The following is a 406,949-nucleotide window of genomic DNA, read 5'->3' as shown; positions in this document are numbered from 1 at the left end:
CTCAGTTAAGTGCAGAGGACCGGGGATGTTAGGTTGTCCCTGTAACCCCACCCTAACCTGCCAGCCACTGTTGGGTAACCCCGTTCCCTGTAAAGGGAGGGGTTGATGTGCAGGAAGAAGAAGATACAGTTAGCTAGCCGGAGGGCTTGTCCACGCCAAGCCTCTAGCAGAGAGGGGACGCCAAGTCCATGCCTCCTCCCACCCCATGAGAGAAGGGAGCTGCAGCTCAGACGGCAGGAGCAGCCTGAGCCAGAGTTTGGTTATTTTAAAAGGTGCTCAAGAAGAGGCCTGGCGAGGCGGGTAAGAGCCCTTGCTGCCGAGCCTGATAACGCGAGTGTCACCCCAGGACCCACGTGGTGTGAGGAGAGAATCAGCTCCCCAAAGTTGTCCTGTGACCTCCACATGTTTACCGTGGCACGTGCATGCACATATGTGCATACTCATGCATGCGCACGCACAGTTCTCACACACACACAGTCAATGTAAAAGGTTAAAATAAATAACGTCAAAAGAATATAGCCGGATGCCTGCCCCCAGTTTATATTATTTCTGACTGTGTGAATGGCTTTCAAAGAATAACACGTTTCAGATTACAGCACTTCTAGGTTTAGAGCTCAGAACCACTCCAATGTGTGAAAACCAATTTGAGGATTTGGTTGCTTCTAGCATAGTGGGAGGGGCCAAGGGAAGGCCCGCCCCAAATATGGCACAGTCCCCTGGCCCCAGCCGGACTGAGCCCTTGCCCTGGTGCCTTAGGTCTGGCTGGGGTTTGTAGTTAGACCATTCTGGGGAATTCTTCTAGAACCCAAGTGAAGGCGTGGGAACCCTGAAGAGAGACAGGTAGCCCAGCAATTGCCCATCTGAGGCCCCGATGGCCAAGCGCTGCTCTCCTTTAGTCCTGCACCATACTTAAACTGGACCCTCGGTGCACAGCACGTATTCAGTGAGTGAGCCACTGAGGCACCGAATATTAACATTGCCATCCCTGCCCTCCAGGGTCATCACCACCGCTCTGACACCAGGGGGACCTACTGGGCGCTCTCGTATCCCAGGATGTGCACTGGCAGTTAAGAGAATTTCTGTCAAGTATAGTAGAAGGGTATATAATTCATATATTGCTGGGCGATAGTGGCACACGCCTTTAATCCCGTTGCTTGGGATTGTGAGTTCGAGGCCAGCCTGGTCTACAGAGAGGGTTCCAGAACAGCCTGGACTAAACAGAGAAACCCTGTCTCAAAAAAAAATCCTATTTCTTTAGTTATTGGTATGGGTTTGAATGTGGTATTTTATTTTGTCTCGTTTGGTAGGGTCTCAAGTAGCCCAGGCTGGCCCCAGATTTCCTATGTAGCCAAGGGTGACCTTGAACTTCTGGTCCTTCTGCCTCCACCTCCTGAGTGATGGGTTACAGATGTGAATCACACCCTGTTCATTCAGTTCCGGGGTTGAACCCAGGCTGTCTACACCAGGGAGTTCTCCACCCTCTGAGCTCCTTCCCCAGTCCCCAAACCCAGGCTCTGTCTACACAGGGAAGCTCTCCACTTTCTGAGCTCCTTCTCCAGACCCCAAGTTGTTGCTCTGTTTCTCTTTAAAGACGCGTCCTTGCTATGTAGCCCAGCTGGCCTTGAAATCCCACCAGTTCCTTTGCTCAGCGATGAGTGATAGTGATCGGAAGTCACTGCCTGCCCACACCACGGCACTTCACTGAGATCGTTAGGGTTTCACTATCAAAGCTGAGGGCTGAATGGAGCCATCGGGGGTCATTTCTTCTGGTTGTGCACTCCTATGTTGACAGCAGTTTGGTTTGGGGAGCTATTTGCCAACACTCAGCTCAGTGCTTAGGGACGGCAGCCTCCTTTTCCCTCTTCTTCAGTGCTAGAATCAAACGCACGGCATCACACATGCTAAGCAAGCTGCATTTCCCACCTTCTTCGTTTGCGACTCATCAGTTTTCATAGGGTCCAGATGATTTCATTTCAAAGCGGTGGGCACATCTGAGTCAGCCGGGCTTGGGCACAGCCATCCTTGGTGAGTGAGAGCTGATGTGCAGAGAACCAGCTGCTTGGGCTAGCTCAGCAGCCAGGGGCCCGTATCAGGCTCCCACGCTGGCACCTGAGGGGACCTGCGAGAACTCCCGTGGGAGCTACAATGGACCAGGGAGTGGAAACAGCTGCTCAGGCTGGAACAGCCGAGAGAGACATCTCCAGTGAGATTTGTTCAAGCAAAGCAGCAGCAGCTCTGAGTGTCACAGATGCTCCAATTCCTGCCACTGCACACGCTAACAGCCCAGGAGTCCCCACCCTGAGAGTGCAAGATGTGTGTCACAGCTGCTCCAATTCCTGCCACTGCACACGCTTACAGCCCAGGAGTCCCCACCCTGAGAGTACAAGATGTGTGTCACAGCTGCTCCAATTCCTGCCACTGCACACGCTTACAGCCCAGGAGTCCCCACCCTGAGAGTACAAGATGTGTGTCACAGCTGCTCCAATTCCTGCCACTGCACACGCTAACAGCCCAGGAGTCCCCACCCTGAGAGTGCAAGATGTGTGTCACAGCTGCTCCAATTCCTGCCACTGCACACGCTTACAGCCCAGGAGTCCCCACCCTGAGAGTACAAGATGTGTGTCACAGCTGCTCCAATTCCTGCCACTGCACACGCTTACAGTCCAGGAGTCCCCACCCTGAGAGTGCAAGATGTGTGTCACAGCTGCTCCAATTCCTGCCACTGCACACGCTAACAGCCCAGGAGTCCCCACCCTGAGAGTACAAGATGTTTGATCATAGCAACTGAACAGGACAGCTTCCTAGAAACATTTCCTCCCTTCTCTGAGTTTAGCGTTTAACGGTGTGTGGCCCCTGGTCCCGCTACCAGCCCCTGGGTAGATGAGTTTCCCTAGAGGGATACCAGTAGCAGTACACAGGTGACTGGGAGCAGGCCACCCACACAGAGTCAAAAAGAAAAGACATCAAAGCCAGGCAGATGGAAGGACCTGTGAATTCAAGGGGAAACTGACACACTTACGGTTCTTGCACGCATGTGGACTCACAGGAAAACTGACCTCTGATACAGTTACGGGTCTTGCACTCACCGTTCACCGGATTCTCCAGCTGGGAGGGGTGTCGGGGGGTCTCCGTTGCACAGTTGAAGGCAAGCACCCAAAGTTGCCAGTGACTTGCTGTGGATACCTCGACCCCATCTGCTGACATTCCAACCACAGAAGGCCCCTTCGGCCGACCTGCCCGGTAGGAGATCAGAGTCTCTTCACGGAGGTCAGTGTCTGCAGGAACTTGACCTCCGTCTCGTGTGCCTCGCCAGGTTGCCTGGTTTAACGGCCTCTGCCAGAGCAGGTATGCATCTGAGTCTGCGGAAAGGGCTGTGGTTACTGCTGGTCTTGCCATCATGTCCCCACACTGTATCTGAATTAAGTGAACACCAGCAATGAGAAAAAGGATACAACAGGAGATAAGATTTTACAGACTTCTGCAGAAGCGTTCAGCAGAACAACACTGATGAGCAAGCAAGAAAAAAAAATCAACTCAAGGCTAGCAGAAACTCAGTCTGGAAATGTAGGGCATAAGCTTGACCTGGAGAGAGGCCAGAGCCAAGTGGTCAGTATCTTAGGACCCAAACGCTTGAGCACTGAAGAGCAGATTCTCTGTGGCCCAGATGCCAGCTAGCCTTGCATTTGGGGTATCTGGAAGACACTCCAAATGGTCAGTCTCCAGTACACATGACACCCTACTGTAAGTGTTAGACATCTGCATACACGTGTAACATACACGCACACACGCATGTGCACGCACACACGTGCACACACACACACACACACACACGGTGGGGATGGAGGGAGGTCAGTGATAGTACGCTGACCTAGCACAGGGCCTGCCTGGGTTTAATCCCAGCCGCAGCAAAGGGAAATGCTTTTTGAAGGCACGGCTAGTCATCTCAGACTATAATGTCAAAGCACGCAGGGTTCCCAGCACAGGAACGTCCTTGTGGTTCTAGAGGCTACATAGCCCAGATCAAGAGGCTCACAGCGCTGGTGTCTCCTACAGATGGCGTTTTCAGTGTTCTCACGTTGGTCTCCCTCCATACCTGTTTGTGTCCAGAATTAGCACCTGCTCTCGTGACTTTACCTTAGCCTGCATCTCTAATCAGGGTCGCACTGCGAGAGGTTCTAGGCATTACAGCTCCGCATATGAATTTGAGGGGGCACTCTCGAGCCTTAACGGACATCTGAAGTAAAATCCTGCTATGACAAAACCATTCTTTTCATAGACTGTATGGCTTGAGAAGCCTTCTCCCCAGTTCTCCCGAGTCCTGAGGGCTGCTCTGAGGAGCCAGGGATGAGGAGCCTAAGTCTGTCCCTCACAGGCTTTTCGTATTCTTTTAAATGTGCATTTATTATTTGTATGTATGTGCATGTGGTATGCCTGCACACATATGTTAAGGATGAGTGCATGCCACAGCATGCGTGTGGAGGTCTTGAGGACAGCTTTGAAGAGATGATTCTCTCCTCCGTCTGTTGAGATTCCTGCAAACACCTTTGCTCACTGAGGCATCTCCCAGGCACCAAGCTTGTTTCTTAAACACAATATTCATGCATCTTCTTAATATTTAAGAATGCTAATAAGCTAGAACCTGATTTTGAGTATAAAAAACATTCCAAAGTATTTTTAATTACCTGACTATATAACCGACCCCGGTTACACGTTCCCACCAAACCCGAGAGTCCAGATGAAGGTATGAAGTGCCTCCCTGGGCACTCCGAACTCCTGTGGTTATCTGGATTAAAAATGGCCCCCATAGTCTCATGTATTTGAATGTTTAGTCACCAGGGAGCGGAACTGTTTGAAAGGATTGCAAAGATTAGGAGGTGTGGCCTTGTTGGAGGAAGTGTGTTACTGGGGGGTGGGCTCTGAGGTTTCAAATGCCCTATCAGGTCCAGTCTCTGCCTGTGGTCGAGGGTGGCGCTGTCAGCCTCTTCTCCAGCACTGTGCCTGCCATGCCCGCTGCCACGCTCCCCGCTGTGATGATAATGAACTAAACCACTGAAACTGTAAGCAAGCCTCCAATTAATTATTCCTTTATAAGAGTTGCCTTGGTCACGGTGCCAGCAGTGACTAAGACACCTCCCTACCCGCAAGCTACTTCCTCTCCCCTTTGCAAATGCTTGTTTTTGAAAGGTGAAAGGTGTGTTTCACAGGCAGCCTCTGTTTAGTGTCCTTGTCCACACCCTGTACATTCGGCTCACTCACTGACTCCATCCCCCCAGGCTGCCGGCCATGGCGGCTTCTCTGTAGATCAGGCCTGTGGAAGCTCCATCGGGGTAGGGTGGGGACTGTCATCACATTCCCACCTGAGATTCCAGAAACTCCACCAAAACTTCCTGTGGCCTCTGGAGGGGGCAAGGTGACTTAAGGGGGTGGGGGCTCGCTCCTTCTATGCAACTTCGAGAAGGTTCTGAGTGGAACCTTTTTTAGTGGTGCTGTAAATAAGCCCAATGAACTCACTGGCTCGCCAGACTAGACTTAGGTGGAATCAGTTCTTTGTTCTGTCACTGGTGCCCTGGATGGGGTGAGTAGACGCTTTTCTACCTCTCTCTTGGGAAGAGTTAGTGCGAAGTCAGGGTTTCCTGCCCTTCTGCCACAGAACATCCGTGAATTGTTATTATGTGTACCGCCTACCAAGGGAAGTCATATTAGCATGCGTGTGGGTATACACAGTGTGTGCTCATGCACACGTGCACACACGTGCACATGCATACACACACGTGCAGACACACTCTTAGAGGACTCCCCACTCCCTGGGACCTGCCACTTAATGCTGTCTGTCCCATTTCAGAACCACCAGAGACAAAAGAGCATGGGCCTGGCTCCAGATGCTGAGGTACCATGGGTCTTGGGCATTTGAAAACTGCAACTCTGGGAGACTGTAGAGATGGCTCAGTGGTCAAGAGCAAGTTTTTCCCCTCTTGCAGAGGACATAGATTTGGCTCCTAGAGCCCACATAGTGGCTCAGAGTCTGTCCTGTAATTTCTTTGAGCTTCCTTGGGTACTAGGTATGCACATGGTACACACTGGTGCATATAGGTAAAACACTCATACACATAAATACTTAAAATTAATTTAAAAAGAAAAGGAAAACACGACTTTCTGGGTTCCCGCAACCTGGAGAGGAGCAGAGACATCCACATCTTGAGGCACTCAAGGCACCTCAGGTTGACCCGGTGCACTGAGTCACTGTGCCCAAGGGTGAGCTGGCCTGTCTCTCACCCAGGCTGCCACAAGCATCACACAGCAGTTCCCGACCTCCGTGGCTGCCCCTTACACAGTCACTCGGCCGAGTGTGAAAGCTATAGTGAAAGCTGGTGCGGTTACCTCACAGTGCGCGGCCATGCCCAGGGAAGCAGGGGCTTTCGGTGGGAATGTGTTCCCTGGAGAAAACCGAGGGCACTCAGAGCATCTGAGTGTCTCCACGCTGATTTGCGGAATTCCCTGCTGTCACCCTCAAAGTGGCAAGTGGTTAAAACTGTTAGAAGCTAACAGTAAAATTCCCCAGTCACCCCTGCTAGCTGGGCAACCACAGTCTATCCCCAATGTGATCCGTGGCTTCGTTTCACCCTCTCGGCTTCCATGATCTGTTCTGCGCTCATATGTGCAGGACGAGGGGACCCCTAAGACCCACAGGACCTCTGTAATGCCTCCACTTTTCCACGGGGCCATTTTGATAGGTGTAACGTGAAGTCTTCCCTCCAGCCGCAGCCATTGGTTGTGGGAGTCCTGCCCGTGTCCCGTCGCCGCTTTAGTCCCCAAATAACACACAGGACGCTATATCAATTATGAAGTTGTTGACCGCTTGCTTGATTTCTTATCGACTAGCTCTGACTAAATTATTAACCCATAACTGCTAATCTGAGTATTTCCACGTGGTCTTCTCTTACCGGAGAAAAGGGTCCAGACCTCTTACTTCTCCCGCGTCCTACATCGTGACTGACTGTGCCTCTGTTTCCCAGAATCCTCCTTGACTCCTAGACCCACCTATCTTGCTTCCCTACTGGCCAACAGTGCTTTATTCAACAACCAATAAGATAAACATTCACACACTATGGCCTGTGGGCTGAAGATGGATGCCCCAACGTTACAGAGGAACTTCAGGTTACTCTCCAGGTAGTGATGTGTCTCTGTCAATTTTAGAGTTTATATATTATTCTTCTGTGGTCTTTGATGGAGTTGAAGACAGATAGTTATAAGTATAGTTTTCCTTAGTTGTGATAAAAGATAAGTTACATATAAGACTTTAGACACGCAAAGATAGGATAGATGATATTTTCTTTAACTCTTGCTAAATGTTAATGGACTAGATATTGTAACTATAGTCCTTACTTGATAACTGTTTTTGTCATATGTAATTTGACTATGCTAAAATTAAAACCTTTCTTTTTATTTAGACAGAAAAGAGGAGATGATGGGGGAAGTCCTTCTGTATATATGTTGAATAAAGCACTGTTGGCCAATAGGGAAGCAAGATATGTGGGACTAGGAGTCTAGGAGGATTCTGGGAAATGTAGTCAAGAGTAGAGAGTAGTTGCCATGTGATGGCGGGAAGAGAGGATGCATGAGGCTGTGTCCTCGGTAAGATAAAACCTTATAAAAATATATATTAATAATTATGGGTTAATAATTAAGTCAGAGCTAGCCATTAGGAAACCATAGCAAACAGTCAACAGCTTCATAGCTAATATAGTGTTTCGTTTGCTATCTGCGGGCTGAGACAGTTCAGGACCCAGGCGGCTGGCGGGAAGACTACAGGTTACAGATAGGGTCTGAGAAACAAAAGCACCAAAGGTTACTTCCTTATAGTCAACCAGTGTTTAAAGCAAATGCCTCTCCCCCTTAATCCTCCCCTTGTTAGTGGGGCTCTAAGGCAGAAAGCTGGAGAGAGGGGTGAGAGCAGCTGGAACCCAAAGAGGGGAGGGTGTCTCAGAAGACTGGTGTTCAGGAATGGAGGGTGCTGAGGGTGGAATTGTGTCCCCCAAAAGGGCATGATGAACCCTTCATCCCTTAAACCTGTGACTATGACCTTAATTGACAGTAGGACATCTGTAGACATCGTCCAGTGAAGATGAGGTCATTAATGTAGGTTCAAGATGGCTGGCATCTTTATAAAACCCGTCAGTGCCACTTTGTGAAAACGCCATGCTTATGTTGAAAGATTTTTTATAGACTGACTGTTAAGAACGGCCTGATTGTGGCCAGCTGGGGCGTGACAGATGGAGAGCCACATCGTCTTGGGCTACCTTTCATTCCTTCGCTGGCCATTTGTCGCCTGTCTCTGGACCTGACCTAGTACTTTTGACTACCAGGTAAAATCTTCTGACTGTACTCTCAGCAGACCTGTCCCTTCCACCCACCCTAACTAAGAACGTTATCCTAGAACAGAGGTTTCCCGGACTTGCTGTAATGTCCCTACCCGATGTTCCCAGCAACATATTTGGAAAATGCCTAGATTTATGACGGCCTTTTGTCCCAAGATGATCAAAGGTCATATAGAAAATGAAACACGTCACTTGGGATGGGTTTCTCAGGCCATGCCACTCAGCCTTGGCTCAGAATAAACTCTCAATTCCTTTGGAGTGAACGGTGTTCTGTGCCAACACATGTGAAATAGTGTCAGGGACAGAGATGGGAGTGGCATGCTGCACTAATATAAATGGCCAAGACAACCAGAGAGCAATAGGTCGCTGGAAGACAGTCCACAGCACCCAGAAATATGGAAGAGTAAGTGTTTGCTGCCTGGGGCCACCCAGTTCATGGCACTTCATATAGCAGCTGCAAGAGACCAACACGGTGGGAGCCATGGTCAGGGGACGCCAGGGTCTTGCAGGGGCCCTGGGCCTGCTGTACTGTTTCCTGATAACTGTGTCAACAGGATGGGCAAGGATGTGATGGAGCCAGGTTTTAAAACAAAGTCTTGGCTCTGGCAGCCTAGCAGGCCACCTATCCCAGTAATCCCCATCACTTAGAGAGACAGCTAGGTGACTTACGCGTTGCGGCCACACTGGGGAAGAGAACAGAAGGAGGGGGTCTGAGTGACCTTGAAATGGGACTTTGACCCATTTCATTTCCATTTCCTGAATCACTGTCCTTTCCCCACAGGCCCAGACTCATTTTCTATATGAGCCTGGATCTCGTGTCTGTACCCCAAAGGCAGGCCCACTGGCTCATTTAGAGAGACCCCTAAACTCATGACATCTGACTGCCCTCAATGTGTGGCCCAGTTTCTCAACTCTGTCCTCCGAGTCTGAGCACCTTCGTCCACCGCCAGCACGAATCCTGTCAGAGGGAAGCAGCAAGAACTCCTGACTCCATGCTTGTGTTCCAGTAAGTTCCTCTACATTCCCGCTCATGGTCAACAGACCTCCGCTTGTCTGTGGTGATTCAAGACAGAGTGTAGCCCTGTGGACAGCAAGGACTGTGGATACACCTTAGTGGTGCCCCATTTGCCTAGCATGTGCAAAGCTATGCTGACTCTTTGACTCTGGAAAAGAGATCCATGGGCAAAACACCGTTTCTCCTGTTACAACAGTTCCTGCCTACAACCTGCCTTTACCACTCTGCTCTTCAGCTCTGGCTTTGTGTAAAAATCCTACACACAGCCACATACCCGTACGCACACATGCATTCACTCACTCACAACCTACCCGGTCGGTCCCCAACAGGATCCCATGGGTATGTGGGCTGACTTGAGTACCAGTGTCTACTTGAGTTTGCCAGCTCTTAACAAGAGGGTGGCTCTTCCTCCTCTACTCTTCCTTCCCTGAACAGTCAATTCTCAAACCACAATGAGTTCAGCTCAGGAGGGCCCAAGTCACAGGTCAGTTCACCTTACAGAATCCAACTTAAGCACACACAGAGCTATCTGATGCCCGTTGGGTAATTTTTTTCCATTTCTTGATTTGTTTTGGACACACCTGGGTTGAGACTCACTGCTGCTACAGTGCTTGGACTCTTCTAGAAGTGCCTCCTTTGGTTTTTCCTGCGGTTCCTCCTTAGGACGTGTCACCTCCTAGCCCCAGCACCATGAGGCCCTGAGTTCACTCACTCCACTGTCTACTTCCTCAGCCTGATGTCCTGTGCCCCTTCCCGCTGACCTCAGGCTTTTCTTCCCGGGAGGTCTTGCCACATGGCCCCTCCTCTGAAACCTCCCATCTCTGCACAACTCAGAACCCCTGTCCCTCTCTGCTTGTCTGGTCCTGGACAGAAATTCACTGGACTCATGTTTTCTGTTTCTCCAACAGACTGAGCCCAGAGACAGACCTAGGCTTTTTCTTTTCTTTCTTTTTTTTCTTTTTCTTTTTAAATTTAAATTTAAATTAGAAACAAGGTTGCTTCACATGTCAATCCCAGGTCCCTCTCCCTTTTCCTCCCCTCCTCCCACGCCCTCCCACCAAACCCCCCCAGTACCCCCTCTTTTCCCCAGAGAGGGTGAGGTCCTCCATGGTGGTGTCCATAGACTGTCATTTCATCCAGGGCAGGACCTAGACCCTCCCCCAAGAGTCCAGGGTGAGAGTGCATCTCTCATTGTTGAATGGGAGCCCAAAGTCCATTTGTATACACAGGATAAATATTGATCTACTACCCAAGGCTCAATAGATTACCTAGGCCTCCTCATTGTGGGATGGACACCCGAAGTCCATTTGTATGCCCGGGATAAATACTGATCTGCTACTCAAGGCCCCCTTTCTTTCCCTTAGTACTTGGCATGAGACGGTTACTCAGGATGTTCTGCCCTGCTGGAAGCCGCAGAAGAGTCACACCCAGGGAAGGATGGGTGGAGCTGTCACAACAGCTGTGGGTCGAGGGAGGTTGGCATGGGTTGAACAGTCACAGCAGGAGCCACGAAACCACCAAGCTCGCGGGGGGCCTTATGCTGCAGGCCCCGGCCACCTAACTCTCAGCTGGGGTCTCCTGCTCCTTTGTTTTTTGATGTTGGCACAAACCTCAGAAAGGAAGAAAACTGAATGACCAGTTCCAGGGCCTGCCATCAGATTGGCGTGCTGTAAGCTCTTGTCCCGCGCCTGCCACAGGCACGCTCCTCAGTCCTTCTTTGCACGCACCTTATCTCGCAGACATTCCTCGGTAGGACAGAGTATCCCGCCCTCCCTGTATGCCCTTCTGCTGTTAGGAAGTCCTGCTCGTTGAGGCCTGGCTACCTAGTTTACTCTCTCATCAATTCCTTCCCACGAGATGCACCTGTCTTTTGGGACTCAGACAGGTGTGAGTAGAAGGGGCAGCAGGCTATCAATAGCACAGCCTCGGGTGGGAAGAGCGATCGAAAGGCCTTCCGGAAGTCTCCTCCGAGTACAACCCAGGGAGCTATGACAGCCGGCTTTCCTCAGTGGCGTGAGGTGACTCTGGTCTGTCCTTCCAGAGGGAATGACAGGGTACAGTTGGTTAGGGCCGCAATTCGAGAGCAGCAGAGAGGGCTGGAACCAAGAGCAGGGGTGATGGAAGAGGGCATCTGCAGTCAGATCAAAGGCCTTTCAGGTGCCCAAGAGGGTAACTCGCGAGGGCGTCAACAGTCAACACAAAGGTGTCAGCAAAGACCTGTAGACAGCCTGCCACTCTCCTATCTGGGAGACACGGGAGAGTTAACGTTTACATTCACCCTTCTGTAGAAAACAAATCCAGTCGTGGTACTAGACTATAGCTACCCCCCTTTACGCTCCTGCTAAAACAAAACAAAACAGAACACCGGGTCATCAGCCAAGGTAATGTCCCTGCCACAGGATGCTGCTTGGCTTTGACAAGGAGGGTGAGAGAGGAAAGTCGCCCCAGGAGCCTTGTTACATTTCAGCTTCATTTCTGTGCCCCCCACAGGCTAAGATTCAGACCACATATGTAACAGCCGATCCATCGGCATCAGGAAATTCAAGAGCAGTCACCATTCTGCTCTGACTGGGAGCGATGATCCAGGGAAAGCATGAAGGGTTCTCGGGGGGCTCACATGGGCTCAGCCTTCAGGAGAAAGGCAGAGGGAGGTGGCCCTGGCTCCACACTCCCAGGGTTGTGTGGTTTGGGTGAGTGCCTCGATGGGGCTGGAGAGGCACATTTGCAACCTGATAGGCATTACTCCGAGAGCTGGGAGCTGCGGTCCCGGTAGCTGACTGGTGTGTTCTTGCAAATTGAATTGCCTCTTCACCAGCAGGGGAAGGCAAGAGGCTGGGCTGCCCTCTGGCCACCACTGTTTTCTCCTTTCCGGTCCACAGAAAATGGTTTTTCCCTAATTTGCCACTGGCTAGTAATGAGGACGCCACACATCCATGGATGAAGACTCTGCCACGGTTATGATAACTGTTGTCACTGAAATGTGGCTGTTTTGTTTCTTTAGAGGCTTGCTCTGAAACCAACCTAAATGAACCCCCCAACTCTCTCGGCAGCCAGCTCTGTTGCCTGGTTGGAACGGCACACCCACGGTTACCTGTGACTCGGCATAGCTTCCCACATGCTCTGGTTTCCCATAGGTCAGAATGTATGTCATCACAGCCCAAACTTGCCTCCTACTGACAGAGACCATTATACCTAATTCTTCCCATATGTAAATTGGGGCCTCCCAAATCCCAGGTATGTCGGAGATAACGTAGATTAAAAAGTAAATCCCTATTTTTTTTTTTTACCACAAATTCCCTTCCCTACTGCCCCACATAAGGAGGAGCTGGAACAATACTCAGAGATAAATGACTGACCACACAGATCACAGGCCTCACTGAGTAATGTCCTTCACGTCCTCAAGACACTTAGAGTCTCCTTGATAAATGGTGCCATCCAAAGAAGCCCAAGGAAGACAAGATATTACGGAATGCGCCCTCGCCACGGTGTACATTCGATATCCTTTCAGGAAGCATTTGCTGAGTAGACACTGTGGGCCAGGTGTGCACTATGAGTTCATGTATGTGAGTGTGGCTGCCTAGACACTGTGTGCCATGCATATTCATAAGCAGCAACCCTGAAAAGGCCCAGCAAGGCGCACCACGTGAGAGAACAAAACGTCTACCCCAGCCAAAACGCGGGGAGCCACCCACGGAGCAAGCATGAACTCCAATCGCCCGGAGTAAGTGTTCCGAAAATGGCACCCAAAGGGTTTCCGCTTTACAGTTTTACAGTCTTAATCTGGGGAAAGAGCTGGGCGCGTGGCTCAGCGACAGGGTGCTGTAGGGAAAAAATAACAAAAGGTAGGGTTTCTTGACGTCCGACACGTGCGACCATGTTCACCTGTAACCCCCAAAACTCTATGGAACAGAAGTGGAGGATAAAGAATTTGGTACCAGCCTAGGCTGCCTATCAAGTTCGGGGCTATTCTGTGATCCATAGGATCTCTAAAATAAAATAAAGTATTACATTTGAAGGGGACAAAAAGGAAAACAGAGAAATTATGCTGGTAGAGAAACAACGTAAGAGTTTCATTGGTCATCACTTACACACCCCAGCCAACATTAGAAGTGGGTTTGGGTGAGTGTATTTCTTACATTTATGGCATCAATGTCTCCAAAAAAACCTGACCAACTGGGGTCTCCTGTCTTGCGTTTCCTCCAGATTGAAGTACTTCATGATCTCATTTGTGTGACATTTTCTTTAAAATTTGTTTTTTAACGTTTTTCCAAAACCAAGTACTTCCAAAACCACCATGTATGTTTGCACACCATCTGCATGCATGGTGCCCACGGAGCTCAGAAGACGGTGCCTAATCCCCTGGAACTGGAGTTGTAGACGGTCGTGAGCTGCCACGTGGGTCTGGGAACTACTTCAGGCCCTCCGCAATAATATCAAGTGCTCTTAAAGTCGAAACCATCTCTCCAGCCTTCTAGCGACACAGAGAGAGACAGAGAGAGAGAGAGAGAGAGAGAGAGAGAGAGAGAGAGAGAGAGAGAGAGAGAGAGAGAGAGAGAGAGAGAGAGAGAGAGAGAGAGAGAGAGAGAGGACAAGGAACAATCTAAAGCCTGGCCTGAGAGTGCCCCTTTTACCCACTCGAGCCTAGGAGACTGAGGGGAGGAGGAGAGGATGGAGGACGCCGGACCCTCTGGCCTTCAGTTGAAAATGGAGGAAAACGTGGCCCATCCATTAGGACATGGTAAATTTACGTCCAACTGGAATTAGTGCCCCCTCTGTAGGGTTTCTGTGGATGAGGAGAGAATGCCTAAGGTGTCTTCAACACTCACGGTCAGCTCTTATCTTCGGGAATTTAGGACAGCGGGTTTAGGATAAACCCATTCGGGCACCGTGTCCTTCACCCTCACCCAGACTGCCTTGGATGGGAATGTCAGGAAACCGTCAGTTTGCACATTACAGATGCGACTAGCAGTGGCCGAGCTAGACAGAGCAGCTGCAAAGCCATCAATGTGCTAGGTGAGCCCGGGGCAGCCGATGACACTTCCGGTTCCTAGCCCTAGCAGGGACATGTGGGGTGGAGGGGGTCGGTGTCTGGGGCACTTCCGGCCCGTGGGGCTGGTGAGCATGGAAGCCTCCTGGTCGTCAGGACACGTGTGGGGAGCGGGTTGGCAGGAGCACTTCCGGTCTGTAGGGCTGGCGGGCGTGGAGGCCTCCTGGTTGATTCCGCCACCAGGACACGCGGGGAGGGCGTTGGCAGGGGCACTTCCTGTCCGTGGGGCTGGCGGGCATGAAAGCCTCGCCGCTGCCAGAACACATGGGGAGGGTGTTAGCAGGGGCACTTCCTGTCCGTGGGTATAGCGGGCATGAAAGCCTCGCCGCCGCCAGGGCACGTGGCGAGGGGGTTGGCAGGGGCACTTCCTGTCCGTGGGTATAGCGCGCATGAAAGCCTCGCCACCGCCAGGGCACGTGGTGAGGGGGTTGGCAGGGGCACTTCCGGTCCGTGGGGCCGGCAGGCACGGAGGCCTCCTGGTCCATTCCGTCGTCAGGACACGCGGGGAGCGGGTGGGCAGGGGCACTTCCGGTCCGTGGGGCTGGCGGGCATGGAGGCCTCCTGGTCGACGCCACCGCCATCGCCATCGTCGTCGTCGCCGCCGCAGAGCAGCCCGGGCGCCGCAGACCCGCAGCTGCGGCGCTTCGTGGAGGTGGAGACGCAGAGGCAGCGGGCACAGCAGCTCGTCCACCACCTGACCGAGCTGTGCTGGGAGAAGTGCGTGGACAAGCCCGGGCCCAGGCTGGACCGCCGCGCCGAGGTCTGCCTGGTGAACTGCGTGGAGCGCTTCATCGACACCAGCCAGTTCATCCTGAACCGCCTGGAGCAGACCCACAGGGCCCGGCCGCTCCTCTCCGGAAGCCTGGCTGACTGACCTGCCTGCCGAAAGGGTAGGTAGGCCGGCCGGGGACCCGAAGAGCTCTGCGGGGCTGGTGGCGGGCGGACACGGCCCTGGGGCGCGGCTCCCACTTGGGCTAAGAATCGGGAGGGATTGAGTCTCTGGTGTCCGGGGAGGGGCTTTTGAGGGTCGTGGGGGGTTTGAGTTATGCTGCTCGTTCTTTCCTCTTAGACAGGTGTCACTGTGTAGCCTGGCTGGCCCGGAACTCCGGCATCCGCCTGTGCTACTGCCTCCTCGAGGGAAACAACCAGAAACTCTGGACTGTGTTTTTACCTTCCTTCCTTCCTACCTTCCTTTCTTTCTTCTTTCCTTCCTTCCTTCCTTTTTTTCTTTCTTTCAACTCCGGGCTGTGTTTTTACCTTTCTTTCTTTCTTTGAACTCTGGGCTGTGTTTTTTCCCTCCCTTCCTTCCTTCCTTTCGTTTTACGTGCCAGTGTGTGTGTGTGTGTGTGTGTGTGTGTGTGTTTCTGTGCAGGTTGAGTGCAGTTGGCTCGTGGAGGCCACGAGCGGGCTTCACATCTCTGGAGCCCTTGTGAATGGTGGTTGTTGGACGCCCAAGCAGGTGTGCTGGGAACCGAACAGGGTGTCCTCCGGGAGAGACCAGGAAGTGCCCTTAAACTGCCGAGCCATCACTCCAGCCCGTGGGCTGTGTTGTAAGCGGTCATCTTGGAAAAGTGGTTGGCAGGCAATCGGAGAGCTGCGTAGGTATATGTGAAGCTCGGCTTTTCTCAAGGCCCCTTTCCTTAACTGCTGGGGTTTGGTAGCGGGACTGCTTTCCGTAATTCGGGACCCCCCACAGGTAAAAATCTCCACTTGTGTGAGTTCGTTTTAGATGTTATATTGTGGCAGATGTGAAACCAGGCTTGAGGACACAGGCGCTTTTAATCCTAGCACAGGGAGGCAGGCGGATTGCAAGTTTGAGGCCAGTCTGGGATATATAGTGAGATACTGCATTTTCTTAAGAAATGAAAATTGTCAGTCAGGTCACCTCGCTGGCTGGAGACGTAGTGTTGTGCCCAAATTCTGAACCCCCAAATCGCCAGGAGACCCGTGCTGATGTAAAGGCAAAGAGTCTTTAATTTTAATGAGTTGGTTCCTAGTCGGTCAGACACAGTGGGTGGAGAGACCGAAGGACAGGGATTTTATTGGGGCAGAGAAAGGGGTGTGTCTGGGGCGGGGGGGGGGGGGTCTGCAACAGTCTCAGGATTGGTGCACTTCTGAGCTTGGACAACCTGTCCTGTGCTGATTGGTCAACTGGTTGCTATGGCCATAGGCCCTCCCAGGGCAGTAGCTATGCTCTGCACCCCACTGTTACCATAAAGTACATTCAGCTAAATTCCGATTGATTCTTTGCCACATGGAGAGGGTATCTGACTTCCTAGTGACTAGGAGGTCTGGCACATCTTACTCAGTCTTTTCTACAGTCCCTCATGGCTGCCAAAGCAGGGAACTGGGTGAAGGTCTGGTCCTTTAGGTAGCTCAGCAGCTAAGAAACTTGTTCCTTTTTTTTTTTTTTTTTTTTTTTTTTTTGCTTCTGCTGAGAACCAGTGCCTGTCTGGTGACTCTGAACAGTTTATAACTCCAGTTCTCTGGGGCTCAACACCTTCTCCTCACCTCTGGGGGCATTCTACACACGGTACACTTACATCCTCATAAGGGCCTGGAGAGATGGCTCAGTGATCAAGAGCGCTGGCTGCTCTTCCAGAGGACCAGTTTAAATTCCGAACACCTTACATGGTGACTCACAGCCAACTGTAACTACAGTCTCAGGGGATCTCCAACACGCCCCCCTTCTGGTATCCATGGGCACTGCACACACATGGTGATCAGACATACATGCAGGTAAACCATACTCTTGAAATAAAAATAAAGTTTAAAAACTGTACGTGTAAAATAAAATAAATATTTAAAAGAAATGAACCTGTGGTTTGTAACCTCTCAGCGTTCATTAATTTTGGAAGAGCTGGCACAAGTGACTCCATTGTTTCCCTCCCTCCTCTCCTCCCTCCTTCCCCCCCCTTTTTCCTGTGTGACATTGTCTTGTTTTTGAACTTCATCTCTTGTCTTGGAATGATTTTCTCTGAAGACATTGCTCATCAGCCAACTGTCCACAGTTTCTGCCCCTCCTGGTGCCAGGAGCCGTTTTGTCCCAAATAAACACATAGAGTCTTATATTAATTATAAACGGTTTGGCCAATGGCTCACACTCCTTATTGGCTAGCTCTCTTAATTATTAACCCACTTCTACTAATCTATGTATCTCCACGTGGTCTTGGCTTACTGGTGACGCCCAGACCTCTTGCTCCCTCAGCAGCTACCTGGCGCCCCCCCCCCCTGTTACTCCTACAGCAGCTATTTGGCGTTCTCTGCATTTCTCTTCCCAGACTTCTCCTACTGATAGCCCTGCCTATACTTCCTGCCTGGCTACATCCTGCTTGCCCATTGGCCGAAACAACGTTATTCATCAACCAGTAAGAGAAGCATATACTCACAGCATGGAAGGCTCTCTCTCATCAGTCAACCGTCCTGTGTTTTAGTCTTGGCATCTTGTTACCAGGATGAGATTTGTTTCTGTTGCTTATCCAATCCATGTAAGTGAATGAGAGGTTTGAATTAGAAGGAGGAACTGTTGGGCTGTATTTACTTGGAGTCTGCCGCACCCGCTGAGCAGGCTTTGTCCAAGAATGTGCGGAGGGTGTTGGGGATTGACAACACAGAGACCGGAAGGCTCCTGAAGAAGGCTCTCTTTTATTCCTACTCTGGCTGGTTATTATATACCCTGACACCAGAGGTGGTTGCGTGTGTCAGAAGAGGCGGTTAGTCTTTGGAAAAGGTCAAGGACAGGGAGGTTCCTGTGGGCCAGTCCTTTTCAGAAACTTACTGCCCCGGGCATTGTATTGTTTTTAGTAAACATGTTTTTAGTAAACATTGTCTTACAGCTGCCTGGTCCCAGGCTGATGGGGAAGTGCGTCTCTGGCCAAGGTCTGTTGTCCCCACAGGAGTCCATTTTTTTTTTTTTTTTTTTGGTTTTTTGAGACAGGGTTTCCCTGTGGCTTTGGAGGCTGTCCTGGAACTCACTCGGTAGACCAGGCTGGTCTCGAACTCACAGTGATCCGCCTGCCTCTGCCTCCCGAGTGCTGGGATTAAAGGCGTGCGCCACCAACACCCGGCAGGAGTCCATTTTTTAAATTGAATTTTGTTTTTCTTATGCTTCATAGCCTAATCTCAGAACACTAACAGGAGGTCTTATTGTAAGATATATTCCTTAATAGGCAACAGTTGCACAATTTTACTCCTGCTGGTGTTTTTGGTCTTGTTGTCTACTTTTAATCTGGGGTGTATGTGTATGTATGATGTGTGTGTATATGTGTATGTGTGTATATATGTGTGAATGCGTATGTATATGTTTGTGTGTGTATGTGTATGTGTGTATATGAGTGTATGTGTATGTATATATGCGTGTATGTGTATGTGTATATTGTATGTATGTGTGTGTCTATATGTGTGTATGTGTGTATATGAGTGTGTGTATCCATATTTGTGTGCATATTTGTATGTATGTATGTATGTACCGTGCATTCTTTCCCACCAGCTGCCTGGGTCCTGCCGCTGTCTCAGCCCTATATTAATTATGAAGCTGTTGGCTGTTTGCTATGGTCTCTTAATGACTAGCTCTGACTTAATTATTAACCCATAATTACTAATATATATTTTTATCTTACTGAGAGTGCCTCCTGGGTTCACATGGCAACTCTCTACTCTTGGCTACATTTCTCAGAATCCTCCTTGACTCCTAGTCCCACCTATCTTGCTTCCCTATTGGCCAACAGTGCTTTAATTATCAACCAGTCAGACAAACATATACACAGAAGGACGTCCCCCATCATTTCCTCTTTTCTGTCTAAATAAAAAGAAAGGTTTTAATTTTAACAGAGTAAAATATAGAACAAGGCAGTTATTAAGCAAGAACTATAAATACAATATTTAGTCCATTAACATTTAGCAAGAGTTAAAGAAAGTGTCATCTATCCTATCTTTGTGAGTCTAAAGTCTTATATGTAACTTTTATCATAACTAAGGAAATCTATATCTGTCTTCAACTCCATCAAAGACCACAGAAAGATCATATATAAACACTAGAATTGACAAACACATCTCACTACTTGGACAGTCACCCAAAGTTCCTCTGTAACATTGGGGCATCCATCTTCAGTCCATAGGCCACAGTGTGTCTGGCAGACTTAAAGCAGGAAATTTTAAACTGTCCGCCTGCATTGTCAGTCATTTTTCTGTGTCCTGCAGAATGTCTGGCAGACTCTTCCATGAAACAGGAACCCTGTAGGACTGTTCATCTTGTTTTGTAAGTTTAGCAGCAGTCACTTTCCTGTGGGTCCTGCATGTCCAGTTTATATAGCAACAGTCAAACAGTCCAGGCAAGAGCAGTTTCTTGCCTACATGGCTCATCTTGCCATGTTGAAAGCAAACTCCATAACGAGTTTCTCTGATACTCATCTTCCTCTCAGATGTAATTAGTTTGCCAGAAGTAGTTGTGTTTCACTATCATGAAAAACACCTAAACCATTTAAATGCTGTATATTCTGTAGGTCTTTGAAAGGTTTGAAGAATATCTGTGGCAAATACATCTCTGTATATCTAGAAAACCTAACTAACCTAACTATAAGTCTTGACTATTATAGGAAACTATCTGTAATCTGTACTTATACATTACATTTTTGAAAGAGCTGTATAAACACAATATCTAACAAGAGGAGAAATATACACATCACAAAACTGACCTTAAATTTGTATCAAAAACCGAAAATCCATACCAATACAAAGTATTCATTTCTGTATCATATTCCCTTTTTTCCCTTTAAAAAGAAATTGACTGTGATCTTTACCATTTATAAGCAACCCCATTTAAATGAAAACAAACATTTATAAACAATATTTGGGAATTTGGGCATTGTTCATTCCAAACTGCTTCCTGCTGGTTGGGGGCACTGTCCATACCATGGAGATCATGACAAAACACAGAAACCTGGCCAGGTCCTTCTTTTTATAGGCTGCACGGCTGCATCACCTCAGCTGTCTTAGATGTTGAATCACCCGGGATACTATTTCAGGGGGTCTTGCTTCATCAAACCATAGAAGTGTGGAAGGAATCCATAGCTTTACATTTTCTGTGGAAACAAGCAGAAATTCTTTTCCCAAGTAACCTGTCTTATACTTAAATTTAGAAGTCAAAGCATTTTCAAAATATATAAGTTGGATTAAATCACCAGCATTGATAATCAAATGTCTTTTAGCAGTTGTTGCTCCTTTCACAGCACTTAAACAATTCAAAGAGAACACAATAGCATAAAGTATCCAGACTCTCTCGTATTTTCCATCTTTACATGATTTTTAATAAATCTTGTTTTATTAATAAATCTCTATTTCTTTTACTTTTATTCATTTTTTTTTCTCCGAGACAGGGTTTCTCTGGAAATCCACCTGCCTGCCTCTGCCTCTGCCTCTGGAGTGCTGGGATTAAAGGCTTGTGCCACCACACCCAGTCATTATCCTGTTTCTTTTTCTCTTTGAAGCCTAAGTGTATTTTTAAACACACTATAAACCTTTTAGAGGTTTTACTTCATCTGATTCTGACTTTACTGTGAATCTTTATGGGTTTTTTTGGCCACGTGTCTATTATCTGCTAAACAACATTGCTAAAATCAAAGCTTCTGTCTTTCCAAGATGGTGGGCATAAGTTTACCACCAGCACTGGCTGTGCAAGTCTCTGCTTGTCTCTAGCAAAACAGAGCCCACCCGAGAAAGTGCTGCTACCAAGAAGTCGTGCTTCTCTCTTCTTCTGTTTCTAAAATCCCTTTTAAGCTTTTGTCATTCTACATGGAAATTCATGCCACACGTTGCAGGTGCCGTTATGTATTGTGCTTTCTTTCTCGCCAGCTGCCCCTCAAATAACACACGAGACACTATATTAATTATGAAGCTGTTGGCCATTTGCTATGGTTTCTTAATGGCTAACTCTGACTTAATTATTAACCCATAATTACTAATATATATTTTTTAAGGTCTTATCTTACCGAGAGCGCCAGACTTGTGTTCTCTCCTCCTGGGATCACATGGTGACTCTCCACTCTTGACTACATTTCCTAGAATCTTCCTTGATTCCTAGTCCCACCTATCTTGCTTCCCTATTGGCCATCACTGCTTTATTTATTAACCAATAGGACAAAATATACACAGAAGGACTTACCCCATCATATGTGTATTGTGTATGTGTGTATATGAGTGTATGTGTGTGTGTGTGCGTGTGCGTGCGTGTGCGTGTGGGGGACTGGGCTTGTAAGTATGTCTGTGCAGCACTCACAAAGGCTAGGGAAGGGTGTTGGATCTCAGTGCTGGAGTTGCAGGTGGTTGTGAGCCTCCGTGTGGGTGCTGGGAATCAAACCCAGGTCGTCTGGAAGAGCAGCCAGTGCTCTTAACTGCCGAGCTGCCTCTCCCGCCCCTTGTCCTTGTCATCTTGATCGTATGAAATTCTCTCAGACAAATAAAAATTACCCTTTCTTGGCCTTGTGTGATAGCACATGTCTGTAATGCCAGCAGGCAGGACGCAGAGCATCAGGTGGGAGGGTCCTGAGTTTGAATCCAGTCAAGGTGATGTACTTTCAGGCTGCACAGTGAAGCCTGTCTCAGAATAGCTGTGGAAGTACTCTCCCTTAAGACACTTTACTAAAAACAGCAGTTTCCCTTCTCAGATGGAGTTTCAGTCATAACCCTTAGCATTGTGTGCCAGCACCTTGTACAGACCAGCTTACAAATCTATAAAGTATGTGCTGTTTTCATAACACCCTCAAATGTGGAAATAGACCCAATATGTTTAAACTCGTTTAAAGTAACAAAGCAAAATGTTGAAGTGTGTGTAAAATTTCAACATATGATTAATGATGTTTTGTTATTTTTTACTTATTTAGGAATGACCCAGACCTTAAGTGAAAATGACTTAACTTTGTATAGATGCTTCTGTAGTTGTTTTGAGACAGCTCTCATTAGCCCTGACCTCCTGATTCTCTTCCTCCACCTTCCAAGTGCCAGGATTATAGGCAGGTACACCATACCTGGAATTTAACTATCATAGCATGAACTTAAAGCTTTATAACCCTATAAGCCTGGGCATTACCATTTTTCAGAACCTGAATTCAGTCCTGTACCTGAAACGGCAGATTTGCAAGCTGTCCTCTGACCGTGTGTGTGTGTGTGTGTGTGTGTGTGTGTGTGTGTGTGTGTGTGTGTATGCAACATATATACACATAATAAATAAGTAAATATAAAGAAGAAAAAAGCATTTAGGTTAACTTTATGAGTTCAGTTTGTCCCATATCAATGAGGTAACAAGTACATAACCTACAGACACATGTATAGATGAAAGTTTACATGTAGATGTATACATTTATGCACATTCATATACTAAAATGTAGATTAAAAACAAAATCGTACAGCTTTCATTTTGGGTTTTTCACTTGCTGACTTATAAGTGGTCTTATGTCCGTCTTTTTATTATATTTTTATTGCCCCAAATTATCTATACAGCCAAGCAATCCTAAATTTGCATTTTAAAGGGAAGACTTTTTATTGAAACATGGTACAAAATGTACATCTTAAATAAACAGAACTTAGCCCGAAATATCACTTTTTGTTTGGAAAAGAAGAGAGCACACAAAGGCCCAGGTCAGATAAAATGGCCCTGGGAGACCTTTTTCCTGTATCATGAGTCTGTAGAGAGGGAGTCAGCATTGGAATAGAGATGGCTTTGGGTTTGTTTCATAAAGACTTTGAGAACAGGAAGTTACAGAGTTAGAAAGTCACACTTTGGAGCTTAGTTGAGCCGAGAGCCATCATCCTTCTAGTGTAGGTTACTGTATTACTTATTGGCTGCAGGGTACAGCCCTGTCACACACAAGGCACAGAGCTTTTACTGTGCCTGCTTGGGCTGGTCTTGGAGGTGTCTGTATTAGCTACTTTTCTGTTGCTGTGACAAAATACCATGACCAAAGGTGACTCCAGAGAGAAGGAGTGTATAATGGCATGGAGACGTGACAGCAGGCGGCTGGGGCAGGAAGTGGAGTGCTCACATTTCGACTGTAAACATGAAGCAGGGAGAGCTGGAAGTGGGGTTCTGAGGGTCCCCAGGGAGCCCTTGGCTCCTTCAGCTCTCCCTTCCCCTTGTGCCGGCCTGTGACACGCTGTTGACTATGTGACCTCTCATGACAGCAATGAGAACATTTCTTCTCCAATGACCTTCCTCTTCGTATAGTGTCTGCTGGTTAAAGTCCACCTCCTAGGGTCTCCATGACCTCTCTGGTCAAGAGGACAGGTGACTCACCGTACATAATGCCCTTTGATTTGAGAATTCCCAGTTCCCATAATGCCCTGGGTCTACACTGCCAGTGGGGGGGGGTGGAGGTTGCCCTTTTAGTGTTGGCCTCCGGCTTTGGACTCCAAGTTTTGGTTAGTGAACACCCAGAAGATCCTTGTCTTAGCTCTGTCTTCTGTTGTTGACTCATGATTACCAGCCTAAAGTCCTTCCTATGGGTGGAGGTGACTGGTATACTTGATATCTTATCTTAAGGACCTGGTCCCCAAATGTGGCCCTATAGATTTGACACCATTCTGTTTTCCAGAGCTAATGATGTCCTTATAATAGAGGGACAGGCGGTATCTGTGGGCTGTGGGGGATCTTAGCCTCAGAGGGCCATTCCCTGGCCTTCTCATTTCTTATTTGTACTCAGAGCATAGTAGTCTACGTTACATCTTTTGTCCCTTTATAATCCCAGGGTCTACCTGGTGGCAGTTAAGATATCTCCTGGGGCAAGTGAGTGGGGCTCCAGGGCCCACGGATAGAAAGGCTTGTAGTTGAGGGCTTGGTGACCATCTCAGATGCAGCAGGAAATTGAGTACAAGAGCTCCTCTCCTGGCTCCGTGGATGGTAGTGTTCATTACAGGACTTGTTACACATGTAAAGTGTAGGAGCTGGGTGTTGTAGACCCTGAGCATGCCAAAGCAGCCATGGCCAGAGAAAGGAGGAAATGAGCAGGTGAGCAGGGAAAAGCCCCAGGGTCTGTGAGTTTGCATCTAGGGGTTAGGGCCTGAGTCCAGCATGGCAAGACTAATGCACTTGACTGATTAGAGCCACCCTTGAATGTGAGTGTGACCATGCTAGTGTGACCGTGCTAGCTATGCTCTGCGGGCTCTAGGTTTCCTGCCTTTGAGGGGAGGGCATGTATTTTCCTTCCGGCATATCCTGGTTAACTCTGCGTATGTTCTCTTCCAGCAAGACAGCCTTCCTTGACTGCTCCCACCTGATGAGCTGTTCCCTTTCCACCCCCCACGATGTGTCTGTGTCAGTGTACACTTCAAGTGACCATCCTCAGTCAGGTAGAAAGCCACTTATGGAGTGACAGCTCCACTCACTGCTGTCCTGCCAGGCTTGGCATAAGGCTGATACCAAAGAGGTGTCTGGGAGATAATTAATAGATGAAGGGTCGCGAGCGGGTGCTGTTCCAAACCTGCCTTCTACACCTGCTCTGGACCTGGTGCTAACCCTGAAGAGAAGCAGGTTGCAGTTCTGAGCCGGAGGTTAAATGGAAACTGAGAGGCCTTCAGGCCACAGAGAACTGTGTGGTGTGTGACATGAGGGTGGCAGCTGGGGGTATAAAGCCACCCTCATCCCCAGAGGAGGAGCAGCACAGAGACTGCTGCCTAAGAGCTGGTGTGTTTCCAGGGACAAAGCTGGAGTCTAGAGGCACAACCACCTGTAGCCAACCAGGTAGCTCCTGACACTGCTGAGACCCAGACCAGCCTGAGGGCTTTAAAGAAACAAGATATACCCCCCCTTTACTACCCACAGTGGAAACTGAGTCCCCTCTACTTTTGTCACGGAGGCTCAGGGTGGAAATGGAGACTAGGCACAGACGGGCTTCCTTGTGCCTGTGAGCCAGGCCTTCAAAGCATAAGGCCTATGCCCTGTCTTGAGAACCGGGGCTGTAACTCTAGGCCCTCAGAGCCAGAAGCCCTCTGCCCTGAATCATGAGATCTTGTGCCTAAGCCAGAGACAGCTCTAAGGGTGGAGAGCAAAGGAATTCATAACCCTAAACTTTCAAAGCCAGGGCTGGATTCTAGGTCCTCTGTGGCAGAAGCTTGTCATACAGGCCTTTACTGCAGTGTCCCCTTCCAAGGGCAGATGTCATGGATGTCCCTTGCCCTCTGGTCATTCTGCAGTAGCCAGAGTTGATAATTTGGCAGCTTTCTGGAATCTCTCCAGTGGTGGCTCATGCACTGATCCCTTTCCTAAAATGTGATTAAATTGTGCATGCGCGCGCGTGTGTGTGCGTGCGTGCGTGCGTGCGTGTGTGTGTGTGCGTGCGTGTGTGTGTGTGTGCGTGCGTGTGTGTGTGTGTGCACGCGCATGTGTGTGTGTGTGTGTGTTGTGTGTGTGTGTGTGTGTGTTGGGTGTGGGGAGTGCATGTATGCAGGGATAACTTGCAGGGCTCTGGGGTTGCAGTTAGAATGTTGGGCTTGGCAGAGGCTCCTTGTCCACTGGACTGTCCAGCAGCCCTCTGCTTGTCTCTTGCAGTCTCTTGCTTCTCCCACCTCAGCTCTTCAGAGCCTGACACCTGTCGTCTCCCCACTGCCTCTCACCTCTACACACGTCAGACTCGGTGTTACGCTCTGCTCCTGACCGCTTTCTGAATCCAGTTACTTCCAGCCGCTGTCCCAGGGGCATGACTGGGACCAGAAGCCATGGCCTTTCATCTGCTTCTCAGGCAAGCAGCTCAACATCCACTGTACCTGGGATAAACGCTGTAAATTAGCAATGCAGACCACCCAGCAAAGGCTGTTATCAGGGCTGCCTGTTGTAGCACTGGGGTGTAGTGCCCAGGAGGGCTGCCTCCAAGGACCAGGTCCAACTGGAAAATGCAGCCAGGAGCGATGCCAGTCACCAACTGTGCCCCAGCTGCCTTTGGGAAGGCCCCCACCAGAGCGGAGCAGGCTACAATCGGCCGTGTCATCTTGAAGCAGCCACAACTGCGATGCTTCCTGTAACTAGAATAGAGTCGTCGGTCACTGAGTATCAGCTGCTCCAGTAAAATCGACACATGCTAACTAACATGATGACTCAAACAGAGTAGACACAGGTGTTTGATTGACGTCTCACAAAAATGGCATAGTGCTTGCCGGTAACTCCCTGACCACCTCGTGGGGTTTCAGGAACAGCAGGGGTGAACCTCATATCTTATTAGGGAGACAACAGAAGTGACCCCCAATTTCAGCCTCCTTTCCTGCCCAATCTGGGCAGTTGTAGGCTTCCCCTCCTTATCTGGGAAGGGTCTGATAGCTGCCAATCAAGGGGCCAGATGGCTTGTTCCTGACAGCATTGCTTATGTAATAATAATAATAATAATAACAATATAGATAGTAATAGTAATATGAGGAGGAGCAGAAAAAGAAAGGCCAGGCTTGGTAGTGTACTCCTATTATACCTGGGAGAAGCTAGGGCAGGAGGATTGCTGAGAGTTTAAAACCAACCTGGATTACAGAGTGAGTCCGAGGCCAGGATAGATTTTTTTTAATATTTTTATTCTATGATCATTGGTGTTTTACCTGCAGGTCTGTCTGTGTGAGGGTGTCAGAAACCCTGGAACTGGAGTTACAGACAGGTATAACCCTCCATATGGGTGCTAGGAATTGAACTCTGGTCCTCTGTATGTTTATCCACTAGGAAAACTGTTTTAGAACGTGCTTACTCAAGACTTAACATGGAATTGTAATTCCCAGGTAAACCTTTCCCAGCAGTTCTTAAAGCCCAGCCACATGCCCCCAGGGAATTGGGTCTGTCTGCTGGGCCAGTTTTTGTTCCTGGCACTCAAGAGAAAGTGGCAGTTTTGTCCTGTTACTTCTCTTTCTCTGTCAGTCAGTAATTTTGAAAAGTCCTATTTGTGTTCAAGTCACCAAACAGGGCAATAGCTAAGAGAAAAACCCACCATTGATTCCAGCTACAGACCAGACCTGTGTGCCCACCACATTAACCAAAAAACAAAGACAGATGCCATAGGAGAAGTTGGGGAAAATTTCACAGGAAAATGCCCCACCAAAAAATTTAGCCAGAAAAGCAACTTCTGGGGAGATCCCTGGGCTCGGCTCAGTCCCTGACCCTGAACCTCTTACTCCCTGTGAGAGTCCTCACCAAACGGTGGAATCAAGAGTAGATGCACTTGTGGGACAGTCTTGTTAACAGGCCCACGCTCAGGGGTTAGGAAGCAGTGCACCCTGTTTAAAGTGAACACGCTTTCTTTCCTACGGCTTTTCCTGTCACAGGTTCAACCTCAAAGGGGCATGGCAGCCTCTGGAACACACTGTCCCAAGATGTGTCACACTAGCATTTGAGAAGGCAGGAAGGTCATTCAGCTCCCTTGCCCTTCGTCCTCAAGCAGGACAGGAAACCTTGTGACAGATGTATGTACATAGCCCTGGGCTCCATTCTCAGCATCACAGAAACTGGGCTTGGTGCTTCACACTTACAGTCCCATCATTGGGTAGACGGAGGCAGGAGGATAAGAAATTTAAGGTTATCCTTGACTACATAGAGAGTTTGAGACCAGCCTGAGCTAGTGACTCTGTCTCAAAGAAAAAAAAAGTGTATATTCATTGTACAAAAAAATGGTTCTGTTATGACCTCTTTAATATATGCATACATGTGTGTATATATATGCATGTATAATGCTCTTTACTCATATGAACCTCGCATTGGTCCCCCTTTCTACTTTTGTGCCTTTTTTAAAGTTTAATGAGAAAATATGTGACATTTGTCTTTCTGAATTTGTTTTATTGCTTTTAACATGATCTGTTTTCTCCATTTTTCTGCATTATCTTCTTCTTTATGGCTGAGTAAAACCCCATTGCTGTCTATACCACACCTTTCTTCATCTCTTCACTCACTGATTCTGTAACTTGGCCATTATGAATGGGGCCATGATAAACGGCTGTGTAGACACCTCCCCTGTACACTGACTTTGTTGATTCCTTGGTTAATACCCAGGAATGGTATTATAAGTTGATGGTTTTGATGAACCATCATCAGTTGTCATGTACAGCTGAGCAAAAGTGGGTAATATGATTCTGTCTAGACCCTAGACCCGTCTTGGCCTCTGGGGGTAGGATGGAATGGAGGTTCATGACCTATTTTCAGGCCAACAAGATAAGAGAATTCTCTTACAGAAAGCAGAAAGGCAGGGCCTTTCTCAGCTGCCAAGTCGCCATGTGTGGGGTGTCACAGTCAGACCCTGACAGATGGGATGTCTGCAGTGGTAACGGTTGCAGTTCATCTACTCACTAGCACACTGTCCCTCTGCTTGGATGTGCTGGCACTTGGTTTTCTACTCCATTTGATATCATCTGAACTGCGTCTCGTCTGGGGCTACCACAGTGAATGGCGCTGCCATGCACATTCCTGTCCCGCCATTGGGTGAGCACACACACTCACTTTCCCTGAGACAGCCACACTGGATTGCTGTGCTCTGGGACATGTTTAGGTTCAGCCTCCAGAGGCTCTTAAAAATACTAAAGAGAGCCAGGTATGGTGGAGCACACCTTAATCCCAGGGAGGCAGAGGCAAGTAGATCTCTGTGAGTTGGGGGCCAGTTTGGCCTATAGTAAGTTTTAGGACAGCCAGCACTATGTAGAGAGATATCTCAACAAATAAAACAGCAATACTAAGAGAGAAAATATTTTAATACTCAAAAATAAGAGAAAGTGGGGCTTGGTGGATACCATTGCAATCCCAGCACTCTGAGGGCAGATTTGGGGCTAGTGAGCTCAGTGCTAGCCTCGCTGTAGAAGAGTAAGGCTGTCAAATGGGGAAACCCTGGAATGGCATTTGTAACTGATCAGTGTTTTCCAACAGGGCCCTTTCCCTCTGTGGTTGTGTAGTTAGACTTTTTCCAGAAATAACTGAGCTTGAGAGGTGGCTCAGCCGTCAAGAGCTCTTGCTGCTCTTTCGGTGGACCTGGGTCTGGTTCCCAGCTTTATGTCATAACTGCCTGTAACTCCAGCTCCAAGAAATCCAGCACCCTCCTCTGGCCTCCACGGGCACCTGGACACATGTGGCAGGTACACATTCACACATACACATGAGTAAGAATAAATAAATCCTCGTGTTGGCAGGATGGCTCAGCAGCTAAGAGCACACACTGCTCTCATATAGAACCCATGTTGGGTAGCTCAGAACCATGTGTGACTCCATTTCCATGGAATCAAACACCTTCTGGTGTCAGGGAACACTCGCACTCCTGTGCACAAACACAAACATTAGAGCGTTTTAAAAATAAAATAACTCTCTAAAGAAATGACAGTAAAGATACAGCTCAGGCTTGGAGCCTTTGTGTAGGTTGGCATCTGACACCATCACAATTATAACAGATAATGGTAACATGTTTTTGCTCTTTTTTTAGTTAGGTACTCACTTGGAACCCCAGGCTGACCTGGGACTTAATATGCAGCCTCGGTTGGCTGGCCTTGAGCTCATGTTGAATGAGCCTCTATCCCTGGCAGTAAAAATAATTAACAGCAAGCCGGGCGTCGGTGGCGCACGCCTTTAATCCCAGTACTCGGGAGACAGAGGCAGGCGGATCTCTGTAAGTTTGAGACCAGCCTGGACTACCAAGGGAGTTCCAGGACAGCCTCCAAAGCCACAGAGAAACCCTGTCTGGAAAAAACAAAAAAAAAATTAACAGCAATAACATTGAGAGGCCGATGTGGTAGCCCACACCTGTAATCCCAGGAGGCACCCTGGAACGCACACTGAGCTGAGAGCCTGTCCCAAAAGAAGGGGAAACTACGAATATGTGCAACCTTATTCAGACTTTGCATTGAAGTCCACAGTAAGTTTAATTTTTAAAACTGTGGCAATATAGGTACTATAGAATCTACCATTTTATCTAGTCATATTGTGTTTGAGAACATTTTTTGTGGACCTTACTCAGAAGAATTTGAAGCCAGGTATTGTGACTCTCACCTGTAATCCCAGCACTTGGGAGGTGAACACAGACGGATTAGTAGGAGTCTAAGGTCAGGCTGAAGTATACCATGACTCCCATACCAGCCTGGGCTAAATCAGTGAGATCCAGTGTCTTTTTTTTTTTCCTGTTTTAACCAGTTATAGGAGCTTTGTTATCATGTTAGTGTCTTTAAAAAAAACAAAACAAAACAACAACAACAACAAAAAGAATAGCATCAGAACAGGAAAGAAAGGTCATTCTCTGCATCAGGGGCTTCTTAGAGAACTTGGGCCCTCAGTTCTTTGAGACCTAGAACGAAACTGTGTAAAAGGGCAAGTACCCTCAGACACATTGCGGATGGTCCCACAAGAGCTGGAGTTAGAGCTTGGCATGGGCTTCCAGTCCCCGTTTCTCAACCTCTCAGCTACTGAGCTGGTCGCACTCTCATCTGCTGGTCTTACCTCCTTTGGCCCACATTTTACTGGTTGTAAGGAGTATACTCTTCTACCTCCCGAGTTCAGCATACCATAGAGGGAGCTAGAAACACTCATCTTAACCTCTCCTGTGTTCACCAAGGGTGCCCCATTTGACCCTTTGTGCTTTGGGGTCAGCCAGGAATAGTATAAACCTAGAAACTTAAAAGACGAGCTGGGGAAAGGACCTGTGGTTTGACATTTTTCAGAATTCTTTTTTGTGTGTATGTGTGTGTGAGAGAGAGGTGGGGGTGAGTGTGTGTGTTTCAATAGTGCTTTTCATGTGTACACTCAGGAGAGGAAGAACCAAAATAGAAGGGCCACGGAGAGGAGGGGCGGCTGGAGGGGGAGGAAATGTACTCAGAATACTTGGTGATCTCTAAATCTAGGGCTCTGGGGAGTTTTCGAGGGGTAGTTCAAAACCAGGTCCCCACCCCCACCCCACAGGAAACATTCCCAGCCTTCCAAAGCCCCGAGCTCTATCTTGCCTGACTGCAAGGTCCCCCAACAGCTCAGGGAGGCAGGGGATTCCTGGAGACTAGGACCTTAGTTTAGGAGCCTTTCGACAGCCGGCAGCACCTGACACAACAGAGCAAGTCTCACCCCAGGACAGCCAGCTGTGCCTTCCTGAGGCTTCAAGAGGCTCAAGCTACACCATGCCCACATGCCCCCTCCCTCCCCACCACAGGTGAGACCAAGGTCTCCTTTTGATCAGAAGAAGGTGTGGCAACAAGGTGGAGGGGACCAGGTCCCCATGTCTTGCTGTGTTTGACAGCATCTGCTGAGTTCATTTACGCTGCAAGTTTCTTGGGGACCAACTTTAGTAGAAAGGGAAACAGCCAGGAGATTATTGGGAGAATGACAAGGCACCCCCCTTTTCCCTTATCTCCCCCTCTCAACTTGTCCCCCAAATAGCAGTGCCTACCTTTCACACCCCACAGTGTCACTCACTGTCCCAGCGTCTCTGTTCCTCACCTGGCCACTCTTCCACCTCTTATCACCACGGCTAAGAAGGCTACTGTAGGCTAGACTCTCACGTCAGACACCTGCTATGTGGCAAGGTTATCTTGTCATCCACTGTAGGCTAGACTCTCACGTCAGACACCTGCTATGTGGCACGGTTATCTTGTCATCTCTCTTCTCTCAGTGGTCTGAGAACTCTAGAGACAGTCCAGATTGATTCTGCCCACTGCCATCACCTGCCCCCTAGAACAAGACTTAACCTGGGAGATAGTACCCAGGACCTGAGTCAGTGGGAGCTGGGGAAGGCAGGAAGGGATTAGAGAGGAGATAGGAGAGGAAGCAGGGAGATGTAAGAACAGAAAGGGGAGTGGGGGAAGGGATGTTCAAAGAAAGGATGAGTGCCCTCTGGCCTTACGCCCTTCCCAGCACTTGTAGACGGCCAGCTTTCTCCCAGTGCTCTGCAGAGCACATGGCACAAGTGTCACCCTGCAGCCCTGGGGGAGAGAAATGCTGGGCGCCCTGGCCAGGGGAGAGTTCTGCTCGGTGTTAGTGCCGAGGGAGCCCAGCTGTTTGACACCGTGGATGGCATCTTTCCCTTGAGAAGTACAAACCGCCTCCTTTATCCAGTACTCTCAGAATACCTGTCTGAAAGCGGCCCGGTTCTACCCCCATTGCGTGTAACTGGGGGATAGTGTACACACGGGTGCACTTCTCACGTGTGATTTGGTACTTTCTCAGCAGATGCGAAGTCGTCACACCATCACCTCGGTCTGGTCCTAGAATACTCCCGTCATCCCCCAAAATCCCTGCGGCTGCCCGGTCCCATCCCCGCCCCAGCAAGCCCCTCGGTCTGCTTCTCACCACAGACCCCTTTTTCGGCACGCAGGCATAGCTTGGAGCCTTTGCAGTCTGGCTGCTTTCACTGAGCATCGTCTTCTTGAGGTTCCTGTTGTCGCTGAATATTAATCTTTAATCTCAGGTGAGTGACACCAGCAGGGAACTTTGTCACCAGAGAGGGAAGATGAAGCAGAAGCAGAGCAAGAGTGGTCAGGGAGAGCAGGTCTTCTTCAAAGTCACGCTCCAGTGTGTTCCTCCAGCTGGGCCCTACCTCCTAAAGTTTTCCAGTGTTACTCAGAATAGTGTCCCCAGCTGGAAGTCAAACCTTCAGCATAGGAGCCTGTGGAGACATCTTGTATTCCAACCTTAGCACTGTCTGTCCTAAGGAGTGTCGAGCTGTTGACTTTACTTATTAACTTTGTGTCCAGCCACCACTGGGTTCTCACCATAGATCTTCAGCTGTTGTCTGGATCTTCAGAGTACATTGTGTCATCTGTAGCAGGGACAGCATTGCGTCGTTGCACTTTGGTATTCCTTATTTTGCTTCATCGATGGGGATGTAACTCAAGGTGTAGATAGAGTTGCAGCAGTGGCAAGTCCTTTACTCTTACATGCTTCACAGTCGAGTGTCAGCCGTGATTATCCAAGTGTCTGCAGGCACCCTCAATCAGATCGGACCTGTGACTTTCTGTGCCTGGAGCGCTATGCCTTTTATCAGTGGTCAGCTTCATCAAACGCTTTCTTGTCTATTGAGATGACTAGACAGCTCAACGCATCAGTTCCATTGATGGATTCTCTGATGTTTGAGCCTGCACTGTATTTGTTGAATGAGCCTGTTTGTCATAATGCACTCATCAGTGTTTAGCTTCCAGACTTGATGAGAGAAGGATTTTACAGGAACTAGAGGCTAAACCAGGTCACTTTCACAAGAGAAGTCTAGGTATGTGTAAAAGAAATGATCTGATGAACAGCTGGAAATGATTGAACTGCTTATCTGTGGAGACTCTTGAGTGCTGGAACAATACAGGACAGGAGCTGGGGTGGAGCTAAACTTCCTAGATTAAGGAGGAGTAGCAAAGGACTCAGAGAAAGATGAAAGCATGGAGACCAAGTGTGATGTCCATCTTCATCATCAGCGTGACTGGGGTGATGTCATCTTCATCATCAGTGTGACTGGGGTGATGTCATCATCATCAGTGTGGCTGGGGTGATGTCATCTTCATCATCAGTGTGACTGGGGTGATGTCATCTTCATCATCAGTGTGACTGGGGTGATGTCATCTTCATCATCAGTGTGACTGGGGTGATGTCATCTTCATCATCAGTGTGACTGGGGTGATGTCATCTTCATCATCAGTGTGACTGGGGTGATGTCATCTTCATCATCAGCATGACTGGGGTGATGTCCATCTTCATCATCAGCATGGCTGGGGTGATGTCATCTTCATCATCAGTGTGGCTGGGGTGATGTCATCTTCATCATCAGTGTGGCTGGGGTGATGTCATCTTCATCATCAGTGTGGCTGGGGTGATGTCATCTTCATCATCAGTGTGACTGGGGTGATGTCATCTTCATCATCAGCATGGCTGGGGTGATGTCATCTTCATCATCAGTGTGACTGGGGTGATGTCATCTTCATCATCAGCATGGCTGGGGTGATGGTCATCTTCATCATCAGTGTGACTGGGGTGATGTCATCTTCATCATCAGTGTGGCTGGGGTGATGTCATCATCATCAGTGTGGCTGGGGTGATGTCACCTTCATCATCAGTGTGACTGGGGTGATGGTCATCTTCATCATCAGTGTGACTGGGGTGATGTCATCATCATCAGTGTGACTGGGGTGATGTCCATCTTCATCATCAGTGTGACTGGGGTGATGGTCATCTTCATCATCAGTGTGGCTGGGGTGATGTCATCATCATCAGTGTGGCTGGGGTGATGTCATCTTCATCATCAGTGTGACTGGGGTGATGCCATCTTCATCATCAGTGTGACTGGGGTGATGTCATCTTCATCATCAGTGTGACTGAGGTGATGTCATCTTCATCATCAGTGTGACTGGGGTGATGTCATCTTCATCATCAGTGTGACTGGGGTGATGTCATCTTCATCATCAGTGTGACTGGGGTGATGTCATCATCATCAGTGTGACTGGGGTGATGGTCATCTTCATCATCAGCATGACTGGGGTGATGTCCATCTTCATCATCAGCATGGCTGGGGTGATGCCCATCTTCATCATCAGCATGGCTGGGGTGATGCCCATCTTCATCATCAGTGTGACTGGGGTGATGTCATCTTCATCATCGGTGTGACTGGGTTCAGAGTCACCTGGAGCACATCGTAGTGTATCTTTGAGGGGGTTTCCAGATAGGCTCAGCTGAGGATGGAAGACATACCTGCCCTGCATGTCAGGGTATCATCCTGTGGGCTGGGGTTCTGGACTGAAAAAGGGGGGGTGCGAGGGTGTCAGCTGAGCACCAGGGTTCATCTCTCTGCTTCCCGACTGCTGATGCAATGCAGCAGCTGCCTCGTGTTCCCCCACCCCGCCTTAGCTGATGTGGTGGACCACATGTCCTCAAACGGTGACCTAGAACAAAGCCTTTCCTTACGTTTTTTGTCAAGAAAGGGGATGAACTCTGGCATGGGACCTTTTGGTATCTGGCATCACTAAACTCTGTGCTCCTGAGGTCCTGGTTGTCGCACGCACATCTTAATAGTTTATTTTTAATTGTTGAATATACTCCTAGGATTTGAAGTTTTATCAGCAGAGGAGGAAAATAAAGTGAAAAGCAGAGCTAGAGGTACAAGGAGGGACCTAGAACTAGATGCTCCCTCCCAATCAGCTGCTCCCTCTAGCAGGCAGTGCCCCATTGCCACCCAAATGTGCCTTCATATTATGAGCCTGTCAGTGCCCAGCCACTTCCCGAAAGCCCGCCTATGAGCCACGCCTGTAATGTATTAGCTTTTGGGGAAGCAGATGCCTTGTTGCTGCTGGTCCCTCAAAAGACTGCATGTGCTCATTGCTACATGGTATAACCATGTGCTCTGAACTTACACTCCTGGGCATCAGAAAATGTCCTGGTGGCAGATCCTAAAGATGCAGCCCCAAGAAAATGACAGCGGCCTGTTAGAGCCTCCCGTCTTAGCCTCTCGTCTCCTGCAAACATCACTGAGCGTGTTGCCTGCGCTGGACCAAGGATGAACGCGGCAGAGACTACCTGCAGTGGAGGAGGCACAGAGCACATGGATTCAAACTACAACTCCGTGAGCCGCAGCTGAGAGTGCAGGGACCGGTGGAAGGTCAGGCAGGGCATCTCGTGGGAAGTGACATTTGATCTGCCTTTTTCAGGATCTACAGAGAAACATGCACAAGGACACAGGACTTTCCTTTAACCAGAAAAAAATCCCGTGTCAAGAACGCGCATATCTCATCTTAAGAGTTCAAAGAAGCCAAAAGCAGAAATTTCCCCTGCCTGTAGGGCTGAAACAGGAAATTACCCAGGAACCCTCCACAGACAAAACCAGGGGATTCCCAGCTCCCAGGACAGTGGACGTTTTTCACAAGAAACATTCTGGGTGGGGTGTCCACCTGTGCCCTGCCTCGTGAAAATGGAAGCCCCAGGAAGCCACTGGGCAGCATCTGTACAGAACTGGGGTGAATCTTCCCCTGAGAATTACTCATAGGCTGCATAAAGAAATTTTTCAGAATTCCTGTGCTTGGCAGTACAGCACCTGCCTCTGGAGACAGAAAATCTACACTGCCTGGAGCGGGTGGAATGACCCCTACTTGGGCCGTTGAGGTGTGAATAATGCTGCCTGTGTCCAGAGCATGTGTTAGCTGGTCCAGGCGACTGTACGGTCTTAGCTGGTGCAAGAGCCGCATAGAATAGGGATTCCTTCCCTCAAGGGGATGACCTAGAAGGACAAGCCTCATAGTGGTGGAGGATGAGTTGGGAAGGTCACCTCCTCTGAGGGCTGGCGTGGGCTGGTCCCTGCTCAGTAAGGGAGAAGTCAGATGTTTCTGCAGTGTTTCTCTATTATATTTTCAGCACCAATGGGCTAGGTGGTCCTCCCTTCATCCAGTCACACACCAAAGTCTAAATTCCAACAACCTGAGGATGCGTCTACAAAGAACAAAGAGTGGGGGTAGTGTACAGAGCCAGATCTAACAGACTGATGCTGACACTCAGAAGCGGTGAGGACACAGGGAATGACGGGCAGAGACCAGAAAAGGCTACCTCAGAGGAGGCCAGCACCGCCTGTGTCCTGACCAGGGCCATGCAGACTCCAGGGCTGTGAGGAAGATGATGTCTGTGGTGGAGGCCACCCAGCGTGTGGTCCTTTGTTACCAGCCCTGAGCAGACGAGCACAGCTCTCGGTGAACAACCACGCTCTGTCCCCACAGGAGTAAACGTAGACCCCCGGCGGGCAGGAGTCATAGGTTACAAAGACCTTGTCGCCCCCCAGGGCTTATTTCAGTAGTGGGAGACCCAGCTGCCTACTGGGGACAAAAAGTGGGGTTCAGAGTTGGTTTCCCAGCAACCTGTGCTCTGCCTGCTGATGTCAGCAGCCACCTTACAGTAAACACTGTTTGCTGGGCAGATCTGCCTGCCCAGAACTACAGTCCTCGTCAGGTCACATGGCTCGTGGCTACAGAGACGTGAGGGGCTTTTGATGTTTGAAGAAAAACCAACCCGAAGCTCAAACTCTTAACTTGGTCTTTTCACTGGTTTATTAGACATTCACCTGACTCTGTTGTAGTTGGACCATTTCGTAGGAACCACTGGCTCCCCAGTAACTGCATGGAGACTTATTATTATTAGTTATAAAAGGCTGGCCATAGTTTAGGCTTTTTACTAACTAGCTCTTACAACTTAACCCATTTCTATTGGTCTCCGTCTTGCCACGTGGCATGTGGCTTTACTTCTACTCCGGCACGTCTTATTCCCTCTGCGTCTCCTGGTGACCCCTGCTTCTTCTTCCCAGAACTCTGTGTGCCTGAAAATCCTGCCTGGCTATTGGTCATTCAGCTTTTTATTAAGCCAATCAGAATGGCACGTCTTCACAGTGTACAACCCCCATGGCACACAACACTGTGTGGTACAAAGGGAATGCTAAAGTGAGCCAGCTTTGAAGTCTCAGCACTTGGCTGCCAGACTTTCTGTTTCGGGTACATTTCACTTACTGACTGCAAGTAGCAGAGGACTCTGGAAAGGCATGTGGGACCCCTGCTCACTTCCCTTCAGCCCCTGCGGCTGGGCCCCGCCTTTACAAGTCAGAGCCTCTCTCTCTCTCTCTCCCACCTGCCACCAGAAGGTTCTAGAAACCTGTTGTTCTTCAAAAGAGTTGCTGGTGGCTACAGCTCCCTTATGAAACTTCAGTTGGATTAAACCTGGATCCCTTCTACAGTGGCATGGCACCTCCTGCTGCCCACACTCCTGGAGCGTGAGTTAGCTCCTCAGGCCTGAGCTTAGCAGGGAAGGGTACAAGGAGCTCTCTGGGCGTCAGTGTCCACAGTCGCCCCCATAGAGGACTCATGGGGTGGCACTCACATGGACTGACTGTACTTGTGATACAATGACCACTAGATGTAACTTTCCTGTCTTCTCCTGTCTTAGTTATGGTTGTTTCATTGCTGTGAAGAGACACCATGGCCATTGCAACTCTTACAGTTCAGAGTTTAGTTCATTGTCATCATGGCGGGAAGCATGGCGGCAGGCAGGCAGACACGGTGCTGGAGAAGGAGCTGAGAGTTCCACATCTGGATCCACACTGGGCCTAGCCTGAGCATCTGAGACCTCAAACACCACCCCCAATGACACACTTCCTCCCACAAAGCCACGCCCACTCCAACAAAGCCACGCCTCCTGATAGTGCCACTCCCTATGGGTCTATGGGGGCCATTTTCATTCAAGTCACCATATTCTACTCGCTGGCCCCCATAGGCTGATAGCCATACCATACTGCAAAATGCATTGAAGTCAAATTCAAGAGTCCCATAGTCTATCAGTCTCAAAGTTGTTAGCCCAAAGTTCAAAGTCTCTTCTGAGACTGATAAAATCTCTTCACTGCAAGCCCCTGTAAAATCAAAATGAAAAGCAGATAACATACTTCCAACATACAATGGCACAGGACATAGGTTACTGTTCCAAAGGAAGGAAAGGGAGCATAGTGAGGAAATGCTGGACCAAAGCAAGACCAAAAACCAGCTGGGCAGACTCTAAACTGCATCTCCATGTCTGATGTCAAAACACTTCAGATCTCCAACTCCTTTCAGCTTTGTTAACTGCAACAGACTTCTCTCTCTTGGGCTGGCTCCACTCCCTGTTAGCAGCTGCCCTCGGCAGGTATTCCATGGCTCTGACATCTCTAACATGTTGGTGTTTCCAAGGCAATCCAGGCTTCACCTTCTCAGTTTCACACCATGGCTTCTCTGGGCCCCCAGGCAGGGACACCCCTGACACATGCCTGGCCTCAGCAGCTTTCCTTAGACACGGAGGGAGATTTCATAGCCCTGTTTCTTCTGTCCTTGACTAAAGCAAGAACCATGTGACTGAAGCTTCCAAGCTGTGCTGTTTGCTGGAACTGAAGCATGAACCCTCATTCAATTACATCTTCACCAGTTTTCTGTTTTCGGTGTTTGCTTCTTTGTGGCTTCTTTCACTTCCTAAGCTTGGCTGTCTTGGAACTCACTTTGTAAACCAGTCTGGCCTTGAACTCTTGAAATCCACCTGCCTCTGCCTTCCCAGTTCCGACATTAAAGGTGTGCACTGCCCACCTGACTTTAAACTTCCCTTTAATTCCTTTTTACTAGGTGGAAGATTAGTTGGGTGGGGACTTGCCCTAAGGCCTCCACTCTGTTTACTCTATTTTCTTTAATCTGTTTATCTCCTTGAACACAGGGCTTAGCTCCATTGTATTTCTTGGTGCCCTTTCTCCTCAAACTGTACATTTTGCATTTTTCCTTGTTCAACTTGCTTCCTCTCATTATAGGTCTTCATTAGTGTAGACACTAAAAACCACACAGCAGAGTCTATACTAGACTGTTTTGAAATTTTCTCTACCAGTGTCATTAATCCAAAACTCTTCCATTTAGCCTCAGGCAGACTTTTCAGACAAAGGCAAAAAGCAGACATGTTCTTCACCAAAATATCACAATAATGGTTTCTAGGCCACATAATAATATTCTTCTCCCCTGAGACCTCTTGAGTCAGGCCCCTGTATTTCAAATCACCCTCAGCACCACTGTCTTCCATGTTCCTACTAGGATGGCTCATTAAACAGCACTTAAAGCATTCAGCTGATTTTCTAATCCAAAATCCGCATTCCTCCACACAAAAGCATGGTCAGGCCTATCACAGTGATACCCCACTCTTGGTACCCACTTCTGTCTTATGGCTTTATTGCTGTGAAGAGACACCATGACCACATGAGCTTTATAAGACCACAACTCTTATAAAGGAACATCTAACTGGGGCTGGCTTACAGTTCATAGGTTTAGTCCATTACCATCATGGTGGGAAGCATAGTGGCATGCTGGCAGACGTGGTGCTACAGCTTTGAGTCCTGTATCTGAATCCACAGGAGCAGGAAAAGACTGCCACTCTGAGCCTGGCTTGAGCATCTGAAACCTCAGCGACTGCCCCCTAATGATACACCTTCCCCAACAAAGCCACACCTCCTAATAGTGCCACTCTCTATGGGCCTATGGGGGCCATTTTTATCCAGACCATCACTGCTCCCTGCTCTCTCTGCAGGATTGTGGCTTCTTCTGTACCCATGTCATGTGCATATTACTCCACACAGTGGAATCAGAATGGCAATGTGCTGATGACTCAATTAGTCATCTCCTCAGATCCCACACATCACACTAGTCTGTATTCAGCTTATCTAGGACTAGCTGTGATATATCCAAACTTGCGGGGTCTCCTGGAATTACAGGCAGTTGTGAGCCACTCAACGTGGGTGCTGTGAACTGAACTTGGGTCCTCTGCAAAAACTGTTCATGACTCTAAGTCATTGTAGTTTGAGTTCCAACTGGTCTTAACTGGAGTCAGATATAGGGGTAAATACTGAAGGATCAGAGAAGCCATTAGTGCTTACCTCTACTGAATCCTCAGACCAAAGGGGCGATCCTGTCCCTACAAATCCTCAGACTTAATGCAATGAACTCTTGTCTCCTCCCACCTTATATTTCTCTCTCCTCCCAGCCATATCACTTCTGTCTCCACCTCCCTGGTGCTGGGGTTAAAGGTTTGAGCTGTTTCTTGTAACAAGCATTCTTCCCGCCAGTCTGGTCCCAGAGCTGCATCAACCCCAAATAACACACAGAGACTCTATTAGTTACAATGCTTTTGGCCAATGTCCAGGGCTTCTTACTGGCTAGTTCTGTCTTAAGTATTAACCCATAACTACTAATATACATGGCGACTCTCTCCTCTTGACTACATTTCCCAGAATCCTCCTCAACTCCTAGTCCCACCTATCTTGCTTCCCTATTGGCCAACAGTACTTTATTTATTAACCAATAAGACAAACATACACAGAAGTACTTCCCCCATCATTTTCTCTTTTAGACTGATTCAGTCTCATGTAGTTCAAGGTGACATTGAACTCACAGAGACCCATCTGCCTCTGTCTTCTGAGTCCTGGAATTAAAGGCGTGTGCCACCGCTGCCCAGCTTCTATGGCTGACTAGTGTGGCTAGCTCTGCACTCTGATCTTCAGTGACTTCATTAGATCATAATCAATATATCACCACAAGACAGACATTGGGGTCAACGCTGAAGGTCAGAGAAGCAAAGTGGCCAGCCACTAGAGAGTTCTCACCTCTACCAATGCTCAGACCAAAAGAGGCGATCCTGTCCTCAGACTGCATCTCCAGACTGCATCTGTCTCCACCAAACCTCAGACTACACTGAACTCTTCCCACCTTATATTCCTCTCTAGTGCTGGGAAGAAAGGTTTGCACCACCACTGCCTGGCCTCTATGGCTAACTAGTGTGGCTAGAGCTCTGATCCTCAGGCAAGCTTTATTTGTTATAGCATAAACAAAGTATCACCACAAGTCATCTTTCCAATTTCAAGATGCAATTTTAAAAACAACCTTTTAAAATGCTGTTTTATAAGTTTATGTGTCTGACTACTTTGTCTTCATGTAGGTGTGTGTGTCATTATGTGTGCCTGGTGCCCATAGAGGTCAGAAGACAGCAGATCCCCTTGGATTAGAGTTGCAGGTGGTTGTGAACTACCATGTGGGTTTTCTAGGACTCAGTCTCTTGCTTTTGCAAGAGCAGCAAGTGCTCTTAACCATTGAGCCAGCTCTCCAGTCCTTTAAGACAGCTTTTTGACGATAAGACATCCATGCTCCTTACAGAAGGTGGCTCAGGCAGTAAAGATATTTTTTTCTACCAAGCCTGATAATCTGAATTGGGTTTCTGTATGGGAGAAGAGAACTGACTTCCACAAGTTGTCTGCCCTCTGACCTTCTGAAGGTGCGCCGCAGCATGACATGCCCCTCCCTCTTCCCGACAAAATCAAAGGTGAACAAATACAGTGTAGATTGTTACACGGTCATAAAGAAGAAAACACACTGGCCATAAGCCAGCATCCAGTACGGATGGCGTCAGGTCTGCCACACTCTACTGGTGGGCATGCAGTGAGATGAACCCCAGAGCATCCAATTAGCCGTTCAGCCTTCTCACAGACACAGCCCTCTTCAAACAGCCCCCCCCAGCCTTACTCTATTAAAGCTGAACCTCTGGCATTCCCCATCTTCTGCCTTCCTCATAGTATGACCTGCTCCCCTTTACAGTCTCCTCCACAGGCTTCTCCACCTCCACATAGCTGGACTACAACACAGAGTGCCTTCATTTGCTCAGCCCAAGGCTTTGCACTCTGTTCCCTGACTGAAGAAACCAATGGCTTTGGCCTTATTCTTGCTGAGGTGGCCCTTCACGTCAGGGCACTCCTCAGGTCACAGGCTCACAGAACTAACTGAGGCAGGCGGCTCCCCATGCGACTGCCTACTCTTTCCCTCCTATGCTCGTATCAGCCAGGGCACCCAACCAAGAGGTCCTGGGTTCCTGAAGGCTCACGTGGCTGGGCAGATTCATTCAACCCATGGTGGTGACATTTCTAGAGTCCAGGGGGCCCCCAGCGTGTCTCGGTTTGGGACACCGTCCCTAGTTTTTACACCAGAAATATGAATGGTGCCCCAGTTATGGCAGACGACTCTTTGAGCATAGTAGACATGGGTCTTTTGACTCAAGTCTTTTTTAAATAATTTATTTATTCTTTTAAATTTCATTTACCTTCCAACCACAGTCTCCCACCCCTACTCCATTACCAGCCTACTCCCAGTCCAGTCCACTCCTCCACACAGGTAAGGGCTCCCATGAGGAGTCAACAAAGTTTGGCACAATAAGTTGGGGTGGGGCCAAGCCCCTCTCCCATTCATTAAGACTGAGCATGGCATCCCACCATAAGGGATGGGCTCCAACAAACCAGCTCAAGTGCCAAGTTTGTGTCCTACTTCCAGGGGCCCCTCAGCTGGTCCAAGCTTCACAACTGTCCCCCACATAAGGACGGCCTAGTTCAGTTCCCCTGGAGTCTCTGCTGCTGTTGATCCAGAGTGTGTGGGTTTCCATGAGCTTGGTTCAGCTGTCTCTTTGTCTGGATTCCCAGAGCTCAGCCTGGTGATTGATTGTGGATCTCTGCATCTGGTTCCACCGGTTACTGTATGGAGGCTCTATGATGATAATTGGAGTATTCACTAATCTGATTACAAGGGCAGGCCTGTTCAGGCATCCTCTCCACTACTGCTAGGAGTCTTAGCTGGGGTCATCCTTGCGGACTCTTGTGAGTTACCCTAACCCCATAGTGGCTCTCTCTATTAAGACACCTCTTTTATTGCTCGTCCACCAAATCCTTACCACCCTCGACCATCCCGTTCCCTCATGTTCTCACTCCCCCCTCTTCCTTACTGCCCCCCGTCCCGGTTTACCAGGAGATCTCATCTAATGTCCCTTCCCAGGGTGGTCCATGGGTTCCTCTTAGGGTCCTCCTTGTCACCTGGCTTCTCTGTGGACTTTAGTTATCCTTTGCTTTTCATCTACTATCCACTTATGAGTGAGCGTATGCCGTGTTTGTCTTTCTGAGTCTGGGTTACCTCACTCAGGACGGCTTTTTCTAGGTCCATCCATTTGCCTGCAGATTTCATGATGTCATTGTTTCTTACCCCTGAGTGATACTCCATTGTGTCAATGCACCACATTTTCCTCATCCATTCTTTGGTTGAGAGGCACCTAGGTTGTTTCCAAGTTCTGGCTATTATGAATAATGCTGCCATAAACATTGCTGAGCAAGATGGTTGAGCATCCTTTGGGTATACGCCTGCCCAAGAGCGGTACTGAGGTAGATTGATCCCCAGCTTTCTTAGAAACTCTCACACTGATTTCTCAAGTCTTCTGGTGATTAGCCTCTTACCCCAGTTCTGTGCTGATGAGCCCGGCTACCCCTTCCAACGCACTGGGGGAGGGGGTCCTCATGTACAGTCCGTGCGTCCCTGTGGTGTGAGGTTGCCTCATGTTGAGACTTGCACAGCTTCCTCTTGGGCTAGGTCTGTTTCTCTGTAGTCTTTCCTCACTGTAGTTCTGTACTGCCCTTCATCCTAAAATACACTTAAGCGTGTGCACACACCAGCGCAGGTGTGCATGCTCGCAGCCTAGCAACCAGGCACTCAGCAGCTGCTGTTGCCACAGATAAAGTCTGGCCATCAGAATCCAGTAAAAACAGAAATGAAGGCTCAAAATAGACCTGAGGTGTCCAGGAAAGCCACATTAAGCATGTCCCTGAGGGAATGCACCAGATTGGCTTTCACAACACTTTGGGGTCATCATATGCCCCCTGGTGGCTGAAGGCAGGCATGGCAGAGTCACTGTGGGAGCATGGCGGAGTCTCCTTCGTGTGCAGGTTAGCTGTATCGTTAGTGTGACTGGCTGGCTGTTTTAGTCACGAGGCTAACGTTAATTCTAGCCTGTAGCCTATCAGTGTGCTATGGAAGCCCACTATACACTTCCTTTCATAAAGTAGTTGTAGCAGGCTGGTCAAGAACTTTCTGCTCTTGTAGACGACTTGGATTTGGTTCCAAGCACCCACCTGGTGGTTCACAATCTGTAACTACAGTACAACCTGACCCCCATTTTTAGCCCTCACATACTTATCTACACAGTACACATACATGTACTGAACACAGGTGCTACACACACAGTACACAGACAGAGATGCAGACAGAACACTCATATACATAAAATAAATTTTAATTGTTTTTTTCAAGACAGGGTTTCTCTCTATAGCCTTGGCTGTCCTGGAACTTTCTCTGTAGACCAGGCTGGCCTCAAACTCAAGATCTACTTGCCACTGCCTCCCACGTGTTGGGATTAAAGGTGTACACCACCAACCACTGCCCAGCAAAAATAAATGTGAAATCTTTCTAAAAAAATACTCTCACAACCCAATTTAATGACTATATGTTACCATTTATAGAGGAGAAAGCCATTTCTTGGGCTGAGTGCACCCTTGTAAACTTGTAAGAAGTAGGCCAAGACTTCACTACAGGCCTAAACCCATACTCTTAGCCACTCACCTACTACCAACAGCAGTGTTTCTCCAAAGTGAGCTCCATGTGGATCCTTCACAAAGAAAATTCTGTTTAGTTAATAAAGTGTGCTGGGACCTAGTTTCATGGTATAGCACTTTCCCGGCATGCCCGAGGCAGGTCCTAGGTTCAATTTCTAGCAGTGGAGTGAAAAGCATTTGAGAAACTGCAGTGGTAAAACAGTAAAGACAGAGGCCCCTGGGTACAGGGACAGTGACACCAATAGACCAGGACAGTCCCTTCCATGGCGAGTGCCAGCCAGGGGGAGAAAACAAACCTTGTCGGTTAGTTGCCCAGACAAGTCTTAAACTCACTCCATAGCCTAGGCAGGCATTGAATTTGTGATCCTCCTGCCTCGGCCTCCTGAGTAGCTGGGAACACATACTTGAGCCACGGGACCTGGCCATCTTCTTGGATCATCACCGAGAAGTAGGCAGAACTAGATTCTCAAGGGACCTGTGACAAGGCAGTCTCTTGCCGAGATAACCTGTGCACACATCATCAGGAGCCTTTGGAATGGGCACCAGCATCTGGTCTGCAATGTGGGTAAAGCACCTGAGCAGCACCTGCTGGGACCTTGCTCTTGAGAACCTGACGACACGTGAAACTGGGACTTCAGACAGGGTCGCCTGAGCCCTGTGATTGCCGTGCAGTCACAGCCAGAGAGTTAGCACGTCAAAAATAAGTTAATAAAGATTACCCAGAGCTGAGCATGGTGGGGGCGGGGAGTAACACACCCCTTTAGTCCCAGCTCTCTGGACTCATTGGCAGGTGGTCCTGATTTGAGGACAGCCTGGTCTACAGAGCAAGTTCTAGGCCAGCCAGGGCTACACAGTGAGACCCAGTGCCAAAGTCTTAAAAATAAATAAATGAACAATGTCAGTGCTGGAGAGATGGCTCAACAGTTAAGATCGCTTGCTGTCCATCCGGAGGTCCTGAGCTGCACTCCCCACACACGTGTGGCAGGTCACAGCCACCCGTCACTCGAGTTCCGGGGGACCCGGTGCCTTCTTCTACTCTCCGTTGGGACCAGGAGTAGATGTGCACCTCGCCCCTCCAAAACGTGAGCCGAAGGACTGTGGGGAGTACAGTGTACAAGGAGGAGTCTACGCTGGCTCTGGAGGAGTGGAGGAAGCCCTCAGGCAGGAGACGCCACCGCCACACGCAGGGAGAGAAAGGGATGGTGAGAGGCATCTCGTTCTCGGTGATCCCTTTTATCCCAGCCCCTGTCTCTCACTCTTGCCGCTGAAAGTACCCAGGCTTAACAATCCAGGTCTCTGTGCCTTCATTTCCTTACTGTGGCTCTCGTGTTAGGGAATAACATCACATAAATCTGTTTGTTCTTACTAGTCTGCCTTGTGTCGCCCGGACATCAGCACTGAACCTGGAAGGTTAGGGGGGACCTGTTTCTCCTCCTCTGCGGTGCGGTAGGTGTTCATCCCTTCCCGGTCTCTTTACAGCTGAGTTTCACTGTGTGGGCGCACTGACGGACAGGTCAGCCGGTCCCGGTTTTCTGCAAGCGACGGAGCAGTTACTCTCCTTTCACAGGGGCCGTTTGCGCATGCCCACGCAGAAGTGGTTTTCAGAAGACTTCGAAAGACCCATGCACTCGAAATTTCCGTAAATACTGCTGGGATCCTGTCCAGAGAGGCCACCTCCACAGAGGCCGGGATGTTTCCTGCTCCATCCAAGAGCAGGTGTCTGCTCTCCACCCACCAAACGCTGCGACCTGTGCCAATCCAAGAGATGAAGATGGCATCATAGGGTACTTTTTAATGGAGACTGTTTTTCTTTTATGTAGTGCTGGGAATTGAACCCAGGGCTTCATGCGTGGTAGGCAAGCACTCTGCTGCACACCCCAGCACCTGAATTTTGTATAAAGGTCACATTAAACATAATTTTGTATGTTGAAGAATCATCAGTCTTTCCTATCTGTGAGTGTTTGGTCATTTTTTTAATTGGTTTGTAGAGCCCTTTATTTGTTAAGAAAATGACTGTTTGCATAAGTTATATGCAGAATGAAATAAATTGAACAGCGTTAAAGCAGGATCTGTTTTCATCTTGTGAATAGTTAATGATAATTTTAATGGTATGTAATTGGACCCACAAGGCAATTTTCTTAGTTACTTTTAGGATTCTGACTAATCCACCAGTTCTAAATGTGGGAAGCTTTTTTGAATTTCAGCTTGATTTTTGTTGCTGTGATAAAAACTCTGACCCAAACCAACTTGGGCAGGAAAAGGTTCATTTTATTTTATGGTTTACAGTCATCGTGCCGGGTGGGTGCCTGGGGCGTGAACTGAAGAAACACTGCTCATGGTGGCTCCTCCCTCATGGCCTGCGCAGCCTGCTTTCTTGTACCTCTCTGAGCCTCCTGGGTAAGGGTGGCATGCCCTCTGTGGGCTAGGCCCTCCCACGTCACCATTAGTCAAGAAAATGCCCCAAGCTGCTGCCTACAGGCTAGTCTTACGGAGGCATTTTCTCACTGAGGTTCTCTTTTCCTCAGAGGGCTGTAGCTTATGTCATACTGACCAGCAGAGAGAGAGAGAGAGAGAGAGAGAGAGAGAGAGAGAGAGAGAGAGAGAGAGAGAGAGAGAGAGAGAGAGAGGAGGGGAGGGGAGGGAGGAGAGGGGAAGGAGGGAGGGAGGGAGGAAGGAAGGAAGGACTGGCCAGGACAGTGCATCTAACTTTTAAGCTAAATATGAAGCATCTCCTGTGGTCTTATCTCACCTTTCTCTGCTCCAGCATCTGAAACCTGTCTTAATGATCTCATTCTTCCAGCATTCTAGACCCAACCCAAGCTCCTCAAGCCTCAGTGACAGATGCCTGACCTTCCCCATCCCATGGCCTCTCCTTTGCCTCGGTCCCCGGGATATGGGAAGCCTGGGGTTGGTCTCCATGTGTCAGACTTCCTGACACTGTTGTGTGGCTGTTGACCCTGCTTAGCAGCAAGGGCTCCTCCCTCCCTGTTCACAGCAGGAAAGAGGGTGCAACTCCCTGTTCACAGCAGGAAAGAGGGTGCAACCACAGCGAGTTGTTAATGCGGACAGTAGAGGGTGCCCAGTGTAGTAACGTAAGCTGTATAGATGGCTGCATGAAGACAGCCTCAGAGGTTGGAGTCTTCTAGCCATGTGCCATGGAGATCCCGGGGTCACCAGAAGCTGGCTGAGCCAGGAAGAGTCCTCAAAGGCTCTGGAGGGAGCATCAGTCTGACTACATCTTGAGTTTAGAACACCGGGGTCCAGGGAGAATGAGGACCTACTTTAAGGCCCCCTGTTTGTGGTACATTGTTACTGGCAGCGTCAGAACGGCAGCACACCACCTACTGTGTTTGCACTGTCAAAACCCACAGGTGTTTACATGCCAGATTACTGTTGCTACAGAGATCTGAAAATATTGTTTAGCATCATCATAATTTTGAATTACAACAGTTGCTTGTTATTTAACAAGGTGTTAAATAACAAATTTGTTTATTCAGTGTTTCAGTACTAGTGTCTCTGAATTTCAATACGATTCTATTTATTTTCTTTATTTTATTTTATGCATTTACAAACACTTTTTCAGGAAAAGGTCCCAGTGGCTTTAACCAGAATTTTTTCCATACCCAATACAGCTTTCACCTCAACGGGAGGGAGAGATAGTTCATTCTGGAATCAATATGAGTGACCAAGGCCTGTGAAGATGAATTCAGGTTGCTTCAGGTACCTGTTCCAACATGACAACAGTTTCATGCTTTTTATAAGTACAGAAAAACCCATTTAAATCACTTTTCAAATTCATCAGTGGAGATACTGGGTAAATGGGTGCAAATGGGGACATGTCTGCTGTGGGTCTCATGTCACTAGAGGGAGTGTGACATGCTCTGTCATGACATTTTTAACCTTTGGGTTGGTGCAGCCTAGTGTTCTGTTCGTACATCCCAAAGGTTCACAGGATAGTCACGGGATGTTAGATCAGACATGTCTGCAATGGATAGCAATTAAGGAGGCTACAGATACAGACAGCCCAAGGTAACTTTGCATCCCTCCAGCTCTCCACAGACTGAAGTCTGCAGTCTTTGACTTGGGCGTAACCTTTTAAGAGGAGTCCTCCCCAAACCCCAAGGGCCGGCTCATCAACTTCAGCCTGGCATGCACTACCACATTAGATCAGAAGAGGGCACTAGAGGACCTGTGCAACGTATGGAAGTTCCTACTGCAGATACAGAAGTGTCCTCTGAGTTCAGATTACTTTTAGAACATTGATGTAGGCACTGTTATCAAAATGCGAACCCACCTTCAAGCCTGCTATCCCGTTCACATGTTGAACTAAATACCTCCTACCATTTTATTAAATGAAGCTGTTTCAACCCACGTCCCACAGCTGGAGCTGCTTGTAATCTCTGAGTTCCGCAGGGCAGTCGGACGTACGCAGGCGCACCACGAGCAGGGCTGGGGTGATGAAGAGCCCGCCGCCCAAGCACGAGTTACCTGGGTCTGCGCCCGCCATCCAAGCACGTGGACCTGGGTCTGCATCTCCAGCACCCACGTCAACGCCAAGTGCGGTGAGTGGCATGGAGCCTGTGACCCCAGCACTGCAGGAGGGGACAGGCTGATCCCAGAGGCTCACTGACCAGCCAGTGTAGCTGAAATAGCGAGCTCCAGGTTCAGTGAGAGACCCTGTCTCCCAAACCCATGGTAGAGGGAGATAGAAGACATTTAGTGTCTCATCTTCACATGTGCGCCACAAGCAAGTGCGCCTGAAGACACACACGTGTGCACATCACTCAATAATAGTAATAATGACGACGTTTTGGGAGAACAGCCTGGACTGGGGTTGTAATAGCTCAGTAGCAGGGCGTGTGCTCAGTATAGGTTTCTGGGGTTTGGTGTTCAGCACCGGCTCCACCCTCACCAAAAAGAGCCGAGTACATACATGGTAGGTACAGTGATGCCCGTGGCAGTTTGGGTTTCCCGCAGGGGCAGGGGCTTCTAGATTATCCTCAGGGCAGCAGGAGTGCTGTGTGCTGTACCCCTGCCCCGAATCCAGTCCTGTTGACGCTGGTGGAGCCGTGCAAAGGAAACGGTACTGCACGCGTGACCCCATTGTTGGCTGCATTCTGTGTCTGCCTGGAGGCGGTCTGAAGGCAGGACGCTGGGCGTCTCCCCCTGTGTCCCTCAGCTCTCCACACACCCTGCTGTCCATGGACGGCAATTGACTCTAGCTCTAGAGTTAAGAATAAAAGGCAACAAGATTTCAAAATAACTCTGCTGCAGTATTTATTGTCTTTCGTCACGAATCCCGTGTCTGGCAGGTAGATGTGCGTAGTCAGAATGACAGGTGGACATTTTTAGAGATGTGTGTTGCTGAAAACAAATTTTACATTAAAAGAAAGAAATGCGGAACCACGCCTAAGAAGGTACTCATTTAAAAGGCTTTAGACTGACTGATCTTACTGTATGTGCGTGCGAGTGTTCTGCCTGCGTGTCTGTGCATGCACACTCTGCACGCCTGGTGCCCAAGGAGGTCAGAAGAGGGTGACAGATGCCTTGGAACTGAAGTCGCAGAGGGTTGTGAGCCACCATGTGCGACGCTGGGATCTAAACCTGAGCTGTGGTGGTTTGAATGAAACTGGCTGCCATAGGCCCTGAGGGGTTGACACTTGACACCACGAGGAGGTGTGACTTTCCTGGAGGAGGTGTGGCCTTGTTGGAGGAGGTGTGACTTTCCTGGAGGTGTGGCCTTGTTGGAGGAGGTGTGACTTTCCTAGAGGAGGTGTGGCCTTGTTGGAGGAGGTGTGAATTTCCTGGAGGAGGTGTGACCTTGTCGGATGGGTGTGGCCTTGTTGGAGGAGGTGTGACTTTCCTGGAGGAGGTGTGGCCTTGTTGGAGGGGTGTGGCCTTGTTGGGGGTGTGGCCTTGGAGGAGGTGTGACTTTCCTGGAGGAGGTGTGTCACTTGGGAGTGGGTTATGAGGCTTCAGGTGCTCAAACCAGGCTCAGTGTGACCTTGTCCTCCTGGTGCCTCCGGTGTAGAGCTCTCAGCTCCTTCTCCAGCACCGTGCCTGCCCGCACGCCGCCACGCTTCCCGCCCTGATAGTGGACTAAACCTCTGAGCTGTATGCCAGCCCCAGTCAAATCACTCAAATGGCTTCTTTTATATCTCCGGGTTTGAGGTCAGCCTGGTCTGTGCAGGGAGTTCAAGGACAGCCCAGGATACACAGAAAGCTCTGTCTTGAGAAACCAAATAAATAAGAAAATAAAAACATAAATAGAAGAATCCCGTTGCTTGTAAATTGATATCTACAAAATTACAGCATGACTGAGAAAAGAGCAAATGGATTTTTTTTTTAATGTGAAGTGTGAGCCGGGCGTTGGTGGCACACACCTTTAATCCCAGCACTCGGGAGGCAGAGGCAGGAGGATCACTGTGAGTTCGGGACCAGCCTGGTCTACCGAGCAAGTTCCAGGACAGCCTCCAAAGCCACAGGGAAACCCTGTCTCAAACCCCCCCCCAAAAAAAGTGAAGTGTGAATGGAAGATTCTAGGCAGTAGGTATAATAGGTGTTCGCTGTAAAATTCCCGCAACTTTGGAAGTTTTCATAAATAAAGTAATCCAGTTCCTTCCACAATTAACGTACAGTCACCACTCCCGGGTGGAAGTCCCAGCCTTGCCCCTTAGCCTCGCCCTTTAATAAGCAGGCATAGTGAGTGGGCTTGGCCAGGTTTACTGCCCTCGGTGACACCACTCACAAGGGACCAGCGATAGACCAGGCACCGTGAGGGATGAAAGGTTGACTCAACAGCCGGTGTGAAGCGTGTCCGTGAGAGAACAGGGTGTTTATGTACTGTCTGTCACAGTTTGGAGCTTGGTGTCCAGGCGGTGGCATGGTTCGGGCAGATTCTAGAAACTCTCAGAGGAGTTATCTAGTCGGAGGGAGCAGGTCTCTGAGGAGGGTTCTTGGATCATTCCTTGTTCCCAGCTACTTCCTACTCTCCTGTTCCCTTTCCAGATGAAACGAGCAGCTCCCTTCTGCCTCAGTCCCTGTTGCGACTCTTCCCAAGCACCCGTGGACAAGTCATTGTGAGCAATTTTTTTTAAAAAAATACTGTATTTATTTTATGTATATGGGTGCTCTATCTGTATGTATAACTCTGTTCCAGAGGAGGCCATCAGATCCCCACTATAAATGTGGTTGGGAAACACCACGTGGGTGCTGAGAACCGAACTCAGGACCTCTGGAAGAACAGCCAGTGCTCTTAACCACCGAGCCATCTCTCCAGCCCCAACTTCTAAGTCGTCTATGGCAGTATCTTCATCACAGTAACGCAAAGGGAGCTCACACACTGGTCCCTGCCAGCCACTGGTTGCCCCCTAAGCTTGGAAAAGCTCCTGGCAGTTTGGATTTGGCTGGTGTGCCCCGGGTGATTGGAACAAAGGACGTTGGTCTTGTCTGCTTCAGGGAGAGGAAAAGGTGCCTGACTAGCCTAGGAGCTCCAGGGCCCCTCAAGTCACCACGTGGCTCACTGGGGGAAGGGGGTCAGGATGGGAGAGCCAACAACGGACACGCGGCGCTAAAGACGGTCCCAGCATGGGGCAGCGGGAAAACCATGCAGGGAAACGGCCGCATGCTCGGACCCCTTAATGGGAGGGGTCTGTAGAGAATGAGGGCCAGTTCCTGGTTGCCTGAAGTTCGGGTGGGGCCAGGATGGGACTGCCGATGGACAGAGGAATCGTTGGCAGAAACGGAAACCTACATAGACCAGATGGTGGTGGTGGTGGTGGTAGCACGCTTCTAACTGGGGCAGAAACAAAAAAAAAATTGCTGGACTTAGGAATGGATTATATTTTGTTTAGTTTGTGTGTGCATGTATGCACGTCACGGCCCACATGCAGAGCTCAGAGGAGTTGGTCCTCTCCCCCTACTGTGTGGATGCCAGGGATAAAACTCTTGGCTGCAGGTGCCTCTACCCTCTGAGCCATCTCGCCAGCCCAGTTGTTTTACACGGCGTGTTCTTTACATTTTACGTAAGCAGAACTGTGTGTGTGTGTGTGTGTGTGCCCGTGTGCGTGTGTGCCCGTGTGCATGTGTGCCCGTGTGCATGTGTATGGAGACCAAATGAGGACACTGGGTGTCCACCTCTGCTGTTCTCCATCTTATTCCCAGGAGACAGGGTCTCTCACTAAACCTTGGACCTCACTCTCGTAGTTTTTGTCAGCTAAGCAGCAAACAGCTATGACAAGAACCTCAAATTGACCTATGGTGACCGTTTTGATACCTCAGATGAACTTTGTCCTGTAAATGGGGAATTAAAAAAAATTCTGGGAAGAAAAACAACTGGAGGATATGATATGGGCTCTTTGCAGTGGTCTGTGTGATCTGTCATGGTGGCCTCAAATTTAATATGTGCCTTAGGATGACCTTGAACTCCTGGTTCTCCCGTTTCCCAAATTCTGGGTTTACAGACAGGTACCAACACACCCTGCTGAGAAAGAACAGAGAGACTGCAGTCACAGGATTCCAGTTAGCAGTCAACAGTGCCCTGTTGCCCCTACATCAGCCTGACAGTGGTGTTGGAGTGAACCTGCTTTTGTTTCTGGAAACATACCAGACACCAATAGTTGTGGGCTGGACAGGTCATCTGCTCAGAGTGGATTTATTCCGCTCACACAAACAGCTCTGGGTGTCTTCTGAAGGTCACGGCAGGACTCAGCCCCTCTAAGTCTGATGTGTTCGTCACCCAGAAAAGACGGTTCTTATAAGTACTCTGGGGTATAACTTTAGTGATGGAGAGTCATCCAAACAAAAATGGATTGGAAAAGCATCCCAATCCCAGGGCACTTTGTAAAGTGAATGTGGTTTTCAAATGAATAATACAGCAGTGCTAACAGAGGGGAATATGGCCAGGAAAGGGGCCTCAGGGAAGAAAACCGCAGTGGTAGCTTTCTGGGTGTGAGCTTCTTAATGCCCTTAATGCTTAGAGGAAAGCCTAGCTTCAGGAAGCCTCTGCCTCTGCTTGAGGAATAGTGGCAGGAGTGGCTGTCACTTACTCCAGCTCTGTTCAGTCTTGATGCAAAAGCAAACGTAAACCCCAGATGTTCTCAATGCACCTAGGGTTATCCATCTGAATCAAGCAGGTAATAGACTGGGCCAGGCAGCTGCCTGCAGCTGGGGACATTAAGCCACACAGAGGTGTCTGTTTCGGTGGAGGTCCTCAAAGTCTGTTTGGTAGCCTGCACGGTGAGGAGTCATGAGGCTGAGCTGGGCTGAGCTGGGTCCTCACAATGCTGTCCATTTGCCTGAGTGCCCTGGCCACAGCCACGGGGGCCAAAAGAAAACAGAAGCTGCAGATTGGAGTGAAGAAATGCGTGGACCACGGCCCCATCAAGTCTAGAAAGGGAGATGTCTTACATACGCACTACACGGGGAAGCTAGAAGACGGGACGGAGTTTGACAGCAGTCTACCGAGGAACCAGCCTTTTTGTGATCCCTCGGCACTGCAAGGTGAGATGCCGCTACACCTGGTGTTCTACCATAATTTTTCCGTAGTAGCTTTGCGAGCAGTTGTGTTTTGACATTGGACTTAAGAGGCCAAGTCAGCCAGCTAACACCATTATATTTGAGAGAGAGTTTTATAAAACTCCATTTTATGGGGCTCAGGTGCCAGAATGAACGCCCACAACATGGTAATCCCTAACATGGCCACACTCTCAAATGTTCTACTCCGAGAAAATGATGGCTTTGCTGGTGATCCGTATCCTTTTTTTTTTTTTAATTTTATATTCTAAAACCAATTGGTATTGCTTTACTTTAATCTCAGACATTTTAGTTTGCTCATTGTTGCTAAATGATCCGTGAATATAGACCGGTCGCAGAAGATCGGAGCATTCCCAGACAGAGTCTGCATGCATGGTGGACTCTCACGCCTCCACCAACCCCAGCTCTCTGCACGGTGGCTACGGGGACTGGAGTCATGGCATTGCTGTAGTTGGGATCTGGAACGTCTCCCAAGGGACCCTGGGTCAGAGGTTTGGTTCCCAGTGCATGGTACTGTTGAGAGATGCCAGAACCTTCAGGAGTAGGGCCTAATAGGTTAGGAGACACCACATACACGCTGGTCTTTTGTCTACTGGCCCCCATGAGGTAAGCAGCTTTCTCTACAGCATGCTCCTGCATGACATACTTCCTTACCACAGGCAGGCCAGAAGTAGCAGACCGACTGATCGCAAGCTGAGACCTCAGGATCTTCGACCTAAAGCAACCCCCCCCACACACACACACTTAAAAATGTACTGGGGGAATGTCCGTGTTGTGGCGTGTGGGCAGGAGTCAGAGAACATTCTGCAGAGTGGGCTGAGGCTCACCAGGCTCCCTGGCAGGTGCCTTTACCTGCTGACTAATCTCACAGCCCCCACGTCGTCCTTGAAGTCGAGGAACTCAGGGTTTTCGTGGCAACAGAAGGATGACTGACAGGTACGCTCTGCTAAGAAATCCAGAACATTATCTGTTTTTAAAGCTTTGCTGGTTCAGTGGGCAAAAACTGCCTAGTTTCTTGAATGAGAATGAAATTCAGGTCAAGGATAGTTTCTTATATTTTTTTATTTTAAACCTTTCTAAGTTGCTTGTTGATATTTTTACCTATATCTTTTGTTGTTTTATTTGTTTGTTCTGTTCTGAGACAGGGTCTCTCTTTGTAGCCCTGGCTGTTCTGGAACTCCCTATGTAGACCAGGCTGATCTTGAACTCAGGGATTCACCTGCCTCTGCCTCCCAGGTATTGGGATTAAAGGGGTGTGCCACCATGACCAACTTCACACTGTATTTTCATCAGGTTTTCTTATTGGCTGTAGGGGATCTTTGTATATTATAACTATCTTTGGTTCATTTTGCGTGATAAAGGTGTTTTCCTAATTTTCTTTGTTGTGGTAGTTTGAATGTAATTGGCTCTGAAACTGTAAGCCAGCCCATTAAATGTTTTCCTTTATGAGAGTTGCCATGGTCATGGTGTCTCTCCAAAGCAACAGAAACCCTGTGTATTTAAAAAAGGTTTTAAAAATAACATTTATTTTCAGATTTATTATTTTAAGGGTGTGAGTGTGTACATGTGTGCATACATGTGAGTGTGTACATGTGTGTATACATGTGAATGTGCATGTGTGTAATGTGTACTCTTACTGCAAGCTGCCTGGGTCCTCCTGCTGTCTCAGCCCCCAAATAACACACAGGATGCTATATTAATTAGGAAGCTGTTGGCCATTTGCTTGGTTTCTTATCGACTAGCTCTGACTTAATTATTAACTGCTAATTTGAGTATTTCCACGTGGTGTTCTCTTACCTGAGAAAAGCGTTTAGACCTCTTACTTCTCCCGCATCCTACATCGTGACTGACTGTGTCTGTTTCACAGAATCCTCCTAGACTCCTAGTACCACCTGTCTTGCTTCCCTATTGGCCAACAGTACTTTATTAATCAACCAATAAGACAACATATACACAGAAGGACTTCCCCATCATCTCCTCTTTTCTGTCTAAATAAAAAGAAAGGTTTTAACTTTAACATAGTAAAATATATAATAAGGCAGTTACTAAGCAAGAACTATAAATATAGTATTTAGTCCATTAACATTTAGCAAGATTTAAAGAAAATATCATCTATCTGTGTGAGTCTAAAGTCTTATATGTAATTTATCTTTAATCCTAACGAAAACTATTATGCTAAGTATCTGTCTTTAGCTCCATCAAAGACCACAGAAGGATAATATATAAACTCTAGAATTGACAGAGACACCTTGCTACCTGAACAGTCACCCGAAGAAGTTCCTCTGCAATGTTGGGGTATCCATCAGTACATAGGCCACAGTGTCTGGCAGACTTCTCAGTAAAGCAGGAAATTTCAAACTGTCCATCTGCATTTGCAGTTTGTTAGTTTTGTGTGTGTGTTTGTGTGTGTCCTGCAGAATGTCTAGCAGACTCTTTCATGAAGCAGGAACCCTTTAGGATTGTCCCATCAAGCTTAGTAGTCACTTTCCTGTGGGTCCTGCATGTCCAGATTATACAGTAACAGTCAAACATCCAGGCAAGAGCAGTTTCTTGCCCAAATGGCTAATCTTGTCATGTCAAAGGCCAACTCCATAATGAGTTTCTTCGATGCTCATCTTCCTCTCAGATGTAATTGGTGTGCCAGGAGCAGTTGTGTCTGTCAAGAAAAACCCTAAACCATTTTAAAAGCCATTTTCTGTAGGTCTTTGAAAGGTCTGAAGAATATCTATCTCAAATACATCTCTGTATATCTAGAAAACCTAACTATAAGTTTTGACTATTATAGTAACTATCTATAATCTGTATTTAATTATACATTACATTTTAAATGAATTATACAAAAGCAATACCTAAACAAGAGGTATATATATACATATATATATCACAAAATTGATCTTAAATTTGTATCAAATGAAAATCCATTCCTATACAAAGTATTCATTTCTATACCATAATCTTCCTTTTACCTTTAAAAAGAGATTGGTTGTGATCATTAGCCATTTATAAGCAACCCCATTTAAGTGAAAACAAAAATTTATGAACAATATTTGGGAATTTGGGCATTGTTCATTCCTAACTGCTTCCTGCTGGTTGGGGGCGCTGTCCATACCTAGGGGATCATGACAAAATAAGAATCCTGGCTAAGTCCTTGTTTTTGTAGTCTGTAAGGCTGCATCATCTCAGCTGTTTTAGATATTGGACTTCCTGGGACACTGCTTCAGGGGATCTTGCGTCATCAAACTATATAAATCTGGAAGGAATCCACAGCTCCTCATTTTCTGTGGAAACACAACTAGAATATCTTTTCCAAAATAACCTGTCCTTATATTTAAATTTTGAAGCCAAGGCATTTTAAAAATATATATGTTGGATTAATTCAGCAGCATTTATAATCAAGTGTATTTCAGCAGTTGTTCCTTCCTTAGTCATTGAACAACTGAAAAACACAATCGCATACAGTATCCAGACTCTTGTGTATTTTCTATCTTTACGTGACTTTTTTATTACTCTTTATCTTTTAATTGTACTTTTTTGAGACAGGGTTTCTCTGTGTACTTTGGCTGCCCTTGACTCCCTCTGTACACCAGGCTGGCCTTGAAATCACAGAGATATGTTTGCCTCTGCCTCCTGAGTGCTGGGATTAAAGGCATGCGCCACCACACCCAGCTACTCTCTTTGTTTATGTTTCTTTTTATTATCCTGTTTCTTTTTCTCTCCCAAGTCTACGAATATTTTAAAACACACTATAAACCTTGGAGGTTTTACATCATCTGAGTCTGACTTTATTGTAAATCTTTATGTTTTTCTGGCCATGTGTCTGTTACCTGCTAAACAACATTGCTAAAGTTAAAGCAGAAACAGCCGCTGGCTTCCCAACACGGCAGGCATTAAGTTTACCGCCAGCACTGGGAGCTGTGGTCACTGCCTTAGTTTATGTCGGCTTGGAGATGTGGTCACTGCCACTGCCAGATGCTTGTGCACACCATTCAATTGTTGGCAGGGCCTCTTAAAAGAGCCTTGCAGTTTTTTGTTTTTGGGGTTTTTTTTTGCCACTTATACCGAGTCAGGAAGATTCCCTTAAGGGAGTCATGTGAGTCTGCTTGTCTCTAGCAAAACAGAGAAAAATGCTGCTACCAAGAAACCGTGCTTCTCTCTGTTCTTTGTTTCTAAAATTCCTTTTACACTTTTGTCATTCTACGTGGAAATTCATGATCGCACTCCTGACACCATATGTAACATGTAGTCTTCCCACCAGTCCGCCTGGGTCCCGAGCTGTCTCAGCCTCCAAATAATACATGAAACACTATATTAATTATGAGGCTGTTGGCCGTTTGCTTGGTTTCTTATCGGCTATCTCTGACTTAATTATTAACCTATATCTGCTAATCTGAGTATTTCCACGTGGTCTTCTCTTAGCAGAGGAAAGGGTCCACACCTCTTACTACTCCCGCATCCTACATCGTGACTGACTGTGCCTGTTTCCCAGAATCCTCCTCCACTCCTAGTCCCACCTGTCTTGCTTTCCTATTGGCCAACAGTGCTTTATTAATCAACCAATAGGACAACATATACACAAAAGGACTTCCCCAATCATGTGTGTACATGTATGTATACATGTGAGTGTGTGCATGTGAGTGTGTATGTGTGATTGTAAGGAACCATGGAGCTGGTTACGGATACGGAAAACTGAACCAGATCCTCTGTAAGGGCAGTGTGTGCTCTTAACCCCTGAGCCAACCTCCTCGACCTGTTTGCTATTCTCAGTTTTGCTTATAATGCTATTTATCACATAGAAAATTTTCAAGTGCCCATGTCTGTAATTTTTATGACCTTTGAGCTCTAATTCATGCTCAGACAATCTTTCCCCTATGAGATATTTTATTCCCTTTTAATACTTGGATACTATTCTAAAATGAGTTACTTAGCTTGAGAATTCTTACTTTGTGTATTGATGGGGGAAGTCCTATGTATGTGCTTATCTTATTGGTTGTTGAATAAAGTACTGTTGGCCAGTAGGGAAGCAAGATAGGTGGGACTAGGAGTTGAGAAGGATTCTGGGAAAGAGAGGCACAGACAGTCATGATATAGGAAGCCAGAGGTCCAGACCCTGTTCTCCAGTAAGCAAAGACCATGTGGAAACATTCAGATTAGCAATTATGGGCTAACAATTAAGTCAGAGCTAGCTGATAAGAAATCATAACAAATGGCCAACAGCTTCATAATTAATATAGCATCCTGTGTGTTATTTGGGGGTTCAAACAGCTTGGCAGGGCCCAGGTGGCTGGTAGGAAGACTATGCGTTACAGTGTATCATGTGAGATAAGGCTCTAACTTCATATTTTTTTCTTTAAAATGCCAGTTGCATCCTAACTATTATGGAATGACAAACTTGACCACTGACTTTAATACAGTAGCTTTATCCAGTTAGGACCCTTTTCCCTCTATGAAGTTAGGACCCTTTCCCCTTTATCCAGTTAGGACCCTTTTCCCTTTATCCAGTTAGGACTTTTTTCCTTTGTGCTTTCGACTTGATTATTCTTGAGATGCAGGAAATACTCTGTCACGTTCCATGGGATGCAGGGACACTATTCCACTCAGCAGTGTCCCCACCGGGGCACCGAGGGAGAGTGAGGAAGAGAGGACTGAAAGCTCCCAGGAGATGACACGGCATGTGACTTCTCAGGGCAGAGCCTATGTGTTGGCAACATTGGGGTCATCAAAGAAGTTGCCCCCCCATCAGAATTTTTTCAATGTAACCAGACTCTGAGAGCTTGCGTGCTGGGTAAAGTCGAGCTTTGAACATGCAGGCATACGGAATCAATCACACCGGTTTCCTCAGAGGTAGTGGTGGCCACGTCCTCCTCAGAGTGCACCTTGACTTGTCTGGTGTGCGCTTCCCACCACACAGACGGTCTCCACAGTGCTGCCAGCTAAAGCATCTCTCCCTGCCCTTGCCAAGGGGGCAAGCACACCACCAGAGTTCAGCAGGGAAACCTTGACGTAAACACCACACGTTACAGCGATTGTTTCAAAGCCTGGAGCAAAAGAACAATGAAAACACTGCCGTTCAGGAGAGGACATTTCATCCGCAAGGGACCAACAAAGTCTGGAATTCCAGACAATCACATGCCTCTTGGAACCAGGGAAGTGCATCACCTCGCTCAAGCCGAATTAGTTTAAACCCGAGATAAGGCGTGAAATCCGGAGAAAGAGCAGGAAGTAGGGTCAGGGCCAAGTTGGAGCCTTCCAGCCTGCTAGGGGAGGCACTTAAAACGGGCTTCCGCGTAACGTGTCCTGGGAGAGTCCATCCCAGAACTGAGCAGAGGACCAGGATATGGCCAATAAGAAAGCCTCGAGTCTCTAGAGACAGAACCAAGCTTGGTGTGGGTCTCCCGCCTTCCCTAGCCCGTCCAGGCTTGAGCCGGCAGGCACCTGCTCCTTGCTCGCCTTAATCGCCGATCGTCAAAACAGAAGTGGCTGCCGGATGCCTAACAGAGACACGACCGCAACACAGGGGCAATCGGTGTGCGTGGAACCCGACACATTCTAGGAAGCCTCCTCCTGGCTTGAACTCGGCGTCCTGCTGCATTCCTGGGCCTACATGAGCTGGCAATACACGTTACTAACAACACCGGGAGTGCTGTGTTTAAGAAGTGAACGGTCAGGCTTCCCCGGCAATCAAGAAGCAGGTGTCTCCATTGCTTTGGACACCTGTGCCCTGGCGACCCTAAAGGTCTTGATTACCTGTCCTTCCGGAGAATTCCCTTAGGTTCTACCCTTGACCTCCACCTCACCCTGACCACACTCTCAGTCTGGCCTGCTGCCGAAGTTCATCCTTACTTCCCTTTTGGACAGCAATCAGATTTCCGCCGCCCTCACTTCCTTCGCCTAGTCGGGCTCACTCTTCCACGCAGCTGACTGTCACACAACTAATATCAACCCAGAGACTGCCACTGGGGCTCAGGCCGAAAGACCAAAAAGCAAAGCCGCCAAGCAAGCAGCTCTCAGCTCTACTTCAGACTGAAACGGGTGATCCCGTCCCCACGAATCCCCAGGATGCACTGCTCTCCACCAAACCTCAGGCTGCACTCCCCGAGCTCCTGTCTCCTCCCGCCTTATCTTCCTCTCTCTCTCTCTCTCTCTCTCTCTCTCTCTCTCTCTCTCTCTCTCTCTCTCTCTCTCTCTCTGCCCAGCCATATCACTCCTGCCTCTCCCTCTCTAGCGCTGGCATTAAAGGCATGCAATCCCAAGTGCTGAGGTCACCTTTGTGTGAGCTGTATCTCTTTTAGACTGGAACAATCTGGTGCAGCCCAGGGTGGCCTTGAACTAACAGAGATCCGTCTGCCTCTCCTCTCCTGAGTGCTGGGATGAAAGGTGTGAGCTACCACCACCTGGCCTCTATGGCTGACTAGTGTGACTAGCTTTGCACTCTGATCTTCAGGTAAGCTCTATTTGTTAGATCATAAATAAAATACTGCCACAACTGTCGCAATGTTGGACTTTGTGGTGTTTTGAAAGAAAATGGCCCCAAAGGGAGTGACACTATTAGAAGGTGTGGCTTTGATGGAGAAGGTGCGGTCTTGTTGGGAGAAGTGTGTCACTGGGGAGGTGGGCTTTAAGGTCTCTAAAGATCAAGCCATGTCCGGTGTCTCAGACGGTTTCCCGTGTCCTGTGAGTCAAGATGTAAGAACTCTCAGCTCCTTCTCCAGCACCACGTCTGCCTGCCATGGTGATAATGGACTAAACCTCTCAACTGTAAGCAAGCCGCCCCAATTAAATGTTTCCCTCTATAAGAGCCGCAGTGGTCATGCCGTCTCCTCACGGCAATAGGAACCCTAGCTAAGGCAGACATCTTGCCTGGCATGCATGTAGCATGCACTGTCAACAGCCGGGCAACGCCATTAATGACGGTTTCTCCCCCAACGCCCTGGACAGCAGCTTCCAGCACTATGAAAGATGGCCGGCAGAGAGAAGCTTCAGCTCAGTTCCAGCTTGATTCGTCTGTGTCCTGTAAACACGCCGCGTGGCGTCTTCAGCAGCAGGCTCTGATCATTGGTTCTGGTGCATGAGCCAAGAGCAATGATGTCTGTGTTGACTGGGGGGGAGGGCTTTGAGACAGCTTATAAGGAGGTTTCTCATACCTAGCACTGGGATGTCCACCTAAAAACCTGTTTCCTGGGGGAAGGATTGTGCATCCCATGCAAGATACTGCCATTATGCCTTTTTGAAGTTAAATATTGTAGTGAAAAAGAGAAAAAGCCTACAACTTTCTAGCTTTCTTTTTTTTTAAGATAAGGTCTTACTATGTATCACTGGTTTCTATGTAGACCAGGCTGGCCTCAAACTCACAGAGATCTGCCTGTCTCTGCCTCCTTATTGCTGGTATTAAAGGTGTGTGCTACCATCCCTTGTCAAGTAGTGGGTTTCTAGGAGCATTTTTTTCTATACATCCTTAGTTTTTGTTACCTCTCCACCCCCATCTTCATCTGAACCTCTCCTGCTTACCCTTCTCCATTTTCATATCACATTACTAACAAGCTACAGCAGGTACCTAGCTTATGCCTTAAGTCAAACTAGACCCCAAAATGTATTTATAAAATACAATGACTTAGCAAGCTGAGGAGAACACTTGTTCTCTTGGAGTTTAAGCCTCCTCACATTTGAAATGAGGACAGCACTGTGTTCAGTTTCCAGGGTGCCTGGCATCCTCATCAGAGAGTTCTTAGGTCTCTGGGTCCTGCCCTTTGTGGATAGAGGTATGTATCTGCAAGTGTCACGTAGCAGGAAATACTGATGCTAAAAGGCATTTAGGAGCTGAATACCTCCCGGGTCCAAGTACCAAACCCTTTCTCTGCCTCCATCACCCACCAAAGGCCAGAGGGCTCCACAGGTGGGCAAGAGTGGGAAGGAGGGGAAGAGGATGAAGAGTGGAAGCCACCATCTGCACAGACGTCCAGGTTAACACCGCTGTCATGTCCCGGTTAACACCGCGGTCAGACTCTGCTTCCCTCCTGTTCTGGGTAACCTTCAGACGGTGTCCTAATGCTGATCACACGGATGAACGTGTGTGCGGAAACATGGCTGCGCCTCGCCAGCCCTTATGGCATGACTCCCATGTGGGATTCATCTCACAAGCAAACCTTTGCAAGCCTGCTCTCATTCCCGTCAGGGTTTCCCTTAATCTGAGTTTCCACCCACTTACCAGACTGTAACAGCTGGCCCAGTTATTTAGGTGCAGAAACACTAGCCCTAGCTGGTGACCAAGGAGGCTGTCCTGGAACTCGCTCTGAAGACCAGCCCGGCCTCGAACTCACAGAGATCCACCCGCCTCTGCCTCCCGAGTGCTGGGATTAAAGGTGTGCGCCACTAACTCCCAGCCGAGCAGCCTGGTGTTCTAAGGTGGTATTCACTCACTTCCCGCAGGTACCTTCTGTTATGCTGCAGAAGTATGGCTTACTTCTCCCCCTTTCTCCAAACATAAGAAAGCTAAAGCAAAACTAGCGTACAATGTTTTAAACATCCTCACCAAAACTCAGGAGCCTCCATATGGGGCCATTGTTCATTTATACCTGTGATTATCACGCAGGTGTAATTACAGCAAAACTCAGTGTGTGTGTGCGCACGCCTGTGCGCGCACGCAATTGTGTGTGCCATGTGCATGCTGAGTCCACAGGGAGGTCAGAGGGTAGCATCAAACCCCCCGTATCAGTCTGTGACTTTTTTGAGGCGGGGTGTCTCATTGAGTCCAGAGGCAGTGATTTTTTTTGTTTGTTTGTTTAAGCTGTGAGCCTCCTGCTTCCTTCCCCCTCAATGCTGGGCCTCATGTGATAGTTAGGTTTTCTTTTTTCTTTTTTCTTTTTTTTTCTTTTGCCAATTTGACAGAGCTACAGCCATCTGGAAAGAGGGAATCTTAGTTGAGGGGTTGCCTCCATCAGATTGGAGGAATCTTAATTGCTCTGCTACTTGTCTTATACAACCCAGGACCGCCTGCCCAGGGGTGGTACCCCCTACAGAGGACTGGGCCCCATCACATTATTCATGGTACCACCCCTGGGCAGGTGGTCCTGGGTTGTTTAAGACAAGTAGCAGAGAAAGCCAGGAGGTTTGGGGCAAATTAGTAAACAGTGTACCTACATGATCTCTGCTGTGTTCCTGCTGGAATTCCTGTCCCAACTTCCCTTAATGATCCACTGTGATCAAGACACGTTAAGCCTTCCTCCCTGAGTTGGTTTTGGTTAAGTGTTTATCAGCAGTAGAAAACAAACTAGGACATACCAGCAAGTATTGTATCTAATTGTGTTCCAGTTGTCAAAATTATCGTTTGAGATAAGACCAACCTATAATGGGGGGGGGGCAGTAGTTCAGGGTCAGCATGGGAGCCTGGGTTAAGTAGTAAGTTGCATACTAGCCTGGGCTACGTGATACCCTGTTTCAATGCACATGTAAATATGGAATCCAATCTCATAAATTTCCCCCAACAGGTGTCAGATAATGAGACAAAGTTCTCCTAATGGGCGCTGACCTGGAGAGGGAATTCCAGTAGCCTGTGGGATCTCATCCACAGCTGCGATTGCTTGGTCCTAGGGTTTTCTAATTCCACATGGCTTGTTTTATTGCCCTTTGCCTGGGGAAGATTAATCCCCAGGGGGATGCTTGAGCTTTCTACTGAGGTCCTGAAGCTGCAATTAAAAAGAAAAAAAAAATGTAGGGCATCCAGAACAAATTGTTAGTTTTGGGAACATATCTGCCCATTATGTCCCGGAATAAAATCACTAATTTCTCAGATGTCGTTTAGTGATCTTAAAACGAAACCTGTTTACTTAGGAGGGCAGTTTTTAAAACTGGGTCGTCATTTCCTATGCTTCAAATTAACTGTCCAACTTCGCCCCCCCCCCTTCTAAGTTGGGAAAGTAATCAAGAAATGTAACAGGCGGGCTTGGAAACATTAGGGATTTGCTACACTTGCCTGTTGCAAAAGCCTTGCCTTTTGTTGCTAATTCTCTGGAACACTGTATCATCGCATACTTGGCTGGCTGGAGGTGGTTTAGCTACAGGATTTACCTACCTGCAGCTTTGACTTGATCTAATTCTAGGTAATTGCCTGCCTTTTCGGAGCTTGTTTCTCTAGTGATTCTGTCGCCTCCGCCTCCGGGTTGTCACACAGCACCAGTCGCCCTCAGGAGCTGCCGCTCTTAAGCGAGACAGAAAGAACAGCTCAATTACCTTCATCCAACGTCAAGTGTGAAATGTAAGTTAATGTGTAAAATAAGGACCTTGACACCAGTCATAAAAGTCACCCACAAACAGGTGGCAAATGAAAAAAAAAAACAGGATGTCTAAGTCAATAAGGGATTTCCTGACGGCATGCAAACACTGGCTGTGACAGCTGATGTTCAAAAGCTTGGCTTCCCTAGACACAACTCTAATAAAGTAGTTCCTGGAAACAAAGAAGATGAATTAAAGGAAAGAAAGAAAGAAGGAACGAAATACAAAAAGAAAGATGTGACCGCTCCTAGGTATGGCAAAGGAGAAAGTTTATTACAGATGTGTGGGAGAGCAGAGCCAGAGGCAGGAATCTCTGGAGGAGAGGAAGGGGAAAGGGAAGAGAGTGGGGAGAGAGGGGAACCAGGTGCAGCAGCCAGGAGGCCAGGTAACCAAAATGGTTGGATTATAGAGGAAAGGGCAGCCCAGCCCCTGGGCTGGAGATGTTTAGGGTAGGGAATGGGGTACCTTAGCCAGAAGGATCCTGTTAAAGGATAGAGACTGAGGGATGCAGAAAGGACCTGGCAACCAGGTCCCTTTTGATATGTTAAATATGCAACTCAGCCATTTGTCATGGGTTTGAAACCTATCAGAAGGGAAGTCAGGCTGGGCAAGGTGGTACAGGCCCCTAATCCCAGCACTCAGGAGGGCGAGGCAGGCAGATCAGGAGTGCAAAGAAATCCTCAGCTACTGACTAAATTTAAGGCGGCCTGAGGTACAGTAGACAGCGTCTGGGGGTGGGGTGGGGGGAGTTGGCCAACTGCACAGCAAAACCTTTTAGCTAAGTGAAAAATCGTAGCATCAAATAGCAAAGTCTGTTCTGAAATATTCATTACGGGAAGAAAGAAAACACCACTTTTAAAAGCACTGGTTTTGTATGGGGTGCAGAGGGCATCTTTAGGGCCTCATGGACACTCAGTATCCCACACCTGTAAAGTGCCCCAGGACTCAGAGCATGTGGCCTCCCTTGCGGTCACCACGTTGTTCCTTTGCTTCTGCACACTTTTGTGAGGACCACATTTGCAAGAAAACGAAGAAGAGACTTAAAACTTTAAGTTTCCTGAGTGAGGCCAGACCACACGTTACTGTACGCGCTTATGACAACTATATCATGTTTGAAGAAACGGCCTTTAAATGTCGTCCACTGAAGGTCTCAAGTGTAACATATCGCAGTTACTGTTCACTGCTCACACTACACCGAATAAATCCACTTAACCCTGACAGAAATACAGAGTGCTTTCTGAAAACACCTTTCTTTGATTGGGTTGGTTATTTCCGGTACACAGCGACACCTACATATCAACATTACTAGTCGCTTTCATCAAGTAACCAAAGGTCATTTTTAGTGGGACAGAAAGAGACTGATTAGAGTCACTGGGCTAGTCAACCCGGATGCCTGTCTATCTCCTGTGCTAAGTAGACACACTGGGAGCTAGAACAGATAAAGGGCTCACCGTTTGTGTGTGATGGACAGCCTCCCTGGATTTGGGGCTGGTAAGTTCACATCACCCTGCGGCCACGGACCAGACAGATGGGATGAATTGCTCCCCCCCCATACCCAGAGTCTCCCAATGAAGCTTCCGTGCCTTAGGTCCCTTCATTTGCTGCCACCTCCTGTCTTCCTCCTCTTCTGTCACCTCCCCTCCTCATCCTCCTCGACAGTGAGGAGCCATCTCTCCAGCCCCGCCCTCTTACTGAAGCCCATCCTTTAAATTAGGGCCGACTTTACATCCTATTTCCCGTGAGTCTTTACAAAAGGAGGGTGACGGGCACCATCATTGTGGCGTCACACAGATGCTTCTCCCCCTGAATCCTGTGTTCTGCCTGCTCGTCCTTCTCCCCTCTTCTCTCTCGGAAACCCCTGGTTGCCACTGTCGTCACAATTCTGCCCTTTCCACGGTGTCAACGATTCAGATTCGTTCCAGATGCCGCCTTTTCAGGTTGGCTTCTCTCACTCAGCACCATGGGTTTAAAGTTATTCCTCCCTGTCTTCTCAGGACTTGATAGATCACTTTCCCTCTGTTGCTAACAAAATACTCCTTTTTACAGCTATAGTTTGCTTACCCATTCATCAATCATAAGGCATTTTACTGCTTCCGAGTTTTGGATGGCTATTAATAAACGTGCTGTAATGTTTTAAAAAAGATTTCTTACTTGTTTTTTATTTTACGTGTACAGATACTTCTCCTGCCTGCATGTTTGTGCACCATATACATTCCTGCTGCCTGCGGAGGCCAGAAGAGAACACTGAATCTCCTGGACTTACAAATGGTTGTGAGACACCACATTGATTGTTGGGAAGTAAACCTAGGGCCTCTGCAAGAACAGCCAGTATGCTTAATAGGGACATCTATAAATGTGTCACTTGTTTTTTTGTTTGTTTGTTTGTTTGTTTTGTTTTTTGAAAACCTTTAAGCGACTTTCTCTTATGGTTTGGCTATAAATGAATGCCCAAGGCTCATGTGTTGAAGGCCTGCTCCCCAACTGTTGATGGTTTTAAGGCTGATTGTATTATAACCCAGTCAATAGGTTAATCCACTGGTGGACTCAGAATTTATTTTATGGCATTATTGGAAGATGGTAGAAATGAGGAAGCAGGGTCTAGTTGGAGAAAGTAGGTCCTGAGGGTTGTCTTTGGAGGATGTATTTTATCCCCAGTCATGTCTTGTCTCTCTCTCTCTCTCTGTCTCTCTCTGTCTCTCTGTCTCTCTCTCTGTCTCTCTCTCTCTCTCTCTCTCTCTGCTTCCTAGCCACCACCATGAAGTAAGCAGCTTTATTCCACCATGAACTCCTTGCTGGGACGTTCTGTCTCAATACAGCCCCGCAGCCATGAGACCAATCGACCATGAACTGTGAGCCAGAATAGAACCTCCCTCTCCTAAGCTGATTACCTTGGGTATTTGTCACATCCATGCCAGGCCAGCTTGTTATTGCAGTAAGTGACAACACCCAATACAACTTGTAGGCATTTTGGGAGTGAGGGTGGGGGGTTGAGACGGGGTTTCTCTGTGTAGCCCTGGCTATCCTGGAACTTGATCTGTAGACCAGACTGGCTTGGAACTCACAGAGATCCACCTGTCTCTGCCTCCCAGTGCTGGGGTCAGGGGCATGTGCCACCGACGCCCAGCTGGCATTTTGTACTCTACTTCTAAATCATTTCTTCAACAGTGTTCTCTGGAGCCACAGAACTGATAGGATATGGGGGTCTGTTAGACTGTCTCTCGGGATGAGGTCCAGGTAAGAAGCTGAGAATCCACAGCTGTTCAGTCCTTGAGACTGGACGTCTCAGCTGTCACAGTCTGGTGCTGGGGCCCTGGAAGACTACCGGAGAGCTGCCGGTCTTAGGCTGTGCTGGAATCCTGAAGAAGTTGGTTCTAATACCAGCGAAAGCAAATACTTCAGCAACAGGGTAGATGAACTAGCCAACAAGAGTCAGGGGAAGCAGGGAAAATCGAAACCTTCCTTCTTCCTTGTCCTTCAAAGTGGGCTGCCAGGAGAAGGCGTGGCTCAGATTGAGGGCGGGTCTTCCCATCAAACAATTTAAGAAAATCCCTGGGTGGGGAGGAGGCTGGAGAGGTCGGCTCAGCCGGTAAGATCACAGGCTGCTCTTGAAGAAGACTGGGGTCCAGTTCCCAGCACCCACACATGGTGGCTTATGACCATACATAACTCCAGTTCCAGGATTTCCAATGACTTCCATAGACTTCTGGATGCATGTGGTTCACAGACATCCACTCAGGACTGTGCATACTCACACATACACACACACACACACACACACACACACACACACACACACACACACACTCTCTTTAAAAAAATCCCTCACAGGTGTGTCAGTAGCAGCTTGGGTTTTCATTAATTCCAAGCGATGTCAAGCTGACAACCAAGATTAGCAATCATACCTAACCACGTGCCCCTCTCTCTCACGCCATGGTGTAGTCATGTCTGTGTTCCATCCATCCTGCATTCTTCACCTTCGATGCATCTTTATTTCTTTATGTGTATGTGTGATTATAGGTGCACGCCGGGCCAGAAGAGGGTGTTGAATCCCCTGGAGCTAGACTTCAAAGGTGATGAGAGCCATTTGACACGAGTGCTAAAAACGGAACCTGGGACCTGTGAAACAGCAGCAAGCGCTCTTAACCACTCAGCAGTCCTCCAGCCCCTCTCCTCACCATTCTGCATGGCCTTGCGACTTCCTAGCGCTTCTGTGTTCCTCAGTTTTTGCCCACCTGACCCAAGCTAGAGTAAGTCACATGGCAGAGGGAACCCCCCCCCCCCCCCCGGCCATCTCCAACCCCTCAGCTTGCTCTTGCAAAACAAGTGCAGTCTTACGGGGCTACCCTCCCCAGACCTCGTAATAACCACAACCAAAGGTTCCTTTCCTCTTCTATTGTGAGTCCCCAGAGGACAATGACAGTGTCATCTATGTGGAGTCTCCCATAGAACCCCGGAAAACCATCATACCCAGTTCACGTTTTTTCCATCGTAAACTGGAAAGAAAACCTCTAGTATCAAATGGAGAGCAATGGGAAAGCAGAGACCCCTGCAAAGAACTCTGGAAACAAACGATTGAAATTAATGGGCATGGCAGCAGGCACCTGCAGTTCCAGCCCCTTGGACGGCTGAGGCAGGGAGATCATTTGATCCTAGGAGTCAGGAATCAGTTGCAGAATATTTGTTTACACTGTAAAAATGTGTCTCTGCCTAAGGCATCTTTTGACTGGTTTGATAAAGAGCTAACTGGCCAATAGCTAAGCAGGAGAGAATAGGCAGGAGTTCCAAGGAGAGAGAGAGAGAGAGAGAGAGAGAGAGAGAGAGAGAGAGAGAGAGAGAGAGAGAGAGAGAGAGAGACAGAGAGAGAGAGAGACAGAGAGAGAGAGAGACAGAGAGAGAGACTGAGAGAGGAGGGAATCTAGGTGCACGATTTCGCCAGCAGACTGTGAGCAAGTCGGATATGCCCTACTAAGAGGTAACCGAACCATGTGTCGGGATGTAGATTTCAAAAATATGCGTTAGTTAAATTATAAGAGCTACGGGGCTGGAGAGATGGCTCAGCGGTTAAGAGCACTGACTGTTCTTCCAGAGGTCCTGAGTTCAATTCCCAGCAACCACATGGTGGCTCACAACCACCTTGAATGAGATCTGGTGCCCTCTACTGGCATGCTGAAGATTGTATACATAATAAATAAAATATTTTAAAAAAAAGTTATAAGAGCTAGTTGGAGCTGGTCAGTGGTGGTCCACGCCTTTAATCCCAGCACTCGGGAGGCAGAGGCAGGTGGATCTCTGTGAGTTCGAGGCCAGGCTGGACCGAAAGCCTCCAAAACAATACAGAGAAACCCTGTCTCGTAAAAACCAAAAAAAAAAAAAAAAAAAAAAAAAAAAAAAAAAGAGCTAGTTGGAAAAAGGCTTACACTAAGGCCAAGCTTTGGTAATTAGTAAGAAGTCTCCATGTCATTATTTGTGGGCTGATGGTTCAGAGACAGCCTGACAAAGACAGCTTGCTATGAGAAAACCCACCCCGATAATTCATTGATAAATTCACTAAAGGAAATTTTTTTCTCTCTTTAAAAGTAAATGACAAACAGAGTGCTCCATTACTTCTCTTAGAACTTAAATGTGTGTTGGAGGCGGGGAACCAAGAGGCGCTTGGTACACTTGTGTGCAGAGTCCAGGGAAGACATCAGATACCCTGCTGTGTCACTCAGTGCTTTATGCCCTTGAGACAGGCCTCTCACTAACCCTGAAGTTGTAAGTTGTGCTGGCAGATAGCAATCCCAAGCAATCCTCCTGTCTCTGCCCCTCCTGCCCAGCACCTGCCGCCATACACTACTTTTAACTGGATCTTGGGGATTTGAACTCATGTCCTTACTATTTTGCAGCAAACACCCTTACCCACTTCAGATTGCCTTCATTGCTCTCCACCATCAGGAGTGTTTCCAGTCTCGGTCTTCAGGTCCCCAAGCCATAACCTGCACATGCCTTGGCCACACAAAGTCCGTAAGGAATAGCCGGATGATGGAGTCTTCTAAAACCTTTGCGAATGCTCTGGATTATTCTGCTACCACCTCTCTGTTCATCTTGCATTTCCTGACATGCTGACTTACCATCATCCTGTCTGGCTTCCTCAAAACAAAACAAACAAACAACAACAACAAAAAACGATGAGCCGGCGCCTTCACCTCACCCCGTCCTTGGCGGGTGCATATGAAGCCTAAGCTTGTCTCTCCGTGGTGCTTTCTTCTCAGGAAATGATGCCACCTGCCTTTGGAGGCTCACAAGTTGAGCAAGGTTCTTCCCAGGCAGCCGGGCAGCCTCTCCTGACCCTGCGCAGGTCTGAAATGTGGCCAAGGCCTGGCTGTGGATCACTCTCATTCAGCGTCCTACCTGCATCGGTCCCAGCTGCCACCCTCCACCCCGTCTCCAGGTTCCCCATGGGCTCCCTCCCAGATTTCTTCTTGTGTCTACTCTGCATTCACTCAGCAGGAAGAAGGGACGTAATCCCACCTACAGCTGCGTGGGCGCCACGAGGGCCGGCTGGTCACACCCAACTGCGTCATTTCATCTGCTCCTCTCCCCAGAATTCAAGCTACCTTCTCCCTTCAATGCTCTTCCCAGAGAACTGGCTGTTTTGTATTGTGCAGTTTTGTTTTGTTTGCTTGTTTGTTTTTTAGACAGTGCCCTTCTGTGTAGCTCTGGCCGGCCTGGAACTCAATATGTAGAGCAGGCTGGCCTCAAAGTCCACAGAGATCTGATGGGTGGATGTCCTTCCGTATTATATATGTTTCTCTTAATGGTTGATAAATAAAAACACTGATTGTCCAGTAGCCAGGCAGGAATTATGGGGGGGGGGCTATCAGATGAGGAAGATTCTGGGGAGAGGACACAGGGAGAAGCCACCAGGGAGACGCCATGCAGTGGTTGGGAAGATAGGACACCGGGCATTCTCCAGCAAGATAAGGCCATGTAGAAATACATAGATTAGTAGTTATGGGTTAATAATTAAGAGAGCGCTAGCCAATAAGAAGCCTGAGCCATTGGCCAAGCAATTTCTAATTAATAAAAGTCTCTGTGTTTATTTGGGGGCAAAGTGGCTGTGGGACCAGGCAGGACGGAAACTGTGTCTACAGAGATCCACCTGCCTCAGCCACCCAAGCGCTGGCATTAAAGGCACAGGTGGTTTGAACAAGAATGGTCCCAGTAGGCTCCTCTATTCTGGAGGTACTTGGTCTCCACGTGATGAGATTGTTTGGGAAGGATTAGGAGGTGTGGCCTTGTTGGAGGAGGTCACTGAAGGTGGGCTTTGTGGTTCCAGAAGACTGATTCCATTCCAGTGTCCTCTCTGCTTCTTCCTGTTTGTGGACCCAGAAAGGATCTCTCAGCGACTGCCCCGGTGCCATGCCAGCCTCCCTGCTGCCAGACGCCCTGTCATGGACTCTAACCCTCTGAAACTGTAAACCGTAAATGTTCTGTAAGATACCCTGGTCATGGTGTCTTATGACAGCAATAGAAAAGTAACTAAGACAAAGGTGGTTGCTGTGATTTGCCTGAAACCACAGACTCACTGGACGCCCTGTCCCATTTCTCCCTCGAAAGTTTTTTTATTTCCCCTTAAGGACAATTGCCCAATAAATCACTTGTACCTGCATTCCTGGGACCTCTGTAAACCCATCTGAATGTGTCCTGGCACTTTAATGTCTCCACCGACACAAGCTGAGAAGGAATTGCCTTTGTGACAGTATTAAGAGGTTAGGCTGCTTAAGGGGCAACTGGACCACGAGCCCTCTTGTCCTTTCAGCCTGGAGTGGATTAGACCCTGAGGGGTGGGTTGGGCCCCCAACCCTTGCTTACCCTGTTTCATTTCCTTGCTCGGCTGTCATGCGACGGCAGAGCGTGGAGACCCTGCGAAGACACCTGCCACCAGCTCCAGGCCATTATGAGAACGGTGAGTTATATAAAACCTCTGCTTGTAAATTACGCGGCCAGGGTGGAGAGCAGCTGAATAAGGGGGCCGAGATGCCTCAGAGAGCTGGGGAAGATAGCCGAGTGGGTACGGGTAACTGCCAGCAAGCCCGACGAGTTCTGTCACCAAGTCCTGGAACTCACAAGATGGAAGAGAGGTAACTCCTGCAAGATGTCCTTTGACATCTACACCCCCACCCTATACACACAGAATTGTGATATTTTTTTATTTTAGGTTTTTCGAGACAGGGTTTCTCTGTATTGTTTTGGAGGCTGTCCTGGAACTCGCTCTGTAGACCAGGCTGGCCTCGAACTCACAGAGATCTGCCTGCTCTCTGCCTCCCGAGTGCTGGGATTAAAGGCGTGCGCCACCAACGCCCGACTGAGGGAGTGTATCTTAACTGAGTTAATGGAGTGGGAAGTGTGGTTTAAAAAAAAAAAAACAAAACCTTAAAATCTCTGGCATATTTAGTGCTCCCCTGCCTCCAATCTTAACTGTTTTCACTAAGTCCTGTGTTCCTTCCAGTCACTTTCTGTACATTTACATGCGTATCTATTTGGGTAGCTTCACCACACAGAACCACTCGGTTTCCTTTTGAGTTCCGGAACTGTTGTTACTGGGGAACCAAAGGCAAACCCCTCTCAGGAATTCTAAGTGCCTCTCTGAGCCTGCGTAGTAATGACCTTGCCCTCGGGGGCACAGACCGATAGTGCCAACCTGCAGTCAGAGGTCTGCTATTAGCTGTGCCCCCGTGGAAAGCCTCATTGGCCTGTCCAATGCCTGTGGCCTTCCTTTCTGCTGGGAGTCCTGAGAGGAGGAGGCTGGGACCCCCAGAAGCGAGTAGAAGCCAGGGTGGCTGTTCTCCAGGAGAGGCTTGCCCTCAGAATCTCAGACTTCAGTCAGGAAAGCTGAAGTAACAGTGAAGTAAGCCCAATAAATCTGGCTTAAGTACTTCTCTCTAGGTCCCTGAGTACAACAATCTGTCTATAGCGTCTAGCATAACGTTGATTCCTTTCACAAAGTGAAATCAAATAGGCCAGTGCCCCTGGGGCCTCTGGCAGCCTCCTGATGCTTAATACTTGATGAGAGTATTAACTACACAATGGGGGCTGAGAGGAAAGAGAAGCAGGTACTTAGTCTTCGATCGTATCGTCATGCCTGCGTGGTAATGGATGCTGACATCAAACCTAATGGTGCAGCCAGGCTGGTGTCCTCTGCCCTCCAGCCCACAACAAAGCAGGGGGATGTCCAGAGATGATAGCACTTGGTCCTTATAACTGTAAAAAAGAAAAGAAAAGAAAAAGAAATGGCTTTGCAGAAGGTGTTTTCCCAGTAACTCAGAGATTCTCTATTGCTCAGAAAAGACCGAACCGATGAATTCCCACTCGTCACTCAAGCTTCCTACAGCAGGCTAGATGTGCATGTTCGCAGAAGCAAAAAGACTTATGAAATCTCTTTACAAGGGAGGGCTATGTTCACTATTTTTTCAGCAGAGAGGAAACCACCTTCGTTTGACTACACAGAAATAACTGTCATGTGTCGTTCAGCGGTAGAACACTTGCCCAGCATGGACAAGTCTCTCTGCACCTGATCCCAGCAGAGCCAAACATACAAAAAACAACAAACAAACAAACAAAAATCCACTGTGAATATTTTCATGTTTGTGGTCTTCCAGTCCTTTTATATATTATATATTTACATATTCTTTTATATGTTCATATATTCTTTTAAGTCTGTCTCTTTTTGAGACAGTATCCTTACATGGCATAGCTGCTCTTGAACTCATGAACTTGCTTCAGCCTCCTAAGTGCTGTGATTATAAGGCCCAGTACCTTCATGGTCAGTTAAAAAATATCCTTGTCCAAGTCTTAACACATTCAAAGATTAGTGTTTCACCTACCCACAAATGCTTACGTCATAACAGTGCTGTCACATCTACCCCACCGAAAACAGTCCTCAGTGATGTCCCTTTACAGTTAGTTCCTGTCAGAGAGAACTCCTGGTAGGACATAAATGAATAAAAATATGGGTTACTTTAAGTCATAAGGAGCTAGTTAGAAACAAGCCTACGCTAAAGACAAAACTTTCATAATTAATAAGTCTGGTCAAAATTTGGGAGCTGGCTGGAGGGACAGAGGAAGACAGTTACATGAACAGCTGATCTGCTCTCTGGTTGTGACAGTTTCAAGTTTATCAAATTAGCATTTGGGGGGGTTCGAGACAGGATTTCTCTGTGGCTTTGGAGGATGTCCTGGAACTAGCTGTTGTAGACCAGGCTGGTCTTGAACTCACATAGATCCTCCTGCCTCTGCCTTCCGAGCACCGGGATTAAAGATGTGTACCACCGCTGCCTGGCTGAATCCAGCCTTCTTATACAGAGTTGCAGGCAGGTGAGGACTACATAGTGAGGTCCTGTCCCGGGGTGGGGGAGGGGTGGAGATCATGCTACTAGGATTACAGTCTGTAGCCTCCCTGGACCACAGTCTCTTCCATAGTGTATATGAGAGTCTTCAGGGTGTGGCGTACAGTAACGCTCGATCCTTTTTATTGCTGACTAGTGTCCTAGTTACATTTTGCTTGTTTGATGTTGTCAGCTTGATAACAAGCTAGAGTCAAATGGGAAGAGGAACCTCTACTGAGAAAATGCCTCCACCAGACTGGCCTGAAGGCAAGTCTGAGAGAGGCATGTTCTTCTTTGCAAACTGATAGAGGAGCACTCAGCCAGCTGGGCGTGAAGGGGACCCTCAGCATGTGTCCTGGGTATTATCAGAAAGCAGGCTGAACAAGATGACAGTCTGTAACTGTAACCCCTAAGCCGAAGGATACAATAAACCCTTTCCTCCCCAAGTTGCTTTTGGCCACATCTTTACACCAGCAATAGAAGGCAGCCTAAGACAACGAATGTAGCATTATATGAATACAAAGTGGTTTGCTGGCAACTTGAAAGAGATGCTGATTGTCTCCAGCTTGGGTGGTTATGAGTAAATCTGCCACAGATGTTTGTGTGTAAGTTTTTTACGCCTGTGTTAAGTTTTAGCTTCTCTGGAGTCTAAGTAGCCACGGGTGGGACTACCAGGTCACATAAGTGCGCGTGTAACTCAGTGAGAAGCTGCCATCCCTTCTATACTCTCTGCAGCAGAATGTGGGAGCGCAGTGGTTCCCAACCTTGTCATCATTGGGTTGTCAGCATTCTAACCAGCGCGCAAAGGTATCTCGTCAGGCTTGAAATAAATGTTATTTGCATATACTAATCATAAAACTGGTGGGTTAGTATGACGAATTCTTCTATATCTCACAGTGATTTCGCTCCAATTTTTGTCATCTAGTGACACTGGTCATCTTCTCTTGAACTTACACACCACCCATACACCCTTTTTGGAAAAAGTTATCTCTTCAAGTCTTACACTTTTTTTTTTTAAAAAGACAGGGTCTCACTAGGTTGTAGCATTATGGCCTGCATGCTGGCCTGAAACTTGCAACCCTCCTGCCTCAGCTTCCTAAGTTGCTGGATTCCTATGGAGTTTTAAAGTCCTTTATTATAGTCACGAGTGCTTATTGTTTAGAAAATTCACAGCTGGGCATGGAGCCCAGGACTTTGAACACATCAGGCCAACGCTCTGCCGCTGAACCACACTTCCAGCCCTGGAAACATCTGAACAAAAGCTGGGGTCAGAATGCGCACACTCTTCTGCGATGTAGGTTTTGCCTTTCCAGTGTTATTTCAAACACATCTCACGTTGCCAGCTCTCCTCAATGTACCTGTGATGTCTGCAGGGTACCATTCTGTTGCCAGCTGTGGTGCCATGTTGATTCAGCAAATTCCTTTGTTGGGCACTGAAGTGAATTGAGGTGATGCTTAGAGCTAGATTTCTTTCACATTCAAACTGTGTCTCAAGAATAGATCCTGGATGGAGGGACCGGGAGAGGGCCTAGGCCCTGCCCCGAATGATGTGACAGACTTTGATGATCCCCCATGGGAGGCCTCCACCCTTTCTATGGAGCAGAAGAGGGATAGGATTGGGGATCTGTGGAGGGGGCATGGGAGGATGAGAGGGAGAGGAAGCTGGGATTGATATACTAAAATAAGATTGTTCCAAGAAAGCAAAAGAAAAAAAATTAGATCCTGAACCTGAAGGCTAGAATAATTATTCTTCCAGATTGTACTTTCAAAAAGAATTAAAAGAATATGGAAATCGCCCTCCAGAAGCTGGGGGATGCTCCTCAGAGTGTGAAATGAGTTGAATATTACGATTGATTTTTTTGTTGTTGTTTTAAGTTAATGTGTATGTCTGTGTCTTGTTAGTTTATGTCACCACATACACATAGGTGCCTGCAAATGCCAAAGAACATCAGATTGCCTGGAACCAGAGTTCCACTAACTGGGGACCAGTTGGTCAAATCTGTGAGACTAACACTAGGACCATTCTTTATCTTTTTTCTTTGAGACAAGGTCTAGCTAGACTTGCAGGAGTACGCCACGTCCTGTCCCACTTAAGATTTCACATCTTGACACTGACCTCTCCGGTATTTATAGTTTCTTTGTTTGACGTCAGCTTTACTTCCAAGTTATACTATAGAGATGGACTTTCCTTAACCAACACCTGAAAATTAACGATTTGACAGAAGACATATTTATTCGCGTTTTCAAGTGCGTGGGGGCTCCACAGAAAATAAATGAAAGCGTAACAAGAATATCCACTGTTTTAACGAGCAGCAGCACATTGTGTAGAAGTGACTGGTTTAAAAGGAGTTTGATCCACAGGCTGTACATTGGGACAGCAATGAGGAAATGTATGGTCGATTTGAGTTGATTGCTCAGGTTTATTTGAAGACTTTTCTTTGTATTGTCTCAAGTCTTTCCGGTTAAGAAAGGTTCTGCTTCTCTTGGGTAAATAATTCATCTCCCTGCTTGCTACTGGTGTGTGTGTGTGTGTGTGTGTGTGTGTGTGTGTGTGTGTGTGTGTGTGTTAGAGGTTGAAACCAGGACCTAACACATGCTAGGCAAACACTATATCATTAATCCCCACCTCTTGTCATTTTTTTTAACGTAAGACACAGTCTCATTAAGTTGCCCTAGCTGTCTTGGAACTCAAGGATCTGCAGCTTGGGCAGGCCTTGAACTTGTGATCCTTGTCTCAGCCTCCTAAGTAGACAGGGTTGCGGGCCTAGCCCACCGTTCCGCTGCTGCTTCCATGAAGAGAAATCTCTATTCTGCTTAGACGAAAGAGGAAGATGATCCTATCCACACTAATTCTCTGTGGCCTTTAGCCCAGAATCGTCTTTATGCCCAAATGGCATATCTTGGGTGTGATATTCTGACCTGTCATCGATGACATACTCTGTCAGGAAATCAAAGACAATCCGGGTTTTTTTTTTCTTTTGTTTCTTTCTCCCCCTTCTAGAAAGATCTTGAAGATGCTTTCACTTACAGACATATAGCTAACAATATATAATGCACACTTTTCGCAAGTGTAAGACACTTTCTTATCAATTTACACTCGACACATGAGTAGGATGATCAGATTATATACATGTGTCCGGTGTAATTATTCACTGACCATCCGAAACTAGAATGTTTAACATGGCTATCTGCGTATTTATTTGCTAAATATGGCAGTTCTATCCCTACAATGTGAGAAACTCAGAAAAACGGGCTTCTAAATTATCTCAGCAGAGGAAAGTGGGGAAATAAAGAAATCTGGATTTTTATTTAACCGTGGTAAACTATACACAATAAGATTTATCACTGTAATCATTTTGAGTGCAAAGCTCAGAGACATAGTATATTGAGTTGTGAGGCCACAACTTCATCCCTTCGGGGCATTTTCTTTCTTTTTTTTTTCTTTTTGTATCATTTTGTTCCCCTTCCCTTCCCTCAGCTTCTCCGAATTGACAAACGCAGTCCTCAGCATAGGAGCAAAATCACATTCCTCAGGGTTTGCTCTAGCCAGAATTATCGGTAGTCTGGGGGAAAAGAGCATTGCCATCTGCGGGGAGAACTCAGAGGAAATTTTCCCCCTTCCCAAGTTTGTTAGGGAACTCGCCCATCGGTCCTGCATTTCTGCCCTACCTGGTTCACCAACCAGGAGGCCCGACCCCGCCCTGCCCCCCGGTAACCTAGGGAACCGCAGGTGACGCGTTACACAGAAGAGACCGGATCCGGAAGTCGAGGCCTGCCAACCAAACGGCGGCCAAGTGCGGTGACGTGTCAAAATAAGCGTTGGCGTGGGGACCCCGCGCACGCCCTGCCCGCGCTCTGGGCGAGTCAGCTGTCTGCAATCCCGAGCCCGTTTGTCCGGGTTTTGTTTGGTGTGTGTGTGTGTGTGTGTGTGTGTGTGTGTGTGTGTGTGTGTGTGTGTGTGTGTGTGTGTTTTCCCACTTACTTTGCTGGAGGGAAGACCCACAGGTCGCCGTGGGTTCAGCACTCCCGAGTGGCCCAGGTCACCGTCCTAGGCTGGTGTTGCTCCGTGAAAGGGCGGGCTAAATGCATCAGGAAAACCTCAGGCTTTAGCGCCGAGAGTCTGCGATCCTAAACCCAGATTTAGAACGTGTGGGGCCGTGCACTTGCTAGATCGCTCGCCCCCCACCTCGGTTTCTCCAGGGCCGGGGTGGGGGTAGGGTTATAGAGGCCGGAGATGCAGAGACCTGGCCCCTGCACCCGTGGGAGGGGAGACGGGGAAGCAAATAAACACAGTCGCAAAAGTGTCAGTTGCCCTGGGACGTCCTCACTGCACACCGCCCCTCCTACACAAGCAGAAGCTGAGGCCACCAGGGGTGGGTAGCGGTCTCTGAGCCCGGAGACCGCCACAAGGACTCGGTCTACCATTCGGTGGCCCGCGAGCAGCATGCAATGCGGGCTTTAAGGAATGAGGTTCCAAAATAGCGATGACAAGGTTCAAGTTGGGGGCGGAGGCTGCGAGGGTCACGTCTGGAGCATCCAACACACACGCGATGGGGGTGTCAGCGCCCCGTCCCATCTGCAGACGACAGCTGCAGCCTCTCTGCACGATGGCAGGTATCCCGGCCCGAAGCTCAGCAAGTCGGTTTCAGTGGGAGAGAGGACGTGTGCGGACGCGCTGCACCGCCCCTTCTGTTCCAGAAACGCTCACCGTCTCCCGGGAGAGCCACTGTGCGAGGAGAGGGGCGGCCTTCGGTTTTCTTCCCGGTTCCCCGGGATGACCCCGCAAGGGTCACACAGCTGGGTCGGAGCGTTCCGAAGCCGCAGAGCTCGGCCGGTTCAGATCACCTCCGCCGCCCGGCTCTGCTTGGCTCGTCTCCTCCCCTCCTCACCCACCGAGAACCCCGCTAGTTGCAAACCTCCCTCGGGGGGGACACAGGTGGACGCCCCCATGGATTCTGAGAGCCCGTGGCACACTCCAAACTGCTTTTTTTCCCCAGTTGACCTGCTTGGTGTACTTTCTGAACTTTCCCTGCCTTAAATCTGGGACGCACGGCCCCTGCAGGGCTGTCGGGGTTTGCATTTGACACTGTCAAACGAGGCGCTCCCGGGAGGGATTTGTTTGATTGACAGACGTCTAATGGTGCACCCGGCGGGGGCGGAGCCGTGGTGGTGGTGGTGCTGGTGGTGGGGTCTGTCGGCTCTGCTTTGGCAAAATTACTCTTTAGTCCTTGGAAAAAAATAAACATTCGAACCCTGCTTCATCCACCACCTCCGCCGCCCGTCGGGTTCGCAGTCCTGAGAGGACCGGGCGCGCAGAGAAGAGGAGCGCGCCAGCCTGGGGGATCCGGAACCAGACCGCCGGAAGCACGCAGGCGGAAGTGGCCCAGCCGGAGCACCGGACAACCCGGAAGGTGGACCTCCTCGCCCTGTCTCCCCCGCCTCCACTCCTCCCTGGCCGGAAACCCGCGCCACTGAGCATGTGCACACAGCGCCGCCGCGCATGCTCCGTCGCGGGGGTGGGTGGGGGGATTGGCCCCCGCGGTGTCTCCCGGCGTAACCGGAACTAGCCGTTGCGAGGCCGGCCTGGTCGGCGCGCTCGGGCCCTCAGGCGAAACCTGCGAGCTTCCGCTCCCCCTTCCCTCGCCCCCTTCCTCGTCGTCGTCTCCCCGCGCCTCGGCTCAGCCGCCCTCCTCCTCTCGCCGCCGCCGCCGCCGCCGCTGCCGGCATGAGCGCCAGGCCGCCCTCGCAGCGAGGCCCACGGCTGCTGCCGCTGCTGTCGCTGCTCCTGCTGGGCACCGTCCCGGGCCCGCACCCGGGCCGCGCCTTCTACCTGCCCGGCCTGGCGCCGGTCAACTTCTGCACGGAAGACAAGAAGAGCGACGAGTGCAAGGTGGGGCAGGCCCGGCTGCGGGCGGGCGAGCGGGCGGAGGGAGCCGGGGCCGGGGTCGCGGGAGACACGGAGGGGGGCGTAGCCGTGGGTGGGGTCGGCCGGGCGAGCGGCAGGGCGGGCGAGCGAGCGGGCAGCCGGGGCCGGGCCCGTACCCGGCCGCATCCGGGAAGCGTCACCGAGCCTGAGCTCGCAGCAACTGCGTTTGAGATCGTCTTTCCCCGGGACCCCTCGCCTCTCCTGGGCTCCGCACCGGCCTGGTCCGCACGCACGCACGCACGCCAGCCAGCCCGCCCCTCGGGCGACCCTGCTGCCCACACGGGGCGTTCCCCGCCGAGCGGACAAAACTTCCCAGTAACTCTGAAGTCTCCTGGCTTCTCTCTCTCTCTCTCTCCCCATTACCCCCACACCACCACCGATTGCATCGCGCTTTCCTGGAACTCGTGGTGACGACGGTTTTGCCCACCCCCCCCTCCCTCTAGGACTTTTGACATCTGACTGCCAAGATGAGCGCGGTCGGACCGCTTAAGCCTGTGGGTTGCGACAAGTTCTAAAAAGAAAAACAAAACAAAAAAAGGCTGCGTTAGTAAAGGCTTAGGTGTCGAGACCTTGCCTGGCCTTTTAGATGTTGTTTTAGAAATCTGTAGAAGCATGTTGAAGAGACCCCACCCCCTCTTCCCCCCAAGTGAGTTCCTCCGGGATAGTCTTCTTAAACGCTTAAAAAAAGGAAAAAAGAAGCATACGGCGGAAGAACGAACCCATGCTGAAAATGTTGGCTTCGTAGAACATTCGCCTGCAAGTTTTTTTTCAGTTTACCAGCCGGTGGTGGATTTTGCGCAGAGGTGCAGAGCGTCGCCGCAGTACTCCGGTGTTTTGTCAAGTTACTAAAAGTCAGCCCTTCAGAGGATCGAGGCTCTCCTTGAAACCGTTATTTTAACCGTTCAAATAATAGTCGAGGTGCCGTTTGCAATCCATGAATGGGCTTGTTTGCTGAGTTTTTTAGGCTGGTGTCTATTATATGACTGTCAGCTTTTTACTGCAGCTGTGGACCCTGAGGTGGTTTTCCAGCGCTAGGGAGGCTGTTAAAGTCTTCACTGCATCTTGCACTTTCTCTTGAGGTTTAGATTTGCCAGCCGACCTGTGTCCTGCTGACAGAGTCACACTAGTTTTTAAAAGAAACAGCGAATGTGTGTTGTATTCATCATTCCTCAGAGAGGGGGAAAAAAAAAACATTCCTGGCTCCTCCAGCAGCCTGTTTTTGTACTGGATGAGTGCACAGGGAAACACGTATAGCTCCGTGTAGCACGCACACCATAGTCTTTTAAGTCCTCATCCTGCATTAACTCAGGATGGATTTGAGAGACTGAGGATTTGGCTACTTTTGTCACCTTAAAATTGTTGTGTAAGTCCTTTATGACTGGGCACACTTTTAATTCCAACATTTGGGAGACAGACAAGCTCATCTCAGACAAGGCTGTGAAGAGACACCTTGTCTCAACAACAAGAACAGCAACAAAGTTTTATGTTTAATTTCCTAAACACAAAATCCTATTTTTCTCTAATTTCTTATTTATTATCTTGGCCTTCATAAATACCTGAGTTTTCCTGGTTTACTCTTTTTTAGCATAATACCATTACATGTGCATACATCTAAACATCTGTGTAGTCATGAGTGTGCATTCTTGTTTCTGTTAGAGCATTTTTATTCTTAACAGTATGCTGTGTATAGTTTGCTTAACCATTTGTCCTTGTCAGGCATTTAGGTTGATTTCAGTTTTTCTCTGTTGTAATTAGCTTTGTTGGAATGTACTTAACAGGAATTATTTGTGCATCCTGTTTTTTTTTTAAGATTTATTTTACTTTTAATTGTGTGTGTCTATGTGTAGATGCATATGACTGTGGGTACTTGTGGAGGCCAGAGGTGTTGGATTTCCTGGAGCTGGGGTTATAGGTGGTTGTAGCCACCAGATGGTGGGTATCGGGGGTTGAACTCAGGTCCTCTAGAAGAACAGTGCTGCCTCTTACTGACTGAACCATCTCTCCAGCTCCTATTTGTATATTCTTAAATGTAAATGTTATTTTCTATGTATGAGTGTTTTGCCTTCATGTATATCTGTACAATGTGTGTGCCTTGTGCCCAGTCAAGTGTCTTAGAAATGAGATTACAGACTTGTTAGTGCCATGTGGATGCTGGGCAGAGCCTGGGTTCTCAAGAGCAGCCAGTGGTCTTGAGTCGTTTCTCCAGCCCCTATTTTTAGTTATGTCTCTGTGTGCCTGAGGAGCACAGGGCTCAGGTCCTCTGCAAGAATGGCTTCCCAGTATTAATATTTATTTCCCAGCTGCTTTGGTTTGGGTTGTTGAAATGGGGTTTTGCTCTCCTGACCTCAAGAACAAAATATTTCAGCTTTATCCTTCCTACTGTTGGGATTACAGGAGTGTGCTGCTACCAGGTCCAGCTTAGTTTTACACTTACAAGCTATATGATAGCACCCGAAATACTCTTTTTAATTGTTAAAGTGTTAAGGCTTGAATGAAGGGACTTGCATAAGCTAGGCATGAGCTTTACCACTGAACTAGGGCCCCATTCCTGAAAACATGTTTCGTGCATAACTTTCAGTGCGGTTGAGGTGTCGGTTTTCTTCCCACTGTGTGCCTCATTTTGTTAGTTTTTAAGACTATAGCAATAAAGGCAGAGTGAGTGGATCTGCACAGAGCAAAATGTACAGTTCCCATTACTATTACTGTAAAAGTTTGACTGCTTCAGTTAGCTGCTGTGTTCTGATAAGCTTTGGACCAGGTCTCAAGTGAAGTGGGTGGCATTGTAGTGGCTAGTAATCAAAGATTAGTGACAGTTCACCTTCACAATTTTAACTGTCAGTGTTTGGCTCCTTAATGTTATTTCAGACCTAAGAACTAAAAAAGCACAAGCTCCCAAAACCTTGGACGCTTTTTTACTGATCAGTATAGAGATCACATTCTTAGGGGAAAGAGTATGGTTTTCTTTCCTGGGACAGACTTTTGATGGTGGTTCACGCCTTTAATCCCAGCGCTCGGGAGGCAGGCAGATGTCTGTGAGTTGGAGGCAAGCCTGGTCTGTATAAAGAGCTCCAGGACTAGAGAGGCCCTATCTCAAACAAACAAACAAACAAAAAAGGGGGGGCACTTGCCAGTGAGTCTGACAGTCTGAGTTCAGTCTGTGGGACCTACAAGGTAGAGAGAACCCACAAACTAGAATGTGCCCTTTGACCTCCACATGCGCACAAATGCACGGGCTCGCGCATACATGTACAAATTTAAAAAAGAAAAATTGAAATCCTTTTCCTGTACTGCAAAGAAAAACGACCAGCTCTGCCCTCTAGTGGCTAACAGCAGCAAAGCTCAGAAGCTTTAGTTCAGCCACCCTTATAAAATGAGAGCTTACCCAGTCACAACTTTTAACCTTCCTTTCTGGGCAGCTATCTTAGAAGCTTTTTATGAATTGTTTCTGTTATTTTAGGAGTAGTTGCCTTCAAACATGGAATGAGTCAGGTTTAAGAAGCAGGCCTGCATGTTGCCCTGAAGAGAGCAGAGTGTCTCTAGCGTTTGAGTGAATTAGTATGAAAACTTTGAAGTTCTGAAGGAAAAATCAGTGTGTGTGTTTCTTGTAAGTGGTCACATCTGCTACCTGGTGTTTAATTTGTGCCTCACAGTTTTCTGTGGAATGCAAGCACGGGTTGGTTCTTAGCCTCTGGAAACCCTGGAGTGTGGGTGACGTTTCAGGATTGGCGTTACCACAGTAAATGAACCCTGCCGCTTCTTCCTTCCAGAGGTGTACGCACACACTGAGCACATCACAGGCGTGCACGCCACGTCACAGCAAGTAAACCCACACGTGTGCCCAGGTCCTGTGGAACCCACTGGACTGGTGTCAGCCTCACACCAGGCTCCCAGTCTTCCTTGAGGCCATCTGCCATCTTGGCTTCTCAGTGGGTTTTCCCGTTCCTGTGGCAAGCGGACCCTTCTCTGATGCTACTAAGCAAACTGCTGGGCATGGTGGAGCCGTGCTTTAACCCCAGCGCTTGGGAGGCAGGGCCAGGCCAGCCTGCTGTACTTGCATACAAACTCCAGTTCCCTCCCTTCCCTTCTCCCACCCCATCCACTCCTCAGAGCCGCAGGGCCTTCCTTGGGGAATCAGCTAAGCCTGGATACCAAGTTGAGGCAGGAACAGGCCCCTCCCCGCTTCCATATCAAGGCTGAGCAAGGTAACCCACCATAGAGAATGGGCTTCAAAAAGCCAGTTCATGCCCCTGGGATAGGTCCTGGTCCCACGTGATGAAGCCAGGTAACTGTCACCCACATTCAGAGTGCCATGCAGGTTCCCCAGCTGTCAGTCCATAGTCCATGGGCTCCCACTAGCTTGGGTCAGCTGGTGAGACCTTATCTTAAAACAAACAAGTTTAAAAAGGAAGAAAATTAAATCTCCATGAAGGGCTTTGAGTGAATTTTTCCCTCTGTGTTCTTTCAGGCCTACTAAATGTCGTATGCTAACAGTGATAGTGACTGCAGTTTGGTTTTGTGTGTTCTGGGTATATAGTGCTCAGTTACTCTCCATAAGCACTCTGAGGTTTCAGTGGGGAAAATGGAAGGTCAGGACAACTTAGTGTAGTCTCAAGTCCACAGAGGCGTTAGGAGCTCAGTCAAGAAGCACATAAGCTCCGGACTGCCTGCCTGGCCCACGGCTCTGTCTTCTCGCCACTGTGGGGTGCCCTGGGCATTTTCCTACATTGCTGCCCTGCCACCTGAGAACCAAGAATTCCAGGATTGATGTGTTAGTTCCCCAGAAAGTTGTGTGTCTGTATAAAGAATTTTGAAATAGTTTTTTTTTTTCTTTTGGGGTTGTTTTTAGACAGGGTCTTGTGAGTGTAGTCCAGGTTGCCTTTATAATCCCAATGTATGAGGCTGGCCTTGAACTCCTGATTCTCCTGTCTCCACCTCCTGAGTGCTAGGATTACAAGTGTATGCCATCACATCAGCTCAGTGGCCAGATTTATATTCCGTTCTTTAATACACTCTAAAATGGAAGCTTTAGTTTTCAGAGCAATCAGGAAATCCTGAGCCCTGGGTAAACAGATCAACCTCTGTGGACACTCAAACACTCCCACCTTTTATTGTAGCCTGAGTTCCCATCCAACAACTTCCTCCTAAGGTTTTTCTTTTATTGCGTCTGCATTACGACTGACTCAGCTCAGTCTCACTGTAGACTTGTCTAACATTGGTCTTCGGTAGCCTTCCCCTTGGTGTCTGTGCTGCTGTGGCGTTGACCTTCTTGTGGCTGCCTGGCTGTGTGTTTTGGTCCTTGTAGGAGCTGTACCTCTTTCCTCAGGGCCCTTCCTCATCGTAGGTGTCAGGTGGGGCTGGTATGATGGCAATGGGAGGGAGCAGAGAAAAAGCAGAAGCTGACATGAAGGACATAGATGAAACCCACGGCACTTGAGCCTGACCCTGTCTAAAGCCATAAAACAGTTCTGGCCACAGCTGGGATCAGATACAAACTAGACTGATTGAAACAGAGTAAAAACATGTACTTGGGAGAAGGGTTTAGAAGGGATACCCCTGATCTCTAAATTAGATTTTTAAAAAATTACCATACAAATTTTTTTCAGCGGTTAATAGAATTTTTTGTTTTTTCCTGACAGGATTTCTCTGTGTAGTGTTGGAGCTTATCCTGGAACTCGGGTCTGCAGACCAGGCTTGCCCCAAATTCAGAGAGAAGTTGGGATTTTTGTTTTCTTTTTTGTTTTTTTTTTTTTTTTTTTTTTTTTTTGGTTTTTCAAGACAGGGTTTCTCTGTGGCTTTGGAGGCTGTCCTGGAACTCGCTTGGTAGTCCAGGCTGGTCTCGAACTCACAGAGATCCGCCTGCCTCTGCCTCCCGAGTGCTGGGATTAAAGGCGTGCGCCACCAACGCCCGGCTTTTTTTTTTTTTATGTAAGAATAGAGTCATTCTTGCCAAACTTAATAAGAAAGGTTAATTATTTGGTCCCATTTTCCTTCCTGGATAAGTCTGTTTTGAAAATACCAGAAAAAAAGGGACCCAGTTCCAAGCCTAACTCCTAAAAGTGAGTTCTCTAGAGCAGGTCTGAGATTAGGATAAACATTTGTTGATGTCACGTAGGTCTAGTGATTCATGGTGGGATCTTCAGTGTGCCCTTGGCACTTGGGGTTAAGCAAGGCCTTGTGCTCAAGTGCTTGGCTTGCACCTTGGGGAAGAGTCAGAACGACATCTTGGCTCCTAGCTCACAGCTGCCATGCACGTCTCTTAGTGTGAGGTTATACTGTCTTGCTTTGTCTGTGTTCTAGGATTCTGTAACTTCCTTAAAATGTTGGATGTTCAGTTTTGTGTATGTGATTTTGATGACATTACTGGAGACAGTTTGAAAGTGGGGAGTGAAGAAAGTAATCTTGGCCATCCCATTTTAGAGTGGGCCATCTCTGTTTAAGGGATGGATTTAACTTTTGTTAGGGAATAAAGATGCTTAGAGCATAAGATGATGATCTTAACAAATACAGGCCAAGTTTGTAATCTTAGCACTTGGGAGGTGGAGACAGGATCATGGTCCTGTTGAGGGTTACCCTCGGCTAAATGAATAATGAGTTCAAGGGTAGCCTGGGGTGCACGAGACCCTGCCTGAATTTTAAAAAATTAACATTTTTATGTTTTTTATTAACACACTAATTATGTAAAGCAATTGGCTTTTCTTTGCTTTTTTGAGACAGGGTCCTACTCTGTAGCCCTGGTTGGCCTGGAGCTAGCTACATAGAACAGGCTGACCTCTAAATCAAAGAGCCTACCTTTGCCACCCAAGCACTGGGATTAAAGGTGTGTACCACCACACGAAAGCACAGTGGGCTTTTCATACCTGTGTGTAATATACATGACATTTTCACTTGTTTACATATTTTGGTCATATTCATCGTTCTCCCATTCCCTGAATGTCACTCTATAGTGCTTGCTGTTTATATAAACGCCACAGAGATTCAGTGGCTCTCCCTAACGTGGGCAAATGTGTCAGCCCTGAGTGCCTGCAGTGTCAGCAGAGGCCAGAAGAGGCCATTGGATCACCCTGGAACAGTAGTTACAGGTGGTTGTGAGCTGATGACAAGTGCTGGGAATTGAACCTGGGACCTCTGGAAGAGCAACCAGTGCTCTTGGCCCCCGAGCCACCTCTCCAGCCCTGAGGATTTATTGTTTTTATGTTAAAAATGACAGCACCTCTACTGTAGAGATATCCATCTCTACTCGTGAGTGCAAATTTGCTTTCATTTTCAGTAATTGGCATAATTGCTTTATACCAAATAATTGGCCTATCAATTAATGTTTGATTTGTATTCTTATTTTCCTTACTCAGGACTCACTCAGTATTGTGTAAAAATTTTCCTGTCTACAGTCACAAGCAGAAAAATGCCAAGTGCAAGCTTAGCGAAAACTAGTAAGGTGCACATAGTTTTTGAGAGTGTCACGAGAACTGGTGTAAAGCTCAGTGAGCAGTAAAGTAAGAGGCAGTAAGGAGGAAACACTGGATTAAATGACACTAAATTATGAGCAATAGAGTAAGAGGCAGTAAGGAGGAAACACTGGATTAAATGACACTAAATTATGGAAACAGAAGGCTAGCGTGGTTTCAAGAAGAGAGGCTTTCCTGGCTGTTAAAGAGCTCGTGAATGTTACTCTGAGCTAGGGGTATGGTCCTTGACTGTATCCCTGTACTTAGGAGGTAGAGGCAGGAGGCTCATGAGTTTCCAGCCAGCTTTGACTCCATCGTGAGACCCTAACTAAGAAAAAAAAAAAAAAACAGTCTTGGAAGAAGGAGCAAATAAACTTGATTTCTAAGGCTATTTTAAATTGGAATTTAAAGATGGGAGTGGGCTAGCTTAAGGGAGTGGGTAGCTGTAAGATGGTGGGTATATTTTTCTGACCTCAGGACTGGCACCTGACACTAATTACAGTGTTAAATGTAGCAAGGAGAACAAATGAAATGTTACAGCTTATTGGTAATATTAGATCTGTAATTAAAATGCCAATAAAATTGGTAGTGTTAGATCTGTAGTAAATGCAATGCTAATAGGACTACAATTTCAAAAAGATTTTTAGAGCTACTGGGATTTAATTCTAGCACTGGGGAGGCAGAGGCAGGCGGATCTCTGTGAGTTCAAGGCCAGCCTGGTTTGTAGAGCGAGTTCCAGGACAGCCTCCATAACAATAAGAGAAACCCTGTCTCGAAAGACCAAAAAAAAAAAATTACTCAAAATATTCTGTGATACTGAAATGTCTTGTCCCGTCATCTCCCCCCCTCCCCAATGACCAGTGGTATATTTTTATGCAAAGAGACTCATGAGAGGGGATCCATTGTGGTATTGAATTGCTATTTCTTTTCTTTTTCTTTTTTTTTTTTTTTGTTTGGTTTTATGAGACAGGGTTTCTCCGTATTGTTTTGGAGGCTGTCGGTCCAGCCTGGCCTCAAACTCACAGAGATCCGCCTGCCTCTGCCTCCTGAGTGTTGGGATTAAAGGCGTGCGCCACCACCGCCCGGCTGAATTGCTATTTCTTTAGAAGGATAAAGTTTGCCTGTGAGACTGTTTATAAAGGCTAATGTGTTTAGGAGTTTAGCAGGTGAACACAGTAATTTTATTAGACTCTACCCATTTGTAATAACAATCTTTTTGTCTGTGTTTAGCATTGTGTTAGGCGCTGTTTAGAGTACTTTATATGGCAACAAGAAATCTAACATAGCCCTAAAAGAAAAATATTACCACCATTGTGCAGATAAGGAACTGAAGCACCCACGAGGAAACTGACATGTTAAATAATTTGACCCAAATCACAGTTTATAGGCGATTGTACAAAGTTTGGAACCCAGGCAGTCTGGCCCACAATCTATGCTTTGGTCTGCTCTGTTTTACTGTTCTCCTAGTGACAGTGTACTTGACTATTAGTTTAATTTTTAAGTTTTTCTTCTTGTTAGTGGGGGAGAGGCAAGCATATAGAATTCAGGGACAAATCTCAGGAGTTGATCCGATACTGAACCAAGGTGCCTGTCTAACACAGCAAGCAGGTTTATCTGCTGAGCTGTCTTGTTGGCCTGTGAAATTGCACATTGCATATCTTGTTTTGCTTTTTGGTGAGTGAGGGTGTTAGCAAGTATTGAGCTCTGGTGAAATATTTCAGTACACAGATGACTTCCTGGGAAGCTTCATTAGAGATTTTGAAAGCTTTAGTAGGAAGATGCCTTTTAGTCCATGTTTCCTAAAAAGTTGAGTTAGCTTTTCTCCCTTTCCTCTATATTGAACTTGATCTGGTCCTTGTACACTGCTTCCCTGTTACTAACTGTAGGGTGCCATTCTCAGATTGATCACAACTGTCTTCCAACGTTAGACCATGTGTCATCTCCTGGCTGGTTAAGAGTACACACATACACATGGGGTTATAATGGAGTTATACTCACAGTGTGCTTGATGATTGGGACAATCCCACCACCGTGGCAGCATTTCTTGGTTATAGTGTATTTTAAAGGAGAAATTGCTGGGGTTTTTTGTTTGTTTATTTTGAGGCGGGTTTCTCTAGCTCTGGCTGTCCTGGAGCTCACAGAGATCCACCTGCCTCAGCCTCCCAAGTGCTAGGATTAAAGGTGTGCATTACTTTCTAAGAGATGTATTTTATTTTTATTTAGGATTATGTGCATGCATATGCATGCTCGAGCACACCACGAGCTCTGAGAGGCTAGAGGAGGGCATCCAGTCCTTTGGAGCTGGAGATGTGTCTGTGAGCTGAACTGCCAGGGGTGCTGGGTACTGACCCATGGTCCTCTGCAAGAGCGGCCATACTGTATCCATCTCCCCGTCTTTAAAATAGAAGCTGCTCTCGTGCAGTATACTCAGGCACTGAATTGGAAACCAAGCTTTTAAAGAGAATGAGATAAATGCTTTTCAAATACCTGTTCAGCCAGGCAGTGGTGGTGCTCGCCTTTAATCCCAGCACTCAGGAGTCAGAGGCAGGCGGATCTCTGTAAGTTCAAGGCCAGCCTGGTTTACAGAGTGAGTTCCAGGACAACCAGAGGTTCACAGAGAAACCTGTCTTAGAAGAAGAAAAATACCTTATTTTAGAAAATTTAGAATTTAAAAAGCATTAGAAATATTGGAGACACTTGCATCTGTAAAAGTTATATAGGTATGTTATAAATGTGTACAATTCATTAATTGAATATTTATGAGAGAATGGCTTAATAGTTGGAGCATGTAGCATTTTCTTGAGATGAAGCAGGGTTCTTGTTCTAATCCCATGCTTCCTCATTTCAGGCTGAGATAGAGCTGTTTGTTAACCGGCTTGACTCTGTGGAATCTGTTCTTCCTTATGAATATACAGCGTAAGTTTCCAGCTTGGTTTTTGCATACATTTTTATGTGATACATCAGAATTTTTGTGTGTAGAACTTTTAATTTCTCTACAGAAATAGATTTGTTTTCATTTCCTAAATGCATAGGGCCTGAATATTTGGGTAGAGGTGGAAGAGACAGGTTGTCTCACTCTGCAGCCCTGGCTGATCTCCTGTCTCAGCCTCTCAAGTGTTGGGATTGTAAGAATACACTATCATACCCAGCTCAAAAACACTTTGAGATAAAACATGCTATTCTGGGGCTGAAGAGATGACTCAGTAGTTCAGAGCACACACTGCTCTTCCAGAGGACCCAAGCTCGGTTTCCAGCACCCACATGGTGCTGTAACCAGCTGCAGAGGATCCCACACCCGTGTGTCCTCTGTGGGTACTACACAAGTGGTGGCGTCTTGCACAACACAGAGACAGAAATTCTGCATGAAAAAAGTGTAACAGATGCATCAATGTTTTTCCTTTTTTATCTGACTGTTAAAAGATGTAATTTTGTTCTTTTTTTTAATTTTTATTTGTGTTTGTGGGTGTTTTACCTACCCAGATGTCTGTGCACCACACACATACCTGGTTTAGGGCAGAAGGCATCAGGGTCTCTGGTACTGGAGATAGAGGTGGTTGTGAGCCTCCTTGTGGGTGCTGGGACTTGAATCCTGGTCTTTCCAAAACAAAAACAAAACAAAACAAAACAAAACAAAACCCAAGCCATCTCTCCAGCCTCTTTCTTGTTTTGTTTTTTGTTTGTTTGTCCTTTCAAGACAGGGTGTCTCTGTGTAACAGCCCTGGCTGTCCTGAAACTTACTCTGTAAACCAGGCCGGCCTCGAACTCAACAGAGATCCTCCTGCCTGTGCCTCCCAAGTTCAAGGATTAAAGGTGTGCACCACCACCACTGTCCGACTTGTTGTAACTTCTTAATCCAAATCTTCCCATAGGATGACATTTCCACAAGATGTGCCAGTTCATACTTAACCTCACCCAGCTATGGTGGCTGCCCATTCCCTCACTGGAGAACTCAGAATGGTGAACAAGAACGCTCAGTCACCTTATGATTTCTGTCCTATAATTTCTGTGTTGTATTACAAGTCAGCTTTAGTGACACTCTGCTTCAGTGTGAAGTCCAATTTCAACTTTGCCACAGAAAATCACAAGGCTTTTTGTGTTCACTGTGAATAGCATGGGGAGTGGGCAAAACTCGTACTGTATGGTGACAGGACAGTAAGAGGCACAACGCTGGGCTCTGCTGCCCACACACGAAGCTGATGTCTACGTGGTCAGAGCACTTAGAGCATGTCAAGTAGACACGCTGACTCCTTAGCACACAGACACTAGAAAAAGCACCAGGTCACAAGGGTCACCGAAGGCTCTGTGAGGTCAGCTCAGGGCTTCTGTGATCCTTATATACACTTCGAGAGATTCTCTCAGGGTAATACCTTTTTTATACACTTTTCTGTATAGCAAAAAATGTCCCTTAGAACTCTTTGGACCATGAAGAAACATTTTATTATTTATTTTTATTTTATATGCACTGGTGTTTGCCTGCTTGTGTACCTATGTGAAGGTGTCAGGTCCCCTGGAACTGGAGTTATAGGCAGGTGTGAGCTGCCATGTGGGTGCTGGAAATTGAACCCAAGTCCTGTGGAAGAGCAGCCAGTGCTCTTAACCACAGAGCCATGTCTCTAGCTTGAGCAACAGAATCTAGGAACTATGTAACAACCGATATGGAATATAGTACTGAAATGATTACAGGGTTTTATGCAGCAGAACATGGCATAGCACAGCAAACACGACATCTTGGAAAACCAGAGAATGGGTAAAGTGTGTGATGCACAACCCTGAGAACCTTGCTATAATCAGCTAAGCCCCTGTAAAGGTGACGAGAACACTGACCCCACAGACGCACCTCATTCATGAGACTTTAAAGATGTGCCACTTAAAGCTTATACACAGTAACTGGCAACAGTTGGGCTGCACATAGTTCCTACAAGTTACTAAAAAGACTAAATGACTGCATGGCGACATGAAAGATGTGAGGATGCTGTTGAGAAAGGTGGGGGTCAAATAAAAGCTTGCCTTTGCTTAGAATAAAACTGCACAAGTACAGGTACGTACATTCAAACATTCCGAGAAAAGGGATGTCTTAGAGACAAAGTAGTGGCTCTTTCTGGGGACAGTGTGAAGCAGAATTCTCTTTTAAAATGTAGGAGGCCAGATGTGGTGGTGCACTTGTTTAGTTCCAGCACTTGGGAGGCAGAGGCAGGTGGACCTCTGTTTAGTTCGAGGAAAACCAGGGCTACACAGAGAAACCCTGTCTCGAAAAATCATACAAAAAAAAATTAAGTTATATCAAAAGTTCAGTCCTGAGGAAAAATGGTTGAAGGATAAGGATATATTACAAATCTTATAATTAAACTTCAAAAATAAACTTTAGATTATATAATAGAGAAAATGTCTGGTTCTGGTGGGAACTGTGATCTTGGGACACTCCTCACTGAAGGAGTTGCTAAAATAAGGGATCTCTTGAGACTGTCCAGTGGTTCTTACCTCACGATGTTCATTTTCTTTCCTCAGGTTTGATTTTTGCCAAGCATCAGAAGGAAAACGCCCATCTGAAAATCTTGGTCAGGTATTATTCGGGGAGAGAATTGAACCCTCACCATATAAGGTTTGTATCTAGTTTAAGCTTATTTCATATGTATGAGTGTTTAGCCCACATGTATGTACCACTTATGTTCCTGATACCCAAAGGGATGCCTTGGAACTGCAGTTACGTGTGGCTGTGAGCTGCCTTGGTGCTAGGAGTTAGAACTGGTCCCCTGGAAGAGCACTGAGCCCTCTCTCAGCCCCCAGTAGTAATTTCCACAGCCGTGGTTTAGACAGACCCCCATAGCGTGTCCTTTGTAGAGACCGTGTCCACCTCACAGCGTACCTTTTCTAGCCATGCAATGCTTGTCCATGTCACTTTTGTCTGTTCCTTCTGTTTTTCAACAGTGCCTGTAGATTTCCTCTGTTCCCGGGTGTGACATTGCCAGGCCTTTCTACTGGTATTTTGAGGAGACTTTTAAAAAATTTAGTTTAATGTAAATTTTGGTCTTGGTTTGTTTAGCTTATCTTTCTGTTTGAATCATTTAAAATGTTTTTGAGGGATGGGCTATAGTTGATTTGGTAAACTGCTTCACCATGTACGATGGCCTGGGGCCTATCCTCAGCACCATGAAACTAAGCATGATGGTACAGCCTGTAATCCAGCACTCAGGATTGGAGGCAGGAAGATTGGGTGTTCTCAGAGGCCAGCCTGGAACTACCTGAGACCTGTCTCAGAAATGAAAAGAGTAGCTAGGAGGTGGTAGCGCACACCTTTAATCCTAGCACTGGGGAAGCAGAGGCAGGTGGATCTCTGAGAGTTCCAAGGTCAGCCTGGTTTACAGAGCTACACAGAGAAACGATGTCTCGAAAAACTAGAAGGGGGAGGGTGTAAGGGAGGAAGAAAGGAAAGAGAGGGAGAAGGAGACAGACAGAGGGCGGGGTAGGGGAAGGGAGAGAGAGGTAGGAAAGAAGTCAGTTAATGCTCTGACATGAGGGGTGCAGGGATCTCACACTACCAGGCACAACAGTAAAACAGGAAAGCCAGGAAAAGACAGGACCTGCCTCTAGTAGGATCTCACTCTCGACATTGTAAACGTATATGAGACTCTTGGGTCCTGGGACTGTTCAGATTTGATCCCTTGTCCTGGGGCTTAAGGAAAAAGTAGAACAGAAGGATAGTAAAATGAAGAGAGGATCAAGGCCTGTATTCGGCAGGGCAGGTTATCCTAGGCTACATAGCAAGGTCCTGTCCCCAAACCTAAACGTGGTAAATTCTTCAGTTCTGGGTTTAAAGAGATTCTTAAAGATTCGGGCATATGAAAACATGGTGTTGAGGGAGGAGACCTTCCCCTCCCTCACCCCCCTCCCTCCCTTCCTCCCTCCTCTCTGTCTCTCTCTGTGGCATCGTCCTGTCCGTGTGTCTGTGTCTCTCTGTGTGTGCATGCGTGGCGCACTCTCTCCCCTCTCTCATTTTTGAGATAGGTTTCTCTGTGTTGTCCTGGAACTCGTTCTGTAGACCAGTCTGGCCTCGAACTCAGAGGTTTGTTTTCCTCTGCCCCCTGAGTGCTGGGATTAAAGACATGTGCTAAAGACCCAGCTAAGCAATATATTTTCATCCTTCTGTACTGTATTTTCAGATATTCTTAGTCTGTTTAAATCTGCATTGAAAGCAAAAGTGATAACCAAAGGAGACTGTACATCTGGCTTTGCCACTGTCTTCTGTGACGTCTGTTTAGATCAGGAAAAAGGTAGCAAATGTAAGATCATAAAACCCCATTCACCTTCATTTGTTTGCTAGGCTAAGCATTTGCTGGTTAGCATCTCTTGTGTGCCCCCGGCCACTGTTACAGATGGAGGATGTAACAGTGGACAGGACACAAGAAATCTCTGGCCTTTGTGGATCTTCTGCGTATAGTGTGTCAGCTCCTTGGAAAGAACTCCTGAAAATAAAGCACAATGTGGACAGAGAATTTGCAGTTTTAAATAGGCTTACCCAGATGTGACATTAAAAAATGTAAATTTAAAAAGTCTCGCTGAGAAGGTGACATTTGAATAAAAGACCTTAAAAATAAGTAAGGGAGTAAGCCACATGAGTGCCTGGGGGAGGTATTTTGAGCAGCAGACAGCAAGGCCGGGCGTTGGTGGCGCACGCCTTTAGTCCCAGCACTCGGGAGGCAGAGGCAGGCAGATCTCTGTGAGTTCGAGGCCAGCCTGGTCTACCAAGCGAGTTCTAGGACAGCCTCCAAAACAATGCAGAGAAGCCCTGTCTCAAAAAAAAAAAAACAAAAACAAAAAACAAACAAAAAAAAAAAAAAAGAAAGGAAAAAAAGAGAGAGGCAGACAGCAAATGCCAGTCCCCGGTGTGAACTTACCTGGAGTGTTGGAGGTGCACAGATAAGCCAGGACAGCTTGATTAAGTGAGAGATGAGGCCCAAAGAGCAACGGGGCTGTGTTACACAGCAAACAGTTCACTGGTGGAACACCTGCTAGCATGTTTGCCACCCAGAAACGACAGCGACGAAAACCTTGGGCCCTTTACATCTGAGCAAAATTGGAGATTTTTGCATCAGCTTGGATCTTACCACTCATTATGGGGGGCAAGTTGAGAACATATTTGGAGTGCGAGGTTTTTTAAAGCTGGGAGATTTTAGTTAAGAGATGTTATAGCCACCCAGCAGGACTTTAGACCTTAGGGACTGCTAGAAGGGAGGAGACTGTGGAATAATAGGACTCTTAGGGTCAGCCTGTTTTTTGAAAGTGGAGCCAAGAGGGCCTGGAGCGATGGGCAGTGGTTAAGACCACTGTGGTTCAGTCCCCACCACCCACCAGGCAGTTCAGAACTAACTCAGTTTCAGGACCCTGACACCTGCTGGGTCACGGCCATCGCATGCGTAGGGTGCACTACATGCAAGCAAAGCATACACACAGAATAAAAACATTCCTAAAAAGTGGAGCCACGAGTGTGGTGATACATTATTTATGATTTATTAAAGCTTGCCTGAGGATCCAGAAAGCACAGTCAGCAACAAGATATAGAGGTCAGGAGCAAGGTCTGAGAGCTGTCATTCATTCTCCAGCCACATTGAAGATAGGAAGACATTGAAGTTCCAGGATTCTCCAGCCACGCTGAGGACAGGTTACAGCCTGAGGCTTGATGAGAGCTCCTGGAGACAGGAGCAGCCCTTTCAGCTGAGGCAGAGTAAGAGCTAGTGGCTGGCTGCTTTGCTTTTCTGAACTTCAGCTTGAAGTTTGGACCCCAATATCTGTCTCCGGGTCATTTATTTTTCGTGTTACACAAGACAATTAGCTAAGGAATAAGATGTAGACTGGTTTTCCTTTCCTAAGGTAGAAAATAGAGAGATGGGGTGAGCAGCAGAGTGAGTTTGGGACATGAACAGTATCAGACTTCTCATGCCCTCTTCTGGCTACTGTGAACACACGCATATATTTACTGTGCAAGAGCACACACACAGAAGAACTAAAGTTGTCTGTCTTATGATGTGGAGACTGAGCAAGACAACTCCTGGCCACCACATACATGCACATGGGTGCTCCCCTCTGGGGCACACACACACTAACATTAAGTAAAAATGGGACACAGTTGGGGTTGCATGTCATAAAGGGGATTGGTTTCCTTGACAGCTGATAACATGCTGCTTTCTTATTAAAACTTAAGTCCTGGGTGCTGGAAAGATAGCTCAGCTGTTAAAAACACTGACTGTGCCTCCAGAGGATCTGGTTGGATTCCCAGCACCCACATGCCATCTCACAACCATCTGTCACTCTAGTTCCAGAGGATTCAACACTGTTGTCTGGCCTCCATGAGCACTGTGTGCACGTGTGGTCCATAGACATACACATAAAAATAAAGACGTTGTTGGATCTACAACAACAATAATTTAAATGCAGAGAGGAGCTCGTTTGTAGTGCTTAGCTCGCTTGGGTCACATCCTGACTGGCATTTCTTAACTTGTGTCTTTTATGCCTTGTTTTTTCTTATCTGTAAGGTATAAATAAAAAGGTCAACCTTATTCATTGTTGGGTGGAACACAGAGCCTTGATAAATAAAGCACAAGGGCCTGAGTTCAGAGCCCAGTGCCCATAGGAAAGCCAGACACATTAATGCGTACACCTGTAACCCCGAGGCGAGCTTGGGGACAGGAGAAACCCTGAGCTGTGAGTCAGTGAGCTCCAGTTCAGTGACAGACCCTGTTTCAAAACTGAAGTAGAGAGTGATAGAAGAGGGTGTCTGACATTGGCCTGTGGCCTGCGTGTGCTGCATGCACACACACATCACACATGCGCACACACGCACACACACACCTCCTTTGGTCTCTTTGTTTTCTTTTACAGTTGAACACGGAAGTTGGGTCTGCTAACTCCAGTTACCACCCATTAGGTTGAGGCTTGAGATTGGCTATTGTATAACTGGTAGCAGAGATAGTGTCTGTCTCTGTTTATTTAAGTTTGACCTCTGTGCCCCTGATTCTGTACTGTGAGTGCTTCTGTTTTACTTCTTTTCACTTATTAAAATCGAATTTAAAGGTTCAAAACAGTGGTACAAACACTGTTTTAAATGGAAGTGGTAATGTGGTGAATATTAAACTGTTGGCTGACAGATGGCAGCAGTGGGCTACACTTGGACATCCACCGTCAGCCAACGGACGGCAGCTAGCGTAGGGTGTTAATAAGTAACATAGCAGAAGTATGGTGTTGTTGTACATACCTATAGAGATCCCAGCATTTCGGAGGCTCGTTTCCAAAAGAAAGTCAAGTGGGTGAAATGAAACACAATTTTTTCATTACAAATTATCTTGGTTATTTGTATAGTTGCTATGTCACAGCCTTCTGGAAATACAAAGCTGTTGATACAGATGGATAATTGATTTTGGTTTGGGTCCTGCAGGTTGAACCAGAGCCTCATGCTCATGCTCGTCTTGTGCTCTGCCATTGTGTTCTACCCCCACCCTCCAGCCCAGAAAAGCATTTTTACATTAACACTTAAATGGTTCACAGTGAATCATTGAGACTGTGAAAGGGGTGTGTGTGTGTATGTGTGTGGTAAATTCTAGGTTCAAAATTGGAGGAAACTTTAGTTTTTAAATTTGATTTTTAAAAAATTACTAATTTTTATTTTTTTTCATTTTTATAAATATAATCCTGAAGATGAGCAGTCTGTAAGCCTGAGTAAATGGTCATATCTGCTTTGTCTTTTTAGATGTTCAGATGTGACATTGTAGTCACTGCTGAGCCTCCTGCTGAACTTAATTAAGGACATGTAGTTAATGCCTGTCCACTTGGATGCTAGCATGGAAACTTTAGGTCCTTTTTGCTAGGAGCTATCAACCCCAGAAGTTTAGACCACGCCTGCAGGGAGCCTGCTCTGCCTTCCTTTTCTTGTAGGTCTCATTTACATGTAGAAGATGAATACACTGAAGTCATCAGAACATGAGAGAAAACCTGTGATCAGAAAAGTTGCAGACTTGGCTCTATAGAGAAGCAGATTGAAGTTTCAGTGTGATTGAGTGAGCTGTGGAGGATTTTAGATGCTTATCACCAATATTGATGACTTAAGAAATGATCTGTTCCGTTAGGAAGAACCTGTATCTTTTTGGATAATTTTTGTTAATGTATTTCTGCTTTCTTTTATACAGTTCACATTTAATAGGATGGAAACCTGTAAGCTCGTTTGCACGAAAACATACAATACAGAGAAGGCTGAAGACAAACAAAAGTTAGACTTCTTGAAAAAGAGTATGCTACTGAACTATCAGCATCACTGGTGAGACAAATGAGCTCTGCTTCTGTGGCTATAGAAAGTAAATTGTAGGTTGTATAAAATACAGCAAACTAGCTTCCTTGTGTCCATGTCAGAGCAGTTGTAAAGCATAGTTTAAGTGCTGTCGCTCAGACTTGGAGCACTGTGGCTGGAGCCCTTCACTCCCCACTTGTCTGCTCAATTCCTATGTGCCAAGCGCAGAGAGTCCTGGAGCTTGTGTCCCTTCCTGAGCTTGTCTGTCAGGCTGGGTTATTCTGGTCAGCACTGGCCTTGAGCCCTGCTGAAGTTAAGTGTGCTTAGATAAGCAGGGCCCTGAGAGAAGGGGAGGGAGGGAGGGAGGGAGGGAGGGAGGGAGGGAGGGAGGGAGGGAGGGAGGGAGCAGGCCCAGTGCACCACCTCAGTAGCTCCAGTAGCCCCCAGTACCAAGAGCCTGAGCCTGACTGCCTGGGCTGCTGTGCAGACATGTTACTTGAGCAGTATGGGTTGACAGCCATTTTTCCTTGGTGATTTTCTTTCCTTCAAATTATACTTTATACCTAAAAGAATATTTGAAGTTCTGTTTTAATATTTGTTTCACTTAGCCCTCCCTTTTCCCCTCCATCTATTCTAATAGTGGCTCACATGTTAACTGAAGCACAGACCTCTCAGGCCTGTGATTATTTTAGCTCTCTCTTGTATCATTCTGTTCTGAATGGACTGGTTGGATTCTGGGTCCTGGAGATAATGGAAACAAAAACTAGGGGGTGTGGTTTGGTGGCAGAATGTTGACTGGCATGTGCAACCCTTACTTGGTTCTATTCCAGTACTGTAGGTAGGAGAGATAAGGGAAGCATTTGTTCCTCAGCAATGTCCATACAGGAAGGTACCAAAAAATCTTTAATCTTTGCAATTACTCTAGGTACTGTTTTAATGTCGGGATATGTTGATTAGAGGAAAAGCTATTAAAAGTAGTTTACTAGCAGTTTGTAAAGACAAATGCCAGAAAATGGCTGATTTAAAAAGCCAACTGGAAAAGTACTAGATGTTGTTGTTGAGTTGGGAACATTTATGATTTCAGGTCTGCATCATGCACGGAACTTGGAGACTAGTCACTTAGGCTTTAGTCCTTGAGTCCCAGGTCACTCTGTTTTGGAAACACTGACTCTCAGTGATGGGTTTACTGAAACTGGGTTTCAGAAGGCCTGTACTACATAACATTTCAACAGAATTAACAGAAATAAAATGTATCCCCCAGAATTTGAAAGACCTTCAGAAGTACTAAAATCTTAGTGTGAATGTAGCTCATTTCATTTTAATCATTATACCAAACCTTGCTTTGGGAGGCCATGATTATTTTCTAAATTATTAAGCAGTATATGCTTGCAAAAAAGCCACAAATGGTATAGATAACTACTACGTGGCCAGCTGTCTGTCCTGTCAGCCCCTCCTGGGTGCACCGCTGTTGCACATGTTTTCAGGTCCCTGCATTTGTGGGCATGCAGGAGGGCGGGCATCTTTAGAAAATGACGAAGCTGACATTTTTGTGCTTTTATTCTGTTACGTGCTTCTTGTGTTTAAAGAAACACTAGACATTTTCCCACGTCAGATTGCTTTGTACATCTATACTTTTATTCATTCATATAGTTGTATGAATTCCATGATGTGAATGGTGATTTTTTCCCCCTAAAGAACATTGTAACCATATACATAATTTCATCGTCTTTGTTACAGGGAAAGGTTAGGGGATATAGTTTTCTTGCTTGTTGAGTACTTTTCCATTTTTACTTGGGTCATTAAAAGTGAATTTGAGATCTTTGGGGCTGACTTTATCCATAACTGGAGCAACTCCATCATTCTGGAGCTGCTTTGGATCCCTACACTGGTACCTGAACTCCCTTCAGCTGTGCTGTCCACTCTGTCCCTCTGCCTGCTAAGATTTCTTAGATAGAGATGGGTGGATGGATGGGAGAGAGGGAGGGAGGGAGGGAGAGAGAGGGGGAGAGAGGGAAAGACACTAAGTATAGGGTCTTACTCATGCTGAGCAAGCACTGTATTACGGAGCTACACCCCAGCCCTTTATGATGTTTTAAAAATACAATCATACTCAACTAGTTGGCTTAATATTTTCTGGGTTTAAGGGCATAGAGCCTCTATACTGCAGCTTATGGTATAGAAATGGATTTTGAAGCTAACTTTAGCACATTCGATCTCATATCCTACCAGTTCAATGAAAGAGAATGGTATGCAGTTTTCAAAACTGCAAAATCCTCATTAATATAAATCTGCCTGTGTTAAACCACACAGTAGGATTTCATTGCCAGGTTCATTCCTTTTTGCCACAATTTTGGTTATTCCAGTCTAATCAGAAGCTTTTAGAACTGAGTTGTTGGGAGAGTAAGTTCTTTATACTAAAGTTCTTTCGGTGACGGTGTTTCTCACAGAGGCCCTGGAATGTAGGAGGAGGAAGCTTCTGCCCTGAAAGGGGTTCTTTGTGGTAGAGAGTTGGGACCAGTCAACCCACCGTCACCCTTGGATTCCTCTTCCATGCTCTTTTGCACTGTGGCAAATTAGAAATAGGGTTAAATTATTTTATGTTAGAAATTAAATACTGCTTCCTGACTTAGGAAAGCAGCCATTTGAAGGGATATTCTTAAATTTTTCTTACATTTATTTCTAGGGGTTTCTCTTTCTGTTTAGTATACATTCTAATACCTGAAATAGCTATTAACGGAAAGCTTTAAATAAATTACAAATAAGTAAAACCTGAGTTTGTTTTTAGAACCCCGATGGCCTCCAACTTCTTTATTGCAGCCTAATTTTCTTCCTAGTTGGCTACCATAAAGACATTCTGTGTTGCCTGCATACACTCACTGGTTTTACTTCATTCTGTCTGAAGCAACTGACTGATTATTTAGTTCCCCACAAAGTCGGAATTATTCATATAGCATTGTTTTATGTTTCTAATATTTTATATTAATAGTCTTTTGGGTATAATAATAAGCAGCTTAATAGTATAGGTGATTCTAAAATTTGGTACATGGAGTGCTATTAAGTAGTACTGAGGTATGACAAGACATGTTTTATTAGGTCATTAACATACACCTTGGGTGAATATAGAATCGTAATTTTACTTCCTAGGGCACACATTAATTAAAAGATAAAACATGCCCTGGAGTGTAGTCTTATGACTGTAATACAACTAGCATATTTTGCTAATTTTTTATTTTGCATCCTGCAGTGTGTTCTAAGCATAGAGGACCACACACCTGGACTGTAATGCAGTTTCATAATGCTACAGAACTTCATTATTCTTTTAATACTTTTTCACTATAAACTTTGAAAGACTTGGTTCTCTTGCTTTGCAGCAACGTTTCTTTTATAAATCACTTGAATTTATAAGCTTTAACAGAAAATACTGTAATTTGCAATTGTTTCTGTATGCTTTAGTTAAATTTCATCTAGCCGTTGTACTCTTTGCCTTTCTACTGAGTCGCTGTAACAAACACCACTAATGTCTGCCTAAGAAGCTCCTCAGGAGCCAGATACATTGCTCTGAACCTGTTTGAAGCTTTAGCTCTCTGCGGAAGGTAAAAGCTATCCTCAGGTGCCTAGACGATGACGACGTCATTATATTCACAGCGGCAGCAGGCTGATCTGTAGAATGAATGCCTTCCCTACATGCATTTGTAGTTTCAAAGCCTGTGCAGAATCTGTGCTTACACGGTGCACGATAGGGTTCACTAAACAGTGTTGAATTTGGGATCTTAAGACATTTAGAAGCTGGGCGATGGTGTTGCACGCCTGTAATCCCACCACTTGGGAGGCAGGGGCAGGTGGATCCCTGAGTTCAAGGACAGCCAGGGCCACACAGAGAAACCCTGTCTCAATAAAAACCAAAACAACAACAATAAAAAAAAAAGGTGTTTAGAAATGTTTACAGTTGTAAAATTACACTGATGTAAGCAGCACTAAGCTGTGTTTACCAGGCTCTCTCCTAACTTGACTTTTACTTACCTGCACAGGATTGTGGATAATATGCCGGTGACGTGGTGTTATGATGTCGAAGATGGTCAGAGGTTCTGTAATCCTGGATTTCCTATTGGCTGTTACATTACAGACAAAGGCCACGCAAAAGATGCCTGTGTTATTAGTGTAAGTCTGGTAACTTTGCACTGCTTTTTAGAAGGAGAATTTGATCTTTAAACAGAACTGTTACAGGCATAGGATGAATGTAGCTAAATGTTCTCAAGTACATTACGTAGATCTTAAATTTAAGGCAGATTAAAACTATAAATTTAACTCAGGATTAAAATAATTCAGATTCAGTTCAACATTTACAGTGTCTTATGATAAGTTCTGTGTTAAGGGCTTAGTCTCTTTCTAACTCAAAGGTTAGAAGATTCTGTGGCTGGAGGGGTGGTTACCTCTTAAGATCACGTAGTGCTTTCACAGAGCACCTAAGTTTGGTCCTAGCACCCATGTCAGGTAGCTCACAAAAGCCCAGCACTCCAGTTCCGGGAGACCGCTTCTGGCCTGAAGAGCACTGGCACACAAGACACATACATAATACCAAAATACTCACAGATATCTGCCTGTCTCTGCCTCCTGAATTCTGGGATTAAAGACATGCACCCACTAAAAATAAAGCTTTTTTTTTTGTTTTTGTTTTTTTTGTTTTTTTGAGACAGGGTTTCTCTGTATTGTTTTGGACACTGTCCTGGAACTCACTCTGTAGACCAGGCTGGTCTTGAACTCACAGAGATCCGCCTGTCTCTGCCTCCCAAGTGCTGGGATTAAAGGCGTGCGCCACCAACGCCCGGCTCTAAAAATAAAGCTTTTAAAATATTTTTTAAATCAAAAAAAGTTAGATTCAGCACAGGTGAGATGGCTCATTAGGTAAAGGTGCATGGTGACCTGAGTTCAATTCCCAGGATCCATATGGAAAAGGGAGATAACTGACTCCTCTGGCCTCCACGTACCCACACATACACAGTAAAAATGTAACTTTAAGAAGGTTATAGTCATAAACCTTTTTTAGAGCAAATGCAGTCATTAAGGGAGAGTAATGAAAAAACTGCTGGTAGTAGGAGGGACTCTGAGGAAGGAACAGCTCATGCATAGGTCTTTTTTTTTTTTTTTTTTTTTTTGGTTTTTTGAGACAGGGTTTCTCTGTATTGTTTTGGAGGCTGTCCTGGAACTCGCTCTTGTACACCAGACTGGCCTCGAACTCAGAGATTCGCCTGCCTCTGCCTCCCGAGTGCTGGGATTAAAGGTGTGCGCCACCAACGCCGGCTCATGCATAGATCTTATGTGGATACTTCAGTGTCAGAAGGCTTCTCCCTAAGTTCGTGAATTTATATTGCAAAAGCTTAATATACTTTTTGTAAGACCTGTTTGTCTTTGAAGCCCTGCTTCTGTGATGAAAATGTAGTACTAAGAGCAGAGACATTGATGTAGAATTGTTATTAAGATCAGCTTGTAATAGTCACTAATTCTGTGTTATGTTGTTATTACTAATATTGGGTGTATGAGGTTTTTACATACTCAGCCTGATTTATTCTCTTAATGGGTATGATCTGATAAGTTATCATAAATCTCATTATATTGATGGATCCTCTTGTGAAAGTTGACCAAGGGTACTTGAGTAGTTGAGGTTATTTATTTAAACAGTTTTAAAGATTTTTTTGAGATGAGGTGCCATTAAATGTGGACAGTTTTGCATATTACATTTCTTTTTTAACATTTTATTGTAAGATAAAATATTGGTTACCTGGTTTAAGCAGGTGTGTATTAGTTGTGTGTAAAATTAAAACCTTAGAAAGCCTCGTTTACCTTCTCTACTTAGAAAGCCTCGTTTACCTTCTCTACTTAGAAAGCCTCATTTACCTTCTCTACTTAAGTCTGGCTTGTAAGGGCTTCAAGCTTAAAACTATAGCTTGTGATAGGGAAGATGGAATTTTCATCTGGACTGTGTCTGTCTGTTCCTGATGTCATTGGTGAAGTCTGTGCTAGATTCTCCCGTAGTCAGTATTCTGTCTTTAACTGTAAGTTCTCTTTTCACAGTCAGAGTTCCATGAAAGAGACACTTTCTACATCTTCAATCATGTTGACATCAAAATATATTATCATGTTGTTGAAACTGGGTCCATGGGAGCAAGATTAGTAGCTGCTAAACTTGAACCAAAAAGGTAAATATACAAGTAGGTTAAAAAAAAAAAAAAACCACAAAAACCATTGCAACCAGGTTTAGTGGCTCACATTTATAATCCCATCACTCCGGGAGACTGAGGCAGGAGGACTGAGGTGAGTACAAGGCCTTGTGAGCTCCAAGCTAGCCTGACCTAAAGAGTGAGAGCATGTACCTCAACACCCCCCTCACCCCATAAACAAATGCTAGTGAGACTGAGGTCTACGGGATAAGTACCGTGAGGTCGTGATTCTGACGTGTGCAGGTTAAGTACAGCAAGAACTCCTTGAGTGTGGAGTTCCTGAGGTTCTTACAGGCTGCTCAGAGAAAGGTAATTATGATCCCTCTGTACTGGGGAAGTGGAACCTGAGATGCCTTTCTTTCTTTCTGCCTCTTGTTCAGGAATTTCCCGTACCTTTTCTGAGTGGTTGGCAGTGTCCCTTTTGTAGTGGAAAGAGCACATTGGCACATGGCCTTCCTGCTCCCATGTGGCTATTGGCGCCAGCCTTTGCAAGGAGTCTTTTGAGGTTGTCCAGTGTTTGTTTAAAAGTACCTGTTTTGAGCCAGGCATGGGTGCACACTTTTAATCCCAGCACTCAGGAGTCAGAGGCAGGTGGATCTCTGAGTTTGAGGCCAGCTTGGTCTATAGAGTGAGTTGCAGAACAGCCAGAGCTACACAGAGAAGCCCTATCTCTTCCCTATTTGATTTGGTTGTGGGTTGTATTTTTTTCCATGATTTTCTTGCCACTGAATTAGCCATGTTTTCACATTATTAGTGGTAAAGCAGTGCATGGCATGCTGATACTAAAGTGGCAGGTAATTTAAGCTCCCTCTGTGGACCTTCTCTCGGTAAGATTGCTTGACTCTGGGTACAGTGACATGTGCCTATAGCTCCAGCACATGGTTGAAGCAGGAGGGCCCCTTGAGTCCAGATGTAAGACCAGCATGAGCAGCATGGCAAGACCCTGTTTTAAAGGAGGAGTCGGGCTTTCGGTGTTCTTCTAAATGAAGTGGTAGTGGCTCAGACTTTTGTTATAATTGGATGTGTAACTAAGCCCATTATTTCTGTGAAGTAAATATTTATGCTATGAAATGTGACATAAGGACCAATGAGATGGCTTGGTTATAAAAGTGTTTTCTAAGGAAACCCAGTGACCTAAGTTCAAGCCTTTGATCCCACAGTTGAAGGAGAGACCTGACTCCCTAAAAGTATCCCACAACTTCAACACACATGTCATGGCATGCTCTCACACACATCATAAACACACACACAAATAGTCAAATTTGAGACAAGTTTTGTAATGTGATATGAATGATGTCAAAATATAAAGAAAATTTATGGCCTGCATTTTATCTCATTTTCTGAACTGAACTTTATCATTATCTTGCCAAAATGTTTCTTCCCACAGCTTCAAACATACCCATATAGATAAACCAGACTGCTCCGGACCCCCCATGGACATAAGCAACAAGGCTTCTGGGGAGATCAAAATTGCCTATACTTACTCTATTAGTTTTGAGGTGAGTTTGGTTTTAATCTTGAGTATAATTGATTTTAAATATGTACCACTTAACCTAATTAAAAATACTAATAGTCAAATGGATAAGCTTTTTTTGGGGGGGGTGGCGTTTTGAGACAGGGTTTCTCTGTGTTGTTTTGGAGGCTGTCCTGAAACTTGCTCTGTAGACCAGGCTGGCCTCGAACTCAGAGATCCGCCTGCCTCTGCCTCCTTAGTGTTGGGATTAAAGGTGTGCACCACCAATGCCTGGCTAAAATGGGTAAATTTTTAACGAGCTGCTTTTTAGAACAAAATGATTCCTAAGATTAAGTTGTAGTTTAAATGAAAAGATAGAGGAGATTGGAGAGTTGTGTTCTAAGGGGTGCATGTAAGACAAGCATGCATGGAAGGAAGTAGGTATGGAAGGCAATATGAAATGTCAGGACCTGTGGGAAACAGTGTCCTTTCATAGTGGGCATGAGGGCATCACAGAAGGTAGCTGGGAAAGTGTGGGGAAATACTCCACCTCTGCTCTTAAACTTTTATCTTGACTAGCTAATAATGTAGTTGTGATGCTTAATGACCCCATGTGTAGTAGTTAATTTTCAAGGCCAGCACAATAAACAGTATGTGTCTTTAGGTAAAACTCCAGTGTGAGTGGCATTTACCAGATGTTCCATGGCCTTGTGAGTCATCCCATAGGGGCAATGTAAAGAAGAACTCATTCTGTTATTTTTCTCAAGAAATTAAATACAGCTCTAAATGTTGGCACTGAAAATCCACTTGTACTAGCTATAATTTAGAGATGGACTTTAAAAAACACAAACATGTAGGTATTTCTTGCCAGGCCTCTTAAGTTTTTGTTTTAATTTACTGCTTAGTTTCATTATATTTGCACTAGATTTGAATAAATTTAAAACTACCTCATTCTTGCTAGCAACTCAGGTTCTGCTGTTAAAATTGCAGGTGTTAACTGAGTAGGAGAGTGCGCTATTGAAAAGAATTTTCAGATTCTTAATGTACCTTGTCAGAAGATGCTCAGAGTTTCCTTCTTCCCCTCCAGGAAGAGAAAAACATCAGATGGGCGTCTAGATGGGACTATATTTTGGAGTCCATGCCTCATACCCACATTCAGTGGTTTAGGTAAGAGTTCGATTAGTCTGTCTTTTGCTTTCTGCTTGTTCGACCCCTTGTCCCTGTGAGTATTTCATTCCCTCTCTAGTCCTGCTCATACGGTTAGTGGTCTAGACTAGAGTTAAGACCCTGACTTTAAACCACTAGTCCAACCTTCCTAGTGTTGTGATGCTTTAATATATTTCCTCATGTTGTAGGTCCCCCAACATACAATTATTTTTGTTGCTACTTCATAGCTGTATTTTGCTTCTGTTATGAATCACAATGTAAATACTTTTAGAGAGAGTTTTGCTGAAGGGGTTGTAACCCACAGGTTGAGAACCCCTGCTTTAAGCCATGAAGTATTTGTCTAGGCAGGTCATCTGTTTCTAAATTTGTTTCTTAATCTAGAAATGCTTAGCTCATGGGAGTGGACTGACAGGGATTAGAGATCATGGGATGAACATCTAGGTTATTACTGGCTGGTAGGTCAGAGTGTTCAGAAGTTGGTGTTCAGCCATTGTTCACTCCAAAGCGTGACTCAGCACTTTGCCTTGGAGCTGGTTCACTGTGCGTCTCTCCTTTTCCTGCTTTGCCGACTAATCTTTCTTGACATTCACTAATTTACTGAGTAAATTTGACCGTCAGTAAGCTTGAGGATCCAAGCCAGCTTTCGATACCTTAGTTAACCCAGTGTTGTTGTCCATACACAAAACCAGCCTGACTGTAGGCTGCCAACTGTAGAGGCTGTGGTTTGTAGTGGAGTGGTAAAGGCTTACATAGGGAGCCCAGGAATCAGAATGCAGTACCACACATGCATCTAAACAGTGATGCCCCTGACTGAGCACTGTGACTGAATGAGGCAGGAGGATTACAGGTTGTAGTCAAACTGGGCAAAGCTGAAGTTGGGGGCAAGCAGGGGGGGGAGGAGAGGGGCGATGATGGATATATGAAAATGTGTACTTGGAAGAACACAGTGCACTGAATTAGTTGGATTTTAAGAAGTTTTGAGCCAGGTGGTGGTGGCAGGCATCTTGGTGCTTGGGAGAGAGGCACAGCCAGGACTGTTACACAGAGAAACTCTGTCTCAAAAAACAAACAAACAGAAAACAAAAGAAAGCTTTGATTTTTAAGCCAGCATGGTAGTGCATGCCTTTAGTCCAGCCTGGTCTACAAAGTGAGTTCCAGGACAACCAGGGCTACACAAAGAAACCCTGTATCAAAAAACAAAAACAAAAAAGTTGTTTTTATTTTGATTGGGCTGTGGGGTTTTGTTGGTGTTTTTAGTTTTTCCAGACAGAATTTCTTTCTGTGTCCCTGAACTCGCTCTGTTGACCAGGATAACTGTGAACTCAGAGACCCACCTGCCTCTGCCTCTGCCTTTGCCTCCCGAGGGCTGGGACTAAAGGATGCGCCACCCCTGCCTGACCTAGCTGTTATAGAGTCACTCAGTAAGGAGTCTCTGACACTTGTGTGGCTGAGCTGCAGTTCTACCCTGATGTGCTTGTTCCCACAGCATAATGAACTCCTTGGTCATTGTTCTCTTCTTATCTGGAATGGTGGCTATGATTATGTTACGCACGCTGCATAAAGATATTGCCAGATATAACCAGATGGACTCTACGGTAAGTAGAAACATTTCATTTAGTCTTTAGACACCACAGAGATTTCAGATGCAGAATGTGAAATCTATGAAAAAATAAGAACTAAAAATTTTTCAAAGCAGAAAACCCATGAAGTATTTTCCAAACATACAAATAGAATGGATTGTTTGCTTGTTTGAACTGAGAGACACTTTTGTCAGTGAACAAAAATACTTGGCCACAAGCAGATCCACACTGAAGCAGCTTTTGTAGAGATAATTTAGCAGACTGCGGAAATGGAAACAGTTCAGAGAGATGAAGGAGGAGTTGACGAGGAGACTCTTCTGTAACAAGTCTCGACTGAGGGCTAGGGGATGTGGACATGGACAAGTAGACTCTGATGCAGTAGGTGTTCATCTGGGAAGAGACATAAGCAGTGTGGCCACACAGCAGGAGACAGCCACTGCTGAAACTGTCATAGAAATATAATATTGTCTCTTCAGTTAGAAAGTCCAAGTGTGGCTGTTCACAGTAAGGGATGTCATATTACAGCCTTGCTTGTTCACCGGGCTCTGCCCATGTTGGCGACTGAGAGAACAGGTGTTGTTCGGCTAGCCCGTGAAAATGCAGAGTGGAAGGCACTGTGACAGTGCCAGTCCTGCTTTCCAGTTATCAGTACTGGGCCCAGCATTTCACTTTCAGAATTAACTTGGGCACAACAGATTTTTAGTGTTTTATTTTCACAGAGTAGATATGTTATGCTTGCTTAGAAATTGTATAATTATAAGCAGTTAATAGGTGGTTGACTTTATAAATTATGGAATATTCACACAGTAGAATACTAAACATTAACAATGAGACAACTCTGAATATAGAGTAAAAACAAGCTTCAAATGGTATTAGAATAAAGAAGCAAAGTTGCAAGGTGTGTGTGTGTACACGTGTGTGTGTCTTGAGTTATGTAGCCCAGACTGGCTTTAAATTTGTGATCCTTATTCAGTTTCACTCTGCTAGGTTTTGAGGTCTGTGCTACCACACACTTTGTTTTTTTTTTTTGTTTGTTTTTTGGTTTTTTTGTTTTTACGAGACAGGGTTTCTCTGTATTGTTTTGGAGGCTGTCGGTCCAGCCCGGCCTCGAACTCACAGAGATCCGCCTGCCTCTGCCTCCTGAGTGCTGGGATTAAAGGCGTGCGCCAATTGCAGTTTTTTTAAAATGTGTTTCTTTTATATGCATTGGTGTTTTGCCGTGGATGTCAGGTCCCCTGGAACTTGAATTACAGACAGTTATGAGCTGCCATGTGGGTGCTTGGGATTGAACCTGGGTCTTTGGGAAGAGCAGTCAGTGCTCTTAACCACTGAGCGGTCTCTCCAGCCCCCACACTTAGTTTTCAAACGAAGCAGTCCTTTACTTAGCACTAGCTCAGCTGAACAGAGGTGCATGTACTTCTCAGACATTCACAAAGCAAAGAGATCTATAAACCCATTGCCTAGCGTCTGTCAGTGCTTGTTCAGGCACAATTGATCTATAGATTCTAACTCCTCCCCCCCCCATCCTGCAGTTTTTACAAAACCAATCCCAGGTAAAATGTAAGAGACCTTGTATGTTTAATAATACTTTATTCCTTATAATGTCCTGGAAGTATTAATACCAAAATGCATGTAAAGTATCTTGTACAAAAAGGACATACTTTGATCATTGCTGTTATCTTGAACTGGAATCATACCTACATATAATTTTTAAGACATTTTAAATTTCAGTTGATTTTTATTACAATAAAAAATAATGTGTTAGCAGGAAAAGATAAGGGTTTAAATGGGAATCTGTGAGAGGGGCTCAGGTGGACCTGGAGGACTGTCAGGAGGGACGGCTGAAGTAGCCAGTGGAGGCACACACATTCTAAAGGACTCGGTAGGAAGAAGAACGGTCTCTGAGAAACTGCTGAAGGTGTGGCTGTTTTTTGTCTTAGCAAAATAACTTTGAGTGTTACCTGGAGAATTATTTGCAGCAGGCTGAGACTGGAAATGCAGAGGCCAGTACAGAGGGTGTTACAGATCTCCCCGAGAGGAAAGGGGGGGCAGATACATCTAGAGGGTATTTAAGAGTTGGGTGGAACTGACTGATCAGTTAGCAATAGAGAACACAGAAGCCAGGGAAGGCCAGTGGGCGACCCCAGGTTTCTGGTCCAGCGGCTGAGTTGTTAAGAAGGGTCCCTGTCACTGCCGTGATGAGGATCAGCTAAATGGGAACAGGCCTGACGACCAGGAGAGGCGAGAAGTGTGGATACTGTGGGCGTTTAGTGACGTTGAAGTGACAGGAGGTTGCTGAGGTTTTTGGAAAGTGGAGGAGACTTGGGAGAGTAAGGATTCTGTACTTCTGTTGATCGTGTCTAGTAAAATAGCCCGGTAGAACTATTGACTCAGTACATGTGTATAAGACGATGCAGTTTGACCTGCAGTACAAGCAGCTGAGTGTACTCCCACAGTTGGGTAGGACTCACACTGTCTGTGAAGTCTCCATTTCAGTCCACTTCCATTGGCAATGCTGAGGATCTCACAGAAGGCCTTGTGTGTGGTGGGCAGTTTTCCGAGGACTTTAGTACATAATTTCCTTCAGAAACAATCCTAGGGAGCTATTTAAAATTCCATGCTCCCATTCTGTCTTCAAAACTGAAGTAATTAACCTAAGTCTGGAAAAATGTATATCAGCATATTCAGTGGTAAACAAAGTATCGCTATGTGACATGCTGAACTGAGTTCTTTGTTTTATAGGAGGATGCCCAGGAAGAGTTTGGCTGGAAACTAGTTCACGGGGATATATTCCGTCCTCCAAGAAAGGGGATGCTGCTGTCAGTCTTTCTAGGATCCGGGACACAGATTTTAATTATGACTTTTGTAACTCTGTGTAAGTTTTAATGAAGGTTAAAAAGAAAATGCTTTGTCTGGATACTATTTGGAAGTAGGTTTCCCTATGTGAACAGCTGTGCCAAGAGCCTTTTGACTTTGAGATTCTATGTGCTTGGGCTCTGAGCATCCCTGGGACAGGTTCAGTTCACCCAGAGGCTGATGGGGTGTCTCCTTCCCTCCATCTGGAGACATGATAGCCTGGAGCCAGCACCACTCCATCCAACTCCAGAGCAGTCAGCTAAGAATCCACGGATCTGTGCCATCTAGGATAGAAGAGAGAGGGAGCTAGGGTTGGGAAAGGAAGTTTTGTAGTGTTTTCTCAAAAATTTAGGAAGTAAGACTTCTTATTTTGGCAGTGTTCCATAACTACAGGGTATGCTTGAGCCAGCTGGGATCTTGAGAAATTTAATTGCAGAAAGTTTTACCGGTGAAATAGATCTCCTTTAGGGGGACTGGTCAGATGCAGGATGGCTCTGAGACAGCTCCCTGGGGTTGCATTAAGTCTGGTTTCTTTGCCTCCACTTTTCTGTAAGAGAGGCGGTTTATGAGTGTACTTTTTTGCATTATGTGTATATTTTTAAACCATGGTTTTGCTTGAGTCTAGCTACTGGTGAAAAGTAGCAAAAGTTGTTACTGAAAGAACCCACAGGCTGGGATGTGGTGGTGCATACATGCCTTTATTCCCAGTGAGAGGCAGAGGTAGGAGGATCTGTGTCAGGCCAGCCTGGTCTACAAAGTGAGTGCCAGTACAGCCAGAGTTACACAGAGAGACCCTGTCTCAGAAAACAAACAGAAACAAAAAAATCCACAGATGACCTTTTAAATGTTTTCTTGGGAGCATATGGTCTTGTTTGGCTACAGGTCAAATATGTAATAGTGTATGTAGTCTTTTGTCTAGCCTTACTCTTTTGAGACAAGATGTTATTTTGTATCCTGAATTGGCATGGAGCCTCCTCACAGTAGTGCCCTGCTCCTGCTCCCTAATGCTGGGGTGCAGTGTGAGGCACCATGAACAGTAGTCATTCTCTGTTAGTACTGTTATCGCGCTTGTTGTTGTTTGAGATCCCTCTGCCTCTGCCTCCTGAGTGCTGGGATTAAAGGTGTGCACATTTTTATAGTGGGAATAACTGTGTCATTTCTAAATGCCTGGCATCTGAGTAAGTTTTAAAGCCACAATTCACACCTTTAGGCTTTACACCCAGGTTGCTGGACTTATTTTGAAGACTAGTATTGTCTATTGTTATTTTAATGTAATAACAACTAGGGAGATAGCAGCTTTGGTAGATGGGCTAGGATTCTAAGAGTATTAGGCTGAAGCAGGAAGGCAGACCTGGAGAAGTCATAGAAAACCCGAGTAAGCCAGAGGCTAGCATGATGCCATCAGAGAACCAAGATGGGCTCAGCCCAGCCATGGCCTTGAGGATGTAGTTCTGCTCTAGCACTTGTCAGAAACTACCCATAGAGACTCCCTAGTGGGGCTGGCTTCATGTGGGGTCGTGTCCATGCAGTGTGTTAGTCCCTATAGCTGCATAGGCTGTGTGTTTTCCGTGAGGTTATATTTGTTTTCGTGTTCTACCATTTCACGATAAGGAAGCAGGGTAGTAACATTTAAACTTTTGATGGTTGCTTCTTAGTTTTTGCTTGTCTGGGATTCTTATCCCCTGCCAATCGAGGAGCCCTGATGACGTGTGCCGTGGTATTGTGGGTATTGCTAGGCACACCTGCCGGCTATGTTGCTGCCAGATTCTACAAATGTAAGTAAAGGCCATAGTAACTGCAACTGACTCTGCCACCATCGTGGGTCTGATGGGAATGAGGGAGTGTTCTGCCACCATCGTGGGTCTGACGGGTGGCGGTGGGGACACATAGGCAGCACCTGACCAGGTGTCACAGAGGTTTCTAGATAAGAGCCTGGAGCGTGTTTCTTTTCGCATGTTGTAGCTGTGTCTCTCACATGCTTTGACAGTAGCGTCAGCTGCTATGATGCTGCTTATCTGCTGTCCCTTCTCCCTCCCTTTAAAGCTCTAGCTTCTGGGGCTAAGTAAAACAACGTACCAGCTTAACGTTCATAAACTAAACAACTAAACAAAGATATCACTTTTGGGGGAGCCCAAAAAAAGTAACATTTGTTGTGTCATTAGTTTCTGTCTCTTTAGAAGTAAAGCAAAATTCAGAGAACAAAGGGTCAGGGCCACAGGTGTGGTTGGTGGCTTAGGATTTAGTTTGTCAAGGTCAAAGAATGTGACAGTTGCCCTGCTTAGGAAAGCTGAAACCCTGTCTTCAGCTCTCTGGGTTCTGCTGATAGTGAGAGTGTCCGAGATGAAACACTGCAGAGTTTTCCAGGTGACCATAACGTGGGGTGGGGGTTGGGAGATGTCAGGCTGAAGTGGAAGTATCAGCTAGACTTGATTCCCTGTGCGCCCTGCTATGTGTGCAGATGGGAGAGGTGGGGTTCAGGGTTACTCCCCAAGTTGTGTTCTTCCTCTTCTTGTACTCTTCACTGAAAGCATGTTATACATGTGAGATACCGTCAGAACCCTGCCGGTCATGCCAGCCTTATTTGTGGTCACAGAGGCTTTCTGTGAGTTCCTTACCTGGACCCTGCTCGTTTGTGCCTCTTTCTCTACTCACGTCACTCCTTCCTAGACCTCCACCCCTCCCCTCCCTGCTCAGGTCAGATGCTTCCTCAGTAGACAGTAACATTGCTCAGAGGTGCTGTCAGGTGGCCCCCGCAGAAGAAATCTTTGTTTGATAAAAAGATTTTTTTTAAAATTAGAGTAGTATCTTTCTGGGTGGTTGCTTGTGCTCTAAAAATGTTTTGAGGAGCTAGAGAGGTGACCTGGTGGTTAAGAGCATTTGTTGTTTTTGTAGAGGCCCTGAGTTCTGTTGCTAGCGCCCACATGGTGGCTCACAATATCTGTTACTCCAGTTCCAGGGATCCAACACCTGATCTCTTCTGTACCAGGCATGAACATAGTACACACACATACATGCTGGCAAGGCCCTCATCTACATAAATTTAAAAACAAGCTGTTTTGAAGTTTGGAGTTGTGTTTATTATTAAATTCAACAGCAAATCCACAGTCTACAGTAACTGAATTCATATCAAAAGTTTATAGTTATATTTATACTCACTTAATTTTATCATTTTCCTTTAAGGTAAGTAGTATGTACAATTGCTTATAAAAGGTATTAAAACTGCTTTCAATTCAGAACTCTTCATATCTGACTTTTAAAGTGGGAACAGAGGAAGAAATGTCACTTTTTACTCTGCACAGTTCATGATTTGATGTTTTTAAGGGGAAGGAAAAATTAGAGAGGTGCAAAGGCAAGTAAAAGTGGTCTGAGCAAATTCATTGTGTCAGAAAGCTGTGGCCCTTTCTCCAGGTTTCCTGGTGTCACACTCATCCTCTCCCGCCCAAAAAACCACAGTATTGGAGAGCCCTCGGTCGCCACACCTACTGTGGGGATTTAAATATGTTGCACGTTAGACTTGAGGGTTGTGGAACTGATTCTGAAACTGACCACAGATGAGCAAGAACCCTCCCTGTGTCATTTCCATACCCAGGCACATTCGTTTTCTTGGCACAGGGTTTCAGGGGGTTGTTTGCTGTGTGACATCAGTAAGTAAGACCAGATCTGGGTGGCCCAGCCTCTAACACTGCACTTGCCTGTGCAGTGTGGGGGGCATTTACTCACAGACATCATAGCATATGTGGGAAGGTCTTCCTGGAGAGCTGCTCATGCTGCCTGACAAACACTTGAGGTGTGAACACTTGCTTTGCTTTCAAGAAAAATCTGTGTTTATGCTTTTGTTTCCTTCCTTAGCCTTTGGGGGCGAGAAGTGGAAAACAAATGTTTTATTGACATCATTCCTTTGTCCTGGGTAAGTGAATTTTTCAGTAATTCTTAATGATCATCTCTTATTCCCCCAACCTTTTCAGTCCCTTATGTCTCTGAGTCAGGGATCTAAGAAAGCGTTTAAGTTTGAGGACGAGTAGCTTGAGTGTTTAGTGAACCTGTGCTAAGTGACACCATGCCCGTCTTACAGGAAGATGACCTTGAGATGCTAGAAACACTTGCTCCCCTGTAAGTGCGTATCGTGCATGAGGGAGAACAGGCTCCTCCCTTGACACAGAGTCTTTCTGCCTCTTAGGCTGCGGCAGTTGTTGACGTGTTGCCATATAAAGGTGCAGGAAAGCTTTGACCTGGTCACAGGGAGGGCTTCTCCCTGAATGGTTTTCCTGAGATGTAGTGCCAATATTTGGTATATCCCGTTATACAGAGTGACATGTCCATAGCTCAAACACCATAAATCAGAACGGCCTTGGCTTCGTGAGAGGTGCTTCTGTTGTCATCTAGTGTCCACCAGGTGGTGGCCGTGAACGCACAGCAGCGATGAGGAACACACAGCGTGGGCTCTAGCAGACAGGGCTGTGACTGGTAGGCCAGAAGCAGAGCAGCGTGGGAAGCAAATGCTCCCTCCCTTTTTGGCTGCCCTCTGGAGACCCATGTGCATCCCAGCTGTCTGTGCTCTCCCGGTCTGTGTGCTTTCCTCAGGTCATACTCACGGTGGCTTCTGCCTCCTCCCTGAGTGACCTGCTCACCAAGACCGTCCTGGCGGCGCCCTTCAGGGCCTGGCCTCCCAGCCAGACATCTCCTGTTACTCCCTTTGTTGTGTCCGTACATAGGACTGTTACTCCTAGAAATAACGCTTTACTCTCCCAGCTCCTGAGAGAGCTCCCCATGGGTGTCTTCCCTGCCACTGCATACTGCTTTACCATCCCCGCAAAAGGGCCATGAGAGAACAGCCTGCGCTCCTGTCCTCATTTGCTCTGCATACATTTGCAGTGTAAACTCATGCCATCAGTACTTTTTCCCATTGTTTTCCCGAAATTTATACTGGCATTCCTGTTTTCAAATCCGGGAATCATTGTCCCCGAGGCTGTTGCTGTCTTCCTTTCTAGGCCTACTCTAGTCATCTCTCACAGCTCTTCTTGGATTTATACTTTTTTTGAAGACTGGGTCTTGCCAGGCGATGGTGCACACCTTTAATCCCAGCACTTGGGAGGCAGAGGGAGGTTTATAACTGAGTTCAAGGCCAGCCTGGTCTACAGAGCTGCTTTCAGGACAGCCAGAGCTACACAAAGAAACCCTATCTCAAAAAAACTAAGGGGGTGGGGGAAACGGGCTCTTACTGACACTACTCAGAGCTGCTTTTCTATGCTGGGCATCGAACCTACACGAACCTACACCCTTATATATGCTTCGTATTGCATATGTAGGTTCCATCCCCAGTGTGAAAAAATAGTATAAAGTATGTATTTGTCATTAGCAGCCTTGTTGTAAATATACTTGGATGCTTTGAGCAGTGGCAGTGTCGTAGGCACAGTTACTGCTACTTGAGAACTATACTCAGAAGCCTTGGTGGCCATGTAACTGCACACACTTAGGCGTTTAAATTCAGTAAAAGCGTGAGGGGAAGCATGATGTTTAGTAAGGAATTAGAGGCTGTAGCAAAGAAATGATGCACAACGACTTTGCAGAAGACATGCGTCCCAAATGGACAGTGAGCAGGGCTCACCAGTGAGTGCAGACGTGACGCTGGAGCCAGTGAGCCCGGCTGCTTACTGCAGTTGTCCTGAAATACAAGCTACAACAGTTCCAACTGTGATGAAAATGTGTGCAAAGACAACTTTCATCAGCTGCTGGTTGGAATTTAAATTGGTCAACGCAGCCAAAAAAGCAATTTTGCAGTTTGTAGTAACCTTTTAAATTCTGTGGACCCAATGATTTAGAAATTCTGTCTTTGTATTTATTCTCTGTCCTAAGTTACTAATGTGACATGAGTCATGGGTTACTGTCCCTTCTGATTTTGTTTTTGACTGTTTGTCTTTCAGGATTGTGTTTGCTGACTTCTTTATAATGAATCTGATCCTCTGGGGAGAAGGCTCTTCGGCGGCCATTCCTTTCGGCACTCTGGTTGCCATCTTGGCCCTTTGGTTCTGCATTTCTGTGCCTCTGACGTTTATTGGTGCATACTTTGGCTTTAAGAAGAATGTAAGTTCAGCTGAGGAGACTGGTCCATTTTGCCTTAAAAGGCTCCATAAAATGTCCCAAGGTGTAAACTTACCCTTGAGATGTAGACTTCCAAGTTCATGAAGTAATGGTGTTAGAAATGCTGGGCTTCTGATTTTCCCACTCCACCCCCTGAGTGCTTAGAACACAGGCATGCCCAGTTCCTTGGGTTTTGTTTTTTGTTTGCATTATTTCCTCCTTATGTTCTTAAACCAGTGAATTTGGGGGCTGGGGTGATGAGGGTATTTTTGCCTACATCCCGGTATAAAATTGAAATTTCAGGACCAACTGATTTCTTTCAGTATATATGTAATTAAAATGAAAATCCAGAGTTTGCCTTATTAATACCATATGATCTTCTCTTATTTCTTACTTTGTGTAAACCCATTGGTCAGTAGATGACCACTAGAAAAAGCTTTGGCCTATTTAGAAGGCAGCCTTATACCTGGTAATGTCTGATTCATTGCTGCTTATTACATAATTCAATTTGATGACTTCTATAGGCTTTTAATGTCAAGTAGTATTAATATGGAAACTAAGAAGAAAGCAAAAAAAACTGTGCAGAGAGTATTTCAATAGCTACTTAATTATGAATCCTTTTTCTCCCCCCTTGAAGGCCATTGAACACCCAGTTCGAACCAATCAGATTCCTCGTCAGATTCCTGAACAGTCATTCTACACAAAGCCCTTGCCTGGCATCATCATGGGGGGGATTTTGCCCTTCGGCTGCATCTTTATACAGCTTTTCTTCATTCTGAATAGCATCTGGTAAGCCGAGGACAGAGTCCTCTTCTCATTGCCTTTGTGGTGGGGACTGCTGGTGCTTGTGGTTACAGATGTAAACGGCTCCAGTAACAAACCAGAAGGCTGTCTTTCCATGGGAAAGAGTAGAGTGGCAGTAACGGCTAACACTGACTGAAGGCTTGCGTTTCTTACCCTTGCTAATTCTTAGTAACTGCCAAGGCTCTGACCCCACTGAGTAACTGTCAGACCACGTTCTTAAGCAGTTGTACTGCTGCAGAGAGAAGCAGCCCAGAGCTTGTGGGAAGAGGCCCGATTCCATGACCTGGAAGTTCTGTGCGATCACACAGATCCTGCACTCAACTGTTCTTGTTCCCGTGGGAAAGTCTTTTTTGAAGTAGGGCTTTCCTATGTATTTCTGACTGGCCTGTAGACGAGGCTGGGCTTGAACTCATAGAGATTGTCTGCCTCTGTCTCCCAAAGGGTGAGATTAAAGGTATGTGCCCCATTTCCACGCCATGGAAAATTATTGTAATTTTGTGTCTCTATTGCAGTGTGTTTGAGTGGGGTAGTAGTGTTGTGATCACCTTTAATCATATGGACATATTCCACAGTTGTACCAAGATCTGAGGTAGTGTGAAATGGAATAGATTGGAGCTTTGTAAATGGTTAGAATATCTTTCCTTCCCAGTTGCTATAGTAGTTTTCCAAATTCTGAAACCTTATGTGCTAATGTGTTTTTTTTTTTTCCTATCTTGGCTGTGTCTTTTCATCATGTTTTTCTCAGACACTCCTGACTCACTAGTTAGATAAATAGGCTTCCCACATGTTTCTGAAGAGTGGTTTCAGAGTCTACCTGAACAGGACTCTAAAATCCGATGCCATCACCACCAGATCCTCCCTTGTCTCAGCCCTCCCCATCATCAAACCTGTGTAAAATTATCTTGCTTGATTTGTTGAGAAAAAAAAAAACCTCCCTAGTTCAAAACAGAATAAGCAATATGTCATTTATTGTGTCAGAATATTTATATCATTGTGTCCTGACATGTTTGATTACAGGTCACATCAGATGTATTACATGTTTGGCTTCCTGTTTCTGGTGTTTATCATTTTGGTTATTACATGTTCTGAAGCAACCATACTTCTTTGCTATTTCCACCTATGTGCAGAGGTACGTGTTAGTAGTATTTAATATTAATTTATAGGCAGTATTATAATTTTGGCATATTTCAGATTGAGTACTGTTGATAATTTTTTTACATACATGTTTATTATCAAAGAAATTAACCTCTATTCACAAATCAAAAGAGGCTTCTTTAGGATTGAATCAAGATCATATTCTTGTTTGTTGTATCTATTTAAAGATTGTTAATAGAGCTTTTTAGAATGTTAATTTCCCAAGATTATTATAGTGTACTAAATTTGACTTTTCTGACTTAAAAATTAAGATACTTCTGTGTTCTAAAAAATTGGTATGAAGGCGGTGGTGGCACACGCCTTTAATCCCAGCACTTGGGAGGCAGAGGCAGGTGGATCTCTGTGAGTTCGAGGCCAGACTGGACTGACAGCCTCCAAAACAACACAGAGAAACCCTGTCTCATAAAAAAAAAAAAAAAAAAAAAAAAAGAGTAAGAAGCTTGGGGGGGGGCTGGGGCAAAGACTCAGTGAAAAGAGACTCCTCCTGCAGAGGACCTGGGTTCAGTTCCTAGCACTCACATCAGGTGACTCCTGTTCTGAGGGACACTGTGCCCTCTTGTGGCCTCCTCAGGCACCTGCACACAGATGGTACACATTCAGACAGATGCATACACATTTCTAAGCTGGACGGTTGTGGCCCACTTCTTTAGAGGCAGAGCCAGGCAGATCTCTGAGTTCAAGGCCAGCCTGATCTACAAAGTGAATTCCACAACACCCAGAACTGTTACATAGAGAAACCATGTCTCAGAAATTTGTTTTTCTAAAAAAGATTAGTTGGAGTGGCAGAGTTAATTGAAAACTTTCAGTGATTACATTGCATTTAGTTGTAATTCATGTCAACACCACAACGATAGTATCATTGTGTCAGAGTTAGAATGATTGGTAAGGTTCTGGAGTGTCCAGCCTTTTGACAGTGCAGCATGATGTCATCTACAAAACTGATGGTCAAGAACCAAGTGTTTCCATCACTGGTCTTCTGCCTCTCTCGGTTTACAGTTTTGTGAAGGGCTGCATTGGCTGTTGTCCTCAGCTGCATGTAGCTCACAGCCACAAATTTGACCTGCCTGGCAGATCAGTAAATCCATTCTTCCAGAGTTTCTTCCTGAAAGATAATATCTGTTAAGCTGAGATTTTGTTATGTTTTTTATTTGTTCTTTTAAGTTTAACTCAAGTTTTGAAAGTTCAGAGATGACTGGCGCTTAGCATGTTTTGTGCAACTCTCTCCTCTTGTCTGATTCATAAGCATTGACTATCCATTTCCTTCTTCCCCTGACCCTGGCAACACTAGTCTGCTTTCTGTCTCTAAAAGAGAACATGACATGGCACACGTTGGTAATACCAGAACTCAGAGGTTGAGGCAGGAGGATCTCTGAGTTCAAGGCCAGACTGTTCTACAAAGCAAGTTCCAGGACAGCCAGGGCAACACAGAGAAACCATGTCTCAAACAAAATAAATCAAACAAATGACAAAACAGAAACTATTCTAGAGCCGGAGCGATGGCTCCACCAGATAAAGTCCCCGATGACTAGAGTCCCCGCAACACAGGTGAAGGTAGGAGGAGGAGAAAATCCACTCCACACAGTTGTCCTCTGGTCTCTGCACCACACATAACAATAGTAAGTAAATTATAAATCATAAACGCATAGCAAATGCTTTGTATTCCTTTTGTGAGTGAATAAATTTCCAGTGTGTCACATCTGTGTGTACATTGTGCAGTGTTTCCCACCTTTTAGTTGTTGTAAATAATGCTGCTGTAAACACCCACCAGTGGGTGTTTTTTGTTTGTTTGTTTGGTTGGTTTTTTTTTGGTGGGGGGGTTTCGAGACAGAGTTTCTCTGTATTGTTTTGGAGCCTGTCCTGGAACTCACTCTGTAGACCAGGCTGGTCTAGAACTCACAGTGATCCGCCTGTCTCTGCCTCCCGAGTGCTGGGATTAAAGGCGTGCGCCACCACCGCCCGGCCCGGTGGGTGTTTAATGTGCTTTAGTTCTGTTGGGAGCTCTTCTGATTGCTTTGTCATGTGCTCGTTCTTTACTTCAAGTCCTGAGGGCTGCGTTTCACGCCTCCACCAGCAGTGTGTGGGTTCCAGGTCTCTAAGTCTTCACCAGCTCTTACGGTCTTACTGTGGCTCCTTGGCATAGTTGTGTGGTGGGTACGCAGCGCTGTCTCTTTGATTTCTGTGTCGAGTGCCTGCTGGTGTTGCACATCTTCTCTTCAGTAGGGAACACTTTGCCTTTGGTAAATGGCTCTTCAGTTCTGCCCATTTTAAAATTGTCTTATATGTTCCTGGATAGTAAGCCCTTTTCAGATATTTCTTCAGTTCTTTGGTGTTTTTCATTTTCCTGATATTCTTCCCAGAGAGGCTTTTAGTTTCCCAGTTAACTTAGCTAATGTTTTTCTTATGTTGCTTTTGCTTTTTAATGTCATGACATTTCTTGACAGATGAAGAAACTTCTGTTTTCATTGAATGGTCTTGGGTGTAGCAACCTTACTGAAAATCAGTTGGCCATAGATGTATAAGTTCACATCTGGATTTTTCCATTCTGTTTTCATCATCTATAGGATGTTCTATGCCATACTGTTTTGACTATCATAGTAAGCTTTGAATATAGAAGGGTGAATCTTCCAGCTCTGTGTAGAATAGATACTATTTTTCCATTCAGAAATTTGTTTTTCCATCTGAAATTTGAAGACCAGCCTTTTTGTCACAGCAAAAGATTACTTTGAGTTTGTGTGTGTTGATGTTTGTGTATGAACTTACATTTGCAGGTGCTTGTCACATACCTAATTCTTGGACAGTGTCTTCTGTTGAGCCAGGAGCTCAGCACGTTGGCAGTATTAGCCAGTGAGCGCGGAGGACTAGAGCTCAAGCACCTGTGTTGTGCAGCCAGCACTGTGCTGTCTGAGCCCCAGATCTTTAAACTGTTGGCAGGGTATGCATTGACCCAGATTATTGTGGAGAATGTTAGCGTCTTGACTATTAAGTTTTCCAACTTACAGACACAAGTGTGTCCATCCACTGATTCAGGTTTTCTGTCATTTACGTCCTCATGTTTTATACTTTGGGGACATAAATGTTTCAAATCCTGTTTGAAAGGTATTTCTAGGTAATTTTGTGTTCTTTGTCCACTGTTGGCATATGAAACCTCACCTGGGCTGGAATGTAGCTCAGTGACATATAGTGCTTGCCTGGTCTGTGCAAGCTTCTGGACTGAGTTGTGGGCACCACACACAGGTGCATACCCATGCCCTTGCCTGGTTTTGTGTGGAGGCGGTAACGCTCCGAAACATTGATGAATTCTTCGATTGGCTATAGTAGGGTTTTGGTATATATGCTTTTGTTCCTTCCTGATCTTGTTTTACGTGTGTGCGCGTGTGCGTGCGTGTGTGTGTGTGTGTGTGTTTGTGTGTGTGTGTGTGTGTGTGTGTGTGGTGGTTTTGTTTTTTGCTTTTTGACATCTCATTATAACCTCGTCTGGCGTGTGTGTGCGTGCGCTTGTGTGCGTGCGTGCGTGTGTGTGTGTGTGTGTGTGTGTGTGTGTGTGTGTGTGTGTGTGTGTATGTGGTGGTGGTGGTTTTGTTTTTTGCTTTTTGACATCATCTCATTGTAACCTCGTCTGCCTGGATGCAGCATGTAGACTGGCTAGTCTTAGCCCCTGAGTGTTGAGATTATAGATAGACTCAGCTCTTAGTTTGCTTTTTAAAATAGTGTTTTTTTTCACTTATTCCCAAATTGTAGCAGAGATTATAAAGTTGTCTCTTTCTATATAAATCACTTTACATAAAGGGAGACTAGCTGACCTAACCACCTACCTTGTTGGAATTCTGTGAGTCATAATTGGAAGTAAATCTCAACCAGACCGTAATAGGAAATTGACTGAACTATAATAAAATGAATAATAATTTTGAACTGTCAAAGAGTTTTTGTACATTGATTTTCCTTCAGAATCATAAACTTTGAAATACAGTCTGATTCTTTGGTAGTCGTAAACTGTTGGATATTCTCTCATAAATTTTGTAGCCAGTTTCTAAGTAGCTGTACATCAAGCAGGAGTGCCTCTTAGCATCTTTAATGAGGTGGGCAGTACGCGAGGTCAGGGGCTGCAACTGCAGCTGTGGCAGAAATGGGGTCGGGGCTTCGCTCTGACTTTTAGTGCGTGTTGTTTAATCTTAGGACGTAAGTCTTCTCCTCGCTTGTGTCTCCGCCTAGGATTATCATTGGCAGTGGCGTTCCTTCCTCACCAGCGGCTTCACTGCAGTCTACTTCTTAATCTATGCCATACACTACTTCTTTTCGAAGCTGCAGATCACCGGGACAGCCAGTACAATCCTCTACTTCGGTTATACTATGATAATGGTTTTGATCTTCTTCCTTTTCACAGGTGAGTCATAAGTGATGGTTTTTGATGTGTTCTTAGTCAGTTTACTTCTCCTGTCTAAATGTTTCTGCTACTCACTGCCCCTACTTGAACCCTCAGCACAGCTCAGCACCATTTGGCACACCTGCTTCTAGCTGTGCCTCAGGAAAGTGGGGTCACACATCACACAGGTGTGACAGATTTAGATCCCAGGTCCTGGTCAACTGCGTGATGTCTAAAGCAGCAGTGTTTGTGCACTCTTGGACTTGGCTGTGTAGGAAGGGGATCTGTTTGAGGTGGTTTTTCCAGATGAGCTGACCTATGTGTGCTTCAGAATTCCAAACTGCCCCTGTTGTATTTAACACAAGAGAAATGACTGCCCTGTAGTCTCAGGAAAGGTTCTTCGAGTGTACATGTGCCCCGCAGGCCTACAGCGTGATGATGGGTCTTTGTGTCTTCACCACCTTTCCCAAGCCTGTCACCGAGCGCCTCCTCGGCTTATGTCCAGTGTGAGGGTGAATATTGGAACATTCATAACCTCCCTAGTCTGTTCCAAGTACTGTGTGTAGATTTGGAAAGCCTTTATTACTTTCTGTATATCACATTTAAAATGATGAAAACCAGGTGGGACATTAAACAGAAGCCTCTCACAGGGCCATATGGGTCCCTGTATGTGTGTCTGTACCCTACCTATTGGGCATTTCCCAGAGTTCCCAAGGAAAGAATATGCTTCCTCTTATGTCTTAAGTGGGTTTACAGTATTTACAAGGCTGTGGGAGTTTTACAGTGTCATAAAGACTGCTGTAGAACAGAGTCCGCGTTAGGTTCACAAGGTACAAGTGTAAGTTTACAAGCTTTTCTGCTGGAGAGCATTTCCATGTAGGAAGTAGCTATGCAAACTGAACATTGGCTGATTAATAGTAAAAATAAGTGATTCTTTGGTGTATAATTTAACCATTTATTAAAGATTAAACAGCTTTGCAAGGGCTAGAGATGGTTTTACGGTCAAGCATATGTTGCTCTTTTCCTGGCACCCACACCACAACTGTCTGCAAAGTAGGCCCTACTCATCTGTGTTCTGGGGTGCTATACGTGCCACACACAAACACGCGAGTAAAATATTAAGAGTGGAATCTCTAGAGGAGATTCACATATTAATGACATCGATGTGCTTGTTTGTCTAATGTGCTATACCCCAAAGATGTACTCATGTGACATGCTAGGAATACTGGTAACAGCATTAAAGATACACTCATGTGGCATGCTAGGAATACTGGTAACAGGGCATTAAAGTCTTTGCTTTTCACAGTGAAATAATTGCATTTCTGTAAGAACAAAACACTGTTACGTATGTTAAAAACATTGCAGTTCATGCATGTGCTGTAGCTGGGGTACTTCAGGCAGTGTTGGTTGGTGGTGTGTGGCGTGCGCATGCGATACTGCAGCGTGCTGTGTGTTTTGGAGCTGGGGTAGTTTGTGGTACAGCGCAGACAAGCACTGCTGTGACAGCTCGGATTCATTATGTATTTGATCTTGAATTAATTTTTACTCTTACACATTTGGAAACCTTTTACTGTTACCTACATTTAATTGCATTATCACATACAGTAGTGATTCTCAACCTTCCTAATGCTATAGCCCCTTAATACAGTTTCTCATGCTGTGGTGAACCCCCACACCAGGAAATTACTTTGTTGCTACATCATAACTATAATTTTGCTACTGTTATGAATCATAGCTTAAATATCTGATATGCAATCTCTAAGTGGCCATACAACCACAGCCTGCAGTTTAAGGAATTTTTGTTGTGGCTGGTGGGATGCCTCAAGGAGTAGAAGCACTTGCCACTCAAGCCTGAGTCTGACCCTCAGGACCCCTGGTAGAAGGAGAGAACTAGACCCAGAAGTTGGCCTCTGCTCCCAACACTAAACACACACACACAATCATCATAAAAGTAACTTGTAAGAAACTTTAATTTAGCCTGGTGGTGGTGGTGCACGCCTTAAATCCCAGCACTCGGGAGGCAGAAGCAGGTGGATCTCTGTGAGTTCAAGGCCAGCCTGGTCTACAAGAGCTAGTTCCAGGACAGCCTCAAAAGCCACAGAGAAACCCTGTCTCGAAAAACAAAACAAAAAAACACTTTGATTTAGAAGAATACCACTTGTCATATCACAGAAAATAGATTTGATTTTGGCCATACTTTGAGCTTTGAGCTTTGTTTTTGTTGTGCTGAAAGAATGGTCCCTGTAGCTCAAATTCTTCAGACTCTAGACAGATGAAGATAGCGGAGAATGAAGGCACGTGTTCACTATGTAACGGTCTGTTGGAGGCCTTCACTGTGATCAAGAAATGGATCTGGAGTGGGATGGTGGTGCACACCTAGAATCCCATCTAAGACCCACCTGGATGACTTAGTGAGGCCCTGTGTCAGAGGAAGAAAAAGGTGCGTGCGTGCGTGCGTAGCTCAGAGCACAGCTGAGTGGTGGAGGAGTGTTTGCCAGTGCCCGAGAGGCTGAGCTCAAGGCCTACTGCAACAACAACAAAAGCAGTGGGCTTAGGATGTCAGTTATTGTGCCATACACAGTGTGCAGTGTTGTGGACAGCCCGGTGCTGCGCAGAACCACACTATATGCAGAAACATCTAGATTCTCTTACTGCAACTCACTGAATACTGCTAATCCCTGGCATCCCATCCTGTTATCTTGTGAACCTGGCAAAAATAGTCACAATTCCAGTTTGTGATAAGAAATATCCTTACATAGTTTTCATTTTTTAATTCAGTGATGTATGTAAAAGGAAAAATAGCTGGGCAGTGGTGGCGTTCGGGAGGCAGAGGCAGGCGGATCTCTGTGAGTTCAAAGCCAGCCTGGTCTACAGAGCGAGTTCTAGGACAGACAGGACTGTTACAGTATAAGGAATTTAAGTGGTTTATATTCTTGAAGAGAAGCTCATGACCTGTGTTATATTCCTGACCACGGAATTGGAAGTTCTGTTCTGTTTAAAGGGCCCCATCATTTCACGTCTGCCTCTGGTGTAAACTAACGAACTTGTTTTGAAAGAGACTATTTTTTGTTTTCTAGGAACAATTGGCTTCTTTGCCTGCTTTTGGTTTGTCACCAAAATATACAGTGTGGTGAAAGTTGACTGAAGAAGCCCAGTGTGTCCAGTTAAAACAGAAATAAACTAAATCTTCATCAACAAAGACCTGTTTTGTGACTACCTTGAGTTTTCTCAGACTTATTGGCCTAGTAATCCTTAAGAAACAGCATACGTCTAAGTACACCTCTTCCCATGCGCCTGTACCCACAAGATGTATTTCAACACTAAAGCATTTGTATTGTGATTGGATTAAGTATGTATTCAGTTGTTCTCAGTGAAGGGCAAATTTAAATATTATGTGCATTTGTAAATACGATGGCTATAAACTTTTCAATACTTCTAATGGCAGATTAGAGGAGGCCATAATACTGAGGAGAGACTGGGCAGTTGATTGTAAATAGGATTTTCTAGGCTCGGTAGGTGGAAAGAATTATTTTTCTTTGAAGGAAATAACTTTTTATCATGGTAATTTTGAAGGATGATTCCTATGACATGTTCACTGGGGAAATGTGGCTTTTAAAATCTTGTATTGGTTGTAATTGTTCATATCTTCTTACTCTTCTGTGTTGACTTCATTATTCCCATGGTATCGGCCTTTTAAACTATGTGCCTCTGAGTCTTTGAATTTATAAATTTGTTACCTTAATAAATATTGTAAAAATGTCTTCATTGCATCATTCCCTGTGGCACATTAAGGAGATTCTAAGAATACAAATCTGTTGACCACAGATGTTTAAAGTGATTTACATACATACATACATACATACATTCATACATACATTTATATTTTAAATCTGGTGTCGTTGAATACTGTTAATACTTCTCAGTTTCCACCTGAGTGAAATTTTGGTCTTTGGGGTTTTGTCAAATCTGAATTTCCACTCTGAAAGAATGATAGATAAGATAGCCATGCCTGTCTGGTCAGACAAATGACACATTTAGAACTTCGTTGCAGGCCTTATGTTGTTACTATGTATACTCCTGGCTTGTTTTCCAAAGTATAGTATGTCTAATCAGCAGGATGCAGCGGCAGGCCTCTGTAACACCTACAGTTTGGAGGTGGAGGCAGGAGGATGATCCTGGCTTTGTAGTGACTCGGGGCCAGTCTGGATTACAGACTTCGTGCACACAGTGTGGGTTAGGCTCCAACCGTGTTCTGCACATTAGCAGTGGTTAGCAAGCCTTCATCCCCATGATTGCAGTGGCTTAATTTAATTTCACAAGTAATTCTTGTTCTAGATTAGGAAGTCACTAATACTTTTCTTACATACATCTGGCAAGTTTGAATCTGTTTATACAGAAAGCCAAGGTGGTTTTAGAGAAGTGAATCTGTGTCTGTAGATGTCTTCTGTATTGAGGCCTTATTGCTGGCTTCTTAAGAGAACACATCAGACATTGGCTTTAAACTTTCAGATAACTGTCACTCACGTAGCCACGCCGTACTGAAGAGATTGTGCACAGCAGCTGGGTGGGCCAGGTGAGCACTTGAATCCCAGCATGGGGAGGTGAGGCAGCAGGAACACTGGACACTAGGATAGCTAACCTGGGTTACATATCGAAACCCTGTCTCCTATCCAAACAGCCTGTTGGTTTCCAAGAGCCGTGAAGCTCTAGCGTATTAAAAGCTCTCAGTTACACGCTCTCCTTTGCTGTAACTGGTACCTTTAAGTAGGCTGGTTGACCAGACAGGAAGGGTCTATTCAGGCACCAGGTTGGTCTTAGTAGGGCAAAGTTTCTTTTAATTTTGCTGCAGTGAACAAGTCAGGATTCAACACAGCTAAACAGGCTGCTTTGGTCTGTCTTGGATGTTCTTAACAAACTAGCCACACTCCACACACACTCTCAAGGGGAGAAATGAAATCCAGGCTGGTATCCCCCGTCTAAGGTGCTTATGAGAGAAGACATCACCTTTATCCAGTTGAAACTCCTTAGTCTCAAAGTCGGAAATCCAAAACTATTGTCAGTGTTGTAAAAGTTGGGAGTGTCACTTAGTGGGAGAGTGCTTGCCTAACACACACGGAGGACCTAGTTTAGGTTCCTGGCACCACAACACACACACACACACAAATTAGGGTTTCAGGTTTTCAGATTGGGAATGTTTAGCCGGTAAAAGTATTACAAGAAAATTTGAAGGACAAGAGACGGCTCAGCAGTTAAAGGATCCAGGTTTGGTGCCGGGCACCCATGTCGGGAGGTCCACAAGCAACTGTAATTCCAGCTCCAGAGGATCCCACACCCTCCTCTGCCCTCCGAAGACACCTGCGCTCATGCTGTGGGGTTGTGGGCCATGGGAGCCCCTCAGAATGCAGGGGTTATCCGTGAGTCATCCTGCCTGCAAGCTTCTGGGAAGGGACCACGCATGTGTAGAGACCCGGCAGCAGCGGACTGAGGTACGCTCCTGCGGGATGCGTGCGCGATAACTCCCTCCCCCCCCCCGGTCATCTCTGAGCCTAGCCCGTTCTGCAAGCCTGCCCTGAGCACGGATGATTGCTGTCCTCTGCAGTCTGCCCTCCTGCCCAGCACCACAGGAAGCTTGCCCGCCTTGCAGGCTGTCTGGATGTCACCAGACTCTGCCTGTCCTTCCCACTCTCTTCTCTCGTGTTCAGTGCTTGTCCATGCAGTTTTTAAGTACGCCTGCTCTTCTACTTGGCTTGGGGGGAAAAAACAAAACAAAACAAAACAAAAAACAAGCAAAAAGTCCCCTGACCCACTTTGTTCTCTTTCCCCCCTTCCCTCTGCCATGTTCCATCCTTAACCCTCCGCCGGGGTGCTGCCAAGGTCTCCAGCGCCCCCTCAGCCTCAGCCGGCGGGGTACCAAGGTCCATGTTTTCCTTGGTCTTACGACTCTGTCCCAAGAGCATTCCTCTTCATTGGGACACTGCACAGAGGTGTGGCAGCCCTGCTGGTGTCCTGGCGGAGTGCACGGGATTAGCAGGCGACCGTGTTTGCCCGGTGGATGTTGGCGTCCTTCCTTTTACGCGTCTGTTCTACTCAACCAGTGCGTTTGGTTCAGCTTCACTCTTCGCCATTTCACCCGTCTCCCGCTGCAGCCACCAGCCTGCCGGACCCCCGGAAAGGTCCTCCTCGCAGTCCTCCAGCTCAGTCTGCAGGTAAGTGAACTTCATCCCCCAGACATCCCAGCTTCTCCACCGGCAGGCGGACTGTCCCCCTCGCCTGCTTCACCTGAGCCGGATCGTCAGGGCACCAGGACGCACACCTCTCTCTTCAGTTAGCCAACCGGGTCCGCGCGTCTAACCCCGGCTCCCAGTCTGGCCCTGTCCACCTCCGCCACTGGGGCCTGCGGGACACGACATCTGCAGCCAGCTGGCTAGTCACCTGTTCCTCAAGTGACGCCTGCCACAGAATGGGCACATGTACCCTGTGCAGCCGCTGACCTCTGTGACACCCCAGCCACACCAAAACTACGTGTGCTCTCGTAGGAAATTAGCAAAAGCCTTCTCTGTAGTGTAACAAGACACGGTTGAGTATTAACATTCTAAAACACGCAGAAGCATTTATGGACTTAAGCCACCTTCCAGCTTCAACCATGAGGATTTGTTCTGCTACACAGTTTACTCTAACGCACTAGGGTCGGTGACCAGAAGAGAGCCTAAAGGCATCTCACACACATCTGCTCGGGGTTCTGTGTGCCACGGGTCTCATGGTGCCCAAGGCACCCGGTGCCGCCGGTGTGGTGTGCGGAAGACCTTCCTGTGGTGAAATGTCCGTCATCTAATAAAGCCACTGAAACGGAGATCCTGTCTTCCCTGAGACTGGAAACTGAATCTCACATGAGACGTTTTTGCTATTTATACACCTCTCTAGTGCTGGGATTAAAAGCATGAGCTCTGTTACCCCTTTAGACTGTTTCATGCGCGTGTAGCCCTGGATGGCCTAAGACCCCAGATGCATCTGTCTCTGCCTCCTGAGCCCTGGAATTAAAGGTGTGTGCACCACTGCCCAGCTTCTATGGCTGGCTTTGCCTTCTGATCCTCAGTGGCTTCATTAGATCATAAATAAAATCGTCCCTTTGATCTGAGCACTGGTAGAGGGGAGAACTCTCAAGTGACCAGCTGCTTTGCTTTTCTGATCAAGCTGAACTCCAATATTTGTCTCAGGGTTATTACTCATGCTACACCTACCTGGACTACTAAAGTTCAAGGCAGCCAGAGTAACTTAGTAAGACTACCTCAAAAATTAAAGGTTAAAATGAAGCCTCGGGGCAAAACTAGAGTAGAGAACTCTGTGTGTATGACGTCCCAGGCTTAATTTTTTTTCTTATTTTTAATTTTCGGTGCATTGGTGTCTTGCCTGCATGTATATCAGTGTGAGGATGTTGAATCCCCTGGAACTAGAGTTACAGACAGTTGTGAGCTGCATTGTGGATGCTGGGAATTAAGCACAGCCACTGCTCTTAACCACTGAGCCATCTCTCCAGCCCCCCACCCCCTAGGGCAGGGGCTTTAAGTTCTAATGCCTTTCTCCAAAAGTCTCATTCTCAGATCTGGAAACAAACAAGCAACAGTTTTAACACAGGTCTGTTTTGTTTGGATGTATTAGTTGGGTAGGACTGCCATAATAGAATACCAGGGACTGGATGTTAAATGACAAAGTGACCTCAAAGAGTAGGGATTTCTTCCTCAGTGCTGGGACAGCGTCAGTGGGCTCGGTTCCCTCAGACAAGGTCAGGTGAATTCAGGGTGTGTGTCTGTAGATGGCTTGGTTCTTCCCTTGAGGCCCCTCTTGGTGTGGTCACCTTTCAGTTGACTTCCCGTGCTGAGGAGTCACACCCAGGGCCTCCAGCACGTTAAGCAAGTTCTCGGACACTAAGCTACACTCTAGCTCCTGGTGAGCACATTGACTTTTCTCTTAATGTGCACGCCTGGTGTGCCTGTCCAAATCCCCTCTTAGAAAGACTCCATTCTGACTAGATTGGTACCTGTGTGAAGTGAGTTGACCTTAATTATCTCCTTACAAGCCCTGTCTGAAAATATCCTCCCACTTGGTCTATGGGATTTAATGGTGCAGTGTAGACAATTAGGAGAGACTATATTTTCAGTCCGTCACAATACACTTCACTTTTAATTTTTATAGTGTTATGTCTAGGGGAACAATGTACAAATTCTCTCCCCTATTTAGATATAGTTATTCTGGGGGGGGGCACCTTTGTGCTGCATATGCTAGCTGTGAGGTCAAAGGACAGCCAGCCTCGGGGAGTTGGTTCTCTTCCTTACCGGGTGGAAACTGTGGATGGTTGTGAACCAGTCATTCAGATCAGCACACTCGGCAGCCAGCATCTTTACCCCTCTCTTTGGGTTTGTTTGGTTTTTTTTTTTTTTTGTTAGTTCGTTTGTTTTGTTTTGTTTTTTTGCCAGTGTCCTTTCAACACTCAAGTTAAAACTGTCACAGCAGACCCAGAGCCAGGTGTCACACAGCAGACCCTCCACTTGATCCAACCTCCCCCCCACCCCCCCATGACATCGCCCGACCGGCCACTCCCTGAAGGAACTCAGTTTTGGGTGAAAGGAATACTCTCCTGTGGCCAGGCTTTCACACCTGATAAAAGCAGCTTGGTGGTAAACAAGGCAACAGGGTAGCCATAATATATCTGCTAGAGTCATGAGGTGGTGGCACACACCTAAAATCCCAGCACTCGGGAGGCAGACAGGCGGATCTCTGTGAGGTCAAGGCCACCCAGGTCTACAGAGCGAGTTCCAGAATAGCTAGGACTACACAGAGAAACCCTGTCTCCAAAACCAATGTCAGTCAAGGGCCTGTGGGCTGGATTTGATTCCGTGACCAGATGGCTGTTTTGTTTTTTTAGAGGTAGGCTGTGGGGTGGGGAGTAACTTGATTTTCTGAGAATTCCTGCTTCTGGCATAACCAACATTGATCAGAAAGGGAAAAAAAAGCCACAACAAGGGACCAGGAAGATAGATGACTCAGTGATAAACTGCCATGTTGCTTTGTGAACATGAGGACTTTGCCTGTAATCCTAACTGGGAGAACAGAATAGAGGACAAGAGAACCCCAGGGGACTTGCTTGATGGGGGACGTCCTTCTGTATGCTGTGACTATATGTTTCTCTTATTGGTTGATGAATAAATGCTGACTGGCCAATAACCAGTCTAGAAGTATAGGCAGGGCTACCAGACTAGGAGAATTCTGGGAAGAGGAACTCAGGGAATGAGTCGCAGGAGAGCCGTCATGTAGCCGCTGAAGGAGTAACACGCTGGAGCATTAGCGGTAAGCCACAGCCTCGTGGCAATACTTAGTTTAATAGATATGGGTTAATAATTAAGAGAGAGACCAGGCACACACCTTTAATCCCAACACTCAGGAGGCAGAGGTAGGCAGATCTCTATGAGTTTGAGAACAGTCTGGTCTATAAGAGCTAGTTCCAGGACAGCCTCCAAAGCCACAGAGAAACCCTGTCTCAAAAAACAAAACAAACAAACAAAAAATTAAGAGAGAGCTAGCCAGTAAGAAGCCTGAGCCATTGGCCAAACAGTTTATGACTAATACAAGCCTCTTGTGTGTTTATTTGGGATTGAAGGGCAGCAGGACCGGACTGGACAGAAACCTCTGTCCACACTCACTGGCCAACCAGGCTATCTGGTTGGTGAGCTCCAAGTTCAGGGAGTGACCTTGTCTCAAAAAATAAAGCCAAGGCTCCAGGAAGGTGGTTAACAGTTAAGCGATCTTGCTGCTCTTGCAGAGGACCTGGGTTAAGTTTCCAGCCCATTTGGTGGCTCACAAACCATTTCTAACTGTAGTTCCAGGGAATCTAATCCCCTCTTCTGAACTCTGCAGGTGCTGGTCGTACCTGTAACGTTCATACGTATATGCTAGCAAAACATCATTGTTATACCCTACATTAACCTGTAAGCCTCACCTGCCTAAAGACCAAGTAACTTCCTGGAATGCTGGGACTTGCAGTTCTTGAAAATAACAACATAGCCTCGTGAGAAAGTATGGCGGCCCATGGGATTTGTCTTTAGAAGCCCAGGCAACACGTGTCTTGGGGCCGCTCAGCTGTGATAGTTCCAGGAGTGGTCCTGACCAAAGCCCATGTTGGGTAGTATAAAATATCTTAATAGAGCTTGCTTTAATGGTGGGACTGGTTTTTCTCTGGAGAATCCCAAGATTAACAATCCTACCCATACAAATATGTTATTTTAAAAGATAAGGTAAAGAATAACAGAAGACACCTGATGCCTGACCTCCGGCACACAGCACACAAAAAATAACCCACAAGGACTGTACCTTCGTATTTATTTATGAGGGAGGGAGGGTTGCCTGTGTGTCCAGGTAAGAGGGCAACTGGTTCCCTAGATTGAACTCGAGTAGTTGGACTTGGTGCTGGGCACCCTCAACCAGCTGTGGCAGCTCCAACAGCCTTTTTGATTGTATTTTGCTATTTTTGTGGTTTGTTTGTTTTTTTATACAGGGTCCTCTATGCAGCCCTGATTGTGCTAGAACTCGCTCTGTAGACCAGACTCACCTCAGACTCAAAGAGATCTGCCTGCCCCTGCTTCCTGAGTGCTGGGATTAAAGGTGTGCCACCACACCCAGCTACATCATTTTTTTAAAAAATAATAAGCCTTTGGCTATAGGTTTAGAAATGTTCTTATTGTAAAGATCTTTTCCAATGAAATTATGTGTTCGATGCCCCCCACCACCACTACCCATGAAGCTATGAATAAGCTCTTTGGGGACAGGGTTCTCTGATTTGCCCATGTTGGTCGCCATGACAACATGCACACAGGGGGCAACCACACAATTGAAAATACATGCTTCCAAATCTTTTCATGCCACTTCAAATTTTTCCTAGCTATGCTATTTTTAAGTTCTAGCCTTAGACTAATAATTTAAACAATACCAGTAAGCAGAACAGACTTAACACCACTGTTAGGACTTATGCAATGCAAGTGCTCTAATTAAAGGGGAGACCCCGGAGTGTGCCATTTAGGTAATGGGGCAATTTCAAGGAAGGTGAGCACAGTCATACTTGGAAGGTGCACAGTGCGGACACAGGTTCCACCCAGGGGCAGTTATGTGACTGGAAGGTTACCCATCCGTGGCTATTCTGTCTGTGCCTTACAGTGTCCAGACATCTGTACAGACAGTGTCTAAAATTACAAAACACCAATAATCACAACATCTTAAAGCACTACAGATCCTAAAGGATTCTTTCTTTTTTTAGGATCAACTTTACCAAGTCTTATAAAGACCTACTTTGTGCTCACGGTCATCTGTAACTCTAGTTCCAGGGGATCCAATGCCCCCATCTGGCCTCTGGGGGCACCTGGCTGGCACATAGTACGCATACATACATACAGGCAAAACTGTCATACACATAAAATAAAAATAAGTCAATATATTTTTAAAAGCAAAGCACGTTTTCCTCGTTGATCTTACTGTAGGCTCAGGTTATGGTCACCACCTGTTTGGATTATAGGAGAAGTATACATTTGAAAAGCCTTTTCTTAATAATGCAAAGTCGCATGTTAATTAGGTACAAGACACTTCTACAGGCACAAAGCAAAGACTTTACTGTGCCAGCAGAGTTCATTTCTTCTGCTTACTGCAAACCAAGAACTTTTGCTGCCAAGGTCCAGCAACTGCCTAGCGTGCAATAAACAAAAAACACCAAAGCAGATCTTCTCTTATTAAATATTTTAAATTACGGGTGTGGGAGGGCTGGCTCGGCGGTTACGAGCACTGGCTGCTGTTTCTGAGGTCCTGAGTTCAATTCCCAGGACCCACATGGTGGCGCACAGCCATCTGCAACTGTAGTCCCATTGGAGCTGACACTCTCTTCTGGTGTGCAAATGTACATGCAGATACAGCACCCATATTCATAAAGTTCACTGATAAATTCACATTTTTTTTTTGTTTTTACGAGACAGGGTTTCTCTGTATTGTTTTGGAGGCTGTTGGTCCATCTCAGCCTCGAACTCACAGAGATCCGCCTGCCTCTGCCTCTCAAGTGCTGGGATTAAAGGCGTGTGCCACCACCACCCAGCAAATTCACATTTTTAAATTACATTTTATTGTTTACGTGCGCGTGTGCATGTGTAGGGTACGTGCATGTCAAGCCACAATTGTGGAGGTCAGAGGGCAGCTTTTGGGTCGTGGTTCTCTCCTTCTACCTTGTGAATCGTAGGGATCAACTCAGGTTGCCAGCCTTGCCAGCAAGTGCTTTTACCCACTGAGTCCTCTTGGGAGCACCCAGGATGTGCCTGGTGCTCACTGAGGTCAGAGCAGGGCGGAGGGGCCTCCAGGACTGAAATTACAGATGGTTGTGAGTTGCCTTCTGGCTGCTGGGAACTGGACCTGAGCCTTCTCTCCAGCCCCTGATTTTGCATTTTTACCGTGACAGGACCTTCTTCCTTCTTTTGTTGCGACCTTAACTGTGTATTTTACGTCTAAACATTAAACGTTGTTCCTGTAGCTCATGGGAGTCTGCAGGCCCCCTTCCACCACCTCTCATAACTGGTTCTCAGCTCTCCCTTTTGTTGTGGACTCGGCGATTATTTCATCTTCTCAATGATAAGTTACTTGATTTTATAGTTGTTTCTTTTGGCCACTTTTATTAAATACTAGCACAGGCCATATGCATCGATCGTGATAAACAGCCTTACAAGGTGACTGCACCCATTGGCTGGGGGCTTAAGGATGCATAGTCAACACAGCAAGAGGGTCAGTTGCAGCGGTGGCAGTAAGCCTGTAACGGTGTCTTCAGGTGGACGGAAGAGAAAAGAAGCTTGAGGCGTGGCTTTCTTTTGCTTGGTCTTTCTGGTGGGCCAGCTGACCCGGTGGGAAGAGCAGAGAAACGCTCCCGAGGTTCTTTATATTATTCTGTGTAATTGTTCCCCCAATAAACACCCATTTATCATTTATCTTGGGTCTAGTGAAATCTTTACACCTATGCCTTCAGCCAATGGGTCCCTGTAACTTGGGTCAGAAAGGGGGCTATCGAGTGGTCAGGACAAAGGGAATCCATACAAGCAGGAATAATCCTGGTTTAGATGGCGCTGGCATCGGCGACTTCAGCACCGTTATGATGCTGGAGGCTCCGGAGTGTGATGATAAATTCTGTCTGTTACTCTGCTGGGCTTGTCTGTCTGTACTGAGAAACAGCAGAGGACACCGTGCCTCCTTGGGCAATCATGGCCATGACTGAAGATGGCTACCAGCAGGTCAACGTGGAGCCCCGACACAATACTTTACATACCTTTTCCATAACAGGCCTACATTTGTCGACCGACACTGGGATTTCACTGGTAAGTATAATGATTTTAAACAGTTCAGTTACCTGAAAGGAACCCTGTCACTATTTTCCTTGGCTCTCAGATTCCAGAACACGCCGTTTTGACTCCATAGCGTGCATCCAGCAGCATTGTCTGGTACACTTGCTCGACGTTCCCTGGCAGTTGTTAAAAACAAGCCAGCAGTGGCGGAACTTGGCCAGCTCCTCCCTACACTTAGTCTGAACCGTCACCCGTGGAACCAGCCCCAACAGAAAGCTTCAAAGAGGCTAATTGAAATCCGAATGCTGGGTCACTTCTCATTCAAATAAAACAGATGGCCCTTCTTGCCACACTTCTGTCAAACATGTGGGGATGGGGTGGTTAGAAGCGGTTTTAACTCCCACACATGCCTACTCGATCCTTAAAGGAACTGTACATAGTTCCTGGAACGCTGGGGATGGGGATGGGGGGAGGGAGGGCTCTTCAAAAGCCGAGCTCGGTTCCTTTTATCATGAAGGTTGGAGAAAAGGAATTGTGATAGTCAGCTTAGATTCTGAATACTTAATTTTCATTTATTTAAATTCATTTTCCCCTTGGAGGAGACAGCTGCTGCCCACGGCACACAATTCAAATTGTACAATAGGATACAGAGAAAAGTAAGACTCCTGTCATCTCCTGGGGACACTGCTCTTAATGATCTCTGAGGTATCTCCTTCCTCTTATCTGAGGTCCTTGACACCTCTTATTTGGATACTTGTTGGACTGACAATATTAATAATACTTATTTTCAAATTTGGTGTGCATTTTAAGAATTAAAAATTTTTAATTTTTTTTGTATTATGTGCATTGGTGTTTTATCTGCGTGTGTGTCTGTGTGAGGGTGTCGGGTCCCCTGGAACTGGAGTTACAGGCAGGTGTGAGCTGCCATGAGAATGTTGGGTTTTGAACCCAGGACCTCTGGAGGAACAGCCAGCGCTCTTAATCACTGAGCCATCTCTCCAGCCCCTGGTGGGCATGTTTTAAAAGCAATGGTGAAAATGTAGTATTTATTGTGCAGACAAGGCATTACTGTCATTGCACGACACCTCTGGGGTTAAATAAACACGAAGCATGATACAGGCCACCACTTGGGACCTGTTGGGAGAAAGAAATGAGTATGTCCAGAAACTTGACTTAGGAACGATGGCTCTATGTCTCATCTCCCCAGGATCGATTCAGATGACAAAGGCCCTAATCAAAGCATTGCTGGAGCCCAGTTAATAGACGGATCATCTCTTACCCCCCAGTGTAGCCCTTATTAATAACCTCTGAGAAACAATGTTGAAACAACCTGCTGCCTTGGCCATGATGTTGCCCTGCCGGCGCCTGCCGGCTGGATCTGCAGGCTGGTTCCCCGACCCCACGCTCTCCTCACAGCTTCATTTCGGGCATCGTGACATGGCTTATTTCTGCCTCCGGTGAGCACCCTAGCCATCCTCATATTTGTCAGAGTGGGTGGTGACATGTGATAGGTGTGCAGCAACAGTCCGTGGATCAGTGAGGAGGGGGGGTAATCCAGTGTCCCTTGGTGGGGGCAGAGTGTTTGCAGCTACTGAGGTCCGCCTCTTCCCTCACCTGGACTCAGGGTTGCGGTTAATTGGATGCTTTTGGAGTGATTCATCGTGGTCTAGCTTGCAGCAATTGCTCCTTTGGAACACTCATGCATAGGTGCCCAAGTGCCTCAGGGTACCCCTGCAGGCTCCAAGCTCCAGCATTCCAAATATATCCTCCATGCCTCCCGGGCGAGTCCCAGGAGGCTTAGCACCTCCTAGCTCCTGACTCGAAGACAGCAGTGGGTAAAGGCTCCCCTAGAGGAAGAGCAGGTTCTCAAGCCCTTACCCTGGAAGACGCAGCCAGTTTTCAAAGCCCCGAGAAATTGGCAAAATCTACCTTTAATCCGTTCTGACTTGCATTCACATCAAACATTTAACTTCTGGTTGCTATAGCTATCTATGAATAAATACATGTGGAATTCTGTTAACATCTAATTAACATCTAATAACAATCACCTCTGCCCCCTCACAAGGTCGTCTTAATAGTTATCCCAACTTCACCAGGCTTCTAGGTTTAGATTTTCTAGGCATCATAAAGAATAACCTGGTGTTCTTTCTTTTTCCCAAAATCATGAAGTGACTATCGTGGGAAAGAGAAGCTACTGGAGGCAAGACTCACTGACCGATGAGAGCCTCTTGTGTACCTCATCTTGCTGGGGGCACCCCAGAAAGAACTTACCTATAGTTCACGTTCAGGGTTCCATCGGAGACGCTGATTGAGGGAGGGGAATGAGTTCGAGTCCCTTTTCATCAGAGGAGATGGTGATGCTGACCACACAAGGTTGACCAAGCAGTACTTGGGCGGGGACCTCCAACCAAGTGGAGAAGGAGTGCGTGAAAGGCAGAACATGCAGAGATGAAGGATTACAAGGATCCCGTCTCCGCAGAGCCATTTCTCTGTGTCACCAGCCGTCTGAACAGCTGAGAAGTTCCTGACTAAGGAGGTGTTCAAGGTGTGTCCCTCAGCTCACACCTGTGTCTCATGCTCACACGGGCCTGGACAAGAGTATAGTAGTCTTGCCTGTAATGGTGGCCACACCCCTTTGGGGGCGGCTTCTATCGGAAGGAAGCCTAAAGCGTGGTCTTGCATAGGTGGGTCTTTCCCTGGGGCCCGTCGATCGGGGTGGGTTCTTTGTACTTTTCTGTGTATAAACACCCATTTATCACTTATCTTGGGTCTAGTGAAATCATTACACCCTCGCCCAAGAGGTGGTTGAGTCGCAGGTTGAGCCCCAGGTTCAGGTGCAGCGGCCACGGTTCAGGGGACCTACGCTCAGCCAAACCTCTGTCACCAAGTGCAGTGCCTGGAGTTTTCTCAGGCAAAGGTGGGTATTGCTGCTTTGTCTGTTTCATTCAAAACTGGTGAATGGCCCCGGGGAAGGATCCCCTATAGTTACTTTTGTGTCTGGATGAAGATGGGTTTGTCACTGATGGTGTGCTCAACAACCTCCTTCAGGTTAAAAGGGATGAAGACTCCGCGCTTCTGCAGGTAACCGCGTTCTTTGAAGAGAAACACAGGCGTGGGCAACCCTGGAAAATACATAATTCAAGTTACTTCTTATAATGGATTTTTGTTGGGGCCACCTGCTCACACAAAATGCCACGGAGACTTACTAATTATGAAAGGTTGGCCTATAGCTTAGGCTTGTCCCACTAGCTCTCATAACTTTATTAACCCATTTTTTAAAATCTGCCTGCTGCCACGTGACTCGTGGCTCTTACCTCTCCTCCCGCATGTCTTGCTCCCTCTGTGCCCGGCTTTCAACCCCGCCTTTCTTCTTCCCAGAGCTCTCTCTGACCAGAAGTCCTGCCTCTACGTCCTGCCTAGCTGTTTGGCCATTTAGCTTCTTATTAAACCAATCACAGTGACGCATCCTCTCACAGAGTAAAGGAAGACTCCATAACAACCTCTGTCTTCAATAAAAGAAAGGAGCAATCTCGGGCAAAGGATTGTAACACAGATTTGTGCAGCTTTGAACAACCCTTATGATGAGCAGAAGCTCCAGGGACCGGGGTCCTCTGTTGCTGGCTCCCAGGTTGTCAGCGCGTGTGTGACAGGGCTTTGCTGTCTCTCTCTCTCTCTCTCTCTCTCTCTCTCTCTCTCTCTCTCTCTCTCTCTCTCTCTCTCTCTCTCTCTCTCTCTCTCTCTCTCTCTCTCTCTCTCTGACCTGACTCCTTCCCTCTGCCTCCACTCAGGGCTACGCTTAGTTGCCACGAGGGATCTGAGTGCTAGATTTTGATGTTTCTCCTAGTTCTGGGCTGCCAGCCACTCAGTTCCCGCCCAGTTCATGATCAAAGAGCCTAGGAGAGGATCCACAGTCTTCCAGTTTTTGAGTAGAGAGGAAGGGTCAAGGGATGCCTCCTGGGGGCTGGAGAGATGACTCAGAGCTTAAGAGCACTGTCTGCTCTTCCAGAGGTCTTGAGTTCAATTCCCAGCAACCACGTGGTGGCTCACAACCATCTGTAATGAGATCTGGTGCCCTCTCCTGGTGTGCAGGAATATATACATAATAAATCTTAAAAAAAAAAAAGACACCTCCAAAAGGTCAAGTGCAATCACAGCCCCTGATCATTAGGGGCCTAGAGGTTCCATCGCGTGATGCTCTCTGACATGGTGGTGTCTCCCTGGAGCAGCGTGGAAACAGTGCTTTCAGCCCAGGCTCCCTCCCTCCCTTCCCCCTGGTCACAGCCACACACGGAAGCAGGACCAAGTCTATCAACTAATGCTAACATTTCATTGCTATTGACGAAATACCTGACAAGAGCAATGTAAAGCCAGATGCTGGACGCCGGGAGTGGGGGGTGGGGGCTGCAATTTGGCTCACAGCTTTATGGTCCATCGTGTTGGTGAAGTCGTGGCGGCAGAGGCACAAGGCGGCTGTCACATGCAGCTCGCAGTCAGGAAGCAGAGAGGGCCCCTGCCGCTCAGCTCCCGTCTTTTCCCCTCTGTCTCTCTCCTTCAGTTTTCTCCTGCGCCGACTTCATTCTTGCACAGACCCTTTCCCTAAAGCAGTCCAGACGGAAATGCTGTCAGGCTTAGTTGTCTTTAGTGCTCTTGATGGGGGACAGGAGACCCCATGTCCACCGAGTGCTCAGTTCCACCACCCCCAACGTGGGCTCCATACAGCTGGACCTCACCCGCATGCCTGGGTCCGTCATGGCGGCAGGACAGGTGGTCACGGGAATAGTCCCAGGAGCCGACAGAGAGGCATTTCCAAAGAGAAGCATGCTGTTCAGACCAGAGGCTACAGACGTAACCTCACCAAGATGTAACCATAACCCTTACAAGCCCTTGCAGGCCGAAGGAGTGCAGCATAGCCACACCAGGGCATCCGACGGCTAGTGTGTTTGCTTTCGTTGATGTAATCTTGTGTCTGCAGAAGGTGGACTGACCTGGGCTGGGCTGGGCACCATGCTGGGGCAGCTGGAGTTGTTGAAACAGTTTCGTTCCACTGCGGGTCTGTGTGGCAGCTCTTTTCCATGGGCTTCTCCTGCTCCTCCTCCTCCTCCTGGACATTGTGAGTTTCGATGAGACTTGGTTTTCTTGCTGGGATGATACCAGAAACGCATGCAAGGCTCCCCCCGAAGCCTACAGCTGGAACCAGCACACAGTCCAAGCTCAAAGCCAATGTCTAAGAGATGCCCTATGCCACCATCCTGACCATATGACTAACGGTGGGGATGCAATCCCCCATTCACTCTCCTGCCCAGAGTCAAAGCTCTGTGCGTGGCTATCAGTTCCAGGAGCCAGTCATCTCCACCCACGCAAAGGGAAACTCACTCTGGGTCATTCGTGGCCCTCGGGCATCATACAGAAACCAGACAAGATCGGACAACGCCAGACAGTAAACTATGCCAGCCGTGAGCTACTTAGCTTGGTCGCACTTCCGCATAGCCCCAAGTGCAGGACTGGGTTCACTTATTGGTTGTTCGTACAAAATTCTCTTCTAGAAAGTAAACTGATGTAGGGGAGATCTCACGTACCTGCGGCACTGACCACGCCCAAAGGGCGTGGTCACAGGTATGTGGGAGAAGCCAGGGATAAAAGGAAGGAAGGAAGGGATAGGATTCTGGTCGGAGATTCGGAGACCAGAGCACTGAGCTCAGTTCTCGGCTTCTCATGTAAGTGACCTCTCTCTAATAAAGTATCTTTGGCCCCTCTTTCTCGATATCCTCAGCGCGGCTTGTTTACCAGTTACAAACTCAGAAAATTATTTTCCCCCCTTGGGGAAAAAAAGAGATCTCACGGAATTGTTTTCCAGTGAGTAAGTGATGGCAGCAGTTTATTTTTGTTGGCTATGCTTGCCTGCTCCCCCAGAAGTTGGCCATGGAGTTGAGAAATGATACCGCTCCGTTCTTTCTTGTGCTTGGTTCCTCTGGCTGGAACATAAAACCCTGTCTTCTTTCTGCAGCCAATGCACTTCAAAGTTGTAAAAATTTGGATAAAGTACATCAGGGTGATGGCTGTTCTAGATTTTAGTCTTTTTATAACTTCCTCATATTTCACATTGGTGTTGACCTCGGGTTAAAGGAACGCTTTTGAAAAGAATAAGGATTTGATCCTAGCAATGGATGGTAGCAAAAATACTGGGGTCAATAAGTTCAAAGCTTTTAAAAAAGAAGATGAAGAAGGGGAGAAAGAAGCGAAAACTCGATTTTGCAAACTTTAAGCTGAGCACTGAGTGAAACGGGCGAACTTCCCAGCTGTAATCTTATTTAAAAACAGAAAAAAAGTTATGGTGTGAAAATATTTTTTCCAGGTTTACCAGGATAAAAAAAAAGTTTGAATTACAGTCAGGTGTGGTGGTACATGTGCGCCTTTGATCCACGTACCCATCCCAGCACCCAGGAGGCAGAAGCAGGTCAGTCTCTGTGAGTGCAAGGCCAGCCTCGTCTACATAGAGAGTTCCAGGCTACCCAGGGCTAGACAATGAGATCTTGCCTCAAAGGGGGGAAAAACGTTTGATTCAAATAAAGAACCCAGCCTCTGTGAAGTCTGAAATCATTTTCTCAGCGCGTGTAGGCACTTTCTCTAGATTGGCCGTGAATATTTTATGTGCACATTTTGCTTCTTTTGTACAGAAATCTGAACGTCTCCACGTATGCTAGGGTTTTCGCATTAGTGCCTGTGTGGTGGTTGGTATTCTTTGTCTTTTTTTTTTTAAGAGGATGTGTTTTTCTTTATGTGTTTGTGCAAGTGCATGCCATACATGCGTACATGTGTAAAAAGGGAGTTGGGTCCCCTGGAGCTGGGGTTGCAAGGCCCTTGGGAGATGGCTGACATGGGTGCTGGGAACTGAACTTGGGTCTTCTTAACCGCTGAGCCAGACTAATGCCTGTGGGGTTCCTACTAGTCATCTGCTTGACACCACCTAGACTCAACTGGGAAGAGTCTTGGTGAGGGTTATGTGGGTCAGCTAGGCTTGGGATCATGCAGCAGTAGGTTGGTATTGGTTATGCTAACCGATGCGGGCGTACCTAGCCCACCGCGGTGGCAGCATTGTCTGGCTTTGGGTCCTGTATGAGAAAGCCAGCTGAGAGTAAGCAGTCCCCTCTGTCTGTCTTGATTTGGGTGTGACCAACTGCTTCAAGTCCCTGCCCTGACTCCCCTTGTAATGATGATGGTCTATAATCTGGAGGTGTGAGTGAAAACAAGCCATTTCTTCCCTAAAGTGATTTTTGTTAAAATATTTTTTTGTTTTGTAAAAACCTTTCCAAGATACATTGTCAAAAACCTCCCCAAGATGCATTATCAGTAAGAAAAACAGTACATTGCATTATATTCCATCTTTTTTTTCTGAGACAGTGTTTTTATGTGTAGTCCTGTCTGTCCTGATACTCTTTTTATACAGGCTGACTTTGAACTCAGAGATTTGCCTGCCTCTGCCTCTGCCTCTGCCCCTGCCCCTGCCCCTGCCTCTGCCTCTGCAAGCTCAGGGGCTAAAGGCATGTGTCATCATGCTAAGAATTATTTCATCTTTTATATTAAAAAGGACAGTGAAATAAAAACTCAGTTTCATAGCTTCTACTGTGATGCTCATGACAAACCATACCACTTGAATTCTATTTTCCTCCCTATATTGAAACAAGGTCTTGTGTAGACTAAGCACTGAATTCCGTATGTAGCTGAGGATGACCTTGGATTTATTCTCCTACCTCAGTCTTCTGAGTGCCGGGAATATAGTCTTACACCACCATGCTCGACTCGTGCCACGCTGAAGATTGAACACAGGGTTTTGTGCATTCTAGGCAAGCACTCCTCCAACTGAGCCCAACCTCCAGCCTCATTTTCAAGAAGACGGTTCTGGGACATTGCTTACATTCACACTGGGCTTGGGGGTGGGGCTCAGGAGTGGAGTGCTTGCTTGGTGTGCACGAGACCCTGGGTTTGATCCCCAGTATCACATACAACACGCGTGACTTTCATATTGTTGGGTAACCATCATCAACATCTACCTGTAGAACTTTCCCATCTTCTCAAACTTAAGGTATTTTCCATGAAGCATGGCCTCCCCACCTCTCCCCTTTCCCCTGTTGTAAGAAATAGACCATCCTTTCCATCTTAGTATTAGGTATATGTTGAACTCATCAATGAATCACTAAGCGCCTGTCTTCCCTAGCTCACAGCCACTGTCTGCTGGTTTGGGCACTTTTTAGTTTATCTATATAGAGTTGGAAAGATACAGAAAATCTGCTATGTTGACTGAGCTAATAGTAAAGGGGAAGTTTCGGGTCCTTGGAGGGTTTGAGTTAGGAACTTACATTAGCTAACTGGAAACACCGCACCTCCCTTGAAGAACTCTGCCGACAAGAGATTTGGGGAGCAAGGAAATGCCATTAAGATTACAAAAATCAGTGTTCTGTATCAAATTGAGCATGCCATCCTTTTCTGTCTTCTCTCTAGGATGACACCCCCTGCTGTGCAGGGTATGAACTAAGCAAGCAGCTTCACTCTGCTCCCCTAAGTCTCCAGCACTCTTAGCAAGTGAGGATGGCTGTTTCCCACTGCCAACCCTCATTCTTCTGTTACTCTGAATCTGACTTCTCTAGGATTCCAAGCAAGTACAATGTTTCTTCCCGGCAACAGCTTTAATTTGCTTAACGTGAAATCACAGGATTCAGTCAAACTGCCTCTGTGGTTTTTTTGTTTGCTTGCTTGATTTTTTTTTTGTTTGGTTTTTTGTTCAGTCTTTTGAAACAGTGTTTCTCTGTGTAGCCTTGACTGTCCTGGAACTCAAACTGTAGACCAGGATGGCCTCCAACCTGGAGATAATGTCTGCCTCTGCTTCCCAAGTGCTGGAATTAAAGTAGTTTGCCACCACTGACCACCTGGCTCCGGTTTTTGTTTTTTCTCTCTGAAAGAATAAAATAATTCTGAGGAAAGCCACCTGCCAGGGGAAGGAGGGGTGGGTAAATGGAGATAAGGAGTGGCAAGTTTCTCTCTATGTTCTTTTTTGCTATTTAAAAAATTTTAGCTCTATGTATACATTAGTTACTCAAAACCATACATTTAAACCATCTAGATGATAAGATGAAATGGAGGAGACCTGCAGGGTGACTCTTCAGGAAGCTGAGCTCACTAACTGGCCCCGAGCTCTGAGCATGCCTTGCTGGTGCAGTGTGCAATACCATCTTCTGTGTTTGTGGCTGCTGAGTTTTGTGTGTCCTCTGTCTCACGAGCTAAGAACTCCTGAAGTCCGGCCTGTGTGTTGATCGGAGCAGGGACCCAGGGACAGCTGGCAGCCCCAGCGTAAGCGACACCCGGCAATGTGTAGTGCTGAGCTGCATTATGGAGGCTGTTTGGGTAAGACCCTCCGGGTTGTGTGGAATTATCTTTAATGCGCCAGACAAGAAGATTGTTAACCTCCTTATTACTAACACTTTTCTATTACCGTGGTAGGGCAGACGGATGATTGGAGGATTAGCCCGACTCTGACAGATCCCGCAGGCTCTGCCAATCTTGTTTGGAAGGGAATCAAATCTGCTCATTGCTGATAATAGACAGCAGGATAATGCCCCCAGGTCGGCTTGTAAGAAATATGTATCTTGCTTTTTATTTCTCCTTTTAGCAATAGGAGTCAAATTTGGATTCATCCTGATAAAAGAGATATTTGGGACCTCATGTGATCTAATTGCTCCAAGCTGCTATTTAATCCCCATTTGCAGACTCTCTGTGGCCCTGTCCAAATGCCACAAATGGCCCTGACCTAGGAGTGAAGCCCACCCAGCCAACTAAAACAGCCTCCGCACTGCTTGTGAGCCCAGGGGTTCTCCAGAGCCCTTGGCCTTATTTCCACTTGTCCTAAAGAACAAATCATTTCTTAGACTTGTTGCTGCACTCAACACCATTTCTGGTTCCTTCCTGTGTTCCCATCAATGGTGGCTAACACACAATGTTCTCTGAAAAATGTTTGTTTTTCTTGCAAAAGGCCAAATCTATTTTTAATATTTATTTTATTTTATTTTTTGAGACAGGGTTTTTCTGTGTAATAGTCCTGGCTGTCCTGGAACTCACTCTGAAGCCTAGGTTGGCCCTGAAATTTACAGAGATCCACCTGCCTCTACCTCCCGAGTGCTGGGATTAAAGGCGTGCACCACCACTGCCAAACATATTTATTTGTTTTTATGCATATGGGTGTTTTGTCTGCATGTATATATGTGCGCCAAATGCGTGTAGTGCCCACAGAGACCAAATATGGGCATCGGATCCTTTAGAACTGGAGTTGTTAGTGGCTACATGGGTGCTAGGACATGAATCTAGGTCCTCTACCAGAGCCAATAGTGCTCTTGACCACTGAACCATCCATCTCTCCAGGTCCTATTTTTCCCTTTAGTAAAATCCTGCTTAGTATTGCATAGGCAATAATACATGTTTATTATAGACAGACGGAAACACCGAGACTGAAACTACAGGTCTGGAGAGAAACAACCCCAAAAGGCAGCCTGTCACTCTTAAGTGAATTATTTATCTAGCTATGTCTTACACATTTTTCTCCCAGTGTGTACATTGATATCAATGGGTGCAGATTTCTAGGGAGATGGACAAATGATAGAACACACACACACACACACACACACACACACACACACACACACACACAGAGAGAGAGAGAGAGAGAGAGAGAGAGAGAGAGAGAGAGAGAGAGAGAGAGAGAGAGAGTTTTATCAATAGCTGCACTCATATATACTGGATTGGTTTATTTTTTGGTAGCACTCAAGGCCTTGGGCATGCTAGACAAGTGCTCTACCACCAAGTTAAATCTCCAGCCCTATTTCATTTTGGCTTTTTAGACAGTGGCTTGGTAAGTTGCCTGGGCAAGCCTTGAACTTGCTATGTATCTGAGGCTGTCGTTGAATTTTCAGTCATCCTCCTTCCACCTCCTGAGTAGCTAGGGTTGTGGGCATGCACCACCATTGCTGTTGTGTGATCAAACACCCTCACAGGGCCAGGGATGGTGGTGTATCCCCTTGAGCCTGGTCCTAAGAGGTAGAGGCAGGCAGAGTCCTATGAGTTTTCACTGGGGAACTGTAATGAGAAGCCTTTTCCTTGAGAGAAGCCTTCCCGCCAACCTGGTTCCAGAGCCCCATCAGTCCCAAATGAACACACAGGAGACTATATTAATTATGAAGCTGTTGGCCTTGCTTGTTTCTTACTGGCTAGCTCTGACTTAAGTAATTACCCCATAATTGTTAATCTAAGTATGTCTCTTACTGGAGAACTTTCCGGGCTTCCTACCCCATGGCGTTACATCTCGACTCTCTGTGTTTCTCCTTCCAGAGTCCTCCTGGACTCCTAGTCCCACCTATCTTGATTCCCTATTGGCCAGCAGTGCTTTATTGACATATACACAGGACTTCCCCCAACAGGGAACGGTGCTCTTTACTCTTACAAGCTCTGCTGTCATTTCATGAACTAGACTTTATGATTTATGTATCATGTGTGAGGGTTGGGGGAACACATGCTACAGCACACAGAGAATAACTTGGAGGTCACTTCTCTCCTTACACCCCGTGGGTCCCAGAAATTGAACTCAAGTATTAAGGGTTGTGAGGCAAGTGCCATCTCATGGGCCCCTCCTCGGAACAGGGTCTCACTGTGTAGCCTTGGTTAGCCTCGAACCCGCTGTGTAGACCAGGTTGGTCTCAATAGCCTGCCTCTATTTGCAGAAAGCTGGGATTAAAGGTGTGCACCACAATGTCCAGCCCCTTTGAAATGTATTTTTCTATTTTATGAGACAGGGTCTCATATATTTTATGAGGCTGGCCTCAAGCTCACTATGTATTTGAAGGTTATCTTTTTTTTTGTGGTTTTTGCGAGACAGGGTTTCTCTGTATTGTTTTGGAGGCTGTCAGTCCAGCCCGGCCTCGAACTCACAGAGATCTGCCTGCCTCTGCCTCCCGAGTGCTGGGATTAAAGGCGTGCGCCACCACCGCCCAGCAAACGTTATCTTGAATTCTTTAAATTTTTAAATTTATTTTATGTGCAAGGGCACATGTTTTACCTGTATGTATCTAAGTGTACCACATGCATACTTAGGGTCTACAGATTGACAAGAGTACATTAGATCCCCTAAAACTTGAACTCAGAGAGATCCGCCTGCCTCTGCCTCCCCAGTGCTGGGATTAACGGCGTGTGCCACCAAAGCCTGGCCTTAAGGCCAGTCATATAGTAACTCTGAGAAAGTTCTATTTTTGCTAAGCACTTCAGGATACTTTTGCTTCTGCAATCCACTACTGCGAGCTTAGGACTCAAAACAATTATTGTCTTACAGTTCTAGAGGCCAGAAGTTCAAATAGCTCCATGGGGGAAGTGTTTCAAGTTGCTAGCGGGCTGCATTTCTTCAGGGCACTGAAGCTTCCCTTGGACTGCCTTGCCAGTTTCTCTCCAGGCTCCCACTGTCCTCCGAATGTCTCACATCCGCACTGCTTTGATCCTCTTGCCTGCTTGTTATAGGGACGCTGATGATGACATTGCCCCCACCCCAATGACCCAGGGTAATCTTCCCATCTCAAGATCCTTCAACACACCTGCCGAGTGACAGACTCAAAGGTTCCAGCTGTTGGGAGGCAAACGTCTTCGGAGGCCAGTATTTACCCGACCACACCTGGAAATCCAGAAACTGGGGCTGGGGGAGTGGCTCAGTCGGCAGAGTGCTTGGCTGGTATGCACAAGCCTGGGTTCAATTGCCAGCACTTCATAAAACCAACATGTAATCCCAACACCGGGGAAGGTGCAGGCAGGCAGGAGCATCGGAGTTGCCGTCCAGCCTCAGCCACACAGTGAGTGAGAGGTCAGCCTGGGGTGTAGAAGAAGACCGTGTCTCGAAAACCCCAGAATAAATAAATATAGATTATATATATAGATACACACTAGAAGAGCTATGGAGACAAAGCAGAGACCACGGTCTGGCCAGCACCGGCCTTCTGGTCCTAGCGGGGAGCTGCAGCCCGGCTGGTCCGCGGAGATTGGAAAACCATGAAGTCATAAAATCAGACTCCAGGCCCTCCGGAGCCAAAGGCTATTTTAAAGGTTATGAAGTCTAGCTTCCTCAGCTGAAAGAGAGGGAGCTGAGGCCCGGCGGCAGGCTCACGACACGGCCGGTTAGTTATTCCGCATTTGGCCTAAATCTGAGAGATGTCTCTTCCTCTCTCCCCAAGGAGCCAGACGCAGCCGTCACCCTTATCAAAGGCAGAGCGGCCCGGGAGCGCAGCTGGGAGGGTTTTGTATCTTAGCAGCGGGAGGTAGCAATGATCTCAGCCAAGTTCTATCTGTGCCACGGCTTAAAAACCGTTCCACAGAACTTCTAATAGGGCCCCTTTCTAAGTGCGCCATTCTGAAGTTTGAAGCCGGTGACACCGCCTGCACTTTGGTGAGGAAAAACCCTACATCCGGCCAGACAGCAAAAGGAAGGAAAAGAAGGGCTTGTGATAAAGAGCCTTTGGGATTCCGAACCCAAGAATCAAGGGCTTCATTTTCCTAATGGGTCTGCCCTTTACCACCGGAAAGCTATTTAAATGTTACAGCTGATTAGGTTATTTCCAGCCGACATGTCCTAGGAGGACCTGTCCGCGTGGAGCCAAGGCCAAAGCGAGGCATCCCGAGACAGCTGCGGAAGTTAATTGAAAATGTAATTCACTCACTTTCTACCTAGGACGTCTTCTGTATTTGTGAACTGCACGCTAAGGTTTCAGCAATCTGGGACCGGGGTGTAGCTCAGTGATGGAGTGGATGAGGCCCTAAATTCTATTCTGGGGAATATTATTAAAAAAATAAAAAAGAGCTGGGGGTGGTGGCTCATGCCTTTAATCCCAGTGCTCTGGAAGCAGAGGCAGGTGGATCTCTGTGAGTTTAAGACCAGCCTGGTCTACAAGAGCTAGTTCCAGGTCAGCCTCCAAAACAATCCAGAGAAACCCTGTCTCGAAAAACCAAAAGAGGAAGGAGGAGAAGGAGAATGAGAAGGAGAAGGAAGAAGAAGAAGAAGAAGAAGAAGAAGAAGAAGAAGAAGAAGAAGAAGAAGAAGAAGAAGAAGAAGAAGAAGAAGGTGTTTAAATCATGTACATCTGGGCCTAAGCAACTCTGAGATCCCTACAGCTTTTCCACTGACTGCTCTACTTGGCCCTGAAGATTTCTACCGTCCCCTAACACCATCCTCTCTCAAAGCTGCCCCTCTCGGGTGCAAAGAACTGTGGTGATTACCTCGTGCACATCACGGAAGCTGTGGGTGGTTTTAGGAGACTTGAGAAATGAAAACCCAGACTCCAGAACTGTGTTGTTTTAAATTCCTGGACGGTCATAGAGACGTGTGTATCCAGGGACCAGGCTGACACTCTTAGAGCAAAACGTGGATGCGTAAATTAGATTGTAGAATGAGTATTCCAGATGCTTCCTTTGCCTTGAGCTCTAATACGGCTGCAAGGGGCACAGGCTGCCCATTTGCTTCTTCAAATGGCGGCAAGGGAGACCCCAGGACAGGTGCGAGTGTCATACCTTAAGTTCTCAAGATGGAATTCCCTGCACACGAGGGGTCCCTGATTGTGACATTCTACTGGTCTTTTACCAACCAGTATTACTATGTAGAACCAGGGTGGCCTCAAACTTGCTATGTAGACAAGCGTAACCTCGAACCTGCTTCCTCCTGCTTCTGCTTCCCGCGTTCTGAAAATCCCTTTCCAGAGCTGGTGACAAGAGCTTTAAATAAAAAAAATATTAAATTAAATTAATTTTAAATTAAAAAACAATTATTTTTTAAAATAATTGCATGCAGGCTGGAGAGGCCGCGGGGTGGGTGTGGGGGTCCTCGTGGAGGGGTTGAACAGTCGTCGGTTATCACACGCAAAGCCTGGCTGGCTCTGCACAAGGCTTCTGGGGCCTGACTACATTTGGATCCAGCTTCCCCACAACATTTTTCAAGTGTTAAGTTCAGAACTAACGGAACGTGGTGACAACCGAGAGGGTGGATGGTGGAAAGGACCGGACAGCAGTAGGTGGGTGGGGCTCCTAGCATCAGGGAATCCGGGGCCGGAGAGGGGTAGGGGGGACACGGCCGCCGGCTGCTGGGACCAAGCTTCCCCCGGCTTCTGGAGACCCGGATCGCAGAGGGAAGAAAGGTCGTGCGGAGTCCGCAGCCCGCACCGCACCGCGCCTTTCCAGGCAGCCCGTTTGCTCGCTCACCCGGGCAGACTGAGTGAGGCGCGCTCACGCGGAGGAAAAACAAAACAAAACAAAACCAAAACCTGAAAATCAAACAAAAACAAACACGGAAATCTGGATCTGCGCTGCCTAAGGAAACCAAGTTTCCCCAACTCGCTTCAGAAGCTCGACGAGAGTCGCGTTGGGTCGCCCAAGTCTCCGCAGACAGCGGTGAGAGAGGAGGAAACCTCGGGGGTCTCGGAGAGGGACCCGCGCGGAGGACCAGCCGAGGAGGGGCGTGGCCAGCGGGGCGGGGGCGGAGCGGTGGGACGAAGGGCCGCGCCGCTGGGCAGGGCAGCAGAGGCGGGGCGGGGCTAAGGCTGGTGGGCGTTCCCGACTCCGACTGGAGAAGGGGCAGGGGCGGGGCGTTAAGAAGAACGCCCTCACGGCGGGGCTTGTCTGCCAGCGGAGGGGCGGGGCTAAGACTGGTGGGCGTGTCGGGCCGGACTGGAGGCGGGATGGGGCGGGGCGGGGGCGGGGCGAAGCGGATCGCGTCGGGAAGATGGCGCTGTGTGTGCTGCGGAACGCCGTGCGCGGAGCGGCGGCGCTGCCCAGGCTGTGAGTTCAGGTCCCCAGTCCCCGCCGCGCGGTGAAAGACGGTGGCCAGGACGATCCATTGGGCCTGCAGGGGCACTCTTAGCCCGCAGCCTCTGTACCTTCGGCGGCTTGACCTCTGCCAAGGTCGCTGCAGCTGCTGCGGCTGCTGCCTGCCAGTGGGGAGGGCTTTGCGTGGACCCGGTCAATGGGTCCAAATGTTGCTGGATTGGCAGGGCTGCCAGCTGCTAGGGACGCTCTGGAGTAGCGGAGACGCTCGCCTACGGGGTGACAGCACACCCGATTCCTTACGTGAAGCACAGCGGTCCCCCCGGATGTTTGGTCCCTGTACCCACTTACCCACCGAAGAGCCTTTGCCAAAATTCGTTCATGAAAAAACTTTTTTTTAGACGAAAAGAGCTCAATGTTTTTTTTAAAAAATATATATTTCGAGATTCTCTTTGGTTTAATGAGAGTCTCTTGTCACCAGCTCTGGAGTGAATATTGCAAAGGAATTTCCAGAACGCGGGAAGCAGAAGCAGGAAGAAGCGGGTTCGAGGTTACACTTGTCTACATAGCAAGTTTGAGGCCAGCCTGGGTCTACATAGTAATACTGGTTGGTAAAAGACCAGTAGAATGTCACAATCAGGGACCCCTCGTGTGTCAGGGAATTCCATCTTGAGAACTGCGGGTGTGACACTCGCACCTCTCCTGGGGTCTCCCTTGCTGCCATTTGCTGTTGACTGTGATCATGCTGGATGCACATAAATTACCCCCTTTGAAGCAAGGGAACATAACTCACTTGACAGCCAAGAAATATAGATGGGACTGTAACTACACACACACACACACACACACACACACAAAATCCATAAAAAATGGCTACATAGAAGCTGGTACACACCTTTAATCCCAGAATTTGGGAGGCAAAGACAAGCAGATCTCTGTGAGTTCAAGGCCAGTCTGGTCTACAGAGCAAGTTCCAGGACAGCTAGGGCTACACAAAGAAACCCCGTCTTCAAAAACAAAAACAAAACAGTTGTTACACGGAATCACGTGTAACCATGTATCCAGGTACACATGAGTTCTTGAGATGTCCCCGGCTCTAATGCATCACTTCAGGGACCAGAGTAACCACTTCCCCAGGCTTTGTGCAGATCGCCACTTCTACATTAAGAAACCTGGCTGCTGGGGCTGGGGCTGGAGAGACGGCTCAGAGGTTAAGAGCACTGGCTGCTCTTCCAAAGGTCCTGAGTTCAATTCCCAGCAACCACATGGTGGCTCACAGCCATCTGTAATGAGATCTGGTGCCCTCTTTGGGCCTGCAGGCACATGCAGGCAGAACACTGTATACATAATACATAGATAAATCTTTAAAAAAGAAAGAAACCTCCATTCACTTAACCGTTCAATCCTAGAGAGCATTTGTTGTGCCATCACACCCATTGGGAGGAAGTCTGTCCACCACAGAACATTTTCCCTCCAGTCTTACCGGGTCCACTTATTTCTAGAATTGCTTAAGTCAGCACCTTTTCTTTTGGGAGAGCTGTTTTGGGCTTTTTTTTTTAAGAGTCTGTATTCTCCCCAACGGATGATTTAGTTTTTACGCTTGCTTTATTTATTGTGTGTGTACATTTATGTATGGAGGTCAGAGGATAACTTTCAGGAGCCAATTATCTTCCTCCATAGGCTCCGGGGATAAAAAGTCAGGTTGTCAAGCGCATGTAAATTATATATATATATACATATATATGATATACATACATATATATATATATAATTTGGAATGTCGTAGAATTGGAACCATATGGTGTACAGTCTTTTTAGATTGGATTCTTTTACGTAATAATGCGCATGTAAAATTCCTTCGTACCTGTCACGACTTAGTAACTCACTTCTTTTTACTGCCAAGTAAAATTCCACCGTGTAGCTACACCACAATTGATCTTTACATTGTGCTGTTGAAGGACATTTTGGTTGCTTCTAATTTCTGTTGGTTGTGCATAAGCCTTCACTATGTGTTTGTGTGTAGGTTTATATATGGACATAATTGCCTAGGAATGTGACTGTTGGATCGTTTGAGAAGATTGGGTTTAGCTATATAAGAAAAAGCCGTGGTAGTTGTGCCATTTTATGACTGTAGGAGAGTCCGGTTGCTTTGCAGACTCCCCGTTTTTCTTCGTTGGTTAAAGAGCATTCACAGTCAGCTCCTCTAGGGGGTGTGTAGCTGTAGTGTCTTGCTTTCAGTTTGTTTGAACTTGAAATCCCCTCAAACGATGCTGTGGTGGTCTGAATGAGACTGTCCCCCATAAACTCATGTGTTTGGATGCTTGGTGCCCAGTTGGTGGAACAGTTCCGGGAATGTTAGGAGGTGTGGCCTATTTGGAGGAGGTGTGTCACTGGGCTCAGGCTTTTGCGCAACCTTCCAAACGCCGATTTGACCATCTGCGTATACGCTTTGTAAACTGTCCAACTACGTTGCTGATCTCTGAACTGGGTCGTGTGTGGTATTCTGTGATATAATAAGAAAGGTGTATTTGGTTTTCCGATATCTGAACTGAGTTGTGTGTGATATTCTGTGATATAATAAGAAAGGTGTATTTGGTTTTGGTCCCTGTTTCCTGAAAAGAGCACTAAACCACTGGATTCTCCAGAGTCACTTGAGTGTCTGGGGACCCTACCGGGCATCAGGATATGGACCTGGTCAGCAAACCCACAGTGTGATTAGAGAACTTGTCCTTTAAAGCATGCCTGGGCTGGCAAGTGTGTTATCAACTTGACATAGCTAGACTTTTCTGAGAAGAGGGAACCACAATCATCTCTACAAGATGCAAGCCTGTGGGAATTTCTTCACTAACAATTGATGTTCTCTTGGGCGGTGCCACCCTGGGCAGGTGATCCTGAGCTGTCTAAGAAAGCTGTCTGGCCCAAGTGGTGGTGGTGGCAGTGGTGCACACACCTTTAATCCCAGCACTCAGGAGGCAGAGGCAGGTGGATCTCTGTGAGTCTGAGGCCAGCCTGGTCTACGGGGTGTGTTGCAAGACAGACTCCAAAGCCACACAAAGAAACCCTGTTTCAAATAAAAAAAAAAAGCAAATACAAACAAACAAAGAGAAAGCTGTCTGAACAACCCAAGGTGACCCAGCCAGCAGGCAGCACTCCTCCATGACCCCCGCCCCAGTTTCTGCCTTGACTTCCCTCAATGATTGGAGTGTGTGATGTGACAGTTCTCTAAGTGGGAATAACCCTTTCCTCCCCAAGTTGCTTTTGGTTATGGTATTCCATTCACTGCGGAATAAAACCTAACTAAAACACTAACTGAAGCCCACTGGGAAATGGGTCAACTCCAACCTCTGGGGGAGAGGAGGTGGGGTGCAGACAGAGTGGATTCCAAGTCACCAATTTGGTAATCAATCATGTCTGTGCAAGGATGCTCCCATCAAGATCCAAAAGGGCCAGGGTTTGGCGGGCATCCAGATTGCAGAACACATGCGGCCTTCTGGAGGGCGGTGTACTGAGGGAGGGCATAGAAGAGGCTCCTGCCCCTCCCCCACACCCTGCCCCTGTGCATCCTTCCATCTGGCTGTTCATCTGTACCCTTTAGAATGTCTCACAGTAACCAGCCTCCAAGAGTTCTGTCACAGCAAACTGCGTCGAATCTAAGGGGCAGAGTCTTAGGAAGCCCTGACTTGTGGCTGGCCAGTCAGAGATGCAGCTTTTGTTGGCATCTGAAGTGAAGGGCAGCCCTGAGGGACTGAGCCCTAAATAGGGACTCGGGCGGTGGCGGGGTCTGGGGCTCGCTCACTCCAGCTGGAAAATGTAAGTCAAGGTAAAGGACATCTATGTGGGTCTGCGGGAGAGTGGATTCGCTGTGTGTCGGGAGCCTCCCTCCCCCACAAAGTTGAGTGAGCCTGGGGGAGAAGGGTGCCATCCAGCCGGTCCTGTCCTGCAGGCTGTTTGCTTGCTGTCGAGTTTTCACGGTGTCGGTATATCAGCTGCAGATCCTTCATCAGATTTGTGTTTTGGAAGTGTTTTCTCCAGATTCTGTTGTTCTCAGCATTCTCTTTAGAGTGTATTTCAAAGAGGAAAAAAAAGTTCTAATTTTAATAAAGTCCAGCATATCATTTGTGGATCTTGAGAGGTCCTTCTTCCCCGTCCTTTCTTTTGGAAGGTCAACAGCTTTTTTTATTTTTTTATTTATTTTTTGTTTTTTTGAGACAGGGTTTCTCTGTGGCTTTGGAGGCTGTCCTGGAACTAGCTCTGTAGACCAGGCTGGTCTCAAACTCACAGAGATCTGCCTGCCTCTGCCTCCTGAGTGCTGGGACTAAAGGCATGTGCCACCACCACCTGGCTGGAATTAACATCTTAAGAATTTTGATTCTTGGGGCTGGAGAGATGACTCAGAGGTTAAGAGTCATCTGCTGGCTCTTCTTTCAGAGGTCCTGAGTTCAATTTCCAGCAACCACATGGTGGCTCACAACCATCTATAATGAGATCTGGTGACCTCTTCTGGTGTGCAGGCAGAACACTGTATATATATCAAGAAAGGAATCTAGATTCTTGAGATTGGAGAGATGGCTCAGCAGTTAAGAACACTGGCTGTTCTTGTAGAGGCTCTGGGTTCAATTCCCAGCACCCACATGGCGGCTCACAACCACTACAGTTCCAGGGAATGTAGTGCCCTCCCTGGCCCTGTTGGGCACTGCACACACATGATGGGCAGATATACATACAGGCAAAACATTTACACACATAAGGTAAAAACAAGTCAGTCTAAAAAATTGGGAGCATATGCACATACGTGTGCATACGCAGTTTTCCATTTTAGCCATTCCAAGTGTAGAGTTTATAGTTAATCTTGTGCAGCTCCCTGTTTTTTCACACCTTCTGTTGCCGCCGTCCCTGCCGAGTGATGAATGACAGCCCTGTGTCTCAGGATTTGTCCAATCAGGATGCATTTGTACAGTGTCCACCCCTTTGTCTGTGACTTTCCCTTACTTTGCGTGACACTTGGAGGCCTTAACGCTTGCTGCAGTGTGTGTCAGAACTTTCTTTTCCATAGGTGGTCATGTGTTACTGTTTACATCTGCATGGATCTAACTGACTTTTGACTCATAGGACTTCATTCAAGGAGATACAGAAATGTTACTATGTTACTTGTTGTTCCCCGTTCGCCGCCCAGGAGTGTTGGGCTGATGAATGAGACGGACAGCCTTGTTCAGAGCATCAGAAAATTTTATATACTTTGAGGCTTAAGCGCCTCACATGTTTTTTTTTTCCCCCGTAGTGGCATATAAACAGCAATAACCTGTTATAACTGTTAACCTGAAGTAAACTCACTGCTATCCACTCACATTCCAGGAAGACACTGAGGTCCAGAGACTCTTGTTTTGGAGTTTCCTCGCATGCATTCAGAAGTCTCACGGGACTGTGTTCCAACGGCTTCTGTGTATCTGTGTTTATTTTTTTCCTCCTGCTGGTATCCTTGTGTTACGTGTGTATGTGTGTTACAGATTCAATAATACATTGCTGTAATCTATTTAAGTTTATTTTATTTTCATTATTTAGTTTCCGAGACAGGGTTTTACTATGTAACTCTGGCTGGCTTGGACGTCACTGCGTAGCCCAGGCTGGCCCTGAATTCACAGAGACTAGACTACCTCTGCCTCCCAAGATTTGTGCACTGTCACACCAGGCCAGGAATGTGGGTTTAGAAGATACAGAGAGAAAACCAAGTATGCTGGGCTCCTTGGTGAGGGTCCCTTGGTATGCTTGATGAATTTTATTGAGGGGGAAAAGAGTTGCTAATTGATTAAAACAAAACCCTTTTGCCGCCACTAAACACAGCTGCGGTGTGTTTGGCATAGCTGGCTTGTTTTTCTTACACTTTCCTCTTGTTCTCAACAGGTTATGTTTAGAATTTTATTAGGTAATAAAGATATTATGGAGGAAGTGGTATTTGTGTTTTCATATAGGCCACTTGGGTATGAATATAAATTCGCTGCCTTTCAAGCAGCTTCGATTTATTTCATGTGGCTTTTATAGCTTGTTGCTGTGGTTTGAATGTGTCCCTCAAAGCCGTGTGTTGGGGACGAGATCCCCCAAAGCCCCTGTGCTAAGAGTAGGACCTTTAGGAGGTAATTAGGTCATGATGAATTTGCCCCATGAATGGGCTGATGCTGATATTATCGGACTGTGCTCATGAGTGAGAGTGACTCTCTTATAAAAGTAGGTGTGGGGGGCTGGGGATGTAGCTCATTTGGTAGAGTGCTTGCCTTACATACATGAAGCCCTGGGTTCAATCCCCAACGCTGCATAAACAGACCATGGTGGTGGTACACCTTGTAATGCCAGAACTCTGGAGGGGAAGGCAGGAGGGACAGAAGTCCAAGGCCAACCTTAGTATACAGCGAGTTCAAGGCCAGCCTGGTGCGTGTAAGATCTGGTTTCTAAATATCTAGATAGTGTTAACAGACAGTTAAGCAACATGCAAGTAAGTAAATGTGAGTTCATCTTCCCCTATCCCCCACTCCTTTGTTTTTGTAGCACTGGGGAATCAAACTTAAGCTATCAGGTATCAGTTGAAGTGAGGGAGGAGCAAAAACTATGAACAAAGGAGTCAAGATCATGATGGGGAAACCCACAGGATCAGAGATCACTGACTCAGGTCTGACAAATGGGGAACCTGCATAAGACCGAACTAGACTCCCTTAATATAGGTGACAGTGGTGTGACTGAGACAGTATATGAGGCCACTGGCGGTGGGTCCAAGATCTAACAATAAAAGACAAACTGACTTAGTGGAGCCCATTCTGTATGGAGAGATACCATGCCCAGCCTAGACACAGGGGTGTGGGGGTGGAGAGGCGCCTTGGTCCTGCCTCAACTAGATGATGGGACAGACTTAGTAGACTTCCTAGGGGAGGCCTTACCCCCTCCGTGGAGCAGATGGGAGGATATGGAGTAGAGGGAGTGGGAGAAAAGGAGGGAGGGGGAACTGGGATTGGAATGTAAAAAAATTAATTAAAAAAAAAAGAAGTCAATCCCAGGCACCAGCCTGGGAATCCAGCATGGGACTGATCAATGGGAATCCAGCATGGGACTGATCAAGACCCCCTGAATGTGAGTGTCAGTGAGGAGGCCTAGGTAATCTATTGAGCCTTGGGCAGCAGATCAGTACCCATCCCGAATATACACACGGACTTTGGACTCCCATCCAACAATGTGAGGTGCACTCTCACCCTGAACTCTTGGGGAAGGGTCTAGGCCCTGCCCTATATGAAATGACAGACTATGGACACCCCCATGGAGGGCCTCACCCTCCCTGGGGAAATGAGGGGATAATGACTTGTGAAGCAACCTTGTTTCTTATCTATATTTAAACTGAAAAATAAAAAAAAAAGAGAGAAGTCACACACACACAAAGGGTGTCAGGTATCACGTACAAAGGCAAGTGCCCTTGTTGTCATTCCTCCTGCCATGGGATGACTTAGCAAGAAGGGACTCAATAGATAGTAGTTGGCCTTCCTAGCTTCCAGAAATGTGAGAAAAAGCTATATTTCCTTTCCTTTCTTTTTCATTTTTTGACACAAGGTCTCACTGTCTAAGAGCAGCCTCCAGTTTGTGGCCCTCTGGCCTTGGATTCCTAAGGCACATGCCGGATTACATGTCTGTGCCACAATACCCAGTGATAACGAACTTTGTGTAAATTACCCACCCTGTGGCATTGGCATAGCAACACAAAATGAACCAAGACCCTTAATAACATAACTTTCTCGAGTGATTCAGTTAATAAATGGGCCACAGAGTGAGCTTCCTTCCTTCCTGTTTTTTCTCATTTCCCCCTCCTACCAGGCTTAAAGAAAATGTTTTTTTTATTTTGTTTTGTTCCTATTTTAGTATATTAACCTAATAATATAGACGATTTCATGATGTTCTCTATTGCCCTACATCACACACACATACACACACACACACACACACACACTCACTCACAGACAGACACATATAGACATAGGCACACACACAGACACACTCACACACAGACACACAGACACACACACACACATATACACATACAGACACACAGACACACATTCACACACACATATACACATACAGACACAGGCACACACAGAGACACACACTCACACACATGTTCACACACACATACACACATACAGACACACAGACACAGGTGCACACACACAGACACACACACTTTATTCCTGAGCCATTGCCCCTGCCCATCCTTTAGAGCGGTCTTCTTAATTACTGTAGAAAACAGACTATCGGGGTGGAGAGATGGCTCAGCGGTTAAGAGCATTGACTGCTTTTCCAGAGAACCCGAGTTCAATCCCCAGCAACCATCTGTAATGAGATCTGGTGCCCTCTTCTGGCCTGCAGGCATATATGCAGACAGAATGCTGTATACATAATAAATAAATACATCTTAAAAAAAAAAAGATGGGCAGCATTTGGCCCATACCTTAAAAAAAAGAAAAGAAAAGAAAAGAGACTATCATGTATTGCATGTGTGTGCACTTATGCGTGTGAGCATAACCATAGTTGCTCATGTAGTCTATATTCACAAGTTTTCTTTCTTGGGATCTCTGGAGGCAGCTTCTGACGTGTGAACTTGTAGGTTCAAAGCTGTGGTCTTTGCGGTCTTTTGGTGCCCGCTGTCAAACCACCCTCTAGAAGGGTCTGCAGGCTGTCTTGTATAGCTTACCTGCCTCCTCTCTCAGATTAGCAGGCCCATACTTGGTAAAAAAAATAAGTACAGGATGTCTTGTGGGTTACAAAGCTGGCAGGGGTGGCATACGAAGAACCCTGCCCTCTGGCTGTCAGCCTCGGCTGGCACTCTGACCTGCCAGGCAACTACCCAGTACTTAGCTAGGCTTTTGGGATCCTCAGAGGTGCCCATTAGCAGTAAAGAGCTGAAAGCCAGTGTCTCTGTGGTTTTAATAAGCACTCTGCATGCTACTGGGAGTTACTGGTGTCTACAGTGGCTGTTGGGAGTGGCTGATGTCTGCAGGTGGCTGTAGGATACTTCAGACATTCATTTTCAGAAACCTTTCGCTACTGGAGATTTTAAATGACAACAGTCTCTTCCCACTTTATTATTCCACTGCCCTCATTTAATTTATTCATTTTCTAAGAATCATGATTCTTTTGTTTTTTGTTTTTGTTTTTGAGGCAAGGTCTCACAATGGAGCTCTGGCTGGCCGGTAGACCAGGCCGGCCTTGAACTCACTCACAGAGATCCCTGCCTCCCGAGTGCTGAGATTAAAGTGGTGTACTCCACATCTGGCAGATTACAGGTCTTATCTATATGTGTCTGTGTGAGTGCATGTGTATGGGTGCTGATGGCAGAGATCAGGTGTAGAGGTCAGAGGTTAACTAACCCTTTGTGGCCGGTTCTCTCTTCCCAGCATGCACCTTCTAGGGACTCAACTCAGGCCATCAGGCTCACGGGCAAGTGTGTTTATGTACTGAACATCATGAAGGCCTTTTCTTTTAAATGACATTTAAAAATTTTAGTGTGTGTGTGTGTGTGTGTGTGTGTTTATAAGTATGTGGTGTGGTGTGTGGGGAGTATGTGTGTGTCTATGTGTCTGTGGTTTGTGTGTGTGTTTCTGTGCATATGTGTGATGTGTGTGTGTGTCTGTGTGTATGTATGTGTGTGTGTTTATGGTGTGTATATATGTGTCTCTGTGTGTATGTGTCTGTGTATATGTGTGTATGGTGTGTGTGTGGTGTATATGTGTTTGTGGTATGTGTGTGTGTGCTTGTGGTGTGTGTTGGTGGTGTATGTGTGTGTCTGTGTATGTCTCTGTGTGTGTGTGTGTGTTTATGGTGTGTATATATGTGTCTGTGGGTGTATGTGTGTGTATGCATGTGTGTGTGTATGTATGTGTATGTGTTTATGGTGTGTGTGTTTGTATGTGTGTGTGTGTGTGTGTGTGTGTGTGTGCGCACCTGAACGCCTACACTGAAGCACTTGTATGGAGATTAGATTATGATTTGCAGGAGTTTGCTCTGTCCTTCCATGTGTGTGTGGGGTGGGGCTTTGGACTCAGGTCATCGGGCCTGGCAGAAAATCCCTCTACCTGCCAAGCCATCTTACAGCCCAAGTCACAGTTCAGTTGAGCATGCATTCCCTACTTAACTCACAGTTCTAATTGAGGCACCAGACATCTGCAGTCCCACCATGGGGGAGGTAGAAGCAGGAGAGTCAGGAGTTCGAGATCAGCCGAACTACAGGGTGAGCTTGAGGCAAGCTTGTGCCTCGTGAGGTCCTGTCTCAGAAAATGAACAACAAAACAAAGCAGTTCTCTATTTCTAAAAATGGCCTTTCCTCCCCTTTAATATGGGCCCCTCTATAGACCTTTAAGTGTTTTTAAATGTGTATGGGTGGTTAAAAACGTTGTCACAGACACATGTTTTGTTGCTTTGGTTAGAAAGAATGGAGGCTTGTGTAAAGGCGTGTAAACTTCTCTTGTCTTCTTATCTAATCTCACCTTTGTGAGAAGGCTGACTTGCCCACATTAGTTTTGGTTCCAAATTAAAAGTTAAAAAACAAAAAACGAAGTGCCCCGCCCCCCATGCCAAGTGTAGCTCATCCCTGCGACACTGGAGGGCGCTCTAGCAACGGGAGATGTAGGGAATTTCTGCAGTCGTGGGGCCGCGCCCTCGCAAACGCCTGCTTTTCTCGAGATAGGGAAGGGCTTTTCTGTAAGACAAATGAAAGACACACGGAGGGGAGGGGAACATGTCTACACTGCCCTGCAAACGGTCCGCTTACGTTTTTAAGCCTTAAATATTGATAATCAGAGACTTACTGTGATAATCAGAGTCGTACTGTGTCCCTCCGGTACGCCTTGACATCGGCTCTCTCTGTCCCTGGCTGCCCCCGGCTGTGCCGTGTGCCAGCCTGGGGCATTTCTCTCCCTAGGTGTCAGCTCAGACGTCACGGATCAGGGAGGTCTTCCCTGACTTCCAGTGTGGCGTAGCCCTGCAGCCCAGCATCCCCAGCAGCCGCCTGTGTCCCTTCTCCCTATCCTGCCTGGCTTTTCCATCAGGTGTGAGTTTCTTGATCCTCTGCTTGACCTCCTTCCAGGCTACATATATTCACAACATCCGGGATGTGGCCTGTTATTCTGTTGCCTTTTAAACCCCCCTCCAAAAAAAAAACTACAAAACCCGACGTTCTTTTGTTAGGGAAGGGATGGCTGGGTTAGGCATGTTGTCGAGTTAGGATGCTTGCCCTGTGTGCACAGAGCCGCGGATTTGATCTCTGGCACTGTGGAAACTCCGGCATGGTGTTGCATCTCAGTGGAGGCAAGAGAAGTTCTCAGGCTTAGCTAAATAATGAACTTGAAGCTAGCCTGGGCTACTACCTGAGACCCCGGAGAGAGAGAGGGAGATACAAAAGAAAATGAAGAAAGGAAGGAATTACAGCCCTCAAGTAAGAGAACCTTGGAGAATTCAGAAATTTAGAAATACACATGGCCTTTTGAGCTTTGAATTATTTTGGTCCAGGTGAGCTCAATTTGGCCAGAGATTGAAAATAATAATGATAATAATAATAATAATTACAGCAACAACAACATCAGGGTGTGGTGGCACAGGCTTTAATTCCAGCATTCTGGAGGCAGAGGAAACACTATGAGTTCAAGGCCAGCCTGGTCTACAGAATGAGTTCCAGAACAACCAAGGATACTCAGAGATACCCTGTCTCAAAACACCAAAACAAACAAAGATAATAAGATAATAAAAAATGCTAGGTACAGCTCAAATCTGTAGTCCCAGGCTCTTACCGGAAGATGCGGGTGAGAACAGGAGAAGGAGGGGTCTACTGAGCGCCGTTGGGGACCAGGGGAGAATGCACTCCAACCTCTGTGGACAGGCCATGGCATACCCACATCCACACAACAAAATTAAAAAAGTCCTTTAAAAATGTAGTGTGTGGAGAGGTGGGAGCTGGATTTAGGAGGAGTTAGGGGAAGGGCTGGGGGAATGGGTATGATCAAAATACATTGATTAAAAATTTCAAAGAATTAATTAAAATATACATGCAAAAAGAAACTGAGCATGATCGAGGAAAGACACCTGACACTGATCTCTGCTCTGCACACACATGAGTGTGTGCACACACAAGCATCTACGCATACCACACACAAAATGTAAAAAAGAAAGGAAGGGAAGAAAGAAAGAAAAGAGGCATTGGGTTCCTAAATTTCATACTGATCTTCAAGGTTTGGACTTAGGAAAAGAGCTATGGTTGCTTTATAAGATATTATTATCAATCAATCATCATCATCATCATTATTATTATTATTTGGAAACAGGGTGTCTTTATGTAACCCTGGCTATCCTGGAACTATGTAGACCATAATGGTCCTGAAATTACAGAGATCCATCTGCCTCTGCTTCCCAAGGTGCTAGGATTAAAGGTACATACTACTACTCCAGGCAAGATTTTATTTTTTATTTTAAACATTTATTTGTTATATGTACAGTATTCTGCCTGCATGTATTCCTGCACACCAGAAGAGGGCACCAGATCTCATTACAGATGGTTGGGAGCCACCACGTGGTTACTGGGAATTGAACTCAGGACCTCTGGAAGAGCAACCAGTGCTTTTAACCTCTGAGCCATCTCTCCAGCCCCAAGATTTTATTTTTTTTTAAGGTTCATTTACTTGCTGGGTATTGTAATGCACAGCCTTCAATTCCAGCATGAATAAGTCAGTGGCAGGTGAATCTCTAAATTCAAGGCCAGCCTGGTCTACAGAGTGAGTTCCAGGGCAGCTGGGGCTACACAGCGAAACCCTGATTAAAAAAAAAAAAACCTTTAATCCCAGCACTCGGGAGGCAGAGGCAGGTGGATCTCTGTGAGTTCGAGGCCAGCCTGGTCTACAAAGTGAGTTCCAGGACAGCCTCCAAAGCTACAGAGAAACCCTGTCTCGAAAAACCAAAAATAAATAAATAAATAAATAAATAAAAAGATTCATTTATGTGCTGGGCAGTGGTGGTGCACGCCTTTACATACTCCTAAGGGCACACTCAGCAACCCTGCCACACACTCATGGCACACTCAACCTTCCAACCACACACTCAGGGCACACTCAGCAACCCTGCCACACACTCTTCAGAACACACGCTCAGCCATCCAACCACAGACTCATCATTGATGGGCGATGTCAACCTGTAAATATGTTTATCTTACTGGTTGATGAATAAACACTGTGGCCAACAGGGCAGCAAGATAGGCGGGTCTAGGAGATGAAGTAGATTCTGGGAGGTGTAGGCAGAGAGCAGTGGCCCTGTAGGACACCAGAGGAGTAACAGGTAGGTCCCCGAGACTCTCTCCAGTAAGACAAGACCACGTGGAAATACTTAGATTAATAGAAATGGGTTAATAGTTAAGGCAGAGCTAGCCAATGAGAAGCCCTAGTCACTGGCCAACAGCATTATAATTAATATAAGTCTCTGTGTGGTATTTGGGGCTGATGCAGCTGTAGGAATGGGCTGGCGGGAAAGAGTAATCATAACACATCATGGCACACTCAGAAACCCTACGACACACTCATCACGGCACACTCAACTATCCAACTACACACTCTTCAGGACACACTCAGACATCCAACCACACACTCCTCGTGTGGCACACCCAGCTCTTATGCCCGCTTCGCTCACACGCTCCCGGTCTTCAGACTGCGTTCATCTTTCAGGGCCCATTGCCTCTGCTGCCTCCTCCTGCCAGCCTTCTCAGGAGGCAGCCATGTTTCCGGCCTTCAGAGGCCAGGCCTCTCCTCCTCTGCCTCTCACTGCCTCCCCTTTGAGGTGCTAAGGTTGTGTGTGACTCCCCAACTCCCCTTTCTGCTCCCATCTCACCTGCTGCCAGGCTGTTGACCCTCCCCATCCCTTACCAACTCTTTCCCCTCACTAAATTAGTTTGTATTTCATGTAGTCAATTGCCCCCCAATTTTGTGACTCAGGACACCACAGAAATTGTACTCTGGAGGCTGGAGGTCTGACAGACACTGAGCCCGAGTGTCTACAGGGCTGTGTGTCGAGAGGGGGCCACCAGCATCCTTTGTCTGAGCGCTCCTTGGCCCGTCTTCAAAAGCCAGAAAAATATAGTGAATGGCCACACCATAGCCTCTCACTTTCAACTCTGCCTCCCTCTTCCGCTTGAGATTGTGTGGGGCCCTCGGGTCATCCAGCTTAATGACTATCCCTGACTGCAGCTCAGTGGTTCTCTCCTTTCATTCTTTCCCAAAACCTGAAGTATCAGTGAGTTCTGGGGAGTAGTAGGGCATGGATGTCTCAGAGGAACACCTCTGTCCATCCACCGACGATCCCGGTTCAGGTTTGACCTCTCGGGTGTGGCTGGCTGATTGGCTGCCTCCTTTGCCTTCCTTGTGGGCCTCCTATGCTACCTGGCACCTGGACAGGTATCAGAATGATACTTCTGGATGCGGAGAGATGATCAGATGTTAGGAGCTCACACTGCTCTTACAGAGAACTTGAGTTCAGTTCCCAGCACTCATGTTTGAGTGACTCACAACCACCTGGGATTCCAGCTCCAGGGGCTCCAACACCTCTACCTTGACGGATACTTGTGTGCACACTAACACACACACACACACACACAGAGTTAAAAATAAGAAAATAAGGCTGGGTGTGGTGGCTTATGCCATTAATTCCAGCACTTGGGAGGCAGAGGCAGGTGAATCTCTGAGTTCGAGGCCTGCCTGGTCTACAGAGCGAGTTCCAGGATAGCCAGGACTACATAAAGAGACCCTGTCTCGGTAGTTAAAAGCACTGGCTGTTCTTCCAGAGGACCTGGATTCGATTCCCAGCACCAACATGGTGGCTCACAACCATCTGTAACTCCAGTTTGCGAGCACCTGACATGCCTGGGGTGCACAGACATATATGCAGACAAAACACCCATGTGGTGAAATAAGCTAATAAACCGTGATTATAAATCAATGAAATGTTGCTACCCAAAAGGAAACCAGACACCTACATAAAAGCTCCCCCTTGGGGGAGGTACCTCCCCTTCTACCCCCTGCCTCCTCCCTCAGCACCCCATTCCGCTTCACTTGGAGGTTTATCTGAGGTATGAATTGGGCACTTTCTTCTTATACTGGCTCTTCTGTATACACTGGAGGCTCAGGGCTGGCCCCTTCCTACTTGTGCCTAGTACGGTGTCTGGTTCGTTCGATGGAAGAAAGAGATCTTGAATGAACACCTCGTCATATGGCCGCAGCAAGCAGAATCCATTACCAATTATTGGTTTGACGTGAGAAGGTGGAGAGGCAAACTCTCTGTGTGTGAGTGTGGGTGTCTGTGTGTTTTCCTAAATTGTAGATTTGTCTAAACATCCCTGGTAATTTAAGATGTCAAATCTGAAGTTCCTTTCTTGGCTCGAGTTCTTGAACACAGGCCAGGGCTGTTTGTCAGATTTCTCAGTATTCCTCCTTTTGTCAGAGAGTTTTCCAAAGAGTAAGTCAGAGGTCTGTGCAAACTACACCGTTAGTCTACACGGCTGAGTGATTGGGGAGTGGGGTTTAGAAGTGTCGAGTGTGGCAAATGCCCCAGGACACGCTTGGCCAGTGCGACTCTGTGGCCTAAGGCACCTTCTAGTCACCGCTTCCAGCCTTCCTGTGTCAGAATTTCTAGGGAGCTCTTCCTCTCTTCAAGGCAGGGTCCGCTCAGTATCTAGAAGGTGCGGCAGCAATGGCTGTGGTGTGAGCTGACCACTTCTCAGCGGCAGAGTGAGCTCCACCCCAGTGTGGAAGACAAAACAAAAAACAAGCAGTGGTCTAGCGGAGCAGCATCTCAGCCAGGTGGGAGCGGGGTTCACTTTCATCGTGAGATTCCCATTTTTATATGTGTGCTCACGCGTGTGCACACAGGCACATGCATGCAGGCATCACGCCCTGTGGTGTCATCCTCAGAAAATGCCTACTCACTTCCTTTGAGTCTCTCCGTGGGCCGGAGCTCACCAGTCAATCATCAGGTTTAAGCCTCCTGGCCTGCAAGCCCCAGGGATCTGCCTGTCTCCAAGAGTGAGCCACTTTTACGTGGGTACCGGGGATCAAACTCAGGTCCTCCTGGATGCAAGGCAAGCTCTTTGCAGACTGGCCCCTGGCCCCTGGAGTTGTTTTGCCTTCTTGATTTCTGGAAGGGGCACAATTGGGGAGTGTAGCCTGGATGACTTTGTCTACCCCAGTTTTGAATTCCAGCTGTGGCTGTGGAGGAGGCTCATGCTGTGTGTGTGTGTGTGTGTGTGTGTGTGATGTTATTTGGACTTTAAGCTCATTGAGGACAGGACATCATATTGACACAGTTGTCCCCTCTCGAGACTGGGGTGGGGCTGCTGCTGACCAGCCTGGCCTGAGCCTGGCCTGGTGGCTGCAGCCTCACTCACACACGGCCAACCCGGGACCGGCAGGGATTAGCAGCTTTTAGGCTGCACAGACATCTAAGGTGTGAAAACGAGGGTCCCAGGCACCAGCCCACGGAAGGCTGGGAGAGATGGAAACTGCTGTTGACCCAGGTGCGTGCTATTAATGGGCATCCTGTCTGGGGAGGAATTAGTGAAATTGTTAATATTTCTAGGATTATTGTTAATGAGGGATAAGGAATGTGTCTTTCCATCCTCGCAACCATATGGCTTCTTGCTTGATGTGGTTTCTCACAAAAAAGCGATTTTTAGGCTTGTTATTTTTCTACGGACAACGCCGTTTTGTTTTTTCCTTGCAGAACCCGTTGTGGATTTTATTGTGCAGGGAAATGAGAACGGTGTTTACTTCCTAGGACAGCTTGTCACCAAACAGCTCTAAGAACACACCGACAGGAAGGACTATTTTCGGCACGCGTGTTTCTCTTTAGCATTCGGTCGCTCGTTCACACGTTCTTCTAAAAGGGAAGAGAACTGTGTGTGCCCCAGGCTCTGGTCACTCTTGAAGTGCCTTTTCTACAGGACACCAGAAGGCCGTGTGTTTGGTACATGGTCTCATGTAAGATGTTTCTGCTCTTTTTGTTTGACTGCTTTGTGACAGATGTGGGGGGGGAGGGGCGTGTGTGTGTGTGTGTGTGTGTGTGTGTTGAGTTTGGGCATGTGTGTTGTATCTATGTGTTCTCTCACTCATGTGGCCATGTGTGGGGACATGTGTGTGTGTTGGAGGGAGTGGGGACACATGTGTGTATTGTGGGGGGGGCATGTGTGTGTATTGTGTCTGGACATGTGTGTGTAAATGGGGGCATGTGTGGGGTGTCTTATGTAGGCATGTGTGTGTGAGGGCATGTGTGTGTTTGTGTAAGGACCTGTGTGTATTGTGTGTGTGAATGGGGGCATGTGTGTGTGAGTGCGTGTGTGTGAGTGCGTGTGTGTGGCCGTGTGTGTGCATATGGTATATGTGTGTGTATTATGCGGGCGTGGGTGTGTGTGCATGTGTGTGTATGAGTGGTATATATGTGTGTATTATGTGGACCTGTGTGCATGTGTGTGTGTGGCATATGTGTATGTATTAATGTGGGCATGTGTGCGTGTGTGTGTGTGAGTGGTATATATGTGTGTATTATGTGGGCGTGTGTATATGTGTGTGTGGCATGTGTGTGTATTATGTGGGCGTGGGCGTGTGTGCATGTGTGTGTGTGTGTGTGGCATATGTGTGTGTATTATGTGGGCATGGGCGTGTGTGCATGTGTGTGTGTGAGTGGTATATGTGTGTGTATTATGTGGGCGTGTGTGCATGTGTGTGTGTGTGTGTGTGAGAATGGGGGCATGTGTGTGTCACAGCACACGTATGGAGGCACAAGGACACCTTTGGGTAGTCAGTTCTTGTTTTGAGACGTTCTCTTCTGGACTCTGCCTCTGTCTGTGCGTTTCTAGCTGGCCCCACAGGCTTCCAGTTGATTCCCGTCTTTGACTCCCGTCTCACAGCGGGAGCTCTAGGCTTACAGACAGGCACTAAGGTTTTTGGCTTTTTATGTGGGCTCTGGGAATCTGGATTCCAGTGATTAGCTAGGCTTGCAAAGGCAAACACGTTACCTACTGACCCGTCTCCCAACGCCTGAGACGTGCTCCTCAACTGTATCCCAGCTTCCAGCCTTGGCCTCAGCCTCCTGAGTGCCGAGAAGACAAGTGTCACCCACCACTCCTGGCCAGCCGCTGTCCTTTCAAGTGTGGTGAGGAGCTGGCTGGCTGTGTGGGAGAGACTCTCAAAAGAATTTTTTTGGTTTTGCTTTTTTGTTTTGTTTTGTTTTTTTCTGAGCTGAGGACCAAACCCAGGACCTTGCACTTCCTGGGCAAACCTGCTAAATCCCCAACCCATTTTTGTTTGGTTTATCAAGACAGGGTTTCTTTATGTAGCCCTGACTGCCCTGGAACTCAATTTTAGACCAGATTGACCTTGAACTCATGTATATCGGCTTGCTTCCGCCTCCCAGGTGATGGGACTGAGAGTGTGCTCCATCACACCAGCTCCAACGAGTGCTCTGTCATGCGTCAGGACTGTTTCTTAGTCTCCCAGGAGCTCACACAGCTCGTTGGCCTGTGGTAGGTCTTAGCAGTGTTGACTAAATTGACTATGTTGGGGCAAGAAAGAACGTCCTCATTTCTTTTCCTGTTGCTATAGCAAAATGCCCTGGCGATAGTAACTTATAGTAGAAATGGTTTGTTCTGACTTATACTTGGAAATTGCAGTCAGCAGCAAATTTTTTTAATTAATTTTTATTTAAATTAAAAACAATCTTATTTCACATACTAAGCCCAGTTCCCTCTTCCTCCTGTCCACCCACCAGCCCCCCATACCACCCCCTATCCACTCCTCAGGGAGGGTGAGGCTTACTATGGGGGAATAATCGAAGTCTGTTGCATCATTTGGAGCAGGACCTAGGTCCCCCCTGCCCCCCCCCCCCCCGTGTCTTCCCTCCCTCCCACCCCGCCCATGTATCTAGACTGAAAGAGTATCCCTCCATAGGGAATGGGCATGCACTAAGGATAAATACTGGTTCCACTGTCAGAGGTCCCATAGACTGCCCATAGACACCTACATTCTGGGGGCCTGGTTCCGTCCAATGCTGATTCCCCCGCTGCCAGACTGGGGTCTGTGAGCTCCCACTTGCTCAGGTCAGCTGTTTCTGTGGGTTTCCCCAGCGTGGTCTTGACCCTTTTGCTCTTCACTCCTCCCTCTCTGCAACTGAGTTCCAGGAGTTCGGCTCAGTGTTTAGCTGTGGGTGTCTGCTTCTGCTTCCATCAGCTACTGGATGAAGGCTCTAGGATGGCACATAAGGTAGTCATCAATCTCATCATAGGGAAAGGGTGTTTAAGGCAGTCTCTCCACTATTGCTTAGATTCTTGGTTGGGGTCATCGTTATGGATTCCTGGAGATTTCCCTAGTGTCAGGTTCCTCCTTAAGCCCACAACGGCTCCCTCTATCAAGGTATCTCTTTCCTGGGCAGGAGAGATGGCTCAGAGGTTAAGAGCACTGGATGCTCTCCCAGAGGTCCTGAGTTCAATTCCCATTCAACCACATGGTGGTTTACAACCATCTGTAATGAATTAATAATAAATAAAATCTTTTTAAAAAAGGTATCTCTTTCCTTGCTCTCCTCTGTTCTTCCCCCAACCCAACCTTCCTGATCCCTCATGTTCTCCTCCCCTACTTTTCCCCTCTTCTTTCTCCTAACTCCCTCTCCCCTTCCCCCATGCTCACAATTGGCTCAGGAGATCTTGTCCCTTTCCTCTTCTTAGGATCCTCCTTGTTTCCTAACTTCTCTAAGGTTGTGGATTGTAGGCTGGTTATCCTTTGCTCTACGTCTAATATCCACTTATGAGTAAGTACTTAGCCATTGCTTTTCTTTCTGTGTCTGGGTTACCTCACTCCGGATGGTTTCTTCTAGTTCCATCCATTTGCCTGGGAATCTCAAGATGTCATTGGTTTTTTTCCCACTGAGTAGTACTCCATTGTGTAAATGTACCACATTTTCTTTATTTAATCCTGGGTTGAGGGACATTTAGGTTACTTCCAGGTTCGCCTATTGCAAATAATGCAGCCAGCAGCAAAAGTTTGAGACAGCACACACATTGCACACTCAAAAAACAGTGATGGCTCAGTGGTTAAGAACACTTGCTACTCTTCCAAATGACCCAGTTTGATTCCCAGGACACACATGGCATTTCACAACTGTATGTCACTACAGTCCCAGTGCATCTGACGCCCTCTCCTGGCCTCCATGGGCACTACACACACGTGTGTGTGCACAGTCATACATGTAGGCAAAACACACACACAGGAAAAGACAGATGCATTTTTTTTTATTTAAAAAGAGGGAGAGAGATAAATGCTTGTGTTAGATCATTTTCTTCTTAGCCCGGAAAATATCGTCACCCACAGTGGGCCACACTTCTCACTCCATTAACCCAATTAAGATATACTCCCTCAGCCGGGCGTTGGTGGCGCATGCCTTTAATCCCAGCACTGGGGAGGCAGAGGCAGGCAGATCTCTGTGAGTTTGAGGCCAGCCTGGTCTACAGAGAGAGTTCCAGGACAGGCTCCAAAGCCACAGAGAAACCCTGTCTATAGAAAACAAAACAAAACCAAACAAACAGATATGCTGCTCCCTCACAGGCTTGCCTAGGGAGGGTGTTTCCAGATGTCATCAGGTTGACAGCTGAGATGAACCCTCACACAAGGGATAAGCTCAGACTGCTGTGGGGACGACTCTCAGAGGGTATCGGGCCATCCTCTTGGGAGCTGACTTCAGGGTGACAAAGAAGAAAGGGTGAGGGACTTCCGTGTCCCGCAAGACACCCCTGGAGTATGGGGGCGACTAGCACTGAGCAGGCAGGCTGACGTTGACACCCCTGAGCTTCCGAGGCCAGGACAGGATTCCTGCCAGGCAACAGGGAGGCAGGCAGCTTTGTCATTGCTGCGACCAACAGGAAGCGACATACAGGAGGGTTTGTTTGGGTTCAGGGTTGGGGAGGACCAAAGCGGCTGGTGGGCGTTGTTAGTGCTTCGCCGGCTTTCTCCTGGTTGTTCGGTAACTGACCACAGCCCACGGAATGGGCGCTGCCCCACCTCAATTAGCTTGTCAAAGAGGCTGTCGTGGACCGTGCCCGGAGGTTGTTTCAGGGTGATCTGGGGACCTGTCAAGTTGGCAATCTGTACTAATGACTGGCCTAAGTGGTCTTTCCACATATCACTTCAGCCTCGTGCCTTCCTCTTCCCTCTTGCGTTCACAAACCCGGGGGTCTGGGGATGCCGTTCAGTGGTAGAACATCCACCAGTATACAGGAGGCCCCGGGTTCCAGTACCTCGCCACTTGCTGCTCTGGGAAAGCTAAGTGGACCAGCCCAACAGTGATTGCACCAGGAGCAGCAGGCTCTTGGCTCTAATGAGCTCACTGCGTCATCGAACCCGTTCTCGCGGCTTGCCCCTCTCAGGTAACTCAGGATCTCTTGTGTATGCCTCGCCACAGCACGCTGAGCGTCCTACATCTGCAGTTGATTTGTCAGAGAGACCTTAATTAGAAACTTCAAACGGTTTAAATGTCAATCACCAAAGCAGTGAAGTTCTCAGGTCCCAGCCTTCTGCCGGTGTTGGTCATCGGGACATAGTCCCAGGTGGACATAATTCAAGACAGATGGCATTCCGGGGCAGCGCTTAAAAAGGGCTTCTATAAGTGGGGACTAATAAGCCAGCCGCTGCCGTCGCTCAGCCAGAAGGATCATCCAGTTAGGACTTGCGACTTTCTGGTCCTGGCTCCGAGGTTGGGCTGATGTTTCTGAATGGCGAAAGGTCCCTGAAGCTGCGCTGTCCGTAAAGACACGCATGGAGTACATAGTAAGTGCAATGATCCCAGCTTTAACACTAATTGTGGGCTGCGGGGTGTGGCTTAGTGATGGACCGTGGGGCCTAGAATGCTCAAAGTCCACACAGCGCCACTAACCACCGAAACCTAACAAAACACAGGGTTTATGATTTTTTTTTAATCTTAGGCTCAAAGGCAATAACAAATTTGGGGGTCACAAAAATGTTGGCTCCTCGCTCTTTTCTCCATTCTTTCTGTCGCCTCCTTTTTCAAAAACGTGTAAAGGGTTAAACATGGCAACAAGTCTTGTTTTAACGGAAGGTAAAAGCCAAGGCAGGCAGAATAAATTAACCCTGCCTTTTCTCTGCAGGTCAGTTAGTGGGTGTTACATCCTTAGTCGTTTGTGCTACAAAGTAAATAATTTTTGGCAGCTGGGTTACTTTTCACCACTTCTAAGATTATGACTAATGATGCTGGAAGATCTGTGGTCGTAAAGGGAAACACTGTGAGAGAGTTTAAGTTGTGTTTTGAAAGCTTGAGAATATGCAGGCTAAGAAATATACATATATAAGTAATCTATGTGGCAGTTTGTTTTTATTTGAATCTGAAATTTTTCTAAAGTTTAAAATATATCATACTTAACTGTTTTGTTTTGTTTCAAGACAGAATTTCTCTGTGTAGCCCTGACTTTCCTGGAACTTAACTATGTAGACCAGGCTGGCCTCGGACCTCAGAGATCTTCCTTCCTCTGCTAGAATCAAAGGAGTGTACCACAACACCTGGTCCCTGAACTACTGTTTTTCATATACTTACACACACACACACACACACACACATATATATATATATATATATATGTGTGTGTGTGTGTGTGTTATTATTGTTATTGTTTTTTCAAGACAGGGTTTCTCTGTATAACAGCACTAGCTGTCCTGGGACTTGCTTTGTAGACCAGGCTGACCTTGAATTCACAGAGATCAGTCTGCCTCTGCCTCCCAACTGCTAGGATTAAAGATGTGTGCCACCACCACCCAGTTTTTAATTTATATTTTTAAAAGATATTGAGAAAATAAGTATTTGTCATTTCTTGTAAATAAAGATGTTACCTTAGAAGTGTGTTTGTTTGTGTGTGTGTGTGTGTGTGTGTGAGTGAGAGAGAGAGAGAGAGAGAGAGAGAGAGAGAGAGAGAGAGAGAGAGAGAGAGAGAGAGAGAGTTCCAGGACAGCCAGGACTACACAGAGGAAACCCTGTCCAAAAAAAAAAGTGTGTGTATGAGAGAGTGGGGGCACAGTGTGTGTGTGTTCACACTCGTGTTTGCAAGTGTGTACTCGCACCATGCTTGTGTGGAGGTTAGAGGACGCTCAGCACTGCTCTCCGACTGTGGATTGTCGGGATCTAACTCAGGTGGTTAGGCCTGCAGGATCTAACTCAGGTGTAGGCCTTTCCTAGCTGAACGTCTCGGTGGACTGTCCGCTGCTTTTGAAATTTGAAGCCTTATTTTTACTTTGTATGATTTTTTTTAAGGTTTCCCTTTCCCAGACAAAGTTGTTAAGCTAAATGGTCTCTGACCAGAAATGTCTCTCCTAGCAAATAACCCACAAAGTTAAATACACCCAAACCCAAAGATCTCACACATTTTCTGGTAGTCAGCTTTGGTTTAGAGGCTTTTGGGAGGTGTTTTCTTTTGAAAGCGGCTCATTGGCACTGTTTGGTGTGCCGTGTGTTGTTAAAACTTCATATAAATGTACACATATTACAACGGGAGGTTTATAGAGCCACCGGGGCCTTTTCCCCTTGTGCGGCTCCCATGATCACCCCCGTGAGTTGCAGCAACTCTTGGGTAGTGAGCACTGGTACAAAGCTGCCTTATGTGGTCAGAATGTGCAATTTAGTGTTTTCTTCTAATTGCTTCTCAGAATGCAAGATCAGCTGGTATCCACCCACATATTTAAGTGGAAATACAAAGGCTCAGGGGCTCCGTCAGCTTTATAGTCATTGCACTGTAGGAAGTGAATTCAAATCCCCCCACTCCTCCCCAACATGCTCCCCCACCCCCTGCCCCCAGGGGGTGCGGCCCCCCCATAGGGGACTTACTGACTTATTCTTGGTCTCCCTAAGTCACATGGTAGAGCCCTGTTCTTATTAACCAGAAGCCCAGCACACATCGGTACATCTGAAACACCAAGTGGGTAAGTTCCTAGCACTTGGAGAAGTCAGAGACCAGGCATAGAAGACGTGTCCCTATCCTTTTCCTGGTGGCTTGTCACCTGGGAAGTTGCAGCAGGGTGGCAATAAAATCATGGAAGCTCATTTTATGTGACGCCATTAGCAGCCTGGGAAGTGAGGGCCAGTTACCTCTCAATGCTTTAAGACATTGAACGAGTCCTTTATGAGCATGGAGGGCCAGGAAGGCACAACAGGCTTGTGAACCTGAACTTCAGTCCCTGGACAGCCATCGTTTTGCAACAGAATTTCAAGTCCTAGGTTATCAGATTCACAAATGGACCTTTAAGTGTGGCAGGCACAGTGCCATTATTTGCTACTTGTTGTGACAATGTGACTTCTCTGTTTCCGACTCTGGACAGGGAGTAGTGTTGCCAGCATAAAAACTATGTAAAAGTGGCGATTGCTTTTGTTAGTTGAAAAAAAGAAAAAAAAAAGGTCAGCTGTCACCGTGGCTTTAAGTGTCATAGCTAATAAGGTTTCTAATGTGAAAACCAGCAACTAGAACACATCACTGCTGTGTGTCAACAGGAGGCTGAGTTCTGAACCTGGGGCAATTGCAGCAAACAGAGCCCTCAGAACTAGGGGAGTGGAGGGCTCCCTGTCATGGGGACAGGACCTGTGGGACTGGCAGTGGCTGACCCAGCTTCAGGTTCTTAAACCCAGGAGGGGGGTCTTAATTTTTTCTAATTTAAAAGAATTTAGTTGACATTTGTTTATCTATATTGTGTGTGTGTGTGTGTACATGCATGACTGTGTGTGTGAGAGTGTGTGTGAGGCGAGTGTGTGAGTGTGTGTGTGTGCGTGTGTATATTCGTGCACTCATGCACAGGCAGGTCAGAGGTCAGCCCACAAATGCTGGTCTTGTTCTTGACCATGTAGGTAGGTCCGGTGAATCAAACCCAGGTTCAGGGTATCAGGCTTGACGGCAAGGGCCTTCACCTGCTGAGCCATCTTGCGGGCTACCTAGTGGCCCTTTAACTGAAACCATGAAGAAAACCAAAAAAGATGAAGTGAGAATTCAGGGCTCCTTCTGTGAGTCAAGAGCTTCACCTGGAACAGCAGCTCTCAAGCTGTGGGGTCCCCCCCCACCCCGCCACTTTGGAGACATTGTATCACATAGTTACATTATGATTCATAACAGTAGCAACATTACAGTTATGAAGTAGCAATGAAGTAATTTCATGGCTGGTAACTGTATCACTGCTCTAGAAGCTAACTAGGTGACAAGACGTGTCTATGCAAAGCTTCCTAACAAGGGTTCAAATCTCAGTGCTCAGCCCCCCCACCCCATCTGTCCAACCCTCTCCTATGGGGGTGGTGGAAGGAGGTTGGCAGGGTTACCCCTGCCCGGCCCTCTCTGTCTCCCCTTGAGGTCCTGCTGTGTTCTGGGGGTCCTCTTGCCTCTGGGTCTGTGTAGCAGTGAATGGCTTCCCTGCAGCCCCCTGGGACCCGGAGAATTCACCACTTGTTCTTTTCTGACTGTGGGTTCTCATGCTCGGCCACAGATGGTATGCACAGAGGCAGCTGTAGGCTTCTGGTGTGTGGCTGTCCTTTGCCCCCAGGTCTCATTCTTCCCACCGCATACAGGTGGGATGGTGTGACTCTGCATCAGGAAGATGTGGTGTGGTTTAGGACAGGGTCTCACGTAGCCCAGGCTAGCCTCAAACTCACTATGTAAAGCCGAGGGTGACATTAAACTCCCGGTCTCCCCTCCCCCCAATGTTGCCATTACAGGAGTGCCCTGGGTTTATTTTTTATTTTTTATTTTTTTGGCTTTTTAATTTAATTTTATTATTTTGATTTTAAATAACTTGATTCACATATCAATCCCAGTTCACTCTCCTTCCCCTCCTCCCGCACCCCCCACCACCCTCCCCCAACCTCCCATTCTATAGCCATTTCCTTCCACATAGGGGATATCTAGAGTCTGTCATTTCACTCAGGGCAGGGTCCAGGCACTCCCCTAAGAGTCCAGGCTGAGAGAGCATCCCTCTTTGTGTTATGGACACACGAAGTCCATTTGTATGCCAGGGATAAACACTGATCCACTGCTCAGGGCCCCCTAGGTTACCCAGGCCTCCTCACTGACTCTCATACTGGGGGGGGGCGGTGTCTGGATCAGTCCCATGCTGACCTCCCAGCTGTTGGTCTGGGGTCCAAGAGCTCTCCCCTGTTCAGATCAGCTGTCTCTGCTGGTTTTGCCAGCCCATTCTTTGCCAATTTGCTCATTGCTCCTCTCTCTCTGTCACTGGGTTCCTTGGGTTCAGTTCAGTGTTTAACTGTGGGTGTTTGCCTCTGCTTCCATCAGTCACTGGATGAAGGCTCCAGGATGGTTATAGACATCAAGTTCATTATCAGGAATGGGCATTTAAGGTGGTCTCTCCACTATTGCTTAGCTTGCCAGTTGGTGTCATCCCTTTAGATCTGGGTTTAAGTGATCTGGGAAATCAAGCTTTATGCCTGCTAGGCAAGCACTCTCCCAAATGAGCTACACCCCTATCCCTGAGGTCAGCATGATGTCATTGAAACCACTGTGCCCCTGGGCTCTGACTCCTCTGCTGCAGGTCCCTGGCTTAAGTTCCTTATAGGGAACTTGCTTTCCATGGAGGTTTCATGATCCACCCTTAGTTCAAGCACCTTCTAACGTAGAAGTGCATTTATGGCTTTGAGGGTGGCTTGCTCTCTGACTCTTGTTCAGAGTAACTAGGTTCACATTCCCCCCTCCCCACCGTACAGTCGGAAACGTCATGTACAAGTCCAGCTCAGAGGTGCTCTGGCATCATGGCACATACCGCCTATGAGTATGCTTCTCTCAAACAGACACACGTTTGAATGTTGGGAGCGATTCTGCTTCAGGAGCAGCTTGGGGTATTACATGGCTGCAAGTGAAGCGGTGCCCTTGTCAGAGGGATATTGTCCCAGTGGAGATCAAAATGCCTTTCTAAAAGCCTGACCCGAGTGGAACGGTGGTGGTGCACGCCTTTAATCCCGGAACTCAGGAGGCAGAGACAGGTGGATCTCTGTGAGTTCGAGGCCAACCTGGTCTACAGAGCAAGTTTTAGAACAGGCTCCAAAAGCTACACGGACAAACCCTGTCTTGAAAAACAAAACAAAACAAAACAAAAGGAATGAGCAAACAGAAAGCCTGGCCTGAAGCTTCTAGTACTTAGGAGGATCACAAAGTCAGTGCCAGCCTGGTCGACACAATGAGTTCTCAACCACCAGCCTAGGATGCATGGTGAACCATTGTCTTCAAACATCAATAATAATAATAATATAAAAAATAGGGGCCGGTGAAATAGCTGGGTGGATAAGGGTGCTTACTGCACAAACATGGTGACCTGAGTTATATAGATTCCCCTTAACCTACATAAAGGCCGAAAGAGACAGTAAAGTCCACAAAGCTGTCCCCCGACCCACTCTGTGGCATGGACTCACACACAGAAAACAGTAAACACATGTGATGCCAAGTAACGAGACTACTACCAATAAGATAAATAAAACTTAAAATCTCCTTGAAATGATTAGTGTTCTCCCTTCCCCCTCCTCTTTTATTTCCTCATAGTGTGGACAGCACCACATCTCTCTGAGAGTTCCTGTCAAGGGAGATCTTGGGGCTGCGGGCTAGTATGCTCTCTGAAAAGCAGGACTGGCTGCAACTTGCCCTGCGCACCAGGCAGGAGCCCCGAGGGTTCAGAGAAGTGCTAAAAGCAGCGGAGCTGGGGCAGGGAGAGTAGTGCCAAGGACGAGCTTCTTCCGCAGTCTCGCCGGTTTTTCACTAAGGTGGCTCTGAAGCGAGCAGCGTTGGATAGAATCTTCACCTAGTTCAAAGACATTATTTTTGGCCTCTCCTTTTTCTTCTCCCCCCCCCTTTTTTTCCTTTCCCCTTTCCCCTGTGACCTCCCATTCCAGCTGAGCCCCCCTGTCCCTAGTTGCCTGGTACTGATCTTCTTGACCCTGCCACAGCCCCTCCTCCTGGATCCTATTCTTAGGCCTGGGAAGACCTCGCTGGGTCCTCCCCTCCCCTCCCCTCCCCTCCCTACCTCTACCCCACAATATGCCCTGCTTTACATTCATCAATGCTCTGGGGAGAACAGCATCTTTACCTATTTTACAGATAAGGGAACGAGAGCCTAGTTTTAAACTTACAGACGGAGGGAGGGGCAGGAGCCAACCCAACTCCTGCATCTGAGTCTTGTCCAAGGAGCCAGTTGGGGCATCTTCGGGGAAGGCGGATTCTTTTATTGCTATCAAAAAAGGATACTCTTGGGGCTGGAGAGATCTCTCAGTGGTTAAGAACACAGGCTGCTCTTCTGGATGGACTGGGGTTCAATTCCTACACGGCAGCTTACTGTCTGTAACTCCAGTTCCAGAGGTATCTGGCACTGTCACATAGACATACATGCAGGCAAAACACCAATGCTCATAAAATAAACAAATTGTTTAAAAATAAAATTTACAAAAAAAAGGATGCTCTGATTAAGAAGATCATTTTTACTTTGTTTTGCCTGCAGGTATGTAAGAGCAACACATAAGTATTCACAGAGACTAGAAGAGGTCATTGGATCCCTTCAAAAACGGATGAGCGTAAGCTGCATTGTGGGTGCTGGGAACGGAACCCCAGGTGCTCTCCAAAAGCAGCCCGTGTACCTGCCTGCTGAGCCATCTCTCCAACCCCTACAGAGGATTTTATAAACTACACATGAAACTGATTTTTTTTTTGAGACAGGGTTTCTCTGTAGTTTTGGAGACTGTCCTAGAACTAGCTCTTGTAGACCAGGCTGGTTTTGAACTCAGATCTGCCTGCCTCTGCCTCCCGAGTGCTGGGATTAAAGGCATGTGTCACTACTGTCCATTCATAAAACAGATTTTTAAGGAACTGACGGGTGTGATGTCCTTCTGTATATGTTTCTCTTTCTCTTATTGGTTGATGAATAAAACACTGTTTGACCAATGATGCAGGAAGATAGGCGGGACTTGGAGACATGGGGAATTCTGGGAAATGTAGGCAGAAGGAGCCTGCCAGAAAGAGATGCCATGTAGACCAGAAAGGAGTAGCAGGTCCAGGCATTCTCCAGTAAGCAACAAAGAACCCATTAAACTGTGATGTTGTCATACCACAATAGTGATCTAGGTGATAAGAAAAACAAAGGTAGTTCCCACCAGTGGTGAGTAAGTTGATTGCATTCCCCATATAGATTACATTAATAAAACCTGCTTTAAAATATTTTATTATCAACGTCTATTTATGTGTGGGAGGTCTGCATGTGCCATGGCGCATGCGTGTAGGTCAGAGGGCAACTTGTGGGAGTTGGCTATCGTTCCATTATGTGGGCCCTGTAGGGATGGGGCTCACGTCACCCACAAGTCCTGGCAGCAAACATCTTTACCTGACTGATCCTACTGGATCTAAAATAGCTTTTGATTCTAGGTGTTTCAAAGTGCTCTCGGGCAAGTGCACCCATTGCTGGGCACTGAGCTATGTGACTTACAGAGAACCTTGTGTAAAACCAAGTGTGACCATGTACTGCCCAACACAGGGGAGGCAGTTTGGTGTCCATGTTCAGCATGCTAACTCTGCGTTTGAGTGGGAATTCCCCTTCGGAGTGAGTAGAAACCCTGGAGAGTGCACAGCATGTCATTTGTAGTGTCCATTGGGGAAAAAAATCAACAAGATAAAGAAGGAGGAGAAATTGCAAACATCTAAACTCAAGATGATCTGGACATTGCAATTAACAGGCAATGATTTGTTTTTTAAAGGTTTATTATGGATACAGTGTTCTGCCTGCATGTACACCAGAAGAGGGCACCAGATCTCATTACAGATGGTTGGGAGCCACCATGTGGTTGCTGGGAATTGAACTCAGAACCTCTGAGTGAGTAGTCAGTGTTCTTAACCTCTGAGCCATCTCTCCAGCCCCATACAGGCAGTGATTTTAAAGTATTTATCATAAATATGTTCAAGGCTACCTGGCCTTGGCGGTATAGGAGTGGGAAGTGACTGATTTATGAGTGGGAAACGGTGTTTTTGAACTTCGGGGTAACCCCTACACAACACGCTGCCTAATTTAATTTTTAAGATGGAGTCTTGCTATGCTGCCCAGGCTGGCCTTGAACCCCTGGGTGTAAGTGAACCCTAGTTTCTAAAGTAGCTGGGGCTACCGGCTAATTAAGGGAAGCCAGGAATGGCACTGAGTGTGAGCTTCCCTCAGCAACCCTGGAAACAGGCTGCATAACCCACGCTATGTGTTCACAAGCATGTGGAGGCTGGATATTGGCGTGTCTACTCTTCTTGAATTTCATGGGCTCCCACGTAGTCCTAGTTGAAGAAACCTGTTTGTATGGATGCTACTCCCATTCCTGTAGGTGGATTTCTGTCCCACCAGCCAGTTCCCAAATAACCACACAGAGAGTTATTGTTGATTATAAGAGATTGGTCAAGCTTAGGCTTGTTACTAACCAGCTCTTACAACTTAAATGAACCCATTTTATCAGTCTACTTCCTGTCTCGTGGCTATATTACCTTTACTCTGTACTCCGCATGCTGCTTCCTCTACGTCTGGCTAGAGACTCTGCCGCCTTCTTGCAAGTGTCCTCTCTGCCCCGAAAATCCTGCCTGGCTATTGGCCATTTAGCTCTTTATTAAACCAATCCCAGTGACACGCCTTCACACGGTGTGAAGGAACATTCTGCAACACATCCCTCCCGGTTGTATTTTCCGAGGCAAAGGCAATTCAGCCTTGTGGTAAGGTTATTGGTGCAATCTCCTGTTACTTGGTTACTCTATTGCCATCCTTAACTATTAAGAATTATCAGGGGTCTTGTAGAAGCTTTGTAGGCTCTCTTTCCTCCCCCTCCCTTCTTTATTCCTTTCTTTCTTGACACGTATCCCAGGCTGACCTTAGACTTGCTGTGTAGCTGAGAATGACCTTGAATTTCTGACCTTCCTGACTCCATTTCCTGAGTGCTGAGGTTACAGGTTGTGCTGGTTTGAAAGAAAGCATCCCCTCGAGGGAGTGGCACTATTAGGAGGTGTGGCTTCGCTGGAGTGGGTGTGGCCTTGTTGGAGGAGGCGGGGCCCATTCTAGAAACTTGAGGAGGTTTGTCTCCTAGGTGATCCTAGAAGGTGTCAAGTTGGTCTTAACCACTGCAATACCCAGAAGAAGCCTATACTGGTGGGCACACTTGTCCCCGCATGTCAGCGAGTGATAGGAAGGGACAGCCTGAACTGTTCAGACATTTTCTTTTTTTCAAGACAGGGTTTCTCTGTGTAGCTTTGGAGCCTGTCCTGGAACTCACTCTGTAGACCAGGCTGGCCTCGAACTTCCAGAGAGCCGCCTGCCTCTGCCTCCCGAGTGCTGTGATTAAAGGCATGCGCCACCACACTCGGCCGTGAAGCACTTTCTTGATGAAATGGTTTGGTCAGGAATGCGTCCTAAATTAAGTCACTTTATGCATGCTCTGTAGGAGGCAGAAGTCCAATGCACTTTTAGCAGCCCGTGTCACTCAACCTGCCATTTTAATTCATGGCACAGAGCAGGAGGCTGTGGGAGCTCAGAGTGGGCACCGTGTGCTTCTGAAGGCAGAGGAAGGCCTCGGGGACAATATAGGCCGAGTGTCACACAGGCCTGAGGAGAAGGGCATCCTCCTTCATTTATGGTGACTTGTAATCGGAAGAGGTTTACCTCTGTTGTTAATAAAACTCGCGAGTCAGATATTGGCATAAAAATCCGATTGGTCGGAGAAGGGGCAGAGGCGTGACAAGTGGCCTATTGTTCCTCCTTCCTTGGTCCATAAAGGCTGTGAATCTTCCTGTGTCTCTCTATGTATTCTGGGTCCTTCAAAATCTCTATGGCTAATTCTGGTCAGCCAGTGGTTAACTCCATTCCTGGTTCAGGGTTAAACTTTATTGGCAGTTTCGGAGCATCAGTATGAACAAATAACCTGGAGACGGTAATCCAGCCTTTGCCAGGGTGAAGTCACACCAGATGTAGCTGCTTGTGTCACCGACACCTGTGTGAAGCATCCTTTCTGTGAGGGGGTGGGGGTGGGGTGGGGGGCTCGTTTTAGGGGGGTGGGGTGGGGGGACGGGTGGGATGGGATGGGTGGGTGGCTCGTTATAGGCCCAAGGACGCCGAGATGGACATGGCAGGCAGTATCCCTTTTGCACTGGTGAAGCTGTAGTGTGATCCCCTGCACATGCTGGCCTTTGGTCCCTTGGCAGGACTGGCAGCACCGTGCCGCACACAGGGAGCCTCAGACCACTCTGCCCTCACTTGTGTTGAGCTTGTCCAGGGCTTGGAAGGCTCCTATGAGACACTGGAGCAAGTTCCTGTTTCTTTGTTTTTTTAAAATGCATATGTGTGCGTTATCTGTGTTTGTGTATGCGAGTGTGGGTGTATGTATGCCACACTGAGCCGTATATGAAGGTCAGAGGACGTCCTTGGGTATGGGTCAACCTTGTTTGAGATGGGTTCTCTCGTCGACGCTGCGTATCCCAGTCTCATTGGCCCACAGGTCTTCAGGGATCCCTGTCTCCACCTGAGATCTCACGGGAGTTCTTTCTGCCATGTGAGTGCTGGGGACTTGAACTCGGGTCCTCCTGCTTGTGTGGCAAGTGCTTTACCCTCTCAGCCATCTCCCCAGCTCCAGAATGGCTTCATGAGAAATGCTGCAGGTCCTTAACAGCCAAAGGCAAACACAAGAGACTCAGTGTGATTTGGAGTTCAGCAGAAGAGTTGATGGGACACAGGCTTACGGGTAGACCGCATGAGCAAGGACAATGGCAGTGAGTATCAAATCAAGACTTTAGTTCTTCATAAGCTGAGCATTGTGGCACAAGCCTATAATTTCAGCACTCTGAATCTGAGGCAGGAGGATTGCCAGGAGTTTGAGGTCATCTTTGACTATGGAGCAAAGCTCTATTAAAAAAAAAAACAGCTAAACAAAATAGATTTAGTCTAGGGGTAACTTAGTGGGAAAGTGTGTGAGGCTCTGAGTTCATTCATATACATACTACACATGCACGCACACACACACACCACACACACATGCATGCTCATGCACACACATACGCACACACACATGCACGCACATGCATTCTCATGTACACACATATACATACACACACATGCACACATGCATATGCACACTTATGCACACACACAGGCATGTGCACACACATGCACACGCACACACATGCATGCACACACACGTGCATACACATGCACACACACACAGAGTGTATTTACTGCTCTGAAAAGCCTGCTTAGGGAAGGCGATCTGTGTCTCAATTCAGGAGTGTGTAAATCTTGTGTGTTCAGTTCATATCATACTCCAACTCCCCAAAAGCAACCCCGAGGAGGAGGAAGGTGCCTGGTGGGGAGGGGTGTCTGCTGATTCTCTTGGGACCAATTAAACAAACATTCTGAGGGAGAAAGCAGAGAGCATTCATCAGAGTTAGGATGAGGGAAAAGTAATTTTGGGCATAACAGCCGTCAATTATTTTCCTGCGTGTGTGTTTTTTTCCAAAGGGCAGAGGGCAAGAAATATCGTACGTCCTCCAAAGCTGAGACACATTGCATCATGGAGACATTAGAAGCAAATTTGGCGCCCAAGACAGGTGCCAGATTTTAATTACAGTTGGCATTTCTGAGCATGCTTTTGGCAGAGGTGGCCATCCTGTTGGAAAAGCCATAGATTTTGACACTAGCAGTATGGGTGCCCAGTTGAGAACGATTGCAAATAATTTCCCCTCCCGATTTCTGTCCTGTTGGTTGTGAACGAAAACTTCAATGGTTCGTATTTAAACAGGGTGTTCTCTGTTCAAAGAAAACAGTTATTGGTTGGAATTGGGTTGGGAATTGTGTTTGGTGTGCTGGATCTCGGAGTAATGGTTTCTATCATAGAGCCAAAAAAAAAAAAAAAAAAACCAAACCCAAAAACAACAACAACAAAAAAACACACACAGCAGCAGCAACAAAAACTCCAAATACCATTTAAAACAATAAAACAGGATGTTTCGTTACAAGAAATGAAGTTGGCATGCATCAGGTTTTCTGTTAAGTTCCAGGTCACAGACAAATGAAGAAAAGTATGTTTGGGGCGGGGGAAATTCTTTTCAGAAATAATTAGGGAGCTGTCTGTTTTGTTCACCAGATGGAAAACCCGTGGTTGTGGGTGGTCTGTGGGAGAGAGGGCACCTCTCAATTGGCAGGGCTCTGCCTTTAACTCCATAGTCCTGAGACAAAAATCCCAACACCACCGACTGTTCCGGAGGCTTGAGCGCGCAGTTTGCCGGGATTCTACCTGTTTCCTAAGAGGCGAGCACCTTTGGACTCCGAAGCCGTTTTCTTGTCAGACCTGGTATCTGAGAACTCCTCTAGCCACCCACGCATTCCGATGGGAATCTGATCCTGGGGGCGGGGGAGGGTTCCTGTTTAATTGCAGATGTGTCTCAGAGCAGATCACATGGCCGGAAGCACCGGCAGCCTGAGGATTTCGTACAAGTTGCGTGTGGCAACTCACGCTTGTGATGCCAGCATTTGGGAGGCTGAGATCGTGATCTTGAGGCCAGCCTGGGCTCTGTGCGAATGAGTGTGCTGAGCCAGTCAGGGCTGCATGGCGTGGCCCTGTCTTAAAGAAGACAGTGGCTAAGAGTGAGCGTGCACTGCTCTGCGCGAGGACCCAAGCTCCGTTCCCAGCACCCACATAAGTCAGCACAACCACCCGTTACTCAAACTACAGGGAGCGGCACCCTCTGGCGCCCTCTTCTGGCTTCCACGGGCAATTTCACTCACATATCTGTACAACACCCCCCCAACCACCAGACACCTTCACATGTGGTCCATGCCTTTAATCTCAGCCCTCGGGAGCCAGAGGCATGCAAATCTCTGTGCGTTTGAGGCCAGTCTGATCTACGGGAGTGAGTTCCAGGACAGGCTTCAAAGCTACAGAGAAACCCTGATTCGGCAAAAAAAAATTTTTTAATTAAAAATAAATAAATCTAACCAACTGTGGTGGTACAGTTCTTTAGTCCTAGCACTTGGGAGGCAGAGGCAGGAGGATCTCTGGGAGTTCAAGGCCAGCCTGGTCTGCAGAGCGAGTTCCAGGACAGCCAGGGCTACACAGAGAAACCCTTGTCTCAAAACCAAACAAATGCAAAAAACAAAAACAGAACGAAACAAAAAAACCAAACAACAAAAAAAGTAAATAAATATAAAAACACAAATAAATATTTAAAAAAAGGTTCCCGTTTACTTGTTATGGTATATGAGCATGAGAACCTGAGTTTGGTGCCCAGAGTCGTGTTGTATCGTGTCCCGTTCTGTGTCCCGTGTCCCGTGTCATGCCCCGCCTCCCTCCGCTCCGTGACTGTGATTCCAAACTTTTGAAGCCAGGCACAGGCAGGTCGCTGGGGCCAGCTGCTTAGCCAGCCTTACTCGACTCAGTGAGCTCTAGGCCAGTGAGAGAAACTGTCTCAAAAACAAGGTGGCCGGCTTCCGGGGAAGGACGGCTGAGGTTTCCTCGGGGCCCCGCAGACACGTGCGTGTGTGAATGCCGGGTGAAGGCGGCTACTCTGTTTCTGATGGTTCTGTTCTTTATAAGCCCGCGCCGACGGACCAGTCACATCTGCTCTCACTCTTTTCTTCTATTAATTGAAAATAAGTCATGTAGCTTCGCTGGCAGCCTTTTAAAAATGAGCAGTTTTTTTTTTTTACACAAATGTATGGAAGCAACATTTTTTTTCTCCTCTATCTCAGTCTTCTATGCTACATGGTTTTTACATTTGCAGGCTGGACTCTGTTTGAACATAAGGACATATATGTGCTTTTATTCCTATTTCATTCATAAATCTAACCGACCTCCCCAATTAGAGCTGTGGTTAAAGGAGAGTTTAAATTAGTAAAAATGTCTGGGATGCCCAAATGCACATAGTTTCAAATTGGATGCAAATTGAAGGTCCCTGGGATGGGATCTCTTTTCTCAGGACAGCAGAGCTGTGTTCTGATGGACATAGGTCCTGCTCAGAGTAGTGGCGGTGCAGGGATGTATAGGCTCTGTGTCCCCACACAGATGCTACGCAGTCTGTCCTGTTTCTGGGCACTAAAGGGTGAGTTTGTTGTTGTTTTTCTTTTTCTTTCTCTTTTTTCCAAACCACAGTCTCACTCACGTTTTCCCCTCGCATTCTGTGTGGCCCCTTTGTTGTTGGTGCCCGCTCGCTTTGAGCTAAGACAGCAACGCATGGAGATCAGTTTTAGCTAAAATAACGTTACACTAAGATGATGGCCCAAGTGCAGCCTAGGAGGAGCAGGGTTGTCCTTAAAAAAACCCATGTCATGAGGGTAGAAAAGCCAGCCTGTGTCACAGTGACACGGACCAAAGTAACACAGCCATTTCTTTGGCAGATTTTGAGAATTTGCCACCGAAAGGGGGGAAGGGCAGAGATAGTTTGCAGCAAGGGTGAAAGACTTATTTCTGACCACCGCACGACTCTTTATGAAAGAGGGAAGCAATAAAGAGCAATAATAGGGGCTGGAGAGATGGCTCAGAGGTTAAGAGCACTGACTGCTCTTCCAGAGGTCCTGAGTTCAATTCCCAGCAACCACATGGTGGCTTACAACCATCTGTAATGAGATCTGGTGCCCTTTTCTGGCCTGCAGGGATACATGCAAACAGATAAATAACATTATATATAAAAAAAGTAAACCCTCTGGCTAGCCATGGTGGCACATGCCAGTAATTCCAGCACTTGGGAGGCAGAAACAAGAGGATTGCCATAAGATGCAGGCTAGCCTGGGGCAACAGCATGAGTCTGTCTCAAACCAACCAGCCAATGCCAATGAACCAGCTAACAACAGCAAAAAACCCACAAATATATATATATATATAATATATGTGTGTGTGTTTATATGTAGTATATATGTACATATAGTGTATACACACACTATTAATTTGATTAAAAAGTGATTAAACCTCTTAGAGGGCTACTTCTATACCTGCTTGAAAGCCGAGCACTTGCCCTGATAATGTTTTTTTATTTCTTCATTTGTTTTTGGTTTTTTCCAAGACAAGGTTTCCCTGTGTAGCTCTGGCTGTCCTAGAACTTGCTATGTGGACCAGAGTGGCCTCAAACTCCAAGAGCCTACCTCTGCCTCCAAAGTATGCCACCACCACCTCGTAGAACAATGTTTTTTTTGAATGAAGTGTGATTCTGAGTGTGGCTCTTGGGCCATTAAAGCTCTGACTCAATTTAGGCAGAGGGGTCTTTATTGGAAGGGTTTGGAGCTGCTCATGGAGTCAGGGAACGCAGCTTAGGCCATGCTGGCAAGCCCTGCGTCTGAGTTCAGCCACTAGAGCTGCGTGATACCAGCGTGTTGGTTCCCTTTACTGTGATCTGTAGGCAGGCTCCACGAGCAGATGGACTGGGTCCATCCACAGAACTGGGCAACACTGCATGCAGATCGGGAGCTGTGGATGGGTGCAGCTGTTCCTCAAGACACAGAGTGGGTTTTAGGGTATCAGTAGCCAGTGAATGTAAGAGGCTGAACGTGTAGCTTCTACCCAACCTGGCCTGTGTGACTTGCTGACCGTTTGGAGCAGGAGAGGAAGGTCTTTATTAAAAATGGAGACCTCTCTGGCAAGACCTTGGATCCCAGCCTTGCCAGCAGCCACCAGCCTCAGATGAGGGTATAGAGTGGACACAGTGTAGACATGAGTAGTGAGGTGGGATGGGGGCACAAGCTTCCTAGCAACGCCACCTATGCCACACATCTGCTTTCACAGCCTACACACGTGTGGGCTAGGCCACTCAGAGGGACAGACAGGCTGTAGGGTCTGGGGGACAAGGCTGCCCTTGAAACACGCCTCTCTCTCTATAGGTCAAAGCCAGATGCAATTAGAAGGACTGTGCTGGCCACCCGCGTGACTGACCGGAGGAATGTGGGAAGAGTTGCAGTCGTGAGCATGGGTGCAGCAAGCAGGCATGGGTTGCAGCATTGATGAGGGTCTGTCAACTGTGGACAGCACACACAATGGTGGTCCCGCAGGTTAAATCCCCGTGGGACACTGTAGTGACTGTAGTGTATTAGCATAAGTTTTTGAACAGTGACAAAGTCTTGGAATGTATCTCTGTGAAGTGACATATGACTATAGTACTCCCAGGATGAGTAGGCTTTGCACATGCTTACAGCAGAGGTGACCCTGAGGGCCAATGTAAGCAAGTGAAAGGAGCCTGGGCTATTGAGAAAAATAAAATCCATGGTGAAGAGAAGGGGTTTGTGTTGGGCAGTGATGAGGGGTGAAAGTGGGAACTTTCATGGGGCCAGATTGTGAAAAGCCTTAGATTGTAGACTTGTTTTTTTTTTTTAAAGATACCTGTAAAGGCAACTGGAAATATCTGTAGGTGTTCCAGAAAAGGACATAGGTGTTCTGGAATGGGATGTAGGTGCTCTGGAATGGGATGCAGGTGTTCTGGAAAGAGACGGGTGCTCTGGAATGGGATGCGGGTGCTCTGGAATGGATGTGGTGTTCTGGAAAGGGATGCGGGTGTTCTGGAATGGATGCGGGTGCTCTGGAATGGGATGGGGTGTTCTGGAATGAAAGCATCATGGTGGATGTTGCACTTCCACACCCTTACTTCCTGGGGAACTGGAAATAGAACCCAGGGCCTTTGCTCTTAGAAGTGATCTACCTTTGAGTTAATAATTAAGCCAGCCTACACAACTATTACTCTTTAAAGAGCAGGGATAAGCAGCTGCAAGCTAAGAAGCCTCTGTTCTGAGGCTGACACCAGGGATGAAGAGCACTGCCTGAGATAACCAAGGCACTAAAGCAGGGAGCATCAGAACCCTGGGGTCACAGACCTGTTACCAGCCCACCGTTAATTTGTAGGTAACCATCTTGCCGTGTTCATGTCCTGCCTTGGTGCCTGAAATAATTAAGTTTCACTTTAAATATTGGTGCTGGAGAGATGGCTCAGCGGTTAAGAACACTTGTTATTCCCCCAGAGGAACACAAGATATACATGCTACATAGATGTTAGCCAGGCAGGACACCCATACACAGAAAAATAAAACAAAACAAAATAAAGCATCTAAAATAGTACTGGGAGATGGTATAGCTGGTAAAGGCTTATGTTCCACCCAGGTTTCATCCCCAGAGCTCATGTTGAGAAAAAAAAGAGCCAGATATTATGATACACCCATGTGATCCCAGTCATGGGGAGGGAGGACTGGCAGATTCCTGGAGTTTGCTTACCAGCCCCCCTGTTCTCCCTGGCAAGCTCTGGACCAACAAGAAACCCAGTCTCCTGTGTCCCCCAAAAGGCGGATGATTCCTGAGGTATGACACCTCAGGTTGTTCTCTTGCCTTCATATGCACATATATATCCCCTACAAAAATAAAAGCAAAAGTAAATAATTAAACCCTAGCCCAGAGGAAGAATCGAGGATCATCAGATGAAGGAGAAAGTGGCCAGACAGATTCTCGTACCATGTAGCTGAACAGCCAAGCAAGTGTCTGTGATCACAGGAACATGCACACATGTAATGTACATTCTTCCCACCAGCCTGGTCCCAGAGCTGCACCATCCCCAAACAACACACAGAGACTCTATTAGTTATGATGCTGTCGGCCAATGTCCAGGGCTTCTCATTGGCTAGCTCTGTCTTAAGTACTAACCCATGACTACCAATATCTATTTTTATAAGGACTTATCTTTTAGAGGACAGCATCCTGATGCATCCTCTCTTCCCTGGGATCACATGGCCGCTCTCCACCCTTGACTACATTTCCCAGAATCCTCCTCGACTCCTAGCCCCACCTATCTTGCTTCCCTATTGGCCAACAGTGCTTTATTCATCAATCAATAGGAGAGACATATCCTGCCTTTGCCTCTTGGGTTGTGAGGTTACAGGCACATACCACCATATACTACCTCTTTTATTTGGGGGGGGGTGGTCTCACTGTGGCAAGGCAGAGCTCTGTTCCAGACTGGCTTATAAGTTTGCTTCTCCAGGGCAGGTTCAAGTACAACGTGGGTAAAGTTACCCATTCCATTTATACTCCAACAAACCAGAATATGTCCCAGGGCTGCGGTAAAAGACCCCCAAATACGCCAGGCGTTGGTGGCTCACGCCTTTAATCCCAGCACTCGGGAGGCAGAGACAGGCGGATCTCTGTGAGTTCGAGACCAGCCTGGACTACCAAGCGAGTTCCAGGACAGCCTCCAAAGCCACAGAGAAACCCTGTCTCGAAAAACCAAAAAAAAAAAAAAAAAAAAAAAAAGACCCCCAAATACAATGAAGATTATTTTCGTCACTAAGACATGGGAGTAGGTATGGTCCAATCCTGGGGCTCTGTCCCCTCTGGTCTGGTCTGGTCCCCTCCTGCAGGAGTGATGACTAGGGGACAACAGTGCCACATTCTGGTCCTGTCCTGACTGTGTGCTGATCCGGGTTCTTTATGAAGGTGGGACTCACAGACTAAAGACAGAACAGTGGCCTCTAGTGGCTGTCAGGGAGTTCTGGGACCCCCTGATACCCAGTGATCCAACAGCCAGCTGACATTGTATAGACAGACCACTGGAGGCCCCACACTCAAGAGCTGTGGCTGGAGTAAGGGCATATTGGTGGGGTTGCCCTATACTGTGGGGCTTAGAGTCCCGGCATTTGGAGTAGGGGAAATGGCTGAGTTGTCTTCCTGGATGCCCGTGAGTCAGTCGAGCTGCACGAGTGCTCGCTGGACTTTTAACCGTAGGGTCGTCATCTAAGGGGGGGAGGTCTGCGTCTGAGTGTCCAGGCAGGGAAAGGTGATCAGCTATGAATGGCAGGGCTCCGTTTTCATAGAGTCTGGCCTTCAGATACGGTCGAGATAATTCCTTAGCGGAGATGGCCCATGCAATGTAACCTCCTCCGTGTGGGCTCTTCCGCAGCTTCAGTGGCGGTGACTTTGGGCCACACTCTTCGGAGTTTTTTTTTAGTTCATTTTGCAATCAGGGCAGCAAAAGCTGCAATAAGAGCCCAAGAGTGAGTGTGGGGAGATTTGTGGAGAGACACTGTCAGCCTGCAGGAGGTGCGGTGCCCGGACTGTAGTTCTGTGGTAGCCACTAGATGGCACTCACACACTGGTGTTCAGACCGGTCCACGCCACTTCCCAATTTCGGAGCCTGTAAAAAAAAAAAAAATCTCAAGAGGGACTGGCCAAAGCTTTGTATCCATCCGTCATGTTGCCCTCCATTCGTCTCCCTAACCACTGTCTGCAGAGATGTAGGTACACAGATACACGTCTCTTTCTGATTCATTTCACCCGATGATCTTAAGAACCTGGCCAAAAAAAAAAAAAAAACCGCCTTCTAAGGTCTTAAACCCTGTCGCCTGTCTTTCTTCGTTCCCTCTGCTCAAGCTGCAGTGAATCCATTTTTTTTCTTTTTTTTTTTTTTGCATACAGAAACTTACTTGTTTCTATTTTGGTCGCTTCAAATCTATGTTCAGTGGAAAGAATAGGACGTGAGCGTTGAGGTTGTTAGAAAGAATAACAGCTCGGGGAGGGGGGGAGTCTAAAAGCGTTCCCATTCAGAACTGTAGCTCAGTAAAATGTAATGTATTATTTGGGGCTAACACATTGTTTTACCACGTCATTTCCTATTGTTAGACGGTTTCGAACGGGCCACGCGTCAGTTGCGCATTCCTGTTGGTGTGCTGCTGGAGGGAGATGGGCCAAGGGAGACCTGGCAGGCCTTTCTTCTACGAGTTGGTGTGCAACCAGAGCAAAACCCTTCCTCACTTCCTGACGTTTGAGGAAAGAGAAGATTAATTTCTAACTTCAAACCCGACCCCCCCCCCAATGGATTCGGCTCCTGCCCGGCTCAATTCTCTCTGAGCTGAGTGGACATCTTGGGGAGGGGCTCTCCTGGCGCTCACGGGCTTGCTTCAAACCTATGCCCTTCTTAGCTGAGATAACAGTGCTCTGAGCCCCACTGCTAAGGTTAACCTGGGTGCTGCAGGATAGCAGATGGGAATTCTGGTTTGCAGCCACTGCGGGGGGGAAAAAATAAAAACATGTTCCAGAGGGGAAGGGAGCTTGTATTTCTGCGTTTGAGCCTTTGATCAGCGTTCGCTTCTGAAGGGAGGGCTAAACCTTTTGGTGGAGACACATGGCTTGACATCTGTGAAAACACAGCTGTATGGAGCAAAACAAAAGTTGTGGAAATACAATGGTTTTGCTGTGTCAGGGCCGTTAATGCCCGAGTTCTAGACAAATATTGTCTTTCGATAGCTCTCTCAGAAGGCCTTCTCGATTTCCCATGTAATTGCTTAGTAATGTTCTTCTCTGAAATCCAGATTCTGATCCACCTTTTAAGAAATAAGACACACAGGCCTCTCTCATCTCTTCTCTAAAAAGATGGTGAAATAAATGGATCATTGTGATGGCATTAGGTGGGCTCAATAACCTAGCTGGCCTCTGGGAGTCGGGAAGAAGTTAAAAACCCTTGGAAACAGGTTCAGGTAAACTTACCGCGATTTGCCTTAGTTTGTCATTATTGTTATTATTATTATTATTTAAATGGAAATACTGGCCGTAGCGCTTTGTTTTTGGAGTTACAGGCAAAGACGGGGGCCTTGGAAGTGCCAGGCCCTTGGAAGCTCGCTTTGTTTTGAGCAATTAAGGTTTTGTCACTGAGAGAATTGAGCAGCAATTCATCTGCAAATAGCGGTTTTAGCACATCTCTCCAACCCCCTCCCCAGCCCCTCAGCCAAGTGAATGTGTTTAGAGGGGGGGTGTCCCCTCACTGCCATATTTCCTGCTACTTTTCCCTTCACCTTTTCCTGCTGTTGAGGGGGGGGGCTGTTAGCTCACGTCCCTTGGCAATAATAGGTCATTTCTGGGTCCGTCCCCCTCCCCACCCCCTCCCCCCCCAGCTCCTCCTGTACCAGTGTTGCCACCAAGACCTAGGGATGAAAGCCTTGGACAGTGACTATCCCCTCCCCCCTCTCTCTTTTCCAACACCCGGTCGTTCTATCCCAGAAATGTCATTTCTTTAAGAGAGCCCTACAAGCATCCACCTTCAGGGGCCATCCTGCTGCCAACAGGAGTGTGAACTAGAGAAGTCCTTCCAGGCACCCCCCCCAAAAAAACTTCTCCATTTGAGGGTCCTGGGCCCACCTCCCCCCTTTGCCAGGGCCTCAGGAATGCTGACTTCCCTGGACTTCCTTCCCCAGGATCACCTTCAGGCCTTTTCTTTAACTGCTCCTTTTGGAACTGCAGAGTTGGGTGGCCAGGCCTTCCCACTGTGCACCCAGTCAGCCTGCAGCAGAGGCTGCAGGCAGGGCAGGGAGAGAAGAGGTGGGGAGGTAGGAGGAAGACACGGGGAAATGGTTGAGTCAGCCCCTGGAGAGTCTCAGTGGAAGGTCTGATGTGCCTTGTTGATAAGAGAGGGGGAGAAGAAAAATAATACTCCCTCCCCCAAATCAAACATTAGGAGCCCTCCAAACGCAAGCCCCCTCTTCCCGGCTGCATTTTGTCCCTGGGACTGTGGGTGTCACCCTGCTTCTTTTCTTTTGCCCTTTGAGGTTTTTTTTTTTTTTTTTTTTTTTTTGCAATTCGAGGACTTGGTAAAGCCTATTAATTTTTCAGGCAAAACAGATCAAGGGAAGTCTTTGATGCGGCTGTTCCCTCATTTAGTATTCAAAGGTAAAGAACCTACCCCCTTCCTCTTCGCTTTTGACATAATTAAAAGAGATTCCCCTCCCTCCCCCCCCCAGTGGCTACAAAAAAGAAAAAGAAAAAAAGTCACTAGTATTTTTTTTTTAAGTAAAAGTTCTCACTTTTCATATCAAGTCTGTTTGGGGACCCTTCCTTAAATGTAGCCAGCATTCATGTAGTTTGCATGCTGTTTACCTTGCATTTTAATCTTGGCAGATAGGGATTATACTGGACTTTTCCCATCCTCTGATTGCACTAATGTACATGTGTGTATATTACATATATGATTATAATATTATGTATTATACATATTATATGTTCACATATATCTGATAGTGCCATTAGAAAATTGAAGTTGCCTCGGACACCCTAACTTCCTGGCCCTTGGTTACCATTTGATTTTACACTGGAGTGTCCTAAAGTCCCATGAAGTGGGGGCTCTCACAGGTCCATCTGCCGCCTTTAACCTCCAATTGTGACCCGAAAGGCCCCAGCAAGGCCTTTTGTCTTCTTATCTGTATTTTCCTGCTCACTGGGGAAGGGCCTTAGGTTTCACTACATATGCAAAGAGCCTGGCTTGAATTGTTTACACCCCCCTGTCTTGCTTCTTGTGGGTGTCCCCTTTCCCATTGTTTTGGTTGCTGAGGTTGGCAAAAGTAATTTTCTTTTCGGATGCCAGGGCTACCGTGCTCTCTTCTTCTTTGGCCCTGTCCCCAAAACACCTCAGAATAGTGTTTAAAAATCCATGCATAGGGCTGAATCGGTTGCACATTCATGATGGTTTTATTTTCCTATCTAGAGGTAAGGTGACATTTTAAAGGTGCTGTGCCTGTGTAGCCAGCAGAAGCCGATTAAAACTGCCAGCATTCTATCCGAAACCTGTTTGGTGGCATAAATAATTGACATTGGGAAATACAGCTGTCTGGGCAGGGCCTGCCTACTGCACAGGCCAGCATAGCAGCATTGCCCCCCCCCCCCGTAAGCCCCCGGAAACTGCTCTGGCCACCCTGTCACCTGGGTTTAAAAACTCGATAATAAGGCCTCCGAGTACAGACACATTTTAAAAAGAGTCTCTTTGGCCTGCGGAGAGGGAGGAGAGAGTAACATTACAGGTGTTTGAGAGAAAGAAGGCCAATCCCAGACTCCTCGTGAGGCAGGTGGGGAATGGAGTAAATCGAGGCATTTCGCCGAAGCATCCGGCTTTAAAAAAAAAAAATGATGTGATTAAAAAGGACATCTGAGAACAATTTGACGCAGTTGTTATAGCAACTGAAATACTCGGATTGAAATGTGTGTATCTAAAACATGAAGGATGGTGGGGGGCCGGAGAGGCGAGGGCAGCGTTGTTTTTGGGAAAGGCAGTGGGCTAGAGGTAGCTAAATATTATTTTTGTCCTGGTCTTCCTCCAGGATAACTGCCTCAGTTTCCACTTCTAAAAAACTTGTGATTATTGCTTTCACAAGGTCACCGGAGTCCCTTGGCCTGGTACCAGCTCCTGCTCATTGGCCCTCAGACCTGTGGGGAATACAATCGCCAAATTGTGTGTGATGCGGGAACTGCTTTTGGAGTGGCCTCCAAATTCACCCTTGGGTTTATACCCCTGTGTTCTCTTATTAATGTCTTTGTGAACAGTCTTCTCGTCTTCACATTTTGTCTCCTCCAGGCCTAACACGCTGCTGGCCACCTACCAACAGCGGTACTCACAAACAGTTCAAATACTTAAATATTCCTTGGCTTTTTCTTTCTTTTTTTTTAAAACTCTCTTTCTGAAAGCTATATAACTCTTTTCTGTGACTGGACTTTGAATTTATTGTTTAAAAAATTGATGTTTTTAATTTTCCTCTGCAGTGCTGGCAAGAGTATTAAGTGATCGTTGCTTTAAATCATGGGCTGCATAAAATTAACACATACGTGTAACTGTATATTCTGCTGTGTTTAAAGCCTTGAGTGCAATCCCAAAAACCCCTGCTCAGTCTTTAAATTTGAGATTCTTACAATGTTACAAATATCTCTCCCAATGCATTGTGGGCTTTTGTGGTAGTTTTCTTCTTTTTTTCTTTTTATAATAAATGAGTTGGTAGTTTACAATCAATTGTAAATTTACTAGATAGAAAACATTTGTTTCCACATCAAAACTCAAATGAAACAATTTCTCCTTAAATGATATTTATTGTTAAATGTTGAGTATCAAGCTGGGCCTCTTACTTTTTAGGCACAAACATTTTGTTTTGTTGGACAGTCTCAGTTCCTAATGTTGAGCAAAGAAAAAAAGTTTTTTTTTTTTGTTTTGTTATTTTGTTTTTAAAGGAGCAAGCCTTGGATTAGGAACTTCTTTAATGGATTGCTTCCTGATTCTTTAATTCTGAGATCAAAAGACTTTTTTGTTGTTTTTGTTTGTTTGTTTCCTAGCAGAATTAACTGCCCTTAATCTGTCAGGCCAAATATTCATTTTTAAACATTCTATCAAACCTGTCATCCTGTGTTGCCCATGCTCCTCAGTCATTTCATTTTGATATATAACTTCTTGATTCTGAACACCTGCAACCCAAGGACAACATGACCAAAATAATCAAATAAAAGAGAGTTCCGGGAGTCAAGGACTTTGTACACATTTTCAGTCACAAGTCTTCCTTTTTTTTTTCTTTCTGTCTTTCTTTCTTTGGCCTTTTCATTTTAAGGACTCTGTTTCTTTCTTTCTTGGTATGATTTCGAGTCTTCCGAAGTGGATACTATTTTATTTCAGGTGGGTCGTTTAATAGTTTGTTGGTGTTTTCAAGGTCTCTAAAACAAAGTCTGATGTGTTAACAGTCTTATTAACGATGTTAAAATAGAATTGACAGCTTGTGGATGCCGCCAGAGCACAATAGTTGGGCAGCCTCCCCTGCCCCCTTATAAACGGTGCCCCCCCCACCCCCGCTGTTTTCCCTTTGTTTCAGACCCAATCAGCAAACTAAACTTTTGTGGAGCAAGGAGGCCGTTCAAGTGTTTCCGAGACAGCTGAAGGGAGGAGCTAGTGTGGAATTTATTGGGAGACCAATCAGTGCTGGGGGGAGAATGACCCCAAATTGGGAAGAAGGGCTTTGCTGGTCTGCGTGGCTCCCTGACCTCTCCTGGCGGGTTTGTTCTCATAAAAGCGTTTTGTTCTGGTTGTGTTGTGTTTCCTAAAAGCCCCCCCCCCACCAAAAAAAAAGTTTGAGAGGTTCTGGATTATGGAATGCCTGACCCAGCACAGATATAACTGTGTTGTATGATTTTCAAGGACCTCGACTAGGTGTGAACATTCAGTTTTTTTTTTTAAGAAGTCTTATGTGGGCTCTCAATAGTTTAAAATGCTTATTTTTTTAAAAAAGGAATACAATTAATTTTATCAATTCTTTTGAACCAAAATAGCTTCCAGCTTTCTTCCGGTGTCTTGGGAATTACTGGGGTCACAGAACTGGCTTGGCTGTATGTCCCTCCTTCTTCTATTTGGATTCATTTGCAACTTTACAGAAATAGAAGTGTCGTCCAGTTCATTAAAACATTGTCCTTTCCAGACAATAGTCACAGTAAGACAAAGATTTTTTTTTTAAAGAAAAAGCCGACTTTTTTCATCAGCATTGCTAGTAACAAGTTTGACAGGCCATCTTATTTTGAAATACGGATCTATTTAATGCCATCATCTGATTTAACAATGTATGAAGTACAGCACAGGAGTTTGGGTAAGGGTTAAGGAGACACTGTTAAGTTTTTGGTTTTTGTTTTTTTCAGGTTGCATGGGATGTTTCTTTGTTCATTCATTTGCCTTGTGTTTTTCTTTCTTTTTTTTTTTTTTTCAGTGTGCATTCTTGCTTATTTTTCCTTTTCAACGGGCTACTGGTCAATGACTTCAAATACAGTACTAAGACCTAAGGTGGTACCGTGTAGGTACAAAGAAAAAAAATGTTGGGCAGCACACAGGAAACCGAGCATTTTCTTTAGATCTAGGACCCATAAAATTACTCGGGTACCCCGAAATAAAAATCATTTGTCAGGGAACACACTAGCTCTCCCCTTCTCTTAGCTCATATTGAGTTACTTAGGCAAAACCCCAAGGGGAATACTCTCTCCTACTTTGTAAGCCCTAAAAAATATGCACCATTGATCGGACAACGTATGAAAGCGGAGCAAAAGAGTCGTCGTTTGATGCCAGCCACACGCACGGGTGTAAATAATACCGTTTTCCAGTTGGCATCCTTGAGCGAGTGCTGCGTGATTAGGGGGCATTTTACCTGAGCAAGGAAGGAACGACTCCTCCGCGGTAGCTTCTCCCCGGATCGCTACCGCTTTGTGACTTTCCTGCAGCCATGGCTGCCCCACACTCCAACCCAAGGCCCAGTGTGTCCTCACATTCCGCTGCTGGGCCACAGACCCAGCTCACGGCCAGCGCCAGCGTAACTGACCTCCTCTTTCCTCGGGTGCCCACTGAGAGAGGCTGTGCTGCTGGGGATACGCCTAGGGACGCTGCCAGCATCAATACTGTGTCCACCTGATGGAAGTGCCTGGCGTGTGTCTGGGTGACTTGGGGACACCAAGAAAGCCGAAAGGATTAGCCACAAACAAAGAAAGCCTGTCACCTTTGTGCAGAAGCCAGCTGGCCACCCCTTTCAGAGACACCCTGACCAGCCCCGTTTTTCTCTAACATTTAGCCAAGCTGCAATGCAAAGCGTTGCAGGCCTGAATAGGTTAGGGAAGGAGCCAGGAGCATGAAGAAGGAGCCATTCCTTTTTTATTGCAGGTGACATAGGGAGGGACAAAAAACAAAACAAAACAAAACAAAAAAACAAAAACCCCACAAATGTAAAGAAACTTTAATAACCAGTACAAGTTCACTCTTCAGGGATGTCTTGAATAGCCTTGGTCCTTCTAAAGCCCCTCTTGATTTACTTCCTAACCTTAAAGAGGAAAGAAAAAGTCTATGGCCCCAACATTTGCTTTAGTTAAGTGACCTAAGTGGATTGTAACTCTTTTGGCCACTGGCATTTAAGATAAATCAATGTCCTATATGTGAGTAAGATGTCTCTGTGGCTCTGGGGTCAGTTGCCCTAGACAAGAGTTTTCCTGTCTTCCTAAGAGCTCTGGGTGGATTGCCCAGAGTAGATCTGTGGGGAAAAAAAAGTTTTCTGAGCAATTTTAATGTTTGCTCTTTTGCATTTGAAAATCTGCAGAGATGATCTCTCTTTGGGATCATATGGTGCCCTGAGGTTGGTACTTCAAATCCATCTGTGAAATGCCACTTTAAAAAAAAATCCATAAAATCATGCTTCTTTGTTTCATCAAATAAGGGAGAACTGGAGAAAGAATTTGGCCATGGGGGGTTGAGGGGTGCCCATTGAGACAGGGTTTCTCTGTGTAGCCCTGGCTGTCCTGGAATTTACTCTGTAGACCAGGCTGGCCTTGAACTCAGAAATCCACCTGTCTCTGCCTCTGCTGGGATTAAAGGCCGCGCCTGGATGTCACCCTGTTTTTCAGTACTCATCCTATGGGAATGTTAAGTGATAGTTGTGATCGCTGAAGATAGCTCAGTACTTCAATCACTTCAGCCTGCCTTTTTAAGACACTGTTATGCATAATCTTAGGAAGGATTCTCCAGTAGGATTTATTGGCTTGGTTTTAAAGGTAAAAGAAATGATAAATGCCTGTGTTCCTCATGTAGCATAGTGTGGCCATTTAAAAAAAAAACTGTCTGTGACTTATATGTTAGCAAATTCACCTGATATGCAAAATGGTTAAAGGGTGTGACTGTGAGCCTAAGGAAGTCTAGACTGTACATGGTGCCTATAAAAGATGGCAGAAATTAATAATGCAGTAAGGTGATAACGGGCACTCTCTCTTTTGGTACCTAATTGCACCCAGTCTTGGTTTTATGATAGCTTAGCATCTACGTGTTTGCAAAACACTGTAATGTGTCATATAACTGTAGCATAACCGTAAAATAGGAAAATTACCCCTTCTGTATTTTATGGGCAAAAATTCTAATCGTCATATCGTAGCGGAATGATGTTTTCCAGTCAAGGGATAGTCTGGTTAAAATAGGTTTCTTTTAGAATGTCTTGAAATACATAAAAAATGTATTTGTTCATTTTTTTGCAGAATCTATTAATGGTATAGATCGATGGGCTTCCTTGTGACATTTTCCTGTGGATACATAATGTGCTCTGGTTACACTTCTCCTGTTCTATTACCCTTTAGCCTTCATATATTTCTTTTAAAAACAATTTGTTAAAGAAAAAAAAAAGACCCCAAACATATACTGTTGGGGTGGCCATGGTATATGTTTAGAATCTCTCTCTTTTTTTTTTTTTTTTGCCACCCTTTCAGACACAGAACCTTGCTATTGGGCACAGGGAAATCCAAATGATGTTTCTAGAAGTTGTTTTACAGCCTATGCAGGCAGGGAAGGGCTCCCAAGTGGCAGAAGACCAGAAAGGGAAAAGACCCCCTCTGTTCAAAGAAAGAACAGAAGTGATAAAAAAAAATGTTTCTTAGCCGGGCGGTGGTGGCGCACGCCTTTAATCCCGGAACTCGGGAGGCAGAGGCAGGCGGATCTCTGTGAGTTCGAGACCAGCCTGGACTACCAAGCGAGTTCCAGGACAGCCTCCAAAGCCACAGAGAAACCCTGTCTCGAAAAACCAAAAAAAAAAAACCAACAACAAAACAAAACAAAAAAATGTTTCTTACAAGTAAACTGCCTGGTGTTTCTTAAGCATTTTCTACAATAATATTTTCCTTAAAATATCTTAATTGAGGGATGCAGAGGAAGGAGGATTAACAAAAGAAAAAAGATCCTGCTTTGTGAGATGTACTATCTTATCAATATAGTTTTCTATGGGGACAAAAACAACAACAACCACAAAAACCACAAAATGAACTTTCACAGGATAACCCTAAGAAACATCTCCCCATATGGTCCCAAATGTTTACAAAAATATACCGGTGGAAATAACCATTTTGTGAAAAGAAATCTGTTTGGAATTGCCACTGTAAGAGTTCGGCCGAGCTTCGTTTCTGTCAGGTATTGGGATAATCAAGTGTACATTTTTTCATTCAGGGAGTTTAGAGGAGGCATTGTTCTATGTCCATAGAATAATGTTTTCTTTAAACAACTCTAACATCAAAATGGCCAAACTGTCGGACGGATGCATGTTAGATAAAACAGATGGGATTCTCAGATCGCACGCCGTTCAGCCGTTTGATGGAATTCGCGCCACCCTGACCAGTGAGCCCAGATGGCGCTTAAATCTGTCACTCTTTAACGACCCTACTGTTTTTTAAAAATATTTTTATATTGAGCTCATTCAGTTTAATCTGAGAGATTAATCATTTCCAAGATCTGTCCGGGGAGGGCCTGACTGAGGGCTTACTCCTGCCAGAACCAAAGTAGGAAGGATGTCACAGGACTGGCCTACCCGGTAGAAGAGTCCCGGATGGAAGCCCCTGGTGGGTTTTGGACTTTGGGACATTCAGGGGACAGCAGGGTTGAGAAGCCCACCCGGGGAGCAGTCGCAGTGGGGCTGAGGGACAAGGGGGGGGGGAAGGACATTTGGGAAAGGCCCTGGGGGGTGGAGATGAACACCGACTTGTCCAGAAAAGTCATCGCTGTTGCCAACCTTCGCGTTCTGCAAGGGGTCTGGTGCTGGCTGTGGCCGTGGCGGGACGGCCCTCATGGCAGAGGGATGACTCAGGGGGAGCGCCACCTGGAGCACACCCCCAGATGGATGAGCCTCTCTGAGGTGGTTCTAGAAACAATCCGGCTTTACGCTGGAACGCTCGGCCAGTCTCATAGAAGGGTTCCTACCCTCTTTTTTCCTTTTGAGACAGTGATTTGGGCCGTGAGGTATTGGCCAGAGTTTGCTTCCAAAGTCCCTTGTCTCACATACGTTTGCAAAGTTGCTCGCAGTTGCTCCATCCCTGCTGGGATTAGAAAGGGGGAAAACGAATGTTTTTTCATTATGCAGTTGTGATTTTTTTTTACCCCCTGCATTTGCATCTGATGTAGCATGTGTTAAAATATGGTACAGAATTTGCAGCGCCAATGTGCAAATTTTCATTACCACTAAAAGGCTACCAGCGATGGTCATACATTCACAGAACTAAGGAGGCCCTGCTGCCTTTAAAGATGATCCTGGCTGTGTTTGTGCGTGCTGAGATAGCATTGCTGCAGGTCATGTGACTGCTGCTTCTAACCAGGAAATCTCCTAGAGGGATGCTGGTATGGCTGGGGTCCAAATGTCCTATGCCCCACTGAGTTTGTGCCCACTGAACTCGGGTTGGAATTCTGTTTTAGGATAGAGTTTCTTTCTGAGCAAGCCCTCATGAAGACCGTGAGAAGCAAGCTGTGTTGGGAGCTGTATCTTGGAGAGTCTTGGGGCTCTTGGGGACTCAAGGTTCAAAATCATTGTATGATGGCACATGGCTATAATCTCAGCACTCAGAAGTCAGGGATAGAAGGATTGACACTAGTTCAAGGTCATCCTAGTAGCCAAGGATACACGGCGAGACCCTGTTTTACAGATAGGCGTGGATCTGTCTGAGCAGAACATTGAGCCCTTAGTACGTTGATCTTAATCATGGAACAGCATGGGTTGCAACAACATTCAGGTTGTGGAAGTCACAGATGGCATGGTGGTCCTGCCTCAGAATGCTGAGCCTATCCACACAGAGCTCTACCTAAGGAAGAATGGAAAAGCTACCCACCATCTTCTGCAGCTTAGGGTTTGATAGTAATTAGAGAGATAGGATTCTAGATGTGTGCTGGCTTCAGTTTACCAAGTAAAATAGGGCAATTTATGGGAAGCAGCTAATGGGGTCCACATTAAATATTATCTTGGTGGGGCCGAGGGGAGGGCTCAGTCAGCAAAATCTATGTAAACTTGAGACTCTTAAGTTTGATCTGCAGCACCCACAGACAGGAGAAGCACAGCCTTGTATACCTGTGACCTAGCACCCAGGGTGTGGAGACAGAAGAGTCCAGGGACTTGCTGGCCAGCTTCAGTGAGAGACCCTGCCTCAAAAAAATAAGGTTGAAGCTGGGCATGGTGGCACACACCTTTAATCCCAGTACTTGAGAGGCTGGGGCAGATGGATCCTTGTAAACTCAAGGGCAGCTTGGTCTAAATAGTGAGATCCAGGACAGCCGGAGCTTCTTAGTGAGACCCTAGATTTTTTTGGTCGGGTGGGGTGGGGAGAGGTTGAAAGTGATTGAGGAAGATACCCAACATCAACCTCTTCTGGGACACACACACACACACACACACACACACACACACACACATGCACACATATATACAGACACACATACACATAAATACACACACATACACACAAATATAAACACACAAATACACACACACATGCACACATATGTACCACACACACATATACACACACACATACACATAAGTACACACACATATACACAATCTTGATGTAGTCATATAACATATTTGGTAATATTTTAAAAGATACTACCTTTTTTTTACTATATTACATATTCCTATAGTTATAATAAATGTTCTCTTTTAGATGATTTTTTTACAGATTATTTATTCTACTTATATAATTTCCCCTAAAAACTAAAATCTTTGTAATATTTCTGTTGGTAAATGGTCTGTTTTGAAACAGAAGGAGCTGGTATAGATATGAAGTTGTGGCTGGGCATTGGTGGCGCACGCCTTTAATCCCAGCACTTGGGAGGCAGAGGCAGGCGGATCTCTGTGAGTTCGAGGCCAGCCTGGTATACAGAGCTAGTTCCAGAACAGTCTCCAAAATAATACAGAGAAACCCTGTCTCGAAAAACCAAAAAAAAAAAAAAAAAAAAGATATGAAGTTGTGGTTGTTGATTTATAAATGTAGGCAGAAGGGTTCTGTAGTCATACAGGAAATAAGCTTGTACCCATTACTGTCCATTATAGAAAATGAACAAAAATAAACCTTCACCGTTGATACCTTCCTCACTGTATAAACTTATGAATGGGACCCATAAAGAAATAGAGGAGCTAGAGCCAAGCTGTCTGTTGCTTGTATCTAAACTTCTCTGTAAGGATGAGTACAGGGCAGGGAACCCACCCTGGATCCACGATGTAGTTGGTGGTGGCCTGGTCAGGTCCACAGGGCTGGAGCCACTCCAGGACACGGGATTGGTTAAGGTTATCAAAGGCAAAGGCCATGGTAAGTTGGATAAGACATCAAAACAGGTGAAGAGGTCAGAAGTTAGGTTCAGAGTAACCAGGGCTTTAGGGTAGGGCAAGATGGTGTCGGCTGCTCTGCCACCGAGCCACGTCCAGACTGGCAATAGGGGCTGAGCTAAGGATTTGGAGTGAACTTGGTTGTAGTTTGAAACTGAAACATAGTTACTCAAGGTTTGGTGGTGAGCAGGTTGGGTTTAGGAAGTGATTGGATCATGAGGGCTCTGACCATGGGTTGGCCCGTTTGTAGTTCATCACTTGTTGACATTGTAGCAAGTTCATGGAAACAAAGACCCAGGCCTGGCTGAAGGCAATAAAGAGGGACCAGGAAGACGCTTACTTGGCCCTAAGCCTATTGTCTTGACCTTGATCCCTGGAGCCCACAGGGTAGAAGGAAAGCACTGGTTCCTGGCAGGTCATCTTCTGGGTTCTACATGCACACCATGACACACAACACACATGCACACTCACACACTCATGCACACACACATGCACACAGACACATACAGGTGCGCGCACACACACACTCATTCATGCACACACAACACACACACACACACACACACACACACACACACAGGGACTCTCTCTAAATATATGGAAGAAGTGAAGGGATACCTTGTTGCTAGCCTTTTCCATACTATCTGTCAGCTGTGAGGTGAGCTACCTTATTTTACCACATACTCCATCCAGTGGTGTTCTGCAATGGGGTCCACTGCCTCTGGGCTGCAATCTCTGAAACCATGAGCTAAAACTAATGCTATTTTAAGTTAGCTATGAAAGGAGCATGGGTGCCGAGATAAATTTTTCTTTTCCCAAGTCAGGGTTCCTCTGTGTAGCCTTGGCTGTCCTAGAACTCAATCTGAGTCCAGGCTGGCCTTGAACTCACAGAGAGATCTGCTTGCCTCTGCCTCCTGAGTTAGTGCTGAGATTATAGGTGTGACCCACCACCGCACTGAGATGCTTCCCTCCCTCCTCCCATCCCTCCATCTCTACTCATTTGTAAAATTTCCACAACCTCTTTTCTTTAAAGATTTATTTATTATGTATGCAGTGATGTATTCCTGCAGACCATAAGAGGGTACTAGATCTCATCACAGATGGTTGTGAGCCACCATGTAGTTGCTGGGAATTGAACTTAGGACCTCTGGGAGAGCAGCCAGTGCTCTTAAACTCTGAGCCATCTCTCCAGCCCCAAAAACCTCTTTCCATAGTCTTGTTTTAAGAAACATTGGGAACTGGGCACACAGGAGGCTGAGGCAAGAGAATCATGAGTTCAAGACCAGTTTGGAAAACTTAGTGAGACCCTACTTTAAAAAAAGTAAATCAGGGCTGGAGAGATGGTGCAGTGGTTAAGAGCACTGGCTGCTCTTCCAGAGGACCCAGGTTCAATTCCCAGCACCCACATGGCAGCTAACAACTGTCTATAATTCCAAAATCTTGACGCCCTCACACAGACATACATTAGACAAAACCCTAATGCAAATAAAAATGAATAAATAATTTTAAAACAAGTAAATCAGTAGAGATAGGGATCCATCTCTTACAAATGCTGGGTGTTACCTGGTGGTGGCTCACATCTTTAATCCCAGCACTTGGGAGGCAGAGGCAGGCGGATCTCTATGAGTCCACAGAGCAAGTTCCAGGACAGCCAGAGATACACAGAGAAACCCTGTCTCAAAAAACAAAAACAAAAAACCAGAAAAAAGAAAAACAACAACAAAACAAAAAACAAAAATGCTGGGTACTCCTAGACGTATCCTTTTTAAAGGATCATATTGAGTTGGGTTGCAATGTCAATTCATTGTTTCATTTTCTTCACTATGAATGGTTTTCTGATTTATTCAGAGATAGTTCTAGTTGTGTGGATAATTGGAAGCTCCTTTTCATTCACTGCAAAGTTCTGGATTTTTAGCTAACAGCTGTCACAACTGAGATGCATACATACTCCATACTGTGTGCACTACACTTTTCACAAGTAGCAACAGGGCCATTTACATCGGCAAGGCTAGTCTGGGCTGAATCGTCTGTCGGGTTTCCATAAGGGTATTTTTTTTTTTTTTTGGTTTTTAGGAGACAGGGTTTCTCTGTATTGTTTCGGAGGCTATCGGTCCAGCCCGGCCTCGAACTCACTGAGATCCGCCTGCCTCTGCCTCCCGAGTGCTGGGATTAAAGGCGTGCTCCACCACCGCCCGGCTCCATAAGGGTATTTTTTTTTCCTTTGCATTTTCTAGTGTTAAGTCTAGAAAGCGTTAGAGACTTCCACGCGTGCAAATGATGCCTAAGAGATGTTCGCTGTCCTGTTTGTTCAGTGGTGGAATGGTTATCTAGCACGCACGAAGCCTCGGCAAAAATGAGGGTCACTCTCCTGGTCTTTGCATCTCTTCCTGAAACACAAACTGCTTACAGTTTTCTAGACACATGCGCTAAAGACAGGCATTGTTAGCCCCATTGTAACAGGGGTTAAAAGTCTGCCATGGCTGCACATTCCCCCACCTGGTCAAACTAAACACAGGGATGTTTCTACTAGCGGCTTTGGAGAATCCTGTGCTTTGGTTTTAGTCAAACAACAGCAGTAACAAATATAAACATGGGTTAATGCAAAATTAACCCTCAGATGTCAGCTAAACCACGTTCTACCATTCTGTCCCTAACCCTACCTGTGAGAACACAGGTATGTCCTCTGAACATAGTAGGTCCCTGTCATGGGCTACTGGATCATGCTTATTCCCCTTGTCCCATTCTTCAAAGAGCAAGCCAAAATTACCAGAAAATATGACTGCCCCACTATGTGTGTGTGTGTGTGTGTGTGTGTGTGTGTGTTTTGTGAATTGCTGAAAGCAAGGTGGTCATAGCCATCATAATGGGCTGTACAGATAAAGTGATTTTTGTGATGGTATGACTTGTGCGGACCTTTGGTACTGGCTAATCAATCGCGGTGCTTCCAGGCATGTAATAGATGAGAGGCCCACTGGGTTTTGTTTGTCTGTGTAAGCACAGGAACCCTCGAACAAATGAAAGAAAAAGGCTACATTGGATTGCGGCAAAAGGGAATCTTGACTCGTGAACCAATTTCCAGACGTGAGCCAGTTTGCAGACCCAGAGCCGCTTGAATGAAGGGACAGCCAGGCTGTCATGAAGAAGGACTTGGTTAAAAATACCTAAGGGAGCCGGGCGTTGGTGGCACACGCCTTTAGTCCCAGCACTTGGGAGGCAGAGGCAGGTGGATCCCTGTGAGTTCGAGGCCAGCCTGGTCTACAGAGCTAGTTCCAGGGCAGTCTCCAAAACAATACAGAGAAACCCTGTCTCAGAAAAAAAACCAAAACAAACAAAAAATACCTAAGGGTTTTACTGTTAGCCTTTCCTTAGCGCTTCCCCAGAGGGACCCACAGCCTTTTACAAGTGTCCTGTGCCCTGGGGGAAAGGCAACAGTTGGACTTTCTGTTGGAAACTAGCTCTGAATCGATGCTGAATCCGGGAGACGCCGCCCCCCGGGAAACACTGTGGCGTCCAGTTTAAGTATGGTCTTGTGGAAGTCAGGGGATTAATGGAGTTTGAAGTCGGACACAGTAGGTCCAAGCTCGTCCTGGGGTTACTCCCCAGTGCCAGCATGTATAATTGGGATAGATGTACTCAGAAGTTGGCAGAATCCTCACATTGGTTCTCTGAACTGTGGTGTGAGGGCTGTTGTGATTGGAAAGGCTAAGTAGAAGCCTTTAAAGCTACCTCTGTAGTGAATGGAAAACAGTATCTCTCCAGTTGATGGTGGCTCACACCTTTAATCCCAGCATTCAGGAGGCAGAGGCAGGCGGATCTCTGTGAGTTCAAAGCCAGCCCGATCCACAAAATGAGTTCCAGGACAGACAGGGCTACAAGAGAAACCCTGTCTCAAAAAACAAAACAAAACAAACAAAAAACGGTAGTGCATCCCTAGAAGAAATACAGAATGGGTAGTAGAGGGAGTTAGTTATAGATGCTAGATAAGGCCACATGACCAGTTGCAGAAACGAAGGTGATGATTGACATGGATGTTTCCGTCAAATATTTTTTAAGAATGTGTTAGTACAGATATGTGATTTTTTCCCCCACGATTTCTTGTTTTGTTTTTTGAGACAGGGTTTCTCCATGTAGCTTTGACCATCGTGGAACTCACTCTGTAGACCAGGCTGGCCTCGCAATCACAGAGATCCGCCTGCCTCTGCCTTCAGAGTGCTGGGTTTAAAGGCGTGTGCCACCAACGCCCGGCTCCCCTCGATTTCTTTATCATCCGATTGCAGGCAGGTTTTCCCTGTCCCACCAGCCAGCTACCAGATAAAAAACACAGAAACTTATTAATTATGAAAGCCAGGTCAATAGCCTAGGCTTGTTACCTACCGGCTCTTACAACTTAAATTAACCCGTGTTTCCTTATCTGTGCTCCACCGTGTGTCAGTATTGTGTTTCAGCGTGGCATGTTCATTTCCTGCTTCCTCTGCTTCTCGATGTTGGCCCCGCCCTCCTTCCCAGCATGCTCCCAGTTTGGCCCTCCTGCTTAACCTCTTCCTGCCCAGCTGTTGGCCAGTCAGCTCTTCATTAACAAGGAGAGCAACACATCCTCACAGCCTACAAAAGGATTACTCCACAGCAATCGGGTCCTTAACATCAATTAAAAGGGTATCAGTGGTTGTCATATTTGAGTCTGAATGAATGTCCCCTAAAGGACATTGCCACCTAGTCTAAAATTTATAGTGTGTTTGCCATTGTGCAAGGGGTAGTTATGTTAGGCCTAATTATGACCTGGTTAAATATAAAATGCATGTTTTATTATACATTGAATGGTTATGTCATGTTAGGTATAATTATGTCCTCGTCATTGTATTCATTTGGAGATTAAGTGCCCCATAATTGACAAGGGGTGGATTGATGGCTGTTCTTGGTTGTCAACTTGAATACATCTGGAATCAACTAAAACCCAAGTGGCTGGGCAACACCTGTGAAGAACTTTTTCTTAATTAAATCATTTGAAGTGGGAAGACCCACTCTTCTTTCTCTTTTTTTTTTTTTGTGTGTTTTATTTGTTTGTTTGTTTTTGTTTTTCATTGTTCTTTTTTATCCTTTTCTAAAAATTATTTATTACATATAGAGTGTTCTGCCTACGTGCCAGAAGAGGGCACCAAATTTAATTGTAGATGGTTGTGAGCCACCATGTGTTTGCCGGGAATTGAACTCAGGATCTCTGGAAGTGTAGCCAGTGCTCTTAACCCCTGAGCCATCTCTCCAGCCCCTATCCTTTTTTTAAAAATGTGAATTAGAAACAAGCTTGCTTCACATGTCAATCCCAGCTCCCCTTCCTTCCCTCCCCTCCTCCCACAAACTCCCCAGCACCCCACCCAATTCCTACTCTGCTACCTGAGTGAGGTAACCCAGTCACAAAAACACAAACATGGTATGTACTCACTTATATATGGATTTTAGATGTGGATCAGGAGAGTGCCAGTCTACAATCCCATTGCCAGAGAGTCTGGGAAACAGGGAGGACCCTAAGAGAGATTTGTGTGGTAACCCAGAGAAGGGGAATGGGGAAAGATCTCCTGAGTAGATGGGGAGCATGGGGGGGAGGGAGCTGGGAAAAAGAGAGGGGGAGAAGAGGAGGGGAGAGGAGGACATGGGGGAGCAGGAAGGTTGAGTCAGGGGAAGAATAGAGATCAGGATGAGAGATACCATAATAGAGGGAGTCATTATAGGTTGGAGGAGAGATCAGGCACTATAGAGATTTCCAGAGATCTACAAGGATGACACAACTGGTAATCTAAGCAATAGTGGAGAGACTACCTTAAATGCCATTCCCTGATAATGAATTTGATGACTACCTTATATACCATCCTAGAATCTTCATCCAGTGATTGTTGGAAGCAGAGGCAGACACCCACAGCTAAACACTGAACTGAACTCCTGGAACCCAGTGACAGAGAGGGAGGAGTAATGAGCAAAGGGGTCAAGACTGAGCTGGTGAAACCCACAGAGACAGCTGAGCTGAACAAGGGGGAGCTCTTGGACCCCAGACTGATGGCTGAGAGGCCAGCAGGGGACTGATTAAGACCCCCTGAACATGGGTGTCAGCAAGGAGGCCTAGGCAGTCTATGGAGCCTTGGGTAGTAGATCAGTGTTTATCCCTGGCATATAAATAGACTTTGGGTGCCCATCCCACGTGGAGGGAGGCTCTCTCAGTCTGGACACATGGGGGAGGGCCTAGGCCCTGCCCTGGATGAAATGACAGACTCTGGTTGTTCTTATTTATTTATTTATTTATTTATTTATTTATTTGAGACAAGGTTTCTCTGTGTATCTCTGGCTGTCCTAGAACTTGCTCTGTAGACCAGGCTGGCCTCAAACTCACAGAGATCCGCCTGCCTCTGCCCCCTGAGTGCTGGGATTAAAGGTACATGCCACAACGCCTGGCTAGTGATAATAAACTTTTTTTAAGTCAGGGAGAGGCTGAGTTGGTAGAGTATTTGTCCGGCATGTAGAAAGCCATGGGCTCAGTCCCTACCTCAGCACAAAAACAAACATTCCTGGTATTTTAACACTCAACAGACGTGAAAGGCTTGAGAGATGAATCAGAGGTTAAAACACACAGGGTGCTCTTATAGAACCCAGGGTGGAATTACCGTGACCCACATGGAAGCTTACAACCATCTGTACCGGGGTATCCAATACCATTTTTGGTCTCTAAAGGTACTGGGTACGCATACAGTGCATGGACATTCCTGTAGGCAAAATGCCCATACATTTTTTTTTTTTTTTTTTTTTTTTTTGGTTTTTCGAGACAGGGTTTCTCTGTGGCTTTGGAGGCTGTCCTGGAACTTACTCTGTAGACCAGGCTGGCCTCGAACTCACAGAGATCCGCCTGCCTCTGCCTCCCAAGTGCTGGGATTAAAGACGTGCGCCACCAACGCCCGGCATGCCCATACATTCTTAAAACAAAACAAAACAAAAATCAAAAGAACAACTGGCTATGTAGCTTGGTGCTAGTATGCACAAGTTCTCAGACTCAATCTGAGTGAGACAGTTTGAGGGAAAATTATTGTCAGTAGCAGTACGGTCTGTGGGTGGATGTTCCGATACTATGTCAAATAATCAAGAGCCACATTCTCTTGACCAGCGGGAGATGTGGTGGGAGCGTAGGCTGCGAAGGTTGTTGGATATAAGGCCGTGGAATTTGGACTGAGCTTGGAGGAACCACTAGACGTTCCCAGCAGGAGAAGGCCATACATGACTGCATTTCAGGAGATTACTCCCTAACCACGGGAAAGGTGATTCTGAGCACTGATGAAAACAGACTTAAGGAGAAGAGCTAAATATAGAAAATGCTTTCCGGAGTCCTGCTAGGAGGCAGCAGAGTCATGAACTCACGTGTGGCGTCTGCTGCGAGGCCTGTGTCCGAGAACATGCGGAGGGTGTCGGGGATTGACAACACAGAGACTTGTTCAACGATGTAAAGAAAACTTTAAACAGGCTCCAAAAAGGTTCAAGAAAACTTCCTAAGAAAGGCTCCCACCAGAGAAGCTTCTGCTCTCTCCTCTCCCCTGGCTGGTTCCGCTCTGACCCCCGAAACTGATCTGGGCGTGGCAGAAGAGGCGGTTAGTCTTTGGACAAGGTCGAGGTCAGGGTGGTTTCTGTGGGCAGGCCTTTTCCAGGAACTTAATGCCCCCAGGCATTGTATTGTTTTTAGTAAACATTGTCTTACTCCCTGGCAGAAGGGGAAGTGGGTCTCTGCTCAAGGTCTGGTGTTCCCACACTCACGTATGGGGAGGGAAGTGTTGAGTGACACTGCTTGGTGCCACAGCCCCACAGACACGTATAAACGGGGCATGGTGATGGCGGCGCACGCCTGGAAGCCCATTCTAGAAGGTGTAGGCAGGAGGACTAGACGTTGAGTGTTGGTGGGTGGCGGGTGGTAATCTTGGATCACGGGATGCTCTCAGCACTTGAAATACATTACCCTGTGCTTGTGTCTAAACATCGGCTGGAGTTGAAGACATCTCTCCGCGTCCCCTCCCATTTCTGGGCTATGAGACAGATTCAGCAGCAACCAGAAGCTTTACCTAGGGCTTTCTCCTTATGTTATTTTAAAACAAAAAATGTGTGGCAGGATTTTCATGCCCCCTTTTGTTTGGTTGGTTGGCTTTTGGTTTTGCAAGACAGGATTTCTCTGTGTAACCTTGGCTGTCCTGGAACTCACTTTGTAGACCATTCTGGCCTTGAGCTCACAGAGATCCGCCTGCCTCTGCCTCCCGAGTGCTGGGACTAAAGGCGTGCGCCACCACCGCCAATCCAAACTTGGATCTTCTGGAATAGCGGAAGAGGAGCCGCACAGGCTCTTCACCGCTGAGCCATCTCTCCAGGCCCTTGTTTTTGTTTTGGGGGCAGAATCTCACTATCTGGTCCTGGCTGTCCTGGAACTTGCGATGTAGAACAGAATAGCCTCGCATTGGTAGCCATCCTCCTGCCTCTGTCACCAGGGTGCTGAGATGATAGCTGTGTGCCACCACACCCAACTCTGCTTTCTTGAAGACACTCCGAAATGGCCCGTAGCATATTGTCGTGGTTGTAGGAGTAGAGCTGAAGTATCCGAGTCCTGCTGGGACTATCGCTTCTAAGTACTGTAGCCATGGCCTCTGTGCAGCCTGGACTCCAGTTTGAGAAGTTTTATTTCCTCTTCAAGGAGAGAGTGCTTTAGTCCATTACACTTCAAAGGGTGGAAAGTTGGAGAGAGATTCCACCTGCACTGGCCAACATGATGGGGAAAAAATTAGGTTGTTTCAGAATCCATTGTTTACTTTTAGCTGCATAATAGTCTCCAAGTAGGTTTCCTTACAGCCTTTCCAAAGATGGCAGGAAAGGCAGCCAAATATCCTGAGTCTGGAGGAGGGTGGGCAGAGCTTGTAATTGCCTATCACTCTCTGGATTTACTTGTGCAGAGCACCAATTAAAAATCTCAAATGTGGCTTTTTTTTTAAAGGGGGATTACATTATGTCTTTTTTATTATCAAATATGAATACACGTGTGTGTGTGTGTGTGCGCGCGCGTGCGTGTGTGTGCATGAGAGCACACACGCGCACATATGTGCCTGTGTTTTAAACATTTCCATAATGAGTTCCCAAGTGCTTTTTTGGCCCTGGTTATTAAAGCTTGTGTGTTTGCGATTTATTTGGCAAAATGCCTTTCGTGAAGAAAGGATATAGTGTTCTCTTGGTTCTTTGCCCAAAGTAATTTTGGAGAAGTCTGTGACTGTATTTAGTTCCTGTCATTCACTAGAGACAAGTCATTGTAATTACATTTGGACACACTCAGTTTACAGTTGTTTTATCGTGTTTTTTTGTGTGCTGAATATCTACTCAGACATCATAGCAGAACTTAATGGCTACTGTTTTATTTGTTCATAAAATGTTTTATGGCCTCCCCCCACCCCACCCCCAGCACACACCGGGTTTCAATCATCACCCTTGCATAGCGAGAGGAAGGCAGCGGATAAAGAGCTATCAAAACCTTTGACTACATAAAAATTTTATTTCAGGTCACATTGCCATAAAAGATATTGAACGTATTTTGTGGCTTTTTCTCCGACATGCTCACTGTGGTGGGGAGGGTTACAGTATTCAAGGAAACCATGTGAAATGTGGAATTTAATTCACCCCTAAGATGCCAAACATGGGTGTGTGTTTTCCATTGGAACAGGTAGACAAGTATTTTACACAGAGGCCTCTGGATAATACAGAGTGAAAAGAAGCCAGAATATTGGTCATTCTTGGGATTTACAGGCAGATTAGCTTCTTAACCAAAAGGCTACTCATTTTGCCACTGCTATTTCAGTCTGTTCCAACATCTGCACTGTGACAGAGTTATGCCATGCAGCCCCCAAATGCCCCAAGCTCTTCCTGTCTGAGTTTGAGAAATGCTGAGGCCAGCAAGCCTACCTGCATTCACCTGCAATCTTCTGAGTGCCAAACCTCACTATGTCTTATTTTTCCCAAAACCTTGGTCCCAAGATCTTCTGAAAACTGCTCCCAGCCTGTATGTGAGAGCCGTGGGTTGCTGTGGCTGAGGAAGCAGGCCTGTTAAAAAGGTGTAATTAATAGGAAACTTTGACATCCAGCTGAGGAAATTAGTTTGCATCAAAAAAGGCAAGATAAAGGATTAAAGAAATTTTAGTCCTAATCTAATTAACACCAATTAAAAGATGCAGATGAATTTGCACCAACAAATTGTTAATTATGCACCAATTTGCCTTTTCTGCAACCAAACTCACATCAGGAAAGTATTATTATCTTTTCTGTTTGAAGAGATTTACATAGTGGGTTTGATACAATCATCTTTTGCATAATTAAAGAAAGAGTAGGTGGTAAGAGCAGGTGTGAAATACTTCTCTCCTGGTATTTCAATTTAGGTTAACTCTTTCAAAGCAAAAAGTAAAGGATATTACTGTCAGTATCCCATTCACTTTACCAGGCATTCATGAATGGCTTCCTGTGTGTAGACAATGGTCCTATTAATTAAAAAAAGAAAAATCGCATTTATGCAATTGTCTTTTTTTTTCTTCTTCAAAATATTTGAACTTGTCTATATTTTTCCTATCTTGCTCCTTAGAAAAGAGCTTTTTTTTTTTTTTTTTTTTTTTGAGGAAGGTGGGACTAGAGAGAGCCCTGGCTGCTATTTCAGAAGACTTCCGCCACCAGCACCCAGACCTTGGGGCACAACTGTCTGCAACTCCAGCCCCAGCTCTGACACCTTTGGCCTCCAAGAACCCCTTGTAGTCACGTGCACATATGCTCCCCACACAATGTAATCGAATCTTTAAAATATTAGGACAAAAGAAAAAAAAAAGAAGAAGAGGGGCTGAGGAGATGGCTTTAGTGGTTAATGTCACTTGGCCGCTTTTACAGAGGACCTGGGTTCCGCCACCCGCAACTGGCTCTAACCAACTCCGCTTCCAGGGCATCTGACGCCCTCTTCTGGCCTCTGCAGGCACTGCACACACATGGTGCGCATAGATAACATGCAGGCGAAACACTCATACACATGAAATAAAATAAATATATATTTTTTTTTTGTAGAGAGCCTTTTGGCTGAAACGGTATAGCTAATTAAACTCTCCAGGACATGAGTTCTAAATAGAGAACTGAACTGTGAGGCCCTCTAGAAGTGCTTCAGCTTAGGTTTCCTCTCCAACAATGCGTGGGGTAGGGGGTGGGGGTGGGGGATACTCGCAGTTTGCCTGTTTGCGGCTGAGGTCCTCCTCGCTTGACAGCTCAGTGTCTGTGTTTACCAGTGTTACTCACGCGCCACTGTGCTGGGGCTTGCTTTCTCTTCCCGGTGACTCGGTGACTCGTTCTTACAGCTCCTCAGATGGCAATCTGAGTTAATTGTGCAGGGGGGCGTCGAAGCTCAGACCTATTATGTCTGCAAATGACACATCTGTCCAAACGCCATGTAACGAGCAACCGTAGCCCACTTTATGTGGACCATATTTCTCCTCTTCCCAAAATGGGCAAGAGGTGGGGAGGTAGGCAGTGGGGGACAAGCGCGTCTGTAGACTCCTCCAGCCATTGCACAGAACATTCCACAGCTGTCTCTGATTTCCAGATACTTATTATTAAACTCCACTCCCAGGAAATGTTTTTTCCCACTCGGTCCTGGTGTGAGAAACAGCATCTCAGAGCTGTGCCGTTTTGTTGTCTGGTATGCATACGTTAAATAGCCCTAAGTGGCTTCCTAATTTTCTGGGGCAGTCATTGTAACAATTTAGGGTACTTAGTCTATTTTTTTTTTTACTGTTTGTGTTGAATGCTTTTGCATTCATGATTTGGCCTGACGAGACAGCTGACATTTCTACAGGTTTTAAAGTTGGCCCACTAACTTTTTTTTCCCCCTCTGCGAGGAGACTATTTGGAAAGGATTTTGCAATGTTTCTGTCCCCTTCTCCTTCATCCTTGCCCCCTGGAGTCATGCTTACTTCCTCCTAATTCTCACGGGGGCACTTGGCAAACTTCCCTGCTCTGTACCACAGGGACAGCTAAGAGGCAGCGTTCTTTGCAAACACTGTCTTCCTTCAGAGTCACAAAATGACACACATGTTCTCACCCTTGGCCTCAGCGGCACTGGTTCTCAGAGTGTGAGCATGGGCAGTTCTGTCCATAGGCAAAACAGGACCTGACCTAGACTCTGCTGGAAATGCAGATTCCCAGTCCCACCTTGGGAGTTACTGCACCCGGAAGGCTGAGGTATGATAGGTAGTTAGCAAGAGGTGATGCTTTCCCTGGCTGTAGTGATACAGCCCTTTCCTGAGACTTTTCCCCACTTCCTAGGTTCCTCTTCCAGTTTAAAGGCTGTGATGTAGTAGGAAAGTCGAGGATAGCAGAGCTGTCCTGTAAGATTGAAAAAAAAATTGAATCCTGGAGAGATGGTTCAGAGGTTAAGAGCACTGGCTACTTTTCCAGAGGACCCGGGGTTCAATTCCCAACACCCTCATGGCAGCTCACAGCTGTCTTTAACTCGAATTCCAGGGGGTCAGGCACTCACACAGACATACATGTAGGCAAAACACCTGTGCACATAAAATAACAAAAATAAATTATTAAAAAGACAAAGAACTTAATCTATGTGATGGACCAACTTTATAAAAGGTAAGTTGAGGTTCAGTGGTAGACAGCTTGTCACCGTGGGCATTGTCTGTAGTTTGAACCTCAGCTCTGTGGTTGTCCATCCATCCACCCACCCACCCACCCACCCACCCACCCACCCACCCACCCATCCATCCATCCATCCATCCATCCATCCATCCATCCATCCATGGTAGCTTTACACAAGGCTTCCATGATCGTTGAGAGACACTGTTCTATAAATAGGCCAAACCTGCCATGCCCAATCTAAAAGCTCGGTTTGTGAGCACTTATAGAAAAGCACATTTAGCCCGGCATTGGTGGCACACACCCTGTAATCCCAGCACTCAGGAGGCAGAGGCAGGCGGATCTCTGTGAGTTTGAGACCAGTCTGGTCTACAAGAGCGAGTTCCAGGACAGCCTCCGAAGCCACAGAGAAACTCTGTCTCGAAAAACTAATTAAAAAAAAAAAAAAGAAAGTAAGAAAGAAAGAAAAGAAAAGTTTGTTCATCTTAGGTCCAAAGCTAGACCTTGACTTAACTAATGATCTTCCATCATGGAATGGTCCATCCATCAGGTAGGTTCAGAGTGTGTTCTTCGGGACCACTGCCTCCTGCTCTTTAGCACAAGCACTGAGTGGCTGCCAAGACTCAGGGTTAAGTTTGTGCTTTTTGTTTTTTTTTCCAGCAGGCTGGTCTCTAACTCACAGAGATCCACCTGCCTCTCCCTCCCGAGTGCTGGGATTAAAGGCATGCGCCACCAACACCCGGCCGATTTGTGCTCTTAGAAAGGACCTTTTGGGGGTTCTCTTACTGGCTGGGGAAGCTTCGCCCCATTGGCATTCAGCCTTGGCGTGGGCGCGCAAGTGGCCCGTTGAGGCGTGAGACTTTGCTCGTGAGGTCGACGGTGCCTTATCCTGTACGCCGCTCTCTCCCAGCCTGTGAAAGGAAGAGAAAAGGTCGTTCCAGTTTTTCCGAGCGTTTTCATGTTTTCTTATGCGATCGTTTTTGACCAGAGCTATAACATTTCAAGATTTTTTTTTTTCAGGAGTTAGGTTATTACACAAAAATCCTCCAGAAAGAAGTGGGGGTGGCTGAGGACCTAAGCTGCTAGCGCGCTTGCCTGGCATCCAATACATACACATACCTGTTAGCCGAGCTCCAGGGGAGTGCAGGAGAGAGGGGAGTAGAAGTTCAAAGTCATCTTGGGAATTGGAGGCTAGCCTGGGCTGCATGTCTCAAAAACGAAGCAAACAACAACCACCACCACCACCACAGAAAAGAGGTAGGCTTATATTTACTGTCTCAGGAGGCGTGAACAACAGGGGTGATAAGTGATCGGGATCTGGGGTATGTAGGAGTTTTACTTATTTATTTTCCTTCTGCCCTAGCAGCTTCTGTCAGTTTGAAAATCTTTTAAAAGGGGGGTTGGGGGAAGGTACACACCTTTAATCCCAGCATTTGGAAGGCAGAGGCAGGAGGATCTCTGTGAATTCGATGCCAGCCTGGTCTACTGAATGAGTGCCAGGACAGGCTCCAAAACAATACAGAGAAACCCTGTCTCAAGAAAACAAAGTAAGAAAAATAAATGAATAAAACAGATAAACTGGATTCCCTTTGAATTAATGGAAACTCCTTGCTTCTGGAGAGGAAGTAAGGTTTTACCAAGTTGGGGACTGTCAGACCAAGGCTACCACTGGCTCACTGGAGAGGACTATGTAGTCTTCCTGGCTGGTGGACTCTCAGGAAGACTGTTCTACCAGGGCAGATTGGTTATATTCCACGGTTTAATGTATTTCTGAGAGTCTACCAGCCTGGGGATGCAGGGAACTAAATGATCCCCTTGCAGATGACAAATAACAAGATAAAATGTCCCCAAGTCCATTTATTTCCTCATGCCTGCCACTCCTTTAAGATGGAGCTATGGGTTTAAATGAACACTGGAATTGAAGCTCACTGTATTGCGTGTCCCTGCTCAGAGCATTTCACAAAGACCTTCTTTTATGAAGAAAACAGCCAGCCAATAAAACGGTATTAGAGTACATTATATATGTGACCAATCATTTTATAAAATCTGATGTAAGCCTTCAGGCATAATTGGAGTTCTTAGCAAAATACTTTGGTTTTTAATATTTCTATGACCCTCTAAGGGGGACTTAGCAATTACTCTTAAATTTTCAAAGTGGGGCATGGAGTTTTAGCAGTGTGACTTCCATTAAAGTCCATGGGAGTCTTGTTGCTAAAAACATCACACGACTCAAGAAAATGTACTCCTTGTGAAATTGCTAGAAGTAATGGGTATGGAAGTATAGCCCGGTGCTGCCGGTACAGTTACAGTCTTTTTTATGTGTGTTTCAAATTTTAGACTTTATAAAAAAAACTCAACAGCTCTGTAAGAATTGAAAAAGGCCAAAAAGCTTATTATGTGTTTTCTGAAAGTAAAAAAGGCAGAAAACTACGAAATAGATTTCAAAAACTAAGGGAAAAATTAAAATAATCCTTTAGAAAAACCCAAATGTTTGAAAATATTTATTATTTCAAAAATTACACAGTGACTTCCAGATTTTCCCAAGTGTATCTTAAAATTGAGCAGCAAAGGAAGACAGGTAAATGACAGACTCTCACTGTACAGAAAGATTCTGGGTTTCCGGTGGCCTCCGTAGAAACACGTAGATGACTCATAGCAACCTAAGGGCAAATCTCCATTCCTTCAGGTGGGGAGAATGGGGTCTTCCCCGTACACAAGAGAAGGTATCAATTCCCTAGAAGGCAAGCCCCTTGCACACAGTGCTTTCCCACATCTCCATGGTTAGGATGGCATCAGTGCTGTCGTAGAGTACATGAGAAGAGTCAGGTCATGTCTGACTTCAGGGTTCTTTATCCTTCTTCCCTTTTTACATATGAGGGTCATCCAGGAAAGGGCTGGGGGAGACCTTCCTTCCATTGCCACAGTGAGGAAGTTCTCAGGTTTGGTTTTGTTTGTGTTTTGATTTTCTGAGATGGTGTTTCTCTAAGAGCCCTGGCTGTCCCGGAGCTTGCTCTGTAGACCAGGGTGGCCCTGAACTCACAGAGATCTGCCTGCTTCTGCTGGGAATTAGAGGTACTTGCCACCACACCTAGCTAAATTCTGAGGGGTTTTTTTTTGTTGTTGTTGTTGTTGTTGTTGTTGTTTTTCGAGACAGGGTTTCTCTGTGGCTTTGAAGGCTGTCCTGGAGCTAACTCTTGTAGACCAGGCTGGTCTCGAACTCACAGAGATTCACCTGCCTCTGTCTCCCTAAGCGCTGGGACTAAAGGTGTGCACCACCAATGCCTGGCAAATTCTGAGTTCTTAAAGCACTTGAACTGCCTTGGAAATCTACACAAGTAGAGATTGCACAAACAAGCCACCCAGGTCCAGTTACCGGACCCAGCTCATGACCTTAGCGACCGGCACAGTCTCTATCTGGGCAGTCATCTTGGAGGTATGCTTCCATAGAGCTTTGGGGGACACCAACCTTGGCCGTAGATAAATTTGCTTTTTTTCACGTTCAGAGAAAGAGGGCCTGAGAGACTGAGAAGGACTTAGGCTTGAGTTAATTATTGTTGGCTCAGTTTCTGTAGTGTGGTGTTTGCTACACATTCATCCACTAAGTGGTTCTGGCTCATTTTTTGTTCATTAACTCTTAGGTCCTAAGTGGTCCTCAACCTTCCTAATGCTGTGACCTTTGGTAAAGTTCCTCATGTTGTGGTGACCCACCTCCAACCATACAATTATTTCGTTGCTACTTCTTAACAGTATTTTTGCTACTGTTATAAATCATGAGTGTATATCTGATATGCAGGGTATCTGATATGTGACTCCCAAAAGGGGTTGAGACCCACAGGTTGCGAACATCTTAGGAACACCTGTAGACAGCTTTCTTCTGAAACCGTTAGTAACATTGGTAGAGCAGATTTTTAGGGTAAGGGTTTATTTTACCTTTAGACAAACAAGCAAACAGAAACTTTTTATTTTATTTTATTTTATTTTTGGCTTTTCGAGACAGGGTTTCTCTGCACTGCTTTGGAGGCTGTCCTGGAACGTGCTCTGTAGACCAGGCTGGCCTCGAACTCACAGAGATCCACCTGCCTTTGCCTCCCGAGTGCTGGGATTAAGGACGTGCACCACCAACACCTGGTGCAAACAAAAACTTTTAAAAAGGGGCCTAGATCAGCTAAGAACACTGGGTGGTCTTTCACAGGACCTCATGTAGGCAAACAACGACACACAGATTAAAATTTAAAGAAAACACACACACTTGTGATTAAACTATAAAAAAAACTTGAATTTTTTATTTGTGAATTATAATCTTAAAAATAAAAACAAAATGCAATTTTTGTTTGTGGATGGGTGTTTTGCATATATGCATCTGTGTACCTAGTGCTGTCGGGAGCCAGAAGATGGGTCCCCTAAAATTGGAGTTCCCGTCACGTTGGGTGCTGGGAACAGAGTCTGGTCCTCTGCCGAGCCCTCTTTCGGGCCCCCAGGACTAAGTTTTTAAAGCATAGACGAACATTCCATAGAACCATTTTTCCCCCACCCACATGGCACCAAATGAGTAGAGCCGGTTGGGAACGAGCTCCTGCCGACCGACTGACTCCCAGCTGGGTCAGGATGACACAAGTCAAGGAATTTCTGAAGGGCCCGGGAGAGAATCAAGGTACAAACAGGAGGGAAGCGGTTGTTCCCCTAAAAGATTAGTGACCTCGGTTAACGAGGGGCTAAGAATAGTTCTTTTTGGAACAGTAACTCCTTAACTTGCCAGCCCTAATAGCTCCAAAGGGTCACTGGTGGAGAGCCCGGGGCTACACCTGACTTGCATAGATTAGGGCCCCTCTGCAGCTGTCGTCATTTGCAAGACTAAGGTGTAGCTGAAGAGGCTGTGGCACTCAGCAGGGGGCCCAGCTTCCTCCATCTCCCGAGGCTGGCATCGAGGATTAAGATGGCCTTTGCAAGCCAGGCGCAGAAACTGCAAGATGAGGCAGGCAGGTAACGATTTCCTGAGTTTTATGTGTCAGACCTTTGGAGGGAAGCGGGAACCTTCCACGGGTCTGCCCTGAATTAGCAGTTTTTTTGTTTTGTTTTGTTTTTTTGTTTTTTTTTACAATGAGCTCTATGGTGGAGCAGCTGCCGGCGCTGGCCAGCACTGGCCTGCTCGTCTGTGGGCAGAGAGTAAACTTTGGCACACAAAAGCACGAGAGTTTTCGGACCTGTGGGGATAGGGGACCCTGCCCAAAAGACAACGGGGGATGAATCTGTTTGAAACTCATAGTCGGTCAGCATCCTACACGCACGCTTCTTCCGGCAATGTGCATTCGCTTGGCAGAGAATAACAATTAGGATAATTCTTGTGTGTTCTCTACAGGAAGTAGTATACTGCTTGTGAATGGTGGTCTAAATGAGGGAAACCATTAAAGGGGTTTTAATAGACTTTTCAACCGAAAGACATAAGGGACTCTAGTTGTGTTGCCGTAATTGAGATTTTTTTCTTTTCTTTTTTTTTTTTTTTTTGCCGTGTGAGGAGGCTTAATCAAGTTTTCATTATTACATACCTGGTCAGGGACCAGGCTGAATGTTTTCTTGAAGCAATTGGATAAAAATGTGCCGTGAAGACTTGCTGGTTCTGTGGGAACTCGGATGGCGTGTTTCTCATCTCTCCGGCGGGCACCCGAGGATCCGATACCTGGTTTACTGTGTTGGGTTGAATGCGTCTGTTCTCATTTCTAATGAACTTTACCACCAGACTGCTTGATCATGACTAAGCCCGGGAACAATGCAAATGGAATTGCCCCCTGGTGGGGAGGAATGGGCCCAGATGGCCCTTAAAAGGTGATAATTAGGAAATATAGCATATCTGAGTAGCTAGGAGAGACGCTTGTTAAAGAGAGCCAATCTGTTTGAAGCGACGGTCTTCCCCTTAATTATAAGCGTTTTCATTTAGAGTTGCTTTAAAGTAAAAAAAAATTCCCAGGAAAAATGATCAGTCCCTAGAACCTAGAAACTATGTCTCACACTATTTCACATGATTTTTGAACAATTGTTTTTCTTCAAAAAAATTTTTTTGGTGGTTGTTGTCGTTTCCCAGATCCATGTAGCAGACTTGCTGAGTGTGTTTCAAGACGCTGTTTAGGTTATTTTAACTCTTATGCTGAAACAGTAGGGGAGTGATTAAAAGTGAGAAAAATATTGGTATATATTTGTAAACTGAATTTTAAAAATTAAGATAGTCACAGGGTATTACAGTCTGTGTGATTCCATATACTTTGTAAGCTTGCCTTAAATGCATTGCCTTCTTGGCAGCATAACGCGCTGACACTTTTCAGATATGTCATTAAAATTATTTTGCATATGACAAGTTGGACTTGGTGGATTATATTTTTATCTGAATTAGCATATTTGCATTTGCTAATGACAACACTCACTTGGCTTTTCTTTAGTTCTCTCCCCCCCCCCGCCCTGGTATACAAACTTGGCATTGCTTTAAGAAAAGCAAGGGAGCCAGGAAGGAGAAAGTGGTGGCCTGAAGAGGAGGAAGGGATGCATGCACATCCTGGCCAGTTAGGCCCTTCCAGGCAGTTTGTGAAGTCAGAAAGGCAAAGGCTGTTGAGGGGCTACACCACACTCTTGTGGATGTTTTGGCAGTTGAATTTTGGAGGATGAACTGCTTTTCCACAATTGCTCAACACCATCATTCATGATAACCTGGGTGAGACCCGCCCTTTCTAGGTCTCAGGCCCAGGTGACCCGCCCTTTCTAGAACTCTCTCGGGTCCAGGTGACCCGCCCTTTCTGGGTCTGCCCACTGAGCTTTCAGGGAGTCTCCATAGAGTCAGCCACCTTACCCTGAGCATCATTGCTCCCTCCTTCAGAAGATACACGGTGGCTGTAATGTGGGGTTCTAGGAAGGGGTGCTCAGGGCTGAGTCAGACTCACACAGGCTCCCACACCAAGGTCTCTGAAAAGTGCCTTTGACATCTTAAGTCTTGTTACCGAACATGGATCTAGATTATTCTGAGTTTGAACGTAGGTTCCAAAGAGGGCATGGGAGACAACTGAGGGTGACTGTAGGTACACCGCACGCAGGACAGTTTGGATATTTCCTGGGAATAATTAACAGGTTGTCCTAAAGGAATTAACCCAGCTCCCATCTCTCATGTTATCAGTGAGACACACAAAAAACTAATCTAGCTCAGACACGCTCAGGGGAAGACAAAAGTCAGAAAGCAAGTGGAACATCTAAACTCGTCTGATGGTTCAAATTCCATTTGCCCAATAGTATCAGCAAACCAGAGTGAGATTCGTAAAGATCGTCGCCGGGATTGCAACTTTCGAATAATTGCAATGGGACCTGGCTCCACGTTTTTACAGTTGAGATGCCTGCTGGTCACAGAGCAGGGCCCCAAGAGCAGCCTTCGGCCTTCTTAGCTTAACTGTCAAGCTTGCCTCTGGTTAAAGGTAGTAGGGGACCCTTGAATGTTGCAACAACATCTGAGATTTTGTTTAACAGAGAGAGGTAAAGAGCATAGTCGAAATAGCCCAGGAGGAGGATGGTGATTAACTCTGCATTCTTTTTAGACTGTTTTATTAATTAGCTCTCTGGATTCAAAAGGTTACATCCTCCGAGTAGTAAATTGCATTCCATTGGAAAGCTCTGTGGAGGGAATTTGCATGTGGCCTAAATGCTATGCACATTGTTGTGTTAAGTAGCATTTTATCTCTCCGGTTTGTCCCCAGACTCCTCCTCCTCCAACCCCAGTGAAAAGTTTTACCCACATCTCTTATTATGCAATGGATGCTGGCCTGAGTTTTGGTCCTTTGACGCCACCTTTTTTGTTGTTGTTGTTAAATCTATTGCCTGTTGGTACCAGGCAAGCCTCTTGGTGTTCTGATCACCTAAATTACCAGAATTCTCTTGGCCATTTATTTACAGCAGTGGTTCTCAATCTGTGGGTCACTACCCTCTGGGAAGGCTAAATGATCCTTTCACAGGGGTCGCCTAAGACCATCGGAAAACTCTTGATACTTTCGTTACTATTCGTAACAGTAGGAAAATTACAGTTACAAAGTAGCAACCACCACCACAAGAGCAATGTACTATGGGGCTGGCCGAAACTTTTGGGAAGGGTGAGAACCACGGAGTAGGAGTACAGGGAATATTTCCCAGCTTCTGGCTTTGCTTTAAGAGCTGATTAAAGGGAGCATTAAAAAAAGTTTGTTTTCTCTCTTTCTCTCCCGTTTCCTTTGTTTCTGTGTTTCTGCCCTTCCCTCAGTGAGCGGTGTTCCCACCTGTAGCATGGGGCCTTTAAGTATTTTAGAACTCTTCCTAATATCACACAGCTTGTGAGGCAGGGAAGGGTGCGGTGACTAACCCTGACCACCATGTGGTGGGCTCAATGTCCAGTTCTAGATGCCAGTGATTTGAGAATGCTCCAGAACCTCCTGACTAGTCTTCCAGGATATTGAGACAAACAGTCCTGTCACTTAATTTGGATTCCCCTAGTGCAACTGTTTTTTTTTTGAAAGAACTCATATCAGACTTGCATATGAAAATCTGGTTTTTAATCCAGTGGGTGTCTTTTCAATCCCCACTTTACAATTCAACACAGGGTCTCTTTTATTAAAAAAAATCATTAATCACATACTTCTGTCATTTTCCCCTTTCCGTTTTTGGCAGGGAGAAAAAGTTATTTGAATAACAAACAAACAAACAACAACAACAAAAAAACCCATTCCGGGCAAGTAGCTGTCAACCTTCTTCCTGAACAAAGGCTGCTGCTCTACAGGGTTTTGTTTGGTTAGGGGCAGCAGGGTACTAGAGAGGACGTGCTGAAAGGCGTGGGTTAATAGGCACTTTCAGAGCTACTATCTCTCCTGATGAACTCTCCGATCACTTGCTTTGAGTGGCTGACCTGATCTTGCTGCCCCTCCAGAATCCCAAAATGGTAGCCTCCTCTAGCCTCTCTCCCTCCTGAGATACGTGTGGCTGATAGGCAGGGGTGTTTGGTAACACTCGAGTTTAAAGGGGCTGTATCTTGTTTTTGTGACCTAAGGCATGATTTGTTTACTTTTTAAACACAGGGCCTCACTATATTGGGAGCCCTGACTAGCCTGGAAATCACTGCACAAACCAGGCTGGCCTCTGGCTTCCACCTCTGCCTCGAGGAATAAAGGTATTACCCCCTGGCTGTTTCTTAATGAGTGTTTAAGTTGCCCTAGACTTGTAAGTAAACTGCATAGACCAATTTTCAGGCACAAACTGGTTCTATAGAAACTCTAATTTTCTTGGGGGGGAGGGATCTGATCAAAATGACTCTCCCGTTATGTCTCTGTTGTTGATTTTTTTATATGAAAAGTATATAAATGTTTTGTGTGCACGTATGGATGGATGTGTGCCAGGTGCCCATGGAGTTACAGGTGGTTGTTGGCCACCATGTGGGTGCTGGGCATTGAACTCAGGTGCTCTGCAAGAGCAAACGGGTGTTCTGAATCATTGAGCTAACTTTCCAGTCCCTCTGTAGGGGATTATTCAAAGGAACCTTAGTGCTTCATTCAAAAATACCTTTGTATGAGCCGCTGGAGAGATGACTCAGCAGTTGAGCACACTGGTTGTGCTTGCAGAGGATCCAGGTTCGGTTCCCAGCACCCACGTGGAGGCTCACAGCTCTCTGTATCTATAGTCCCAGAGGATCCAACACCCTTTTCCAGCCTACATTCACGTGCTGTCCAGATATAATGTAGGCAAAATACTCATACATATGGAAATAATGAAATTATTTTACCTTAATGAAAGATGAAGCAAGCGGGTAAGCTTGCCTTAGGCAGTCATGGTACAGCTCATGGTGGATAGTGTGGCCGCTGCTCTGACTGCATGAATTGCCTGATATACTCGGTGATATGGAATGATGGAGATTTTTCTCTCTTTTCCTAGATCTGCCACACAGAAAGGATCCACCAAGTATCTGGGATAGGAAGTCCCAATTTGCTTTTAAGGAACTTACAGTCTAATGAGCACCCCTCATGATCATTAGATCACTCCTCTGATTGGACTAGGGGAGTACACACTGGGTTGTGTAGATTTTTAATTGGCTTGGCCTGTGCCATTCCCAATAAGCCATGACCTCATCTCTACCTAATTTCTACAAGGCCCTTAAGACTGCTGGGCCCAGCAACATGGCAGTATTCCTTCTTCGGAGCCCCTCTTTACTCCAGGAAGTTCTTTCTCATGTTTCCTTAATTAACCTATGCTCAATCATCTCATTCCTTGGCCACGTTTCCCTACTCTTGGGTATGTGACAATGAATTCAAAGCCACAGGCTTGTGGCGGCTTTGGTGGCCATCCATCTTCTGGCACCTCAGCTCCTTGGGATAAACTCACCAAGGTTCTGTCACACTAAAAAAAAAAAAACCCAGCATCACAGGACTCCAAAGACAGTCCTTCCTATGATGGCGTATTAGATAACCTAGATAGAATTGCCACCCTTTGGCCAATTTTAATCTTAAATAAATTGATACTTGCATGCTTGTGTTTGTTTCAATGTAACCTTGCCACCACCTGATGTTACAATAGGGAAGCCGGAGAATTAATTAGACTATAGATACCTTAAAAGCAAATTGCAACTTCCTTCCCCAGCCACCGGGTGGGTGTTTGCTGGCTGCAGGAAAAGAGACAAAAGTCTCCAACTCTATATTACAATGTAACAGATATACACAATGCAGGGTTGAAACATCACAGTACTTGCTTGGCCAACATGACGGGAACTCTATATTACATTGTAACAGATATACACAATGCAGGGTTGAAACATCACAGTGCTTGCTTGGCCAACATGACGGCTGACGTGGTAGGATCCTGAAGACTTGGAAACCCTGCTTCACAGAGCTCCTAGGCCTGGGTGCTTCAGGTCCTGCTTGTTCCAGACGGTGAAAACTCAGAGCCAGGAGACAGGAAAGCGAGTGCCACATGCAGGGACTTGTTCTTTCCTTTCTGTTGTCTCCAATGCACTAGTGTGACAACCTGGCATATGTCTATAATACCAGTACTTTGAGGTTGAGGCAAGGGGAATGCAATGTTCGGAACCAGCCCCAGCTACACAGGGAGTTTGAGGCTAGCCTGGGCTACATGAGGGGGTTAGAGACTATATTATGTTGTTTCTGTTTCTTTTGGTAGCCCAGGCCTTTCAGGTCTGGCTTCTTCCACTTAGCATAAAATCTTTGTACACACACACACACACACACACACACACGTTACATTCACATGTGTATATGTGGATGCACATACCTATGTGCATGTTAAGGGCAGAGGAGGACCTCAGGAGGCTCTATCATTCTCTAACTTATTCTTTTGAGTTGGGGTCTCTTACTAAATCTAGATCTAGGCTAGTCGTCAGCAAGGCTCAGCAATCCTCCTGCCTCTGTCTGCCCATAGTTTTCAAGTAATGGACATGTGTATAGCCGTACCCACCTTTTCCCGTGGTTGCTGGGGTCCAGACATAGAGCTCAGGTCCTCATGCTCATGTATCAAGGGCTGTGACCCAATGAGCCATCTCTCAACCTTCACTTTCCGTAATGTCTTTGGAAGTCACCTGTGTACTGAATCTAGTGCCATCTATTTTTATAATTGTCTCCTCTTTATGGTGTTCCCTTGTAAGAACAGCATCTTCATTTTGTCCATCCATCCATCCATCCATCCATCCATCCATCCATCCATCCATCCAGCGATGGGTATTTGGATTACTTTCACTTTTTGGCTACCTCGAATATGACTGTTTTGAACACTTAGAATCATGGTTTTTGGTTTGTTTGCTTGCTTGCTGTTTGGTTTTTTGAGCCCTGGCTGTCCTGGAACTTGCTCTGTAGACCAGACTAGCTTTGAACTCACAGAGATCAGCCTGCCTTCTGCCTCCCGAGTGCTGGGGTTAAAGGTGTACACCACCACCACCTGACCAATGCATCATTTTTGTTTATACTGCATTTTCTCTTTTCTTAGTAAGAGGGGGGAGGATTTACAGGTCATGTGATCACTCTGTCTTTGACATTTTGAGGGCTGAGGGGCAGTATGTGCCCATATTATAAAAAAGTGCTTATGAAATAGTTTCTATCTGTTCTTGTTTGGTCCAGCCTCCACCCACGAGGGCCCGCAGAGAATTGTAGGGTATAGAAATGACCTGCCCAGTGTCTTCTTAGCCTCGGAACCACCAGCAGTGTGTACATATGTTCACTGGTGTTTTTCTTGCTTGTGGGCGCATGGAGAGAGATGCTCTAGGCTCCAACCTGTCCATCAAACCTCCCAGCTGGGGTCTACTTATCCTCTGCGGCCTTCACTAGGATCCTGGTCCATTGCTTCCATAACAGACTTCTCACCTGCTCTAGTTTACACAGATGTGCTCTTGTTATTTTAAGCAGAGGCAGGGCCTAGGGAAACCCCGGCACTTGGGGCTCCCAGTCTCTGTCTGCAGGGATTTGGGCATTGGGATGCAGAAACATCTAGCCAGGCTTTGGCTTGGCTATGTCATACAGGAGGTTTAAGGAAGATTATCTTAAGACTCTCAGAAGGCAAGGTCGGCGTCTTTCTGATTTATTTTAGTCCCTTTCTGTTGGAGCCTGCCACTTCAACCTGTGTGTCTCAGGTTGGGTTTAACAGCTAAAGTCAACCTCTAGACTGAACTGGCTACCTTTTGATGTTCCAGTTCTGAGGAGGGGAGGGACAGATGGGACAAAAGTTGTAATTGCCCAAATTTACAATAGGTTCCCTCCAGCAGCCAGCACAAAAGAAATGTGAATGTAATAAACTGTAACTGGAAGGGAGCTATGCCTGGTTTATGGCTGTGTAAGCTCCCATCAGGACAGCAGCCCTCCTCCCTCAGGAGGCATTTCAAGGGCTTTCGCCAGGATTGAGCTCATATGACATCGGTGGCTACTCCCTCCTCCCTCCAGCATAGGTCCCCTCACCACCCTCCAAAAAAAACCAACACAGGAATTCGGACAGACCGGCTGCATGGAAACCTGGGACACGGAGAGCAGGACGTAAAAGCACATTGTGTGTGTCAGCTTTGAGCATGTGTACAGCCGTAACCAAAGCATTCCTGTTCCTTCGGCCAGCCTGCTTTGGGCCGTGCAACAGACACCGCAGGGGGACATAGTGTGTCTGTGTCTGGCCATAGAGTGATAGGGCAAGTTGGCATCTGGCAATCAGGCACCTGCCTCTCCACCAGAGCCTTTGCTCCGAATGACTGTCTTAGTGCTTGGTTTCCAGCCAGCCTCACGCAGCATGCCTTTCCCTGGGTTGGGGTGTGTGCCGTTCATTAGCCAAGGAGCACAATCTGGGAGGTGTTTTCTGAGATCTTGGGAGGAGCCGCTGTAAGGCACACATTCCTTAGAAGTGGTTCTTTTGCACCAGGGATGCTTCCCTGATAGCTGAGGAGCTCTGGCTCAGGCCCTGGGTGTAGATACTAGTTGATATGTATCGGTGGTGTCTCTCCGCTGCAATCTCAGCCCTCAGAGGCTGGGGCAGGAAGATGCCTGGAGTTTGAAGCCAGCTTGTAGAGGAAGGAGAATCAGACCCTGATGGTCAGCCTCAACTACACAGTGAGTTCCTGGCTACTCTGGGCTACACGAGGCCCCTGCGTCAGAAACAACAGCAGCTAACCACCCTGAGACTGGAGAGATGGCTCGGTGGTTAGCGGCGCCTACCTCTCTTCTACAGTAGGACTAGAGTTGACTTCGCAGCACCCAGTTCAGGCAGCTCATAGTAGCCTGTAACTCTGACTCCAGGGTATCCTATACTCTCTTCTAGCCTCTGAGGGTACCTGCATTTACAGCCACATCACACACACACACACACACACACACACACACACACACACACACACACACACACGGCCTAACGGAGCACGCCTTTAATCCCAGCATTCAGGAGGCAGAGGCACCTATGACGATCTCTGTGAGTTTGAGGCCAGCCTGGTCTACAAGCAGAGTTCCAGGACAGCCAGGGCTGTTACACAGAGAAACCCTGTCTCATAAAAGAGAGACAGACAGAGAGATCATTGTGTGTTTGAGGCCAGCCTAGTCTACATAGTGAATTCCAAGACAGCCAGGGCTACATAGGGAGATTCTGTCTCGAAATATAAAATAAAATAATAAAATAAAATGGCTGGAGGGACGGCTCAAGCCAAAAAGGAGAGGGAGAAAAGGAGGAGCTCTCTGTGAGCAAAGGACATCTGTGTTTCCCCTACTTCTCTTCCTTCTGTTTCCTCCCCTCACACGCGTGCACGTGTGTAATGTTCCTGAGGATACCCCTGCGCTGGTGTAGAGTTCAGAGGCCAACCTCAATGCTATTCTTCAGGAGACAGCCTTCTTGGTTTTTTGTTTGTTTGTTTTGTTTTCAGTTTAATTTTATTGGGTGTTTTACCTCCACATCTGTCTGCATTCCACTTGTGTGTCTGGGGCCAGAAGAGGCCAGAAGTGGGCACTGGATCCCCCTGGACCTGGAGTTACAGATGGTTGTGAGGCCACCGTGTGGTTGCTAGGAATCAAACTCCAGGTCCTCTGCAAGAGCTACCATCTCTCAACCCCCATTGTTTTTTGATTAAGAGTACTTCACTGGGAGGGACTCACAGATAGGCTAGGCTGGCTGACCAATGAACCCCAGGGGTCCCATCTGCATGTCTCCAGCACTAGGGATCTAACTTGTACCATTCTGGTCCTTTTCTTCACTGGCTGAGCCTTCTCTCCAGGGTACCACCCCTTCCCTGGCTTCTCAACCCCTCTCTGCTAAGCTCTTGTCTGTTTTGAAATTACACACACACACACACACACACACACACACACACACACACACACACCGCTTTAAAAATTACATTTATGGCTGGCCAGTGGTAGCACACACCTTTAATCCCAGTACTCAGGAGGCAGAGGCAGGTGATCACTGTGAGTTCCAGGCCAGCCAGAGTTACCAAAAAGTAAAATAAAAATAAATTACGTTAATTTTTTAAATGTGCTCACTATTTCTCTGTCTCTGTCTCTGTCTCTCTCTCTCTCTCTCTCTCTGACACACATACACAAATGCACTTGGATGTCTTGGCATACCTGTGCAAGTCAGAGGACAGCTTGTGGATGTTAGTTTTCTTTTGCCACTATGTATGTCCTGGGGACTGAATTCAGGTTTTCTGGCTTGGTGGTGATCATCTTTGTACTGATCTACCTAACTGGTTCCCTTTTAAGTTCTGTTGGCTTCTTTATTATTTTTGAGTCTTAGTTGATGTTGAGTGTGTGTGTGTGTGTGTGTGTGTGTGTGTGTGTGTGATTAGAAAACGTGGGAATACAGTTGGAACCAGGAGAGTCCCTTCAGTGGCTACCCAGCCCTCTGGTTTCATTTCTCAAGTGGGTGTGTTAGAATCTTAGATGGGTAGTTGTGAAGCTGACAACGGGGATAGCTGTTGTTCGGTTGTTTTGGTTTGGTTAGTTTTGGCACAGGGTTTCATGTAGCCCACTCAGGCTATACAGCGGAAGATGACTTTGAACTTCTGATCCTGTTGCCTCTAAACCCCAAGTGTTGGTGCTGCTGGGGATTGAACCCAAGGCTTTAAGGTATGGGTGCAGAGCACGCACTAGCAACTGAGCCGTAGCCATCTTGTTAGAGTTGCTGTTTGTTTGACCTGTTTAATATTATCTGGGAATGCCATTTGTCTCTGATTTCTTCTTGTGTGTTGCTGTCCCGTCTGCCGCTGTAGGAGGACGTGCCAGCAGGGGTTGGGGGGGTCACCAGGAGTACATGGCACCTGCATTTGATTGTATGATAACTGATGGAGAAGTTTAACATAGGGGCTGCAGAGATGACTCGGTGAGTAAGTAAGGCGCAGGCCGCATGGATGTGAATCCTTAGTATCCACATAAAAGCCAGACCCTGGGGTGTGTGTGCCTTAGCCTCGAGGCTGGGGAAGTGGACACAGGAGGATTCTTGTGATTTTTCTGGCCACTCAGCCCAACGCAGTTGGTAAGCTTCAGGCTCAGTGAGGGACCCTGTCTCAAAAAAAAGAAGATAGAGAGTGACAGAAGAGAGCCCCCCCCCAACATAGACTTCTGACCTAGATAGACAGACAGACAGACAGACAGACAGGCACACACACACACACACACACACACACACACACACACACACACACACACAAATGTGGCCTAAAACCAGATCTCAGGAAATCTCGCAGGACACATGACGCACACAGATCCTTACAACATACATGCCGTCCCATGGTCCCGGACATTTGAATCACGCGTGTCCTTTGGTGCTTTTAGAAATCATCAGGTTAGATGGCCCTTGTTGATTGCCTTGATGGATTTGCCGGTTGAGGGATTGGTGACATTTCTGGGGCCTCATCAGAGTCACATCCGAGCGAGAAGTAGTTACACGAAGTCATAGGTTAAATGCTTTGGGAATAGAATGTCATTTGACATGACAGAAATGAACCCTCCGAGGCTCGTATTTCCCCAGGGACACGCTCCCGCTTACAGTCCCCTGTTAAGTAATGTTATTAGCCGAGGCAAGAAGGGACAGTCAGTGACACGGGAAATCTTTTTGTTTGTTTGTTTTCCCTCTCTTTTTCTTTGCCAACATTTTAATCCTAATCATGAAATTTATTGCGTGTGGCTTTGTAGGCAGCCTGTAGCTAAAAACCCTGGGAAGATGACGAAAGTAAAAATTAGAGCGTGGGGGTTTCTCCTCCCAGGTGTTATTTAGAGCATTGTACAAATTGTCAGAAAGATTAATTGTTGCTTGCAGCTAAACAGATGATAAATTTTAAAATTATATTATTACTGCATGTCGGCATAAAGGCTCTGGGTCCCAAGTGTGTCACCTTTTTCTGTTGCTGTTGACAAGGTTCCTATTTCATAGCACACCACCAGAAGGTGTTGACATACATTCAGATTACTGATTAAATGTTTTAAAACGTGCCACTCAGAAACTAACCCTGATGTTCTATGAAAGAGAGTTATTTTCAGAAGTAAGCCTTTCCCCTCCCCCTTTACCACTGACATGGAAGAAATTTTAAATGTTGCAGTTTGTAAAAAAAAACCAAAAACCAAAAACCAAAAAATGCTACTGCAGTTTTCTCTCTTGAATTGCAGCCACTCAAAAGGAACAGGCCTGGGCCTTCTCCTTTGTCTCCTCTTTCACGGGAAAGCAACAAGATGGTGTAAAAATATCTCCGAGGAAGGTGATAAATACTGACTTGTAAACACCTTAGTTAGGCATGGGACCCAAAAATAAAGGGAGGTGATGACTGGCCTGGGGTTTATGTCAGCCTTTCACTGTTTCAAAGCTGACACAGCTCTTGTGCCTCAAGTCTAGAAAACTCTGTGGGCTGTTCACACTCGAATGTTTAAAGACACTGATGGTTGCAGCTTGCAAATTGTTGTGGATGATGCAGAGGCCCAGTAGCAAGCAGAAGCCTGTAACTCTAGCTTTTGGAAGAGTGAGGCAGGAGGACCCACTCCTGCTTTGGGCTCTAGGGTGAATTCAAGGTCAGGCTGGACAATTGAGTGAGATCTTGTCTTAAGATAAAAAAAGCTCCGAAATAGTGGCTCACTTGGGAGGCAGAGGCAGGCCAGAGTGGTCCATCTGGCTGGTTGCAGCTAGCTAGGGCTACATGCTAAAGGCTGGTCTCAAAACAAAAACCAAAACCACCCCTAAACACACACATACAGACACACACACACAGACACACACACACAGACACACACACACACAGACACACGTGCGCGCGCGTGCACACACACGAACAGTTATAAATAGCGTAGTGGTTCATGCCAGTACTCAAAAACCAGAGGTAGATTCTAGGTCAGATTGATCTACATAATGAGTTCCAGGCTAGCCAGGGCTACATGGCAAGACCTTGCCTCAAGAATAAATTTCCAGGCGGTGGTGGCGCACGCCTTTAATCCTAGCTCTTGGGAGGCAGAGTCAGGCGGATCTCTGTGAGTTCAAGGACAGCCTGATCTATAGATGGGAGTTTCAGGACAGTCTCCGAGAAAAACCCTGTCTTGAAAAGCAAAGAAAGAAACAACTTAACCTGCGTTATGAAAAAGGTAGCACTTTCTCTAAATTTTAAGATTCTTAGGTCAGAGGAAGCTGACACTGGCTTGATCTAGATAATGGGACAGCCAGGAGCCCCAACCCTTGTTACCTCAGGGTAGTGCAGTTAGAGGTGCAGGGACAGATGGGGATCCCTGTTCAGGAGGTTCCAATAACCCTTACCAACACCATGGCAGGGCAGCCATTTCTTATGGGATGACACATGCGCGCACGCACGCGCGCGCACACACACACACACACACACTTGCTGTGCCAGACCACTGCACACAGATAATATCTCACTTCATCATTTCATCCTAGCAATGAGCACGGGTTCCTGCTTTTATCTGGGGGGGGGAGTGCGGGGGCTGCCATGCACATTTTCTCCCTCCTGTGTTTCCTGTGTGCCCACCTTCTGCTGTCTTTACCGCACTGCCTGATACCTCTTAGCATGATGATGTCACCTGCTCTTCTCACCTGTGATTTAGTGTTTTCATGTACAGCTAAGCATAAGGAAGTTCTTGCTTATTATTCAGGTTCTTTTTGGTTTTTCGAGTCAGGGTTTCTCTGTATTGTTATTGTTTTGGAACCTGTCCAGAAACTCGCTCGGTAGACCAGGCTGGCCTCGAACTCACAGAGATCAGGCCTCTGCCTCCCGAGTGCTGGGATTTTGGGATTAAAGGTATGCGCCACCCATGCCCGGCTATACAGGTTCTTTTTTTTTTTTAAAGATTTATTTATTTATTAATTTATTATGAATACAGTGTTCTGCCTGCATGTATCCCTGCAGGCCAGAAGTGGGCACCAGATCTCATTACAGATGGTTGTGAGCCACCATCTGGTTGCTGGGAATTGAACTCAGGACCTCTGGAAGAGCAGGCAGTGCTCTTAACCTCTGAGCCATCTCTCCAGCCCCAATATACAGGTCCTTATAATTACCTAGGAGATAAATTCAGAAGTGTGCATGTGTGTGTGTGTGAGAGAGAGAGAGAGAGACAGAGAGAGAGAGAGAGAGAGAGAGAGAGAGAGAGAGAGAGAGAGAGAGAGAGAGAGAGAGAGAGAGAGAGAATGTGTGGTGGTGGATGACTCTGTGTTACCTATGTGTCTAGATACACTTCCTGGAGTGGTTACATGTGAAGGCCAGAGGTTGACTACATGAAGATTAGCCTCTTCCCTTGCATTCTCTATGCTTTTAATGATTTCATTTTTGTCTTATGTGCATTGATGTTTCACCTGCGTGTACATCTGTCAGATTTCCCAGAACTGGAGTCACAGAGAACTGTGAGCTGCCTTGTAGGTGCTGGGGATTGAACCCAGATCCTCTGGAATCCCAGTCCATGCTCTTAACTGCTGAACCATCTCTGCAATCCTATCTATCCACCTTATGTTTTTTTTTTTTTTTTGAGACAGGGTTTCTCGCTGAACCTAGAGCTCACAGTTTTGGCTAGACTGGCTGGTCAGCTAGCCTCTCCCCCACCCGCACCCCGTATTTGCTCACAAGAGGAACCCGAGCACTGGAGCAAAGGAGATGGGCAGCTATGCTTAAACTTTTATGTGAGTGCTCAGGCCTTCATGCCCGCACAGTAAGACGTTACACACCAGCCATCTCCCTGGACTCCTATTTATTCACCTTTTGTTGTTGTTGTTTTTTGAGACAGAGTTTCTCTGTGTAACAACTCTAGTGTCTTAGAACTCACTTTCTAGCCAGGCTGGCCTCGAACTCACAGAGTTCCACCTGCCTCTGCCCCGAGTGCTGGGATTGACAGGCAGTGTGAGCCACTTAACCGAGCTGCTTGCCCACCTCTTACGCAAAGCATTTTATTTTTTCCTTTCAGAAACCTTTCTGTGGGGCTTAGTGTAGAAGGAAAAATTTGGCTTACTCTTTTCCCATCTGGAGATTGGAAAACTCTCTACTTTTGCTAAACAAAACAAAAAATATAGCAGCACTGGGAAACCTTTGCAGCTGTGGTATGCGTGGATTCTGTTTGTAAAGCAGACTCCAGGCTGAAGAAGCATGCATGCCTTGCACCTGCAGTGGTGGAGGCTTCTGGAGAAAGTGACTACTGTGCACAGGTGGTGGGCACCTGTGGAGGCTGTTTGTGTTCCTGTCACTTGTGTAAATTCCCCAGCCCTCAGAGAAAGTAGAGGCTTCTTTGTGGTGTTAATGGCTTTCCCATCTTTTCTCTGAATATGCATTGTCAATCATTTCCTCAAGCCTGGAGATGTGTTTTTCCTCTTCTCTGGACCCGTGGGGGAAAGGTTGCTTGTTTGTCTTCAATATTGCTTTGATAGGTTCCTTGTCTTGTTGGAAGTCTGGTGACTAAGTTGTGAGGGCATTCACTGAATGTCTAAAATCCTGCTCTGGCTTGTGAAACAGCTCATTGGTTTCCTAGAAACCTGATGATGATGATGGTCCATGGATCTGGATACTAATTGAAGCAATTATATCCATTTATTATCATCTGAATTCCCTTTGTTGATAGGTTATGCAGTCATAGCGTCGTTGTCAGGAGCTCAACGAGGTCCAAACTCTGAAAGGCCAGTTTCATGTCCTGTATTAAAACTCAGCCTCGCAGCAACATATTTGTTTAAATTGGTGAGATTAACTTCAAAGGAAGAGAGATGGGGGAACATTTTTTTTGGCCCATAATATTAAGCCTTTGTTGCTGGCACACTTTTTTTTTCTCTTTTAAAAAGATTTATTACTCTGGGTGTGGTGGCACATGACTTTAACCATAGCACTTGGGAGGCAGAGGCAGGTGGATCTCAAGTGAGTTTCCTGGACAGCCAGGGATACACAGAGAACCCCTGTCTTGAAAAGCAACAACAAAACCAAAAAAGGTTTTATTGTATCATTGTATTATTAATTATTTAAATTTACATGCATTGGTGTTCTGCCTGCATATGTGCCTGTGTGAGGGTGTCAGGTCCCCTGGAACTGGAGTTACAGACAGTTGTGAGCCACCATGTGGATTCTCGGAATTGAAACAGGGCCCTCTGGAAGAGCAGTCCGTGTTTTTGTTTGTTTTTTGTTTTTTTTTTTTTTTGAGACAGGGTTTCTTTGTGTAACAGCTCTGGCTGTCCTGGAACTTGCTCTCTATATAGACTGGGCTAGCCTCAAACTCACAAAGATCCACCTGCTTCTGCCTCTCAAGTGCAGGGACAGCACCACCCAGCACAGTCAGTGTTCATAACTGCTGATCCATCTCTCTAACCCCTCCCCCCACTACTACTACTACTACTACTACTACTAGTACTACTACTGATGCTGCTGCTGCTGTGTGTGTGTTAGAGAAGCCAGAAGAAATTATTGGGTCCTGGAACTGGAGTTACAGGTGGCTTTGAGTACCTGAGTGTGTACTGGGATCCCAAAAAGTGTTCACAACTACTGAGACATCTCTTCAGCTCCAGACATGTTTCTTTCTATAACAATGGTTCTCAACCTTACTCAGGCTGTGACCCTTTTTAGTACAGTTCCTCATGTTGTGACGACCCTCAACCATACAATTATTTTGTTGCTACTTCATAGCTGTAATCTTACTACTTTTATAACTCATAATGTACATATCTGGTTATGCAGGTGTCTGATATGTGACCTCTGTGAAAGGGTCATTCTATCCCAAAGGGGTCGCAACCCACAGGTTGAAAACCACTGTTCTGTAGGCACAGGTCTTTCCTTGTAGGGACCTTAGCAGAGTCTTCACTTCCTCCTTGGTGGGAAAGCTGACCTGGCCCTTAACTAAGTCATTTCAGAACCTCAGCTACCACACCAAGTAGACTAAAAGCATACACTTGTTTAGTTTATAACAGTGTAACACTCGTTATGTTTAGAACGCTGGCCACATTTACAACATTGTATGTGAGTAAAACGTGAAGGTACCAAACTCAGACTAACTGGCTCTCCTTCCAGGCACACGATGAGAGGAATTAAAAAACAGGGACTCAAAATACCCCCAAGTCCTTAGGTGTGTAACTCATACAGCCCAAAAGTGATGGCTGAACTGGCCATTAAGTGACTAATCATAATAAGGCAGAAACAGTGGCCCCTGCTACAACATGGATGATGTTGAGAGAATTATGCCCAGTGACGCAATGGGTGAATACCGCATGACTCTGCTTGCATAAGATATCAAAGGCAGACAAATTTATAGTAGTGGAAGTCAGAGTGATGAGTCCTAGGAGCTGGGGAAGGGGAGGAGTTCAGGGAGGGTGTCATAGTTTGCTTCAGTGTCTAACTTAGCATGCCCAGAGAGAGGAACCTTGAGCTGTGGGATTGCTTCCGTTGAGTTGGCCTGTGGACATGTCTGGCGGGGGGGTTGTAATTGTCTAATTAAAGGAAAAAGGGCCAGTCCACTGTGGGCAGTACCATCCCTAGGCTGGCAGTGTTGAGCTGCATATGAAAGGTGGTCTGTGTAGTCCCTAGAGGGTGGGTGGTAATCTTTAATCTAAAATAAACCGAGTTGCTTTCGGTCATGGTATGGTTTATCACGGCAACAGAGATGATAAACGAAGACAGAAAGTCCGAGTTCCACGGGAGTGAGATGACAGTCAGTCGTCATGGCACGGTGAAAGAGAGCAAAGACACAAAACCATAGACTTCAAAGTAGCTCCGACAGAATTCTATGCATACCGAACCACAGTTGGGGGTTTAAAAAAAAAAGCAGTGATGTAATTAAGGCCAAGCCTCTAGCCGAAAAAGCTACAATGTGGCCTCACATCAAATATATATAGCACAAAAAGAGAAAAATAAGTTATGACAAACTTTTGTAAAGTCAGTTTCTTGCCTTCTGCCTGCCTAAAAATACTCATTGTGGGAATGCTCCATGGACCTTTATGGTCTCCTGTAAGGACTCCCTTTTTCTCAGGGAGATTTATCTTTCTTTGAAAAAAAAAACCCACAGGGTGAGGTCTGGGGTTTAGAGGAGGAGCAGTTGCCCAGCTGATGCAAAAGCCCTGAGTGTCACCCAGGGCTGCAAACTAGAAAGACGGTAGCCCCTGATAAGCTGTTAGCTCCCAGAGAGCACTCACCCCTCTTAACCTTAAGTCGGGTTTTTATTTTGTGTTGATTCTTTCATTTCAAAAGGAACTGCATGCGAGCAGCCTTAAGGGCTGAGGTTGTACACGGCAAAGGGTCCTGTGGAGGAGAGACGTTGGCCGCCACCGTTTCAGTGGCTGAATTCCCCTACCTATTTCAGTTTTCTTTTAAGGAGATTTGAGGTTGGACTATCTCCCTCCACCCCTCTGGAGGCTCGGAGCCACGCAGCAGGGTGCAGCAGGGTTGCATTCTGGACTGGGCAGTCACAGGCTGCACGGAACATTTGTTCTTTCTGGACCTTCTGCTACCTTTCTCTGCCCCAGTGAAGCTGGGAAATAATAAAGCTGTTATTATTTATACTGTATGGTAGGGTTTTTTTTTTTTTGTGTGTGTGTGTGGTCAGTGATCTTTGTCATTGAGACTTTGGAAAACAAAGTAAAGGAATGAGGGGATTTGTTAGTTTTCCTTTAGTCAGGAAGAGATACAATGGGGAGGTGTTCCAAGGAGTGTTGCTCGCCAAGACCTCCCCCTTTTCCCCAAGTCCCATAATGTCCTTTCAAATGTTTTATGTGACCTCTGACCCCTGGCCCCTAGCCCTTTGCCTCCCTCCTATCTCACCAGCACCCCCACCACAACTGAATTGGCACATGTTCCCCAATAAGTTTCACTCACAATAGGGGATGTATGAAATTGATCATTTAAGATTTTGTTAGTTTGTTGTTGTCAGTGCTGAAGAGATGTGTCCTATCCCTGGGCTTCATCCTCTGCCCTGGGGGTTCTCTTTGTTTTGAGACAGGGACATTCATAGTGGATACAATCATCCAGAGTGGATACAATCATCTAGACTGGATACAGTCATCCAAAGTGTGTACAATCATCTAGACTGGATACAATCATCTAGACTGGATACAATCATCCAGACTGCATACAATCATCCAGAGTGGATACAGTCATCTAGACTGGATACAATCATCCAGACTTGCATACAGTCATCTAGACTGGATACAATCATCTAGACTGGATACAATCATCCAGACTGCATACAATCATCCAGAGTGGATACAGTCATCTAGACTGGATACAATCATCCAGAGTGGATACAATCATCTAGACTGGATACAATCATCCAGACTGCATACAGTCATCCAGAGTGGATACAATCATCTAGACTGGATACAATCATCTAGACTGGATACAATCATCCAGACTGCATACAGTCATCCAGAGTGGATACAATCATCCAGAGTGGATACATTCATCCAGATTGGATACAATCATCCAGAACTGTTCCTTCAGCTTCTACCTTCCAAACACTTTGATTATAGGCATAAACTACCATGCTATTTTGTGTGTGCCAGTGAGCACGTGTGCTGCGGTGTATGTGTGGAGGTCAGAGTACAAGTTGAGGAGTTAGTTTTCTCCTTCTGTAATGTGGGTCCTAGGGAATTTAGATTGTCACGCTTGGTACCTTGTTTGCTGCTTGCTGTAGCTCAAGCTGGCCTTTCCCTAGCCTCCAAGTGTCGGGGTCCCAGGCGTGAGTCGCCACACCTGCCACAAAATCTGTGTTCCTCATGATAACATTCCTCTGCATCCCATCTCCAATTTTGCTGCTGTGCGAATTCTTTGTTCTTTAAGGCAGAAAAACTATGTGCTAGGGTGGCACATGTCTTTAATCACAGCACTTGGGAGGCAGAGGCAAGTGGATCTCTGAGTTCGAGGCTAGTCTAGTCTACAGAGTGAGTTTCAGGAAAGGGGGGTCTACACAGAGAGACACTTTCTCAAAAAATGTAAAAGAAAAGAAGCTCACTGTTTAGGTAGGTTGGATGGACAGCTAGCTGATCATAAAGCACCCAGGACCACCACCATACCTTCTTCTCCCTGTACTAGCATTTCGGGCTCAAGGGGTCATGCCCACTCTTTTACATGGTAGAGGATGCTCATGTATGTGCAGCAAACATTTTCCACATTGAGCCGTCTCCCCAGACCCATCATCAGCTTTAAGGTCCTGTTCCTGCCGGTTTCTGTTCTGTACTTGTTGCTTTCTAGGTTCGCGACACATCTGCGCATTAGGGTTTTTACCATAAAAGATTGACAGACAGCAAGCTCTGGGGGAAAAGAATGAGAACTGAATGGAGAAGCTAACTAGTAACTGCCTGCAGCACCGGGGCCTGAGGGCAGAATCAGAATGCTAGGGAAACTTAGGGGTTTACAGGTGCCCATACTTCTGTTGACTGGGTTGTAGATTTGAACAGGGATTTTTCTCTGTTTTTATTGTGTCTGGGGTACTGGGGACTGTATCTGGGGTTTATGTATGCAGCAGACAGAGGTCCACGGGTAGCCCAGGCTGGCCTCTGACTCATAATATTATACCCTCACCAGGTATGTACTACATGTGGCTCAGTTTGAGTCTGTCTATGTTGACTGTTGATTCAGTAAGTTTAATAGCATACAGTCTCTTTTGACTTCCTAAGTCTGTGTTTTCTGGGGCTCGAATCCAGGACCTCTCACCTGCCAAGGAGTCTCCACCTGCACTCCATCGCTAGCCCCTGGCCCCCTATTCAGAATTCAAGGTCACAGGTTGTTTTTTTAGCACTTTGCAAATACTCTGCTAAGTTTCGGTTTGTTTTGCTGCATAGGGATGGAGTGTTTAGCTGCATGAGAAGAATTACTGCCTGGGTTCTGTGTTCAGTAGCTTCACAGCTCCTCATTTAGGTGCTGGGTTGGGACTGTTTATGCAGCTCATTGGCGTGCTTCAATACATTCCCATTCAGTGTTAGTCCTCAGTGCTTGCTGCTGCTCTCCAACACTGGCTGTGATGGCTCTCGGTGACATTCCTAGTCCTTATGGCTTCCATCCCCTGACTCTCTGTACCATGATGTGTATGCCTCGCTTATACACACACACACACACACACACACACACAATGCATACATGCATGCCCACACCTGTGCATGCCCACACATACACACATACATGTGCATACATGCATGCACACACACATGTGCATACATGCATGCACACATACATGTACATACATGCACACACACAATGCATACATGCATGCCCCCACCTGTGCATGCACACACATACACACATACATGTGCATACATGCATGCACACACACATGTGCATACATGCATGCACACATACATGTACATACATGCACACACACACAATGTGCATACATGCATGCACACACATACACACATACATGTGTATACATGCATGCGCACACACACTGGTTCATTCTGTACTTCCTTGGTTCTTTATGGTCCTGTCAGAAACTACTCTTTTCCTTATTAATTTCAGTGATTTCACTTTTTTTTAATTCTAAAACTTCTTTCTTGTTTCATTTCCAATGAATGTTTTCTAAAGATTCTGTCTGGTTTCATTTCAAATTAGTGTATTCTAAGGGTTTATTTAGTTTTTTTTATACGTAGGCATGTTTTACCTGCATGTCTGTACATGTATCTCATGTGTGCCTGGTGCCTGAAGGGGACAGAGGACTGTCAGATGTCCTGGAACTGAAGTTACAGATGTGTGAACCACTGTGTAGCAGGACGTGTTCTTATCCTCCGAGTCTCCCTCCAGCCCCTCAAGTTAATGTCTTATTTTCAGATAATGTTCTATCTTGGGGCAGCTACAATTCCTGCTTTCTAGAATTAATAAGTGTGTGTACACAGGTGTGAGTGTAGAGGCCATAGGATAACTCCAATGACCTCCTCAGAAACACTGTAGAGAGACTATAGGATAACTCCAATGACATCCTCAGAAACACACACTATCTGCGCTGAGAGATGGTTCAGTGGTTAAGAGCCCTGGCTACTCTTCCAGAGGTTCAGCTCCCAGAACTCGCTGGGCAGCTCACAGTTGTCTGTAATTCTAGTCTCAGGGGATCTGATGCCTTTTCTGGCCCCTGTGGGGCCCCAGGCATGGACATGGTGTACAGACATACATTCAGGCAAAACAGCCATACACATAAAAGTAAATTCATTTTAAAAAAGCAAAAACGAGTGTTTACCTCATTTTGACACATAATGTCTCATTGGTTTGAAGGTCACCAATTAGCCTAGACTAGCCGACCAGCCAGAGCCTTGTCTTTTGTAGAAGACTCTAGATCCTATCATGTTGACACTTTTCCTGGTTAATTTTTTTTTTATTGTTACTGTGACACTAGAATCTGAAGCATCGTCCAGATTCAGTAGCCATGTTTGTGGGAAGACCGACTTGGTTGATGACTGGAATCACCGCTCTAAAGGCGGTTGGACCTGGAAGGGGAGGGGGGGCTCTAAAAAAACAAGGCGGGATTAGGACTAAACTCTCATGAAGTAGCCAACTTTATTTAGAGCATCAGACAGTGTATACTCGGGAGGGTTAAGAAAGGTTCCCTGAGTAAACTGTACAATGATGAGGACAGGCCCCATGTGGCAGAAGCAAGTTTTTCCACAGAGGTCGTGGATGGTCTGAGGTGTGAACTCCCATCACTCCACCTGGGAGGGGCATGAAGGCGCCGTCCTAGAACACTTGCGTGCTTTGGAGAAACTGAGGCCATGAGGCTCCTGCTTTTTTGGAGGGTTCTCCCAGCGTGGGAGGGTGCAGCACACTACCAGAGGTGTCATATTCTCTGGGCAGGTGTCCCTGAGCACAAGCAGCGTTCCTCCGGGGTTTCTGCTTCAGTTCTGACTTGGGTTCCTGCCCCGACTTCTTTCAGTGGTGAACCCTGTGACCCAGAAGTATTAAGCTGAAGGAATACCCCTCCCTTCCCTGATTTGCTTTTGGTCGTCTTTATCACAGCAACGGAAAAGCAGGCTAGAACAAAGGTCAATATTAGGTCCATCACAGACAGTATCTCCTCATGCTTGTGACTAACCCTCTGTCTCACCTTCCTAAGGGCTTAAGATTGTAGGGGAGCGCCACCGTGTGCCTGGCGGTAACTTTAAGCAAACACATTTCTCTCTTCTTTTTAAGTTTTTCACACATGTCTGGTTCCCATGGGTTTCCTGGTGGTTAGAACTCTCTATGTTTCCTCTGTTCATCTCTAATAGGAGTTGTATTTTTTTTTTTTTTGCCTTTGTGATCACTGTGACCTGAACTGTGAATACATTCTTTGCCCACTCTTTATTTTTATTTTGGCGGCCAAGACTAACAGAGACTGTCCTGCCTCTGTCAAACCAAGCGCTAGGATTTATGGTGTGTGTGATAGCATGGTTGATTGCTTTTTAGATACTTTCATTTATTTATTTGTTTGTTTGAGTGTGTGTGTGTATAGGTCAGAGGACAGTTTGGAGAAGTTTGTTCTCTGTGCCATGAACTTGAGCTCATCAGGGTTGGTGATGAGTGCTCTTTGCTGTTAAAATGTCTAGGTTTACCCAACAACGAGACACAAACCGTGACTCAATGATCCCATGTGGAGTTTCATTGGTAGACAGGGAAGGAAAGGGGGGTGAGAGGGAACCAACCTATGCAGGAGAGAGAGAGAGAGAGAGAGAGAGAGAGAGAGAGAGAGAGAGAGAGGGAGGGAGGGAGGGAGGGAGGGAGGGAGGGAGGGAGGGAGGGAGGGAGGGAGGGAGGGAGGGAGGGAGGGAGGGAGAGGGAGGGAGGGAGGGAGGGAGGGAGGGAGGGAGGGAGGGAGGGAGGGAGGGAGAGAGAGGGGGGGTTGAAGGTGGCTTATTAAGGGGATGGTGTACATGCGCACTGAGTCCCGCGACGCATAGCCGCGTCACTGGGCGTGCCTGGTCATCAAAGGGCGGAGTTAATAAAATGTCTGCGTCCCTACACTCTTACCAGTGAGCCATCTTGCTGTCTCATTTATTTGCCGTTTATTTGTTCACAACGCTGTTTCTCTATCAATAACGTCTTACAGATACGAACTCAGTCTCGTTGTTTGCTCTTTGTACGGGTTCATGGCTTCAATGGCGGAAAGTTTCCATTCTTTTCCCCAAGCTAGACGTTGGGCAACCTTTGAGTTTTCTCTCATCACACTTCCGCTTGCCTTTTGTGGGCAGCGTTCATCTCCTTACGGGGTCCAAGTTAGTCCAGCTCCCTTTTTTCTTTTCCTTGCACTGACTTAGTTCTGCTTCCGTGGCTGAGAACCATCTGAGAACACAGCATCTGTTTAGAGCTCCCCCCAAGTTCTGGGGTCCCCCTGCCCCTGAGTTCTGGTGTTCTACTGTTTCTGGTACCTAGAGATTCTCCTGCCATGGAATCCTCCGCCATGCCCCCCCCATGACCCCCTTGTGCTGTATCCTAACAAGATGTCTTCCTTAATTGCTAGCCAACTTAGTTTTTGAGACAGGGTCACTTACTGAAGGTGGAACTCACTGATTCTGCAGGACAAAGTGGCTTCTACTACCTCACCCAGCTTTTGTTTGCTTATTTTTCAAGGGGGGGTTTCTTTGTGCAACAGCCCTGGCTGTCCTTCAACTCACTCTGTAGGCCTCCAACTCAACAGAGATCTGCTTGCCTCTGCCTCCCATGTGCTGGGATTAAAGGCGTGCGGTGTGCGCCAACCCTAACGGCTGCATCTAGCTTTTCATATGGATGCTTGGGCGTGTAAACTCTGGTTCTTGGGTTTGTTCCTGAAGCATGCTACCAGTTGAGCCAACTCCCCGGCTTCTTTAATTTTATTTTTACTTAAGGTTACACACTATTTCTGGATAGTAAGAGGAGTGGGTCTGCATAGTTACCATAAGACTTATTTGCCCAGTGTATTGACTCATGCCTTTAATCTCAGCTCTCCGGAGGCTCTTGAGTTTGAATCCAACCTGGTCTACCTAGTGAGTTCCAGGACAGTCAGGGATATGTAGAGAGACCCTGTCTCAAATAGCAAAACGAAACAAAAAATAAAGAAAAATACTTAGTCATCTTTGCATTCCATCCCAGAACGATAACCTGTCTAAACCAGACACTAATTGAGACAGAGAGTGAATGAATGGAACTAACACTTCTGTATGCAGATGGAGGCAGTATTCCCATGAGCCCTGCTTCCTGTCTGTCTCTCCAGGAATTTGTTTGACTTTTAATTTAGAGAGAGTCTCGAAGGATAGTCCAGGCTGGCCACAAACTGGCCTGAGTCAGCTTCCTCAGTGGGAATCTTCAACTGTCCTGTTCTGTTCTGCTTGCTGTTTGAAGGTGGTGGCCGAGCTCCCATACTGTGTGCTGGTAGCTTCCACAGTACCCCTCCCTAGGGGAAGGATTAAAGAACCACAGAGACCCAGGACACGGAGAGAGCAGCTTCCTTCCCCTGCTTCCTTTGGGTTTAAGAAAAGCATGCCTTTGATGAGATTGAGCCGCAGGCTCTTGTTTTACATTTTCAGTCAAATACCCTTGTTGGAGGCTGGTTATTGATGCCATGCTCCGTTTTAATTCACACTTCTCTGCTAATCAATTACAGCGTTTATCCATTAATCAGGTGTTCTGACAGGGTCAATAACTGCTTCTTGGGTCTTGTGTGAGACTGCACATCTTTCAAACTAGGAATAATGCTTAGGAGTGAGGTTTAAAACACGGTGTGGCTTTCCCATGCTGATGGACTAACGGAGTGAAAAACCATCCAGTGGATTTTAATATATGGGGTGACAGTTTTTTTTTTTCTCTCCAACTATTTTGTTAGCAAGGCTCAATGTCAGTAAAGGGTGGACAGGCATGCCTCAGTTTAAGAAAAGCAAACATCAAAAAGCAATTATTCTCAGGACAACCCCATGACTGCATCCACCCTAGAGTACCACAAATGCCTTCATTCTTCTGCAGTGTTTACCAACAATATCTTGGCATCTGGGATTGAAAGTAAAGAAACTTAGAGCCCAAACGTTTGAAGCTATTTCTAGATAAGTCCCAACCCCAAATTTATATCCAATATCTTATTATAATGTGAGGAAAGAAGAAAATAGAGTTGAGTTTCCTCATGACCCTTGAATCCACATTCCCATCCATGTGTATGAATGATTTTCACATCTCTTAGCCTCTGGGCTCTGCTACCGCATACAACGTATCTTGTGAATTGTCACTAGACGTTGAAATTTCTCTGCCAAACGTAGAACTAGATGTTTGTGTGAGCAGAAGGACGGTTCTAGGCTTTGGGTGTTTTTGTTTTTAATGACAGACGTACCGGCATTTAATTGTTTTTCCCCCCGTGAAGGGTGGAGAGAAAAGACGCTTGTGTAGATTTTTCAGTTCTCCTCCGTGTCACTTAGCTGTCCTCGTCACTGTCTAGCTCCTTTCTCTGGCCCTCTTTGCTGCAGTGATTTGTGTCATTCCCTCTCGGTCAGTACTTTTGTTGTCTTTGTTTTTTCTGTACCTCAGAAGCCCATCTCTCCTTTCATCTCTGTCCCATTCATGCATGAGGGAACAGTTGTGTCCTGTTGTGGGGATGTTCCGCTGGGTTTCAAACAGTAGGGTTCCCCTTTATTCCGCTCAGAGTAGTACAATGGGGCTGAATGTCTGCTGTAGAATGCTCACAATAATATGCCAGGTTATTTGGTTTCTAAGAAGTCAATAAAAAATACTACATTTTAGGCTCAGCCCTTGGCTCCCTTCATCCCCTCCCCTCCTTCCCCTTTGCTTTTCAAGTCTTTAGTTACAAATCTGTTTGTTTATCTCCTATGGTAAAATTTACTCTTCAATATTAATTCAAAGCATGGAATCAACAGACACTTCCAGGAAAATGACTCCGGCTGTGGAGTTACTCTTACCATAGGCAGCCAGGATTTGGAGAAAATTCCAAAAAGGATGGCTTGGCCAGGCTTTCTGGTTTAAGAAACTAGTGCCTGTCTGCATTCACGAGTGTGGCTCTGGGGATTTCATCACGACAGTCTTGCTTGACTCTTGTTTTGGAGGGGGGTGTGTTGAGCTTGAACTGACTGTCCGAAGTCACAAACATGGCCCAAAGGTCATCAAGGATGTAAAAGGTCAAAGAAAACTTTTTTTTTAAGTTCATGATGTCCCAACACACTGAACTCTTCATGTTCAGGAACAACCTTCAAAATCGTTCTTAATGGGTCATAAAAGAAAAAAAAACTTGAGCAAGTGCTCCTGTGTTCCTTACTAGGTTGTGTTGTCAGGATCCCTCTCCACCAGGGTCCTATTTAAAAAGTGGCTGGAGTGGGGGGCTCAATCAAGCATTGTGTTAACTCTACGAGGGAGCTTTGATTAATTCTCCCTCTTGCTTGGTGCAACAGATAATTTCAGCAAATGTGTAATGGTCTCCTCTCGGCTGCTGCCGAGGCTTAAAGTTCAGGGCACGCCCTGCTGAGTGCCAGCATTATTGGGGCTTACTTGGCTAAGATGAAGAGGACTGTGTGGGACACAGCATTCTAATCCTTGACAGGCTAGAGGCTGGGCTTTCAACATGACTGCTATCTAGGACCCTAATTTATTTAGGAAGGTGCTCCTAGCCTGGAGGCAGAAACAAAAATCTTGTAAAACAAGGAAAGACACATCAGTGATAAGTTGGTGCTTTGTCTTTTTTTTTTTGGACCAGCCTCAGGCCCAGAGAGAGACCCACAGTTTGGGTAAGTTTCTGGGGGAGAATCTGGGAAACAAAAGCAAGAATGGGAAAGTGTGAGCTTTCACTACTGTCTGTTGTGAGGACGCTGGACCTGGCTGGGCATGGCCAGGGTCAGGTAGGAAACCCTATCCTACAATCATTTGTTTTCTTTTATTTACCAACTTTTTTGTGTGTTTGTTGAGAGTCTGTCAAGAGAGAGGAAGGGCCATTCGGAAGAAAAGAGCCAGTGGGGGAATGTTAACTTTGGTTGTTTTGATCTGGAGGTAGGTCAAGGGGGGTGGGGTGGGGTGGGGATAAAGTGCTTAGTGCTAAAACTCAGTCACACCTATTGTATTTTAAGAGCTGGTTTGGGGAAAGTGTGTGTTTATTTATTGCAAATGCAAAGTCTGTTTAGTAGCCATACACTTTGGTGCTTTGAAAAGTTAGATTTCGGTTCTGATGGACCGGAACGGGCCCCCAAGGGAGGCATTGTGGTGGTGCATGAATCCCCCTTCATTTTCAGCTTACTCCCTGGATACCCTGAATCTGTTTTTAGGGCTGGTGCCTTCTGTGAGGTTAATCCAGGCACCGCACATGCGCATGGAGCAACAGGTTAATAACAGTCTGAATTTAAGAGGGTAGTTTGTGTCTGTAGAGAGGGGGGGCCATTATTTGCCACCTGAAGTTGTAAGTAGCTTGGGTTGCTTTTTCATGGACTTATACACCAACATGTTTTAGGTTAAGTTAGGGTGAGATTTTAAAAAAATAATTTCAGAGTGTGTTTGGCACGATAATTGCTACAATCCTTCTAAAAGCTTGCTAGCCAATTGCAACTCGGAACAACTTAGTGTTGTATGATATTTGACTTCTTGTTGATTGACTTTTTTTTTTTTTGGTGGTGTTTCTGCATGAGAAAACAAAAGATAAGCTCATTGACTTTTTAAATATTGTTTGTAAGGGCTGACTTTATGACAAATTCCCATCATTGTTTTGGTGTCAACATAGTTGCTTTTTCACTCACATGTAGGATGGTAGTTGTAAATCAGCAGGAACTTCTCTGTTTTTAGCAGTCACTTACCTAAGCTTGGAGTCTGCATGCCAGAGTGTAGCCTGTCTTTGGCCTCAGTCCTGGTGCTTCTTAGTTCTTGGGGTGTTAAGGAAAGTGCTGTGACTGGTAAACTTCTCAATACAGGATGCTGGCGAGACCACAGAAACATTGAAGTGTTGTAGCAGGGATTCAGGTGGTCCCTTGTTTTTCTTTGCCTGGAAAAAGAGCCAGCAGTTGAGGCTGGATAAGAGGGTTCAGTCCCTAATGTGTTCTGGCCCACAGTACACGCATCCCCTCGCACCCTTCCCAAGTCCTCTCTGTTTCCCTAGGGCATCAGTTACTAACATTCTAGTTTCCATCAATCACTCCAAGAGACATGTATGTTACCCAATTTTGGTGCTTTTTCTGTGCCCCCCCCCCCAGTGTTCTAAGCCTGTAAGAGTGTCAGAGCTTCGTTCCTGTGGGAAGTTCCTCCCTCGAAGGAAGACCAGAGAACCTGTTGGCTTCCATTCCATTGCTGCTTTGAAACATAGTTGCAGACTTTTTGTTTTGAAGTCCAGGGATCAAACCTAGGACCTCACACTGTTTAGGCACAGTGCTCTATCACTGAGCGGCAACCCAGATATTTTTTTTAAAGCGGCAACCCAGATTTTTTTTTAAGTGTTTCCTCTTGTACATTGACCTCCACCCTCCACCCCGTTGGGGAATACTGCCTGTTGCGGAATACTGCCGTTTTCAAGAAACCAGCATGGTAATTGTTGAGAAGAAAGAACGCCCATCCAATTGAGCATGATTCAGACTTTTTCCAGGAGGGCAGGTATTCTTCAGACAAAGGAGGGACACGTGGAAGGACTTTCCTTAAGATTGGAGCATTAGGTTCCTCTGGTCACTTATCTCTGAAACCAAGTGGGAAACGGAATAAATTCTCCCCTTCCCTCTTCTCTTTTCTTCTTTTGATTTTTGAGGCAGTCTCACTCTGTAGCCCAGGCTGGCCTGGAACTCCTGGCAATCTTCTGTCTCAGACTCCTGAGTGCTGAGATTATGGACATGCGCCATCATGCCCAGCTGAGAAAATTGTTCTCCTATCCCCGAACACATCGCCCGGGGAACGGCACATGTCAGTTCTATTTGGGGGGGATATTAGTGTTGTTAGCATTACAGGTCGCCCCACTGTGTGACTTTCCATATTAGTGCTGGCATTTATAGGCTCTACTGCGTGTCTTTCCATAGTTAGTGCTAAGATTACAGGGTCCCATGGTCCCACTGTGTGTCTTCCCCTGAGTTTTGGGAGGGGTAGCCTCCAAAGCTCAGTCAGTCCATCTAAATCAAGCCCTTTTTATCACAGAAGGTAAACAGAGCAGTTCCTAATCTGTTTAGAAACACTTGTTCTGTCTGCTTTGAACAGTCCTATTCTGGAAGCACTACCCAAGCCTCAGTAACAGAGCCAGGGAAAGCAGAATACAAGGGGCCGCCCAAGTGCCTTCTCCCCGTAAGGCAGGATGAAAGGCTGCCTTCGTGAACAACGAGCAGCCGCACAGGGAAGAGTGATGTAGGCTCTTTTGTCTTAGAATTCTAATTCTAAGTGTGAATTCTAAAGCCAGGAGAGGTGTCTTTGTGTGCTATGATATGCTCGACACATTGTTGCTGACCAACAAATGTAGTCAGCTGTTTATATGGAGACAATGTATGTGGGATCTTAGCCCAAAGACCTCTGCTTATATATGTCAGCTAGGAAGCTTTTCTTCCACACCCTTGTGGACCAGGCCATTTTGTTAGCCACCTGTTTGGGTATTGGTTAAGGGATGGGGGAAGGGGAACCCACCAGGATTGGTGGGTGGTGGTTGTCATTGGTGTGTTCTCTGCGTGTCTGTTTCCCCTGGCCACTGAACTGTGTGTGCCTCTGGACTCACGGAGCTGTTTGGGGACTGTGTGTCAGCTGGCTTTGACGGGAGCTTCAGAGGTGAACATAAAGAGGGGAAGGCAGGAGGACACGGACGCTGTTGCACTTCGCTCTCCTAAGGGGAGCAGGGAAAGTGTGTGACAGCCTTTAGCTGGTTGGTGAGGCACTCTGCGGTCATCTGGGAAGACTCCTTAGGGCTGGTGATGTAGGTCAGTGCTTGTCTAACACACACAAGGCCCTGGATTCTGTCCCCAGGGTCATCCAAACACCAAGTGCTTGTGGTGGGACACGCCTGCCTGTACCAACCTAGCCTTCAGGAGGCAGAAGGTGGGATCAGAGGTTAAAACATAGTCAGTTTGATGTTCAGCCTGGGCTACATGAGACCCTGTTTTTAAAAAAGCCAGAAAGAAAAATCAATTCTTGTTTCTCTGTCAGTTAGCAAAGTGTTTCTTCTGTTGATAACATTAGGAAGAAGGGAGGGCCAGCTCTCAGCTTTCGGGTCATGTCAGGTGTTCAGTGCATGTATTATTGCCACAAGTCACCTCTGTTGCTCTCAGCATTGGCCTAGTTGATTAGTATTATCATTGGACCTGCTGCAAGTGGAGGGGGACTATTGGAGCTTGTCTATATTTATGTGTGTGTGTGTGTGTGTGTGTGTGTGTGTGTGTGTTACTTATTTAGGTTTTTTGAGATGGGGTTTCTCTGTATTGTTTTGGAGCCTGTCCTGGAACTTGCTCTGTAGACCAGTCTGGCCTCGAACTCACAGCTATCCGCCTGCCTCTGCCTTCCTCTGCCTCCTGAGTGCTGGAATAAAAGGTGTGCGCCACAGCCACCACCTGACTTTATAAGTAGTACTTAACCACCAGAGCCAGATCCCAAGGAGCATTGAGAGGTGGCTTCTGGGCTGGGCTCTAGGACGTCACTGCCCTGAGTCGATGTCTTTCCAGTGTTCATCTTCTGAAATGTGACTGTCACTGAGGTAAAAAACCAGGTGGGCCATGCTGCGGTTGTGGAAGGTTCTGCAGGAGGCTAATGAATGGGTCCTCAGGAAGGTGTCCCTTTGGGACAGCCAAGACGGGTGTTTCTAACAAGTCTCCTGTCAGCTCCCTCAGGACAGATGTGGTTAAGCCCGGTCGCATCTCACCAATGTGGTGAGATATAGGTATACAAGCAGCCTCAGCACAACAGACCAAGATGATTCCTAAGGGTTACAGAGACCACAGGTCTCAGGAGGCTACCAGTAGGCAAAAAACAAAACAAAACAAAAAACAAACAAAAAACCCAAAAGGCAAAACTCCTTTCCCAGAGTTCCTTTACACAACAGGGGGCTGAGGGAGGCAGCCTTGACTTTTGTAATATTTTCATTGTTATTGGCCGGATACTGGATAGTTGCACTCTTTTTATTTTTTTATTTTTTTTGAGACAGGGTTTCTCTGCATTGTTTTGGAGGCTGCTCGGTAGACCAGGCTGGCCTTGAACTCACAGAGATCCGCATGCCTCTGCCTCCCGAGTGCTGTGATTAAAGGTGTGCGACACCAACCCCCGGCTTAGTTGCACTCTTAAAGAAAAATAAGTGAGGCTTTGGAAGACGTACATATGGGTCAGGGAAAGTAATACAGATCCAACAAAGACTTTTCTAAAAGCTGAGGATAGGGCTGGGGATGTCTCAGTGAGTAATGTCCTTGCTATATAGCAAATGTTCAATATGAGTTTGAATTCCCCAGGATGCACATAAAATGGGACATCGAAGCAGCATGCATCTATTATCCTATCTTATGGCTGGATGGGAGACAGAGATGCCGCCAGCACGGTGACATAGGCGGCAGAGAACAATAAGGAGACCCTGTTTCAAGCAAGGTGTCAGGACCGATACCCTAGGTTGTCTTTTGACCTCTCTACAGACACCACGGCACATGTGCACACATCGTATCATGAGCTTAAATAAGCAAATGTGATGAGCAAATGTGATGAGAAAATGTGATGATAGAGGAGGTGTGCTGGGTTATCCTAGCTTTCATGAGGTACAGGCAGGGGGATCAGAGGTTCAAAGTCAGCCTCAGCGACATCTCAAGTCCAAGGCTGGGCTTTCTTTTTTTAAAGATTTATTTATTATGTACACACACACACACACACACACACACACACACACACACACACTGTTCTGTCTGCATGTCAGAAGAGGGCACCAGGTCTCATTACAGATGGCTGTGAGCCATCATGTGGTTGCTGGGAATTAAACTCAGGACCTTTGGAAGAGCAGTCAGTGCTCTTTTTTTTTTTAAATTATTTATTTATTATGACACAGTATTCTGCTTGCATGTATGTCTGCATGCCAGAAGAGGGAACCAGATTTCTTTATAGATGGTTGTGAGCCACCATGTGGTTGCTGGAATTTGAACTCAGGACCTCTGGAAGAGCAAGCAGTGCTCTTAACCCCTGAGCCATCTCTCCAGCCCCGACCTGGGCTTTCTAGCAAGCCTGTATCTCAAAATAAAACAAGGAGGCCGGAGACGTGGCTCAGTGGAGACGGCTCAGTGGAGACGTGGCTCAGTGGCAGAGCACTTGCTTAGTGTTTATAGGACTCTGGACTTGATCTTCAGCACTGGGGTGGGGGTGGGGGGACTTGGAAACCGTTTTTTTTTTTTTTAACTCCTTACCGAGACAAAGCACAGGGGATGACTAAAGGGGAAGGCTGCGGTCAAAGCATGGACGCCAGACTTCCTGATGACGTCACGGGAAGTACGGAAAAACACAGGCAACTGACCTGACTACGGTGGCGAAAGAGGAGGCACCTTGATGGTGGGTGCGTAGAGGACGCAATTGGGGTCACGTTGGGCAGAACGGGTCTCGGGACGCATCCCAAACATGGACCGTAGATGACCACAGACTCCTCGGTGCTAATGGAGAGAGACCCCCAAAAAGCGGCCTACGCTGCCCTTTCTACCTCTGTGTGTCCAGCCGAGGACAGAGGGTGGAGGACCACACTGCTCCTGTCCTGCTGGAGCACCCCACGACTTGGGTTTGAGTTGCTTAGTGAGATCTGTCCCTTTACCCCCTCTGCTTTGGAGGTTGAGGTATGACAGCTTTCGAAGTACAGGTGCGTCTGCAGCGCAGGACTTCTGTTTGTTTTGTTTTGGTTTGTATGAACAGAGTTTTGTGTGCATACGTATTCCTGCAGAGACCGGAAGACAACCTTCCCTGTCTTCCGCAGTCATTAACTGGTGTCTTTGTGACAGAGTCTTTTCCTTGGCCTGTAACTCACCAGTGACGCTGGACTGGCTGGCCAAAGAGCCAGGGAACCTTCAGATCCTGACTTCCCAGCACTGGGATCACCATTCCTTTTTTTTGTTTGTTTGTTTGTTTTTTGTTTCTTGAGCCAGGCTCTCACTGCATAGCCCTGAAACTCACTGTGTAGATAAGACCAGGCTGGCTTCAAACTCACAGATTCTGCCAGCCTAGTAGACTATAGACTTTGGAACTCAGGGCCTCACATTTGTGTGTGTGTGTGTGTGTGTGTGTGTGTGTGTGTGTGTGTATGTTCAACAATACAAGTCAGAAGACAGCCTTGGGTGTATCTTACTGCCCTAGTAGAGAGAAGACTCTTATTCTCGGCTGTTCACATTAGGCTAGCTGGCCCATGAGGTTCTGGGGATTTTCCTGGTCCCACATCCCATCTTATTATAGGACTCCCAGAATCCACCTGTCCCCACCTGATTTTTGTTGCTGTTGTTGTTGTTGTTTTGGTTTTTCGAGACAGGGTTTCTCTGTATTATTTTGGAGGCTGTCCTGGAACTAGCTCTTGTAGACCAGGCTGGCCTCGAACTCACAGAGATACGCCTGCCTCTGCCTCCCAAGTGCTGGGATTAAAGGCGTGTGCCACCAACGCCCGGCCCATGGCTGTTTTTTTAATGTGGGTTCCTGTGGATTTGAACTCAGGTCCTCAAGCTTGTCCACTTTTACCTACTCTCCCAGTCCTTTGTATTGATGTTAAGATCCTACAGCGGCAATGATATATTATGCTATACGGGTAACCAGAGAAGAGAAAACCAGTAAGAAATTATAGTTGCTGGAAAAGTGACCCTATCACAGAAAGGAGTAGATTTCATGTTGTAGAGAGAAACCGTCCCTGTAGAAGGAAAGTTGCCGAGCCTGGGTGGGAAACCACCTCTCTTTTTTTTGTGATTTGATCACTCAAAGTTCTTTGGCTTTTACTACACCCACCTGTCCTTATCCAGTTTTCCTTGCTTTTATTTGCTACATATATATATGTATGTATGTGTGTGTGTGTATATGTGTGTATGTGTGTGTATATATATGTGTGTATGTATATATGTGTGTATACATACATGTGTATATGTGTGTATCTGTGTGTGTATATGTATATGTGTGTGTATACATATATATACACATATATATGTGTGTGTGTCTGTGTGTGTTCTGCATGGTGTCTAACTAGTTCTGAAGGCACCGTTAGTCATGGGGGGGGGGGACCCCACTTCATCATGAATGTTCACTCAGCTACCAGTGGGCTAATTTGGAAAACATGGTTCTTTCCCTCAAAAGCTGTAGCTCCTTTGCACGCATGTAAAAGACCTGTGCCTGTCTTCACCCCTAGCCGTTGGAGTCAGCTTGCTGCTGGATGCTGGACTTTCATCCTCGGTGGCAGGAGGGGGAAGGGGGGAGGGGGGACTGTCCCTGTTAGGTCTGTTATCCCAGGAAGGAGGGGAAACTGAACTTCCGCCCTGAGTTCTGGTTCCGGGCCTCTGCCATTGCTTCCCTGTAACTATTCTGGACTACAACATAACCCTGAGTCCTTCACCAGATGTTGTCTCGGCTCCTAAAGGGAAGGAGAGAATGATAATGGGTGTTTTCAAGGCAGTAGGGTTTTTTTTAATGTTGCTCACACTCGAAAGGGGATGAGGCAGAGAGGTTAAACTCTTTTCTTGTTCCATCTGAGTGAGCATGAAGACGCTATCATCCTTAATCTATTAAAAGGGAAAACAAGCTCGTGTGTTTGCGGGGGTTTTGGATTCGTTTCTCTTGCCCTGCTCCTGGGCTCTGCATTTCTGTAGTCAAATGCAAGCCTGGACCTTTGTGCTCCAGCAGCCTCCTCCTCACCTTTCCCCTCTCCCCTCCCCTCCCTGCCATCACACAAAGAGCAGGGAGCCCACAAAAGACTGTTTCTGGGTTTTGTGTTTTAAAAAAGGATGAAATATGTGCTATACTTAGAAACACAAAACTGATCCCTTAGAACTTGCCCCCGAAAGAAATGTATTGACATTAGGATGGGAAGAAGAAGGAAAGTGAGAGAAACTCGGAATGGGAGAGCAGTCCCCTCCCACCTCCCAGCCTGATGGAGAGAGTGGGTGGGGGCTGTAACCCTGTTACTCACAAGGTAGTGATGGGACTCACGCTTTGGCCTAGGCTTCCCAAGGCCTCCATGCTGAACCTTTGGCTCTGTTGCTATGAGCATGGCTGGGGCCTCCCCGTCCCCTACATCCCTCTTTCTGAAATGGGACTCTAGGATGTACACAGTTGACTCTGGCTAAACCTGGAGACAGATATTCTAATTCAGGTTTTTAACTATTTGTTTCTTGTCTATGGTGTAGTGACGGAGCCCAGGGCTTTGTACACGCTAGACCAGTGTTTGGCCAACTGAGACATTCTCCAGCCATGTACACCCACCACCGGTTCCTACACAACCTGCACTAGGAATGGTTTGTCCAGGTGAATGACTTAATGGGCACATTATCGTTGAACCCCTATTAAGCCCTATAGTAGATTCTCACATTTTTCTTATAGGATATGACAAAAAAAGATTGCACCCAATTTTACTTCTTAACTCCATATATAAAAAAAATTGGTGGGCCGGGCGTTGGTGGCGCACGCCTTTAATCCCAGCACTCGGGAGGCAGAGACAGGCCGATCACTGTGAGTTCGAGACCAGCCTGGTCTACCGAGTGAGTTCCAGGACAGGCTCCAAAACAATACAGAGAAACCCTGTCTCGAAAACCCCCCCCCCCAAAAATTGGTGGACATCTGTATCCTTCCTCTCTTGTTTAAGGCAGCTCTCTGTAAACACCCAGACTTTTCTTTCAGATCCTAAAAGAATGAAATATCTCCTGTTTGGTCCTTTAAGATAAAAGTTTTCCAAGCTTTGTTCTGAACTGTTACAAGTAGTCACTTTTTGCTCTGTAGATTTTGCCTGAACCTTTTTTTTTATGTTTTGTGTTAAAGATACACACTCACAGAGAGGGAGACACACATGCACACACACATGTGTAGGCATTCATGCACAATGCATGCAATGTGTGGTGGTCAAAAGACAACTTTTGGGAGTCTGGCTTCTACCTTGTTGATGCAGGCTCTCCAGGCTAGCCTACAGACTCCAGATGCTGCTGGTCCTGATGCAGGGTCGCTGGGATTACAGAAGCTTGTTGCCACAGCCATTTTTGTTTGTTTTTGTTTTATTAAATGGGTTCCTCGAGTTTTTCTGGACAGTGCAAGTGAAAGCATTGGTGTTTTGGTGTGTTCAGTGCCAGGGGACAACTATCAAATATGGAATATTGCAGCTTCCTGTTAGGAAATTTAGATTATAGAATACAGTTAGCAGTCTTTCCATGTAAACACCGGGAAACAATAATAGGACCAGCTTCATAGGATTGTTGTAAAGATTGAGGTAATCCAAGTAAAGGACTGTGTATGTGTGTGTGTGTGTGTGTCTGTGTATGTATGTGTGTGTATGTCTGTGTGTGTCTATGTGTGTATGTGTATGTCTGTGTATGCATGTATGTGTGTGTCTCTGTGTGTGTGTGTCTGTGTGTGTATGTGTCTGTGTGTATGTGTATATCTGTGTGTGTGTCTGTGTGTGTGTCTGTGTGTGTCTCTGTGTGTGTCTCTGTGTGTGTCTGTGTGTATGTCTGTATGTGTGTGTCTGTGTGTGTGTCTCTGTGTGTGTGTCTGTGTGTATGTCTGTATATGTGTGTCTGTGTGTATGTCTGTATGTGTGTGTCTGTGTGTGTGTCTGTGTGTGTCTATGTGTGTGTCTGTGTGTCTGTGTGTCTATGTGTCTGTGTGTGTATGTCTCTGTGTGTGTGTCTGTGTATGTATGTATGTATGTATGCATGTATGTGTGTGTCTGTGTGTGTGTCTGTGTGTGTATGTGCGTATGTGTCTGTGTGTATGTGTATATCTGTGTGTGTGTCTGTGTGTGTGTGTCTGTGTGTGTCTCTCTGTGTGTGTCTCTGTGTGTGTCTCTGTGTGTGTCTGTGTGTATGTCTGTATGTGTGTGTCTGTGTGTGTGTCTCTGTGTGTGTGTCTGTGTGTATGTCTGTGTGTATGTCTGTATGTGTGTGTCTGTGTGTGTGTCTCTGTGTGTGTGTCTGTGTGTGTCTGTGTGTCTGTGTGTCTATGTGTGTGTGTCTGTGTGTGTATGTCTCTGTGTGTGTGTCTGTGTGTGTATGTCTCTGTGTGTGTGTCTGTGTATGTATGTATGTATGTATGTATGTATGTATGTATGTGTGTGTGTGTGTGTGAGCTGGGAGGAAAATCTGGAGATTTGGGTTCTATCATGTGGGTCTCAGGTTGAACTGAAGTTGTCGGGCTTGGTGACAAATGTGTTTACATGCTGAGCCATCTTGAGCCTTCAAATGAAGAGTTCTTTCTAAATGACAGATGACGGGTATTTGATTTCAAAATGACCTACTATCAATTTTATTCCTAAAGTGTAGCCATCTTCACAGACATCCCACACTTACCAATTCCTCTACATGAGATCTGTGAGTAGAAGAAGCCGTCATTCCTTCTTCCGCACTGTTATATTGAACGAACAAATAAAAAGCCAGGGGCAGTGGCGCACGCCTGAGAAACTACCATTGGGAATTTAGGTTTGTTTGCTTTATTATAAGCGAAGGTACCGGCCACTTTAACACACTGCCCCAGTATACTGTAAGGTACCTAAGTAAACGGTAGTTAATATAGAATGCCATCTAATTGTGTATCTTTTTCAATGTAATTGTCGTCTTAAAGGGCCTCTTGGAAGGAAGACCGTCTGTTTGGGGATAGAATAATTTCTTAGGCTTCGTGCATTTCTAAGATGGTTTGAAAAGCGCGCAGACAGATCTTATCATGAGATAACTGGAGAAGGGACTTTCCTGGTTAGAAAAGGCGAGGACCCTGGGCGCCACTGTTTTGCTAAACAACTGGTGTTTATACCTGGGAATTCCCCACGTGCAGGAAATAAACAGAGAGGTCTCAGAGGTGCGAGCAACATTTGCGGAGAAAGGACTTGAGGTGCTAATTGAGATGAGAGTGATGGGCCCCACCTGGGTTCCTCACCCTGCGGCAGCCACACTGTCTCACGAATTTGTTCTTCACCCCCCAAGGCGGAATTCACAGCCACCGCCTCTGGGGTGGGGCTGGGGGGGGTGGGGTTCTGAAACTCCTTCCCTGCCTTGCCCTGTAAGCCCCTTCTATCCTAGGGTCTGTATGTGGGGGGATGGGGGGAGAGGCGGGGGATGGTTGTTTGATCCTGTGTTAACTATCTGATGTCCAAGGTGCTTTCCCGGGTTGTCACTGTTTAGTCAATCAAATACTAAATAACAAAAGGGCTCATATTAAAGTTAACGGCAAGACCCTTTTTGGGATCCCTTTCCTTTTAGATGTTGGTGTATATGCACGGATACCATCTTGGAACTGGTAAGAGCTCACACAGAAGCCTCGATTTATGCATAGCTGGCCCCCCAGCAGTTCAGCTCTGGAGAGGATGGAGGGGGCGCAGTGGAGACCACCTCCAGTGCAGGTGGGTCCTACTGGCTCTGCACTCTCCCTCCCCGTGGAAGCTGCCCTCTCCAGGTGTGGCAAGGGGCTTGGCCCTGCCCGGTCCTGTGTTAACCGTGTGTTCCAGACCCACACATGGGGTCAGGACTGGGGGAGGGGGATGTCTTCTCCATACCAGGCCTTGTTATTTGTGTGTGTATGAACTGTGCTAGAGATGGGAACCAGGCCTCCGCTACCCCAAGCTGGCGGCGCTCCACCCTGAGCTCCAGGACTAGCCCAGTAGTCCAGGTAGCAGTTGCCTGATTCTCACATACCCAGGATCATGTCCAATCATAGCCTGTGTCTGAGCCACCCCCAGCCCCAGGCCGACTGCTTTCCAGAACCTTCTCTTGGTCCATTTCTTTTGCTTTCCCCTTAACCTCCTCTAGAGCGAGGCGCAAGAGTCCTCCTTCTTCCGTGGCACCGATTTTGAGGCGCTGCATGGGCAAGGATATTACTTGTTATCATTCCCTTCCACCCCGCCCACGAGCTCAAAAAGAACCCCAATCTCTCAGTAAGAATGGTGTTCAAGTCCCTGGTCCTCCCTAACCCAGAGCGGTCATCCCAGTTAGTATGTGGCCAGGTTTTAAGTCGAAGACCGCTGGCGGACACAAGCTGTATCCCAGCCAAGTCTTACTTTTTGAAAGGGTTTCTGTGTATATTGACACTATTTAAGTTTTGTTAAGGTTTTTTTTTTTTTGGTTTGTGGTGTGTGTGTGTGTGTGGTGTGTGTGGCTTCTGTGGATTTATATGCAAGTTGAATCCATCGAGTACCATGTCAGGCAATGAAAAAAAAAACGAGCTTCATGGTAATTGAGAGTGAAGTTAAGGAAGAAATTTTTATTGTTAATCAAGGGCTTAATTGCCTTTGGGACATTTTAAATAAATGCCATTCAGTACTTAAGGAGCGGTGCTGTGTGAGTGAGATGCAAAAATTCTTTAATTAAACCATCAAGGGTATTCCCTGATTGAAATATCCCACTTTATCCTAATAGTTAAACCTTCATGATTCATGTAACAGCTCAATCAGGGATGGAGTAAACGGAAGGCCCCTCAGAACAAATCAATCGTGTAAATTGACTGAGTTATTCCTGGGGTAGTTTCCTTACGGTGTCTTTGTATTGATCAAAACATGCTTGTGTGTTTGTGTGTGCATTTTGTGTTGTAGTCTCTTGTGCAGACTTTGGTTGTGACACGTTACAAGGAGAATGTAAGGGTTTCCTTGCTGTTGCAGAGAGAGATTGTCCCTATAATTCATAAGAAGCACCGTCATTCAGTCAGTCAACAAACCTGAACACAACCAAACACAAGCTTAATGCTGATAAACTTGTCAGCGGGAACAAACTCGGCAGAGTTCAAGGGACTCGACCGGTTCCTTACCGTACTTAAGACACAGAAACAACCAAGAGCAGAAGCTTAGATATTAGAAGTTGACTTCGGAATTGCTCCGTTTCAATCTGTGGATGACTGGAGCTGCTCGCATGGGGCTCAGTGAATTTATGTGATAAGAAAAAAACAGATAATTGGGGACAGAGGCCGAGCACCAAGCCGTCTGCCCTGGGCCCTCAGCTGTTGGCTATCCAGCCATGAGCAGTGGGGAAGGTGCCTGCTAGGGTTCGATCTCTGGCATTTAACATGTTGGAAGGAGAAAAGCAACTTCTGAATGCTGTTCTTTGATACACACACACACACACACACACACACACACACACACACAGCGGCAAAGAGAGAGACACACAGAGATAGACACAGAGGAGATATACACAGAGACACACAGGCATACCAGAGACACACACACACATACACAGAGTGAGAGAAACACAGACACGAACACACACACACACACACACACACACACACAGCGACAAAGAGAGAGACACACAGAGATACACAGAGGGAGATACATGCATACACAGAGACACACAGGCACCAGAGATACACACATACATACACAGAGTGAGAGAGACACAGACACGGACACATACACACACACACACACACACACACAGAGACATACAGATATATTGTTTGTTGAGACAGGATCTTACTAGGTCACCCTGGCTGGCCTAGAACAGTATGTAAACCTTGAAAGCAAATTTAATTTTATTATTTTAATTATGTGTACTTGGGGGTTATGTACACATGATGCAGGTGCCCACAGAGATCAGAACTGTGAGATCCCCCTGGAGCTGGGGTTGCAGGCAGTGTAAGCCACCCGATGTGGGTGCTGGGAATTGAACTCAGGTCTCAGGGAGAGCAGTATGTGTGCTTAACCACTGAGCCATCTCTTTAGCCCCTGCCTCTGCCTTCTGAGTGATAGGATAAAAGGTATACATTGCATGCCTGGCCCACAAATAAAATTAAAACAAATACATTTAACTCTGAGGAAGATAGATTTGACTTTTTTGTTGTTTTGTTTTTCATGACAGGGTTTCTCTATGCAGTCCTGGCTGTCCTGGAACTCACTCTGTTTTTTTTGTTTTGTTTTGTTTTGTTTTTCGAGTCAGTGTTTCTCTGTGGCTTTGGAGGCTGTCCTAGATCCACCTGCCTTTGCCTCCCGAGTTCTGGGATTAAAGGCATTGGCCACTGGGCTCTGGAACTCACTCTGTAGACCAGGCTGTCCTCTGCTGGAATTAAAGGCATGTGCCACCATCACCCAGAATGGAGAGACATAGTCTCAGAATTTATGACATTTTTGTTGTTGTTGTTTATCTCGTTTGTATTTTGAGACAGGATCTTGTTCTGTAACCCAACTTAACCTTGAACTCAGTCTACAGTGTGCCGGAGTATAGGAATATCCCATCATGTCCAACTTAAAACTTTTATTTTTTTAAGGGCGGAGGGTGTGCTACAGATAGAACCCAGGGCCTTAAGCATGCATGCTGGGTAGGCACTATACCAGAGCACCAACTTAAAAATCTTACAATATAGGGTTGCTTCTATTTTTAACACTTGAATACTCGGGAAATAAGGGGTGAAAAATGTTATCAGCAAATGATATTTTTAAAAAATGAGACTGTGTGAAAATTTTCTATATCCATTGGTTCTGACATTGAAAACTCCCAGTTCTTTCAAAGGGGTTGTGTTAGCAAATAACCATACTATGTACCACACACCTTGTGAAATTAATGTTTAAAAAGCAGGAATAGGTTGGGCAGTAGTGGCACAAGCTTTTAATCCTAGCACTTGGGACACAGAGGCAGGTAGATTTCTTGCGTTTGAAGCCATCCTCTGTAGACAGAGTCCATCCATACATCCTGGTCAACAGAGTGCGTTCCAGGTATACACAGAGCAAGCCTGTCTCAAAAAAGCAAGACAAAGCAAATAAACAAAAAAGCAGGCATATGGGGGAGAAAAGACAACATGAAGTCTTGTTTGCACGTGTTGGCCGATCCAGGACAGGACATAGCCTGCCTGCTGTCTGAGGAGCACACTGGCTGGTATACTCCTAGAAGCTGTAGAGGAGGCTGAGGGTTACCCGTACTCGTTGAAGAATCCCCGACAGGGCAAAACTGAAAACTCTTAACCATCCGGCCATCTCTCCAGTCTAGAACTGAAATCTCGTTCTGAGTTCTGGTCGTGATTGGGAGGGCTAGTGTTCTGTCCCCATGCACATATGGTAATCCCTATAGAGCTTCATCTGACCCGGAACTGTTGATTACAATTTTTTCATTTCCCTGGCTGGGGAGGAGCGGCAACGTGTGAACCTCGACAGAGCCTTGGTCTGTGAAAAGGAAGGAGGCAGGAGGACCCCCCAAATTCAAGGTCACCCTTATCTGCATAGGCAATTCAAAGCCAGACTTCATCCAAGAGACCTGTCAAAAATAACATATCCGACCAAATCAGCCAAACACAGTTCTCATGATAGAGTCCTCCCCGCTGTAGATCGAGACTGGATAGACTCGGCAAGCCCTGCGGATTCACTGTCTGAGGTGTAGAGAGGTTTCTAGTCCGGCCTCTGGCTGTAGACCTCTTTGCTGTAGCGTGGATTCTGTTTGGTCCTTTCCTCTCTGAACTGTGCATTCTGTGTGCTGGGCTTGCTTGTCTTCAGGGGGAGACTCGTCAGGGGGAGGTGCACGTGTAGACTCCATAACTTTCAAACTGAGACTTATTTATTTTATTTGTAAAGACAGGTTGCCTGTAGACTACCCCTGGAGGTGTCGGCCGCTTGGGACAGATTGTGATCACAGGAGTTAGAGCTGAGTTATCACATCTGGCTCTCCAGCTTGATGGGGGGCCCCTGTGTGTTCCCCCTCAGTTTTAAGTATTCCTAAAATGTCTCCTTAAAAGTTCACATTCTTTTCCCAAGGGAGAAATACACCTACAGTTCTTGACCCAAAAGTAACTATAGGGAAAATGTAGACCGCAGAGCGGGTCCTGCGGTTGGGACCGCGGTAGCGTGGAAACACCTATTGCTGTCTGCTCATGAGGCGAGTTACCCTGCAAGTGTGGGTCAGGGGAGAGACACCAGAGTTCTTCCCTCATCCACTTTTCTAGAAGTGTGTCCCTCACCAGCCTGCTTGAAAACAAGGGTGGTAAAAAACACAGCAACCGGCTGGCATCAGGCCCCCACTCTGATCTCAGAGGGCACCCGAGGCCTGGCTGATTGCAGACTAACCATTGGGCTTGCACTGGGCACAGGACAAACTCTCAGCACAAAACCAGGTGGACAAATAGCGCCTCTAACAGTGCAGTTTATCGTCTACCCAGAAAGAGCAGGGCAGGCAGATGGAAAATAGGACCATAATCAGTCCATTCTATTATTATCTTACATTAGTTTGTGTATGGCTGAACTTTATTTTCCCTTTCAAGGTCAGGTCTAGAGGGACCTGCCTGGCCTGGAACTCACTATGTAGACTGTGCTGGCCTGGAACTCAGAGATCCATCTGCCTCTGCCTGCCTAGAGGGTGGGATTAAAGGGGTGAGCCACTATGCCTACCCCAAAGACTGAACGTCTAAGGGTGTTGGCTTTCCACACTCTTCACTTGGCACTGAAATTGCTGGAAAATTTATATGAAAAATGAGGGGTGATTCTGTATCTAAACATCTTCCTAGACAGTCATGCCTTGATTTGAATGTGCACTTGACACTGGACCCTCATGCAATTTACACGTAGTAATTTTCAGACCATAATTATAATGTCTGCTAATTTGTACCTACACATGTGTTTGTTGGTTCCTCTGTGAGGCGCAGGACTGTGTGCCAGCCATGTGGAGTGGGGCCTTGCGACTGGCCTCTGCTTCCAGAATGCCTTCTGTTGAGATTGCCCTGGTGTCTTTCTGGAAAAATTTTGCATTGTTGAATAACAGCGCATAAAGGCACTAGCTTAGCATTTTTCTCTGGCATTCTTTCTCTGTTTTTGAAATGTAAAAGAGTAAATTGTTGCAACACAGACACGGTGATTTCAACACCTTGTCTCACATCCGGTGAGGTGAGTTACATTTTAACTTAAAGTTACTGTAGTCAAGCATTACAGCCAGAGGTTTACATCCATTTTTTCTACCTCTGTCAACATGGTGATTCTCATTGACTATAAGAGAAACCCAAATGCTTAGGCACTTATAATCTATTTTTAAAAATATCCTGAATCCGTTTAGAAATCTATACTAAATTAAAAAAAAGTGCTCGCCAACATCTCACCAAAAATTTATGCATGTACACACCAAAAGTTTTTTTCTCTATTTTTTTTTAAATAAGCTTGAATTTTGAGGACATTTCCAGTTTCACATATCAAGTCTGTAAATTGTGTTCATGTTGAAGAGACTCAGCTTGCATCATAGCACGTTTTTATTTTTATTTTCTGAAGTTCAAAAGTTGGGTGCAGATAGGGACTGTTTAATTTGGAAAACATTAATTTTCTTTGTTTTCTTCCTTCCCTGACTAGTTTGTTTCATTTCGTAGTGGGGAGTCCTGGGTATTTTTCCTTTGATTTTTTTCTCCCTCTTTTGCTTTACAGTTCACAACAGAAGAAGATAAAGAAGATACAGTGGGCTTTTTGTTTTGATTTTGATCTCTTTTCCTTTTTTTTCTTCCTCCCCCTTTGCATATTTTTCCCTTTCTAGGGAGAGGATGTTGCTGACCAAATTTAAAACACTTGGGTGTTTCGGATCCCTGCAGGGCCATTTTAAGTATCTGGACCTCTAAAGGGCCCCAGTAATAACTACCTGAATTGCTTTTAATTACACAATATAGCTGCATCATTTTACTTCAGATTCTTTTTGATTGATGCTGCAAGGCAATTGTAACCGCGGATGATGGGATTAAGTGCCTCTTGAAGTGACTTTAGCTTCTTGCAGGAACAAAGGGAAAGAGGGAACGCTCGGTTCCTTTTTGCCCAAGAAGCCTTTCTCTTCCCTTGCCACATAAAGAAACACAATTAACAAACATTATCCCCAGAGGTAAATTGAAATGTCCATGCGGACAAGAAGGGCTCTTGACTGCAATTAGACATATATGATCCAAGGTATTCTGGTCATTCATTAGTGCTAATTGTTTGAGGGAGACGCTCAGAACAAATGATTAAAATGTAGGTGCCATAACGAGGATTAAGAGCCCCGTGACAAAACGCAGGCTCTCTTCTCAGCTGTGCTGGTGACTTGGCGGTGGCGGCGTTGGGAAGCTACTCTGACTCTCAAGGGTTTGCTTGGTGTCGCTCTGTGGTGAGCTCTCCGGTTTGTTCCAGACCTGGTGGTGTTTATAACAAACAGTGTCTATCTTTCTTAATTAGTGGGAACTACTGTGCAAGTGTTGGTGTTTTATACTTGAATATCCTTTCCACTCTCCCCGGCCTTTGGGCTGTTATAGAAATCTGTTGGCTTTTGCTGGGAATCTGCCTGACCTGTGGTTTTAGGTTGTGTTTCTTTGCTTCAAGTCTTCTTTAAATTGTCCAGAGAAGATGCACGTGAAAGTTTGCTAGTTTGTGTGGAGACAAGGACTTAGGTGGCGTGTGCTGTCCTATGGAGCTCAGACTGGCCTTGAACTTCCTCAATGCTAGGATTGCAGACTGGTACAATAGTGCCCAGCTCCTTGCCTGATTTGCAAATAATTTCCATGCCGTAGTAGTAGGGGAGGAAAGGTCACCAGGTCATTTGACAGTTGAAACTTCTAGTAAGGACCCAGAGATCTGATGGAAACTGTCTGGGAACAGGTTGCCCAGGATGGTTGGTATTCTGCAGGACTCCTAATGGCTGAGGGATTGGATTACAGATCCATAAGTACTGGTCTTACAAGGAGCTAAACCCTCTGGGACCTGTGGCCAGACTAAGACTAATTTGGAGAGAGAGTTGGTCATTGAAACACCTCCACCTTGACGGTCCAGTTGCTGGTTGAGATTATGAAATGAGCAAGAAAGAGAGAGATAAGACACCAAAGAAATGGGAAAGAGGAGACCTTGATGGAAAAACAGGACAAAGAGACCCTTGGAAGACTTGTGAGCTTGACTATGCAGGCAGGAGCTGAAACCAGTGTGGCCCATGCTTCCTCGTTGGTAACTCCCAGTGTTCTCTGTGTTCTGCTTCAGTTTCCACAGCACTGGGAGGGAGGGGAGGAGGGGTCTTTGGTACCATGAGAACTGACAAGAGGGCTGTGGGATCTAGCTCAGTCAATAGAGTGCTTACCTGTCAAAAAGGCCTGCCACATAAGCCTGCAATGGTGGCTCATGACTATAATCCCAGAACAGAGGCAGTAGCTCAGGAGGACCAGGAGTTCAAGGTCATCCTCAACTGTAGAAAGAGTTTGAGGTCACCCTGAGCTACAGGAGACTGTCTGAAAGGAAAAGAGAAAACCAGCAGAGGCTTTCCAACCTCCAGGGTCTAGCCTTGTCACCCAACATGACTTCGTTGGCCACTCCAAAATATCAGTATTAGACAAAACAGAGGATAGTTTTGTAGACTCCATTATCATGTTCTGAATGAACACACAGACACAGACACATACACACACACAGATACACATACATACATACATACATATAGACAGACAGACAGACACACACACCTTTTAATTGTCCTTAAAACTAGAGCATGTTCCAGTAGGCCTTGCCTGAGGCAGAGATGGAGAAGTTTAGTTCCTGTAGTCTATTAAACACTGAAGACAAAGCAAAACATCGATGTTTCATTTTAATTTTCATCACACTTGTCTCTGAATAATTACAAAGGAAGAAGCGGTCTTCATCTTATTGTGGGTCCCAGACAATCGAAGCTGCATCGCCTGAGTCGAGATCTCAGCTTGTATTCTCAGCTCTCGTGTGTGTGGTGTGGGTCTGGCAATTAGACCCAGGCTGCATTTTTCTTTTTCTAAAAAATTATTCAGAGACAGAGAGACAGAGGGAGACTAAGGGGGAGAGAGGAGAAGGGAGACAGAGAGGAGGAGAAAGAAAGTGCACAATATTATATCCTCTCAAAAACCTACAGACCAGAATAGTCTAGGGACCGGGGCCAGCAAAGATATCAAAATTCAAAACTATGTAACATTTTGGCCTCAATTTCATTGAGATTGACACTTGAAAGGAATTTTTGTGCAATCTGGAAAGAAACAAGAGATTCCGCTAACCAAGATCAGTTTCATGACAGTTACAATTTTTTTTTTAAAGTGGAAGGACCATTTTCTCAAAATTTCAGGGACACCCCCCGCCCAATGTGAAGGGGGGAAAGATCTTGCCTTGATTATTTTTCTCTATCAAAGAACCCAGTCATGGGGAGGCACTACTTTGACATGTGCAGCAGCCCTTTGGACTTTGCAAAAACTGTAACAGGTTTGGCCTGGACTGCAGCGTCTTAGTTGTTGGAGTGCTTGCTCAGTTCTTGCGACAACCTGGGTTCCATCTCAAGCACTGTACGAACAGGGCATGGTGGCACCCACGGTGATCCTAGCGCTTGGAAGGTAGAGGCAGGAGGATCAGAAGGCCAAGGTCACCCTCAGCGACGCACTGAGTTTGAGAGCGTGTGAGCTACTGAAAGCAAGCAAAGGAACCCTTGGCTTTATCTGTTAGGTCTGCAGTTGTCCTTTCTTGTTGGGAGGCTCTGGGCAGGGGTTGCAGTCTACCATGGCCTGGCAGCTCTCTCTGAGCTTAGCGATATGGAGGACTCCCGCTCCCAGACAGAGGGCTTATTTGGAGACTGTCTCAATGCCTGGATGCCTGATTTGTCTCTAATGTGACCCTGGATGCAGTTCCTTGAAGAAACGTTCCCCCTGCTTGTCCGTATGTTTAGACTGTGCTAGGAACATTATGGGTTTTTTGTTGTTGTTGTTTCGTTTTTGGTTTTTATTATTTATTTATTTTTATTATCCTATATGCGTTGGTATTTTGCCTGCAGGTACATCTGTGTGAGGGTGTCAGAGTTTGGAGTTAGACAGTTGTGATCTGCCATGTGGGTGCTGGGCATTGAACCTGGGTCCTTTGGAAGAGCAGCCTGTGCTTCTTTTGGAAGAGCAGTCGTGGATTCTTCCCCTTTGTCCTCATGTACTGGTGGCCAGTGGACCTCGAGGAAAAAGGGGGTTCCACACTTTCTGACCTAAAAGTTTAACAACAGACCTTTCCTTTCTGGCTCACATTTCCTTATTCACCGCTAAAATTCTGGATGACCCAGAAAATAGCATCTTGGTTTTAATGGTTCCTTTTACCTTTGGAACATCCAGTGCTAATGGAGTCTCTCTCTCTCTCTCTCTCTCTCTCTCTCTCTCTCTCTCTCTCTCTCTCTCTCTCTCTCTCTCCCTCTCTCTCTCTCTCTCTCTCCCTCTCTCTCTCTCTCTCTCTCTCTCTGTTTTTTTTTTTTTTTTTTGAGACAGAGTTTCTCTGTGGCTTTGGAGACTGTCCTGGAACTAACTCTTGTAGATCAGGCTGGTCTTGAACTCACAGAGATCCACCTGCCTCTGCCTCCTGAGTGCTGGGACTAAAGGCTTGTGCCACCAACGCCTGGTCTGGAGTCTCTTAAGTGGGGAGAGTTTCATGGATATTTACTTTTATTTTTAAAAATGTTTTACTTTTATTGATTTTTTTCTAAACTTGACACATTGCTTTATATACATGCTGTAACTCGATCCCAACCTCATTTCTGCTGTGGGGGGGGGGTGTTATTATTTATTAGTGCGTTTATTTTGGTTTTGCTTTGTTGAAGTGTAAACCCCTTGCTGACCTGGAAATTCCATATGTGGTGGGGGCCTGGCCTCAAGCCTGTGTCTCTCAAACGCTGGAGCTGCAGGTCTATGCCACCTGCCCACATTTATTTTACTCAACTTGTTTAATCATTTGATCACATATGATGATAGGTTTTTGTTGTTGTTTTTTTTTTTTTGGTTTTATGAGGCAGAGTTTCTCTGTATTGTTTTGGAGGCTGTTGGTCCAGCCCAGCCTCGAACTCACAGAGATCCGCCTGCCTCCTGAGTGCTGGGATTAAAGGCGTGTGCCACCACCGCCCGGCAGGTTTTTTTTTTAAATTACAACTGTCCAGACACTTTGACGTGCCCTACAATGCTGTGCCTCAGTTCCCTTGAGGTGGGGTGACCCCTGAGTGTAGCTGGAGTTTCTTTCTAGCCTGGTCCCACAACCAATTAGCCCCAAATAAACACACAAAGACTTATATATTAATTTATAAACTGTTAGGCTGATGGCTAGGGCCTCTTGCTGGCTAGCTCTCTCTTAATTATTCACCCATCTCTATTAATCTATATATTGCCACGAGTCTGTGGTTTACCCATAATCTGTCCTTTTACTCCTTCCTGGTGGCCTCTCCCTGCCTCCTCTCCCAGTCAGCCTTCTCCTGGTCTGGTAGCCCCGCCTATCCTTCCTGTCTGGCTAACTGGCCAATCAGTTTTTTTAAATTAATTAATCTATTTATTATGTATACAGTATTCTGCCTACATGTGTGCCTGCAGGCCAGAAGAAGGCACCAGGTCTCATTACAGATGGTTGTGAGCCACCATGTGGTTGCTGGGAATTGAACTCAGGACCTCTGGAAGAGCAGTCAGTGCTCTTAACCTCTGAGTCATCTCTCCAGCCCCCCAATCAGTGTTTTATTCATCAATCAGGGAAACGTATGTACAGAAGGACAAACCCCATCACTTGAGAATGCATCATCTAGTCTCTCAGGCTGAGTCCCAGGAAGCCCTCCTGTGGACGACACTCTTGGGGGCATTAGCAGCGTACCATTGGGGTGTGACATCTTGAGGCTCAGGGTGGGATGTGCTGTCAATCCTAGCTCGGGGAGGCAGAAGCAGGAACATCTCTGAGGGCAGACACTGGTGGGGGTGACAACCTTTTGAGCCCTTTGTGTTTCCAGGGACCCCCCAGGGAGAGCAGATGCTACCTGTGGCTGGGGAAGGTGTGAGGTTCCCGCGACCCTGTTTTGATTGAGACAGAGTCTCACTATGTAGCCTTGGTTGGTGTGGGGACTCTCTGTGTAAATTAGGCTGGTTTTCAACTCAGAGGCCTGCCCGCCGTTAATTCCCAAGTGCTGGAACTGGAGATAGTCGCTGATGCTGGGACATTTCTCTCTTGACCCCATGTCACGCAGAGGGGGGGGGGGACCCAAACCTTCCAGCTTTCCACTCGCATAAAACTCTGTTCCCTCTCTCACCAAGACAGTGTAGGATTAAGGAGAGTAACCACTAACAGGCACATGCTCTCCGCAGCCCGCAATGTAAACCGAAGAGTTGAGCACGCACAGATGTGTGTACACACATTCGAGAGTGCATTCCTCTCTCCACCCCACCCCCACCCCTTCTCCGGCACCTCCCCCGACTTGTACTTTGCCATCAGCGCAGGACGCATCCACTCTGCCTCCCATCTTCATTCTCCCTCACCTCCTCTCTTCTCTTCCTCCTCTACCTTCAGATATCCCTGACTTCCTCTGCCTCCTTTTTTTTTTTTTTAGATTTATTTATTTATCACATATACAGTGTTCTGTCTCCATGCCAGCAGAGGGCACCAGATTGAATCGGAAGTGGTTGCGGGCCACCATGTGGTTGCTGGGAATTGAACTCAGGACCCCTGGAAGAGCAGCCAGTGCTCTTTAACTTCTGAGTCATCTCTCCAGCCCTTCCTCTGCTTCCTTAACACCGGGCTGGTCTGTCCTTCACGCCTCACCCTTGCTTTTGGACAGACTTGTCCCCTTTGCCCTCGGAGGGGCTCCCAAGTGCTCTGAGGTTGAGCCACTCTGGAAAGGGCAGGTTCTGTGCTTGCTAGTAAAGAGAGGCTATAATAAGCCCGGGTCTCCGTGGGACCCACTCAGGATCGGTGCAGTCATATGGGGCTTTTCCTGTTTTCTCCAGCGTGCCATGTCTTCAGGTCCACGCCCTCACCTAGGCAACTAGAGCTGGGTTGGCCACACCTGAAGGACTCACTGGGGAACTGTGAGGTACTTCTGAAAGGTTACCTTCCATGTCTGTGTGGCCTGTAGTCCTTACTTTAGAAGGGCTGGCTTTGGCAGGCTGTGTTTACTGACTGCACGCTTGGTCCTGAATTCGAATAGCCGTGTGTGTGTGTGTGTGTGTGTGTGTGTGTGTGTGTGTGTGTGTGTTGGCATAGGGCAGGGATGCACCAAGCCAAAAAAGATTTGGTGCTGTTCTTTTTTGAGATGTTACGTTGTCCAGGCTGAACTTAAATTCCTGGGCTCCTGACTCAGGCTCTCATATAACTAGGGCAATTATTATTATTATTATTGTTGGTGTTTTTAGGCAATATCAGGGATTGGATCCAGGGCCTCAACCCATGATAGATAAATGCTCTACCACTGAGTTATAGCCCCAGTCCTCCAGCTCTTCAGTTTTCTTACTCTTTTTTTTTTTTTTTTTTTTTCGAGACAGGGTTTCTCTGTATCGCTTTGGAGGCCATCTTGGAACTCGCTCTTGTAGACCAGGCTGGCCTCGAACTCACAGAGATCCGGATGCCTCTTGCCTCCCGAGTGCTGGGATTAGAGGCGTGCGCCACCAACGCCCCGGCCAGTTTCCTTGATTCTTATAGTAAAATAATGCAGATCATTAAAACAAACGATTTTGTCCATTTTTTTGGTTGTGCGATGGCTTGAAAGTATTTCAAATGTGCAGCTATCACCGTCGCCCGCCCTCCATCTCCCGAGCACTTTGCTTTTTCCCACAAGTAGAAACAGCGCCCCCCTTTAATCAACAGCTCACACCTTTCTCCTCCCTCCCCCACCTTCTGGTAACCGCCATTCAACCTTCTGGGTTTTGGCTCGTTTTAGTGTATAGGTGGCATGTGTAGGTGGGAAAGTGTGCCAGGGTACGTGTGTGCAGTGTGTGTGTGGTGCGTGATGTGTGGTGTGTGGGATGTGCATGTGGGGTGTGTGTGTGTGTGTGTGTGTGTGTGTGTGTGTTTTGAGATGGTTTCAAGATGTAGCCTGGAATGGCCTTGACCTGGTAATCTTCCTGCCTACACATCAGGAGTTCCGCCCGCCTCTGTCTATGAATCTAGACTACTGACCTCTTTGCGCCTAGCTTCCTCCATGCTGTGTAAGGGTGAGTTTAACGTCTGGAGTGGTGCCTGTTGCCTTTCTCAATCCGTGTAAGCCGAGACTCCTTTGCGTCGGGGGCCGCTCACAGGAACTAGCCTTGCCCCTGGGTGTCCTCGTAGTCTGAGGAAAAGCCCCTTCCGGTGCCCCGCACAACACCTTTGCCACGACAGCCAGGTGTGGGAACCCACGCCCGTGATTCTAGCACGTAGAAGGATCCCCCGCGTGACTTTGAGGCCAGCCTGGGCTACATAGCCAGACCAATGCCTGGAGTGAAGCAGGATGCTGCTGCTGGTACTGGTGTGTTGCGTTCACCCTACAAATACTGCCCCTCTGGGGGCTTCCCTGACAGAGGCAAGAGTAGACCGGCAGGGAAACACAGCCTTCCAGCCCCTGCCTTGGCACATGGATCACCAGAGGAGGCCTCAAGGCACAGAGGCATGGCCCCATGGGTCATTCATTAGAAGCGAACCCCATGTGTGTCTCCCACCCCCACCCTGTATGTATCTGCTTTGGACACACAGACTCTCTCCGTTTTGGGCCGAATGGAGCTTATGAGAGGCATTCATTTGTCCATGGGGATGGGGGGAGCAGGCCGTATTGGAAACATTTTTCTCAGCTTTTCTGAACCAGCCACACACTTATCTGCAGCTCATACAAACCTCGAGCGAGGCCCTGTCTGCCCGTAGGAGGACCAGTGTCTGTTGCGTGGCTCCCCCCTGGTCTCTGCACCGTTGCCGTGGTAACTGGAACAGCTTTTTCAAACTCTGGAAGGAATCTCTCGTGGGCACTTGGGAACTTAGCAGAGTGAGAACATAAGTGGGGCCTCAATTATAGATGCTGGCGTAGATACCTTGCTATTAATAGCTTAAGCAAGTGGAAGTGAAGAGGTGAGCGTTGCTGTCGCTGGGGGGGGGGGGGGGCGGGGTGCAGGGAGGATGGATGCATTGACGGATGGCTCTTGCTGTCACTTAGCACACAGGTTCTGCCGTACCCACGGCCATTGCCAGACAAGGTCAAAACTCAGCTTTTTTGTTTTCCTGCAGTACTAGGAATGGGAACAATGTTTCAATCCCTGGCTACATGCTCACCCTGTTTTCTTGTTTGTTTGTTTGTTTGGTTGGTTTTTTTGAGACAGGGTTTCTCTGTGGCTTTGGAGGCTGTCTTGGAACTCACTCTGTAGACCAGGCTGGTCTCCAACTCACAGAGATCCGCCTGCCTCTGCCTTCCGAGTGCTGGGATCAAAGGTGTGCGCCACCAATGCCCAGCTTGTTATTTTTTAACGTGTAGCATGTGTGTGCACAAGCATGAAGGCTAGAAGACAACCTTGGGTGTTGTTCTCAGGAATGCTGTCCATCTCCTTGGAAACGAGATCTAGGCCTGGAGCTCACCAAGTAGGCTATGCTGGATGGGCAGCAATTCCCACGGATCTCTGCTTCCCCAATACTGGGGTGACAAGTGTGCACCTCCAGGCTTGGCATTTTGATGTGCACTCTAGGGGTTGTACTTAGCTTCTTGTGACTGGGAGACAAGCATTCTACAGCTGGGCTACCTCCCCATGCCCCCTCCACCCTAATTTTTATTTTTGAGACACTGCCTTGTTAATGCGACCCTGGTTTGCCTGTAGTTTGCTCCATAGCGTAGGCTGGCATTGCCTCCCTATGTAGATGTGGCTCATAGACAGGCTGCTTTGGGACTCCCTGAAATCTGCCTGACCTCCTGAGTGCTGGGATTAAAGGTGTGTTGATGATTTCTTTGGTTGTGTTGCTATTGCTTTAAGACATGGTCTTGTGTAGCCCAGGTTGTCTGAGAACGACCTTGAAGTACTGATCCTCATGCTGGGATTACCGGTGTGTACCGACATCCCTGAACGAATCTGATAAATCTTTAAAAGCTCTCAGGTAGTGGCTATATTGATTTTTAGGTTGAGAGCTGCCCCCACCCCTCACCCTAGGAACCTAGATACAGAAATAGGTAGCTAGGTGAGGGGTCGGAAGAAAACAGAAGATGGACCAGGCCAGGAGGGGCCTCCCCGTGAAATGTCACCTCCAAAAAGGCCAGCTCAATAGAGAGAACTCACTGTAACGCAACCACATTTTTATTTTGCATATTGTTTGCATACTGTTTGAATAGATTTGCATGTTGACTGTGGAAAGAGGCCGCAGCCCCAAGCTTGTAAGATAAAATGAGTTTGATCTTGTCAACCACTGCAGTTGTATTGGTAGCAGCAACGAACACAACTTGAGCACGGGGCAGACTTGGGAGCAGCCAGGGACTTGGGGGGGGGATGAGGGGGGACTTACAGAAACGTCTATCCCTCTGTGGAACCCAGACTGCTGTTGCCCTGAGGCCCCTAGAGATCTCAGAGTCTACAACGGAACTGGAAACTCGGATCCCTCTACATTTTTCTTTATATTTCAAACATGTCCTGCCCTCAAATCCTCGTTGTGTTCCAGCTGTGAGCCTTCCTGGTTTCACAGGCCCTTTTGTTGGATATCCATCTCTTCTGGGTAGGCCCCGTTGCTCTGGGAACGCATCCTTCTCCAGGCTTAGTGTCCTGTAGCCTGGGGCCTTTCCATGCAGCAGTGACCTAGTCAAGGCACCTGATATGGGCCGAGGTAGGGCTGACCTACAGTGTCTCCAGGACCTGGACCAGGACGCAGCAGGATTCCCCTTCTGTGCTTGCGTCCTGATGTCTGGTTCCCCTCCCACCTCCGCCAGTCAGAACATTAGGATTAACACAAGAATCATTTAACCTGTGAGAAAGGAGTTGTATAGTATCCTTTCCGGTAAATGTTTAAAAGAAGGGAGACATAATATATATAAGGCTGACGTCTACACTTCTGAGCCATCCCTAATCAAAGTTCACGGAACTTCCTTCTAGTTACTTCTCATTGGATATTTCACTAAGTTAAGGTGCGATGCGCTTATAATATTACTGTGTTCCATTTGAAATACCAACCCAGGGGGCCAAAGAGACGGCTCCGTGGGTAAAACTCTGACCTGAGTTTGATCTCCACAACTGCATAAGGGCAGAAGGAGAGAACCCGACTCCCAGAGTTCTCCTTCTATGCACATGCCCACCCACCCACCCACCCACACACACACACACACACACACACACACAGAGATAATAAGTAAATAACTTTTATAATCAAGATATTAACTGAGCTGGGTGATGGTGGTGCACGCCTCCCAGCAACCAGGAGGCAGAGACAGGTGGATCTCTGAGTTCCAGGACAGGCTCCAAAGCTACAGAGAAACCCTGCCTTCAAAACAAAACAAAACAAAAAAACAAAAAACCAAACCAAAACAAAAAAACAAAAACCCAACAACAACAACAACAAAAACCAAACCAACAACAAAAAGCCAAGATATCAATTGAAACTTTCTTTAACATTAGATTCCTTTGTAAATGTTTTCAGCTTTATTGAAGCAAAATTGGCAAGACTTTATATTGAAAGTGTATGCTATAATGTTCTAATAAAGGTATACATTATGACATTGCTCATTAAAAAATTGGCACATCCATTATCCATTATCTCTCATAGTAAATGCATATTTGATGAGAATGACAGAAGCTCTTGGGTTCGAAGCTCATTTGGGCTCTAGAACAAGGCTCTGTCAAGGAACAAAACAAAACAACAAACAATAAAAACCTCAAAGAGTGATAGTTGCTGTAACATCTTCACCCAGTGGGACAGCCATCGGGAAGTTTTCAGAACTGTTTTTTAAAACTGATTTGCTTTTTGCTTGTATGGGGTCATATGAAGATGGAGGTTTCTGTCCCGCCAGGTCCTGCTGCTTCAACCCCAAACAAGCACACAGAGACATATTAATTATTAGACTGTTGGCTGTTGGCTAGGGCTTCTTACTGGTTAGCTCTGTCTATTATTATTACTAACCCGTTTCTATTAATCTGTGTGTTGCCTCGAGGCTGTGGTTTACCCGTAACCCAGCATGTTACTCCGTCAGCAGCATGGTGTCTCTCCATGGCCTCTCTCTCTGCCTTCCTTTTTCCAGCCATCTCCTGATTTGGTTGCCCTGCCTATCCTTCCTGTCTGGCTATTGGCCAAGCAGTGTTTTATTCACCAACCAATAAGAGAAGCATATATATACAGAAGGACGTCCCCCATCAGCCATATTTTCTGATTTTTGATGATGGAACGAAGTATATGAATCTAAACATGTAGCAAGTATATGACTCAGATTCCCCAGGGTTTCCCCTGAGTTTGTGACCAGCCTGAGCACAGTAGTGATGAACCAAGATTATGTAACAAGACGCATCTCAAAAAGTCAGAAAATAGGTGGGGTGTAGTTCCACTTTAATCCCTGTGAGAGGCAGAGAGGCAGGCAGATCTTTGTGGGTTCAAGGCCAGCCTGGCCTATGTAGTGGGTTTCAGGGCAGCCAGAGCTACATAGTGGGACCTTGTCATGAAAACAAGCAAAAAAGCCAAAACGGAGTGAGAGAGATGATTCAGTACCTAAGACTGCATACTGCTCTTGCAGAGGACTGAATTCAGTTCCTAGCATCAACTCTGGTGGCTCACAACTACCACCTGGAACATTAACTCTAAGGGACCCCAAAGACCTCTTCTGGGCTCCTCAGTACCTGTATTACTTATATACACATGTGTTACCTGCTGCCGCCACCACATTTTAGATATTAAAAACATTTAAAAAAAAAAGTCAAAATGAATGAACGGATCAGTGAAGAGTTCATCCACAAATTTTTATTTATTCTTATTTTTAAAAAATTTATTTAACTTTATTTTATGTGCACTGCTGTCAGATTCCCCTGGAACTGGAGTGAGAGACAGTTGTGAGCTGCTATGTGGGTGCTGGGAAATCGAACCCAGGTCCTCTGGAAGAGCAGACAGTGCTCGTAACCACTGAGCCATCTCTCCAGCCCCTGTTCACAAATTTATAAGTGCAGAATTCCATTTTGGACTAACCCCAGTTACTTCTCTTGCAGGAAGGCATCCCTCGTGGCCAATATTTGCAGGACTGGGTACAGCTCCTTGTCCAATCACAAGTATGTTCCTCGGAGGGCGGTGCTCTATGTGCCTGGGAATGATGAGAAGAAGATACGGAAGATTCCATCCCTGAAAGTAGACTGTGCGGTGCTGGACTGTGAGGATGGTGTGGCTGAAAACAAGAAGGTAAGGGCCCGGTTTTCCGATGGAGGGAAGCTGGGCTGGAACTCACTGCTTTGGAGCCAGCAGTGTTCACAGTTGGCGGAGCGTTGCCCCTCGGTCTTTGTCAACGGTTAGTGGTTTTGGATTCAGCGCTTTATATTGGTTTTAACTCTCCCCGTTGTGTGTCTTCTCTGAGAGAAGGGATGCATTCTGTCAAAACACATCTTAGAGCCACTGCCTTCAAACACCTGTGATTGGTGGGTGTGCACGTAAAAAGAGAGGCGGTCAGTTATGCTCTGTGGCGTTGGTTGTCCTACGTAAATAAGTACGATGGTTCTAGAATCATGGTAAAGCATTCCCAAGCTGACTGAAATACAATGAAGGAATTTACTTCTTCCTTTAAAAAGTTTTTTTTGTATTTTTAATTTTTCTTAGAAATAATTTAGATTTCATTTGCATTGGCATTTTGCCTGCGTGTATGTCTGTGTGAGGGTGAGGGTCAGATCTCAGGGTTACAGACAGCTGTGAGCTGCCACGTGGGTACCGGAAATTGAACCTGGGTCTTCTAGAAGAACAGTCAGTGCTCTTAACCACTGAGCCATTTCTCCAGTACCTTAAATTTTATTTATTTATTATTTATTTATTTTCGAAGGTTTCTCTGTATAGCCCTGACTGTTCTGAAACTTGACCTGTAGACAAATACTGGTTGGTCTCAGACCCAGATCTACCCGCCTCTGCCTCCCGAGTGCTGGGATTAGAGGTGTGTGCCACCAACGCCTGGCTCTATTTTTATTTTTTGTAATGTGTTTTGTCTGCATGTATGTCTGCACCACATGCATGCAGTGTTCACAGAGACCAGAAGAAGACATGAGATCCTTTGGAACTGGAGTTATTAGCCACTGTATGGGTGCTGGACACTGAACCCAGGACCTCTGGAAGTGAAGTCAGAGCTCTTAACTACTGAGCCATGTTTCCAGCCCCCTGTTTTGCTTAACTTTCTATTTATTTATCATTTATTTTGAGGCAGGGTTTCTCTGTGTGGGTACAACCCAGGACTTCTGGAAGCAAAGCCAGAGAGAGCCTCCTGTTTTGCTTAACTTTTGTTTTATTTATTTATTTATTCATTTATTTATTTTGGGGCAGGGTTTCTCTGTGTAGCCCCGACTCTCCTGGAACTCACTCTATACAATAGACCAGGCTGGCTTCAGAGATCCCCCTGCCTCTGCCTCCCAAGTCCTGGGATTGAAGGTATGCACCACCACAGCCTGTTTATTTTCAAGATTTTAAGTAATGAACAAGCATTTGTTTGATAATTAGGTGAAATATGTAAATCTGTATACTAATAATTTATGTATGCATGCAAATGCTTTGGTTAAAAACATGCTTTTTTCCAACCTTTGTTTACCCATTGAGTCCCTAGGCCATCTGGATTCCTGCTGTCTGGGTAGCTTCTAACTCCCCACGATCTGAAGGAGCCTGTCTGAACTATACAGCTTTCCAGAATAATTACTTTCCTTGGAGAGTCTAGCAAACAAATATTTGCCTTAATTAAAAAAAAAGAGTTAATTTCCCATATCTCCTTAATGATAAAAACCCAGACTTCCCAAGTATTTGGAAAAAATTAGAATAAACATGTAGAATCTAAAGCATCTACTCAATGTCTTTGGTATGTAATTAATACAATTAATCTTCTTTCTCCTAGAGATTAAATAGACTAGACTTTTTATTTTTTTTTAAAGACTATAATGTGATTCCAGAATAACCCTCCCAAAACTCATGTAGTGTGCTCTTAGATTAGATACGAGGTTGTAATACCAGTTCTGTGTAACCTCAGGCAATTCACCTTACTTCTCTGCCTCAATTTCTTATCTATACCGTGGGGATGACAATATCTCCTTTTGTCAAGGCTGGGGATTATTATGGGAGAAAAGCTGATAATCTGCCTGCAAGTAGCTTGATTTCCTATAGGAAACGGATCAGATAAAGCCTGTAGCAATTTGGCGATGGGAGGAGAGTTTATCTTAGCATAGTAGCGCAGAAAGCCGCTGGCTGGAACCCTGGATAAAGTTCTGATTGTGTTGCTTCTCAAGTCTTGAGGCTTGTCCTCTGAGACCCACCCAAGGATCTTTTCTGTCCCTCTAGTGAAAGTATGACTCCTCCATGACTTACATCTGCCCGTGATCTGTGTAGATAGCCATTCCGTACCCAGATAGCAGCTGCGGAGCCTGAGGAGATGAGCAAGCTACCGTTGCCGTCTTGAATCGAATGTTCACGCCGTGTGAGTTTATGCCTTTGTTTATGTTTGTGTGTTGGGGGCGGCGCGTGTTTGAGACAGGATCTCACCGTGTAGCCCTGGGTGTCCTAGAACTTACTATGATGTAGACCAGGCTGGCCTCAAACTCACAGAGGTCCACCTGCCTCTGCCTCCAAGTGCTGGGATTGAAGGTGTGAGCCATTATGCCAGGCTTCATGCACATGCTCATGTGTGTAGACATCAGAGATCCGCCTTGATCCTGGAAGTCCTTTCTTAGGAAGTTTTCACCATATCTATCTATCCATCTATCCATCTATCTATCCATCTATCTATCCATCTATCTATCCATCCATCCATCCATCCATCCATCCATCCACCCACCCACCCACCCACCCACCCACCCACCCACCCATCCATCCATCCATCTATCCATCTATCTATCTATCTATCTATCTATCTATCTATCTATCTATCTTGAGACATTTTATTAGCTAGCAGATCAAGAGAGGCTGGCTGTCAAATCCCAGGTGACCTGTCTATCTCTGTCTCCTCAGCGCTGGGCGGTTCTTATTTGACTACCAACTGGGGCTTAAAGCCAGGCCCTCATGCTTGTGGGTAACGGAGACAACACAGGGTGATGTCTTTATGGGGACACTCAGTTCTCTTGTTATGGCTGAATATTGCTTTAGTTGCTAAACATACCTATTCTACATGCTGAGTTAATAAGAGTCCACTAGAGTTCCCTTTAAGAATCCACAGAAACCCAAGGCAGTGGAGGCACACACCTTTAATACCAGCAGTGGGGAGGCAGATGTGGACGGATCCCCAAGTTCAAGGCCAGCCCAGTCTACAAAGTTGAGTACCAGGACGGCCAGGGCTACACAGAGAAACCCAGTCTCAAACAAAACAAAACAAAAACTAAATCCACAGAAAGCCTTGGTAAGCCAGCACAATAATTTGTTAAAAAGTGGATTAGGATAGTATTTATTTGGTTGATAAAATTATGTCTAGACGTGATGGGTTAGATTGGTCAACTGGACAGGATCTGGAACCAGCTTGGAGATGAGCCTCTGGGTATGGTTGTGGAGGGTCACTCACTCTGACTGAGCGTGGAAGATTCACCCACTGTGGGTGTCACTGACCGGGACCCGGGACCTTATTAGGGGAAAGTGAGTCAGGATCTCCTGCATCATCCATTGTTGCTGTAGCTACCGTGACCACCCATTTTAGGTCCTGCGGCCCTGACTTCCCCACGGATGGAGTGAACCTCCAGCAGCTTCCTTCCTTAATTGCTCATCAGCCTATTTTTATCACAGACACAGTAAAAAAATAAATAAAACCCCACAATAGAGGATTTAGTTCCATCACGGGCACAAGGCTTCGTTTGTCAGAGTCTCAGGGCTTCTTTTGGATTTTTGGTTTTGTCATCTGACACTCAATCATGTAAGCATTTGACAAGCATGCCATATGAAAAACTAACAAGTTTGCTATTTAACTGTCAAAGAGGTTAGAGCCAAGTACTGCACAAGCCGCCGCTGAGAACTTCTGTTTGAGTTTATTTAACCAATATTTAAATGGTGCTGACAAAAATACCAGACACTGTCAATCACACGACAGCTCAAAGAGGCGCTGCAACTATATTCCTTTTGCAAATAAGGAAACTGAGGCATCCTGAGTTTCTTGCTCATGATTTATCCTGGGGGGATATGGTTATTCAGTCATCTGAACCCAAAAATCCAGTCATGAAACTGTTAAGATTTTTGTCAAATCCCTTATCAGAACAAACACACATTCCTGATAGAGCCAGCTAAATATACCCTTACTGTGCACTTGTCCATCACCCAAAAGCTGAAGTGTCAGGTAGATAAGTCTTGGGTTTTGTTTTGTTTATTTAACAGTGCTGGGATCAAAGCAGGGCAAGCAAACATTCTACCAACTTTCTCTCTCTCTTAAGACAATCAATCAAAGTTTTGTTTAGCAAAACAGAGTAACAGCTTCCTGCTGCAGGGTGGGAGGGTCCCAGAAATGAGTTGCCAGACACTTGTTTTATGCTCCCTTGTTTCGAGATGGAATATCACTGTGTAGCCTCAATGGCTTAGAACTCTGTGGAGACCAGGCTGGGCTCCAACTCACAGGGGTCCACATGTGTCGTCTACGTCCTGAGTAGGATTTAAGCTGTGTGCCACCACGCCTGGATTTGAAGTTACTTCTCAGTCATTTTTCTCATTTGCATATTATTCTTCTTGGTGGAAAGAATAGCGTTTATTTCTAGATGGGATTTCATGGAGCTCAGGCTAGCCTGGAGCTCCAGTGTAGCTAGCTGGCCATGACCTTAAACTGCTGACCCCAGTGTGTCTGTCTCTATAGGCGCGTGCCTCCATGTGAGCTGAGTTCCCATTTTCGTCCATTTATTTCTAAGATAGACTCTGTATTAAAGCTTTATTTCTGATTACCTGGCAGTAGTTTTGCCAAGCTGAGCTATGACATAATTCATCTTCTTTAGAATTATTAAAATGTAGATATATCATTTTGTATCTCTTTTTTTCCTTCCTTCCTTCCTTCCTTCCTTCCTTCCTTCCTTCCTTCCTTCCTTCCTTCCTTCCTTCCTTCCTTGCTAATCGACTATTTCACTTGGCTGGTTCTCTGTGGAGTGTACTTATCATGAAGAAAAAAGGAGTTTCCACAGACAAGCATTTGAGTGTGTAACACCTTTCCTCCAGCTGGCCCTAATCCTGCCCTGCTAATCCAGTTTGTGCTTAAGTAGCTCCTACATGTCAAGAATGGTACTAGCAGTTCAAGCTCATTTACCTTCTCAAGTGTGGATGATGGAAAAGCTCCCGCCATTGCTCTGTCTTCACCTTTAATCGCACAATGAAGCCACAGGAGTGTCTAAACCACTGCTTGACCGGCCACAGAACCAATGTACCAGAGGCCGGAACTCTGGGGAGTCATCGTGACACTGCGTAAGACGACGTTGAGTGGAGGACTAGAGTCATGATGCCAGGGCTGCTGTTCATTAAGTCGTGATTTAAGAAGTTGTTTAACGTTATTTGGTAGTTATTTAAACGAGGCGCTATGACAGACAAGGGAGACGTGGTTGCCTGATCCCTGTCTTGGAGGAGTGAAGGCGAGGGTGTAATGATGTCACTAGACCCAACATAAATGATAAAGGGGTGTTTTATTGGGGAGAAACTTACACAATCAAGAAACGCCCGCAGCCTATCTTGGCCCTCCTGATCCCATCTGTGACCAGTGACCAAGAGCGAGAGTGCAGGAGAAACTCATACTTTCCTCTTTCGGCTTCTGTCTGTACCTGAAGCCACGCCCAAAGGGGTGTGGCCACCGTTGCAGGTTTACAGGCAAGAAGACTCTACAGAGGAGTTATTGGCCAATAATGATATAGTCAAAGATTAAATAGCTATGATCCAAAATTCTCATCCATAGGAACAAGGTCTTTTTCTTTTTCTTTTTCTTTTTTTTTTCTTTTTTTTTTTTTTGGTTTTTCGAGAGGGTTTCTCTGTATTGTTTGGGAGGCTGTCCTGGACCTCGCTCTGTAGACCAGGCTGGCCTCGAACTCACAGAGATCTACCTGCTTCTGCCTCCCTAGTGCTGGGATTAAAGGCATGTGCCACCAATGACTGGCCTCTTCATTTGACTTTTAAGTGAGTTTTTGTTTGTTGTTTGGTTTTAAAGGAAAATTATAGAGTTATTTACTTATGTGTAATAGTGTTTGCCTGCATGCATGGTGACCTGGGAAGTATGAAGAGGGCGTCAGATCCTCTGGAACTGGAGTTATGCATGGTTGTGAGCCACCATGTGTGTCCGACTAACTATTTCACTTGCCTGGTTCTCAATGGAGTTGTACTTATGCTGAAACCATAGGGGTTTCCACAGAGATTCCTGTAAGCGTATACCTGGGTACTGAGCCTGGGTTCTCCACGACAGCAATACTCTTAGCTGCTGAACCACCTTCCCAGCTTATTTTTGAGACAGTCTTCTATATACTCAGTTGACCTTGAACTTGGCTGTGTAGCTTAGGGTGGCCATCCTCCACTTCCCAGGGCAGTTAAAGGTGGGGTACCACCATACCTTGTTCTGTGACTGTTGCATCGCTTAGGTTCTTGAGCAGTTCTTGGAAGAGGGAGAAAAAGCCAAGGACTTTAGGAAAATGGAACTGTTTGAAGTAGTCACGTATGCAGTTGGTAGCAGTAGGGGCTAGTGCGATCCCTGGGTGAGATTTCCTCTAATGGGCTTCCTCGTCTTGGGAATCAGGAAGGGAGGCAGGGGTGAGTTGTTGCAGGATTCCGCCTGGGTCCCGTCGCCTCTTTAGAGCCCCCAAGTAAACACACAAGACTTATATTAGTTACAATGCTGTCGGCCAATGTCCAGGGCTTCTCATTGGCTAGTTCTGTCTGAAGTATTAACCCATAACTGTGAATATGCATATTTTTACAAGGACTTATCCTACTGAGAATGACAGCCTCATGCGGGATCATGTTGCAATGGCTGTCTACTACATTTCCCAGAATCCTCCTCTTCTCCTGGTCCCACCTATCTCTTGCTTCCCTATTGGCCAACAGTGCTTTATTCATCAACCAGTAAGACAGACATATTTACACAGAATGACACCTCCCATCAGAGAGAGTGGAGCATCTTGTGAAAGCCACGTGGCAGTTAGAAGGTGCCTCTCCAGGCTCTAACTGCCTGAACTGGCTTATTATACCTGATCTCTAGTAAGTTTCTCTGATGATGCCGTAAGCCAGATCAAGAAAATATTTGCTGCTGGTCAGTGGTGGCACAAACCTTTAGTCCCAGCACTCTTGAGGCAGAGGCAGGTGGATCTCTGTGAGTCTGAGGCCAGCCTGGTCTACAAAGTGAGTTCCGGGATAGTCAGTGCTGAACAAAAAAAACCCTGTTCCCCCCCCAAAAAAAAACAACCAGTGAATAAATAGACAAACAAACAAGCATGATGGGGGATGTCCTTGTGTATGCTGTGAATATATGTTTCTCTTACTGGCTGATGAGTACAGCTGTATCGGCCAATGGACAGGCAGGATTTAGCCAGGCAGGAAGTCCAAACAGGGATAGAGAAAAGGGAGTAGGCAGAGTCAAGGAGATGCTACGTAGCTTCCAAGGAAGCAAGGGGCCCAGACATCACGGGTAAGCCAAGACCAAGTGGAGATATACAGATTAATGGGTTAATGATTGAGAGAGCTAGCCAGTAAGAAGCCTGAGTCATCAGGCAAACAGTTTATAATTAATATAACTCCCTTTGTGTTTGTTTGGGACTAAATGGTTACAGGACCTGGCAGGACAGAAATTTCCATCTACAAATAACTGAAAGAAAACTAGTACATTTACTTTTTTGACAAATACAAATATGCTTTTCTGATTCATATTTTGTTTCTGTTTTCCTTTTGTAGTTCTGGGGAATGAACCTAGGGACTCCTTATGCCGGGCAAGTGCTTTTTACCATTGAGCTACGAGCCCAGCCAACACATACATTATGTTTTTGAGACAGAGTCTCACTATGTAGCCTTGGCTGTCCTGAAGCACTCACTCCATAGACCAGGCTGGCCTTGAACTCACAGAGGTCTACCCTTCTCTGCCTCCCAAGTGCTGGGACTAAAGGGGCGACCGCCAGTACACTTGGCACACATACCATTTTCAACCAGTTAATTCTTGGGCTGGAGAGAGAGGCCCAGTGGATGGCTCAGTGGGTAAGGACACGTGCTGCTCTTGCAGAGGACCCAGGTTTAGCTTCCAGAGTCCACTGGGCGGCTCACAGCTGCCTGCAACCCCAGTTTCAGGGAACCCTCTCCACAGCCTCCCGTATGCCCAGGGTATACACAAACTCACACGGGTTCACATACATGTCTTAAATAAGACGGTTAATTCTTGATGAGTTCCTCTATAATGCTTTTCATTGCTAGGCATAGATGGAAGAGCCTTTTCCTTCTTAATGTGTAGGTATGCAGTCTCCTTCCTCTCTTGTATGCACACACACACACAACACACACACACACAGTTCGAATACATGGATCCATTTTCGCTAGATTTTAGGGTTTCTTTTCTTTGGTTTTTTGAGACAGGGCTTCTCTGTATTGCTTTAGATTTTAGATTCCTGAGCACTGTCGGTTTTGTTGGAATAAACGAGAGTGGCTAGGTGTGTTCTCCCCACAGGAGGATGTGCGTCGAGTGATTAAACGTTCGAAAGGGGCACAGGGAGCCAACTCCTCTTCAATAGGGGTGTGGATTAGGATGGGAAGGCCCACTCCCAGGTGCCTTGCATTTATTAAAAGACTTAAGGGCTTCGGAGATTTCTTCAATGGCAATCGGGGTATCTGGGGGTCTTTTCAGAACAGTATGGAAAACTGAACTGTGCTTAGGAACTCGGCAAGGTCTTTTTGATCCTTAAAGATTCTGAAGTAAAAACCTATGCTGGTTTTTAGGCAAGCGGTAAAGTGTTTCTAGTCATTTATTAACCCTTTCATAATCTTAAAGAACCTTGCCCCCGAGGAAATAATTGTGAACAAAGAAAACCAAACAACCAGATTCCTTTCCTGCATTGTTTTGTTCTTCCGACCCTGAGTCTTCTCACTTGAAAAGCCATCATATTCTGAGATCTCTTAATGAGCTCGACAAAGTGTTCCCCACAAAGAGATGAAGCCTGAACGTTGTCAGTTATTCTTCTGCGGCGATTCCTAGGAATCCAATTAAGACTGGTGCTGACCCACAATCCGGTGCTCCTGACCTAGACAGCCTAGGCCTGGCCAATGAAACACACCTCTGAGTCTCAGCTCAAAATATGGCTGAAAGGGGCTGGGGACATGATTCAGTCTTTAAGGTGATTTTGGAAGCAGGCAGACTTGAGTTCCTCCCAGGCTCCACGTTAGGAGGAGAAGGGAGAGCAGGGGAGCAGGTACAGAAAGAAGACAAGCCTAGAGCCACTGAGCTCAAGTCCCAGTCCTGGGGAGGCAGAGTCAGGAGGGCACCTGGGGCTCGCTGGCCAGCCTGGTTAGCCAGTGAGACCCCATCTCAAAACCTAAGGTGGGAAGAGACTGAGAAAGACACCCAATGCAAGCCTATGACTTCCATGTGCACATGTACACCCAGGCTGTATTAATTAAAACCTTGGCTTTTTTTTTGGTAAGATTTATTTATTTATTGTGAATACAACAGTCTGCACACCAGAAGAGGGCACCAGATCTCATTATGGATGGTTGTGAGCCACCATGTGGTTGCTGGGAATTGATCTCAGGACCTCTGGAAGAGCAGTCAGTGCTCTTAACCTCTGAGCCATCTCTCCAGCCCTTGGCTTTTTTTTTTTCAACCATGAGACAAGGGTAACATGATTTTCACAAAGTAGACCCAAGATATTTACTTTAATTAACTTAGTTTTTTATATGTGTAGGTCTTTTGTCTTCATGTGTGTCTGTACATTACTTGTGTTCCTGGTATCCATGGAGGCCAGAAGAGGGTGTTGAATCCTTTAGAACTAGAGTTCCAGACAGTTGTGCTGGGAACTGAACCTGGGTCCTCTGGAAGAGCAGACAGCACTCCTACCTGCTGAAGCATCTCTCCAGCTCCACGGTTTGACACAATAGAGTGAGGAATATGGTTCCTTTGCTAAAAAGAAATCAGGAGTATTTTGTCAAGGAAAAGTGCCAAGTCAAGAATCAACCCGAAGGAAGCCTACCTTCCTACTGGATCTGTCCTGCTGCTGTCTTTCAAGTACATATTTCCCCCTAGTCTTCCTCCTGTGATACATTTGTGCTTGCTATTTAGTGTCCTGAACTTTTAGAAGTTGGTGACTGGGTCTCTATTCTCCCAGTCATTTCTGTTCAAAAAAGGCAATATATTCTGTTGTGCCCAAATTCTGAACCCCAAAATCACCAAGAGGCCCATTTCGATGCAAAAGCAAAAAGTCTTTTATTAAAGTTACTTAACAAGCTAAACCCATTAGCTCGGGTCCTTCACCCCACTACCATGTCGGATGGCTAGAGAAAGACCCATAGCAACTTTGAGGCAGGGATCTTAAAGGGCAGTATAAGGGGAGTGTCTAGGGGTCCGAAACAGTCTCAGGATTGGTGCATTTCCAGGTTTGGACGACCTGCCCTGTGTTGACTGGTCAACTGGTTGTTATGGCCCATAGGCCCTCCCAGGGCGGTTGCTATGCTCTGCACGTCACTGTTGTGCACTTGTCCATAAAGCACACCCAGAGCCGTAAAGCACAGCCCCGCCAGCTAACTTCTGATTGGCTTCGTGCTACGAGGGGGACATCTGACCTAGTGACCAGGACAGGAGTGGCAAGGTCATGCAAGTACAGGGTAGCCTGTCATGGCTGCTAAAACAGGGAGGCTGGTCGCTACAATTCTTGTTTATTTATTTATTTTTTTTTTTGGTTTTTGGTTTTTTGAGACAAGGTTTCTCTGTATTATTTTGGAGTCTGTCCTGGAACTCGCTCTGTAGACCAGGCTGGCCTTGAACTCACAGAGATCTGCCTGCCTCTGCCTCCCGAGTGCTGGGATTAATGGTATGCGCCACCAATGCCCGGCTTGTCACTACAATTCTTAAAAGTTATTGATTCAGCACAAAGAACATCCCAGAAGGAGAAAGATAAGTCAGTGAGCTGACTTGATATAATGGGTTCTTCCTTCCTCCCTCCCTCCCTCCCTCCCTCCCTCCCTCCCTCCCTCCCTCCCTCCCTCCCTTCCTTCCTTCCTTCCTTTCTTTTTTGAGGCAGGATTTCTCTGTGTAGCTCTGACTGACCTGGAACTTGCTTTGTAGACCAGGCTGACTTTGAACTCACAGAGATCCACCTGCCTCTGCCTCCCAAATGTTGGGATTAAAGATGTGCACCACTGATCATGGAGTTTCAAGTTTCTCCATCAAGAGTAATTGCTTAGAGTCTCACTGGGTAGTGATACAAAGCTTGCTTTGAATACTGATAGGCCTCTTACTCATTTTCTCCTCTTGGTCTAATCCCCTTAGCATCATGATAGGAGTCTGCAGGAGAAAGGGTGTGGTGTCAGGAGCATCTCTTTTCTGTAAGTGTGCATAGTTAGATACACCAGGGGCTATAAACAAAAGAATCAGGGCCAGTAAGGAAAATCTTTTCCAACTTAAGAGTCAATTTGAGCAGCTTAGAGATCAGTCATCCCTCATCAACTTTGAGGGTATAAACATGACCACATCTCCTTTCTGGGGTGACCTGGAGGATGGTGGTCCCTTCACCCACACCCACGCCTGAGGCAAAGGCAGTTTCCAAGGTCTCCTAGAGTCCTGGAGCTGACCGTGGTGCTGACAGCCATCGGGGGACGATTCCAGAGAACCAGCGAGTAACTTCTGTTTGCTAGCAACAGTGTCTAAGTGTTGTGAGCGGATTGGCTCACCCCATTCTCCCAGAAGTGCTTATCATCCTCGGTGGCAGACAGACCTAGGAGAATACAGGGAGGTTAACAGACTTGTCCAAGGTGACACGGATAATGAGTCCCCACCCCAGAACCTGTTATTTGACCCAAACCTGTTATTAACAGAGCCACGCAGAGCTTTGGAGTTTTCGCTTACTCAGCATGTCCTAAAACAGTGAACTGGTGTCTCCCATCTCAAACAGCCAGGATGGTGGTTGTGGGCTGAGCAGAGCTGATCACTGGTTGGTTAGGGCTGAGGATATGGATCAGAAACTGTTGAACATAAGGTGAGGATTTGCGTTTGATCCCTAGCATTGCATAAAACCACACAGGATGGTACATACTTGTAGTGAATCCTATGTGATCAAGTATCAACGTATTTTCATTGTTATTCATGTATGGGTTAATTCAACATTAGCAGAGGCACTGTCTTATGATGATTTTTTTGTCCCATTTATATTGTGCGTTTTCATGCCCAGTTAGCAATTTACATGTGTTTAAAATGTATATTTGTTTTTGAGGCAGAGTCTCATTGTGTGACACCGGAACACTCCCTTCTCAGACCAGGCTGGCCTTGAACTTACAGAGAGATCCCTATAGCCTCTGCCTCCGAGTGCTGGAATTAAAAGCATGTACCACAGTGCCTGACTCACTTTCATTTCCCACAAATCCACTTATAAACACCAAAATGAAATAAAACTAGAGTAATAATTTTTGCACTGTTCAAAGGCCTGAATAGGAACATGTTTAAGACTGAATTTTTGTTTTATGTCAGGTTTAGGATTTTGTGCATGCTTCAGATTTGAGATCATATGTTTCAGGAATGTTCTTAGAATTACTCGGCAAAGAGGCGTGCCATGCTCTGGTAACAGAGCATGTAGTAGCAATTAGATCATATTCTAATAAAATCTCCCATCTCAGAGTTGAGTTTATTGCCTCTTTGTTGTTTGGTTTTAACTAAACCAAGTCTGTGTTACATTATATTGCCACATAAAAGAGTCCCATGTGTCTGCCACTTCTAGTGTGTGTGTGTGTGTGTGTGTGTGCATGTGTATGTGCAAGCGTGTATTTTGAAACAGCACTCCACAGCTGAGCTCTTGGAGACCCAGGCCTATTTTGACAGCTCTCCTTAGTCCATGTGTCACCAGGAGTGATCGCTGCCAATATGCGTCACATGGTTTCGTGGACATGTGTATCATGCCCGTGCAACTTGCAAACACCCATGCATTAGTCCAATAATAATTGGTTTTCTGTGCAACTGGAACCCAGTACTATCAAGCTGCCAGCGTTTCCTTTTGGCCACCAGTACTAGGCAGGAAAATTATAGTCTAACTGCCTTCCTGTTTATTGATAAACAAAGTGGCCAGCCCAGCAATGGAGCCTGACTAGCAGCTTGCACCCCGTCTGAAAGGGTAAACAGAGCCCTACTGTTTTCCATGTTTGATGGCAATTTGCATCTTTAAGAGGTTGGACTGCCCTGAGATTCTGGTGTTCCAACTTCCCAGTGCTCGGTCCTCTTTGATACGTTGCATGTCCGGCATCCTTATTTTACCCTCCTTCATATTTAGTAGGTGTTTGCCAGCATTTCCCCTTTCCCATCTGGCTTGTCGTGAACTTCCCCATAGTCACCTGTCTCAAGGGGGGGGGGCGGAAGGAAGGGGAGAAACATGGAGAGGAAATATGTCTGTTTCATTGTGACTACGTCTGACATTCCTGGGAGGCCCCTTCATGCCCAGTGCGTTTTAAAAAGAGACTAATGGACAAAGGGGGAACCCGTTAATCCTTGTCTTTGGCCCTCAGGTCTTCCCCTGCTTTCATCCTCACCCGCTCATCAAAAAAAAACTACCCTCCTGGTTTGTAAAAGTAGAGTGTGGTGTTCGCCTTCTGCCTGAGTTTGGTGCGGTGTTTATTTTGAAACGTATCCTGAGCTAATTAGTCTCTTAAACTAAATGGTAACAGACCAAATAGCTGACTTCCTCTGTAGTTACTTTCAAATGAGAGAAAATGAAGATCATTTTAACTTGAGTTTGCATAATGGGGAAGGTCGAATAAATACGGGTAAACATGCATTAATCTGTTAAACAAACTTTCCCCATAATCCTTAACGCATGTAAACAACATTTGTTCTGCCTTAGAGATATTGCACGATTGGACTCGAGAGACACAGTTATCCCAGTTTCCTTTTATAACTTCAAAAGAAAATGTTATATATTTATTGGAGGCTGTAGGGTGTTAAGTGTAGTTAGACATAAATTGTACCTCAGCTATTTCCCTAATGCCAATGGGGATTAAATTAGATTTTATAGAGGTTGTAGAAGTCTATTTGGTAGTTAACACGTGGGATTTTTTTAAATCCTGGAAAACATAATCCTATTATAAAAACAGGCAGCTGAATTAACATTACCCAGGAAGAAACTCTTCATGGATTAGCAGGGTTTTTTGTTTTTTTTTTCTTCTAATAATAACAAAGAAAATCATCAAATTCTATGGGGATATTACATGCTTTTCTCAACAGTAAGAACAATGAATTGGAGAAAAGGAAGGAGAGATAAATGGCTGTACATGCCATTACTCAGAAACCAGTGCTCTTGGGCTGGGGGCGGGCACTGGAGGCTGAAAAGTGAATTGTGAGTATGTATGCCCTTATCTATTCCTGGGACTGGACTGTTGGGAATGGGGCTAGGCAGACAGATGTGCCTGCACCCTACCCCAAGTGGTGGAGTTGTTGCTGTCAATCATTCCTTACTGCTGCTCATCTGAGATGATCAACTTGAGCAAAACTGTCAGCAGGAGCCGATGTTGCTGACAGAAATACATGTGTTTTGGTTTGGTTTTCTGAGACGGGGTTCCTTTGTGTTACAACCCTAGCTGTCCTGGAACTAGCTCTGCCTGGTCTTGAGCTCACAGAGATCGTCCTGCCTCTGCCTCCTTAGTGCTGGGATCAAGGGTGTGTTCCACCACTGCCTGGCATCAGAAAAATATATGTTGCAGGGGCAACAGAATGTCTGTTTTCATTGACCAGCCTCTGTCAAACTGGAGATCCCCTAAAGAAAAAAAAAAGTTGGATGATTTGCAGCCAAATTTGAAGCAAGCTTTAATTAAATATTGGCCAGGATGATGGATTCTGGCCAGGTCCATTCCTAGGTTCCAAGGAATTGTGATGGGCTACATTTCGCAGAGGCTCAAAAGGCAAAACCACAAGGCCACCCATCAGGTCCAATCTGGGACAAGCACACATCCTGATGTGTTTCCTGCCTGCATACCTCCACCCATATCCAATCAGGCACTTCCGGTGCCAACAAACTTGGTTAGGGGAGCAAAAACATGTGACCTGTTAATTCCCAGAGAACCTCAACTCCCAGTATTCCAGGAGATTATCTGTCCTTGGGCAGGTGGGGCTCACAGCTTAACTTTGACTCTTACACTTTCAGAATGAGAACTTTAGAGACATAAAGGAAAGGGCCCACGATATTAGTGTGATATTTAAACTTGAACTCCAAGTTTTCTTTTCTTATTTTAACATTGATTTTGGGGGTGGGGCCCATGCATGCCATGGTGCGTGCTCATGCAGATCAGAGAACAACTCAAAGCAGTTGGTTCTCTCCGTCCGCCATGTGAGTCCCAGGGATTGAACTGAGGCTGCCACGCTTGACAGCAAAGCCCTTTACCATCTTACCCGTCCACAGGTTTTCTTTTAAATACTACTGCATGAAAGGCGCGACTCCTCACCCCAAGTATGCGCGCGTAAATATGTGATTCAGCATGGATATGCACATACAGCGTACCCACAGACGCCTGGCGGTGTATGGGGTGGCCCGTTTATCTTCAAAGGGGACCTGCCTGAAGTTCTTAAGTGATTGGCTTTCAAATGCTGGTGTGAGGGGTATTATTAGAGCTTATGGAACTTGCCAGTTTGCATTTGCATTTGCATGGGCGTCATCCTAGAAGATAATCACACTGGCATCAACCACTGGTATTATCATTGTGCTAGATAATTGTATGGACATCAATCACATGTAAGTCCTTGTGTGGGCACCAGCCTCATCGTAGAGGAAGGTAATTGCATCGGAAGCATTGATGGGTGTGTCTTGGGGGTTAGACACGGGATCAATCACACAGGTATTGAGGTAGATAATCCTTGGCATAGCCACCATGTGGTCCAAGGTGGCTAATGAACAATCACATCAATGCCCCTGTTTCCCTGATGCAGGATTATGTGTTCGCTTATGTGGGAGGAATAGCCAAGGCATGTTACGCAAGACACTGGAAACACCCAGCTGAGAGTCTTTGGTTTTAAGGCATTGGCTTTTACTAAGACACTCCTGGAAAGGATATACGTGGATAGAGACGTTTGGCTCTGTCTTAATTGCTTAATTGCTGTGAAGAGACACCATGGCCATGGCAACTCTTATAAAGGAAAACAATTAATTGGGGGCTGGCTTACAAGTCCAGAGGTTTAGTCCATTGTCATCATGGTGGGAAGGATGGTGGTATGCAGGCAGACATAGTTCTGGATTGGTAGCTGAGAGTTCTCCATCAGGATCAGCAGGCAGCAGGAGGAGAGAGGTGACATTGGGCCTGGCTTGAGCGTTTGGAATCTCAAAGCCCACCCCCAGGGACACACAGCCTCCAACAAGGCCACACCTACTTCAACAAGGCCACACCTCCTAAAGTACCACTCCCTATGAGCCCGTGGGGGCCATTTTCATCCAAACCACCAGTCTCCTAGCTTTTTGTTTGTTTGTTTGCTTGTCTGTTTTTTTTCCCCCTTTGGACAGTCTCTTGTGTATCTCGGTCTGTTCTCAAAGTTTGAGATTGCAGGTGTATGTCACGCTGAGGATAAAACACAGGAGTTTGCACATGTCAGGCAAGGACTCTACCCACCCGAGCTCCGCAACTCTTTTTTTTTTTTTCTGAGCTATAGGATCTTGCTATGCAGGCCGGGCTGGTTTGGAACTCACAGAGATCTGCCTGCTTTTGCCTCCTGGGGCCTGGGATTAAAGGCCAGTATTCTCAGCTCTGAGCTTGAACTAATAATGCAGCCCCGGGTGGCTTGGGACCCTCCTTGTAAAAAAAAAACCAGGCTGGCTTTGAACTCACAGAGATCTACCAAAGGCTGGGGATTACAGGAACTGTCTACCACATCCAATCTTATGTGATGCCTGATTGTCAAGCCCAGTGAGCGCTGTGCAAGCACTTTATCAGCTGGGCCACACAGCTTTAGCCCCTGATTCTGGGACCCAGGGCAGCCATTCCGTGAACTGCGTTCCAGAGTGATTAGCTCAGCCCATGACATGTGGCATAAGCCAGGGCAGGCCAGGGAAATTTTAAGCCTCTGTGGGTGTCACCTGAGGGATGGGCCCTCTTGGTCCTGCAGCCGTCAGCTACTGGGTTTCCTGGTGTTCTTTGAACCTGACCACAGGGTTTGGTGCTGGGCCTTGGAAACACCCAGCTGAGCCAATGAAGTTCCTTTAGGCTTAATGGAGCCAGGATTGTCTTTCTGCTGTCTTGTTCAGAAAGAGCTCAAATGGGCAGGATATGATCATTGGAGCTTTTCCTGAGAAATTTGGTTCAAGAGGTATGGTCCCTGGGCCAGTGAGCTAGCTCAGTGGGTGAGGTACCTGACACCAAGCCTGACTTCATTCCCCAGGATCCACATGGTAGAAAAGAGACCTGCCTCTTACAAGTTGTCCTCTGACTTATACACAGGTGTTGTGGCATGCCTATGCCTACACACATGCACTCACACACAAAAATAAAACAATTGTTTTTAAAAATAAGAATGCACTGTTGTGTCCAAATTCTGAACCCCAAAATCACCAAGAAGCCCATTTCCATGCAGAAGCAAAGAGTCTTTTATTGTAGTTGTTTAATGAGCTAACCCCATTAGCTCAGGCCCTTTCATCCATTCACCATAGCTGATGGGCTGGAGAAAGACCCCAAGAAACCATGAGGCAGGGATCTTATAGGGCAGCGTAAGGGGCGTGTCTAGGGGGTCTGCAACAGTCTCAGGATTGGTGCGCTTCCAGGCTTGGACGACCTGCCCTGTGTTGATTGGTCAACTGGTTGTTATGGCCCATAGGCCCTCCCAGGATGGTTGCTATGCTCTGCACATCACTGTTGGGCACTTGTCTGGAAAGCACACCCAGAGCTGTAAAGCACAGCCCGCCAGCTAACTTCTGATTGGTTCCTTGCCACGATGAGGGCATCTGACCTCCTAGTGACCAGGACAGGAGCAGCAAGGTCAGGTGAGCACATGTCAGCCTGTCATGGCTGCTAAAATGGGGTGGGGGGGTGGCTGGTCCCTTCAGCATGAGAGTATCTGCTTTGGAGGAAGAGGAGCTGGTATAAGGGGAACAGTCATCCTGACCATCAGGTGAGGACTGGAACCAAGCCTGGGTCTGGTCAGTAGTCCCAAGCCCCTCCCCCATCCCCCTCAGCCCGCCCCCCCCATAAATGCTGGCTTTTCAGAGACTGAGCTCACACTATGAGGTTCCTTTAAAAGCATACCTTTATGGGGAGAGGCGAGGGGGAGAAAAGTTTTCTCTGACTGTCTTAGAACTAACTTTGTAGACCAGGCTGGCCTCAAACTCACAGAGATCCATTTTAAATGAGCCAGGCAGTGGTGGCACACACCTTTAATCCCAGCACTCAGAAGGCAGAGGCAGGCAGATTTGTGAGTTTGAGGCCAGCCTGGTCTACACAGAGAAACCTGTCTCAAAAAACCAAACCAACCAACCAACCAACCAGACACACAAACAAAACCTTTAAATGTGTGTGTGTGTGTGGTGTGATCTCTCTTTTTCTCTTCTCTGTGGATGATAGATAGATAGAGAGAGAGAGAGAGAGAGAGAGAGAGAGAGAGAGAGAGAGAAGACTTTCCTTGCAGAAGCATTTCCTGCTGTCCACAAGAGGATGCTTCTTGGAAAAGAGAAACTGGTGCTTCCACAGCTGAGAGTTCACTGCCGGTGAAGGCAGTTTTCTCAGTTGTGGTGTCCATCTTCCCTCGGATCCTTCCATGACCAGGAAATGCCTTCCTTCTCTAGTGTTTTACAGGTACCTGATTGCATTCATGAAGGCCTGACCACCACGAGCCAGTTACCCTCCTAAGGCCCCCCCAGTCCCGATGCTGTTACACGGGGGACCCTGAGTTCGTCATGAGAAAGGGTAGTATGTCTGGTTCAGAGTCCCTTTATAACCTGGCTTTAGTTTAATAACTCCCAGACTCATCGTGGTTATTGTTATTTGAACTACTTCAAAATTTGAAAAACAGCAAAAGGTTCTGCCTCCTGCTTGGAACTGGCTTCTTGGGTGGTAGGTAAGAATGCCCAATGCACAGACATGAGGATTCAAGTTCAGATCCCGGCACCCAGGTGACCAAACTGCAATACAGCTGTACACACGTCTGTAATCCCAGCATTGGGGTGGGGTGGGGCAGAAACAGGAAGGTGTCTGATGCTTGCTGGCTGCCAGGCTTGGTGAAGGGCCCTGTGCGTATGATGCTCTGCGGGCTAGTTTTATGTCAGCTCAACACACACGATAGAGTCATTTGGGAACCTCAGTTGAGAAAATCTCTCTATAAGACTAGGCTGTAGGTAAGCCTTTGGGCATTTAATCAATTAGTGATGGATGGGGAATGGCCCAGCCCATTGTAGGTGGTACCGTCCCTAGATTGATGGTCCTGGGATCTATGAGAGATCAGGCTGAGCAAGCCAAGAGGTGCAGGCCAGCAAGCAGCTCCCCTCCACGGCCTCTGCATCAGCTCCTGCCTCCAGCTTCCTGCCCTGTTTGAGCTCCTCTCTCGACTTCCTCCAATGATGAACAGCAATGTGGAAGTGTAAACCAAATAGAGCTTTTCTTCCCAAGTTGCTTTTTGGTCACGATGCTTCATCATGGCAATAGGAACCTTATCTAGGAGAACTGTACATACAAAACACACACACACACACACACACACACACACACACACACACACTAGATAGACATTCACCTCTTATGGAGTGTTCTGATTCCAGTGAAAGTTAAAAAAAATAATAGGATAGTGAATGGGACTGGGGAGTGACAGCTTGATTCAATCTCAAATCGATCATTCTTTAAATGGGCATAGTTTACCTGTGAGGTACAAATGTGTGGCCTCTCCTACGGCAGGTGGCTCTTTTTAAATTAGGTGCGCATAGAAATGGCTGACTGACTGATTGGTAGTCTCCTACCTCAAGTACTCAGGGTGGAATGTGAGACTTGCCATTCCCTCTCTGCTTCAGGATTCACCTGTGACCTTTCTTCTGCCCCGTGTCCTGGGGTCCCAGTGGGAGCATCCCTCCCAGAAGGTCTTTCATGGCCTCATGTGTGTCTCTATGTCTAGGCTTTGTCTGCCCCCCACCCCACCCCCGTGACAATGCATGCCAGTGCTTGTCTTTCTGTGGAGGCCCCCACAATAACGGGGCTGGGTCTGTGCGCTGCCAATTCCCAGTACCTTCCAGCGCACACTACTTGCTCTCAGTGGGCATAGGAATGGCATGATTGTGGCGATGAATCAAGATCTGCCTTCTCCGTGGGCAACCATCAAGCAATTAATACATCTGAGGGAATTTATCCTAGCTCAAAAGCTGAGTAAGTCTGGCGAGGTCCTTCTTGCCGACAGTTACTGTCCATTATCAATGTGGTGCGTGAAACGTGACTCGCTGAAGATCCCTGGTGTGGTTGTCCTTCTTCAAAGAAAGCCACGGCAAATTAGTTTTTCTTTCCCGCTAACCGTGACAAGGGGACACGTTGCCACTGACACCACTAAGGACGGTCTGCCTTTGAACAAGGCGTCCCTGTGGGTAGCAAAGTAGGTAGAGAACGAGTAAGCTTCTGTTACGATGCTGCTGGGCCTGGTGGCTTCATGCGTCCTGCGTGTTGTCCTGTGAATGTCCTTAAGCAAGACTGTCTGAGTTGGATCTTCCAATCTTTGCAGTATTGAACAGAAATGTGTGGGAAGCAGATGGGCTTTAATAGCACATAATGTTGGGTTTGGTTCTCCTTGCTGGCACGAACTCAGGCCCATGTCTCCTAATATGTAACAAAGTAATGTTCCCACCTGGAGTTGATGTCTGCACAATATGAAAATACATCTACAGCCAGGCAGTAGTGGCGCACGCCTTTAATCCCAGCACTTGGGAGGAAGAGGCAGTTGGATCAGTGTGAGTTCAAGGCCAGCCTGGTCTACAAAGAGAGTCCCAGGACAGCCAGGGCTACACAGAGAAACCCTGTCTCTGAAGCCAATAAATAAATAAACAATAAGGAAAAAACCGTGTTTATCTTGTCTTACAGTTCAAGGTAGAGTCTATGATGGCAGGAAGTTAAGGCAGCAGGGGCTGGTCACATGGTATCCACAATCAGAAAGCAAAGAGCAATGGAATGCATTTGGTGGACCCATTTTCTTCCTTCTACGTAGTCTGGGATCTCAGCCCGTGGAAAAGTGCCATCCACAGTGAGTGGATCTCCCCTCCCCAGTGAATACAATCTAGATAATCCCCCACAGGAATGCCCAGAGACCCATCTGTGAGGTGATTTCAGATTCTGTCACTGATCACCACAGTTGCCCAATACGTGTTTTTTTTTTTCTTTATGTTTCATGTGTTGATCTCCGGGGTTGGTCCTAGGGTTGATGTAATCAGCAATAAAATAAAGTAGCTTTCGGGTCATTTGTGCATGTATTGTCAAATAGTCTAGCTTGGACGCCACAGGGACATCTATAGTCGCAGTCTTGGGGTTTCATGGCAGCCTGAGCCGCAGAACAGCATGAGATTAAAGGAACCTGTACTGGTTTTGACACAAGCTACAGGAAGGAGCCTCAGTTGAAGAAATTCCTCCATGAGATTTAGCTGTAGGGTATTTTTCTATTAGTGACCAATGGGAGAGGGACCAACCCATTGTGGGTGGTGCCATTCCTGGGCTGGTGGTCCTGGGTTCTGTAAGAAAGCAGGCTGATCAACCCAGGAGGAGCAAACCAGTGATTGGCACTCTGCATCAGCTCCTGCCTCCAGTTTCCTGCCCTGTTTTGAGCTCCTGTTCTGACTCCCTTCAGTGATAGCAGTGTAGAAGTGTAAGCCAAATAAACCCTTTCCTCCCCAACTTGCTTTGTGGTGTTCTGTCACAGCAACAGAAACCCTAAGACAGACCCCCAAGAGGAGCCCATCACATCTGGAGGTTACAGTTGAGTTCTGTAACTACTGTAGACCAGAGGAGAAATACAAAGCATTCTGCTACCTGTCAAGAAAAGCCTTGAAGGCAGCTCAGAGAAGGGAGATGGAGGCGACTCCAGGATGCTGTAGATGGGAGATGGCAAAGAACTTGAGATGTAAAACTTCAACTTTGTGATGTTGGGACAAAACACCCAACAAAAGCAACTTAAGGAAGGCAGACAGGCTTTGTTTTGGCTCTCAGTTCAAGAGAGAGCTCATCATGGTGGCAGGGCCTTGAAGCCGGAGCATCTGCAGTCAGGTAGCAGAGAGCAATAAATGCTGGTACTCAGGTAGCTTCCTCTTCAGTCTGGGAAGCGGTGCTCGTGGGATGGCTCCACCTCCATTATAGTGGGGCTTCCCATGCCAGTCTAGAAAGTTCCTCACATATATGTCCACGGGCTTGTCTCCCAGGTCCTTCTAGATCCTGTCAAATGGCAGCTCATATTAACTTCACGGTAGGTGTCTGCAACTGTGTCCTCTGTTCATGACGCGGCAGTAGCTGTCTCGAAGCCAAAGCAGCTGGGATTAGGCGCTTGTGACAGTCACAGGAGTGGTGCTACTAGCATCTGCTCATTTGTTCTAGAGGCATCGCTTGTTGCTGGGGGTGTTGGGTGTGTGCTTAGTGGTGTTAGCTGCCAACAAGTTCCTAGGTGCTCCTGTAAGCAGTCCCTTATCCATGTTCTTGAAAGTAAGCCAAGTTAAGCTTCCTGGTTCACCAGCTAGACTTGTGAGCAGTCCTTGGCGCCCTATCTGGGTTTAGCAGACATTTGCCCATGCCTCCCCAGGCACGAAAAGTTAATGCAACAGCGAGCAAAAATTAAAAAAAAATCAAATAAAAATAAAAAAAGGTCCCAGAGGGAGCAATGCATAGTGGGAAGCAAGAGAACACCCTATCGAAGCACAGCAGGAAGCACCCACAGCAAGAGGTGGCCCCTGTGACTCTCAGGGGCTCCCAAGGACTCTTGCGAAGACCGAATTTGACATTGAACTGTTCCACAGGTTTCCGACTTCCTTCTGTTTTCTTTACTTCCCTGCTGAGTCCAGGCTGCAACCACCCCCCCCCCACACACACACACATACTCACCTTTCACCCATTTTTACCACCTCTCCTGGAATCCCAGAGTGATCCTACTGCAGTACAGATTTCGGGCACTAAAACAGGCTACTTACTGTTTGACAGTCTTTCTGTTTGGCCAGCTACCATACCGAGGTTTATACGCTGCCCTCATCTGATGGGGAAGTTCTGCGTATATGTCAAGAAAGCACTGTTGGCCAATAGGGAAGCAATATTGGTGGGACTAGTTATTGAGGAGGATTCTGGGAAAGAGAGACACAGGCAGACATCATGTAGCCGCCATAAAAGTAAGAGGTCTGGACCCCTTTCCTCCTGTAAGAGAACTACTTAGATTAACAATTAAACGCCTGTGTGTTACTTGGGGGTTCAGACAGCGTGGCAGGACCCAGGCGACGGACAAGGAAAAGGCTTCACTCTGCACTCATCCTTTACCTAAGGTATCACCTCCAGGAAGGACTTGCTAAGGTATCATCAGTACAGTACTAGGCGAGCTGTGTTGGTGTATTAACTCAGGGGAAGGTCGCCACTGTTGATGCCATATGCTTTAAAGAAGTGTGGTAAAGTGTGTAAAACAACATTTAAAAGCCTGTTAGTGGTGTTTGTGCTTGGGTGCATGTGTGTGGTACTGGGGGTTGAACCTAGAACCTCACATGCCTAGTAGCACTTTGCCAAACCCAGTCACATCCTCCCTAGCTTCTTTTTACTTTTTTTTTTTTAATTTAGAGGCAGTGGGGGGAGGGGATGGGGGTCCTCACTAAGTTATCCAGGCTGACCTGGAGCTCACTGTGTATCCCGGATGGCCCTGGGCCCTTGGGTGTTATGTGTGAAAGACTCAGACCCGCAGAGTGATTGTATTGGGGAGGGGGTTAGACATTTTACAAGGTGGGGGATGGTGGGGATGATTTTTAAGCTCTGGGAAGGGAACTGTGATGCTCCTGTCTGTAATTGATTTAATGGCGGAAAGCACCTTGGCGCGTTGGAGCCAAGGGGTTCCACAAAGTCATACCATGCAACAGATGCCACAAAATAGGTTTAGTGGACATGGGGGTGTACAGAGGTGGTCTCTGAGCGAGAGCCAAAAGAAAAGAGAGAGTGGGAGACGTGAGCATAGGGACTCGAGGCAGGAGCAACAGCAGCATCCTGGCAGCTGAGGATGACATGGTCTTCCCGTCGCTTGGTCCCTGAGTGCAGGCGGGTGGAAATGCTGGAACGCCAACACCATCCCTTCCCCATCTTCTCTTTCGGTTCCTGGCAATAAGGTCAGCAATTTTGCTTCACCCACCCTTCCATCATTACCAATTACCATAACACAGGCCCAAGCACCAGCGCCTGTCAGTCACGGCCTGGAGTTTCCACAACCATGAGGCTCTTTCCTCTTATAAAAGTTGGTTATTGGTACTTTTTTGCTCTAGTACTTGGGCTATTTCCACCACACTTGGGTTATTTCCATCTTTGGTTGCTCGGAAGAATATTGCTGTGGATACATAGTATTGGAGTTACTGGTGTGTGTGTGTGTGTGTGTGTGTGTGTGTGTGTGTGTGCATGTGCATGCGAGTGCATGTGAGTGCGCGCACACACACAAGCATGCACTTGAGAGGACACACGTGTGTGTTCCTATGTGCCAAAGATTTGACAGTTAGTGTCTTCCTCCATCACCGCCCAACTTAGTTCTTGAGATTAGGTGACCCCCTGAACCGGGAGCTCAAGGATTCAGTTAGATAGGCTGGGGGAGCTACCGAACCCCAGGGATCCTCTAGTCTCTGCGTCTTCAGCACTGGCATTATAGCTGCCCTTTTTATGTGGGTGCCAGGGATCCAAATTCAGGTCCTTGGACTTTTGCAACAAGCACTTTGCCAATGGGGACATCTGTCCAGTCACTGTTATTTAACTCTGTGGCTGGGACTGCCGGTGATTCTGTGTTTGTTGTCTTTCAGAACTGCCGCATTGTTGATAGTGCTTTTAAAGACTGTTTTAACTAAGGAGAAGAGGACAAGTTAATTTTAAAGAGAGTTGGGAAGTGTAAGTGGCCAGAGCCTGTGGAGCTCCTGAAGTTATGATTTAAAAAAACAATGAACAGGGAAGAAAACACTCTTGCTGAGAAAGAGAGAAAGCCAGACAGGAAGTTGGTCTCCTACTACAACAACATGCCCAATGTTGATCCTGCCCCCTTGGGATACTGATGCTGGGAGGAGGGAAGGGTGAGAAGGAGAGGGACAGGAGGGAAACCTTCCAGCACTCCAGGGTCACACCCAGGTGCATTTTCACCCATTAACTTATTTAATCATCCAAACAACCCAGCAGGTGCCCTTATTTTTGTAGACAAGACTTGTCAGGTACTTAGAGTTTATAATTTCCACTGCTTTTAGCAGCAGTAAAAGAATATTTTTTTAAAGGAGTGCTCGGGGCGATTTGGAGAGATGGCTCAGCAGCTGAGAGCACAGGATGAGGATTTTCAGAGGACCAGGGTTCAATTCCCAGCACCCACACGGCTGCTCACAGTCATCTTTGACTCCAGTTCCAGGGGATCTGAGGCCCTCTTCTGACCTCCCTGGACATCCAGCACACTTGTGGTACACAGACATACACAGAGACAGAACACTCACGCACATAAAATAAAGTTTAAATTTAAAAAAAAAAGGAGGAGGACTAGCAAGATGGCTCAGTGGGCAGGGGCTTTGTGGTACAGGCCTGGTGCTCTGAGCTGATTCACATGTTGGAAAAAAAAGGAAACGAACTTCATGAGGTTTCCTCTGACCTCCATACACATATTCTCCCATGACATCATACATACACACGGTAATACAAATTTAAAAACCTTTACCAGGAAAGAATTCATTCCGTGTCCACCGATTTCACACAAAACTCACTCTGATAGTTATACTCCTGTTGTTACGCTGGCAGGATCCTTGTTTGATTGGTTATAATGTATCTCCTTTAAAAAAGCGTTACATTTGGGGGAAGGGGAAGGGAAGGGATGAGAGGGGAGTAGGGACGTGGAGAATGAGGTTGGGCTATAAAATAAATTAACTAAACTTAAAAAGTATTACATTTAATTAATTTATGCATGTATGCTCATGTGCCATGACATAGGTGGCAGTCAGAGAACAATTTGTGGGGGGGTCTCTCTCCCCTTCTACCATGTGGGATTGAGCTCATAACACCAGGCTTGGTAGCAAGCACCTTTCCCCACTAAGCCATCTTGCCAGTATTGTTACTTTTTAAACTGCTACAAAAATCCCTGTTATCCTAACAGATGTGTAACAAACACCAAATATTTTCAGTTTAATTAACCATTCCCCAGCTGCTGAGTATATAAACTGTCTTTAGTTTTTACTATAATTTATAACATAACAAATTTTGATACGTTTCACAATTTAAGAAGCTTTATGTATGTAATTTTTAGCCCTGACTGACCTGAAACTCGCTATGTAGCTAAAATGGCTTTGGCTTCCTTGTCCTCCTGTCCCCACTGTCCCAATATTGGAATTCCAGGCATGTATCAGTGTGTCCAGCTACTTCTTTTAGAACATATTTATTGGATTGGGATTACCATGTCAGTAAGTGGAAATATTTTATGGCTTTTAAAATTTTTCTTATTTACGTGTGTGTGTGTGTGTGTGTGTGTGTATAAGTGTGAATGTATGCCACATGTGTGTGTATGTTCCTGTGGAAGCCAGAAGAAGGTGTTAAGATCTCCTGGAGGTGTAGTTACAGGCAATCATAGTTACAGGCAGTCATGAGCTACCAGATGTGGGTGTTAAGAACTGAATTTGGGTCCTCTGGAAGAGCAGTGAGTGCTCTTAACACTGAGCCGTCTTTCTAGTCCCACTCGTGACTTCTGTTATGTGTGGACAATGTGTTTTACAAAAGGAGTATACAGGATTTGGGAGATGGCTTGGTGGATAATAGCATTTGTTACATGAGCGTGAAGGCTTGAGTTCAAACTCATAGTAAAAACCCATGTAAAAACCAGGCATGGCTGCGCACGCCTACAAACCCAATACTGGGGGAACAGAGACAGGTGGATCCTGGGAGCTGGCTGCCCGCATAGTCTAGTATGGACAGTGGGCTTCAGGCTCATTGAAAGAGGCCTCTGCACATACACAGGTGCACAGACTTGCACAAAAAGAGGTACATACATGCACACGCACCCCCCCCATACACAAAGAGAGCCAAGAAAACCTTTATTTTTCAGAGATTATGACATACCAATGTCTCCACCTTAAGTAGCCAGTCGAGCTAGGTGGTTTGTTCCAGGGATTCCCCCATCTTCCTCTGCGGAAATCGGGGAGTTACAGGGGGCCACGTTTCCAGTCGGCATTTTATGTGGGTGCTGGGGATATGAGTTCCAGCATTCTCACTTTCATGACAAGCACTTTAACCGCTGAACTGTCTCCTCGCCCCTGTGCTTCTTAGCTTGGAAGAGGCACACCCTTCTGGAGAGCTGTGACTCCGTTTTGATATTTGGGCATTTGTTAGATGAAGCTATCCACTCGCTTTTAGTGCCTCACCATAAATACACTTACAATAAATGTGATTTAACAAAGAAATGGCTGGGAATGTGACTCAGGGGTAGAACAACTTGCTAAGCGGGTAGGAAGCCCCCAGTTCAATCCCCAGCACATCAGAACCCAGCAAATCTATGTGGGCCTTTATTTGCTCATTTTGTGGGACAGTTATGAGTAGGGACCCCCCAACAAGTGTGCGTCCACACATACTCTCCTGAAAGCCCTGGGTTACTTTCATGAGACCCCCCCTCTCGGGAAACGCCAGTGTCACTCAGACAACAATCCCCGTCCATGCTTGATTTCAGATTATCTCTCTGAAGTCCGCAGCATTTTCTTTGGGTGGAAGCATTGGAATTTCAAGTTTAGCAACAGAGAGATGCCTCCTCAAGTGTCGTGGGAAAGCCCAAGGGAAGGAATTCCCTGTGTGCGAGCAGGCAGGAGCCATGTCACCATGCCTGGCTTCCGTTTTTTTGGCACCTTTTCCCCTCTGGGGAAGGGGGCTGGGGCACAGACCCTGAAGTGAAGAAAAGGAGTGTAGACCCTGAGCCGTCACGCTGTTAGTGATTAGCTGTTTTCAGCACCTCTCTTAATGAGACAATTTCCAGGGCTTGCTCCCGGCTTCCTCTTGGCCCTCGCTTGCTGCACTCCTTGGCAGCCTCGGAGTTTACTGACATTATCACCAACATGGCACGTTCGTCTCGGCCAACATGAATAGTCCGGGAAGACATGCCAGTCTGCCGTCACGCAGGAGCTTTGGGGAGAAATGTGAAGCCGGATGACGCCACAAGCCAACTTGTCTCCAGGGAGTGGGGGCATTGTCCCAGTCCTCCCGGACTAGTATGTTCAGGATTCTCAGGAACAGTCCAGGTCTTCCTGACAAGTGGAGACTTCTGTGCTACTCTGGAGTAGCAGGGCTTCCTTTCACGGCAGTAACACTGTTGGGAAAGGCATACCAGACGGGTAAACAATGAGCCCGTTCTGTAAGTCGTTAAGGGTTAAGCAGCCACCATGTGACAGCAGGTGGCTTGTCACTGCAGGTGTCTGTGGTGCAAGCAACCTCAGTATCGGACCCTCCTCTCCAGGACCTCGTGGCTGGTCCAGCGTCACCCAGTTGTACAGGCAGTAGTCAGTTTGTCAGAGTGATGGAAGACCCGACACAAAATGCCATGGAGTCAGAAAGCAGGACCCTCCTGCTGGAGAAGTGTTCTGTGTGCACGTGAGGTCTGAGCAAGGACCCGAGGGGCGGGCTTAGATGTAGTGTGGGCTTCCGAGAGATGCAGGAGGAGGTGGGAGGGAGAGCTGTGCCGACAAGCCCAGGGAAAGAGCAGGAAGGTACAACACTTGGAGTATCCAGTGCTCAGGGCCCAGCGGGATGAGAGGCAGGCGGGAGCTGGGTGATGTAAGGACTTTTACATATATTCTAAGATCGTGAAAGCGGCTAAGCCTAAAACAGCAGACGTTCACACTGGTAGAAAGACCATCCCGAGCAGGTGTGGCATGCATAACTTGTAATTCTAGCATTTGGGAGGCAGAAGGACTGAGTTTGAGGTCAGTTTTGACTACATAGCAAAACTCTCTCCAAAAAAAAAAAAAAAGTCATGCTAAAGACAGAACAGTGGGCTAGGGTTGGCTGAGAGTGGATGGGTGGGCCATGTACAGGCTGCCAACTATGGTCAGAGAGAAAAGAGGAGGGATGAGGGTGACGTGTGCTGTACGAGGAAGACTTCCTTTTCTTTCTTTGACAAACCTACCTTACTCTCTGCTACCACAGGCAACAATGGATTTTTTTTTCCTTTGAAGACCATTCTAGTTTTCTCTGTAAACTCCTACTTCCTGTCTTCACGGGCAAATTCTTCAGAGGAAACAGATAGCTACAGTTCTGTGTCAGACGAGAACAATTCTGGAAGCGTCACACCCCAACTCTGAAAGGAACATTGAGCCTCCTCCATGGATCTTCCAAGATCCCTATGTTGAGGGCCATTAGGAACCCTTAAGTGACCCGATTTCCATCAATCTCAAAGCCAGCCAAGCAAGGTCACATTGCTATGACTCCCTCCTGGCGATAGTCGTGGAAACAGATGCAAACCCCGCTGTGGTACAGAAGTCCACTCTGGGAACCAGGGGGTCAAGTGCCCATTATCCAGGTAAGCAGTCTCACCCTAGGAGATCAGAAATGCGTGTCAACATGCCAAGCAAGGGAGGCCAGAGCCACCAGGGCCACCTGGGAAGGGAGGCCTCAGCCAGGCAGTACTAATAAAACCAGACAATGCCGTAGCAATGGCGAGACGCAGCCAGGAGCCAGGCAAGGACGTGGGTGGGAGGAAGGGCCTGCCTTCCTCCAAAATCAATGTCCCTGTTAACTTGGGCAGAAGAAAATTTGACAGCTCTGGAAACCTGCCCATCTGAGGCAAGAGAGGAAGCCAGAGAAAGGCTAGAAATGGCAGGTGAAATTAGCTGCCTGTTGGGAACGGGGCACATGCTCTCCACTTGGTTTTCTCAGATATCCCTGATAGCCCTGGGCACAGGTGCCACACTCCGTTCCCACATGGCCTTCCAGCTGCCCTTTGAAGCGGGCTGCTCCCTGAGGTCCAGTTGGAGCTGTTTCTGAAACGCCCATGGAACGAACGGGCCCTCAGCCAGACCCAGGTTTCCAGGGGGCTGTTGGGTTTTGTTATCTGGGACACAACTGAGGGCCCCAGGCCTCGCTGACGCCTACAGAGAAACGGGAGTGCCACAAGACAACTCCAGAGGAGAAGCAGCCCCTTTTGAGTGACAAGGTGGAGTATGTCCCACTGCCCCCCCCCCCCGGGTCCTTTCAAACCTCTTGGAGTGGCGTGAATCCAAGGTACCCCAGCTTCTATTCCCAAGCCCAACAAGCTCTGAGAGCCAAAACTTCTTCTGTAGGTTTGGCATCTGACAACAAAACTCAAGCTGGGGGCTGGAGAGATGGCTCAGAGGTCAGGAGCACTGGCTGCTCTTCCAGAGGTCCTGAGTTCAATTCCCAGCAGCCACATGGTGTGGCTCACAGCCATCCGTAATGAGATCTGGTGCCCTGTTCCGGCATGCATGGAGGCAGGATGTTGTATTCATAATAACTAGATTAATAAATATTAACACCCCCCCACAAAAAAACCCTCAAACTGAAGTGTTGCTGTTGCTAACATCCTGGTGTGATCTGATCATCCCTGGGTTGTGTGTGACCCAGGTTTAGGGGGAGGGAAGGCACAAAGAAGGTTCCAGTTACCTTCCTAAAGAACACGCCATGTGGCTTCCCATACCCTTTGGTTTGCTGTTGTGTTGTTACAAGTTTGAGGACTTATGTCTATTAGAGAAGCCACAGCTAACTAGAGCCCTTTGCACTGCAGTAACTCACGGCCAATGTGCAGGGGTTTGGGGTCACAGAACTGTAGAAACTCAGTCTTCTCATGGTCTTTGAGTAGAGATTTCAGTGGGGGGAACTGCTGTGTATTGAAAAAAGGTCCCCGGGGCTTGTGGCTTTTCGTGAAGCTCGGTGATGTAGCGTATACTCAGCGTCCACGTGAGCCCCAGCGATGGAAAAGTGGTCCATGTGAGTTTCAGAATCAGAAGGGGCTTTGTCATGGGATCGGCTCAGCCAGGAAAGGGCTTGCCACACAAATGTGAGGACCCGAGTTCCCCTATGTAATAATAGAAGCTGAGCAAGGTGGTGTGAACCCTGGGGTTTACCAGCCAGCCAGTCCAGCCAAATCAGCGAGTCCCAGGTCCAGCGAGAGACCCACCCTCAAAATGTAAGGTGAAAAGCAATGGGAGAAGACACAGTCATTGGCTTCTGGCCTCCACACACATGCACACACATCCATATACACATATGTACACAGACAGACAGACAGACAGACAGACACACACACACACACACACACACACACACACACAAAGGTGGGGTCCTGGTCATGGTTCATGGTTCATGGTTCATGGGCAAGTCTTTTTCTTTGTTTTTGATTTTCCAAGACAGGGTTTCTTTATGCTACCCTGGCTGCCCTGGAACCTTCTCTGTAGACTGGCCTCGATCTCTGATCCGCCTGCCTCTGCCTCTCGGGTGCTGGGATTGTAGGTGTGCACCACCATGGGCAAGTCTTGGGACAGAGTGGCTGCTACATACCCTTCTGGTTTTCAGATGCTATGTCCCATGGACTACCTATACAAGGAGAGCTAGGGGACTGGGTAGGGTGCCACTCAAGGAGACCCCCTCCCCTCGTCCCCGTCCCCACCACCACTGCTGTGAGTGGTGAAAGGAGGGACAACATAATCCATTCAACTACAATCCCATGACTCATGCCACCCGTTACAGAATGACTCTAGGATCTTCGCACACCTGCAGTGAGTACACCCAAGGATGGTGACAGAGAGGCGGAGTAGGGCCTTGTTGTGGCGAGGCTGTGACATCAAATTCTCCTGATGTCAACTCAGCTCTGTTTCCTGCTTACCTAGCAGACTGACCAGATTGTGAGGCCAAGCATTTTCTATGCACAGGGCCAGCTGTGTGTCTGTTTGCTTATCTACACCTTAGTTCCATCCTGTTAGGAAGAAATTCTGTGGTTTCTTCTTTACGGATTAGGAGTGGTAGAGGCAGCATAGTTTCTGCCTTAAAATTCTACACAAGATTATTATTATTTTTTGTATGTATCATTGGGGGGGTAGGAAAAAAAAGAAGAAAATATGATCATCCCCCCCACGCCCCCAGTTTGCTAAAGATCTCAACCTTAGTGGTGCCAGCTCAGATTACGGAGCCTGGGATGCTTTCTATTGCCTTTTGTTAGTTGACCACAAGCCATGTCTCCTCAGTAGTTGGTGGTGTAGTCTTCAGCGCTCATGGGGCAGTGTGTATTAGGTGCTGATGGGATGAGATGGGATGGGATGGAGTCAGTCAGACAAACTCAGATGCTGTCTGGCCGTCCCTGGACACTCTTATCTGTGAAGTGGGCCGTGGTGGCAAGCTTTTCATATGCAGAAGGCATGAGGATTCAATTAGCAGGTGTCCATACGATACCGGCACGGTGCCTGCCACGTAGAAAGCATACAGCATGTCTTATTGTAAATTACCTGGGCCACAGGACTGCTCCACAGACTCCCAGCCTTTGGAAGCAACATGGTAGCACTATGAACTGCCCGAAACAGACACTTAAGTTGTCACCGTGGACCACACATCCCCTCACATTCCAAGCAGTGGAACTCCCCTTTCCATCTTCAGCTGCTAGCACCTATCCGTTTTAAATACTTAGTTTGTGGAGAAAAAGAGATTGCCTTGCTCTGAGAACTCTTTGGAGTCTATCTTATAAGGACACTAACTTTCTTCCTAAGTGGTCCACCCCCGTGACCTAGTCACCTTTTAGAGGCCACACCTCCAAGTGCTGTCACACTGGATACTAGGTTTCAGCTCATGGATTTGAGAAGCACACAAACATACAAACTATAGCAGAACTACAGCAGAGCTGGTCCCGCCATCTTTTAGTTTATCCTAGTCTACCCCCCAGATACACAGTAGCTCACACTGGTTTTGATTTTAACTACCCAGAAGGCAATTCTTTCCACTCTTAGCATTTCAATCTAATTATGCCAAAAGTGATTATTAAAATGAGTTCTTAAAAAGACACTTTCTTCTTGAAGAATTCCATTACCAAGCTGGGTATGTTGGCACATTCCAGTAATCCTAGCACTTGGGGAGGTCAGGAGCGTTTAAGTCCAGCCTGGGCCTCTTAGTGAATTTATAGCTATCCTGGGCTACATGAGACCCAGTTTCAAAAAACAAAAGTGTGGAAGAGGGCTGGCTGAAGAGACAGTATTGAGGATGCATGATTTTTTTTATTTTTATTTTTTATTTTTATTTGACAGGAGCTCAGTTTGTAGCGGAGACTGGCCTGGAACTTGCTATGTAGAGCAAGCTGGCTATACACTTTCAGAGATCCATCTGCCCCTGCCTCCCTGAGACCAAGGTACACGTACCTACTCCCAGCATTTTCAGATTGCTTTTGCTTGGGAGTGGCTCCAAATGGTTGTACCCTTGCTATGCTGGTTGTCCTGGGGCAGGAAGTGCTGGACAGGGGCCTGCTATGCTGTAGTTCTGCTGTGGTTCGAGTGTTTGTATCCTAAAAATCCTTGGGTTGTAAACTAAATATCCAGTATGATAGCGTTTGGAGGTGTGGATTGGAAACTAAATATCTAGTACGACAGTGTTTGGAGGTGGCCTTTGAAAGGTGACTAAGCCACAAGGGTAGAGTCCTTGTGAATGAGGTAACTTCATTTTATTAGTGTCCTTATGAAGGAGATGCTAAAGAGTTCCCTGCCTCTTTCATCAGACATCAAGCCTGTGGGAGCTTCCCAGCCTCTAAAACTGTGAGAAATTGATGTTTGTTTGTTTTTTTTTTGTTGTTACTAAATCCTCCAGACTGGGGTGTTTTATTACAGTGGCCTGACAAGACAGGCCCCAAGGAAGATCAAAGGCCCAGTCCTTCCTAACTCCTGCTGGCTGAGAGGTCTCAGGAATTGGCAGTGGATCCAAAGGCCATAAGCAGGATTCCTTTTCCACTTATCTGCTGATAACAGGATAGTACTGCTCAGGTAAAGATCCATGTAACACTGGAGATGCAAATAAGGGTCATGTGATATGCAGGCGGGAGCTCGTTCTTCCTCAGTCAAGTCAGCTCTGAACCAAGTTGGGTGACTCTGGAGCCTGGATTCATCCTGAGTGATCATTTCCTGCCCAGGCATGATTCTCAATGCGACCATAAGTTCCCTAAAAAAAAAAAAAAAAGAATCAGATTGTATTAATATAGTGAATGTCCTTGGAGGTAGAACATCTCTGTTTGATGTTTATTTATCTTTAGTGTATGTTATGGAGTTGTGTGGGTGAGAGAGAATTTTTTTTGAGATAGGGTTTCTTTGTGTAGCCCTGATTGTCCTGGAACTTGATCTGTAGTCCAGGCTGGCCCCAAACTCACAGAGATCCACCTGCCTCTGTGCCATCGCCTAGCCTGAAATTTAATTGCTGAGATAAAATCAAGCTACCTGGACTCTGATTCTGGCACTACGGCATGAGAATGTGTGTGGCAGAGGCCAGCAAGCCCACTCCCTCTTCCTCCTGGCATCCGGTTTATATATTGCTTCGGATCTGACTTTTAACTAACAGGATGTGGATGGAAACGACGTATGCAGCTTCTAAGGAAGACCTTAGACACTTTCTGTGTTCTTTCTACCTCATTAGCCTCATTTCTAACAAGCATAGAGAGAGAGATTGAGGTTATGGATTAAAGATGGTTGACCCAGAGCTGGAGAGAGGGCTCAGCAGGTAGCAAGCACACACTGCTCCTTTAGAGGGCCAGCACCCACACTGGGCACCTTACAACCACCAAGAACTCCAGCTCCAGGGGATCTGATACCCTCTGGCCTCCCGGGCACCTGAATACATGTGATATACTCACACATACTCACAAATCTAATTAAAAAAAAAAGAACTACTGGCAGCCTGGTCCCTGAAAACAGACATGGACACACCAGAGAGAGAGAGAGAGAGAGAGAGAGAGAGAGAGAGAGAGAGAGGAGAAATTCATCACTTTATTTGCTCTTAGCTTTGAGCAGCTTGGGTGAGGCCCACCCACATTGGTGAGAGAAATGCTAATCTCTTCTAACACCTCCTTCAGAGACACACTTAGAAATAATGTTTTGCCAGCTATGTGGGCCCCTAGCCCAGTCCGCCCATCACATACAGTTAACCACCTGACTCACGCACTATTTAATCACCCGTTTGTTGATTTTCCTTCTAAAGGTACCCATTGACTTCCATCTCTCTAAGAGGAAGAATGATCTCTTATCCTTCTGCCTGTCACCATCCTCCACACACACACGCGTTAACATATCATTATATCAATAGTCATTACATCACATAACTACATAAGCAATCTGACCTGTGGCCACCACTGAGGGCTATGATTCTGTCTTTTCCTAAAGTGTCAAGGGGTTGAAATCAGATAGTCTGACGAATTTTCATATGATCTCTTTGATTTAGCAATGTGCATTTAAGGTCCGTCTGTGTCTCCCCACCCACCCACCCACCTATCCACCGTGGCTTCACAGATCACTTCTTTTTGCTGCTAAATAATAAACAACTCATTGTCTGTATGTATCACTGGTTACTTATTATCTTTTGAATGTGCTTCATTTACTTGTATCTGTTACAAATACAGCTCCACTTAGGAGTTGGAAATTGTAAGATATCTTAAAATATACTAAGTAACCAAAACATTTCACGCCCCCCCCCCTTTCTTGTCTCTGCTGTAATCTGAGTTGGTTTTTCACTGGACTTCCTTTCTTCATGCAGGCCTCATTGTGAGTTGGAGCTTTTGTTTGCTGGATTTCATGTCTTTTTCTTGCTTGTCCACCCCCCCCCATTTTAATGGAATACACCCTCTAGTCACTTCCCCAGAAAGGGTCCGTGGGTGGTGATTTGGCATGTCTGCACAAGTATTTATCCTATCTCCACAGATACCTTAGCGAGATCGGGATTCTGTTGTTTCTTCTATCTCCGATCTAATTTTTTTTTTTTTGAGATTCCAGCCCCAAAGCCCCTGACTTAACATCCTACCATCAAACCTCTGTACAAATTGCTTTGTGTTGGCCTCGGTCCATTAGCTGAGCACCAGACATGTTCATCTCTGTGCAGAGCTGTATATTTAGAGCGGAGGGTGTTTGTGCTCACGTACTAGAGTTTCTCTCCTCACTTTTGGACTGAAGCAAGTTACAGAATAATTATCCCAGAGATGATTTCTGGCAAATAAGACCGTCAGTAGTTGGAAAGGTATGTTTCAGCGAAGACTGTTTATAAACATACCTCTGGCTGCCAAGATCTCCAATTCCAATTAATTAGCATCATCCCAGCCCCGCCTTCCCACTTGTATCACTTGTATAGAAGCGTGCTCTCTCACGCACATTCACACGCATCCCCCGTCGTCGCTCACAGGTATACACAACTCCCGAGGGGTGCACCTGCCTCTTCCCGCTTACTGTTTCTCTCAGTCTGCACAAGTAAGTTCATGCACTTGGTTGATTGGCTTTCCAACTATTTCATCTCCTCACTCCCATCAAAAACTATTTTCTGCATCTCCAGTTTCACCGGGATGTGCCTGGCGGAGACTGTCAAAACCACTGAGCAGAAATATTTAATCCAGAGTTGGCTCAGATTAAACCGGTGAGGACTGGCTGAGGAAGCAGCCTTGAACTTCTTCCTAATTATTGACTGGGATGGAAGCCTTTGTGTTATGGGATGTATACACAAGCCTCCCATCCTCCCAGGCAGTGGCCTCCCACTGACTCAGACAGAGCTCTCTGCCCTAGAGAGACACAAGGACAGGGGGTAGAGGATGCTGGCCGTGTGAAACAACACTGCCTTTGACAAGGGTTCTCCATAAACAGAAATGCTTTCGTGGCGTATAGGACACCATAAGGTAAGGCTCATATGACACCATAAGGTACGGTTTACTGGATCGACACATCTGTGTAATTCCATTTACATCACACCATAAGGTAAGGCTTGATGCGTGAGACTGGTCACCAGCAATGACCCCGAGGAGTTTTGGCTGTCCAGCTGGGAGCTGGGGACAGAGTCAGACAACCTAACAGCTGAACAGCACAGGAAAGTCTCTTCATCCGCATGAGACTCAGAGATGAGGAGCATGGCACCAGCCTCCGAGGTTGCTGCGGGGAATAACGATAGACGTATGTAGCTGGATGTTGGCGGCTCACGCCTTTATTCCCAGCACTTGGGAGGCAGAGGCAGGCGGATCTCTGTGAGTTCGAGGCCAGCCTGGTCTACAGAGCGAGTTCCAGGACAGCCTCCAATGCAATACAGAGAAACCCTGTCTCGAAAAACAACAACAACAAAAAGATAAATGTACGTGAAAGCACTGTGTCAGTAGGAGCCTGTACAGATATTACTTGTCATTAGCTGACGTTGGAGAGAAGCATACAAATGACACTGCTTTATTTTATTCCGGATCTCTTCCCCTGCCCCACGGTGGTTCTCAGAAGGGAACCCAAGGCCTTGGTCATGTCAGACAAACCCAGCGCCACAGAGCTACGTTTCTAGTCTTCCTATGTATGAGGAATGATTTGTTGGTTAAATAATTCTACAAATGCAAAAATTATGACAGTAAAGATTTGTCAGACACTTGGCGATGGGGGGGCGGTAGTGGGTGGGCTTTTGTGAGCCTGGGATGGGAATATCTGTGACTGCTAGCTCAGCACGGCACCGTGTTGGTCCGTGAGTTCATAAACCCTTGTTGAGAAATGGCATCCTCTTAGGCACACGAGGTGAGTATTTAAAAACAGTAGTGGGTGACAGCGAGGCAGGAATTGGAGGTGCAGGGGGCGGGCAGCATAAGTTGTCGTGAATCTGTTGGGTATAGTTGAAATGGCGTCTCAGGCACCTCGGGAGAACCAGAATGGAACTACCTAAGTGGGTGGGACTTATCCCCTCCATCTCGCCCCCTTTAAGCTCACCATCCACAGGGGCCAGCAACTAAATTCTATGCAGATGGCTCTCTGGTGAGAAGTACTGCAGACTCACAGCGGGCGTGGGAAGCGGGGAACACTCAGACCCATAAGGGAGAAGGCTAGACCTTGACTGAGGGCTTGCTTCTTCTCGGGCAGAAAAAAGATGGCGGGCCGAGTTCAGGTGCCAGCCTGGCTAGGCTCATGTCTTCAGTAATAGGTGTTTTGTGTCACGCCCTTGCACAGCCTGGGACCGAGAATCTGTCCAGGGTGTCGGGGTTGATGACGCAGAGACCAGGCTGTGGTGAAAGGAGGCTTCAAGAAGGCTTCACTTTATTCTCACCACGGCTGGTTATATGCCCTGACACCAGAGGCAGCCGTGGGGGGTCAGGAAGAGGTGGTTAGTCATTGGAAAGGTCAAGGTCAGGGTGTTCCCGTCTCTGAGGTGGCAGACACCGGTTACAGCCTCCTGCTCCCAGACTGATGGGGAAGTGGGCCTCCCGCCAAGGTCTTTTGTTCCCACAGTTTTGTAGGTGGGGTCAACAGCAGATAGTTGGTTTGGGGAAGAGATTGCCCTCCAACAACCCTCACCCCAGTGTCCAGCTTCCCAGCCTCCCCTGCATGTTTCAGAGGAGTCCATGTTGGCCAGTGCCTTAAAATAAACGTCTGCCTATGTCCCTCCCAGCGGCACTGTCCTGGAGGGCCTTCATTAATTCTGCCACCCTCTGCAGTTTTAACCCACCACACAGTAGTTCTGGGTTTGAATTTTTTCTTTTCAGTGGGAAAATTGAGTTGTGTTACTGGAATAATAAACCCTGTAAGAGAACTCCAAATTATACTCTAACCTCTGTCTTTTGGAAATCTACTTAGCCTGATAAGTCTGAAATATTTTTTTAACGGTCTTTATTCAGAGTGTGTGAGAGGCCTGTGCATACCATGAATGAATGTCCTGTGAAGGTATCCTGTTAGGGTCTCTGTTGCTGTTATAAGTGATGACCAAAAGTGACTACGGAGGAGGAACGGACTTTCCAGGCTTTACTTCATCTTCCACGCCACAGTCCATCATCAGCAGATGTCAGGACAGGAACCTGAGGCAGGAACCTGGAGGCGCCCCTGCAGAAGCCGTGCAGGAATGCTGCTTGCTAGCTTGCTCCTCAGTGCTCCCTCAGCCTGCTTTTCTTACACAATTCAGGGCGACTTGCCCAGGGCTGGTACTACCCTTAGTTGGGGTGGGTCCCGCTGGGTCAGGTATTCATCAGGAAAGCACTCCACCCCAGGCTTGGGAGTCCCTCTTCTCAAACAACTCTAGCTTGTGTCAAGTTGACGGAAAACTAGCAAACGCAGTAGGTCAGAGGACAGCTTGCAGTATCTACGAGCGATGTCTCCTACCACATGGTTCAGGGGTCTAAGTCAGCAAACAAGCACTTGTGCTTCAGTGTCATCTCACGGTGCGTGTGCGTGCGTGTGTGCATGTGTGTGTGTGTGTATATGTGTACCTGCGCATGTGGGTGTTTGTGTGTGTATGTATACCTGTGTATGTGTGTTTGTATGTATGTGCGTGTGTGTGTGTACCTGCACATGCGTGTGCATGTGTGTATGTGTACCTGTACATGTGTGTGCATGTGCGTATGTGTACCTGTACATGTGTGTGACCTGTACATGTGTGTGTTTGTGTGTATGTGTGTGTGCATGTGTGTGTGCATGTGTACCTGTACATGTGTGTATGTGTACCTGTACATGTATTTGTGTGTTTTTTGTGTGTGTGTGTGTGTGTATGTGATTATGCACACTCAGAATCACAGGCAGCCCCGAGTTGCATAGCAAGACCCTCCTATCTTTTTTTTTTGTTGTTGTTGGTTTTTTTTTTTTTTTCGAGACAGGGTTTCTCTGTGGCTTTGGAGGCTGTCCTGGAACTCGCTCTTGTAGACCAGGCTGGCCTCGAACTCACAGGGATCCACCTGCCTCTGCCTCCCAAGTGCTGGGATTAAAGGCGTGTGCCACCAACGCCCGGCTTTATCTTTCTTTTAAAAAGTGGTCTGTCATTGTTTTTAAATTTTATTTTCTTGAAATCTCCAGAGGAATTCAGCCCTGTTGATATGTTGAGTATAATTTTAATTTTTTTGTAATTTTTAAAATTTAAATTAGAAACATGAATGCTTCACATGTCAAAACTAGCTCCCTCTCCCACCCCTCCTCCCTAGCCCCTCCACCAGTCCCCTAGCCCCCTACCCAATCCTCACATCATTCCCCAGGGAGGATGAGGCCCTCCTTGGGGGGGATCTCCAAAGTCTGTCATTTCATCCAGGGCAGGACCTAGGCCCTTCCCCTTGTGTCCAGGCTGAGAGCATCTCTCTATTTGGAATGAAGACCCTCCTATCTTAAGAAGACTAAATCATTGGCAGAGTAAGAGAGATCAGGAGTTCAAGGCCATCCTCAATTCATAGTGAGTTCAAATCAACCTGGGATGCATGAGACCATGTCTCAAAAAGAAAAAAAAAAAAAAAGAAAGAAAAAAGCCAACAACAACAACAGCAAAAATAAACAAATATGAAACAGTTCTGCTTTCCAGTCCAGTATAGTATTTGTCTTGTTTTTCGTAACTGTAAATTCTCTGATTGTCCATGTGTGAGCACACATCCATCAGTAAGGACTCTTGTACACTCTTGATCTTAGGGATCAGCTCAGGGTGCACAGGCAAAGGGACCCAACATGTATCTGCTTTGGGTACAACGAACTTAGTTGGCTGGCTGTCTATGCTAGATTTGAAAAAGTTGTTATTTTGTAATTTTAGGTTCCAAACTCACTGGGAGGTAACAGAAACCTCCTTTATTTAAGTAGCTTTTTTTTTTTTTTTTAATTTTGGAGACCAGCCCTAGATTCGTGTGTTCTAGTCACTGCGGTGCTAATAACCACAAATGTCACAGATCTTATCTTTGGCTACACCGGGGCAGGTTGGCCAGGGCCTGGGGTTCCGTGAGAGTCACTGACCCACAGACTTCAGTTCATAGCAGTTCCCCCGCGGGGTGATGTGTGAGTCTCTTCAATTGTCCGTGACAGAATTCCATATACGCATATCGATCCCCTCTAATCCCCGGCACTGCTGCCCAGCCTTTCTGTCTGGCTTGGGTGGAGCCCCTGGGGGTGGGGGTGGGGGAGCCTGGTGCCATCAGACATCCCTTAATGGCAATCCTCCGGTGAAACTAGGCAGGTGGCCTTGCAGATGAAGCATGTAGCCACAAACTCGGAAAGTCCCCAGTCTCTCTGCCTCAGGACTTCACGCACGTCCATCATACTTGCTGCCAAAAAGAGCCGGCCAGGCCCTCCCTTCAGGAGCCTGGCAGCCTTTGTCACTAATCAGCCTGGGGGCTACTCAGGATGACTGGCAGCAGGTACTTCCACCCCCTGCCAACCACACTCAGCCCCTGCCACCTGGGGGAGACCACACCATGGCAGGGCCATCAAGCCTAGCTTCTGTGTCACATGCGAGGATCACCACCAGCCACAATCCTAAAATACTGATAGCAGTCCATGCCGGGCTCACACTTAACCTTGCCCCAACAGAAGCTCTGGATGTTGGGGGTGGTGGTGGTGGTGTATGTCTTGGGAGGGTTCACTCACTCTGCACCGGCGATGTCCAGTTGGGCAAGGGATCATAGCAAAGCAGCCAGATTGTGGCCATTGTTACAAACAAACGCATGCTTTGGAGGAAACTGGCTCCAGGAAGTGGCATGGCTCTGCTTGCCCTTTATGTACACAGGAAAAATTTGAGATGCCCCTTGCTCTCGACTAGCCTGTCAAACAAACATGCTGCGGATTGAGGGTTTCTGGGGAAGATGGTGGTAAAAGTCTAAGGGTGGGTGAATTTTCCCAGGGCTGTGACAGCTGTCCCCTCAGAAGCAGCCCCCCATTTTTGTCCCCAAACTGTAGGTTCCACTAGCTTGGGGCCTCTTATCGAACTGGTTTTTCGTGCATGGGAATGATTGTTAAAGTGCTCTGAAATGGCCGTCATTTGCTAGTTGCAAATTATTTGGATGTATCTCAAAGCTCATTAGGAGGGAAATGTCCTATTCCGTAAAGAGCAGCATTTTTTTACATTTTAAAAATCAGATGTTCTCAGTGGGGGGCAGGGTTTTATCTTCATCAGTGCTGGCTTTTGCTAAGTACATCCCAGATTGAAAAAAAAAATCTAAATGGAAGAACCACAAGGGAAGGCATGGGGGAAGTTTATGTTGGGGGACAGGAGGAACGAACACACACACACACACACACACACACACACACACACTATACACCCAGGGTTTATCCATGAATTTAGACATCCTTCCTCATGTTGTGGTTGTTGCCATCCTGCTAGTTATTCCTCTTTCACTGGGAACGCTGCAAATACAGAGAACTGCGGAGGTGCCAGGCTCCATCGTGGTGTCCAGAAACTGGCTTTGTACATATGCTAAATTAGAGATTGGCTGGCAGAAGCAGCTCACAGATCCTAGATTGGCAGGGATTCCTCACGAAAGAAGGCAGGGCGCACCCGAGGGACTCACTCTGCAGCCGGCAGTAATGCAACATGCTCCGTCCTACGTGCCAAAACCTGTTTTTAAAATAAATTCTGAACCGTTATTGGGCATCAGTTCTGGCCCAGGTAGCAAGCAGTCCCCACACAGTCTAGGCTGCTAACCTCTCCCCCAAGGAAGGGGTTCTGTTGACTCCTTCACAGGACAAGGATCCAGGTCACTGAGGTTGTGTCTTTTATTCAACAGGGCACCCTTGTGCCAGAGGAGGAGGGTGGGACTGCTTTAGATGAAAACCTTGTTGTTTTTGCCTTTCCCCCGCAAACAAGCAAACTTCCGTAATGGTTCTAATACAAGCAGAATTAACTCAGCGAGGGAGCATTATTAGACAGCCGGAGCAGAGGAGTCTATGCCAAAAGGATCTGCCATCTGGGTCTTTCTCTCTCTGCATCTACCAGAAAATGCCTCTCTCATTTACGAGCAGGTAGCTGATGGCTCTACAGTTCCTAAGAGATGACTCCTCCTTTTCTAGGCAGTGATGAGTTTTAAACAAACACAAGTTTGTTCCTAAGGCTTTCGTCGTGGACCTTGAGTGTAAGGATTCAGGCATTATGCTGGCCTATCCTGGTGACCTGGCAGAATGCACTCAGTCGGTACCCTGGTCAGGCCTGGTGCAAACAGCTCACACTCTCTCTCAGGCTCTTCTCTCTCTCCACTCTCTTCTCTTTCTGCTCTTCTCCTGCTCTCTTCCTGCTCTCTCTTCTCTGCTGTTCCCCTAGGGCAAACAGGACTTTTCCTGTCTCCCTCTTCTCTCCTCTCTCTGTCTCTGTGTCTCTTCACCTCTTTTCTCCTCCCCCCTCCCTCCCCTTTCTAACAAAACTTCTCACTTAAGCTCTGTCTGCCTGGAGTGTTTGTCCCTCCACCTTGGTCACCCTCGCCCATCATGGAACCCGCCATGGTCCCTCCCACCCAAGGACCCCCTCAAGCATTATCCTAACATTGGGTCCCCGCTGGAGTTTATAGTCAAGCCCTGGGGAATGAGGAGACTGGGCTTTTTCCAGCCCAGAAGGCGCTTTGACTTCAAGTAATGACCAGTCAGGCATTTGCTTCAGTTAATTTCCCTTTCCTCTCAGAGGTAGTGAAGGATCAGGACCCCAGGACCAGTCCACTCCTGAGTGTGACAGCAGTTCAGAGCCCTGCGGCGTTCACCAACACTATTCTTGGAGTTACCAATCTTCTTGGAAGTCACTGTGCAGTTATGATGCCAAGCATAATGGGGTCAGGCTTAGTGTCTCTTTCTGTACCCCATGTAAGATGGTGGGGAATAAGCACGTGGCTGAGTGTCCATTGACCTGAGTTCTATAGTCCTGGGTGTGTGCGTGCGTGCATGCGTGCGTGCGTGCGTGCGTGCGTGCGTGCGTGCGTGCGTGTGTGTGTGTGTGTGTGTGTGTGTGTGTGTGTGTGTGTTGAGCATGGCCTCAAACCTTTTGTTGATCTCCCTGGGATTTTTATCTTCTGGTCTATTGGGCATGGTGATATTATACATGCTTGTTATAATCCCAGAACTTGGCAGATAGAGGCAGGAGGACCAGGGGCCTTAGGAGATGGCTGAATAAGCAGGAGGAGATGAGTCTGTATCCTCAGCGCCTACATAAAAGCTGGCTGTGCAAGCATAGGTCTGTCGTGCCTGAGTTAAGGGGGTACAGCCAGGTCCCTACAGTTAGAGACTAGCCTGTCTACTTAACTGGTCAGATCAAGGTCATCTTTGGCTACAAAGGGAGTTTGAGGGCGTGAGCTCTTATCTCAAATAAAAAGATTAATAAGAATAATAATGGGCTGGAGAGACGGCTCAGAGGTTAAGAGCACTGACTGCTCTTCCAGAGGCCCTGAGTTCAATTCTCACAACCATCTACATGCCAGAACAATGTATAATATAATTAACAAATAAACCTTAAAAAAGGAATAATAAAAGAAGATAGACAACTAGATAATAGTGGACCTGTCTTCAACTCTAACGTTATTCAGTTTTGTGATTCTGGATCTTAGCCATCTAGAAACACATTCACGGAGCGGTCAAAGGAGAGCTGGAGTGTGTGGTGTGTAGAATTGCTCCAAGCATGTGTTGTAAGGCCTCTCCTCATTTACAGGTGTCTTTCTAGTACAGGTGAGCAGCAAATGGGGCAGGACAGGTACAGAAAGGACGGGAGTGGCATGTGTTTCACGTCTACCAAGACGCAGAATTTGAAGCAGCAAAGAATAGAAACATCTGAGCAGTTAAGGTACCAGTGGACCAGGAATACCTCAGAGAGGCCACATATGAGTTTAGGGTTACCCCTAGTCACCTCTAAGGTCCAGGAAACCCTGACAGCCACAAGCTCTGTCTGCAGGGATACGGTGACATCCCTGGAGATCTGTCAAAGACCTCATATAGTCCAGGTGTCATTATTTAAATAGAGGGAGGAGGTGGGGGGGAGCTATTTTGGGGGGAGCAGGGAATGGAGACAGAATTTATCGTGTATCCCTGCTTGTCTTGGAACTAGATATGTAGATCAGGTTGGCCTTGACATCACAGAGATCCACCTGCCTGTATCTCCTATATGCTGGGTTTGAAGGCGTGTGCCTCCAAGCCCAATCCTGAGGGAAGAACTCACCTATAGCATTTCACCACTGGCTAACAGCTCTTTAGGAAGCCACTCATTCCCTGTTCATGTGATTTCTTGGGGGATTGAGTGGCGGCATCCCAAAAGATACATCTTCACCCTAATATACCCATGACCTATAAATGAAACCAGATCTGTAAGAGGCCATCTGTACAAGTGTAGGTGAGGATCTACAGGTGTGATTAATGTGGTTGTCTAAGAGAGTCCCACACCCCGTGACCAGTACCCTTGTAAGAGATGCTAGAGAGGCTGTCAGGTCTGAAGCCGGGAGGGATGTGGCTACAAGGTCTGCCATCCACCATAGAAACTGGAAAGGGCAAGAGGTTCCCTAGGGAGTCTGCAGCTCTGCTGACAGCTAGAGCTCAAACTTTTGGTCTGTGGAACCGTGAGAGAGTAAATCTTTTATTATTTGAAACGTGTAACAATTGCCTTTTATTTATTTGGGGTGGGGTGGACTGGGAAGGTGTAGGTGTGCATCTGTGGAAGTCAGGTCCATCCTTTGGCTGTATGGGTCCCTGGGGTTGAGCTCAGGTCATCCCCTTGGCAGCAGGTGTCTTTACATGGTACTTTCTTAGAGCAGCCATGGAAAACTAGGACAGATGAGTGATGTGACAGAAGATGGATAGCTTTCCCGCAAAGCTCCAACTTCTCTTTTCCTATTGACATCATGATTGGTCTTAGGAATAATAAAAACAAAAACACATCTCTAAAACATTAATTTTATTGAATAGGAATACGAGATTTATGACTCTCTTTTCATGCAAACTTTTGTTGTCTTATGTTTGCTTATCACCCCATTATCAGTGTTAAGGACCTCATTTTAACATTTCTTCAATAACATTGTACTGATGACTTGGTTTTTATGCTAGACCCCCATTCCAAAAAAAACAACATTATTTTTTAACTTTGTGTGTCTGAGTGTTTTGTCTGAATGTGCGTATATGTATCATGTGCTTGCCTGGCACCTCAGAGGTCAGAGAAAGGGTATCTAGTCTCCTAAGACTAGAGTTGTTAGGTACCACTGGGTGCTGGGAATTGAACCCGGGTCCTCTGGAAGAACAGCCAGTGCTCTTAACTGCTGAGTCATCTCCCCAGTCCCAAGATCTTCACTCTTAATTAACCTCGTCAAAAAGTATTTCAGTTTCATTGAGCAAAATTCTGATGTCTTGTGACCTATTTAGAAGATGCTGTCTTGTTCTCAGAGCTCTTGGTCCATGTTTGGAAAAGTGCCCTTCTAACATGCCCTTCATTTCAGTTCTAAATATTTTCTATGTGGTGTGTGTGTGTGTGTGTGTGTGTGTGTGTGTGTCTGTGTGTGTGTGTGTGTCTGTGTGTGTGTGTGTGCCTGTGTGTCTGTGTGTCTGTGTGTGTGTGTGTGTGTGTCTGTGTGTGTGTGTGTGCCTGTGTGTGTGTGTGTGTGCCTGTGTGTCTGTGTGTGTGTGTGTGCGCCTGTGTGTCTGTGTCTGTGTGTGCCTGTGTGTCTGTGTCTGTGTGTGTGTGTGTGCCTGTGTGTCTGTGTGTGTGTGTGTGTGCCTGTGTGTCTGTGTGTGTGTGTGCCTGTGTGTGTCTGTGTGTGTGTGTGTGTGTGTGTGTGTGTGTGCCTGTGTGTCTGTGTCTGTGTGTGCCTGCAAAGGACAGAAGGTGTCAAATCCCCTGGAGCTGGAGTTACAGGCAGCTGTGAGCCCCCAAACACGGATGCTGGAAACCAAATCTGGGTCCTCTACAGGAGCAGCCAATGCTGTTAACTGTTGTATACCGCCTCTCCAGACCCCGTTTTAGTTTTAGAGTGTGGTGTGCACCAGTTCATAGCTCGCAGTTGAGGCTGAAGAGCTTATCATCACAGTGTTTATGACAATACTGGATCTGTTTCTTTCCAAATGAGTGGTTTCTAGGTAACAGCAAATCATGTTCTTAGTTTTTCACAGCCCAGTTTTAGCGTACAAACAACTGTCTTTGATGGTTGACTTCTATCAGGGAAACTGTGGAAGTGTTTGCCCCACAACTGTCCTCTCCTGTCTGTGTGTCTGTCTCCGCTTTATCAGGGAAACTGTGGAAGTGTTTGCCCCACAACTGTCCTCTCCTGTCTGTGTGTCTGTCTCCGCTTTATCAGGGAAACTGTGGAAGTGTTTGCCCCACAACTGTCCTCTCCTGTCTGTGTGTCTGTCTCCGCTTTATCAGGGAAACTGTGGAAGTGTTTGCCCCACAACTGTCCTCTCCTGTCTGTGTGTCTGTCTCCGCTTTATCAGGGAAACTGTGGAAGTGTTTGCCCCACAACTATCCTCTCCTGTCTTTGTGTCTGTCTCCTCCAAAGTCTCTGTCTTTTTCCTCTGTGTGTTTTTATGTGTGTGAGCACAGGAACATATTTCTGCAGTGTGAGTGTGGAAGTTTGAGGTAAACTTTCAGGAGGCGGGGTTTTTCTTCAGTACTGCTGGCTCCCCAGTATGGAGACTTTTTATTAATTATAAATCCTTGGCTGATAACTTAGACTTGTTACTAACTAGCTCTTACAACTTAAATTAACACATATTTCTTTTGTTTTATAATTATTTATTTCATTTGCATTGGTGTTTTGGCTACATGTATGTCTGTGTGAGGGTGTCAGATCTTGGAGTTACAGACACTCGTGAGCTGCCATGTGGGTGCTGGGAATTGGACCCCAGTCCTCTGGGAGAGCACTCATCCCTCTCAACCATTGAGCTCTCTTTCCAGCCCCTAACCCACATTTCTTATCTATGCTCTACCATGTGGTGGTAGCTTTTTTTTTTTCAGCACAGCATGTTCATCTTCTGTAGGGTGAAGCCTTTTCCTTGCCAGCCACTTTGGTTTTTCCCCACCAGTCGCCTGGGCTCTGCCGTGTTGTAGTCCCCAAATAACACACAAGACGCTGTATTAATTATGAAGCTGTTGGAAGTTTGCTTGATTTCTTACTGGCTATCTCTGACTTAAGTATTTAACTCATAATTGTTAATCTAAGTATTTCTCTTACCGGAGAAAGGGTCCGGACTTCTTACCCCTGTGGCGGCTACATGATGACTTCCTGTGTTTCTCCTTCCCAGAATCCTGCTCGACTCCTAGTCCCACCTATCTTGCTTCCCTATTGGCCAACAGTGCTTTATTCAACAACCAATAAGAGACAGATTTCAGAATGACATCATCTCCCATCAATCTCCCGCTTCCCCTGTGTCTCCCTGGCAACTCCGCCCTTCTTCCTCCCAGTGTTCTCTCAGTCTGGCTCCCACACCTAGCCTCTTCCTGCCTAGCTGCTGGTAAAGTTGGCTCTCGTTGTTAAACCGATGAGAGCAAGGCATCCCTCACGGTGTACAGAAGGGGTTATTCCCCACTCTTAGAGCAGAGGCGCCCTCACCCTCCACTTCGATGATGCAGCCTCTCGTTGTTTCTGCTGTTGGGTTGCCTACGCTAAGCCAGATGCCCTGTGTGCTCCTGAACAGACCTCTCTGCCTCCCCACTGTCATCCATAATGTTTACTCCTGTTTTAAGAGGGGATCTCACTACGTAGACCTCTAGGCCTTGAACTCTTCTGCCTCCTGAATTCTGGGGCTAAAGGCATGAGCCACCATTCCCAGCCAACTTTTTTTTTTTGAGATAGGATCTCTCTATGTAGCTCTAGCAGACTTGGAGACCAGGCTGGCCTCAGACTCACAGGAATCCACCTGCCTCTGCCTCCCAAGTGCTGAGATTAAAGGCGTATACAACCAACCATACTTGGTGCTGTTTTTTTTTTTTGTTGTTCCAATGTGAGTTCCTGGAACTGGATGGACTTGGGTTATCATGCATGCTTATTCCAGCAGCATTTTTAATCTGCTGGTCCATTTGCCTGGTTGCAGTCTTGTTCTCGATTCTTCCTAGCACATCTACCTTTCTAGGCTACCCATCACTTACTCCACCTTCCCTGAGTCTTTGTTTGGCAGGGTATCCTGAAATAGGGTCTTGCCATGTAGCCCTGGCTGGCCTTGTTACTCACCACGTAGAGCGACCTGGCCTCGAACCTATAGCAGATCCTCCTGGCCTTGCCTTCTGAGTGCTGGGATTACAGGCGTTAGCCCCCACACCTGGCCCGACCTTCCATATCCTTGAATAATCTCCAGTAAAAGAACTACTTCAGTCCCTACTCTTGTGCGTACTTACTTCTTTTTCTTACTGTCAGCTTGATTAAGCAAATATTTAAAAATGCGTACCAGTTGCTCGTCAGGTAGAAGAAACCAACATAATGGAGGATTATGTCGATAGATGTTGACAAGTACTCATTTGTATTGGGTGTGGATTTGGTCAAATGTGTTCAGAATCCAGCATACCCGGGGAAATTACCTGGAAAGGAAAACGATGGTCAGACAGGGAGCTAGTGTCCCAAACTTACATTCCAAGTAGCCCTATGGATTTGTCTTGATCCAGCCAGGGAGGCCAACTTTTGCCCCTTCTCACAACCAGAATTACAACCTCGAATATTATGGTTAACCACGGGTTTCTGGTAGTCACTGAGAAAAATGTTAATAGTGTAGGTCCATATGAATACCTGTGGTGATAGCTTGTGTTCTACTCTAGCAAATAAAGCTTTCCTGAAGACCAGAGGGCGAAGCTAGCCACCAGATAACCATAGAGGTCTGGAGGTCTGTACAGACAGACAGGAAGTGATATGACGGGGCAGAGAGAGGAACATGAGGTAGGAGGAGACAGGAACTGGGTCTCTTTCCACTAGCAAGGTAAGAGTTGGTCGTGGCTACTCTGGTCTCTCTGATCTTTCAGCATTTGCACGATATCTGGCTGCGTCCTTTTGTTATGAGCACCGGTTAGAACTTGTGTTACAGATACCTAGGGAGATATACTTAATTTGGGTTATACCATAGCAAATCTGTTAGTAAGAAAGGAGAATGGAATACAAGGTGACTCTGATACTAACAAAGAGGACTTCATTAACTGAAACCCAAAGAAGCAGGGAAGGACTGTGCTTTTAGGCTTGGGTTTGATGCCAAGTGGATAGCCGTGCAGCAGTGTGATGAGCAGAGGGGCTGACTAATCAGAGTAAGTGGAGAGTTTAGTGAGACCTATCTGTAAAGAGAAGTCTTCCCGCCAGACTGATTCCAGAGCCACATGAGTCCCAAATAAACACACAGGAGGCTATATTAATTATGAAGCTGTTGGCCTTGCTTGTTTCTTACTGGCTAGCTCTGACTTAAGTATTTATTCCATAATTGTTAATCTAAGTATTTCTCTTACCGGAGAACTTTCCGGGCTTCTTATCCCTATGGCAGTTACATCTTTTTTATTATTATTATTATTATTATATATACAATCTTCTGCCTGCATGCCAGCAGAGGGCATCAGAGCTCATTCAAGGTGGTTGTGAGCCACCATGTGGTTGCCGGGAATTGAACTCAGGACCTTTGGAAGAACAGTCAGTGCTTTTAACCGCTGAGCCATCTCTCCAGCCCGGCAGTTGCATCTTGACTTCCTGTGTTTCTCCTTCCCAGAGTCCTCCTCGGCTCCTAGTCCCACCTATCTTGTTTCCCTATTGGCCAACAGTGCTTTATTGACATATACACAGGACTTCCCCAACATCTCCTCTTTTCTGTGTAAACAAAAAGAAAGATCTTAACTTTAACATAGTCAAATTATATATAACAGAACAGTTATCAAGTATGAACATAGTTACAGTATTTTAGCAAGATTTAAAGAAAATATCATCCATCCCATCCTTGTGAGTCCAAAGTTCTATATGTAGCTTATCTTTTATCATAACTAAGAAAAACTATAATTATAACTATCTGCCTTAAACTCTATCAAATACCACAGAAGGATAATATATAAACACTAGGATTGACTGAGAATCTTACTGCCTGGACAGTCACCCGAAGTTCCTCTGTAATGTTGGGGCATCCATCTTCAGCTTACAGGCTCACACTCAGACATTTGTTGGCATCAGTTCTCTCTTGCTCCGCTATGTGGGGTCCTGGAGGTCAAGCTCAGGTTACAAAACTTGTCATCATGTACCTTTACCCATTAAGCCGTCTCAACCACCACCTGCTCTTTGGTCAGATGCCACCATGCCATATTTGAGGGACGTTTACACTGAGTCCTACCCATGGGGCTCTGTGAGTAGACTGGCCCCTTTTAGGGACGCACCTCTGTACCGCCAGCTGCCTGGTCCCACCGCTGCCTCGGCCCCCAAAAAACACACGAGACACTATATTAATTATGAAGCTGTTGGCCGTTTGCTATGGTGTCTTAGTGGCCAGCTCTGACTTTAATTATTAACCCATAATTACTAATACGTATTTTTATAAGGTTTTATCTTACTGAGGACGCAGCCTTACGCGTCCTCTCTTCCGGGGATCACACGGCGACTCCTACTCTTGACTACATTTCCCAGAATCCTCCTTGACTCCTAGTCCCACCTATCTTGCTTCCCTATTGGTCAACAGTACTTTATTTATCAACCAATAGGACAACATACATGCAGAAGGACTTCCCTTCCAGGAGCGCTCCCTGGCCTTTCCTTTGGTCTGGACATCCAGGACACTAGAGCTATATGCTGCATTCCCACTGCGGCCGTGGCTCTGGAGTGGGAGTGTTGGGATGCTGAAGCCAGGGTCATGCTTGCATGAGCCTAGACCTCACCCCGACTGGGTGGGCCCAAGAAGATGGCTGTTTAAATTTGCATCATCTTGGGAAAAAAAACAGATTTGTTATACATGTTAAAGTGTGTATATATATTAAATATAACAAATATTAAGCCCTGTATCAAACTTTGCTATTACCTGCATCAGATGCACCTTCTCATTGAGACTGGGTCCCAAACTCACTATGTAGCTGAGGATGGCCATGGACTTCTGACCCTCCTGCCTCTACTTCCAGAGTGCTAGGATGGCAAGCACTGTCTTAGTTAGGGTTTCTATTGTCGTGACGAAACACCTTGGCCAAAGCAACTTGATCAGGAAAAGGACCCATTTGCCTTACACTTCCAGATCACAGTTCGTCGTGGAAAGAAGTCAGGACAGGAGCTCCCACAAGGACGGGATCCTGGAGGCAGAGACCATGGAGAAGGGGCTGCTTGCTGGCTTGCTCCTCTTGGCATACTCAACCTGCTTTTTTACAGAACCCAGGACCCTCGACCCAAGGATGGCACCACCCACAATGGCCTGGGCCCTCTCACGTCAATCACTAGTTAGTAAAAATGCCCTACAGGCTTGCCTGTAGCCCGATCTTATGGAGGCATTTTTTTTTCTCAAGTGAGGCTCCCCCTTCTATGATGACTCTAGCCTGTGTCAAGTTGACACGAAACCACCACGCCCAGTTTTATGTGGTGGTAGTGATGGAATCCAGAGCTTGGTTCATGTCAGCAGACACTCTCCCAATTGACCCATTCCCCTAACCCCCAATCTCTCCTTGAAGTGAAGAAACAGAGGCATCGTGAGGTGAAGAGACCATCCAGTCACTTGTGCGGGGGCAGTCCGTCCTCAGGCACAGTGGTGATTTGAGGCAAGACTTGCAGTCTCCACTGCTGGATTTGAGGAAGGCTATGGAAGTTGGAGGTTCACGTCCATTCCCTTGGGACCTGAGTGAGCAGTGAAATGGACCCAGTGTTTGTATGGCTAGGATGTGTCCTTAGCAGCTCTTTGCGTACGTTGCTGTGTGCAAAATGTTTTGAGATATTTGTTATGGCTTCATATGTAACGGCCTAGGTGTCAGACCAAAGGACACATCCTCTCAGGAGCTGTTTTTGCCATCTTGTCCCTGTCGGCTTCCATCCCATCGCTTACTTCTGTTCTACTCTTGGTGCTTTTCTGCCGAAGTTGTTCTTAATTTCACTTTCTTGTTGGTTAGCTGTTGTCCAGAGAGTCCAGTGCTGGTAGGGAGCTGTTGTCTCCGTTACCTAAAACAGAGCCAAGTACTGACTGTATTCAGGAAAGCTCTTGAATACAGTGGACAAATGGGCCGGTAGCAAAACCCAGGAAATCCCAATGTCGAAGGGGTGGGTCTCTAGCTGGTAGCACTATTGGGGAAATCGTAGCATCTTTGGTACATGATGCCTGGCCCACAGGTGTTACGATTACCAACTGTCCTTGTAACCCCCCCCCCCAGTCTTGTCTCTACTCCGTGTTCAGTAAGAAGACTGCTCCTGCTGCAAGTTCCTCCTGCCACCATACCCTGCCACACAAGCCTCCATACCTTTCCTGCTGCGATGTTAACCTCCATGGTCAGCTTGACAGCATTTGGAATCACCTAGGAGACACGTCTCTGGGTGCATTATCAAGGGTATTCCCAGAGAGCTAGATCTGAAGAGGGAGGACCCACCTTGAGTATAGGTGATGGCATCTCATGGACTGGGATCCCAGACTGAATTTTTCTAAAACATGAGGCCAAAGGAACATGCATTCCCCTTCCTCTGCACCCTGACCCTGCCTAGATGGGAGCGAGCAATGTTACGCTTCTACCTCCATGTGTTCCCCAACATAAGGGATTGTACTTTCAAAAATGGCTCAGTGAGTAGAGGCAGTTGCCCTCAAGCCCGAGTTCAATCCCCAGAACCTCTCTGTTTTTTGAGGTGGCTGTGGATAATCAAATATGCACTGACCCTTCCCCAGGACTGTTATGAATACAAAAAGAACAGATTCTAGTCAGCCCTGTGACCCTAAGAGGAAACAGCCAACTCTCTATAGTATGACATGCTCCTAGGATAGGATGCTTTGTAGGGTAAAGCCAGGAAATGCAATTTTTTACTTATGACTGCTTATTTATTCTCTCACTTTATAACCCAGGCTGGCCTCAAACTCATGACATTCTTCCTGCCTCAGTGGCCCAAGTATCTCACACTTTAGCTTATCTGTTTAAAGGCTGGACGGTGGGCTCACACCATTAATCCCAGCACTCAGGAGGCAGAGGCAGGCGGATCTCTGTGAGTTCAAGACCAGCCTGCTCTATAAGTGATAGTTCCAGGACAGCCTCCAAAGCCACAGAGAAACTCTACCCCAAAACACTCCCCCAAGAACCACCAAAAACAAACAAACAAAAAATGTATCCATTTAAGGATTGAATTCCACCATAATTAAAAAGCATGTGAGTGATTTTTTTTCCATAGCCATTGGCATGGGGACTCCATTGTTCTGCTTATCACTAAGGGTAAAGGCGCTGTAACTGGGGACTCTGGGCTTCCAGCCTGGTCTTCTCTAAGATTCACTAATCTCACTCTGTTCAGGGAGCAGGCTGTTGTCATTTGTGAAGCCTGGCTTCTCTACACAGCATCTTCCCCCAGCAGCCTGGCCATTGCTGGGTGAACCGACCCCCAAATATCAACACAGAGTCACTGTCTGCTTCACAGCTCAGTCCCCATGGAGGTTTTGTGCACTGAAGTCCAGACTAAAGTTTGTGATTTTCCCCATGAGTGTTCCATCTTTTGCATATTAATATAAATCCTTGGATGTCCTGCTCCACTTACAGTTAAAGAAAACCACAATGAGATATGGCGGGGGTGGGCGGGAGCTTCTGATGCTGTTAGAACTTTAAATGTTCTCGAGGCCAGGTGTGTGTGGCCAGATGGGATGACTATCCCCTGTCCTACATGTCCGGAGGCAGAACCTCGAGCCCAAGAGGCTCCCGTCTCCACCTCACAGGAAGAAAGGGCACCACTTTATTTGTGACACAGGCCATCCAGCGTCCACGCAATCTGTTCTGCTAAATCGCACCTGGGGCTGTTGAGAGAAAGACCTGGCAAGGTTTCCGGCTGCTGGGGATGAGGCCCTGGCCTCAGAAGCCAAACCGCGGCAGTGATGCCGGGCTCTGAGTTCGCCACTCGGGAAATTAAGCTACTTGTTCTCACGTTAAACGCCTTATGAAATCTTACTGGGCGCAGAAAGAGGAAAGAAAACCCAAGTGTGTTGCCAGCCGGCTGTTGTTATGTTGGCATTCACCGTGTGTGTGTGTGTGTGTGTGTGTGTGTGTGTGTGTGTGATTACAGAGATCTAATGCATGGGAGTTGTGTGTGTGTGTGTGATTACAGAGATCTAATGCATGGGAGTTTGTGTACTCAGTGACCTGGCTCTTGCCACTTACTCTACACTCATTTGTGGGTGGTCCCAGAGGACAGCCCTCTGTGGTGACCAGACCACCGTTACCAAAGCCTCCCCCTTCTTTAACGAAAACAAAAAAAAAAAAAAGAAAGAAAGAAAAGAAAAGAAAAAAATAGAGAATAGGTGATGGTGACAGCCTGCAAATCCTTTTTATTTGTTTGTTTTCCAAGATGGGGTTTCTGTGTGTAGCCCTAGCTGTCCTGAAGGCCAGACTGGCTTCAAACTCAGAGATCCGCCTGCCTCTCCTCTGCCTCTGGCATTAAAGGTGTGTGCTACTATTGCTCTCCCCTTTTTTTAAGACAAGTATTTCCAGGCTTACCTCCAGCTCCACCAAGGATGACCCTGAACTCCTGGTCCTCCTCCTACATCCACTTTTGGAGTGCTGAGGGAACGGGACCATTTGAGGTCTGGGGATCCAGTCCACACACGCTGGGGGGCAAGGAGGGTACCAACTGGAATACATCCCCAGCTCTCCAAAAATGCTTCGTTTATTTAAAACTAGATCACATTTATCTATTTATTGTACATGGGAGTAGGGGAGTCTGAGTGGGCCACGAACAACTTTGGGGAGCTGGCTCTCTCCTGCCATTACACGGATCCAACTCAGGTCACCACGCATGGTGGCAAATACCGGTACCCACTGAGCCATCTCCCTATGCCTGTGCTCTTTGGCTGACAAAATGGCTTAGTAGGCAAAAGAACTTGCACGAGCCTGGTAACCTCAGTTCAATCCCTAGAGCAACCTAAAGGTAGAAGAGGAGAAACAACTCCAGTGTGCATGCTGTAGCTTCCTATGTGCTGCCCCACCATACACACACACACACACACACACACACACACACACACACACACACACACACAATCATAATAAATAGGTTTTTAAATTTTGGTTCATTGGCTGGTTTTTCTGGGACAGGGTTTCTCTGTGTAGCCCTGCCTGTCCTGGAACTCACTCTGCAGACCTCAAGTTGGGCTGACCTCCGAGTTGGGCTGTGGTGGTGGTGGTGCATGTCTTTAAATCTCAGTACTCAGGAGGCAGAGGCAGGCAGACCTCTGTGAGTTCGAGGCCAGCCTGGTCTACAGAGTGAGTTCCATGACAGCTAGGACTACACAGAGAAACCCTAAAACAACAACAACAACAACAACAAAAACAAATCTCATGTAACTCATGTTGACAAGAAGCTAGTTGTGTGGTTTAGGATGACCTTGAACTTCTGACCTTCCTGGTCTGCCCCCCCCCCCAGCACCGATGGCTATACCCAGTCTGTGAAGGTTGGGATCCAATCCAAGTCCTCAAGCATGCTAGGCAAACACTTCTACCAAATGAGCCAGGTGCGCAGCCCCGACAACTGTTTCTTGATGTTCACATGAAGAGGAAACTTTTAATCCTTTTCCCACAATGTAGCTAGAGGAGGTCACCTGACAGAATGTGTTGCCAGCATCACTTACAACCATTCAGGCAGGGCACAGGTGATGTGCCTGTTATCTCCAGCGTGTTTGGACCCTCGGTAAGCCTGCCTCATTAAATTATGAGCCAATCCCTCTTGGTTTGCCATTAAAAAAGAACGGAAGCTCCAGGATCCTGCCCCGACCGGTGATCCGCGGCACCTGCAGCAAATGGTGCGGGGGTTTTTTTCCCCTCCTCGTAATGAAGAAGCGTAGGTGCGGAGTCCTTTGACGACACTGTTCCCTTTTGCTTGTTTACTTTGATTCCCCCACGCAGACTGCGACCCAGCAGGAGGGCTTTTAAACCAAAACAGTTAATTACCTCCTCTAACCCAGAGAAGTCGCGAAATATAAATACTGAGAGAGGGAGAGGGCAGCTTGGCTCCAGCTGTACTTTGTACTAGTTGGGGAAGAGCGACACCTTCCCGGTCCTCCGGGGGCAGGGTGGAGGGAGACCAATTAGAAGGTATGTTCAGGGAGGTGGCTGACCACCCACTCTGCTGTGTCAGTTGTCTGGACTGGAGTCCCCCAAACAGAAGATGAATGGGAGAGAGGCGCTCTAGGCTGGAGGCTCTCCCAAAGGAAGATGCTTCGACGTGGATGGGACTAAGCAGGACCCTGACCAACGACACAACCTCCCCAAATGCAGTCCTGAGCACCGGGCACCTGGTCCAGAGGGGCCGTAGGGTCCACCGTGAATTCATGGCCTGTCGGTTCTTTGGCATTCTCTCCAGTGGGTTGCATCCCTAATTCTCTCATTGCTAAGACAATGCCCTTGCAGACTAACTTGTCTGTCTATTCCCCCTGGAATTAAGTAGGGTTCCCCTCCCCTAACTTCCTTCATTTGTATGGACCATCTACTTGATTTGTGTGTGTGAGTGGTGTGTGCGTGTGTGTGACTGTGGTGTGTGAGTGTGGCATGTGTGGTGTGTGTGTGTGTGTGTGTATGTGGTGTGTACCAGAGCACCCACATGGAAGTCAGAGCATGCCTTTCTGGAAGTCTTCTCTCCTTCCACTGTGGATTCTAGGAATTGAACTTAGATTATCAGGCTTGTACATGGCAAGAGCCTGTATTATTCTTGAAGTCATCCCATCTGTCCTTTGGGCTCCTGCCTGGGGCGTGTTCCTTCCGCTGGTGTTACCAAATCCTTAGTTTTCAGAGGATCCAAGCCCAGTCCTGGCCTCCTTGCCCTTCTTGGGCAAGGGCCACCCCTGCCTGTGGGCGGTAGGTTTTGTTCACTGACTAAATTGCACTTCACTTCCAACACTACAGGCCTCATCACCAGCCATTCGCTGCTGGTGTGGGAATATTAAATTGGTACAGCACACAGTTACTGTGTGACCCAGGGTCACACTTCCTTTTAAATTTGAACTCCAAAGATGTAGAAGTGTATATGAACATTATAGAAAGTGTATATGATGAATATTATAGGAAGTATATATGAACATTATAGAAAGTGTATATGATGAACATTATAGAAAGTGTATATGATGAACATTATAGAAAGGAGGGGTCACTTATGTTCATAGAACATCTCCATAGCAGCCCCAAAATAGAAACAACCTAAGTGTTCATTAGTTGACAATGGGTGCATGTAATGTGCCATAGCCACACGGCAGGATATTATTTGATGGTAAAAGAGAAAGTGTTGATGGACAACAGAACACGAGTAAATTCTGACACATAACCACAGGTGAAAGACACAATTACAGCTGGGTGGTGGTGGCGCATGCCTTTAATCCCTGGAGGCAGAGGCAGGAGGATCTCTGTGAGCTTGAGACCAGCCTGGTCTATAAGAGCTAGTTCCAGGACAGCCTTCAAAGCCACAGAGAAACCCTGTCTCAAAAAACCAAAAAAAAAAAAAAAAAAAAAAAAAAAAAAAGCTATTTACAGAAGGTTATATGCTATGTCTCTGACTTTCAAAACAAAGCAAATGTGCAGGAAGAAAAAGTATGACTGGGTGAATTACATGCCATGTGAGTTTTGTCTCATTAAAGCACTAACAAGGGGCTGGAGCCATGATTCAGTGGTTAGGAACACTTTTTGCTCTTGCAGAGGACCCGGATTTGGTTCTTAGCACTGACACTCCAACTGCAGGGGATTCAGTGCTGCCTTCTGGCCTCCGAGAGCACCAGGCACGTGACACACATGTCAAACACATTAAGTAAATCTTCAAAAGGAAAAAAACAAACTGCTGGGCGGTGATGGCTCATGCCTTCAATTTTAGCACTCAGGAGGCAGAGGCAGGTGGATCTCTGTGAGTTTGAGGCCAGCCTGGTCTACAGAGTGGGGTCCAGGACAGCCACTGCTGCCTCAAAAAAAAAAAAAAAAAAAAAAAAAAAAGAAAGAAAGAAAAGAATAGAGAAGAAAAAACAAAACAACACCACAAAACAAACAAGCAAGAAACAAACCTACCCAATACTCATAGTTAATTGTCTATAAATTGTGTCCTACAGAAAACAAAGTGAAATTGTTATTTTTAAACATTTTATCATAGGAATACTCAAATATACACAAATGTTAAGGAGAATTGTGGTGTTTTCTTTTGTTTGTTCATTTGTTGTTGTTGTTTTTTTTTTTACAAACTGACCAGCTCCCCCAAATATGAACATTTTAAAAATCAGGATTTTTTTTCCTCTCAATTTTTATTACGAGAATTTTGTACATCAGAAAATTTGGAAGGTTAGACAGCGAATGCCAAGTATTCTCTGTCGTGTTTTCCCACTGACGTGTTACGCTGACTGCCTTCACCTCTCCGGTCTGTCCTCTTGTCCATCATCAGCTCATCTTTTAAAACTGATTGCGTGGTAAGTTGCAGACAGCCCCATTCTGCCCCCAGTATCAGCTGCACGCTGGCCAGTGACTAGAGATGGACAGCCGTTCATAGTTCGTTCTCTGGTTCTTAGGTGGAATCTGTATACAGTGAAATAAATGCACAAATGTAAAGTCTTCACTCCTTGACGTGAGATACATGTTAAGGCTTGTGTCACCCGAAGCCGTGGTTCCAGTCTCTTTTTGAAATATCTTTAAGTCTTTTACACTTACTTATTTGGGGAGAGGTATGCACGTACGCCGGAGCATAACCCGGCTTATGTGATGGTCAAAGGACAATTTGCAAGAGTCAGTTATCTTTTTCCACCATGTGGTTTGGGGGCGGGGGGTGGTCAGGCTCAAGTCCTCCAGCTTGGCAGCAGGAACCTTTGCCTGCGGAGCATCTCTTGCTGGCTCTGTTAGAAATGTTTTTAATTGCTTGGAGACTACAAAACAAATTCTTCTCACAGAGTTTTGGATGTCACCATTGTGTTTTAGGTGTTGTGTTTGTTGGTTGTACAGTCAATTAAAAGAGAAATTCCAGTTACATACTGTAAGCTTCCTGAGCCTTCTCGGTACTTGAAATGAAAGATGGTTTGCAATTCTTTTTTTTTTTTAACCACATGCCCTTGATTTATGTGTCTTTCATGATTAACACATCAAAAACCTCTCCTGTATCAAAATCAATGGTTTCAGAGTAAATAGGGATGACATGTAGAAGTTTGTAGGATGGATCAGGGTATAAAATTTTAAGCCGGTTAAGATCACAGAATGTCGACGGGTAGTGGAGGTGGATGCCTTTAATCCCAGCCCTTGGGAGGCAGAAACAGGTGGATCTTTGAGTTGGGGGCCATCCTGGTCTACAGAATGAGTTCTAGGACAGCCAGTACTACACAGAGAAACCCTGTCTTGAAAAACAAAACAAAACAAAAGACACAGGATGTCATCAATGCAAGGTTTTCTCCTCTCCCTTCCTTCCTCCCCCACCCTTTCAGGAAACAAACCAAGATTTATTTACCACCACCCCAACAAAAGCCAATGAACTAGAAATTCATATGATCAAAGTATGTCCCATGCATATTTGAAAAGTCAGAACAAAACTCATTATTTTGTACAGTTAATGCCTTGTTGAATGCCAACACTCTTCTCTTGCTTAGTGAAATACACTGCCAGTTTGCAGAAATCAGGGAGCATGTTTTTCAGTTCAGTTACTACATCCCACCTGGTGACCCCTGTATTGATAAATTCTGTACGTTTATAAAGAAATGCAATACAGTCTCCTTATGGTGACTTATTTTGTGTCACAAGTATTTCTGCTTTTTTGTTTATTTGTTTGTTCTTTGAGACAGGGTTTCTCTGTGGCTTTGAAGGCTGTCCTGGAACTAGCTCTTGTAGACCAGGCTGGTATCGAACCCACAGAGATCGGCTTGCCTCTGCCTCCCGAGTGCTGGGATTAAAGGCGTGTGCCACCACTGCCTGGCTGTCTGTATTTCTGCTTTTTACTCTTAATGTCTAGAAAGCAGATGAAAAACGAGGTCTTTAAATGGAACAGTTCACACAAAGGTCCTTTTTTTTGTTATTTTGTTTGTTTTGTTTTAAGTTAAACTTGGCCATGACAATTTTAATATAAAGATGTTGATATCAAGGCCTTCTGTTCTTGGAAGAGTTCACTTCTGTGATGTCACTTTACAAGTAAGATGAAATGAAAATAGGTTAAGATGGTCCAAACTAGAAAAAGGCAGAATTTACTAGTGCTTTGGAACGTAAGGCATGACATTCATTCATCTTTATGGAATGGAAAAAATATTAATTTTGTATATGTTTTTAATTACAAAGGCTGCACATCTTCCCCGGAGTCTAGAAGGTCCTTCCTATTTCTTAATTACCAGATCTCAGCAATCTGGTGGAAGGCGAGCTTCTCGCCTGTCCCGGTAAAGGGTGCACTTTAACGTTCACAGTTTGGGGGTGGGTGTGGGGGGAGAGGGAAGGTGTTAATTCAGATGTTAGGGGGCTGTGACGATGCTGTTACTGTGAAGTCACTTATCTGAGTGTGTTTATACTCCGTGGTTCTATAAATAAACCCGAGAGGGCTCCTGGATGTCTCGACGCTTCCTGAATCCCGTGCCCCGTCTGTCTCATCCTATCCGACAGTAGAATTGATGCCCCTCTAATCCCTGGAAGTTTGGGGCTAATGAACTGACTGCTGAGCGGCCGCCACGGAGCTTGGTCCCAAACTGTACTGTACTTCACACTCGATTTATTCTCCAGATGGCGAGACTGTGCCGCCCCGCCGCGAGGGACCACCCCTTCCACTGGAGTGTAAAAGTGGACGGATGTTGTTTTCTTTTCAGATCTCATCGTTCTTAGCTAGAAACTTGCGAGGACGATTAGTTACTAGCTTTAATGGGTGCCAACTGAACCAACTGCGCGCAGATTTTTTTTTTCTCCCTTCATTTCGGAGGCCGCAGGTCTTGGGGCTGGTTGATTTATCTTCTTTCTTACGTCACCGGAGCGCGTCTCCTCCCCAGGTGACAGGAATCCAGGCTCTGAAATCATAGCACGCCTTGGTTCCTGGCCCAGACACGGTCACATAGTACTGTAGCTTATGCAGAAGGACAGTTTTATTAGCCTCTGGTCCGCTGCACCAGATAGCCCGTGGCACGGAATATCGACCAGTTGCAAGAGCTCTGGGAAGGCCGCTTTTCAGAACAGAAGAGTCTGGTCCACCCCAACTTATCTCTGAAAGTCACCCTCTTAAACACGCCACGGAGAGTGTGTGTCAGGTGCCCGTAGGCCTCTTGCCAACCTACCTAAAGAAGGAGATGGAAGGAGGAGGAGGGCCAGAGGAAAAGAAGAAGTAGGGGGGGAAGGCGGTGATGAAGATGAGAGAGATGGTAGGGAGGAGTCAAACGAGCAGAACGCAGAGTGTCTTCCTCAGGACTGGGTGGACAGGGCTAACGGAATACACAGCACTAATTGTTCTTTGGAGCTGCCTCTCCCTCGCAACCCAACAGATGGCTTGGGTGTGTTTACTAGCACAGTGACATATTTCACCATTAAAATAACCAAAAAATAAAAAATCCACACACTTGTTGGTTGGTGTAAATGCAGTAAGGTTGTTGGATTATTTTGGGATATGTACCAGAGGGATCCGCTCTTCATTGATGTAAATTGTAGCAATCAACAGCCTGTTAATAAGGGTGTTGTGTGGCAATATACCTCAGATGCCATCCTCTCTCTTTGGAAAGGTACACTGTGGTGCCGGGAAAGAGCACTGTGTTTATTCCGAGCCAAAAAAGAAAAAAGGAAAGAAGAAAACACTGAGCACTCGCTGCTCATTATTGTAACACGCAAAGGACTAATCAGATTATGCCTAGAAAACTGGAATTAGGTTCTTCATTTGCAGCCAATTTCACAAGGATTGAGTCTTACTAAGTCAGCCGGAATGTGCGGAAACCATGGCAATCTGACTTCAGATGAAAATCACAAACAGGCTTAGAACAGGAGCTCTGAACAAACAGTTCCCTTCAAACCCAAAGGAAGTCACCCAACAGCTTAAGGGTCCAGTTCTGTTTGACACCGGAGAAGCAATTTAGGGAGTGGCCAGGGATTCTTCATCATCAAGCACACGTGTCTGGTAGACAAGTTGTTTTCAGTCCTTTCTTTTGAAAGACGGGGTCTTGCAATGTAGACCAGGCTGGGCCTAAAACTGGACATCCTCCTCACTCAGCCACCTGAGCACACCACCAATACTGAGCTTGACTGCACAGTCATCTTCCCCTACACAGTCTAGGAAAATGGCCTTTTGTTTTTCCCATCCCGTGTTTCATTGGACCCTCTGCAAGGCTAACCTGTGGTCGAGTGAGAATCTAGAAGTTGGGAATGTTTGCAAACCCAAATACGGGTCTGAAAACAGAGGAACCCCTACTGCTACTATAGACAGTGGTTCGAACCCTGCCGCCGGTCTGAGGCCTATACTTGGTCGTCGGTATGTTCCCATTAGTCTCCGTAGCAACAGTGCGCAGCGGGGGTACCTAAGTGGGGGTCTGCGCTGTGAAATAACCAATTTGGGTAGGGATGGGAGCAGGAGAGGCAGCTCGGAGGCTAAGAGCTCATACTTCTCTTGCAGAGGGCTTGAGTTTGACACCCCATACCCTCATCAAGTATAGCTCACAGCCACCTGTGACTCCAACTTGAGGGGAGTCTGAGACCACTGAGCTCTTTGGGCACACGGGCTTGTGTACACACACTTCCTGCAACACACATATACGTAATTAAAGACAAACTGAAAAAGCTAGGTCATGGCATGGTGTGGACTCAAGTCACTGCTGGCTGCATCATATCATGTGCTGTCTCTTTCTTCTGCCTAACTTTGGCCTAATTATTCACAGTTAACACTCTTGAATGAAGTTTGCACAGAGACACCCTAAGCTCATCCTGGATGCTGTTTTCCACGCGTCCTAACAACTCTAAGCAACTCTTCCATCCATGCTGTTTAACCCAGGGCCCGACTGGAAGCTTTCCTGATGTCCATTCGTCGTAGATTGACCTGCTTCTATCTGGTTTAAGTCAACCATTTTGGGTTGTCTCTTTGACTGGATTTAGACTTCATGTTGACTTAAATAATTCGATTACTTCTTGTTTTAGATAGGCTCTCACCACGAAACTCTGCTAGCATAGAACTAACTCACTATGTAGACTAAGCTGGCCTCCACCCCGGTGATCTGCTTGCCTCTGTCTCCTGAGTGCTAGGGCTAAAGGTGTGTGCTACTGCTCGAAGCAAAAAAAAATTCGTTGTTATCTCTGCTTTGGGAAGCTGTTTTCTTAGATATGCGTTGCCTTATTCAAATGGCCTTACATTGTTAGTTTTTCCCAAATATTTATATAATGTTATTTTATGTGTTTGAATGTTTGCTTGCGCGCGTGTGTGTGTGTGTGTGTGTGTGTGTGTGTGTGTGTGTGTGTGTGTGTGTGTGTGTAGTGCCCATGGAAAACAGCAGAAAGTATCACTCCCCTGGACCTGTAGTTACAGACAGTGTGAGCCACCTTGTGGGTGCTGAGAACTAAATCTAGGTCCTCTGCAAGAGCAGTGAGTATTCTTCACCACTGACCCGTACTTCCAGCTCCAAGACTTTTTTTTTAATGTATTCATCAGTAGTTAGATGCTTTAAAGTTTTATTGATGTAATAAAAATTCTTCCCAAATGAAACTACCTTTGATAAGTGTTCCTTCTGGCAGTGAGAATTTGTTGAGGGCTGTTGGCAAGATGGAGGACTTTCTTCCTGAAACGAGAATTGGCCGTAAATAATGCCTCTGAGAGCTTCCTTTCTCTCAACACCAACCCCCACCTCTTAGCATACACTCTTCACTCACCCATCCCCACAGTCTTCACCTCTGGCTTAAAGCTAATGCATAACGTATTTGGTCTCTGTACAGTTTTTTTTCTTGGGATAATTCAAATGTGACTTTTAGCTTTTCATAACTGCAGCAAAGACTGTCAAATCAAAGAAAACAGTCTATTTTTCAAGCACTCCGTGAAGGGATTTCTTGGATTCTACTGTTTCCATCTGAATTAGTGGGAGCTTCTCATGAAGTACTGGATGTCAGATTCCTGTAAACCCCTTCTTAATTGAATGTCAAGATGTGACTTGATCATTAAAAAATAAAAAAACTATGATTTCTTTTTCAAAAGCATGATACCTGGGAAGCAGAAGAGCTAATGCTTACCTTTTGCCTAATGTTGACTATGTTGGCAGGTAACCTTGCCACAATTACAATGGTATCCAGTTTCTAAGACTTATTAAAGAAAGAAATGTGAGGAAAGACTTGGAACCATGCTTAGTGCACAGTTAATGCCCAATCAATGAATTATTTTCCCTCCTCAATTGGAAGGCACACTAATGAACCAATTACTCTGCCATTCAGAGGTACACCAACCAGTATGCATGATGGTACATCCCCATTGTGTTGCGGCCGTGTTGAACGATGTGTAGAAATCATTGGCTCCCCTGTGAGCTTGGATGATTCATTTCCAATATCGTTTTCTTGTGGGCAGGAAAATGTATTGCTCTAATCACAGTGATCATGAGTACCCATCAGAGTTCTGTGACTGACAGTTCATTGGGTTCCCCTTAATGCTAAGAATAAATTTAGGAGATACATTTTCTCAATATTTACAGAATGAAGCTCGACTGAGAATAGTAAGAACTCTTGAAGAAGTTGACCTGGGCCCAACAGAAAAGTGTGTGAGAATCAACTCCGTGTCCAGTGGTCTGGCTGAAGCTGACCTAGAGACAATTCTGCAGTCCCAAGTTCTTCCCTCTAGTGTGATGTTACCGAAGGTGGAAGGTCCTGAAGAAATCCGGTGGGTAAGTCACCAGGAGAGGGTCTGGATGGCATTGGTTTAGAAATGCACACACACACAGCTCTATCCAATAGTTCACGGATAGAGCGGTTGCTTGCCTTGTGTCAAGTCCTGGATTCAGTCAGCCCCCATGAGAAGAGACAGAAGAGGAGAAAATGGGGCTAGACGTAGCTCAGCTTGGTAGAGTGCCTGCCTCTAACTCGCACAAGGTCCTGGTTTGACACGCCAGCATCATGTAAGGTTGAGTGCAGTGACAAATGCGTATACGCCCAGCACTCGGGAGATAGAGACAGGAAGATCAGAAGTTCAAGGTCACCCTCGAGTATATAACAAGTCTGAGGCCAGCCTGGGCTGCATGACACCCTGAATCTACCAAGGGAGGAGAAAAGGGATCGTGAAAGCGAATGTACAATCAACCGTTTCCTTCCCCCCAAGAATCCAGCGTTCCTCAGCATGTTTCCCAGAAGACCTCTCCTTCGAGAGAACACACCTTTTGCTTTCTGATTGGATTGGCGGTCAGAGCAGCTGCCTCAGTAACCCTCACAAATCAGTCCCCGGACACTAACTTGCCTGAGCATCCCACTGAAGCCAGGGTTTGCCCTTGGAAGAGCCACGACACAGATGGTTCTGGCTTGAGGCTCTCCTGGAGCCATCACAGGCCGTGAGGAACTCTAGCTACATATGAAGTAAAGAGCCCAAAGCAGACAAGGAAAAGGTCACTCCTTAGGGCAACTGGAGGGGGAAACAGGAAGCTTTTAACTCGTGGTTTTAATTAGCTCAGATATTATTTCCTGAACAGCTCTCTGGTGCGCCCTTTTTTAAATTACTGTCAGGTGTGTTTGCATTTCAAGACAGACTTTTCAGCCAATAAAAGCCTAAAATGTAAAGTGGTTGGCATGTCAAATTACTTAAGAAAACTTTGAAATGGGCCCAATTATGTATGATTGTTTTAATTGTGAGATTTGGGGGGAGTGGAGGGTATTGAGTAGGGAGTTACTATTATTCTTCAAGTCCCTTGAATAAAATGCCATCTTATTATGCCACTTGGAGCAGAGCCTTTGGAAGTCACTAGACTGAATGGATGGTGGGGTTATCCAAAGCTTCATCTCACTTTATCTTTAGGCTGTGGATCTAGCCATAGCAAACTGTCAGACCTGGTGAAACTGCTCACTTAAAAAATAATAATAATGGGCCGGGCTGGACCGATAGCCTCCAAAACAATACAGAGAAACCCTGTCTCATAAAAACCAATAATAATAATAATAATAAATTAATAATAATAATAATGTAAGCATTGGTGTTCTGCCTGCATGTGTGTATGAAGGTGTCAGGCTCCCCCTGAAGTTACAGACAGTTGTGAGCTACTATGTGGATGCTGGGAATTGAACCCGGGTCCTCTGGAGGTACAGTCAGTGCTCTTAACCACTGTGCCATCTCTCCAGAGCCCTACTGCTGATTCTTTTTTAATCCATCTGAATATTCTCTATCTTTCTCGGAATGCAAAACGAACACACGCCTGAGTCTTGAAAGCCGATAGTCTTTCCAAGTGGAGAAAGGAAAGACGGAAAACATGCTAATCTTTAGGTTGATCCCATATTGCGGCGATAATATCTGGGAATCTATTAGTTGAATATGAAAATGAGCCTCCTCTTCTCCACTTTGCTACTAGAAGGTTGGAAATTATTATATGTGTAGATGCCATGGTATTTGTGTTGACAGGTCTGTCACCGAGGGCTTGTGATTTACTTAGTAAACCAGAGATCTCACCAAGGTTAGCCTTAGTTTCTTAGAGAGACAGAGGTGTAGAATGTATTCCTGCCCCGGCGGCTCCTACCCCATACAGGTAAGTATTGAGCTGATGGAGGATTCTGGAGTCCCTCTTCCCCTTGGTCCCATCGTTAATGCCGCCTGTTAACGCCAGCATCACCATCCCCTCACGATGGATGGGATCTCCCCAACCTTGAGCTTACAGCTTCCTGTCACTGTTTCAGATCCTTGGGAAGTGAGGGAGGCTCGGAAACTGAAATAGGACTTGTAGTTTAGCAGAAGTCTTTGGGGCTGTTTATTTTCCTCTCCAGTTTGTATGTATGCGGAGGAGCGGGAGCGTAAAGCCCCAAGCCCGCCGCACCACTGAAAGACGGGGCTTGCTTGTTTTCTTTTGTGTGAGAATCGCCTGCTCGCCTTTTGTAGTTAGTGTGGGCCCTTGTCTGACTGGCACGGCTTATTGGGCTGTAACAAGCGTAACTCTGCCTCTTTTGTCGCGGGACAATTCTCCCACAAATCCCAACAGTGTGCATTCTTCCAACACGCTATTGGGTGTGCGCTGGAATTGAAAGAATTGCTGAGCCTTGCTACTTCATCTCCCCAATCTCTTTGTAATTCCCCCCCCCCCCTTCTTTTCCTCACGCCCCCCCCCCTCCCCAGTCCCCTCCACCTCGATGCCATGAACACTTTACCAGGCCGGAAACATTTAATCGTCTCCTTTTGAAAAAAAATTAATTGAAACTTCTCCACTAGTTACCTTTTGTGTCAGCACTTAATGCAATTTTTTAAGAAAGGAGGGGAGGGGGAGGGGGAGGGAGGGGCTAGCATATACTTAATTTTTAAATGCCCCTATTGGCTATAAAGCTAAAGGGCATTAGGGGTTTTGTTCATTAAGAACAGGGGATATCTTGTAAAAGATTTACCTAGTTGTAAACTTTAGGATTTTTTTCTTTCTTTTCTTTCTTTCTTTCTTTCTTTCTTTTTTTTTTGTAGTTATAATGACTATCACAGAGAACCCGTACAAGTAGCCTTGGGAGTGTTCTTTCTTTCTTTCTTCTTTTTCCTTTCTTTTTTTTTTTTTTTAATGAGAAAAGAAAATCCATAGCCGTGTGTTCAACACTCAAGCCACTACCGATATTTCACTACTCGTTTTTTCAAGTTTACTTGTGACATGAATTATGTTTCATTTTCCCAGCGTCTAGTACCATACAGTCTCCTCTTCACCCCGACTGTTATGGTGGGCCATTCCTTCCCTGAAAGTTACCGAGGAGGTGGTGGCGGTGACGCCCGTCCAAGAGGGAGGGGCCGCAAGCGAGGGGAGCCATTCTTCATTACTGAAAGCTGTGATTTATTTTAGCCTAATTGTAAAGTTACTGCAAATCACTCAAAAGCTTTTTTAAAGATCCCAGTGATTAGTTTTTTTTTAGGGGGGGCGCACAGGCAAGGAGGGGGCAGGTAAAGGGGAAATAACACCTTTAATCCTGCCTCTGGTAAATAGGCTGCCAGCTTTTAAAATGAGTTTCCTTTCTATTAGTGAGAATATTATGCTAAGCCTTAAGCATTAGTTTTTATGTTGCCATAGCAGCCTTATTCCTGCAGGGTGGTGACCTGTGATGATTACAGTACAAAGCTTATAGGGTCTTGAAACCCCCTTTGAAGATGAAAAGTCTTTGATGGTTTATATTTATGCAAATCTCTTAGATATGATTTACCCAACTGAGACTGAATGGAGAGATGATTAAAATTCCCTTTTCCTTTGATATCCATTAGTGGCTGAATATTCCTTAAATTTAAATGGATATATATGTTTTCAACTTTATTTATAAAAAAATATCTTTATTATACCTGTGTTTCTTTCCTTTTTTTTTATCTTCCCACATCTTATTAGATCTAGATAGACATAATAGATTTACAATTTAGATTGTGGGGCTCTCCCCCTTTTTTGAAACGGGGGTGTGTGGGGGATCTGCGAGAGCTTTTGTATGTTTCCAGATGATAGATTTTGGAATTTGGGCTACCCCACTGGCAGCACAGAGCTAGCTGTGAGCTGGTCTCATGGAAAAAATTGGCAAGCTTTGGTCTTCAAAGAATTAAACTTCCTTTTTAAGGTCTTCCTAGGTAAGCTTAAAAAAAAAAAAAAGAAAGAAAAATTATGAAGAAACCCCTCCGGAACAAAGGGTGAAGGCACTGTAACGAATACTGCAGGCTCAACATACGTAGGAGGCAGCCGAGCGGCCGCTCATGTGTTGGGTGTTGGGTTCGAGACAGAAACAGAGAGGCAGGTAGACAGCCCGCTTTGTTCGCAGAGCCTGCCATTTGCACTGAGCCTGGAGGAGGGGGTGAGAGGTCCTGAGTAAATATGTTTTCCAGGGGAGCGTTTAAACCTGGGAACCTCTCCTCCCCTCTAACTCATAGGCCTCAAATCATTTCCTTTGGAGGAGAAACACAAGTTGCGGTGTTTGGGATCTCACTCTGTGGTTTGGGGGGGGTAACTTTGCTGCCTTCGGTTTCCTTCATGTTTTCTCCCCCCCCCCTTTCCCCATCCCTTTGTGCAGATGAAGGAGACTGGGGTGTTATTACTTCCTCAGGTCAAAGGCTTCAGCCCTGCTCCAGTGTTTGCATCTCAGGGGTTGAACTTCACGTTCTTGTCGCTAATCACCTATGACACTTCTGATTTTAGTTTTCAGACAAATTTTCATTCCACTTAAAAGGCCGAAAACTTGAACAACCAATGAATTTAATCCCCTTTGTGGAAACTGCAATGGGTTTGCTCAATTTCAAGGTAAGAATGACATACGTGGTTACTTAAGTTAGCATTTTATCTTAATTACCTAAAGAGAACTTCTGTTTTTTTTTTCTATTTAAACGTCTATTTTAAAAAAAAAACATGAAAACAACATTTACAAACAAAATGAGATATTTAAAGCATGTCTTATCTGTCCTACTCCAAAAAAACATTATCTTGGGTTGTCAATATCTTGGACGACAAAGAAACTAGCTTAAAAAGAAGGCCTTTTCTGTCTCAAATATCCATTTATATGTTCCTGGAGTATGCATAAATGTAAAAATCACAGGATAAAAATATGCTTCGAACTATCACACGTATAGATTAAATGTACATGGAAATTTCACTTTGTCACCTTTATGAATTAAATTTGAATTGTTTTTCCTACAATTTGTCTTTCCATCCCCAAATGCCCTGGCCTCTCTGTGGTGCTATTATCTGTAATCCCTAGCAGATAAGATTATTGTTTATAGTTCACATATGTAAATAATTTATAATCTCTTGTTTCAGTTTGTCAACGTGTTTTCTAACACACGCTGAAGAAGATGAACTGAGCCAATCCTCAGCCATTGTATGGCTGCATTAAAAATTACATTCCTTGTCAGATTCCTAGCCAGCTCATTTGCCCCCCCTCCCCTCCCCAGATCTGTTGACCTTTATACCATTTCCCAGAATGTGTCTCCCAAAAACCTGACCTTTGAATGGCTGTCTAGCACCCCTGTACCCTCTTCTCAGACTTTTTTAGTCCTTGGTGTTTTTGCATTTTGTTTTATTTTCTTCCAGACCTAAGATGGAGACTGTGCAAGCCAGTGCTTAGGGAAGCTTTACAGAACTGGAGGACTGTGCAGGAGGGGCCCAGTGCACATTTTTTGTTTGGGGGGGAGGAGAGGGCTGCTTCAAGCCTGTCTCGTGACTAACTGCTTTATACAAATAACCACGGAGAGCTACAGCCCGCTCTAGCACCCCAGAACACAAACCTGAGTTGGAATCATATAACTGTTTCATCGCAGTGGTTTAGTTTTAAAGTACTCCTTTGCCATGTTATTCCGTCGAGTATTTAGGAGCTCTCACAATGCCTGAAGTTAATCCACAGTATCCCACCCACACAAATGTTAGCACACTTACAGTCCTGAGACTCTCCGTTACGTCTACGGCAAACACGACTCGTCTTTACTTCCGTCCGGACGTGTCAGAGTCGCTTTGTTCACACGCCCTGGGTGACTTGTGGCGGTTCATTTTCCTTCCGAAGTTGTAGGTTTTGGACTGCCTGACTTTGAAGCCTGAAACCATTTTACTTGATCCTCATGCAGATAAACCCAATTAGTGTGATTTCAAAAAAAAAAATTCTGTCCTCCTCCTGTGGCTTTGTTTGTTTATTTGACGTCTCTTACGGCAAAAACACATTGCTTATAATAGAAGCTAAGAAAGTTCACCCGAAGTTATCTAGAAAATTGGGTGGCCTCTAATTTGAGCATTCTAGCTGTATGATAAACAGTGGGCAGCTATATTAATGTAAATAGCAGGCAAAGCAAAATGAGTGTGGGGTACTTATCTGGAGAATGCTAAGTGCTTTGGGGAAGGGCTCAGTGTGTTTCAGCCAAAGTGTGTTAGCATCCGGTTCTTTTCTACCACGAATTCCCTGGCTCCCAGCCTCTGAGACTCTTTCTGCTCTTTTCCAGGCAGTGTGTGAAGAAACAGTGAGGATTGGGCCTCAAGTGGGTCTGTTCCTAGATGCAGTCGTTTTTGGAGGAGAAGATTTTCGAGCCAGCATAGGTGTCAAAAATCTCTTTCTCTCTTCCCACCCCCACCCTGTGTGTGTGTGTGTGTGTGTATGTGTGTGTGTGATTTTTTTCTTTGCCCCCTCACAAAGGGACATTTACATAACAATAAATATTTCCCAGCCCCAACCATGGTTTCATGAAAACTAACTGACCACCACTTCCTGGTAATTTAGGACCCCATTTCCTGCTTCTAGAGTCTCCTGCATTATTACTTCTGCTCATTTATAAAATAAATAATAAAAGCCCCCTTGCAGCCTCAGTCTTGCTTAAGAACATACAGGGGTCTACTTGGCATCTACTAACATGTTACATAAACAGCCTGACGCTGGCTTAAATATTTGTCCTTAATGTCGGTCCAGGGCCTGGGCCTCTAAACAGAATATTAAAGTGCTACTGCATTGACCTTGGTGGAGTGTTTTCACATTAAATGTAGTAGGCAAAATTTTTTTTAAAGGTAGATTGTAAGTTTGCCTTAGCATGTGCTTCAGAACATTTATTGTTAACGTATTTACTGGCCCTGCTGATATCCGCTGGTGGGCTTTCTCCCTTGGGCACTGCCTTCCATCTTACCTGGGTGTTTCTATGGATGGAGACTGTCTTCAGACCCACGTCTCGGGGGGCCTGGGGACACTTTTCCCACCGTCGTAGCCCAAGTTTAAGCAGATGACACACTCCCTTCCCTCAGGGCGAAAAAGAAAATTTCAATTATTCTTACACAAGTCCTCTCAGGAGACTTTGCTGTGTCCCACAGCTAAGTGTGTGTACTACAGAAGGCATTCGAGGTACTTTCTGCCTCTCCCAAAAAACGAAGAGTCTCTTATTTCTCAAGGGCTCCAACTGGACCCACCCCAGATGTACGGGCTCAGGATGTCTTTGAGGACAGTACATGCCATTCCTAAGAAGTGAACCACCCCCACCACACACACACACGCACACACACACACACACACACACACACACACAGCCTCCTGGACACTTGTTGTAGTGCTGTCTTTGGACTGACACTCTCCAAGAGATGACACAAAGAAGGAAAATCAGGCCACTGTGATCTCCTGAAATGGAGGAGAGGCCTTTGGCTGGTGACGGCCGACGCATGTTTGTGCAAGTGATGATACTGAAACCACGCCACCTCACTAGACACAGGTGCCATCCAATGTGGCTTCCCCATGTACGCAGTCTTCCTGTGTGTCTGAATAGCTGTTTTTCTGGGGAGCAGTCCCCCCAGGGAGGCACCCATGACTTTATAACCTGGCTCCAATAGTAGAGGTGTCTGAGTTCGGTTCCCAAGGTCAAAGTCTCACTTTCCTGTGCGTCTCACACTTCCAGGTGCAACAAGCAATAAGGACACCCAAGACATCCTCTACGCCCGACAGAAAATCGTCGTCATAGCGAAGGCCTTCGGCCTGCAAGCCATAGATCTTGTATACATTGACTTCCGGGATGGAGACGGACTTCTCAAACAGTCAAGGGAAGCTGCTGCTATGGGCTTTACTGGTACGATTCCTGGTACTGTCTTAAACAGTGTGTACATTAGCAGGCATCCCAGAAAAAAAATAAGATGTCTACTCACCCCATGACCTGTTAACACCATACGGCAGCACAAAGCAGAAGGCAAATGGCTATTACCTGGGTTGGTGGGTGGTTCCCCTTTTTTTTCTCTCTCTCTCTCTTCCTCTCTCTCTCTCTTTCTCTCTCTTTGTCTCTGCAAATTACAAAACATAGCACTTGTTTGAATTTTCCTTTATAATCATTACTTTTTCTCCCCCTTTCTTAGTAAGTATCTCTGCATAGTTTGAGCTGACCCCAGGCTCAAACGGTGAGGTTACTATGGGAGGGTTTCAGAGGGAATAACTATCAGACTTTAGATGGATGAAATATAAGAAAGTGTTACTAAAAACAGTTGATGTGTTCGTTTTTAATTGATGATATTGCCTGTGATTTGATTTTCACTCATAGCTATTTTTTTTTTAATTATTTGGCCACTTCATGCCCCTCTTCCCTCCTGCGTCTCCCGGTAAGTGTCTGTGTACCTGCCCACACCTACAGGGTACTGGCTGGCACTGGGTCCCTGAGTCCTTCACAGGCCTGTACGGGGTGCAGGCAGGCACCTGACAGTCATTAATGTGTTCACCCTCCTGTCCCCATGAGTCCAGGGAACAACTGAAAGTCATGTTTTTCCAACAACAGAGCTCTATCTTTTGAAAAATCCCTAATAGAATCTTATACATAAATAATTCTGTGCATTTGTATACTAATGTGGACATGAGTGTTCACACACACACACACACACAGAGAGAGAGAGAGAGAGAGAGAGAGAGAGAGAGAGAGAGAGAGAGAGAGAGTTAATTTATCCTTATGGTGAAAGTGCTAAGATTGATAGCTATAAATAAACCCAGAAAGAAGGAGGACAAAAAGTAGGAAGGAAGGAAGGAAGGAAGGAAGGAAGGAAGGAAGGAAGGAAGGAAGGAAGGAAGGGAGGTGGAAAGGAAGGAAGGAAGGTATCAAGGATATTATCGTTTTTAAAAATACTTTGATACTATACCTAGTCAGAATTTAACTGAAAGCCTCATAAAATGCCTTGAAATGAACAGGGTTTATTAGAAGAGGGTGACTTATCCTGAAACAAAATAGAAAGGCTTAAAATAGTAGCACAGTTACCTCAGAACGAAATAGCCCTGGTATCTGTTTTTGTGCACAGCAGAACACTAAAATAAACGTGAACGCCTAATTTTTTTTAAAGCTTGAAAACATATGGCCCATCATGCATAGAAATGTTGCTCAATGATTTTGAACTGTTAGTAGTTTCTCCTTATATTTAAAAGGGACTAAGAGAGAAAGGAACACCCCCCCCCCCATTATTCAGTGCATGGGACATGTTTGTCCTTGCTTCCTTCAGTAACCAGTTAGGATGTAGCCCAAATGAGAAAGTTGGGGGGAGAAAAGAAAAACTCCACGAAATCTATCTAATAGGCCCTGATGTTGTTGGCCGATAACATGTGCCACTGGCTGCCAGACGGCCAGTGGTTGCTCTGAAGTGGGAACCGATTCAACAGGAAAGAGCTCCCTGGCCACAGCCACCGTCCCTCCATGCTCTTGGGTGGATGTTTTTTTCCAGCTTCCTCTGGCGCTTAAGGGTTTTTCAAGATACAGAACGGAATCAAATTGGTCCCCAATTCAATCTCAAAAGACAAGCTATTTCAAATCCGGTTTAAATGTCTAGACTGTGCCCAGCTCAGCACGAAGAACTTATGGACCTGGCACTATTGTCTCTGCCCAACAGGGAGCATTAAATCACAGGAAGATGGAGGCCAGGGTGCAGGGAGCCACCGAGGGCACAGTGCCCATTGTACATCCAAGTGACAGAAACTGTAAGCTGGAGGCCACACGCCGCACATACTTAACTGATTTTTTGAGAGAAAGGGTCTTTGTTGTCGTCACAACTATATTTCTACACACTAATAAAAGGTAGTCAAAAGAGACTGTGTATAGCATTAAAAAAAAAACTCCTGCTCTCATTGTATACTTTATGCTACTCATTAACTTAGGGTACTAGTTTTTGGAATTTAATTGTGGTACATTAAGCCTTGTATAAGAAAGGGGAAAAATAACCAGAAGATAAAAGAGAAGGAGGGAGGGAGGGAGAGAAGACAAAATATTGTCACCAACATATTGTCACGACACTTGGTCTGAAGCAGGTGGTCAAAGAACTTAAAAATCAATGAAAGTGTTGTGTTACTTGTAACACTGATAAAGACTAAGGTTGTCTATACTTCAAAACAAAAATTTAAATGTCTACATACACACATTTAGCCTTGTTTTATGAGACTATAACAAAATTATATAATTTCTCCCATTTCCTCCCTCCAAAAAAGAGTTATCATCACACCAAACAGTGGGCTGTGTTTTTTGTGGGTTTTTTTTTTTTTTGCCATCATTACTGCATAGGATCCGCACTCATATTAACTGATCTAAAATCAATTCATTGACTGTATACATAACCATTAACTTTAGGATTTTTTTAATAATAAAAAGGCATCCAAACTAAAACTCAGGAGAAAGGTTACAGCAGTATGTGCTGCGAGGCAAGACTATAAATATGAAAAGCAATATAGGGTTTCTGTTTTTTCTTTCTTTCTTTTTTTTTTTACAGCCCTTTGTAGAAGACAGAAATGACACCATCATACAGTAACCTAAAAGACTTGACAGGTATTGATTTAAAGCAAGATATATCAAGTGGTCCTGTAAAAAGGATCTCACGGTCATAAATTTTAATGCCGTCCAATTTTGCACCCTCTTGGTAACTTGTCAATAACAAGCCTTCTGGATAAAATATTTGCTTCGTTCCCACACGGCGGTAAAGCCTGTTATACAGTCATTGGAATGTGTACAGTGACAAAAGAGTCCTTGGCATGAGAGTGTACATAGATTTAGGAAACCCAACATATGTCTTAACAGTGGCCTACTACTAAAATATAGGCACTTCGGAGCTGTCGGGAGATTTCACAAGAATCTAGCTAACTAGTTATGTTTGCTCCTCACATTACAGTGCCTGTACCAAAAGTTTCCATAAAATCCGCCTTTTTGCACAGCAGTGTAAATTATGTACATAAATTATAAAACCCAGGGCTAACAATTAGGAAATGACTACTGGGCACTGACAAGCTTTTTAAATGACATTATTACAACTATTAAATTAATTAAATGTGGAATCAATACCTACTATTTGAAAAGAGTTCACATTTGTAGCTCCTATTATTTGTCTCCAAAAATTAGTGTTCAAATAGTTTGAAGTGCCTTTATTTATATATATTCCTAACATTTTCCTATTACACAGACACTGACAGGAATGAATGAAATGATAATACAGAATGTTTTAACTATGCCAGGGTCTAAATTTTTTTTTCTAGTCACCTAAACTTTTCTTGAAACACTACCAAAAAAGAAATTCCCTGTTCTGCTATTTGTGCAAACATTGTTTCTTTATCTATTCAACAGAATAAGGATAGCAACAGAAACTTGTGTTTTCTAAAACATCTGAGTTGTATTTTGTTGTGGTTAAATATTGAAACAACTGTTTCAAAAGCAAAGCAAATTAATGTAGCAACAAATGTAGTTAGCAGCCATTAAGTATACATCAACTGTAAAGAGACAAATTATGTTCATAACTTTATCATGTAATGCAATATAATCTCATCATTGTGACACTAAATTATATTGCATTTTATTAATGACCTGATTAAATACCATACTTCCCTGATTGTTCAGTTGAGATTTTTTTTAAACAGTGTTATGTTTGTATAGGATCCTTTGAGGCCTGTGTATAGATGATACTTTTATTTAAAATCCTTAAACTTCAAAAAGAATAAAAGATTTTTTAAAAAGATATTTCTGCATAGATACGATTTCTTGTCATTTGAAGACAAACCAACTCTTATACTATTAAGAGAAAAGGGAAGATCGGAATATATTTTTGGATAGATAAATTTCCTGTAATCTTTTTATTTAACAAAATTTTTGAATAAAATAATCTAGATGCCACAGTGTTCAAATCTGCCTTTTATTTTACAACTCTAGATATATTTTCATTGAAATGCACCTGTAAAATATGACATGCTCAAAAAGAAAATTGGATATACCAACGTAAGGTAGTGTTTGGTATTAATATGGTCATAGCATCTTTGGTGAGCTTAACAATTGACACGTTGTTGGTATAAGAACTATAGGAAGCAACACAATCCTCCCAGACAAGCAGCTTATACAATTCTAGAGAATGCTCACTTAAATTCATTCTACCTTTAACTCAAAATAATGGGTAATGTATCCTCCATTTAAAATCCCAGGCAAAGTAGCTATCCAGCCACCTGTAACCAAAAATGAGATATTTTTCCTCTGAGGTGGCCCTTCTGTAAATTTAGAGTGCTGTTACTGCCATCCTTGTGTTTGTTCTTATGTGGTTTTCTGGGGAAGCCTGTCTGGTGGTGGCTTTTTATTTTGTACCGCTTCCTTCTTCAGTGCCCACTCGGTGAGGGCATCCAGGGATGTCCCGAACCGGGTGTACTTGGTTTGTGTGTGGTGTCTGTCCCCGGAATCTCCAGTGCATTTCACTCTCCTTGCAGGTAAACAGGTGATCCACCCTAACCAGATCGCTGTGGTACAAGAGCAGTTTACTCCAACCCTGGAAAAAATTCAGTGGGCCGAAGAACTGATCGCTGCCTTCGCAGAGCACCAGAGACTGGGGAAGGTAAATGCCTTTTAAATGCCTCAGTGATGCTGGGAGTTTAGAATACTACGAGCAAAATCATACCCTTTGCATTGCTTAAGGAAAACTCCCTGATTCTGGCAGCAGAAAGGGGGAAATATGGGCTGAAATATAAGATTTATCACTCAGACTATCCCTGAAGGTAGATACCCATCCCTTTCCCTCGATACATCTCCCTAATCTGGTCCCCTCTCTCATCGCGTCTTCTCTGTGAGCTGTGTTGACAGCCTTAGAGAAATCAAGTCTTGTTCGCTCCTCCCGTGTAGTCTTCGAAGCAGCAGCGCTTGTGTGAAAATAATTTCACATCAAAGTGAGAGTACGTCGTAACGAAATAAATGCAGTTTGACCACATGGTTCTTGTAGAGAAAAGAAATAAATTTCAAGTTATTTTAATTGGGGGGGGGTGTGGTGTTAGGGAAAAAAAAAGTACTAATGTCTCCTCTGGTTTAATCATTTAGGAGTGGGAGGTTGTAGATGGTTTTGTACCGATTTCTGGACCTGAGATTTGGAAAGAAGGGAAGGCAAATTAACACCGAGTACGGTTGTTCTAATTTAGTGCTTCATTGAGCCTGGCGTTTCCCGCTCTGTGGGTTTCTGCTATGTAAATATTGCGGTGGTAATGCACAATCTGTCTCCACTTTGTGCCAGTAACACTTAAATTAGGTGTCGCCTGAAGGAAGATTTTATGCTAGTTGCAGCATTGTCAGTTAATTATCTTAAAGGTTATTTGCAATAATACCGTTTGCCTCTTTTTTCAGAGGGATGGGGGGGAGTTGCATTTATAAAAATCTATCCTAGAGATAATCTGTCACCTCGGCCCATGCCTTCTGTAAGGAATGGAGTAGTCATGCCTCCCATACAGAATTACTTAGGAGAGAAAGAATGCTGAAAGATGAATAAGGTCCTAAATGTTAAATGTTCATGCTTGTGAAAATAAATAAGTAAATGAAAAGACAGTAGAGAAGAAGCAAAAGCTTTTTTTTCTTCAGTGGCAGGCCTGTGACAGTCATGGGAGAAGTGTCCTTTGCACATTCCCTGGTACCAAGGACACCTGAAAATCTCAAGGCTTGTACAAGTGGGTAACAATATTAAGTAGGTCGTTCCCTGTAGATATCTGCTCTCAACCATGAACAAGCATAGCCCCACCCTCCCCTCCAAACACACACACACACACACACACACATACACACAGACTGACATTTGTACAGATTCACGCTTAATATACAAAGCCAGAAGATCTACATAGGAACAATCCCACTTGGACATCACACCAATTTTATGATAAATGACATTTTTTTTTTGTTTTCTGTCAGTGGTGGCCATCTAAAATGTTCTGCTTTTCACAGAAAAATAATTTGAAGTTGGCATTGTATTTTATGTCTGTTTACATATTTTGACCCAAAATGAAGCTTGCCTGTAAATAAATGTATTTACATAGAAAGGAAAGATGTGCACTTTCATTGACACAAACATCTCCATCCATCTCTGCTCCCCCACACACACACATGTGTGTGTGTGTGCGCGTGTACCTTTTCCCTCAGTTCTGTCTTATGTCAGCTGACCATGTACATGTGATAACCACTTATTGAAACAGGAAACTGAGGCAGCATGTCTCAGTTTCCCTTAAGATGGCAGACAGGTCCCCGGGTGGGCTGGTTCTGCCTGGATGAACCAGGCACACTGTTTTCACCTGAATTACGGTGAAGGCTGATACTTGGCCTTGCAAGCCCATGGGAATGGTTATCCTCCATTTTACCAGCTCCCAAACTGAAAAGTCAGAGCAGAAACACCCCTTTCCTGACATTTAAGTTCCTGAATGAAGACTACAAGCCCCCCTTTTCCATTATATCTTGAAAATATTATTCCTTAGGGAAAATTGCCCAAGACTTTGATAATGGCGATGTAAATGTTAACGTTCTGGGCTTTTTTTTTTCCTTTTCATTCTCTAAATAAGAAGTGGCCCTCTTGTTGGGGTGTAATTGGGGCATAAGCTTTCACAACAGTGTGGCAGGCTCCAGCTTTTCTTAACACGGAACCATAGAAATTGGAGCAGAGGGCATTACCTATTAGGTCATTTCTTCCCTGTCCACTTTGTGGAGGTTTGTTTCCTACAGCAAATGGTCCCGGTGCTTTTTGTCCAGCAAGGTTTAAATGACTAAAGTAATGGAGCCTCCAGTAGGGACATATGGTTATTTTATCCAGTTAGCATGATTCTTTCACTGTGCCTATAAACTGGCTGGCCTCAAATACTGAGACTGCAGGTAGGTGCCTCTGGATCTTGATGGGGTCTTGCGGTTTAAAATAGTGTGGGCTCTATTTTGGCAGAGATCTTATATAAATGAGAGCTCAGTTGTAGGAAGTATCACCTCCAACAAACATCTAATCTGTTTTAGTTCAAGTGTGTGCCAGTTATTAAAAATACGAACCCCCCCCCCCGCATATTTTGTCCAAAGCACAGATGACTCCCCAGCACGGGAAATGGATGGCTTGCATCCTGGTGAGGTGCTCATGAATTTCCCTGAGGCCTTGTCCCTTTCGTCTGATGAAAATTTCATTTAATTAATTCCTTTAAGTAGAAACGGTTCAAGAAGGCAATGTGATGTAGCCTTGCCTTTTCTCCTACTCCCGTCTTCAATTACATCCTTTCTGCTTGGAAACCGAAGCGTGGCTGAAGCTGGCAGTTAATGCTGGGCTATTTATGTTTCCTAAGGTGATAAACGATAGTAGTGAAAGTCCTACTTTTTCTTCCTGTCTCTAACTGACAACAATCATGGGAAGTCTATGTCCTGGCCAGGTGAGTTTGTTGGGGCTCAGGCTTTGATCACTCAGGGTTCTCTTCTGTTAGAAGTTCCAAGGAAATGGAGTCTAATGCATCCGGCATGAGAACGTGGGGAAAACAATTTACCTTAGAAAAATAATGATGCTTAGCCCTGGATCTAGTCTGTTAGTGTTAGACAGATATGTGGAAGGAACCAGTTTCACCCCACAGAGCCCTCCTGATAATACAAACAAAAGCAAGGGAACCATATATATATAATCAATAATTTTTTCATAGTGGTAATTTTTAGGATACATGGAAATTCTCCCGCTCAGAGCTGGGTTTAGTGTTAGTTTAATGAAGAAACACAGCTTTCTTGATTTTTAATCCACTAAGAATTTTATATAATGGGAAAACTGGGTAATTACAAATGGAAGCTTTTCAAGTCATTAGTTACTGTTGGGATTAACTGTGAATGACACAGCATTAAGTGCTTGTAGCATATGTATTAATGCAAGGCATAAAAGCACGTTTGACCCTGTGTATCTTTTACACCTATGTTACGACGCTGCTGCTAGGTCTTTCTTCTCCTTCCTTGCTTATCAGGCCAAAAAAAAAAAAAAAATGACAGCTCGAGGAAACAGCTCATTGCTTTTTAAAAAAGATAACTGACCAAAGGAAAAAAAAAAATTCAACTTGTAAAGCTGTGGACTGCTTCAGGAATTTGCATGTCAACGTTGTGCAAGGGCAACGTTCATCTCCTCTGTGTCTTTCACAGTTTTAGTGTATGTACTGCCAGAGCACATATACTGAACCAAATGAAATCTTAACATAAGAGGGTGGAGAAGTGTGGAGGACTAGCAAATAAATGCATGGTGTTTGCCATGAGTTTTTTGGGGGGGGTCCTTGGGTAGAATAGACCTATTTTTGCAGTATCCTGCTTGCTGCAAACCTGAGTTTTATTCAGTTTTGCAGGCAACCCCCCCCCCCCCCACTTAATCCCATCATTGCCCTGAGTACAGCATGTTGGTTAGACATTTTTAGCAGTTTTCATTCTCACAGTGTCACGAGCTGACTAAGCACCAAGGGAAGGGGGACTTTCGTTCAAGATCTAGGTCCCATTATCAATTATAAAGGTCAAAGGCAAGGTCAGTAGGGACATAAGGATTGTAAATATCACATGTGACTGGAGCATTCCTGGTTCACTCATGAAGGAGCAATAGTGCAGACTAATGAGCTGACATTCACAAACACTTCCTATTGGGGGATATCAATTACAAGAAATCTCTTATTAAAGCAGAAAGGAGAAGTCGGTTCCTTTTCATCCCCAAAGCCGCCAGCTACACTAAATCGTCCCCTTCCAACAACGGAAAGCAAGGGATTTTGTAGGTATCGAAGCTCCACACCTTCAGGTTTCCAAATGTGAACCTTTACAAAAGAAACACTGTTCCATCCCAGATGGCTCTCCCAAAAAAGGCTCCCTGAGAGAACTCGGGAGAAATCTCTCCAGCTGAAAATACTGCTCCTTCTTGTTCAAGTGCCAGAAAGCCCACTGTCTCTCTTTCACACAGATCAAATAGACCGTCTGAAGATTTGCTTGTTGTCTTTGTCAGCCGAAAGAATTGAGCCACTAATAGATAACAGTGTGTCCCCATCCCCGCCCAGCCACCCATCCCACCACCCACAGCCTTTCCCCGTCTATTTCCGAACAACAGTGAATCTGGGTGAAAATGAAAGATGGGACAGAAACAGAATTCTGCGATGCCTGGTAACCATTTTTCCCCCCTTTGTGTACCAAGTTCCTGTAGAGTTTTCAGAGCTATCTGCTTCAGTATTGACTCCAAAAAGCCCAGCTCTTAGGAAATCTGAGTGTGCCAATGGCAACTTTATGACAAATTTGATACACACTAAGTTGCAATTAAAAAAAAAAAGGAAGACGCATTTAAAGCTTGGTAGTGGAACTCCCCCCATGCTGCTCTCAAACCAGCCTTGTTTTTAGAGGCAAATGGCCAGTCCAGCACTAAGGGACACGATTTTGATTTATTTGTTTTGGTTTTCATTTTCGGTTTTTTCATAGGTTGTCTGGTAACTTTTTAAATTACTGGCTCCATCTTTCGTATGATTCATTAGAGCCAATTCTTAAAGATAGTATAACCAGAACAGCTTTACTCTGTAGTTATATTTCCCCATCTGAAAGCTTTTTACAATAATCATATAGTCAGACCTGACACCCCCCCCCCCAAAAAGTTTGGAAATCATTCACGTTCAAGGTGGTTATAAAACTGTGACCACCGTTCTTAAATAGGATAGTACAAATATGGTTTCTGCTAGGCAACAGTGAGTACTCACAGAAATGGCAGATCTGGTGAGCGTGTGAAGGGTGTATGAGCGTGTGGGGGGTGTATACCCGCGTGTGTCGGGGGGGTGTATTGTACTGGTGCGCACGTTAGTGTGTAGAGGTCAGAGGTCAGCATCATCAGGCAGCTTTCATTCTCAACCTTGTTTTCTGAGAGGCATTTTTCTCACTGAGCCTGTAACTTGCCATTTTGCTAGACTAGCCGGCGGCAGACACCCTCCCCCGCCCCCCACCCCCACCCCAAGGTCCTCCCAGCCCCATCTCCCCAGCACCGGGGAATACAGCCATGTACCACAGCCCACAGCACCCACCTTTTACACGGGTGCTAGGGATCTGGATTCAGTTCAGTAAAGACCTCACCCACTGAACCATCTCCTTTCAGATAGAGTCTTAAAAGGATTCCCATTTTAATCGAAACGTGGATAGGGCTAGTTCAGACTTACAGACTTAACAGATAGGTGTCTTCTGATCTTTTTTTTTTTTAACTTTTATTTATATTTTATGTAGGCTGTCTTCTTGCACGCCAGAAGAAAGCATCAGGTCCTATTATAGATGGTGGCTGTGGGGCCACCACATGGATGTGGGGTGCTGGGAATTGAATGCAGGTCCTGGGGAAGGGTAGCTAGTGCTCTTAACTGCTGAGCTTAACTCTCCAGCTTATGTCTTCTGTTCTTGAGCAAGAACCAAACAAGGAAGAGAGAAACGGACTCCAGGTTGGCCCTACCCTCCCTGCTAGGGATCCCACATGGCTCCGCCCCTTTCTTCCAATCCTGTCTTGACCTTGTCCATCCACCCTGCCCCCAAGGGCTTTTGATTGGTTCAGTTCCCTCTAAACCCAAACCCTACTGCACAGGCTCAAGGTAGACCGGAAAGGGTTAGAGTAAGGCTGGGAAAGCCTCCTGCCACCCTAAGCTGAGTTCCGTCACTCCCAGCAAGGATACACGGGGCCAGGAAGGATTGTTCTGCTCCTCGCTCATTTGCCCCCTTTAGGCTCTAGGTCTGCAGTGTCGGTGTGGTATTCGCCCTTCCCTGGTCTCCCTTGGTTTTTCCTCGTATTTCATGTCTCACATGTGTGGCTTCTCCTCTGATTTCTAACTCTTTCAATGAAGTCACGAGTTGGTCTTGACGAGGATGACATGTAGATTTTTGCTTTGTTTTGTCTTCTGTGTAGAGTGAGAACTAAGTAACTTTGAGTTTCTTCTTTACAAAATGAATGCGAGCACTGTCCGTCCATTCGTCCTCTGTCTGTTCCCCCTCTGCATTCTTGGAATTGGCCCCGTTTTGACCATTTGTCATCGTCCGATTCTGGCCATTTGGTGAGCATTTTCTCCACCTTTCTAAATTCTGTTTGTCTTCCAGCTGATGCTCTGTCAAATATCTAGCACTCCTGCATGTAGGTTTTTTTTTTTCCTAAAGATCTATTTGTTTATTTATTTTATGTGTGTGGATAATTCATCTGCTTCTATGTCTGCACACCAGAAGAGACAATTGTGAGCTGCCATGTGGGTGCTGGGCGGGAATTGAACCCAGGTCCTCTGGAAGAGCAGCCAGCGCTCTTAACCTCTGAGCTGTCTCTCCAAGCCCTGAATCTAGTTTCTTAAAGAGTTAAAGAGACAAAAAAAAAAAAAAGAGTTAAAGAGACAGCTATGTTTAAAAACTGTGTGTGTGGGGGGATTTACAGGGGACAGGGAGTCCAACAGGCATCTGCCTGCCTCTTACTCTTATTACCAACACTGATGTCTCTCAACCCATTAATGCCATTCTGAAACCCAACCCAGGTCAGGTGCTCTCCACTCCTTATGGGAGCTTTTGATGACAAACATAGTTAACTATCTTTGATCAGGCCAGGGAGACAGACAGCTCGATGGGTAAAGGTTTTTGCCTCCAGTAGTCAGGCTGCATCCAACCCTTGGGGGACACACACAGTGGAAGGAGAGAACCGACCCCTGAGAACTGTGCTCTGACCTCCCTGTGTACATGGTGGCACTCCCGTGCCCCATCCGAACAAGTCTTAAGAATGTTTTTGTAAAAGTCTCTTTGACTAGCACTATCAGTAATAACACAAGTAGCTGTGTGATAGCCATGATCATGGTAACTGTGACTCTGGTGGTTCAATAGCAATCAGAGTAGAGGTGGCAGTGGTTGACCTGCAACCATGGAGGTGGTGATTCCGGAGCAGTGGTGACACCCAACTAACAGTTCTTACTGACAGAGAACCCGTAAGGTCATCGTGTGCTGTCTTTAATCTTCACAACATTATGGGCAAGGTTGAGATGAAAAGGGGAGTCTGGCGTGGTACCTGTACTTGTGGGGGGGGATCATGCTTCAAGATGCGGATTCAAGTACAGATATGGCCCAAACCTCTACAACAGGTGGCCTTAGAGGGGGAACCCCAGGAAATCAGGAACTTTTTACCTGTGACAACAGCAGACTAAGCATTACTAGTGGAATTACTAGAGAGAGCATGACATGGGTCATTCTCTCTCTCTGTTTGGGTGATTGCCCTAGAGGGACTCTGGTGCATGTGCCCAGGACCCTTCTCAGGCCAGGCCTTACTAGAGGGGCATAGAGACCACACACAAGCCCGAGTTCCGTTGCACATGAATGGCTCTGTACTATGAGTTTTAAAAGCCCTGGACTGTAGAGAAAGCATAGGGGAGGAATGGAATGGCTAGGAGAGCCTTCTCCAGGCTTTAACTTGGAGAACTGTGGGAGATGGACGTTACAGCCCCTCTGAGCTTGGGTAGGTCCTCAGGAGCTGATGGATCTTCCTCGGGGACTCAGTAGATTACCACCCACTCCCCACCTGCCTCCCTACTCCTTTCAGATCCGTTACACTCATTTACAAGGCTTGCCTTTCAAAGGCTGGGTGGAATGCCTCCTGTCTGAATTCCAACCATGGTGTGAAGGACAGGTCAGTGCTAACTGCTATGCTGGATCTCTTCAGCTGGGCTTCCCCCGAATTTCACCTTGAGAGACATTAACTCTCTCTCTCTCTCTCTCTCTCTCTCTCTCTCTCTCTCTCTCTCTCTCTCTCTCTCTCTCTCTCTCTCTCAACTATTAAAGTATCCGGCAAATTATTGCAATGTGAAGTGTTAAAAAAAAAAAGCTGGGGGCTGGGGAGATGGCTCAGCAGTTAAGAGCCCTGGCTGCCCTGCCAGAGGACCTGAGTTCAGTTCCCAGCACCTGCTACGATGGCCCACGACTGGTCGGAAATACAGCTGCAAGCAATTTGACACCCTTACACGGATGTACTTGCAGGCAAAACGCCAATGCCCATAAAATAAAAACAGAAAGGGCCGTGTTCTCTTATTTCCCAAGCCTCCAGTGAATACCCTTTTAATATTTTCATGACAGGTACTTATTTACTTCCCTGTGTGGCCATGGCTGTCCCGAAACTCCTTTATAGACCACGCTGGTGGTCGATGCGGAGATCTACCTGCATCTGCCTCCCAAGTGCTGGGATTAAAGGCGTGCACCACCAACACCCTGGCCATGTGATGGTTTTTGAAATATACATTATTAAACAAAGAAGTATGTAAGCATCAAATGCCTCCCCCCCTTCTTTAATTCCTTCTGGCAAATTGTTATGGTTCTTATAAAGACTTAAAATGTGACTCACATGCAGTTGCGTTTCAGTGTTTCTGTTGCAGTACTTAACAGTAGAAATCTTTGAGTGGAAAAACTCACAATGCAGGCATAGTGAAGTTCAGTTTTTCCAAATTTAGCTGTTGAAATTGCATTTTGATATAGCTTCTGCCTACCATTTATTTTTAGTATTCTCAGCTTCATCTTAAGTAATAATATCTCGGAAGTGACAGTACAGATAAACTAGTCTTTAAAAATTAAGGTTTTAAATTTACAGTATGCAAAATAAACGTATGTTTTTAACTTTTCCCTATTGGTTTAGGTAGGTGCTACACTTATCAGGTACACTTTGGAGTTCGCTGAGTAGGGGGCCAGAGTCTGGGGTTCACTGACGAGGGACCAGAGTTTGGGACTCGGAGGAAAGCCTTACATTCTAACTTTATTCTTTTCTTCTTTTCACATGTTTCCTAAAACATGTAGCTAACACTCAAGCCCAGGTTTTGTTTTGCATCTGTAAAGCTGAAATGAGGTTCAACAGAAAAAAACAAATGCCAATGTGACCCCCAACACCTGTGGTGGAAGGAAACAGCTACAGAAAGTTCTCTGGGACCTCCACATAGATTCTATATGTACACACACACACACACACACACACACACACACACGCGCGCGCGCGCACGCGCACGCATACATGAATGTATGCACTCAAAATAATGAGGACATTTTTAAATTAAAATAAAAACTTGAACTAGATGGTGGTGGCACATGCCTTTAATCCCAGCACTTGGGAGGCAGAGGCAGAGGCAGATGGATCTCTGTGAGTTCGAGACCAGCCTAGACAACAGAGTGAGTTCCAAGACAGCCAGAGCTACACAGAGAAACCCTGTCTCAAAAAACCAAGATAAATAAATACTTGAAATGATGCCTTCATCACACTACAAATGAGAAATTACTTTGAAAACAGCATTGAGGAAGCTGAAGCAGAAGTTTGTCCTGAGTCTGAGGCTAACCTGTGCCATATAGTAAATTCCAGGTCAGTCTGGGCTATATAGTGAATTCCAGGGCAACCTGGTATACATAGCAAGACTGTGTCAAGTACAGAAAACAGTCTATGAAAGTATAAAATTACCATCAACCTGGTCTGGTGACACACGACTTCAATCCCAGCACTTAGGAGGCAGAGGCAGGTGGATGTCTGTGAGTTGGAGGCCAGCCTGGTCTATATATAGAGAGAGTTCTAGGACAGCCAAGGCTACACAGAGAAACCCTGTCTCAAAAAGACAAAAAAAAAAAAAAAGGACGATCAAAGTGAACACTCTTGGGGAAGAACACATGCTTAGCTTCTGTGGTTCCTGGGTTCAAACTCCTAAATCACCACCAGCAACAACAGCGAAATCTTTTTTGGTAGTGGATCTTTGTAATAATATGCCCTCCTCCAGGTTTCAGTTTGGAAACTAAGACTGTGGGATTTGCCGGGGGCTGCAGTTCATTTGAACATGTGGTATGGTTACGAATGTAGTCACTAAGGGAATCTTCTTATTTCCTCTGGAAGGGAGAGCCCTATCCATTTCCTAGTGCTAGCCAGGGGGCCAAAAACTAGGGAGCCTATTCCCTGAGGGTCCTGTTCAGCAACAGGGCTGTGGTTGGGGCTGGCTGGGCCAACCCTTAGTTTTCCAGTGGTTAGGTTCCTGATTGGGGAAGGGGGTCTCAAAGAAAGAAAAAGGGACTTACCCTCCTCCCCAGGGTCCCAGGAAGAGTAGGTATTAGTGACACAGGCAGCCAAGACAGAGCATCATCAGAACACATCACCTGCAGGATACGGTGCTTTGTCCCAGACAAGCCCGTCAGCCAGGAAGTTATCAGACATAGCCTGGTTTTCCCCACCACTTTAATTTAGGCCTTTGGCCCCAATCTTCGGAGCCTAAGGAAGCCATAGATCAACAAGGAGGCCTTGTATCCCACACTGTGCTCTTTCAAGAGCTGGTGTTACAGGATCTGTGGTCCCTGGGACCTTTCATTTGCCTTACCCGAGGGGTCTCGGGTGATCAGAGACGCAGGACTATTATGAAACAGAGAATTCTGACCCCACACCTGCTTCTGCATGTATGGTCTGCCGTTTCTCCAAATCCCTGCACACCTCCGTCTGACGGCCCGACCTTCTAAACGTGACTTTTTCTTTTTTTTTAAAAGACACCTGTTCTTCTGGGTGGTGGCGGCGCAGGCCTTTAATCCCAGCACTCAGGATCTCTGTGAGTTGGAGGCCAGTCTGGTCTATAGAGTGGTTCCCAGGCAGGCTCCAAAGCTATACAGAGATATACTCTCAAAACCAAAAAACAAACCAAAACAAAACACCTGTTCCTAACAAGAGTTAGTGGTGCACCCCTTTAGTCCCATCACAGAGGCAGAGGCAGAGGCAGAGGCAGAGGCAGAGGCAGAGGCTAGAGGCCAGAGGCCAGAGGCCAGAGGGCAGAGGGCAGAGGAGTCTCTGTGAGTTTGAGGACTGTCTGGTCTACAGAGTGAGTTCCAGGACAGCTAGGGCTACACCAAGAAACCCTGTCTCAACAAAACAGAAACAAACAAAAAACAAAACTACCAAACCCACCCGTCCCTCCAGTCTCTCTCCTGCTTGAACTGGCCCCCATTTTTGATGGAACCTTCTCTCTCTGATTTCCTTGACCCTTCAGTACCACACCTGTGACATAGCCGATTTCCCTTGGACGGTCAAATCGTTGAGGCTGGTTAGCCTCACCTCAACTCAACGTTGCAGTTTTGTGAGGCCAACCATTACGTCCTACTGGAGACCTGGGTGTTTGCCGGCTAGTCAACAAATGTTACCAGGCCTGGGAATGACGGAGGGTACAGAAAGACACTTGCAGACAGTGTCTAACTCCGTCTTCTGCTGTCCCATCAGTAACCCAGCTCTGGTTATGCGCCCACCACATCCTCATAATTGTTACTTAAGTGTACTCGCCGAAGAATCAACAGATTTTTACAAGCTTCCCTGCTGAATGTGCTCCCCTTTGTATGCTATCGTTCCCGTGGGTGGTCGGTCATTCAGTGCCGTTTCCAGCATTAGGTAAAAGAAGCCACACGAGGTCAGGGTCACAGCCACTGTTATTCCCTGCTGCAGCCAATCCCCCACCTAATATACCAAGCGTGTCGTGGGCTCTGACTACGGCGAAGAGTAAAGGACCAGAGGAGAACCAGGGTCCCACGGAGTATGACAGGGTGGGAAGACAGATTTCAGGACCCTGAGAACAATTGGAATGGACCCTCAGTGCATGAGTCAGAGTGGTTTACGGACCCAGCCGTCATGTACAGGTAGCGAGATTTTTGCTCCAGCAACTGCAGGCCCTCCCTGTTGTCCAAAACAAAGGAATAAAATGAAATGAAGGCCCAGCCACAACCAGTAGAACTTGAGTTTCTCCTCATTCCCATTAAACCCCTATTGTTCCTCCCCTCTCCCTCCCCTCCAGTGCTATACTCTTCAAATGCGACCTCAGTATTCTATCACTGAGTCATAAGCTTCAGCCTTTCCTTAGTGTCTTCCTTCTTTGTCAGGTCAGCCTGCAGGGAGCATCTTCTAGGGGCGTGGTTTGGGGGGTCCCGGGTTCCTAGGTACCTCATCTCAGCCTAGAGGTTCTCCCAGCGTAGTGAAAGAAAGAAGAAGAAGAAAAAAAAAAAGGCCGCCAGAAACCAGAAATGACAAGGGGGTGACCGAGGAGGCTGAATGTGCCTGACTCCACTGGGACAGCTTCTTGAGGTATGTTGAAGCATCAGGAGGAGATTCTTAGGGACAGGAAAAAAGGATAATAGAGCATGCGGCAGAGGTGAGGTGCCCAGGTGAGGAGGGAGGAGCTGGGGGCCAGCCAGGTCTTAGAATCCAACAAGGCAGTTAAGGGAGGGCTGGAGCGGGATAACAAGCCCATTGCGCACGCGCACGCACGTAGTGGAGTGGCGTAGTGACGAAACCACACCACTTCCCGCCCCGCAGATCTCTTAGTGAGATCGCTGCCTACCAGCTGAACAGCCGCCGCAGCACCCAAACTCCCATCATAAAACAGACATCCCAACCAAATTGTCCAAGAATTCTGCCAGCGGAACAGGCTGAGGGACAGGAAAGAAAGGAGTGACTATTGGATAAATGTGTGAGTCGGTCATGTGCCTGCTGTGCAAGCACGAGGTCCAAGGCTAGACCCCCCAGCATCCACTTCGTGAAAGCTGGGTATAGTGGTGCCCCTATAATCCCGGTGCCGAGGAGATGGGGGCTCCTGAGGTTTGCTAACCAGTCTTCCTAGCTGAGTCAGCAAGCTCTAAATTGAGGGAAGACTCTGTCTCAGAAATGTATGTAGAGAGCACTTTAGGAACTCCCAGGGTTGGCCTGATCAGACACAGGCCCAGCCAACATCTGATCTGGAAACTTGACAATGGCCAACCCTGACAAGAAATATAGATCAGCCACACAGGCCCCGTGGGTCAAGGCACCTGCTCCCAAGCCTGATATCTTGAGTTTGATCCCTGGGATCCACAGGATGGAGGGGACTGACTCCTGAGAGTCATCCTCCGACCGCTGTGTGTCTCTAAGGTAAAAATATCCTTAGAGAAAGATAATAGGAATTCCCTGGAGACAGTAGCCTGAGCAAAAGGCCCCAGTACAATGTTGGAGTGGTTGTCTGTCACCTGAAGGGGCAAATGCCAACAGCAACACCCCCATCTGCGTGTGCCAAGGGACACTGTGAATGTTCAACAGCGTATCTGAAAGCAAAGGGAACTGGGGAAAGATAGCATCGTTTGAGATGGGTATGTGGCTTACAACCATCCATAATGAGATCTGGCTTCCTCTTCTGGCCTGCAGGCAGACATGCGGACAGAACATCGTATACATAATAAGCAAATAAACTGCAGGTGCTAAGTGACAGAAACTGACCACTATCCATAGACATGATCACTCTTCCCAGCTCACCGCTTCCCCAAGAAGACACCCATTCGCGTTCTCCTCAAGAGCTTTATGTAACTCCAGGGCCACCCTGAACCATCGTTGGCTTGTGGTTGGTGCTGGGGACCAAACTCAGGGCCTCCGGTAGGCTAGGCTCGTGCTGTACTCCTGAGCCACTACATCCCCAAGCCCTTGGTGACTTTCGTCGTTAGGGATGACTTTAGTGTCACAAAATCTGCCCCCTGTACAGATGGCAGGAACTCAGCCATGATGTCAGCCCCCGCTTCTGGAAGCTCTGTCACAGACCTATATGCAGTAAGTGCCGAGACATTGGCCAGGGATCTACAATGGCAGGCAACACAACTGGTCCCCTGTAGAATGAAAGCCTGCAGGGCTTGAGCCATAGGGCAACTGTCATTCGATGTGTGTGACGTGTGCTGAGTGCATAGCCTCACATCTATGGAACTGAGCATCCTGTCTCTGAGGAAGGTGCCCACTGGGGAAAAGCCGCTACAGACCCACAGATTCAGTTTGGAGGCATCAGCAGCTTTTCTTCCTTGTCTGCTCCCACAACTGGGAAGCTCTTAGAGCGTAGGGTGGAGCCTTACCCACTCTCCTGTCCTAAACGGTTACCCAGGGCCGGGCACAGGCTGTTCTATCCACAATGGACGGATGATCGGTAACTAAGGACTAGCCTGAGAAGAGTCCATTACTAAGCACCGTGAGGTCACAGGGGCTCAAGTGGCTTTCCACTTGTGAGCTTGGACTTACAACTTGGCCACTTCGACTCGGAGAGCAGCAAAAAAACACAAGGTCACGAACTCAAGTGTGCATTGGGATCATGGCACAATTCCTGGCCAACCTCCAGGCTTTCTGCATCTAACCCCGTAGGACTGAGCTTGGAAACTGCAATTTAACACACCCCCTCCAACACAAATAACACAGCTAAGTCAGACTGCTTATTTGCGTGAGAGTCCGATTCAGCTAATCATGGAACATGCTTAGCACATTTTTTGTTTGTTTGTTTCTTTTTTCAATCCAAAAGCTTTTAAGAACACACAGGATTTGAGTCAGATAAATGTGTTTTGAGGCTAGAGAGGTGGCTCACTGGTTAAGAGAATGCACTGTTCTTGCCATGGGCCTGAGTTCTGGGTCCCAGCACCCACACCAGGCAGTTCACAGCCGCCTGTGACTCTAAATCAAACGGCTCCAACACTGTCTTCTGAGTTCCATGGGCACCTGTACTGCTGTGCACATGCTCACACACAAATGGACACATATTTGTAATTTAAAATGAATCTTTAGGAGCAAACATGTTTTGTTCCCATTCTGCCCTAGTAAGCTATGGACTTGCACCAGGCAGATTCTGTTGGGTTTTGTTTGTTTGTTTTAGATTTATTTATTATTATGTGTACAACATCCTGCCTCCATGTATTCCTGCAGGTCAGAAGAGGGCACCAGATCTCATTACAGATGGTTGTGAGCCACTATGTGGTTGCTGGGAATTGAACTCAGGACCTCTGGAAGAGCAGTCAGTGCTCTTAACGTTTGAGTCTTCTCTCCAGCCCCACCAGGCAGATTCTTAAGCTATAAGGATGAATATGGATAAAAGCCACGGGAACAGAGGTTTGGAATGTGGTGGTATGTGGGGAGCAGGGTAGCCGGGATTGGGGCAAAGGGGAGCTGTATTCATGGAGCAGAGTATGTAAAAGCGGTTCTGGGATTAGCAACTGTTCAAAAAAGAATCACAGCTATTATTATTTTGTCAGCATGGGCCTTAACGTATTTGGTCACAAGCACAGTATTGTTTAAAAGCATTTTAAAAAGATTTATTTACTTCTATGTGTAAGAATGTCTGCCTCCGTGTATGTGTGTGAGTCGTGAGCAGGAAGTACCTACAGAGACAGGAAGTTGCTGGAGCTAGAGACCCGGACAATGTCATGTGCATTCGGTACCCACAGAGACAAGAAGTTGTCGGGTACCCTGAATCTAGAGTTCCAGGGGCGGTGAACCACGGAGTGGGTAATGGGAATCTCAGCCTGTCCTCAGCAGGAGCAGTCGGTGCTCTTCACCACAGGAGCAGGCAGCTCTCTAGCTCCTCAAAGGCACCTAGATCCAAACAATTACAGCCTGAATCTTCAGGCTGGTAGATAGTTCCCTTGCAGTCTTTTGAGTTGGGATTATCCATTATCCAAAAGAGCATCGGTCAGAGAAACAGAAGCACCTCCCTCATCTTCAGACTGTCACCAAAAATCCAAGTCGCTTTTTGACAAGTCACCTTTTCTAAGACAGAAGCCTGACCACCTGACTGTTCAGGTTGCCCAGATAAATCCATGCACAAAAAGACAACGACATACAGCAACAACAACAGGCGTTTATGAATGGACGTATGCAGGTACACAGATATGCTTGCCAGGTCCTTGACTTGTAGAGATAAAGGGAAGAGAACAACAGGGATGCCACTTGTTGTTCTCTGATACAACAAAGGGAACCAAGCCAGATCTGCACCCACAAAATGCTCTTTCTCTGTGTCCAGGTCTTGACAGGCAGCTGGAAGTGTTTCTCATCTCTGGTGTGCTCCTGGAAGGCAAAGTGCTTTCAGGAGACATGGTCTGAACCCAAAGGCATCACTTTTCATGGCGGGGGTTGGGGGCTGTTCATCATTCTTCTGTTTGTTTTGTTTCGTGTTTATCTACGCTCACCCTCTCTCTCTCTCTCCCCAGCCTGTTAGTTAAACCCGGGAAGGGCAGATGCACTGTTTTACGGGGCCCGTAATCCACTATGCGGGCGGTTAACCGAGAGGCCTTTGTGTGTCCTCATTTGCTCCAATGGGAAAACTAGAGGATTGCCTCGTAAAACAGCACGGGACCCACACCCTGATCTCTGTGGAATTCTAACCCGGGGGAAACCACCCCAACCAGATTCATAAAATTCATCATGGTCCTTAGATGATCCAGATTAGCTCTAGCCTGTATGGAGCGGGCCAAAGGGTATGAATTGGTAAAAGACAGGTCAGAAAAGTGACCCAAATATAGGATTTCAGGTCACACAGGTGTGACTAATATATTCATCAGTTCTAAGGCTGCTAAGAGGGTCAGGAATTCCTGGAAAAATCTCCCGTTGCGTAGGCTTTTAAATCTCCCTCTACTGAAAGGTAAAATCTGAAGCTACTGCCAAGAGTTCAATTATTTCCGTCCTACAAGTACACCCTTTGTGCCTGTCACATAACCCTCACGGTAGCTCCCAGCGTGCCCATCCTAGAAGCCCTGGCAAGCTATACTCTGGCTTATGAAATAGGGAATGAACCTTCAAGGGCTAGGCTGGCTCCACCCATCTTCAGAGCTCCAGGAGCACCTGCTGTCTCTCTTGGAACATTCTTGACCGCAGGTGAAAGGAAGGAGGAAGAAGTGATTAGGGTCGGCAGCCTTTAATCCCAGCACTCCGAAGGCAGAGGCAGGCGGATCTCTGAGAGTTCCAGGCCAGCCTGGAACTGAGAAACCCTGTCTCAAAGAGCAAGAGAGACAGAGAGACTGAGAGAGGGTTCGATTGGACTGCAGAGGGGGGGGGGGGGGGTTGGATTGGACTGCTGTGGCTCAGAACCATTGACTAGAAGGGTCTGAGTTTCATCTCTAGTATTTCAGAGATGAATAATTTCTTAAAAACCTATTGAAAAATCAGGCATAGTAGCACAGGCCTTTAATCCCAGTGCTCAGGAGGCAAAGGCAGGCAGAACTCTAATGAGCCCAAAGCCAGCTCAGTCTACACAGCAAGTCCAAGCCCCGTCTACACAGCAAATGAGACACTGTCTCAAAAAACAAAACAAAACCAAAAAAAACCCGAAGATTGAAAGTACATGAAACCAGATATGGCAGCACACCCCTGTAATTCTAACACTTCGAAGACTGAAGCAGGGGGATTGCTTTGAATTGAAGGGCAGCCTACGATAGAAAGGAAGGAAAAGGCTAAAGGCATCGGTGGTCCTTTTGATTCCAGTGAAGGTCTGAAGTCGTCACCTACAACTCTCACCCTTCCCAGCCACATGACTTTGGAAGACCGTAGATCCCAGTGTCCCAACCCGGAATAGGGTTCACATCACACGCCACACTGAGAGGGTGTTTGCAGGTTTGAAAAGTGAAGAATCCGCAAGATGGGGGTACACAGAGGTTTGGGGAGGTAGAGACGCCTCCTAGTCCGGTTGGCAATCAGTGAGTGACCGCTTTGTCATTGAGTTGTGTGCCTAGTGTCATGATCTCTCTTTGTTCACTATGGTTGATTTCACATGTTCTCATCACCCTGGAGCAACACCTTCCCTATGTCTGACAAGAAGGGAGCACTGATTAAGCTGCTGATAATATGCTTTTTATAAACAATAATCACTTGCCAGAGCACAGGACTGTTCCCAAGTCCCACACAACCTTTCAAAATGAAATACGGAAGTGTTTAAATTTTTCTCCCACAGTTGTTTTCCCGTTTGATTTTTTTTTAAAGAGCGAAATGAACAGTTTGCCGTATTTTTGCGTCTGATGTGTTTTTCCCCCCCCTCTCTGTTAAAATGCTGAAGGATTTCTTTCCTCCCCCTTCCCCGACTCTGTAGGAGGATAAAAAGAAATCTTTCCCCCTGCAATTTGTTCTGGTTTTTCTCAAAAGTCGGGCAGGAGAGTCAGTATAACTCAGGTGGGATCTGAAATGTTCTTGTGGTACGAGAGTGTGCGCAAGAAAAGAAGCCTATAATTTTAGAGCATTCTTTCAGGAAGTTTGTATTCTGTTTTCCAGGGAGCCTTTACTTTCCGGGGAAGTATGATCGACATGCCATTACTGAAGCAGGCCCACAACATTGTTACGCTTGCCACATCCATCAAGGAAAAATGATCTGTTAAATGAAGCCCTCCTCAGGCGGGCTGAACGGATACAGTGGGTTTCTTAAAGACAAGCCACAGCACCCAGGGTAGCTTGCTAGCATGCCGGATCTGGGCCTTGTTTCATTTATAGCTCATGTTAGTCACGACTCCCACCCTCCCCTCGTGCCTTACTGACCAGTTATTCTAAAATAAATAAACTTTCTTCCTTTGGAGTCTAAGCTCATGATTTTACTGTTGTCTATTAATGTGTTATAAATATGGGTTTATTGTTTCCTGGGTGGGGAGAAGTCCTCAATTAAACAGGTATGCTGGTTCGTATATACTCTCCCCATCCTCCCCATTTATTAGCAAATATTGCTAATACTATCCATTCTCACAGTGGAACACCACAGCTAACTAAGTGTTCGAAGAATGATATGGAAATCGATGTTTCACCACTTTTATGGGTAATCAGGCAAATGACAAAGATGGCATTGAAAATGTTAGGTATTACATTACCTTACAAAAGATAGCTTCTAAAAAAACAAATAGACTTTCAAAACTGGTCCCTGGGGGAGCCACTGCCTCCCCCCCAAAGGCTCTGCCCATATAGTGACCCTGAGAGCTCTCTTCTGGGTGGAATGCTTGAGGCCAGCAGTTACTGGCAATTAAAAGAAAAACCGATGCATGGAACACAAGACCGTTTCATGCTCCCCTTTATCTTCCTGCTTAAACTGTTCGCCATTGAGGCCATTTCCCCCCTGTAAATGTAGGGCCAAGATAGGGGCTCCCTCAGCCATAAACTTGTATGTCCAGAGGACACAAAGCCATGCGGGTGCATGTGGCCCCCTGCAAGATTTGCATCACATTAGAGATGAGGCTGTGGGTCACATGGGTGGTGTTGTTAACGGGCTTTAGCAAAGCTGTTTTGAAGAGGTTAACCCAGCTTGTAGGCAGGGTAAACAAACATAACAACCAGCCATTGTTCCGCATTCAGCACGCACTCTCACACTGAAGGCAAAAGGGTATTGAAGCCTCAGAGGATCAACTTGTGCGTGCCAGAGGACGCCAATGAAGTTTGAAACACCAACAAGCGGAGATTTTGTTTCTCTTCCTCATTAAATCATGAGCTTTTGTGTTGGAGACTCTGGACGACTGTTCTTTAAGAAATTAGCAGAATGGGAAGTTTAAAACTCCACACCAACCTTTTCATGACCTACTCAGCAGCGTGGCTGCTCCTCTTAGACAAACACCGCAGGGGAAGGCTGTTCTGTTTATTTAAATTTGTAAATAGAAAACAGTTGTTTTCCAGTTTCGGTTTTTTTTTTCTCCTCCTCCTAGGCCCTTTTGGTGTGTGTTCCCTTCACGGCCCTGGGGCCTACTTGTCGCCCTGATCCTTTCAGTTCCTACAGAAAGCCCTAGGAGGTGGATGACATATCACCACGTCGATGCCAGGTCAGAAGCCACTGTTAACCACCACCACCACCATGAACCCCCGGTGCAGGGCAGGAAGGGGGAGACCACTCTCTGACTGGCATTGTGGCTGAAGCAGACCCAGAATGGATAAATCTAGAGAAACGTGTTCTTGAGACATGAATATTCACAAGCAGCAAACCTGAGGGGCTTGCTTTTAAACAGAAACGAGGCCTGCCCAGGCCGCGGCCGGCCGCCGGCTCTGGACTCTGTGAAGGCCTTCCCCTGTGAAGGCCCTCATTAAGAAGTCATCATTCCTCACTTGGGCTGCCCCCTTGAGTTTCTGGAAAGGTCTGTGGGAGTAGAAAGAAGCTGTCCTCCCATGGATGGTGCTTCAGGACAGCGGACAGGGGCAATTGACAGCGTTTCTGGGTCAGAAGCAACCCCAAGTCCTCAAGCTGCGTCTGGATCATGAAGTCTAGTGTACACAGAGTAAGTTAGAACCATAGGGTCCACACTGGTCTCCTTTTAAAACTAGAACTTAAGAAGACTGCCTACAAGCCAGCAGAGAACAGAGGGCCTTGATGTACATGTGAAAACACACACACACACACACACACACACACACACAGAGCACTGATTCAGATAAACCTTTGGCTGTAAAAAGATGAGGGATGCACGTCCTGGCCTCCACCCCAGCAATGTGGGCAGCCCACAAACTCACACAGGTTGGACCTCCTCAAGCCAGGGCTTCCCCTCTGAGTAAGCCCCATCCTGAATATGTGGGAGAAGCCACGGAGTACTCAAGAAAAGGAACCTTCCAGGTGGCAATGAGAGCTGGGCCTAGTGAGTCCTCCCAATCTACAGCAACATGACCGTGGACTCCTAGGTCCCTACCATGCTGGACTATCTCTGGGTCCCCCTCGTTCATACGAAAACACCCTGCTTGGTTCTGGCTTTGATTTTTTTTTTTTAAGCAGAATCTTGAGATCTGTATCCCAGGCTGACGCCAAACTCCTGGGAATCCTCCTGCATCATCCTTCTAAGCACTGACACTACAGATGCACGCGCGCAGACCACGGCACCCAGCTCAAAACCACACCAGGTTGACCATCTTCATAACAGAGAGATCCCATCTTACGGTAGGATCACGAGACTGGGGGCCCCCAGGAGACAGAGACGGGAACCAGTTGCCAGTTCTCTCAGCAGACATCCTAACAAGCACCGCAGAAGGGAGGCCGGTGACCACCAGAGTCCCATGGGACCTCATTCCCTGGGAGACAGAATTTCTGAGACACTGAGAAGCTAGGAGGAAGGGACCCTGCTTCTCCCACACTCACACCCCTGGTACCCTGAGTAGGTGACAGGGCAGGGAAAAGTGAGCCCTATGGAAACCCTGCTGCAGAGAACAAACATAGGAGGGGAAGCGGGGCCTTCATTCTCTGTGCTGGGAAGGGGACTTGGCCGCTCATCAGATTAATTAAACAAATAAAAATACCTGTTTATATTTCTGTGTAGCTCGTGGCATCCACTTTGCCATATCACCACCCCCCCTTGTTATTAATTCTAGGGGGGCTAAATTATGGATAACGCTATTAAAACATTATCAGAACTAATGAGAAACAATTACTTAGAAAATGAGCCGGGACAAGATTGAGCTGAGAGCATCAGTGGTTGATCGCCGCAGATTAGTTTAATAAATCATCAGGTGCGAAGCAAGAAGGACTGGATCGACGCAAAGCCTCGTCACGGGAAAATGAAATTGCGATTTTTTTCTTGCATAATTTTTTCATTAATCTCAATAGGACCCGTGTGGTGTAGATTGCTTTATTCCTTTAATACCTTGCCCGAGGGGGGGTTGCCCGATAATGTCTTCATTGTTTTACTGAGGTCTTAATGACTATCTGTGACAAACTCATTTTAATGTATAGAGGGTTGTATCTGTACAGTCATGTTTTATTGAAAGGGTGAGGGGAATTCCGGCCGGATGAGACACCGGCTGGGACTGCAAGTTAGGAAGTTTCGAGCCCTGACTTCAGTTGTCCACCCGGCCGCGCTGGCCCCCACTGCTCTAGAGACAAGCCCGGGAAATAGTGTTCAGGGGAATGAAGACTTCACCGCCTGTAGTTTGAATTTGAAAGTCTCTGATTGCCTGGCATATTTTGCTGGGTAAATAGAACCAACCATGCGGTGTTCCGCTCTCTAAAATAGAAGTCATTATCGCCTGGAACACCTTTGCACTCAATAGTTTTGTGGGAGCTAGGGAAACTGACTTTCTTTCGACACTGGAATTGTCTAAGTTGCCACCACAGGGAGAGGAGAGAATACCGGCTCTCCACCCCCTCTCTCTCTCTCTCTCTCTCTCTCTCTCTCTCTCTCTCTCTCTCTCTTTCCAGGACATTCTGCTTTTAGAGCCTCCATTTTATTTTGCAATCTGAATCCTCTGGGTTGTTTTATTTTTATTTTTATTTATTTTTTTACCCTCTAGTGCTAGGAAAGCAATTGAAGGAACAAAACAGGTCATAAGCTTTTTTCCACGGGAAACTTGTGACTTATTAATACCAGTGGAGGTCACAGGACGGGTCTGTAAATGCAGGAGTTGGAAACAACGACTTCTCCGGGGGGGGGGTGCCCCCTGCAAGGCCTCCTTCACTTTGCAATTTAGGGGAAGTAATTACCTGACCCTAACATTGAAATGCTAAAGCCTAACTCTTCTTTCTTTCTTTCTTTCTTTCTTTCTTTCTTTCTTTCTTTCTTTCTTTCTTTCTTTCTTTCTTTCTTCCTTTCTTTCTTCCTTTCTTTCCACTCTCTGTTCTAAACTGAGTCAGGGGGAGGAGGTACGGCTAAGAAAGCGACCGAACTGGAAAGGAACTCACTTTCGGATATCCAGCTCAGTGCCTCTAAAACTTACACTTAGTGGGACCCGGCAGCTTTTCGCGCTTCTGTCGTGATGACTTTTGTCGTTGGTGGAGACGGTTTGTTTAGATTCCAGTTAATTATTTGACAGCACACCTCCTCCAAAATCCGTAAGAATTGCCAGTGGCTCAGAGCCGGGTGCGCAGAGTTTGTGGCGATCCACTCAGCTTCATCTAGCGGGTTATTGCGGTTTTTCTTTTTTTTGGGGGGGGACTATGTAACTGTGCCCTTCCTTTAAATATACCTTTTCCTCTTTATTACTTTTTTCTAGTGTATTTTGTTTTGTTTTGTTGCTTTTCCTTTCAGTGCTTCCTACGGGAAGGGCAAGGCGAGCCTGGTGCCGTTTAGGAAGGAGATCGTGCCCAAGCGGTCAGGACAAGCACGTAGTTTTGTTCCGATCCCGCGCGCCACCCACTGCCTGCGATCGACGCGTGATCGCTACCCTTGGGCAGAAACCAACCAGCAGGCTCCGGGCACCCATTCGGAAGCTGCTGCGCTTCCCTTCGAGACGAGTTACGCGCGTGTAGCAGTGCTTGGGGAACGTGGGGGGGGAGCAGTGGCCGTCGGGGCCAGGCCCGCGCCTCGGTGGGGGATTCCAGTGTCCAGAACTGCGGGCCTCCCGGACCCCGCGAGCCAGGCTGTAATGGTACAAGATCAAAGGCTGCCCCGTGTCCCCGCGGAGCCGGGGACAATCCCTCGCCTTTGTGCGCGGTTGCTAGGAGCCGGAGAAACTAAGAGAAAGTGGCAGGAGCGTGTTAATCAGACTCGTTACAGTGTAACAATAACGTCTCTCTCGGGGCTCCTGGGCCCCTGCGCACCCCGCGCACAGGCCGGACACCTGCGAGGGGCCCATAGCCGGTACCGGGGTCCCCGCCGCCCGGGTGTGTCGCCAACACCAAAGTTGGCTCCTAGGCCGCGCGCGCGCGAAGACAGGCTGTCGGGGAGCCTAGTCCTGTGGGTCCTGGTGCACTGGTTCTCTTTAAAGATGACCCGATCTGTGGGCCGAGGACCCTCAGTCGAGGGGATCTGCTTCCTAACCCGGAATCTGAATCCCCAAAGCAGACAGCTTTCTGGTTAAGATTCCCCCAGACGTAGCAAGCAACTTTGGATGTCTTTGCACATCTGTGAGAGAACACCACACATTCTGGTCCCCAGGGTAAGAAAGAAGCAGCATTTTTTTTTTCTGAGTAAATATATTCCTCTGCAGTTTTTGATGGGGAATCTGCACTGACGAACATTAAACTAAAAAATCATGCTCGGCCGATACCTGTTGAGTTCACTGGATGCCACACAGCTGCCCGAAAGTCACGGGGTATTCACAGAACAATTCTCTTTAAGTTGAAATGCCTGTGTAGGCTGAGTTGGGTGGTTCAGCCTTTAAATTCCAGCACTTGGGAGGCAGAGGCAGGTAGATCTAGTGAGTTCCAGGTCAGCCAGGGTTATATAGTGGGGTGGTGGCGGCTCAGGCCTTTAATCCCAGCAAGTACAGGAGGGCCAGAGGCAAGTGGATCTCTGAGTTCGAAGCCAGTCTATTCTAAAGAGCTAATTCCAGGACAGCTAGGACTGTTAACGCAGAGAAACCCTGTCTCAAAAAAAACCAAACAAACAAAAACCCAAACCCAACGCAACAAAAAAACCCAACACAGACAGCTACTGTTGGTCACAATAGTTATAAGAACAGAAGTTTGAATTAAGAATTTAATCCCAGCACTCGGGAGGCAGAGGCAGGCGGATCTCTGTGAGTTCAAGGCCAGCCTCATCTACAGAGCGAGTTCTAGGACAGCCTCCAAAACAATACAGAGAAACCCTATCTCAAAAAACAAAACAAAACAACAACAACAACAACAAAAAAGAATTTATAACGCGCTTCTTTCCTCTCTGTCTTGGAGGATAGGCTCAATGGCTGACAGCAGTGTAGAGCCAGGCAGAGCCAGCCTGAGGTCTGAGGGAGTGTGCACACAGCGCCACAGACTTGCCTGGTGACCCCACTAGATGCTGGCCTGGTGCCTCCTTTGTCTCCCCGGGGCCACGCACAAGGAGCTGCAAAGGTGTGTTCTGACGAAACTAGAGACAAAACCAAGGTGTGGTAGCTTTCTCCTATGTGACCTCTTACTTGAGAAACACCTGAAAGAGTAAGGAAACAGAATCACAGCACACTAACTTAAGGAGGAAGTTCATGGTCTCTTAAATAAAGGGAACTTTCAAGGACCCGAGTTTGACTCCTGAGACAAACATGGTGGAAGGAGAGAACCAAATCCTGCAAGTTGTACACACACACACACACACTACACACACACATACATACACACCACAGAGAGAGAGAGAGACAGAGAGAGACAGAGACAGAGACAGAGAGACAGAGAGAGGGGGAAAGAAAGAAACAGAGAAACAAAGAAAGAAAAGAATAAAGTAGTGTTTAAAGAAAGAGAGAGCCAAGAGGTGGTGTGGTGCACGCCTTTAATCCCAGCACTGGGGAGGCAGAGGCAGGCGGATCTCTATGAGTTCGAGGCCAGCCTGGTCTACAAGGGCTAGTTCCAGGACAGCCTCCAAAGCCACAGAGAAATCCTGTCTCAAAAAACTAGAGAGAGAGAGAGAGATAGCCTGCATATGTGTCATAGCAGCCACACTAGCTAAAGAAGGTAGCAAATATCGGAAAACATGCAATACTTCTGATCTTCAGGGTGCCAAGTAGCTGGTTTAACCCAGTTTTTGTTGTTTTTGTTTTGTCTTAAACAATGAACTAAATTGCCTTTGTTATGTAGATGCATGAATAGCATCACAAACAAACAAACAAACAAACAAACAAACAAAAAAACCAAGGAATGTCCTGGCTTCAGATGGCTGTGTGGTGACTTCAGAGGAGCAGTAAGGACTCTAGGCAACTGGCTTCACATCTCCTCGGCACCTCGAAGGGAGGAAAAGTCAATGTGAGCCCCGAAGAGGGGGATTAGTAGAGGGCTTAGTTGAAAAAAAAAAAAAAAGCCAGGTGCGGTGGTAGGCATCTGTAATCTCGGGACTCACACGTCGGCGGAGGAGGTGCAAACAGGGGAAATGGGACAGCCGGGGCAGAGGGGTTGGAGTGCCTAGTGTGCAATACATTGTACAGAGGCCGTCTCCATAAGGTGAGGGGCAAGAGCCCTCCATGGACGGACGGACACACACACACACACACACACACACACACACACACACACACACACAGTGCGCTCATAGTCTAAACTCCATGATGCGATTACCAGGAACTGAAATTCCTGTAGAGGCTTTCGTGGGCGCCCTACGACGTTTCTCCCAGGCCTCGCCTGAGACAATGGGCTGCTGTGACCTCGGAGTTCCAGGGCTCTGCTCCCCACCCACCCACCCCACCCCCGTGCACTTGGGTGCTGCAACACCTGCCTCTCTCACTGCATGAACACTTCTCTGCCTGAGTTTCCCCTTTCCATCACCCCTCAAGACTAACCGTTCCAGACACGCCCGTCTATGAGGGCTCTCCGGCTCCCCCACAGCCTACCGCGATGTGCCCTTTCGCAGTACACTGGACTGGATTGTGATTGGAGGCCCGCTTAGGTTATGTGTGTGTCCTCACACAGTTACACATATTGGACATTATTGTGATCCTCCGGACACTCTCCTGCTCTCGTTCCTCACCCCCCCAGATATGAGCTTCATAAAAAGTGTGTTTGTTAACTGGTCGGTGGTGGCGCACACGCCTTTGATCCCAGAGGGAGGCGGGTCTATGTGAGTTTGAGGCCAGCTTGGTCTTCAGAGCCAGTGCCAGGACAGCCTTCAAAGCCACACAGAGAAACTCTGTCTTGAAAAACAAACAAACAAGCAAACAAAGAAAAAAAAGGAAGTGTATCTGTTAAAACCAGAGCTCGGGTCTCTCCCTGTCACTTAGCTTCTTCTGGTCCTGGCTTTCTCATTAATCAGTTATGTTACATTCAGACTAGATGTTTATTCTCTAAGCCTCAGTTTTCTTAGAGAAAATGCTAGTTCCAGGCGTTGCCATGAAGCTACCGTATTCAGAAAGACACATCTTGGAAATGGCCCTTTAAGGGTTCCCCATTTGACCAGCCTTCAAGCTACCAGCACCTCCAGCATCCACCCAGTTGTATGGCTCAAGGCCTGGCCATTCCCAGAGTAGACGAAGGAGCCTTGCATTTGCACGCGTGTGGGCCTCATTAGGGCAGGGGTGTCCTGATGTGTTATGTAATTTCCAGAACTTGGCTAAGACTTGGGTCTTTCCTCTGCATTCCCATCCATCACCCTTCTTTTCTTAGGCATTGAGCCATAGAATCTTTGTTGTTGTTTTGAGACAGGGTCTCACTACGTAGCCAACTGTCTTACAACTTGCTATGTAGACCAGGCCGGTCTTAAACTGCCAGTGAGTGACCCCCCCCCCAGAAATGGGTTTACACGTATGCCTTTGATTTCTATCAACGAACCTGGTTTTCTCCCTTGCTTCTGATGGTAGATGAAAAGACATTCTGACAGGAAAAGGCATTGATCTGGCAACATCCGTGTGTGCTTTCCAGGAGAGCCTCGTGGCACTGTCAACAACCTCCTAGGATTGTTCATCGACTGTGGGAGTTTATCTCAATGCCAGAGATGTTTGACTATAACCCATCATTTTGTCCAAGAGCCTGATTTCATAGGTAGAAATTGAAGCCCTACAGGCCTTATACGGTACCAGTCCTGGCTGAAAGGGGGCACCATTCACATAGAAAAATACAGTTCTAGTGGCACCGAGTGTCCCGGGTTTGTGGTTGACTTGCTAAAGGTTGTACTGCGGGTAGAACCACATGTATGACAAGTCTGCAAACCACACACTCCCAACCCAGAGTCGCAATTCGCCATTAAATATCTCTTCAACAAACCTACAGAACGAGGCGGAGAGGATCTCCCTGAAACAATACAGACGAGAGTGGAAGCTTCCTGTTGGACCGCGGCTTCCCTCCAATGCCAGTAAGGACATCTGAGCCTATTTCAGTTCAGACAACTGTCGCTCAAAACCCAGACAGGAGACTCAGTCGCCCTACAGCCCTACAGCCACCCCCTCCCACCCCCAACCCTGTGCCTTCTGCAGGGTTTGACACCAGGGCTGAGCTGAGCCGCTAGAGAATGTCTTGGGTCTTCTAGGAAAACAGTCCCGGGAGACGGTCTCAGGACTCAGACCCCAAGGACAGCAGCTGCGCTTGCTTCTCCTGGCCTCAAGGACCCTGACACCTCATCCCCCAAGGCCTTCAAAAATTCTTTGTGTCTTCTGGCTTCATTCCACCTCACCCCTCAGAGTACTTAAAGTTGGCTGACTCCTCTTCCTTAGAATTTCATCCGAAGGCCCACCCACCTTCAGAATTCCAAAAGCACGAATTCCAAGTGCCCAAGAGGAAAGCAAGAAAATTAGGCAACCCCACCCCCAATCCCGAGCCCATGTTTTGGAGGTAATTCTAGCTGAAAGTTCCCGCTGCTTAGGGAACATTCCACAATCTTGCATTTACTGTGAGCTTGGCAAGGACTGCACATTCTGCCCATTTTGCTGGAGAGACCTTGAGTGCAGGGGACAGCTAATGCTGTACTTTGAGAATCAAAGGAGAAATGACAACGAGACCACTAATTGCTCAGTAAATTAAATATCGTTGCTCTTCCTAATGTGGTATGTCTGATCATGCTGTTTTGGTGCACTCGTCTCCGTTTAGGGCTTGCAGGACACAGAAGATGGGTTATGGCTTCATAATGTTTTAGCAGAAACTGTCTGAGAGCATAGAGTGATGCTTGTGTGGGAGCCTAGAAACATTCTTAGAAGTGATCAGGCTCGCCAGGCACTCGGGAGGCAGAGGCAGGGTGGATCTCTGAGTTCGAGGCTAGCCTGGTCTACAAAGTAAGTTCCAGGACAGACTCCAAAGCTACACAAACAAACCCTGTCTCAAGAAAAGTAAAAACAAAAACAAAAAAAATGACATTTTCACTGGGTGGTGATGGCGCTCACCTTTAATCCCATCACAGGAGGCAGAGGCAGGTGGATCTCAGTGAGGTGGAAGCCGGCCTGGTCTACAAGGCCAGTTCCAGGAGAGCCAAAGCCGTTACAGAGAGAGACACCGTCTCATTTCCCCACCCCCAAAAAAGACATTTTCAAATTGTGAAAAACTTTCCATTTTAGGATAGGATCCAACAAAAATCATTCTAATAACTTTGCCTCATGAAACCACACACACACACACACACACACACACACACACACCAGCACCAGTCTTCGTATCATGTAAGACATTTCAAAATGTTAGATGAGTTTATGATGATATTGAAATATTAAAGGTAAGTGTGTTCAAAATTAGCCGGCAAGTGAATTTGTCATGGATTTGCAAGCAGTACCTCTGAAAATGAGTGCACTCTAAAGAGATTTGTTCAAAAGCTTCCTTGGCTTCTCCCCACTTCTTTCTTGAAGGGCATGTGTGTTTGATTAGTGTTGAGAAAAGAGAGTATGTTTTCATAGCCTCCAGTGTGGCGTTTATAAAAATCCTGATGATTTTGGGACAGCACCTTCATTTTTTTGGGGGGGGGAGAATTTTCAAAACTTGTCCCTTTTTACTCTTTCATTTTCTTTCAACAAAACAAAGACAGAAGACCGGCTTTAAGAAATTTTATACATTCTCATGGAGCCCCAGTTTGTTGACCTTCAGGCCATGGAGTAAAACCTTTCTTTTAAGTCAAGCATTCCCCATTGGGAAGCACTCCAGCCTTTTCTTTTTATGAGGAATTTTAACTGCTGGGCTTAATTTAATTATTGTATTTTGTACATACCCCCAGAAGCTCCAGGGCATGGGCTTTGCTTTCTTCCAAACTTTCAAATAAATATCTTTAGAAATGTGTGTTTCTGTCGGAATATAGTGCTGTTTTGGTTTTTGGACTTCTGATCCAGATCCCAGACACAGTATTTCTGTTTCCTGCCTTTTTGCAGGGTAGGTTTTTCTGCCTCCCCACCCTCTGCTGCTGCAGTCTGTGTCCAGGCACACAGAGGCATCTGCCATTCTGGGAGTGGGCGCCAGGTTTCATGGGAAAATAAAATCCACCTCCAAGGCTGCGCACCAGCTGAAGAGTTGGTTTCCCAGGCAAACATTGCTGGGGAGTTAGGGGTATGCTGGCCTGGCCTGCCTGGCCCTTAAAAGTTTCTTCAGTGTGACCCGCCGGCATTAAGGGCTCCCCTCCACACCAAGAGGCTCACCGCGCTCGCGCGCGCACATGTTCAAGGTGCTATCATCTCAAATTAATAGCAGAAAAACTTAGTATCTTCTCACTGATTTCTAGTGTATGTGTGTGTGTGTGTGTGTGTGTGTGTGTGTGTGTGTGTGTGTGAGCCCTGCTCGTTGGACCTGGACTCTGAGATTCATACTAATCCTCCTATCTCAGCCTCGCAAATGCTGAGATTACAGGCATAGATGGGGTTGTGAGCCACGATGTCTCTATGCTTCCCTCTGGCTGTCTTCTGCGTACAAATCAAAACCTTTGATGACCTTTTGATTCTCAAGGACAAAAGGTAAATCCGTGTTTTGTGATGGACTTAAAACCCACGTAAGATTATTAAAATGTGGGGAAAATGTGATTTTTTTTAGACTCATAATACCTGCTAAAATTACTTTGTGGGACTTGGGTCCAAACCTACTAATGAAGTCGATTTGTGACCTCTGGGTTTTGTAAGAAGGGGTTTCTCAATAGATTAAGAGTTTTTAATTCTTTTTTAAATCTTAGTAGAGTGGATTTTCTCATTATTTGTATTAAAGTTTGCAGTTATATAAATCACAGCACTGGGAGGCCAACCAAGGACTTCTGAGGTCATCCTTGCCGACGGTGTGGGTGTCCCTTGTCTGTATATTAGAATTGTCTGTTGGATGAGGCATGATAGCACACTCCTATAATCCCAGCACTCAGGAAGCTGAGGCAGGAGGCTCACCATGAGTTCAAGGCCAGGATGGATAATATATCTAGGAAAACCAAAAAGGAGAGAGAGAACTGCCCAGTGGTGCTGGCCTGTAGCCCCAGCTGTGTAGGATGCTGAGGCAGGAAGATTAGTGGAGCCCAGGAGTCAAAAGCTGACCTGGGCAATATCCCAAGACCCAGTTTAAAAAAAAAAAAAAAGGCACTCTGTTATTTTACCTTTTTTTTTTTTTTTTTTTTTTGAGACAGAGTTTCTCTGTGTAGCCCTGGCTGTCTTGTCCTGGAACTCATTCTGTAGACCAGGTGCTGACCTTGAACTCAGAGACCCACCTGCCTCTGCCTAAAAAATCTGGTTGTCTTCTACAGATAATTGATCTCTGGGTCTCATCATAGACTCATGAAATAAAGCTCCAGCCGGCTTTTATTTTTGCAGATGAGAGAGAGAGCCAAATCGAGCCACAGAACCCCTCAAAGATGAAATACGGCTTTTGTGTTAGGCGCATTGTGACTTGAGCTTTGTCCTCGTGATAACAGCTCCTCTCCTTTGACCTGACCTTCAGTGTCTTGCCCACTCCAGGCTGATTAGAGGAGGCACTGGAGCCTCAGAGTTTTGTTATTCACTGACTTCTAGCATTCAGGGTACACTGGTGTGGAAATCCTCCCCCCAGAAGAAAATATGGCTCCTTTGGTGGCATGGTTACGCTTCAGAACTAATATTCAATATATATTTACTTGTCTTGTACACTTACAGTACAGAGAGTACTGTACCTGTATCCAGTGTCTCAGCTGAAGCTATCAAATTGCTGCGACTGGCTGCTGCTAGTTCAGATAAAATGCAGAGGCTGTCCAGTAGCTGAGGGAGTCCTAGTCTCCCCCAGTGCTGATAAGTAGGCTCTGCTGTCTGACTTGAGGGTCTTAGTAGACTTGGGCCTTGCACAGTATCTTAGGTTTCTGCAGCTGGGGGGTCCCGGGTGGGAGTAAGACCCCCTGACTTGGAGGGTCTTCGTAAACACCTCACTGTCCTCTGGCCACCTCCTCTGTAGCCCCAGCCAGGGCTTGCTTGTGGGTCACTAAGACAAGGGGGGTAGGGGCTCTTCAGAGTTTTAGTCTGGCTTTGACTAGAGGACCTGGCCACCCTAGCCTAGCTGTTCCCTGAGGCTCAGGACTTTTCCCCTACAGATGCAGGAAGCTTTGATCACAGTTCTTTGCCTTAGGCCAAAAGATCCTGGTTTGGTCATCCCTTCCCCATCTTAATGAGGCCAGGACCTTCAGAATACCTTTTTAGAAAACACTTTCTCCTGGTCACTCTGTGGAGATTCTGTTGTGTGCCTGCAGTAGTAATTCTACAGGCTGTGAAAGCCGGTGTTCAGTTTAGGCTTTTCTTACTTTGATCTCTTCCTCCATTTCTTTCTAATACTCTTTATTACTTCTTAAAACAAGCATGCGAATCAGCCAAGAGCCTAGTTTTGCTATAAGGGTGGTCAGGAAAAAGAAAAAAGAGAAGAGACTTAAAAACATCTAAGAATTTGGCTATTCAAGAAAAGGGATTTGTAAAAGGTTAGAAATGCAACACTGAATTGAACTCCTGGAACCCAGTTGTAGAGAGGGAGGAGTGATGAACAAAGGGGTCAAGACTGGGCTTGTTTAACCCACAGAAACTGCTGACCTGAATAAGAGGGAGCTCTTGGACCCCAGACTGATGACTGAGAGGCCAGCATGGGACTTATCCAGACCCCCTAAATTTGGGTGTCAGCGAGGAGGCCTCGGCAATCTATGGAGCCTTGGGTAATAGATCAGTATTTATCCCTGTCATACAAATGGACTTTGGGAGCCCATCCCACATGGAGGGATGCTCTCTCAGCATGGACAAATGGGGAAGAGCCTAGGTCCTGCCCAGGATGAAATGACAGACTCTGGAGATCCCCCATGGAGGGCCTCACCCTCCTTGGGGAGCAGAGTGGGGAATGGGGGGAGGGCTAAGGGAGTTGGGGGTTGGAGGCTGGGGGAGGGGAAGGGAGAGGGAGCTGGGATTGACATGTGAAGCAAGCTTGTTTCTAATTTAAATTTTTAAAAAGATGTTGATGAAGATGATGAAAAAAAAAGGTTAGAAATGCATAATGATAAGGAGACACTCCCCACCTTGTCCTATATGCTAGCATCCTTGGGTCTCCATGTCACTGTTTATCAGGTGGGATGATGAGAAGACCTTCAGCTTCATAAGCTGGGCTGAGTGTCACAAAATACTTTTCGAATGGCAAGAAAATGGGACCACCTGTCTCCGTGGGTTTCTAGAGCCTTTCGGGTCCTCCTCAGTAGTGACGGAGAATTAGAAAAGAAGAGACCAGCATGCATAACATCGGAGGCCCTGCCTTGGTAGTAGGAAGTAAAAAGGAATCCTAGCCAGGAGCGGTGGCACAGGCAAGCGGATCTCTGCGAGTCTGAGACCACCCTGGTCTACATAGTGAATTCTAGGACAGCCAGACCCTGTCTCAAAAAAAAAAAAAAAACAATACAAAAACAAAACACACACAAGAAGGAAAGGGAAAGGAATCGCAAAAGAGTTCTGTTCTGTGTCTCCCAGGAAGACTCCTTCCAAGGGGCTTCCAGGATGGAGGGCCCCTGCTCTGTTTATACACCTGGCCCCCTTGCAGGGGGCATGAGGGTGTCCGTGACTCACGGTTTTTGGTTTCTTGGATCATTTCCACTTCCAGGCAGCATGTTATAGGCCGGCCTTCAAAGACATTCCAGAAGTCAAGTGTAACTGTCCTCATGTCCAGATGCTTGCAGCTTCTCTGTGAGGAGCAGAGACACGGAAACAGCCCTATGGCCCAGAGAGGGAGCCCTAGGGCCTCCATCCACCGGCCACCCACACTTGAAATGCCCTGGGTAGGGAACACAGGAATGGGATGACCTCCTCTTCACACAGTGCAGTAGGGAGGGGGCAGGGAGGTTGCAGGGTAAGTGAGGGAGAGTTAAGTAGAACGGGTCAGACAACTGCTACCTCAGTTCCTCCTCCATGACACACACTCGAGCGCGTGCACACACACACACAGGTACTCACACACGCACACATGCACGCACACATGCACACATGGGCACACACACACACACACACATGCATGCATGCTTACGAGGTTGGAACTCAACCAGGGGCAGGAAGCTCGCCTGCCTTCTTCATCCCTGGCGCTTGGCGTGGTGCCTGCCCCTAATCAGTTCTTGTTGAGTGAATGAGTGAATACATTGAGTTCTGGGCCAGTGAGATGGTTCAGTGGGTAAAGGTGCTTGCACCCAAGCCTGATGCCCCCTTAGAAGGGAAAGAGCTGACTGGCCCCTCTGACCTACATACGTGTGCTTACCTGCTTACCTGGACAGGCTCTTTCTTCCTCCCTTTCTCACACTCCCTCTCCCTCTTCCCCTCCCCCACCTCAAGAGGTGACCCAACAGGAGGAGGTAGTTCAGTGATTAAGATTACTTGCTCTTACCCCTCATCAGTCACCCAGCTTCTAGAATACCTAAATGCCACCCCCCACTCCTGAGAGGGTGCTTATACAGTGGGTCCCCTCGGCCTCCCTGTGGCAGAAAGAGTGTAGCTTCAGTAGTCTGCTAATATCTGACTTTGGCCTTACAACCTACATTCTCATATATATATATATGTATGTGTGTGTGTGTATACATATATATGTGTGTGTGTGTGTAGAGAGAGAGACATATATCTTTATGCATGAATTTATGCACGCTTATATGTGCACCGCATGTGTGTTCTTGGTGCCCATGAAGGTCAGAAGATGGTTGTGTGCTAGAAAGTGAACCTGGGTCCTCTGCAAAGGGTAACAAGTGCTCCTAACTGCTGGGACATCTCCCCAGCATACCCTCCCCCTCCCCTCCCCTCCCCCATTCCTTTAGATAAAGCTGTGCATCCTCTTGGGATTGAGCAGGGTTCATTATGGCAGTGCATGCAGATGAATCAGCTGACCATCCACCAGCCTCCTCCCTCAGACTCTCTTCTGACCCCGTCTCCTCCCTCCCTCTAACACTGCTTCCTGCTCTGATTGGGTCCTGCCCTTCTCTCGGCTGGTTGTGGCAATCTCCCACCATATGGTCCTGCTTCTTGTTCTAAAGAAATCTGTCCTACACGCTTGAGACGTAGCAAGCTAGTCCATAGGTGTCATCTGTGGGTCTCCCAGGGACAGGGAGCTGTGTGCCCCCATTCTCCTCCCTACATAAACTGGTCTGGGTCTGACTTTAGTGCCGTGGTCAAGAATGGCTGAGACAAATCCCTGCCAGAGAGTCTGGCCTGGCTAGCCTGCCCCTCCCTGGCTGTTGCCGGCTATCAGGCATATATGTGTTCTTCATGTGAAAGATGTGTAGACATTTTCACAACAGACAACTCCTCTGAAGGCTACAAGCCACCCGGGAAAACAGGGTGAGCAGAGGCAGAAACTGTCAATCGGGGAAGCAAACCCACAGAGAGGCTACACTGAGCACTCGGCTCTGTGAAGGCTAAGTACTGCTATCCTAGCCAGCTGAGCATCTGCCTTAAAAACAAACTACGAAACAGTCTCTTCTTCTTTTAATTGCTCCACAAAAGCATCCCCCCCCCCCCCCGCCCCAGTGAACTGAAGATCGTCCTCTTCAGTGGCTTCCTGAGCAATTCCGGCCGCTTATTGCCAGCGAGTGGGTAGGGTATTGTTGCTAAGAAAGTTGTGAAATAAATTGAAATGCCTTTGCACAGAGCAGAGCACCGAACACCCACCCAGCAAAGCGACGTTTCCCACCACGAGCACTCCACGAGTTGTGAGCAAAATTAAATTTTCTGATTAAAAAAAAAACCTGCATCACTGGCCGTCACTGTTGCCAGCATTTCACTGACAGAGAAATTCTTGGAATGGCAACAAGGGAAACCTCCTGTTGTCGTAAGATTGGAACCTGGCTCCACTGCTACGCTCGCAGAGCTGAAAGCTTCATTGGGTGTGTCCTGTCCTTTCCATGCAATTCTTACAAAGCAAAACTGACCCACTGAGTCACCGGGCAGGAGGAGGCACGTCTCCAAGGAGACCCTGCAGCCTGTCAGTCTCCTGTGGCCAGGATGGACCTGCTTACTATTGAGCTGCGGGGTATGAGGGCCAAACAAAGCCCACCGCGAGTGTGTGTAGTTATCTGCCATCCTTTCGTTTAAAACAGTGTGTTTCTTCATAAAGGTATCGTCACTTGAGAGAGGACGACAGAGGCAGAGAGAGAGGCATAGGAGGACTTTAGACTTTTGCAGCCCACAGGCTCCACGATGCCCACAGCTTTTCTTCTAAAAGACTCAGATGTTGCCCCCAGTGCCTGCCCCTTCACAGCAAGGCTTATGAAGAGCCAGACATCCTGCACAGTATGCAGGATGAAGGGGGTCCAGGCTAACCCCTTTGTTTCACAAATGCAGGTGTAACCCAAATTTGGTGTTAGTTGACTTTGGATTGTGGCTATGTCATAAGAGTATGCACACGCTCAGAACAGCCAATCTCCATCTTCCTTCTCACCCATCATTCCGGTAACAAGCAAACATTCTCCAAGAGCCAGCGTCAGCCAGACACACATAGGTGTTTTTTATTTCCTTCTAACAGTTGGGATAGTTCGTCTCTGTGCCGGTTGGTTTTAACTGTCAGCTTGACACAGTCTAGAATCACCTGGGAAGAAGAAGGGAATGATGGACTGTCAAGCTCAGGTTGGCCTGCCTGGGGGTGTGTCTGTAGGGGACTGTTTTAATTACATTCATTAATTGATGGGGGGGGACCCAGGCCACTGTGGGTGACCCCCTTCCTTGCGTTTGGGTCCTGGGACTATAAATGAGTGGAGAAAGCGAGTTGAGCATGAATACAATTTATTCTCCCCCTGCCCTTGACTGTGGAAGTCATGTGACTTCCCCAGCAATAATGGACTGCAACCTGAAATTTCTAGCTAAAATCAGCCCTTTCTCCCTTGAGTTGCTATTTGTCAGAGTATTGTATCACAGCAACTGGCAAACTGTTTCGTGGTTCCACTAGGTGTGGGAGAGGACTAGAAAGAGATAGAGAACACAAAATGATTGATTGCTGGAGGAATGGCTCATACTTTGACACGTGTGATGAGGTCCTCGTGAATAGCCTAGCCATGAATACAACGACTCTAACCCAATCATTTTTCTCAAATTAAGGCAGGGCCAGTGGTGAAGGGGAGATAAGTTGAAATGGAGACTCAAAGATCCGTAAGCTCAAAGACAGGTCCGGTGGCAGAAGGGAAGGGAGCACACACCCCACCATAGGGATCATAATATCTTTTGGAGGATTCTTTACCCTAAACGTCGGTGCCAGGTTTTCACGTTAGTGAGCCTGGTCTGGTCTCACCCATGAGGACAGTGTCTGGAATAGAAGCAGGAAGCCATCAGTAGGGCTCCTGGACCCCATTACTTTGGCATTGCCTTGCCTATAGAAGAGAGGTGAGGGGTAACCACATAAACATTAAATAGACGAAAAGCAGGTCACAAATCAGTGAATTAGCTGTATTTGAATGGCACTCTGGCTTTCTTTCCTCTCCTCCCTTACGTAACCTGGTATTGCATAGTTTTCACAACTCTGAGACATGCTTGCCCTACATGGTCAGAGAAAAGGGGAAAGGAGAACAGGATGAGCCAGGCAGCAGTGGTGGCTCACAGCCTTAATCCCAGCACTCGGGAGGCAGAGGCAAGAGGATCTCTGTGAGCTCGAGGTTAGCCTGGTCGACAGAGCAAGTTCCATTCCAGGACAGACTCCAAAGCTACAGGGAAACCCTACCTCAAAAAAAAAAAAAACAGAACAAAACCATAATAAAATCTGGGTGGTGGGGATGCCCAGCACTCTGTAGGTAGAGGCAGGCAGATCTCTGAGTTCAAGACTAGTGTGGTCTATAGAGCAAGTTCCCGATGCCTGCCTAGCCTTCTGCCTGTCTCTACCGGATGTGCTATCCAAAGGTTCCCATACCCCCAAGCCTCTTCCTCCTCCTCCAGGCCTGGCTACACAGAGGATGCTCTACCACTTCCTAGTCTGGACTGCCTAGAAGATGGTCTGTCTCCTCCTGTTCCTACCCAAACTTTGCCTACATCCTTGCTCTGGGCTGCCGTTTGTTTCTTTGAATAGCCATCAGCCATTTCTTTAAGAAAAGTAAAATTTAGGTATGGTGGAGTACACTCCAACCTCAGCACTCAGGGGGGCTGACAAGGCAGGAGGATCATGGGTTTGAGGCCAGCTTGGAGTACTTACAGTCTTTCCTCAAAATAAAGTGTGTTGTGGTTGTTGTTGTTGCTTTTTGTGTGTGAAAGAAAAAGAGTTGTGTGTGTGAGTAGGGGACATGTGAGGCAAGCAGCAGCCAGTGGAGCCAGGAGACTGAAGAAAGCAAAGTTATGTTTCAGCGGGACTGCCCCCAAACCAGCTGGGCTGAGTGAGTCAACCTCACACCATCCTTAACTTCATTATAATGGCAAATTCCTTTAGTCTTGCAAATTGACTGCTCCCTATCACGGACCCGATTCCATTCTTCATCCCTGGAAGTTCCTTGGAATGACAGAAAGTGGGAACCCCTCCCCGCTCCAGAAATCCCCAGCTAATTCCCCTGCCTTAATTTGTGAATGAAAGGAAAGTTTGAAAGAAAAAGAAAAGCCATCCCTGGTTCCCGAGAGGCACTCAACTTCAGAAGCCCTCATTCACCCTACAAACCCATGCCTTGGCCCTGGAATAAACCTCCTTTTATCTCCTCGCTTACCTGTGACCACGTTCTTTGATTTTTGACAAGAGTATAGAAAATGGATAAGGGTCTCAATCTGCTCAGTCTCTGAAACCTACCCAGCCTTTTGGCTTGAGTAACAGTAGGGCACTTGCCTCCAGGTTTGAGATACAGCACCACTACCCCCACCCCCAGAAATGTCAGTGACAAAACATTGGAAAATTCCAGATTTAATACAATGAATGAACCACCTACACACCTACATACTGCGGGTGCAGCCAGTAGAGTAGACTGGTTCGGCAATGGGTTGAGAGAGCAAAGTTCCCCTTAGGTAAAGAGGTGTTCAGAGACCAGTGGTACTGTCGCAATCACTCTATGCCACCTCCAAGCACCTACACCCAGGACTCATGGAGTATCTCCTGGATGATCAAGGCTAGACAGACCTGATACATTGTGACATTGATGGAGATCTCTAGGGAGATGGAAACCCTAGTCTCAATGGAACAGGAGCACCCTCAGACGAGTAACCGCAGAGCTGGTTAGTTCTTGTTCCTTTTTTTCCCTCCCAAGGGAGTATCTTCGATGCCCTCTAGAGTGAACACACAAAATTCCCCTTTACCAAGCCAGGATTTTTTTTTAGCACCACCACAGTTACTAAGAGATACCTCCACCCCCTCAGGAGAATGACTTCATTCCACATCCAAATTCCAGGACATCCCCCCCATTCTGCTAACTTGAAAAGTGGGAACAGAGTTGGCCATCACTGGTCCCCCCCCCCCCCAAAAAAAACGAATGCCAAATTCTGCCTTTGATGGTACTACTGTTTCCTATCCCAGGTGTTGGAGGGTTTCAGGTAAACCAAAAGAACAGTCCAGAGGGAACAGCCCAGAAGATGACTTGCTTCCGTGAGCCAAGATGGGGTGGGATCAGAAGGACAAAGTGAACCGACACTTTTTCTTTTGTGTTTTCTTCCCTCATCCCCTGACCTTCATCCGTCTCTCTGTGTTTCCCCTGACTTGGCGTCACTCTCTGTTGCCTTTTCTGAGGTCTAGGTCTTCTTCCTTTGGGGGTTGGCAGACTTCAGAGGGCACCATAGTAGTGCCTGCTTCTAGCTCTCCCATTTTGCTGCTAGTAGGCTCCGAGGAAAACCTCTGTGAGCCGAGAGTACGAGGGAATGATTTGGAACTGTGGAATTAGTTCCCTCAAAGATGTCCTGTGCCGAGGCATTCTGTTCCCATTGGTAATTAACCCGTTATGAAATAGTTTAAGCGCGGAGCAGCCCCACCGGGTCATTGACAAAGCTGACTCTCAGGCTGCTGCGTTTTGCACCAAGGAATAGCTTTTCCCTAAAGACGATGAGAGACCCGAGAGTGAACTCACCGGAAGTCCCGGACTCTTCACGGAAATCCCAGTGCTGTCCCTCAGTTTACCACGGAGTCTTTTGAGATCTGGTTTTCATTTGGGGTCCGAAGTCTCTGGACTGTATCCTCATCTGTTCTGGGTTCATGGCTATTTTAGCAATCTAGGGGCTTCTGAAAGTAGAAAGTGCAGAGGAAGTGCTTCTTTTCTGTCCTAATCCCTCATTCTGCTCTTCACACCTCTTCCCCAACCTTGGTTTTCATGACGATCCAGAGTGAGAAGCTTGACATCATCCTGACTGGAGAAACAGGTGCTCACGTAGTCCTTCCGAGGGCATGAATAATCTCTACCAGTCTTCAAGGAAATGGTCATGTCACTGCCTCTCAACTTTTTCTATTACAAGGCAAGGTCTCTTGTATTCCAGTATGGCCTCTGAGTCACTATGTAGCCGAGAATCATCTTGAATTTCTGAGTGTCTCTACTTCCAGAGTGTGGTTACAGGTGTGTACCAACCACCAAGCCCCATTTCAGCACCTCTGAGTGTCAAACTCAGGGCTTTGATATTCTGGGCAAGTGCTCTGCCAACTGAACTATATCCACAGCCTCAATGATTCGGAATCATTTTCTGCATTTTCAAAACGTGAAATGCTGAGCTCTCCTCTGTAGTCATATAACAGGGATTCAGGGTAGGGAATGAACCTCCTGACTCATAGCCCATGATTAGTTCCAATACCAGACCACAAGAAATTATTCATGAGCCTAGGCTCTGATGGTAGCATCCTTGTTCTTGTTCTGTGAAGATGCTAAGATTTATGTTTCAGAGAAAAGAGACCTTACTTGTTACAATTCATTTGGTGCTCATCTCAGAAAAAAAAATGACGACAAAAGACCAGCTACAAACACCATGCAGGAATAGCAAGTCTCCATGTGCCTAGATTGTCATAGCATATACCAGGAAATCTGAAATCAGAGGCTCAATGCCAGCCATTTCTGAGTTGATTTTTAGTGTGTGTGTGTGTGTGTGTGTGTGTGTGTGTGTGTGTGTGTGTGGTGTATGGATGTGTATGCACAGGTGTGTGTGCCCACGGAGGCCAAAAGTCAACACTGGGTATCTATCACTATCCACCACTTAAAAGTTATTTTATTTGTTTGTTTGTTCATTCATTTACTTGTGTGTGTGAATATAGGTGTACATGTGCATGTATGTAGGCTGTTTCACAGGTGCAATGGTGGTCATGTGGACAGCAGAGGACAACTTTCAGAAGTAGATTTCTCTTCCCACTATATATATCCCATGCATTGATCCCTGGTTGTCAGATGGCAAGCACCCCTTACCTGCTGGGGGGCTCTGTCACGGAAATTGGGGCTTGCCAGATTGACAAGCTGACCAGAGAACCCCGGAATTCCTCCCATCTCTGCCTCTCTAGCACTTTCTATTTTTAATGTGGGTGCCACCGATCTGAACCCAGCTCCTGGTGTTTGTACTTCATCCGCAGAGCCGTCTTCCGACCCCCATTTCTCTGAATTGTGAGCATTGCCTCTGAACGCTTAGCCGTGCTCGTCTGGTGTCTCATTTGTGATCTTGGGCAAACTTTTTAGGAGAATGTCCACAGGAAGGCAGGGACAGCGATCAAATCCCAGTCTTTGCTGAACACAGAGCAGTAGGACCGGGGCTGCTTTTCCAGCAAGCAGGCAGCAGCTAGGTGTTTAATTTGGAATCCGATAGCTGCCTAAATTTCGAGATCTCCCGTAGATGCACAAAGAGTCCTCCACAGCCACTGGCAGAAATTCTTAGAAAAACAATCCTCCCTGTTGGTGAAATCACAAACTACTACTTTCACTCCCCACCTCCCTGTCATAGAAGAGGCTGTTTGGATTTGAATTACAGGGACCTGTGTGGACTGCCTGCTGTACCAAAGTGCATGTGACAATGGACACTCCTTTCTGGCCATCCGGTGGTGTTATTTCAAACACTGTTGGACAGATGGGCTCTGTGTTGAGTGGAGAAGGCCATACCTCAGCAAGAAAATTGTTTATGCGCCTGCCGTCTCCTTGCAAGCAACATCCTCCCATCGGTTCTCCAGGGTAGGGGCTGAGCTGGAGCAGGATCGCTTCTGAATGCCGAACAATAGTTTCTTCCCCCCCCCAAATCCTCTCTAGTCTTGGGTCCTGGACTTAATTTTTGGGAACTTGGATGTCTGTTGGACCCCTGCTGCTACCGTGTTCTGAGCGTGTGCTTGCGCCTCGGCAGCTGCTGGAGCACAGTCAAACCATTCACTCACTGACATACCTCAGTGACTAATGGGGGCTTAGCAAAGACACACAGAAGTGTCCGACAAGCAGAAACAACCGAATTGCTTTTGGAGGGGTGAAGCAACGACACACACACACACACCTCTCCCCAAGGGGGCTTGATCTCACTATTTGGTTTGGAAGAGGAAACCTTGGCAAGCTCACTGTGGGAGGTCACCCAGAATGTCATCCCTATCCATCCACCATCATTAATTCTGGAGGCAGGAGCCAGGCAGGTGTTTGGGGTGGGGGGAATGGGGAGGAAGAGGTAGAAGGTGCTGGTTTGTTTGGAAATGACGGTGAACATGCGGGAAAATAAATCCTTCAAACCCAAAGGGTTGAAGTGACAGGCAGCCCAATTCCTGGTGGGAAGTGTGAACCTTAGAGTCAGACGGAACGGAGGACCCTGGCTCCACCACTTCTGTGGCCCTAGCTACCCTAAGCTAAGCCTTTGCTCCCTGCGCTTGTGAAATGGGGGCATTGGCAGGATTCCCGACTAGTGGGGCTGTGTCAGAAGGAGATGATGAACTAAGGCACTTGGCACACACACGTGTATAAGGCCCAGCAGACAGCAAAGCACTTCGAGACGGATATTAATCATCGTCACGTATATTGAGTAGAGGGAAAGGGACTGGAGAGATGGCCCAGCCTCTGAGAGCACACACCGCTTTTGCAGAGGGCGGAGCTTGCCCCCCCCCGTGGGTTTAGAACCACCAGCAGCTCCAGATCCAAAGATGCCCTTTTTCGGCTTCCTCTGGCACTGCGCTCACGTGTACATACCCAGAATCCCACAGGCACATACATATAGACTTTAAAAAAACAATTTCAAGTGCAGAGCAATTCTGATCAGCTGCTA

General features: G+C 46.5%; 3 protein-coding genes, 3 long non-coding RNA genes and 1 other non-coding gene across 19 annotated transcripts; 4 read left to right on the top strand and 3 right to left on the bottom strand.

Moving 5' to 3' along the window:
• The first annotated feature begins 14,943 nt into the window (after positions 1–14,943).
• Positions 14,944–47,380, top strand: LOC101840301 (mitochondrial import inner membrane translocase subunit Tim8 A-like). 6 transcript variants are annotated; one of them, XR_005876153.1, is made up of 3 exons: positions 14,944–15,327; positions 32,716–32,808; positions 46,880–47,380. XR_005876153.1 is itself a non-coding variant. In XM_040742443.1 (2 exons), the coding sequence occupies exon 1, from the start codon at positions 14,988–14,990 to the stop codon at positions 15,309–15,311; it is 324 nt and encodes a 107-aa protein (XP_040598377.1). In that variant the 5' UTR covers positions 14,944–14,987; the 3' UTR covers positions 15,312–15,327; positions 46,880–47,380. The 6 variants fall into 6 exon arrangements, 3 of the variants coding, with proteins under 3 accessions (XP_040598377.1, XP_040598542.1, XP_040598501.1); XR_005876140.1 differs by lacking the exons at positions 32,716–32,808; positions 46,880–47,380 and adding exons at positions 17,719–17,925; positions 25,974–28,369; XR_005876145.1 differs by lacking the exons at positions 32,716–32,808; positions 46,880–47,380 and adding exons at positions 24,672–24,775; positions 25,974–28,368.
• A 2,175-nt stretch (positions 47,381–49,555) lies between these two features.
• On the top strand, positions 49,556–73,147 carry LOC110342712. The gene is made up of 5 exons (XR_005876086.1): positions 49,556–49,874; positions 65,940–66,094; positions 68,287–68,439; positions 70,129–70,358; positions 71,997–73,147. It is a non-coding gene; the product is annotated as an uncharacterized LOC110342712 (long non-coding RNA).
• Positions 73,148–73,187: 40 nt separating this feature from the next.
• LOC121139151 lies at positions 73,188–81,896 on the bottom strand. 5 transcript variants are annotated; one of them, XR_005876064.1, is made up of 4 exons: positions 80,461–81,896; positions 75,978–76,076; positions 73,966–75,354; positions 73,188–73,466 (listed from the first exon to the last, which is right to left on the bottom strand). It is a non-coding gene; the product is annotated as an uncharacterized LOC121139151 (long non-coding RNA). The 5 variants fall into 5 exon arrangements; XR_005876040.1 differs by having other exon boundaries at positions 75,992–76,076; XR_005876059.1 differs by lacking the exon at positions 75,978–76,076 and having other exon boundaries at positions 73,966–74,215; positions 75,211–75,354.
• A 155-nt stretch (positions 81,897–82,051) lies between these two features.
• Positions 82,052–130,545, top strand: Tm9sf2 (transmembrane 9 superfamily member 2). The gene is made up of 17 exons (XM_005079430.4): positions 82,052–82,368; positions 92,695–92,762; positions 95,352–95,445; positions 101,021–101,148; positions 105,147–105,276; positions 107,188–107,312; positions 108,721–108,832; positions 109,874–109,953; positions 111,440–111,548; positions 114,276–114,408; positions 116,045–116,164; positions 118,239–118,296; positions 120,311–120,470; positions 121,105–121,256; positions 122,289–122,400; positions 126,636–126,807; positions 129,864–130,545. The coding sequence occupies exons 1-17, from the start codon at positions 82,204–82,206 to the stop codon at positions 129,929–129,931; spliced, it is 1,986 nt and encodes a 661-aa protein (XP_005079487.1). The 5' UTR covers positions 82,052–82,203; the 3' UTR covers positions 129,932–130,545.
• Positions 130,546–155,903: 25,358 nt separating this feature from the next.
• On the top strand, positions 155,904–382,704 carry Clybl (citramalyl-CoA lyase). Of its 4 annotated transcripts, none has more exons than XM_040742043.1 (8): positions 155,904–155,978; positions 285,378–285,564; positions 351,222–351,410; positions 355,851–355,952; positions 357,635–357,728; positions 359,063–359,230; positions 363,853–363,977; positions 382,407–382,704. In XM_040742043.1, exons 1-8 carry the CDS (start codon positions 155,923–155,925, stop codon positions 382,500–382,502), a joined length of 1,017 nt encoding a protein of 338 aa, XP_040597977.1. In that variant the 5' UTR covers positions 155,904–155,922; the 3' UTR covers positions 382,503–382,704. The 4 variants fall into 4 exon arrangements, with proteins under 4 accessions (XP_040597977.1, XP_040598010.1, XP_040597940.1 ...); XM_040742076.1 differs by lacking the exon at positions 155,904–155,978 and adding an exon at positions 227,469–227,578; XM_040742006.1 differs by lacking the exon at positions 155,904–155,978 and adding an exon at positions 266,783–266,922.
• On the bottom strand, positions 206,699–214,416 carry LOC110342702. Its single transcript, XR_002384852.2, has 2 exons — positions 214,307–214,416; positions 206,699–207,659 (listed from the first exon to the last, which is right to left on the bottom strand). It is a non-coding gene; the product is annotated as an uncharacterized LOC110342702 (long non-coding RNA).
• On the bottom strand, positions 367,454–367,557 carry LOC121138793. The gene has a single exon (XR_005875655.1). It is a non-coding gene; the product is annotated as a U6 spliceosomal RNA (small nuclear RNA).
• Positions 382,705–406,949: the final 24,245 nt, after the last annotated feature.

This window comes from Mesocricetus auratus, unplaced genomic scaffold (assembly GCF_017639785.1).
Source record: "Mesocricetus auratus isolate SY011 unplaced genomic scaffold, BCM_Maur_2.0 Super-Scaffold_2245, whole genome shotgun sequence".
Taxonomy (NCBI): Eukaryota; Metazoa; Chordata; class Mammalia; order Rodentia; family Cricetidae; genus Mesocricetus; species Mesocricetus auratus.
Note: the sequence above shows the minus strand (reverse complement) of the source record. Positions and strands in the feature narration are given on the sequence as shown.

What these genes read in the sequence shown, in the direction of transcription:
- LOC101840301 (XM_040742443.1), top strand. Translation starts at nt 14,988, where the DNA reads ATGGAGGCCTCCTGGTCGACGCCACCGCCATCGCCATCGTCGTCGTCG.
- Tm9sf2 (XM_005079430.4), top strand. Translation starts at nt 82,204, where the DNA reads ATGAGCGCCAGGCCGCCCTCGCAGCGAGGCCCACGGCTGCTGCCGCTG. An exon ending in ACTTTGGCTTTAAGAAGAAT is followed by an intron (nt 120,471 to 121,104) that starts GTAAGTTCAGCT and finishes CCCCCCTTGAAG; the next exon opens with GCCATTGAACACCCAGTTCG. An exon ending in GATCTTCTTCCTTTTCACAG is followed by an intron (nt 126,808 to 129,863) that starts GTGAGTCATAAG and finishes TTTGTTTTCTAG; the next exon opens with GAACAATTGGCTTCTTTGCC.
- Clybl (XM_040742006.1), top strand. Translation starts at nt 266,783, where the DNA reads ATGTTGGTGTATATGCACGGATACCATCTTGGAACTGGTAAGAGCTCA. An exon ending in TGGGTTTGCTCAATTTCAAG is followed by an intron (nt 355,953 to 357,634) that starts GTAAGAATGACA and finishes GCTCTTTTCCAG; the next exon opens with GCAGTGTGTGAAGAAACAGT. An exon ending in AGATTTTCGAGCCAGCATAG is followed by an intron (nt 357,729 to 359,062) that starts GTGTCAAAAATC and finishes TCACACTTCCAG; the next exon opens with GTGCAACAAGCAATAAGGAC.